At 41.7% G+C, this 497574-nt stretch overlaps 34 protein-coding genes, 5 long non-coding RNA genes and 1 other non-coding gene across 68 annotated transcripts; 18 read left to right on the top strand and 22 right to left on the bottom strand.

Annotated features, from left to right (window-relative positions):
• Positions 1-6675: 6675 nt before the first annotated feature.
• Positions 6676-6747, bottom strand: Trnae-cuc (transfer RNA glutamic acid (anticodon CUC)). Its single transcript has one exon. It is a non-coding gene; the product is annotated as a tRNA-Glu (tRNA).
• A 33732-nt stretch (positions 6748-40479) lies between these two features.
• Positions 40480-43983, top strand: LOC135501875 (3-oxoacyl-[acyl-carrier-protein] reductase FabG-like). Its single transcript, XM_064794271.1, has 4 exons — positions 40480-41264; positions 41614-41712; positions 42014-42195; positions 42711-43983. The coding sequence occupies exons 1-4, from the start codon at positions 40925-40927 to the stop codon at positions 42945-42947; spliced, it is 858 nt and encodes a 285-aa protein (XP_064650341.1). The 5' UTR covers positions 40480-40924; the 3' UTR covers positions 42948-43983.
• LOC135501874 (choline transporter-like protein 2) lies at positions 43819-57898 on the bottom strand. 2 transcript variants are annotated; one of them, XM_064794270.1, is made up of 21 exons: positions 57689-57898; positions 53746-53868; positions 53528-53606; positions 52514-52601; positions 52030-52173; positions 50907-50967; positions 50142-50274; positions 49189-49272; positions 48802-48914; positions 48328-48450; positions 47741-47840; positions 47217-47309; positions 46960-47047; positions 46595-46653; positions 46102-46278; positions 45745-45873; positions 45330-45399; positions 44975-45119; positions 44628-44716; positions 44146-44230; positions 43819-43958 (listed from the first exon to the last, which is right to left on the bottom strand). In XM_064794270.1, exons 1-21 carry the CDS (start codon positions 57732-57734, stop codon positions 43837-43839), a joined length of 2151 nt encoding a protein of 716 aa, XP_064650340.1. In that variant the 5' UTR covers positions 57735-57898; the 3' UTR covers positions 43819-43836. The 2 variants fall into 2 exon arrangements, with proteins under 2 accessions (XP_064650340.1, XP_064650339.1); XM_064794269.1 differs by lacking the exon at positions 57689-57898 and adding an exon at positions 54015-54375.
• Positions 57899-59794: 1896 nt separating this feature from the next.
• LOC135501183 (calcium-binding mitochondrial carrier protein SCaMC-2-like) lies at positions 59795-76956 on the bottom strand. 2 transcript variants are annotated; one of them, XM_064793090.1, is made up of 10 exons: positions 76729-76956; positions 75964-76090; positions 75690-75777; positions 72617-72728; positions 64998-65156; positions 64698-64850; positions 64188-64298; positions 63718-63885; positions 63026-63179; positions 59795-62767 (listed from the first exon to the last, which is right to left on the bottom strand). In XM_064793090.1, the coding sequence occupies exons 1-10, from the start codon at positions 76909-76911 to the stop codon at positions 62601-62603; spliced, it is 1422 nt and encodes a 473-aa protein (XP_064649160.1). In that variant the 5' UTR covers positions 76912-76956; the 3' UTR covers positions 59795-62600. The 2 variants fall into 2 exon arrangements, with proteins under 2 accessions (XP_064649160.1, XP_064649161.1); XM_064793091.1 differs by lacking the exon at positions 72617-72728 and adding an exon at positions 69412-69523.
• Positions 76957-77805: 849 nt separating this feature from the next.
• Positions 77806-105016, top strand: LOC135501184 (early estrogen-induced gene 1 protein-like). Of its 4 annotated transcripts, none has more exons than XM_064793094.1 (9): positions 77806-78369; positions 93057-93177; positions 93836-94026; positions 94528-94688; positions 95421-95529; positions 96526-96540; positions 97927-97984; positions 99432-99549; positions 100000-105016. In XM_064793094.1, the coding sequence occupies exons 1-9, from the start codon at positions 78218-78220 to the stop codon at positions 100116-100118; spliced, it is 1044 nt and encodes a 347-aa protein (XP_064649164.1). In that variant the 5' UTR covers positions 77806-78217; the 3' UTR covers positions 100119-105016. The 4 variants fall into 4 exon arrangements, with proteins under 4 accessions (XP_064649164.1, XP_064649162.1, XP_064649165.1 ...); XM_064793092.1 differs by having other exon boundaries at positions 95421-95589; XM_064793095.1 differs by lacking the exon at positions 96526-96540.
• Positions 80420-89774, top strand: LOC135501454 (uncharacterized). 4 transcript variants are annotated; one of them, XR_010449591.1, is made up of 4 exons: positions 81043-81562; positions 81987-82782; positions 89121-89184; positions 89609-89774. XR_010449591.1 is itself a non-coding variant. In XM_064793582.1 (3 exons), the coding sequence occupies exon 3, from the start codon at positions 82659-82661 to the stop codon at positions 83688-83690; it is 1032 nt and encodes a 343-aa protein (XP_064649652.1). In that variant the 5' UTR covers positions 80420-81006; positions 81499-81562; positions 81987-82658; the 3' UTR covers positions 83691-83844. The 4 variants fall into 4 exon arrangements, 2 of the variants coding, with proteins under 2 accessions (XP_064649652.1, XP_064649651.1); XM_064793582.1 differs by lacking the exons at positions 89121-89184; positions 89609-89774 and adding an exon at positions 80420-81006 and having other exon boundaries at positions 81499-81562; positions 81987-83844; XR_010449590.1 differs by lacking the exon at positions 89609-89774 and having other exon boundaries at positions 89121-89592.
• A 469-nt stretch (positions 105017-105485) lies between the features above and the next one.
• Positions 105486-109666, bottom strand: LOC135501107 (1-acyl-sn-glycerol-3-phosphate acyltransferase alpha-like). Its single transcript, XM_064792911.1, has 6 exons — positions 109475-109666; positions 108775-108911; positions 108390-108565; positions 108011-108106; positions 107240-107312; positions 105486-106821 (listed from the first exon to the last, which is right to left on the bottom strand). Exons 1-6 carry the CDS (start codon positions 109648-109650, stop codon positions 106652-106654), a joined length of 828 nt encoding a protein of 275 aa, XP_064648981.1. The 5' UTR covers positions 109651-109666; the 3' UTR covers positions 105486-106651.
• A 221-nt stretch (positions 109667-109887) lies between these two features.
• Positions 109888-124175, top strand: LOC135501106 (uncharacterized). The gene is made up of 25 exons (XM_064792910.1): positions 109888-110024; positions 110378-111573; positions 111908-114124; positions 114324-114608; positions 114813-115050; positions 115276-115438; positions 115570-115700; positions 116624-116704; positions 117022-117108; positions 117220-117306; positions 117739-117810; positions 118095-118245; positions 118383-118552; positions 118718-118827; positions 119093-119221; positions 119402-119588; positions 119823-119961; positions 120125-120345; positions 120536-120638; positions 120780-121053; positions 121391-121496; positions 121624-121845; positions 122116-122222; positions 122480-122625; positions 122906-124175. The coding sequence occupies exons 2-25, from the start codon at positions 110384-110386 to the stop codon at positions 123061-123063; spliced, it is 6774 nt and encodes a 2257-aa protein (XP_064648980.1). The 5' UTR covers positions 109888-110024; positions 110378-110383; the 3' UTR covers positions 123064-124175.
• A 2307-nt stretch (positions 124176-126482) lies between these two features.
• Positions 126483-128550, bottom strand: LOC135501565 (uncharacterized). The gene is made up of 2 exons (XR_010449612.1): positions 127741-128550; positions 126483-127435 (listed from the first exon to the last, which is right to left on the bottom strand). It is a non-coding gene; the product is annotated as an uncharacterized LOC135501565 (long non-coding RNA).
• Positions 128551-129349: 799 nt separating this feature from the next.
• LOC135500942 (uncharacterized) lies at positions 129350-132357 on the bottom strand. The gene is made up of 3 exons (XR_010449545.1): positions 132207-132357; positions 132020-132100; positions 129350-129642 (listed from the first exon to the last, which is right to left on the bottom strand). It is a non-coding gene; the product is annotated as an uncharacterized LOC135500942 (long non-coding RNA).
• A 1055-nt stretch (positions 132358-133412) lies between these two features.
• Positions 133413-154738, bottom strand: LOC135501099 (laminin subunit gamma-1-like). Of its 2 annotated transcripts, XM_064792905.1 has the most exons (24): positions 154269-154738; positions 148515-148816; positions 148081-148211; positions 146397-146575; positions 145493-145681; positions 144967-145192; positions 144593-144729; positions 144195-144314; positions 143358-143894; positions 142689-143004; positions 142173-142288; positions 141571-141723; positions 141266-141418; positions 140819-140956; positions 140409-140600; positions 139976-140285; positions 139467-139604; positions 139014-139191; positions 138627-138864; positions 138122-138321; positions 137607-137765; positions 137344-137443; positions 136843-136905; positions 133413-135933 (listed from the first exon to the last, which is right to left on the bottom strand). In XM_064792905.1, exons 1-24 carry the CDS (start codon positions 154708-154710, stop codon positions 135671-135673), a joined length of 4980 nt encoding a protein of 1659 aa, XP_064648975.1. In that variant the 5' UTR covers positions 154711-154738; the 3' UTR covers positions 133413-135670. The 2 variants fall into 2 exon arrangements, with proteins under 2 accessions (XP_064648975.1, XP_064648977.1); XM_064792907.1 differs by lacking the exon at positions 136843-136905.
• A 4020-nt stretch (positions 154739-158758) lies between these two features.
• LOC135501316 (CCN family member 2-like) lies at positions 158759-238714 on the top strand. Of its 3 annotated transcripts, none has more exons than XM_064793368.1 (7): positions 158759-159014; positions 165376-165922; positions 219234-219263; positions 231575-231785; positions 235236-235505; positions 235616-235800; positions 235999-238714. In XM_064793368.1, exons 2-7 carry the CDS (start codon positions 165773-165775, stop codon positions 236245-236247), a joined length of 1095 nt encoding a protein of 364 aa, XP_064649438.1. In that variant the 5' UTR covers positions 158759-159014; positions 165376-165772; the 3' UTR covers positions 236248-238714. The 3 variants fall into 3 exon arrangements, with proteins under 3 accessions (XP_064649438.1, XP_064649437.1, XP_064649440.1); XM_064793367.1 differs by having other exon boundaries at positions 219234-219293; XM_064793370.1 differs by lacking the exon at positions 219234-219263 and having other exon boundaries at positions 158760-159014.
• Positions 196303-201051, bottom strand: LOC135501471 (uncharacterized). Of its 2 annotated transcripts, none has more exons than XR_010449593.1 (3): positions 199512-201051; positions 198848-199242; positions 196303-198318 (listed from the first exon to the last, which is right to left on the bottom strand). It is a non-coding gene; the product is annotated as an uncharacterized LOC135501471 (long non-coding RNA). The 2 variants fall into 2 exon arrangements; XR_010449594.1 differs by having other exon boundaries at positions 200073-201051.
• On the bottom strand, positions 205123-207064 carry LOC135501615 (uncharacterized). Its single transcript, XM_064793817.1, has 2 exons — positions 206832-207064; positions 205123-206543 (listed from the first exon to the last, which is right to left on the bottom strand). Exons 1-2 carry the CDS (start codon positions 206856-206858, stop codon positions 205524-205526), a joined length of 1047 nt encoding a protein of 348 aa, XP_064649887.1. The 5' UTR covers positions 206859-207064; the 3' UTR covers positions 205123-205523.
• A 705-nt stretch (positions 238715-239419) lies between the features above and the next one.
• Positions 239420-242130, bottom strand: LOC135501317 (uncharacterized). Its single transcript, XM_064793371.1, has 5 exons — positions 241974-242130; positions 241068-241213; positions 240686-240793; positions 240270-240391; positions 239420-240038 (listed from the first exon to the last, which is right to left on the bottom strand). Exons 2-5 carry the CDS (start codon positions 241147-241149, stop codon positions 239793-239795), a joined length of 558 nt encoding a protein of 185 aa, XP_064649441.1. The 5' UTR covers positions 241150-241213; positions 241974-242130; the 3' UTR covers positions 239420-239792.
• A 1285-nt stretch (positions 242131-243415) lies between these two features.
• LOC135501536 (uncharacterized) lies at positions 243416-248785 on the top strand. Its single transcript, XR_010449605.1, has 3 exons — positions 243416-243524; positions 246458-246581; positions 248485-248785. It is a non-coding gene; the product is annotated as an uncharacterized LOC135501536 (long non-coding RNA).
• Positions 248786-249385: 600 nt separating this feature from the next.
• LOC135501540 (protein FAM78B-like) lies at positions 249386-254634 on the bottom strand. Its single transcript, XM_064793688.1, has 3 exons — positions 254306-254634; positions 252303-252416; positions 249386-252062 (listed from the first exon to the last, which is right to left on the bottom strand). The coding sequence occupies exons 1-3, from the start codon at positions 254503-254505 to the stop codon at positions 251288-251290; spliced, it is 1089 nt and encodes a 362-aa protein (XP_064649758.1). The 5' UTR covers positions 254506-254634; the 3' UTR covers positions 249386-251287.
• A 253-nt stretch (positions 254635-254887) lies between these two features.
• LOC135501326 (polyisoprenoid diphosphate/phosphate phosphohydrolase PLPP6-like) lies at positions 254888-257221 on the top strand. Its single transcript, XM_064793383.1, has 2 exons — positions 254888-255312; positions 255527-257221. The coding sequence occupies exons 1-2, from the start codon at positions 254973-254975 to the stop codon at positions 255907-255909; spliced, it is 723 nt and encodes a 240-aa protein (XP_064649453.1). The 5' UTR covers positions 254888-254972; the 3' UTR covers positions 255910-257221.
• Positions 257222-257924: 703 nt separating this feature from the next.
• LOC135501197 (peroxiredoxin-6-like) lies at positions 257925-263903 on the bottom strand. Its single transcript, XM_064793119.1, has 6 exons — positions 263742-263903; positions 260466-260622; positions 260107-260247; positions 259460-259533; positions 259102-259174; positions 257925-258575 (listed from the first exon to the last, which is right to left on the bottom strand). The coding sequence occupies exons 1-6, from the start codon at positions 263825-263827 to the stop codon at positions 258447-258449; spliced, it is 660 nt and encodes a 219-aa protein (XP_064649189.1). The 5' UTR covers positions 263828-263903; the 3' UTR covers positions 257925-258446.
• A 106-nt stretch (positions 263904-264009) lies between these two features.
• On the top strand, positions 264010-265701 carry LOC135501195 (uncharacterized). The gene is made up of 2 exons (XM_064793117.1): positions 264010-264174; positions 264548-265701. The coding sequence occupies exons 1-2, from the start codon at positions 264166-264168 to the stop codon at positions 265487-265489; spliced, it is 951 nt and encodes a 316-aa protein (XP_064649187.1). The 5' UTR covers positions 264010-264165; the 3' UTR covers positions 265490-265701.
• Positions 265702-265770: 69 nt separating this feature from the next.
• Positions 265771-268441, bottom strand: LOC135501196 (exosome complex component RRP4-like). The gene is made up of 7 exons (XM_064793118.1): positions 268318-268441; positions 267849-268086; positions 267688-267753; positions 267190-267355; positions 266922-267001; positions 266381-266509; positions 265771-266029 (listed from the first exon to the last, which is right to left on the bottom strand). Exons 1-7 carry the CDS (start codon positions 268434-268436, stop codon positions 265952-265954), a joined length of 876 nt encoding a protein of 291 aa, XP_064649188.1. The 5' UTR covers positions 268437-268441; the 3' UTR covers positions 265771-265951.
• A 116-nt stretch (positions 268442-268557) lies between these two features.
• On the top strand, positions 268558-272997 carry LOC135501748 (uncharacterized). Of its 2 annotated transcripts, none has more exons than XM_064794023.1 (7): positions 268558-268634; positions 268946-269318; positions 269587-269910; positions 270198-270355; positions 270552-270774; positions 271002-271141; positions 271469-272997. In XM_064794023.1, exons 2-7 carry the CDS (start codon positions 268953-268955, stop codon positions 272610-272612), a joined length of 2355 nt encoding a protein of 784 aa, XP_064650093.1. In that variant the 5' UTR covers positions 268558-268634; positions 268946-268952; the 3' UTR covers positions 272613-272997. The 2 variants fall into 2 exon arrangements, with proteins under 2 accessions (XP_064650093.1, XP_064650094.1); XM_064794024.1 differs by having other exon boundaries at positions 268562-268634; positions 268949-269318.
• A 411-nt stretch (positions 272998-273408) lies between these two features.
• Positions 273409-275521, bottom strand: LOC135501398 (small ribosomal subunit protein uS2m-like). The gene is made up of 3 exons (XM_064793506.1): positions 275392-275521; positions 274455-274595; positions 273409-274285 (listed from the first exon to the last, which is right to left on the bottom strand). Exons 1-3 carry the CDS (start codon positions 275453-275455, stop codon positions 273621-273623), a joined length of 870 nt encoding a protein of 289 aa, XP_064649576.1. The 5' UTR covers positions 275456-275521; the 3' UTR covers positions 273409-273620.
• Positions 275522-276249: 728 nt separating this feature from the next.
• On the bottom strand, positions 276250-287133 carry LOC135501223 (nuclear pore complex protein Nup214-like). Its single transcript, XM_064793210.1, has 17 exons — positions 286981-287133; positions 286587-286713; positions 286081-286298; positions 285578-285773; positions 285139-285371; positions 284661-284955; positions 283239-284515; positions 282845-282994; positions 282226-282491; positions 281462-281632; positions 281198-281352; positions 280232-280957; positions 278158-280033; positions 277673-277866; positions 277300-277437; positions 277009-277213; positions 276250-276738 (listed from the first exon to the last, which is right to left on the bottom strand). Exons 1-17 carry the CDS (start codon positions 287029-287031, stop codon positions 276441-276443), a joined length of 6576 nt encoding a protein of 2191 aa, XP_064649280.1. The 5' UTR covers positions 287032-287133; the 3' UTR covers positions 276250-276440.
• Positions 287134-288113: 980 nt separating this feature from the next.
• Positions 288114-291699, top strand: LOC135501776 (vesicle-associated membrane protein 4-like). Its single transcript, XM_064794076.1, has 6 exons — positions 288114-288344; positions 288603-288804; positions 289130-289230; positions 289606-289685; positions 289946-289997; positions 290336-291699. Exons 2-6 carry the CDS (start codon positions 288635-288637, stop codon positions 290365-290367), a joined length of 435 nt encoding a protein of 144 aa, XP_064650146.1. The 5' UTR covers positions 288114-288344; positions 288603-288634; the 3' UTR covers positions 290368-291699.
• Positions 291700-293251: 1552 nt separating this feature from the next.
• On the top strand, positions 293252-316138 carry LOC135501734 (uncharacterized). 3 transcript variants are annotated; one of them, XM_064793989.1, is made up of 2 exons: positions 293252-293529; positions 313833-316138. In XM_064793989.1, the coding sequence occupies exons 1-2, from the start codon at positions 293449-293451 to the stop codon at positions 315258-315260; spliced, it is 1509 nt and encodes a 502-aa protein (XP_064650059.1). In that variant the 5' UTR covers positions 293252-293448; the 3' UTR covers positions 315261-316138. The 3 variants fall into 3 exon arrangements, with proteins under 3 accessions (XP_064650059.1, XP_064650061.1, XP_064650060.1); XM_064793991.1 differs by lacking the exon at positions 293252-293529 and adding an exon at positions 307918-307950; XM_064793990.1 differs by lacking the exon at positions 293252-293529 and adding an exon at positions 310898-311705.
• Positions 316139-317549: 1411 nt separating this feature from the next.
• Positions 317550-320505, top strand: LOC135501446 (acyl-CoA-binding domain-containing protein 6-like). Its single transcript, XM_064793571.1, has 5 exons — positions 317550-317683; positions 318030-318094; positions 318417-318513; positions 318847-319159; positions 319364-320505. The coding sequence occupies exons 1-5, from the start codon at positions 317555-317557 to the stop codon at positions 319504-319506; spliced, it is 747 nt and encodes a 248-aa protein (XP_064649641.1). The 5' UTR covers positions 317550-317554; the 3' UTR covers positions 319507-320505.
• A 1860-nt stretch (positions 320506-322365) lies between these two features.
• LOC135501767 (alpha-tubulin N-acetyltransferase 1-like) lies at positions 322366-326801 on the bottom strand. 2 transcript variants are annotated; one of them, XM_064794057.1, is made up of 10 exons: positions 326600-326801; positions 326136-326199; positions 325703-325797; positions 325194-325365; positions 324810-324957; positions 324560-324631; positions 324196-324373; positions 323946-323986; positions 323051-323195; positions 322366-322808 (listed from the first exon to the last, which is right to left on the bottom strand). In XM_064794057.1, the coding sequence occupies exons 1-10, from the start codon at positions 326692-326694 to the stop codon at positions 322643-322645; spliced, it is 1176 nt and encodes a 391-aa protein (XP_064650127.1). In that variant the 5' UTR covers positions 326695-326801; the 3' UTR covers positions 322366-322642. The 2 variants fall into 2 exon arrangements, with proteins under 2 accessions (XP_064650127.1, XP_064650126.1); XM_064794056.1 differs by lacking the exon at positions 323946-323986 and adding an exon at positions 323437-323600.
• Positions 326802-327183: 382 nt separating this feature from the next.
• On the top strand, positions 327184-332077 carry LOC135501229 (guanine nucleotide-binding protein-like 1). The gene is made up of 12 exons (XM_064793220.1): positions 327184-327382; positions 327646-327784; positions 327932-328019; positions 328201-328329; positions 328527-328667; positions 328951-329170; positions 329392-329481; positions 330006-330158; positions 330293-330471; positions 330702-330870; positions 331069-331209; positions 331382-332077. The coding sequence occupies exons 1-12, from the start codon at positions 327301-327303 to the stop codon at positions 331588-331590; spliced, it is 1740 nt and encodes a 579-aa protein (XP_064649290.1). The 5' UTR covers positions 327184-327300; the 3' UTR covers positions 331591-332077.
• Positions 332078-335080: 3003 nt separating this feature from the next.
• LOC135501701 (rab9 effector protein with kelch motifs-like) lies at positions 335081-341642 on the bottom strand. 3 transcript variants are annotated; one of them, XM_064793944.1, is made up of 4 exons: positions 341477-341642; positions 336536-337909; positions 336061-336282; positions 335081-335667 (listed from the first exon to the last, which is right to left on the bottom strand). In XM_064793944.1, the coding sequence occupies exons 2-4, from the start codon at positions 337353-337355 to the stop codon at positions 335477-335479; spliced, it is 1233 nt and encodes a 410-aa protein (XP_064650014.1). In that variant the 5' UTR covers positions 337356-337909; positions 341477-341642; the 3' UTR covers positions 335081-335476. The 3 variants fall into 3 exon arrangements, with proteins under 3 accessions (XP_064650014.1, XP_064650016.1, XP_064650015.1); XM_064793946.1 differs by lacking the exon at positions 341477-341642 and adding an exon at positions 339763-339951; XM_064793945.1 differs by lacking the exon at positions 341477-341642 and adding an exon at positions 338096-338178.
• A 769-nt stretch (positions 341643-342411) lies between these two features.
• LOC135501771 (proto-oncogene vav-like) lies at positions 342412-373851 on the top strand. 9 transcript variants are annotated; one of them, XM_064794066.1, is made up of 22 exons: positions 342412-342630; positions 346960-347076; positions 348770-348894; positions 351397-351613; positions 351820-351888; positions 352124-352339; positions 352477-352572; positions 352867-353028; positions 353315-353406; positions 353718-353763; positions 355662-355682; positions 359831-360033; positions 360231-360364; positions 360504-360542; positions 362097-362174; positions 362709-362830; positions 363037-363099; positions 365095-365327; positions 368111-368233; positions 369153-369249; positions 369673-369927; positions 370151-373851. In XM_064794066.1, exons 1-22 carry the CDS (start codon positions 342418-342420, stop codon positions 370214-370216), a joined length of 2787 nt encoding a protein of 928 aa, XP_064650136.1. In that variant the 5' UTR covers positions 342412-342417; the 3' UTR covers positions 370217-373851. The 9 variants fall into 9 exon arrangements, with proteins under 9 accessions (XP_064650136.1, XP_064650137.1, XP_064650138.1 ...); XM_064794067.1 differs by lacking the exon at positions 362097-362174 and adding an exon at positions 361460-361507; XM_064794068.1 differs by lacking the exon at positions 365095-365327 and adding an exon at positions 366983-367149 and having other exon boundaries at positions 360504-360575.
• A 1750-nt stretch (positions 373852-375601) lies between these two features.
• Positions 375602-385969, bottom strand: LOC135501117 (E3 ubiquitin-protein ligase LRSAM1-like). Its single transcript, XM_064792929.1, has 19 exons — positions 385937-385969; positions 385156-385280; positions 384919-384972; positions 384490-384609; positions 383903-384056; positions 383457-383621; positions 383124-383329; positions 382742-382864; positions 382489-382576; positions 382152-382319; positions 381920-382019; positions 381507-381594; positions 381132-381287; positions 380725-380820; positions 380515-380613; positions 380170-380301; positions 378779-378889; positions 378335-378436; positions 375602-378045 (listed from the first exon to the last, which is right to left on the bottom strand). Exons 1-19 carry the CDS (start codon positions 385962-385964, stop codon positions 377923-377925), a joined length of 2238 nt encoding a protein of 745 aa, XP_064648999.1. The 5' UTR covers positions 385965-385969; the 3' UTR covers positions 375602-377922.
• A 649-nt stretch (positions 385970-386618) lies between these two features.
• On the top strand, positions 386619-391033 carry LOC135501118 (protein odr-4 homolog). Its single transcript, XM_064792930.1, has 12 exons — positions 386619-386801; positions 387111-387284; positions 387516-387611; positions 387843-387949; positions 388166-388202; positions 388355-388486; positions 388754-388933; positions 389131-389262; positions 389398-389476; positions 389848-390036; positions 390376-390465; positions 390692-391033. Exons 1-12 carry the CDS (start codon positions 386706-386708, stop codon positions 390757-390759), a joined length of 1380 nt encoding a protein of 459 aa, XP_064649000.1. The 5' UTR covers positions 386619-386705; the 3' UTR covers positions 390760-391033.
• Positions 391034-391121: 88 nt separating this feature from the next.
• Positions 391122-392895, bottom strand: LOC135501119 (coiled-coil-helix-coiled-coil-helix domain-containing protein 5-like). Its single transcript, XM_064792931.1, has 4 exons — positions 392787-392895; positions 392383-392523; positions 392137-392285; positions 391122-391892 (listed from the first exon to the last, which is right to left on the bottom strand). Coding segments are annotated over exons 1-4 (318 nt in total). The 5' UTR covers positions 392789-392895; the 3' UTR covers positions 391122-391866.
• Positions 392896-393374: 479 nt separating this feature from the next.
• Positions 393375-413742, top strand: LOC135501474 (endoplasmic reticulum transmembrane helix translocase-like). The gene is made up of 23 exons (XM_064793603.1): positions 393375-393689; positions 394042-394131; positions 394332-394525; positions 394653-394881; positions 395027-395203; positions 395556-395685; positions 395898-396080; positions 396276-396413; positions 396699-396819; positions 397070-397224; positions 397552-397727; positions 398048-398158; positions 398332-398457; positions 398777-398885; positions 408662-408771; positions 408964-409056; positions 409243-409491; positions 409670-409826; positions 410103-410299; positions 410524-410666; positions 411856-411967; positions 412405-412548; positions 412769-413742. Exons 1-23 carry the CDS (start codon positions 393426-393428, stop codon positions 412874-412876), a joined length of 3516 nt encoding a protein of 1171 aa, XP_064649673.1. The 5' UTR covers positions 393375-393425; the 3' UTR covers positions 412877-413742.
• Positions 413743-414146: 404 nt separating this feature from the next.
• LOC135501304 (cyclin-dependent kinase 9-like) lies at positions 414147-416392 on the bottom strand. Its single transcript, XM_064793350.1, has 3 exons — positions 416214-416392; positions 415809-415890; positions 414147-415538 (listed from the first exon to the last, which is right to left on the bottom strand). Exons 1-3 carry the CDS (start codon positions 416300-416302, stop codon positions 414594-414596), a joined length of 1116 nt encoding a protein of 371 aa, XP_064649420.1. The 5' UTR covers positions 416303-416392; the 3' UTR covers positions 414147-414593.
• A 161-nt stretch (positions 416393-416553) lies between these two features.
• Positions 416554-419208, top strand: LOC135501421 (STING ER exit protein-like). Its single transcript, XM_064793539.1, has 7 exons — positions 416554-416790; positions 417010-417130; positions 417328-417369; positions 417598-417742; positions 417964-418053; positions 418457-418549; positions 418744-419208. The coding sequence occupies exons 1-7, from the start codon at positions 416670-416672 to the stop codon at positions 418795-418797; spliced, it is 666 nt and encodes a 221-aa protein (XP_064649609.1). The 5' UTR covers positions 416554-416669; the 3' UTR covers positions 418798-419208.
• A 6571-nt stretch (positions 419209-425779) lies between these two features.
• Positions 425780-486458, bottom strand: LOC135501417 (phosphatidylserine lipase ABHD16A-like). The gene is made up of 18 exons (XM_064793533.1): positions 486388-486458; positions 484731-484790; positions 484358-484424; positions 484030-484116; positions 483721-483806; positions 483427-483500; positions 483024-483098; positions 482757-482830; positions 482443-482588; positions 482124-482237; positions 481743-481907; positions 481408-481471; positions 480866-480929; positions 428752-428808; positions 427806-427868; positions 427409-427482; positions 427098-427240; positions 425780-426901 (listed from the first exon to the last, which is right to left on the bottom strand). The coding sequence occupies exons 1-18, from the start codon at positions 486454-486456 to the stop codon at positions 426788-426790; spliced, it is 1596 nt and encodes a 531-aa protein (XP_064649603.1). The 5' UTR covers positions 486457-486458; the 3' UTR covers positions 425780-426787.
• Positions 435468-479191, top strand: LOC135501419 (muscarinic acetylcholine receptor M5-like). Of its 3 annotated transcripts, none has more exons than XM_064793534.1 (3): positions 435468-435752; positions 474178-474420; positions 477668-479191. In XM_064793534.1, exons 1-3 carry the CDS (start codon positions 435695-435697, stop codon positions 478783-478785), a joined length of 1419 nt encoding a protein of 472 aa, XP_064649604.1. In that variant the 5' UTR covers positions 435468-435694; the 3' UTR covers positions 478786-479191. The 3 variants fall into 3 exon arrangements, with proteins under 3 accessions (XP_064649604.1, XP_064649605.1, XP_064649606.1); XM_064793535.1 differs by lacking the exon at positions 435468-435752 and adding an exon at positions 465800-465896; XM_064793536.1 differs by lacking the exon at positions 435468-435752 and adding an exon at positions 466696-467008.
• A 2169-nt stretch (positions 486459-488627) lies between the features above and the next one.
• LOC135501554 (uncharacterized) lies at positions 488628-494061 on the bottom strand. Its single transcript, XR_010449610.1, has 2 exons — positions 490359-494061; positions 488628-489715 (listed from the first exon to the last, which is right to left on the bottom strand). It is a non-coding gene; the product is annotated as an uncharacterized LOC135501554 (long non-coding RNA).
• Positions 494062-497574: the final 3513 nt, after the last annotated feature.

Here is a 497574-nt window from a genome sequence, read left to right as displayed (position 1 = left end):
GGTAGCGCCACAATGGCCATCAGGCCACCATGAGAAACAGGCCACCATGAGGAATAGTTCAAAGGTTAACTGCGACACCGAAAACCTCACCCATTTTCATGAAATCAATATCGCCGCAATTCAGCATCGTCACCAGCATTAAACAAGGTCTTGGAAGTCAATTCAATGATGCTCGACGTATCCATGGGGACAAGTTTGTGATCGATAATACAAATCATCATATCGTGGTGCACGTGGTGGGACTCAGCCAATCAGCGTTGATGTGCCATTGTCGTCTGGGGCGTGATTAATGGTATGGGAAGCCACGCCTGTTGTTGTGAACAAGAATAGAGTGATGAGAGTGGGGTGAGCAATACTGTACGTATCATCATCTATTTATGGTGTCATGCAGACGACTTATTCAGTATCTTGTCATGTTCCGTTACCAGTATGGTTTTTCTTTCTGGTGCATGCGTACAGGCTCATTTCTGAGTGCAAGTATGATCGCAACCAGGATGCGCGATGTTGGTGGACGAGCCGTCAGGCAGACCAACAGAAAGGCAGGGTTCGTTGAAGAGGAGTTGTAATTTGAGGCCAGTTTACACTAGTTCTTTGTTATAGGCCTTAGGATGTTAAAAGCCTCTATGACCTAGGCTGCTTCCGCGTTGTCGCTGTGGGAGCACCCCTCCTGGGGTGACAGACGTCCTGACAACCGCCTCATGGGGTGCTTCGCTGCACCCCTAAACTTCAATTCAAATGTTATGTATACTGTTATTAAACATAGCATTGAAACACGAGACTAAGTAACTCTGAATCAGATAAGAAGAGTAAATTGTTGACAACTTGTCGATTTCTATGATATTTTTGCACTCAAACATTGCACCCCAGGGTTATAATTTAGCACGTTCCAATGAGCACCTTCTGTGAGCTTTGGAACCCTGTTTGTTTCCCGTTAAAAGTACATCGTAGCTACAAGTTATACAATATGAATTCACTGATCAGTTTCCTCATTGATTTTCCTAACGACTAAATGATGAGTCAATGTCGATATCCTTTTACTTGGGTATAAATACGTAGAGTATAGTTGTTATTTGAGAGTAACCGGGCAGAAACCAATGACAATAAAAAACCTGGGACTCGATGTGCTTATTCTGGTGACATGCGCCATACTTACATGGTGAACCTCGTCCCACAGACGAGTACTTTTCGACCAAGCAGTACCTGAGTACAGCATTTCATCAAATAGTAGCTCCGGGTACGAGACTGGATCCTGGATGCATCTCTGAGCAATGACACTCTAATCAAAATGTAACGCCCTCTCATGCATTGACTCAATGTATGACAACATAGCTATATTTTCTTGTGAGGTGTTCAAAGCCAGAATCCACATGGACCACGCCGGGAGTAGGGTCTACCAGTTCCTGTTTATGCTCTGCAATGTCTGCATTGACCACAGACTGGATGGCCAATCAGAATCATTCGACTGATCACGTGGACCACCAAAGTAAGTACGTGTAGATACCTGTACCAAATTTCTTCATTCATCCAGACATGTCTATAGTCCCACTTCAATAAAAGGTGTTTAGAATAAGGAATCAAGAAATGAGGAGGATATAAAGTACTATGTAGCTTATTATTATGAGATCTTGATAAAATGTGCATCATTTTGTTGTATATGGGTCATCATTATGAAGTCTATAGAATTACCCTCTCCTTCTCATACCTATGAAGGCACAGTTAGTGCCGAAAGCATGTGTCAGGTCTTCGGACCAAAATACAGTTGATCATGAAAAAGGTGTCATCCTCTTTACTTTACTATCAACAGCACGGCATCCATTTTAATCTATAGAAGATGGCCACCAAAAAGACTGTTGGTGAGGATCTAAACATATGTGGTATTTGTCTCTGCCTCGTGATAAACAGTACATAAACCATGCACAACCACATCCATGTACACATGGGATGCCCGAGTGCTCAGTCAGACGTATTGGCTGGGCGGCTGCACTAGCTCCGCCCACGTCTTGTTTGGTGAGCCAACTAATACCTACATTTCGCTATATATATTATCATATCGATATTGACATCGACCGATATTGCATTGATCACGGTATCAAGCTGTCGTCCCATATTTAAACCTTGAACAAAAGAAGGCAGACATTTGGGTCCGACCGGCTATTGATACATACTTGCTTTTAATTTATGGTTATATGTTGTATTGTATACCTAGATCTTTTTTTAGAATGCACCATTTTTTTGAACACCCACATAATTGACAATTGCTCTTTCGGCCGCTACAAGTAATGACAAGTCATGGTATTTGATGAGAGGAAAGCCATTGACCTCTATTTGACAATGTTCTATAATGTTTGATATTCAAATGAATACCTCTCGATAGAATCGGAGAGTTAAAAAGTAGTATGGGTCTTCTACCCCCCCCCCCCTGCAACCGATTAACCGATAAACGGACTAAAACTCGTTCAAACTCGTAGCCATACTTCTTTGTCATTTTTTTCTCGCTCATTCGGAAACCATTCTTACGAGGGTTCACTCTTCCTTTCAGTCTGATCAATTATTCGCCAATAAATCATAAAATGCCAACAACAAAAGTAAAATCTCCATCAGTGTTGTGATGCTAATTATTTATTCTTTGGAATCTCCCACCGGGGTAGCGTCTAGCGTTAGGATACCAAGCTCTGGGCGTGAACCAGTTGGGGTTACTTCCAGTTGTTGTGGCCGGATTGTATTTTTTATGTATCGGTCACCCTTTAGAGGGCTGAGTTTCGATAAATTAGGATCTCGCTGACCAGTGTTTTCTCAGGTATAGAGATTTAGTCAAGAGACAGAATCCGACCATTGAAGCCTGGTTGGTCCACAGTTCAGGTTCAGTTCTAACACGGAAACTGTTCGGCCTTTTCCGCCGGGCCTTTCCCGCGACATACACGAAATGCAATGCCTTCACAGATGAAAATAAGGTCTTATAAAACACTTTATATAGTACAAACACGGTCTCAAAGCTCTTCAGATGCATACCCGAGAAACATTTCTTCAGAAACCAAGGAGCACTGCGCTACACTTGGCCATTCGGGCCAGTTGAAAGTACATAGTGGCATGGTGGCCGAGCCTCCGATCACACGTCGGACACTCTCGCTTAATACTCCGCTTAGCGGGTGCAGGTTGCGACTATCGTCTAGTTTTGTACGGAAGCACTGCTTCCTCTGCTGGCGCAGATAAAGAGTTAAAACAGAACATCGGTAATAAGTGAAATAAAATGCTCTATCATGGCAGCTACCCGTTGATGATTACCCCTAATTATTACTGGGCGCATTGTTCCTGACATCCCGAGTCTCTTCCCGTCTCCTTTGTGGTCTCTTCCATCACCAGTAATCACGGGAGAGTTTGGCCTGAAATTACTGCCGGTAAAAAACACCAGGCTGCGATTTGATTCGCTGTGATCGTTTTCGGATGTCGGATAGAGTGCCAAAGTTGCAATATTAGAGTACGGATCGCGAGGTATGTTCTTTTCTCGTACGTTTCCTCATTTTCCCTCCGTCCCCCGGCATTCTCATCCTCTCATACCAGGGCAAGTTGCACGCTTCTTATTCCCTGGCCCATTTTCTTCATGGATCTTTTAATGAACGTCCTGCTTTCACCGGCCTTCCCTCATGGTAATGTCGATGACCCACATGTGCGATCTTTTGAAAACACTTTCTTAAGGCTGCAAATGTAATACATATTTGGTATTTGAGTCTGCACATCCTCAACGAGAAACAATTCTTCGTTTTTTTCCTTCAATATAGGTTTACCCTGTGGCTTCACCCCTTGGTTGCCTTAACCAGAATCTCCCCCAGCAGTCCCTCAACCTCGGCAGGTGTTGTCCTCAACACGTCCTCATCATTTCGACATTAATCAGCCGCACCACAAAGAACCATTTTGTGGATTCATTACAATGAATAACATCGTCAAAAAATGACTTTTTGAGGCCAGTTGTAGACCATGACCAAATGGCTTGAGAATGAAGGGCGTTTTGGCAAAAATATTGAAAAGAATTTTGAACTCCTGATATTTCAGCCAAAGAAACTGTTGTAGTGAGATAGAAAAAGTTATGGAAAATTAAAAGTCATTGATGGAAGGAAACACACGTGCTTTACTACTTGCTGTTTCAAATTTAACAAAATACGATGACGAATGTTTCCCGTTGAAAGCACATTGAGGCTGGTGAAACTGTTAAGCGTTACTACCGCAGGGTTCTGACACTATATATGCCGCTTGAAAGAAATCGAAGCAACTAAAGAAACTCCTTGTCATATTGTTCTAATACCTGCTTAGAGTCTACGCTAAACGAAAAAGGCAAGAAGCGTTTAACGTGTGAAATTCGGTTCAATGCTTGAATAATTTCAGAAGCCAGAGTTTGCATTGTTTTATTCAAATATAGGCATGCAGCGACACTATTCTGGCCATGACGAAAGAAGGGTTAATGTCAAGCTGGTGTCCTGCAGTCTATCATCGTGTGCCTTCAAATGGCGGATACTATTTAAAGGTATATCAGGCACCAATCAAGTGACACATGTTGCATTATGTTGTATATATGACTTCTTTGAATACAGTCATCATCGTTGTTTGTAACTCATGGGATGGCTGGTCATAGTGCTGTGTTTGTGGGTAGGAAAATAAATTTGTATTCACGAAATCAGCAGGGTCGCCGTGCTGCTTTTGTGTATAGGAAAATGCATTTGTGGAAAGCAGTCGCCGGCTTTTTTCTTTCTCTCGGTTAAACAACCACTGAACACCTCAATGTTAGTGCATCAGTCACCACGGGGACAGAATAATGTTTTTAGCCACACAGGGCAATACTTTCTAGACATCCCACCCACGTTCCGTACGCACGTGCCCGGGGTACCTGCGTACATTACGTACATTTTTCTCAAAGCGAAACGGCAGCTGATGGCCCGTCATCAGCGACTGATATTCACCACACATACATAGAGAAAGTAGCATTCCTCAGCCAATGAAATCTATAATGTCCTATATAATGTCCTATATAGCCCTTCCAGGGTTTTACGTCTGCTCCATGATTTATAGGATGACGCGGTGCTGGTGGAGGATGTCATTAACACTTGCCACTGGCACTGCACTGTTTTCCGAAGCAAAAATGATGCATTTTGATTGGCTCATTTCTGATGACTGCGCCGATGATGCAGAATTTGACACATTTGATTGGGCAGGGTATCACCAACTGGTTTATTGTTCCATGAAAAATGATACATCTGCGCATTGCTCATCCGATTAGTACAATAAACTTTGTAGGTGTAACCGGCGAAGGAAAGAAGAAATCAGAATCACCAAATGTGAGTTATATATGTGAAAACTGACCCACAATCGGTATCTCTCTTCTATTCAGGTTGTCGATATAGTCCCTGTGGTGCACTGATGCACAGTGTGGTGCTCATTTGTTGTTCAGCAGAGAAAAAGAAAAAAGCCGTCGACCGCTTTCCACAAATTCATTTTCCTGTTCACAAAAACAGCACATATGACCCTGCTGATTTTGTGGGTAGGAAAATGAATTCGTGCAGTCCTCGCCTTTTTTTCTCTTGATTGGCAGAACAGCCAGTGGATGACGTCAGGACTTGCTGATTGGTTCAGATTTAGTCCTCCAATGACATCATTCATAACTCAAATCTCGGAAGATGCAGTTGACAGATTTACCAATGGTGCTCTGGCGTAAAGAAATAGCTTTACCTAATTGGGCACTTTTTTCTTGTTTTGGCCGATTTATCTTGGTCGTGTTCGAGATGTGTCCTTGTTTTGGGATTGGTGCCATCTCTTCCTGCCAACAAATATAATCATAAGAAGTGTTTATGAATTAGAGCATGTCAGAAAAGGAATTTTCTTCTTTCCCCACATTCTTTTTCCTGGGGTGCAGTTGGGCTGGGAATCGTTTAAAATCAGATTGAAAGGAGATATGCGTTTTGGCCAAATTATGTAACAAACACCCTTCGGGCGTTATTCAACCCGTCTTCAAGTGGCATTGGTCTTCTTTCTTGAACATCGAACATGTATAAACCCATATCTTTAAAAAGAAACGGTTGAAAGATGCTAGTCATCTTAGATTTCGCCTTAGCTATAAACGACGCGTCTCGCCCTGTTTACGAGCTTTCGAATGATGCAATTTAGGATGCGCTAACCAAGGTCATCTTGCGAATTGTATATGGACGGCCAAGTCGATAAAATACAAGGCAAATAACTGCCAGAGATGATAAACGAGGCCTGTTTATTCCTCGGGCGTCTCGGGACCCTGTGATAGCTTGTGTGACGGAACGAAATTCTAATTTTTTCGCGGTACCAATGCGGATATGTATTCTTGATGATAGAAGTGTGGCTGGATTCGGATAGCAACACATGTACGATATCGTGGCCTTAGCTTTGTTCATCAGGCTACGGGCCACGAATTATCCTCGTCCATACCACTGCGCTCACTTTTAGGGCAGTGATGACTTTCGTCGGCTTCTATGTCCAAAGTGACCCACCTCTAACAAAAAATTCAAGCGAGTAAAAAAGTAGATCATATTATATCAATTATCGTGAATCTAAAAACAATTTCTGGTAAGACGGTATAACCTGAGCGGCAGAAATAGCTGTGTACAACATAAAGATGCTGCATGGGGAGTGGGCAAATTAAATTTGTCGCCAAAAATTGTGTTCCCACACCGGGAATCGAACCCGGGCCTCCTGGGTGAGAGCCAGAAATCCTAACCACTAGACCATATGGGATTACATGTCAAAGACGATGTTCTTTCGTTTTTTATCAGGGAAATATATAAGTGTGAGTTAACAGCATTCTTTTTATTCTCTTTAGAATACAAGCTACAATGATTCGCCTGTACTACATCTCGTCTTGCTTCCTTTATTTATTCATTAGTGGTTCAACTTCAATGTTGGTTCTAGAATTGGGCCTGCATTTGAAATGGTGACCTTTGGAGAGGAACGTGTCAGAACCCGTGGATAAAAATCTAATGCGTTTTTTCAATAATGTTAATGATCAAGTTGAAATATATCACTTTGGGGAAAGATATTACAATTTATGGATAATAATAGTCAAAATCAATTCAAGTTAGCCTATAAATCACGGTTTGTCATCCTGAATCGTGCTTGGAATTACCTCCCTGCATGGTATGTCTGGGATCCTTGGAATATCATTTATCATAATGAAAACCTACTGAGTAGTTATTTCATCGCCGATCTGTAACATGCAATGAATTTGGCAATACAAACCGACGAACGTTTTGAATCCGTACGTTTAAACACAATGAGCAACCTCTCTCAACACTTATACGAGCGATATCTATGCAGCATCCAAAGTTCATGGGACAAAATTTCGTCATTATTGTTGATTTTTGGTTTTTTAGATATATTCTGCTGAATAAAAACCAATAGTCTTTTTTATTCTTGATATGCAATGTACATGTTTTGATGAATCTCCTCATTCGTTGGGTCATACTTCAAAAACTGACGGGACAACATCCCCTTTAAAGATGTACAGATTTGAGCAACATCGAACAAATGTATCAAATAGTTGACCCGAGGCCCAATTAAGATCAGTGTCTACTTGTAATCAATAGGGCCACTTTTTCCTCCTCCCATCTCAGTCGTGTAAGGAAGCCGACGTAGACAAAGGAATATGCGGCCCGGCATCATCAGAGGACACAGTCGTGGCGTATTATTCCCGAAGATTAGCCCGATAGGCATAAATCATGGCCGTTTCAGTTACATCCCCAGTCCAGGGGAGCCAGGTCGCATTGTCAGCCAACACGGCCCAGGGCTGGATTGCCGTATCAGCCTATTCATCTTCCCGGCACCCCGTGTACGGACATGGCCCCATTGGTATACAGTTGGAGAACAAAACGGCCTCCTCAGAAGGGAAGGGAGGTAGATCGCCCCGTCCGCAGGTGAGACCGAGAAGCAGGGGTTTGATTCGGGATACTCAGGCTTTACTTAATGACCTGTGCTGTTTGGCTCTGAGTTTCATCTGAATTGGCCTCATCTTCCATATTTCGGTGTTTCACCTTTGGTTATGATACACAGCAATCCATTTCTCGCATCTTGACTCGTTTCACGGATTCCCGAAAAGTTCCTGTGTTAATATCAACGACAGGAACTAGAAAATACCCAGTGTATTGCCTCATAATCAAGATACAAGAGCGATAAACAACTAGCATTCCCCCTAGGATTCAGCCAGAAAAAAATGTTTTTCCAAAAAAGTCATTACTGACCACCATGGGCTGAAACAATTATTACAACAATTATCATCATCGGAAGCTTCAGGAATCGCATCGGTCATTCTAGGTCACAAGAGCAATGGCAGCACATGGTCTCCACAAGCAAAGCCGACGACATAACGAGCCACAAGTTCAAAGAATACTTGATCCATCTCAGAATCATACAAACTTGTTTTTCGTTTACCAGAGGAGTCAGAGAATCTCATATGCAACACAGCGTACTCAAGAAGGCAATTTTCAATTTTCGAGGTCTTCCGGACCTTGGGCAGTTACATTTGGGCCAACCCACATTGGTCCACCCCTATCGGCGTCTGCTGCAGCGGTCCCCCGCGTGGTCCATTGGTCGCCCAAGAGGACAATCTATCGTCTTTCTTCATGTCTTATTCTGCAGTTCTGTCTCGTTCTTTTGCAGTGACGCATTACGCCATAGAGATGAGACGATGCCAAGGGAGGAAGCGGCCATTTTGGTTTTGGGGTACGGCGCGGCGAGTCGGAAGCAAAACTGCGGGTCTCAGGGAGGATCTTATGCCTATTTGAGGGATTTAAACACCTATATAGTAAAATGGAATATTTTAGAACACAATTCAATGGGATTTAACAAAGGACTACAATGGCGTAGGCGTTTTTTTTGTACGACGCCGGCCTCGATGAAATTATCGTCTGCGTCGTTCGCTGCTTACATTGCGGGGGAATACATGAACCGTGGCGACCCTGTGACCTATTTTTGTTCATTTTCTCTGAGCTGACATTCAAATGGACATGATTTACACCTGTCTAGTCTGACTTTATCCTTTACTCCGGCGTTACCGGCATTTCTTTCCCAGGAATGACCGGTGATATAATGTCTTTTCAATATGGCGGCGGATTGGCGAAAGTCGACCCGTGTTCATCTGTTGCGATGTCCAGCTTTGGAGGACTGGTAAGTGATTTCAATATAACCAATATAACACCCTTGTATGAACTAATGCAGGGTGCCTGTCTGTTATAGAGCTTGAAATATATCACGGCGCAATCCGACAAATTATCGTATTTGAAAAGACGCCATCTCACAAGTCCCTCTAAATGACAGACGGTGTACGATGATCAAAGTTCTCACCATAACCTTAAAATCTACATGAAACTTGCTGGAGAACTAGCAGATTTTACAATATGCATGTCCTTAGGGCAGAATGTTCACTAATGACTGTGCCTCCGGGTGATATTTTTAGTATATCTCTTGGTCAAGCCTCGAGTTTTTCAATTTCCGAATACGAAAAATACTCATGAAATCCTCGTATTCATCACTAAAATGTCGTATACGAACATAAAAATAGTAAAATATCGTTTAACCGCAATAATTATCATGGAGTAATTGTGTGTGTCAGTTGCACAAAAATATAGAGGTGCTGCAAAGGCCCGAACCAACTCTACAGAATCGTGAAATACTCGCACTCTCCTTTATTACAAGTACATGTACACAGAAATAGTTTTCATACTGCCTATGCCAAGTCATGCGCAATTGCTAATATTGTTTTGGATAACATCGCGGGAATGATTCCTTATAAATTGATTGAAAACGTGATATGAAATGAGACATATATAACGTGCAATTCGACTTTTGGTCAGCCACATCAATATACAAAATTGAGCAACAAAAATATTTATTTTCGAACTGCATGTACAGCTGTTGTTAATACTCAGAGTCTGAATCACATTTACCCTCCTCAGATGATGACAAAACAATGGCAGTGCTCATCACAATCGCTTACTCATGGCACAGTAAGTTAGAAGATCAAGCTTAACAGTTCCTCTTAATTTCCAGTGAATAACAAATATTTCTTTGTCATGTCTTAGTCGAAACTGAAGAATTCAAAATTCTGGAAAATTCTTGGAGTCGCTTCATGTTGTCCCTATAGGTAACGTTTGGTAAGTCACAACCAATATTACTTTTTAAAACTGTTATCATAACCAAGCTGATTAATTTTCCTGACTGAGAACACTTTTTAAGTTTTTTTTTAGTTCAGCTATTTCATTAATGTAAATTATATTGTATCTCATGAGGCTGCTTCTAACAAAAATAGCAAACAATTTCCATTGCTTGCCGCCCAGCTGACCTGTTCGTTATGTTAACTTCATTAGTTAACGGCGATAAGGCATGTCTTGTCACAACATAGTTCAGGCTATGTAATCTCCCACTTTTTCCAACAAATTCCCCATCCTAGCCATTTGGGAGTGGTATTACACCCGTGATATCTACAATACGGTCCACCATGATACCCAACCAAAAGCAGATGCTTGCCATGTTTCTTTGTTACTGATTTTCTTTCAACTTCTCGTTTTGTGATGGTAGATTGTATGCCACAATAATTGTTGACGAGTTGGAAAATTTCAAACAGTCGCCTTTCGGTATACTTTTATATTCCCTTCTTTATATGAGTATTTCCTTTCTAATTCCGAGAAAAACTAAAACTGAAAAATTGCCTTCACGCTTATACAGTGTTGAGAATATCAGGTAGTTTTTCTCTCTTCAAATAACCGCGTATTTCGACATTTCCTTAAGATGGAAATCTACATGTAATTGAAACACCATGTGAAACTTTGGTTCTAGTTACTTTGTACCAAAAAATAGATGAAGTTTTAGGAAAACTCTGAACAGGTTCAAATCTTTGAAGCAAGAAATTTATTTGGTCGGTAAATGACTGTCTTCATCCGGCAGGGTGCATTGAAAGTACGAACCATGATGATAATATGATCTTGGGTTTGTACAGAGACCATCTTGGTGTTTGGTCAGTTCAAGCTACCATATCCTCAACAATCACTACATTTTCGGTAAGGCACGTTTGAATAGCCTTCTCAATTCTTAAAGCCGCTATTCATTGTACTAAAATGCACTCTCAACAAAGTTTCAAGACTCTTACACGCAGCGTCCGAATAGCGTTCTGTAGATTCTCCCAACCAATATGGCCCCGAAAATGGCCCCTTTGTCAGCCTCGTAACAGTTCATTCTTCGGGGAAATAATCTTGTCTGTTGTCCTTTCTTGTGTTGCTAGTTGTGTAATGGCCGGACGCAAAATCGAATCGACAGCCGGAAAATTGGACAAAATGCAAGAATACACGAACTGAAGTCAACCGCATTGGCTCAGGGGTATCTTGAAGTTTGTATCCGTTGTCCTGATTTGAGACTGTTGCTCTTTGGTCGCCTCAGGTTTGTGCTTCTGTCTGATGGAGTTTTACAAACACCTTTAGTTGCCCATACTTTTCTAAAGAAAGAGTTATATAGTGTTTGCTACGCAATTTATGAAATTAGGTACAGTGAAGGACGGAGCACTATATTCCTTAGAAGTGTTCTAACTTTTTAAACTCGTAAATACGGGAAGATGCGTGTTGTTTATGCAGAGATGATAATCTGACAGTCGGATACATTGCATGAGGTCTACCGACGACGCCGAGGGGTATCCTTATGATTCTTTGGAAATTGTTGCATGGTCTACCCCGGGAAGTTCGTCGACCCAATTCAAATCTTCTTCGCAACACAGCCAGATCATACCTTAGGAGTGTTGGCCTACCTGATGACATTTTCCAAGTAACGTTTTGTGTTACCTTACTTTTCTAAAAAAAAACAAAATTTAATTTGTGCCAAGCAATTTACATGAGTTTTGAAACTAAATTTGACGGATTTCAGTAAGGCCCGAATATTGCAGAAAGTGGTATTCTTCTGAGGTTACAACTGTTTCAACTTGTCAATGCAGGATGTTGTCAATTCAGATCAGAACAATCCGTTAATCACGGCACGTAATAGATTGGATGTGGTCAACCGACGTGACCGAGGGGTATGTCTTACATGTGTTGAAATTTTTGCACAGTGTACCCCTCGGATATTCTCCTACGCGATGCAAGATTCTGCTGCAGATATGTATTGAGATGGAAGTATGAATCATGCGTTGCATCTTAGAAATAAATATCTTTGTAATCGCTAGAATCAAAATAAATAATTGGGTAATCGCTAGAATTAAAATAAATAATTAGGTAATCGCTAGAATTAAAATAAATAATTGGGTAATCGCTAAGAATTAAAATAAATAATTAGGTAATCGCTGGAATCAAAATAAATAATTAGGTAATCGCTAGAATTAAAATAAATAATTTGGTAATCGCTGGAATCAAAATAAATAATTAGGTAATCGCTAGAATCAAAATAAATAATTAGGTAATCGCTAGAATCAAAATAAATAATTAGGTAATCGCTAGAATCAAAATAAATAATTAGGTAATCGCTAGAATTAAAATAAATAATTTGGTAATCGCTAGGATTAAAATAAATAATTAGGTAATCGCTAGAATCAAAATAAATAATTAGGTAATCGCTAGAATTGAAATAAATAATTTGGTAATCGCTAGAATCAAAATAAATAATTGGGTAATCGCTAGAATCAAAATAAATAATTTGGTAATCGCTAGAATCAAAATAAATAATTGGGTAATCGCTAGAATCAAAATTAATAATTAGGTAATCGCTAGAATCAAAATAAATAATTAGGTAATCGCTAGAATCAAAATAAATAATTAGGTAATCGCTAGATTTAAAATAAATAATTTGGTAATCGCTAGAATCAAAATAAATAATTAGGTAATCGCTAGAATCAAAATAGATAATTGGGCAATCGCTAGAATCAAAATAAATAATTAGGTAATCGCTAGAATCAAAATAAATATTTAGGTAATCGCTACAATTCCACATTTCACACAGGTATATAAACTCAAATTCTACCTACGTAAGTAAATATACGAAGAGAGAATTCTTCTATTACAGCTGGAATTACTAATTCTAATTCCATGTTGATATTACAATGCCATATTTATTTTGAAATAATGAAATCTCTAATTATCTCCCACTTTCTACTCCCTGCACACCTGTGTTTCAGTTTTGTCGAATAGCAAACTAGCGGGTATTTTCAAAAGAGAATCAAAGCAAAACTTAAAAGCAAATCGCCACAGTTGTTCCAACTTTGTAGGTCTTCATAGACGCGCTGACGCTGGTGCATCAGACTTAAAACGAGTTCACTTCTTTTTAGTCTCTCAGGCAAGGCTGATTATGATGGTATAAATGAAACAAAAAATGTTTTGCGACATCAGAAGTTTCTCTTGTGAAAAACTGAAGGAGGGATAGAGAACATAAAGAGTCATTGGAGAGATTTATTATTCACAAGAATTATGTAGTGGTGTTGCCTTTTATGATACGGTTATTAGTGCATGTAGGTGCTCACAAGCTACGTTGAAAAGAGAATAACAGTTGAACAGTGATGATGCCTAAAGTGTTGTAACGACCCTTTTATCATTACGAATTCAGCCGAATTCTTTCCTCAACAATATTTTAAAATGGTACAATGAGATGGAAAATTACAAGCATTTGCAAGGTTGTGTGATTTCATAGGATTGTGATAAAACTGGTGAAAAATTCGTTTCTATCGATTCTGTCTGTGACAGACCAACAAATGTCCCGGTATTCTTTAATTTAGGGATATTTTCAAATTAAACAAATTCTTAATTACAGCCATAAAATTTTACTGAGATGAAAATGGATATAAAATGGTTAAATTTATTGATGATGAGAATTATTGCCAGGGTGAGAATTCAGTAATGTTGTCATTTATCTTCGAGTGTTTCAAAACAGAATTAAAGGCTGTCTGGGTAAAGTTTTCTCAACATCTCAGGATTAAGTTAGAACAAAATTGCCTTTACGCGTATAAATAATTTGACTGGCCAGGATTTTGCACTTTATCGTTGAGGCAATAAACCGACTAGCCTATCAGCTGCAGTGACCATCAGGTACAACGGACCATAAAATATCCCCCCTCTTTTTGAAAGATGCAGTAACCATGGCAATGACACTTCCAATATGAATTATGATTCTCTGCACTTTCGTTTCGTTTTTATTATGATTGCTGGATTCATTTCGCACGGAGTAGTAATCTATGTTTCATCACCTTGAAATGTTCGTGTTGGATCCTTGACCGCTACCAGAAGGTGAACCGTTCAGTATTCTTGGAGTATTGGCTGTTTGGGAAGATTTCCAAATGTTGTGATTTTCTGGCCTGAATATCATCTCAGGGTCTCACAAATGGGTGGGTTCTCGGGCTAAAGGCACCAGTTATCCAAGCATACGACTCGAGCCACCATAGCACTCTTTGCGTGGACTTAAAAAGGTAATTTTTGCATTCATCCCGGCCTTTTTCTAACGTGTGTGGCGTCATAATCTGCATTCAATTTGGGAGCCATAGCAGTTGGTGACACATTTCCCATGAATTCATACCCTTCATGAAATTGTAGAAAATTGCCAAAATGGATGAATTTGAACTCTTCAGTCCGTGGATATTCCTCCACAAACTTCGTACTCGTCAGAATCGAGCGTTACCCTCCAGTTTCTTTACTTAACAACACGCTTTTTCTCGGCAGTGCAACAGAATACACAAAATTGCAAAAGATCCGACATATCACGCACGGAAAACATAGAGAGTAATTGGCTGTGCTCCTTAAGGCAGGCGGCCTAGATCAAGTGACTCGAATTTTAGTCATTTTTTCAATGCATTGGGTGTTTCCTTGGCGTTATGAGTGTAGCATGTACTACATCATGTGCACCAAAAGTAGTATCAACTCATTTTCGAGTTCAAGCTATTCGTTCAGCAGGAAGTTCAAAGTTGATACGAATTGAAATGAACAATGTAGCGAACGTGTTAGCTCTTAGACTGCAAATATTCTTCAGTTGTTTAAGAGAAATCTGCTGCTGTTTTAGAGAGACCTTGGCTCAATTTAAAAAATTCATTTAATTTTTAACGAATGATGAGAATGGGACATGTGCATCGTTCTGCGCCATAAAATGCATACATTTGCCAGCTTTATATGCATTCACCTGACAGTGGGTTCATCCTATCGATATTTAAATGGACGTATCCATAATTTGTTGCTGTAAATAGAAAGCTTATGCAACATCTGTTCTGAGCCAATACTCATGTATGTGTAAGCATCAGTGCTTCTGCTCAAAATGTGGGATGCGGCATTCTACATAACATTCCTCTGCTTTTTAGGGAGCAAAGACTTGGGTGGTCCCAAACCACTGCCACTTAATAAGAGAGTTAAATACTCATGTCACATTCTCGTGACAGGGAAAAGAAGATCGTTCTTGATCTTTTAGTCAGCCTTCGTAGCTCTGAAACCGAAAGCAATGCAAGAAATGATTTCAATCTCCATAATCGTACTCAAATATTTAATAATGGTTTTCAAGAATCTAACGTACCGGGAGCGACACTGAGGAAGCAGACACCCAGTCGACTTGTGTGTTTACTACTCAAAAATGTCTTGATAACCAGACAATAGTATGTAGACGAAAATGTAGACATCATCATGATCGGTATTGATTTTCGTAATGACAAGAACCTAATCCTTGCCAATGTATTTCAGCACGCAATGAAACCCCATTTGGCGCCCATTGGCATTGCGAGAGATATCGTCACCATGAACAGTCTTGTCAAGTATCTAGAGTAGACTCGTGAGAATGAAAAAGATGTCAAAATAAATGTGATTTAGTCACGCACCGAATTACACTCGATACCAGGCGGCTATACATTATATCTAAGAGTATACATTTTGTATTCATGAGCGATTGAAGGAACGAGGATCAATTCATCCGCCGCCATGTTTAAAAATACTTTGGGTGGATCAAAAGCGAGGCGTGGCACGGATATGGCGGAACGAAATGATGGATTACTGACATCGAAATGAGCTTTAAGTATAGCATAAATCGCGAACATCTGTAGATTATGTTTGTAATGATATCATTATTCACATTTTGAAATAAAAGCACTTTGACAAAGCTTCAGCAGCATATGCGATGGACATTGGTCACGACATTAGGAATGCTGGCGAGGATTGCAAGTTTTGTGACAGTGCGCGCCAGTGATTTGCCTTTACAAGTTGTAGGTTATTGCGTCTTGATATAAGGTGGAGACCGAACGCTACCTACTCCGGGTGATTATAGTAAGCCGATAACAATAAGAATTAACACCATATTGCTTTCAGGTAGGTTTCTGGTCGAATTCCCCGTCGAATTCGTAACTATCTTAGAGAGAAACGATGTGACAGGTATACTGTCACCACCACTCAGTAATAAGCAGACAACAGTGCTTATACTCCCTTGAAGGTTGTAAGGAAATAAATCTGAGAAATAATAGGTTTCGTGCAAGCCCAACCAAGAAATAATTACCACAATATGCTTTGGTCCCAAAGGTAGATGGAATAAGTGCAGCGCGTTGGTTACAGGGCGAAAAGGGACACACAGCATTTAAGTATGCCTTGCAGAATATCACTTCTCCGTGTGGAGGATATTACCAAGTTTCATTCAAGATAACAGGGAGTAATTTCTGCAGTATGCTGTAATCCCAATGGGACCTTTGATATGGTTGTTGCGCGTTTCAGACTAATACAATAACCCATGGTTAAGGAGCCTTTATGCCCATAATGACCGCGGAATAAGGCTATATCAAAACACACGGTTTGGCCGAGATAAAAAGAGTCTGAGTGTCCTACAGATAATCCTTTGTTGCCCTGGGTTAAAATAACCAATCTGGCAATCGGGGGCTGGAAAAGGCGGCACGCGATTGGCTAAAAATAACATACGAGCATTGTCCAGGAGCTCTCCTTGGGCGGAGGTCAAAAACGCCGCAACTGATAACAAATTTGATTTTCTCATTGTGTGTTATGTTCTGTCCCGGGGTCAAAAGAGTGGTTTTGGAAGCTAAATGTGATTTTGATGTCGTGTTTTCAGGAGGCGCAGTGGCAGGCCCCCGGGATTAGGTTTAGGTTACAGAAAATGAATTGGTGAAATCGATAGCGTATGATAAGAAAAAATACACGGTGTGGACAATGGATGGGGTTGTCGGGTTATGCATGGTTTCTACTTTTGTGACAATATTATGTTTGGGTCTTTTTCATTTACTAGTAATTTCTGCAATGTTCGACCATACGGACATTAAGCTTAACCAAACATAAGCCATCATTGTTGAAACGGCTCTGTTATGGCCATTTCAAGATTTACACATTGCGCGCAGGCGAACTCTAAACCTCGAATTCAATAGTGATTTCCAATGATGATATCAAAAATAGGGAACTGTCCATTTTGCATGGAATCAGTGATCGATTTAATGTCAATATGTAAATACGCTGACGAGTGGGTGCCCGTGGTCAATGGCGAACCATGTTTACACATTAAATTTGTTACAAAGTGATGATGACATAAAACATTATCGATGGTAAATTATCAGCGTATTGAATATGGCGCCGAGTGTGACCTTACAGTGACCTTCATCGGGCGGTTAAAGGTCTGTCACTTTCAAAACTCCACCTGGCACCTTTTTGGTAATCACCATGAGTCTTGCGTAACAATTGGGCGTGTTGCACCTGATGTAACTCCAAATCTTTGGGACCGAATTTTATGTTTTAACGACTTCGTGGCCGTTAACAGACACCAACAGAACACTCGTCCATATTGCTGATGAAATGTACATTTCAGTCTTTGTCAAAAAAATGCTACTCGCCTAATTATCTCCCAGGAATAATGCCATGCATGCATGTCGAACAGCTACTACACCTAAATGACTGCTTATATAGTATGCATAATTTAAAGTGCAGGATTAGAAATATGGATGCATGGTACAGTATGCCTTGTCAAGCCAATTGGGATAAATAGTTAATGACCTGCCGCGCCCAAGAAGCTGAAAAAATGTATTGATTTCCCTGAAAAAAGTCTCACGAATAAAATTTTTAATGTAAAGTATGTTAAATGTCGATTCAGCATATTCATTACGCATTTCACAGCACGTGGATCCTTTATCAATAATGCATGACATCCTGTGATGTCATAATTTATGCATGTGACGTCATTGATTAATCATTCCCGGTTTCACTGCGCGAATTCATTTAATGAATAATTAGGACCTAGATATGTATATGATTTATGGATGTAAACTGTGCTGACAGCTTTCTGTGTGGTGCGCGGATCCAGATGACTATGAAAATATGACATTTATCGGACGAAATCGAAATTTCTCGAAAAAATGTCCGGATATATAATTTTCAGCAAACTCTGCTGCTATGCTGGATCAAATAGTAAAATGTGGGTGGTTTTGATTTCATTCTACAAGCATTGTATCGTCAAAATTGTTCAAATAGGCACCTTCCGATTGGTTAATTCCTGATGCCTGCACCGGTGATGCAGAAAACGGCACTGCTGATTGGACGATACGATCGGAAATTCGAAAAGTCTGCTTTCGGGAATTGCAAAATGGCCGTTTTCCTTCATGTATCATATCATGTATTGCGATGAAGTGTATTCCATTTCTCGTATGACTGGACCACAGGGGGTTGGTTAGGAAATGCCATTGTAGACACCATGTAGGCCATGGCGCCGCCAAAACAAACTGTGTCCGACAACAGAACAGGTTATACAAACATGAGTGTATAAAAATGTTTGATGTGAAATCGAAAACCGTTTCCTTTATTCTTGGTCAATAATGTTGTCTAGATCGTCTCTCATGTAAGATGCGGGTGCTATGACATGCGAATAAATACCTACAGCTGCTCATATCGAACAAGAATACTAACATATCGCCATTGTTTGATCGACTTATGAGATATTATAAAACGGTTTTGAAATTTCGAATTCGATCAACACTTATATTAACAATTCGTCACCCAACATCACGGAGGCAGATCTAGACCAAAATCAAGCCATTTTTGGCCTCCAAGAGGAATCTCTGTATCTGAACTTCTTGCCACGCCCCGCATGGTCCATAGATGTCGCTGTAAACTAGTTCCTGTCTAGGGCACATTCCTCATTTGCATATTCGCCATTATCCACTCTATGACAAAATGAAGTCAGTCGGCTATAGGGTTGTCAGAGTCAATTTATCACGAGAGTGTGTCCACTGGTGCGTGGAGAATGACATAAAAAAATTAAAAGCCGGTATAAATATTTAACTTGCAGTAACAAGTCATGTACAAGCGGGTCATGCTTGTCGTTTAAAATGAATAGAAAATGAAATAGTTCATTCGGCATTGTTAAAAATCGCCACAGCAGAACTTTAGGCACAATTGTAATTTTTTTGTGGGATGGGTAGGTCATTGTTTCCGTTGTTTATCACTGTGAAAGTGAATTTAAATAATTGGAAAGGTACACGTACATGCTTGTGCATATTGTAGGTGAATGTGAAAGTGTTTTGAAGAATTTCGAAATTTTAAGTTTATGACTTGAGGTTATGTTCAGGGCGAGATGTAAAGAGAGTTGAGCATGTATTCAGTATGTTAGGCTGTCTGCCGTGTTGAGACTTAGCAACTGCCTTTTATACTGGTATCTAGGGTTAGTCTGGGCGTTGTCAGGCTGGCTAGTGAGGGAGCTCAGCCCAGACCCATGCACCCACCAGGTCACTCAAACGTAATGAATTGTACTCGAAAAAACTCCTTTTAAAAAATTGAATGTCCTCATTATGCACTGGTTGGGTGTTAACATGTTTTTTCAAATCATACGAATTTTATATTAGGCAAATATTTTAAAAATTCTAGATTACTTTTTACATAGGTTCGAACCATATGTCATCAAAAGTTATGCTCCAGTGAAAATAATTGAAAAAAGCTCCAACATCGAGATCAAGAGTTATTTCAATTCAAAATTCTCCATAACGATGGACTCAATTACTGTACTCATGATGAGGTGGCAATGATACAGCCACTCTTTTGGGGGTTCCAGTGTACCTCATTTGTCCTCCAATCAAATGCTACTCTCTGACAATCAGCACACATCTGCCTCGACAGATTCGAGCAGCTCTTCGAAATGACCAGCGTCACTCGAACTCTGCCTCTAGCTATCTTTCTTTATTAACTCGTGTCGTTGACTTCATTGCTGGAATGGATGGCGTTAATTGTTTGACAAATACACAGTATCATCTCTAATCGTCCACTTGAGGTATTAGTGCGTGCAGCACAGGATTAACCCTTGAGGAGAGGTGCTGTTTTGAGAAATATCACTCCGAACTAGAATCACGTATGTCACAGATGGCACCATTAGGAGTGCTCACAGCGAGTTTTTAGACGAATGGTCACGTCAATAATTTTGGACAATTTTAAAATTGTTCTCAATTAGTACTTTACAGGCAGGTGGTGAATAAGATTTGTTTTAAAGTTTTCTCTTTTTCGAAATAAAATTAATTTGTTAGCGATTGGTATCATTAGAAAGTGCTTATCAAGAGCTTTCCAGCGAATGGTCATGTCTGTACTTGGCAAGAAATCTCGCCAGCAAATACCATCATTAAAAATTTCAAATTCAAACTTTGAATAATATTGCAAAACCATCATGCCAGACATTCCAAACAGGTTTTAGCCTACATTTCCCCCAACAAGAGTTAAAACACGTTGCTACCTTTCTGCCATCTGACAGTGGCCCGAATGCAATATCATTTGTATGACAAAAGCTTCAGAAGGCTATCTATCACCAGCCATCAAACAGAATGAATGCTCGCATAGAAGTTATTTTTCCGGAACGCTGCGCGAGTCGCTTTGGGTTATTTCGGGGTGTTTTCGCGGCCGGACAGGACCTTGTTGAGTGAGCACTGTCCCGAAATAAGGGTGAATCTTGTGTCTTTCTGTGCTGCAGACGATATTGTCAATGGCGAGGGCTGACGCTAAGCCGCAGTGGTCATCTATTTGAGAGGCCGCGTACGTTGCATGGAGTACGCTCTATGATGCAGCCCCTGCGGTCCATTCCAAGCAGCAGGTGCTCGAGGACAATGGCGGCGGCCGTCTGCGAAAGGACACAGCCTCACAACCACGCAAAGTCACCTGCTGGTCAGATCTGTGAAATCGACGCTTATCGCCGCCATTTTGTTTCTCTCCAGGGCAAGGACGCTGCTATCTTACGCAATGGCGGATTCAACAGCCTTCGTTTCGAATCCTCGACACCGAAATTTGTTTTATGTCGTCTGCCGATCCTCGACTCCATGGCAACGGTTGGATGTCCCAGGATGGTCTGCTAGACGATGTGGAACGATACCAAATACGCTCATCTACGTGTTAGGAGTCGGTATGTATGCATTTACCAACTAACTAGATATTTGTAGCACAGTTTAGGGAATTCATAATCACCCCTCTGTGTCCACATTTTTGCTTTCGCTAAATTGAATGTGAAATGGAATCGGTCTGATGTACATGTACGTTGTAGTAACTGCTGATGCATATGGTATCTTCGGGCGCGCTGTAGGTAGATATCGGATAGTCATCACATCTACAGTGAACGTAACTTTTTTTTCGTTTTGAGGCCAATTCTGAGCAAATAGCAATTCTGCCACCATCCATCACACCACCTGCTAACTGCAATTCTTGTCAGAAACTATCTTCAATCGTGTATACTCCCCATCTCGAAAAATGTGTTCACTATTTGTAAGGTAACACCAAAAATATATCAGCCGGCCATCTTTTGGTAAATCTGCAGGTAAAGGGAATAGGAAAGAAGGTGTCCACGTCTGCTATATCCTTCCTTTTTATCCCAAAGGCGACATGTTTTCAAAGCTTGATGAAAAACATTGAACGAAGTTGAAAACAGCCAAATCCAATCTTTTTTACCATTCATAGTTACCTCTTATCGCCCAAACTTCCAAAACAGTTTCTCTTCGCCAAATATTGCAACTGCTTTCAACTCGTGCTGTTCTAAACTCGTTATTAACGGTTATCCTCCTGTATGAAATGTGGGGTATTGCTTCATTAAACTCAAACCGAGCGCCAACCACCTGCTGCTGGTACTCCCACTCTAAAAGGGTTCCATCCTGTGGTCTGGCCCCTTTCTTCTTCCCAGCAAATACAGGGCTCAAAGGTTCACATTGGATGCAACATGACACGAGGTCAAAGGGAGGTAATTTGAACTAGCTATTTTGTCACGTTTGTGGTCAGTCTTATGTAATGCTTGGTTTGGTAATAGAGTCCAGTCGAGAGCCCCGACCCTGCTTGGCTGTTGAAGATGCCGGGGACAATGTAAGATTAGGAGGCATTTTAGAGGAACATGACTGGTTCATGGTCCTTTAAAGTGCCGTGTTAGAGACATGTTTCTGAATCTTCTGGAAAATGCTCCTTGGTACCAGGTCAGGTCGTTTTTGATGTTGTTGCAGTTAGAATTAATGTTCTATTTCCTACATTCTTCTGCTAAAGTCAGTGTCATCAATGTTAAAAGCTTCCTTTGGATCCGGTAATTCTGCTGAATGAATACGTTCCAATTCGTAAATGTTAAAACGTTATGTCTAATTAGATCTTTAAAAATTACCTTCCTTTCACTGTGACCTCAGTCCCTTGGCTCACCTTGAATACTGCTAACTGCAGATACAATCGGGAACAACATGCAAACATCTTCTTTCGTATTCCCTTTAGTCGAGCAATATCCTTCTGGGGTGTCAACACCAGTATATCATCCATACTAATGTGCTGGGAAGGTCAGAAGGTGACTGAAGCAGTTTGCTCTATTTGAATGATGAAACATAAACCTGAATAGTCTCGAAACCATCGCAGAATAGTATCACGGTGACTGTGGTCATCAGTGAGACTCGTGGCTGTTAAGATTCTAGAATGCAGACCAAGATATTTCTGCTTGTGTGCTTAAAAGGTAATAGGATGATTCAAGCTATAGACCTAAAGAAGAATCCCAGGTTTGTTGGAACATGTCAGAAGACCAACCCCATATCATCGCTAAACCGTATCCTTAAGTGGCCTCATTTCAAATGCATTTTAGATATTTCCATGAATATTTACTTTCCTCTTGCAAACAACCGGCAGACGTGTGATGTTAAAGAAGTACAGTAATGCAGTTTATTGGATGGTGCATTTTGTCTTGCAGAAAATATAGGTCATTAGGTGTCATGAATGCTTCAGTTCTTCTTGAATTCTGTAGTGCAGTTATTGCATTTTCAAACTGTTGCCACCAGAAAATACACAATTCAAAATTTAACTGTTCCAATCCATTTCTATGCCATGTGGAGAATTATCGGTGCAAGTGAAAATTTATAGCACTATCTAAATCAAAATCTACACAGAAAAAAAGGTGACCGTCTGAAAAGGCAAGCATATTTTCAACTGAATGCCATTCAAAAACATATAAAGGAGCATTCCCTAAAATAAGTTTTGAAAAATTCACTCAAAAGGAACATTCTCATGTGGTCCCATTGAACTTGGCGAGTTACTTTATTGAGACGCTAACATACGACAGTCTCAGTCCAACTCTGCCCCGTGGACTATTCGTCTTCTCAGGTCAATGCTATCCCATTGCTCAGGAATATCCCTTAGAAAGCGCTACAGACTTTCTATGGTCGAGACATGGATTCTATTGCTGCTAGACTGCAAATGCCATAGATAGAGTGATTGTGATGGTTGGGACGGTGCCGAGGCTTTGTGTTTTGTCCCCAGAATGTGACTTGTACAATGATTGGCCTCTTTACTGCAGATATCATCTCCGGTCGTACATGTATATCACGTAAGGCCAAGAACATTTAGAGGATCTTTTCTTGGGATTCTCCTCTAAAAGTCTTGGTTCGTCAGATAATCAACTTGCGAAGAGCCTCTAAATGAAAGATCACAAGGTCGTCCACGTAAAAGTCTATAGAATGTGTATTTCATGAACTCCAAGCGTTTTCATTTGTCGAGTGCTTTGCTATTTGCTTCTTTATTGATATAACATCCATGTAGAAGTTTGTATCATGCATAATTCAAGGAACTCGTCACTTATCCAGCCTCTCCTTCCTGTTCTCGTCTTCTTTATCTTCTTCTCGACTTTTTTTTGGTTGGAAATTATTAGGTCTAGTATTCGGACCAGTGGTGGAAATGAATGAGCTTGTCTTCACTGGTTCCTCTTTGCTTCCACACGGCTGGCTTTCCCATAGCTCACAGGGTTCTCTCTGCCATGCCATGGCAATCTGTCAAACGAAGAAATAGCATTGGTCCAGCCTAACAGACAGTTAGCTGTCCTTGCATAGAATTCATATGGCCAATTTATGCGGAGTTGGTATACAAAACGCCTCAGTCTTGCCTCCTTCTCCCACGGGTCAGTTCCCATGAAAGGCACCCACAACTTTAAGACTTCGACAGGAGACATTTCTACATGATATTAAACGAACTTCCATTGTACAGAACACATCTCTGTACGTCTAAGTTTCAATAGGTTTTGTTGAAATTCCTAACTTTTGTTTGGTTTGTGATGAATGCGACTTGCAAGACATGATCTTGTGGCAGAGTAAGTATACAACAGATCAGATGTATATTTGTGTAGTATGCTTCTAAGAACAACTTTATTAACCAATTGAACCATGAACCTATACATATTTTGATTGATAATTCCGATGTTCTTTTAGAAGAGAGAGATTCTTAAAGTTTGGTATAGACAGCATTCGATCTTTCATACACTGTCAATCGAATCAGTTGTGATTTCATAAAATCATCTGCTCATTCTTACAAACGTATATGAATCCTTTCTTATAAGTAACCAATCGTTCCCACAAGTGGCTTTTATCAAGTTCACAGATTCAACCAAAGCCAAGTTTGTTCACAAGCATAAAACTCGTGTGTCAACAAGGCATATACATGTAGCAACCCATCCTCGGCACCCAGTGGTTTTCCATATGCTCCAGCTCTCGCTATTACTATTTTGTATGGGACGTAGGAGTATCAAAAACCTGAAGCTCAGGATGGTAGCAACCAGTAAATATCTCCCCACCTTTTTCGGAAATCTCGTACTACTTGTCCCCCACATCAGAGCATAAATACATTTCATGCACTTAAAAATCTACTCATATAATGTGACCATCAAACGAGTGAGACAATCTGAAACAAGTCTGGAACAAAAGTCGGCATTACATTTATGATATCATAAACAATCATCTCGGATATATGTGCAGATTCTGTCAGTAATTTACTATGCTGCTGTACCAAGCTTTTGTGCCATATTGTGTCACAGTCATGTCCTTTTGTCCTACTCTGTAGTGTCCTGTTATCACTACATAAATCACAATGAATTCGATGGATTAATGATTCTGGCGATGGTTGAGTTCTTGGACAAAAATAGTTTGGAGGAATACATTTGTGATGAATTAAAATATTGAAAACGTTATTCAGTTACTGGCTTTGTCAAAGAAATGCCACGGTAAAGGCGTTAGTACAATTTGTACCGAGGTGTGTTTCGCATGTTAGTGGCCTTCTTTGTACTAAGATACTGCATCGGACTGGGGTAACTGATTCCACTAATTCAGCTCTAGCCTAATTTCATATCTTATTTTTTCGAATTCACCAGTATCAACCGCTTTCCAGATGCGCCATGCCAACATCTGGGAACAGCAGTAGAGAACTGGGTGTAACTTTATAGGAAACTGCATTGCTCGAAGTAATGATTCCATGAACGCGTACTCAATTCACGATATAAATTTCCTTGGGTAATCACCCTAAATACCTTATGCACCTTATACACGTACTTGCATCCACATATCAAGCAGTCAGCCGTACCTGACATGAACTCGCGTTCGCCTGCAAATGGCCAACACCATGGTTGACTCCATTAATCGGATATCCTGAATAATTATTCATCACATCCAATATATCGAACCAGTTTTAATAATGCAAATCAACTATTGAGCAAGACTCTCTCTGAATACCTTATAGGTGTGACGCTTCGAGTATTTGAATTAATTTAATCAGCCGGCACATGCATTTTAACTCATTAGGCTGGCTTACTGGCGGTGCATGTGATGATGTACCCAGCTAGAATTTCAAAGGAGCAAGATTGAATGATTAACTCTTTGAAATTCTAGTGTAAACGATGTAGTAGCTTTGCTAATCTCAGCCTATGCACTGGATGCCTTATTCTACGTTGATGATTGCATATAGGTTCACCAAGTCACTGAGTGACCTTCTTACCAGTGTAAAAGGTAATCTCAGCCTATGCACTGGATGCCTTCTACGTTGATGATTGCGTAGGTTCACCAAGTCTCTGTGACCTTCTTACCAGTGTAAAAGATAATTTCAGCCTATGCACTGGATGCCTTCTACGTTGATGATTGCATATAGGTTCACCAAGTCACTGAGTGACCTTCTTACCAGTGTAAAAGATAATCTCAGCCTATGCACTGGATGCCTTCTACGTTGATGATTGCGTAGGTTCGCCAAGTCTCTGTGACCTTCTTACCAGTGTAAAAGGTAATCTCAGCCTATGCACTGGATGCCTTTTACGTTGATGATTGCGTATAGGTTCGCCAAGTCACTGAGTGACCTTCTTACCAGTGTAAAAGGTAATCTCAGCCTATGCACTGGATGCCTTCTACGTTGATGATTGCGTATAGGTTCGCCAAGTCACTGAGTGACCTTCTTACGAGTGTAAAAGATAATCTCAGCCTATTCACTGGATGCGGCCTTCTACGTTGATGATTGCGTATAGATTCGCCAAGTCACTGAGTGACCGTCTTACGAGTGTAAAAGGTAATCTCAGCCTATGCACTGGATGCCTTCTACGTTGATGATTGCGTAGGTTCGCCAAGTCACTGAGTGCCTCTTACGCGTGTAAAAGATGTAGTAACTTTGCTAATCTCGGCGTATGCTCTGGATGCCTTCTACGTTAATGATTACGAGAGGTTCACCAAGTTACTGAGTGACCCTACGCCTGTGTTGCTCTCATCAGAGTTCCATTTCCATTTGGAGTTCTATCTCAAGGTTAAATTGAAGAGACTTTGATGTAGTGCAAGTGATGTTATGATTGGTGTTTGGTGCTGTTTCTGATTTATAATAGTATCTTTGAGCAATGCCGATCCTCCTGTAGATCTACTTCTCCCATTTCTGGAATAATGGATGGTATTTTGGTAGTGGAGGATCGGGGTAGTCAAGCTCATGGATGACTGCGCGTGAACTCCATATCATTGAATGCTGACGTAACAGCTGCGGCGATTACAGTGCAGGAAGAATGTCTCATCACTACAGTGGCTGCGAAAGGACATCAGAAATGAAAGGTTTCTTGCTAATCGGCCATACCATTGATGAGCATCCATACAGTCTCCATGACTCCTTGACTCAGGGTGCGAAAGGGTTACACTTGAAGGGTTCCATCGAGTGTATCAATCAGATTATGAAAGTTGTCTTTCAATGATGAAAAACTTCCCCATCATCTGCATGAATAGCTTATCAAAAACGTCTCAATACACAAAGAGTTTAGAATCATCTTTTAGCCAAGCTTCAAGCAAATCGAATCAAGATAGCCGCAACCTCGAATCAGGATCGAATTGTGCTATGATTGCAGTGCAGAGCTATGCATTAGAATGAACGATATGGACCCTTGGGACAATATTTGCCTAGCCGACCGTTCACACTTCTGAGCGCATATCGCTGCACATCAAAACAATGAATTCATTACAGATAGCGAGTGATGGATTTAAGCAGTCACTTCAGTCGACTATTAATGATCAAAGGACCCGCTTCTCCTTAATAAACCATCAATCAATGACAGGACGCTGTCGTCTGATGAAGCGCCGAGGGCAGACGACACGAACGCTGCCATAACTACCCTGCAGCAAACAATAGAGCTAGCCGGCGATTACGGGCTTCTGTGCGGATTTACAAAAATGGCGTCTCCCAAGCGGGAGCTTTGATCCAAAAGGATAAAAAACGCGGGTTTTTTTTCATATTCAACTTCATTTGAGATATTAACCGCCAGATGTACTGTTTAGTCCAAGATGCAGAGATATCGTGTGAGGTGTCAGATTGGCCCAGCCCAAGATTATCTTCGGTCATTTATCATCGTCACATGTCCAATTGGTAACTGAACATGTGTGTGTGAGCCAAGGTGGCTACATATCAGCGTACTTATAGAAATATCCTCTGCTTTGATATCTTAGACCTTGCTCGTCAAAGAGAAACCGCTCCCTGTGCTGCAGTAGCTCAGAACAGTCCCCTAACTTCCTCAGCAGCGTGTTGTACTGGGCACTGCCTCCCAATTCTGGCCCGCGGCCATTCTCAATAACAGCAGGTCAACCCTTTGTCCCACAAACGTTCAACTCAAAGGCCAGAATGTTATTAGTTAAAACTGTTTGTCCTATCACCCATACACGACTCCTCCCCTCCTCTCCCCCAGGGAGAACCGCCATTGTCACGTGGGGGCTACGTTCAAGACTCCTAAATGGGAGAGTGTACGCCTTCGATTCGACAATATGGCTCAAGGTACAGATTTCGATGGGTTGCGTTTTTTCTTCCTCCTTCAATAAATTTCATTTCATTGCATGTGACGAAACCTTTTTTTACTTGCTGCCTTGGCCCAAACATCAGGGTCTCTCAAGGTGCTTGGATTGGATTCCAGTTCGAAATTGTTCCGTACTTTCTCTTACCTGAAATGCCTCTATGCACAGGATCCGTTGTCCAGGGTGCCGGGTACTGCTGAGAGGGGTATCCACATTCATTCTAGCTACACCTAGATAACAGTTGCCCCTTAAAGGCATCCAGCAGCAGCGATATAATTAACAACCAGACTCTATCCTTAAGGAGGCAATTAGTCTCATAAACGTGAAGAAAAAATCATCACGATTGATGCCAAGTGTTCAGTGAAAGGAACTACCCCTAGGGTAAACAGATAAACATGGCGAGCACCACGTCCATTGTTGCAAATCGGGCAAAGAGTTTGGCAAGCTTTCTTCCTCACTGAGCTGAAAAACATTACCACTGAATAGAGTTACATTGGTTCCCATTGTTTACAAATCGGTTCGATTCTGGAGGGGACGCATTGCAGATCGGATGGAAACATCTTATATTGTCGTTCCTTGCCTCTCTTTGTTGTAAACTTGTGGAGAGAGTTCGGCAAGCTTTCTTACACCACTGAGCAAGAAAACATTGGCTTTTGATAACTTTACATCGGTCCCATTGTCGACAAAGTGGCTTGAAATGTTCCTAAGGGGGAAATGTCAATTGTAACTTGCCTCCCTTTGTTGTAAATTGCTCGATTTTAAGCGGATTCCCTCGTTGGCGACGAATTTAAAACAGACTATTAAGCTCTGTACAACACCCACAAGAATTGTTGGGGTAAGTTTGAATAGCCAAGGACAGCACTGGTGGTATCATTAGTCCCGCATCTGCCCTCGGGTATCAGAAGTCAACCACATGGCTTTGAGTGTCCTGCTCACCGGCTGGCGGAGGAGGAGCCGGGTCCGACACGGGTTGGTTTTAATTGTCTTCCCAAGATCCCTTCAGTTGATACTGCTCTTGAAACATGTTGGGGGACTCGTAAGATTTATCCGCTTGTTATTAGGGGATCAGGGAGTCATGCAAACTGCATAGAGTTTGCATCTCCTCAAGTGTTTGGTGTTGTTCCTGAGGTTCAAAGATTAGGACCGCCATCGGGTTTGTGGTAAGTTGGTTTGGATGCATGTGCGTAATAATGACACAGTGGACATAGTTAAGTTAAGGTCATACGGTTTCGGTTGGCCTTGAATCTTTGTATGACCATGTGGACTGGGATAGGAAAGACCACGATACAGTATTCTGTTGGTCATAGATGTTTAACTACATTCACTGACACATTGGTTCGATCTCTGTGCTCAAAGAGCAAAGGAGATGATTCAACTCGTAAGTCTGCGACACCTCAAACTATGTTCAACTTGCATAAAGAGAACTTTTGTCGTCGTCTCAGGTACACATGTGCACGTTGGACCATTTTGTAACTTCGCTATGAAAGTCAAGAACACAATGAATGTGAGATTAAATCCCACTCATTTCTCCCATGTAAGCTTCCCATACCATTCTATAGCCAAGTTGCATTTGGTGTGAAAAACATCCAATCAAACTTACTCATAGAAAACTAACAACGTCCGTTTCTAGCCTTTTGACTGGCCGAAACCCATTATAAACATTCGCGTTATGAAAACTGTGAGTATAGCACATTTTCATGATTAATTGTCTCCACGTTGGCCACGTGACTTAATTAGTAATTGCATGAGTTTTTCGCTTTGATGCACCGCGAATATTGTCATTGTTGCTTTCAGCCAATCACATTCGTCACACCCCGCGACTGCCGTTTACAAGGTGACGTCATCATTCTAATGTCCAATTAGCATTGTCTAAATATTCGTCTGATCCATTCAATTCAATTTACGTCCGTGCAGTTTGGATGCATAGTTTGATTGTAGTTCATGCTAGATTTCTTGATATACGATTCAAGCCATATCTAAAACACGTGTCGCAAGCTATACAGAAAGAGCGCACATGTGGGCACAATGTCCAGGCGGCCAGCTGGCGCATACGAATTTAAATGGAAGTTTTATGCGGGGAACAAACGTATAAAATAACCATTTGAATAAATGTCGAAATTTTACATTGCCTTCATAACTGTGCGTATGCAGTAACAATATATCACTATTCAGTTTAGAAACCTCAAAGACGCGCCGGGAAAAGGCCAGTTTCAATGTATTACACGGCTCTGTAACATGTTGCTTGATGCAGACATATCTTTCTTTTCAGTGCCACAAGACCCTTGCTATCAATCGTGCTAAAGTGCACTGACTTTCTTTCTCTTGTGAAAATGGCAAAAATGAGGTTACAATGTAAATTGAGTTGAGGTTCTCGCTAATTTCTTAGGCAGCCGCGCTTTTCACCGTAGTCGGGAAACAGTATGGCAGCATACCAAAAACACATTTCAGTCTTTGAATGACGGACTTTATTGCCGAAAGGTGGCGGTGCAATGATATTAACCATTTCGTGGAGCGATATTGACAGTCAGTCATGGATTTGTTATAGGCTGGCGATTTTTTTTATTGTTTTTTTTTACATAAGCAATTTGCTGAACCAATTACAAACACTCTTGCATGGTCATTTTCATTTTCAAAAAGTGCTATCGATATTTCACAAATTGCGCCAATGTCAGCATTATAATTGAAATTTGCACAACTGAATGGAGGCATTGGTACGTGTCTGCAGCCTCGTATGACTCAGGTAGGCCGCAACCTGTCGGTGCCGGGACTATAAAATATACATTGCTGCAACTCGAATGGATTAATTCTCCCCTGGTAATGAATATTGAAATTACAGAATGTTTAATAAACTTGCAATATCCATTGTGTCTCATTCCGTGCTCACACAAATTCCAAAAGGTGCGCACAGGCTGTCGGCAGCAAAGTGACCAATGTTGTTGAAGGTGCAATGGATTGGCCCATGTTAGTTAAAGCTCGCTCTCGGCATGCTACAGGGTGCCACGTTCTCGGACACCTGTTGCCTGGATGACCATCAATTTTGCAACAGTTGGCGCAGCCTCTTTTGTACTTGGGATGGTATATGGGAAGCTGCCCCGGGCATGGTGGCATACCTCTGACATCTAGCTTGCAGTAAGTAGAGACCAGCATATTCTCGGCATTACCTTGGCCGTGTTTCAGCTTAAAAGTGGGTCCAAGTCATCAAATTGCGAGTCCGAAATATGTCCTGTCTTCTGTACGTTTCTCACGGATACCGATGTGGATGGCGTGTGGGTTGCACTTTTACCTTAAACCATCTTTTTCATTGATGTTGGATACAGTTTGCAACTGGATAGTTCATTGGTATAGATTTTTATTCAGGTTATCAAATTTATCAGGCTAGGGATTGTATCTGTAACGATTCCACAGGTTGTAAATTAATGCTTCTTGCAGCCAGTTTTCTTCTAAAACTCGCCGGGACACCGGAGGACAATGGTACCCGGTGAACCAAGCAGAGAGGTCGCATGTTCTGTACCTGTACGGTTTCTTTCTTTCGAAATGGTCACATAATTAGACTTGACGACTGTACTTCTTATTCACATGAATCGTCCGAGTCCTGCAGACGTATCCATTAATTTCAATTCCAAAAGGGCTTTGAATAACTAAGCATAAACTATTCCTTGTCTCTAACGTGTCCAATGCACTGTTCTGTATGCACATGGGTCACACTGTGCATATTTGCATACAAAAGCAATACATAACAGTATTTCCCAATGCCTTAATGACAGCATCATGCAAATTAACTAGAACTACTGCGATAACAGATGTTTCCGGGACTACATCAGCTGATGGGACATTTCACTTTAAACACGTATTACATTTAAAGTTGTGCAGTTTAATCCAGTTGCGAGTGAGATTATGCATCTAAACCATACTGTTTATAATGCTGGTGGTATTCTTTGTGCAAAAGGACCATGTCATTGTGTGTAATTCTTCCTGTGGTAGGTATATTGTACATTTCCATCCGGGATTTCCATCCATCCTCCATCCAATGTATTGGTTGTTGATCGGTACTAACAACTGATCAACGGTACCAGAAGGAGACGATTGCTACAATATCCAGGGCTCGATGATTCCAAACAAAGTTAGTCACCAACGTGGGGTTCTCTTTATTTGCATTGGATTAAAGATATCGCCAATTTAAAGTTAACAGTTTCAACGCCGAGTGACCTTTTTTTACCTCCGGGCCCAGTTGTTGCTTTTCCACCAGTGAGTCTCAACAAATACCATCAACTCCACAGCCCTCCTTCACACGTCCATCACGAACCCTGGTGGACTGAGATGTTGAAGCATTATGAGCAAGTTATCGGTTTGATACACTTCAAATTCTGCTGGATGAAACATCGAATCTTTACAACTTCTTCACTCTTTCATGTTTTCCTTTTCCTTGTGTCTTGCAGATGTAACCAATACAGCAATGGTAACATCTTTAAAATGGCTGCTGAAGACTTGAAGCAGTACCACCCGATATTTTAGTCTTTAAGGAGGAGCACCATTCTCATCGATTGTGGATATTGTTCCAAGTTCAATTTGATCATAGATCACTTCCGGTTAATTAGTTCTTGGTGCAAGCGACCAGTAACCGGTCATGTTGAGAGAGGTAAGCGTCTTGATATTGAAAGTGGTGAGTATGCGCTCACGCCATAGATACCAACAACGTTTCCAAGCGAAAATATTTTAAAGACTGTGTTGCAGTTACCACTTTCTCTTTGAGGTTTAACTGAGATGCTTCAATAATAATCGTTTTGTTATTTGTCCTCTCAACATTCCAGCAACAAGAAGAAGGCGATTGAAGTCGTCGAAGGTAGAGATCATCTGTTTTGCAATTAATGCAGGTTTAATTAAAACTTCAACTGTGCCACCTAACTTATCAGTGATGAGATGATTTTATCTCGAAATGGCCAATTAAGGATGATGGTAATTTACTGAAGGATGTCAAGAATTGCCAATAAAAAATTCCTTATCTCTTGATGAGAAAAGGCAAGGTTATTGGACAGGGACATTGCATCTACACACGATGGTTTTTATGTCTTAGGCCTTCACGCGTACGCTATACGTCTTTCCTAGGAGCATGGAGGTATTCACCTCCATGCTAGGAGTAATGGTGATGGGAATGCAACCAACGCCTACGGGTATGGCCGTGGATGCCCTTTTGATTTAAGGGTTGCATTGAGAGTTAGCAGAATGTTGATAACTACCTTGGTCTAGGCTATAGGAATCTTAGCTTTTGCAGCTGGATAGTTAGTTACTAGGCTTTTCGGGAGGCACAAATAGGTTTTCGCAGAATTGAAAGAACCCGCCAGTTTTTGAGCTTCTGAAAACGTTCAATGGTTGCAACAGCCCTTGAATTGGGATCATCAAAATATATTTCATTCCGTTTCTCGGATGGCAGAAAGGGTGTCTGAGGGGTTAAGATGAACTCGATTGAATATTGCAGCTAATAGACTGACTACCGGTGTGGGTGATCAGATGCCACATATTGACAGTAGATTAGTCGGCCTAATTGATGAATGATCTGCTTGTTGTATTGGCTAATGCAGAGTGTTTCCTGTAAATATCACGACCATGTAGCACATAACCCTTGGGATTAAGCATTGGAGTCCTTTAAGCAAAAGAAATAGACCTACTGGAGAATTGGAAAATATCGATGCTGCTGTAACGTTTTCTTGATGTTCCCTACATCAATGATTTTTCCATACATTTGGCAGCTTGTGTGAACGACTTTTTGAAAGGAATCACCTCAGAGAAACATTGGTGTTCTCTTTAGCGTTCCTTAAACAAGTAGGCAGACAGTCAATAAGGGAAACCCTAGAAATGTACACTGGCCCACGGTTGTATATAAGCTCGCTCGGATCAGCCGTAACCCATGTTTTGCTCTGATACATGTATATCGCCCGTGTCTCCTGTGTCCCTGCGTCTTCCTACCAAGAACACCCACTCTGTCTGAGGGATCATCTCGAGTCCCTGATGATATATGGACCTCATCTATCATGAAAATCAATGTCTGGCGATTCTACTTCTTCCGATCAACCAAGCAAATAGTCTCGCTGTCACACGAATAGCCTACTTCATTGATTTTGACAGTATTTATGGTAGAGAAGTGGTACTTTTGACCCAGGAGGCATATCATATTGGACTATGGTTGGCTGGGCGTGGGGTGATAGTGCACTCAATGTATCGATACTGTGTCGTATGTAGGACTTTTTCGTCGGACAATCCCACCTTGCAACATCATCTCAACATGAGTAAAAGAATGTTGTATGTCCAGGTTGATATTTACATGGTTTCCTTTCTCGTAAAGCAGAGTACCTTTCTGGAGGAGAGATGACCAATATCTAAGGTCAATTATGATGGTCCGAAGATGCCAAGTCAAGCACGATAGAAAATTGGAAATCCGTTTCTTCCTTAATATAACTGTTTGATATACTTGCATGCATCATGCCACCCGAGTTATTTGTTGACCAACGCAATCCATCTTCAAAGTGCCCGGATAGTACCAAAGGACCCGGATGTGACTGTCAGATCTTGATTAATTTGCAATGTAATGATTATCTTTGACAAATCAATGATGGCAAGACTTCATCTGCATAATGCTGTCTGCTCGAGTGCGATCACTTCCGGTGATTCTTCAAAATGGAGACGATGAGGACGAGGTGAGAATTGGGTTTTGTTCTTCAAGGGTATACTGCAAGTTGAGTAACAATATTATACCATTTGTAGCTGAGGTACCCATAAGACTATATCAAAACGAGGAGGAGGTCACAGCAGCCGTTACTGGTCTATTTCTCGGAGGAAAGGTTACAGGCGGTGATTGTCCAAACGCAATTCTTGTTTTATTGCTATTCGAGAACTGTGTATGGACATCAGTGCTTGCTGGCCGGTTTCACCACTCGAAGGCCACATGTTACCAGGAAGGAGAGCAACGTCATCAGAAGCGTTGTAAACGTCACCAAACTTGAGCTGTCTACAGTCACACGGAAATTTCACATTCATTACGAGCAATCAAACTATACCATATTACTCGGAGGTTTTCTCACAAGAGCATGTTGCATACAAACGGTAATGCGTGCCAAGGGACCATTTTGTTGTCCGTGGTTTCACACGCGAAAGGATGTTACGCAACACTTGGTCACTTACAGCAGGAAATGTACCCGTTATGCACAGGTGCCTGATCAGTCAGCACGTGTCGAAACTGGTGTCACGTGATCACCATAGGGCTGTTCACCTGGTATACGAGTCCCATGACCACAGTACACGTACATTGTACGGGATGAAACAAAAAGAAATATTACTCTAATATCAGATTGTGTGCATATTCTATGGTCCACTCATGCGATTTAAAGTTCACATATCATTATTTCAATTCAGCGATTGAACGCCGATATCGTTTCGAATGAAATGACACACATATGATTTGCGGCCATGGTGGAGCAGCCATGTCTCCGCCGGTCTGGTTGTGACAGAGGAGGACGGTGGACGGTGACTAGTATAGTGGTGGAGGAATACTAAATGCTGATTATCATCAATCCACTGCGGTTTTTAGACTTGGACCTCAGTCAATCAAATTCTAATAAAGAATAGCACAAAAAGAGTCGAATCAAAATAAATATTACTCCCGTGTGCACAGATGGTTTGGGCGAATTCTCCCTTTGTTTAGCAGAGTTTATTATTATCACCTGTCGGAGGATGTTGTCCCGGTCGTAATGACTTACATGTCAATGACTGCTATCGCTTCCGAATAATAGTTTGATTTACGAGTCGGTCAAGTGCTAAATGGAGAATCGAACATTCATGGTGGAGCACGACGGCTGGCAGAAATTGATTATCATTTACACTTATTTTTGGGGTATTTGTGGCTGTCCAAAAGAAATATTATTGAGTTCCACCTATCACTAGTAAGCAGTCGTGCCAGGATCCTCGAACGGCGGGCTGTAGCCAATTCGGCAGGTTGTCGCCAATGCGTTACTGCAACGTTAATGTGTACATAAGCTATCCATGCCAAGTTTCATCGCTCTGGCTACCCTAAAGCACTACGACCTATATATGAATATTCACATCCAATAGAGACAATGACGCTCCATGTAGAAACGTGGTGGGCCATGTAAAGATTAGCTGTAGCATGAAGCTGACAGGCGGGTTCTACCGCATCCTGACAATATCAGGCCATTTCACTCGATACATACTTACTCCCTCAATGAAACATGCGTGAGGAGAAGTCGTGTTGTAGGCCCTGTTTGCAAGAGGCTGGTTCTACTGATGACAGTGGCCTGAAATCCTTCAGGGCAAAATGATATAAATTCACAAATCTAATACTAGTATGTAATATTTTATCAGAGCGTTTTATCCAGTTTATTCAGCTCCGAGACACATAAATCAACGTTTTAGTCCCGCCCAATGTCATGGAAGCGAGCGCGTTGCCTTGGCAACATCTATTATCAAGATGGCCGCTAATAAATTTGTCATGATGACGTGGGTTTATATTCCATAGCCCTGCCCTCGCCAGAGTCGCGGCTCAGGATCTTCAGAAGTCGCGCTCATTAATCATCATGGTTACCATTTTGAAAGTGAAAAACGGCGGTCTACTTTTCAAAAATTAACAGGCGAAAAACGCAGAAGGGGGACGGCTGTTCGACTTGACGTCTGCTGAATGAAGGCAATTTTCTATTGGTTTGAGAAAGTATTTGTAATTTTCCAGTAAATGACAAAGAATGATCACAGTGAAATTCAGGTTTAGGCCAGACTCTCCTTAGCTTAAGATATAGTGACCAGATACGGATAAAGTGCTTTGTAACGTTGACACGCAAACATGACGCGCGTCCAAACGCTGTCCTGCACGGGACTCTTGTAGCCGGCGGGACACCATAGGCAACGTTGGTCACATAGTACTTCTGCCACTTTGGTTAGTGCTGTGTTCGTACTCTCAGGTCTTCTGATAGCGCTTTCTAAAGCCCAAATCCACCAACAGGGACGGTGAGCAACGGTGTGTAACAACGTTGAAAAGAGCAAGAATGGGTACCGAAGACGATGCACTGTACATTCACGGACCACAATGAGGTTGCTGGCGCCGAAGACCAACGCGAATGCCCCTCTGCCGAAGTAAGCGAGCGCCACCTTGTTGTTGTACGAGTAACAAACCGTCTCTCTCGAAGACCAGAACTTGATCGGAGACACCACGAGAGATAGAAAGGAACGACAGAAAGCGACATTTTTAACAAGAATTTGATATGATTTAGTGGTAATTAATGAGATCCAGTCTAGGCTTTTTAAAAAGATCGACGAAAAGCGGCATTTTTAACAAAAATTTAATTATGAATTAATGCAATAATTAAATGGCATTGCATCAAAATCGAATATTCATTAGATAGTTTAGGGCTATGAAACCATACATGTTGTCAGGTGGCACATCAGATTAGCGTCTATTGGTGTCATATCTCGGAGGAGTAGAGAAGTGTTCCATATACCAACTGCAATAAAGGTACGTGCCATATTTCATCCCGAATTGATTTGATCCCATCAAATTTCTAGCGTGTGAGAGAGGTTTATTCAAGTGTTACAAGCAGTTTGATGTAATCCAAAAATGTTTATCTGTCCCATAAAATTGCACGCATCGAAACTGGTATCCAAGGCCCCTATATGTGCTGTGGGGCATGCAATGATAGAAAAGGCAATATCAGCAGCTTCTACTAAAACCTTGCAGATCAAGATGTGATACTGGCTGAACAAGCTTTCGCTTCCCTTACCATCAAAGGCATTTTATGTGTCGCGATAACCGATTCATCAGTACAATATTTCTCCCTCGAAAATGGTTATAACCGTTCGTCTTTTCTACTTTAAGAAGATGAACCGTCTGCTGGTGGTCGTGGTCTTGGCTGCATGTATCTGCTGCGCCCTCTCGACATCACTTGAACAGAGAAGCGAGAGCATCCAACGTCCGAGCCGGTCCCTATCTCCCTTTAGAACTCGTTATTTTCGTAGAAAGAGGAGCAGCGAGAGCATCATACGTCCGGGGCGGTCCCTATCTCCCTTTAGAAGTCATCATTATCGTAGAAAGAGGAGCAGCGAGAGCATCATACGTCCGGGGCGGTCCCTATCTCCCTTTAGAACTCGTTATTTTCATAGAAAGAGGAGCAGCGAGAGTATCATACGTCCGGGGCGGTCCCTATCTCCCTTTGGAAGTCATCATTATCGTAGAAAGAGGAGCAGCGAGAGCATCCAACGTCCGAGCCGGTCCCTATCTCCCTTTGGAAGTCATCATTATCGTAGAAAGAGGAGCAGCGAGAGTATCATACGTCCGAGGCGGTCCCTATCTCCCTTTAGAACTCGTTATGTTCATAGAAAGAGGAGCAGCGAGAGCATCTCACAGCCGTGGCCTTAGAGCCAGAACAGGCTGTTGGGACAGCGCTGTGACGGCTACCTGTATTTTGCGGAACGGAACGACCTACCCCAAACTGTATTTTGCAGAACGTAACCAAGCGGAACCACTTCGTCCATAGGTGATTTTTTAAATTTTGAAATAACATTTTAGGATCAATTATAGAATAGTTATCATCGATTGATACTCCAAGTTCAAATTTGTATTGAAATATTCATCGAATTTGCTTTTAAAAACACATTTAGCTTGTTTTGTTGGGTTGTGTTTATTCCGTTGGGTTGCTTCTACATCGTTCTGGTACGTTTATTCTGTTCACAAAATTACAAATGTAGTCTCTCAATAAAAATAGAATAAATAGAAAAACGTTTTCTCCTTATTTCATTCGGTTTGGATATGAGCGAGTATGGTCTAATCTCGATAGTAGCATCCTCTTGCAAACAGGGCCTACAACACGACTTCTCCTTACTAAGTATGTATCGAGTGAAATGGCTTGATATTGTCAGGATGCGGTAGAAGATACTCGTCGCAGTTTGTATTTCTGAATTTCCATAATAAAGATCTCTTGGGACTGCGGCGAGTGGGCATGGCGGGCATGGCGGGAAAGCGAGGAGCGGGTTGGAAGTGTTACAATGGGTACCGAAGACGCGGTTCGGCACATTCTGGGAACAGAATGAGAGTGCAAGACCAATGTAAATTTTCGCTCATCCGTCATTGAGTTTCACATCTTCTCGTCGGCGTCGCCACCGTATATGGCGAATATTGTCTTCGGGTGTCTGTCTTTTGGTGGATGTGACTACGAAGAGCGAAGTACTTTAAAATCCCGTTTCGTGTTCTGAGGGACGCTACCCGAACAATTTTATCCCGAAATGTCAAGACTGTTCTCCATACCATGTGACTGCAAATGACGAAAATCTCGGGAAGACCGGGAAATACTGTGCTAGTAGTCTGTTGTACGTCTCTTGTACGACTTTACAGTTTTACATCAGTGCTGACATCTACACTTAGTCATGCAAACTATTGTTATTGCAACATAATTATGTACCCATGCTAATTCCTGTTCCGTTGGAGCATGCGCTCTGGTCTTCTTCCGATGAATAAAAACGTGTTGTTTTTGTAACTTATGGTTACGTAAATCCTTGATAATCTCTGGACAAGGTACGCACTGGTTGGCAATCCAGCAACGTATGTAAAGACTGGAACAATACTGCTGTGAATTTACATACAGCATTGGGAGGTACTGCGTTGTGCATGGAGTAATCGTGCAAACTTCCTCGGAGATCCCATGCGGAGATAATCAGGGGATAATGTTTGTGAGCGAGGCCGTTTGTGTGCGAGTCTATTCTCGTCATCGGACTTTATACTCCCTTCGTTAGGGGAAGAGACGAGGCCCGTCCACTACCTCATTCGCTTTGTCATATCTGTATGCATTTTTAATATCTATAGTAAATGTGCACATTGCTAAGTTTCAAATTATTCTGTTTATATCGAATAGACCTTTTGAACTGCATGTACATTTGTCTCTGCCTTCATCTCTTGGACTCCAGGGCCAGTGCATTTTGTCATCCTGATCGCCTCTCCTCATGGCGGGGCGGGAGGGGGGTAGCCGGTCCACTACGTCCGGAGTGTAGGCCTACTATCTTGGCGGCAATTCGATTTTTTTCTTATGTCATGGCGTCCTTTCATATTAACACCGTGTAAGCTAATATCTCAGTAAGAACGAAATAAGACTTTGCTATCATTATGAAATAACTATAATCTGTTACGTGATCCCTAGATCACTTCTAATGCTGACTGCGTACGATAGGACAGAATAGATCGATCACTAGTTCAAGTGGCCAAGGCCTCTAGTCAGTACGATATGTGGTCATGCCATATGTGGTCGTGTGGGTGAAATAGCCAAAGATCATCAACACAAACAGGATCCCAGTCTCATAGGATTAGAGACTGCGAACGTGGCCGCTATAGCATTACCAGCACTTAATTTGGACGGTCTCCTTGCTATGGCCTACAGCCACACTCCAGACCCATTGGAGAGCAGTTACACCAGGGGTCGGTTCCAGGGAAAGGCTGCCATGGTCACCGGAGGGGCTTCTGGTATCGGACTAGCCACAGTAGACAGACTCTCAAACGACGGTGCAGCAGTCGCCATTTTGGACATCTCAGAAGAATTAGGTCACGCTGAAGCATCGCGCTTGCGAGAGTTGGGACGAGATGTGGACTTCTATCACGTTGATGTGACGGACAAGGAGCAGTGTTTGCAGGCCGTTTCCACGCATGCTGCTCGTCATGGAGGCGAGGTACACTTTCTGGTCAACTGTGCGGCATTCTTCGGTTCCCAAGGTAATAATGTGTCATGATCATATGAAGAGATTCAAATGATTTAGCTCTATCCAACCGGTAATTGGCTTTTACTCCGATGTGCTACCCATTTCTTTGTATTTCTGCTTGCCCAACTCATACAGTTTTCTTTGGGTTGCACACAAGTTTCAACGAACGCACACTGACAATGCGCTTAAAGCTTTGAAAGGTTAGACCTGCTGATGTTTCGTTCAGCTGAGAGATTCCCTGCTCTGGTGATAAAGTGTATGTCGACAAGCAGCAAGCTTTACCTGTCAACCACTATAAAATTGGGTGCGAATACATGTATATCGGCCACTTTGTAGGCAGGCTATTTCTTAACGTATTGCAGGTATTTCCGCCACGCAAAGGGACTGGGACAGATCACTGGGCGTCAATGTGGTCGGCACGTCAAATATGGTACAGGTCTGTGAGCCTTACATGAAAAACGGTAAGAAAGTTTCTCAGTCTACTTTCAAGAAAAAGTTATATTGGCTGCGAGGAAAGTGCGTCGAGGGCAGAATGGTTGGAGCACGTACATCCAATCTACACGATTTGTCTTGAGAAGGTTTTCCATTGCAGTCCAGTTACAACTTAGTGCCTGGTAAAACAGTCGGCACAAACCAAGAGAAAGCAGAACAGATCGTTGGAGACTTAGCATTCTGATAGACTTGATATATTAGACTGACCCTAATGCCAAATATTTTCGTAATAGACATACATTCTTACTCATGAAGAGCATTGTTTTCTAGGTAAAGAATGTTCGGTGGTGAATCTGTGCAGTATCTGCGCCAGTCGGGCCAACCCTCAGAGATGGACATACTGCTCCACCAAGGGGGCAATCAAGACGATGACCAAGTGTATGGCGTTAGACCTCGCACAAAGGGGCATCAGAGTCAATGCAGTCAGCCCTGGTTTCATATGGACACAACATGTAAGTTTGTTGAGAGGCATTGTAGTCTTGAAGTGTCAACAACACCGCCCAATGCACGCTGCTCGAGTGTGTAGTGTTTGTGACAACCTGTCTTCGGGCTATTACCACGGTCAGAACGGAATTGGTCTGTGCGTAGTTGTTACGACCACATGGTTCTGATTAATTTCGGCACTGGGGCGAGTTTGGGCTCTGTGAATAAAGTTTCCAATTTGATATGATTTGATTCGTCGTTACTAAGTTTAGAACGTAGTGCTCTTCATGATAGTGAGCTGAATGCGACCCTTCATATTGGTCAGGATTGGCCCAACAGACCTAGCTGTTTTGGTTCAATAACCGCGCGAGGAAAGGGTGGAGTGTCACCGAGAAGCATCTTAGGCTACTTCGTGTGTTCAACAGAACCATGGACATGGGTACATTATCCAAAGCATATTCATAATACCCCTGCCAGGTGGATGGTAGTCGCAAAACAGGTCCGCGATTCGTCTTACCGATCTTCATCTCTGCTTGCCTTCCAGCTCGCACCAGCGACGAATTTCAACCACGAGGCAGCGGACAGTCGCAGCGGGAAATTCCACATGCTAGGCCGTATTGGTAACCCAGAGGAGATAGCTAGTGTCATAGCATTCCTCTGCGGAAAGGACGCGTCATTTATAACAGGAAGTAACATACCAGTGGACGGAGGTTACCTGGCGATGAGTGCAGAGGGGATGGGGGACCCGGCATTTGTGGCTGGTTCGGACATCAAGGGCTAGGCTCGTGCAGGCTTTCTTCATTTTGCACCATGTTGCAACAACCAACAGGTTAAAAGGGAAGTATTTTCGAGTTTGAATCGTTTGAGGAACGAAAGCTACCGGTGATTGGTTGGCTAATTGGGAAGATAATTGGTTGGCAAGCAACATCCAGTCATCAACGGATCTTGATACTACTGACCTTCCAGGTGGTGCATAAAACTGTTACCGTAAGCGAGGATGGTTTAGAAGGCCGAAGTAACCTACAGATGTCTAGAAAAGTCACAAACGTCTTAAATTACTTACAAAGCACTTTTATTTACAATGGAGATACATGGTCAGAATGGAATGATATTTCAGCAGATCTTTTTCGTCCAGAATAGCTGGGCTAAAAATACAAATTAGGATGCCTTCGTGTCGTCGTTCAGTCCAATATAAGAAAGGGAGAAAATAGCCTGGATGGATTCAAAGACCTTAGATAATCCCAGCATGAAATGTCGGCAAAATCAAGAAATTATAGCAAAAAACCCACCGGATGATAGCTGTACATTGTTCAGATCATAGGCCTAACAGTCATCACAAAATATTGCACTTCATTTCTCTAAAATGCTAACTATAAATCATTCACCAGCCGCTACAGACGGAGTTGATCAGCAGAAACACAATATAACGTAAGTCAGCAACAGTAATATACTACAAAATTAAGCGAGGACGGAGAGTTCGAGAATGACAATACAGCGGAATACATAAGCCAAGAATGAACTCTTGATACAGCCTGTACAGAACTATAAACATCATTAACATATGCACCCGGCCAGCAGTGAAAATACTAACTGTACATACTTATCACAGATGAACTTATTTTTAGACCTTTTTGCCTTCGGTCTTTCCACGTGCAGGTTAGTATCCCTCATTACTTCCCATTGGAGGACGCTGGTTGCGGTTCCTTGTTTTTCTTGCTGAGTATATCCATCAGACCTTTACTCATGTAATAAGGCTTCTCTGGGGTGCCGTCGTTGCGTTCCAAATCCTCAACTGAAAATGAAGCGAACACTGATTATGCAAGGCCTCGTGATGATTTTTTCTACTTGCGTCAGCCTTCGATTGATAGCCATATGCCAAACGGGATATTTCTAGCAGGTAATGAATGATTGATTTAATATCGGTGCCAACTTGCAATAACGGAGAATCAGGTGAGTAGCATATCGTAGAAAAGACTTACGGAAACAGAGGTATAAGGTATCGACGCCCATCGAGTAGACGCTGAAGAAACACGTGGCTATAACATATGCTCCAATGACGATAACCTGTGTGGGGAAAATGATTTTGGGGCTATAACATAAAACTGTATACATTGGGGATATTGAGCAAATACTCGAGATACGCTGGGAAAGGTGTCAATGCAACGGGAATGTAAAGACCGCTATAGACCTACGACATGACACATTCTTGATGAAAGGTACAGATGGCAACTAAGAAACACATTTCAGCTGAAATTGATCTTTCAGCCACGACAATGCTACCTTCTAAACGTTGATTCGGCTACAGCTGGCTTGGCACGGACTGACCATGCTGCTGTTAAGCTAAATTACTTGACAATGAAGCAGATGATGTACTCTCTCTGAGGTGTTTTCTTCGGCCTTCGTGACAAAAGTAATGCCTCAACTTTCTAGATGATAAATGGAAGCATACTCGAACACTTACAATAACTGGTACAAAGTAGTAGTTGAGGGAGGGAGTGTAGTTGTTCAAGAATGGGATTCGTCCATCAAAGAAGAAATACGCTGCCGCTCCTGAAAGCAGAGAATGCAATGAGTTTAGAAGGGACCCTTTTAGACATGCGTGTGAAGTTATTCGATTCTTCCAAAGTTTACTTCTCAGTTTCAAATAATGTGTGCTATCTTTGTACGAATTCCAAGTAGCTTTGCCGAACCATCTTCCAAATTAGCTCAACATGAGTTTCCTTGACAAGCCCACGCTGAGGGCATCCAGACGTAGACTAACTGAGAGGTACATCCAGACGAAAAGAAACGCGAAAGTGTATAACTTACCGACTAAACCGACCACCACCATCTTGGATACGAACAATACAAAATCTGAGACTTTATCTACGACTACCGTCCTGACGATGTTCCTCATGATGAGAGAGAACGAATGTTTGGCCGACGAGCAGAAGTTTTTACCATACACGGCGATCTGAAAAGGAAGGGAAAGATTTTACCAGCATTAGTAGGTCAAGTCTATCTACTCTGGTTATCATCCCACTCTCTCTCCTCACTGGAGCTGGTTTCGACAGGGCAATCGCATGTTATCTTAGTGGATGTGGAATGCGGTACTTGTTTGCGGAATTCAAAGGAGGATGACACAACGACTGATGTCGCGCAAGGTCACAGCAACTAAACCTACCATTATGTAAGCATTCTTATTGATAAACTTGATGAATTTCTCCAGGCACCAGAAACAGCATTTCATACATCTGGAAGTGAAGCGAGAAGATATCTCACATTAAGTTCAATGGTGGCCAGAGAGTAGGTTCCAGTCAGAACGATTTCACGTCCGATTATGAATACAGAAGACCGGTGGATGAGAGGTTGAGAGTGATTCTTATCAGATGAAGGTTCTATTCTGTGACTGTGCCAACAAGATTACTCGATTTGGCAAACGAATGGATGTCAACAACAGACATCAGGTGCCTCTGGCAACCTGTACCAGACATTTTGTGTATGAATGATGCTTTCAGGCATCAGTTTAAAATGTTGTCAATCGAGCTCTTCTCGGCATACTCGGTATCGAAACTGAAGTGGTTGACTGTTCAACTTACTTCAACACGAACTTTGCAAGTGGATTCTCCGAACCCCTACACTTCCTGTCGAAGTACTCCAATACTGCACGTATCATCTGAACGATGGCCACCAGCAAGGAGCCAAAAGCCATTGACCCCAAGTGATATCTGAAAATTGAAGGAAGAATGTAAGGCATGCTAGGTAGCTGGTCTGCCACGCAATAGGGGCAAGTTTCGAATCTTTGCGAATAGTCAGATTTGTATCTTCAACATAAAGTCATTCCTGGCGTTCCAGAACCTACACTGATACGTCCAATGGTAGAATGCAAATAACCCTGCCAAGATCGTCTGGCCCAGAGTTGGCGGATACCACAAACATGGCGGACAGCTACTCACCTGAATGCCCGGAAGCAAGAAGCAGCCAATGGAAAGGCAGGAATGTCATGTGGTTTGGAGAATGCCCAATAGTAGGAGGCAAATGACCCTGCCAAGGTCATCTGGCCAAAAGCGACAACGAAGTTGGCTAGCCAGAATAACATGAACAGGTTGAAGAGCTGGAGGTAGATTACGTAACTGAAAGAATAAAGACAATTTTCCATCAAACAAAAAGATGAAAGGCTCAAAACTGCACCGTTTTTGCTCTGTCTGGAGTTACATCTTACTTGTTTTCGAATGCAGTGATTCCCGCAAAGATCATAATGCCATTCGTTGGGGAAAATGCTGTGTAAATCTTACCGATTTGACACGATGGTATCACCATCAACCAATCGTAGTCACGAGTGTGATAAACTACAGAGCTACATCCCCTTAACTTTAGATTGGTTGGTATAAGTAGGTTGAACAATCTTTACTCGAGAAAGATATTGTCATAAGGTTGTGTCATACTTACTCATTTGAGCCGTATTTGACAAACTGACAAATGGAAGAAGCTGTGTCGTTGGCATAATTCTGAAAAGGAGGAAAACAGTGTTGATTTCGGTATGGGACAAAAGCAAGACAGCAAAGGATTATCATTCACAATGTGGAACAGTGAAAAGCATTGAAGATTAATGGAGAGTCGATCTCAGCAAAATCTCAGTGGATATCCAATAGAATACCGTCTGGAAGAACTTGCTGTCCATTTGTTATTTGATCAGTCCCTGTTCGAGGCATACAGATCTAAAGTCTCTGCAAATCTCAGTCCTCTACGTTGATTAAAGGCTGCAGCTAATTAGTAGATAGGCTTTACAGAAATGTACCATCAAGTGATCTTACCGTGGGATCGCATGGTATGCTCTGGAACAGGTTCGATGAGGAGATGTTGGCATATTTGTAGTCTGTCTTGGTAGAAGAGGCAAGGTAACTGAACAAGGGTTAGGGAATACTAACTCGCTGGATAAAACAATGATGATCGGCAAACACTGCAATACAGCAACTACCCAATGATTGTAAACCCAGTACGAAGCCTCTGGTGCTGAACTGTCCCATGCACCAGTCAAGTTTATCATTTCTGTCGAACTTCAAAAGGATACATAGCTGTGGCACCCCAATATGCAAAGACTGCTACTTGGAGAATGAACGGTAAAAGAGGCCACAGGAGGGTAGACATCATGTTACCTATCGCCCTGGAAAGAAGATAGGAGACACCATGCACGATGGAATATGACCAAAGGCTTTTATCCCCTCCTATCCACACTAAGAAGTGAACATAGAGTGGCATCGAAGTACAATCATGTAGAGTGGCTGCAGCTTTATCAGTGCTAATATCAACACTGGCAGACGGAATCTGGGTTTTGATATATTGGATCGATTAGAGAGTTACCGACCTCGAACTTCTATGCATTCTTTCTTCATAGAAGTGCCCTGCCCGATATTGCTAATAAGAATCTGTAGATAGCTCTCTATTACTCCGTCTTCGATGTTGATTTCGGTAGGGGCTTGAAACGAACTCGACTTTGTATTGATTCTTCAAACCCTCCTAGATCATCGGAGCCCGATTGCCTTGGCATCGCTGAGCGAGAACCAGGACATAGAGATACACCAACCCGAGCCTTACCTGCTGGTCTCCTTGAGAATAGCTATAGCTATCCTGATCCTCGTCCGTAAGAAGATCAGAATTATGAGAATAATCAGCAGGAAGATTGCAGAGATGATTCCTGAACGGAGAAAAACGATGGAACATGATTTTTGGTGATAAGACAGGTCCTCAGCACATGTCCCTTCTTCTAGTTGTGACGGCACAGCATTGATTGCCTCAACGGTCCCCCATAACCATTCCGAATAAAGTGCCCCAACTTACGACACTTGCAACATCATACCAGTACCACTAGTCCCACATAGCCTTCCGGGCATTTCCCCACAAGGTTTTCCATATTACCACAATAGAAACATCAAGTTATGACACTTGAAACATTATCCCACCGGTGTTTCACGGCATCCTTTTAGCAATTCCTTGCGAAGTGATGCACCTTAACACAAGTGTTACAAATGCCTGTCAGTTAGAGCTCGCCAGTAACACAATACCCCCAAGTGCTTCGTCTAACTACACTATTTTGTTAGAACACCTCATTGTCATGAAGAGGGTTCCTCTGACAGTTACTCGCAAAGTGCTCCTCCCTTCTTACAACTGTAACACCTACTTACCAAATGCAAGCCAAGTGTCTCGGAGACCGAGATAGTAACTGAAGTTGGTAGTAAAGGTAAATGAACCATTGGAATTTGGGTCGTCCAGCAGATCGACGTATTTGTAGAAACAGTAACCAGTCGCTGGAAAAAGCAAAGGACAGGTTTGAAGAATGCATCGAAGACGTTACGTTCAAGGCTGATATTGTGGGCAGTACATCTCTCGTCAAACTACAAAGACTCCGAGGATGGGGAGTCTGCAGGAGATCGTCGGACACAGAACTACAACTCAGTTTGAAGGATTGTACGATTGATAAATGATTATCTTCCTGCTGAGTTCCGATCTGCAGGTAGAACTGGAAGTAACGAATATGCCACGGCGAGGAAGGGTCACTTCTTCTCGTCACACAACTTGGTCACTCAAACACTTTACTACCCCTTCCTGTTTTCTCTGTCGAGTCGGATGACTGTTCGGGAATGGGTTTGAATACTCACAGAATCCAAATAAGGCGATGAAGAGGAAGAGTGTCAACCACACCATGAAGCCAACAATGAACCGCATCAACAGGATGTACAGGAGGCAGACGATGGTTGAAATCCCGAAGCCACTGAAAGGGAGAGATGTGATTTGTGGAAAGTGTTCAGTGGCAATCAACCTCCCCACAGTTCTTATTAGAGACTGATCATTTGCATAAGGTTTCTCGTGAAACAGGGCCCTAATGATCGACGGGCAACATCAACAACTTGACAGTTTTCCTCAAAAGGTCGATGGACAGGTTTTGCTTTGGTTCCTTTTTATGCTCATTTCACTCTTGCCATCCTTTTACGGTATATCGACCATGCTTGGATTGATAGAATGTGCATATCAAATGATCAACTTACACCAACATCATCCACCAGGAGGACCTACAATCGGCAAATACTGCCTCAGCAATAGTCACAGCGCTCAGGAATGTTGACAAATATCTGGAGGGAAGAAATGCAGAAAACCGATAAGAAATTACAAAATGATACAACTCAATAATAGGAGCAGAAACATGAAATAACAATCCTCCGTCTACAAATATCTTGATAGCCCCAGGAGGTTAACAATCTTGAAGAAAGACAAGGGAGGTTGGCAGACGATCTGTACTGATATTAGTCCCGCGGTGACTGGAACAAGGTACTTGATTGGTTGAATTGTGCAACAGCCCAGAGGGTTATTGACTTAACTGGGTTTGCTAGTTATTAATATATCCTTACAAAATGATATTAAGTATAACAAAAACGATGGATTCGCTATAGACACATTTGCCCACGTAAAGTGTCAACAAAGGCTCAACCGTATATCAATATACCAATATTTCACATTAATGGCTGCAAAGATACCATTCCAATGACTAGTTCTTAAACGATGTCAAGGAAACATTGATTGCGACCAGAGAGGGAAGATTCAAACGATTTGGACGACGAATATCCGTGAAATCATGGCCTTATCGATCTTTCTGCAATCGATTTCTAACATGTTTGAGAAATTACTGGTAGATATAGGCATTGGCTATCGCCTCAAGGCCAGAGGGATAGTTCATCTAAGTTTAATCTGCTGAACATATTGCCATTATTGCCGTCTCTTGCGTGTCTAGAGAATGGGATATATTTGTCCCTATCATCCGCATTCCTTTTAGAGTTGATGATGTTTCAGTCAAATACTCCCATGTGATGGTCATGAAGCGGTTAAATTCTCGGCTGAGTTATTATTGGGTTAAGTTGACAGAAGGTCCGAACCATCATGCCACATGCATTTGATGGGTTAGTAGGGGGTCGCAGGGACAAGGCATCAACCAAGCAAACCTTACCCTGTGGCTGTGTCCAGTGCAGTTCCAGTAACCGTGGAGTTACTCTTGTCAACTAGCGCGAAGCCCGAAGTGACCAGACCAGCAGCCATGTTGGTGATTTGGTTAAAGATGGATGGAACACAACGTCCAACAACTGGAAGACAAATTAGGTTGAAGGAGGTCATGTACATGCATATCGCTGTGTTTCCGTTTCGGACTGTTCTTCCTCATTGATTGGGGAGCGCTTGACACGCTTGAAGGAAATTGACATGTTTCTATCAGCATTCTCATTTTCTGCAGCAGAAAGGCTCTCTAAGAGATGTCTGCTGAATAGAAACACTGGAATATGGTGAACAACCACAAACGTTACACCTGCCATTTGCTTTCAGGTAATGGTCAGACCCCCTCCTCAGGTGATCTCGGTTACAGAGGGCCAAACCTTGGAAAGAAAGTGGTGTCATCTCTTGTCAGCTGTTTTTGGGACGAAAGTCTATCCTTTCTGTGCTTACTGGTGCTGCTATTGGTCTAATGCTCCATGCGCTGGGATCAGCACCTCACAGATTGCAAACTGCCACACCAAGTTTCGACAGGCGTAACAACCAGTCGATCATCAACATATGGTGTAGTCACGATAGCATAAAAAGCATAAAATCATTTGTCAGTGATTAGATGCAGGTGCTTTATCATTATATTGCTGTCCATTGGACCATTTCCGAGAAATAGGAATGCGTGGTAATGTATCGTTTCATCACCGTACCTCAATGTAGCCACATGAATGCAACTTACATGCCGTACTGTTGACATAGTAGGGAGCACAGTAGTCCTTGGTGACTAGGTCTGTGATCGACTGGAATGAGATAGAGATGAGTTAATTAGACGACCGATTCTAACATGCCTTGGTTTCATGATATCAACGATTGTAGTGGAAAATATGTTGAGTCTCGTTTTGATCGCAGCGATCTTTGGTGTCCTAACCTTTGAGGCTGAACGAAGAGAGGCAGAAAGTTGTATTGATTTCAAACTCATTCACGGTTTGTTTGTTAACTGCATCAAAATGCGTCAAACTGCGTTGAATAAAACGTACTGATACGAACTAATATATATAGAAAGCGAAAGGCCTAAGGCCAAAGATTGATTTTTCATATCTCAAATATTGCAAAACAACCATTCGCACACAACATGGAATACATTATTTACGTCGTCGGGAGAAAGAAATGCGAATTCTCGTTGCTACAGGAAACAATCATCAAAAATTTATAGCGACATGAGTTGCCTGTAGATATGTCTCTTTTTATTGTCTTCAAATATCAGACTGTACATTTAGCCTGAGGTTATCGATTGAAGTTATATTGAACTGCTATAATGTGGGTCTAGTTCACTGAGTTATCTTGGAATATGATTATAGTTCATTGAGTGGACTGGTGGAATGGCCAGATTTTGATGTCCACTATACAGAACACACTTGACCATCATGTTTTGTCTGTCTCTAATTCGTAGTTCTCAAGTGTAAGAATAGGATTCACGTTTCCAAGTTGCAGGCCCATTACGTTTGATCTTCACTGTAACTGTAGTCATCAAGTATTTGAGTTGTATGCGTGTTGGCAGAGCATATTGATTGGAAGTGCATTCCAATGAGCCATTGCTTATACTGCTGTGTGATAATTCGATAAGTTGTACTTGGTTGAGCTCGCCGAGTGGACTAATGGACTGGTTGGAGCCCAGTCAATCATTTTGAACAAGCTCCATAGAGTGTACTTCCTATTTGTTTAATGAAATCCACAGAGAGGAAATGGTCCAGAAGTCAGAAATACCAGTTTGGTTGTCGAAAGGCAGATTTGAAAGTCGAGGTTGTTGAGAGTCAAATTACATGTAATAGTTTTTAAAAATTTTTCATTGAAGAGATTCTTACCATTGAAGCATACTGGCCCACTGTCGGATCCACCCCGGTCTTGCAGATCATGTCAGCTCTGGCCGAGGCAGAGAAACCAGTGATCTCCTGGGCCGCAGCTATGGTGAACACCCAGTACTTCTGGGGACAGGTGGCTACACATTGCTGAAAAGATGATAGAGGAATGAGTGAAGGGGGTAGATGAAGTGCTGAAAGGAAAAACAGGTTTCCCTTCGAAGAGAACTTCCCTTAGCATGGTCCCATAGAATTGTCAAGGGGTCGGTTACGGTTCAAAACATTGGCGAAGCTGGACTTGCTATTTATGACGGGGTTATCGCCAAGTGCAGATGTTGAACGAGTCACATTATTGGCTTTGCCTTAACAAGAATCTTGCCCTGAGCTTCAGTGGACCAATAGTCATTTCGATCATTCGACGGCGATATTTTGAGGGAATAGCCATTTTCTCAGGTAAGAGGTAGCCTCAGTTTGGGAATAGGGATTGTACCTGTGGTGTCGGGCATCCATTGATAAAGACTGCCGCGCCCATTCTCGCACACTCCAGCATGTCGAAGAACACCAGGTTCGGAGTTGACCTAAAAAGTTTAGAAGAACGTCTTTAGAGTGGACATGCAAAGTAATCAGAGAATTGGTAGAGCTGGTACACAACTCCTAACAGTCTAGTTTGCAACTCTTATTGGTCCGACAGATTAGTGTTTTGGTGTACGGTAACTTTCAATTTGAAGAATGAACTTTTTACCATAGTGTTTCACTCATCACCACCCTGGTAAGGTAAGGTGTGCAGTGCTTTGCTTGACCCCCGGTCAACACATTGACGAAAGCAAAGGAGATGGTGGAATTGGACGATGCAGTTGATTTTGTGGGACGGTCTGGCTTGACCCGGGTTAGTTAGGGGTCCCCACACCAGATGGGGTTTCAAAGGCCCGGTCAGAGTGCGCCAGATCTTTTCTCTGACACCGGTACTCTGACTGGGGGTCAAGTTTCTCCTAAGACTTCCACCAGGGTGCAGTGGTGGTCATCTCCAGAGAAACAACCCGAACAATAGTGACTTTGCCACAAATAAAATACCCGAGGCTTGTACTTGAGAGAAACTAACAATGGTGTGGTGCCGAAAATTTCATTAAGACAATCTGCCTGCATCTTAAACAAGTAGGTTATACAAAATATGACGCATTTTTCTTTCTTGACTTGCTGTATGGCATGTATATGTATTTCTTACACAAACAAATTGGTGAATTCCCAGTGCATTTATTTTTAAAAGACGTTCTTGCAAATGCAGGTCAAGATGCCAAGCCAGGTCTGCCAACCCTCAGACCTGGCCCACACCTGGCTGCCCAGGGTCAGTGAGCCACCTCTGGGCCAAGTCTGGTCCTGACTTGGGCTAGCCAGTGTCAGCCGGCTGTGGGACAGGCTGGCATTGACCTGTCTAGGCAGGGCCAAGCCTAGCCAGTGCCAGCCAGACCTGAGCAATGCCTTGTGTTTGCTGGGTACCCTGACTTACGCCTTGGATCCATATCCACAGATCTCTCCATTGCTGTCTGTCGGGTAGATCAGGATGGTCGGGTCGCCATAAACATACGCTGAAAGCATAAAAGAACTCTTGATCCGGGGCACATTTCGAGCAAAGGTGATGAAAACTAACCATTCGTTTATCAGAAGCGCCAGAGCATTGTTGGATTCATTTCAATAGGAACGTACCGTCAACATTTCTCAACCTACCGAAATATCCTGTGACAGCCAATCCCAGGACGCAGACGACGAAGAAAAGACAACAAAGGATGTCAGTACAGCCGCGGTTCTTGATTGGTCCGTTGAAGGTTGGGTCGTATTTCGTTGGCTCTCCTGAAAAACAGGACCGGATAGATTACGAAATACCGTACCCTGTTTTCATGCTTCGTTCTAAATTGAATCGTTGTGCTGCGTGATGCAGTGATAACCTGCCTGTCCCAAACCTCCCCGCCACCATTCGAGCACCAATGCCTACCTACCCCACGCATACTCCTCATCCGAGTCTTCGCCCGTCTTATGGTCGACTGACATAGTCAGTAGCTCTAACTCTTCCTCAGTTGGCTCGGAGTAGCCATACGTGGTGAAGATACCTCGTCGACGACCACTGTCGCCTGTCCCATACGTCTTTCGCTTTATCCAACCCATGGTGGATTCTTTTGGCAATATTTCGATGGATTCAATCTAAACTTAAGAGTTCTTCGTGTCCGAAATTCTGATTCCTGACACGGAAATTGAGATTAATAGTCCCTATAGGCAGGCCAGTTACGAGGCTGAGACACTTCCCATGGATTAAGAAAACGTCTTGGTTTTGATAATACCATCTGGGTAATAATGACATGTATGCCAACAAAATACGAAATGTAAAATTCGGATTGCGCATGTCGCCATTTTGGCAATGTCTGACTGCATGAAGTCGAGGCGTTTTCATAGGCCTACTGCCAAACAGATGCCACAGCCGGTTGAATTGACTAAAAACGCTATCCAGATGTGACAAATATCAAACAAGCAATAATTCTATCCCCTCACTAGTCATGTTGACCAAAATGTTTAGTTTTGTTCCAAGACAGAAACTAAACCTTGAAGCAGGACTGTCAGTTATTAGTCTTCAAGAGAGAGGGGTCTCATCATAAAGCAAAGCGAACCAGCGGTGTTGAAGCTCCAGCTTCAAATTGTGATTGTGCATGGCCATAATCATGCCAGTCATGCTAATGGTCCTTTCGTTCAGCTTTGCACCGACTAGGACGTCAGCGGATCGGTCTTTTAATGGTTGTCCTCTTGTCACATCCTCATGCCAATCACAAGCAGCGCTTTTCGGGGTACCATTTAGTGGCTCTAATCATTGACAAATTGTTAACCGACTTCTAGGCCCCACAACCTGTCTCCTACAGCATAGATAAATCAAATGTTCCAAATACAGCCAATAATTCAAAACAAATCACAGTGATTTAGTACAATATAAAACGTTGTACATAGAAATCGATATCGTTGAAAAGCTGCCATCTGTTACGGCTGTACCGGGTGTCTCGAAAATACAAAATTTCGGCGCTTAACCCCCGGACGCAAAGGATCGACCTTGCCTCCCCCCCCTCACACGAAGAAAGGATGGCTTACGTGGGCTGCCTCGGGAGGCTACTAATGTTGGTGAACTCTACGGAAGTACCGAATTTAGACAGCGCATTCTGAGAGGGCATGTCGTAACCGCTGAGCTACACTCCGGACGCAGTGTGGACCGGCCTCGTCGTGTTGCCCAGAAGGAAAGACAATCAGGATGACGAAATGGACGGCATGGGGTGTCTATAAGCTGAGCATGCAAGTGGGTGGGCAGGGTGGAGAGGCAAATAGAGACTAAAGCACACAAGACTTGGGTCAGGTGGTATGTCAGGTGCATGAGGACCGAGGCTTGTCCAGAGAAGGTATGCCATCACGGCCATGTGCCGGTTAATCTGGAACAGGGATGGCCTGCCAAAGGTGGGGTCCTCACACCAGATGGGGTTTCAAAGGGCCGGTCAGAGTATTTCATGGCGCGCCAGATCTGTTTTCTGACACCGTCACTCTGACTGGGTGTCGAGTTTCTCCTGAGACTTCCACCAGGGTGCAGTGGCGGTCATCTCCAGAGAAACAACCCGAACAATAGTGACTGTGCAAGAAAAATACCTGACAGTTGTACTTGAGAGAACCTAACAATGGTGTGGTGTCGAAAATTTAATTAAGACATTCTGCCTGCATCTTAAACAAGTAGATTATACAAAATATGACGCATTTTTCTTTCTTGACTTGCTCTATAGCATGTATATGTATTTCTTATACAAACAAACTGGTGAATTCCCAGTGCATTTGTTTTTAAAGACTTTCTTGCAAATGCAGGTCAAGATGCCAAGCCAGGTATGGGCCAGACCTGGAAAGCCAGCCTAAGATAGCTATTATTTCATCTTCTGTATGAACAAGACCTATTTGTCCTTTTCAGAGTAAAAAATAGACCACTTTAGCACCCGAGCCTTTTGTTGTAAGATATCTGACCTGGCTAGGCAGGGCCAAGCCTAGCGCAGTGCCAGCCAGACCTGGCCCAGGCCTTAGCCGGGGGTCTTGTGTTTGCTGGGAAGCTATACCTTCGTCCAAGCCACCCAGGGTCATTTTTACTCCATTTCAGGATGTGACACAGGCCGGCGGTCACAGTCAATAAAATAGGTAAACAATTACAAGGAACAATGTACATATCAAATATCAACTGGATCAAGCTCACGATTGGTCGAACCAGGACATGTAAACTCAGTCTGTTTATTCGTTTATGCTGCACCAGTAATATTCATTCATTGAATAAATACCAATCGATCGATACTCGATATGAATTCTCTCTGAGCTGATCTGGCCTGGACTGAAGTCCGTCGGTCGTTCGTTGTCATGGCTGAGGTGGTATCTTAATAATACAGTAGAAATGATGTGAAAATATTCCGACTCGGTATGATTTTTTCTCAACTGTTTGTTTCCAGGCCATTGCCCCTTATCTGAACAAACCGAGTCGGATCGCTTCCAAACCTTGTTTGTCAGTAACTATGGAAATACCGTAAACTTCGATGGTCTTTACATAAGAACGGTTTGCTGTGATATTTGATATTCATTATCACGTGACGACGATGAATTTTGTTGTCATGACAATGAAACCTGCTATTTACCATGTTCAAATCAGACTCCGTGAGAATCGTATCTCTCCTTCCATTTGGTCATGGTCAAGAAAAGGGCATATCTTGGGCAAATAATAAAAGTGTTTGAGATTCCCATCGTAAAATGAAGGCCTATTTTGTTTATCATTTCGTCAAGACCTTCAAGTGGCAGGGTATATTGTCTTCTCCTTCACAGACAGCAGGGTAATGGGGAGACACATCTTCCATCAAAACAGCTGATTCGTCCCGGTAATTAAGAGCAAAGCTATAGTATGGCCCGCATTCAATAGAAACTTTTCGTAACCAAGGAACAAACACAATATTTCTGATAATTATGCGTGACTACATGTATGACGATTGATGGTCCGAGACTTGGTTCTAACATGTGTAACAGCAGAAGTATGGATTGCGCCGAGCGGTCGAACGTTCAGAGTCCGGCCATGATAGCCGCCATGACGTCAATTCATACATGTCTGTGACATATAATGTGTTGTCTTGACTGTTTGGCCAATAATGGTTATGCTCATGTGTCGTCCTGGCAAAGTAAGATTAAATCACACGGCTCTATTTAATGATAACTTTACCTTGTCTACAGCCGAGGGACTGACTATGAGACAATTTGCAGGACGCAAAGAGGAGGTCGAAGAAAGTCCTCGCCATAGAAGACAACTCACTGCCGTTGTCAAACAGGGAAATAGTGTATTTACAACAAGTCAGCCTGTGGCTTATATCATTATTAATCCCAGTCATACGAGAAGTTTTGTCAAAAGACTTGGAGGATCAAGATGACTACCAGTGGGACTGAGTCTGAGCAAAACACTATCTAAACAATATCTAGCACGAAAGGACTCTCCGAGTCAGACTTCATTCGTGGAGAGATGGCTGGGCTCTTCGTGATCAACGACATTAGCTCTCCTTCATTAAACAATAAGGTTGCACTTACATGTATTAAGTGACAAAATATACTTTCACATCATAGTCATATTATCACCTACCATGTTTGTGTTCCACGTCTTCCACTGGAGTGCCGCAACATCCCATTCTAAACAAAAGTATGTGTCTCAAAACACGATGATACCCCTACACAATGTCAGACGTATCCGGAATATTCCCCCAGTTCTGACCACAGTATTTTGTTGTGAATCCTTAGTATCCTGTGATATACCTCATGAAATATGGTCAATGGTTCTATCCGAAATTGAAATAGTCCTATCTTAGTTCCAACAGCGTCTATGTAACTCACAACTAAAGGGTCGAGACTTGTGCCTTTTCAACCAAAGATGTCATTCTGTCCTAAAGCCAATGAAACCCCAAACAGCTTGCAATATCCGGCTTGAAATATCCCACCAGAAAATTGTTCCTCCAAGATGTCATTCAATGTCAGCAGAATTATGCCTCTTAGTTCCCACCTTCTTGTAAAGATGTTGTCAACCCTCAATCCATCCAACTGACCCAACCTCTCATCAATAATGTCGTTCACACGTCTAGTGACGCAAACAAGGTTCAGAAACAACCTCAAGGAATATAAACATATATACGGTATAGTGTGCTAATTATTTCTGTGGGGTCCACTGGTCAAGAAAATAGGTTAATGACTCCAAGATTATAATTAAATTGAGACCCCCTAAGCTAAGACACATATGAAAAATATGTCTCAGATTGTCCCCAGATTTGACGGGTTGAAGACATACTCCTTGCGCAGTGATAATAGTGTGACGAGGCGGTATCCTTTGTATATTATCGGTGCTTTGGAGATTGGTTGAAGGCGCCATCTGAGAGTATCGAACAGTCACATTCCAGTATGACCGACAGATTACCAGCCAGAGTCAAGTAGGATATGATATGTACGTGTTAGTCTCTTTGTACCAATGTGTCTCATGGCTAGTGAGACCATAGCTAGCAGCGAAATGTTCATGGTTGTTCCCCAGTACACCATCGCCCAGAGCTAGCACTGATGCTTGTCTTCAAGATGGGTTGTTCCCCCAGTACGCCATCGTCAAAAGCCAGCACTGATTCTTGTCTTCAAGATAGGTTGTTCCCCCAATACACCATCGCCCAGAGCTAGCACTGATGCTTGTCTTCAAGATGGGTTGTTCCCCAGTACACCATCGCCCAGAGCTAGCACTGATGGTTGTCTTCAAGATGGGTTGTTCCCCCAATACACCATCACCCAGAGCTAGCACTGATGCTTGTCTTCAAGATGGGTCGTTCCCCCAATACACCATCGCCCAGAGCTCGCACTGATGCTTGTCTTCAAGATGGGTCGTTCCCCCAGTACACCATCTCCCAGAGCTAGCACTGATGCTTGTCTTCAAGATGGGTTGTCCCCCAATACACCATCACCCAGAGCTAGCACTGATGCTTGTCTTCAAGATGGGTTGTTCCCCCAATACACCATCACCCAGAGCTGGCACTGATGCTTGTCTTCAAGATGGGTTGTTCCCCCAATACACCATCTCCCAGAGCTAGCACTGATGCTTGTCTTCAAGATGGGTCGTTCCCCCAATACACCATCACCCAGAGCTAGCACTGATGCTTGTCTTCAAGATGGGTTGTCCCCCAATACACCATCACCCAGAGCTAGCACTGATGCTTGTCTTCAAGATGGGTCGTTCCCCCAGTACACCATCACCCAGAGCTAGCTCTGACGCTTGTCTTCAAGATGGGTCGTTCCCCCAGTACACCATCGCCCAGAGCTAGCACTGACCTGTCTTCAAGATGGGTTGTTCCCCAATACACCATCAACCAGAGCTATAGCACAAGCCTCAAGTCGGCAAGCATCCAAGGAACAGGAGGATATATATAGCTCCCAGCCAAGGCAATGGCTGATATGAATTAAGTCTAGCAAATGCTTTTACTTCAATTTTGTACAGAAAGGTGTAGTGTAAATGTACATGGAGTTTTGGATAAAAGCATTTGCTAGTCTTTATTCATATCACCCATTGGTTGAAAGACAGCATGGGCTTTGCAGTACAACCTGGTTGAGAAGATGTCCTTACTCAATGCTTCGTCCATTAGTGTACGTGAACCGAGTCTGGTAAGTTGTGCCAGTGGCTGTCAGTTGGCGCCGATCCTTATCGATTAAAAGACCAAAATACAACTTTAGATTGTAAAAATGTTTGCTTTATACATAATGTTACAATTAATTACATTAAACATTTTTTACTCCTGTGGCATTTAACTTTACACAATAATAGTTACATGTACCATAGCAAAAGGACAATCAATGTCTGGTAGTGCACTGAATGTCCATAAAACCAAAAAATGATCTATTTGAAAGACTTGCTAAATCTAGAGACACAGAAACTGCAAAGGAAGCTATACTGAGAATCATTGTACCAATAGGCCTAATATTATCAGAACAAGGGGCCAACAATGTGTATGAGAAGCTATGAAAGCATCTGAATACATCCTAACATCGTAACAACTCAAAATGTTGAAGTGCATAGAGTTTGATTTGGTGCTTTGATTGTTGGTTTACCATACATTCTACCAACACCTCATTATACCCAAGTTTTCTGACACCACTTTATTAATCAGAGAGTTGGTCACTTACATTGTTTTGAACAATTGAGCCCAGGCAACTTGCTTCTCAGCCAACACAAGGAAGCAGCGTTGTCTACAATGAGTGTACACCCTCTGAGACAATCACATCTTCACGACGCGGCTGCCTGATCATGAAATCCTTATGTGCATACAATATAGTTGGAGATCATTGTTTACAAAGGCTACAGACATACACTGTAGACACCAACAAAACAACAACTATCAGTTGAAGGCATTGACTAAACATTTGCCAAAATTAACAATACATCTTGTCAGGTTATAATAGGTGGCAGAAAAAATGCAGTGCACTGTGATATGGTTTGAGAATTAGACTATAGTTCATCTGTACCCATGAGCAGAAACGGTCTCAAAGATGGTAAAGAACCTCATTTACCAACCGAGCTTACGGTGCTGGGTTTAAATTTACAAGAACCAACCGAGTCAAAGTGTTTCATAATCTATAACAACTGTACAATGGGTGTGTTCCACCATGGCAAAGTCAAGTCTTGAGGAATGTGATACATGTACAAGGACAGAACCACCATATACAAATAGAACCCAGTGAAGCAATCACAAGATTTGCACCTGTTATTAATAGTAATTATGGTCAGCAAAACCTGACTGGTTATGTACCTGTTAACAACTTCTTAGTAACCATATTAAAATAGTTAATTTGATGCATTAGACAATTCAACCATTACCCGATCCCTTTTTAGACCAATCCCTGCTACATTCATGTTCACTTGCTCAGTCATCACACACAACATCAGACTGTCCTTCCCTTAGAATTCAAAACCAAGAAACACAACTGGAAATTTTCCCTGGAAATCTACAAATGTACCCCCCCCCCTTAATATGCAACTGTCTTTTTGAGTAAAGGATTGATACTGAAGACATCCCACCTGCCTTTCTTGATGATCCCCCAAGAAACAGTCAAATCTTGAACCTGTCACTCCCCGAAACTTAACCTAAGATACTAAACTACATGTTTACAATGCAACAACGGTACAAGGGAATATAAAAATTTAAAAATGATCAAGATTTACATAAATTATACATAAATTTAATCTGAAGCTGTACAAGATTGAAAGAAATACAATATAAAATGGACAGGAATAAGTTTCTGCACCAAGACCAAGTCTTGGCAACATTATATCAGTTTGACGTGCACCTATTTCTTAGCTACATTGCTTCTATCAGTTGTGTTTATCCTGAGGAAATCAGGGGAAACTGTTCACTTATTTGGCGCTCCTCTACTTTAGGCAATGAAGGGAAACCTCTCAGAGGTTTGTGAGCTGGGCCATAGAAGAAAACATTAAACCCCGATTCCCTCAAGATCTTGGCCTATGACACAAATATTGATAAGGTTCACAGCACACGTCTCATGAGAACTTGACCCTGTTAATTTTAAGGTGACCTTCATCACCAAAGCATCAGACCCATCAAAAGGAATTTTACAGTTGAAGGATGAATAGTGAGTGGAGTATGATGTGGGTCGAAGACAAGAACCGTCTGAAATGCATGTTTTTATTATTGCTGCTAGCCCCTGACAACCACCCCCCCCCCATCTATTGTAAAGTACCAACACCTCACTCATCTTATGACAGTCAGTCAACAGTATGAAGTAAACAGTATCACAGAAAAAGATCAGAATGTTCATGGGGTTGAAATAGACAAGACAAGAGCGCAGAGAACTGCTATTGAAAACCACAAGACATAACCCTGAATCTGGAGATGCCCCCTGCAATTTTACCACAAGCAACCTGGGAATATCGAATACTTCGAAAACTACATCTAGGTTTAGAAAAGTGAGTGAAAATAGACTTCTTGGTATTGCACTTCCATTACATTTGAGCACTTGAACAAGGTGCCTCTATGCACCACATCAGCAAGCCTGTGACAGACCCTGATAGGGCGGCGTTCATATCCCTCAACCTACAGTAGACACACATCTTCCTAAGAAACCATGGAGGCAGAGAAGGACAAAAAGCTAGTCAGTCTATCAGTACAGTTACAGTCACCAACCAGGTTATGCTGCTGTCCACCCAAATCTAGCAACTCAATTAGTCAAGGGTCAATTATTATTTGTGGTTCTAAAGAAGTAAGTTTTCACTAGGGAAATCCTAAACTTTCTACAAACTTCTCTCCAATTTAAACACAGGATTTAAATAAATGAGTCTTCACTTAAGAACCCCTAAACTTCCTACAGATTTAGCACAACGATTTCTCTCTCACTCTCCAGGCATAGATAAGTTCAGCTGAATATGACGGAGCAGATGCCTCGTGATATGATCTCATCCTTCCGATTCCATCCGTCCCAACCCTCCACAGACATGAATGGCACTCCAGGCAGAACATTGCCTAAGATATCAACAGCTTGCGGACATTTTCGTAGACAACATAACCTATACTGACTGCTGGTGCAACCTTCATGAAGTTTGGTGCAATGCCCCGATAGAGGCCTAAAGGTCCTTCTGTTTTTATGATATTTTTGGCTAGAGCCACGAAACTGTCCTTCCGGCCGGGCTCTGGAAGAGATAGGAAGATGATGTGAGATCTTGAGCAAGGAGAAGTAATTTCGCATGAACATACAGGAAACTTTCGACAAAAGTTCAAAATCTGTTGGCCCATGGTCTGGGCCACTGATCTCAAACTGGTCAAGTCAAGGGTGATAATTCAACTATTGGTCGATGTTTTGAACCACTTATTTATCACACTTATGATGAACTAGGTTGCAACATTGCGGGAAGTAAATAAGTTGAGGAATGTCACTACTCTGTACTTACTGGCTGCTTGGGCCTGAAGCTTGGTCCTGACGAGAGCTAGCGGGTAGCTCGCTAACTGACCACATGTACTGCTCGTCGTTCCGCAGGCTAATAGCACCAAGATGCCGGGATCGGCATTGTCGGGATGTGAATTGATGTATTTATTTTTGAGAGTCTGAAATGAAAGAAATGGGAAATGTGAGGCAAAAGAAGAAAACGGAGTAAAAGGATGACGTTTATTACGGGGAAACTTGCGGTCATTTCATTTTATAAGGTAAGAGGTTGTCACGATACAACGGCTCTCGAAAGTATCGTGGCCTTAAAAGAATCCACAAAACACTAGAAATCGAATAGAAATAATTTAATGAACACAACTTGAGAATGTATAGAGAAATTTACAGAAGTTTGGAGAGAAGAAAATCTACGTGTTCACTGGTTGAGAGATGGCGGCGCTTGACCTAGAACAGTGGTGCCATCTGCCCGAAGTGAATCACACTCGTCACAACCAGAGAGACAAGACTAAACGGAGACAAGGACAGAGAGACAAGACGAAACGGAGACAAAGACAAACCAGCCTCGTCACAGAGGTCAACAAAAGGTGCTATGGTACCTGCTAGAAGCGACAAGATTCAGTCATTTACAGTAGCCAATGCAGTCGTGACCATGCGACATGAGCTACCTGTTTCAAAATAACCTGTATCAATTGAACTTACTTCATAAATAGCCAGATCTATCCCAGCATATGGAATAATTCCCAGAATGTTTGGCACATATCCCCTGTAGAAGCTTGCCATACCCTCAGTAGCATAGATCTTCTTCCCACAGTCCCATATACTTGAGTACTGCCCAGTTTTTCTCAGTGCCAGCCTGGTTTTTAACATCTGAAATGCGGATGAGAGATGATGAGTTTGACTGTCATTTCGACCATTTCATATACTCTTTCACAATCATATTTGAAGAGGTCAAAGTGGAGTTTGTGCCAGAAAATAATGGAAGTAGAGTGAACGCAGTATCATGGTAGCTCCACTGAATGTACACAATGGTTTTCTGTCCTTTACACAGACACGAGCAGCACACTCTGTCAAAGGAATCAACGTGGCAGCTTTACTCAGGCTGGTATTCATTCAGCCTGCTTTGAGATCTCCCCAGTACCACCAGCATGTCTGTGAACAGCCAAACCTACCTCCATTGGGTAGATGGTTGTCTGTGATATGACACCAGCGGCTGACCCGGCACAGAAGCGCTCCCACACCTTGATATCACGGTTCTCACCACCCTTGATTGCTCGTTTCAACTGAAATACACAAGAGTTAAGTTTAATTGATGATATATCAGTTTAAACCGGAGAGATACTAGATTATAAGAGTAGATTTGTTGTGGGCGAGCACACAGTAGATCCTTCTGCCCCTGGTCATATTGTAGTTTCATGTCATGTGTTACAGTGAGGGTCAATCCTGCACCATAGCCCTCCCTGACCATCAGAGACCTGTACTAACAGCCATCACCACCTTGTCTACCAGAACGGACAAAGGGCTCAGTTTTCACTAACACGGCATTTAGGTCTTAACCATGGGACTTTTTGGCTTAGGGCCTCTGTCATTCTCCTCTTCTTAGCAGTAGATTTGATGCATTACATTTGATGGTTGGAGAGAACCTGGCATCAGCCTACTGCCAAAGTTAGCAAACTGTTTACCTGCTCATAAGCCATAAACTTCAACGCTGTTTCCGGTGCTATCTTGATCACATTAATGCCGTTGCCTCGCCACAGAGATTTCACGCCTCCCTCCTTGAGCATCGACTTGAAGCCAGTCACGATACCAAGGTTATTGGTTTTGGATGCATGAACCTGGAAGAACACAAACAGATGAATTCATAAACTCAAGGTCAAAAGATTGTCTCTGTCTAACTTATGAGGGCTACTGGCTCATGCCAGATGGACAGACTTACATCCAAGCAGCAAGAAGAAGGGACTTGAGGAACCGACATCACTCACCTGTAGTAATACTTTCAACCGGTCGAGCGGAGCTGTACACGTCCTGGAGACAGCGCCTGCGGCTCCACCAGACACCAGCTGGCGCCACCACATCCCCGATTGAATCTCTTCCTCCGAGAAGTCATCTGGCACGATGCTGTTCTCACCGATGTCTATGATCTGCAAGAGGAGATTTGTAAAATGTACAAGAAGGAAATGGGATTTGTACTGAAATCTACACTACTTTGGTGAGTGGTTAGATGCTCGAGGTACATGTTGATGAAAATAACATTGTCAGAGTAGACAATGATGTTGTCCTTTGTTGATATTGGCCAACTCATGCCCGGGACTACATCTTATCAGGCCTATATTTATGGCTACATGAATCATTACTTTTGAAGGGCCCATGACTGTGAACAGATGACTTCAGAATTCCCAAAACATAGGCCACTAATAAAGACCTTGATTATCTAACCACTTTGACCAAATATTACAATTGCGGCACAATAGAACACCAACCCACGCAGGATACATGCTTCAATATTTCATGTTTCACATCATAACAATTTATCACACTGTACGCGTAGGAAGGACTACAGTATGGTTGTAGGCTTGGGTAGTAGGGGTGGGGGGGGGGTCTATTTTGTGACATGTAAACCGATATATACCAATATGAATCACCACCACAATTGTATTTAACCAACTGGAACAATCAGGACCCACACATGCCACAGCCAATCAACTGTGACAGCTTGCTATGGTCTTATCAACACAAATGCCTGAACTCAAATGAACTTTCAAGCCATTAGCATGACTGGGGTTGTCCTCAGTTCAATAGGTGCATAGAAACTCTGGACTTATAAGGTTACTCTTGAGGACAATCAATATCCTTATCCTTCACTTGTCAAGCCACTGCTTTTAGCTTTGGGGAATAGCATAGCATTAGCTTCTCTAGTAATCTGCTCATAAGATCAGGCAGTAGGCCAATGAAGACACACTGAACATAAAGCCTGGGCAAACCAACTCTTGGTCTCTCAGTATGTTTTTGGCCAACCTGGTTGTAAATCAGGAGGGAGTTTACAATCCCCTATCACAGCCCAGAAAAGGTTATCAACTGAAAGAACCAGTGCCATTGGTCAATGGATTAATATCGTTGAATGTGATCAAACTTCGTCATTTCTGATCAGAGATTGTAATTTGGATTTTGGATTATTTATCTCTTGTTCAAGTAGAAGCATATGCTTGTGGATCAATATGACCATGAGATCCCTCATATGATGATAATGGCCCCCCATGTGACATATCTGGCCGACAGGCATAGCATATTGTGAGAGTAGAGACCCGCGAAATACAGTAGGCCCACTTGCCACCTCGTTTTTGAACATAAAAGGTTGATTGGGAGAAATGAGATCATACTTGTACAGTAGAACCTCCCTTAACGGACACCTCTCTATTAAGGACACCCTCTCTATCAAGGACACTAGTTTTGATCCCAAAATGGTTGTTTCTATTCAATTTGACCTCTCTAATCAGGACACCTCTCTATTAGGGACAGCAATTGCCAGTCCCTAGGGTGTCCTTAATAGAGAGGTTCTACTGTACTTAATGATGATGATTCAGTCATGTCAAAGAGAGGAAGCAGTGCACCTTGATGGGCCACCATGATTCAGCCACCCCCTCAGAGTCAGAGCTATTAGAGACAAAAACAGTTAAATAGCATTGCCATTGGTCACACAAGGTCGAGTTAATGCTGAAGGGTGGAAAAAAGAAACAGAATCCCTGACTACGTGAGACTGCCGGCTCTATCCACTGATTGATAGATTATCATCAACAATAACGGTACCCTCATGAGGAACCGTAGACAACAGTGTCGCTAGATCAATACCAGCAAGCCGCCATTACTGCTGACTGCTGAGAGAGAGCCGTGGAAAATTCCACCTGCATAATTCATGCGGCCCTTCACACTCCCACACAGCTGTGCCTGAATGTGTCTTTCCAAGAACTGTCATGGTTTATTGGTATACAAAAACTATACAGCGTTCATGGTGTAGGGCCAACTTATTGATTATGTTGGATCATCGTGATGACACGAGTGTTCTCACCGGTGAACCACTGTTGGGCTCAAAATCTCAAAGAAATTGATGAAGAAACCTACCTTAAAACAATTGATAAGGTCATGATACCAGAAGTAATTCTTATGGTACCATTGGATGGCAATCGCCAGAGGTTGTATAGGCTGGTGGAGGTGAAAATTATAGTCTTGTTCTAACGTATTAGCCATGGTCAGCTTATCCAGTGGGACATTGACTAAATTTGAAATAAATCCTAGATTCTCCGACGTCAACTGGTCATGCCAGTTACCAGTTATAGTCCTAGCTTCAGTTTTGCTATCGACACACTTTGATATCGGGAATCACACCAGTATTGCTCAACTCCAATTGAGGAAGTGATTGATAGTTAAGGACAGTCTGACAGTCCCAATGAAATATGGCCACAGTACTCCTTGTCAAAGGGCTCACTCAATCCCCAGTCAAGGTATGTTTGGTTCCTTCAAGAAAACTCCTGGATTGAATCTAAAAGTCTGTCAAAAGGTAACTTTGCCAGAAAATAAACTCTGATGTTATAAAATGTGTATGTACGCGTTGATCTTCACAACATTCAGTCAGAACTAGCCGGCTTCTAGCTAGCACGAGTCTTTTAATATTACCATATCTGATTCACAGAACAAGGTCCATATAAGGCACAGCTGACTATGACGATTGACGGTTGAAAAGCAGACAGCTGGAAAAATTAAGTTAATAGGCTGTCTCACTTAATAATGGCACCCCCACTGTGAGATTAACAGGAAGAAAGGATGTTTGTACATGGCCAGCATACTTGGAATACTTCCATTGTACACAGTCCTTAAGCAAGGATTTCCATACTTTAAAACAAGGGACTCTCACAATCTGTATAAAGGACCATTGAACCATTTCACACAAGCGACCAACAAGATTCAACCGCAGAGGAACTTGTTTTGACCTGAATTTGTTGAACAGATCAGAGGGTGTAAGTTCAACTAATGCAAGAGCAGACTTGACATCACTCAATCAAAGGTTCTCCCATGATTGGCTGATCGGTTCATGATATCACGTATTGCGTCTGAGTGGGATTTTCCAATTGTTGTCTATTAATAGCAAGTTTCACCAATAGGAAGAGAATTTCCTCCTTCACGGTCATCAAAGTACAGGGTGACTAATGACTACAAGAATCTGTGAATACCTTTGATAAACGAATAGCTGTGAAACATGAAATATTGACTGTTGATGGAAAAGAATGAGACATTGGTTCATTTTTGATTCTGCACAATGTACTGGCTTGAGATGAATACGGGGGGGGGGGGGGGGGAAGGGGTTGACTGTCCCCGTCGTCCCAGATATCACCAAAATCATTAAACTTCACTTTTCAGCTTCAAATGTGATATTTAGTCCATTGTCAATTGAACATAAACAAATTCGCCACCTTTTCTTGTTTACATGATTCACTTTTCACTGTTTTTCAAAGATGAACAGATCACTTTTGGAACTTTCTCATTCTTTTCCATGATCCTCTAACTATTGGTAATGAAGCAATCTAACAAACCAAATCATGCCATTAATGCTGAACATTATGTCACCAAGATACCTACCTCATACCTCTCATGATTAAAATCACTATTATGATTCTATCGCATCACAAGTGACAGGAATTAGTTGAACAAAATCTCATAAAAAATACAGAAAAGTACAAAAAAATCTTCAAAGGCGTGAAATAATTCTGAGATGAAATGAAGATATAATCTAAATTGAAGCTTGTAAACTGTTGGATGCATTATGAGTCTCATCTCTTGGTGCATGAGGCAGCCCAAATATCACTTCGGCGCGCTGGAGTCCACGGCACAGCGACCCAATTAAAGTTTTTCTTGAAATGAAATTTGAGCTCCCTCCTTTGTCAAGAGAAGGAATGAAATCAGATCATCACTCGTGAACGGTCCACACTCATCACTCAAGCATGTGCACACATTCGGTGGGTGACAGAGGCTGCAGGTGCCAACAGAATCAGGCAAAGGGCCAAGGTTTTTGCAGTAAAGTCTAACCCCCATGACATATTGGAAACCAGAGTCAAAGATATACGCACCAAAGTCTCAACAAGGCAGAGTTTCTTTCTTGACTGTCATCACAGAAGTTTCCCTCAACCTAATACACTTTCTTTTAAAATCAGGTTTTGAAGTGTTGCCAAGAGACACCTCGGCCATGACCCTTCCCCAACTCAACCTAGACATACCTTGACCTTAGCTAATGACCTTGACCCCATCCCCGCATCCTGTCGGCATCCCAGGTCGAGTGATAGGACGGGAAGCCGCGTAGATAAACGTAACAATGACAAACATAACATTACAACAGGAAAACCACCTTACTATTGAATGCGTCCAATAATGTACTATGTCATGTATATCTGAGCTCGGATGTAATAAGAGATAGTCTCGCCACTCTGTCCAGTCTACTTTTAACGTCTTATCACGATCCATTCTAGAATGAGAAACCCACGAGGGTTACACGTTAGTTGAAAGAAGCACTATAGGGGGCACTCTAGGCAGCCCAAGGTTTCGAATCGGTTTTGGATGTCGTTGTTGGATTCCGGCACCCCTGGTGGTGAGGGTTCAAACCATTTCAAGTCACTTTTCATGGTGACATTGAAGTCCCTATCAAAGGTGTCAGACGGTTGGATTCACCTCAGAGAATTGCAGGGACTGAAATCATGTTAGATGACATGTTGCGCCCTCTTTCAATCCACCTTTCATGGAACAGTACACAACCGAACAACAGCACAAGAGGTGATCTTTAGCGAAGAGATAGCAAAGCATGGGATGGCTGATAGGAGGCGCTAGGAGATGATGGAACGATGGATCATCGTTAAGGCACATATATATTAGTTGCAGCGTTAAATTTCATTATATAAAGCAAAGTGGTATAGAAGAGATGCTGTGATGATGATGATGATGATGATGATGATGATAAAGTGTAACACATCAGTAAAGTGTCCCCTCCCCAGGCAATGTTAAATCAGCATGTCCGTGCTAGGCATTGCGATTCAAATTGGAGGTCTACTGTAGCCACACCGTGAATGATAAAAGTGCATATAATGGGCCTATTCTAACAGTAATAGGCCTACAGGAAACCAATCTAACTACGGTGATAACATACGTGTAATCCGTCAGTGATGGTACTGTTCAATAGAACCTCGTCCGTTAGGATGTGTGGTTCCTCATTGTAAACACTTCCCTCCAGGATGGACAAGTTCGTTGGTATCTCAAGGAGACAGTACTGCATCCTACATCATGGCAAGGGCCACACGCCTTATACAACTGCTTTCACCAGTTTGGATTCTGTGTCTGACAGGTTGTGTTTAGTCAAAACAGACAGGCCTAGATACCAGCTGGCTTGACTTCATTAACAGGTAGCTCGATCTCAATGACCTGGGCCTTCACCTCGTGTGTTCACATTAGCTCTGAACTTCTACATGTAGACTAAAGTGGGCCAACTCCAACAAAAGCATAGCAAGTATTTCTTAGTATACGACTATGCTAATGCTATAGGTCTTTACCAATACATACATATGCTTTCCATTGGAAAAACTTCTTTTCAATGGCTGACCAATCAAGCGAGACACTTTATACATTTTTCTACCCTTCGACAAAGCTTTATTCATTTTCAATGAGAGGAATTCATAGATGACGTTCTATCAAATTATAAAACATTGCTCATCATACCAGGGCCTATCATGGAGAATATCAGATCGAGAGCGTTAGGGAAGGGTGCAGTTTCATAATTCATGTCCTCAGATTGAAGTCACGATGGTTGTCTGTTTCATTCATGGATCTGGGTCAATTTAGTTAAGTAGGTCTACATCTAATGTACCGAGTGTTATCCTGGGGCATTGCCTGTGATGTGCTGCCCTCTTTCGAATCTTGGACAAACCAAGGGTGTGTTGTGGCCGAGTGTCAGTGCAGTAATCTCACTGATGTGTAAGAGGGGTCTTGATTTGAAATGGAAGTGCCTGATAAAGATGAAAGGAAATGTGATAGGCGATAATGAGAGAAGAGGATGGAGGCAAAAGCGTGAAGAATAGAGACCAGAAAAGTATTCTACGGGAATGGTGACACATGACTGGACAGTGGCGACATCAAGTAGAACAAAAGTGAACTTGCCACTTGATTTCAAGAGCGAAAACCACATATCACACAGAACTGAGTTGTCTTGAGAAGTACAAGACAGAGAATTTGAATGAAGAAGGGGACCTCCAACATTTTTTTGAAATTTTCCAATGTGGAGGAAATTAGAACTTGAATGGACTTCTTGAGGCTTTCAAATGATCACCTCCTATCATTGTCATGCTAATCCAGCATGGGCAGGGTGTATTTCAATGTGTTCAGGACTCCTCAGCTCTGGGTGAAATATAACTTAAAGTTAAAATCCACCCACCCAAAATTAAAATAGTCATGAAAGATGATGAAAAAAGTTGTTCAGGATGGGCACATCTTGCATAAGACCACCATAACTTGAGTGTTTGTATGTATTTTAAAGGTAGGGTGAGACAATTATAGCCCCAGCACACAACAGGTGGTGCAGATCAATGCACACGGAGGCCTAACTATACCACCTCACATCTTAGTGTCCGGTTGTTAGCACATCATGCTGACATGTTGTTACATGTACATTGATGTACATAAACACAACACATCAACATGATGTTATATAAAGCTAACATGCTTTCTAACAACCAGGCCCTGAAGTTTACACTGTACATGTACACAAGTATATGTACTCAACAAGTTAAAGGGGTTATATAATATATTACCGATGGTAGAATGTCACTGCAAACAGTAGAAAAAGAAACAGGCAGTTCAAAAAACACTTCTCAATCTGGCGCATATGTGAATTTTTCATTGTGTGTTTGTACGTACAGCTAAAACAAAGTACAAACTAAGAAGTTCGAAAGGAAACACACTGTTGAATGACTTACACACAAAAATCATTAGCTATAAAATGGCCCAAACCAAACAAAACATGAGCTTCAGGCAAAAAAGCCAAAATTTATCAATTGCAACACTTCCAAAATACGCACCATGCCAGATGAAAAATTGTAAGTGTCGCCAACCTTTAAGGACTAAAGTGAGGTCTAGAATGCGAGGATGGAGAATGATAGGTTTTACAGAGAAAATAAGGGAGGTTGAACCTCTGTCTAATAGTCGCATTCTGGGAAGCCCTTGTATTTTTGAGAACCTTTTTTCCTGAAATTGTTCAACTCACTGTACTGTCCTTAAAGGTACTTGTTAAACCCTGCCTATTTCTTTCTTATTCAGCCATTAAAGACTAAGGGCGAATCAGATTTTGGATTGTAATACTAAAACAAAGAAATGGTTGCCTCTTTGACACCAATTTCCCAGCTGCGAATGTCGTGCATGAGTCGAGGACACCTTGCAATGGGGAGGCGTTGCAGTATGTCCAGTATTCACCAGTGAAATGGCAGAGACATCCTGCTTGTTTTCAAGTCCAGAGCCCTCAGTCTTTAACAGTAGCAAACCCATTATGATGTTGTAAATGGACAAAGCGATGGCTTACTGAGGCGCGACGCCAGAACTTGAAAATGTCGGTGATCTTAGTACTACCACAGAGCAGTAAGAACTGACGCCACTCATCCCATTCAATAGTTAGGTTGCCATCCTTGTCCATGCTGAAATCATAAACACCGCTTTTAACATTCTGATCGAGGACGAAATAACTATAACAGGGTTATAAACGACGAGGCCACGCCACGGTACTGAAATCAACAACTATATCAGAATCATGTGCGTAAAATAATCTAGAGTTGCTTTTTGAGAGTCTCATGTAAAGCTGAAGTTCTGACTCCTAGTTCCACCTGAAATACAAGCAGGGTTAACAACCACTTGGTCTAATAGTATCATGGAGGAAAGAAACATAAAGCGAACCATTCCATCTCAGTTCAGTTTTCCAAAGCTGGCTTGAGCTTTGGTTGATGTCTGCTGCACTGAAAACACTATGCACACTGTCAAGTGTCATGGCTTTCAAATCATTCTCTAAGTTAATCTGGTACTTTTACTGATTATCATGAACAATCATTATGCATTTATAGTAATACAATATTTGAAGAATGACTGAGTATTACTCCACTTCAAACAAACATAACAGTGGTGTGCCTGGTTGATTGCGGTCTCCATGGATATGGCACTGCCAGTCGTGCAAAGCTTCTTGAGCCTCGTTACTAATTCATGATCAAGTAGTCAGCATGAAATCAAGCAGGACTGCATGGATGTTGGATAGAAACAGGAGATATTGGAAGGAGAATACTGCTCTTTGTGATGGTCGCTACTCAGCTGTCAAATCCCCATATCTACCTTCATGATATAAAGACAGTAGTGTACTCGCATTAGTTCTCTTGTATCAGCAGTGCTTTGATAGTGCATCACTAACGGTGGAAAAAGTCTGAATCAATTATGAATAACGAACCAATAAACCACTACAAAATCATTGCAGCAAATCAGCTGTGAATTTGCTTGTGACAGCAATTATAGCCAATACCAGCTCCATGGCACAGAGCTAGGCTGAACTGTATGGAGCAGCTCAATAGCTGTATTCACAGGCAATCATACTACGACTGGTGTTGAGAACACTGATTTAGCTTGTGTTTCCTTACAATGGCTCACGCAGACTAACAATGCTAGCATAATGTCAATCTGACATCACTCACTGAGATGGAATGGTCAACCAAAACAGAATGGAATGGTAGCAAAATGAATGGGGAAACAATGTTGACTTTGACCGTCTACCTGTAAAAAGGAGGTTTTGAGAATTATAAGGAAGGGAATCAGCCATCCCAGTGAACTACAACAAATGATGAAATGGATTTGGATGTAAATCAAATTAGTAAAATACAAAAGTATGAGAATGCAAAGATGAGATGCACTATACTACACCAGAGAAAGTGTTTTCAAAATATTCATTGAACAGTATCTGTTTTAAATTCATGCCCTCAATTATTATGGAATGTTATCAATTCAATGATGGCACTAGGTCTGACTTCTAGGTCAATAAAGATGTGGAACAAAACAGCCCAATTGACATACTGGGGAACGTGAGAATCAAACTGCTGATATACAGTATGTTGTGTTTGTGACAACCAATGAAATGGCAACAAACTAGAAGTACTCATCATAGAGACAGGATAATGGTATATCGTACATGACTTGATGAATTCTTGCTTCTGAGGCAGGATGTCATCTCATCATGTTGACAAGTCGTTTCATTTTGGGACATGAATGCACGAGTAACAACAAGACATAACCATATTTTATGTTTGATAACATATGTTTGCAAGTCTTTAGTATGAATACTTCAAGTTTGAAAGAAGATGAAACAACGGAAGCTCCAACACTTCTCATGAACTACGCAATATGAACAGCAAAACAATGTTATCAACGAACAAGATGATCAATTTTAACTAACCATGCAACTGTACGTGTAAAGTAACATTTGAATCTTACTAAGTATCCCTTGGCTCCCCCTGGTGGCCCGCTACACAAATGATGTGCCATCATCATGACAGCCAAGGGATATTACAACCAATGATGATACTCACAAATATTCTAGTTCAGATTCGCCCTTGTGGGCCAGCATTCTGGTAAAATATATTGAAAGTAAGATATTGTTGCACCCACCAGCACCATCATATTACCACGAGGGTGACTTAGAGCACCAGGTTTCAGTGGGAGTGTGAGCCACCCACAATGCTGCATCCTTCGACAAGTATGATGGACCTCCTGGTTCAGTGAGATACAAAACCAACTCCAGTATGGCAGTAAAATGTAGACAGTGGGAGTGAGAGAAGATCTTTGTAAGAGCAGTACTTTTTCATAATTTGATTGACATCCAGGTCCCAGGTACAATATGCATTATTGATGACTTGAGCTCATTTACGAGTCGTTAATTCATTATTGCGTCATGTTCTAGTTCTAGTTCACCTCGAACATCTGATCAGTATGTTACTATTCATGAATTCTAATATGGTTGGCCGAGTGCAGTAATATTATTTGACAGCAGTTGACAATCATATAACCAATTATACCAGTCTACACCTGTTAACAGTTACCAAGAAAATATTAAATCAACAGATGGTGGGGGCATATCCACCTGCTACAATCTCCAGAACGGAGGTTGCATTCGACTTTCCTGTCAGGAGCAACAAGATCTCCTCTATTATCAGGGCTTTCCAATATCTCAACTCAGTTTGCTGCTAAAACAGACTCTTGCCTGATGTAGTGATAATGCACCAAGGGCAGCCTTGTAATTTTCTGGTGCCCACTGCAGGAGCTCAACTCTCCAAACAGGCTGCTTAAAGCACGTATTCATATCATAATATCTTTCATACTCATAACCCCTCATCCAATGCATTGCAAGCAGCTAACAGGTAGTCAAACTATTCAACACATGTAGATATCATATATTACTCATATTACAAATATCAAAATAGCTGCCACAATACAATTCACCAAGCACTGCCAGAATCTCTCCAACAACACGATCAAAACAATATCTTCTACTCTAGAATTTCTCATAGTCATATCAAAAATAATTTGTGCACAGATTTGACTTTTTGCCTCCAGAAAACGTTGCCTACCTTCTCATGAGACGTTCTGCCTCTGCCGGTTCTATATTTATACCTAGCTTCTTGAGTGATTCTTTGATTTCATGAGCGTCTAAGTGACCTATAACCAAATAAGAAGATTTCATTCAAGCCCAACATAAACATGCATTAAATATTGTACTGTAGACAACTGATACTTCCAACAAGGAATTATACCATATTAGGGGCCTGTCAATGCAATTTCAAATTGAACAGCCAATGAAATTAGGAAATGTTACAAAAGAAACACCAAACCACTGCGACTTACCGTCATTATTTACATCTAACTTTGTAAACACTAACTGCAATGCCTTCTCATGCTCGACCACATAGCGTACAAACTCCCAGAAACTCAACTGTCCGTCTTTGTTGATGTCAGATTTGTCAACGATTTTCTGGAAGAATAAGAAGCACAACTCTAGATTTAGTAGTCTATAGAAAGGAATGCCATTTTTTCCTGCAAGTCCGCCAGTGACCATGTCGTCAGTGGTGGTGATAGGACACCATGATATCATACTTGCTCGTAATGTTACTAGATCGCATCAACGGGCATGGCCGGTATGGTTGGTAAGAAAGAACGTCCGAACGAGTTTACGATCCCCATTCACGGCCCAAAAAAGGTCATCGGTTGACTATAGAAGTGCCACTCCCCACTGTTCAATGGATTTATAGTTAACTTGAATGCAATCAAACTATGTCATTTCCGATGGGGGGATCGTCAATTTTAACCGGTATGATTGACTCCCGGTACAACTTTGTCTTTGACTAGCCAGGCCGGCCGGGGGTACGTCAATCATCTCATGATATGCCTACACTACAGGTTGTGTTGCAATCGTCAAACATTTAATCATTGTCCAGTTCTCTACATTGCAGATTTCCAAACAGACCCCAAGCCAGCCAACGCCCACCGAAGGCCGTTCGCTAATAATGCGAAACCACAACAAACAACAAGGCCTTTGACGGGCTTTGTGCCGTCATGCACAGCGCACATACATTGTGTACATTGAAGTACACGAAAAGTGGGCCAGGTCACCTGAGCTTGTCCGGGCACCTGTGGAACTCCAAGTTGGTGGAGTGATTTGTCGAGGTCATCAACGCTAATTTTCCCATCTTTATCAACATCTAGCCGCTCAAATAGTTTGCGCAGCCTTTCTTCCTCTTCTTTAGGGATATCAAGTTTGGTAATGGCCTGTGGTTCAGCAGTTGTTGAAGTCATCTTGCTCGCGTTTCAGCAAAAATCGCAAATCGGTTGCTTGTTGGATGATCATAAATTGGTCTCCCAATTCTGTGGTAAGTGGTAGTGTTCTTGGCGCATGCGTTGACGGACTGAGGAATTCCCGGCAGGGACTATTCTACAGACCAAAGACTTTACAGACCTTGTTTTTTGGCTCTCACTTTTTTATTAAAGGCGATTTTCATGAATTCTAAAGTGATATTAGACAAAAAACAATTTCCTCATATGCTCAGAAAACAATTTTGAAAAAAATTAATTTCATTACCTTGATTTTGAAGAAATAAGAGTCTGTAATTCTCAGAATTCTAAACAAGAAAAAACAGACCAACTTCAAAGGAAAATAAGATATTTTAAAAACATTTTTAATAAAATAAAAGATTTGAGCATTTTTGAGCATATGCGGAAACCATTTTTGGTCTAATATCACTTTAGATTTCATAAAAATCTCCACTAATAAAAAAGTGAGAGCCAAAAAACAAAGTCTGTAAAGTCTTTGGTCTGTAGAATAGACCCTGCCGCTAATGTTCGCCGTGGTCATCCCCATCTATTAATAGACTTCAGCCCCAGTGACGTATTTACGATAAATTCCAAAACGAGGCCGTACCGCAGAATTGGGGGACCAAATATTATGATCAGCCAACAAGCAAATTGGTCGAATCCGTACAGCGTAGTGGATCTTAGCTCCTCTGCAATTTGTTAAAATATTAAATATCCTAAAATTAAATTATTGAAGTGAATTATTCTGCAATAACAAGCCAGAATGTTTTATAATTTTATTGGTCTCAAATAAAAATGATAGTAGTATATTTTTTAACCTGTCGAAAAAATTCTAGGGGTCATTATTCTGCGGGCTGTTCGTGGTGTTCGTGCTAATGTCAACACCCCACCAAGGCAAAACAGTGGTAACTGTGTTGGAAGACCATCCACATTATAGACGAATTTTAGCAGGAAATACATATCTAATTGCCAAATAATGTGCTTTTCATCAATCCTTATATATTCTAGTGTCAAATGACACCGATGTTGTTAAGATTGCTTCCCTGAGTGGCTCAGAAGATGGTTGTATTTGTGTGAGTTGTTCACAGGTGGCTGAGCTGATTTGTCATATTTGTGTACACGGTACACATGCACTGAAGTCAGTGTGTGATTACACTGCAGGCAGTCGGTCAACTCTGCAGGTCTGTGACAGCCAGCACTGTGTTTTTCTAGGCCTGAGGAAGTAGACACTTAGCTTGGAAGGAGTATAGAAGGATCTCTGTGATATTTGAATTAAGTGAACATAGAAAGTATGGCGTTGGCTAACATGTTGAAGAAAAAACGGTACAAATTCCAAGTGAACTTTACAGTCGAGGAATTATCATCGGTGCCGTTTGTGAGTGGAGTTATGTTCGCCAAAGTGCGGTTGTTGGATGGAGGAAGTTTTTCGAATCTGTCTTCCAGGTACTAAGTTTGTTTCATTACTCTATCTTTTATTCGTCATTCCTAGACCCTACTCCCTTCTTTTCAGTTTATGACATATTTTGAACTCCTGACTGACGAGGAGACTATGGCATGATTCCAATACCAGTTCTAGACGTTACTGAGAGGAAATCGCTACCAGATATAGATGTACAATTGACTTGAGTTGTATGCTGTATTGAAAGTCAACCCTCAAGTCAGGATGATCAAATCATCAATGCAGTCTGACTCTGAAGTTACTGAACAGCTTTTCAATGATAACTTCTTGAAAATTCAAAATTGTCACTTTCATTCATGTATGGATCCCAGAATTCATACATGATGATAAATTAGTGATGTATGGCAACACTCAGTGACTTTGGCTCTTGTTGAAGATCAATACACAGAAAATGTCATGAATGTAATCAGTGGTGAGGAAGACTCTGATTCACTGAACTGTATGATCAATGGACGACCAACGTCATCAAAACAATCCAAGTTTTCAAAGCGATGTTAAAAAGTGTACATGTCCTTTATGATCTCATCTGCACCCACATCATGTACCTACATGTATTCAAATCACATTATCACTTTTCAGCAATTAAATGTTGGAGATTTCAATTCAATAGCTGTCCATGTTCTCTATTCATCCATCCCTAATTACATTGAATTAGTGACTCGCCAATAATCACTCCGACTTCATTGTAATCGGCCTACAGCAGAACTGTGTAGAATGTCAATCGCTTCCTTAATTGGTATTGGCCTAAATAAATGTTGTTAAAATGACATGATTGCTCTGAAATCGGAGATGGATTTGGATGTGATTTATGATGCCAATGACAGAGATACCCCCTCCACGGTTTTGTAGTCTTTATATTAATTGTCATCTGATACAGCTCTGAGCCAAGGAAGTACAGCCGTTGGTTTCTTTCTTGGTTCATACTATAGGTCCTTTTTCACGTGGGTAGTACTTCCAACATACATTGTAGACAAGGAACATGTACTTGTGTGATTACATGTATTTCTAAAACCTGATTTTTAAATTAGGTTAATGAATCATTTGTTCTTTTGTATGAATTTGGCCATGACAATGCATGAAGTAATTCACAGCTTAGTTTGGTCTGACTCGATCTATTGTTGATTGCACAATGTTACACTTTAGATCTTACATTGTATTCTATTTTAAATTAGTATTCTAGATCTGGTTTTGATTTGAAGGCATTCAATTCTCCCATGATTGATTGAGAGACATGATTTATGTGGAGAGTAGCCTAAGGGAAACACTACAATCGAAAATTCCTTCCTTGGTATGTCATGTGTAAAGGTCTTTTGAAAGTCTATATTGAAAATTAAGACCTCTCACAAAGTTTAAAAAGGGGTGGGGGGGACTGATCACAATATTGAAAGAACAAGCATGTTTACACCCCAAACTTGGTGTCTGCTGAGATGCTCTGATGCCAAGACATGAAACAATGAACATACAACTACAAGACCTTTCCAGTTTGTTTCGTTATGTTATTCCTTCTACATGATATAATCTCTCATGTTGATCGCTATCAGCTGTTGGCGGAAATGGGTTAACCTATATCCTGTTCTACCTTGTAGATTCCTGTGAGATAATCAATGTAATTGCTTTGAATAATCAGATCTATAAACACAGGATTGGGTCTCTTATTGACTGGGCATGTATTCTCGATATGGAGGGTGGAGGCCATCTCAACCAGCAGATCTCTCGTTTCATGCCCAGAGATGCCAAGGTTACATGTAAAACAGGCCTTCCCTCGGCTCAAACACATGCCTGCGATATCCACACAATCCTAAAAGCTTTGGCAGCCCTATTTGTCATTTGATACTCTTTATGCCATGGCTGATCTATAATGATAGCATTGAGGTTAGATAGCCGATTTACATTCCACATGTAATCGACAAATGTACATGCACATGCTTATCAACAAACAAAACGTAGAAAACCTGTTTGATGTTACCATTTGATGGTCTGATTCTTATCCCATGGTCTGAACTAGTGTGACGGGGCACAATTAACAGTGTCCATTATCATCCAACATTTATGTTCAAATCATATCATCTTATATATAGTTAGTTTTATACCAGTTAAATGAGACTTCATTTAACTCAATGTCATATATTATACTTAGGTTAGTTAGTTCACTTTTTACCATAACGTGTCAGGATGTTGTTCTCACTAACAACCATCCCAACAGGACACAAGGTATAAGGAAGCTATCATATATTCTAAAACTTCTAAGAAACTCCGGATTGGTACCAGTCGGTGACAGGTTTGGAGTGGTGCGTGGGCGTTTTAAGCCTATGAGATGATCAGCAAGAGGGAGAGTCTGGCACAGGAAGTTAACTTTTCCTGTCTCTGCCAGTTACAGTTTCTGGGAAATTGTGGAGTCATTCTCACATGGTCCTAAGATATTTAGTTGGGGAACAAGGGCCAAACATCACTTGCGTCTTGATCTCTTGCGAGGCAAGACCGTTGTTTAAAGAGAACTCATCATTAGATTAGATCCAATTTATGGAATTTGGTGAGATCATTCAGGAGATTCCAGTATGCTCTTATTTAGACCAGGAGCGAGAGAAAGATTGGTTCAGGAGAATTTACATGTCATTGTAAAGGTAGGTGAATTGAGTTACTTCATCTTTATTCCGATTTGTTCTATTATATTATGTCTTTCAGTGCTTTGCCCAAGTATGGTCAAGATCGCCAGGCCCCATATCTCACTGCAACTCTCTTAAATTCACTCCATTTCTGATGCACCTGTTTTTATTTTACAATTGCTTAAAGGCGTAAATTTCATTACCGTATGAGTGTGACGGCATGGTGCTATGAAAATGATCCAAGATCACTGAATAGGATTTAAGTTGTGATTTCTTGTGACCCTTTCATTGATGATAATTACTCTCAGAGGCATGCATGTTCACACATTTTACTGTCGAGGGAGAGCTTGTTTATCAGATGTTTCGGGAAGAAATGAGATAACTTTATTGTGTATTTTATCTATGAGCTAATTCACGTTAGTAAGATAAATATGTAACATTTAGGACTTAATGACTTGAAGCCAGTTTGGTTATCAAAGTAGTGATATTCCGTTGGTTATCTTTTTGTAGGAATAGAGGACCGCGTGATTGGTCAAAGGAAATAGACTGTGGAAAGGAGTATCCCACGTCTATGGTGAGTTTATTTCAGGAATTGTTCACACAATCTGAATATGGGCTCATTATCTTACAAACTGATATTTGAGATGGCTTAGTATTAATTTCTAGGAAAGTTATGATTGTAATAATGATGTGATTATTATGATTTAAAGGTACTAAATGATTCGTGATTTGGATGCATTGATTCATGAGCCCATGAGGAAACTATGTTTAAGCATTGTTTAAGTCTTGTCTTGTGTTTAGATCAATAACTGATTGGAAGTGGAATTGACATTAATTATGAATTAATATCAATGTTCAGTATGTTCTAAGGTTATTTGTGCTGTGTAACTTTGACAGTGTTGATTCACCAAGTAATTGATTTGAGATAGTAATGTAGTAGAGTTTGCATAAGGTCTTAATTTTAATGTTTTACTCACAATCTGTGTTTTGTATTACAGGGATCGTAAGGTGACCTGTCATTGCCCTTTTCTTTCTTCTTTGTTTTTGTTCGGTTCTTTTGGTTGTGTGTGTAAACGTGTATATAACATGCTCCAGAATATGCTAGTTGAATAAATATACCATATCCGGAAAGAATCTAGCCTTACTTTAATTCTGCTTGGCTATAAATGGCGTTGTCGACAGCAGGATTTGGGTTATTTGTGAAAATTGAGCATAGAGCATGTACACAGTTTACAAAAGGGTAATGACAGAGGTTGAGAACTGATGAGGCATGAGCACAGTGCTGCTAAGACGGATGTTTCTAGGAAGACTATCCTAGAAGTGACGCGTGTCGGTGATGTTGTGACAACCTACTTAGGGATGACTGCAGCAGAACTTGATGAAGTGGAGCCGGATCAAACATTCCAGGAACAATTAACAAGTGCTGAAGTGACATTGTTTACATCATATGAACTATTTTAAGACTGTGGTTTATAAATAGACTTGATGTTGTTATATCCGATTGCTGAGGTTGATTTTGTTGCGTCTATACGACACATGCCATGGGACTGTGAGTTGTGCTCATCATTCTAGGGTCAACGTGAGGTTACTGGGCCACAATCCTTGTTTTGTTTTGGTTCTGTGCATATTATCTTTCCAGTGTTTAGGTTAAGTTGCAGTGAGATTTGAGGATGGCAGACTTACAAGACCTGAGTGAAGACCAACTGAAGCAGAAGATTGCTGACCTGAGGGCTGACCTGACAGCAGCGAAGCTAAATGAAGCAAATGCAGTTGGGAGCGTCCGTGAGCTTAGGGGTGAGTCCAAAGCCTTAAAGGAAACTGTAGATAAGCTTAAAGGTAAGGATACTGTATATGTGGGGAGGGACCGAAAGCTTGAGAAGTTGAGGGGGGCACCAGTGGCCAGTAAAGACCCAGAAGTAGAAGAGTGGGTCAGAGATGCCCAGGGCATCATAGAGTCCAGGAAACTGAAAGGGCAAGATGCCATTAACTTTGTAACTGACCATTTGGCTGGCGACGCCCGTGTGGAAGTGGATAGTAGGGGGAAGATCGATGATGTCAAAGATCTCTTCAAGATTTTGAGGAATGTCTTTGACATTGCCGATTCTTTGCCTCAACTGAGGCGTAAGTATTATGCGAGGTTGCAGGCGGAGGAGGAGTCTGTGGTCCAATATTCCCATGCGTTGGCGAGAATTCACCAACGCATGGAGATGCTGGACTCCGCGCTGAAAGCCACTAAGGAGGAGGCCCTTAGGGCACAGCTCGCGGAAGGGTTTAAAGACCCTCAACTCCGGCGAGAAGCCCTTCGCTGGATCCGCGAGAAGAACGGCAGCTTTTTCGAGTTGCGAGACTGGGCAACAGAGTGGGTCCGCCAGGGTGAGGGCAGTGATCTAAAGGTGAAGGCCAAAGTTAGGGAACATCAGGCAGAACCAGCCCTGATGGAAATGCTCAAGGAACAGAATGTTATCTTGAAGGAGCAGGTGAAGGCTCAACAGGAGTTGGCAAAACTCATTGCAGGAATGAATGGGCCAAGTAGTAAAGGGCAGAAATATGACCAACGGGGACGGGCCTGTTTCGAGTGCGGCAGCCTGGATCACCTAATTAAGGACTGTCCAGATGCACAGAAGAAAGCCAAGGCTAAGAAAAATACGGGTAAGCCCAAAGCGAAGACAAATGAACAGGCGGCCACAGGGGCGTTAAACTAGTTCGAGCCCCTGCTGAGAGCCGAGCAGCGGGCGATTTAAGAGGCTCTGTTCTTGCCAAGGCAATTGGCAAGTGCCCGGAAGCCGATATTCAGGTGGGGGGCGTGAGTGTCCGGTGTTTATTAGACACTGGGGCCCAGGTAAGTACCTTGACAGAGAGTTTCTTCAAGGAAACTCTCAAGGGTCAAGTAAGGGTTCTGGATACGTCTTCCTACCTGAAGATTACCGCTGCCAATGGCCTGCGTATCCCTTACGTTGGGTATGTTGAATTAGACATTGTAGTGCATGGAAGAACATTTGAGAAAATGGGTTTCCTTATTGTCAAGGATACTCCAAGCTTTAAGAAGAAGGTTGTGCCAGGTATTTTAGGCAGCAACATATTGAGGTTGTTGAATGATAGTTTTCAGGGTCAACATTTAGACACTGATTGGGATTCAGTGTTACATTTATACAGTCATTGTGCCGTAGGTGACCTACCACCGGCGGTAGATGCAGACGACCATGGATTAATCGGTCAGGTGAGAAACGCTAGTTCTGAACCCCTGCTTTTGCCAGCTGGCACAAAGAGGATCATCAAAGCTAGCGCCCCTTTCCCAAAAAGGGGTACCTCGTACTGTGCCTTAGTAGAAGGCATACCATCAGAAGACTGCTCGCTCCCAAAGGGACTAGTAGTAGCAGCTTCGTATTCCATGGTCATTGATGGCCAGACCTGGGTTCAAGTAGCCAACTTTGGGGAAGAAGATGCCTACATCCCAGGTAAGTGTTTATTAGGAAATTTATTGTTGGGGGAAGTACCCTCAGCTCCCATGAACGTAGAGGTAATGGAAGTCTCTGCGAATGAGGTCAAGGTTGGGAGACAGTATGACCCGGAACCGACACCAAGCAAAGCTACCGCAGAGAAGGTAGCCCGACTGATGGAAACCATGCATATTGGTGAGTTGACTAGATCCGAAAGGAAGAGATTTGAGCAGTTGCTTCAGCGGTTTCCTGATCTATTCAGTGATGGTGATCATGACTTAGGGTACTGTGACAAAGTCAAGCATAAAATTGTACTAACTGATGATAAGCCTATCAAGGTCCCTCATAGGCGTATTCCACCTCATCAACTGCAGGCTGTTAAGGAATACCTGGAGACTCAGCTTCAGGCAGGTATTATTAGGCCTAGTACATCAGCTTATGCTTCAGCGATAGTTTTGGTTCGCAAGCCGGACGGTAAAATGAGAGTTTGCGGGGATTTTAGATTGTTGAACGCAAAGACAGTCAAAGATGCCCAACCCTTAGTTAGAATACCAGAGGCCTTGGAGGCATTGTCTGGCTCAAAGTTCTTTTGTACTTTAGATTTAGCTCACGGTTTTCTACAATGTGGAATCGAGGAGGAGGATATCCCGAAGACTGCTTTTCGGGCTGGGTTTGCAGCCCTGTATGAATACACCCGTATGCCGATGGGGCTCTGTAATAGCCCTGCTACGTTCTCCAGACTGATGCAAACTTGTCTTGGAGATCAGAATCTGGTCTCTCTTGTAGTGTATTTAGACGACATTTTGATCATGGGGAAAACCTTTGATCAAACCCTGGAGAGGCTAGAAATGGTTTTCACGAGGTTGCAAAGCTTTGGCCTGAAAATCAAACCAAGTAAGTGCCATTTCTTTCTTGCAGAAGTTAACTTTCTTGGTCATGTAGTCTCAGAGAAAGGCATAGCAACTAATCCTGAGAAAATTGCAGCTATCAGAGACTGGAAAGTCCCTGAAACCGAGAAGGAGTTGAGGTCATTTTTAGGGTTAGCCTCCTATTATCGCAGGTTTATCAAAGGATTTGCCACCATGGCTGCACCCCTTCATGTTCTTTTGGGTGGTCCCAAAGGAAAAGACAAGACCAAAGGTAAGAGGTTAAGAGACGAGGAATTTCGGGCTCAGTGGACTCCTGAATGTACAGAGGCATTCAGAAAATTACAGGATAGCCTGTGCACCTCCCCAGTACTGGGATACCCAAGATTCGGCGAAAGTTTCCTAGTGGAAACTGACGGTTCGTACAGGGGTTTGGGCGCTGTCCTGAGCCAAATCCAAGACGGTAAGCAAGTAGTGATAGCGTATGCTAGTCGTAGCCTTAAGCCAGCCGAAAGGAATGACATGAATTACAGCTCAATGAAATTAGAATTGTTAGCTCTAAAGTGGGCTGTGACTGAGAAGTTTAGAGAGTACCTTTTAGGCGGGACATTTCAGGTATTGGTAGACAGCAACCCGCTGGCCTACCTACAGACAGCTAAGCTGAATGCTACAGAGATGAGATGGGTCGCACAATTGGCTCAGTTTGACTTTTCAATCAAGTATAGGCCGGGTAAGAACAATGGAGCAGCAGATGCTCTCAGCCGTTACCACCCCGTACCTGCATTGGACTTCAAGTTGCTGACTGAAAGTGAGGTAAGTTCACATATGTCAGAGATTGTCAAAAGTACACCCATCCCAGATTACCTAAGGTCAGCTCTCCAAGATGATATAGTGGAAGTATCCTTGGAAAGCCATGAGGCAGTGTTACCCCCTGAGACCAAGGCACAGGGAACACTACCATCCTATTCCACAGATGACTTACAAAAACTCCAGTCCAGTGACAACAGTATTGGTCCATTCAAGGATATCTGGGCCAAGGGTATCAAACCCACAGGTAGAATTCTCATCAAACTACCCAAACCGGTAAGAAAATTGGCTAGGGAGTGGGATAGAATTCGGGAATTCAAGGGTGTCCTCTACCGTCAGAGGAAAGAGAAAGGTGAGATAATGCAACAACTAATACTACCAGAGTGTCTCAGGGACAAAGTATTCACGATGTTGCATAATGACTCAGGACACCAAGGGACTGAACGGACAACTTACTTGGTAAGATCACGATTTTTCTGGCCTGGTTTAGCTAATGATATCGCTGAGAGATGCAAATCTTGTCAGCGCTGTATTATCTCCAAGGCCCAGCAGAAGGTAAAACCTGCCATGGGACATTTGCTAGCTAAAAAGCCGTTGGAAGTCTTGGCAATAGACTTCACCTTTTTAGAGCCAGCCACAGATGGGCGGGAAAATGTCCTTGTGATGACAGATGTGTTCACCAAATGGACACAGGCAATTCCAACGCGGGACCAGACAGCCAAAACAGTCGCTAAGGTATTGGTTAATGATTGGTTCTTGAAGTACGGTGTCCCCAGGCGGATACACAGCGATCAAGGTAGGTGCTTTGAGTCTAAGGTCATCCAACAGTTATGCCAGCTGTATGGCATAACTAAGAGCAAAACTACCCCATATCATCCCGAGGGTAATTCTCAGGCAGAAAGATTCAACCGGACTATGCATGATCTTCTAAGGTCATTACCTGCTGAGAAGAAGAGACGATGGCCTCAGCACCTCCCTGAGTTAGTATTTGCATACAATGCGGCACCACATCAATCTACCGGGTACAGCCCATATTTTCTGTTCTTTGGTCATGATCCTCGCTTGCCCATTGATCAGTTACTCCCCTCGGTTGAGGACACTGATCATCAGGTGGATTATGATGAATGGATCACCCTCCATCATACTCGTATGAAGGAAGCCCAGGTATTGGCTAGGACTCGGTTGGAAAAGGAAGCACTTAAGCGAGAGCGCCTCCGTCCTGTGAAGGAGGACAAACTAGAGGTAGGTTCCAGAGTCTTCTTAAAGAACTTAGGTGTCCGTGGACGCAACAAAATGCAAGACCGATGGAATAGTGTTCCATATCAGGTAATAGGTAAACCGGATCCAAACAATGAGGTTTACAGCGTTGAACCCCTCGATGGTTCTGGCCCAGCCAAAACAATGAATAGGGTTAACTTGCTTAGATCTGACAGGTTAGTAGTCCAAGAGTTGCCCGAACAGCCTGATGAAGAGCAGGCCACTGACAGGCCTGACCCAATTATGACCAGGTCTCGTGCCGAGGCACGCGACAATCAGGTCACTGAAAGTGACAGGTCGGAATCAGACTCTGAGGATGATGACATAGTTGTATGGGAGGAGCCCGGGGAAGTATTAGAAGCTCCACCTCAGGTGGAAATTAATATTCCAGTTCCAGCTCCAACCCCAAGACGGTCAGGCAGAGCAACTGCAGGTAGGCACCGTAATATGCATCATTTACCTAAGTCAAGTGTCCACACAACAGTGCGGGAAATGACTGAAATCAACTCTGATTCAGGTACAAGTATGAGTGAGCAAACTATAGCGGACTTTGCCAAGGCACAGCTTATGCTGGCCAAGTTGTTATTAAGGAATTCAGTTCTTTAATATTTAGCAGTTGTTGTTGTTGTGGGCAACAACAAAGTCAGTCGGGTGGTATGTGACGGGGCACAATTAACAGTGTCCATTATCATCCAACATTTATGTTCAAATCATATCATCTTATATATAGTTAGTTTTATACCAGTTAAATGAGACTTCATTTAACTCAATGTCATATATTATACTTAGGTTAGTTAGTTCACTTTTTACCATAACGTGTCAGGATGTTGTTCTCACTAACAACCATCCCAACAGGACACAAGGTATAAGGAAGCTATCATATATTCTAAAACTTCTAAGAAACTCCGGATTGGTACCAGTCGGTGACAGGTTTGGAGTGGTGCGTGGGCGTTTTAAGCCTATGAGATGATCAGCAAGAGGGAGAGTCTGGCACAGGAAGTTAACTTTTCCTGTCTCTGCCAGTTACAGTTTCTGGGAAATTGTGGAGTCATTCTCACATGGTCCTAAGATATTTAGTTGGGGAACAAGGGCCAAACATCACTTGCGTCTTGATCTCTTGCGAGGCAAGACCGTTGTTTAAAGAGAACTCATCATTAGATTAGATCCAATTTATGGAATTTGGTGAGATCATTCAGGAGATTCCAGTATGCTCTTATTTAGACCAGGAGCGAGAGAAAGATTGGTTCAGGAGAATTTACATGTCATTGTAAAGGTAGGTGAATTGAGTTACTTCATCTTTATTCCGATTTGTTCTATTATATTATGTCTTTCAGTGCTTTGCCCAAGTATGGTCAAGATCGCCAGGCCCCATATCTCACTGCAACTCTCTTAAATTCACTCCATTTCTGATGCACCTGTTTTTATTTTACAATTGCTTAAAGGCGTAAATTTCATTACCGTATGAGTGTGACGGCATGGTGCTATGAAAATGATCCAAGATCACTGAATAGGATTTAAGTTGTGATTTCTTGTGACCCTTTCATTGATGATAATTACTCTCAGAGGCATGCATGTTCACACATTTTACTGTCGAGGGAGAGCTTGTTTATCAGATGTTTCGGGAAGAAATGAGATAACTTTATTGTGTATTTTATCTATGAGCTAATTCACGTTAGTAAGATAAATATGTAACATTTAGGACTTAATGACTTGAAGCCAGTTTGGTTATCAAAGTAGTGATATTCCGTTGGTTATCTTTTTGTAGGAATAGAGGACCGCGTGATTGGTCAAAGGAAATAGACTGTGGAAAGGAGTATCCCACGTCTATGGTGAGTTTATTTCAGGAATTGTTCACACAATCTGAATATGGGCTCATTATCTTACAAACTGATATTTGAGATGGCTTAGTATTAATTTCTAGGAAAGTTATGATTGTAATAATGATGTGATTATTATGATTTAAAGGTACTAAATGATTCGTGATTTGGATGCATTGATTCATGAGCCCATGAGGAAACTATGTTTAAGCATTGTTTAAGTCTTGTCTTGTGTTTAGATCAATAACTGATTGGAAGTGGAATTGACATTAATTATGAATTAATATCAATGTTCAGTATGTTCTAAGGTTATTTGTGCTGTGTAACTTTGACAGTGTTGATTCACCAAGTAATTGATTTGAGATAGTAATGTAGTAGAGTTTGCATAAGGTCTTAATTTTAATGTTTTACTCACAATCTGTGTTTTGTATTACAGGGATCGTAAGGTGACCTGTCATTGCCCTTTTCTTTCTTCTTTGTTTTTGTTCGGTTCTTTTGGTTGTGTGTGTAAACGTGTATATAACATGCTCCAGAATATGCTAGTTGAATAAATATACCATATCCGGAAAGAATCTAGCCTTACTTTAATTCTGCTTGGCTATACTAGCAATGGAAAGGATCATGGTCAGGTGCTATGGATCTTTGAAGCACACCCCAGGTAGACTCAGTTGGCTACTTGCTTAGTGCTGTATATTGTAGGCCTATTCCATTTATCCCCTCCCCAGCTTTGAGATCTGGAGATTGCTGCACCTTGAGCAGGACTGCTGCCAGGCCTCTTACCTCTTGACCTACACGCAGGTGGACCACACTGCAAACCACAGCCAGTGGTCCTCAGCACAAAGCTAAAGAGCTCCACAAATGTGTGAATTCAATTCCTGTGACGTGCGACCCATGATTGAAATTATGACGATTGTGGTCAGAAGTGGTTTCAGATTCTTGCTGCAGATTGGTAAATCGCAAGCAAATCTCGTGTTGTCGTGGCTGTGTTGCAGGTCATGCTAACCACCAGGTGCAATCAGCTCCGACCTGATCTCAAGGTCAGGCATATCAGGTGGGTCGGATCAAGGTTCTGTTGAAACTCTCAGATCGAATTAGTCTCGGTAGTCTATTTTAGTCAATGGGAAAGTCAGCAAGAAGCTCAGTTTACCAAATGAATAATCTGTACACAGAACTAATCAGGACCATCCAAGTTTAGGACTCGTATGCCTCCTCTGACTATTTTTTTGCTACGGTTTTCCATCTTATGCCGATCAACCATCTTATGCTGATCGTAGTACAGAGGTTGGAATTCATCATCTAGGCTGCCAAATTTCTGTAGCACATATCATCTTCTGGCTGCCAACGTGGCAGTGTCATTCCTTTCTTGTACTGAGTGATTGCATCAAATTATCCTGATTCAAATATGTGTTCATGTAACTTGATTACTATCATTAGATTCATGATCAGTACCGAGATCTAGTTTCCAGTGTTATAAAGTTCACCCACTTTCTTGAAATGCCAAAGGCTGGGAAGTCTCATTGATGGCTAAAGGTCCCGGGTTAAGAAAAAAACTGAGAACCTTGCATTCTGTCTTAATCACAGTTGCTTTGACAAGGTGGAGAGGGGGGAGGTCTTGGTTGCTTTAAAAATACATAACTGACACTGACATAGGGACAAGATTGAGAGCCTTAGAACATCGACTTGCCAATCCAGAAATAAAACATGATAGGTCAAGTTCAGTGACTGGTGTACTCATCTACTTCCTGTAACTTGACATTCTCAGTTTGTGACTGATGAGTGGATGCCGGTATACTGTGTCAGGCACCAGCTCAGTATTATCTGAAAAATATGTGCAATTCATTATATTCTTTCATCAAGCAGAACTTTTTTAAACCTGGCGTATATTATATATTTCTCTCTTCTATTTGGATTGTACTGGATCGCACTGGTCTTGTGATGACATAGAACGCCTCGGGGCAGTCATTTGAGTTTTTCAGAAATACCAGGTTCTCAGTAGGTGTTTGTGGGTTTATGGTTACGAATTGCTACATGTTGCACCTTGCACTAGAAAAAGAGTATTGTTTTGCTATTTTCATGGTTTTGTGTGGCAAATGAGCTAAGCATGAAGGCAGCTTAGGCCTACATGAATCGCTCTGCTTGTTTAAACAATGTCGATTACATATTCCATGCTCTGTCATAAGGCTGTGGGAAAGGGGATATGTAAATTGTTGCCATTTTCATGATCCAGATGGACGGCAACAGCCTGCCTCTAGGTTTTATGGCGGTCCTGCTATTTTCCATAATGCCATGATAATATGCATAAAATAAATTCAGTTCGTTTGTGTTTGTGAAAAACTCACATTGTTGTTTTGCTGTCGACATGACATTTATTTTATAGGCCTATGCCACACAATGAAGTTTTAATTATAGTTTCCAGCTGGGATCCACCAATACCTCCAGGCTGTGACTTGGCTACATGTATGTATAATATAGGCCTTGCGGCAGGAATAAAGCCTAGCTTGGTCGTGTGGTTAGCATACAAATTACCTGTTTTAACCCCCTCAAAGAAGTGGTTCAAGTGCACTTGTACTTTGGCGGGGGGGGGGGGGGAGGCCTGTTACTAGTCAATAGTCGGCTATTCATGACTGCCCACGACAAGAATATGGAGGTCTTTTCTGCCGTAAACCTTTGGCCTACTTTATTTGAAAAAGCCAGTCCTTCATTCTCCAAGACAGGAGGTCAGATATTGGTAGCTCAGTCGAAATATTTCCCTGCTGAATGTAAACATTTGAGTGTTTGTTGACAAGCCCTTAGCATGATTTGAGCTAAGGTTTTATGTCAATCTAGCCTTAGCCACCAGATGAAAGGAATTCTTATCCTAAGTTAACTTTCCCCTTGGCAGACTTTGCGCTTAAGACCATGAATGTCCGTCATGGCTATTTTAGGTGAAGGCCTCAGAGTAATACCTAATTTGACCAGAATTCGGAAGGCCTACTTGCTTGTTGTAAACACTGTAAGGCCTGAGTGTGGGTGGCTAGTTAGGTGTTTGCCCATGTCAACAGTTTGTCTTGTCTCATGGTGACCAGTTCTGGTGCAAACAAATGGTACCCCCGAGTTTGACTGTAGAAGTGTATGGCTACCAATACCATACTCCCAAGCACCTGATATTATCAGAGATTGAACTAGAAAATGAAGCACTCTGGAATGTGTGGTCGGATAGAGTCTTGAAGGACTGTCACCTTCCCATTGCAGTCATCCATGCAGCCCATGTCCTCGGGCTGTAAGGTGGCCCTTGACCAAGTTAATAATACACTAGTATGCCATATACCAACCTGAGATTATTTCCCAATGAAAAATTGATAACCACTAATTTGGTTTTTCAGCATAATCAGAATGTTGCATGTCTGTGTAATAATGTTGTCATGAGAACACTTGTGTGAGAGTAGTCTCAGGCAGACCAAGAATGAAACTCCTGTGCTACCTGTCAATTTCATGTTCTTGCATTCAGTTGGTTACAGTAGTGAAAGGACGGCTATAAAGTGCTATTGCAGGTTTTGTGCCCCAAATTGGCAGCCATTCCCCGCCTTAGCTTGGCTTATTCTGAAGGATGGATTGAGATAAGACGTTCAGAAAGCTGCATTTGTAAACATCGTCTTGATGTACTTGACATTTCATGCAACATTTTTCCTTCATGTCTTCAGGCAGAGTTGTAAGCTGAGAGTGGGTGTGTGCTGGTATGACATGACAATGATGTCTCATGATGTTCGGGGTTCTGATAGCCCCCTTCCACAGGTTCTCTCTTCTGGTAACAAGACCAGTGCTTGCCAAGTAACATGTATTCTACCCTTATCTTTTGCTTTATTCATGAAAAAAGTTTAATATTTCTCTAATTTGTGTCTTTTCAGAGAGGAAATTCATGACCATGTTGTGAACTGGAATGCTTGCTTCAGCTTCATGTGTAAGATGTCAGCCAGCCTCATCACGGGGGTACTAGAGCCATGTATCTGCCGGATATCAGTAAGACGGGTAGGTCGACTTATACACAACCATTAGCACCAAGTTGACACAGTTAATACAATGTAGGGCACTAGACTCAGCAGTGTATGGCAGTCTCTCAAGCCACTTGGCACCAAAATTCAATATTCCCAGGGTCTAAGTTACTCTAAGTACATGTATGTAGACTGCTCATGTTTGCAAGGAGCACTTCTAGGGGCATGGTGCAGGAATATCCTGGTGGTTGTCAACTGCATGACGGGGGGGGGGGGGGGTGTCACTAAGGACCTGAGATAACAACCTGCATTGCCATTGATGCCCTGAATGCAACGAAGGTGGCAAGATGTGCTGCTCTTGAACCGAGTGCTGAGCCGGCCGGCCTCATCTGGTTCCTCGTCTCCCATCAGGCAATGGCAGTATACTATTCTAATACACACTGTGTTGGAAGTGCTAACAAGCAGTGACCATAAACTATACTCACACTCTTGAGATGACAGATTGTTGTTAATTATTCTCCAGAAGACTTCTTCTAACTCTGAGTGGTCTTTTGGGATTTCTGACCTTTAGTGGAAACATCGTTACAACTTACATGCTTGATAGCTAAGCTACAGATTTCAAGCAAGAATTGTGTAGCTGATCCCATTCCTCTTTGGAGATGATCTATCTATTTGATCTAATTGACTGTTTTCAGGAGAGCAAAGGAGGAAAAGCATTTCAAAAACTAGGCTTCGCCGACATCAACTTGGCAGAGTATGCAGGATCAGGGTTAAAAACAAAGAGATTCCTCCTCGAGGGCTATGACTCCAAGCATCGACAAGATAACTCAATGTTGAAGGTGACCATAGATATGACATTACTATCAGGAGATCCATGCTTTAAAGTGTAAGTTAGTTCAGGAAAATCTAAAGAATAGTTAATTGAGAGCTGAGCTTGAACTCTATGTTCTGACATTTGCCTCAGATCACGTCTGCTCCTCATGTCTTGAGTATCAGTGTCAGTCATCATGTCAATGAGAAACATGACTCCATTGTATTTGAAAGATGATATGTCTAGAGAGATCAGGTAGATAACGAATGTCTAAAACACTGTGCAAACGGGCAAAATAGATGGGACCTGGGATTGGATTTGCTGGTATGTGTGAGAAAAAGATCTCTCCTCTGCAGATAGAACCGGTAATCGCTGAGTCTTTGTCGGAAGCACCTGCGATGCTGAGTAATTTTTGTCGCATGTTATCATGATTGCAGCAAGTTTAATTGCTTGTTTTGCAGGGGTTCATGGATATAGGGTCACAGCACTGATAGTTAGTAATGTATGCTCATTCTTTGTCCTTAGGAACTGTCATGAAATCAGAATTATCTTTCACAATCATGATTTGTGTTTCAGGCCTGACTCAAAACAAGTGCATTTACCCGGTGATCACATTGACATGGAGCTGCAACTAGAAAACAAAGGTCAAGGGTCAGGGAATGGCGAAGACGTGAGCGAGGCCAGCCAAGCGTCTGGTGACAGCAGTGGCTTTGGCAGTTTACCGAGGAAAACTAAAGGTGTGTGAGGCGCTGGTGCATTCTGAAGACAGGGTTACAATGTCTGTTGGTTACGTTAGTTCAGGTTTAGAACTGGTTGGTGGTGTCTGCAGTGGGTCTAATCGTCTTCACTATTACTATAAGTATGGGAAAGATTGTGCACCATTAACTCAAGAAAAAAAACGATTATGAAAACATCCGCTTGTAAGCGTAAAAAGAGAACACTTGAGTGAACTGTAAACTCATCACTTGACCTGCTATACAAGAAGCTTGAGCTAATAGTAGGTATCGAGTGTTAATTTTTGTCACTAAACCCAGTGCAAGGCCAGTCTGAAAAGCCAGTATGTGTATAAGACGCGAACACCCCCATACTTGACCTACAATGCGGAAGGTTTGCGTCAGCTCTCTCACTGGCTGTTTACTCTATAAACAGTAAAGACATCAGTATTTCAGTCTGGGCTTGAATCTGAATGAAGGTAGTAGGGTAGAACAACATCTACTTGACATCATTCCAGCTAATATGTGATGTAGGATTGCTTGCTCACTGTTGGAAATGAAGGTTCCTCCCCTGATGACCAATTGCGTTAGATTTTCTGAGTTGGCTGAGGAAAGTGGTCATATCCCTAATCTACCCAAAACAGCCTGTCTATTAACACTTGTCAGTCTTCCCTTGTTGAATCTGGCTTCGAGTCCTTGCCTCTTCAGGATCATCCCATATCTCAGTCTGTCAACGTCCCTTTTCGATCTTTTCAGACTCCCCAGACACAGAAGAGACAACACCGCCCCAGAATGCCGACCAAGGTCATGAACAGGGCCATTCACGGAACTCAAGCTACGCGTCGACGCACTCGAAGGGCTCCGGGTATGCCAGCTTCTCTCACAGCCGTAACTCGAGTGTTGGCACGGACCCCGGCCACACGAGGTGAGACATGATAACACCAGCCAATCACACCATAGTTATTATTCTCTGCACTCTTGGGGAAGTGGGCTTGGGACATGGGGAGCAGGGAGTACTGTTAGGACTTGAAGCAGGCTTTTCTGTGATACTGGTTGGCTTGGGGCTTGGGATGAATAGTTTTGGTGGCAGGCTGTAGCTATCCTCAGTGGGGTATGACAACTTGGGGAAGTGAGGTCAAGAATGTTCGCTGAAGGTTGAAACTGATTGATTTGGCTGGATTACTGATATGACATTTGATGGGCTAAGATTCCAGGATGGTATTGGGCTAGAATCACTTACTAAACCTAACTAGCCTGCATGGTTCTATTTAGTAACTACCAGTAGAAGGAGATCTTTCTCTGATATGGCGTTATCATGTCTTCATTGTAACTAACTGTGTGGCAGCATGGCATGACGCTTCACTGTTGTGCTCTCCTAAACATCACCACATTGGAATCATATATTTGTATTTTAGTGTAGGGATATATTCACCATGAAATTTCAATGCTTGTGTGTGTCTTTATTTCATCCCTGACAGGATGATGTGTTTTATCATTTTCACTTTGGTGTGTTGACATCTTGTGCCACCTCATGCACTGATAACACTGGCTCTGTACATTCAATCACTTGTCTGGCACGTACACTGATACACACATGTCATCAGTGCATTTCCCTAGTTGTCACATGACTATCACAATGAAATCATTGCATTGACTGTTCATAGAATTCACTAGGTGGTTGTAACATGTGTTGCTTGGTAGAAGATGGGACAGTTTTTACCTTGCCTGGATGTGCAACCCTGGCATGGAGTTTCTATAAGCTAGATGGTAACCGATGTGAATTCTATGAATAGATATTTCAACTGATTGACAGCGATCAATAGACACTTCATTAGGTTGACTGTTTTACTGTATGTTTCAGGTTGCAGCCTCCACCGTATGTTCTGAACACTTTCTATCTTTCTTCACCTGCGGTGTAGCCTACTGCATGCTGGCTGGTTATCTCAGGCTTTAAAAGGACTGTGGGGCATCTGGTGTGAATGTGGGGGCCAGTTGTAACGGCCCCTTGAGTAACATCGTTATCTCAGTCTTTAAAAGGACTCTGGGGCATCTAGTGTGAATGTGGGGGCAGTTGTAACGGCCCCTTGAGTAACATCGTTATCTCAGTCTTTAAAAGGACTCTGGGGCATCTAGTGTGAATGTGGGGCCAGTTGTAACGGCCCCTTGAGTAACATCTATATATTGTATTGCTATACAGACTTCTTCCCTTGTCACCTTCGGTGGTATTGGCTAACTTATTATATGGATTCCTTCTCCTCACAGTAGAGCAGAGTTCTGTAGAAATGAGGCTTTTCCACTTTCACTATGAATAATACTGCATGGCTGGTTATTAAACTGATTGGTAGATGCTTGACAGGTGAACCAGTGGCTTGAAGATCTTCACATAAACATTTTTGGATTTGATATTAGAGAGAACTAAAGAGAAAACCTTGGTGTAGCATTGCACGCATTCTACACTTTTGAATGTGTTTCAGCTCTAATTTGGATCCAAAGATACTCTGTTAGCAGTTTCCAATACATATTTACTTGGTTGCTGTAAGTTGCTTCATGCTAAAATCCCAGATGTATCTCTGTATAACATTAAGTTCAGATTTCTTTTCATGATGTGCAGATATTTGGGTTGATATTGCAAAAGTGTAATGTACAGAAATGGTGGTTTAGGTCCTGGCATTCCAGTTCAAATGCATTTGGAAGTACAATGTACAGGAACAGCATGTATGTGTTATACTGCAAATCCTTGCATGGCTTTCTGGTTTGTTGTGGGGTCCACTTTATGCAAGAATCACTGACCCAAGCTTGTTTGTAAATAAGCCAAGAGTTCAACTAGGTCTAGAGTGCAATACTTAGATTAATGAGAGGATTATGTGGTATGGCATGCTAAGCTTTTAACACTTGAATGAATGTCACAATGTGTAATAGCATGGTCCCTCACTTCTAAACATAAACAAAGACTGTTTTGATCTACATGTATGAAGTGCTTGTTGTGTTCATGATTATACTCAGTCAAGTTGAAAGACATTTTGATTTAATACCCACTCCACTGTAATTTTGTGCCTGGTTTAAAGTTATTGGTGAGTTCAATATACATGTAATACCACTGCATGTACTTTATGGAATACAAGTATAAGCTTTTACTTCTCATCACGTGACAAGAGGTCTTCTCACTTATTTTGGCACTTTCATCAAGGAGTTGTTTTCATTACGCTATTGTCATCTTGACTCCTCTCATCTTGCCAAGTTAACCCTCTCTGTCTTGTTACAGGTCCCCGAGTGTAGGGTCGGGCGCAGACTACTGTGGGCATTCCCTGGAGAGGAGGAGGGTTAGTATGCCTGTAGGTTGAGGTGACTTATTCTAACCGCCGTTGTTGAGCATGTGTCAGTTGATGTACCCCCTCTCCTCGAGGTAGAGTACACTCTGTCGCCTTGGCAACGTCAAAAGATCTCAAAAGATGGAATGAAGAGGTAGTATGGTGTGGTGGGGTGGTAGAAGAGCATTGCACTTGTAATCAGAAGGTGGTGTTCTATAAACTATTAGCATTGTTTAGATGAGATCTTTTGAAGTGAACGCACTGTGCTAGCCCTAAAATCATTTTTCAATACATTTTCCTTCAAACGTCTTGCCATTTTTTTCAAAAGGTATTTTCTTGCAATTTTCTCTGTAGGAAAAGAGGAATTCTTTGGTAAAATTAGGGTTCGAATCTAGCGGTAGTTTAAATCGCCCCTCCCTTTTGTCTGTGTCGTCGGGTTACCTTGTGGTGAATGCTGTTGACTCACTACCCACCTTCCAATTGTGGTGTTGGATTGTCCTTGTGTCATGAATTGTAGTCCTTAAAAGACCAGGTTGACATAGAATTCATGTGTTGCTTGTCACAGTTCATGGGTTACTTGTCAAGAGCATGTTCATTACTTCACTTAGGCTTGAAAACATGACTTGAAACAACCCAAGGCTGAAAAGTGACATCCCAAATCATATGTAGCCCGCTCTTTGAAAATGACCTGTTCTTCTTAAAGTGACATGTTACAAGCGACAATGTGAACTCTGTAAACCCAGCCTGAGTGTCAAGTTGTGACATGTTGGTTCCCAGTACCCCCAGTGATAGATGTAGTGGTCACGTAACACAGTCAAATCGATAACTAGAACTAAGAAAGATCCCTTGTTTAGAATAGCCAGACCCTGTTGTCAACTTTCAGAGAGACTTTTCCTCCAGTTTATAGCCATTCACTCAACCTTGCCAAGTATCCTTTCCCTCATAACTATCTTGGAACAAGTTTAAGACACCATTTTATAGCTAGCTTACAGAAAATGAGTGTATAAACATAGATTTGCACCTTGTTATCAGAATCAAAGCACATTCTTCTTTACAGTTTTGAATATTTTCAAGTTTCTCGTGCTCAAATCTTCACTCAGAGGTCATGTTTTGTGCTCTTGTCTGCTTGGAGAGAACTGAAACCCCAAAATGTGTTGATCAGCAAAGGATTCTAGATTCCTGATTCTTTGTGTGGAGATTATGAGTTTCTTTAACGCAACTTCTGAAAAAGGAGGAACATCGTACCCATAATGTTGCATCAGAATCACATTGAATGTGGCTTTTGTCGGCTTCAGAGTACCGGTAATCTAAAATGGCTCCTGTTTCTTTGTGTGCTGGTGTATCTATGGTACTGTCATCAACATCAGTCACTCATTCAATCAGATCTTTCTCTAGAGTAGTTTTGAGATGTTCTTCAGTTCTTTGACCTCATGATTAATGCTTTCATTTCATTCTCTAGAAGATCGAGTCGGAATCGATGAAAGAATCGCGAGTGGAGTCAACAAGAATCGACACAAATGAGGTGATCGATGAACTTTTTAAAGATACAGATTTCAAGGTCAATGATGGTCTAGAGAGTAAGTATCACTTTGCCAGGCTGCTGTGTACCCCATTTACACCCTTTGCTACCAGAGTGGAGAATATCACAAAGACAGCTCTTGACGGACTCCAGCAGACCTCTGAATAACCCATTTCATCTGCTTCACCTTATACCAGTCAGTACAGCACCACAGTGACATAGTGGTCTTCATGTGCTCTACCAGGTCTCCAAGTAACACACATTCAGCTCACTCCACCATGCTTTGGGAGTATTGAACTTGCTGATCACAAAGGATTTAACCTGGCCTCTGGCCTAATGGCATTCAACTTGCTCTGCTGAGTATGAATGTGCAGGCTGCTTTCTCCCTTGACCTCAGACTCGGTGACTTTGAGAGTTCCGTCTTGACGCATTCCTCACTCTCAGGTTGGAGAAAGGGTACTCTGTTTTTGTAATGCACATTCTATACTTATCTAATCTGTCCTTCCAGATTCGGGACTACAACTGTTCATCGCTAAGGATGGTACAGCATCACTTGGTGGGTCACATACCATGAAATCGCAGATGAGGCAAGGCAAATATAAACCAGTTGTGATTGAGGATAGGTAGCGACCGCCACAGGTTACTGTGGATTATTCATGCAATCACTTTCAAGGAAGTTTCAGTGATTTTGGTGAAAGTGAAAAACATGATGCTGTCTCAGAAAGGTATTTGTATTTAGACCTCTTGTTCCTAGGTGAGTGAAGTTCAAGATGGTCTCAGAGTTAAACCAATGCTACAGAATTTCTGTCTCAAAAGTATGCAATATAAATATGCCACTGTTTCTGGTTGGGGACGTAAATAAACTATCATGGGTTTGAAAGGTATGGAAAAAGTCTTGTCACTTGAGAAAAGTCACTGAAAGTTCTCTAAAGGTTTTCATATGAAGTTTGCAGTAGTATTGGGGTAATCGAGTCGAGTCCAGATAAAGTTGGCCTGGGGGTTGTGGGTAAAGTGTATTGTATGTGTGTAATAGATTCTTGTATTGAACTGGGGGACAGTATAAAAGAGAGTTATGTAAACAAACATTCGATCAAAGTACAGTAGACTGCCTCAGTTATCCCAGCTTGTCATGCCATTATGGACATTGGGCTATTACTGTTTTTGTAACAGGGGAAATTAGTTTTGCCTGGCTGGTCTTGTACCTTTTATAACTAATTGCTTTAAAGAGGTCTCTCGCCTGTTGAAAAGATCATGATTGCATCTAGTTGTTCGATAGGAAATAATACTATTTTAAAGAAAAGCCTCATTTATTTTGTTTCACATTCCTCTCTCAGTTTGTTGTGATTTTTAGTTTTGTGCCAAAGACAGATTCGAAGTGAACAAAGATTTCATGAGCAAATGTTGACATCATGAATCTTGGGTATTGAGCTTCATGTAGAAATCTACTAAGTACTAGTTTAAAATGGTCATATATTTCATCAGTTTTAGGACCTTATTTAGAAAACTTACTATCTTATGATCTGTTTAAATCTAGCTGCCATCTGGTGCTGTTTTATATTCTTTATTACTCCTCTCTTTCTTATTTGTTTTGCTGGTGTTTTCTTAATGAATGTGATCGTTGTGTGGGATCACTTGGTCTTGATTGAATACATGTAGTCAGGACACCACTCAGCTTTGACATGTCTTTTGTACTCTGTCTAGATGCTACAGTATTGTATGGTGCAGGCAAAGGACCAGACATTAGGTGTTCCTAATAGTTAAGAGCATTAAGTGTTCTACTCTTCTTTTGCATCTTATGATCTCGATGTGAGCATTGTCCATGCTGGAGCATTTCAACCTATTTTCACACCGCTGTTTTGATATCAAGAAAAAATGATCAGGTGAACTCTTCCTAGTTACAACATGGGCATGTATACTATCCTCTTAATTCAGGCTTATACAGGTTGCCGGTATTCTATTTTTTTGTGGATGTGGTGTAGATGAGAGTTAGGTATAGTTCGAGGTCCGACGAGTTTGAAGCAAGAAGAAGTTAGAAATAAGAATGTCCAATTCCTATAGGAAACTTGTATAAAAGCTTTTGTCTAATTTTAGATGCATGTACTCATCTATTTTCATCTTTTATCCATTCAATACTCTGTTGCTCACCGGCTTTCAGTATCTTATGTGGCCTTCTTTTATATGTGGCTTATACGTCGTGGAAAGGCGCTTGTAGTTTTACAAGGCAGGATAGATGTCGCTCCTGTCCAATCTGGAAGTCGCCATGTTTATACTTTTCTAACATGTTTGTTAGAATTCTATGATGACATATGGCTTAACAGAACTGTGTGGTAGCCTGAAATAGCGTTTTATAAGGTAAATATTAAGATTTCTGTAGATATTTCCATGAAAAGTGGTAATTTCTTCTCAAGTCTTTATGTGCTGTGCTTTGTATTGTGTCAAGAGAGAGGTTTTAAATCATGTTCTGTCAGAATATTCTGATGATCAGTCCAAAACTAAATCAATGCAGTTTCTAACCAGAATCGACCATGACGATATTTCCATGAGAGCCTGACAGGGGTCTCACGCTCAAAGTGTGGATTATGTCAAAGTGCCTGTCAGTCTTTCATGGTTAGATAGAAGTGTCCAATTATGATTGTAATGGAGTCTACATGATGTCATGATAAGGTGTATGTACATGTAGGCTGAGTTGTGTGCAATGTGCTAATATACATATAGGGAAGCACAGATGTTGTAGGTTTTATCATGGTATTGTAATATATGAATACAGGGAAGAATTGGGACTAATGAGGTTACATTCAGGAGGCAAGTTGGGGAAATTAGCTCAGTTTATAAATTGCATATCCAAAGAAGCAGATACATGTATGAGGGTCCATTAGTCTTGTACGTGTACATGTCATTTGTCCTGTGTTGACCTTGTCAACACTACCGGCCAATTTTTATTTCCGCAAGTGCTCTTTTATTTTGGCAGACTACCTTTCTTTCCGGCTTTCCAATCAAAACTAAATTGGCCGCAAACATTTACAGTAACCTGGTCAGTTTACAGAAACTCAAACATTGAGATTGTTTATGTTGATGAAGAAGGTAAAGATTGAAGAGCTTTTTCCCAAAAGAATGATCGAAGTAATCATTTTTGATGAGATTGTGAATGTCCATATTTTATGTTAGTGATGTTACTAAATTGTACCACATATGTGTTGATTAGAAAAGTAATGATTTTCCGATGCGATTTCTAGTTAATTTGAGTTAATTTTCTTTGAAGTCCGAGATTATGACGAAAGTGATTGTTTCTCTAAGAGCATGCTTAACTCTGAGGCAAGTACTGCAAAGTCGATCAGGAGCCATCTCAACGTTCAAGGGTTTTAATAGAAAAGATCATTGCAAATTTGAAGTGGCTCCTGATTGGTTGCACAGCATAAGATAAACAACAAATGCCGTATAATCACAAGAAATCATGCATATCTGTGTTTGAGTGATTTGTTTGATTTGTTTGATTTGTTTGATTTGTCTCTGATGGAGCATGGAAGTGTGGTACTCAGTACAGTCTTGTCTCTGTGTTGTCGCCACACAACTTCTCATCCTCCTATCTGTCTGTAGCTGCTATAATGTATCGTGTGTATTTTAATTCTTCATCCAGACACCAGGTGGCTTGGTATGTAAGCTGTTATATACATCAGCTGGTCTGATGTTGGTCAGTGGTATTCTCCATGGACTCGGATTATTATATTGTTATATGTGCTTTGAGCTTGCATGTAGACAGAATTCTCTCCTGGTGATCAGGTTGGGACTGTGCTCTACTTCACTAACTTTGTATCACCTCTATGCTTGCCAGATTACATCAAATTGGCATGCACCCACTCCAAAGTTCTCTCTGAACAGCGAGGAGGTGATCATAACACCCTCATGGTGAAATAGACAACAGAAAGCTAAAACTAAATAAGTGCCTGTGACATTGATTAGAGGTGACCTAGTACTGTCTTAATCCTTAATACGCAATTACGTCTTGAAGACATGAGCAGTTGTAGTTTTTCCATGGAGATCCTGGAGTGAGTTCTGTTTGGGGCCTTGAAAAAGAGTGTTTTATTGTGTATAATGTCCTGTATTATAATCTGTCTTAACTTAATGTAGGAAGTACAAGCTGTTAGTGTTAGTGTGATTGTGATCAGGGGGACAACCCTCTTGGCTGTAATTATAAGATATTATATTAAACTGAGGCAGTAAGATTGTTAATGGTCCACTGAGCACTGTCTGTGGAACCCTGTATAAGAACCCATAGAACAAAAAGAAATTGTAAAAGAAAAGTACACCATTGTCTATTCTGAGTGGCCTTGGCATAGCAGATTTGTTACACCGGGCCTATTGCCTGAAGGGAAGGTCATCCATAGCTAGTGTTGTGCTTGTTTCTTCACAATAATTAGAATCTCTAGTTTTACAATAAGAAAGAAGAGTTTATTTTGATAAATCAGAGAGATATATCGTGTATAATTCAGAGTAAGATTGTTCTTTATGCCTTGGTTAATCATCATCGATATTTACAGATTAGAAAAGCCCTCTTTCAGTGCATGTAAAGTAATTCTCTGAGCGATGCCGGATTCTGCTTCAACTATGCATTTCTCATGTAAATAACTCCTGTACAAAGAAAATGAGATTTGATTTGGATGATCAGTGTTATCAATGTCCGCTTCTAGAAGGCTGTACACATTCGGTGTTTTATTTATCTTAGAGTAGAAGTAGGATTTGCAGTAGTATGTTGTCTGATGTCTAGGCTTTGCCACATTTTGAACAATGACCGCCCAGGTACACAAACATTCTGACACCCATCGCAGGTGCAAGTTTACAGCAGAGAGAACAGGTCTATTGACTGATGCATGACAACATCAACAAGGCCTGATTTGGCAAGCTTACCATGCATGAATCCGATTGAATTGGAACACTGCTTCCTCATTGGTCCACTATCAATCAATGGCTGCGAGTGCTCATGGGCCACAAAGGGTTCAGATAGGCCTATTTCGTCAGCTTCATATTTGTACAGAATGAGAATGTTGTCTCGGTGTCTCACTGCTTGTGCAGAAGGCACTGCCCACAAGTCAATAGGTGAACTCAAAGTAATGTCTGTCCCAGGATGAGTTGGTCATGGGAATGTTCAGAAGATATTTGACTCAAAACCATAATGTGCTCTCTCACTTGGGCTTCACCACTTTCTAGTGTGTTTTCTCTCTCGAGTCAGTTGCTGTTAGAAAAAATCTCTCAACATTTGTATGTAGAGAAGTGTCATTTATAGAAGGGTCATCATGCCAAATTTTGCGATGATTGGCATCCATATACGTACACGTACCCTACAAGAAGTCTAGGTTGTTTTGTTGTCCACTTGTAAAGAAAGAATGAGATCCAACCATGACTAACTTATTCTGGGACACACTGTAACGACACTGTCCATTGTGCCTGACTATGCTGGGATGTTAACAGATATTTCAGCATAATATATGATGTATATATTTATACACAATAAAGGTTTTTAAACCAATGAAAGTGAAGATATTTTGTTGTTACATTCTGTAGTGGAAGCTCACCATGTTCCTCCTAGACCACCCTGGTTGCAGTGTTAGGCAACCATCACTTGGGTTGGTGCAAAATATGGAAGCAGCCAAAGTCACACTTCAGTGTTTAGGTGGTGTCACAATCTAAAAAGAACTGTGTCACAATCGAAGCCCCTTATAGAAGGAAGCATTCTTGTTCAAACTATCCTGCATGGGGATGGCCTGCGGACATTCGAGCCTGTGTTACATTGAGGCACCATCCACATGGAAGGTTGGCAGGGAACCATCAGAGGCCAAAGATGTTTTGTGGCTCCGGTTGTTAGACCAGTGGTCAAGTATTCAAACCCCAACGTCGGTGAGTAACTCTGGGCAGGTCTCTTGACTGACTTGTCTCAGTCCACTCAACCTACCAGTAAACTGGGTTCACCATGTAATGCTTTGGGAAGGAAAAATAAAGACGTGTGAAAATAGTAAGCTTTATTCAACAAATTCTTCAATTAAACGTTTGACAAGATGACTATGGCAGAAGATGAATGACGATATCACGGTGTGAACACCTACTGGGATAACTGCCAAGGCAAGGAGACTTACATGTAGCAAAGCTAAGATCATGAAGATCTCGAGGTCATGCACAATACACTGCCTGGAGTACATGGAGACATGTGCGGGCATATCCTGTTCTTTCAGAACTACAGTGTCTGTTTTGTGCTTTTTGGATCAATTCTTCTCGTCTTAAGATTGGCAATTTCATAAAGTACAACCCTTGATTGAACTGTGAAATCAAGTGTAATCAACATGTCTATAATACAATAGTACATGAACAGTCGGCACCAGGACTAATGAGGTAAGACTGTACAAGAGCACATCAGCTTCATGCAACCAGTATGCATGTAAAAATATACATGTACATGTGCGATTCACACATGTACTAACAGACTACATTTACACTACATTCCTCTACAAAATATAGCCCACAAGTCAGATAAAATAGTTTCGAACAAAGCCTCAAACACTTACATGGCACAATATTTGCTGACTGATAGCAGAAGCGATCGTAATATGAAAGTGCTTTGTAAACAGACTTTAACCCCAACAAAATCTGTGCTTCATAATACTACACTGTATGTGTACATGTACACTACATGTGTATATGTACGCTGCATGTGTACATGTACACTGCATGTGTACATGTATCACTGCAATCTTTAAAGAAATTGTGCTACTAATACATTTCTTTCTCTGATAGAAGATATGCTAAAGCTCAAGTTTACAACTGTCTCTAAAACAAGAATATAAACAAATAAGGAAGCACCAACAATATACAAAACAGAAATGGAATTGCTTCAACATTGAAATAATGATGATAACTTGATGTTTCATATTCAAATTATCCTGTTATCATTTCTAATACATGACATAGAAGCAGGAATGAAATAACATATGAAGAAAGTGACTATGACATATAAGTAAGCCGGCTCGAGTATTCACTGAAATATACAACCATTTCTCAAGTCTCAAACATCTGGTCCCACATCCAACCAGTTTTTCACAGGAAGCAATAGCAAAGTATCACTGGTTCTTGTTGCCATGGCGACAAAAACTACTGGTTGTCTTTGTGTTCACAAATCATTGGGTCTTTTTGGCATCGTCAACTCTCGCTATTTCTCTTATTTCATCAGATGAAGCCTTGAATACAGCAACCATCTGATCACGGACGCGTTCTGTTAAACTGTTCACATCATCTGCCGTAAGCCCCTCAGTTGATACCGGAGGTAAACAAGTGAGGATACACTTCCCTGGAAACAAACATTTGGAGGTATTAGAAACAGCAGAATTGGGTTCCTATTACACTATGCAAACAACACATGTTGTTGTAAATATGATTTCTTCAGTTGACAGAAGAGAAGTCTAATGGTTCACCCATTGCAGTTGTAATCCAAAGACTGGTGGTGTAGCCAACACTGACACATCAATGATTACCGTATTATTACTTTGAGTGGCATGTACTTCGAATGTGACTTAAGGCCGAGGTTTCTTGCACCATGTGCCTTTGCAGACAAAAGACCTCATTAAAGTGAGAGGCATGAGATGGACCTTTGGCAAATAAGCCCCATTCGTAGCCATGTCCTGGCATGCAATGAATGCTAAGTGTACTGTACGTAGAGAGAGAAGGAATCAACTCTTCTTGATTGACTGTACGTCCGTACTGCTTACCCGATTTAAAAAACTTTCTTTTTTTGTTCATGAAAGTATCATAAGTTGATATGACAACTGGTATAATGGGAATCTGGAAAAAACAACATAAAGTATCAAATCTGAAACGCAACAGTAAGGGAAACCCTTTGAAAAATGCTGTTGTTAATTGAGAGATGTCCTGCTGACAGGGATTACATTGGATGGAAATGACCAACTTGGGACAGTTCAGTATCCTCAATGAAGAGAGAGTCCTGCTCACAGAGGTGTCTACTAAAGGAGGTTCCAGGAATGACAGAAGCACCAGGCTTAGCAGACATCATGGTAAGCAGGTCACCCTCACTATAAGGACACTGAGTTCTGTCCTAGACTTTCTACTCAATCTCAGAAACCATGACATCTCTCTATCAAGGACTGCATGTGTCAGGTGTATGGGGGTTCTTAAGGTTCCATTTTGATAATAATGTTCTTTTAATTGAGACCAGGCTTGCTTAAAGTGGGTCACTTTAATGGCAATACTGGAGAGATGGCTTTGTGAAAAACTGGCACCATTTCAATATAACAGTAAAGGGCAAAGAAGGTCATGTATGAGAAGTGGAAGTCTAAACTTGTAAAACGTCCACATCAAATCCGAAACACTTCGCTTTGTTGACTTTATGATTACTTGTCTCTCAATGCAGATAGAACTTGACCTGGAACTTAAACTCAGATTTCTCTTCACCCGACTTGATATCTGCACAACTATTGAGTAGATAAAGTAGACGATATACATTGTAGAAAGTATATAGTTACCTGTGCTTGAATAGCTAAATGGAAGGCACCTTTCTTAAATGGCAGCATGTTGCCGTCATGGTTACGAGTCCCTTCTGGGAACACCCATACTTTAACCTGAAAAATACAGTGGGAGTGAAGTATATGAGAAGACAATATCTTAATAAACAAACTAACTGAGGCAGATTTCAACCTATGTCAAGATTGGTGCCAACCCTTATCTCATCATTAACACTTTGTTAACTTCTCACTGTGATTTTCATCCGAATTGTCAACAAAAAGCACAAGAAAGAAACTTGATGTGGTGGGCAAGACCTACTGCCTGTTTGGTCAAAGGAAGACATAAATCAGCCAAATCATAACCAAAATCATCATTTTTTCAAGAACATTTCCAACTTACATTTTTCTTTTTGATCAAATCCACTGTTCCTCTCATTGTTTCTCGCGCTTTCCCCGGCTGGAATCTATCAATGAAGATTGTGCCTGCCAGCCATGCAGAAGGTCCAAATGGACCAGCATAGAGAAGTGACTTCTTTGCCATGCCAGTGCAGCGTGATGGCCAGATCGACATCATGCCTGAAAATCAACAAAGTATTCAATAACAACATATGTTTTGATACTTTTAGAGCAGTCAAGACAAGTGTTGCTCAAGTTGCCTGAATCCTCCTTACACCGCCTCTAAGAGTCTGATCCATGTCAACTACATTATATCCATCAAATAATAAGTTCATTGCACTAGTCTTACCGACTAGTTAGTTATATCAGTCTTGCCAACTACCCCTTACCTAATAAATCAATAGAACTTTGATGATTGCAGACCATAATGGCAGGCTTGTCAGATAACGTATTTTCTTTATTCCGGATATCGATTTTGATCTGCATTATAAAATGAACCGTCTTCAAAAGCATCCATCCCACAATTCTGTAAAGATGATTTTAAACAAGTTCATAATTATCATCAACAACTCAAGACATTGGAAATAAGAAATGGGTGACATTTTTCATGTATCATGTGCAGCAATGTCATCTTTAGTTGCTTTAATTTGATGAGTACAGCGATGTTTTTTCCAATTATCATATCGGTGATCAGTGCCGTGGCATCATAAATATCCTTGCACCAGTCAAGCTGCTGCTCACCACTTTGCGCCTTTCTACTGAGGACGTTATGTAACAATTCGTAGCCCCTATACACCTTTCCAGAAATGGGGCGCCGAGTGTCCGAAATAGTGATGTCATAAGGGGAAACTAGGCCTTATGGTGGAGTGACAAAGGTCAAGGAGATAGTCATGGTTGACCAACGCACGTTGAATGCCTTTAATGACGGACGAGGGGGAAAAAGTTAGTTCCAATGCAAGCCACCAATTTCGGGAAGCATGTATATAGCCTACACTACAACTAACCATACAGAAAAGTTTAGGTGTACACACAGTGTTAATGGTACATGAACATGTATGTAGAAGATCAGATGTAGTGCAGCAGCAGTACCTGTAATTTTCGACATCAAATGGGCGAAATAGAAAGATTGGCATCGATATCAGAGCGATTACATTGACTAATGTGTAGTAAAGTAAAAACTTGATTTGGTAATTGACCCATTGATTGGATCGGTACAAGAAAAACACAGTTAGCAGCAAGATTCCGAGAAGCAGCAGCCACATCATTTTGTTAACCAATTGAAATCACGTGACAGAATGTACTGTTTGTCATGGATGCAACAAAATATAAATTGTAGAGAAACGCATACTAATTGTGAGCTTTGTCAAATAATTTTGCACCGAATAATCTTTCATTGCGCTTTTCCTTTGCTTTTGAGTACGCTTTTGTTATTTGTTAGTAGTGTTTGCTATTTTTAAAGAATGTTTTCGTTACATCGTAGCCGGTACAATTCATAATTTAAAAAAAAAAAATTTCCAGAATTTTGTTGACAAAAAGCCTAATTAAAACGTGCTGAATGGTGGTTTTAGTTCAAGTTGTCATCTGAAATAAAGATCAAATGTTTACTGACTACGATTGATAATATTTTCAACTTCTAGAGGTAAATATAGTACTGTTTTGAAGTGGCTTTTGTTGTCTGATCAGAACGAAATTTTTTGTTTCATTCACTGATTCAGCTGAAATATATAGGCTGGTGGTCCAAGTTCCAATAAATTGTCATTTAAAGTGATAATGTTGCAGCTTGCTGAGTTGGCCGTAGTACTGATTCTGTGGTTGTGGTTACATCGGAGAAGATGTGATGAAAACATATTCTTGAGTATGTTTTCAAATATATCGGCACTGTTAAGACGACAAAGCAAACCTTGATACGTGTTGCCCCACAAATGGAGCGTGGTCTCCAGTGCTTAAATCAGAGTTGAATAGTATCTTGAATTGTTTCATGTCTCTTTGCAGATAAAGATGTTTCCTAACAATGGGCCAACATTCAATGGACCTCCTATGCGAAATGCTGGACCCCAGCAAGGTAACGGACCTGGCAATGGCATGCAGTGTGGGCCACCCCAGAGACCAACTGGACCTCCTGGACAGTGTGGCCCAGGGCCCCCAGGACCTGGAGGAGGACTGAACCGAGCTGGGCCATGTGGTGGTCCATCTGGACCATTTCCTGGTGGCCAGCAAGGAGGGCCACAGTTTGGAGGTCAACAGCAAATGTATGGAGGGCCACCACAAGGACAGTGTGCACCACAGCAGTTCGGGAACCCAAGAAATCAAGGGCCCAATCAAGGCCCTGGGTTTGGAGGACCGCAGCAGGGATTTGGTGGTCCTCAGCAATCAGGAATGATGGGAGGTCCACAGCAGTGTGGTCCTCAACAGTCTGGGCCATGTGGACCCCAGTCAGGACCTTACGGGGCCTGTGGATCTGGAACCCAAGGTGGATACGGACAGGGGCAGTGTCATAATGGACACGGCCCTAACTGCATGAATGGTGGATGTAACTTTCAAGGCCCAAATTTTCAACAGGGCAGCCAAGGACAACAAGTGTGTAATCATGGGCCAAACTGTGGTCACAGTGGTTGGAATGGGCCTCCTCATCAGAGCAATTTTGCTTCAGGTGGATGGGGACAGAATGGACCAAGACCTCAAGGCCCATGTGGAGGGCCTGGCTTTCAACAAGGCAACATGGGTGGTCCCCAAGGCAACATGAATGGGCCACAGGGCAATATGGGTGGTCCCCAATGCAGCATGAGTGGACAAATGTGTGGTCCCAACATGAATGGACCCCAAGGTAACTTCAATGGTCCGCAGGGCAACATGAATGCACCTCAGGGAAACATGAGTGGACCCCCACAGCCTGGCAACATTGGTGGGCCACCACAGGGCAACATGAATGGCCCCCAAAATAACTTCAGTGGACCACAGGGCAACATGAACGGTCCTCAAGGCAACGTGAACAGTCCCCAAGGCAACCTGGGTGGACCACCACAGGGCAACAGGAATGGCCCCCAAAGTAACTTCAGTGGACCCCAAGGAAACATGAACGGTCCTCAACAAGGCAACATGAGTGGACAGCCTCCAAGGCCACAGTGCTGTCCAGGCCAACAGGAACAGTTCCACCAATGTCAAAACAATGGACCACAGCAGACATTCAAGTAAGTATTCATTGATTATTTCGTGTGTACAAAATGCTTTACGATAATGGCAAGTGCAAGAATATCAGATTTGTTAGAAATTTCTACTGTCTCTTTACATAGATTATCACTGCATTCATTGATTGCTGCCTTTCAAGTTGCACTTCTCAAAGCGCGGGAAATAACAAGAAAAGCCTGATAGTGTTAGCTGTGCCCTTGAGGCAGGGGTTCTTCTGGAGGGGCCAACAGACCAAGGAAAACCATGGTAAACAGCTTTGAAAGAAAATAACACACTTAGTTGCTTAGTTACCTATTGTCCTGACTTGAATGTATTGTTTTTCTTGTCTGTTTCCAGTGGCCCAAACAACCAGCCCCCGAGGATGAGTGGACAAGCTTGGGGAAGCAACCAGGGACAACCTGGTAACCAGGGGAATGGACAAAACTGGGGAAACAACAGCAGCTACCAAGGGCCTGGAAATGGTCCAAACTGGAGCAACAATCAAGGCATGCCCGGCCCCAATCGTATGGGCCCGTCAAGTGTAGGACCACCAAACTTCCAGGGCCCTCCTTGTGATGGGCCGCCAGGGCCCCGTGGTCCGCCACCTGGATGTGATGGGCCACCTGGACCAGGACCTCAAACGAGATATGACCAACCGCCAGGACCCCGTGGAGCACCGCCTGGGTGTGATGGCCCGCCTCAAAACAATCAGCCAAACGCTGTGCCCAATGTGCCGAATGGCCCTCAGCAGTATGATGGGCCTTTAGGGCCCCGTGGTCCGCCTCCTGGCTCGGATGGTCCTCCCAGCAATCGGAATAGTGGAGTTCAAGAACACCGTGTACCTCCACCTGGCTACGATGGTCCTCCAGGGCCTCGTGGACCACCCCCAGGAAGCGATGGGCCACCACCAACTTTTGAAGATCCGCAGAGGAACTGGGGAGCTGGTGCAAATGGTGGGGGTCCCATTCCCTGGCCGCAGCAGAATAATACGGGAGCTGGTCAAGGCAACCCACCGCTTGAGTGGGGTGGGCAGTTCCCTCCTCAAGGACAAGATGAACGCCCTCCTCCACCTGGGTGTGACCAAGAGAGGGAGCCTCCGCCAAACCAAGGATGGAGAGATGACATTCCCCGCCCTGGTGCCCCTGGTCGAGATGATGTTTTCGATCGGCCAGTGGATCAGGCCATGAACGTAGACAGTGCCCCACGTGACAGGAGCCGCTCCTTGGATGGCTTCGATAACTTCTATCGGCAGGATGACTTCGATATTGACATCACCAGAGTGAGGACTTCCCCTGATAGAGGGAGACAAACATCACCAAACTGTGATAGTCGGGGGCGGCGCCGTACCTCTCCAAACTTTGAGGATAGGGGAAGGCGTCGTACTTCTCCCAACTGGGGCAACATGGATTTGGGCCGTACGTCCCCAAATTGGGAGATGGGACAAACTTCACCGAATCGGACCATGCGGGAACAAGGTCGTACCTCGCCAAATAGGGATAGAGGGCGTCGTCGGACTGCATCAAACTTTGTTGATAGGGAGAGACGACAAACTTCACCAAACTTTGTTCAGAGTGAGCGCGGCCGTACATCACCAAGAGGACCACGCCGCACTTCACCTCAGTTTGACAACAGACACGCTCGGCGTACCTCTCCTAACTGGGACCGTGACTTGGCACCCCCTGAAAGGTTGAATCGTTCATCTCCACAACGTGAATGGAGGAACAATCGCTCTAACAATGATTGGAGTTTACCTCCTCCTCGCCGGGATTCCCCGACCAGGATCAATAGGCGTCCTCCTATTCAACGTTTACGAAGGCCATCTCCAGACAACATAGTCAGGCAAGTCTCTCCTACACCGTCTTCATCTGACTTGCGGGAATCGGCAGCTTTTTTAGAGCGTAGGAGATCTAAGTCGCCTAATTTGGCAAGACGTTTATCTCCTGCTCGTAGCCAGGGGTCTAAGATGGATGATGGGAGCTACTGGACTGATCAGAGTAGAGAACAAGGAGACAAGTCACGATCAAGAAGTCGACAGAAAGATGGAAGTGTGACTTCTGATATGCCGCGAGTTTCAAACCATAACGATATAACTAGACCAGAGGGTCGTTCACTTTCTCCTGCACTTGATGTCACTACCAGTGGATCGCCCAGGAAGTTAGGCAGGTCGATGCCAGGGGGCAGGATCGTGCACCAGAGAAGTCCTGAAACTAGTAGCCGTGGTCGTTATTTCCAGGTGCGAGATGAAGTAGTAAGGAGTCATAGTGTTGAGAGGTTGAAAGGAAGCAGAGGTCGACCTGCGGTACGGAGACGAGGAAGTGATAGCACAGACAGGAGGAGGAGTAGCCATAGTCGTGATCGGATGAAGAATAACGGATCGGGGGATGCAAGGCCTAGCATTGAGCGGAAGAGGAAACGTCCTAATGAACAAGAACTAGAAGCATTATGTTCAAGGTCAAGGACGTCCGACAGGTCAAGGTCATCTGAGAGAGCAAGGTCATCTGATCCAGGCTCAACGAGGTCAAGGTCGATCGATGTCAGGAGTAAAAGAAGTAAACCTGATAATAAGACAACAGGGTGAGTTTTGTTTTTCGACCAAGATCATTTTGATTGTCTTTCTGACTTGTGTGGTTCATCTATATTCACACATATTGTTCGTCTCCAGTGACAACACTAAGGAGTTTATCTATCTTGTGATATTTGTGAGTAGGGTGATGTAACTCATGAACTAAACTTACAGATCTATCTAATGTTTTGTGTTCCATATTTGTTGCAGTAATGATACTGTCGTTCCATCACCAACAAAAGCAACCAAGAAGACCGGCCGTCCTAAGGCAGCGACTGTTTCGAAGCCACCCCGGCCCGACTGGGAATCAACTCTGAAACGACCTGTAACGAGGAGAGCTCAGGATGGCAAGCAGTTTGAGATACCCACAGTACCAGACACCAGTCAACCAGGGACTAGTTCCACGCCTTCTGAACAACAGGTGTCTGCTACCAAGACATCTCAATCTGAATCTGATGTAACCATGGCTACCAACCAAGCTAATCAGAGTGAAAAGTAAGTTGCCTCAAGAATCAGGAGGTCATGGGTTTGACTCTGCTATCTCTGTATCCACAAGTAAGACACATTAAGCTACAATGCTTCACTCCACCAAGTAACTTGGTCCATCATCCTATCCAGGGGAAGTACTGGTGGGTGAACCTTCAAAAAGAATGGAACACATTTGCATTTCTCATCTTTTGATTATTTCTCTTTCCACAGAAGTACTGGCAAAGCTGCCAGAAAATCTAGAGACATCAAGAAGTCACGTTTATCAAAGGCGACTGATGCACAGAAATTGACAGATGAAACAGAAGGTGTATCGTCGGATGGTTCTTTCTCATACGACCCATCACCAGAGCGATTCCCGATAGAGGAGGAGGAAGAGGAAGAGTGTGTGGCTGACCACAGCTGGATGAGGAGCTCACCTGCTGATCTCTACTTCAGGAATGATGAAAAGGTATGAATGACAGCTTGGGCTGTTCTCAGCAAGGCTACGCGACATTGGCCAATCTAGGTGGGCCCTTATCAACTGCTTGGGTCTCAATTTCTGACCTGGTGTTCCTCTCTGTTGAGACGCGTAAGTAGTGACGAGGCAGTCTCAGCTGAGTTTTGAAATGACTCCTGTCAGGATGAAGCACATCATCGAAAGTCACCATTAAATTCACATAATTCATTTTTGCAGCTGGGTTGCGTGAAAAGTACTAAGAAGATGGTTGAATTGGAGAAGAAGTTCTACCAGGATTTGGTTAAGAGGAATGAGGTTGCGCTCTCCAAGAAACCCAAATACACCCCCCCAGAGAGACGCGCTAATGTCCATCTACACTGCCATCATCAGCAGGACTCTGGTAAGATTTAGCCTCCAGCAGTATTCTAGCAATGTCTTCCTTTCAGAATTGCAAACTGCAATAGAGCCAATGTGCCCTAGTGTAAGGGGCCATCAGTATTTCTACCTCTCACGTCTCTATATTTTGTTCAGGTTCCGAGAGCTGCTCGTCATCTGAGTCAGAAGATGATGATCTGGAGCCAAACTGGATGGATGAACTAAACAGGAAGAAGGAGCATCCGTACCGTCTCCATGACGACCTGTGGTACAACGAGCATGGTGAGGTAGGTACCCAGATCTAATGGACGACAGTATTCCACTCCAACTAAGCCAGTTAGTCCTAGAAATAGATCAAGACTGCATGAAGCATGTTAGGCATTCCTCTGTCCTCTTTCCACCCCCAATTATCAGGTAATGCAGTTACTATTGTACACATTGCTCCAGGTGACTGCTAGCATACTAGCAACAAGGCTATCAACGGAACAATTATCACATTGCCGATAAACTGGAGCAACCTATTTTTCACTTTTCAGTTGTCCACGTTTCCCTACCTTGTTTTATCTCCTGCTCCCTTACTTGAGCTTTCATCCTCTCTTCCCTTAACTAAATTGTCAGTTATGCTTTCCTTTTCGCTTGCTTTAATTTCCTGGACACGTGTTTAGAGAAAGCGCAGGAGAGTATTCGGGTACTGGAAAGCCAGATATCCGTATCGATTACATCATAATTTATGGTTCAATTTGAAAGGCGAGGTCAGTAGGGCTTTTTATTTATGCACAGATCAATGCTTGTAATATCTGCAGCAGTCAGATTTCTTCACTAATCACATTTTGTGACTTGCAGCTTTTTGTCTTGTGGATTATTGGTGTTCAGCAACTGGCACACACACAACCAAAAGGCCAAATCAGTGCACTTTCTGTGTCTCTTCCATCTCTTCAGTGTTGGTATTCTACCATTACACCCACTTCATGACAGCACCAAAGTCAGATCTTGTCAGCTGCTGACATATCTGTGAAACAACCAATTGAGCTAGCCAAAGATGTTGTCAAGCTGATATGATTGATGTACTATTAGAATTATCAAAGTAATTGATTGTTACGATATGTCATTTGACAGGGATCCATCTCCACTGGTTGATACTGCTGAGGTCTGCCACCACCTTCTGGTCAAAACGCTGGGTCCTCGTTATACATCTCTCTGCCTGTTTCAGATGAACGATGGTCCATTGTGCCGCTGCAGCATCAAGGCTCGACGCTCCGGAATCAGGCATTCCATCTACCCAGGGGAAGGGGTAAGTCTGGAAAAGGCCTGAAGAATGGCTGGTCAACCGGCCAGGCAAGAGGGTCTTGGTACCAATGCACTGGCTGCAGGAGAGAACCCACATTTCTATCTCTGGATCTGCTGGCTGTGTTTTCAAGGACATGGCTCTTCACAGTCTTTCGATTGAGATTAAACCAAGATTCTCAGACTTTGTGTGCTTATCTGAGGCACAGCTCAAGAAGACATGTTGAATGCGTAACTTGCCTTTGACTCTAAAGGTGACAAATATCAAGGGCAACGAAATAATGTTATAATGAATTCTAACCATGTCTCTTTTGTCTGTTTCAGAGAATCACTGACTGCCAACAGAATGCCAGCAACACCAACAAGCTATTCCACTACCGTATCACGATGTCACCTCACACCAATTTCTTGGTAAGTTTAACTCTTAGCTAGAAACTCTTCCCATGTTGTGGCTGAGATTTACCCAAAAGGTTTAGAAGCGTCTATTCTAAAACATCTTGTACGTTTGTTTTCCTGTTTCAGACGAAGAACCCGACTGTGATCGAACATGACGACCATGAGTACATCTTCGATGGATTCTCGCTCTTTTCCCATTACAAACTTGGCAATGTAAGTCCTTGTTCAAATAGAGGTCAAGCCTTTGAACAGGTGGAATGGCTGATCTCTGTATCTGAATGCAATGCCAGGCCAGGCAGACTATAAAGAGCCCACCATGAGGGCTAATCTCTGTATCTGAATGCTACGTATGCCAGGCCAGGCAGACTATAAAGAGCCCACCATGAGGGCTAATCTCTGTATCTGAATGCTATGCCATGCCAGGCAGACTATAAAGAGCCCACCATGAGGGCTAAATGTGGACTGAAAGTCTCCGAGGTGAAATTGAATGAAGTCAAATCACTGAGCCTACATATCAGCATTGATAGAAGTGGCAGTGACGGTCATTAGCACCTGAGATCAAAAGCAGACAAAGAAGAGGATCTGTTCATTGGTCATGTTGGACTCAGGGTTTTAATAAAGATATATATTCGCTCTTCTTTACAGATTCCACTGTGTAAGGTGATTCGTTTTAACATTGAGTATACGATCCACTTCTTCGAGGAACCCATGCCAGTGGTGAGTGTTTATGTATGGGCTCAACTTGTATGAACAGTGAGGTTAAGATCGGATCCTCCCAATAAGAACTTGGTGGTTCCCTTTTTGTGATGTGATTCCATCAGTTTCAGTAGTAAAACGAGTTCCGAGTTCGGGGGGAAGGGGGCTTCTTAACCTCCCCTTTGTCTGCTGAAGGCTACCAGGCCAAATCTCCAGCCATCAACCTATCATAGCAGTCATACCCTTCGTAATTGATATGCATGGAGTTTGTCATTAACCTGTCATTCTCTTGTGGTTTCTTTAAGAACTTTTCAACCCGGAGCCTGGATCTGTTTGTTGACTACCTGTTCAGTGAAATATTGGAATTGTTGGATCTGGATTGGTACGGCCGTGACAATGGTGAAAGTGGATGTAAGAGATTCCATCTCATGCCGAGATTTGTCAGATCTTTGCCAGGTAAGTGGTTTATTTTGGTATAAAACAAGAACATTTGTAATTTTCTTTTTCCACAAATGGAGATTATGTGTGGAATCAAAACCCGTCAAAATCTAAAAGTTAAGTATCACTGTTTATTATGGCTTGTTGTCTTTCAGAAAACGGGCGTGAGATTCTCTCCATGAATGAAATAGTCAACTTCCTGGTCAAGAGCTCCAAGTTACTCGTTGACCCCGCTGACCTTGAGAAGATACAGAAGTATGAGGCGCACGAATGGCAGGATATCGTTGACAGTCTGCGTGGGATGATCGTCATTCATCCGGGCATGGTAGGTGGACCATTTAATCGAGCTGAGTGATTTACTTTCAGATTGTTTGACACACATGACAGAAGCAAACCAATTCACCATTCATTACTTTGACCTCAACCCAGTTAAACTTCTCCCTTTCTTCCCTCATGGCACTCAGCTTAACACAAGTATTTTCCTTCACAGAAACCAAGCTCAATTCGAGTTGACCAGTTTGACCGACATGCTGGTGAATATCCAGTTATCGTTCACTTCGGAATCAAACCTGCTCAGCTGAGCTATGCCGGTGACCCAAAGTAGGTATCTCAATATCTTCAGCTTTTCTGTTATAGACATCAGCACTAGATGAGATCCTGGTCCATCGCTGGTTAACTTCTCAGTTAGGGCTGGTGCTCTGCTGTATCCTCAATGGAGAAGATCCTTGTAGGCTGATGTGTCTACCTCAAGGACACGTCCTATGGTCAAATGCATCCTCCTTGATACGATGTATTCCAGCACTGAGATCCACCTCGGTAGACCAAGTGATGTTGTCCCTAAATTCTGTTCACCTCTTGTTTCTAGCTACCAGAAACTGTGGAAGCAGTACGCGAAATATAAACATCTTCTTGCCAACAAACCCAAGGTCACGCCGGAGGACAAGATGAAGCTGAATGATAAGGAAGATCAGTTGCAGGAGATCAGAATGAAGAGGTGAGAATCAAGTCATGACTAGCAGGCGACTGATCGATTCTGTGCCAGTGGTATCAGTAGCCTTCTATCAGCAAGCTTTTCAAGATGACATCAACATTGCTTTGAGGTTCTCATTGAAAACATCAAAGTTATAACAGTCAACGACTGAGTTAAATTCAAATGATTTGATGTCTGTTTCAGCACGATGAAGCGAGAAGTGACTGTTGAGATCAGTGGTGAAGGTTTCATCAAGACTGGCATCCGCTCAGACATGTGTCAGCATGCCCTACTCCTCCCTGTCCTCATATCACACCTGCGCTTCCACCGAGCGCTCGATGTCCTAGAGAGACAGATTGATTATAGGTTCAAGGATAGGAATCTACTACAGGTATAAACTGGCAGGGACAACTGTTGCTAAATGTGGGATTTCTTCCTAAAATTCTCGATCAGCACTTCTCATGTTCTTAGTCTTCTATATTGCTGCTGCTCAATCAGCTGCCAGTTGAAGTTGATGTCCGATGCAGGTGACTCACATGTGGATATTACAGTAACGGACCTAAATCACAACCCATGATCATCGGTCAAACACCGTACTTTAATTAGTGACCATCCTTTGTTGCAGAGGGCGCTAACCCATCCTTCCTATCGTGTCAACTACGGCACCAATCCTGACCATGCGAGGAACTCCTTGTCTAACTGTGGTATACGACAGCCTGAGTTTGGAGACAGGAAAATTCATCATGTTCATTCAAGAAAAAGAGGTGAGTGAGAGACTTATCCCTAATTGGCCCTGTTTGTGCATATCTGCTTTGTTTAATGAAGACCTCATGTAGCCTGTATGCTGACAACATTATGGATATCCTGAGCACACTGGCAGTTTTCTTTGAAATGTGGTGAACATATCCCCCCATGTTTTATTTGCAGGTATTAATACTCTGATCAACATCATGTCTCGTATGGGGAACAAACATGAGACGGACTCAGAGATCCATCACTACGAGAGGTTGGAGTTCCTGGGCGATGCTGTCGTCGAGTTTGTCTCCAGTATTCATCTGTTCTTCATGTTCCCTGACTTGGATGAAGGTGGTCTGGCCACATTCAGGGCAGCCTTGGTCCAGAACCAACATCTGGCCGTCTTGGCCAAGGTGAGTTATGTTATGTTTTTAAACAAAATCTCTCCTTTCTCTCCTGCTGTCTTTCAGAAGCTGCATATTAGTGTGGGCAGTTGGTCCAAGTTTGAACTCTCCTAGGTTTTAAAAACCTGACACCCCTCGTGTTTTTCATCCGACGTCTGATTCTGACTTGTTTCATCATTTACTTCTTCACTACTTCCAGACTCTCCATCTCCAAGAGTACATGCTTTATGCCCATGGGCCTGACCTCTGCCACGATTCAGACCTCAGACATGCCATGGCCAACTGCCTCGAGGCGCTCATGGGTAAGTCTTAGAGTTTCCCAGTATTTCAGGGTGATTTCCATACTAGCTATCTATTTGAAATGCTGACTCACTGTTCTTTCAAATTGAACATGTTGAATTACTTCAAACGTGTACTTCTGACTCTGTATATATTCCTTCCAGGTGCCCTCTTCTTGGACGGAGGCATCGAGCTTGCTGATCGCATCTTTGCTTCCACATTATTTGACGATAAAGATCTGCACGGAGTGTGGGAGAAGCTACCCCAGCACCCCCTACAGGAGGAAGAGCCATCTGGTGACCGCCACTGGATCAAGTCGAGCGCCGTTCTACAAAACTTGCTCCGCTTTGAAGACATGACGGGCATTGAGTTCAATAATATACGTCTGCTTGCACGGGCTTTTACTCCTAGGAATCTCGGCTTTAATAATCTCACATTGTAAGTCGTTCTACGTGCCATGTTTGCTTTGTTTCCATGGATACTTGGAGGCGTTAGCTGTAACTGTGAGCGTTGCCTCCTGAGAAGTTCCACAGTTCAATTTGAAGTTAACTTATTACTAAACATATGCTTCTTCTCAGTACAGTTATACCAGGTGTAGGGGATACCAAAGAAAGTCTTGCTTTGCTCGGGGAGGAGAATAATGCATAAGCTGTGGACTACTGTGTAGTTTTTCTCTGCTATTTCCCAGCAATCATTGCAGATCTGTTTGTACAAGTACCGCTAAACAGCCTGGGTTTGTTAGAGTATCGATCATATCTTGATCCTATCTTTCCAGGGGTCACAACCAGCGCTTAGAGTTCCTAGGTGACACTGTCCTCCAGCTGATCGCCTCAGAGTATCTCTTCAAGCATTTCCCTGAGCATCATGAGGGACACTTGTCTGTAAGTACAAAAGCAAAGTGACTCGAAGTGTTCAGCTACTATGTACTTTTCATGTAGTGTGGTTTTCTTCTGAAGATTGTCTCTGATGTCGTGTCTGTCTTATAAGCCTTGCCCTTCTATCTTACAGCTTTTGAGAAGTTCCCTAGTCAACAACCGCACCCAGTCAGTGGTGTGTGACGACCTCGGCATGACAGAATTTGTCTCCTGCCAGGACGACACGAAGCAGAAAGAGATGAAGATGAAAGAGAAAGCTGACCTATTGGAGGCGTTCATCGGCGCGTTATACGTTGATAAGGGACTTGATCATTGTAAAGTGTTTGCTCAAGTGTGCTTCTTCCCAAGGTTGAAGGTATGTTGTTTCTGACCTCGGACTTGTTGCTTTGCCAACATCTTGATGATGTTGCAGTTGACATGTATATGCACTGATGATTTGAGGAGGGGCTTCAAAATGACTCATTTGCAGAGTTAAGTTAAATTAACTAGTAATTTCTTTGTGCTGGTGTACATTTCAGTTCCATCCCTGAGTGGTAATAACTGCTGCCCCAAAGGCTAATTGTGTGTCACACACACTGACTTTTCTGCAGAAATTGCTGCATAAATGGTGTCATTTCATATGCAGGTTTTCATCATGAATCAAGAGTGGAATGACCCTAAGTCGCAGCTCCAGCAGTGCTGCCTGACCCTTCGAGAACTGGATGGGGGAGAACCAGATATTCCAATATACAAGTAGGTATCATATTTATAACACAAGGGTATGCTGGCCTCTGCTCCACTCTCTGTCATTGATCCTCGATGGACGGATGGAAGGCTGATCAAACCTTTTCAGTGTATTTCTGCTACGAATGAGTTATTAGGCTTGTTACATGTAGAATAAGGAAGAAACTTGCTGCAACACACTAGTGGTCTGCTGGTACAAGTCATCAGTTTACTCAAATGGGTGATGTTTACAAACTGCTAACACTTGATGTGCTCATTCTCTCCAGGGTGCTAGAGACCACTGGGCCGACCAACACCCGCCGTTTCACCGTGGCTGTTTACTTCCGTGGTACGAGGCTTGCGACGGGATCCAGTCACAGTATACAGCAAGCTGAGATGAACGCCGCCACGAACGCCCTCAGTAATAAATCACGTAAGTATATTTTCTGGAATATTTTGTAATGAACTTGTTCATTCTTGTCGATGGTGACTTATTTTGATAGTTCATATACAGTGGCTGATATGAATAAAGTCTAGCAAATGCTTTTACTTCAATTTTGTACAGAAACGCCTGGTGTAAATGTACATGGAGTTTTAGATAAAAGCATTTGCTCGTCTTTATTCATATCACCCAGTGTTGATATGTTGTCTGAAGATGTGATGCGATGGAAGTTTGATGACACAGATTTGATTTTCAAAATGTTGTTTTCCAGACCTATTCCCGCAGCTAAGTCACCAAAAGATGTTTATTGAGAAGAAGTATCACCAGGCTGCTAGGAGAGCTGCTTGCGCCGTGAGCAAATCACAATCAAAGCTTTCAAAGGCTGCCATTGAAGCCGACTCGAAAGCTTCACAGTCAAAGCCTCCATGACGAACAGGCCAAATTCTTACTAGGAGAGTCCAGATTAGGAAAATACATGTTGTGAATGAGTGTGGATTGCCATTGATGTGACTGGACCTCTGAGGTTCCTCTTTTTGATCTCTGAGGGCCTTTGACTGTTGTTTAGGTCTTATACTTGGTCAGAGACTGTGGAAATGTGTGAGGACTTCTTCTGTGCAAAGACACTGTTGATTTTGGCTGTTCCAATTCAATGAACTGGAGAAGTAGTTCATGGAATGACAAAATTTATCAAACAATTACGACTATGGCTAAATGTATATGTTGTGCGCAAGACTAATCGTGATGATAAGTTGGATCCTCTCATTTCTCATTGGAACCACTCCATAGCAATGAATTGCTTAAGTTATATGTATGATATTGTGTTTGGTGCTTTTAATAGTGTAATATATGGATCTTGTGAAGTTCTGCCTGTTGAATTTCGTTATTGATGTAAATCATGTCTAAATTATCAGTTAAAAGGGTCCATGTCTAGAATTGTTCTTGTCTGGAAGTGCAAGTTGATCAGTGTTTAGAATCACAATTTGCCCTGGGCCGACGGGACATTCCTAGCATTTTGTCAAACTGATCCTCTGATGTGGAAGACAAGTTTGCAAAGGCATACCTGTTGCTATAAGTTGGTCAATTTGGTAAGGACAATGACATGCTGAGCTAGGTTTTATGTATGTACTGTACTTCAATTGTATAATAAGCTGCTTACTTTGAAGTTGAACGATTGTCGACATGTTCACATCTGTTTATGTTCGTATCCATTCACTCTTTAGATTAGTTCTTGAATAAATTCATTCAGTTGGTTTTAAAAGTCTCATAGGAAGGTGATTTTCTTCGTGTACAAAACTAAGTACATGTAGACGTATGTACACATGTAGATGACATTTGATGACTGTACTCCGATACATTCTCATTACTCTTTAGATGGGCTGTCTATCAAAGCTAAGAATACTGAAACATTCACTGTGCTGTAAAACCCTGTAGGACTTGTGGTGACAAGGCACTCATAGAATGGTTTTAATGTGTCACATAGTATCATATTGTGTTGTAACCTGATTAAAATGGTTCGATTCCTGTACATATCAAAAGAAAATAAATTTTGTCGTTTTTTTGTAGAGCTGTCTTGTCTTTCTTATGTGAAGGTCCAAGCAAAGGAAAAATGTGACCTGGCCCACACCTGGCTGCCCAAGGTCTGTGAGCCACCCTGGGCCAAGCCTGGTCCTGACCTGGCTATATTGATGTATTTTTGGTAGCACGTTCTGCATAAGAGAAAGGACTTTGGGAGGATTCACCAGTCTTCTAAGATGACTGTGGTCCCAAGTAGTACTCAAGTTGTACTTAACACCTTCAGCGCCGAACTACGTAGATCTACGAAGCCCAAATCCCCTCCTTGAGCTGGTTATCGGAGTCTCATGGACTTCATGAAGGAACTACGCCATCGCCATCTTCAGGGCAAAGTAGGAACTGAAAAGACCAAACGGTATTTTCACGGTACTTTCAGTTCCTGCCTTGCACTGAAGATGGCGTAGTTGTCCGCTTCACCGCGAGACAAGACCACAATTGATTTTTTAAGCCTTTTAGCAGTTAAATTGTCAATGTTTGAACGCGACGCATCAAATACTGCGTGCGGTTGTGAATCTGAAATTTAGATTATGTTATTCCGGACAGTCGGGCAAGTAAATGGTGAAAAATAAACTGGTGGTTGACCACGGAAATTTTTTGATAATCGACAAATTAGACAGACTTTGATATTTCCACTCTTTTCAGCCAACTGGCAGAAAAAACTCAAAACACGCCCCCTATTACCCAATTAGCAAAATTCGAAATTAATTTTTTCATCAAATAATTTCTTTATATCTGTAGACTTGCCACAGCAAATATTTTTTCAATACCTCTCCAAATATTTACTTGAGAGTTAAAAACATGCACTCGTCTAATTGATAGGCCTCGACCCTCCAACCTATTAATATTCATTAGTGGTCTTGTCAGACTTCTGTAGGGACGCTCCCAGCAGTTTGAAAGTCCTGTGAATGTATTAGTGTCCTTTTCTCTCATGGAGCTGCATTGGACACTGTGAGGTGTCACATCCTTCGAACTAAAGGGACAAAGCTCATGTGCCCTCATCAAATAGCACTTCAGGTTAATTATAGCTCAGTTAGTTGTCTCGAACCAGGTACCACCCAAGAAGTACTCGAGCAGTGTTTGAGGAGATGATATGAATAAACACCAGCAAATGCTTTGTCTTCAAGTGACGATTGTGGTTTACCAGTTACTCTAAGCACGGGTTACTCTGGGCAGAGATTGGGTGTCAGTGTCTTAAGAGCGTACAGCGGACTGTCTGCAGGATGCCTCATCCAATACTAAAGATGCAGGCTTTTAGCACATCTTTAGGGATAACCATACATCGTAAGGATAGGATACAACACAAGTTTGAATGTCCGGGAATAATTCGCGTCTCTTTACGAGACTAAATCGGACGCTCTGTAATGTCACATCCGTCGAACTCCAGGGACACATAGATACACACATTGAGCGCCAGTTATTTTCCGTGAGTAGTGGAGAAATGGGACTTTGTCAGTAAATTTTTTTTATCTAGGCAGATTTTGCAAACCCTCACGAGTGAAGATGTATGAAAGATGGTCTGTGGTGTCATGAAATCCTGCTTAAGTTCAGTTACGCGATATTCGTAAATCGGCTCAATCATTGATACCATGATGGCTATACAGATATAGGAAACCAGACAGAGCTCTTCAGAACTGTCGTCATACATAGACGTTGGTCTCCGCAAGGCTTGGAAAAACGGTCTTCTTCTCGATCGTCAACTGCTTACATACAAGTTGGCTATCTCATTCGGGGTTGAAACGGGATGCAAATTAAGTTACGGTACAGACTCTGGCTATTTCGTCCCTGACCGCAGGCGTGAGGTATTTTTGGTGAAGAAGGTGCATTTGGTAAGTGCATAAATCTCACTTTTCGAGAGTGTCCCCCAAGCTGAGAGACCGAAGGACAAGAGACAAAGGCTGATGATATGTCATTCTGGATTGAACGGGATGCAAATTAAGTTACGGTATAGACTCTGGGATATTTCGTCCCTGTCAGCAGGCGTGAGGTATTTTGGTGAGGAAGGTGCATTTGGTGTCGTTTGGTAAGTGCATAAATCTAACTTTTCGAGAGTGTCCCCCACGCTGAGAGACCGAAGGACAAGAGACAAAGCCTGATGATATGGCAACTTTTATTGGGCAAATACATAATATATACTACAAAACTTAGAATTAGTGGCCGGCATGCGGAATCAGAAAAGGCTGACCGTAAATTGTTGCACGTGAAGATAGTGTAGTGTGTTTATCGAACTTGTTGAGAGTGATCCGCACACTTATTGACCGAAGGACAAGAGACGAAGGTTATGATATGACAACATTTATTTGGCAAGTACATACATATGAATAATGCAAAACTTGGAATACAATAACACAACGTTGATACTGCTGACGCCGCTTGAGCCGCTTGAGCAAGCGTGTCAAGGGATCAGATGTTGGGTCAGTGCGCATGCGGGGCATGGGATGGAGGGTGGTGCACTGTGAGTGTCGATAAGGAGGGGGGGGGGGGGGGGCAAAGGCAAATGACAATAGCATAATAACAATTGAACAATGTACAAGTCGTAAGTAACCGTGACCGCTTTCAAGGTGGCAAGAACTGCTTGCTGACCAAAACAATGACATATTCTGTTAACACCAATGGAGCATTCTCTTGTACTGTATTTTAGCCCAAAACCGCCCAATCAAAATGGTGCCGAGACTCGATTGACGTTTATTGTCTTCAAGAGGAAATTGATCTCAAAACTGATATGGGCCTATAGTAGAAATAATATCCTACCTAAAATTTAGGCCTTCTGTTAAATTAGGCCTGCCTTAAGAAAAAAGAAAGAAAACCTACAACCAATTCCTCTTGAAAACAAATATATCAATAAGGCTCATCCATGCATCATTTGAGTAAAACAATGTAGAAACACATTTTTGCCGTGATGAAGAAATAGCTCCATTGCTGTAATGTTGCACTTCTTGTGCTGTGAAATAGCTCAGATACGGTAAATGGATTGCCACATTGAAAACGGAACAAGAAATAGCAATATTCTGGATCAGCGAGTACATACATGAAGTGCTATTGATTTCAGGAATAAGCACATATTTTGCAAGGTTCACTTTTAACAAAGAGTAACAATGTTCGATGTTGAATTTTCAGGGTCGAAAACAGGCGAGTGTCAACCCATTCTGAGCCAACAGCATGAATTACAACAAGAAAAGGGTCAATTCCGTTGGGAACTGCTGTTCCCTGATCATGGCTCTTGACTACTGGCCTGGAATAGAAAGGGAAGATTTAGATACCAAGAAACATTGAAATATTCAATTTAAGAAATTGAAGTATTTGATCATTTTTCATGACGTTTTTTTTAAAAATCTTCTATTAAAGCATATCAGTAATATGTCTATAAACATGTTTATGTCTGTGACAGCCTCGTTGGCACTAATAAGATGAATCAATTAAATTGAATTGTCAGGCAATGGTGGTCAACCTGCCTCGGGTTTGTCCCAATATCAGTCACATGATGACGGATCTAAAGCCTTGAACTGTAGCCAGCATATCGAATTTTATCTCATTTACCTCATGTGTTCCACAAATCTGGCATCCTGAATATTTGTCTCTCAGAAGTGGCCTCGGTCGCATTGGCTCGATTCTTGGGACGGGACAGCGAAACCACACGAGATGGAGCAATCCACCTGAAAAAATTGGAGACAATTCGAATGCTGCTTCAGTGAACAATGGGCGATCTGTTCAGGAGACGTCTTTCAAATCGCCCACTGTTTCATAAACGAGAGCTGGACAGACAGTTCCAGCTCCTCTTCGTAGATTTCCTTCTTCTAATGAATACATCGCGTTTTGTCTCGACCACACTTGCATAGCTATTTACTTTAAGGTCACGTGCAGGTCTTATTGGTAATTGCTGGGGTGAAACTTGGTACTGCGGGACAGACTTACATGTCCACAAAACGCAATGTCACTGCTGGACTGATTTACAAGTCCACAAAACGCAGAATCGGACATGGACATCATTACCCCAGCAAGAACCCAATGTAACCCCACAAATAGGGCCGTTTATAATGTTTAAGACACGTTTATACAATAACAATGCTGAAGCTATTGCCTGCAGTGACCTTGCTAATGATTTTTATGTGGGAGGGGCCAGGGACCGTGACTATTGATAAAGTCCTCACGATATTATATTCGTCAACAATGGGGCACAGACTTTCAGATATTTTCGTGACTGACCTATATTACCAGTACAGTCCAATATATATTTCTTTTTTTTGACTGACCTCTATTACCAGTACAGTCCAATATCATTCTATTCTTCGTGACTGACCTATATTACCAGTACAGTCCAATATATATTTTATTTTTCGTGACTGACCTATATTACCAGTACAGTCCAAATATACTATTTAGTCTGTATATTATTCTAGGGCTGGGTGGGGGATGGGGAAATTCTCCAGTGACAAACTTTTGATTGTCATTCTGGTTAAAAAAAAACACGTCCAAAGAGGAAATTTATTCTCATAACTTTTTACAATGCTCGAAAAAAAAATTTTAAATGTTCATGTGGCGAGTCGCCACATGTACCGACTATACCTGTGGATCTAAATATATATATCATCATTGAAATCCTCAGAGAAATTAAACCAAGACAAAAAAGGGTTCCATGCCCTTGGTTTCCATGTACCGCGAATGATGCTAACGATAGGATTTAGCTGACAGGATTTGGCCACATGAACCCCTCCAGTCCAAAGACGCGGGGGTCGTCAGATCAATTTGAAACCGCCATGGACATCACTTCTTCCCCCTCACAAGTCGGTCGCGATGACCTCCATGTGCAAACCATTTTGGCTGTGGATGCCCTGGTAACCCATGTCGCCTAACCAGACATAGCGCGCTGCCTGACTAGAAGTTACCGCCTCTGAGACCCAGGGTTGAGACACTGGGGTCTGCCCCTAGCTGACAGGTGGCTGGAGATCCATATCATAGAGCGTACCAACCGGGTATAACCGGCTGGACTGGTACACCCCATCAGGCTCAGACTCCCCAACGGAGTCTATTGAGCGCAGCCGCAGCGCCAGTTAATATGGATGGATTTACGTCGTCAAATAACTGTCGACCTGATGAGCATTCGTTCACGGCACACAGAGTTTATCGGGGTTGGGGGCGAAAAGACAAGACCAGGAACTCCTATGGGGTCGCGGGCGCAATGCAACCCGAGGAACGAGATGCACCCAAAGTACAAACTCGAAAATAACTGGCTCATCCTTCGCCATAGGTGTCAAGTATGTACCACTTATACAGACAGGCGTCATTAACGTTGGGTAACACCTCACAAGGAGCAATACCAAGCATTTTTAAGACCTCATATTTAGCGAAAGGGTGTGACAATTATGATAATATATCAGATCCAATACCAGTCCCTTGACCAAACCCAACCATTTCTTGAAAGTTCAAGGGACGTCGGGGCTTCTGAAAGAAAAAGTATTGGCCATGACAGCTACGGTAGATAGATCGAAGTGATAGATGGGCTAACTCTTTATCTGAAAAGGGCGGGTAGCGAATTTTTTTTCCTGAACTTTGGGGCACTATAGTGTACATTTGTACAGGGACTTTCAGCCAATCAGATTTCGACAAATAAATGACGTCAGAAGTCATAGAAACTTTAGAGCAGTTGGTAGAGCGCTCGTCAGAAATTGCAGATTACGATGTTCGATCCAAAGGTCGCGAGTTCGAATCCGGTTGTGGACAACATTTTTCTTTTTTATTCTTTATATTTTATTTTTATAACGCGTTTCTTTTCCCTTGTTATTTAGATTTTAGATATTTGAGTTATTTCTGCAACATACCAACAGAAAGGACAATAACAATAGCCCATCTCCAAGATCCAAGGGATAGTCCTTTAGATATCATATTAAGTATGAATATACAATGAGACTTGTCTCATGTGAATGGTCTTCCTCCAGTAGGAATATGTTTCTCTGCAATGAGACTTGTCTTTCGATACTGCCTCGTGTGTATGGTCTTCCCCCAGTATATTTTGATACTGTGTACTTCAAATTTGATTAACAAGCACAAAACAATACTACAAGCTTACTTGTTTCATGATGACGCCGCGATGACGACACAGATTTATCGGATTCTGATTGGCTGAGAACCTGTGTACAAATGTACACTGCACTGCCCGAAAGGTTCAGGAAAAAAATTCGCAGAAGGTTAAGCAGGCGTATACAGTTAGATATTAAAATAGTAACAAAATGGCCGACATTTATCTTCGCACACCATCTTTATACTTGTATAGGGGCTGTAGGTAAAATTCAATGGTGACCAGATTATAACTGCTCCCGAAAGAAATTTTAAGTAGCCTAAGTATTTTGTTTGCTGCTGGTTTGCTGTGGCTTTCAGCAGCTTCCAACGACGGCACAAGGATATCTTTGAAAGCCACCACGTGACCGCAGGGCCAATGCATTGGTGTCATTATTCACATTTATCATCTTCGTGACCACGCGAAAACATACTTAAAGCTGACATGACATGCATAAAAACCCAAACGACCAAGTTAGAAAACACAAACGCCCGACCACCAAACGACCAACTGCACTTGAAACATGATAGACACCCAGCGACAGGTCTCACTTGACTGCACAAACACAAGTTCATTGACGAGACAGGTCACAGAGAAAGAAAAAAATAAAAAATATTCCTCGAGCGGGTTCGACCTCGGAACCCTCGCCACTACATTCTTTCCGTCTTTTCTAATTTGGCCATAAGGGTTTTTATGCATGCATGTCAGCTTTAAAGGGACAACCTGGGCGTGGGATTTCCCTGGCCAGGAGGATAATACCTATGATTGCCACCATGCGCCGCCACTTATCTCAAATAACGATTTTCGCCAGTGTGCGAGGCAGTTTTGGACATGACCTGTGAAATTCAGGCAGGCCTAAGGTTACACCCAGTTTTTGTGCACTGTTTATTGCAGTTCAATGATGTATTTCAATTTTCCTGTTTGGACTAAAAAGTCACGGTTCTACTGGGAGCCATTTTTAAAGGAAAACCACCATATCTCATACCACAGTTGTCCCTTTAATACCACTGAATACAAGAGGGGGTATCACTAAACCATGGTCATTTCATAACACAAGCCGGGTAACAACTGGCAGGGTTTATCAAAGCTCTGGGATGCTGATCTCCGATTGATCCTCGATCGTCGCATTGTTGGCAGCACAGAGGTAAAATGAGACGATTGGTAATTTCTGCCATGTCTTCAGGTAAATGTCTCTGAACTACTTCGATTGTATGCCTTATCTTTCTGATCCAGTCAAGTTCCTCATCATACATATCACATGTAACAGTATCAATGGCTGATTGGTTCAGAGATAGAATGTGTTATGAGCACGTGACACATTGCGCCAAGCACGTGGCGTGTGACGTCATAAAACATGGCAGACATGACCGATCGTCTCATTTTCTTGCTGCCAGAACGATATAGTACCATAGATAGGGTATGGGCCAACAGTGTCCTCCTTTCAAAGGTCAGCTGAGCCGCGTATGAAAATATTCTGGATAGCAGTAGCGGATTTAGGGGTCCCGCATGAGTCATCCCTTTTTCTCATAGAAATGAATTTTTAGGGCACCTCTCCTAAAGAAGTCAAGATTTTTACAAGCCCTCCCCCTCATTTTCAGGATTGCACCTTCGGCTCTATAATGAGTTCTCATTGGTCGGGCAGCGCCCCCCCCCCCCCGCTTCTTTCCCAAATTTCTGGATCCGCCACTGCTGCACAGATGAGAAGTTTCAAAAGAATACATGTATGTGCGATCAAGGAAGTTTCGATAGAGAATAATAACTCACCATGGTGGTGTTCACGTCGTATCTTGTGATAAACCAGTTGGGCAGCACGTGGTGTGCTAGACAGGACAACGTGTCTGGCGTCTGCAAGAAATGAAAATGAAAAGATAAGATAAGATTGTACATTGTATCAGACAATAGTTGCAAAATTTAGGGAGAAAAAGTTGTGGAGAAATCAGGCTGAACTTACCAATGTTGAACCAGTGCTTCGACTTGGCGTCGACACAACTGAACGCTTGTGTTCCCAAAACCGGTCTGTCATACCAGGAGCACAGCCAAATTCAACGCCCCGTATTGAGTACGTTACGTCAGAGAGGTTACCAAACCACTCATCTATTCAAATTGTGATTTTCAATCAACTTCATTGACCCATACACGAAAATGCTCACCATATAAAGCTGATTGGTCAAATACTGGTCACGGTCGGGTGAACAGGAGTCGGGCAACAAGTGACATAACTTCGCGGAAACTTGGCTTTTGTGGTATTTTTAAACGAGTCTACGTGACGTAACATGATTGTTGAAATTTATAGCCAGTAGTATTCACACATGGCAATTTTTTTTTTAATTCAAGTTGAAGTTGGCGCACCGAGCAATTGAAATTGGTCCGTTTTCGCGTACGTTGGGTGCGCTCAGATGAATTGATAGCTTATGCTGCTCCGCCTGTCCAGCTGAGAGTTATGGCTGGTCAAATCGTGTTTTTTTCCCCACCACGATCAGCTAGCTAGCAGCCATCAGGCTATATCAATGGCAGGTGTCTGTTCAGAACTTTAAATGACTTCATGAAAGAACTACGCCATCGCCATCTTCAGGGCAAAGGAGGAACTGAAAAGACCTTTCTTGTCTTTTCAGTTCCTCCCTTGCCCTGAAGATGGCGATGGCGTAGTTCTTTCATGAAGTCCATGAGACTCCGATAACCAGCTCAAAGGAGGAGGGGATTTAGGCCACGCAGATCAACGTGGTTCGGCGCTGAAGGTGTTAAAGAGTTGTCAGCTAGATATTGGGTACAACCAGTCTCGTGAGATCAGATATACCAGCTGGCAGATGTTGGTTGTTCCATTGTCCGTCCTTGTGAGATGATTACGATGGTACAACCAAATCAGTTGTCTTGTATCACCCATGTAGAACGCAAGTGTAATGTTGTCGTGTACAGCTAAAGGACCCTTTGAAGGTTTTGTCAATGTCTTCCCAACCTGACCAGATAACCAGCTGGAAGAGGTTCGTTGTGGCGTAGGCTGTCCTGTCATCTCAAAGATTTGTCTGGTAGATATTGGGTACAACCAGTCTCGTGGGATCAGAAAACCTGCGACCAACGATTCCTCCAAAGCTGTCTAGATGCGACGACAGGGCAACACAACAAATCTGTACTAAACTCAACATATAAAAGCAACTAATGATTTGTCAACAATAGTTTAATAGTGTTATTGAAGAATGTTATTGGAACGGAAAAGTTATGGTACACAAGAACATGTAGAGAGGTCACATTTGACCATTATAGACCAGGGAGTAACTGCATGCACGGAAGTAGTTCTCTCAAGCACAAGTTCCCACAGTACTGAAAGCAAAAGAAAGGTTTGGAAACAACGCAGTCTGGCCAATTCTCTGGCTAGGAGTTGACAACAAATTTGTAAGTATTTTTTCGCAGAACTCGCTATAAAACATGCAAAAGAAACTGTACATTACTTTGCTTTTGGCAAATCTTTGGAGTATTTCAACTGTGTTCTGATTTATAACATGGTATACATCGTTGTGTGAGATTCTTATAAAATGTATGCTATAATACAAAGAGTAAAGATAATATTTGGCTTATTTTGAAGACCTCCATGAAATAGAGAATGCACTCTTTCACCATGAAACTTTTAACTATTGGTAGCACTATATTAGTAGGCTAAAGCTATTTGAGAGAAAGCATGACCAGATTTGATTCTTAAAGATAGAGACGATGTCATGTTTGCAAGCAAATATATATCAGCAGTGCAAAAGCAGCAATGGTAAGGGAAGCTAAGGAGCAGAAAAATGCATTTTATAAGAAAGATTGTCATGAGAAAAAAGATGTGCAATTATCTTATTATATTATGTGTGAGTCACTCTCAAAGGTGAATCGGTGGAATTCTATGACACGGAAGATCTTCAAAAAGTAGCAAGACTAAGTACAAAACCTAAAACTACACATACAACAAATGTGTCCCAAAACTGTTTCATTGGACACTCTGTAAAATACATTTGACTACACAATACACATTTTTACATTAAAACGCTTCATTATAAATGCTAAAATATAAGAGGTATACATGATGTTAGTGAACTATGCATTAAAATGAAAATCTCAATTGAGTATAAGACCCTTCATTAGTCCAGGCAGAGAATCGGTTGCAAGTTATCAATCGAGTCAAACTTCACCAAACAGACAAGGACCATCTCTCTAAACTGCATAAGAGATGCATTTCAGATTACTGTTGCAAATTATACATAGCACCATAGTGAGTTTCGTCATTTGTCATAAAACCTGATGCTGCATTTAGTTTGTAAACCACCACCAGAGGGCATATTCATAAGTGCTTCAACCTCTACCAACAATAATGGACTTGTCCTAGTTGGGACTGTCCATTTTGAGATGAGGGTTGACAGTTGTTTGATTAAATATAGAACACTGACAAAGTTCAGACACATGATATGAACAAGGCATAAAAGCTGGAAGACTCGAAAAGTTATCAACTAGAAAAAATTTGATGTGACCTCGAAATTAGGATTTAAATTTGCCGGACTATTTACATGTCAGCAGTTCTGTTATCATGATTCACTACAAATTGGTTGCCTTGGAAACAAGCTCCAGCTAAACGTCAAAACAAATCTGTATAAATCGTTCTTATAAAATCTCTATCTACACATCGCAGCATGTGACCGATACATTCGATAAACTTCAAAATTTAGAAAAAGTTTTTAAACTTTAAAAAACCAATCACAATTTCTAAAACATTTTCAGCAGTTAAAATTTCAGCGAAATAAACTTCTACCAACCACGGGTAGAATGTTTCCGAACTAAAAACAAGGGAAGCTAGTTTTCATTGCAGAGAACTCTGAACTCATGCGACTAATACAGTTCTTTACACAGGTAGATGTATGCAGTTTGAACTGTTCTGCTCTCAAAATTGTGCCCTCAGTTGTAAAAAAAAACAGCTGCAGCACTAACCATCATTTGAGTATTTTGCAGGAAACTGCTGGCACATTTTTATCAGCAGCTAAGAACACTAAAATTTGCTAAAATGGAAAAGGTCAAGATGACCTTCAATGACAACTCTAAAATCTTTTTCCCTCTAAAATCCATTATCAACCATACACTAACTTCTCAAAAATATTTGTATATAAACATGTACAATAAGACTGTGTAAATAAACACTGGCCTATAACTATGGCAACGATGGGAGGAACATGAGCAGACGACATCAATCCAACCAATGGCTGCCCAGCATGCAGATCATGTGACTTCATAAACCAATGAAAATAACAATAGTGTGTGCAGACGACACACCTATTTTCATCAAATGTCAAGACATGAATTTCCAAAACAAGTCCTGGTTGAAAGTTCTGTAAATTTCACATTGTTTCCTCCCATCATGCAACATTTGTGTAAATATTTCCTACACGGTGTGAGGAATTAACCCTGCGGCACCTCAATCTTGATTTGTTTGAAGCAACCATCTGGCAATTTATCACGGATCTCCATAATATTGTCAACATCACGACGTAACTGTATGAGCTCATCTGTGTAGTCTTTGACCCATCGCGTCTGCTGGGTGCGGGCACGGAGCATGTCATTGTAGCGCTCGTCAAGCTTGGCTTTCTCGAGGTCTTCTTCAGCCTTGGCGAGGAGACCCTCTAGGTACTCGAGCCGGTTCATGTCGACCATGTCGATCTTGGCTGAAAAACAAGACGAGAACATTTCAGTTGTACAACCTTTGTTGAATCCCCGAAACATGAGTAGCTATAGGACTGAGGTCAGATGGTAGTGTTTCTAGTGTCACAAATGCTGACACTTGGAACTTGAAAACTATGTATCGAACGCCTTTCAGAAAAAAAACATGCTACCAAGCGAAACTTGTCAGCTTACAAAACCACAATTTAAAGCCAATTGCTGGCAGCAGGTAAGGTTTTTCCTTTCAAGACTTGGACAGGTTTTGCGAAATAATGGCCATCTCCTTCAAAGTTTGATTAAATCTAAAATAAAAGCACTGAATGTCTCGCTATCTAGATTCATTATATGGTGCATGCTCAGGTGTGTTACAGATTTTCTTTAGCCCAGCAAGAGTGACGTGAAGATGCATGCCTGAAATACATGCACTTACTGTCCAGCTAACGAGATTAACGAACATGCTTTGATGTGTTTTGATTTTAAGAGACCAGTGCGAGCGCGAGAGGAGCATGCCTGCCCGATGACCACAGTCACATTTGCCACACTTTTGATTCACAGCCCAACTACAGAGGTGAATAACTAGTGAAAGCCACCAGCTCTTATTTCCTTCCATATTCCTAGTTAATCACCAAGTCAGTGCCAGAAGTCCAATTTTAATTTCTTACACAGTCAATTTGGAACATTTGGGTTACCACTGAAGGTGCCCTACATCAATTATGAATGAACATGTTTCTGCCCAGGGAAGGGGACGGGTTTGGTAGGTCAACAAGCATGCCTAAAGTTACTTGGGCTGAGGGTTATCACTCTAGGTCTATTTGAATGTTTAGGGGGGACCTGCCACAGCCAAATGACACCCAAAAGCGTAGTTGCAAGCCTAAGTTGCAAGCACAAGTTTGATTCCACGAGGAAATATTTACCAGTCGCATTCGATAACCAATAGCGCCAAACTCTCCCTTGTAGGTCATCTTGACCTCGATCCGCTGATTGGGAGGGTGATATAAAATGGGGAGTCATTATTGTGTTCGCTTTGGCTGGTTTGATGAATGTATGGATTCAAGCGACGTTACTTCAATTGTTGACTTTTTTAGTGTGGCTTTCTGACTCTTGATTACTTTTAAACAGGCATTGATTCCAGCGAGGAAGGGCATTTTACAAATTTTATTTATATTGTTTATTATGATTATGAGTGAGAATAAAAACTTATTTGTTCAGGCGGAGTGTTTTTATTTGTAAGTTACTGAGTAAACAATGTCATATTTTTCCTTCATAAAAGCATCCAATTAAGTTTTACTCAGTAATTTACCCAAGAATGAAATGGGATGGCTGTCAATTCAAGATGGGATTAGAAATTTTCAAAAAAGATCCTGTAGTCCAGTCAAATGAGCAAGATGGCTGGACTCTTGCTTAAGACTGCTTACCCATTTGGTTAAGGATTCCATCGACATCATTGAGAGCTTCTAGCACCTTCTTCGAAGCTTCTCCAGCACTTCTCTTAGACTCGTCAGCCTTCACCAAAGCCTAGAAACAGACATCAATGAAAACATGTCAAGTAGTAATTTCTTATGCAAGAGTAAAATTCAAGTTAAGATGGCTACATTTTAAATAGTGCTTTGATATTTGAATCCCATCCCTGATTTCAACAACTGACCAAAATGATCTCGTAAATATTTTTCATCCCCACCTGTCTGATAATCTGTTCATCGTCCATTGCCTTCTTCTCCAGTTCCTCCAAGCGTTTCCTTGATGCATCCACCTCCTCTTCCAACATGCCGGCCTTGTCCTTCTGCTTCCCGGCACGATTCTTGGCACTCTCGGCACCATCCTTGATTTGACCAGCCACCTGGTGAGAGAAAAAGGGAGTACAGTTAGTTGCAGTATCTCTGGCCAGGGCCACTGATAACTTCGTACCAGTCAGAGGATAACATTGATAGCCGTAACAAATAGCTGCAATCAATCATTCGCATACCATGTGAGATTTTGCCAATGATTTGATATTTCAATCTTGTTAAGCACGAGAGACAGCTTCTTTTTAACTTTTGACATGCACAGTAGACAGTCAGCCATATTTCACAAGCAAAGTCGGCTCTCCTGGAGAGTTCCGACACAGAGCCTCAGAGCTTTGTGGTCAGGGTGGTGTCCTTGGGCCAGTCTTCCACTAAAATCAAATCAAATGAATCAAATGAATGATGATCTTACCATCTGAGCCATCTCAGCTATCCTCTGCGCCTCCTGGGCAATATCCCTCGCCATGTTAGCATCTGACTCGGCCCCAGAGAGGGCGTTCCTCGCCTCGACCGTCTTCTGCTCGGCCGTCTCAATCTGCTGTTGGATGTTTGGGATCTCCTGAAGAGCCTCCTCAGCCTTCTTTTTGCTCTCTTTCACCTTCTCATCAAACTCTGAAGAAAACAAATAATTTTGTAAAAATCTAACAAATGATCTAAAGTGCACAGAGAAGTGGAGTGCAGTGGAGGGAGGACCAAGGGGAGTGCACAGAGAAGTGGAGTGTAGTGGAGGGAGGACCAAGAGGAGGAGCTCTAACGAATAACTTCACTTGGCTGCAAACAATATATAAAGGGTCCAGCAAGATTACAGCATAAAGTCACAAAATTTCCACTCAAAAGTTGAAATGTTCCCTGGATTACCGGTATGAGTTGAACAAGAAGAAGATCAAGTCAACACCCGATCACAAAACAAAAGCTACCTTTCAGAATCCTAAGCGTGTCATTAGCATCTTTGAGCGTCTTCTCTCCCGAAGAGATGGCGTCTGTAGCAATGCTCTTGGCGACGTCGGCGTCTGCTAGTAACTCATCAGCGACCTGTTGTGCTCGCTGGCCACTTAGAAGGAGATTCTCCGCATCAGATTTCTGCTTCTCGACATCCTGGAGGAGCTTGTCGTTGTCGCTGATCAGTTTGTCCGCTTCATCCTTTAGTTCCTTCGACTGCAAAGCAAGAAATAAAAGCCAAATTTAAATTTTGGAGGTTTATAATCGGATGTCAACAATGGGAGCAGTCATCATCTAGATCAAATCCTAAATCATGATGTGGAGCTCAGCATTTAGATCCAAAAATAGGAAAACAGAATCTTTACCTCTTTTTCGATCATCTGTGCATCATCCTTGAGTTGTTTGGCATCAATATCGGGTACGGTGAGACCGTCGGCCTCCGTGTAGATCTTTAGAGACTCGGTGTATGTATCCTGCGCCGTCTTGAGAGCCTCCATCGCAAGGTCTCGTGTATTGTTGTATCGGCTCTCAGCTCCAGTTGCACTGAAAACAATCATAGTTGCAGCTATTATTTTGCTCTCAAGCAGATGTTGTTGTGGTAGAGATCACTCACAACCAGCCCTTTATTGGAGTACTCAATGTAACTGAAAGCGAAATCCCCCAAAAGATCTTGTGACTGTCCTTGCTTGGATATCTTGTGCATGGGGATGCCAGTTGTGGAATCTTCCACCCAGCAAACTGTGCATGCAAGTTGTCGCAAAGTGATAATCGTGGATCTAAAATGAGAACCCAGAAGATAAAGAATCTATGTGACTCACTTTTGCTTGAGCTGTTCAACCTGATTGGAGACTTCTCGTGGTTTCTGCACGGACTGCTTCGCCAGCTCGAGGGCCTCTTTTGATGTCTTGAGAGCGTCATCTGCAACCACCACAATGGCCTTTGAGGACTTCTCTTGCCTAAAAGAATAACACACAGCTTAAGTTTTGGTCCGACTATCGCATGTTCTGTGCAGCAACAGCTTCTGACCTTCACGCTTCAAACTACCATTGGTAACAGAAGCTGTCAATAGTCAAGTTTGATGCGGCAAATAGGAGAGGGTCATTGAGTCAACATATTGTCGTCTTTTGTAAGTGTTCTAGTCATCATAAAACTGGTCATAGCTCTAAGTGCTCCAGATGGCTAGAACTCCTCCCTCATGGCTGTTAGTTCAGGGCATTTTGTCAGAATGTCTGTAGAAATCAAATGAAAATGTTTAAACATCTCAACAAGAACCTCAACTTAACTAACAACAAACACACAGGTTAAGGGAGAGGCATTCTAAACTTACTGAGTAGAGACATCTCTAGCTTCCTTGGCTATCTCCGTCATCCTGCCCGACTGCTGACCAAACTTCTGCTGAGCCTCCCTCGCCTGCTGCAGGGCACCACGACCCTCGATATCAATATAACTCTCCGCTTTAGTCAAGGCGTCTTCTGCTCTCTTCAGTGCTTCCTCTGCATCCATGATATCCATCATGGCGGTGATGGCGTTATCCGCTGACATGGAAATCGTCTCGTTGACGTTGTTGATCTGGATGAGTAGGTTGTCGATGGATACACGGACCTCCTGGAGTTGGGTAGCAAGCGGACTGTCCTCACCTGGAGAGAGTTGTAATATTGAATTGTTGGGGTTTTCAAACCTTTCAAACACTGACGATAAGGACACAGGAGAAAAGAGTTGGCATTGGGAAATGGAAGGATATGAATGGGTGCTATACTTACCAATAGCTTTCCTGGCATCATTTAGCAGGTTATTGACGGATTCATTGACAGCGACCATACGATCTTGGAAGTCTGTGTCGTTGATCGACCCAGGATTCTTGCCAACATTTGAAACGAGGTCGCGCATATCATAGAGCTTCCGACGATGAATGCTGACCCGTTCTTGGATGAGCGAGTAGCAAGGTGCACACGCTGAAATAGCAAGGAACAACATTTATTAGTCAAATCTTGTTTTGAAGATTATAGCCCAGAGGCAATTGCAAATGTACGGAAGTTTAAACTTAATGGATGTTCTTTAGACCCCAATAGACTTGCACGCAATTGATTTGATCACGTAACTTGAGAAGCAAAGACAAGTCCAGACAGGTCAAAAGGCTAAGCAGCGAAACATCCATGTTATGAAAACTTACCGATGCATCCAGCTGAGATGTTGTACTTATTCTCCTCACACGAGTCACATTTCTTCCCGACGATGTTTGGCTTGCATGGACACTGACCTCGCTCATCACACTGGAGATCCGTGGAACCCACAGGGTCACAGTTACATGCTGAAAAGATGCAGCCATAATGAAAGAATTTTCATAACAGTAAACAATTCTAAATCACCAATTATCAAAGAGGCTGATTGGAAACGATGGAGTGATGACCTTTGGCCAGGAAGTTATCTCTCATCACAGAGCAGTTTTCCTAGCCAAGGACATGTTGGAATGTTCTGGTTACTGGGGAGAATGGTTCATTCAAATCATTGCAGATATAATGACTACCAGCACTAAACCCATCTAGTGCTAACTCAGAAAGCCCTCTCTGGTGTATCATGTAACTTCCATCTTTCACAGGACGACTTGCAGGTTACTTACGTGAGCACCCTTCATAAGAGAATCCGTAGTACTTTGGCAGACAGCTGCCTGCTGTGAGAGATCCCACACCGGGCTTGTTGTAGCACTGTCCAGTCTTCACATCACAACTCCGGTTGTATGAGCCGACCGAATCACAGTTGCAGGGCACACAGCCTGTAACAAGATCATTTACTGGATATAATAACGGGAGATGCTGAGCTCTGATAACTGCTTCACTGACAATGCAGTAATGACCTGAGTAACGTCAAGGCTTTTTACAAGAAATCATAACACAGGCGTTGGCAGAATAAGCCTCTCTCACTTACCATTTCCACTGTCCAAATTGTAGTAACCTTCAGCGCAGACATCACACTTGCCACCCTCTACGTTAGGCTTACAGGGACACTGACCATCGTTCAAGGCACACTGCATCACCTTCTCAGGATTCTCAAAGGTACCAGGTGGATAGCAGTCACAAGCTAAAACAACCAAAGTCACAAAATAGTTAGCATAATTGTGTTGTTCTCATTAGCAATTACAGGGTAAGGATAGAGCAAGAAGGCCACAGCACGCATTGAAGAGAAGTGAACTTTTTCAAGAAAAGCTCATTGCATATGACAATCTTTGTTTCCTTCTTGGAAGTGTGGTGGGATATTGGTTAGAGTGCAGGGCTTCTCATGAGAGGTTGTTGGTTCGAATCCCATCCATGCCATTTGGTTCTTTCCATGTCAGGGTTTGATGGTTAAGTGCATGTTACCAGTTACATTAATCTTCAATATGATGAAGGAAGTTAACTTAACGGAAGAAGAAGAAGAAGAAGATGTGCTTAGTAGCTGCTCCTTAACATCACTCTAGAGCACTCTGGGATGCCGAAGAACTTGTCACTGCTTTTAACTTCTCACAACTCAGATGGTGTCATCAAACTCACGTTTGCACTGACTGCCCTTAGGCAGCGTGAGGGCATCCCCCCAATGACCCGGCAGACACTCATCACAGTTTGCTCCAGCTGTGTTGTAGACGCACTTCAAGCACTCTCCGGACGTCCTGAAAGAGATTATGTTGTTGGGTTGCTTCTGTATAATCAACAGTCTTACACGGCATGGTTTACATTCTGCTGTGTTCAACTGGAAACTTTCACAAGATTTCTCATCAGAAAATTGGCAGTCAGATAAAGCACTACTTCTGTTCTCCATAGTTTCTTTTTGAATGATGTGGCCTCAGGTCAAGCTTCCCTTGGTTGGTGATCAAGAAAACCCCTTGACAGATGTCAGTCAAGCAGGCCCAGTGCTCTTCGGTGTTTGTTGAGGGGATAGTTGTTTATATTATCATTAGTGTTCTGCCTCGATAGAAAACAGGACTATTGCTACAAAGTCTCTGCTGAAGTCACTATCCTGATGTGCTGAAGAATGAAAACAGATTCGAATTTCAAACAAATTCTACTCACGTGTTGCAGTTAGCTACAGCGTTAGGGTCGATGTTCCCATTACAGGTACACTTCTCACAAGGCTTCACATCACCAAACTGTCCATTGGGGTCGCCAGAGTAGCCATCGGCACAGAACTCGCATCGCAAGCCAGCGTAGCCAGGGTTACAGTTTGTACAGGCAACATCACCACTCAGAAGCTCCACGCATTCACCGCTGTTTGGACAGGGACACTTCTTACAGTCATCTGGGGTACCGCTGAGAGCATAACCATAGTAACCTGGCTTACACTTCTCACAGTTGTCACCGGCAGTGTTGTGTTCACAAATGCATCGACCTGAAAGAAGACGATGGTCATTTTAATACAATTTTTAAAAAGTCAAAAGAATCAAACAATGAAGACTGAAACGAGCCTCTCTCTGTATCAACCACGCCAGCTGATCAAGAGAAATTTCTCTCCTATACAACTGTATTTGGCACAGGTACTTTTTCATGAAATGTAAGTTCTTTCAAAGCACCTTCATCCTCCCCACTGCTTGCGACCATTTTGGGCCGAGGGAAATCACCGAGTGGCACTGGCTGAGCCTCCAACCGACGACCTTCTGATCAGAAGTTGGATGCTGTTCCACTCCACACGTCCCTTCTGAACATTCGCCCTTATAAGCATTGCACTCGGCCAACAAACCTTACCTGAAGCTACATCACAGCTGTCTGAATGATTGTTACAGTTACACGGGACACAGCGAGCGTAGGGACCTCCATTCGGTGGATCCTGTCGGTAGCCGGGGGCACACGACTCACAGAACTGCCCGACGTATCCTTCCGGACAAGTACACTGCTCCACCCACGATCCTTCACGCCCACCATTACGCTGTGCAGACCCGATCTGGAACTCTTTCAAGTATCCTACGCCTTGGGCTGTGTACGTCGCTCGGACTTTGATTGCCTTGATGTCAGCGAGGATGCTGATGAACTCCACTGGTTGTAGTCGTGGCAACCACTCATAGTCTGGGTGCGCATTAAGTCGGAATGTGTAATTCTGGTAACCGTCTGAGGGCATGTCGTTCCTGTTGTTGCGTTGGGCGTAGATAGGGACGGAGAGTTGTCCAGTACTGCCCTCAATTAGGAGATCAGTACGTGAGGGACGAGGTTGTTCGCCTGGGCCGATTCGTAAGGTGAATTGAATGTCTTGGTCATAACTGAAGCGTTGATCACCAAGGTAACGCTCTGGAATTCAAAAACAAAGAAATCTGAGGAAACATAGATGACTTGGTATCGGTGCCACTCTTACAAACATTTCATACTTTGTCACTGAACACGAAGAAGTCTTAAAACCAACAGCAACAGCCTTGTTCATAGAAGTTACTACATCTGGTCACAAAAGTGGCCCATCTTTGGAGTGAGCTTGAAGGAGACCATCTTGTCCGACGTGGTTTCATCTGGTCGCGTGTAAATGTTTCTATTGTCACGAAACCACTCCCAAACACTATCTCATCATAATGTCCACACATCTTGGGAGCTGCTTACCAGGTGCTGTGAAATACATGGTGGGTCCATTTGAGTTGAGGGCGATCGTCGCCTCGCGACCATCGTACTGAAGTGGTGCCTCGGCGCCATCCTCGCTCACACCCTTCCACAAGTCAACATCTGTATTATATGAGAGAACATAAGGCAACTATAAAGGTGAAATTGTCTTCCATATAGAAGTTTTCTACTTTGGGATGTTTTGTCTTCCCTTTGCATAGGCTGTCTAGAACAGGGAAATGTTGCTTGAAGGCTCATTTAGAGCCAGGAGTATGAAATCCTTGAAAAGCAAAGTGATGTATTGTTAGCATGAATTAAATGCATCAGTCCATCAATAACAACATTAACGAGTCTAGAGTTTCAGCGGGTGTTCCACAATGGGCGTAGGTTGCCACACTCACCTTGACTGAAGTCTGACGCGATCAATTTCGCCTTGTATCCAGGGGCAGACGTACAGACGGACGAGTGAGCGTAACAGAAACAGGAGATGCAGCCTTTTGGATTGTCCTCGTCGAGGTTGAAGTAACCCGGCTTGCACCTAAATAAGTCAGAGGAGATGATGTAAGACATCTGTAAGGACAAGTTTAAGATCATTTGATGTCTTTTTCTTTGAATGAGAAAGGGTTATTGGTGCCGACAGTATGAAGAGATCCCGTTCCATCAGCTCATGAATCGATAACCAGAATAAAGGTTTCCCTTCTTGAATGCTCCACTGAAAGGACTTAACTACACAAATCCCAGTTCGAGGATAAACAGGTTTCTTCTTGCAACTTACGTATCACAGTTCTGTCCTTCTACAAACTCCTTGCACTGACAGATACCCGAGTTAGGCAGACATCTTGGGTCATTATTGTCGCTACCGGCAACCAGACATTCACACTGCCGACATCCGTTTGCTCCAAAATCATAATGATTAGACTGACACTCGTCACACTTCTCACCAACGACGCCTGGCTTACACCGGCATCGGCCATTCGTATCGCACTGCGTCGTAGTTGAACCTAAAACAAGAACAAGTTGTATTGCCATCTCAGTCATTTGGAAGTTTCTATGCATTGCCATATCAGCGACACAGCAATGATCTTCCTCGGACTAATACCACACACATCACTTCTTCTTTGCATTTGACAGTGAGATACATAGAGCATTCTGATTTACATAATTGACAGCCAGCTTTATCTTGTTCAGTGCCACCAGAGTTTGACTGTCATGTCGACTTCTGGCCAAACCCTGGCTCCTCTCGGCAGCACAGAGTCAGCAATCATTCTCACCACTGTAATCACATTGAATACACAACTCACCAACAGGGTCACACTGACAGTCAACACATCGGTTGTCAGACGCCCGGCGGTAGAAGTTCTCGAGACATTTCTCACACTGCGGCCCATCAGTATTCTCTCGACAGCGAAGGCAGTGGCTGCCATGGCCCGTCTGCTCATAGAGATCCTGGTCGAAGTAACAACTAGTTGCCAACCCACTGCACTGACATTCTAGAAAGGAATAAAGTAATGGTTATTAGAATCCACAAACACCAAGATGACCCAGTTGACCTGCCATATTCTGCCCAAACTCTACCAACCCAGTGGCTAACCTAGGTCATAAATATGGTGTGGTCTATACACCACCAGATGCAGCCTACACACCACCAGTCAACTCATGTTTGTGGTGGCGGTGGGTGTCCTTTCCAGCCAGCTACAACAGACTTTACTCTTCAGACCCCACTACCACAATGAGTTCAGCAGCCCAAAACCAAAATCAGCCCGAGAGCAGCACTGCCTATATCCCTACTTCAACATTGTAGAATTATGTAGGTGGAAAAGCAGGCATGTAAGAATGAGGTTTTTCCTGTAGCATACAATTACAACATTATTTTATGATACCTTGATAAACTGATGGCATGCTACAGCAAACACTCTACATGGTGATTTGTTTTGACTACCGGTAGCTTGGTTTCAGCAGACGGCTGGGGAGGTGTTGATTCTTAACCCGACAGCACAAAGTTTGATTCTGCTTTTGTTTCAGCTTCAGCTGTCGTCTGAACCAGTAGACAAGGGTCTTTATGCTCTTGTAATTCCTTGCTAGGAAGGAAGGGCCAGAGATATCAAGGAGATCAGAGTTTACAGAGATCAGATGTTAGAAAGAACCTCGACATATTTTGAACTCATCTCTTCATCTTTGTTATTTGGTCGACTCTTTCATACTAACCTGTGCACTCATTAGCTTTAGTGGATGTTGCCCGCGCCCACGGGCGATCGTTGTAAAACGATTCACACTCGCCACAGTCTGGGCCTGTGGTTTTGTGCTCGCACTGACACACAAGGCGCGGAGGAGCGGTCTCGCTTGTACTCTCAACACAACGGCTGGCGTGACCATTACATTTGCATCTAGAAGGAGAAAAGTACTTGCAGGTGTGTCTCACCAAAGTTTATGGTTTGGGTTCCTGAGTGTGAGTGTAGTAAAGTAGCTGTATCTGCTATATGCAGCTGCCCCATGAACCGTGTCGGACACTAAGGTCAGCATAACCAAGACCAGCTTGAGGCAGACCTTGGTCATAAGAGGACTTGGAATGCGAAACAGGAATTAGGCGAAACAGGAATAGGCGAAACAGGAATTAGGCGAAACAGGAATTAGGCGAAACAGGAATAGGCGAAACAGGAATAGGCGGAACAGGAATAGGCGAAACAGGAATACACTGGAATAAGTCTATATCATTGTACAATCTATTTCCGGTCCTTCTGCACAAAGATTATATCTTTACAACCCATATCTATACAGTTTTACCATCCACTCAGCTAAAATAAACTGGGTTCCCATTCTCAACAATTGCAAAATGCCATTACAAAAGACAACATGCACATTTGGAGAAAAACTCGATCAGTTTACGTTGTGCCACAAAATATCTCATTGAAGAGCACTAGAGACCAGAAATGGCTCTTAATTAGAGCTTCATGGAGATGTGCTTTGTGGGTTACATACCTCACACTGAAGCTTCAATTACAGCTGTTAGGTCAAGATAAATCACTATTGAAAAAATTTCCCATTCCATCCAATTAAGGCCATACCACACATGATAAATGCATACAATTAGACTGAAGTGTTTTATCCAACTCTTTGTGGTATTAGTACAGGAATACCTCAGACTGTACTCAGGTAGTTTTTAGAGAAGAAGAAGGGGGGGGGTAGGTTTACATAGATCAACGTGGTTCAGCCGAAAGTCAAAACTACATCCAACACTGTTGAAACTGTCTCCATACAGAAGTAGATGTAGGCCAACCTAGATTTTCCTTTCACAAAAGATGTGCATTCTCACTTTAGCCACTTGAACAGACAGAAACAGGAAATACACCATTGGACTTCAGGCAAAACACACCACACTATCTTGCTTAGCCCAAAAGTGCGTTCTTCCTGACGAAGAATACACCTACTTGCTCATTCAGTCGTTATGAAACTCTTCTGAACAACTGTGCAATGTAATCATTTCTAGAGAGATGTAGGCCTATTGACAGGGAATGGGAATCAATGGAATCAGGCCAAAATGAAGGAATTGAAACAAAAGAGTCAAAGGCACTGCACTGACCCACTTAAAAGAGACTATGATGACATACAGTGACACACTGTGCCATACATGCCATTCACAGAGCAAGTTGAGCTAAAAATTCCATATTATTCAACAATGCTAAATCATATCCTGGAATTCCTTAACAAGGGGAAGTTATGCAAATAGTTACCCAGCATCCAAGTCATCGGAAGGGAAGTCATCTAATTTTGAATGACATCACAAATTGTCGTACCTTTTTGTATAAGAAAGAACCTGAAGAAGACGACCTTATTGGACATCACTGACCCAAAATTTGATGACACCCTGTATCAGTTTGCCTCATGTACTTACCGGCCACCAATAGAAATATCAGAAATGGCATAGAAGTAGGACTGTAGCACATTCTTGTCTCCGAACACTTCGTCTCCAAACGTGTTGAGTCGTGTCAACACGATGCGGATATCGGTGGCTGTTACCCATTCCTGAAGAGGGGAAGAAGCTCTATAGCACGCCGGACCATCATAGCATGTCAACATATACTGTATAGTTCAAACAATACGCTACATCTTACCAAAATCATCAATTAATCATTGCACTGTTAGATCACCGAATACAAGAAAGTCTGCATTATTTTGGAGTTTTCTGCTGTATAGTGAGATGCCCCTTGGGTGACCTATTGGATTTGACTTGGGTATAGGGACTGATTTTGCAGGTCAAGTAAGACCAGCACGGTCCAGTCAAAACATGACTTGATTCTGACTTCTAACATAAAGTATATTACAAACCTGTAGAGTAGGACTATTCTCAAAGTTGTATGCACTGGGTCGTCCCTCCAGTGTACTGAAAGCAATGTTTCCACCGCTGAGCGGTGAGATATCACTGTACTCCGGTGAGCAAATAGCAAGTTGTTCGTTCTGGCGGGTGATGTATTCTTTGCGTTGCACGCTGTATGTCGTCTCACAGGAGGCACTGTAATATTGGTATGGCATCCAATCATCATTAGACGAGGTGCGTTTGTAAATGGCAAAACTCTCCGGTCGTGGAGACTGGAACTTTAACCGGACGTACGTAATATCGTAGGCTTTACCTGAAAATACAAATGATGAGATTCAATTCGATTTTCAGTCATTTTTCTGAGGATGTCAAAATGCCTGGGTTTGTTTGTGTAATTCAAAGGGCTGACTATCAATCTGTAGGGTCGCTAAACCGGGAGGGGGCAGTGGGCCGTAGAAGACCTCTCGTCTCAATTCTAGAAGGTCTGTTGGCCTTAAATCACCCAAAAATGGGCACGCCACAGTGTACTGGCATGACTGGAACAGCATGTGTTGTTGATGCACTCAAGAATCACACATGGTTAACACAGACATTAGGAAGATATATGTCTCCGCAGTCTTTCCTGTTCTTTCCCGATACAGGAAATATTTGCCAAGCCCTCGACATGACCCAGTGTCTGTTTCCTGGCAGTAGCCAACAAGCTTCAAGAGGTGTCGTGACCCCAAGTCCTCAACCTGCATTCTAAATCAACCTCACTATCTCAGCCTGGTCTCCAGAAGAGTGCCCTCTCTGAAGTGTGTCCATTCTGGTTCATGTTTCCTACACATTTTGGGGTCATGTTTTTTGAGTGTCCTCTTTACTACTTGATGACAGACAGACTTGTCCACCCTCCAGAGGCTTGATAGCTCTTATTGGACCTCTGTTGTTCAGGTTTGAGTACTGTGTTCTCTAGTGAAATGCGAGGGTTAAAACTGTGTATTGCTCAAATCAACATAGATGAGCAACAGTTTTATTATATCTACCTGTAGAGTAAAGAGAGTGTACAATATGGTCTGATCCTGATGATAGCCAACCCAGCCCAGACAGGCTAGGCTACTCAACCTCTGGGAGGATTAAGGATCATATTTCACCAGGTACCTAATCAGTGTCTGCATCACTTCAACATTATCTTAAATGAATGGGTCTTTTATTCAACAAATTTCCCAGAAACTCTTCCCCTGCCAATGCTAAATCACTGGCAGTGTATTCCACGATGTCACATTGTAATACACGGGGAGGAGCAAATAAATGGGTTTATAGTGTGTAAAATGGCGGTGGACTGGTCGTCGGTAAGCCTAGGCCAAGGCTTCTCATCATGCCACACTGGATTCAGGAATGTTGGTTAGTGTAAGATATCTGAGTCAAGCGCTGAATTCTACTGGAAATTCTCCATGAATATCCCAAAATGTTCTCGACTTTTGTTCATTTCTCAAGACAACTTCCTTGGTTGACCCGGCCCACCCGGCACACTTACCAGAAAGTGCTTTGTGTTGACATTTCATGTCTTGAGACCAGGCTTGGAATTCGATGTCATTGTGGAAGACCACAGAACCAACATCCGAAAACTTGGTCTTTGTCACAATCACGTTTGTGGAAGGTTCGAAAAGTAAGCAGTCTGCTCAACAATTTTGCACCTTGATGAACTTAACAATCAATATTCTGATATCAAGAGGTCTCTTTCTTTAGGCGCGAGGGGGGGTGAGGATTTAGCGGGAGGAAGGATTCACCCCTCTTGGCAGTGCGTTTGTAAGCACACGAACGAACAGAGAAAAAGCCAAGTGTGACAATGTAGCACCCTCCTGTAAAATACACAAGTTGTTCTATTTTCACAGAGAGGAAATACTCAACTGCCTTTGTTTAGAATCTGAAGGAGTGGACTCCTTCAGAAAGGGGACCTTGCATGCACAAGACTAAGCTTTATCTCAGGCAGGTCCCAGGACTCATTATGCTGCTAATGACAATGTCACAGTAAAGGAGGGCAAACTATACACAGAACATCAAAACAAAAATATTTGGCTTTCACCAAAACCCAGCTAGGGCTATTGAATGCATGGTCACAGTGGTAAAACCTTCCTCATGCAATTGTCTGCAGGCCTTTACCCGGCCAAGTCGACCCATGGTCCCTACCAAAGACAAAAGTCAATGACTGGGTGCTGGTCCTCCTTGGTAGAGAACTAATACAATGTAAAGGGAAGAACTACTTGACCCAAATCTCTCCACATCTGGTCTGCAAGTGCAATCAGTATGCTACAACTGAGTTGCCAGGACATTCCAATAATTCCTGTCCTAATTAACTGTTGTCTCGTTAATTTTAACCTACATGCTTCCGCAGCTAGAAAAATGGTAGAAGCGTATGATGAAAGCATCTTTCACAATAGATACATAGGCCTTGTACTGAGATTGACATTCTCCACACTTCATCAGTACCCCTACAACACTGTGCTCGCCATCAATCCTAACAAGGACATGAGGATGAATCTTCAGTCTGAATGGCCAGCATTCCATCCAGAATCAGGCCAGCATCCAAAGGCCTTTGACGAACAGTCATAGTCTTGGTATTTCAGTCTGACCTCATTTCTGTAAGTGTATTTCCGCGTCCTAGCTGTGAACTGACTTGGGACAATCAGGAAAACACCAAACCTTTTCCTCAAGGGCTGAATTAGGAGGCAAGCCACCCTTTCTTGTAGCCTTTGAACAGGCCAAGATAAGAGCTAATGTATTTTAAACATGAAAGCATAATTTTGGTCACTTTTGCATATGTGCATGATATATGGGGATAAGACAAGGAGGGGAAAGCCAGTCCAACCTGGCTTGTGGTATTCGACTCGATGACTCGACGACGCGATGGCTCGATGACGCGATCGTTGCTATGGATTTTGCTAAAATACGGAATCCCATGATCCTGGTCTCCGGGCTACCGCTGCAACAGCAGAGGTTTTAGCTCGGCCTTTCCCATACCCAGCTACGGTATGTGGAAGGATGTGCCCCTCCCCCCCCAGCCATGGCCACTGAAGATTGGTCCCCGCGTTTGATTTTGATATTTAAAGGACTCGCGGAAGTTTCATAGCATGCAAAATGACCGGAGATTTAATTGACAAACAAGCTTCTAGTGGCCAATGTCAGATGTCATGTGGTAGTCTGTCAACAATCGGAATTTCGCATATGTGCAGTTTTTTAGACTCAGTCACTCAGTCCCTCTTCCGTCCCTTGACATCTGCCCCCCCCCCCCCATACATCAGCCCCTCTACATGCTTTCCGAAATTGGTGGCTTGCATTGGAACTAGCCTAACTTTTTCCCCCTTGTCCGTCATTAAAGGCATTCAAGTGTGTTGGTCAACCATGACTATCTCCTTTGTCCCTCCACCACAGGCCTAGTTTCCCCTTATGACATCACTATTTCGGACACTCAGCGCCCCATTTCTGGAAAGGTGTATAGGACATTTAATATTGCCGTGCTGAACGGATATCCAGAGCCAACCTTGTCTCCAGGAACTCGCGTGTCATTTTAACATTGGAATTTCTGCTCGTAAAGAACCTGGGTAGGAGGTTGATCTGAACCAGCTATATTTAGGTGTATTTAGCTGTATTGACGGTAAAGATACCAGTGGCTTGCATAGCAACATGGCGCATGGTTTTATCAAAAATGCGAACTTGTAGGAAACGAAAAATGGTCGGATTAGATACGGTGAAAACAGCTGGAAAGGGGTTGGTAATGATCGGTTCTTTTTTATTTTCCTCCACTTATGATTCTATGTATAAATTACAGTCCAAGCAGTGATATTCTTTAAAAAGATTCCAACTTGATCGCGTCATCGAGTCATCGCGTCGTCGAGTCATCGAGTCGAATACCACAAGCCGTCCAACCTTGCTGTAATCATTGAGTGTGAACTCTAGCAAACCATTAGCACAACTTGTACTTATCGGCCTCACATACCTGTCTGTACTGATGGAATAAAGCAACTGATTACTGATGATAAGCAAGCACACCTTGTGAGAAATGGCTTTATCATAGGCTAACAGTGAATCCATATAGCACAAGGAAGTGAGAATGATGAAACAGACAACCCACACAATTGGATGAATGAAACCTCATTCCGGAGCTACTGTAAAAAGGTCAATAAGCTCATAAATATCTTACAATACCAGAACCACAATCTGATACAAAAAGTTAACCAATTACAGAATAGTTTTTTCAATAAGCAATAAAAATGTTATCCACTCCATAAAAAATGGTAATAATTCACATAATTTTCAGTCAAATACACAAAGCACTATGACAGAACCTTTTAAAATCTGGGGTAATTTTCGGTCCTTAGGCGGATAAGTGGATTGACTTTTAGGGTTTATGCAAAGGTCCATAATCAAATGCTTTGTTAGCTCAAAATTGACAGGATTGCTGTCACAAAGCACTAACTTATGCGTAAGTCTATCGAAGCCGTTTTCCTCCACACTGCGGGCCTACAGTGTTAACTACGGACAGGGATTTCAATTCAGTGCATCATGCTAATAAAAGCATTACCAGGTTCTCCAATTACCGAGCATTATTCAAGAACAGAGCATAGGCCTACTTATAGAGAGGCCTGGGTACAGGCATGGGGTATAGGCATTGTTCAGACCACATTGTCAAATGTAGGTATTTCATTCAGGAAACATGGACATCTTTCACTACAGGAGATGAATTGACTACTCCCATACAAGCATTATAAGACCACGACAAGAACTCGTTAAACCCTTTGCTGAAGGTTTGGTCACCTCTTGTCCTATACATGCACCTGGTGGTACATAGCTTGGGATGGGCTAAACTGGGACGATTAGCTGAGGGCAAGGTTGTCCTTAGGCTAGCTAGTGCTGATCTTTGAGTAGACCCTTTGCTTTGGGACAATGATATCAGCTCTGTCAGCAAGAAGGTTCAGGCTTACAGTCCCAGACAGGTTGATACTCCTAAAGCTGCAGTGAAGCCTTTCTTGTTATTTATACTTGTACAACCACCTAATCTTATGACACAGCAGGGACCAATATTTTTACAGTGGTGGAAGTCACTGGTGACCATCTGTGCTGGGTTTATGGGGTTATGATGTATAGGTTGGGCAGTTTCTTAGAATTTGTTATGATTGTGGTTTATAGCTCCCCGCAGCTCTGGACAGGATATCCTTGTTTGGTTGAGGAGTTGTAAGGTTGTGAGAGGCAGTCCCTTGGCACAACCAGGAGGGGAAATCAGTGAGTGGATGACATTGTGCATGTCGTATCCAATCTTCGAGTATATAAGATCCAATCTAGCAATTGATTATAGACATAAGCTTGCTGTATAGCTGAAAGTCTCGTATTACAGCTTGGTCATACAATCACTGAGTAGAGACAGGAACCGGTTGTGCCTTGGTCCTCCATAGTTCGAAGGGACATTGATGCATCCATCTCTGGAGTTACACCTCATCTTTATTGTTGAAAGAGAAACTAGCAAACTTAAAAGATTCCAGATAAGCAGAAATTGATGAAAAGAAGCATCTGACCGGAGTAAAATAGGTGTGGATTCGATATAAAGCGGATACATGATTGTAATTGTTTCACTCCAAGAATCTATCTGAAAGAAATGAAGTCATTACCAGTAAGGTTAAACTGAAACATGGGGCAAAGTAAATTCACAGGTCTCTATAAGTGTTGATGTGAGAATGCTGTAAATAGAGGGCATAATTATCAGACTTTAGAAGATAAAGTGAAAGGAATCTTACCCAGTTTAAGGGTGAGGTTGACGTGATTCGGATACTGGATGCTCTCAAACATCGTCTCGCTCTGCCACCAAGTCTGGTTCTCATTGTTATTGAAATCAGTGAGGAATGTCGGGGGATGGGACAGGTTGGGGATCCGCGAATCGCACACAGAGCAAGACTGCTTGGCCCCAGAAACACCGGTTTGCAAACAAAATCGGATGGGAGGGTCGCCGCACGAATTCGTCGATTCGACAGGATTTTGATAGGCAGCGTTTCGGAACTCGGGCATACATCGCTGCGGTTTTCCGTTCAGATCGTAGCACGGGCTGCTTTTCCGTCCATTCTGTGCGTATCCTGAGGGCAGCAGAGACCCGAGAATGAGCACAGTGAATGTCAGGGAGTATTCTCCGTGAAATCGGCGGCCTGCAGAGCCTGAAGTTGGACACTTTCGACGTCCAGCCATCTCGACTTTCTTCTCCGATCTGAGCCGCAGTGAAATCGGGTAATTGACTAAACTTTTTAGTTCCATAACTGAACGTAGATGGCGACAGCGTAGGGTCAGCAATTTTAAAGCCAGACAACGGCAGGTGCTTCCTGGCCAGAATAAGTTCAGAAAGTCACCGATAGTGTCACTTCTGTTTTCTTATGTCATGATCTATAGGACAGGTGGCACATTGGTATTTTTCTACGGATAAGGGACCGTATCATAGGTTAGAAAGCACACATTATGGAAAACGCCTGCACAGTCATGCGGTTAGGAATCGATCGGGAGTTGTTCAACGTTAGGATCCCCGTGTGGACCCGAGATCTTGAGACATCCGCTAAGCTGCTCGGGTTTCGTACAGAGGTCGAGAGGGTCGGCCCAGCAGTCGTTTACACAGTTGCCACACACGTCAAGCCTTGATCAGAGGGATGAGCACTGCACTGCCGCCTGACCAGTGCGAGAAGCGATTGGTATGGGGTCGGCGAAGGCCAAGGCGCGGATTTTTTTCCTAAACCTTTCGTACAACAAAGTGTACATTGATAAAACTTTCAACCAATTAGATGGAAGCAAATATGTGACGTCAAACTCTGATGCATAAACCTCATAGTTCATGTATTCTCATATGACAGACCCAGTGGACACATAACCAGAACTAACATGCAGCGATCTGGAAAACTTGGTGATTACTGACTATGGGAGTTGATTGGCGTTAGAAGTAGGAACTAGATGCAACTGGACCAACATTAAATATAGGTCAACGACCGGCGTACCTATACTTTTTTGCCCCAATGCGCCCTCGAAAATAGCAGCTGCCGATTCGAACCATCGGTAGTACTCGAACGCCCGGAATCAGTATGTGCTGGAGTTTGAAAAGTTTGGGTGCGGGGTATGATAATGATAATAATGAAAATGTTTACATCTGTATATGGATGATTAGATAACAAGACAAGGAAGAAGAAAAAAAGAAAAAAAATTCGGCAGATTCACCGGGGGTCGAACCCGCGACCAGCCGATCCACAGTCAAACACCTTCAGCGTTGAACCGTCAAGGCTTTCATGTTGAAATGGAGATTTTATTCGCCTCTTATATGCGGTATACAAACGAGCGCGCCACAATAGTGACAAGGTCGCGCAGGTGGCAAAGTGATTAGCCGAAATAGTTCCAAGTAATCGTATATTTCGATAGTTGTACAGATTTTTCTCAACATATCGTATGTATATACCTCAGTGATATAAAAGATTATCTTTGCAGTTGATTTAACGTTTGAATGACCTTTTTTTTAAAAAATTCAAAATCGAGGTCAGCAGGGTCAGACACAATCATTTATTGTTTTGAAAGACTCCGGCAGGGTCAAAAGAAGTAGTTGTTGGCGCCGATGATGTCAGTAATATGGCGGATTTCCGCCCCACCCGTGAGATTTGCTCTCGTCACGTCATGAGCACATTGAACTGCTGGTGAACCGTGCTCAATATGTAACGGCTACAGCTCTCTCCATCATCAACGACGATATGTGTCGGTGCCGGCCGTGCGAGGTCGTTTCAATGAAAAAGACGCACGCCGCTGCCGTACCCGTACCTGAGAAAACTTGCCGTTTTAGGCAGATTTGCAATGATTGAAACAATACATCTACCTCATAATTCATGTACTCGAACGCCTGGAATCAGTATGTGCTGGAGTTTGAAAAGTTTGGGTGCGGGGTATGATAATGATGATAATGAAAATGTTGGCATCTGTACATGGATGATTAGATAACAAGACAAGGAAGAAGAAAAAAGAAAAAAAATTTCGACAGATTCACCGGGGGTCGAACCCGCGACCAGCCGATCCACAGTCAAACACCTTCAGCGCTGAACCGTCAAGGCTTTCATGTTGAAATGGAGATTTTATTTGCCTCTTATATGCGGTATACAAACGAGCGCGCCACAATAGTGACAAGGTCGCGCAGGTGGCAAAGTGATTAGCCAAAATAGTTCCAAGTAATCGTATATTTCGATAGTTGTACAGATTTTTCTCAACATATCGTATTTATATACCTCAGTGATATAAAAGATTATCTTTGAAGTTGATTTAACGTTTGAATGACCTTTTTTGAAAGTTTTTTAAAAGTCGAGATCAGCAGGGTCAGAGTCAATCAAAAAATAGTTTCGAAAGTTTGTGGCAGGGTCAAAAGAGCTAGTTGTTGGCGTCGATGATGTCAGCAATATGGCGGATTTCCGCCCCACCCGTGAGATTTGCTCTCGTCACGTCATGAGCACATTGAACTGCTGGTGAACCGTGCTGAGTATGTACCGGTGTAACATCTGTGGTTGTTTCCCATGTGTCAGTGTTTCCAAACAATAGGCAGCTAGAGAGACCATGACTTTTCAATAGGGGGATACACAGAAAAACTCGTCAGTCTATTTTTGAGCGTTCCCAAACAATGAGGGGAAACACTCAAAAACAGAAACACTCAAAAACAGAAACACTCAAAAACATTACACCGGCAACCGCTATCTCCATCATCACCGACGATATGTGTCGGTGCCGGTCACAGTTTTATTAATGTACGCTGTGTTGTACGAAAGGTTCGGGAAAAATTCCGTGTCAGGGCACATGAGATGTTCAGACTGCAACGACGATCTCACCAAAATTGAATGTATGGTGTCCACTGCGTGCGGAGTGTACCCGAACCAAGCTCTCTTATGTCGTTTAGAAAGTCTCTACGAGATGGAGATGTAGCTGCACCTTATTCAGGCAGCCGAGAATGTCGAATAAAGTCAAATATCTGGGTTTACGAGTACCATAGCTAATACCTCATCTTTTAATAACAGCAAGACGATGATATTATCCGATGCACCGACACCCCCATTGGCAGTATTTACGCGCGAGATGGAAGGTTTCAACAATAAGAAACGACACATCGCGCTGGTCCCGGGGCGCTATTTTCTAATTAGCAAGATAGTCCTTGATTAACGGTGAGAGATTAAAAAGGTATTGGCTATGTTTAGCACTGGCCCCGAAGGCGCTATATCTTTTTAGAGTTGGGAAGAAGATTTTCAGTAACAGAAGATCCGTCCGATCATGTGTGGCTAGTGAAATTGAGGGGTGTACGTAAGGAGGGCATTCCACCCCTCTCAGATTTATTTGAGAATAATGTGGCCATAAGTGGTATTTTTATTGAGCACTGTGAAAATGATTACACCGGCATCCTGAGATCAGGCTTTTCTTACTACTGCGTCGTATAGAAAATATGGAGAGGCGGAGTACTAATACATGTATATTGAAACAACTGGTGCAGGATGTCATGCAGGCGACAACTGACGCATTGTGATAATGTGAGAACAATAGACGGATAATGATTATGCCAGGACAATAGACGATTAAAGATTACACCGGGGACAACAGACGGATGATTCAATCGGGGACAATAGACGGATAAAGATGATGTTAGGAATAACAGACGGATAATGATTATGCCCGGGACAATAGACCAATAATGATTATGCCCGGACAATAGACCAATAATGATTATGCCCGGACAATAGACCAATAATGATTATGCCCGGGACAATAGACCAATAATGATTATGCCCGGACAATAGACTCAACAGAACTTGTTTTGGCCGAGATAACGTTATGGACAATGGTACTCATATGATATTACGAAAAGAACGACGCCACTGGCTATATTGTTTGTTATGTAGGAGTAGCAAGAGCATATGCTGATGCGGCCGAGATGTGACCTTACCGGGGTTGGGCATTTCCCTGGTCGAGTGGAATTGACCACCCTAAGGAGAAAGAAGATGTTAAAATGGGACTCATCGTATCAAAACGAGTGTACCATCGTCCATAGTGGATGACGTTGCCACAGCTGAAAGCAACGCAGTTGTGCTTGGTTCATCCTTCTGACACCAGGTGCTGTGTCAATGTTGATATCGCAGCAATGGTATCAAATGCGCAACCTACAGACAGATAAAATTTGTGATTCATCGCAAAACCTAGGCTCGAGGTAAGCGGTTATGACGTCATGTACGCTGCCCAATACACGTGCACCTCTCCGCCTGGGGGGCTTGGCGGCCTGTATGAAAGGCCTCGGAATTATAATGACTCTCATACTGATAAAGGAATAATCACTCCAAGAGCTGATGACTAAACGTCTAAATCTGACATTTAGTTTGGTGGATACAGTCTGGATTAAAAATTCAGGAGTTGAGTGAACTTTAAGTGTGACGACGTTTGTACTTTAAGGGAGTGTTAACACAGCATCACTAAGACGTCCTTTAGTGGATATAATTTCAATCGAGGTTTGTATTTTAGGTGACTGTTCTTATTTGTTCTGTCAGATGCTTGTACGTTTAATGTCAATGGGGATGTGAAAATAAAAAGTGAGCTATTAATCGTTGCGATGATATTTGAGACGCAGTGTATGTATTACAGTCAACTATGATTGAAATCATGAGTGGTTTGACGAATATTTTTAGAAAAAAAGAAGACCGTTCTGGGCATTTTGTACCAACACGACATGTGGTGGGTCCGTGTTTGATGTGCCGTATAAATGGGGCGTCCCAGGGAAACTGAATATCCGCTTGAAGCCAGAATGTGAACAAAGCAGAATGTGTCTTGTTTATTCGGCCTCCGCGGGGGAAACTAGCAAACCGATTCTAAAGCCACTGATGTTTCATATTCGGCTTCATTGGGGAAACTTCCAAATCTATTCTTAAGTCATTGATGAACACATAGCTAGAGTGTATCGTTTATATGGGGTCACTGAGAAAACTAACCAAGCAATTCTAAAGCAACTGATGAAGAAAAGCACAATGGGAAACTAGCAAATCTATACTGAAGCCATTTGACAAGCGCGATCGCCACCGCCACCACCTCACCAGGGCAATATTTGCCATTGCTTAACCAAATGACCCTCCCCTGTCTGATCCAGCCAGGAAAGATGTACATGCTGACACCATTCATCAAACCGTCATTGCTGATTCAGTCAGACCACGTAACTCGGTTGATTATCAGCAACACACACCCGTCATGATCGGTCCGGTATTTCTAACCACACTGCCATGACTGCGGAAATGATACCAGCAGACGCCGTACGTTGCCGTCAATTTGTGGACCAGTTGCAGTATCTGCAAACCCCACATCAACGGCAATGATAATGGTTGTGACATGCCCTGGTGCTCTCTCCTAAGTAACAGAAGGTTGATTTCTACTGCGTCCACTGTTTAAATCACTAGAGGTTTAACCTTGCGCACTCCAATAGCTACTTCTCTCTGCTGGAATGGAAGCAACGGAATTTACTTCATATTGTGCAGGTGTATAGCCAAATACACCATCGAAGTCATCTATTGATTTTTCGCATCTCACCCTCCCCTTACTAATTAGGTACGCTGCATAGCCGCATGTAGTTCCACTTAGATTCGTATAACTGGCTGCAAAGAGGAAAATTCTTTCAATAGGTTTTGTAGTCTAATGCAGCATGGAAGAATTCAGACGAACGACTACGTTTAAGCTTGGATGCTTTACGTTTCTGTATATACCGAGTGAAGTAAAACACTATCACCAGGATCAACAGCATCACTGGACAAGGTTTTTGGGATAGTAAATGAACGAACCATCTACCACGACTTTCTTTGGAAATAAAGAATGAACAGAAATCTGTCACAAGAGGAAATTGAAGCATATAAAACCAGTTATGTTGCCTTTTTATCGAAAGCAAATGTGTTCCTCCAACGAAACAAAATAGACTAAGAACGGTGTTATTGAACACTGCAGGTGTTTTCCCAATAACATCATTCAGACGAATTCCTCTTTTTTAGCATTGATTATCCGACTATGTCCTCTTGAGACCAATTAGTCTGATCGAGCAGTTGGTTTCATTCGATTAGAGTGCATGCAGTTGCCTGCGGGGATATTTAAGTCAGCGGCGAGACGATCAGTAATACATTGCCGTTGTCCATTTCATTACGAAATTAGTCATTTCTATTGGTAATGCTACTAAAGCTGGCGGGTATGCAGAAGATCCGAGTTCATCCTTTGCCCTTTTCTTACAAATTAACCTTATATACCACGCATGCGAAAAGCTGTAGCAATATAAAGCCCGGCAATATAGCAAATCGATGCCCCCAAGCTAGGAACGTTAGCATAAAAGAACTTGATCTACAGTGTATCTAACATTTCAAAGTTTCTTTTGTAGTTAGTTCGGTTTATCTGACATCTTCCCCGATCTATTTTCGTTATAAATGTTCTTGACAGAATCTCTCGGAGCAACATAAAATCCACTCCAACCTTCGATATTTCTCTATATATTGTTGCCAGCATTTCGTCTCTTCAGCATTAGATAAATTTCTTGTCGCTACATGAAATCCTGTTAACCATTTTCATATTGTCTCGTTATCTAGGATTGTCTCCGACATGAATCTCGGCTCCACTTACAACCCTCGAAATCCCTCGCGCTATTTTCCCATTAATATTCCTTTGTCTCTGAGTCGAGAGTTTCTTTCACCATGAATAAGAGGCTACATGAGAAATCTACGAAGCTCTTTGACATCATTGCCTTTGTCTCCATCGCAAATTCTCTTTATCCTGGTAAGATTTCTCAGCGCACCATCAGCAATCCTGGCAACCGTTTCGCCATGTCTCGCCAATTAAACGAGGCGCCATGATCCCATTGTATTGATTTCCTGCCATTTGTCGCCCTATCAATCCAATTAGCAGAGACCGTCCACAGAACCTTTCGTGGTATCTCTGTTTCACGGCTAGGGTGTAAGGAAGGTGATGTTTACAACGCTAAAAACTAAACACTAAATCATTCTTATCAGCAGGTATAGTTACTGCATCATTCTAGACTCTTATCCCTGGCATGAAGATTTCGTTCTTATACGGTAAGACGTGCATGCACAAAAGAAATGATGCCACTCATCAATATGCACCTCATCGGATACAAAATGTAACTGAGACTCTTCCGCGGAACAATCTCGTTCTAAATATGGTGCAAAGACGAAGTAAGTCAAGAGTCAGTGGGATTTGCCTCTCAAGCTTATAAGCAGTGCCAAGAAAAAGAATGAGTGTATTTTCGATATGCCAAGAAACTTGATGAGACGAAATCAATATCATACTATTGTTGTTGTTGGTTCCTATATCTTTAACAAGAGCACATGGGGTAGTTCATACCTTGTTGATTTTAACTGCGGAGTTTCGTAACCTGAGGCTACATACCTTCTAGGATAGAACTTTCGTTGATGACATACTCGTTGTAGGTAGATTTTTTGTTAAATCAAGACCTACCTGACCAGCTACAGACAATTTTCGAGAAGAACAACCTGGTTCACCCTTGGTGAGGGGGTTGATCGATGGAAGGGATGTGGGAGGATGATGGGCTTCTCAGTTCTAGGAGGAGGGAGGGTCCCCATATACATGGGGTCTTTGTGAGATCAAGGTTTGCATGGGTTCCGTGGCTTCCGTATGGAGGTAGTGTGTACAGCGTGCGCCAACAACGAGTAAACGGGATCCTCATCAGAAAGGTATTGTTATTGAGATGAAAAATTAGAAATTCCGTACTAACGAGTTTTAAAAATCCTTCAGAAAGTATTGCTTTTTTGTGATTAAGCTTTGACCTTCTATTTCAAAGAAAACGTTTATAGTTGATATGATATCGAAAATAACATGAAAATACTTATAAACTTCAGTACTCGGTTCGGTAGCTTGGGAGATGTTGAGGCTTTAAACCCTGACACAAAGCGAGAGAGCAAATAATGGAAGTTCAAAAAGGATTTTTCGAAAGACTTTTTATAAACATGTTCAAGCCTTTTTCCAAAAAACCATGTCAGCATCATAAAAATAGACAACATTAAAAGGCTTCAGTCATGCCATACAGTCGTTGATGTCTGAACCTTCAACATGTACTCTGAACAAAGCATGACAAAACAAACTATATCGGCTTTGTCTCACATTTCATCGTCTCATGTTGGCAACAGACTACTCTTTTGTTTGGAGAATTCAGTACAGCTTAGCCTGATGGCAAATCCTACTTGCCCCTAGACATCTCGAGTTCGAGGATATTCCATTTGTCAGATCAGATCCTCTGCTCTAAGCGCCTCTATATTTGTTGTTTTGAGCTCTGATATATATTGTTTAACTATCTATTAGATGTTGACGCTGTGTTATCAAGGCTGATTCTACCAGCAACAAGTGTTCTTGACTCCGGACATTGCTAGTTACTTGGCATTTACGGTTCCCCCACACTGAAAGCAGCATGGCCAACCCAAAGGAGTTATTGGTGCGCTCATTGCATCCTCGACGGAAATCTCCCGAATGTAAGGCAATAAGCTTAGTTACTCGCTTAGCTACGCGATAGGCTTGTTCGATTGTTGTCTTTGCAACCAAAATAGCGGATACCTTGGTGACAAAGGCTAGCTCTAAATAAGATGTCGTGGGTGAAATTATCGCTTTGGGGCAAAGACCATATCAGCGTTTCAACACGAGATTGTTTATTTAGACTTGGTTTGTTGGAAAAACGCTTTCTAGGTAGTGTGCTATAAATGCATAGACATCTCATATATGTCAAGTGAAATGACAGTCTTCAGGCCTAAACTGCTTATCTGAAACTCGCAAGCTATGTGATACAATCCGAAGAGTGCGTAGACTGACCATGATTACACCATTCTTCCTTGATTGTTATTAACATGTTCGCATTCTGAACTTGACAGCATCCTGAGGCATATATCTCATTCTGAACTACAGAGGTACTCCGTTAGTAGCCTCCTCTCCTGAAGAAATACATGCCATTTTTCTATATTTAGCAATAGTGAGGAAGATTGAAAATGTCTGTTGTTACCATTTTGAGCCTAAAAAACTAATCTTTTTGAGGTGTAGTCTGCAATTGATCGATATGTGCGCTAACGTCAAGGTATAATCATTGGTCTAGTTTTTAAATCTGTTTGATAATTAGAGGCTGTTAGATAACATTGCACTACTCATCAATAAATCATTTCATTTGTAGTAGAAAGACTGTCGTATCTTTGTAAAGTGTGTTTTCTCATGGAAAGATGGTCCATGAGTGACGTTTACATCAGTATCCGTATTACTCTCCCTGGCCTACCACTTCGACTACACAGAACATCCCCCCCCCCTTCCCCCCTCCTCAAGGCACTCATTGTCCAAAAGAGATTGCTCTTACGATGCTATTGGAACATCTTGGTAAAATAATCATAGACCAACAGAAAATGAAAAAGCTCCAATCCATACGAGTCAATGCCATCACTTCATTCGGTCATGTAGATTTGAAATCATCACACAAATTCATATGACCGCACTTGTCACTGATCATACACGGTGGATCAGATCAGGTGTAAATCGATGTGTTCGGTAAGATGTGTGTTGAATCAAACCTTGACTTTCTTCTGTCTGGGGTTCCCTTATTGATAGCCTGGTCATATGATTGCTAATCAATGCACTCTGAGCATCAGTGACAACACATCGATACCAGATCAAATCAGTGCATTGGGAATGTGGGTAGAGTTTTGAAAGTGTAGCCATCGACAAACATTCTGAACCTCGAGAGAAATTCTCTCCGTAGCCTGCACAACGAAGTCCGAGACGGCTCAGAGTGGAGTATGTTGAAAAGGGAAGGCCGCTTTCCTAATGATGCAGATAGACATGAGCGATGCAATTCAGCGACCTCTTTGAAGTGCCTTCGGCCTTTGTCGCTCATGTGCAGACAAGGCGGGTTCTACATTGGCATCATCAAAACACAAGGTTGTCGACTCCAGGTAATGAATGATAAGTACTGTACCATGGGTTCTAGATACTGCATGGTACGACCAAAAGAGAATCATTATAAAGACACAAGGCAATTGTTGTCAGACCATAATACCCGTAAGAAGCCCATTGATGAGAGTGCAGGTTCCATCCCCGGGAACGTGATGCCGCGGATATGAGGAGCCCTTCAGACTGCATAGTACAACCACCGGCTCTGTATGTTGACATTATTAAGACGCAAGGTAATTGCATATCTTACCCTGGTAGCCCTCAGGAAGCCTCTCGATAAGCGTGCACGTCCCTCCCGACGCACGTGATGCGGTGGAAATGAGGGGTTATCCCCACGGTAATGGCGGACTTTGTTGATCGGAACCTAAATAATGACTGTGATTATCGGCTAGCATGGTCGATGACTGAGACTGCAGGAATGGGAGGTTGGAATCGGAGAGAATGACTGATGGTGACCGCCCTATTTTGTACGACTTGATAGAAATGATTAACTGCTTTGTTAGGTTACTCTTACATTGGCTTGAGCAGGCATCAGGGTACATAAAATAACATCTTGGATCCCATGAATGGCTTTATTGCAAACTAGCCTACAAGTTCAGCTAGCTATCGCAAGTTATCAGTGTGGTAGTTCAACGGACAGAACACGTATTATCAGTCGTCCAATTGGTTTCGCGTCAGAGCAACACAATGACTTTGGGGTATGTTGACTTGGGTAATAGGGGCGTCCGATTTGCCTAGCTTCCCTATCGTGATAATAAGCATGTCCCTATCCCATTGTGTTCCGCCGAAGAAGAACCGGCCTGATGGACGTGTCATGTCACGAAGATCACCACACTAGTATCTGCCTTCCTGATTGGTTCTCTTTAACCATTGTGTCTACCTTTCTCTCTCCAGGGCCAGGTCTATTATCGTGAAGAGGGACGCATCCTGGAGGTGTATGATAAGCAGCAGACAGGTGGAACGGAATATTGAGCCATAAAAAAGGGGATCAGGCGAAACCATCTTTTTATATACTCACTAAAAGTAGCATTCGAGAAGGTAGGCGAGTTGGTTGGCGCCTTATCCAGACACAGACAGACGGTGGACATTTTAGGTAACTCTAGTTTCCTAGCAACCTATGCTCCATACCGGAAATTACATAGTCACATGATGCCAATCGTACTGTATCAGCCAATCGGATGGGTCTAGCTGACACGTGACACCAGAACAACCGGGAAGCTTAAGAATAATAATTCATTTTTGGATTATTTGAAGCAGTTCGACTTGGCCATTAGGATTTTCAGCATCAGAAATGGAGTTTAGACATTGTACGGATCTTTTGATTCAGTTTCTCGCTCTTGCCGGGGTGATAAATCTGATACAGGCGGCGGCTCATGCACCTTGCTTTAGCTGTGAACTCTACAGTCTTATGCACGGCGATCAACCATCTTCAGCACATAAGGTAAGGAGAAATTCTTGAATAAAATATTTTTCAATCTTTTTCCACTTTGATATGATATTATGTAAAATTCAATCCGCCGACATAAGGGGTCAGTTTCAAATTAATGTTTTTCTTACCGTCGTTACCAGTCATCGCTCACGCATAACTAATCGCACTTGTCGCATTCGCAGTTGGTCACGTTACTGGAAGGGGTGACGGGTGATATTACATAATAAGCTGTCACCCCTTCTATATCCCTGAGCAATTGCAAAAGAAGTGATCGTCTAGTTTTGAATGAAACGCATGCCGATACGTGAGGAAACCATGCAATAAAAACATCTTATTTCTTCCTGTTACAATCCGCACCCAATATTGATCAGAACATTTCAAACGTTTCGAACTTTCTGGTTGAAAGTATAATTACATCAAGCGTTTTTGCACACCTTTTGAGTTGTTCTATACTTGTGCCAAAAGCATGTGACTGATGCGTAATATTGATCATAACTTGAAATTACGAGTCAACCTGATACTCTCGTACTGGAAGCAGTTTACGTGTGTCAATAATTTGAAACATTGGGCCATTTGTAGAGCCAATAGCTCTTTTTAGATAGGAAACAACTCTTCAATGATTTTCGCTTTAATATCGTGTGTTGCTGAATGTCAATATTTAACACTTTGACGAGAAGGATGTCTGTGCCAACTATACGTCGGCAAATTGTTGGAGTAGTTAGAGTGTCAATTATGCCATCGGACGATGTCAAATATTTATAACGATCGCCGAGTGGGTTTTAGTTTATGCTTCACTTGATTTCCCGCTTTCTAGACCACATTAAGTCGCTAAGTTGATTAGAAAAGTAAATTACTACCATAACGACAGAGACGGAGACATGGCTCATCTGTTTCATTAGGTTTAGCAGCCACACTCAACCGGCCTCGAACGATAAACACTTGGTTACGTGCTCCTTTTATGTATCTCTCCGTGATGTTGACCTGCCCACTGTCATCACTGAGTCTGATGGTGTTCACTCACGAAGACAACCCAAAATAAAATGGGACGTGTTTTCTGCACGCGTACCCCTTTATGTGTCTTTGTTTATCGTGTGTGCTCTCAAGGTACTCACAGCAGTGTATATGACACTGGGGTTACATAGAGCTACACGTTTTACACAGGCAAACAATGGTTTCATGACCATGAACACTTCGTGAAGCCTCCTCCCGTCTAACAGCAGGTTTCGTCAGATGAAGCTTGTCTGATCTCTCTCGGCGCTGATCACCTCTCGCTTGTCGATCTAAGTGTGTCAATTCGCCTGATCAGTTCCGAATGATCGCTTAACAGTATTCACGAGATGGAGCAAGAATCCCAAGCTTTTGTAATAAAGATTGTTGTAACACGATTCGATACTTCCCCCTGAAAGATACTCTTGTTCTGCATTACATCACACCAAGGCACCAGAATTCACTCAAGAGTTTTTCAACAATATCAGTCTCTGCATTATTCATTCTGTTTGTGTTGGCAATGATCTGATATACGTGGGCAGCATCGCTGACAGCACTGACAGTACTGTAAAACAATCTTTGCGCATAACGTTGATTCAAGATGAACGCCTCGTGTACCAGGGGGTTGTCAAAGTGTAATGCCTTGTATACCAAGAGTTTGTCAAAGCGTAATGCCTTGTTTATCAAGAGATAACACGTTCCACCATAGGCATAAGACAGGCCTTAAAAACTCATTTCTTACCATGATTCAGCCAACCTTAATAGCCCATTCGAGCAACCCATGCTCTGGGGTGTTTTCAATCCACGTTTTCATTATTTAACTGATTCTGTAACGTACTGTGAATAACCAATCCAACTTCCTCTCAGCATGAAAGGATATTTCTTTGAAAGAACGATTTCAAGGAAACATATTACGAAGGACCAGTTCTCCTGATATTAAATAATTCAACACGTGTAATAAGTCGATACTTTTCTTTAGAAATGTGAGAACATAGCCGTTGGCATGCTGTCGCATTTACTGCCCGAACTCCTCTTTTCGCTCGATCGCTTAATACATCCCGATAGATCAATGCATTGCTATAAATCATGAACCAAATAATACTCAGAAGAAGTCCAAGATTTATGACGACGTCGGATAATTATACACAATCCGAGCTAGCATGGTTGGATTTATGACCTTGAAAATGCCACCCATTGGAGTCCTCCATCACTACCGCTATCCCCGTAATAGCCTTCTTTCCTTCCTTCTTAACGTCCCATGGAATAGTTCTCCTTCCTGTATTTGATATCGTGCTATACAGGCTATTCTGCCAGGCGAGCTAGATACGACAGGATGGAATAGTCCATTTCCCCAATTGTGTCTTCACTGCCAAGACTTGAGGCCATTCTTATCATTGATCTATCCTTGGGCTATTCCCAACTGCTTCTTAAACATGATAATCATGGGCGTTGTGGGCGTTATGTGACTTCAGCCGCTCTCGAGCAATGCAAAGGACTAAAATCTGAAGACCCCCTAGTACACTCTGTGTTACAAAGTTCACTTCTCTCGTCTGACTGGAAAAGATACGAACTATAACTTCTCTTTAGTCAATTCCCAAATGGTGTACGATTCAAAGATGACTCTCCCAGTCGATTTGAAATCACTGTCGTATAAACATTCACCTTAAAACAATTGTTTTAAAGATGACTTGCCTCAAAAGTAGCTAGCCTAAACTAACCACTTTCCTTTAACTTACTTGCCTTAAGAATCCCATGCCAGCATGACGAATGTGATTTGCCTTAAAATCACTTGAGTCACTTGCTAGGAAGCTGCGTGAGGTTCTTCCTTCGAGGCGCAATGGACGAATGAGTGTGACACTGTTATCAGTTGTAATAGAGCCCTAGAGTGCTGTAAATCCGTATCAACTGTAACTAACAACAGTGATTCAAGCACCGCTAACGTTCTCATCACTTTTTATCGGTCAATAAACAATGGCTGAACAACTTCTAACCATTCATTTACTTTGGCTTGTCTCAGCTCATCATCTTGCTTTGCTGTCTGAAACCATCTTGATACAACACCGTTTTAATGACTTTTTGATAACTTTACATCATACTCTAGGGATTTCTAGTAACAAAAAACAGAATAGGCCAGGGAGCAATCTGAAGATCTGTCGCGAGATCTTGTGGTGATGCCCGTGGCTTTATCTGTCATGCCAGTCTGGATAAGGCTCTCAGGATGGTACACTGGCTCACACTGCATTTGTTCACATCTCGGGATGACATCTCAGTCAAACCGTATACAGAGTTAACTATGATTCCACTACATTCACGAATCCATAGCCACGACCGCAGAAAGCATCCCTAAATTGGCGATATCACAGTCACTGGTTATTACATGGAGCTATTACCGATGGCGATATTGTCCACATGGTGTGATGTGTAGCCACTCGATGATAAATGGTGACAAATTGAAGATCAATTCACTTGATACGGAGCCCGGATACAGAGATATCGGCACGAGTTTGCTGTGTTGGTTGATAGTTGTACTGTTATGACTGTATCTTATTGTGTCATGTACACGCTAGTTTTTCCTCTTGAGCCATTAACAGAAAATGGAGATGGTCCATGGAATGATTTCGATCTGCACCCACTAAGGTCGGGCGTCGTTTTCCCGCGCTGAATCACACTTGGCCTTTATTTTCAAGAATGTGCTTTAAATTGGTGCTTTGCAATGAATGTGACTGCACTGCCACGTTTCCTTTGTTTTGTGTCAGATTCTCAAGAACAGACTGTATTTCGATATTTGAATGTCAATTTCACTTACAATATGTCTTTTTACCATCTTGGCAACTGGATTTTTTGTTTGATAAAGAGAAGTCTTTGTAGTGTGTATCAAAAACATTATGTTGTGTGCCTGTGTTCCTTCATTCTTTCTGCTTTGTTGCAATTTAGTACAAATGTCAGACTCTTACGATGATCTTGATAGGTTACTAAGAAACGCTTTTAGAAGAAGAAAGAGAAAACCTTGAGAAATCGTTGGTAAATATCAGAGTTCACAAAGAAAGTTCCAGGCCTCTAGTGCAAAGACGTCAATGATGAAAATTCTCAAATTCGAAAATTGCCAGCAGCCCTGAGTCACCAAGTCTTCTTCTCTTCTTAAGAAAGACTTGATGATACTGGCGAGTGCAGAAGTGATTCTGTCTAAGGTTTAGCCAGCACCACTTGTGACAGTCTGATCATAAACGGCATCCGCCCTGTCGTGCAAAGGCGTCAATAATGCAACGTCTCATCTTCCTTACCAATACAAACTAAGCCATGATGACAGCAGAAATAAAAAAATGAACCATTTCACTGACAAGTTGCGTCTTCTCTTCGCCTCGGATAAGGTGGACTTATGTTCTCTACTCTGGAATCGGAAAATATGTCCATATTGCTCAGAAGTACATGACGTATGGTAGAGTCATATTTATTGGCAAATTCCTCTCTGGAATTTAAGACGGTAGAATAGGTGACGACATGTCATAAGTGTCTTTCGTGATAAGATGTAACTTATGATAGGAAGAGGCATGATTGCATCTTTTTTTGGTTATTACTTCAGTATAATGTGTGTACCAGTTACAAGTACAGTCACTTAAAAGGAGATACAACTAAATATTATACATTGTATGGTAAGAAATGCTTTTTCCGTTGGATGCTTCGTGCATGCAGCATGCATTGTGATGTGCTGTTCGTAATAGACACACATCTCATCTATCCATATATCCCAATTTCTGACCATGGTGCATAATAGGCATCCCAGCAATTGATATTACATCCGTAACCTGTCAGAGCTAGGCGACTGAGATGACAGATCAAATAGAACCAAACACCTTCTAGAGTCTTCACATAACCGGTGCAATGTACTAACATCCCGAGCCACTCTGGCTGACAGCGCGGGACAGGTTTGGTTTATTGGTCAATTAATTGTCCATCCTTTATTCGGAGACGAAACCATCTGCATGGTCTAACTGTCGAAGATGGCAATAGGACCATGCCAGCGCTAACAGTCAGAAAAAAGGTCAAATTGATAGAAACTTCTTGATCTCCAGTGCTGTGTTCCTGTGGTGTAAAGGTGTCGAGTACTGATATGAACTAATTCGCATTACCTTAAAAGGAAAACCTCTGTAAAAATCTTGAGAGGTTAAGATTTGTTGCCACCACAGTCAGTTAACTGACCGTAATGTTCCCTTTCCGAGAGTTATGGAGGTTTCCTGGGTCGTAATACAAAGTGTCCAATGCCTACACCATACGACCATGTACATACCAGTATACATTCACGAGGCAATTCAATTTCCTTTTCTATTCTCACAGAAATACATTTGCAAACATCATCATGGGTCATCACCTTATTTACCTTGTCCATCATCGATCGCTAGCTCTAGCTACTTCAGAAACTGCCTTTCACTTCTCATGATATACTGGGCATACTCCAAAACAATTTGCTTCGGCCAACAGAACTTCTGGGAAGGCTGAAAGCTTTTATTGGGCTGGGGTATACATCCATTTACTTCGCTTTACCAAAAAGGCGAAACGGCTTATGATGAAGCCATTTTCTTTAGACATAAGTTGATCAAGATGAATAAAATAAATAAAATCCCATGGCTGAAGCAATGTCGTCAATTTATCCTGGTGAAATTTAATCTCTTTTCGGGGGCTACGGGTAGGGTTAGAGTGAAGAGAAAGTCTCTACACCAACCAGCTAGATAATTGAAGAGCTTTCTCAACTGTAATACTAAAGTGCAAAATCAATTCATCCTCGCATGATACACCTATCAACGGTTTTCGTAAGCGTGCAGCTGAGTCTGCTAAAAGTAGTTCTAACCGTTCACACATTGCGAATTAAAAGCTTTTTTCATGTATAGCATGGTGGCATTATCATTCAGATAGTAATGACGTAGGTTACGGTTTCACCTCGTTACCCGACTCAAAGAAACGGATGATATTTCACAGGGAAATGAGTCTAAAAGAAACAGGTTATTGTGTTGCTGTTATTGTATTCGTAAACGAAACTTATTGTGGTGGAGAACTTGAGCTGATGAACAAAAAACTGCAGAACCAACCTCAGGTTACATTTTGATAATGAACGTTTATGAAAGAAATACTAAATAAAGAGTATATTCCAAAACCGGCCCACCGTAGGAGGCATCTGTCTGAGTCGTCTAAAATAGTGTGTTACACAGCGGTTGTTCAACTTCTCTGCGTCAGCACTACTATTACATTTTGGTGGTAAATCTTCTGCTGTTTCTGTCTTTCGTCAAAATAAGGTAGAAAGTTTATTTCATCATGTCCAATTACCAGAGAACGAGTCCACTATGATCAAATTCTGACAGTTTGATATCCGTTACTAGGAAACCGATTGAAACCTCGTGAAATTATCATTACCGAGCGATAACGCTGTCATGGTTATGGCCTCACGATGCCATAACTTATTGAAAACAAGTTTTCGGTCGATTAGGATCTTTTTATGATATTTGAAATGTGGCCACATCTATATTTGATGAACCTAAACGCACAAACGAGCCAATTAGTGCACAATTGATGTCTTTTTTTCATTTTTATGATTAGCCTTATAAAATATTTATGAAAGTTTTGCTAATTTGGTTCACATATGATGTTGTTAATTGAACAAAGATTCATTACCAGAGTAGGATATTTTGGATCGAAAAAATATCCTTATGTCTAAGGGTCGCAAAGCTAAAATCCTATATCATAGAAAAACGAACTTTTTTTCGTAGTAGTAGTAGAAGTAGTAGTAGTAGTAGTAGTAGTAGTAGTAGTAGTAGTATAATGTCGTTTAAGTCTTTGACCACAGTATGCCATGAAAGAAGACGTTTGTTTTCTTGAATAAAACAATCCTCTGCATCCTGATCTCGCAGACATATTCCTCTGCTCTGTCAAGAGCGAGGATGGTTAGAAGGGAAAAAACAAACGAGAGAAAGAGTGTGCCTAATAGCGAAAAATAGTCCTCTACCAACAAAAACACGATTCCGTCTATGTCAAAACCCTTACCAATAGCCAAATGTAAATTAAAGTACAGGTTGGGGAAGAATGCACCTGGCCATTATCGAGAACAAACAAGATTGTTCATCGGGTTTGCTGGCAGGAAATCGTCGGCTTTTGTTTGTTACACAATTATGCGACCAGGATAGCTTCTTTATGTAAACTATGACATAAAAGTAAGATGGACAAACAACCTGTCCGTACCAGGGATGACATCTCGCTTCCCAGCGAGCCATTTGTAAACCCCGTTCGTGTAACATCATTCATCTTCCGTACAGCCAGCGGGTTTCTTACAGTTTGCTGATTGCCACCACTTCCAGCCAATTTCTTATGTGAGTCACTGGTGACAGGAACATGACGTGACATCTTTCATATCATCTGAGGATTCTTCATTACCCACAATGTTCCATCAGTCACCGGGCGTAAAGTCATCAGAGAAACCGAGGAAATTAACCAGTGTCTCACTGACCTCGTAAACAAGTTTTCTCACCCGTGAAGAAACGAAAAGAAATTCAATCATCCAGCGCGAGATTCTCCATTGTCTCCATGTTTATTCTTGTATCCATTTCTTCTGCTTTTGTTTACGTAGTGGAATGACCCGGCAAAATTGAAATGGTTTGGAAGATGACGGAAGTGTCACAATGTTGACCGGACGTCAGTGTCGTAAAAACATGTGTCGCAATCGGAAATTAAATTCTGTCAGACATTGGCAGGGTGTTGATGAAATGGTATGGGTGTTACATTCAGGAAATGGTCCCAGCATCCATTAGGTTTATTAGAAAGACTGTGTTTCTTGAGGATATCTCACTTTTATACAAGACAACTGATATTTCCTTCTGCCCACATCATAATTTCCTAAACTTCTTTACTTGTAATGATAAAAGTCAATTCGGCAATGTGAATCTCACGGCTTATTTTGTCTTCACTTACTGTTATTGACATGAACATACACTTTCATTGAATACATACCCAGTAAACAAACAGGCTTCTACTGTTTCCAATGTGCTCGCTGAACTGTCAAATGGTATTTTCATTAACAATGACCTATTCTCTTGAGGTAATGATTAAGTTAAGCTGTACTTAGCTGCTTTTACAAAGGACCCCATTGTACCCTTGGGAACAGCAACCGGCCCTTTGAAATATTAAACCAGATTGGAGGTGAATTCCGTATTTCTCCATCAGGCACGTTAGGTGTTTGAGAAACAGTTGCCTGGATTTGAAGCCTGATACTCTGATAAAATGTCAATATTTCCCGAAGCACCTTGGCTCTTCTCAAATGTCTAAGACGGAAAGATCAAAGGAATCCGAAAGGTGTCGGATTGGGCTGTTGGCTGAGAGGTGGGGAAACAGAGGCAATGCAGTCTTGTATCATTTCTTTACTTGCTGCTTACAAAAGTTCATCAGGACACTTGGGAAAACCGGACCGATCCTACAATTAGTGCGCTTTGTTTAGGGCCTGATGCTTATCTGGGACAGCATGCCCTTCGGGAAAACGCGTCTCATTTTCACCACGGTAAATAGCAAACTGACTGCATTTCACTCGCCTCTGCTCCTTTATGGCCAATGGGTTCTGTCACGAACTATAAGAACAGACAGACACACCCACGGAGTCACTTCAACTCACCCCTTTGCTATCTCAGCTTTTTTGATAACAGACAGGCATGCCCGCAGAGTTGGATAAAAACACCATCATAAACTCTTGTCCTGACAATTTGTCACCCGTTACCCAAGTGAATTGTAATTTTACATCTAATCTTTGTAGCATAGTTTCCCAGCTCCTCAAGGGACACTGTAGCAGTAGTTACAATTAGTCTTTATTGTGTTACCGCGATATTTTCACTAAAATTTCGTATTTCCTCCGATCTTGTGAACATTCTAGTCTTGCGAAAAACACAAATCGCTATATACTTTAGTCTATAGGGCGATATTAGAAGGACTAATCTTTCAATATAGACTTTTTTGAATAGCATTCCGCGAAGACGACGTCACTGCAGCTGCTGCCCTCTATTTCCCCATCGCTGAATTACAGGCAATGTCGGACAAACATGCGGTTTCGTAATGGATTCAGGCTTTCTAACTAGGGCAGTTAGATTCAATCTGGCACATGTCCGAGTGTTGGAAATACTACATAATTGTTCTGAATATTTCTCTCTCTGACTCTATGGTATCATTCATGCTAAAAACAATGCAGGGTCAAAGATAATTGACTTTGAAATAAGCTCAAATGCGTAGAAATAAGTGTCGATGTCCGACTGTCACGTGACTAAAACGTCATCAATATCTTATGCAAATGACCTTGTGAGCTATAAATAGTAACTTCGCGGAATGCTATTCTCTGCGTTCCAACTGCGTCTATTGAGTCTTTGAGAAAATGATAAAAAGCTTATGACATGTAAGAGTAATATCGCAATCGAAATACCATCCATCGTAGGTCCAGCTCTGGTGTCATGGTGGGCGTTCGCCTGGTCTGAGAACCACTATAACAGCCCTTTGCAAATAACTTAAGTGGCTGCGGCCATTAGTGGTCTGATCCTAGCTTCAGATTAAGGAGCCATTTGGCGGCCATTTCCTTCCTATCCTTTATCTTGTAGCCTCATTTCAAGGCTGGACATGCCTCTCTCTCCGAAACGACCGACAATCATCGTCAATGTACGCAACCGCGGCATGTACTGTTGATTGTACTGCAGTGATTGTGGTCAGTGGTTATGATGATGGAACGAGCGTTGTGTGGGACTGTATAGAACAGAATGGAAGAGCAAATTAATCAGGACGTGTTATCAATTTCGTCAACGCACGTGGAAAACCTTTCTTGGGTGCAGCCTGGATTGAACTTGTCAGTGTTGAGTGAATGGATAGCAAAACATGCTTGTATGAGTCTCTGAAAGCACGTGAACAATGAATCAAGAGCCTCATAGTCAGTATATTCGTCCTTTTGATAACTGGTACAGTTCAGATATCAATGAATGTTTCGTGTCTATCTGCCCACCACCGCTCTACCCTGATACAGGATTATCGGAATCAGCAGACATCTCAGCCACATGGAGAATAAAGGCGACATTTCCACTGGGTTGGCTCACCACATTGAGCATAACAATAGACCACAGTACTGGAGGGAAGTCAGGTCGTGATGAGGATTAACCAATTGTGTCTCGCAGTTTCCTGGTCTCATACGTCAGACGAGGGGCACCCTTTCAAGGACGAGTCTCAACCCTTGAGTCAAGGTCCTAGTACTGCATTCAAATTAGGTCATCGAGATTTCTCTTCTGTATCGTACTGTTTCGTGGGGCATCATGTAATATCAGAACCCAAGGGAAGGGGAATGTAGGCGGGGCCTACCAGAGGAGATGATGAGGGGTAGGGGGTATTTTTCAAGAATGTTAAACAGACACAAAAGATAATTGATTTTTTGACTTCATGATTAAATGGTTAGTTATATGACAATTAAATATGAAATATTCTCTATATAATTTCCCTTAAAAGATGAAAAGACCTAGTCTGACTAAAGGTTAGCTGACATTATAAACTATCAACAGCTGTTGTCCAAAAGGTGCATCACAGTATGTTTTTTCATGAACGGGATATTATCACTTTCCGTGTCCGGCTTTACTTTCACAATTTTTCGAGCTTGACCTTCAGGAGTTATTGTATGCGATGTATCTCCTACAAATTACTTTCTGCTCTAAAACTCGATCCTGCATTCAGTGACCTATAGGAGAACAACATTAACCCTATTCAACGTCACCCTCTGATCTTTATTGCCCTATTTTGGGAAGCCATGGTATTTTTCACAGGTTTTTAGAAATCCGACCTTTCAGGGAAAAGTCGGACAATGTCGGACGTTTTTCAGGAAAGTCAAGAAACCGTTGAGAAATCAGAAAAGCCAGTCAGAAGCAGACACAACATGTCTTGTAGCAATACTTGTAAAGAGTTGTTGAGAAAAATAAAGTAAGCTATTGTTCAGTAAAATACCTGCAAACTTTTGTTCAGTAAAATACCTGCAAACTATTGTTCAGTAAATTACCTGCAAACTTTTGTTCAGGCAGTACTATTGAACCTCTGTACATCAATGTGTTAATCAGTCAAACTCCTTCTGCGTACGGATGCGGCTATCATACATTTAGTAAATGTGAATCAGATACGGATACAACTTTACTACGCTTGTGGTAAATGTGAATCCGGGGATTGACAGGAAGGCAAGTTGAACAATCTAACCAAGAAAACATGCTGTTTCAAGGATGCTATGTCCGTATTTGTCATTGGACACAATGCACCGCATCCTGGAGAATCTTTACTTTCCATTTGGCTTCATCTTGCTCCCAATTGATATTAGTTTGAATGGACGTGACGCACCGAATGGATGAGACTAACAATGGAATGATATTGGAGATATTCTCATCATACGCCTGCTCGTGAATGGATTTCATCTGCTTGTAAACGGAGACCGATAAACCTTGCTCAGTAACGATTTCCTTTACCATAGCTAGATCCGATCGGAAGGATCACTTACCAAAGTTGCTTGCGGGGAAATATTAGGATACAGCGTGCTTGGGGATGGACCGTCTCTCGGTGGTTGGCCAGAGGCATGGGGACACGGTGAAAGCTGGTCAACATGAATTTCTTCCCGTAGTTAGTGACTGTCACGTAGATGAGTACTGGCGACAGGTTCGACAACTTTGAACCCCGGCCATTGGTTGATGATGGAGTGTGGCGCAGTTTTCTCATGGCCATGAATCACTGCATATATCCTATTCAATTCTAATGGACGATATCCAGCTTCCAAAGCGGGCATCGATCATCCTGAGTCGTTGATTGCGCCAAATCGTTCAAAAATAACGGATTGATCTGATTACAAGTGATGTGAATGCGACCAAGATGTACTTGAAGGGGATAATTGAACCCAGCGATTGACTTTCGCGGCAGATTACAAGGATGTTAAGGGTCGTTCGCACACCATTATTTATCAGTTGTCTGTGATGAAGAAAGGCGACTTTGGCGAAGACCCGGGGCGGGAATTAGATGCAGATGAAATCGATCTCAGCTGGTCTTCGCACACGATTTTTCATTAGTTGTCTGTGATGAACACAATGAGAAATAGGCTGGGACCCAAGGTGGGGCTTGGATGCTTCGATGCACCAAAGAGCACTGACGGGCTTTGTATTCGTATTCTGGCCTTATTTTCCTAAACAATGGCAAAATGAGATGTTGCTTCCAAAAATATAACTATGCAGTCTCCTAAAACACAAGCCTGTGAACATTTCCTTAATGTAAAACACGCTTACAAAATGAGCAGATTGGAAGATATCCTCTTTTGGATTCAGTAGGCATGACGTCCCAGATGACGCCTCCATGCGTTGCATCTCTGTCAAACAAAAAGACACCCAAATAGCACAAACTGAGTAATTTCCTTGGAGGATAAAATAGGATGTACTTCATTTTATTTTCCAATATGGTATGTTCATGGCTGATAGGTTTGAAACCATAGGGAATGCATTGCTTACTGCTACATGCACTATTAGCTGCATTAAGTAGGAAACGTATCGATAAAATCTTGGGTATGGGTAATATATTTTGCCCAGGAGAGCAGTAAATTCAAGCACAATGTAGATTAAAGTGTAAGGACTCGTTTAATATCAGGATAGTAAGTATTGAGAATGCCAGTCATGCTATGTTTTTACAGAAAACTACCAATGCTCCAGAAAAATTATCGTGGGGCCTTACATTGTCTGACTTTATCTCATACTCAGATCAGAAATATTCTCCGGAAGGCTCTCTACTCCTCGTCAACACTGGCATTGATCCAACTCTATGTGTAGCCATGCTACTTCTGGGGGTACATGATTATACCCCCAGGGAACATTGCGCCCTTGGCCGGGGTCAGCTTAAGATTAAGAGAACAATTGGCTCTTTATGTATCTTTTGCAATTTGTTATACATGATTTTCAAGAACGTTGTTGTTCGGAGGAACAGGGAGAGGCAAGACGTGTCTGCTCGGCGCTTAGACGTATATATACGAGATGTGTGGTTAAGGCTTGTGAGAGTCAGTTTTTATACAGAGTTTCGGAGGTATAATGGATATGTCGGATACGATCGGACCGTTCAGCTGGTGAGAGCTTCTTCGTTACCATTATATATATATAGGGCCCTCGCGTATGCATACTCGCGTCGCGCGCGCGGACATTATCCTTTCGCGTTGATCATTCATGTGTAGTACCTGTGCGCGGTACTGCCAGACTTTAAGGTTCATCTATTCCGGCGATTGGAAGGACAATGTTTCAATAGTTCAATTAAGTATTAATGTTGTACATAAGTTATGATTATTAACCCCTTGTATTGACATGTTTTAACAATGATAGATTTAGACAAGAAGTTGTGCGTGTTCCCTTTTTTAGTGTGTTTGAACCCCACCACACGTTGAGCTTGAAGGCTAAGTGTGGCTACAAATTTGGCGCCCAACGTGGGGCATAATATTTTCAAATGTTTTGTCCCGTTAAAATTAGAGGTGGATTGATCTGGTCAAACTTGTACAACCCTCTCTGTACAAGCAGGCATTAATCCATAATGTTGAGAGTGGTATTTCGAAACACACACATTCTTGTCTTCATCAGATTTTAAGTTCAATGGTATGTGCTCCATTTTGTTTGAGCCACCTTGGATTATTTGTATAAGGGCCATTGTAGTTTTTCGGCATGGTCAGCCTTTGTCGGGTGCGGTTGAATCCTAGGTACTTTGAGTCCTTTGTATCAGGTTGACTTCTGAGAAGTGCCGCTGGCATTGTTTGTAGGATTGCTTCCTGGGTCCTTTAGAAATGCAACTTAGGTGTAGAGGTTTTACTGGTTTCAAATAGGGAGTACTGTAATTATACTCCCAGGATTTTCACAGGTAGCATTGTGCAGTGACCCAGTCAGTGTTTTTTTACCCTTATGGTGTTGCCCAGGTATCCCACTTTTTTCACAATATGGCTGGGGATGATGACAATGGAGCTGTGGGAGGTGGTCCTGCCGTCGCTCAGCGCAGGGTTGATGAGCGGGCCTTGATGAGGCGTCTAAAATCTTTTTCTGGAAAAAAGTCCCCATCTTCTGGCGAACTTGACTTTGATTCCTGGAAGTTCCAGGCTGAAAAGATCAAAGATGAGGTAGGACTGGAAGCGGATGTTAAAATATCTATAGTGGTACAGAGTCTGGTCCAACCTGCTGCTGGTTTGGTCAGGAGTTTAGGCCCTGACGCTTCATTCGAAGAGATCCTTCAGGTCTTGCAGGTCGCTTATGGTCCACCTTCGGATGGCCATAGCCTTTTGATGAGGTTTTACGATTCTGTTCAGCGCAAGGATGAGACTTGTGCTGATTTCCTTCAGCGGCTGCAACGCTTGTTGCGTCAAGTCATTGACACAAAAGAAATCTCAACAGAAGCCGAACATTCATCGCTACGGAAACAATTTTGTCGGGGTTGCTGCGACGACTTACTGCTCCAAGGCCTTAACATTGAGTCGCAGCCGGATAAGTTCCCAGGGTTCTGCGCTTTGTTCTCGGCAGTAAAAGCAGCAGAACTGAAGAAAAAGGAAAAGACTGACAGAATATCCCGCCAGAACGAGCCAGGCGAGTCCAAGAAAAGCAAGGTTGCCCATGTAAAGTCAGCTGCCGCAACTGCTTTGCCGGAGAAATCAGATATTGAGAAGCTAAGCGACGTCTTTGCACAAGCCCTCAACGCTCACACGAAGACACTTGTTGACACGATGAAGGGATTTGCTCCGTCCAATGGTGCGGGACGAGGGAGAGCACGAGACAAAGCCCCACCTGAGAATAGGCCCCGGGGAAGAGATCAGCCGCCGGCGCCTGTAGGAAGACAGAAGCAACGAGGTTTTTGTTATCGATGTGGCTTAGACTCACATTATATGTCTGACTGCACAGGGCAGCCAAATGCTCAGCTAGTCCAGCAAAAGTTGTTGGAGCGAGCCGAGAGGAGTTCCCGCCAAAACCAGGGAAACTAACTGGGGTTTGCGCTTCGGGCAAAGCGCAGGCCCAGGGTGATGTTGCCCATCAGTCTGATTCTAGAGACTTGCTCTCTCGTTTAATAGGGGAGCGGTTGGAATCTCAGTTATTCATAGGTGGTGTTGGCGCCAAGTGTTTGATCGACAGCGGGTCGCAAGTCAGCACCGTGTCTGAGAGTTTTTATAGGAAGCACTTGGCGGTCACATACGAGTTACGAGGGTTGGACTGTATTGTCAACATCACTGGTGCAGGTGGTCATCTCATTCCTTATCTCGGGTTTATAGAGGCCGTTGTACATTTTCCTGGTGCTTTACAATCTGATTCCCTGTCTCAGGCTGGGAGTTCACTTGTTTTCGTCTGTCCGGACACCCAGTATTCGAAGGATGTCCCTGTGTTGGTTGGGACGAACATCTTGAGGAATTGTCCTGGTGAACTTTCGAAGTTACCTGGTTCGGTGCAGAAGTTGCACCATTCTGTAAAGGTTTCGGCGTCTTTTTGTGATCGTGAGACTGGTCGTCTGGGTAAGGTTAGGATTTTAGGCGACAAGGGCGTCACCTTAGAACCTGGCGCATCAGCCTTTGTGTCCTGTATAGCGAATGTTAAAGGTGCAAAGAGTCCATATCCTGCGTATCTCGATCACAGCGAGGATACACGAATTCAGGGAGGTTTGTTTGTAGAGAGTGCCCTATTGACAATTCCAGGCACAGTTAGGCCAAAGATTAGAGTCCCTGTACGGAATTTATCAGAGCGCACAATCACAATTCAGCCTAAAACCGTCATCGCGGAGTTGTTCTTGCCTCAGTGGGTTTGTCCTGTTGGAAAGGATACTGCGAATGATATGGGTTTGGGGGATGCTACATGCAATGTTTCCACTATTGCTGAGAAGTCTGGTGAGGTTCCCCAGACTGAGGATTCCAAATTTCCGTTTGATCATGACTCATTTGATCCATCACTTTCGTCTGAGTGGAAGGATAGAGCACTGTCTTTGTTGAAGGAATACGATCACATTTTCTCAAAACATGACATGGATTTTGGGGAGGCCATAGATGTTGAGCACGAGATTAACTTGTCGGATTCTCGTCCATTTAGGGAAAGATCTCGTCCCATTCCACCCGCAGACATTGAGGATGCGCGTCAGCACATTCAAGGGTTACTGGATGCTGGTGTCATTAGGGATTCTTCTAGTCCGTACGCTTCGCCTATCGTCCTATGTCGGAAGCGAAATGGTTCTTTGCGTTTAACTTGTGATTATAGGCGTTTGAACAGTCGCACAGTTCGCGATGCTTACAGCTTACCTAGGGTCGAAGACGCTTTCACAAAGCTTTCAGGGTGCAAGTGGTTTTCAACTATGGATTTGAAATCTTCGTATTACCAGGTCAGGATGAAACCTTCAGATTCCTCTAAAACAGCTTTCATTTGTCCTCTTGGTTTCTATGAATGGGTCCGTATGCCCCAAGGCATCTCCAACGCCCCTAGTACATTTCAGCGGTTGATAGAGAAATGTGTCGGGAACATGAATTTGAGGGAGGTTTTAGCATTTCTAGATGATTTGATCGTTTTTTCTGCTACATTGGAGGAGCATGAAGCTAGGTTACGGAAGGTGTTCGAGCGTCTGAGTAAGTTCAAACTCAAGTTGTCGCCGGAGAAGTGTTCTTTCTTTCGCAGGATGGTTAAATATCTTGGACATATGATTTCAGAGAGGGGAGTGGAGACTGACCCCTCGAAGGTATCTGCAGTGAAAGATTGGCCCCGTCCGTCGAATATGCGTGAACTGAAGAGTTTTCTAAGCTTCTGTGGTTACTATAGGAGGTTTGTGAAGGATTTTTCTAAGATAGCGGACCCTTTAAATGCGTTGTTAACGGGTTATGTTTGCAGGAAATCTAATGATAAGATCGGGACCGACCACCAGGCTGTTAAAGTACCATTCGGGGAGAGTTGGACTGCTCAATGTGAGCAGGCTTTCACTACTCTGAAAGGGCAGTTAGTGGAGGCACCCACACTTATCGTCGCAGATTACACCAAGCCTTATGAGCTTCACACGGACGCTAGTGGTATTGGGTTAGGTGCTGCTCTCTATCAAGAACGGGATGGTAGGCTCCACCCAATTTGCTATGCAAGCAGGAGTCTTAAACCTTCTGAAAAGAAGTACCCTGCCCACAAGTTAGAGTTTCTAGCCCTCAAGTGGGCCGTTTGTGATAAGTTCCACGATTTTCTCTATGGTGCAAACTTTCGGGTCATCACTGATAACAACCCACTGACTTATGTCTTGTCAACAGCTAAGTTAGATGCAACGGGTCACCGGTGGTTGGCCGAATTGGCGAATTATGATTTCACAATCTCGTATCGGGCTGGGAGTAAAAACGCCGATGCAGATGGACTTTCACGTATCCCTCATGGTGAGGACGGGGAACTTGACCCTGACCAGGTTAGGGAAAACAGGCGTATCGCGAGTCTTCTGGATAGGGTACAACACATGGATTCCGAGGTTGTTGAAGCGACACAGTTCTCTACATTCGCGGAAGTTAGTACCTCCGTAATGGAGGCAGACGGTATTCCCGCCATAGAGACGATTCCTGTGTGTTCAGCTGTCATGCAGGACATTGAGTCCCAACAGTTTCCATCACTCACGCTAGGTGAGTTACGCGATGCACAGATGGGTGATGATGGTATCAGAAAAATTCGTGGTATCACACTCTCCAAACAAATGCCAAGTCCAACTCAGCGGAAGGCTGAATCTAAAGAGGTCCAAACCATGTTGAGGTCGCACAAGAGTTTTGTTTTGAACGATGGCGTTCTTTACAAAAAGTCCACTCTGTCGGATAGGTCAGTTGTGAGGTTGGTTGTTCCAAAATCACTTAGATTACGTGCTCTTAAAGGGGTGCATGATGATGTTGGTCATTTTGGACCTGATCGGACAACTGCGTTGGCTAGATCTCGTGTTTACTGGCCAAATATGGAACAGGATGTTGTTGGTCATTGCCGTCAGTGTAAGAATTGTGTCTTGAGAAAGACACCAGAGCAACACTGTGCTCCGATGGGTGCTCTACAATCAAACGGTCCAATGGATTTGGTATGCATTGACTTTTTGTCACTCGAGTCTGACAGGTCTGGCAGGTCGGATGTTTTGGTGATCACCGATCATTTCACACGTTTTTCTCGTGCGGTTGCAACCAAGAACCAAACGACCAAACAGGTAGCGAGCGTGTTATACAAAGACTTTTTCCTGGATTTCGGTTTTCCAACTCGCTTGCATTCCGACAGGGGAGCGAGTTTCACCAGTTCGTTAGCAAAGGAGTTGGCCAGTCTAGTTGGTGTTAAGGGTTCTCTCACCACGCCTTACCATCCTCAGGGTAACGGGCAGGTTGAAAGGTTTAATAAGACACTTATCGAAATGCTTGGAACGCTGGACGAGCCAAAGAAGGTTGAGTGGTCAAAGCACTTGAAGCCGTTAGTCCATGCGTACAACTGCACACGGAATGACGCCACTGGTTACAGCCCATTCGAACTCATGTTTGGGCGTCAGGTACGACTGCCAATAGATTGGTACTTCCAATTACCTTACCAGGATCTGAACGAGAACGGAGGCACTACATCAACCTATGTTAAGGACCTTAGGAAGACATTGGATCAGGCTTATCAACTGGCTAGCGAAAATTCCCAAAAGAGGAATAAATCCAACAAACAGCGATATGATAAGAAGGTGCGACAGTCCACTTTAGCTGTAGGTGACCGCGTCCTAGTCCGCAACGTTTCTATCAGAGGAAAACACAAGTTAGCGAATCGCTGGTTGCCCGATCCACACATTGTCGAGAGCCATCCTGGAGGGGAAGCATCACTTGTCTACCGGGTTCGTCGTGAAGATGGCCATGGGAGGGTCAGGACCCTACATTTGCTTCTCCCTTGTGGATTCTTGCCTCTAACAGATGTTCACACACCGAATCCCAAGCTTAAGGAGAAGGTCGCTCCACCGCCGCTTGAACCAACTTCTCAGGAAGATGGAGGGGAGCACAACAGTGTACTGGATGATGAGTCATCCGACTCAGATATTGAAGAACACGCTTATGTCAGGCCACAGCCAGAATCCACTGAATCAGAGTCGGAGGAGGATGAAGAGCAGCGTGGTAGACCTGCAAGGAGGAAACAGCCCCCAGATCGGTTCCAATACTGGCAACCGGGAAATCCGCTTCTGAACCAGCAGGGCATTGACACCAATGAACAGACTGCGAAACCAGACAAGATGGTGATGTTATATCACATTTTGGACAAATTGGAAAGGATTACCCAGTAAGTTCATTGGGTGAAAAATTGACATTCGCTTGAAATTATTTTGCTGATCGTTCCATCGTCTATAAGAATTGTATTCATTGATTTGTATTCGAGCTGCTTTCGGTTGTTATCGGTTTGTTGCTCTTAAATCCATATGGATTCATAGTTTTGTTTTGAATTTGATTCTCTGTGTTTCCACATGCTTCTTTACCTAGTTGTTAAAGCGTCTAGGAGGTCAAGTTGTTTCTTGAATTTAGAAGTTTTGATGGTTGTTTGATGTCGGCCCTATTAAAAATGGTCCATTTCCATGACATCATCTGGTTACTGGGAAAAGTAATGATTCCTATGTGAGAGTTTGCCGTTGGAATAATGATGATTCTGATGGTGCTGTTGCATCCTGTTTGGGTCACTGCATGATTGGCATTGTATCTACAGGTATATTGAGATTGCTTCTGTGTTAGAAGTAGCTCATGAATCTTTGGTATGTTTTGTTTCTTTCTTTTCGATGTGGAGCGTCTCAGAGGAGAGTTTTTATATAAGGCGGTGTCGGTTTTTTTCATAAGCTCGGTGGTCCGAATCTGGTATTTGTACAATATGTCCTATGTCATTGTTTGGATGAGTTTAAATACTCGTCAATGGTTAAAGTCGTTCAGTTCAGTTATCAGAGGTCGTCAATGCTTGTTGCAAATCGTGGTTTGATGAGTGGGACTTAATTCGTGTTGTGAACAGTTTACATGTTTTAGTTGTTCAAGATAACATGGGTTGTCTTGTATGACTGTTTGTATATATACATATTGGTACTTGCTATATGTTGATAAGTCGTATATACGACTAGGTATTTTGAATTCGTTACTTTTGATAACAGTTAAAGGTCTATATGTTGTAGAGCTTGTAGAGCTTAGTGAATGATTGGACTTTTGAGATATTAGTTCACTAAGAAGATGATGATTTTTGCAACATTAGATGATTAGAATTTCGTGACAATAACGTTGATAGTTAACTGCGCTTGTCAAGTACTTTTTATATGCATTTTGGACTATGTAGATTAGAAATGAAGTTTCTCATTGACATTTCTGAGATTATTCTAAGGACGTTTTATTTAGAACATTCCGCGAGTACAATCCGCCTGAAGAACATTTATTCAGAGTATTCCGCTAAGTGTTATCCGTCTGAAAGACATTCTTATTCAGAGTATATATTCCGCGCGTATGATTCATATGAGGAGACATTTTATCCGAAGTATTTCACGAAGTTTAAAATAGAATTATCGTTCCGATTATTAGTTCCGATTATTAGTTCCGATTATTAGTTCCGGTATAAGGTGATTTCAGGGGAAATCATTTCCGGCTGGGAGGAGGATGTAGCCATGCTACTTCTGGGGGTACATGATTATACCCCCAGGGAACATTGCGCCCTTGGCCGGGGTCAGCTTAAGATTAAGAGAACAATTGGCTCTTTATGTATCTTTTGCAATTTGTTATACATGATTTTCAAGAACGTTGTTGTTCGGAGGAACAGGGAGAGGCAAGACGTGTCTGCTCGGCGCTTAGACGTATATATACGAGATGTGTGGTTAAGGCTTGTGAGAGTCAGTTTTTATACAGAGTTTCGGAGGTATAATGGATATGTCGGATACGATCGGACCGTTCAGCTGGTGAGAGCTTCTTCGTTACCATTATATATATATAGGGCCCTCGCGTATGCATACTCGCGTCGCGCGCGCGGACATTATCCTTTCGCGTTGATCATTCATGTGTAGTACCTGTGCGCGGTACTGCCAGACTTTAAGGTTCATCTATTCCGGCGATTGGAAGGACAATGTTTCAATAGTTCAATTAAGTATTAATGTTGTACATAAGTTATGATTATTAACCCCTTGTATTGACATGTTTTAACAATGATAGATTTAGACAAGAAGTTGTGCGTGTTCCCTTTTTTAGTGTGTTTGAACCCCACCACACGTTGAGCTTGAAGGCTAAGTGTGGCTACATATGGGTGATATCAAATCAGCCTTCCCCACTCCCAGTTCTTCAATCCAGCCTCTTATTAACAGTAGTAAACTAGATAGCCTCAATATTCAATCAGAAAGTATCGATTCTTGGCGATAATATCGAATCTATATACAAGTGCATTGACATGTCTAAATTGACGGGAACTTCATTGAACTTGAGTTCGTAAACTGTATCAACCACCAAGTTCAGTTCCATATTGAGTCAACAGAGCAATCAGTTCCGGTGGAGAAGTTTGAAATGTCCAAGGACAGAATTTCCGTGGAACAAACCTTCAGTTTATTTGCCCTTTTTGTCTATCGACCGCCATGAAAGTTGTTTCGACGGGTCGATGTAACCAAGATTTGCACTGATAACCCGCCTTTGATATATCAGTGCATCGATAAAAACTGGCACAGATATGATGGTATTAAATTGGTAACAACCTCCTTCTTCACTAATCCTCACAACTATCTCGTAATAACGTTGTCGTCAAACAAACAGTTGATTAATCAAACTAATTAATCTTCTAAACTAATTCAAATATTAATTAGATTGTCGAGAAACTCATCCTTTAAGCCCCTTTGTTGCATTGAACTACACTCGCTAATCCCGTATATGATATATAATTTTTTCCTATATCCATTAAACTTCTTTGATCTTCGAAGCAAAATCTTGTACGTATAAGCTGACAACTTAATTGAAAGCTGGTCTCAAAGCAGTATTAAATCGACTCCACTAGTGTTGTTGTCATATAAATACATAACAGTGACTGTCTGCAATATCAGAAAAAGCCAGTCTGTTGTCATGTTTTCAATTGAGGGTTCTTCTATTAATCAATTACTGATAATAAACTATTTATCAAACCTAGATTACTTAACTTTGTTGCTCGGCATATACTTTGACGGTAATGCCTTTCTTCTTTCGTCTCGATTCAAATTTCTCATCAACCAGTTCGTCGCTGTTGCCGTTGGCACTCTAAAGGATCTCTAGTCCAGTACGGTCAACGCCTGCTGATGACTTTGTCCGTTTTTGTCTTGTTCACATGGTCTCTATCAGGTGACGCAAACAGACGTGAAAGGCAAACCCTCGAGAAACTTTTTTGCCTTTGCTTTGCCGGCTTTCAAATGTCACTTGAAGTTATCACACTTTAGTTTATAATAGATGGTTTTAACATGAAGCTGCTTATAAAAATAATATCGGATCGGAGTGAAAGCTGCTCTGTTGGCCATTGTATACAAGAATGGCAAACAGGAAAGCGGGGGTGGTACACAGTCTGGAGCATATCATCCTGTTTTGTCTGAGATAATGCTAGTTCCGCATAGTTATCAGAGAGAAACCTTTAAGCGAGAGCTGCTTTGTCAATTGCTAATGTAGGCCACAAAGGCAGCCAGGAAGTCGAGGTGGAACACACTCAGTTTGCTATTGTTTGGTTCCAGGCTGAGCAAAAATAGAATGGTTTCATCACAAAGCTGTTTATGGAAATATTAGATTGAAAATGATGAACGAACTCCTATGATATTTGCTTTGTGGTGTTGCTTTTTTACATTATTGTAAATGTCAGTCGTTGTAGTGCCTTTCGGTGAATGCGAACCATTTATTCTATTCAAGTATGAAAAGTACATACGATATATTCATAAAGGTAATCATGGATAACACTTGCATTGGTGGCTGATAATACTCAAAACCCTAGAAAAGGACAGGAATCGGCACTTAATGCATCTCGTGCTCACGGTTATGCAGTCTACGTAAAGACTGTTGTTCGGTGACAGAGTAGGGAATATGGTAGAAACCTTAGACCAAACGTTGAGAGCAGAATGTTCTGATCAGCTAACATTTTCTCATGAAAACATATCCTCATAGGCCTACTTCTGGTACTTGAGCTACACCTGCTAGAATCATCTTTACATATTCTTCTTCTTTTTATTCCCTTAAAGACCGAAAACGACATTTACATCATAAAGTTGGCATCACTTATTCCAAAGATGCTTGAACTAAAAATGTCTGGTTGATATGGAACACACAGTAACTGTATCTATAGGTTTATGTGCAGGGGATTATTTGATAATGGAGCACGAATATAGCCGTATTTATGAACCAGAGAAAATATTGACGCAGCCAATCCCATACGAATTCTTCGCCAGGAATAGAGAGCATAATTGAAATGATATTATTCTTTCTCTTCGATAATCTTGCTCAGTCATATCCATCTAACAATTCATGGGCTTTTATCCACCCGAGGTTTAATATAAATTGAAAGTGGTGAGTGAGTCTTTCAAGTTCAAGTATAGGCATACGAAGACAACGTGAGGCCGAATTATAAGGAGGTGGTTGGCGTAAAGCTCTCGAGTCGTTGGTTATTTCCGATCGTGTGGATTGCGGAGAGAGGCTGAAGAACATCAAGCGAAACCCAGCCACAGTCATTCTTTGTACAACTTTATTGTTCCTTCCTTTGCTTTGGGGAAACAGTCTTACAGAAATTTCGTAAAGGTTGTTGCCCTATCGTTCTCTGTTCACCATTTTCATAAGTTCAAAGTTTACTTTTTTTAGTTATCTCAACTGTCAAATTTCTGTTTGCCTCTAAGATAAACCGTATTTTAAGTGGGGGATTGTGTATCCCCAGGCTAGGTTAAGATGAAAACACGGTGGTTGTGGATTGAACACCCGCAGTGGATTTGAAGTCACACATTGTGGACCCAGGTGCGGAGACCTACGCCCCCGGGTGAAAATGTTTGATTTTCGCCAAATTTAATTTGTAGCAGCCTGAAGGCAGGAAAGGGGAGGGAGTTTCATGTTGGAAGCAAAGAGGATATTGATTTGTGGTTGAGTTTGTAGCTGTATTCTCTGTCTGAAGGTATCGCGGCTGTTATACCCATTTCATCGTTCAATCATGACAACGGTCACAACCAGAGTGTGTCCGCTATCAATATTACAGCTAACAGGCTGTTACCAAAATTTAGTGATGTAGGAAACGTCGGCCCAGGAATAGTGCATTTTCATTTTTCAGCCGTCTTATGAACAACATTTATACAATCTTTACTTGAAACAAACAAATATTAGCACCGGCAGATATGACAGTGCAGTGTGGGCGGCCTGTTTCATACAAAAGGAGAAATCATAAACCTCATAAATACGGAGCAACGGGTAAAACACTGCACGAAGCTTCAAACATCACAATGTCAACGAGCTACAATATCGAAGTTGCCAGTTACAGCTTATTTGTTCTTTAATTCAAAGATCGTGTAGTGAATAAACTAGACGACTGTATACGGCTGTGTTGCGATTATAGGCAGTTTCCATGTTATTCTTCAATGTAACTTCCTATCATCAGCCGTTTACCTTGGTTGCAGGGTACTTTCTTTTTCAGGTGTCGCTTGATTGGTGAATAACCGGCGTTAAAACGTTGCTTTTTGTGCCGAGTTAACGAGTGAATTCGCGAAGTGATTGCTCTAATGACTGTTCATTCTCATCCCAGTAACTCCTGAGTTGTTTTAATGAATACTCATTATAGACTTACTGGATTTAGACGTCATGACATGTAATCTGGAAAACGTGAAAGGGTTGTAAATTGCTCCCGAATGATATGAGATACATTCGGGTAATGAGTTTCTGTAAATGGTAGTTTTAAAAACTTTTTGAAAGAACTCGTCTTGTCAATTCAGTCCCTGCTAACATTTTCAGGTCGATGAACGGGTTACCATTTTGCTAACTCGCGATTGTCAATCAATAGTAGCACTCTGGTGCTGGTAGTCCAAAATAGGTTTGTTTCTGTGACTGTAGCTTATCCACTCTTTAGAGGGATTTCTTGGATACATAGCAACGACACTACACATCTGATGGTGCTAGGATTGGGAGTTTGTATGTCAACACCCAGCGCCCAGCAGTCTCACCATATATGAAAAATCTTAATCTTAAATATCTAATCAGCAAGCCCAGCTGATAGCGTCCATTTCCAACTGTTCGTACCCAAACTGTCTTCATGCTCGACTGAACGGGCCCTGTCTCAGCCGGCGACAAGTCGGACCAATTTCATCACGACGTTTGCCACTTCATATCACGGTCCATCAGCTATCGCTGTCAGATATAAACACATCATTTGTTGGCTATAATTCCTATCTTGTATTTGACCGTTTGACCGATATGATGACCGTGATAGCCCCCGGGGACCCATCTTGTCTCGGAAGCCGTTCAGTGGGATATGGAATCTACTCCTTGGTTATGGCCAATCCGGGATGAGATATCAAGAATGAAGGCAACAAAATTCACATTGCTTCGGCGATTGCTCAGCGTGGTCAGTGACCTCCCCGTTTGATCATTGTGGTAGCATCAAGGAATTGTGTATTCGATAATCTGTTCAGCTGCAGTACGAAGATGTTGCAGTTAAAACCCACAAACATTCTGCATCATCCAAAAAGTTGAATGAATAATTGGCTTCTCTGGTATCTCCAAATACTCATCATTCTGTATATCCGAAAGTAATGGACAATCTGTCCGGCTGCGGCGAGTTTTCCTGCCTTTTTTGAGAAGCCAGTGTTTGCCGGCCATTATCCTACGATGTTCATAGTTGTCATGGTGTCCCAGCAGTACCGCAGGAAGAAAAACAAGCGCCGCAGTAAATCTGCACTGCACTTATAATGCGCTTAGTTCGTTCTTGATGGTGTGATCGAAAATACATCGTTCAGAGATTGAGCCGTTAAGAATGGTGGGCAATTGCTGACTATTCTAAAAAAGCATGGATGCTATACGATAGGCGGTTCACTTCAGAAGAAAAAATGTTCTTTTATTATCTCCGATTGTGTTTGCGTCTCTAGAGTAGTCCTCATGATACTGGATACTTGCTGACTCAGCAGTAAAAACGTACAAGTGTATTATTCCCTGTTTCCTTGTGACTTTTTTTCGTGCGGACAGCATCATTAGGCTCAATTTGGAACACAATAAATGAGATACTAGTGCTAATCTTCTGCGATTTGGTTCTCAGTCGTGAGTAATCTTTGTGAGCATGCCGTGTATACATCTCCCTTCTTTTTTGCTGTTACCAAAAAGACATGTTTGTTGACTATTATCCTCAATCATGTTGGCGTTACAGCAGTAATCACAGATAGTCGAAACGTGCGGTAACTTTAGATTGCTCTCATTAGGCAGAAACATGTTCATGTATACTAGCTAATGATGTCATCAAATGGTGGTAATGAGTAATTGACGTTCGGTGACACTTTGTGGTCGTTTAAGCTACTCTTTTTGAGCCTCTAAAGGGTTTTGGTTGGTTTCATTATAAAGCTGTAGGATATCATCATTGTGGTGTAGATTGGACACCTAGTGAAGAATAAGCTGGGGGAAAACTTTTAAGATATTGCAAAATGCTTGCTGAAGGACTTCTGTTATTGATACACCAGGACCCAACACCTCTCATGATCACTTCCTTGGTATCTCTTCCATCGCTTCAGGTCTTCCCACCCAACACCTCTCATGATCACTTCCTTGGTATCTCTTCCATCGCTTTAGGTCTTCCCACCCAACACCTCCACCCTCGTATGATCACTAACAATATCTTATTATCCCTTTGTAATATAACCACTGGTAATATCTTCCAGGGTGATACGCCATAATTACACGGCATCATTCCTTCTCTAGTAATTCTCCTTTGTGGTAATAACTTTTAATTATTATAATTAAACGTCATAACTTTTCTATTCTTTGCCACTGTGATTGATCAGCGTTTTCATCTTTTGAGGTTTGTTATTAGAAATGCTGTGAGGTCGACATGAACTGTGGTTTCTCTTTATTACCTATTTTTATATTCTTCTGTGTCTTTCTTCTTTAATACAGGTAAGGAGACAATAATTTAATGAAAAACATGAAAAGAGGAAGGTAATGAAATACGCTTATGTATACTTTGCTTAATCAAAATTCGTATAGATATCTACGACAAGCATTATCCACTCATTTCAAGACTACACCTTGCATCACAACAAGGAAGTGTATATTGCTCCTACGCCACAAGTCTCGCCTTTGAAGTGTCCTTCTGGACCGGGATTTGCTAAATGAAGGTCTGAAGGAGGCACTTAAAAGCTATATGCATTAGATTTTAATATTCTTATGTGCCATGAGGTCTCCAATAGCAACCAAATTAGTACGGCAGAGCTTGTAATAGTTACTAAAATATGATATGATAGTGCTGATTATACAAGTATTTGTTTAACGAACATGCGACTGTATCCGTGGAATTCCAAGGTCTGCTATGCGTATAAGCTTTGTAGTGGCCTATAGAACTCTCGGGGCTGACATTCAGGTTACAACTCATTGAAGCAGTTTGTTTTAATAGCAACAATTGGAAATACGAAGAAGAAATAAAGAAGAGTATCTCATATATTCAATTTCGAAATTTTGAAAGTTCCCATAAAAAAAATATCATGTCATAAATATTCCGCAGGTAAAGGAAACTCTGAAAAAGACAGGATACGTGCCAGGTTAAATATAGAATTGAAATGGTAACATTCACTTCTCTGAGAGTATAACATAACCAACGAGAGTTGCTGATTTAACCCAAGGTTATAGAATATACATCAAATGGAAAAATCCTCAAACCTCCTGATTAGATGTTGAGCACCTTTGACAAGTATATAATCATGTTACTCCACCGTGTACCTAATCTCACCACACCTAATCAAAACACTTTGATCTTGTACATTATTTGGATCGATACTGAAAATGCCCAACGGGAAGGCAAAGTTAGAGCAAAGCATGCTCGGGATGTTTTGTGATCAGAGTGTGCTGATACAAGTCCTAGGGGTTGTACTGCAGTGTAATAAAGAATGGAAATGGCAGACTCCACTTCAAACTCTATGGTACAGGATTGCCTTTTCTTAATAGCGTCTTATCCAATCGATACCACAGTTTTGATCAGGCCGACCATCCGGATGATTCATATTGGGAAATGCCTATCCGATATTGGAGGTCAGATCAGTATATTGGGATCAAAGGTCTCATCAGTAAGCCTCTGTTAGATGGCAGGTTGACAGGTACAGTGCGCTAGAAAAGGCGTTTCTCCTCTACAGTCGGCAGGTTGGATTCGGAGACTGGTTATATAGTTGGTTGGTTGACGCAAGCGGACTGTTGGCACTGCCTCATTGATGCTCTGGCTCCCTTCCACTCCTCACGCTGTGAGTCCTGCGACTCCACTAGTATCGCCGAGGCGCCGCAGTCGCTGCAAAAAAAGTCGCGTGAAAGGAATTGATGGCAGGAGCTATTCCGATATAGGGAATATTACAAATAGGGTCATGAAATTCTGGAATGGTTTTGTATACATAAGGAAAGGGACATCCATTTAGACCCGATGCTACCATTCGTGGAAGACGGTTACATTGATTGTGGATAATCATCTTATGAATTGGAAAATTGTCATTTTGATAAGCAGCCATTATCTGTATTATCTTTATGCATGCTTCTGAGCAGCTTAGCGTGTAGTTGACTGGGTCGAGAACATGCCTGAATGCTGGTGGAACTTGATAATGGCTGACTTGTAGGACCAACTTAAAGAGATCATCTTACCCCAGCAAGTCAAAGATCCCTGCTATAGGATTTTTAAGATGTCTGATAACTGATGTGGCGATTCCGGAGTCGTGTTGTTCACTAGCGAGGCATAGAGTACATGTTGCCCAATACTTACCTCTTAACCTGATACCGATGTTAGGTGTTATCTCTGATCTGTAATTAGAGTGCATTGATATACCATATATCTTTGTCGTTTTGCCAGGCTTGCCCTTACAATCCATTATAGAGAGAAGAGGAATTCAACCAGGGTGCCTTTTAACAGCGCAGGAACTTTAGACACGCATGTTAGCCAAATCCCCACCCACGACCATGCTTACAATGATTTACGTATCGGATAAAGCATCATGTGAGCAGGGCAGATATGTAATCATGCTGAGACAGTATTATAGCATCACTTTACTGAGCAAACTTCTTACGTTCTTTTTCAGGCAGTAATGCTCGAAATAGTCAAAGATATCGACTGATAAGTACAGCATCTTCGGATACCATTTTTGCAGAGATATTTGTGTTGGAAGCCTTATCAGCAAGTGGGCGGAATAATAGCGTGCAAAAGGGTGAATGAAAATGCATTTCGTGTAGAATCGTGTCTGACAGCAACATCTTCCTCAAAGTGAGAAAAATGTTTGGCTGCAGGCTTGGCAGCCTAATCCAGTCGCAGAAGACAATGTCGATGATATGTACACCGATGTACGTTGGCTTTGGCAAGATGAGCTGAACCCCACAGTATTTCGTGTGGCTAACGTGGCTAACGTGGTACGACAGGCGTGCAAAATGGTTGTCGGCTTCATTACACCCAATCAGAAGCCTATCATTCTGCAAGTGCCGTCTACATTTGTATCGTATTATCGCCATGATTACCCGCCATCGATATTTAAATCATTGTGCCTAATCAGTATGGGATTTAGCCCCGTGATATTTAAATCACGTCACTTAATCTCGACAAACGTCCCCCATGAATGTTTTCTGGTGATGCCCACCATTGTTGTGAAAGAAAACGGGAAATGCTCGGGAAACATAAATGAGATACCTGATTTGGATGAGGAAAAGCTGAAGGAGGGAATGAGACGTTTATACAAAGGTCATTCGACTGTGAATGCTAGTCATGCTCGACAATGAGAAATGATATGGCATTCTTGGCAGGGTGACACACGCATTCACCTCTGTTGCCTTTGTCCGCAAGAAAATGTTTGAGAATACCGGAAATTATACAGAATATTTTAGGATTCATTCTGTATGATAACCCACAGTTTTGTGAGTCAAAGGTGATTGTGATTGTGATTCTGCTCAGAGAGTGATCATGTTTTTCTGAGTGTTCTTGTCATTCATCTTGGCTAAAGGAAAAGCTGATATCGATAAGAATATGAGGCGGAAATCCATCCCCATCATCTGATTGAGAAAATCCCCAACTTTTTCGAACTTTCTTTATCTTTAGTTGCATGATGACCATTGAATCATTTCTGATACTGGCGTCTATGATATGCTATGCATTTCATTTGAAATGACGACCAAAGACATGTTTGTGTCAATCGATTTGAATTCGGTATAATATTTGTATTCGTTGATAGTAGTTGGGGTTTGAATATCATAAGGGGGGGGGTCAGGAAAATACTGGTGCATACTTTTAGTAATCCAGGCGATTTTCAATATTATCAGAAAATTCAATCGATTTTCTGTTTAAATTCGAATTGGTGCTAGATCAGACGTGAACAGATTCAGTCCCGAAGAAGCCGTTGTGAAAATGTAACCAGTAAATTCGAATCCAGTGAATATTTTGAACTTTCTAATATCATGTCTTGTCTTGAAGATACTGACACATTTACAGATTGGCTCTGTTTGTACTTGGAAAAACCACTTCTCTAGGTTTATTGCATCCGATCGAATTTACTCTCGTGGAAAATAATGGAAGCAATTGAATAGCACTTTCATTATCAAATAACTGTTAGTGTAGCATACTTCTATGTACAGAACGATATGTATATCGAAAGAGACACAATAAACGTGTCAATTTAGGGAATACCACTTTATTGCGAGGCTCTGTGTTATAGCTTATTAGCATTTCCGAACAATAGACGGTCTTCTGCGGATTCCGTTCTCCATCCGCCGATTGATTTATCAATTTCCCAGGCACAAATACTGAGGCTATACCTGGTGTGATCGACAAGCGAGATAACCGAAATGACCTAAACCGTTGGCCGACAATAGGTTCATTTAATTAACCAAACCATTTCCTGGACGAAAGCCTGTCTTGGTAAATTCCATTATTGAGTGCCTGTTGGGAATTATTTCAGGGGATTCTGTCAAAGACAGGATAAACCTTACATTCTATATCGACTTCGGTCAGATAACTGTCAGACTCGGCTGTGGCCAGTGACCATCAACTCTCGTGAGATTTCTCGATAATCCCGTGAGATCCCGCAATAATAGCGACATAATTTGATTGTCTCGGCCATAATCACGTTTCTTGGACTAATTGAAGATGTTTGGTCCAGCCTCCATTCTACCGCAAGTTAAAGCAGAGTAATTTCTTACTCACGTAAAACCATTATGTCTCCGGCGACCAATTTGGTAAGCGCTTTCCCGCTGCTAATTGAATTCATTCCCAAGGAGTGAGCTGGGGCCCCTGGGCATGCGAAATACATGGCCTTTGGTTCCTTTACCATTAACAAATGAAATGTAGGCATAACATAACAGATGACTCGTTAATGATATCATTTTTGTGATGTTTTTGGAAACAATCTCGTCCTCTCTGAACATCATGACCACAATTTTTGATAATAAGGTTTTACTCCAAGGTTGGTCAGTGATCTGGCAACCATTATTGTTATACAGTAGAATAGGATAAGATTAAGTCATCTTAAGTATCCTGGCAATTGAACAGGGTCCCTTGTGAATACAGGATACTGAAAAACCGGCAGTGGTTACAGCAGGAAACGCTGTATCTAAATCTCATCCTGATTGTGTGTTTTTTAAGGAGTGGTATGGCATAAGCTTACTAAGCCATTGTAAATTAGACCTACCCCTTGTCATACATACCTAGAAGAAACAAGAAGAAGCCTGCTCGTCCAATAAGCAGAAAAAAATGCAGTGGAGATTGTAAGGCTGTGTCTATGCATCGTGATTGATATGCATGAGGAGTAGCAATGCATTAACCAGCCTAAGCCGGTGTAGTCCTCAGAGAAATTGGACCCATACCAAGGAAATACAATCGGCAACAATGCAATCAGCGATGTATTACTGTGTCTTCACTTCTCAGTTGTGATGCTTTTTGAGTCGGAAAGCATCAGCCGTTCTAAGTCGTCCCCAAGACGAATTGGACCTGCTCTTGTAACGGCAGAGGACGAGTTAAAAAGGCTGTTCAATTCGGCCGTCAAGGAAACACTTATGTATATACCTGTATCCACCTTTTGTTATCGTAACGTGACTAATCTCCCGGAGCCTTTGTCAGCTTTCCCTTTCGTGATCATTCCCATCGGTTCATTTGCCATGCCAACACATGCCAGCACTTGATCACAATTCATCATTTCTGGTTGGGATAGGTTGTCTCGTTGGTTGCTTTCTTCGCCTATACTTACCCGGTAACAACGTAATCTCGTCGTTGTTCTGGCAAAGCCTGGAAAGTAACAACCCACAGAAATAATGATGTTTGCATTACTGCTTATCTCAACAGCTATTGTTCCAGACAAATCATCCATCGTGTTTACCTTTCCCACAACCAAAGCAAATATTGGTAATGATTGCACTGTAGTGTGTAAACCTTGGAGTGATGATGATGAAACCATGAAGCTACCACTGAGTCAACACACGTTCTCACTGCCGCAGACTCCGACGCAGACAGATTGATTCTGTTCAAATCCAATCACAAGGCAAGTTCGCCTTGGCAAACATTTTAAAAAAGTGTTCCTCGGTCGTTTGTTTATTCCATATAAAGCATGATTGGTGAGTGATTGACCACCTGAGTAAGTGTTTCTTAGCATCAAACGATCGAGTTGTTAGATTTACGATGGCATATTGCCGGAACGCCGCCCATGATGTCCACGATCCGTTTCCCCTGACCAAGCTAAATAGGAAGTGTCCTCACCTGACCGAGTTTATGATGATTACCAAAAACAAACATATGCATGTTAAGGAAGAAACCTCACCGGACATAGTCAATAATGCTTATCATTAAAACGTCTACTATCCCAAATGCCTCTGATGAAATCCATCGATCCCAGTTCCTTTCGTCATGGCGTATTACACGGCGAATTAACTTCACCATAAGAAAATGCTAATAGAACTTGAGGCTAAAATAAGTGATGGTGTCGAGATTTTGCGCTGAGCTGTCGAGATGGAGATAGGAGATCGTCATCGTTAGAGTAAGGATGCTTGAGAGAGTGGTACCCATGGAAGAAGTATTACCGGATATCTCCAGTTTCGAGGAGGATAAAACTATCATGAAGAACTTGAAGTCACTCTGACTGGGGTGTTTCGAAGGGCTGATTCGAGACGTATATATTCATATCCGAAAAGCGACTGCTCACGACGTATTCGTAACCTGAAAAGCATCATTTTATAGATTATGAAACATATTTTTCAAACGTAGCATTCGTAAAACTCGACTGAAAAATCTCGTGATAGCAACTACATTTTTCATTCATTTCAACCGTGAAAATTGTGGTACATTCGAATTAAATTCACACGATTATTTCTCTCAAATTCACACTCCATTTATCTCATTAAAACAATGAAAAAGTACCCAAAGAGTGGCACTGGCAGGACAAAGAACTCACGAACTTTCAATCACAAGTAGGACGCCTCTCTTACCCTGTTCCATATACGAAACAAGGTTAAGCAATGGCGGATTTGGAATAAGGTTCGAGTTGATTTTCTTGGAATCGTATCGAAGTTGTGAGTAATCAAGTCTATGCAGGGCAATGAACCAATGAATAGACAAGAAAATAAAAAATAAAAAAAATTGAAGAAAAAAAGAGGAAAAATGTAACCATCGGGGTCGAACCAGTGACCACCCGGTAGAGAGTCAAGCCCTCTAACCCCTGAGCCGTCAAGACTTTCATGGGAGGGCAAGATTTTCTTTGGCTTTCAACTCGTCGCCATATTGAAATATCAGTCCGTGTGTGACTAGGTCGCGCAGGTGTCAGGGTGATTTGCCGAAATAGTTCGAAAGTATCTTATATTTCGATATTTGTACCGATTTTTCTCAATATGTCGTATTTATATAGCTCAGGGATATTTTTGATAATGATTGACGTTGATTTTAATGTTCGAATGGCGTTTTGATAAATGTCTTTAGAACCGAGGTCAACGAGGTCAAAAGAAATAGTTTTTGGCGCCATTGTGACGCTTGTGCATAGAGTACAACATTACCAATGTCTCTGGAGCTCCAGGAAGCGTCAGCACTGCCCTCATTTCATGAATACAAGACGACAAATATATGAAAACGAGCTATGCATAGGGTGTCGTCTTGTTGTATATTCTTTGATACACTTCAATATTTTGGAAATACATGTCTCTCCCTCTTCGTCCTTTTTTGTGAAAAGGAATATAATGCATATTACCGCTCAACTTATCGAAGAAAATAATATATTTTGAGCTAATGGGGATATCCAAGCCATGGAGATTCTCGAAGCCACTTCTAATATCTAATAGCCCATCTTTCATATCAATTCCCAAAAAATTGCTCTTTGTATCTTGATATGGTTTTTTCGTTTCAATAATTACGATCACTTTCTGTAATACATTATCCCAAATGACTGCTGAAACATATCTGAATTGCAATCCTTTGGCTCTGACATGCTGATGAGGAACCAAGCCACAGAATTTAGTTTTGAGCGAAAAGGAAATGCTCGCCTTCTGCGTAATTGGATCTACGGTCGATTCTAGATTTACTATTAAAAGAATCCCACTTGGGATCCATACTCTGTAAGCAAAGCCTTTTTCTGCAAACAGTAAAGTACCATCTTTGAGGTATAATTTGTGGCCTTTTTTCTTCCGATTAAGATTGTATCTTGATATTTTTCCTACTGTCCCCTGTGCCCACAGGGGACAGTATGTTACTGCCATATCGCCAAAAACTGTTACTCCAATGTGACTGCTCCGCGTTACACGGCAAGGGTCAGTTCCTGGGACAAGTACATCACCAACAAAATGCGCGGCCATGTCCATAAGTTTGGGATTTAGATTGTTAAATGTTTCAATAATAAAGTAGGTCATATATTCACCAAGTGCCCGAAAGTATCTGCTGACTGTACTCCGCAACTTCCTGTGGGTAAACTTACTGGCAGTTTTTGACATATGTATCACAACCATTTTCTTCCTTTTTGAATCACAACCGATGATGGCGTTATTCAAAACATGATAATATAGACTACCTGTGAAATACAATGGTTCTGGTAGAATCTCTGTGTTCAATAGTTTGATGTATTTGTGTTCGTTGTATAATGAAATATCGAATTCCTCGCCTCGCTGAAAATAATGTTGCTTTGTACAGAGAGGTTTATGCAAATATCATGCCGATATTTTTAACATATTCCCCAGTTTCAACCCTCGCTCTAACTGCTCAGATATCATCTGACGTTTTCTCAATCTCGCCATTCATCTTGGTACACTTGTAAGGATCAGGTAGGCATGGATGAAATAAAATGCTGTTAACGATAAGTGAGAAATTCGCAGACAAGTTATCTTGCACCATTTTGTGTCCGTTTCTTTCCTTCATATCTGCATGAATTTGTTTACATTATTATGCGAACTTACCTTTGTGCAAGACTTTGATGTGTACATTCTGTTTCCCTTCGCTGTGATGAACTTTTTTGTCCCGATGGTCTCAAATGGCCCGATCTGACACCTGAGGCTCTGAGGAACACACTCAGGGGCCGCAGAATCACATCCGTAATTAAAACTTTTACTCTTAAGGACTGTTGCAAATATGGCGCATTCAATCAGTGAGCTATTTCTATTCTTCACATCGAATTTCGGAAAAAGGTAATACCGCGCTCTTTCTCGTAATCTATACGTTACGTTTGAGCACATGATGCTACATGTGCACACCAGAATTGACGAAAACATTTTCTTCTGCATTGCACTAGATATGGTGAGATAGGTTGTTCCAAAATAGAGGTTTACCGCGATATCTACTCGTGGAAAGACCAAAATGAGTTTAATATAGTCACTTTGGAAACGTTCCAGTGGTTTGACATCTTTGGCCTAACACTCTGTACCATGTGGTTCCCGGGCATGGTACCGTCATTTGAATGTATGTACTACTGTCTATCTACTACCCAAAATAACGATAGAACATTGAATTGAGCTTACCCATCCCAAGGAATATTTGTCTAGGGATATATATAGGTACCCAGTTACAAATCATTCTGTAAGTATTAAAAGTATTGTGTCTCTAAAGGACCATAACTGAATCCGTTACCACACCATAGAGATTGACACATTTTCGGAGGGGAACTTTAAAACCAGTCGCAGAAGAACCCCATCGATGGGCTAGCCACTGAGGATCGAAGATAAGATTCCATCATCATCAGTGGAGAAAATCTCTCTTAAATGCCGGCAATGATAATAGGCGATGCATTGAGTGAAAGGCGTATAGTACAAGTTGACGCTGTACATAGTATGGATCGCTCACGCCCATACGCTTCCGCATGTTGAGCTGCTGGTCCAAGACTTCGACACAGGATGAAAAACGATCATACATATAGTATATCAAGTGCAGATCAAGAAGATTGACTTCATCTGGAGTTGATCTCATTGGATCATAATTCGTCCATTGTCTAAGCTTTGACCAGTGCAGTGTCAGTGCTTTAAATACATGTAGATTAAAATAACAATGTTTTCCTTTGTATTTTACAAGCATACCTAATTGAATGGACTTGTTTGGTTCACACATTCAACATCCCGACTATTTTTCACTATTTTTCTAGAAATCCGACCTTTCAAGAAAAGGCGGACAATAAATCAGAAAAAAAGTTAGAGAAACTAGTGAGAAATCGAAAAAAGCCTCCTACTTGAGGTATAGGTAGAAACTGGTAGGAATATATGAACCGCCTGAAGCTAACCAGATTTTTTACCAATAAGGATCCACTTTGCATCCATGTGCCGCCACAAAAGCAACGGCGGCCATCATGTTTCTACGTGATCAGATTCATTCACTTGTTGACTCGTCATTAGTATTGCGTTTACATGTATAGGAACCGACGATCGACGCTAAATTATCATTAAGACTTCTTACAGGATTTAACGATACTGATACACAATATTGACAATTTGCATTAACATCACTGCATAGTTAAACTACGATTCAGAAACCATTAGATCCAATTGAGATGTTAGTTAGATAATTCGAAAACTCGGCATATAAACACCACCAGCAGGGTACACAGTCCAGCCAACATTTTAGATCTGATATCAATATTGCGTCGACAAATAGTTGGGGTATATTGATTTCATTGTCTGATTGCTAAATCGATAGGTAAGGCTCGTCCTTTGTAAACAAAATCAATATCGTGAAAGGAAATTTGTTCCTGTGCATCATTTTCAGTCGATGGCATATAATGTGCTTAAAAAAGTATAAATGGGTTTTGTTACAAAACCCATCATAATGTACATTGGAGTATGTGTTTATGTGTGCATGTGTCGGCAACTACATTTTTTATTCATTTCAACCGTGAAAATTCTGGTCCATTCGAATTAAATTCACACGATTATTTCTCTCAGATTCACACTCCATTTATCTCATTAAAACAGTGAAAAAGTACCCAAAGAGTGGCACTGGCAGGACAAAGAACTCACGAACTTTCAATCACAAGTAGGACGCCTCTCTTACCCTGTTCCATATACGAAACAAGGTTAAGCAATGGCGGATTTGGAATAAGGTTCGAGTTGATTTTCTTGGAATCGTCTCGAAGTTGTGAGTAATCAAATCTATGCAGGGGAATGCACCAATGAATAGACAAGAAAATGAAAAAAAAATTGAAGAAAAAAAAGAGGAAAAATGTAACCATCGGGGTCGAACCAGTGACCACCCGACCGTCAAGCCCTCTAACCGCTGAGCCGTCAAGACTTTCATAGGAGGGCAAGATTTTCTTTGCCTTTCAACTCGTCGCCATATTGAAATATCAGTCCGTGTGTGACTAGGTCGCGCAGGTGTCAGGGTGATTTGCCGAAATAGTTCGAAAGTATCTTATATTTCGATATTTGTACCGATTTTTCTCAATATGTCGTATTTATATAGCTCAGGGATATTTTTGATAATGATTGAAGTTGATTTTAACGTTTGAATGGTGTTCTGATAAATATCTTTAGAACCAAGGTTAACGAGGTCAAAAGAAATAGTTTTTGGCGCCATTGACGTCAGCAATGGCGGATTTCAAATAAGGTTCGAGTCGATTTTCCTGGAATCGTGTCGAAGTTGCGAGTGTTATCAAGTGCATGCAGGGCAATGCACGGATAAGCGAGGGCCGACTTTCAGGGATGTGGGGTGGTTGGGACGGAATCATTCTTAAATCCCCGGCCTCAGGATAAGTGTGTCTCAATTTCATCATGGTAAACTGACAGCACCTCACCATGGTGATTTGAGACGGTGAAATATTTTACCATGGTGGGCGTGGTACATTCACCATGGTGAGCATGGTAAACTCTGATTTTACCATGGTGAACGCTGAATTCACCATGGTGAGCATAGTAAATTCCAATTTTACCATGTTGAATCTGAGATCTTTTTCGTAAGGGAGATTCCAGCCGCAGATTCGGGTGTTGAACCATCCTCCAGAGTGCTCGAACGCCTGGCACCATCAGTGTGTACTTGAGTTTGTAAAGTTTGGGTTCACGGGTTTTCTTTAAGACAATAATGATTATGATAATATCAATAATAATCACAATTCAAACAAGGGCGGCCCAAGGAGCCGGAAGAAGAGAGTTCGAGCACTGCATTTCTCATCGAACGATCCTGGTGTGTTCTAATCCGACAAAAAGGGCTGGACCTTTTTTCCAGGGGGACATTTTCTACTTCTAAACTGGGATGAGTGTGCATGAATGAAAAAAACAAGAAAATGAAAAAAAATTGAAGAAAAAAAAAGAGGAAAACTGTAACCATCGGGGTCGAACCAGTGACCACTCGATCGAAAGTCAAGCCCTCTAACCGCTGAGCCGTCAAGACTTTCATAGGAGGGCAAGATTTTCTTTGCTTTTCAACTCGTCGCCATATTGAAATATCAGTCCGTGTGTGACGAGGTCGCGCAGGTGTCAGGGTGATTTGCCGAAATTCGAAAGTATCTTATATTTCGATATTTGTACCGATTTTTCTCAATATGTCGTATTTATATAGCTGAGGGATATTTTTGATAATGTATGTAGTTGATTTTTAACGTTCGAATGGCGTTTTGATAAATGTTTTTAGAACCGAGGTCAACGAGGTCAAAAGAAATTCGTTCTGGCGCCATCGATGTCTGCGATTATTCCCACAGGCCTTCGTACCTCCAACATCGTTTGAAAGGGTTTCAAAACCTGCCTAAAAATAGGATAGATTGGTCGGCCAGGCGGCGTTTTATCGCGGCTAAGTTGTCGAACACGATATCTAAACATCGTGACTTCGACACCCGCCACGGACCAACTCGCTTGTCTTTGGCATGTGCCTTCCTTTGATTAAGATTGATGTGTGTGGGAGCATATGAGACCATTGTTGAAAGACCTGTAACACTGGTCGCCAATACGCTTGTGCATAGAGTACAACATTACCAATGTCTCTGGAGCTCCAGGAAGCGTCAGCACTGCCCTCATTTCATGAATACAAGACGACAAATATATGAAAACGAGCTATGCATAGGGTGTCGTCTTGTTGTATATTCTTTGATACACTTCAATATTTTGGAAATACATGTCTCTCCCTCTTCGTCCTTTTTTGTGAAAAGGAATATAATGCATATTACCGCTCAACTTATCGAAGAAAATAATATATTTTGAGCCAAGGGGGATATCCAAGCCATGGAGATTCTCGAAGCCACTTCTAATATCTAATAACCCATCTTTCATATCAATTCCCAAAAATGTTGTCTTTGTGCCTTGATACCGTTTCTGCGTTTGAGCAATTACGATCACTTTCTGTAATACATTATCCCAAATGACTGCTGAAACAAGTCTGAATTGCAATCCTTTGGCTCTGACATGCTGATGAGGAACCAAGCCACACAATTTAGTTTTAAGCGAAAAGGAAATGCTCGCCTTCAGCGTAATTGGATCAACGGTCGTTTCTAGATGTACTATTAAAAGAATCCCACTTGGGATCCATACTCTGTAAGCAAAGCCTTTTTCTGCAAACAGTAAAGTACCATCTTTGAGGTATAATTTGTGGCCTTTTTTCTTCCGATTAAGATTGTATCTTGATATTTTTCCTGTTGCCCCCTGTGCCCACAGGGGACAGTATGTTACTGCCATATCGCCAAAAACTGTTACTCCAATGTGACTGCTCCGCGTTACACGGCAAGGGTCAGTTCCTGGGACAAGTACATCACCAACAAAATGCGCGGCCATGTCCATAAGTTTGGGATTTAGATTGTTAAATGTTTCAATAATAAAGTAGGTCATATATTCACCAAGTGCCCGGAAGTATCTGCTGACTGTACTCCGCAACTTCCTGTAGGTAAACTTACTGGCAGTTTTTGACATATGTATCATAACCATTTTCTTCCTTTTTGAATCACAACCGATGATGGCGTTATTCAAAACATGATAATATAGACTACCTGTGAAATACAAGGGTTCTGGTAGAATCTCTGTGTTCAATAGTTGGATGTATTTGTGTTCATTGTATAATGAAATATCGAATTCCTCGCCTCGCTGAAAATAATGTTGCTTTGTACAGAGAGGTTTATGCAAATATCATACCGATATTTTTAACATATTCCCCAGTTTCAACCCTCGCTCTAACTGCTCAGATATCATCTGACGTTTTCTCAATCTCGCCATTCATCTTCGTACACTTGTAAGGATCATTTAGGCATGGATGAAATAAAATGCTGTTAACGATAAGTGAGAAATTCGCAGACAAGTTATCTTGCACCATTTTGTGTCCGTTTCTTTCCTTCATATCTGCATGAATTTGTTTACATTATTATGCGAACTTACCTTTGTGCAAGACTTTGATGTGTACATTCTGTTTCCCTTCGCTGTGATGAACTTTTTTGTCCCGATGGTCTCAAATGGCCCGATCTGACACCTGAGGCTCTGAGGAACACACCCAGGGGCCGCAGAATCACATCCGTAATTAAAACTTTCACTCTGAAGGACTGTTGCAAATAGGGCGCATTCAATCAGTGAGCTATTTCTATTCTTCACATCGAATTTCGGAAAAAGGTAATACCGCGCTCTTTCTCGTAATCTGTACGTTACGTGTGAGCACATGATGCTACATGTGCAAACCAGAATTGACGAAAACATTTTCTTCAGCATTGCACTAGATATGGTGAGATAGGTTGTTCCAAAATAGAGGTTTGCCGCGATATCTTCTCGTGGAGAGACCAAAATGAGTTTAATATAGTCACTTTGGAAACGTTCCAGTGGTTTGACATCTTTGGCCTAACACTCTGTACCATGTGGTTCCCGGACGTGGTACCCTCATTTGAATGTATGTACTACTGTCTATCTACTACCCAAAATAACGATAGAACATTGAATTGAGCTTACCCATCCCAAGGAATATTTGTCTAGGGATATATATAGGTACCAAGTTACAAATCATTCTGTAAGTATTAAAAGTATTGTGTCTCTTAAGGACCATAACTGAATCCGTTACCACACCATAGAGATTGACACATTTTCGGAGGGGAACTTTAAAACCAGTCGGAGAAGAACCCCATCGATGGGCTAGCCACTGAGGATCGAAGATAAGATTCCATCATCATCAGTGGAGGTACAACATAACTTCGGCGGAGAAAATCTCTCTTAAATGCCGGCAATGATAATAGGCGATGCATTGAGTGAAAGGCGTATAGTACAAGTTGACGCTGTACATAGTATGGATCGCTCACGCCCATACGCTTCCGCATGTTGAGCTGCTGGTCCAAGACTTCGACACAGGATGAAAAACGATCATACATACAGTATATCAAGTGCAGATCAAGAAGATTGACTTCATCTGGAGTTGATCTCATAGGATCATAATTCGTCCATTGTCTAGGCTTTGACCAGTGCAGTGTCATTGCTTTAAATACATGTAGATTAAAATAACAATGTTTTCCTTTGTATTTTACAAGCATACCTAATTGAATGGACTTGTTTGGTTCACACATTCAACATCCCGACTATCTTTCACTATTTTTCTAGAAATCCGACCTTTCAAGAAAAAGCGGACAATAAATCAGAAAAAAAGTCAGAGAAACTAGTAAGAAATCGAAAAAAGCCTCCTACTTGAGGTATAGGTAGAAACTGGTAGGAATATATGAACCGCCTGAAGCTAACCAGATTTTTTACCAATAAGAATCCACTTTGCATCCATGTGCCGCCACGAAAGCAACGGCGGCCATCATGTTTCTACGTGATCAGATTCATTCACTTGTTGACTCGTCATTAGCATTGCGTCTACATGTATAGGAACCGACGATCGTCGCTGAATCATCATTAAGACTTCTTACAGGATTTAACGATACTGATACACAATATTGACAATTTGCATTAACATCACTGCATAGTTAAACTACGATTCAGAAACCATTAGATCCAATTGAGACGTTAGTTAGATAATTCGAAAACTCGGCATATAAACACCATCAGCAGGGTACACAGTCCAGCCAACATTTTAGATCTGATATCAATATTGCGTTGACAGATAGTTGGGGTATATTGATTTCATTGTCTGATTGCTAAATCGATAGGTAAGGCTCGTCCTTTGTAAACAAAATCAATATCGTGAAAGGAAATTTGTTCCTGTGCATCATTTTCAGTCGGTGGCATATAATGTGCTTAAAAAAGTATAGATGGGTTTTGTTACAAAACCCATCATAATGTACATTGTAGTATTTGTTTATGTGTGCATGTGTCGGCAACTACATTTTTTATTCATTTCAACCGTGAAAATTGTGGTCCATTCGAATTAAATTCACACGATTATTGCTCTCAGATTCACACTCCATTTATCTCATTAAAACAGTGAAAAAGTACCCAAAGAGTGGCACTGGCAGGACAAAGAACTCACGAACTTTCAATCACAAGTAGGACGCCTCTCTTACCCTGTTCCATATACGAAACAAGGTTAAGCAATGGCGGATTTGGAATAAGGTTCGAGTTGATTTTCTTGGAATCGTCTCGAAGTTGTGAGTAATCAAATCTATGCAGGGGAATGCACCAATGAATAGACAAGAAAATGAAAAAAAAATTGAAGAAAAAAAAGAGGAAAAATGTAACCATCGGGGTCGAACCAGTGACCACCCGACCGTCAAGCCCTCTAACCGCTGAGCCGTCAAGACTTTCATAGGAGGGCAAGATTTTCTTTGCCTTTCAACTCGTCGCCATATTGAAATATCAGTCCGTGTGTGACTAGGTCGCGCAGGTGTCAGGGTGATTTGCCGAAATAGTTCGAAAGTATCTTATATTTCGATATTTGTACCGATTTTTCTCAATATGTCGTATTTATATAGCTCAGGGATATTTTTGATAATGATTGAAGTTGATTTTAACGTTTGAATGGTGTTCTGATAAATATCTTTAGAACCAAGGTTAACGAGGTCAAAAGAAATAGTTTTTGGCGCCATTGACGTCAGCAATGGCGGATTTCAAATAAGGTTCGAGTCGATTTTCCTGGAATCGTGTCGAAGTTGCGAGTGTTATCAAGTGCATGCAGGGCAATGCACGGATAAGCGAGGGCCGACTTTCAGGGATGGGGGGTGGTTGGGACGGAATCATTCTTAAATCCCCGGCCTCAGGATAAGTGTGTCTCAATTTCATCATGGTAAACTGACAGCACCTCACCATGGTGATTTGAGACGGTGAAATATTTTACCATGGTGGGCGTGGTACATTCACCATGGTGAGCATGGTAAACTCTGATTTTACCATGGTGAACGCTGAATTCACCATGGTGAGCATAGTAAATTCCAATTTTACCATGTTGAATCTGAGATCTTTTTCGTAAGGGAGATTCCAGCCGCAGATTCGGGTGTTGAACCATCCTCCAGAGTGCTCGAACGCCTGGCACCATCAGTGTGTACTTGAGTTTGTAAAGTTTGGGTTCACGGGTTTTCTTTAAGACAATAATGATTATGATAATATCAATAATAATCACAATTCAAACAAGGGCGGCCCAAGGAGCCGGAAGAAGAGAGTTCGAGCACTGCATTTCTCATCGAACGATCCTGGTGTGTTCTAATCCGACAAAAAGGGCTGGACCTTTTTTCCAGGGGGACATTTTCTACTTCTAAACTGGGATGAGTGTGCATGAATGAAAAAAACAAGAAAATGAAAAAAAATTGAAGAAAAAAAAAGAGGAAAACTGTAACCATCGGGGTCGAACCAGTGACCACTCGATCGAAAGTCAAGCCCTCTAACCGCTGAGCCGTCAAGACTTTCATAGGAGGGCAAGATTTTCTTTGCTTTTCAACTCGTCGCCATATTGAAATATCAGTCCGTGTGTGACGAGGTCGCGCAGGTGTCAGGGTGATTTGCCGAAATTCGAAAGTATCTTATATTTCGATATTTGTACCGATTTTTCTCAATATGTCGTATTTATATAGCTGAGGGATATTTTTGATAATGTATGTAGTTGATTTTTAACGTTCGAATGGCGTTTTGATAAATGTCTTTAGAACCGAGGTCAACGAGGTCAAAAGAAATTCGTTCTGGCGCCATCGATGTCTGCGATTATTCCCACAGGCCTTCGTACCTCCAACATCGTTTGAAAGGGTTTCAAAACCTGCCTAAAAATAGGATAGATTGGTCGGCCAGGCGGCGTTTTATCGCGGCTAAGTTGTCGAACACGATATCTAAACATCGTGACTTCGACACCCGCCACGGACCAACTCGCTTGTCTTTGGCATGTGCCTTCCTTTGATTAAGATTGATGTGTGTGGGAGCATATGAGACCATTGTTGAAAGACCTGTAACACTGGTCGCCAATACGCTTGTGCATAGAGTACAACATTACCAATGTCTCTGGAGCTCCAGGAAGCGTCAGCACTGCCCTCATTTCATGAATACAAGACGACAAATATATGAAAACGAGCTATGCATAGGGTGTCGTCTTGTTGTATATTCTTTGATACACTTCAATATTTTGGAAATACATGTCTCTCCCTCTTCGTCCTTTTTTGTGAAAAGGAATATAATGCATATTACCGCTCAACTTATCGAAGAAAATAATATATTTTGAGCCAAGGGGGATATCCAAGCCATGGAGATTCTCGAAGCCACTTCTAATATCTAATAACCCATCTTTCATATCAATTCCCAAAAATGTTGTCTTTGTGCCTTGATACCGTTTCTGCGTTTGAGCAATTACGATCACTTTCTGTAATACATTATCCCAAATGACTGCTGAAACAAGTCTGAATTGCAATCCTTTGGCTCTGACATGCTGATGAGGAACCAAGCCACACAATTTAGTTTTAAGCGAAAAGGAAATGCTCGCCTTCAGCGTAATTGGATCAACGGTCGTTTCTAGATTTACTATTAAAAGAATCCCACTTGGGATCCATACTCTGTAAGCAAAGCCTTTTTCTGCAAACAGTAAAGTACCATCTTTGAGGTATAATTTGTGGCCTTTTTTCTTCCGATTAAGATTGTATCTTGATATTTTTCCTGTTGCCCCCTGTGCCCACAGGGGACAGTATGTTACTGCCATATCGCCAAAAACTGTTACTCCAATGTGACTGCTCCGCGTTACACGGCAAGGGTCAGTTCCTGGGACAAGTACATCACCAACAAAATGCGCGGCCATGTCCATAAGTTTGGGATTTAGATTGTTAAATGTTTCAATAATAAAGTAGGTCATATATTCACCAAGTGCCCGGAAGTATCTGCTGACTGTACTCCGCAACTTCCTGTAGGTAAACTTACTGGCAGTTTTTGACATATGTATCATAACCATTTTTTTCCTTTTTGAATCACAACCGATGATGGCGTTATTCAAAACATGATAATACAGACTACCTGTGAAATACAAGGGTTCTGGTAGAATCTCTGTGTTCAATAGTTGGATGTATTTGTGTTCATTGTATAATGAAATATCGAATTCCTCGCCTCGCTGAAAATATTGTTGCTTTGTACAGAGAGGTTTATGCAAATATCATGCCGATATTTTTAACATATTCCCCAGTTTCAACCCTCGCTCTAACTGCTCAGATATCATCTGACGTTTTCTCAATCTCGCCATTCATCTTCGTACACTTGTAAGGATCATTTAGGCATGGATGAAATAAAATGCTGTTAACGATAAGTGAGAAATTCGCAGACAAGTTATCTTGCACCATTTTGTGTCCGTTTCTTTCCTTCATATCTGCATGAATTTGTTTACATTATTATGCGAACTTACCTTTGTGCAAGACTTTGATGTGTACATTCTGTTTCCCTTCGCTGTGATGAACTTTTTTGTCCCGATGGTCTCAAATGGCCCGATCTGATACCTGAGGCTCTGAGGAACACACCCAGGGGCCGCAGGATCACATCCGTAATTAAAACTTTCACTCTGAAGGACTGTTGCAACTAGGGCGCATTCAATCAGTGAGCTATATCTATTCTTCACATCGAATTTCGGAAAAAGGTAATACCGCGCTCTTTCTCGTAATCTGTACGTTACGTGTGAGCACATGATGCTACATGTGCAAACCAGAATTGACGAAAACATTTTCTTCAGCATTGCACTAGATATGGTGAGATAGATTGTTCCAAAATAGAGGTTTGCCGCGATATCTTCTCGTGGAAAGACCAAAATGAGTTTAATATAGTCACTTTGGAAACGTTCCAGTGGTTTGACATCTTTGGCCTAACACTCTGTACCATGTGGTTCCCGGGCATGGTACCCTCATTTGAATGTATGTACTACTGTCTATCTACTACCCAAAATAACGATAGAACATTGAATTGAGCTTACCCATCCCAATGAATATTTGTCTAGGGATATAATATATAGGTACCAAGTTACAAATCATTCTGTAAGTATTAAAAGTATTGTGTCTCTTAAGGACCATAACTGAATCCGTTACCACACCATAGAGATTGACACATTTTCGGAGGGGAACTTTAAAACCAGTCGCAGAAGAACCCCATCGATGGGCTAGCCACTGAGGATCGAAGATAAGATTCCATCATCATCAGTGGAGAAAATCTCTCTTAAATGCCGGCAATGATAATAGGCGATGCATTGAGCGAAAGGCGTATAGTACAAGTTGACGCTGTACATAGTATGGATCGCTCACGTCCATACGCTTCCGCATGTTGAGCTGCTGGTCCAAGACTTCGACACAGGATGAAAAATAATCATACATATAGTAAAGTGCAGATCAAGAAGATTGACTTCATCTGGAGTTGATCTCATATAGGATCATAATTCGTCCATTGTCTAAGCTTTGACCAGTGCAGTGTCAGTGCTTTAAATACATGTAGATTAAAATAACAATGTTTTCCTTTGTATTTTACAAGCATACCTAATTGAATGGACTTGTTTGGTTCACACATTCAACATCCCGACTATTTTTCACTATTTTTCTCGAAATCCGACCTTTCAAGAAAAGGCGGACAATAAATCAGAAAAAAAGTTAGAGAAACTAGTAACAAATCGAAAAAAGCCTCCTACTTGAGGTATAGGTAGAAACTGGTAGGAATATATGAACCGCCTGAAGCTAACCAGATTTTTTACCAATAAGAATCCACTTTGCATCCATGTGCCGCCACAAAAGCAACGGCGGCCATCATGTTTCGACGTGGTCAGATTCATTCACTTGTTGACTCGTCATTAGTATTGCGTTTACATGTATAGGAACCGACGATCGTCGCTAAATTATCATTAAGACTTCTTACAGGATTTAACGATACTGATACACAATATTGACAATTTGCATTAACATCACTGCATAGTTAAACTACGATTCCAAAACCATTAGATCCAATTGAGACGTTAGTTAGATAATTCGAAAACTCGGCATTTAAACACCATCAGCAGGGTACACAGTCCAGCCAACATTTTAGATCTGATATCAATATTGCGTCGACAAATAGTTGGGGTATATTGATTTCATTGTCTGATTGCTAAATCGATAGGTGAGGCTCGTCCTTTGTAAACAAAATCAATATCGTGAAAGGAAATTTGTTCCTGTGCATCATTTTCAGTCGGTGGCATATAATGTGCTTAAAAAAGTATAGATGGGTTTTGTTACAAAACCCATCATAATGTACATTGTAGTATTTGTTTATGTGTGCATGTGTCGGTAAAGCATTGACGAAATATGTCATTCGGGCAGGTCACTCCATTTTAAAACTGCATTGATGAACAGCTGTACCAGTTCCATGATGATCTATAAGCATTCTTTTGGTGTGGAACCCAGCAACTGAGGTGTCAGTCGCAGCCTGAGCGTTGCCTGCTTGCTAACTGTTAGAGGGGGTTATCCTGTATGTGTGTAGAACATCCCTCTCATTAGGGAAATGAGCCCGTGTCTGGCTGAATCACGCGTGTCAACCACTTTATTGACATTTAGCATGTTGAAGGGATGTTTGGCGGTGATTGTATTGCTACGTTAGCTCTAGGCTGTTTCAGTTCAGGTGGTACTATAGCGCCGGCATCCCCAAATGAAATCGGAGATTTCCCGAACGTTTCCGTTAAATGCCGAATGACATCATTTTGGTGTCGATGCCCTTGGTCGATGCCGGTGATGCCGATGCTGTCCATGCCGTCATCCGTCGAAGAGGAATCGGAGATTGGATTAGCTTATCTACAGGTCCTTTACCCATTTTTGTGAATACACTACCTTAAAAAGGCTCTGGGATCGCCACATCCCCTCCACGATATCTAGGAGGTCACTAATAGTCCTGTCTGTAAGGTTGGAATCGAAGTTACGGCTTCCTGGGGTAAGAATCCAGCGCTAAGATAACCCTTGATAACGTTGATTCCCACAGCGGCGTCATCAGGTTGTGGTCTTTCTTGACCGCGAATGTCTCGCCATCTAAAGCATGTAATGTATGTAAATGTATAGCATGTAATCTCATTTTTTCATCAGTTGCTACATGTACGACGGCAGAAGCGGATGTAACGTCTTACTTTTTCGCTCGGCGCAGTTAATACTGGCTTAACATTGCAGTATGCAACCTATTGACCAATCAAAACTTGGTAGAGTTGTGAGCAAGAATCAGAAGTTGATTGAGAGTGGAACTACGTGTGTCAATCTTCATGGCAGGCCCACAGTCAAAATTACTCAATTCCCACGAATCATTGCGAGATTGCGTCCATTGTACTTTAATAATATGTTCAGGCCAAAGTTGATGTGATCACTTATCCAGATCGATAAGTTGGTTGGTCTAATAAGATATTTATTTGACCAAATGGTGGTTTTATCATCCAAGTGGACTTGATTGGCTATTCAACTCGAGTTGGATATGTTAATTCCATTTTCTCCTACTCGTTCCGCCGTTATGAGCAGGCTTCCGTGCATGTCACGTGCATTGGGCAGTATCTGATTGCTGCCACCCTAACACCATACTGCCCTCATAAAGCACATCGGCCGTTACCTCTTTTGACTTGGAGCGTTGTGGTACAAACTGCTAATCCCAGGTCGTAGATTCGAACCCTGTCTTGTCCAAGCTAAGGGCCTCCACGGCAAGCTCAACTGAAGCTCATATGAGCGGCTTCTTGATATCCTGCAGTGCCTCTGTGGCGACAGCGCTTCGAGACCAATCCAGGTCAGTCTATGACCAGGTATTTTTGACAGGTTTTTAAATCCGACCTTTCATCGAAAAGTCGGACTTTTGTCAGATAAGTCAGGAAAAAGTTAGAGAAACCGTCAAGAAGTCGGAAAAGACTCCAACTAGTGTAATGAAGTGAAGATACCGCTTATACGGTCCTGGTATTCTCGATCTGATTTCTCTCTAAACAGAGCAGTCTTAAAGCAGTTTGAACGTGAGGAATGATATCGCCATCCGTGTGGCAGAAGCAGCTCACGGATCATCTGATATGAACTCTTTGATGATGCCGCTTCATCCATTGTTTTAAAAGTTAGTCTTTGTATTGTTTCTCTGCAATGGCTGATGGCGGGATATCGTTTCACGTTTCGATGGATATAAACTTTGATCTTATTTATGATTTTACTTCAAACAGTTTGTCGAGTCGTAAAACGCAGAATCGCGCCGTATTCTTTTTTTATACAAAGGAGTTGTTCGATCCCGGTGTGCTTTTATTTCAGCATTGACATGTTAGAGGGAAATCTTGGAACCGAGGCCAAGCTTTATGGCTTTTAAATCCATTCTCCAGGCATGTTTACAAGCAGACATAAAAGGGACGGGAAGACGTCATCAATAAGTTCGGGCCATGCGCATGGAAGATGGCTTGAGGTTTCTTCAGTCTCCCAGCCTCCTAGTGGAAGGTAGACGGTTAGGACTCGCATCCATCATGCCGGTCTAGCCTTGCATCGCTCAGCTGAACACAATTGGAACACGAGTTCTCTCAAATTGAGAATCTGTTATGGTGATAACAAGAAATGCTACTAAAAAAAAACGTTGTACAGGAAATTTGTAAGATATCTAATTATGTGCATAGCTCACAAAAAGCGCATTTGACATTGCCTCCAGTCAGTGGGTGTCATTTTGCTAAGACGTGAATGGTCTCCATTTCGGTCGAAAAGATTGGCTTGAGGGTTTGCCTTTGATATACAAGTACGGGGACCATATTACCATTTAATTAATGTGTTTAGTAAGTCACTGCCATGTATGTCTAGAAGGGATAAGGGAAACATGATTTGTCAGATGAAATGGCTTGAAGGGATTGCGTTTGTACTGGAGAGAGATGGATTTGATTTGTGAGAAATGAATATCATGGCTTTCGCTATAAATCACATAACTACTACCACAACATAACTTTAAAGATGCAGCGATGCTGGTCCTTAAAAGTATTATTGCCAACTGTATATTCCCCCCCCCCCTCGATCGTTTGTAGTAGAACGTGAATCCCTCAAAGCTTTGACAGAATTTTCTACACTTCAGCACAAAACATAGCTGGTTCCGCTAAACAAAGGAATTTACTCGTCGCCGAGTTATTTGAACTTAAACCTATAATGTAATAGACAATGCGACAGACAATGCGACAATTTTTTCGAGTCGATGCGACAATTTATACCCGACCAGAAGCAACGATAATCAAAGACTTTCCACGTTGAAGATCTCGATTCGCGAATGAATTTTAAATGAAATTATCTTCATTTGTTTCTTTCATGACTGTCTGAAAAGCCATGGTAAAAGTGATGGATATGGAGAATGAGAATGGGATATCTCTGGTCCTGCCACAGAATGTGTCACCAAGTCTTTCCTCGGCCTCATAGATAGCCATCTAAGACAGGTTTATGGCCGTATTGGGATCACAGGCTCTGATAGATCCGAAGCCTCGTTTTGACAGAGGTCAAGGTGTTTCAAGGTCATGGCCGATGGTTGCACCTCATTGCTTTCGTGTACGACTGCGCTTGCCGCGCAGTGAATGTTGCATCAGATCATGGAAGTCATTTCGCCGACAGCGATTCTCCAGACAGCATTGACTCACTTTTCGAAAGAGAGTCTTCAAGTCTACTGCGCAATGGATTTGAATTCCTTCTTGCACAGATCCTTCCTATATTCCAGTCCTCGACAGGCGGTGGTAATAATGAAAAATTACCGGCAGAAGATTTAATAACAAAAACACATCATTTAATTTAATTTACCCTAGATCCATCAAAAAAGGCAGAACGAGCTCCAATGATTCTCTCTGTCGCGCCATGACAGAGCAATCTAAAACACGGACTGAAGCGGAACGAAACAAATTCCAGATAACTTTCCAAGACGTCATATTTTTATCGACTTATCGAATTTATCTCGAGATAATTCGGAAAATTGCGGTAGAAATCTCAAAGGAAATTCTTCGTTAAAGGCTGATGATCTAAAAATGATATCTCGCGAGCCCAAATCGAGTTTGAAGTGATGGAGATTGGCGGGGACTTCAGTGGTATGAGACTTCACTATGGAATTGAATAAGATTCTTTGCATCTACCGAGAACTCAGTGCGGACACTTGGTGAGGACGATCGGTTCGCCCTTTTAAAATCAGCTTCTTATTTATATCAAACGCAGTTACAATCAGAACTCGGAATGTATCAGAGCTCGAGGAGTATGTGGATTGCAAATTGCCTGATTTACCTTCCATGATCGCCTGGATGCAGAAGCCGTCTAAGAACTGACAAAATATGGTCGACATTTTGTAGGTACTGACAATGTATGATTGAGTGTTCACTGGATGTTTCATGCACTCCAGCCTAAAAAATAAGTGTACCCCGTGGCGAACTATCAGTTGAGTAATCTTTGATTTAAATTCATCTCAATAAAAACCTCTTCAGCCGAAGATGACTTGTCAAAGTGTCTCCACTTCTAGATTCATGCATTTCTTCAGCGGGTTCAGAGGTTCCATTCGTCTTGCTTTAAATAGGACACGAGATCAATTGAGAACGATAAAAATTTGCAACTTAATGAAAAGAAGAGATTGAGTTAGATAGCTTTCTTGGATACTTCTGAGAAGATTTATGATTCATGTAAACAATTTCATAATAGTTTCATCGATAGCGGTTCATGTCATGCATATTAAATTAGACTTCTCACCACAGATCCCGTAGGAGGACGGGTCTACACCAAGTTGCTTTGAATCGGGATTAAAGTAAGAAAGAAGCACGTAACCGCCGTAACCGAGGTGATCAATGTGACCAAGACCAAGACTTCCTTGAGTTCGCACCCAGCATTTCAAGCTCACAAATTCAGAGATGTTCTATGCACGGAGTATGAGTTACACAATGCGTTCGTCCACCGCTTTCTTCAAGCAGCAGCCTTCGCGTCACATTGGCCAATCGGAACCCCTCATTCCTGCTTCACCGGTGCGATTGAACCAACATGAGACTTTCGGTCAATGGCTTACTCTTACCGACGGTCCGGGTCACCGAAGGCGAGGCTTGGCGATTACCGTATGGGCGAACACTCCCTGGAACCTCGAAGTGTTGCAGACACGAACCCCGCAATTTCGCCTTGAAGAGATTGACGTCCTCTTCACGTTCCATTGCCCAATTACTCATCTTCGTTGACAGATTAGTGCATCCTTTCCCGCAATCTGAGGAAATTAGTTCCAGGATCAGCTGCCCCGGTGAAGCAGGACACTTCATTGGATGAAGCCTTACTTTCGTGTAATTGAAATGACCAGCTGGGAAATCTTTCACATGTCCGAGTGAAAAGCTCTTTTTGTGTCAAAATAATACTCTTTTTTCTTTGTGAATGCAGCAATTTACCTAAAGGAATCTATAAATAATCTCAATATTTGATCTTCTCGTTTCAGGTAAGACCAGGAGGCGATACAGACACCCAGGTAACCGAGATTCATAACATTGATAAACCAGTAGGTATAGATACTGTCGTCATTATACTAGAATTCCCAGCAACAACCAGCACAGACGTTGTCACGTATCTTATTTTCCTTTTGTTTATGAACTGGACGGGGCTTAAGTAGAAGCCGATGAAAAGTCGCTCTATAGCAAGAGACTGCTGATCACCAATAACGATTTCCGCAAGTGTTGTGAGGTGGTTTTGGACATGTCTCGGACAGACACTAAAGTTCGAGTGGATTCTCTTTGAGTCGACTCTGCATACTAAGTTTGTCATTCACCATATTTCAATCTTTTTTAGTGTTGTTGCTGTTGTATTTGCTTTTACATCAGTTCACTAGCAAAATAATAAAGTAAGCCTTACCATACGATACGCTAAGGTTGATCGCCAACATGATTATAACCTCAAAGAACTGGGTGCAACGAGATATTGGTCAATTCAATGGGAAATGAGTTACCCAGGTGCCGGTGAAATATCCGCAATTTATTCACGAAATTGTTCCCGCAGGTGGTAATATTCTCCTTCTAAAAACGCTCCGGGCAATTACAGGGAGATTGGATGCTATAATGACGTGTAGGACGCAATCCTACCCACGTTCTGTCATTCCTAACACCTTATACTCTGGTTGTATTCGCCAAGCTATATTCCCAAGGGGATTCCCGTGCTCTTTAAAAACTTCTTTCTCGTTTTTTGGCCAATCCATTATGTTACAAGGAACAGTAGTGTGCGAGTGGAACAATGTTGTTGAAACCAAAACAGTTGTCTGTGAGTGTGAGATCTGAGGACGTCTCATTATTATTTTAATAAGGTAATGCTTTGTCCTGTTGTGATCAAGTCAATTTCAGCTTCCAGAGATACTCGACTCGTAATCATAGTCCAATTGGCTAGGACGAGAGAAGGACAGTTTGGCGATATCACAACTTTCACTGTAATACCATGGAGAAGTCTTAAAGCTAGAACTCCTCTTCCAGCATAAAGAAATAGCAAAAATCAAGCCGGTGACTCGTTCCTTTATTACGAATGCAAATTGAACGTCAACTAGCGATGCAAATCATCAAAAAAGTTACACATGAGTAAAGAATACAGAATAGATGAAACCTAATGGTAACCTAATGGGTAATTTAGATTTCGCTCTTTAGATTTAACATTTGATCCATTTTTAAGAATTCAAATCAGATAAATCATCATTACGTGCTGCATGTTGCATGTAATGCCACCGAAATTGTACAAGGTGACTTTCCTTTGTATCAAATGAACCCGCTATCCCCGGGGGACTCGAACAGTTCAGTAAGATACAGTCTAGTTCCACAGCACCAACATTTACTGATGGATGTGTGAAACTGCCCAGTTCGTTGTACAGTTGTCGATAGGCACACCTACCATATTTTGGCTCACCATACCTGTTTTCTATCCTGTTTTGAAAGATAGAAACTTACGCTAATACAGTGATGTACATGTATATAAAACAGTAGCGGATGATAAACACCCTTGACAATATCCTGTCATTAGAAAAAGTTATCAGTCTCGGAAAGACTTCCCAGAGGAGTCCACATAGATCAATTAACGCCATCAGTATTGACGTCCATATGAAGCTAGTAAATCATATCCAGCCATTCTGGAACGAGCATAGATGATGGCATTTGTCACTTTTCTCATCAATCATCCCACCTTTCAGAGGGAGATCCGTTCGAGACAGGCACGTATCAGGTAGATCGGTGAAAGAGAGCTCATATATACCTCGAGGAAAAATATCCCCTTTGAAAACGCCATCTACGCTCGTAAGTAAGTCGAAACAGTTGGCCAAGCGAAATCCTGTAGGGAATTGTGCAATGCGTCAGACGTCAGTCACTAGATGAGAAAACTGAGAAAAAGCGCCGACGAATCACAATAGATAGTGTGGAGAGGTTCTGCTGCGAGTTTCCGAGATCGAGGTTATAGTAGATAGTAATATCTGTCCGATAACTTCACAGTATATTACACAGATTCATTAGTTGGAGGCTTTTTCCGACTTCTTAACGGTTTCTCTAACTTTTTCCTAATTTATCCGCCTTTTGTCCGACTTTTCATGAAAGCTCGGATTTCTAGAAAACCAGGAAATGTTAGAGAAACCGTTATGAAGTCCGATAAGCCTCCTACTAGTGATTGGAATCGTTTAAGAATCGTGGTCGAATAACCTGTCAATAAATGAAATATATGATCTACTAGTCACCACCATTAGGGGCGAAAAATGATTGAAATTGGATTGGAGAAAAAGTTATCAGCGCCACAGACTTGGGATGTCAATCGGTTAAGCCGGGAGAGTGGATGGCCATCATTTCGAGAGGGTCTCCAGGGAGCTAGCGTCCTTTCACCAAGTCAGAGGCAGATGATGATAAATCAACGCTTCCCGTTACAGAAAAGCCACATAGGGTTCGTAATCAAAGTATATTCTATCAGTAAGCGGACAGGCTTCCCAGCGTGACTACCTGAGGCAGTATCCATTGTCAACTCTTAACTCGTGTCTGATGAAAAAAGGCAGCTATTTTTTGTAAAAGAACTATCTTACTCAACTCACTAAAGGGCTGGTCACAGAACCAATTCCAATCAGGAAGCGGACAGACGTCATTCGAAGGCTCCCTGGGGGTATTCATTGCCCATCGCTACAAATATTGGATGAAAAAGGAGACTGACATATTCGTCCGATTCTTTTGTAAAGAGGGTATTATCTTCTTTTATCCAACAGACAGGGCAGGAACAGGCTGATGTTAAAGTTAGTCTACCATGGCAACAACATTTTTTAACCGAACGCCTTCCGGCATTGCCTTGCAAGCCACATCTCTTTGTAAGGTATACGGAAGTATCTTTTTTCGATCTAAAAATAAATGTCACTGGCTGATTTTGCTCGTCATTGTGGGCAACATGATAGCCCTGAAATGGTGAGCCCCGGGCATCTGACTAAATAGAGAGCCGTTATTAATCACCAGCATCTCATCCCTTGGGGATTCTGGCCATTGGATGATTGCTGCTCATAGCTATGATACTCTGTCCTCGGAGCGAGGCAAGACCGGTCAAATAGTTCAACTTCCGCGAAGAGAGCACTGAGTATCATCACCTCACCCTGCAGGCTAGGCATTCTTCCCAAGTTTTGCCACTAGACTCTGGCGTGATGGCTTGAGAGTATGTTATGACCTCAAAAACATCGGAGGCTAGTCCATCCTGTCGCGCCAGCCTGCGTGGCAAAGGTCAGTGTGATTTGCAGTGATAGAATGACCACGTGTGACCTTCCATAATCACTTTTTTATATCTCATTTTAGTCTCCTTGCGAGCATCCCGTGCCGAAAACAACTGCCGGTCTGAGATCCCATTACAATGGGATGAAGTTACCAGTATTCCAATTAAAATGATGCTGAGAAGATCATTTCCTGATCTTATTTAGTTTCAATTGACTATGATACCGAAGTAAACCAGAAAATCCGCCAGAATAAGGAAATTATGTTGTGTAAATCATGATACACGCCATATAACGATGTATTCGTAGTGACAGTTATGGACAATCTGTGTGAATTATGTGCTCAAATTGAAATTGACTTGAGCTCATTTCTGATAACTATGTGGTATAAGTAATCCTATGCTTCGCATCAGGTTTCTTGCTATACTCCAGGCGCAACACTACAGAATGTCATTTTGACTATCTCTTCATATGGCAATATTATTGTACGGATGTTGATTCCATCCAACCACAATACACCGTATAACCACAACATCCGCTAACATGGAATGAGAAGAGGCAGAGACAGCACATTGCAAATCGGAGTCTTGCCACTGCAAACTCCGCCACTTCCGACATTTCTATGCCAGAGTTATCAATTTATTCAACGGAAGCTGATTCCATACCCCCACAATGCACCATATTATGACTACATCCGGTAACATGGCGTCGGATCATTGCGATAAACCAACTTGAGGCGAATAGGAAATTATCCGGATATATCCCCAATTTGAGGAATTGGTCTCATACCCGAGATGAATGAGAAGGAAATCTTATTAATTTGCGGAGATTTCGATCATGAAATGATGTTATTTCCGAAGTAATATTCGACTTCATTCAATCAGTTTGCGATCTGTCGGCCATTTCCGTGACTTTTGGAAGATTGGTGTCATTTCCGATATATTTGGGTTTAATCCACCTATATTACTTTCCAAAGCAACTTATGAAAAATACTCTGTTGAGGCAGAGACCATGTTCCATCCCTATCAACAAAGTGTTTGTTTCTTCCATTCAGAAGCCATTCGTTTCGATAAAACTAGAACTGCAGCGCACCACCTAAAAGGTCAACTTATTATAAACTCGAGCTCCTGTAATCTTAAAGCAAGTTGGCAGACATAACCAGACTCCATACCACTACAGACAGCTTTGGTAACCAGTGGTGACTTTTATTGGTAATTCCATTACAGAGGTGCTGTCTCTAGAATGCTAACCCAGGGCATGACAAACCAGGTTTCGCTCCTGTGTTATGACAAAGTCACTTGCTTAATAGAACTTCCCCACAGTCGAAGTTTCTTGACAGCTTTAGCTCGCGTTAAATCTAACGGGTTTTGACTTTTATTGAAAATTACGTCTCTTTGGTATTCCCTTTATTGGAACAGTACTACAGCGTGTCATTATTGGCGTTTTTGTTTTTAGTTCGTACTGTTCTGTGAAAGTGTTAGAATGGAAGTACAATGTACCTTTTGGCTATGATAAAATAAAAACTCCACGTGCATTTTGTATACATGAGCCATGATTTAAAGCAATTGTATATTGCAGTGTATGCATCAATTCGAACATTATCTAGGTATTTCTTCTAAGGCAGAATGTTCTCTACTGTCCGCCAAATGCCACATCACTGCGCGAAAAACAATGATCCCCTTTCCATCATGTCTATCTTCGAATAATTACCTCTACATATCCGGTGGATTCGCGCAATAGCTTCAGATCAATGATAGTTGGCAGTGGCGTTGACGTCATCTTTTCTTTTCGTCAGGTGATGTCATCTGAGCTAAGATATTGATACTAGGCAATTGCCTAACATTAGAAATCACGCCCGTTATCAGGGTGGGGGACGATTTACAGCTGGAATCCCTTGAACCAGCTCCCGCTGATCCGTCATTCATCAAGTCAAAGCAAGCATGAACCCGGATGAATCTGTGGTTTGTCTTACAGACACAGGAATTAACAAGATGTTTATATACAGCGCAAACAGCATTACTCCCATGGGACGTTTTATGTGCGTACTATGTAGTGTGGATGGCCGACGGCAGGGGAGCCAGTAGCGGGCTCAGGACACAATCAAATCTGTGATAGGGTCCGTGTACATTCTGTATACATACATTTTTGTGATTTGAAAAAAAATCAATTCTGGGATTGTTATCAAACTTTGCAGAAGTGTAGTCCTATGTCTAGTTAGTTGATATTATTTAAGATTAAGCCCAAAAATCTACTTTAATTGTCATCTTGTCATCCAGCTTGAGGCTTGCATGGGTACGACCATAATAAGGCAGTGTAATTATTCGGCAATTTTGTGTAGCTGACCTCTGAGTGCTCATAGTCTGAGCAATCTATCAATGTTACGCCGGTGGTCGCAATGAAGCTGAAAAGAACTTTCATTTCAACTGTCAAGTTCCTGGGAGTTTAACAGTATCACTTCGCCAAGAGTAACCAAGCTTGTATCTATCTTATTGAAACGCCTGTTGCGTCTGCTCGCTTGGGGTATTTCAATCATCAGTGAGGCAAAGAGTGACAGTGAAGCATAAATGTTTTGGGAAGTTCTATGGCGATAGAAACTTGAGCCTGCAAAGTCAGTCCCTGCAGGAAGCCCACAGAACAAAGAACGTCTCAACGCACATTAGAACTTTATCTTCCCCGTATCATCCGGAGGAAAGGAATTCCGCTCGGAAGAATCCCATGTTTGAAAAGCCATGAACAGAAAGACGTGTCTTGGGGAATGGATTATCAAGTATTCATCACCTTTGATACGAGATATTGTTGCGACGCCTGCGAGGTCTCAGATTCGCAGCAAATCTTCACCCTAGCGCACTGATTCGATGAAAGATTTTACTAATGAAAAGAAGATGTTTTGTATTCATTTGTATACATTTCTGCAAGATATTATACAAGGAGACTTGTCATTGAGTTTGCATGCCATCGATTTCTGCTTGAAAATTTTACAAAATAGTGTATAAAGTCAACAACGGCCTTCATCACGAACAAGCATGGGAAAAAACAGAACGGAACGTTCCCCTGAGGAGCTTTTGGAAGAGTTATTGACGATATGAAATGTTAATAGGTGAAATGATTGCTACCACACGATTGGCTCCAACAGTTTAACAGCCCCGCAGTAAAAATCTCCTGCTGCTTATGGAGCCAATTATTTCCCCACCAGAAAAAACATCATTGGGAGAACAGACAAATTAGTAATGTGAGCAGTTGCTCCCCCAGGAGAGAGAGATGAGGAAGAAAAAGTGATAAAAATATGAAGTATTGATATAAGTAATCATCATCTGCTCCGTTTGACGCCGGAGGTGCAGTCCCGCAGTAAATCTCATCTGCTTGTTGATGCGCAAGACTGGAGATCGGCAATGGTGGTCGTCGCTGTGCGGTCACTGCTGCATGTGCCGTGGCTTTGCCGCATTGGTAATGAAATAACAGCTTGAAAGGACAGTTACAGGAATGCTGATGGAGATGTTTGAATATATCAATGTGTGATGGGCATGACAGCCTTGACAGACGTTGGCTCTTATATCACATTAACGACCATCGGATAGGGGTGGATATGTCAGGCAATAGAGTTCTTATTCTCCAAGCCTCGTTATTGGTAACCACGGCTCAGTGCTGACTTGCTCAGTTCTCAGACTCCGGGTGAAACAACTGACTTGATCACGTACTATTTTGTCTTTCAACTGAGTAAAAGTGGGTAATCTCTGAGTTTTACAGGGTTCTTGAAAATGAGACAAGGATAATGATCTCATCGTAACGAAGCATACAGCTCTATGATCTCAGCCTGTATATACAGGCGAAACTACTGATGACATGTAAGAATGCAATCTACTTTTCTGAACGTGACTCATTCATTGTTTAGCCACAATTGGCTCCGTGGTATTGTTTTAATTGGCAGGTATTCTCTTGTAAATGAGTGAATTTTGAACACTGGTTTTGGAGAAAATTGGTTGCATCTTAAGGTGGAAGACCCAGAACTCGCTATGGACGGACTAGTGTCCCGTCCTGCAGTTCTCTGAGAACAGGATGCTACTCTCAATTTGTCTAAAGATGATACATCATAAGGCTTCCTGTAAGCAAATAAAGGAGATCAGTTATATGACTTCAGATGGATATATGTGCTCCACTAATGGAATATAGAGAGGGGTAGAAACGTGAGTAGCTTTATCTTCAATAGGCAATAGCAAACAATCGATAAGACGACAGAAGTAAGATGCAGTGCCAGTGAGGAGGCAGATTTGGGATGAAAACAATGAACAAAGTTGTTGGCTTTTTTCTTTTGCATAGATGACTGTTCTTCCAACAGGATCATTTGACGTATTCAACACGGTCTTTGTTGGTATTATAGCCTCACGAGAAACGAGCAAATGTTGTTATTTTGACTTCGCTCGAATCCCGATCAGAAGCTGTGAAATGCCATATGGTCCCATTGGATTTTTCATCCACTAATTGGGTAAACTCCTCAGCTAGTTTAATGAATGCGACGGCTGTGTGAACTCTAGCAGCAGGGTGACCGTCTTTCTCCGAGATCGGTTTGACTGATGGATTTATTAGCATTGAACAAGCGGAAAAATAAATCTGAGGTTACGCAAAGATTTAGGCAATGTATCAGCTTTTGTACAACATACCCCGTTTTCAATCATTGATCACGTAAATGAAACTGAGAAATCTGAAACTCAGCGATTCACTTGAGCCGTTAAGTGCTTTACTAAGCAACAATATCGGACTGAGGTCGAGTTACTTTGCAATCGTTGAGAAGGTGCAATGAAAAACATGACAGTTGCATCTCTCGTTCTCGTTTTGGTCTCGTTTGCGTGACTGGTTATACAACAATTCCATACAACTGATTGAGAGTAGCTTTTATTAGACCATGCCACTTTCCGCAGAAAAAAATATTGTTTTATGTTACTGTTTACAACATAACGAAGGATACATTCGATTTTTCAACGCGGGGTTTCGTTTCTCCCTAGTCTCAGTACAACAACAGGATGTTTTACCAGAGTCAATTAGAAACGTATCCGCCATCCATTTACCCATTTCCGAAAGCACAATTGACAGAAACTCTAACCCAAAACAGAACCAAATAACAGAGTCTGCTTTCGGAAATCTCTCAGTGCTCTCTTTAGTTGACTGGTTGCAAAAATGGTCATGTAGCTCAGGGGAGGATATGTGTCATGCAATATCACATCTGGTCTAAGAGAGAGCAAAGTCGTGTAATCCTGATGTCGCCTCCAGCCGCGAGTCTACCTTCATCCTTGCGTTAACTCCTCAGGGAATTGTTCGCCGGATGTAATGAGTTGTCCTCCTGCAGTTGGTCTTGCAGGCTGACACATTTTGGCCAGATTTCTTGCTAAGGGTATTGTCCAAGTCCAGTGCCCACCTCAGTTACAGGCTGTCCATTGAGCACAGCTCGCTGAAGTAACTTAACGACCTCATGTCAAGATGACACAAAAACTATAAGTTACCAACAGTATTGCGTTCACCTGTCAGAACACAAGCTGATGTGATGCATGGTGATCGGTTGGCTTTAGGGCATCCGAACCCTGAGACCAAATCCAGAAGTATTAAGGTAGCAGGAAGGGTTGGGCGTTTGTGGTTTCTGAGTCTGAGGGGGTTGGTGTCTGTTGACTGTGCTTTAAGAGAGACTAGGCATGGCGCCAGTCTCTCTTAAAGCACAGTCAACAGGCATTTGGTCTCAGTATTTGGGTTTTGATTGCCATGACTGTACCCCTGTAAAAGTCAGAGGAGGAGAAGTTTGGAATGATGAAAGCATTGAAGAAGAAGAAATGTTATTATTGAGGAAAGCAAAATTTATTATGAGACTAGAAGGCAGTGTCCTGACTTGATTATTTTGAAAATGGCGGTCTGAACACATTAAAAGGTGGAACATGGCATTTTATCGACTTTGAAGTGCTCCGCAGTTAAAGGGAGACTATAGGCAGCAGCTAGGTAGGCAAGATAAAGTCATACAAATTTGCCAATAGGGGTCAGTCATATCTCTAGGCATGGCGCCAGTCTCTCTTAAAGCACAGTCAACAGGCATTTGGTCTTAGTATTTGGGTAAGTACAGAATCAAGGCAGCACAGAGAGCAATGATTGAACGATGCTGTGGACAAGTCCAAGGATACTGCATCAGTCACGACCAACTTCTCATCAGAAAGCGTCACCACCAGCATATTCAATGTTCAGTTCCAACCTGTACCAGTCCAATGCACGCCTGTCATGGTCAGCAGTGGTCAGCTTAGCGCGATATGGAACATTCTTCCGAAACTCAAGCGAGGGAAGTCTGCTGATTTGCCTATCTCGCGCACTGCTCCTTCTCGTCAAACATCGTAGTGAAATCGTGGTACAGTGGGGCGTCCTCGAGGATTGCAGCTGGTCGGACAGACGTGAGGTGGAATGTGGGCGGCTGCACTTCTTCGTTGATGTGCGATGGCAGATAGCACAGTTGTTGCGTTGCATGACAGCTGAAAGTGAATGTGATATCATAGAACTGAGGCGTTTGCAATGAGACTATAGGTGAAGTAGAAGCAAGGAGTGAAATGGGCCATCTTCCAGTGACTAATATACAGAGTAAGGGCCCTGGGTGTTGTTAGATTCAGCATTGAATGTATTCCTCGTACAAGCGTGAATAGTGTGGACATACAGTGAGAGGTGAGAGACCCCTATTGACTACTTCTTGTAACTTTATCTTGGATATTATATTAGTATTGAACTTCTAGCCATGGAATATGAAGAAATTGAAGTTGTAGGCATGGAATATGAAAAATTATTCAACGGTGAAAGACATTATTCCATGAGGCTTTGCCGTGATCGCAAAGGACGCGACGTGATTGGTTCACATGCTAATGAGGTATGATAATGATAATTACCTCTATAATGCTACTTGGATAGCGACTGTGTCGTTGACTGCAACAGTGGTCTATGTCAATGTGTACCTGTAATGTCAATGAAGTATGATGAGGTGATGACGATAGTGCAATTATTAAATATTGGCAAGAGATCATACTGCAACATAGGTCTTGTTTTTGACAGATGACTGTGCGACATTCCCATTGGGTCTTGTTAGAGTCAGCGCTGCATGTATTCCTTGTACAAGCTTGAATAGTTGTGATGGACTTTGGGGGGTGAGAGACCCCTATCGGCTACTTCGTCTAACTTTATCTTGCCTACCTAGCTGCTAGCAATAGTGCCCCTTTATCAAGACTGAAACCCACTGTGTGGGGCTAAGAAATTACCTTTATAATCCTAGTTGGATAACCACTGTGTAGATGATTTGAAGAGTGCTCTGTGGATGTGTGCCTGTAATGTCAATGAAAGTATGATGAGGTGATGACGATAGTGGAATGACGAAATATTGGAAAGAGATCTATTCCTAGAAGAACATATGTCCTGTTTTGACTAGGTGGCGCATTTTAGAATCAGCAGTGAGCACTGTGTAACATGGTGGAGGCAGCGGAGATAATAACTGTCGAAAGTATTGTTATAGGACCTTCCCTAGGCCCATGGGGTTAAATTTACAATCCACGATTGAAAAGACGTAGTTTGATCGCATTCAACTATAAATCCATTGAACAGTTGTGTTCCTTTAGTCAACCGATGACCTTTTGTTGGGCCATGATCGGGGATTGTAAACTGTAAATGTATTATGGACTGGGAGACGGGGGAAACACAAGTGAAATAGACCAAAACAAGTGATTTTGAGGCTTTGGTTTAGACGCATGCCCCACATGCGCCATGCGGGATTATACGGTTCATGTGAACTTGTTGACATCTACATGATCTAGTGCTGTTATTGGTCATGGTACATGGTAGGCCTAATCATCATGGCTATATGTTTCAGGAAAAGCTCGGAGTAAAATGAACTGCCGATGAATAATGATGTTGTTCATGTTTACCATGTTTACTAGTACATAGCCATAGGGTATGCACTGGCCAGTGCACTTTCTGCACGTCGTCATGGTCATGTACGTGATACCGTAACCTTGCATATTTTGTTTTTTGAATGCGCATGCTTTTTGGGCAAAATCACTTGTACCAACACTAATGAATAATGTCTTCTTATCCCTATGACTCCATACACAGTGAGGGCATTGTCCCATTCCCATCAAATGGTAACTTATTGTACCGTATTAGGGTGGAAGTTGGGGAGCAGATACCTACCGTTGCACGCCTGTCATAATCAGTAGTGATCAGCTTAGCGCGATATGGAACATTCTTCAGAAACTCAAGCGAGGGAAGTCTGCTCATTAGCATATCTCGCGCACTGCTCCTTCTTGTCAAACATCGTAGTGAAATCGTAATGGAAAACGTCTGGCTTTGCGCCAGACGTTGAGACTAATAAGTGAAGAACTAATAGGTAAAGAACTTCTACTTGCGCGAGACTGCTCTGATAAAATTATCATTGCAGAGACTACGGTGACGTACACATATATTTTTTACAATCAAAAATGCCCTCAAAAGACGACATGGAATGATTATTTTATTGATATTTCCTACTATATACCTTCCAATTATCACTTTATACAAATAGATCGGCGTTAGGTCGCATGCTTTTCTTTCCTGGTGACACTATAAAGCAAAATAGTTGCAACCCCGTAAATGCGCTATAAGTCCAATAATAAGTGACGGTGACCCGTTATAAATGTTTCGCCAGCTTCGCTTTTTTGCCGCTACGCGGCGCGTTGGGCCCTTGCGTCTAGTCTAGACTAACTTCCTTTCTCCAATGAGAGGACATAGCTGAATCTCTTTGAGTTTTTTGGTGGATAGTAGAATGTCGTTGTTGTTGTTGTAGTTGTTGTTGTTGTTGTTGTTGTTGTTGTTGTTGTTGTTGTCGTCGTCGTCGTCGTCGTCGTCGTCGTCGTCGTCGTCGTCGGGTGTACTATTTTTTCCTGACTTGGTGTCGAACAGCCATTTTGTCAGCCCGGAGAGCAACTCAACATCTTCTCCATACGCGTCCCCTTCCGCTTATTCATCTCGCTGTCGACCCGAGACGAAACGTCGAACATCCGCAAACTTTTCATTTTCTCTAAGTTCTTGTTTCATTCCTGTCATTTCAGATACGTTCCAAGTGTACCTACCCGTGCGAGTGTCCTAGTGAACACCCCAAATGCAAGCCTGGCATATCAATCGTCAAGGACGGGTGTGGCTGCTGTGAGATGTGCGGCCGCCAGCAGGGAGAGTACTGCGACCATAAGAGGATGTGCGATGAACGAAAAGGATTCGTGTGCGACTTTCATAAGAATAATGGACTCAGTGGCGTCTGCAGAGGTAGGATATGATCTTTCCTCTGACTCAAGATTGATTCATTATGGCATACTTCATTTTGTTATTTGTTCTGCTTTGGTTGTGCTTTGGCGGAACATAGTGGAATTATATCATCGGGCCATGGTTATTGTTATGATAGGGGTGAGGTGACGGCCTGACGCCGCTATTACCAAAGTAAAGATGGCCTGCAAGTGAAGCAGTATGCATAGAAAGTCATGTAAAGCACCACACTGACGTCTCTATTTCACGGTTACTTTTGCGATAGGTTGTTTATAAAAGTCATGATCGCTAGTATGAAATATAACGTGACAAAAATGATGCTGATGCAAAAAATCCGCCTAAATAAGATATTCTCAACCGATGTTTGCCGATGATACGCGCAAAACTACTGACGAACATCATCATCAGGAGTATTCATACTTCGTCAATTCACATTACGTAAACCCATAATCAGAACATGCTCGGCAATAAAGAGGCCATTTCTCGCTTTATGGTATCAATTTGCCTTAATAGCCATTTGATCAAATGAGCCGAAGAAGAACTGCGCAAGATATTAAATCTGAGATGGTAATGAAACCATTATCGAGGTAGAGCCGTGTTTCTTTGGGTGTACTGTCGCCCGATTTGCTGCTAAGGTACATTGCCTTATTTGCCCTTGCCTATACGCAACGCAGTTCCGTGGGGGTCGATGTTATCAAGACTTTCCCTGATAAACCGTAAGAAGACGGTAGAACAAAGGGAATTTAGGTGCAAGCGGGCTTTGTTTCAAGACAATAGACCGAGTATTGAGCTGGGTCTGAATTCTTCTAACAGCGAGGTAACGGGTGAAGTAACGTCTTGTAGATGATATTGAGGGAAGTTGCAAAAAGGGATAAAGAAGCTGCGTATGTCTTAGCTGAACTGATTATCAGTCGGTGTTTTCATATCAGGATGTCAACTCGGGCCTATAGGTGTGGTTCAAAACAAGCTAGAAATACCGTTTTCCGTTTTCATCCCGGTCAGCTGAGGTCATTGCTCCTGGGGGTGCAAAACTTCAATCGGGCAAAAAGTCATATTTTCAACATCGTGTTCCATCAAATCAGATGAGCCATCGCTTGTAAATTATAAAATAGATCGTTCATAAGGGCAAATGAGAAAATCTGGAAATCAGATTAGTAAAAAGTTGAAATTTGGATTTGGTTACAAAATTCAATTATGATGAAACCCACACAGTGTCGCTGTCATTCTGTCGAAACTAACTTGATTTGTAACATAATTCCGCAACATTTGTGATAACCCATCTGATACGAATGACACTTAACATATATGAAATTCTAAATTCGAGAGGCAGTTTCTCACAATATGACAAAAGTGCTATAAAAGTTTATGATAAGTGCGTGAGAGTGACGTTTCAATTACGATACCTAACTTTCTTGCAATAAATTTGCAATTTTTCATAAATTCTAAAACTGTTCCGCTAAAATAGATTAGCGTAAAATGCATAATTTTAAGTGAAGAGGATGAAGCGTGTATTAAATCATTTTAAATCATGTCATGTGATAGATTTTACTCTTAAATATGTGCAGTATTGTCACTTTAGTTAAGTGAAGTTTCGCATCGTCGAAATTGGTCTCTTTCATTGCATGATTTGTGGCATATTTTTCCGACATTTTGGCTAAGATCCATTTATATTCGAGTGTTTAATCATTATCAGCGTAAGTGACTTGAAGAAGATTGCTTGAAAAAATGATTAGCTACTCTTAAGTCATGGAGTTCTGAAGTTAGGGGATCACTTCCAACTAATTCAAGTTGCATGATAAATGTTGAATTGGTTTCACATTTCCAAAGACTATTTATTGCACCCAGTGTGAAATCAACTTTCTTTTGGAGGGCTTGAATCCGATCAATGTGTCTCCGTCTCTTCACCTAAATTTGAATTTGATGTATCTGTGCCTTTACTTAAGTATCTCTTCAGCACTCCAGTGTGTATTCATCATGGGAGTTGTAAGTGTAATTGCTGCTGCTCTTCCCCAAGTGAAGCACCGAAAAACGTGTCAATTTGTCTTCATGCGTTCCCTAACAACGAGAGGAACGCCGAGAAACGGGAACACTTAAACGCATTACACACCGGTATCCGGCTGAAAGCGACAACCCAAATTTATCTGCTGGCTGAGACCTGAACATCCATGAAAGTATGAAAAAACACCCTCGACATTAATGTCGGTGTGATTGTGACTGCAAAAGGGATGCGACGATACACTTGTTCATGTTCGTCACGTGGAGACCCGCACCTGGTTCTGAGTCACCGAAAGAATCCCCATTTCGCTTTCTCATGAGAGACGCGTTCGATATCTTTATCCAATAGCTACTTAAGTATTCCCGCGGGTTTTATGCAAATGTGAGATGGAACTTATATAGATTCAAGACTAAGTTATGGAAGTTGGCATATACACTGGTTAGTTGGAGGTTCAGAGGATGAATACATGAGGAGTCCACTCCTCCCGAGACGTTTACCTCAATCTCTTATGCACTTAGGAAATTACTAGTACCATCGTCGAGGGGTTGAAGTATCTCTAACTTTACAAGTTAATAATTGCAATTCCGTTCTGCTTTTTCTTGTCACTTTAACGTTGGAGGCTCCATGAGTCTTTAAGCGTGACTGAGTATCGAACTTTAAAGTGCTCTTTGATGTGGACTGCTGCGTCAACCTCCCCCAACTCCTGTAACAAAAGTTAGGCCTACGTCTTGTTACGAAAACTCTATGCTGTCAACCCGTCAATCAGCCAAGATGACAATTTGACAAGTGTTCTCCGTCTACATATTGGTTAATACCACAGCGTCTCAGCTACATGTAATAGGTTTCCTGCGGTTCCCGAGACATCAAAGGAAGAAACATGAGACTGCATCTCATCGTGAACGAAACCAAGTTCCATTAAATCTTGCAAGCATTCTGAGTAATGTCTCAGACAGGATAAGAGTGACATTGAACTTCTTTTACGCTGCTCTGGATTCTTCCACAGGCAGCTGGTTACACGACACGGTTACTACACCGCGTCATAGACTTCATTTTGCAGACCATTTCTAACAGTGTTGGGATGCTGCTTGTCATATTCTGCGTACAAAATGTACTTGTATCAGATCTAGAACCTCACTTATGAATCTGGTGTCATTGCTTCCTCGCCTGCGATTTGAATTTTCCATACTTGTCCATGGAGCTGACCTCGCCTGTGAATGATTTATCCGTGCTTTATTGAGGTTTCCACTCTAGCCGCGCCTGCTGATGAGGGCGCTTACAGTATGATATACGGTATCGCCATCTTTGAGCAATTTATATAACTGACCATGAACAAGCGACAGGTTGTGACAAAAGGTCTTGTACCGTGTGCACCGTGCATACTTTAGTCCTTCCTCATTAACAAAGACAGCGTCTTTCATTTCATCATAAATCTTTAAATCGAGTCTTTCCCTTTGCAGCAAAATCTGCCGAGCCTTGCAGTGTGAATGGCATCATGTATAAAGATGGCGAGGAATTCAAACCGGAATGCCGGCGTCTGTGCACGTGTCAGAATGGTCACTATGGCTGCGTCTCGCTGTGCCCCCAAGAGGAGAAGAAACCTTCAACCAAAAACTGCATCAATGCTCGGCTTGTGCCCATTCCAGATCAGTGTTGCCGGGAATGGATGTGTGACAATATACAGGCAGATAACACAGGCAATTTTCTGGGGAGCGTGCCCACGGCCGAAGGTAAGATTGGGAGATATGCACCCAGACGAGGTTCTTGTCAAATATCGCTCACAGTCATTTTTACCCGCGTTTCGGTCAGTAAGTAATTTCCAACCTTCATACATTTCCAGTGGTGTCCGTGCCGACGACCAACACTCCGAACTGCAAGCGTGAGACCTCTGCCTGGAGTGCCTGTTCCACCTCGTGTGACATGGGCCTGTCAGTCAGAGTCACCAATGACAACACAGAGTGTAAGCCAGTGCAGCAGATCCGTTTCTGTACCATCAGGCCTTGCGATATGCCAGAGGGCAAGCTGGTACGTATTGTCCAATCAGAAGTGTTAAATTCTGCGCCATCTTTGCATACATTAGATATGAGCCAATCAGAAAGCGATATATCGTGGGAACACTATCCTGCTTTTGGAATAAGACGAATAAGAAGGGCAGTTTGGAATATCTTCGGCTTAACTACTTTCATGTTACGATTTCATTTACATTTCATAATGATTTTTCAGCCGGGCAAGCGATGTACCCCAACACTCAAGCCGGATGAAGCAAAACATCTCACTTATAAGGAGTGCACTAGCGTGAAAGAATACCGTCCCAAATACTGTAGCGACTGCAAAAAAAACAAATGCTGTGCTCCCCACATCACCAAGACAATTCCAGTCAAGTTCGAATGCAAGCATGGAGTTCGGGAGACACATGACTTCATGTGGATTAAAAATTGCAAGTGCCACCACCGGAACTGCCCGTTTTTCTAAAAGCTTCCATCTTACATTCCGCGATTTCCAACAGAGGTTGCAGCCGCCTGAGCTCGTGCAGCCTCTACACCCGTTTGGTGAGAGATTGTATAAGTTGTATGATTCTGGGATTTTTATTAGAGGTGACGGAAGTGATATGACCAAGTGCAGAATCTTAGATGAGAGATTTGTACGGTCCTCCACAATCTCTGCCGGAGGTTCTTCCGAATGCGTTGGCGTGGAATCTCTGATTAGAGTTTGGTTCAGTGTAACCTCGTCCGAGGTTAAATTATCATTGAGGAATGCTCAAGATTTTCGTCGGAGGGACATGATTGCGTTCTTATTGGATGGCCAATAAAACTGTTGGTTCGTCTCATCATTTAGTTGCGATCAAAGGTATTCTAGAAGGAAGATGTCACCTTGGGTGTGTATATAGACTTGGCTTCGGGCCTCTCCGCTTAATGTCGTCTTCGCCGTCATCTCTGAACCATTTTCGGAAGTTTCCCGAGTGCAGGTCTCCTTTATCGCACTCTTGTTTCCACAAGTGACGAGTATCGTGCAAAGACTGTGCCGAATTGTGACCTGTCTAATGCTGTGGTGGGCCCTATACATAGGTTTGGCGTTCGGTGAAAGCCGCCAACACTGAAGTCTGACTGCAACATGTGGCAAAAAGTCGCGTGCAATAATTCATTTATATGACTGTCTTTTTGCGACAAAGGCAAATTTGGAGCAACATTTTTGTAGTATAGCGTACAGAGTCATGTCGCAGAGGCTCGGCGACACATCATTCAATACTTACATTTTGATAAAGACACATCCAGATACATGTAGCATAACGACGTAATGCAAACAACGTTAGCACTACCGTTTTTTTCGCTTGGTTGAACAAAATAGCACAGTTTATACATGTACATAAGTTCCGAGGTGAGCACAGCTCAGCTTTAATGGGACAACTTTGGCGTGGGATTAAGGTGGCCATGATGCGCCGCCTCATGAAGCGCCAAACTGATGCTGATCTCGAATAACGATATTTGCAGGTGGTGTGAGGAGGCATTGGACATGGCTTGCGAATTTCTGGCAGCCCGACGATTGTGGAGAAGTGTTTAGCGCTTTGAGAAGCTACGGTCCTGCTGGAAGCTGTTTTCGATGAAAAAACAACATACTTCATGCCCAACTTGTCGTTTTAAAACTACTGTACTTGGTGTCTTCAATTAAGTTCAATTATTGATTCCACGTAAATTGTACCGGTTTAGGTCATCGGTCTTTACTAATTCTTGATATTATCTAGTCAGTTTGTTGTGTGTGTTGATTGTGATATGTAGCTTGTCATAAGTCATGTGTTTATGATTTAAGAAAATGAGCAAAACATTTGATCCTAGACTATTTGCATGTTTGTCGATTTCAATTTATCATTAAGGTGTGTATCATCAAATTCATTTGTATATAACCATACAACAAGGACACTTTAAACAGTCCTTACGAACAACAAATAATCTATGCATCAAAACTATATGAAAATTTTGTGAACAACGTGTGCTATTTTCCTTTCGGAATTATCAATCGTGTGACAAACAGTAACCATGGTAACCATTTGCGAGATTTGTTTCGATTCCAGCTTCTACTCAGCAGTCCCTTCCGTGAACTTCATCCTCATGTAGGATGATTTCCCAGTCGAGAAAAATGCCTTTTGTCAGGTAAAGCGTGATTCCATTAACACAGGTCTTCCGCTTTGCTCACCGACGTGACATAACTGTACTCGACCCCAGCGGGTATTTGCCCCAATCTAATTACCCAATACTAGCACAGTAAGTTGAATGCGGCATATCCGCTTCCCCACCAGTTAAATCCAGCTTTGTGTAACAATAACGCAATGCAGGAAATTGTATTGTTAACAGTGAATTACCCAACTAATTATTACGCAAAAACTTCCAAAATGACACATGTAACGCTTTAATGAACTTTTATATATAGGCCTACATCTTCTTGGTTTTATTGTGTGATTAATATCTATCTTGTAGTTGTCTTATGAATACTTTAATTCACAACGTACACTAATGGTAATACGTAAAAACGTAAGATTTGTTTGTGATAGATTTTGTATTGTCGTCCTTGGAATCATTCGGTGAACTTCGGAGTAATCGACTATCCTCGCGGTTTCGCGAACACGGATCCTTCACAACTGTTTGTTCAGTTGCCATGTTCTCATCAAAGGCCGATGTTGCAATGAGTTGTGACACAGTATATCCTCTAAACTCGGTCGGGAGCCAGTACAGCCAATACAATGGTCAATGCAGGATGGTGCCCGTGCACGTGGTCATCGTGACAGGACATTCCGAACTCAACCGACTCTTCCCGAACGATCCCGACAGCCGATTCTTGTTTCTGTCGTTACCATGTACACGCATTCTCCGCGCATGTTCTCCTGATCTATATTTGTAAATGACCCAGAGGTATAATAAACCTGGCAATAGGTCTCTTTTGAAATGAATTCCTTTGTCTCTTTCGTTTGTCATTGAACCCCCTTTGTTCTTATGAACAAAACCACCACCAGACCGTATCGGACCTGGTAACATGGTCAGAGAGCTGAGAGAATCACAACCAGACCGAATCGCCAGCGCACGCAGTCCTCAGATGAGACTGTCACAATCGAACGATTCGATCTGTATGTGGTTGTCTCATATCTTTCACAGTATTTGAAACATCACGGAGAAGACAGTTGTCTGCTTTTGATCTGATGGTGACGATCGAATCTTTCTTATCATGTTGGCAACACTGTGGAGCAACCAGGAGACCCGCTTTGGCCTGGTTATGTCTGTGTCATCTGTCTCACTGTATTGACAACAGTGCGGAGCAACCAGCTAGGATTCGGTCTAGCTGGTTGAGTATGTCTCCTTCACAACCAGAATCCGACATGGCATCTTGTTGCCGACACGATGAGAGAAATGAGACATCAACAACCAGCACACCGAATCACATTTGGTCTGGTTGTTACTATATGGTTTCTCTGCTCCCTCCATCTGACCGAATCTATGTACATGTACAATATACGTTCCCGTTACGTGGACACGCGACTGGGTTTTGTTGTGGTCCCTGCATGCTCCAACCGCGGACCCGGGCCTTCCCCCACCTTTGGCACCATGAATGCTTCACGAGAAGGTGGAAGGCGAGATACCAGTGAATTAAAACAGCAACATTCAACCAACATGAATATGAGTTTATTCACAATAGAACAGCTAATGAAAACCTTTGGCCCGATGTCCAATGATATGACCTCAGTGAAGGACAGGAATAGTTTTAATTTCAGTGTCGAAGCTTTGGTAACTGTTGAGATACTGAACATTTTGGGAGGAGTCATCAATCCTTACCCCACTACCACTGACAATATGTAACGTTGTTGTTTATGCTACAGATCTACATGTATATGCATTGACAGAGACCAATCCACCGCAACAGTTAGTTGCATGTACAGCTCGTTGTATTTCGTCGGGACAATAGCAAAGATATGTGCTGACTCCTCTCTCACCCAATCCGATGTCCCAATATTAAAATGAATGAAATGTTAGTACCTAAGAACTCTTCGCCTTCTCATATTCCTTTTCAAAGTTCTCATCCGCATGGCAGATGATAACAGGTAACTTGGCATGATGCAGCACATAATCGGACACACTGCCGAGGATAGTCCTCCTAACCAAGCCTTTACCTCGCGTCCCCATGACAATCATGGACGCATTCTCCTCCGCGGCCATTTGCAAGATGGCCGATCCTGGCTCGCCCATGTGCTCCGTCACACGGAATTTATGGTTGATTTCGGTCTGAAATAGAGAGAGCATATTTACAGATTCATGCAGTGTACCAATCACTCGGGGGATTCGGAAGCGCAGTCTCTGCTTCCAAACCTAACCTGAGCCATCAGTATATTACTCAGGTTTGGTCGTATCACGAAAAGGGAACAGAAAAAGATTTCATAGTGAGGGACACCTCACAGACAATGAAGAGGCCGGTCCACAGCGTCGGGAGAGTATCCCCGCCCAGGTTACACTTACCCCATGATCGGTTATCATGCCCTCAAGATGAACCATGATTCTCGCCATTTCCTCTTCGTTCTTTTTCTGGTATATTTCCAGGTTTTCCTTGTCAGGAGGCAGAAACACATTGGCTAGATAATCTGAAGAAGATGTGCATGGAAATAGAAAGAGGGAACTTCATATCTTCTAGATATGCTTTTGGTTGAAATCAAAAAAGGTACCCCGTCATGTTGATGTCAGTGAAGGTCAGATTTTGCTGCTGACGTCACGTCCTGAGTTGTATTTACTCACTGAATAGTATTTTATCTTTTTCCCTTAAAACTCTTGAAGAGCTAATATGTTTTTAATATTTTTAATATTTAATGATGATTTGATGTCTGAACCTTCCTTCAAAGGCATGTATGATTCTGACTGAACAGCGTCCTCTTTCTTACCTATATCGGCGAATCCGGCAGTGTCGAGCGAAACAGCAACAGACGGCGACTCGACCCCATGGGCCAGGACAACCTCGTACTCGTCTTTGTGGATCTTCTCCATATAAACTGGAAACAAGCATATATATTTCCTCAAGCAGCATTGGCAAAGGACATTGGACTGCAAGTCTCAATGCCATCTTATCTGTCCAGCGCTTCAGAGTGTCTGCGCATTGTGATGCGACGTAGGCCAACCAGCAAATGTCTATCCTCTTACCCACTCTTGGTTAGCCCAGACCTCGTTGAAGGAACATTGTGCTCGAGGCATATTAAGGTCAAGATGGTTTCTGTGGCAGTATCGTAGATGCTGAGTCCGATGTTCAAACCAAACATTAAAACTTACACTTAAATGCATAATCAGAGTAGAGACTGGTATCAACGGCGACGATGACCACCGTCTTCTCTCCTTCGGCTGACTCCGACATCTTCTGGTGGCTTTGATGGTGTGACCTTTTTGCTTTCTTCACTTCACAGAGGGAATGTCGAAATCTGATGAAGGAACATTAAAAAAAACACATTTTTGTGCACCCAATCATCCATCTTCAGGGCGGATCTATGAAATTGGCAAGGAGGGTCTGATCACCATATGATGACAGAAGGTCACCACGCTTTGGCGACAGAGGGTCTGGCGGCCCGTTCGGCCTATCGACCCCCATAAAAGCAGTCTCGTGGGTGGTCGATTTTACAATGGGAATTGAGGCATCAATAAAATAACAACAGCTGCATAGGCCGAGTCTATGTCATGATTCGCCTCGATTTAAAAATCAATATTCGGCCTAGTTTTTCGCAACTTCGCACTGGTATGATGAGCCGTGCGTAGAATATATAGGCATGCTTACATTGTGTAGGCCCATCATACCCGGCTCATGTATTTAAGCCTACTGACAATAGAACTGGCTCCGTCTTGTTCTCAAAGGACCAATGAAAGCTGTTCATCCTTGGCAATGAAGTTACATGTATTTTGTTTGCAGTTATGCTCCTACACCCCAGGGCTGACATCCGGACGCCGGACGCGTTCCTTTCATTCCATCACCCCCCCCCCCCCTTCATCTTTCAACTCGGACGGACCAGCTCTCCGGTCCCATCGGCAGGACAAGGAGAGCCTCCTGGCCATGGTGTCTGCGCATAATGGGGACGGAAAGTCGACCGCATGCGCATCATGAGAATCTACCATAGGCCTATGACTTGTACTCCCACAGCAAACTCCCAAATCCAACTACGCCACGAAAACAGGAAAGAAACAACATACCTGTTTCAGCAACCTTCTCCAGTCCTGGGCCTAGGCCTAACGGTAAGACGCTTCTGCGTTCCACTTCTCAAGTAACGCATGCGTATTGGCTGTCGTTTTTATGCAGGTCACAGCCGGCGACATCATTGAAAGAAAACCATCCGGAGATATGTTTTTAGAAGAATTACAACTTCTTTGTGTACTTCTCGAGTCAAGTTAGGTTGAATCACTACAATGACAAATGTTCGTTGTTCAAGGTGCCCTCAGAATGATATTGTTATGGATCAATAAATTCGGCCGCGTCGCAATCTATTTTTCCCCGCGACTTTCCAAGTCATGAAGTGCACGCTCCCAACAAGTGGGGGCGAAACCAATGGTCTGTGCATGGTCTCGTTATACCATGAATAGGCAAGAGGGTCGTGGCTGCTAACCTCCCCCCCCCCCCCCCCGTTCATCTCGATCATCTCAAAATGGCACGGGTCTACAGTGATGAGATAGATAAGCGCCCCGCAAAAGAGAACCTTGCATTGCAGAGGCCTGTGAAGTGATGAGACACATCGCGTTCGCACTATTCTGATAATCTGATAACCTGAGCAACTGTCCAGCATCGGTGTTCGCCGCAACATACTGTTGTCACTTCTATTCCCCTGGCTTCTCGACAATCGCTCCATAATCTGGCATATGACATGTGGTTCATTTCGGACGCTGCCAGGTCATCAGACTTATCAAGTTTGATGCGACCCACCAAAGCGATTTTTATATAAGCTATAGTTGTAATGAGAGCAGTACAGCAGATCGGGCTTGGCGTGTGGCCTTCCGACCCCTGCCAGTGTCCGCAGTTCCAGCTGGACCCCGGGCCTCAGTCCACACCCCCTGGCCGCTCCCGGGTGTCCGCTATTCGGGCTTGCAATTTGCGTGCAGCCTCCTGTCTTTCAGCTCACCCCCTCTGTCCGCTGTTCGGGCCTGGCATAACCTGCTCCTTATCCCCATCTCCTAGTCCGCAATTCGGTCTGGTGCATGTAGCCTGTAGACATTATTTTGTACTGATTGGTACACACAGGTATATATTTGATATTCGTGAGAGTTAAGTATTGAATATGTGTCGAGAAGAAATTTATCAAGGTAATAAATCTAATTGATAAAACGGTTTTCCACATCTGTTTGTTTTAAGATAAACTTTACACATGAGCATATGGTCATGCGATAAGCTTAAAGATGGGGGATGAAAATGAACATTTCATCAGAAGGCTCCATCAAAAGAGACAAAGTAGCTCTTGTCAAGTTGATAAACTTGCGATGTTCCAATTGCTTTCTGAGAAAACTAGGATGCTCATCTGGTAAAAGGGACGTGCAGAGGTTCTGATAAAAATAAAATCCTATTCAAGAAGTTGGCACAACATACATTTAATTTGTCATTTATCACTCCAGCGGTTCGGATCTCGTCTTATCAGTTTCAATGGTCAGAATTTCTCACGAATTCACACGAATATTTCAGAATATATACGAATACTGGCATGGCGAGGACGGCACATTGGAGAGGGTATCTGACGAATTGACAGTGACTACATTAAGGTTGGTAGACGTAGTTTTATTCTCTGATGCGAACCCTTTTAGCTTTTTTGAGCGCGAATCTGAATGAAACCCATCTTTTTCAACAACTGGACCGGAATCATTCTCGAGGGAGGGACACCGGTTTCAATATTCAATTCCTCTTCAAGAAAACTGCAATTTGATTGGGCGAACATGCCAATCTTGACACTAGAGGCGCTGATCACAAGGCCACTGTTCGCTTTGTCGGGCATCCGTGAGCGAGTAGGGATCGGGGCACGTATATTTTACACTACAATAGGAGTAAAGGCGGTGAAGGTGTCTCTGGTCTATCCAAATATCAGTCATGACACGAGCAGTCCTGACGCTTCAATGTTTTAGTTTTGCCTTCCCTCAAACTCTAAATTGCCTTCTTCCTCAGCTTTAGATGATTATGATGAGGTACTAATGAGAATGCATTCACCTGAATGATGATGGTCGTTTTAGAACCACATCAATGCCACTGTTGATTAAACAAAGCAAGCGGCCTCAGGAGAAATCATGAAAGAAACTGAAAAAAACGTTGCTGCCATTACACCGAGTCAAAAAACACACAAGTTGTTTCACATGAAACTAACGATACAAGAAGGCTTCATTACAGTTCTTGCCAATCTGTTAAGACTTGCACTTTTTTCGGCTTGTGCCAATAATGCTAATTCCCAAAGGCACTAAAGTGTTCGCCCATTATGTTTGTCAATTTCATTAAGGCTTTTCATTTTTTCTGCCATGCAAATATTGCACAAAGTATTTATTTCTGTGTGCAATCGGTGAAAAGATATCTACGTAACCCCACAAGGATCATTCAAAATACGAATCCCCAACTTCTTGAAAAAAGGCCGATGTGAGCAAACAAACAACATTTTTTCATTTAACTTTTATTCATACCAAATTGATCTGTTAAATGTCATGAGCCGTGCCTCATCCGGCCAGCGGACATGCTCCCTGTCACCTTCCCGGAACCATCTTATTATCAAATTAAGATACGGCAACTCCCGTGAAAGGATTCTCACTATTTACACCCGTCAACTTAAATCAGTCTTAATTACCTCCACAGCTTGATGGATGGTTAAGTCATCAAGTTCCAGGAAATTAATCATTTCATATATTTTCTCGAGTGTCTTTTTCCGTATCTGATTCTTTAATTAGAGCTCTCATATTGGCGAACTATCTACCCAGTTATTCCTTTTGCGCGAACTCTCGCGGTATGCTCTTTTTCATGAATGCTGGTCAGAGCAATGTTTAGCACTTGAACCTGGTGCACGCTCCCAAGTACCCGCCCCTGTTGTCCAGGTGTACACTCATTCGCAGTGGTTTGGGAATCAAGATGGCGGACATATTTTTCCCATTACCATTAGAAACGTTGATATCCTGAAACCAAGACTTTCTGTTAGAATATAGAATAAAGTTTAGCATCATCAAGCAATTTTGAGATGATTCCCATAAGTTCAGAGTGACAGTCAGCATGAGAGAACTATAAAATATTCATGCGACGCCGGATAAGGTAGTTACGCTGGACACTAACACTAAGTACGAGAGACAAGTGAAATAAGAACAGACTATAACCAAGGTGTTACCCCGCATCCAGCAAGTGAAAAGGAACACCAGTCCCACACCGAGTATAAATACTGACCGCTAGCCCCTGGCTCTTCATTCTAACCCAACATCACTATTGCGGGAGATATCAACATCGTTACTTGCGGGAGACCATACCGTTTTGCTTTCCGTTTCCTTTTCGCATTCTAAAAAGCGACACCATCGAAATATCAAATCAACAAGGTAAGTGACTTTAAGATATATTTCTGCATGTTTTGAAACATGGAAAGTTGAATGAAAACGCGTTTTTTTATCGGGGCGGGGGGGGGGGGTCATTGTTACATCGCAGACAGTCGGCTTTCTTTGTCAACGTTATACTAAGTTAAACAATGGAAAGAGACATGCCTCAAGGAACACGCAGTCATTGTATTTATTAGTTGTTTTTTGCAACAAATTTGGCAAGTACAGATCGCTTACAAACAAGTGACGTCACTACTGTCTACTTTTCTTAGCCATCAACATTGCACGCCTAGCGTTCTGCATTTTGTATCTCGATATTGATAAACCCATCTTGGCCCTCAAGAATTTGACATCGCTTGAACGCCTTTCTTTCATCCGAAAGTAGTGATACGAACCCCATGGAGCCTGGATGTAGCAAGCCTGGCGAAATGAATGCACCCAATCACAAAGTGTTAATTTCTTGAAGTACCTTTACGAGTGTGACATCTCTGACAAATGATTCCCTAGTTTGTCAACTAAGGCAACATGTACTGTAAAATCCTCTCAAACACTAATGAATTTGCGCCCTTAAGCGAGTAAGAGTTTGTTCAGTAAACACATCGTAATCAAAGGCGACAAAGAGGATGTAAAGTAATTCCCAACCGCCGTCTTTCTCATACATTGTAACTGATTTTCGACACCTACGTGAGCTAACATTCTCCGTATTGTACTTTCCGATGATGTCCGCACTTCTTAACCCCCCCCCCCTTTCCCGGCATTCTATATGTCTCCAGTTTCACCAATCAGCTTACTCATTACCTCATGAATCAGGCACAAGGTTGAAGAAGGAAAGGCAATTAGGTTTTCATAGCGCATTTCTTCTTGAATTTCATGCACACCACTTTTCGTCCAAAAGAAGGCCAAATCATCACGAGAAGACGTTCTTCGGAGACCAGTAGCCCCCTGCCCCTACACCCAACAAAAGATGGCAATTGCAAGCAAAAAAGATGGCTTCCGCCCTGGACCATTATTACTATTCTTCTCTTGGTTCAGTTTAGCACTTTACAGTGATCGAGACGAGACGGAAGGCCGTGTTTCATTAGAAACTCCCACAACAAGAACACGAGCCGCTCAAAATCTCCCACTTTTCTCCGTCTTCTTTGCAGATCATCATGTTGAAGTTGACCATCCTCGTCTTGTCCTGTGTCACTCTGCTGCTGCCACTGCTGTCTGTGTCCGAGGCAAGGCCAAATTACGTATTCAGTAAATACCGCAACAGAATCAGGAGAGGTAAGGAATTTTCGCCTGTGGAGTTGGGAATTGGGGTTTGGCTTTTTGGTTTGGCTTCTCCTACAGAGTTTATACTGGCATGCAGTGGGCACGTTTCATACTTGAAAAGTCATCAATTTGTATTTAAGTAATTTTGTTAACTTTTGACTTATAAAACGTACCCTGGGTGGTGCCATTATCTGACGAACATGCACATGTACTGTCAGAGATCCCGCCCTTCCTCCCTGCCTCTCTTCCACTATGATTATTCACGCTAACCTTTCGCCGTCAATTCAAACATTTCAAGGCTTTGCCTCCTCGTTACGTATTCTATCGCTGATTGTTGATATCACATTGACCGTGGTGAATTCGGGAACCCATGTCATACCGTACCGAGACAGGTGGTATTCTGTTGCTGGATGGATGGGCAGAGCAGCGGTGATTCGGGTCCTCATCCCTGAAATAGTGTCCCTTGTGGCTAAGACAGACATAGGCCTACACCGCCCCCTCGTTTCTTTTCAGGTGATGATCAGTGGTGGTGGGATGACCTTCACAGCACGCTCCGTGCCATTGCCGACTCGCGCGCCATGGCGAGGCCAGACGATGATTCGAGATTGTCCCGTTCTTCGTCTCGGAGTGGACTTACATAGGCCTACCCCTCGTTTTTTCCAGACAAATGGTGGTGGGATGACCTTCACAGCACCCTCTGTGCTTTTGCCGCTTCTGGGGCAATGAGGTCAACACCAGAGGAACTAGTCGTGGCCGTGGAGACGTTCATGCGCGATAAAGGTTTGAGCGCAGAAGATGTCGTCGATTTTCTGCGGGAAAACAAGATGGAGCACCCTTTCCCGCCAAACCTTCTCGAGTGATCATACGATCTTCTGAGAAAACTGAAAAGGATTGTTGTTTTATTTCGTTCGTAAACTGTAGCCCAAACGTAGATTATGTTGTCGAAGTGAAATAAATTATTAAACATTCATTTGTACATGCCGTATTTTTAGTTTGACACAAATTTTCCATGTTTACCCATCTATAAGTTATGGCTGATTGCAGAAACATGCCGTCATGCAGGTTGATTTCGACTAATTTCTGGATTTATCAATCACATACTTCAGTGCCAGTGACCTTGCCCTTATCTGTCACCGACATAACCCTGTCACCCGAATACCAGCCACGTATTCGTGGAACAACCCATCCTGAAGACAGATTAGTGCTAGCTCTAATCGACAGTGCTTTGGGGGAACAACCTGTCTTGAAGACAAACATCAGTGCCAGCTCTGGGCGACGGTGCATTTGGGGAACATATCCTATCTTGAAGAGCCAGCTCTAGGCGATGGTGTGTTGGTGGAACAACCCATCTTGGAGGCTGATCAAGGCCTTCAGGCCGCAACCCCCCCCCCCCAAAAAAAAGCTCCCTCATTCAACTAATCCATGGAGATACCACGGTGGCGTATATCTAGCGCACCTCATTCGTGTGGCGCAGCAGAATGTATGAGCGACGAGCCAGAAGTGGCGACAAAACGATATCCTTGCCTCAGTAGCATGTGCCTTAGCCCTCTTGCACGATTACTGACAATTTGGAGATTTGGAATCAGGCCGGATTTCATCTTCATCAAAACGATACTAGCGTTAGTATTGAGATAATCGGCTGAATACAGTGTCGACAGCAAAACCGCGAGTATATTCCCGGGCTATGATACAGGTCCTCGTACGATAGTGTTCCTTGCTGAATGGACAGATGTTGGTGGTGATGGTGGTGGTGGTGGTGGTTGCGGTTGTGGTGGTGGCGGCGGTAGTGGTGGGATTACACACTCGCAGATATACACTCTCCGCACCCTTGCGACCTGGAACCCGCAACACTCGAGATTGTCCCGATCTTTGTGACTGAATGGACTCACATGGGCCTTTACCCTCGTTTTTCCAGGTGAACAGGGCAAGTGGTGGTGGAATGACATTCACAGCACCCTCCGAGGTGACGATGTGGGACTCTCAACACCAACCGAACTAATCACAGCCGTGCTAATGTTCATGCGCGATGAAGGCGTGAGCGCAGATGAAATGATCGAGTTTCTACGGGAAAACAAATTGGATCACTTCCTTTGTTTGTCTGGGTAATCCAGCGAGATTTGGAGAAAGTTGAGAAGGTTTATTGTCATTTCGTTCTTTCTCTGTAGCCCTGACGTAGAATATGTTGTTGACGTGAAATAAATGATTGAGAAAATTTAGCTGTATGTGCGTGGTAGTTCGCAACGGCACCAAGCAACGAGACCAAGCAGGGTATGCGTGTCCGCATTGCTTGAAACTCTATGTAACCACGGCCAAGATCTGGGTTTACATAGAGCTGCACGGAGTACGGACACGCCGGTTTCATGCTGATTCGGCCAGTCGTGTGGTTAGGATCAGGAGTGGCCAATTCGCCGAGATTTTAACTTTGATTGCAGAGAAGCCCGCTGCAGTAGGAGAGTCAGTTGGAGTCGTCGATCAACATATGCATAGCCAGGTTTCTGGAGGAGACCTGGGGAGCCGGAGAGGAGAGAGATTTCCCCCAATTAGTGGATGTAACAGCAAGATGTCTTCCCTCAATCAATGGATGTGACAGAAGCAGTGACCATGGATGTGACGAAACTCCCGAGGACCTGCTCATGATAGTCACTGGCGTGACGGATGGGGCATTGAGAGACTATGTCCGTAATATTTAGTTTGGCTGTGACATTATAGTATCTCCACTAAGCAAAGTATGAGTACATGTATATCAATCCTTCTGGCAGACTTTATGTTGGTCAGATCCAAATTTTGGGAGGTTTGCGGACAAAGACAACACCCAGTGATTGAAAAAAAGGTTTTATTGTATCAAATAACCAACAGTTGAACAGCAGTCATGGTTGAGAGAGAAAGACTCCAGGCACTGTCTCAGGTGGCTAAACACATCAATCAAAAGCCTATTGACATGACCTTTTGATGGAAAGATCTTGATCAGCATTTTCATCATAATTGATTAGTCATATTTTGTTTAGGAACACATTGTCTCAAATTACCCTGGAGGGGAAATGATCTGACAATAATAACTTGACACTAAAAGATGTAGAGCAATGACCAGTCATTTCCTAGAATTAACTACTCAAGTAATATAATGCCAGCAGTAAGAAAGGAAATTGTTACATCCTATGTGTTGACATATGACCATTTTGAACTGTTAAAAACTCTTGTAGCCTTGGTTAAAATTGCCAAGATATATATGTCAGATATCTCTAGATGATTGTAGATACAACTTAAATCAATACTGATTATTGTCTACCTTTACCTCCTAAACGGGTTATCAAAATATATCACACAAGCATATCCGTTCATTTGTCTATCATAACACCATTTTCCCCAAATTCAATCGCACCTTGCCAAATTGAGAACATCTAGTAGATAACATTGATGTTTTACATGTACAATGCATGTAGCTGTCACATTTGTCCAAGCAAGGATGATCTTGACATGAAAATATTGTACGAAATGGAGAGAGAGCCAACTTCAAAGTCTATCAAAATAAATATCTTTTGCAAAACTGAAATGCACTATTTTTTAACATCCTGATTGATATCAGATATCAGTTTTATCAAATGATTTCATTGGGGGAAAATACAAAAGGACGTGAAAACTCCAGATTTATATTCTATTTTGAATTTTATGAGCAATGAAGACTTTCGCGGGTCAGATCAGGCAATACAGAAGTCATCGACCACAGTGGCTCAAGAGTGCATCCTCCGACAGCAGACCTCATGTTCTGAGTGTACTTTAGGACTGATACAAAAGCCTGCAGTGAGAGGATGCAAGCGTTGAGTGATAGCCATGACTCACATGATCCATGTCATCCCAGGATTCATTCCAGGAAGACCCAGATTCCAACACCCTGCTAATATTACACGATCATGTTTCCCAGTATTTGTCATTCATCATTATAATCAGCAGTTGATTAGATGCAGTATCCATTTGGCCTATTACCTCATACATTCTCATGAGCACCAATCATGCATATTACAATCATGCACATTAGCTAAAACTTCTAGAAAATTTCAGAAATGTGGATCATTCCATTTCACACTCATGTCAGGAAAACTCATTAACATTTCCAAAGTAGACACATTTTATCAGCCTTTTCATACATGTATATCATAAAGCGGAATTCAAAATACCAGGAAACAAGCTCTCCGGCCATTCTATTGCGATGGTCTCATGAACTGCAACAGATGAATAGTATCATTTGTAACGTCACCTGATCAGTATCTCTGTGTTATCTTTGCACTTCTATAGCTTTTTAAAACCATGGTTTTCAGACTGTCAAAAGACCAAGAATTTATCACTCACTTCAAACAAATTCACCTCCCATACCACAAATTTTAAACACATCCACGTTATCACCATGACAACAGAGCAACAAATTGTCAAGGTTATTATCAACCCTTTATGACCATAACATCACTAGCCATAAAAATTTCAAGTTAACATATGACTCGGAAATTTGTCTTCGATCAGCAATAAACGACATAACTCATTAGTCATATTAAAATGGTTTAATACTGAGCCGTATATATCAAACCTGTGTTGTCATGGCAACATTTAAGGTCAAGGTCAACAATATTTAGGGTCAAGGTCATGACCATGTATGGCAAGCAGTGAAAAGAGTAATAGCACCTTGTGTATAATACAGTCAATGGCCAACCAATGCACGAGAGAAATACTTATTCGCATGCCCGAATACCTGTCTCCAAGCGATGGGGATGTTTCGGAGTGATGTGATTTTTACGATTGTGCCGTAGATTGAGAAATGCTTCCAGAGTTTGTACTAATTCTTCATCATTGCTCGGATGGGTCAGCACGTAGTCTCCATTGCGGGTCTTTGAGATCATCGACTTGGACATGAGCTGAGATAACCAGCTATACCTCTTGAAAAAGACCCGATACTTGAGGACAGTCCACTGAGGTGGCACAACTATATTCGCCGACCCGTCCTTTTTTGACCGCCATATCAACGTTTGTGCCGAATTTGCATTTGGCGGATGAAGAACATGTTTCGGAATTACTATATTGGTATCGAGGAAACAGTCTTTGGACTTTCGGCTAAATTCATCTTTGATCAAACAGCACCTTTTTCCAATCTCTGCAAATGGATTCACCGCGATTTCGACGTTTGCTTTCCATTGCATTGTTTTCAAGACATAATACTTATCCAGTGTCACATTTTTTGCCACCAGCCAGGTGTAGAAGTTCTGATGGCGACGAACATTTGAAAGTTTCGGCTCGTAACTTGTGCACTTTTGACTCGGAACTGCCCAGGTGACTTGTGGGTAGAAATTGTCATGCATAGAGATCTTGATATCCTGCGATTTGGTCGTTGGTCCATTGAGTGAGTGTAACTCACGTCTGGAGGACCCGTACCAGGGAAACTGGCTCCCGTCTGAGTCGCTGATCATCGGGAAGTGCCCCATCTCAATCTCAGGGAACTCCCAGCTAGTGCTGAAATGAAGGGAGTGAATTAGTTTACTGCAAACTGCCAAACTTACGAATTTCTGCCAAATTGTTGCAAGGATATCCCAATTAACCTAGCTTTGAGAAAATGAAAAAATTTATTTTTTGATTGGAAGAACCAAAATAATTTTAGACTAAAAGTACTCCCCCAAAAAACTTATAATAATGTGAAAAAATCTTTTTTAGAACCTTTTGCAAAATTGGAGAAATTCGAACTATATTACTTACTATCCTTCCTCGCCATAGTAGTTGTAGAACTCCATGTTGGTACAGCCCTGTATAAAACCAAACTGCCATTTCTCATCTTCTTTGAGGGGTGGAACTGTTATCACTGCGCCTGCTCTGGAAGATATCAAGAGGAACAGTCATGAGTTACAGCAATGGTGATGCCTCTAGCCAACCCCTTAACAGTGGCAGCCATGCACCATGACTGAATTTGCACAAGAATTTTTGAAAAGTCATGCCATTAGCTTAATTGTGTACAATAGCACTTTTTTTAAATGGTCAACCGAACTGGTGCCTTAGAGACTTATATATTCAGTAAAAGAGAATGTTTACCCCAATATGAATGTACCGTATGTACAAAAATAGCAATATTTCTACACTTGGAGAGTTCTATTCATCTGTCAGTCTATTTAAATCCATTCTACCAAATGAAAACCCATTGAGATGAAATTTTATTATCACTTTCAATGAGATCACACAATCCGTGCATGAAGTACAGTAGAACCTCTCTATTGAGGACACCCTGGGGACTGACAAGTGCTGTCCTTAATAGAGAGGTGCCCTGATTAGAGAGGTCAAATTGAATGGAAACAACCAATTCGGGACCAAAACTAGTGTCCTCAATATAGAGGTTGTCCTTAATTGAGAGGTGTGATCGCTAAGGGAGGTTGTACTGTATTTTGTGTCACAAAACGGTCAATCACATATTCAAAATATGACATATTGAAACAGTTTATCAGGTCACTTTTGAGTTAACTTCGCCAAAAGTTAAGGGGGCGGGGCTTCTTTACAGAATCGATTCTGCGAACAACACAAAAGTATTTTTGTAAAGAACAGAATTCATACAACGCATAGTCGAAAGTGTCGTTTTAAATTTGACACACAAGTCAATGGTCCAATTTGATAAGACTATCCTTATCTTTGTCTGGCCATGGCATAAAGCTAAACAACTACTGTTCCACTGATAATACCACAGACTTAGAGACAACTATCAAATCATTGAAACAAAACGAGCGATGATCTCTCAGATTAAATGTTCAGACATCGGTCAATGACCAAGTGGTGAAGTGTCCAGGGAAACATGACTAGTACCCTGTCATCTTTCATAGAATATTCTAAAACGACTTGACCTCACCAAATGGTAGTTTTCCAAATTTCTCATCTCATAGTTTATACTGATTTTAAAAAGTATGCCTAAGATACTACTCACAATAGAGAAGACTTTATCTCAACAGGATGTTAAAAGCATTTCATGTTTGCCCAGTATGCCCAACCATTCTACCTTGCTTTGTTTGACAGGATGCACCAGGACAAATTTGACCAGTTTATCAAGCCATTTTTCATGTTTTATGATCTTATCATCAGTCGTTAAACTGTGATGGTCCGCTTCACTTGTGATTTACTGAACTTTGTTTAGGAGACTACCTGGCATACAATGGCATAGCGTGGGTCATTGATGGAAGATTTACCCTCGTTGAACTCCCCTAAGTCAAAGACAACTCCTGAACATTTTTATATTAAGTACACATGAATCACCTATCCACCAAGAAGACAACATTTCTTTCAAGTAACATTACTGTATAAGCTGATCTTTTTTAAGATTCAGTCCAAGATACGAGAGAACTCGGGAGTGTGGCCACTTCACCACACATTCCAAATGATCAACAGGCTTTGACCAGAGGTACGTGACCTGAGAATACGGGTACCGGACCTCTACCTCTGTAATCTCCTCCCAACCCTGTTCTTTCTATACCTGACTAGGTTAGACAACCTAAAACATTAGAGAAACTGAAAAAAGAACTGTAAGTGGTGTCATTTCATGGAAGCAATCACTTCACAATAACCAGAAGAGGATGATGCGATGCAAAGATGACTTGGCTTGGTGAGTCACTCATCTGTTATTTAGTTGTTGATAATGCAAAGCTGGCAAGGCAGGTGTTCCTGAAAATTCAAAGGTTTACAAACAAAGGGGAAAATCGACTGTCAACTCAGAAATATAGTCTTACCTAAAATGAGGTGTTATGTATCGAAGATATTCTTTGTGCTCCTCAAGAATCGTTGGTTTTTCATCAACCCCTGCCACCACTTTCTTCACAATTAGTCTATGCTTTCTGTCAGTTGTTTTGAACTCATCATCATACACCACAACACAGCCATCAAACAAAGGTGTTTTCGCCCCTTGCTGCGTGCTCAGAACGAAACCCATGCTCTCTGGATGTGTCCAAGCATCAAACGTTTCTGTCTTGACAAAATCCAACGTTATTTTCGCTTTTAATTCAGCATAATCAGTGTTTAATCCTCATCTGAAGTGAAACACAACTTCCCCAGATCACTCTCCAGGGGGAACCCCTACTTCCTGGAAATCACGATTGTGACGTCATTTGCGGGATTCCTAGTCTAAAACCCAGCACGTTTATCCTTGATGTTTCAAAAGTTTCTAACTAGTATGAAGATATTATGACGGTATATTAGACATAGTTTAGCAAATTAGTTTTGAAATACCAATTGAAATTAAAATTTAATCAATTTTGATTTTGAAGATGAAAAGTATTACGCCTGAATTGGAGAGTATAGCTAGGAGGGCTTCCCCGCTCTGGAGTTAATCAGTTTTGTTGAAGTTGGCTCGATAAAAACGCAAATAACTCAAATGAGCTAGATATAATTTCATCCAAAATGGAACAGGTAGAAAATGAATCAGTTGAAGAACACAAAGAGCCGCAAATGTATCAGAATGTTTCCAGTGATTGTTCCAAAAACGAGAAAACAAACTCTAAAAATCAACCAGTTGAAAAACATGGCGGATTTGCTGAGAGATTTATTGACTTTGATGTGTCAATCACTTCCGATTTGGCAATTTGTGCAACGAAAGACTCCTCGTATGGTGCCCTGAGACCAGTCATGAAGTTGCTTGAGATCAGTTGCCATGGGATACCATGGCTGTCCGTGACCGCATTCCTGATGTACAAGACCAGTGATGTTCATTGCCACGAGATTCTCGTCAATTTGCTTACCGGTGAGATTTCATCCTGATACTGTTACTGTACATCCTTTTCTGTTGTAGCATCAGCATGTCATCTTTCTTTCACAAGTTACTTTCAGTCGGACTCACAGTGAGTAGGTCATGTTGTGTTGGCATATACAAAATTGTTATCCTCTAAGTCAGTTGTCGAGTTGATGTTTATTGAAAAGAAAAGAAATTTTTCATTGTAATTTTCTTTCTATTTCAGCTCTGATTCTTGATCTCATTATCAGTGGCCTGCTGAAAGCTGCTGTACGTCGTCGACGTCCCATTCACAACAAAATGGACATGTTCTTCACTATATCCGTGGACAACTACTCTTTTCCTTCTGGCCACACATCGAGGGCGGCCATGACCGCATACTTCATGTATGACGTTTTAGAATTTAGTCATTTATCTGTGTATGTTTTAATCTGGGTTTGGGCGATAATGGTGAGCATATCTCGAGTGATGTTGGGGCGGCATCATGTGACCGATGTGGCAGCAGGTTTTGTCGTTGGATTAACACAGTACTTAATAATTGTGGCTTATTGGATACCGCAAGAGACTTGCCATGAGTACATAATAAAAGCTCAGGGATTACTTGGATGATCAAATTTTTGTTGGTTCCTTTTGAACTTAGGAAAATTCTTGTCAATATTCCAATTTCTGATGCACTTTCAAATGGTTAATGAGTTTTGTCTCGTAGTACCCTAAAATGCAAGGTTGTCTTGCCAGTCATGTCAACTAATACTGCATGCCAGATGAGTTTAGCTGTGATGAATTCAGAAATATTTATTAACCTCCTAGCCTTTCTGAGGAAAAGGTTGGTTCCAACATGTGTTTATTGATAAATCGTTGCAGTTTCAAGAGAAGTAACAAGTTTGGAGTGTACGTCTTTCTCTATAGTGTTAAACAGTAAGCAGCTGTAATCCAGCATGTGTGACTTTGTTACATTATTTTCCTCTGTCTGTCTTTGTGAATGTCTTTTAGTACCTCACTTTGTTATCCTTGAATTCAAGTTTTCTTTGAATATGTACTTACATTAAGATATGCTCTTCACTTCATAGGATCAGTTACACGTATAGACGACTATAGAAATGAAAGATTCAGGATAAGTTGCAATGGATCATTAATGTGGCTTAAATTTTAAACATTGAGTAAGATGATCAAAAACAAAAGCGGTGTTTAACATAATTGAATTGAAGATGGGACTATTGGCATGAGCTAGGAAGTCAAATTGGTGGTCCCATAGACAATCAGGAAATAGGATCTGGTCTGTCTTAGTGCTTAACTATTCCTTGTACAGGTGTGAGGAGTGTCGTCATATTGTTAGCTGAAGGCAGTGGAGATTCCTGTTGCACTCAATCTGACCAACCTGGCTCTTGTCTACTAGTCCCCCTTATAGGAATCGTTGTATTATCAGTCGTAAAATTTTAAGTCTGTCATGTCTGTAACTAGTGGAAGACTGTGATGTTGTCTTGCTTTTATAATGACACCTGTACAATCATGTCGATACTGGTTATGATTATGGTTTTTTGAAAATGGATGCAAAGTACTTAGCAGTTGATTTCTTTGGGACCTTTTAAAATGACTTCAAGGTGTTTGATTTGTATGTCTGCAACAGTTCTGTGGTTGTGTATAACTTGACTCACTTACCAAACACTCAGGGTAAAATGATATGTTTTTGGATCTCAATCATTGCTGTTGTGCAAAATGATATTGAAGTCCAAAAAGAGGTATTGGGTCCTCCACCACGGTCATTGATTCATGTATTTCAAAAAATGTGTCTCTATTGAACATGTAGTAATCAATGTGAATGTCCGGTTTTGTACATGTGCTGCACATGTACATTTGATCCACTTGTTGAGCAGGTGGTCACTAACTTACTGATATGAAATAAATTCCAACTCAATCACTAAAATTGGTTGTGTGTGCGTGTTCCCTTGAGTTGTTTGGAAACCAGATGTAACTCGTCCTTGTATTTGATGACAACCCGGTCCGAGAGCCCAGCAGCAGCTTAGCCTTGTTTTCAATCACATCCCCACCTGAGGGCCCATCAGCTGCCAGCCAGATTGCTTGATGATCATGTCAACAGCCGCTGCCATGATAAAGGAAGATGATGTCAATGTTCTGTCATAGGCGTGGACACCAAGAGCAGCAGTTACATGTGTGCTCCCTCCCCGATACTGAAACTTACAATAGACTTGCTGAAAACCTTTGTCTTGTGAAAATTGAGGGTTGCTTCTTGAAACCCCTTGCCCCTTTCGTCCCTCAATTTGAACCAACCACTCAGAATTCCGGAGTCACAACCACCCGTCGGTCCTTACCACTGAGGAACATTTTCACAATGGTTGCAGCTCTGTGATAGCAGAAAGTAACATTTTCAGCTACCACGCCAAATCCTCTGTTGCCAAAGGTCTCAAGACTGGCCATGAAGATTGTCAGTCAATTAGTCATGACTATTGGTCGTATTTCATCTGTCCAGTGACGGACAAGTCATGCTCCTAAAGCCGTCACTGGCTGGGGCTGCTCCACAAAGGAGATTCTTCACAACAGGGACAGTTGAGAATCTCAAGGGAAGCATTGTTTTCATGAAAGATACCATAGAAAACAAACGAAATGTATCAGTTAGTCTTCTACTTTATTCATTCCAAAAATAGTGCATTATGAGTACCAGAATTCTAGTCGTACAGAATGAAACTTGACTATTTCTTTATTGTAACTTGTATATGAAAATATATCTGTATCTAAAATATACAAATATCTAATGGTGAAACTAATTCTTACTTCTGATTCTTAATTTTGACACTTAATAAAAAACTTATTTAGCACCTGCATAATTAACACATTAAGTAACTTTGAAATCATGAATGGAACATCACGAGGATAATAACAACTCAAAGCAGTTTTCTTGGAACAGATATTATGCACATTTTCAAAGCGACACAGATCTTTAACTGCGATAATGTCTCATTAATGCGTGGAGCCTTCAAAACTAAATTTTAAGCGTTGAGCATTATAACATCATTTCCTAGTACATAGCAAATAATCCAGAGCAGTCTACGTCTATCCAGTTACAAGGCAGAACGGAGTTCATCCAAAGGTGTCAGATTATCACTTTAACCTCCCATCGTCTCATTCTTGCCTTATTTATATTCTGTGGTGAACCTAAGGTACCCTTTCCCAGATGGGACGTCCACCTTGCGGTGGTTGGGGAAGATCTTTGTGGCCTCCTCGGGAGATAGACTAGGCACCACCATGGCTTCCTTACCAGGCTGAAAAACAAACAGAAATAAGTGGCGAGTGAGGGTCAGCAAGATAGCTGGCAATACCCAATCTTTGGTGAAAGGTCTTGACTGAATAGAAAACAGTGCTGTCATCTGTTGTTACAGGTGTAACCAACATGGAACTTAAAGGGAACTGAAACTGCCAAGCCAGTTCGTATGACCTCGTTTTCATTTCCCGCGTATCGGGTGATCAGAACGAGGCATGAATGAAACATGGCGCCTAGCTGTCAATCATTGATTGACGTCACTACTATGGAATTTACTACGAAAACTCATGAATGAAAGATCGCATGACTCACGTGATTCTCACATGATTCTCAATAATAACAAATTGAACTGCGCATGCTCGGGCACTGGGGGCGGAGCTACAAATCTGAACTCGAATAGGAAGTTGGAAGTTTGACTTTCTCGGGCGGTAAAAGTTGAATAAATCGCTCGGCGGTTCCAGTTCCCTTTAAAGGGATCTGTGTTGAATGATAGAACTGAGGGAAAATTTATGTTCACCATAACTTACCGTCCAGTCCACTGGTGTTGCCACCTTCTTTGTTGCGGTCAGCTGAAGAGAATCGATGACCCGGATGATTTCACTGAAATAATAATACCAGTCATTAGAAAGCACCAAACAATATTCCTCTATACTACTTCTCCATGGACTATTTACTCCCCAAATCGCTGAGTTTCCAACCAAGGTCAAGCCATATCTGTTTCCTTCAATGAAAGGCTAGGATATCTTTAAACTTTCATGTTTGCGGTCCTTTGACAGAGATTCCTTATTCTCTGCAGTCCGTGGTGGTGCAAGGGTATGCTGAAGACCTGCTTGTGATAAAACAACTCAAATGAAATCTACAATCTTGTTTCAATTGTTCACTTACTCGAAGTTTCTTCCAGTAGTAGCCGGGTAGAGAATACTAAGCTTGAGCTTCTTGTCAGGGCCGATGATGAAAACCTAGAAGGAGGGGTTTAGAGTTTTAATTCTGAAAGGCACAATTCATCCAGGGTAAAACACATCGTAAAAGAAGGTTGACCTGGTTACACTTGTCAGAAAGTTGTAGAGTGACTATGTAGCAGATACAACCCAGCAAATTTCCTCATACCAGTGTACCTGTTTCTGTATAGCCGTACTTGAAAGAATGGGTCACACGCCATACAATACAATGACATGCAAATGTACTATGCAGCTAAAGTCAGTGCAGATATAAGTTACTGAGCAATGGACTGTTATCAGTGCCATTGCAACCTTTGGAAAAGAAGAATTCCTCTCAATTGATGAGGTAGTTAGTCTTAAGTCATTGTGAACATAATTGATGATTTGTCCGATCATAAAAAGATTTGGGGAACATAAAAACACCTCAGTTGCAAAGAAAACTGGGACAAGACAAGGACTTTCGCTTTTTAAAGAGGCCTATCAAGCGCTTTGAGCGGCCAGTTAATGGTTGGATACTGCGCTATATAAGACTCGTATTATTATTATTATTATTTTAAGTGAAGGAAACTTATGCTGAAAGATGTCAATCCTTACACATCGGGCAGTCAAAGGCATTCCTGCAGCATCCTTCTCATCAGGATCAATCATGCCAAACTTGACGGCAAGGTCTCTCTCCGGGTCAGCAATGATGGGGAAGGGGACCTCTCCAGTGCAACCAGCAAACTGCATGACGTCCTGGAGAACAAAATATGATAATATCGTTTATTTTGAGAGCAAGCATGAACCATGTGTTCTTGGGTATTCGCAAACATTTTGGTGTATGCAACGAAACAAGTCAGATTCGTCAGCTCATGAAAGGATAATCAGCCTTGTTATCTATCGAATGCTGAACTGGGATAATGTGAGTAGAAGAGCAAGTGGGCAAACAGTGAACATATAAGTCATTGTGGTACCTTTCCCCATCCTTTGTGGCTCTTCAGATTATCACAGGAGAGAGCAATCAACTTGACTCCACGCTTTTCGAATTCTTCTTTCCTCTGGATGACCGCTGCGATCTCAGTGGTGCATACAGGAGTGTAATCAGCTGGATGGGAGAATAGAATCGCCCAGCTGAAATCAGAAAAGCAAATTCTTTAGAATGTTTGAAATTTTCAAGGGACAGTGTGTCCACTGAACACTGGTCTTTGATAAGGTTGCCAAATGTGACCCGTCACAGCAAAACCACGCGCAGGTCGCACAGAGGACGAGCCTATTGGTCTTTAGGTAACAGTGGAACCTTCCTTAGCGACCACCTCCATAGCAGGAAATGACCCCTATTTCCTAAACAGTATATGCAGTATGACCTCTCTATGTAATGAGTATCGGAGTACACCTGTCTATGGACAGCATTTATCAATGATAAGGTTTATCTGCTTGAATAGAATGTTTTCAAGGCCAGTCATGTTGAAGGGCAGAACAGTGACTTGTTATTGGGTGATATGAATAAAGACTAGCAAATGCTTTTACTTCAATTTTGTACAGAAAGACCTAGTGTAAATGTACATGGAGTTTTAGATAAAAGCATTTGCTAGTCTTTATTCATATCACCCCATTGTCACGCCCAACTCAACTTAATCATTTCATCAAATTCTGTCATCGTCTTTTCTTCTTGCTATCTTTTGTCTCGCCCTGATGACATTATGTGTAACCACTTTATTGTATTGCATGTCAGGCATGCCTGGGTTTACATAATGGTGTCAAAGAGTCAAGGTTCCTGATTTCTAGAGGACTGAGAACAGTCACCTTGTCCTTTGAAGCTTTTGTGGTAATATGCAAGGGAAAGACTTGACAGTGCAGATTGGGCCAATCATATTGCATAATCAATAGGGCATTATGTGGGTAGGGGCCTACATGTTGTATAAAAAATGACCATGTTATGCGCAGACCTTGGTAATCATGTTATAACACTGAATTAGGTTATGTCATAGAGACAGAGATAACATACAGTAACCTGTCAAACTTGTGTTTGAACCTGTCTTGAATACAACCAAGGTCCTTTCGGTCGGGTTATTCAATCTGTCAGATTGATCCTTAGACAGTGAACGCCTTAGCCGACTTTGGACAATGCCATAAGATTTGCAAATCAACGATGAATGAAGAAGTCGTTGATCCTGCCTATACATGTATTGAGAAAAATTAAAGAACCAGAACCAGTTTGGCTAAACTTTAGAATCCCTGATCGGAAATGACGTAGTTTGATCGCATTCAACTAATAAATCCATTGAACAGTGGTGCTTGGTTAGTCAACCGATAACCTTTTTTTGGGGTGTGATCGGGGATTGTAAACTCGTTCCTTTCGGCCAAAATATGACTTAGGCAATTATGCTATGAGGCTAACGATATAAATGAAACGGCCAGGGGCCATTGTGCTCACCGTAAGTATTTTTAGTAGACAGTTACAGAAAGTGCTACAGTATGTAGGCCTCTCATAATTTATACATGCATCTGTGACCAGTTCAGAGCCGGCCCTGGCCAAGTGGTGAATCCGAGACTTGTGGTTCCAAGCTTGTAGAGTCTAGGTGAAAATGATAGTGAAGAAACGTGCCACTCCATGACAATGGTCACGGTGAATATATTTTTAACTTTGACCTCAGTGACCCTGACAGGTAGGTCAAATAACAAACCAGGGTGATATGTGATGTAGACACATCCACCTGACCATAACAATTTCATCACTCGTTACACTACAGCAATTGGCAAAAAACGATTTCCAAGATGGCCGCCTAATTAAATCTATGGCACCAAATAAATCAAAAAATGAAGAAAATGTAAGATAGAACTCAGAAAAGAAAAAAGGAAAAGATGAAAAATAAAAATATTTTTGGCTGTCCTTGACCGGGGTTTGAACTCACGACCTTTGGATTGCCACAATACGAGGAAAAACCCACAAAACATGCAATTTCGGCCATATTTGAATTCCGATCTGGCTGAAACTTGGCATACAAATAGTGGCTTCTTAGATGCATCATTACACAAAATTAAAACTCTTTACATTGAACAACGACAAAACGTACCAAGAACGGTAAAGTTTTCAACTTTGACCTCTGTGAACTTGAAAGGTGGGTCAAATCAAAAACCTGTAAGATATGTGATGTATCCTTGCTGGGAGTACCTACCATGAAACTTTTATCAAAAACAAATCAGTAATAAGCGAGAAATCACACTTTTTGAGTTTTGAGTTTGGGCCCCCTGGTGGCCAAGTCAATAATCAGACCGAACCAAAATTCAGTGTAAAAGGTCAACTGACCTAGGGGGTCATTTGTTCAAAGTTTCAAGTTCATAACTGTTGCGGTTGAGAAACGTGCCATAGTTACACTCAAACGGCAAATTTACGCCATTTGACCTCTGCGACCTTAAAAAGTAGGTCAAATCCAAAAAATCGTGCAACATCTGAGGTAACCTTGCTAGGGGTCCCTGCCATAAAAATTTCATCAAAAACAATTTGCTAATAAGCAGGCTATTGCACTTCTTACTTTTTCTGTTTTGGCCGCCTGGTGGCAAAGTCAAGAATCAGATCAGGCTGAAATTCAGCACCAGAGGTTATCTGATATAGGGGGTTATATGTACCAAGTTTCAAGCTCATAGCTTTGGTGGTTGAGAAACGTGCCATAGTTACACTCAAACGGCCAATTCACGCCATTTGACCTCTGCGACCTTGAAAAGTAGATCAAATTAAAAACCCGTAAGATATATGATGTATCCTTGCTATGAGTACCTACCACAAAAGTTTTATCGAAAACAAGTCACTAATAAGCGAGATATCACACTTTTTAGATATCCACATTTGGCCCCCTGGTGGCCAAGTAGAGAATCAGATGGGACAGAAATTTAGTGTCACGGGTCATCTGACCTAGGGGGTCATGTGTACAAAGTTTTAAGTTCATAGGCCTAGCGGTTAAAAAACGTGCCACTGTTTTTGAACTAGGATACGACGGACGACGACGACGACGACGACGACGACGACGACGACGACGACGACGACGACGACGACGACGACGACGACGACGACGACGACGACGACGACGACGACGACGACGGACGACGGACACTGCGGTATCGTATAGACTCCCCTACGGGGAGCCAAAAAGCTTGTCGACGTACGTGCTCGTACACGTAAGATTTCTGAACCTCTATAAATTGTTAATATCTAACCTAAGCGAAATTCAACTTGCCCTATTTTCTATTCTTACCTGTCAGCAAGCCATTCGTAAAACTTTATATCACCTGCAGAGGATTTAGCCTCAAAATTCGGGAAAACCTCACCAAGATTCACCATGTTTGCAGCAAAGGGAAGATCCGGGATAAGAGCGAACTAAACGAAACCGAGGTTCAATAACGAATGAGTGACCGTGTGGTTAAATGTACTAATCTTGCGCACATTTACAAAAGGTACTTCAGGTCTTCTCTTACAACGCTTTTGATTAAGGTGCGCGAGACTGGCGCATTTTAAAGGAATGCCACGCCCACTAGCCTAATACCATTTGTCCCCGCGTGGAGGCGGTTGAGTCACTCTATATTTTCACGGTTTCTGCACGTTTCTGCACGTTTCAATACGGGTGTATGTCTTTGTAGGACTTTGTTTTGTATACACCCACCTGTTTCTGATCTTAGTCTATGATGCAGGTTTGTTCACAATTATTCTGAACAGGAGAAGTATCTCCCTGAGTCCCTCTGTCTGCCATGCCAGCCATGCGCCAGTTGTCCTAAATTCATTGGGCTTGCCAAAGCAAAGGGAAGGGGATGAGTCGCAGGCTCGACTCCTCTTGCACACATAAGTTCATTCATTGGTTGGTGCCCACTGAAAGTCCCTGAAGCTCAAGATGGGGAATTCGGTTCGAGGGGACAGCACTACAAGAGTGCCAAAAGGCCAGTTCCTAGTCAATTGTGGACATCCAACATTCAGGGTAGAGGGCAGCTGTACCACATGCAGCAGAATATGTCGTTCATTTCTTATGGCTGGCTAGCTACCACCATCATTTTATTCTGTACTTTCCAGGCTGTCTGTCAAAAGTTGGTACAGAAAGGCAGCCTTCCTTTGAATCGGAGCAGCCATGCCATGACTGTAGTCGGGAATAAACTATACATGTGTGGAGGGGAGCTCCTCCCTCGGCTTCCCATAGACGATGCCCTCCACTGCTATGATTTTGAGGAACAATCTTGGGAACAAGTCCGTGGAATGGGAGTAACCCCAGGTGGGAGGATAGCTCCAACGATGTGCACCGTAGGCTCAAAGTTGTATCTATTTGGCGGCCGGGTTGGCGTTGACATGAGTGAGGGTGCCAAGAGTGACCTGTTCAGTTTCGATACTGAAAAGAATTTGTGGATTAACGTGGCACCCAACGGAACTCCTCCTTCCGTCCGTAGTTTTCATGCCATGACGTCAGCTGGAACGAAGTTCTATGTCTTTGGTGGTTGTGGTGAACAAGGACGTCTGAATGACTTGCATTCTTTTGACACAGAAACCGATACTTGGGAACAACTTCCATCATGTGACGACATCAGACCAAGGGGAGGATGTAACATTGCTATAATTGATAACAAACTCTACATTGTTTTTGGGTTTGCTGGAGAAGAGCTCAATGACATGCATGAACTCAACCTTACAACCTTGACTTGGTCAAAGGTTAATCTAGCCAACCCAATTCAGCCTCGCAGTGTCTTTGGGTTAGTTTCTAGGGATGGCAAGCTCTTCATCTTTGGAGGAGAAATAGCCCCAGCAGAAACCGGCCATGCAGGAGCAGGGAAGTTTTTAGATGAATTATGGTGTTTTGATCCAAAGATGAACGAACTGAGGAAACTCGCCTTGACAGGTGCCACCCCAACCCCCAGGGGCTGGTTCCCAGCTGCTGCTACTGATAGTGGCTTTGTTCTGTTTGGGGGACTGAACTCTGATAATGTCAGACTTTCAGATTTGTGGTCAATTGAGTTTCCAAATTAATCATCTGAGATTCTCTCAGTGATGTAAACTATCAATACACCATCTAACTTCTAGGACAATTCTGTAAATTACCATGTATGATCAACAACTGAATAAGTAATACTACAAATGATTTTATACAAATATGCGTTTATTTCTTACCGTATCCCAGGCATATCAGGCAGTGACAGATTTCCAACCAATAAAATGTAAATAAAAGAAACGTCTTTTGTTTTGTTCTGTAAAGTTACCAGCATTCCATGAAAAAGCATCAGTCAATCACTATCTTCTACCCCCCCCCCCCCCCCAACCCTAGAAATCTAGGGCATCGCTGAGATAGTCACTCCAATTATTCACAAATGAATATCCATCTCATTCCGAGTGCCACATTCAGCATGACTTAGTCTTTAGTACACGGCTATCTGATCCAGTCTTATTTTGTATCCGATGTCCAATGTCTCTCCACCGAAATGAGCATAAAACCTAACTTTCTGTCTCGAGTCGCTGTCTCGCCAAACTAACCACCTCATCCTGAACCTCTGGTTTGAGGAGCTCCTTGATCTGAAATAGATTTGTCAACATTATTTTCTCTACATGCGTGACAACTCAAATACAACAGAGGAGAAAGACGGTCACAACCTAAGGAATCCAGGATGGCGATGATAAGTTGTCTTCAAGACATTGGGTGATATAAAAAAAGACTAGCAAATGCTTTTACTTCAATTTTGTACAGAAAGGCCTAGTGTAAATGTACATGGAGTTTTAGATAAAAGCATTTGCTAGTCTTTATTCATATCACCCAATGTTTTGTGTCCTAAATTGGTCTTTTGTGGACAAAGTCACAACCAGAATGCAGGGATAAGCTCCCTTCACATCCTTTGCAAGCACAATGATTAGTTACTTCTTACTTACAGCATACTTTTGTGAAGCCTCAAAGGTATACAGCACACTGGTATCAAATAGCATCATTCGGTTATTTGCCATGGCAACGACACAGTTCCGTAACCGAGCTATGACTTCTCTGTCCACTCGCTGGACTGGCTGAAAATCAAGACAAAAGGTGTTTTTATGCGGTGAGCGTGACAAGGCGTGTCTCTGCTACATGGTCTGTCTTTGTTCTACCCCATACACAGGAGATATCTGTTACTGGCATACATGTAGAAATAGAGAAGAGCACTTTCCTCAAATTGATTGAAATTGATGATTCCGATGGCTATGTCAGTCCACAGCAAAGAGATGTGATAATAGCAGCTCATTGTTTAATGACTCTTGTTTACAGAGAGACTGGCTGAGTTGCCTGTCTTGCATTGTCTCAAGTACCCCTAGCTAGAGGGCTAGACTTCCTCATCGACTGAGAACATTATGAAATCCAACTAATCTTAATCCATGAGCTCTGAATCAACAGCTATTTCTATTGGTATGACAGATTGGATGTCATTAAATGAAGACTGACCTGCATACTCTGTGTGAATCCTCCTGTATTATCTGTGTCCTCATTCACCGTTGGTGATATCCAGATGTATCCATTATTACCTGCAATTGAAAATTAAAGGGTGCAGGTCACTGAAATTATTCTTAAAGAACCTTCTGACCATTCATTCGAAAGTGCTTACCGAGTGCCTACTGATGGTAAATTGGTACCATGTTTGTTGTGATTGAACTTCACTCGTCACACAAAGTGTCTTAATTGGTAATGTTGACAAACAGCTCCTATCACTCACCTAATATAATACTAGCACCACAAGGGAGATTATGAAAATGGGTTTTTCTCCGTCTGACTAAAGAAGGTGAGACTCGGACCAAGACACCCTGGCCGAGTTTGCCATACTTTAAACTTCTGGTGTGTAATGAGAGTGAGCCATCAGAGTATACAGACTGCACCTCGGCCTGGAGTGTGGTTAAGGAGAGATGTTGTGACACGAAGACATAGAAGACGACCTGAGATTAGAATATCGCAGCTTTATTATTAATTTTAAAGCTCCTCGGTTCAAATGTATAATTTTTATAATGGAATAGGTATAAGCCTCAATTTGACTTCTGAGGTTTTGCCGAGACAACCAAAACCTCCACTTCGGTGTCAGTTCTGCAAAACAAAGATCTCCCCCACAGCATCAATGAATGTCCACTCAGATTTTCCAGCCTTTCGCTGAATTACACCATGAAAAATTGCACAACTCCAAGATTCTGAGATAAGTTAGCTTTGACTTTGAGAAGGATACACTGATTAGATCTCCTTCGACTAAATAGTCTCTCATCCTTCTCTCGTCTTCTTCTGATCTTTTCCTCTGAAAGTAAAAAGACATGTTTAGACTCAACAGGCCGCGATACGAGAAAAACCTTTAAATGTCCCCTGGGTGGTCTCTTTTTTCTATCAACTCACCAATTCACCACCAGGTAAATTCACACTCGATAGCAAAAGGATTGAATGTAGTTTTGAATGCGCCTCCACCCGCCATCTCTTCTGAGCAACATCGATGATGCGCCCAACAATCACGTCTCCAACTTCTCCGTGGTATCTCGTCTTCAATGGATTCACGCAGATCAGTTTATTGACACGCTCCACAACACCAGCAACTGAAGCATGGAGTTTGTCACTGTCCATGAAAGTGCCATGGCCTCTGAAAGACAGAATAACAATATTAAACTTCTAAGATAACAATGTACCGGTATTTCATGTACAAAATATTTATTTGGTTCAAAATTTCATGAATTTCAGTTCGGCAAACATTTCACAGATGGCGCTGCGGTGCCACCTGTACATTTTTACGTGCAGATGATAGGAGCGAAAAAAGAAGCACTGACTAGGAGACGATGGGACTGAATCTATGCATAAATCTTGGTTCTCTGACCTCATAAACCCTGCATCCGTCGTTATAACATCTCCAGGAGTTACTAAATGCTGCAATTCATCGACATCTGGGTCGGTTTTCTTCACACGCGTGTTCGCAAGTCGAATATCGACCGCCATGATTGTTTTTCAATCTCCGTCGATATTGCGCGTATCGTGACGTCACAAGAGAATGACGGAATGTACATGAATGTACAGTGAGATAGGAGCTGCGTAGAATGAATTGTCAATAGCAACTTGTCAACAACATGGTGGACATGGTGGAGCGGTGTACCTTTTCCATTCGTTTGAAATGTGATAAAAAAGGCTAAATCAAGGGTACAGCTATGTTATCTTTTTCTCAGACGTGTTCTCTAACACCTAGATATATCCCATAATACGACTAACTAAAAATAAAACGATGGTTTCATCCATAAAACCTTGTCTTTATTTACCTTCCCTCAGCCTGAGGGGCTCAGCTCAGTCGGGACATGATCCGGATGCCATCATTATATCAATCATCATCTCGAATGGCACTGCCACTGCCTTATCTTACATGTTAGGCCTACTTGTATTGTATATTCCTCTTATTTATATTATATGATAATTTATTAAATGATGACAATGACAACGACTTTTTCTTTTTCAAGTAGCAAAATGGTCAGCATCCCAGATTGGCCGCGGTTCGCTGGCCGACTGACTGACCAGCCAAAGGTCATCAACAGCCAACAAAAATATTATAAAATGCGAGAAGAGGAAGCGATACGTCAGGCTGAAGAACACGGCTACTTTCTAACACCAACAGCAGAATTTCTCGCCTCAACGTTTACAGAGGAACAAGGAAAGGAGGACATCCATTACATAAAATATGTGAAGTTGGACGGGGTGCATATGAGGCAACTTGGTGAACTTGGGATGGCCATGAGGTTGAAAATTTGTGTGCTGAGTCATAATTTCTTGACAAGATTTGAAGCACTGGGGACGTGTCGTCAGTTAGTTAGGCTGGATCTGCATTCAAACCAGGTGGGTTAAATTGATACTACCAGATAGACAGTGTTCCAAGCCTAGATTTGATCTTGTCAGTATTTTCACTTTCTTGATATAAGTTATTTATCAGAATTCATGTATGACTTATCACATTCACTGGTCATGCTGATGGGATTCATTTGCTTTGTGACGAGGCAAGCAGCTGTTTCAGTCCTTTTAGAAATAAAATGAAGCCCCAAAGGCTTAAGTTGCCCTTACCATGTTGCAAGAAGAAAAAACCTTGATGTCTCTCCTTCTGTTTCAGATTAACTCTGTTCCTGGCATTGCCTTCTGGTCAGGAATGAAACATCTTGAAATTCTGAATCTCCATGACAACCCAATGGGAAAGATAGAAAACCTTCACTATCTGGCTGCATGTCGACGACTCCGAGCCTTAACCCTTTACAACACACCTCTAAGTCTAAAGAAAAATTATCGCCACCATGTTGTAAACAGTATCTGGACTCTGGCTGCTCTGGACAAGTATGTCATCTCAGATGAGGAGATTATTGAGGACGCTGCATTTGGAGGACGATTCTCAACAATGCATCCTAATTTCTACATTGATCTCTGCCCGCCAACTCCAAAGGTAACTCAACGTGAATGCCTCGGAATCATAAAATAGTTGAAGGAATTATTGCTTGTTCAACTACCACATGACCTATTGATAGTTCAAGTTACAGCGAAGCAGTGTGTTCCTTGGTTTAAATGGTCATTGTTTTGCCAGGAACGACATGTAAAAGTTTAGATTAGGCAGCTCAGTTGTCTCCTGTTATACTTTGCAGTAGTGCCTTGTAACTGACTGGCTCTTACAATACATACTCCAGTCAACTTTCTGATATAATCATTTTGATTGCTTCTCAATCTTTTTTACAGTTGACTGAGTTTGCTATCGAGATGGCTGCTGTCGATTTTATCCGATCTGAGATTACATACATCCAAGCTCATACCTCACCAGTGCTTATCATACAGGCACACATCAAGGGCTACTTGACGAGGAAAAAATTCAAAATGGTGCTTGACACAAGAATTTGGTAAGGAATATGACTTTCAAATTGTGGAGTTGACATTCTTACAGAATGTTCTCAGTCGTTTTCAATGTCTTGCCCCAAAAGGAGAATGCGTAGCCTCCCGGACCTCCCCTGGATACGCCTACCGGTATATGTTCCCAGTATAAAACTGTCCTTGTCTTGAAGCCTGTTCTGATACCTTCCACTTCTCTTGATCCAGGGCATCCGTAACAATCCAAAGATTTTGGCGAAAATACAAAGGTTTAACTCAGCCACAAATGTCAGGCAGGCCTATCCCTGTTGCTCCTTCAACAACACCTGTCTTGACTGATGCTCAGATGGTGGAAATGAAACAAGACTTCGATCAGTACGCACGTAATCGGACACCCGGGTCAGCGGGGCGGAGTGAGAGATCTGTGATAATCAGGGAGGGAGGAGTGGATGTGAGTACCTGCATGAGATGAAAGCTGGCATCAGAGTACTTGAAGTGAAAGTAACCATCAGTGCACATGTCACTGCCATCTCCTTGTGAGAACTCCGCTGATATGAAAAGTCACATTCAAACCTCGAAACCACAGAAGCAGAGCTATGCAGAAGCAGAGCTGCTACAGGACAAAGACCTAGCCAGGCACTGAGGAAGAAGTAATTATTCCTTTCCAATATATTTCAGTCTAAACCTGGCAGTTCCACCATGAGAAGGGAATCGCCTGCCAAGAAACTACAGATCAATGTGAAGAAGTTACAGCTGAGTACGCTAAAGGCTTTACAAGATGATGCTGAAGCATTCGAGTCAGAGTTACCAACGTTTAGGTAGGTTTTAGAAGTGGAAGCGAGAGGTATAGTGACTAGATAGCATAACGACATAGCTCATCAGAATTATATTGGGGGAAAAAACAACCCAACTTCAGAAAAACAGATTTTAGATGTATTGCAAATTACTGTGTGAAAAGTCAGCTGTGGTAAGTAGGTTCTCTCAAAAGATGAGATGGTTTGCAACTTCCCCCTTATATGAAAACCGATGGTGCATCATTTTGATGTTCCCAGTCTGTAGAGTTTAACATGTGAGACTAAGAATCAAGGTATAACAAGCAACTAAGGATATGTACTGGACTATAACTTATGCTATCTCTTATTCAGGACGGGGACAGAAGTCCACAGATCGACAAGGCTTCAGAAAAGACAAGCTACAAAGCTGGAGAAGCCGCCAAAAATAAAAAGTGTCAAGCAGTTCTTTGGACCCGTTGTGCCAACCTCATCCCCTATGACACCCCCATCGATCATATCAGCAGACAGCGATGAGGTTCCCGTGGTCTCATTCCGCCTGCGTGGATTCAAGCCGCAGATTCTGCAGGTTGATCAAACGACAGAGATGATCATTGCACGGGCAGAGGCTGGGAAGGACATCAGGGATGCAGAAGCGGCTGGACATCGGCATCAGCAAATGTTGCCAAAACCGAAAATCATCAAGAAACAGACTCTTACAAATGATCAGAGAATATTTGCAAAAGTTCATGGCACGATGAGTTTATCATGTTTACATGCTGTGCAGCAGGCATACAAAGACAGAGAAAAAGCAGAGCGGACAAACGGGAAAATTGAAAAAATACTGAATCTGCGAGATGAACGGGAAGCAGCCAAACACAGGATAAAGGTATTCCACGAGGAACGCCGGAATAACATTCTCATCGACAGGCAGAAGGAGCGGGCAAACACTTTAGAAGTGTTAGAGAGACGTGAACTCCAACAGTTAAACTATCTGGATAAGAATCAAGAACTCCGTAATCGTGCTAAAGACTTTAAACGTAGTATCAATCAGGATTCAACGTTTATTAATGATTTTAGTTGTCAGCATACCTCCGTGTCGAATGCTTTACTGCGGCATGATCGCCAGGCGAGAGTCGAGGATACCATGCAGGAGAAACTGGAAACTGTTGAGGTGAATCGGGATGTTGAGTTGGAACAGCGGGACTTGGTGAAGAAGTACTTGGAGCATCGCCAGCTAATGCGGCAGGCTGAGACAGCCGTCGCTCGGGCTTCTCTCGATACGAAAATACTCCAGGAGACGAATGAAGACATTATGAAAGCGCATGCGAGAGTTGGCCAGATACGTGAACTCAAAAAGCGTGCTAAGGAACTGTGTCCTCTGCCTAGCTCAAGTCGACATTCTATTCCCCCGGATGATATGAGCCGTGAGAATACCCAGGGGCTTGATCGTTGGAATACTAAGGTTGCAATAACATCTGGGAGGGTGGGCAAACATCATACAGTAGTCATACCGTGAATTAGGCCTTTGAATTAAGAGCACAATCAAATATACTACTGGTAGTATTTTGAGAGGTAGTAGACTAGCCTTGTTTGATTCTTTGTTAATAGGGAAATTTGTAAAAGTTCCCAGCTGAAAGATACTCATGGTCCCAATGTTCGTGCTCTCTCATTGATTTTGATCGCGAGCGTTCAATGATCACAAACAACATAAAGTTTTTTCATCACCCATCTCCCTCCCTAACCACTCCTGTTTGTACAATGTTTAATGTGTGTTTGTATGAGACCAAGTCTGACTTTCCATGACATACTGCAACTGTCAAGTCAGAGCTGTATATGTTAACATTCATGTTCATGCAAATATTTTCCGTAAGTTTTCCTCTTTAATAAAGTGCTGTTTATCACATGGCGAGTCTTGTCATTTCTATGCCATCGTAGAAGCTATGTTCCTCAAAGATCGTCTTCAGATTTCACTCGTCGTCACACCCAGGAACAACGTGCTGGTCCCAAGTTTGTCCCCAAGATAGAATTGAGAGGACAACTCGTAATGTGCTGAGACAATTTGGGCCCCCAACTTGTACACTGAGAATTGCTCTCAAGGACAAGGTATCCCCCTGGAAGAATTCACCTCAAAAGGGAATACAACCCAAGGAAAATACATCTCTGAAGATAGATAATTCATCACTGGAAAATATAGCACCCAGAGATCAGTTGAATATGTCAACCCCTAGGCTCAGAAAAAGTCGTCCCTGGATATTTCTAAGGTTAGGTAGCTGAAGGTACTTCAGAACATAAATAAAATTTTAAAGACATAATTCAATAGACTATTTTATTCCATGAAAAACAAGACATATCTCCTGAGTCATTGAATACTTGGGCCAAAATATTCTTAAAACTTCTTGCCCTGTTGGAAGGACGTTTGACAGTTTGTCACTTGGCAACAGCCGTTTTTCCAATGAAGATCTTGCTCGGTGTCAAAGAAGAAGAAAGACATCAGTCCATACACACACAGCGTTGACAGTCTGTACTAATCCAATTGAATTATGTAACCTTTCTCCTCTAGTTCCTTCCTTTTGGCTTTTGCTTTCATTATAACATCCTTGAACAATCTCAGGTAAAGTCGCACTGCACTGGGTGTGTCATCATTTCCAGGAACAGGGTACGTTATCAATCTCGGATCACAGTTGGTATCCAAAATACCAATCGTTGGAATGTTCAATTTTCCAGCGTCAGCTATCCCAATATGCGTGTCCAAAATCGGGTTCAGGGTGTTTATAAAAATGCACACGTCAGGTAACCGGGTAATTGCGTTGAACTGAATCGTTGCATTCGCGAAGACACCGCCCTGCCAGAAACGACAGTGGGAATACTCCCCACAGTCAAAAGCAGTTTTTTCAACCTCGGGCAACATTTGATAACTCCGACTAACAAAGAGAATAATCCCTTTCCTGAATGCAATGTGCCCTGTAAAATTCAAGGCGTCGTGGAGAAGTTCAACTGTTTGTTCAAGGTCAATAATGTCACAATTGAGTCGAGACCCGAAAATGTACGGCACCATGTATTGGTGACGAGATCCAGCCTTGTGACCTAAGTGAACTTTTGCATCGAAGAGATCTTTCAGCGACACCATCTCCTTGACACCAAAGTAATCTTCATGGTCTGAAGGGTTGATGATCTTTGTCTCCATTTCACCTGAAACATTAGGATCGAGGGTAAGAAATGCTGAATATTACAAGTCACCCAGTTTAGAAACCAACCAAATTCATACATTTGACTTGTGACACAATGTTAACCTTCAAAGCTGATGTCTTGCTCTGTATTACCAATGTTTCCTAAGTCAATCAATAATGCCAATACTCACCTTCTTTACTTTGCAAGCTCTCCTGTTTTGGAACAGCACCATCAGACATGTATGAACTGACAGAGAATGAGCGAGCATGTGATACTGCGCCAATAGGTGTTGTCACGGACTTCCTCCATAGCTTGGGTTTCCAAAGCCTCCCTGGAACAATTAATGGAACATTTATGAAGCAAGCAAATTAGACAAAAACACAAGTGTCACGGTATAGCCTATATTCGCTCCTCAAGTCTAGTCCTCATATTTTTAAAGCCTTTTTGAAGTGTCATCATGTGATTGTCGTATTACGATCTTGCATTCTGAAGCATGAATGGGGCATGCACTTATAGAGCCTCATAGCCTAGTGGTTAACACTGCTGGCTACCACGCAATAGGGCCCGGGTTCGATCCCGGGGAGAACCCAGGATTGTATTTATGGATGAAAACCGGCGTGGCTTTCAAGGAACTAAAATTCCTGGCTCTTCACAATACGTACATTAACGTATGAAATAGTCGAGGGTCTGTCGGATGAGACTAAAAGCCGTGGTCCCTTGTACCTAAGTGTCTATGCCAGGGCAAGTAAAAGATCCTACAATACATAGGTGGACAGTAGCCCGGCTATACTAGTGGACTCAATACCTCCGGCAAAAATCCAATAGGGTTACGACGCCGGTAATGATATGATATGATGCACTGTACACTCGTGTGTGACACATTGTGTGGCCGTACAGGCCACACAATGTGTTAAGACGTGTACAGTGTTAAGACGTGTACATTGCATGATGTGCATGCAGCATGCAGCCAAAGCATACGGAATTTGGAGGTCAGTTTTGAAGGCTTGAAATGGATGAAAAATCGGTCAACAATACCGAAGAAGTAGACTTTTACATGAGATCAATTCAGTATCTATCACATCAAGCTTTAAATGATACGAAATGTTCTGATTTTGAGCTGCAATTACCTGAAAATTGGAGAAATTTTCGGAAGAGCACGACTTTCATGGAGGCTGCCATCTTGGCGGTCATCCTAAACAGCTACAACCAGCGTCCACCAGGTTTAAAGTCAGGTATGAAGTCATCAAAATAAAATTTAGTAGCCATAAACGAAATAAGTACACCATAAAACACATTTCCTGAAAATTTCATGACATTTGGGTGTAAGATAAGGGAGATGTTGTCTAAAACCACAAGGCTCCTGTAGTGTAGTATTGGGAAGCCCTAATAGTATCATGGCAGCCGACTAGGTGGTTGACGCTGGTACATTTCAGGCAACAACTCGCTAATCTAGCACACAAATGTCATGGAATGTTCAGGAAACGTTGAAAAGGTCCTGCTTATTTCGTTTATGACCATTAGATTTTATTTTGGTGACTGCTTTCAAACCTGGCGACGCTGTTTAGTATGACCCCATCTTGGATTCACCTAAAATGCGGAACCAAAGACGGCGCTCCGGTGTAACAGGAGAAAATGTCACACATGAGGCACAACCCAGTCTAGCGCAATGGATGAATGGAGTCGCCTTGAAGTGACGACTTCTGTACAAACTGTCAAACTATCACAATATTGAGACTTTTCCTTGATTCAGACAGCTTAAGTGTCATACCACTATATCAAACCAGCAGCTGCAAGTCCAGGTTGTGACTTTCCCCGTCATTATCGATGACATTTTTAATTGTATTTTTACATCAGACAAGGTTGTGACAATGTCTTTGTCTTCTCTGAGCCATCTTGAAGGACTCTGTTTTTACAATGCTTGTTGAAACTTGTCTGTACTTGACAATATCATTTTTCAACAGATAAACAATAAAAGTGAATTTAATTAACTATGATTTTATTTGAAAAGTAACCATGATTATTTTACAAATAAACAAGATATTGTTGTGGCCAGTCGAAGATGTAGAAACAACTGACCTACAAAGAGTTTAGGTCCTCCACCACATTGGGGTCACCATTCGTCACATCAAAGATGTCCCATTTCATCAATTCATTACACATCATTACATAGTTTGTTTTATGACCTATATGCTGTGAAAGATGATTGCTTGGGAGTCGCGGGAGAGCCAAACCCACTTCCACTAGGACTACCAAAGCCTCCTCCTCCAAATGCTGGACTTCCAAACCCGCCTGCATTCTGCTGACCAAGAGCTCCAAATCCTGATGGACTCTGTTGAGCAACTGCTCCAAACCCTCCTGGACTCTGTTGTGCAACTGCCCCGAATCCACTTGGGCTCTGCTGTGCAACTGAACCAAAGGATGGCGCGGCAGCCTGACTGGCCATACCACCAAATGTTGGACTGGTTTGAGCCAAACTGAAAAGAAAAGTATAATCAATGTCAGGTTGAGTAAAATAAGAGATGTGACAGCCTGAAGGTTATCACTTCTGCCTAACAAGCTTTGGGCCCCAGGTTCGACTCCCATGCAATTTTGGCTACAAGCCCAGGCTCTTGAGGTCCGTTGGATGGGACAGTAAGACGTGGTCTGTTGTAATCTTGCCGAGTCTTCACTGGGGGGGGGAACTACTGCCAGTGGTCCTTGAAATCAGAACAATTGTGCCTAGGTAGATAACTATGGCTCCTCACCTTGCAAATCCGCCAGCCGCTACAGGAGAGGATGATCCAAACACCTTTGTCGTCTGCACATTCCCCGCTGGCGGTGCCTGGCTGCCAAATACTGGTTGACTGCCAAATCCTCCTGTACTGCTGCCGAATGCTGCCGTACCACCAAACGCTGGAGCACTCCCAAATGCTGGAGCAGAGCCAAATGAGGGAGAGCCTCCAAAACCACCTGGAAGTCGACATCAAAAGTGTTAATAAAGAACAAAGACACAGGTGTATCCTAAGGATAAACCGTCAAAATAAGACGTATCTCACCTCCTCCTCCGAAACCTGATGAAGTTGCACCAGGACTGCTAAACGATCCAACACCTGTCGAGCCACTGAATGGTCCTCCAGGCTTTGTTGTTTCCTTATTGCCAAATGCTGTTGCACCACCACTACCAAATAGGCCACCTGCATTGAGAGAAAGAGATGATCAAATCTCATGAATCAATGTCATTAAGATTAACCTCCAGTCTATGACTTTGAGGGCAATATCATGCTGACCACCCTTTTTGAGAATACACAAATAGGGTAATTTTGAAGCAACACAATCATCCTGATTATACTTTTGGGGTCTTCAGCATTTTACTCGTACACCAGGTCTCACTTTATCACAGTAAAGCCACATTCTCATTTTGCCACTCACCAGAGGGTGAAGACTGACCGAATGAAGCCGTGCTGCCAAACACGTTCTTGTTTACATTCTCAGGATTCGGCTTGCCTCCAAGGCCAAACGCATCAGATGATCCACCAAACGCTGAACTACTACTGCTAGTCGATGTTTGACCAAACAAAGATCCCGACTGTCCAAAGGCTTGCTTGGATTGGCCGAAGGTGGACCTGGAAATAGATTGTATTTAATTTCTACAACATGACATGTGTGTCATCATCAAGATGTATTTCCAACAATCTCTAAAGGAGGAGGGTCCCAGTACAAAGCCAGCGCAGCACTATCTAGCTTCCAGCATTCCTAGAGAACCGTTCTGAGATGTATCAGAAACATTTTCAGATGTATATCTGCGAAGCCCACAAAATGGGAATTCCGTCCCAAAAAACCACTGATCAAAGGTACTTGCACAGGTGACTGGTGTATGACATCATCATAAAGACCTAACTATTTTCTCAACTTACCCAGCAGACGATAGGCTCGGAGATGCTGGAGACTGACCAAAGGTCGTCTTGCCAAATCCTTGGGATCCAAATGCTCCAGTTGACGTCTGCCCAAACCCAGAACTTCCAAAAGTACTGCTTGGTGTACTCGATGCAGTCTGACCGAATGCTGAAGAGGTACCAAACCCTGTGCTGGTGGTAGAACCAAACATGGACACAGAGGTGGTGGTGGCAATTGTTGCCGGTTGGCCAAACACGCTTGTTGTAGAAGCAGATGATCCTAACACACTGGTTGAAGGGGATGGAGTTTGACCAAACACACTTGATGAGGACGTTTGTCCAAATGCCGACACGGCAGGTTTGCCAAAAACCGATGTCGATGATTCTGATTTTGCACCAAACAGAGATGGCTTTGTAGCTTCCGATGTGGATGTAGATGTAGCCAGTTGACCAAACAATGACGTTTTGGGTTGTTCTGTTTTTGGCTGGCCAAAAAGAGAAGGTTGATCAGACGGAGATGTCACGGCGGTCGAACTGGCTGCAGCTAGGCCAAATGAGCTGGTTGAGGTGGTGGATGCTGGTTGACCAAACAGGCTTGTACTTGATGATCCAAAGGTAGGTTTGCCACCAAACAGGCCTGTGCCTGTAGTTGCAGTGTTAGGTGCTGTTGGAGTCTCAGTTGGAGTGGTAGGAGTTGAGGAGCTAGGAGCTGTTGAAGTGCTAGCCACAGAGGTTGTGGAGGCAGACGCTTGGCTGAAAGTGCCAAGCCCAGATGTCGTGGCTGTGCTGGTAATGGAAGTCGGAGTTAGTGCAGGGCTCAAAGCAGCTGCACTGGTTCCATCAGGCTGGACCGCAGTTGTTGTTGATGATACTGCTGATGTTTGGGTAATGAGACCACCAAAGATGGTTGGTGTTTGTCCAGAAGTACTGGGCTGTCCAAGTGATATGGTGCCACCACTTGCTGTGGATGTTGGTTTCACAAAGGAGAAACCAGTTCCCTTGCCAAACAAAGGTTGGGACGATGTGGAAGTTGGCGTCACAGGAGTCGTAGCAATGGAAACTGGCTCATCTTGTTCTGCGATTGTTGCAGCTGTAGAAGTCACTGGCTTCGCTCCCAATCCCCCAAACAGACTTGTTGGCTGTGCTGCACTGGCGGTAGCAGCCTGTGCAAATGAGAAGCTTGTTTTTGGAGCACTGACACCTGACGTGGAGAGATTTAAAGGTTTGGAGCTTGATGTCAATGCTGCAAAACTTCCTGAAGTTGAGGCCTGAGCTGTTGCAGCTGGAGTATAAGTTGCGGCAGAAGAGGCAACACTTGCTGTATTCGCTGCATCTTTTGAGGCCGGCATGAATGAGAATCCTGTGCTTGCAGGAGGGGTTGCCACAGGAGTTTTTACAGTGGTACTTGTATCTTCAGTAGCTTTCCCAAATGAAAACCCTGACTTGGAGGTTGGGGCTTGGCCAAAACTGAACCCACTCGCTGGAGTATTTCCTGCTGTAGCATTTCCAAAGTTGAACCCAGTACCACCTGGCGATGTTGCTGGTGATGCAGATGTTGGCCTAGCATGTTTTCCTTCTGGACTCCCGGTGGCACTGCCAGGTGCACTATCACCAAAAGAGAAACCGGAGCTGGTAGATGCTACGCTTGAGACTTGACCTTGTTTTGGACCTCCGAAGCTAAGACTTGTCGTTGGCCGGCCACCAAATCCAGCACTGGTAGTTGACATGGTAGAGAATCCCGACATGGAACCAGGACCAGACACTGGGTTCCCTTGGAATACACTACCTCCAAAATTTGGCTTGGCGTCAGGTTTAGTGGCCATAAATGCAGTGTTGCTCGATGGGGCACTAAACCGAGATTTCATCGCAGGAGGCTGCACGGATGGTAGGCTTAGTTCTGGAAAAGGGCATTGCTATACATTAGTTGCAGACATGGAAAAACACACCGAGTTTGAAACAAGATCTATTTTCTCAAACTAAGACCATGATGAGTTATTACGAGTTAAATACGCCAAAGGTCTGAGCATAGCTTTGTTGCAGCAGCAGCCATAATATTAAAGAAACTTCTCGAGAAGAAGCAGGCTTTAACACTCACCAGGTGATCTGCCATCAGGGGGTGGGGTGGTTGGTGGTGTGATGTCCTCCACTTGTGGTAGATTCCTCTGAATAGGTTTCACAGCATCTGCCGACTTGGCATGGACCGCCACAGGCTTGTCTAACGTAACATTTGTCGACCCTTGATGACTCGTTGGAATATTCGCAAACGATTTGAACTGACCCAATAGAAACTTGTCTTTGGCCGACATATTGGCAACATTCGGACTCATCCCTGACTGGATCTGCTTCCCGACGCTCACGTTTGCTGGTAACGCCGGCTTAGACATGTCAAGTTTCACCGGAGACGTTATATCCTGCTTCAAATCTAACCCAGGGTATGCAACTTTCACGATCGGCTGTTGCCTTGGCTCGCCTTGTTTTGGCGGGCTACCGTATGTTATTGTGCCTTTCCCGTGGACATTAACGGCAGGTTTATACAGCCTGGGAAGTGGCTCTGCCGCCTCCATTTGCACTTTATTAGGTGTTGACTGCATCAACAGATGTGGCATAAATGCTCTCATCTGTACCTCTGTCATTGCCCTGACAGTGTTAGGCTCATAAACAGCATCATCATCGCCATCTTCTTCTTCTTCTTCTTCCTCTTCTTCCTCTTCTTCGTCCTCTTCTCCAGTCTCCTCTTCATACTCATCTATACTGCTCTGACTATTTGACAGCATCCTGTTGAGAGCTTCAGCAGAGATAATCTTGGATATGGAGAGGTTTGCTGAAAAAACAAGTTTCTAAAGTTAGATTGATGATTTCAAAGTATGAAATGAAAACAGACTGATTGTCAAAGTTTCGCCTCAAAAATTCTCCTCACTCAATGTCAATGCTGTGTGAAGACAATGGAGCCAAGAAATCCTTTTTTCATGAAACTATCTGCTCCAACAGGTCAGCGAAAACACCTCCTACACACACATCCTTTCTCTTTTTGGTTCACATTTAACTATTCCACGTTTCTTACCAGGGGCTGTACTTTTGACTGGCGTGATCTTTCTACGGCCTAGTATCTCACGCAGCTTGGCTTGCTTCTGTGGCGACACCTGTGGGGGTGATGCCTTGCTAGGTGTCATGATTTGTTCCATCATTGCGGTAACAGGAGATGATATCGTGTCCTCTCTGAAATGGTGAAAAGACATTCCATTTAGGAAGGGAACTTCTTCTTCTGCTGTGAATTTGCATATCACTGCGTTTATGCATCAAGTTACACACCGACATTCAGACTTACTTTTTCAATGTGGATGGCGATGCTATCTCCCATGAGGATGTAGTGTTAAACATCTTCACGCCCTTGAGTTGCTCCGTGATCTGTTCCAGCCTCCGCTGCTGCTCAGAGATGACGTTTGTGTTGCAGCTCAGTGACCGGTAGATTGTGTCTGATGCTGGACTCTGGAGACGCCTAAACAACAAAAGCAATGATCATAATTATTTCTATTGCAATTCGATGAAACTCTTGGTGTGGCCGATATTTCCGGCCAGTGGCCAAATTAGCTGCAGGCATACAGGCACCTGCAAGCACATAGAATTAAGGATAAGCAAGGATAAGGTTGTTGTAGAGTGATAAACTCAAGGAATGGCACTGGGCCACACCAAACATTCACTTAAATAGGTATAAGTATATATATTATGTAATGATTAAAGGTATTAAAGAGCATTAAATCTAGTGTATTGAAAAAGGCAAGACCAGCTTGTGCTGCCATCTGGAATGGGCAGCACAACTATTAAAGACATTAACCCATTCTCCCACATTGGCAAGAAATGATTGTTTGGTGAAAGCAAGTTGCTTTATCTCCTTCTGCGTTAGCTCCAAGAATCTCTGAGGATGATGCAGTCATTTTCAGCATGGTGCCTGACCAACATTGGCTTTCCCCCATTTGAACCTGGGCCCTTTAAAAACATGAACTGCTAAACTTAGTAAACTGGAAGAAGCCTATAAAGCACCTTGGATTCATTCACAGAAAGAATTTCTAGTTTTTTTCCAGAATGACATACCTTCTATTGCCCTTCTTCCGAGCCTGAAATTGCTCCCATTCTGCATCCAACACTGAGCTGGCATCGCGTATCCCACTGTCAAGATAGTGGTACAACTGATGGATCTGGTGCATCGTCCTCGAACTCGCTGGGTCCAGCGACCTTGACCTCAACAACTGCAGATATTCAGGACGACTGTTGCGCTGGCTCTTCATTTTACAATCTTCAACTTGAGCGAAGATCTCGAGACATTCTGATTTCAAGGTGTTTACTTCTTTGTTCATGCACTAAAAACAAATATGGTGACATTTTATAAAGGCTCCTGCATCCGTAACCTTCATATTCTTGAAGCTGGACACTAACTTTAGAAGAATGCCTTAGCTCTGTAAACAATGCTCATATCATATGCAGACAAAACCACTGCCAACCCACTACATGGTTGGATGGAGACTAATAAACTCATATCAAAGGCCAAGATTATTGGTTATTAATGGGCAAAGTACAGTAATTTTCGAGAGGGATGGGAACATTTTCAAAGAGGTTTTAGAATATTCAAAGATCTTTTCATCTAAATACTGCAGAATTGCAAAACCTGTAAGCCACAGAAGACATTCTCTATTACCAAATCATAATTACATACCTGAGCATTTTCTTTGATTTCGGCACAGAATCCATTCATCTCTTTGATCTGCTTTTTAATGTACAGCATCTCATCTCCTGTGCCAATATTTACAGTTCGAGGACCAGCTTTGACCTTCAGCTCATCTAACTCTTTCTGGAAGTTGGAGGTCTGAAGAAAAGATAACCAAAATATTCATAAATCCCTGATCAATGATTCACGTCAAGAGAAAAATGTGGCCAGGTAAGGTTTCAAAAGAGTTTTATATGTCGTAATGAAACAACCTAATGGAACAATGCTAGCTAGAGTGAATGTGTAAACTAAGAACGTTTCAAGTTTGCCATTTTTAGTGTAACTGGTAAACTAAGAAAATCACTGTTTAAAACGATGAGAAAATGTTGCTAAAGACAGTTACCTCATCCAGGATACTCTGTATAAATGGATTAGTCGAGCCGGCTTCCTTGGCACTGACTACGCTCTGCTGTAATGTCGGCCCACCAGTTGGTTTCATCGGCTGTGTCCGTGACTGAGGCTTCAGCTGCATCGAGATGGGTCGTCCTGGAGTCTGCGCAGTTGCAATGGGTCGGTTAGGCGATGGCTCCTTGTTGGCAGTCGCTATTGGTCTGTTCTGTGATTTGTTGGCACTGGCAAGAGGGCGGCTAGCAACCGGTAACTGTTGTGGTGGGATGGATGGCTTGCTGACAGCTGGTGGTGGCGGAGTTGGTTTGTTAACAACAGGCTGTGGCTGCGAAGATGACTTTGGCGATACGAATGCAAATCCTGACCCAGCTGTCTGATTCGCATTCAAAGTTTGGCCCGTGAACGTATTTGTTGGTTGGGAAGGTCTGGTACTTGTAGCAAACGACGCTGTACCAATCACAGGGGTCGGATGAACTGTACTAGCACTGACGTTTGGTTTCTGTTGCATGGTCAAGGGCTCCGTATATCTAGGTGGCGGGGCAGTCAACTGAGGGTTGGGGAGACCCAGGCCAAGCTGAACACCACCCTGGCCAAGCTGAACACCACCAGGCCTCTGCTGAACAGATAGTAAACCTGCCAGTGTTGGAGCTCCAGGTACCTTGGCTGCCAAGGAACCAAAGGATGGAAGAGTGGCTTCTTTGGCTGGAGCGCTGAAACCTTGTGTTGGTGAGTAGGCTGGTGGCGGGGAAATAGGTGTGGCTGAAGGTTGTGCAAGAGTTGCACCAAATGAAAAGCTAGATGCCTTTGGTGGTTCTGTTGGGGAAGTCCCTGTTGCAGCAGGGGTTGTACCAAAAGAAAACGCTGAAGTCTTTGCACTTTCTTGATTTTGTCCACTAAATGAAAATGATGGTTTGCTAGCTGTAGCTCCAAATGAGAATCCTGGACCTGTGGGAGCTGGGGCTCCCAAGGAGAGTTTTGGCTGTGATGGTTGGGCAGGTGGGGAAGGAGTCTCCTTAGGTGCAGGTGCTGCCGCCACAGGTCTTAGCTGTGGAAGAACTGCAGCTGCCACCTGAGGTTGAGGGGATGGTATTCCTCCAATCTCGGATCCTGGAGCAATGCTGACTGATCCAGGTTGTCGTCCACCCTGTGGTATTGGCTGTGGTGGCTTAGTAAGGTTTGGTCTTCCATCAAACATCATGTAGCACGGACACAATACACCATCAGTAGACAGAAGATACAAGATCGGGGATGATGGATGTGTCTTGTTTTCTCCTAAGGAAAGAGAACGCACATATAACAAGTTTCGAGGACAAGATCATAAATCTGTTTCTGTAGGAACTTGATAAAGCCTGTCAAGTGAAATAACTTGACATTATATCGACAAAATAGTCAGAGCACTGTTTACAAGAAATCTTACCCAGTGGAATCTCATATGTGGATGTGAAGTCGACACCAAAACCCATTGGATATGTGTTCTCCTGATCTTCAGTCAGCGGCAACTCCGCTCGCCCAGAATCCTCTAGGCTCCAGATCTCCCAACGATTCTTGTCTTGGAGACCTCGTCCCAGGAGGCCAACCTCTTGACCCTTGTACGATACACCAATGACCATCTCCCACTCCATGATCTGGGTGAAGAGATATCCTGCGTTGCGCTCCTCATCACAACCATAACTTATGTCATCATAGCCAACAAAACTAGGTGGGGCAGTTTTCTAGAAAGCAAAAAGCCATTAAATGTAAAACATAAACAAAACACTCACATTGGACTTCTAGAAAGTGTAACCTTGTTCTACAGACAAGTTTGTTAAATGATAGTTCTTCTTCATCTGCATTCTATGAAAAAATAATGCCGTGTTCAGGGAATATTTCCTCTCTTAAAACTCAAAGACACTTACTGATGTAGTTGTGATGACTATCGCTGGCTGAATCGTTGAATCAGCCTCAAGGGGGATGTATGACCCTACAAACACATTCGTACTGGCCCACAGCACGTCAGTCACTTGGAAGGTTTGGTTGAAGACATTTGGGCACGGAATATTGGCCTTCACTTCCAACTTTTGACCATACTGGGTCAGGGTCCCATCTTGTTTACCTGCCACCAGCTGCTTGCCCTTCGGACTCCAACAGACTGAAAAGAGATGTGGAAGTCAGACCAACTTTTTTATTCATTGAACTATTGATTGACCATAGTTTGGTTTGGAATGACCACATTGGAATGCCACTTAAACAGCTGGGATAATTACTGGTGCCATGGTCTCATTTGAAACTGAGGTTGATACTTTAATTTAAAATCAGACAACTAGAACATATGCCATGAAATAGAACTCAACTTACTTGCAGTGAAATTATATTCCCTTCCAAGTCTTGCAATTCTTGCAAACTGTTCCGCCAGCATCCAGAGCGATAGACTTCCATCAGTCAGGCAGATGGCTATGAGGCCAGGGGTAGTAGGGTTCCACTGCATGCTGGAGACAGTACAGCATGGTGTCGAGGTGAGGGCAGTACTGAAGAATGGGGCTGGCGGTGTTCCCTAGGGAAAGAAAAGACAGTAAAATATTCATTGCATACGGAAAGGACCTTTTTTACATAAACCTTTCTCCTGTTTGATTGTTTCTTGGGTTTCTGCTTACAACCACTCATTCTCTAGCAGTATTCACCAGTCCACACCACCACTGATTGCCCCGCCAATCCATTAAACATACACTCAGCTGAGTTCTAGTACGAGATTGACAGTCTCGACCCAATGCAACGAAAAGGAATTCTCCTGCAACAGACGTGTTAGGCAACCCTCCCCTGGCTAGCACTTCGGCAGAATGTTGTATCAATTTATCACTTACTTTATTTGCAAACGCCCTGATGTCAAACAGCAGCAGATGAGCTGCCCCATTCCTGTTGACAGCCACAGCCAAGGAAAGATTATCTGCACTGACGCAGATATGGGTCGGGCATAGCTGCAGCACCACGTTCCCCCAGAAATCAAAATCTTCCACAACTTCATTCACTTGTCTTCCGATGCTTCTTTCAATGATGCTTGTAGTTTTCAATATTTTGAATCCTGAAAATTTGATTGATGACTGATTAGATTGGAAAGACCTCCATGAGTCATCCCAAATTAGAGGTCTCCAAAAACCGCACTCTATCAATAAAGGCTTAAAGCTGTGAAATTAAATTTATCACACAATGAAACTGGTGTCAACGTGAAAAAATGATAGTACGGTAGGTCTTACCTGTAAAAATCAAAAGCCAGGGAAGACGCTGTAAAAATCTGTCTTTTCATATAAGGGTTGGAACCTGTATTTTACTAGAAATGTACACAAGAGCAGCACAAATAATGGTCACTCACCCACATCACTTCCAACAAACACCAATCCAAAGTTATTCGCTACAGCCACCAGGCTTGTCTTGCTCAACGGTAGGTGTGCTGGCGTTTCAGAGATTCGGATCTTGCTCAGTTGTTTGAAGCGAAATTCCTGAAAAAAACAACACCATCTCACATCTGGCATCTTAATCTTTGTTACACGAAGTGTCAAGACCGTTTCTTAGAAGTGCAGCGAGATTGACCACAGAGTAGCCTAGTTAGCCTTAAATCGCATTACTTTCAATTGTGAGACATTTTCTACTTCTACACCATAGATGAATGCATGGCATTGTCGATTGTGTACAAAATGTAAATAGCAGTGTGAGTGTAGTGTAGTGTTGAGTTCTCGAGTGTGCATGCAGGATGAGTAATCACTCACTTTCTCTTCGCGTTCTGGAACCTCATTGTCATCGTCATCTGTAAACGCCATGACTTTTGTATTCAGTAGACTTTAGCGCAAAAGTCCGACAGGTTTTACAACTTCCTTTCCAAACAAAAATTAGCTCAAACGGATTTCTTCTGAAACTGAAAGGGGTTATTTCCGCGACTACCGTGTTCCGAACACTAACAACGAAAATGACCTTGGGTCTCGTGAGGGAGTTTTTCCCGAATGTACGCGATGATGACCTGCCCCGACCTGCCCCTACAGGACGTAACATCTATTTTAAAATGCGTTTCCATAGTGATTGCATGAGGGCAACCCATTTGTGCCGTATATCACTGGAAACGCCCGATTCCCCTGATTCTGCAGGATGCTAAATCGGTCATTTTATTTCTTTAAATAAATCATAAGCGTCGCATTTGCTCCAAGCTCTGTTCACCAATGGCAATATTGCCAATTGGGCCGGACAATCACGGAAAAGCCAAAATATTATACATTTTTTCCTGAATAATTCTTACAGTGACCATTCTCCCATGAGACAGTTGCTTACGCTGCACAAAAATAAAAAAAAAATCGAGGGTCAACCATTGAACTTTTGAGATATGTTGAATTTTGCACAAATCAGCAAAAAAACGCACAAACTGGCACTGGAAGGCAATTCAACACGGGGCCGACGCACTTCCAAGTTCAGTGTACACCGCCGTCGGCAACAACAGTAAAATGCGTATTGTGAAAGAATATTATTTGAACTAGTTAGAAATATCACAATTTCAACAAATTCTTTGATAATTATTCCACATTTGGACACTAGACCTCGCATTTCCCCGTCCACAAAGTCAAAGGCCACTTCGAAAACCTTCAAAAAAGGGGCAAAAAGGCCCGTCCACTCATTGATCAAAATCACCCATCAAAATAATTTTTTTCTTGTTTACTTTCGCTGACCCATTAAAAAGATTATAATGCATAATATACTGCACTTTCTTTTAAATATATTGAAAGACAAAGAAATGCCAGCCCACCAAACTTAGAGGGTCGCTGTCCACACTTTCGTCCGGACTTTCGTCCATACTTTCGTCCACAGTTTACACCTACCCGAAATTAAATACCAAAAAACTCGGGATAAACTCCCTAACGAGACCATAGAGTGAGGTAAAACAATCAAAATGGCGACGTGTTGATAATTTTTCCAGACAGAACACAAATGATATGCCTTAAAGACAATATTTGTTGATCCAATTTTTTCAAAGTTGCCTTGAACATTTACTCTGTTACTATATCGACCTTTAAAGCGAAAGAAATAAAGGATATCAGCATTAGTTGCAGATTTATCAGCTGTAGAACTGGTCAGATCAGAACAGAAGGCGAGTAGTACTAGCCTAGGCTAACTAGGCCTAGTATCATATGTAGACTTGTAGTTCCCCAGACTCGTGAGAGTGAGACTGACATGTCGGACGGCCAGAGTGCACCATGAATGTACATGATATCCATAGACACTCTGCCGATACTGACTTGAAGCCCACTTGAGTAATGTATACTGTCTTCATTCTTATTCCAGTAAAATCAAGGGTGAATACTGACTTGAAGCCCAATTGAGTATACTGTCTTCATTCTTTTTCCAGTAAAATCAATTCAAGGGTGAAACAAAGGAAAAATGCCTCCCAAGTTTGTCAGAAAGCCTGACCGGGATGACTATGCGTCCAGTGGTGCATCAGAGCGGATGAACTTGCTTCAGGACAACTCCGATGAGGAAGACTTTTTCTTGAATGGACCAAATGCCCGTCCTGGACGGTTGGTTCCTAAGAAGGACAAGAAAGTTGCCAGGTAGAATTGGCATGGTTACATGATGTAGTATGACTGGGTAGTCCTATTCCTTCTGCTGTTAAACCTGTTAATTGTAACCAATATCAAGATTCTTGTATTCTCACAAACAAACCTATTATCAGATGTCAATTTGTCTGTTTATAATCCATAAAGGGAAGCAATTGTCCTTATTCCACCCAACAACTTAACAAGATTTGAGTTGAATGTCTTTCATTACTAAAGGTCAATGAGGGTAACTTGAATTGCTTCAATCTTTCATGCATCTTTAAGGCGTTGAACACCTGTTTCTTTCATTTGTAATGCTCCGATTTCCTATTCCTTGCAGACTTCAAGGCCAGGTAGATGAAGTGATAGATGTGATGAAGGATAATGTGGGCAAGGTGCTGGAACGAGGTGATAGGTTGGAGGATCTACAGGACAAATCTGGTATGTCTCAGGTGTAAACCAAGGGTAGGGTGGAGAAGAGGCCAGGGTGAAAAGTTATATTTTCATTATCTGTAGTTGAAAAGAAATCACAGCAACGAGTGTATTTCAATAAAGATCAGGCGAAAGATGGTCTCAAGCGTACATATTGTCCATTGTGTCTTATCATGAGACAGCATGTCCCTTTACTTGTTTGAAACTACATCTGTGCCAAGTCATAGAGCCCCATATTGTGGCTGATGGGTCATGCACTGCCGCCGGCTATGCTTAGCACAGTGAGAAAGTAGGTCACTTTGGCTGGCTATTGCCTAAAATGCCTGACACACAACATGTAGTAACTACCGTACCCTTATGTTGTACACTTTCGTTCTATTTCAGAAAATCTTTCCAGTAACGCTGATTTATTCCGAGTTCGAGCGAAAGGACTAAAGACGACAATGTGGTGGCGAGAGTGTAAGGTACATATCAATATCAGATACCTGTAGAAGGCCTACACATCCCAGGGATGTGCATCAGAATTTATGGTAATTACCAATGTTGGAGTCTTACTGTACTGAAATAGCCTCTCTTTCTCTGAGGTATCCTGTTGTCTAGGACATCAATGGTACTAGCATGTTTTGCTGTTGTTTCTGGTCTGCAGCTCGCTTTGTCTCTTTAATAGTGAAGGTTTGGATCATTTATCTTTTCCATTTGTTTAATCTGTTTATTTTTGTTACAGATGCGGGTTATCCTTGTGCTAATTGTGGTAGTTATCTTATGTATCATCATCAGTAAGTACAGGTTTTGTTGTGTCTATCAGTGGAAATCGATTGACTCCTATTTTTTCCGCCTTCACTCTGAGGCCAGAGGTAAAGTATATTGGAGGCTGCAGTCCACTCAAATGGGTACTTTTGCATGCCCCGGCAAGCACACCTGGTACAAGGGGTCTTGGATCTGCATCTCATTCAAAGGACAAAATAATCACAGTAAACAAACTTATCTAGGATTGCAAATACACATAGCAGTGCTGGAAATTGAACCCCAGTCCCTTTTTCTTCATGGTCGTAATGAGTAGACAGTGTCTCTTCTCTGTGGAGAGTTATTACTTTTCCCTCTTCTTTCATTTCAGTTCCAATCATTGTCCAGAAAACTAAACACTAGTAAAAGCTATGGATAGTGTCAAATGATCTGTTGTGCAAATGTGCAAATGAACTTTCAACCAACATGACTGCCTGGTAGGAATATGTCTAGAGACTGCAGTGAAGGAATTACTTCAGATGTTCTCTTTTAATTGTCTTTACAATAGTTGAAGAAATTGTAAGATCATCTGGAAGCAATAATGTCTGCTTCAATGTTGGTAACATTCAATATGGTGAATTGTAAAGTCTGTGGGAATATGTCTGCATTCCATCAATGACTCAAGTGTTGAATTATATGGGAACAAGCAACTGGGTCCAGGGTTCAAACTGTGTGACCTGACTGCACCTAAAACATTGTACTTGTGTTAGCCCTGCCTTCTTCTTCCAAGGCTGATTGAGTGTGCGAATTCTAAGTCCTTGACGGAGTCTGCAATCGATGCCTGAAAATGTGTTGTAGCCAAGAGGTGAGATGGGTCATCCTGGTATGAGAAATCTAAGTGATTTTATACAAGTCAAACAGCTCATCTCCCAGTTCGAAGTTGTTATCTATGTAATCCAAGCATGTAATATGGAAAAACTTTGAAATTCTACTGTTTCGATCAATCATCAATACTCGAGTTATGGAAAAATACGTAATGTCATAAGTGAGGTGGTTGGGTCATCTTTTGGCAAGTTATGTTCTATGACTTGTAAAACACTTTCGACTTACTGCTTTGTATATTGCACAATTACTTTTGGGTGGAAAGTGTAATTTTAAAAGTTTTCCAGTAAGAAAGAAAACACCTCCAAGTGATCATTGTCATGAGCTGCATTTGAAAATACATGTAGGATTATATGCATGAATGGAAGCACAAGAATATATTGATTGTAACATTGCACCTAGGGGGAAGAACGTAACATACATGTAAGTGTTTGTGCATCTGTCCATTGTTGTCTGTGTTGTATGATGTTAATTGTGATGTAAAGCAGCTCTTGCCTCGGCTGTTAAACTGGTATGGTTGATCTGTAGTTAAGGTCCCTGCAAGATTGTATTGTTAAGAGGTGTGGTTGGCAGAAAGACGTCATTATTTGATGAAATGAATTATTCAACTTTGAACTGTGCTTGCCCACACGATTTCCATCATTATCATTCGTTGTTTGCGTATGAAATTTCTTACGCTGCTCTAAACATTTATTCTGGAGTCAAAAAGTTCCAAAAAGTGATGCAATCAAAAAGCCTTGCGTGTTCTTATCAAAATGTGACCCGCTCTACCAAAACTAGGCGCTTGTCGCATCTGAACTTGACAGGTTGATACGGACTTGTTGTTCATTTCCCTATTGTAGACCTTTTGTGAAATGTGACCAAATCAGTTTGTAATAGATTTCACAAAAGGTCTACGATAGGGAAATGAACAACAAGTCCGTATCAACCTGTCGAGTTCAGATGCGACAAGCGCCTAGTTTTGGTAGAGCGGGTCACAAATGTGCTTTGTGGTGTTACACCTGACTATGGTCATATTTGGCATAGATGAATCTACGTTTGCATAGTCAAAGACGAAAACACATTTTTACAATTTCACACCATTGTTGTTCTCTTACATGTACATTCTTGATATTTTGCTGCTATGATATAAGTTGAATGTGGCTAAATACTATATGCATAAATGCATCACTTTAAAGACTGTTACAAGTTTTCTGAATGTAAGTTTTGAAAACATTGTGGTTTTGAGAAGCTATTTCGTGTGAGAATATTTGTAAAGAAACTTGTATAAATCTTGCATTAAATTATTAAATTGAATTTGTAAATAAAATATCCTTGTATAAATAGAAGATGTTGGTGTTTGGTTTTCTCATTTTCTCTCCGAAGGACTTGTGCAGATTGTCACAAGTTTCTGCCCGCTCTTACTCGGCCACTGGACATCGCAACCAAAAATCCAAAAGACAAACATGTTATGCGGTACTATGATCTCTGGAATGTACCAGTTTCTGTTGACCCATTGATATTTGCTGTAAGAAAACTACTTGTCCTCTGAGGAGAAGGCTCTTCATTCCCAACCAGGCCTACCAAGATACTGCATCTTTTGTCCTATGCTGCGCTTTGACTTACTGAGCTTTGTGATGTGTGCGAGGGGAGGAGCATACAGCTGAACCTGGTATTCAAGGATTGGTCTCGCTGGCTGCTATGACAACAGGATAGTCTCTATCAAATGACTGAATTTCTGTGGTAGGTTTAATAGTATGATTTGTCCCTCTGGAGATAATGTACCAACCTTTATTGCCCAGTGATTGTATAGGTGTATTAGGGTTCATGGCTAGATAGGCCAAATGCCTCAGATTAAGCTTTTACAAACATTTATAAGTCATTTATAGATCTTTTGGGGTCTATAATCATTTTACACCATCAAAAACGGGTGCCAATTTATTCCTGTTATTATCAGTATCGTCGGCTGAAAGAAAATGTCGTCTGCTAGTTCGCAAATCAGACTCCATGCAGCGCCCGCGTTCCAACCTATTGCTCAGTGACTGAACATGTATATTGGGGTTTATGGCTAGATAGGCCAAAGGCCTCAGATTAAGCTTTTACAAACATTTAGAAGTCATTTATAGATCTTTTGGGGTCTATAATCATTTTGCACCATCAGAATGTTCCAACCTATTGCTCAGTGACTGTATAGGTGACTAGGGTTCATGGCTAGATGGGCCAAAGGCCTCAGATTAAGCCTTTATAAACCTTAAGAAGTCATTTATAGATCTTTTGGGGTCTATAATCATTTTACACCATCAGAAACTGGTGCCAATTTATGCCTGTCATTATCAGTATCGTCGGCTAAAAGAAAATGTCGTCTGCTAGTTCGCAAATCAGACTCCATGCAGCGCCCGCATGACACACTGCGTGGAGCATGTCACTATCAATATCACACCAAAAGGCTGAAAGCCGTATCACAGTGCTCTCACAAAGTCACTGCTCACTCCTATATCAGATCACAGAGTCACTTCAAACTTTGCGGACATGGAAATGACAACTTCATGATTCAGACTGAGAAGTTTCAGAACAATTCTGAGTCCATGGGCGCCGTATTTGGAGTATCCGTTGCCATAGTTTTTGTGGTGGATTCTGGTCAATATGTCCTCTGTATCACCATGCAGCGATGTTGAGGTGACTGGTGATGAGGTGATCTCCCTGGCAGAAATATCAAGGGATGGGGTAAGAATCTTGTGTTGATGTTATCATTGAATATTTGCCCATCTTTTCGGGAATTTTCCTCTGGCAATCCTTGGGTCTATCCGTCCATTGGGTTTAGGCTGGCACCATTGTTATGTGCATTGTGTATCTATTTCAAATGTTTTTTTGCAGGTTAATCAGAGTTTCATGCTTTAACTCTCCATTTTTCACTTTCATTTTCATTTGTATATTCATATTATTTGGATCTTGGCCTATCGGCTATCATTCTTTGTGAGAATAAGAGAAAGCTGCCTCACAAAAAGGTTTGGTTAGATTTATGTAAGTAATGAATAGTCAGCATAAGTATTGGTGTCACAGGCCATTTCAGCATCCCATCCAAATTGTAAAAAACGAAATTTGGTGGAATAATATGTGTAGGCCTACCATAATCACACCCACTCTACAGTAATCATCTGACAAGGAAGTCTAATAAGCTGTCTCTGGGAGTCAGAACTGCAACATTGGGGAACATAGGTCTGCTCTGATATTCATAAAACATGTGTTAATAGTGACAATGTACTGTGAGATAGTAGACACACCTGTTGGCAGTTTCATGCAACTTCATCTGGCCCACCTGATTATCACCTCCCTTTCAGCGATTCTAGTTGATTTCTGATTGTTACCAGAAAGTCACTGTCAGGAATGTTTACCCAGAAGTCTCCCCTTTATCAGTGCCTGTCTGATCAATTTCCACTTGCACCAACACTCTATTGACTACCTGGCTTATTGATAAAACACACTGTTTGTACTACAATATGGGAAATTGATAAAGATACCAGGTGTGAGTGAAAAAATATCCTGAATTCATTAAAGTTATTTAAGACAGGACTGGAGATTATTCGTTCAGTTACAATTATGTTATCCAATTTAATGGGTCTGTCTGATAATGTTGGTGTTGATAAGATATTGAGTTTAAAACCTTTAGTCTGGTCTGCAAAAGAATTTTTATGACATGAATTATTGGTCTCAAAGTGGTTAAACTCATGCAAATTCCCATTGCATTGAATAAGAAACCACCTGTTACTATTTTAGAATTGTAAAATCTGATAATCAGTCACATCAGCAGAAAGGGGTTAAAAGGGCATACTAAATCTATATTTCATGTATTGATCCAACGAGACTAATCCTAATCAATCAGAGATTGGCCAGCCACCCCAGATGTCAATTTTCATTAGGTCATAATTGCAACATGGAGTTCATGTCGTTATAGTGGTGACTTTATTAGTCGCCAGTAATAATTAGCTTAGTCATGACACAGGCAGGTTAATTTAACCCTTTCAAGCCATTGAAGTCACCGCCAATGAAAGATGTTAGAAGAAGGCAGACTTGTAACGATAGTACCGCCTTTTGGCCAAACTACCAGCAAAATAATATGTTTAATATTTCTTACTTGAATATGAAATTCAGCTTTCTCAATATGGACCAAATGCTTGTTTAAAGTTAATAGATTAATGGTAGTTTTGAGCGGTTCAAAGTGGAATTTCACTTTGAAACAACTGGCCTTTGATTTGGTGAAAACTCATTTTAGTACCAGAGACAACTCTGTTCTAAACTTCAAGTGGCTAGTTCCAAGTTTCATATCTGGAGTAGTATTTTTTACTCTTTGAAAATCAATGAGATGGCTTTTTGATGGTGAACGGACAGTTAGCTTACACATGAAGGGCCATCTTCAGGTCCCAAGCTTTCACCATTTCCCACCCACTCCGACAAGGCCCATTCTCCTGCCAAGTTAAACATGGATATTAGCCAACAATGATGTCAGCCTATTGTCTGTTATTACGCTCTATAAACTGCAGGTATCTATTTATAAACGATGACCCGAAAATGAAAGCTATTTTGAATCATGCCAAATCTGGTGTAGCCTGGGGTTTGGATCGCATGAATCAAACTTTTTGCATGGAAATATTCCTGATTCTTTATCTAATCGAATTTCCTTTGAAATTCTTTTTCGCATCAGTGTGGGCTAGAAATACCTTTTAGGTCAAATTTTTAGAGTGAAATGCCCAATCTAGAGTCATGTGCCTCCTTCATAAAAAAGACCTTTTTTTAAACAAATGTGAAATTTGCGAAGTATTAAGGGAATTTCCATTTCCTGATATCCCTCAGAAACTGTTTCTGGCAACAACGAATTAACAGTTGGTGTGACAACTTTACTATCCTGAGCTCCAGGGCTTTCACTCGGCTCTCACCGAGCTCATGTGATGTGTGCCTGGTGCATTTGACAGGCCGGAGAGTAAGTGATTCTGGTCACATATCAGGAGAGATGATTCCATTGCCTACTGTCTTTGTTTTGTCTTTACCGGGTTAGTCTATAGCCTAAACTTATACAAATGCTTATCATTTCGACCACGTATTTCTGTGATACTCAAAGTCATCAATACCCTGGGTCACTTCATGTGAAATACATGTTATATCGGTGAAACTGTTCCTGTTAAGTATGTGTGTGCATGTAAAAATGTTGAGTGGGCAATATTTGATGCTCAATTGCTGTGAAAACATAGAATATCAGGTTTTTCAGGTTTCAAGTAACATGAAACTTACTCTTCCATCAATAATAAAGAATCTTTCTGTGCTTTCATAATTAAAAGGAAAATGTGAAGTATGAAATATCGAAAAAATCTTTTGGCGCAACTTTGTGAGGATATGCAAAATGATATGCTGTTGATAGACATGAATACAGATTGTGTGAGTAAAAAATAAAATATAGTTGTGTACAACCAGATGGTGACCAGATTATCTCCAGATGCTGTTTTCATGAAAGAGTGTAGGCGATCCAAGTGAATGAAGTAGTAATTTGAGAATGAACTTGACTAAAATTTCATTTCATTCATGGTTTCAAATTACCCATCCCTGCTGTGGTTCATTTCAATGTGGGCTGTAACGTGGGTTATGCATGACATGTGTCCCACTCCCCATCCCGCATACACAACAGAGTCTTCCACTAGCTCCTCCTAGTGTGTTAGACAGGAAGTTGCCAAGGAAAATTAACCCTAATTTTTGTAGTGACCCTCTTTCAATTCACTCGGACAGTAAGCCCTGTTCATTGGATGTACAGTTGATCCTTGCATTTCCATCTTGTCTCCTTACAGTTCGTGCTGCAGGATGACACCATTTGGCCAAACTTCTTGTCCGAATCCAAGTACATGGCTTGCTGTCATCGGGCCTTGTGCAAGCATTGGTCTGTGTTTTCTACTTGGTACTTGTGAAAGAGGTGGTGCTGGATCTTGTTGTGCCCGAGTCTAAACATGGCAACCTGCTCTGCCCTTACATGTTGATGATGCCTATTCTGTCGGTCATGGTCCCGGTGGTTAGGCTTCAATGCCATAACCCTCATTCTATCGGTCTAACTTCTCAGCAGTTATAACCTGATGGATAAACATGACAGCGATCCGGTCTCTTATCAAGCTCATGAAACCATAGATTCATGCACCAAACATGTACACCGTGCAAGCTCATGAAACCATAGATTCATGCACCAAACATGTACACCGTGCAAGCTCATGAAACCATAGATTCATGCACCAAACATGTACACCGTGCAAGCTCATGAAACCATAGATTCATGCACCAAACATGTACACCGTGCAAGCTCATGAAACCATAGATTCATGCACCAAACATGTACACCGTGCAAGCTCATGAAACCATAGATTCATGCACCAAACATGTACACCGTGCAAGCTCATGAAACCATAGATTCATGCACCAAACATGTACACCGTGCAAGCTCATGAAACCATAGATTCATGCACCAAACATGTACACCGTGCAAGCTCATGAAACCATAGATTCATGCACCAAACATGTACACCGTGCAAGCTCATGAAACCATAGATTCATGCACCAAACATGTACACCGTGCAAGCTCATGAAACCATAGATTCATGCACCAAACATGTACACCGTGCAAGCTCATGAAACCATAGATTCATGCACCAAACATGTACACCGTGCAAGCTCATGAAACCATAGATTCATGCACCAAACATGTACACCGTGCAAGCTCATGAAACCATAGATTCATGCACCAAACATGTACACCGTGCAAGCTCATGAAACCATAGATTCATGCACCAAACATGTACACCGTGCAAGCTCATGAAACCATAGATTCATGCACCAAACATGTACACCGTGCAAGCTCATGAAACCATAGATTCATGCACCAAACATGTACACCGTGCAAGCTCATGAAACCATAGATTCATGCACCAAACATGTACACCGTGCAAGCTCATGAAACCATAGATTCATGCACCAAACATGTACACCGTGCAAGCTCATGAAACCATAGATTCATGCACCAAACATGTACACCGTGCAAGCTCATGAAACCATAGATTCATGCACCAAACATGTACACCGTGCAAGCTCATGAAACCATAGATTCATGCACCAAACATGTACACCGTGCAAGCTCATGAAACCATAGATTCATGCACCAAACATGTACACCGTGCAAGCTCATGAAACCATAGATTCATGCACCAAACATGTACACCGTGCAAGCTCATGAAACCATAGATTCATGCACCAAACATGTACACCGTGCAAGCTCATGAAACCATAGATTCATGCACCAAACATGTACACCGTGCAAGCTCATGAAACCATAGATTCATGCACCAAACATGTACACCGTGCAAGCTCATGAAACCATAGATTCATGCACCAAACATGTACACCGTGCAAGCTCATGAAACCATAGATTCATGCACCAAACATGTACACCGTGCAAGCTCATGAAACCATAGATTCATGCACCAAACATGTACACCGTGCAAGCTCATGAAACCATAGATTCATGCACCAAACATGTACACCGTGCAAGCTCATGAAACCATAGATTCATGCACCAAACATGTACACCGTGCAAGCTCATGAAACCATAGATTCATGCACCAAACATGTACACCGTGCAAGCTCATGAAACCATAGATTCATGCACCAAACATGTACACCGTGCAAGCTCATGAAACCATAGATTCATGCACCAAACATGTACACCGTGCAAGCTCATGAAACCATAGATTCATGCACCAAACATGTACACCGTGCAAGCTCATGAAACCATAGATTCATGCACCAAACATGTACACCGTGCAAGCTCATGAAACCATAGATTCATGCACCAAACATGTACACCGTGCAAGCTCATGAAACCATAGATTCATGCACCAAACATGTACACCGTGCAAGCTCATGAAACCATAGATTCATGCACCAAACATGTACACCGTGCAAGCTCATGAAACCATAGATTCATGCACCAAACATGTACACCGTGCAAGCTCATGAAACCATAGATTCATGCACCAAACATGTACACCGTGCAAGCTCATGAAACCATAGATTCATGCACCAAACATGTACACCGTGCAAGCTCATGAAACCATAGATTCATGCACCAAACATGTACACCGTGCAAGCTCATGAAACCATAGATTCATGCACCAAACATGTACACCGTGCAAGCTCATGAAACCATAGATTCATGCACCAAACATGTACACCGTGCAAGCTCATGAAACCATAGATTCATGCACCAAACATGTACACCGTGCAAGCTCATGAAACCATAGATTCATGCACCAAACATGTACACCGTGCAAGCTCATGAAACCATAGATTCATGCACCAAACATGTACACCGTGCAAGCTCATGAAACCATAGATTCATGCACCAAACATGTACACCGTGCAAGCTCATGAAACCATAGATTCATGCACCAAACATGTACACCGTGCAAGCTCATGAAACCATAGATTCATGCACCAAACATGTACACCGTGCAAGCTCATGAAACCATAGATTCATGCACCAAACATGTACACCGTGCAAGCTCATGAAACCATAGATTCATGCACTAAACATGTACACCGTGCAAGCTCATGAAACCATAGATTCATGCACCAAACATGTACACCGTGCAAAACTAGTATAGATTTCCTCTCACTGAAGCAACTGGTTTGTTTGCACAGACTTTCGGTTGCTATGCTATTAGCATGATCAGCTAGCATTAGCCTGGTGAACTATGTGGCAGCTACAAGGTGTAATTACAATCTCATAACCATATCCGACAATAGAAAATGAATTATACAACAATGGGTCATTTATAGCTTAAAAGTCAATTGGTACTGACATGGTTATATCATCCTTTGCTTGAGGAACATCACCCCAATCACAGGGTGGCATTATTGCTGTGTTCCCCAGGGCCATGACAGACACAAGCACAAAATAATAATCCCCACCCCCTTAAATTTTGTCGGTGACAAAAAAACGAATTACACCATACCCCTTTTTTTGGGGTGAACAGGGGTACAATTGCATCTGTTCTCTTCCAATATGGCCTGGCTCTCTCACAGATCATATTTGTTCCCCTGAAGATTTTTCCTTTTCCTGTGGGGACAAATGCAGAGGCCAATCTGAACATTTCTTGACAAATAAATCTCTTTATTTCTATTGCTCTGCTGGATTGTCAGACTGTCACTGTCAAACCAATCGATAACAACTAGCATGAGTTACAAGGAGATTATACAGACAGAGCCTCAAGAAAAAATAAATCATTCAATAATATGTATGGGCCTGGAAATAGGCCTGGAAATACCTATCAGCCAAGCGTAGAGCTGGCCAGGACATCTTTCATACCACCTTTCAGATGCAGTTCTGTCTCTTGCATCAGCAATTCGCTTATACATATTGGAAATACAGTAGAACCTCTCTATCAAGGACACCCTTTTGACTGACTAGTGCTGTCCATAATAGAGAGGTGTCCTGATTAGAGAGTTCAAATTGACTGGAAATGACCAATTTGGGACCAAAACTAGTGTCCTTAATAGAGAGGTTGTCCCTAATAGAGAGGTGTCCGCTAAGGGAGGTTCTACTGTAATGGATTGTAGTTCAAGAGAAACATGCCAAACACCCAATAAGACCAACTTATTGATTACTTGTATGTTGGGTATCATGTTTATGTTTTATCTATATCTGTTATTATTGAATTTGCGATGTATGGGAAATTTGATCTACCTCAGATGGCTGTCTGGCTTCCCACTTGTTAACTTCATGGGTTGGGACTGAAAAATTAGATTGTTGAGTGGTTTCTGGTTTCAACATATGTTGTAGACTTAGCCCAGAGTGCAAGAACCCAGATGCAGCCTATTTCAGCAGGTATAAGCAAATATAGTTTCATGATGCCTCATTGAAGGGATTAAGTAGTGTAAAGTGACTTGGTAAAGATCACTATAGTAAGATGGTCAGTGAATCAGCTGGTATCCATTGCATGTTCTGGTCATGAATCTTTCATTTTTACCATGAAATGCCCATGCCTGATGTCACAGATCATTATGGCCTTTGTTCTTGGTGACATTTCGTCATTTGTTTTCCAATAATTTCTACTAATAGTAACAGGGTGTATGCAGTGCTATCCGTTGACATTCAGGTCTTGCTTGCCTGGACATAGGTGGCACCAACAAGATGGTGCTATGTCCGTTAACTAATCAGGGGAGATAAATCTGGGCCTGAAACGCCCAATCCCAGTGTTGGGGTAGACCCTGTAGGGAACCTGCATCTTGCAGCTCGAAGTTCAGTCGTTTGTGATAGCCGTGTCCATGGTGAGGACATCAAACCAATCAGGAGAGAAATCCTGCAGATGGCTTTATGGACCATAGATTATTACTTGCAAAAAGAAAACAACCACACACAAATTGGAAAATAATCGTGGCTATTACGTTGTCATGACAACTTATGTTTTTACCTGATGAATTATTTGTGGTCCAACTGATGGACAATACAAATACCAGGTCCCTAATCAGCCAGATGGATTTCATAAATTCTTATACTGAGGCACCCGCAAAGGCGAGATTTTTATTGCTGCAACCTGTGATGATTATAACTGCGATGAGCGATGAAAAGATTGCTTGTCTGCTGGGTAAACTGGTCATCACTCGGGAGTTGAAGTACATTGCTTGGTTACATCCAGGCAGTTTGTTGTCAGTTTTTGTTTATTAAGGTTGTCAATGGCAGGTCATGTGCCCAGGGTCATGTGCCAAGGTGCAAAGTGTCAATACCATATTAAAGGTGTCTTTTTAGGGATTAAAGGAATCATTGACAGCTTTTATTAGTTTGATGAAGCTAATCCAATGAAAATCAGTTATCTTTGTACTAGTGTGGCATGTGATCTATCAAATTATGTAATAGTTTTGCCGCCAAAGTCCATAGTCTTTGTTTGACCAAGTTGACACATGTTTCATGTGACCTCTTTCAAGAGAAAAGATTTTGGAAAAAGACAGAAAGTCAGGAATTCAGCTTAGTTATGAGTGCAGTGGTGCAATCTACATTAACGATTGTGCAGGTCTCGATTGGCGAACATGATTCTCCAACTACAGAATGAGAGAGAGCAATGTGGGTGAATCATGGTAAGAATGAAATGGGTAGATGTTGTATCACAGGCAGTAACTTTGTAACATGTACCTGATTGTGAGAACATTTTGAACATGAGAATCGACAAGTTTAAAAATGATATTGATATAGATATGAATGCCACAATTTGTTCATGTTTATATTGTAGATTGGTAACTATAAGTCGATGAAATGTCAATATTGGGTTTAGTGGGTTCGGTGACAGTTCATGTGTACCTTACTATCTATCCACTTGTATCACATCGTTTAGGATGCATAATAAATAATGTAACAAACTTGCGGAAAATGTGAGCACTAAAAAGGTGCGTGGGTAGATGTCTACAATTCTACAAATTTTTCCCAAAATCGGCGATTTTTACCAAAATAGGAAGCGCGGTACAGGCGTGTAGGATGTCATCAAGATTTTACCCTGTTCACATCAGTAATAGCAGAGCAATTATTTGCAAAGTAGTTCCAATATTTGTTCACATTTTCAACAAGTTTAACATCTGTCTATCAAAACCCTGGCCAAAGATATAAATATTTTGGCCGTTATAAAGTTCAGGAAAAGGTCAACTTGATATATTTGTTTTAATTTATCATTAAAATGATCCAATGGTACTGTTGTTGACAAGTACTTGAATATTGAAACTGGTAAACAATATGAAATATAAAGCCCAGTCCAACTGTGCATAATCGTTCTCTTGTGTGAGATGTTACTTGAAAGTGTCTTCAATTGGAATGATTGGCAGCCTCTGCGGCCCAAACCTTATCTACAACAGCTGATCCAATGACCTGAGGTTCTCTGGAGACTACTGAGGCAAACATCATGATGCAACTCATACAGCCTAACCGTTCCCAAAGGGCATTCTTCATGGTACATTTACCAATGTCCAGATTACCGGTTGTGGTTGGCGTATAATTCTTGTATCATGAACCAAGTAATTGTTTGGGAGTTTGTACAACAATACCCGGTTGCATTATCTAGGTCCAATTAGGGATTCTCTTTCCACCTTTTTTTGCTGTAGTTATCATGTAGCTTTCACCATGCATTACCTTGTGTATCTTTGCCATGGGCCTCTTGTGAGCTACGATGTCTTAAAACACTGCAGCAATCAAATTTCAACTTATCATTTCATGTCATTCTGCTTTAAAAACAAACATATGAAACATTTGCTGTCATCGAAGTAGCTCGTATTTTCCTCAGCTTATTCAGTCTTAGTTCACTGAACTGTTACACGTTCTTTGTTGTCAACAAGAGAAACGTCAGAAACCTTTGATCTCATGGAACTAACCATTAATGACATAAAGAATTGTAATTCATGCTGATTCCTTGAAAATTACCCTCTCAACCCCCAGGGATATTCGAAACAGTGAAAAACTTTGTAACAAGTTATTATCTGATTGTTTCATGCTCTCATGGTACATTAGTCAAATGTCATTAACCATTGTATGGAAGGTATATAGCATTGGATTATTTCAGGAAAATGCTTGGGAAAATAATGATGACAATTCGTACTAAAAGAAACATCTAACTTGTGAAAAATCTCTTTGATGTATGGGGCATGAACATGATAATAGTAATCTGGTGTGTGAGGCCAACCAAAGTTGATTTTACGCTCCTTATCTCACCCTTCACTACTCAAAGGAAAGTGGAGAAGCTTTTTGCATTGACAAGAACCGTGACATTAACTTGCCTTGCTCTAATGCTGAAGTCAGTTTCCTTGTGATCTCATTGATCTTCTATCTGTTGTCTTGTAGTGAACTCGCACCAAAGAAAGCTTTGGCTAATGGAGCCCATTGTTCATTGCTGCTAACAAGATTGCTCAAGTTATGGCTGTGGCCTTGAAGAGTCCCCTGCTCAAGGGAAGTTACAGATGATGTCACTGAATTTTGTCAGAGAATAGACGCTCAACTTGTATGAAAACAGTTTATCTTCCGTGGCTTCGATCCATTTTGGGACGGTCCCTCACCCTTCCCCTCAGCTCTCTTGTAGATTTCATTTTATCAAGAAAGTGTCATGTTTCGAAATGAGAATGCCGTGACAAACACTCCTGTCATCTTACCTTCCTCTCCAATTTTCATTAGCCTTTGTCACCCTAGAGGGTTGTAAATAAACTTGACATTTGACATTTAGAGTTTTGTGTCAGTTTTGAATTGAAAATTGTGGTCGATGTCTCAAACTTTATTCATAGAAGACTCAATGGAGTCCTACAGCAGTTCCAGCAGTATGTACATCATATCTTGACAACATACTTCACATGACCAATTCAAGAACAAGACGTCTCCTGCAGTACAACATCTTGGGTGTAAGATCACTCTGAACGACTTACTCTTGTTGAACATCTTGCAGACTTTGTTACTTTGCTGCAGGCAAAAGGTCAACAGCTCTTGAAGAACACTGTTTGGTGCATGGACATGAGTGTACCACTCGGACTTCCCAGTTGTGCTGTTTGCTTTTTGCGAAAATGGAGCAACTTGGAGTCGACAAAGGAACTGATCCACTCTTACTCTTGATCATGACAGAACATCAAAAGAAGTAACAAAAGAACAGATTTTCTGGTCTTGCGTGCCAAGTGTGGTATTGCCATTGGATGTTCAAACATATGTCCACCGCTACTTGTTGGTAGCTCCAAGAGGGAAGATTACCCTAAACATGTGGATGGCATGTCAGTCTCGAAGGTCATCTCGGCTTTGTGCAGTGTCGTGGTTGGTAACGGGTAACCCTGGATTTTGAGATTTTGAGATTTACTACCTAGCATGGTGTGTTCGTCTCTTGATACCGATTGAGCACCTGGGTCGACTGAATCCCATTCACGTTTCATAAGCAAATTGACATTTACTACCTAGCATACTTGAAGGGCTTGAAGTGAACTATAGTTGATCAAGAAGATGATAACATGTTGGAGCCTTTGGCTGTTTTCGCAGGAGGAGGAGAGATTAGCCTACTCGGAGAGATGTCATGTTGTCACAATACATCTCCAAGGTTATCTCTCGAGCTGAGTCAACAGACTGATTATGATCAGAGTCAGAAAGTTTCAACCCTGGAGCTGTGGATGAGACCCTGGTGGCGTTGCTAGGCTTTGACGTTCATGTTCGATGTAGTTGTGCTTCATCCTGATATACAAGGCAGTACAGAGTGAAAAAAAAGGCAATCAGTGAATGTTGAAAAAAAATGTTGATGGTGTGTTGGTGGCAAATGAAAACTCTCCCAAATGTGTTTGCCCTGCAAGAAAAAGCATTGTGGCCATATTCACATATCTAGGTTCTCTGCCCACTCTTGTAACATAGTTGCATCGAGGCACCAGCTCTTAATGATGGTAAAGATGTAATGCTCATCAACAAGACTTTTCCTTCAGCTGCAAATGGAATTGATGCACAATCAACTTCTTTTGGCAGCCGTCTTTCACCAATGCCAATCTAGTGTTCCTAATTGGTCAGTTTGTAAAGCATTTGCTTACTTAACTTATGCAGGTGCTTGATTACTTGTGTTGATCAAGGGCCATGGCCAAAGGGAGGGGGCAGTCAAGCCTCACTGAAAAACATGATTTCATGCAAATTTTGTGCCTTTTGAGGACCAATAAATGCAAGTTGGTGAAAGTTGAGTGATCTTGTAAGAGTTCTCTTCTAATTGCTGTGACTTGGATATTGCCGTCGGCTCGATATCCTCGGGCTTCTTTGAACAAAAGCAGTCACATGGCTTCATTTCAATCAATACCACAGTGTCAGGTTGTCATGTTTTGAGGTGGCTATGTCTGATCTGACAAAGATGGCTGCTCAGGTTTCTTCAGATTGAACAGAAATCCTGATTGTCCAATGAAAGCACAATACAGTGGCAGATTAAGGGGGAGCAAAGCAGTACAGCTAGGTACCCCAACCTCCCTAACCCTTACCAACGGAATTTGGCCTGAAGACTATAAGCATGTTCAGCTTGGTATACAGCGGCGGCATCATTGGATCACATCACTGGCTTTCAGATTTTCAATTCTACCTTATGCGCATAGATCAATAAATGATCATGAAATCAATTGGCCAAACAATGAATGCTGACCGCCTGTTGTCGACACTCTCCTCGACTCAGAGCCCTATCACTCTAATGGCCATCATGCGTTGAATTGCAATCAACTTTTGGTGGGTGCTTAGAGTCCTAATTACCATCACATCGATCAGAAGCAAATGTGACTCAGGTAGAAACCTTTAGAACTGTGACATTAGCGGGCTGAATCCTTTCGAAGAAGACTTGTTATGGGGGTCCCTTATGCTTGACGATGTTGCTGAATTCAGAGACCGTACTAAGATGCTTGCCTTGACTGTATACAGTTGTGGTCCAGCACTATGTGGGTATCAATTGTCAGAACCTCATGGTGAAACAAAAATCTATGTTGGCAGAGAGAATATCCTTCGATTAGTTTGGAGAATGCAATCAGCGGGATGCAGATCCCCTTTGATTCATTCATTACTGCCTACCAGCAAGAAATAGCACCATTCAAGAAAAAATGGCCTGAGTTGATTATCAATCAGACACAAGACATTAGTCACCTTTGGAGGGAATAGGCCACCATCCCTTCCTTGATTACCAAGCTATTTGCACTTCACAAGGGAGTGATTTGACTGATAGCTCAGAGATCACAGACTGGCTACGTATATACCTTGGGTTGTGATAGGAAGATCATAGGGTGTCTTTCCGTCATATTATCCTGCGGATGACCTTGCAGTGATACTTTGAGGTGCTTTGTCATGATCACCAGACATTGCATTTTTCATTGCAATATTGCTGACGGTCAATACATCATGGACTGCCTGCAAGTGACATTGGGCTTGTGATGAGAAGATCTTATGTTTCAGTATGATAGTGATTCACATTTCCTTTTTGACAACCAGTTATTCAAGTCTATGACATCCTCTGCTCTCTTCCGGTGGTTCAGTGGTAAAGGGTTTACCCCGTAAGCAAGAGGCTGTAGTTTTGATCACTGTTTATTTTCTCTACTAGAAGCACTTTTTGTTGCTGATATGGCATCCAATTGAGCTTTGGAGTCTGCATTATGAGGAAATCACTGTTTAATGTTCCCCACTCCAGCCCAGCACTTGGAGAACCTGTGATTTCCATTGGATGTGGAGTCTGATGTCATTTAGATAGCCTTTGGCTTTTAACAAGATTTGTGAACAGGTTACACACAGTTTCCTTCTGTCTCAGTTGTGGACTCCAAACATGATGCTGCTAGAAGTCAGCCTCATCTGACAAGCATATCGGCCTCTGTTAGGATTTCCTAATGAATCTGATTAAGAGGTTTTCGTGGTTACCCATCAAGCGGCAGTAATAATGCTACCAGCAACATCGCTGCCATGCAGCAACATCAAAGAGGTGCTATTGATCAGTTCTTCCAGTCCAGTCAACAGTGTTTACCCTGGGAATTGGTTAGCAAGGACACTTGCCGTTTATCCAATTATGAGAAAAACACACATCAGGCATTTCAAAGGAAACATTGGTCCACTTTTTGCCAAATGACCAACCTGGGTGCAGCCTACAGGCCCCTTTAGAGGTCGCCTTACAACCTTAGTTTGGACAAATGCAAATGTGGCCAGATGTTGCCCCCCATAGAAGCGACCAGAACACTGGACCATGCCAAACCTCAACCTTGAATACCCTCACCCCGAATGAACCAGGACTAATGACATGATGGCGTTCAGGGATTGTGACCGAGCTACTTATGTGCTTCATTGATATAAGGTGAATGTTTGGTAAACCTGGCTTAATAGCCCGGAACGTTATTGCTCTGTTCATTGGAAACATGTTGGCTTTGCTTAAATAGGATTAGTGATTAAAGGAAAGGTTTACCTATAATACTGGGTGAAGTGATTTAAAACACAGCATGGCTAATAGGGTGTTTACCTAGTCAATGCATGTCGGTCATGAACATTGTTGGCTTTATGAATGGAAGTTGGTCCTTATACCCCAATGGATGTCTGTCGTGCACACCAGAATGTCTTGGATTGATGGAGTTGAGGTGAGTTTGTCTTCGAGATATCAGTTTGGCGTCTCAGTCATGAATAGGGAGGAATTTTCAGTTTGGATTTGTTTCTTCTCACAGACAAAAACAAAAACTTGACATTTATCTGCATTTTTTCAAGTGGTTCTTGACTTAGATTTTCCACCATTCAATAACCAAGACAGAAAAAGTACATATTTTGTTCTTTTTTGTCACATCACTTGACTTGCTGTTATCGAGTAAGCTAGGCCATAAACCTTGTTTTAGAATTCAGTAAGGCGCCTGCCTGAACTAGTATGTGACAGAGTTTGATATAAATCACCCTCCCGCTGCAATGCATTTTGCCTATGCCTAGGCCCAGATCCTAACAAACATCTGAAAATTGGCTTATAGGGTGTTTCTATAATATATGTTACAGAACAACCAAACCTCGCCATCAAGGGTTAACTACCATCTGCTCTCCTCCTTCTGCTGCTTGGTATGGTAGTGATGGCTTGGCTTTACCTTCCATTTCCAAGATATCACTTGGGAGGGATTAGGGAGAGACTTTTGGAGAGATGTATGCCCAGGGGTGAGGGGTCATGAGTATCACAGAGAGACTTGTGGTCGCGGCATTTGTTACACTTATTGTATTGCCATCATCCTCTCACACCATAGTATCATTGGCACCACAACTGGCGATAGCTGGAAGGTATGATACAGAATCAGGTTTATTTGAATCAGCCAGTGGCAAGTATCTGAAAGTGGCTCAGGTGAGCGATGCCCGTAGGACAGGTCTTCCACTTCTGAGCACCTCAGATCCACTCTGAGACTCTTTTTGCTTTGTTTTTCGTATGATATACCATGATTTTTTGGTGTTTTTTTTTATTGTAGACATGCTTTTGATATGATAGTCGCCAATTGGAATTCACAACCTAATTGTGAGATGTTGACACGTGTCAGAACATCAGTAGAGGTCAAAGATAAACAGAAAGGTCATCACTTAAGGTTGACCAGAAACACACATACATCGATATATTGTATTATTTGACTCTAGCTAACTTGAATTGAAATCATCTTGTGTCATATTCATATCAAGCAATTCATAAACATAAAGAAACTTCTTCAACAGATTTGATGGTGGCTGCTCTTGCGCTTAGAAGTATAATACAGCTCTGTCCATCATCCAGTGTCGTCAAAGGGACTTTCAAACAAATTGTGAATTGATTCTAACTTCTTGAATATAGCTGTGGCGTTTCACACTTCGATTTCTTCATCTGGTGGGGGGCGATGTTGAAGCGTCACTCACGAGGTGAGTTTTTAGCACCTATTGGATGTGCCTCATTCTGAGGAGACATATGAGTATGTGCATGTATGAGCAGGTAATGTATGTTTACTTCATGCCCCCACCCTCCTTGACTGATTCTAATGGACACAGTCTGAATTCAGTGGTGACTTTGTGTGATTTCAATCTGAAGATCATCCACTTCGATCCATAACTATTTTCATCAGATCCATCGATAGGTTTGTTGTATGAACTCTCACCAACATGAAATCCAAAAATAAGGTTGGTTGTATACTTACTGCTCTTTCGAGCAGGACTCCTTCCAAAGTTGATCAGTGTTATGGGGGAACCTTCAGAGAGTCAGTTTCAGATTATTTGGCGGCCATTTTGGATTTTGGATTGTGTGAAGATAAAATTTGGGCTTGCTCTATGCTTTGTTTGCAAAAGCATGGTCTCATTTCGCATTTTCAGTTAATCACCTAGCGGGGGGCATGCTAACCAAGGTATAAAAAAGAAGAGACAAATCTGAGTCCCCCTAGCTTCTGGATGAATTTGGGTCTTTGTGGACCAATTATCCCTCTACAGCTTGAACAGTCAACCCTCATATCTTTGCCGAGGATTTGATGGCGTGACTGAGGATCATGTCATGCAGGGAGTGAACTGTCTATCCCACTGAGTTAAGAGATGTCACCAGGATTAATGACAATGATGTCTGTCTGTTGTGTTGTGCCGCCCAGCTGGAGTTGTGTTTACCTGTCATATGAGGACATGGCCTGGTGTAGTTATGAACCCGTATGTTCCCTGTGGTCAAGGGTGAGTGGGTTTATTTCCGTGAAAGGTCACACACCGGTCTTTTGAGTAAGATTCAAAATTGGCATTAAACCAATGGCCTTATCTCTTTTCCTACAACATGACTCCTCCCTACACGGGAGTAATCAGGATGGGGGGAGATTTGTAGGACTGGCTCTACCCTCACGGACAAACAACCTGTCCAGTAAAGTCATTACGGTGAAGTGGTTAATATCAAACTAATCAATAACCATATATTATGGAGATACAAATGTGGGATTGGTAGAGCCATACAACCACTGACAGCACTACTGTCCCTGTTAGACCAGGTTGGTGATTTTGATCAGTTATGTGTCAGACTTGAGTTTTAAAACTGTCGCCTGCTCACCGAGTGTGACCATTTCAATGTACTAGCGAAAGCCTCTCCTCAAAGACGAGTCTTCCCTCAGTGAACTGGTAAGGTGATAGTGGTCGTGTTACCTCTTCTTTGATATTGGCAGTTGAATCAGTCGTGTCAGGGGCCGAGTTCAGTCTTCTCATACATTTGCTTAACAGTCCCTGCTTAGATGATGAAATTTGTCTGTTCTCATCCTCACACTTGTTCTAGTCTTCCGGCCGAGTCTGCTGGTCTTGGACATCTGTTAGACTGCAAGGACATGGGCTTGTGCGCTGCCATTGATTGTCTGTGGCAGGGACCAATATGATGTACATGTACTTAATGCAACCATGTTAAATATCAATGTTTATTGGTGAGATAGCTAGTGTGCCCAGGTTATTCACATTAGAGAGGTATTTACAGACTTTCTCATAAGTGATTCTTCATATTCTTTTATCCTCTTACCTAGGCCTAGTTCTTCAAAACCTCGCCTTCAGGTTCCAATGAATAGCAGTTGCACTCTCTGATACATTACCTGAGCCCCTGGGGACAAGAGTGTTGGTAGTGTCACCTCGCATGAGGACACTCTTACTTCATATCGTCTCAAGGCCCTGTGGCTATCAGGTTGTGTTTGTATACAACTCAGTGTGATGGGTGTGTGAAATCTCGCTGGGCTGGAACGCATACCAATTTGATCTGGAATATATCTCACATTTTAATGGACACACTTTAATAACTTTCCATTTGTTCCATATTAGAAAGGACGACATTCTGTTGGAGGTTTTAGGACCTGGTTGTGTCAAATTGTACTCAAATTGAAATAAATGCTGAATTTGGAAAATTACTTTCATTTCTGAAGGGCATCGTCGTTTCATTTCTGCTGGAGGGACGGATTGTGTCACTGAAGTTGGATTCTCTGTCTGTTCAAGCAATGTCCCAATGTGTAATTCAGTGTTCAGTGTTTTGATTTGCAAAGCACGATGTACCCTCTTACTTCATTGAATTTGGATTATTGTTTTAAGGAAACGGTCTATTGTCATTCATAGCCGGAGGGCACTTATCAGTGTCGGCAAACAGTGAGGAAATGTACGTCAAATATTTTGGTTGGTGCTGTGTAAGTTTCACCGTGAACTGTTGAAAACTCTCTACACAGACATAATACAATATATCATAGTAGGACCGCCTCATCACACTGCTGATCAAACCATGCATTTCATCTGTGATGTTGTTGTGGACTATACTGATTGACATTTAAGACTTGCAGGTGAACGAGACAGAGGCAGCAAAATGCCTAATACAAGGACGTTACTGAGACGACATAGTACGGCTAGGTCTAGCTACCAGGTGATTAGAATAGGTAGTTGGTTTACCTAACATGTAGTCAATGATGATTTGATAACCTTATAAAACATTTTGGCTTACCATACATATAGCGCAGTGCCAGTTGTCATTTTGGTTGCTGGTTTCTTTACCACCAGAGCTTAACTCTAAACTTCATATACAGAACCCTCTAGGTTTGATAGTCTGACACAAACATTTGGTGGCACGTTTTTTAGCTCACCTCTTAGCAGAGGTGAGCTTATCCCATACCGTGGCGTCCGTCGTCCGTCGTCGTCGTCGTCGTCGTCGTCGTCGTCGTCGTCGTCGTCGTCCGTCGTCGTCCGTCGTCCGTTAGCAGGGCACGTTTCGTAACTGTTAGAGCTATTGAGTTGAAACTTGGTACACATGTACCCTTATGTAATGACACCTTGGAGACCAAGTTTCGGTCCGATTCGTTTCATGGTTTGGCCACCAGGGGGCCAAACGTTAAAAGTGAAAATATGCAATATCTCCCTTAATAGTAGTCGGGAAATTTTGAAAAAAATATGGTAGGTACTTCTAGCAAAGGTGCATCATATATCCTCCGGGTTTTTGATTTGACCTCCTTTTCAAGGTCACAGAGGTCAAATGGTGTAAATTGGCCGTTAGGATGTAACGATGGCACGTTTCTAAACTGCAATGACTATTGATACCAAATTTGGTACACATTTACCCCTTAGTCAGGTGATCGCAGGGACCGAAGTTTGGTCCAATATGGTTCACCACTTGACCACCAGGGGGCAAAATCCAAAAACCTTAAAAATGTGATTATTCCTTAACTTCTTGCCCGATTGCCACCAATTTGATATCATGGGTACATCTAACCACCATACAGTATATGTCATACAGGTTTTTAATTTGACCTTCTTGTCAAGGTCACAGAGGTCAAATGGCGTAAATTCGCCGTCAGGCCGTAACTATGGCACGTTTCTTAACTGCAATGACTATTGATCACAAATTAAGTACACATGTACCCCTTGGTCAGGTGATCTCAGGTACCGAAGTTTGGTGCGATCTGATTTGCCGTTTGGCCTCCAGGGAGGGGGCCAAATCCGAAATTCTTCAAAATGCCATTATTCCTAGTAATGACTTGCCCGATTGGCACCAATTTTATATCATAGGTACATCTAATTCTAACAACCATTCAATGTGTCACCCGGGTCTTCTTTGATTTGACCTACTTTTCAAGTTCACAGAGGTCGAGTGTACTGTAAATTGGCCATTTTGGGGAAATTGTAATTGCTTGGACCTACATCAAACCTAACACTACATGACACAATACCATGCTCTTTATCCATCTTTCCTCCACATGAGGTGAGCACAATGGCCCTGGCCATTTCATTTGTTATTCGATATGGGTTCTTATTTGGTATGGTGGTAAAACTAAGACCTACTGTGAGTATGAAAATGTCGGCCTGATCGGACTTCAAATATGGCTGTCGGGGCATCATCTAGTTGATGGCCATACCTCTGACATCTGCTGTGAGAGAATATAACATGATCAGGCAGCTCCTTGTGCAAACCTTTTAGGAAAATATTTCATGAAGATATATGAAATCACGAGGTACCCAGATCCACAATGTCACATAAACACGTAACTTATCAATGCAGTGATTTCAAAAGAAACGATTATCTTTGAAGTATGAAATCACTGCTTTCAATTTATGACATACAGGATATGAAGACTTTTGTGTTCAGATGATTAAATTTTTTGGTGTGATTAGAAAAGAGATGGCATCGACTGGTAGTCTACCGCAAATAATTTGTTAAAATGAAACCGCATTGAATGTCACACGAAATACCATTGCGCTCGGTCTCACTGGTTAATATGATATTTGAGAGATACTGTGGTCTGTGACGAGTGAAATACCTTACATTGTGTTGGCTCCACTCAACTGGCATTAACCAATAAACGCAGTATTCAATATATTTGGTACAGTCCTACGGGGTTACCATACACTTACAGTTCCAGGTCAGGGGATCAACGTGGAGATGAGCCTAATGAATTGTTCTCTCTTTGAGTACAGATGACTTATTTAGTTCTTAGTTATTTCAATAAGATATACATCAAAAAACATTTCAAGTAACAAACTTTCTATTGTTTCGTTACAGCTTGTGCGTGAGGTCGTTCGTCTCCGTGAGCAACTGAACTCTGCGACTGATGACAACGCCCTACTCGAAGCAAAGATAGAGAAGCAGAAACTACGAATGCGCAATCTAATTGCTGCGTGCCGCAAGGAGGTGGAGGATCGTGAAGAGATCATCCGACGTCAGCAGAAGCAACATGAGAAACAAATTCAAGACATTATGGGGAACCTTTACTTCTTCGAGGGACAACTTCGTAAGGAGCAGAAAAGTATTCTGGCTCTTTTGACAGAGAAGGAACAAACTATATTACTCCAGGAACAGAATATCAAAATTTTAACACAGCGAAACGAAAAGTTGAAAGTGACATTGCGGAAGTTTAAGAAACGTTATGATCTCAATGGTGTCCAGAGGAATAAGAGCACTAGTAGCGGCGATACTAGTACTGGTGGTGAGGTTGTGGTGCATAAACAACGCTCCAAACAAGGAGCGACTGATGGGGAGGTTGGTAGTAGTAGGCGGTGCTCTAACTCAAAGCAAAGCTTCAAAGACAGGACTTATAGCGATTCATCCTTGTTTGTAGATGATAAACTAATTGGGGCACGCCATCGAAACTATTCAGGTACATTCTTAAGTAGCAATTCGGATATTGGTGAAACTGGTGCATGTGGTGAGGAGGCTTTGTTTACCGTTGTTAATGGTGCATTAAATGGACAAGCGATAAACGGGAAAGTCAGATCGCGGTCGGTAACAGAGCCTTATGTAAATCAGAGTGGGAATTATGTTGATAAAGTAGACGGTTATGTAAATCCAGCTAGAGATCATGGTGATGCGAGCAGAGATTATGCCAATCAGGGATTTAATGATGAAGAGGCTTCAAAGGTTCAACAAGCACGACGACGGCGTAAAAGTGGCTTGGACTCGATTCAGATGCCTCCAAATGCGACACAATTACAAGACCAGTACCGCCATTTTCCCCATTATAGCAATGGTGATCTCCGCGTTCAACAGGAGTTGAAGGAAATGCCTTATATACTCAGAGCAAATAGTGCTTCAGATTTATCAAAAGGTGCTTGGACAGAAAACATCGGCAGTGAAAATTCGCTAAGCGTAAAACAATCAGATAATACGGTGCGTAGCGTCAGCGCTGAAAATGTGACCGGGTTAGGGAAAAAGGAAGAATCAGGAATACAACATGGAAAGGAAAATGACGATTCGGATTACCAGGACGAAAGCCATGACAGCGTGGCTGAGTTGAAAACACAGAAACGTTTTCATCGTCATAGTTACGCTATGTATCCTATAGTTTCTGTTAATAGTCATAAAAACGTTCAGACGCCGCGCGAAATTAAGATGCGCGATAAATTTCGGACAAGGTCTCTACCAAGTGCTGTGAATAACGCGTTCATGAATCAGTTACGTCAGCAGAACTACCATCCTCCAGTTAATATATGATAGTCTGCAACACTCTGCTTGTTTTCTCAGAAATTTGGAGACACCCTCCGTGAAGCACACTGGTGAATCGGCTGCTCAACTTGTCGAGAGTCCTGTTGATTGTAACAGGCCTCCCCACTTATTCAGCTGGCCTAACCTGGGAATGGCCTCAGAAAATTTCAAGGCCTCCTACCGCTCGTTAAGTTGGGAGGCCTGCCCGATTCCCAAGGTTTGAAATTGATTCTCCAGGGTGATGCAGTACCATGAGAATCAGGATGTGCGATTGTAACAATAGCTGGTCATCTCCTGATCCAGGTATTAATTGAACATTTTCATCACAATCTGCTCGGTATGAAGACAAGGGGCTGTCTCCATGGAAACACGACACAAGAAATAAAGACATAAAGATATGTTCCATGCCAAACTTTTTATCAATGTTGTTTGTACAACAGATGTCAACCGTTGTCATAGTTATTCTGAGAAGATCCTCTCAAGGTGGGGATCAACTTGTGTTTGGTCTTTTAGGATCTCCATCTTTGTAATATGAATGAAAGGTAGTGCTTTATTGGACCTGGGTATCTGATCTCTTTGGCTTATATCAATCAAATGGAGATGTCAGTGGGACATAACAAATGTATTGCATATCTTTCAAGCTTTAATTGATAGGACGGCTGACCACTTATCATTACACGAGTTGTATTCTGCTCCTAACCAGTTTTACAGTGAATCGTTTTCCTGTGCTGTGATTGTGTCTACTGTCTTCATAACCAAGTGTATGGATGTTCAAATAATAGACAAGACCTGATTGTGATCAAGCCATCAGCATTGTAAATACGCAATGTAGAATGTTCATAGAAATTGGTTGTTTTGTAAATAATTGGGATAATTATTATTGAAAATAAAAATGTTATTGTAGTATATTATATTGTTTTCATCTCCATCTGTTCAGTGATATGCTGGGACCCCGTCGTGTGAGGAATAGTTGCATCTCATTGAAACATGCTTGACTGGTGAATTGAGGCATAGGTATATGTTGCATCTCATTGGAACTCTCTGAGGAAATCAGGGGTCAATGTTCGCTTCTCCGGCCTAGGGTGGAGCAGATCCACAACTGATAATCCATCTCCAACTCTGGCAACATGGGGAGCTATGGAGGGGAGGGCACATCCAGAAGAGATAGGCCTATGGCCTCTGGTGCTCTACTGTCTCATTGACCGAAAGTCATTTCTGCAAGTAACAATATCGAGCGACAGTAAAATAAACAGGCCCGTTGGGGTGGAAAACAGAAATGTCCTCATATTCACTTTCGCTCTGATGTCTTGTCTTGTCTAGCTGGCAGGTGCTGCCATCTGAGCTAAGAGATAGAACTACGCGATTACTTGAAATTAAAAAGTACCCATCATAGGTTGGAAACGGGGGACGAGTTATTCCATGACCTTTATATAGACTGTGCAAATTCTCTCGGCATTACATCCATGGTGTTAACCCCACTTACGTAGCAGGTGCGTTGCAAGTCAAGAGTGGCCCCGCAGGGTGTGCTGATATGGTCAGGCCACAAATGTCCAGTCGATTACATTTGTAAATTGAGACATTGTTCCGATGACATGGTTGTGCCAAAGATGTAACAACCCCCCCCCCCCACTCCCCTTATTTAGGGGGTACATAGGCTTGTTCCCAAGTTTTAAAATCACCCCCTAATGGAAGGAAACAGCATTTTTTTGTACCCCCTATTTGCGGGCTTTTGTGAGGAAATTGACCCCCTATTTGAAGGAAGGATTTGATCTTACCCCCCTAATTGAAGGGAGTCTTGGATCCCTACCCCGAGGATTGTGTTTGATACCTTGGTGATAGCAGGCTGTGTTTCCTCTTCATCATCATCAAGGGCTTCCTGAGCAACATGTCTAAGGTGGGTCTGCACTTCTGGAGCAGCAAAGTTCACATCCCCATCAGGATCTTCATGGAAATGCATAACGTGTTCCTGAACATCATCTCCTTGCTGCTGAGGATCCTTAGAAGACCCAGGGAAGGAAAACATGAGAAAATATACCCCTATTTTCCGTTTTTGAAGGGAAAATAGCAGTAATAACACCCCTATTTTATTGATTTTTCGGGGATTTTTCCCCGAAACAAGAGTGAAAATTAACCCCTTTTCCCGAAAAATCGGGAACGCGCCTGCGGCCCCCTTGACTATGGAAGTGGGGGGGGGGGGGGGGCGGGGTAACAACATGTGTCCTTGGTAAGGTTTTCGGTAGCCGCAGAGACGGACGTACCGGCGGCAGCTACGGAATTGCTCAAACGACGTAACAACTAACAAAATGATGGAGGAAAATTTTGCAGATTCTGATCTTTCGTCGACTTTTGAACGTGCTGCAAGCTATGTCAGGGCAATCGGTGGACAGCTAGACAGTACAAAATTGTTGTACTTTTATGCCAGATTCAAACAGGTACTATGTTTCAGTTATCATCCCCTGGGTTTTGGAATATGTGGCCAGTTTCTAGTGAAGACAGTTCAGACCATGTTTTGTTGGCCTGTACTGTAGGCCTACGTCCATGACAGCCAGTGCATACAACTAACTATAATAACTAACTAATAATCAGTTGAGTTGGAGATGCAGTGTTGCAAAGTTGTTACTTACTGAGTGACAAGTTTGTCATTTAACTTGTTTACACTTACAGTTGACAGAACAAGATTGTGAATTTTTTTTTTGCTGCATTTTGTCCATTCCTGACCTTACTCGTGTTTTATTCTTCATCTTTATCATACGAAATATACCATGTTTTATATTTCAGTGCAAGGAAGGACCATGTAATACTCCCAAACCTGGTTTCTTTGACTTCCAAGGGAAACAGAAATGGTGAGCAGTCGATAACTTATTCGAGCTTTCATGAATTCCTGGGAGTGTTCACAATCAACAGATCAGAGTGGAATGAATGCCCGAAATGAAGGCTTTTTCTTCTTCTAAGTTGTTGCCATCAACTCGTTGATGATTATAGAACTGGTGATTGTGGCCCTTGGACAGGATTAACTCGGGATAAAAAGCTTGGATCAAGATGTCTAGCTGATGTGGTACATCATCATAGTGAGTCTCCGGTTACGCCAGCTTAATAAAAGATGATCTTGCCAGATCAAAATCTATGAGCTGAAAAGTTTGATGTTGCTCAATCTATTTTTTATAGGGACGCTTGGAAGAAGCTTGGGGACAAAAGCAAGACAGATGCAATGAAAGAATACATCACAGAACTCAGTAATTACGACCCAAACTGGGAAAATATGGTATGTGCAGTCATGCCAGTCCTTTGATTGTCATTTCAGAACACTAACGGGCATGACAGGTTCTTTGTATCTGTTTGGATGATATCAGGGTAGGCTAAAGATCAATCATGATCAGTGTGTTGCAACATGTCATGGACTCCCTTTTTTAATGTGAAATTTGTACAGTGGCATTCTGATCAGTCACCATCAGTGGACTGATTGAGAAGTTTTGCGTATGTTTTATGTGGGATACTCAGTTTGTTTGAATTCTGTTCTTTTCATGTCGAGGGTCAGAATGATTGAGAGTAAGGTAAGAAGTATTCCTTGATAGGTTCTTTGATTTCTGTCATTCAGAGTTCACAAACCTCAGGGCGATCTATGGCAGGGGGACTTGGCATCGGTGTGAGTACCATGTGTCCACCAGAGGAAAACGCCATGAAAGACGAGGATAAAACCATATTTGATTGGTGCATCGACGGGAATTTAGCAGAGGTAGAGCGGGTATTGACATCAGGAAAACAGGCTGTGGACCAAAAAGATACAGAGGGTCTCGCTCTAATCCATTGGGCTTGTGATCGGGGACATAAAGAAATGGTCGAATTATTACTCAACAAAAATGCAGATGTTGACTTGAAGGATACTGAAGGTCAGACACCTCTTCATTATGGTAAGTACTTGTCTTGATGAGTGATTTTGACATCGAAGACTTCGACTGTTGAGAAGAAAATTTGAAAAATATACCAGCACAGTGCACTGAAGAGCGTCCAACTGTAATTTGAAGGTCATGGGTTTGACGCCTGGCAAGTGTCGTTCTGTACACTCTCACCATCTGTGCTCTCATTCTTGTAAGAATGTTCCTTTTATTCTCCAGCTGCCTCCTGTGAACATCCCGAAGTCGTGAAACTACTGCTGACGCGTGGCGCAAACAAATTAATCAAGGACACTGAGAATCTTTTACCAGAGGAAACAACGACAAATGAGGACATTTTAAAATTGTTCAAGACGACGGGATAATTAGATGCAGCAATCGGGAGCAAGTGGTACTTGTCATGATTTAGCTACCATGACTCGGGCGGTCACAAGAATAAGATAATTTTGCATTTATGAGCAAGATTTGCTCAGAGTCATTTTGAAGCTAACCAGAGACTTGCAACATTTGTCCTTCATCTATCACTTGGCTAGGAAAACATGTTTTTTGCATCCAAACTTTCTGAATTTGACTTAAGAACTCCTGCTGCATATCTTTTAGCGTGTTGGATTATTAGTGCAGCACTTGAGTTCTATTCCTGTGGTCTCCTTAATTCTGTTTAGGTGTATTTTATTGATTGTGAGGTGGTTATTACATAAGTTGACAATGAATCTTGATTTAGTTATGGTACATTTTGCTTCAGTTTTCAAGTCATAAGTTTGTTAAGTGTTTTCGTTGTAGGATACTTTCAGTAGTTGTGATCTGATAACAGATTTTGTTGAGACCAAATTTCAATAAAAAGACTTAAAACGAACCAGCATAATATCTGGGACCATCAATGTACTGATTTCCAAACTATTACTCGGAAATGACTTTATGAATTGCAGCATTAGAGTTATGTATTATGATCATTCAGGCATTGGCAGACCTTCATTATGGTGCACTATGCTCAATGCCTCTTGAGTCTTAATTCCACACGAGAACTGTGTTGACAGTCCAAGACTGGATTTGTTTGCAGAGGTGGGAGATATTCGGATAGGTTGCAGCTAATTCCACAGGTTGACCATGGTTTGGATCAAATATTCAAATGTGGAGGAAACCTAAGAAAAAGAAACAAGTCATTGAGCCAGTGGCAGGATGATAAGCGTCTTATTGTATGTTTTATAGTGTGTGAGCCACCCTCGAAAGGGAAGCAAATATGATGTTATAAAAGGATTTGTTTTAAATGGAGTGAATATGTTGAGTTGTACTATATACTTGTAAGTGTTATTATTTATCATTTTGTGCCTGTTGGTGCACAATGAAGGAGAATATTTATATGGAAACGTAGTGTCTTGTGTTCCTTTTGTTAGTGCCTATTGACCTTCCAATGGATGCAGCAAGACAGGACAATTTACATGTCCTTTGCTTTCAAGAGAAGACAACATTTTGTGACTGATTGCGATGACGCAGAAGCTGGCCAGCTGACTGGTTCATTCTTTCGTCTTTTCCACTGCTATCAAGACATGACACATGTTATGACTGATTGTGACAATGCAGAAGAGATGAGACGAGGGATGTCAGTATTTCAACTCTTCCAGCTGGTTATATCAGCTTGTTCCTTTGCATGCACAGTCTTCGTCCCATTCAGTGAAGACACAATCCAACACCAAAGTGCCTTGTCTAAAAGTCATGGAATAACAATGAGATAGTGTGAGCTTTAGAAATAATTTATCGCCAAGCTGTACAAATGTTTTATATACAATACCATACAGATGAGTGAAAATGATAAGTGGAATTTTTGTTTGATAGAGACAATCATAATTACCACATACTCAACAGAGAACCTTGACTTTACTTTTAAGTACTAAACTACAGGACATCTGTACAAAGCTACTGGGTAACAGATAAACATCTTCAGGAGATGTTCAGACCTTCTTCCCCCGAATACCAAAGTGGTCACCATCTACAGGCCTAATGAGTAATGTACACATATTTTTCAGTACTGTCAGACCCCTTTCCTCCTCACATGAGTACATACTTTATACAATTTTAGATGGCCAGCCTGACAGAACATTTGTAGCTAGCATTAATCAAAAATAAAGAATTCTCAAATCATAATGGTCACATAATGGTGGAATGTAAATAAACCCTGAATGATAAAAAATAAATATCTCACAAAACATTCATGCATTGAATATGAACAAACAATAAAATATTTTATAAATTAATCGTAAACGTAAACTGAAATACTTGCCATGGTCTTTACACCATGATACTGAGCAAAACATATATAGAAACATCAAATGTTCAATCATTTTGAAATACAGGTTCCTGTTCAGCCTAAAGCAGTAACACTAGTGCTGTCTACTACATGTAATCTACAGTCACATGCATGTCATTGAACACCAGACTGTGGGTTACTATAAGTATATCACAACTGATGAAACATAGAGAGCAGAACATTGTACCTATCGTTCTTACATTCTGAGAATGAAGAAATGTAACAACATCAACCACACTTTTACACAAAGTTTAGAAAAACTGATTTAGTAGAAAAGTTGTGATACCTTCTCACTACAGGTTTTGTAAAAATATAACATTATTTGGTTTAACTTGTGTAAAGTGCCATAAGGTTTGGCAGCAGGGAAGTTTATGTCTGAATCCTCTCATCAGAAAGGAACGTCTATGGCTTTGATTTCATTATTGAAGGATAAATTTTCCGGCATCTTAAGCAGGCAATGATGATGTAAACAAGTTCATAAACAATCCCACCGTCCACTTCACGGGTGATGGTCATGGCGACTGCAGTGTTTTGAGTGTGAAAATTGAAAATCACTGTGCCAATTTCTCCCGTAGTGAACATTAGCTCTAGATGAAACTCTGATACCTGTTATAGGAATGACAACATTCAAGCACATTCTCCTGCTATTGCATCGCCTCAAATACTGACTCAATTATATAAACATTATCTCAAAAATCTCTTTCAATCACAGATAATCCACATTATTATGGTTTTTAAGTGCTGGGTGTAAATCACTAAAATCTCCAAATCTATAGTGTTCATTGGTGCAGATGTATGCATTCCACTCAGGTTATTTTAGAAATCGTACCGAGGGTATACATGCTAACATTTGTGTAATAGGTTTAAATTTCCAACTAGTCATAGTGTTTATGACTATAATATACCTTTATCAAGACCACCCCCCCCCCCCCCCCACAACTAGATGGTGCTGATCTGGAAAGTCTTACTATCATCGGCAGTGAAAAACTGCTGTAAAAATGCACAACACAAAATGAAAATGAAAGTTCTAACACAATGCTGTACAACCATACAGTCTCAAAGCCCCTTTACAATCATTCCCAAGTCTTATCCAGAAACATGTCTGTAGGAACCAGGGAGCACACATACTGCACTATGCTTGGCCATCTGTTATTCCTCACTTGATCACACATGCCCCAATATCATCTATTCCTCTCCTGCTACCAGAGTTGCGTATGCTGCCACTTCCGTCCCTGATAGTTTGGCGGCACTCCATAAACAGTCCAATTTGAGTTCAAAGTCATCGGTTTAGCACTTCTTGTAGCGTAATGATCTCCGAGTGGTTTATTAGTGTCCGAGCGAACGTGAGTCGGTGAACTGTTCATTCTGGAAAGATAAGACAACAATGTTTTAACAGTTCTTCTGCCTCAACAAACTCTGACATGACAGGGCATGCATGACTCCAACATCTGTGAACATGGCTTCTGCTCAACTACCAGAAAGAATCCTGGAGGATTTTCCCTTGAACACCACCCGAGGGAGGCCTGGCTGGAGCTCACATCTTTTCATCAAAAATGACGGGGAACCTTGTCATTGAGAATGTGCAGATGCGCCATTGGCACTCTTACCCGAGTGGAGAGGCACGGTCAGTCCCAGTTTTGAGATGCCCTCGTCTGTCTTGGATTGCTTGGTGGGAGTTGAGATGCTGATGGAATTCTTTATAATCAGTTGAGGGTCCGTCACGCGGCATAGGTGGTACAGGTGGAAGAGGTTCTGGAACAAAACAAGAAATTGCTGTTAGAGTGGAATATATAAATTTACAGGCAATCCACAGAAAAGACTTTGTGTTAGTTTAGTCTGCAATACACATGTTGATTCCAATCAAATTCTAACTACAGAAGACAAGCACATATTTTATACCCTCAGATATTATAACTCAGAAATTTGGACCACAAACCAAATAGATGTCAGCACCCGTAACGGGAGAAATAAAGTTAGAGCAATGTGTTGATACCTTTCTTATACATGTAAAGTGGTTCTATTGGAGTCTCTCTAGTAGAGCCTGCACTCCCTATTCTTGTGGGTGTGGAGTTCATGGCGTGTCTACTATACATGTGTGCCTGTGCACCGCGACCTCGACTAGCGTTATTATCACCAAAATCATCATCGCCAAGGGGCCTGAAAAAGTGGTTATAGTGGGATGAGGATTGAGAAGTTAGATAGAAGATTGAGAGGGCAGATGGGTTGATTTAAAGGTTGTCAACTCTTTGTGATTAACAACCCTTAAACCAATCGTATACATGATACACTACAAAGCAGGTACTAAAAGGTCACTCACACACGGACACAATATGAACAGATCTGACAAAAACACAGAAAAGATTTATTTGTTAGGTTTTACAATGCAAAAGCAAAGCAGATTAGTAGCCGGATCATGTGGGCTTAAGTTTTTTGAGATGATTTCAGATTTCTCACAGTTTGGTCAGATCTGTTACTGTTATTATTGGAGTGACCTTGACCTACCTCTTTTCAAGTTTTTGGATTTTAATTTGGTTGTATCAATGCTGAAATGAAATGCACGATGAATGGTATGCACAATCTGGTCTGACATGCAGGGTGTCAACAGACTTTATACTATCAGCCATACCTGTACATTGGTACAAAGGAATGCATTCAAAACTTATCTCATTCAGTGGAGTAGCTAATATTTGGAGAAGCCCCACAAATAAACATACGGTAAGTGTGACAAGTCAGGACAATCTACACCACTTACGTCATATTTCCTCTATCACTTGGGAGTGGTGGTCGAGCGCGTGGTTCCTGGGGCAACGGTAACGTCACGCCGATCGCATTCAGCGCATCGCGTGACCTTGACCGGGGAAGACTTATGTGACTGAGCGCCTCTTTCTCTCGTTGTTGTTTGATTTCATTCGGGTACGTTGGCTGGCCATCTGGAAATTAGAAATGACAACATTCAAAATCGGATTAAGAATTTGTACCTTGCAACAACAACACAATTTAGAAGCTCCACACAAGAATGGAACTTGCATCGTTCTTCCACATGGCACCCAACCAGAGAATTAGGATCAACACTAGGATTTCTTCATGACCAATATAACTTCTAAGCATACACTTACTTGGTCGAGCTTTTGCAGAACTAGGATGTTTTGGGGGTCGACTAACTATTCTGCCTTGTTGACGAACCACATCTAGAGTAAAGTAAGAAAATACTTATGAATGCCTGAATGTAATACATTGGAATATAGGCTAATACTTTTTAGCTACAATAGAGGAGACTCACAACTGTCTTTGGTCAAAATATGCTTACACAGTTTACACAAGGCCTTTATGCTTGAAAACTGAGCTGCAACATGAACACATACACACCATGTCTATTTGTGAAGAAGCCTTCAAATACAACAAACTTGTTGACTTGTTGAATAGTCGCCTTGAAATGGTAGTGCTTCTTGAGGAAGGGTACAAACTTTGAAGATGGTGTGTCGATGGCTAGATGCTGAGGCTGCACTTCTTCTTGCTGAAGATAAGAATAAGTGATCACTTGGTAATTCTATAATCATTCTTAATCTGTTGCTTTTTGTGAAATCAGGAAACCATTTTGAAGCATTGTTCAAATTGTCGGCTCTCGTCTTACTCGGAGTATCAGGAATTATACAGACGACAGGATGTGCTAAATAAATCAACCTGAGCTAGCTTTGATCTCTCAGGGTCTAACCCATGATAGAAAGGCACTGTGTTTTCCTCATAACCTACCTGTAACATATAGTCGAAGAGTCGTTTCCCGCACCCCATCCGCTGACGAGATTCATGCACGTAGAAGTCTAGAACACATAATGGTACCATCTCATGCTGCTGACCATTGTGGTCATAAACAAACAACGTCCTCTGACCGACTTTGAGTATGCCAAGGATCAAACCTCGTCCACTAAGAATGAGAAAACATGAATTTGCATTCATTTAGGCTCATCCGACAGACCCAAGCTTGAAAGCCACGCCGGTTCATCCAGAAATACAATCCTGGGTTCTCCCCCCGGGCCCTATTGCGTGGTAGCCAGCAGTGTTAACCACTAGGCTATGAGGCCCCTCTTGGATTGGCCAGAATACTTCAGAGTAATTCACTGTTAGGAAATTAAGAAAAACTTTCACGTAAGACGTAAGTTGGCCTTCCCTTAGCCCTTGGAGGAATTATAGTGAAGTATAATTCCTCCAAGCTTAGCCATATACTTCTGGAAATGTGAAAAGTTCTTTGTTTGACCACTTACTTGTTTCCTTCAGCATCTTTCATAACATAACACCGCTGATTTAATGAGGTTTCTAATTTCCTTCCAGACGTGATGATTGTGTATAAACCTTGAGCCTGGAAATACAAAATAATCAGTGCCACATTTCCTTTCAATTCTACTTACAGTACACTTGTAACATTGGAATGTGGCACTGGTCTCAACAAGAGCGGTTCTTATTTTGAAGAATTAAACAAAAACAATCACTTCGGTAAATGGTACCAATTTAAAGATGCTTCAAGTAGGAATTACTTGAAAAAATGCATCAAAGAGGGCAGCAGCATATCTTCTTTTTTCATGAAGTTGGTGTCAGTTAACAACCAATCAGTACAAAGCTGTAGTTAAATGAAAATGGGCCATCAACTCCAATGAAAATGATTTTATACTCTTTGATTGCTTAACGTGATCTGTTTACCTTTGTTGATGCTGCACCCATCGCATCCAACACCCTTCTTATCTGTTCTTTACATTCTGCCAGACTGAAAATAATAACAGGATCCATCTTCATACAACGACAATTTTTTGGAATATGCAGCACTGATATCACTGGATATTGAGATGACACTGGTCTAGGGCCTAGGCCCAAGTTATCAATGTCGACAATGACATCATCATGTCCATATGAATGTAGGCCTATAGGCCTATTATTGTATATCATGTGCAGTCAGTGCGTACTGTAACATGCCTGCTGCTGCACTGCAGTAAGTTTGACACCAGAGAGACCAGACCAACCACTAACCGTGTCTACTAACCACAGCAGCAGCAGCACAGTTTAGTTTAGTAGGCCCTAGACTGGAGTAGGCCTAGTAGTAGTAGGCCTACATAGGCATACAATGCCAGATGCCTAGATAAGCAGAGCCAGATGGCGATGCTACATACCTCAAACTTGGCTTCCGCCTACTGGGCATTAAATGGCTATCAACAACAGTGATTTCATCCCCAAAGAGATAATTGACATCGAAAGGAAACTCCATGTCACATAGGCTGAAAAATCAACACTTTAAACGGTCGATATGGACATTTTATGACATTTTATTTCTGACATTTTTCTGTTTTTCATGTTGTTGGGCACTCATCACAATCTCTCCTGGCCGGAACTAAAATGCTTTCTTTTAAGTCTGTGAAAAGTGACTACTTAGCGTATGAATATCTAGAACCATTCACTTTTGGTTTGCATGAGCTTCATCATTTGCAAAGGTAGTTCAACATATTTTACTTAATTCGCTAGTAATGCTGATATTTTCCAAGTAATAACTGCCCCTTTATTTAGAACTTGGTTTATAAAGTAACATTTTGGTTAAGAATAAAACAAAAAGCCTACGTTTGACCGTTATATACTTCGGAATTAGTCGGAACTACTCGTTCTTTTCCGGCAAATGTACATATTTTGGACAAAATGGCAACTTATATTTACAGAGACAATAACCCATGTTGGACAAGATGGTACTTGTGTCATCTAGATTTCAGGAGAATTGCGGTTGTTTCGCCCCCATTTCAGGTTTCTGTGAAAATTCGCAGAAAAGTGAATTTGCAACTCAACAACAGAAGTTTTTTTTTTGTTAACCATTTGAAATTATACAATGCCTCGAAAGAAACCATTTAGTTCAAAGCAAAAGAAGAAACAATTGCAGGAAAAACGAGAGAAACAGGCAAAAAGAAAAGGTACCTCAGTATTGCATGTATTGTAGGCCTGTCCATGTACATAATGTACATGAGCCATAAGGACCAGGCATATAATGTACTTACTACTTGCATGGTCTGCGGGTGTTGCACTTGCACTGCCACTGGTAACATATTGGAGGGTGGTTCTGCCATTTGTCAATCTGAGGTTTCACTTCCAGTGCTAAGCAACCCTCTCCCGCCCGGCCCGGACCACCCCGCCACGCTCCTTTGAAAACATTTATCGCATCTTTCTTTGTTTTTAGAGGGTTGCTATGGAAAAGCTCGCTATCGGGAAGATCAGACGAGCTCCCCAGAGTCGTCAGAAGATGAGGATGAAACCGATGTCAAAAAGATCAATCAGCAGCCAACGAAATCACAAGATCGAAAGTATGATCCTAACAGGTATGGATCTAAAAACTCTTGATGCTAAACGTCTCTGAGATTCAAAATCATTTTCGCTCTAACCTGTTAGATCAGATCATCTCATTGATACATGTCAATACTTCTCTATTTATTTCAATAGTTTTTAGATTTCTTTACCATTTTCAGATATCGCCTGCACTTCGCCCATGAAACGAGAAAAGAAATAGAAAAAAGGAAAGAATTAGCCAGACATCCTGTGGAACTATTGCCTGAAGTGAGTAGTGGTGTTCAAGAATTAGAGAAATTAGGAATTGAAGCTGTAGGCCTGGAATGTATATCACAGGGTTTTTGGTCTCGGGAAAACCTGAAAATTAAATGTGAAAGTTCACATTGAATTTTGCTGGTCACCATAATAATTCCTTTTCATTCTGAAATGTCTTATCGTATCTTTCCAGAGTGACCTTGAAATTGACCTTGATGAGATCTATCAGCCTGGGACGATCCTTGACATGCCAAAGCGACCTCCATGGAATCACAGTTTAACAAAAGGGGTGCTTGAGTCAAGAGAGGAAAAATATTTTCGCGTAAGGAGTCATTTATCAAATCATGATGTAAATAATTCGTTAAAGGATTTTGGGAATGGGAAGGTTTATTGGACAGGAAGACAAGTAGTTCAACTTTGCAACTGCTCATAGAATAGACTGATCAACACAGATATTTTTCTTTAAAGATGGCCTAAAGCAAAATGCATCCTGGTTGATGAGTGCTGATATTCTTTCAGGATTATCTTGACAGTATCATGGACAAGTACCCACCAGAAGAGTTGAGTTACTTTGAAATCAACTTGGAGACCTGGCGGCAACTGTGGAGAGTCCTGGAGATTTCAGATATCATTCTTCTTATCACTGACATTCGACATCCTGTAAGTGAAACTGGGTTGAAACAGTGTGAAATCACCTAATATTAGGCCTCTGTGGTGACAAACTGTCCCAGAGAAAAGGCCATATGTGTGAAAGTGATATCTTTCTTTTGTAGCCATTGCCTCACACTACTGTGCTATTACACATCGGTTACTGATGTGTGAACTATAAAAGCCGTGAATATCACTTCGTCGAAACCCATGTGAGATACAAATCTCAAAATTAAGACTAACCTGGGCGCTAATGGGTGAGATTAGATTTTGAAATGTCTGGTTTTCATTTCAGGCTCTCCACTTCTCGCCAGCCCTCTACGACTACGTCACAAACGACCTTAAGAAACACATCATCCTCGTCCTGAACAAGATTGATCTGGCCCCTCCACCATTGGTCGTGGCATGGCGGCATTACTTCCAGACAAAATTCCCCAAAGTTCATATTGTATGTTTCACGTCATTCCCGAGAAATATTGAGGGGTCCGATACGACACATGAGGACCCTGGAAACGGTAGGTTCAAACTAACAAATTGAATTGTAGAACAATTGAGCTGTTTAGAATGAAATTCAGTGCAGGGTCCATCTGTCAATACCGGTGGAAGTTGTGTGAAAGATCAACTCCATCTCATTACACTGTTTTCAAATTAAGCCAACAGGTGTCTTTCAAATTACATGTATTTCCTTTTTGTTTCAAAACACCACAGCATACGTGTTCTAAACTTTAAATTCCAGTATTACGAAAGAAGAGAAAGATCCGAAGATACAATGCAGTGGGTCCTCTTCAGCTGTTAAAAGCCTGTGAGACAATTTGTCTGGATAAAGGTGAGATAGGCTGCTTGAAATATTGTGATATGATCATCAGCTAGCATGACTCTGACATTATCAGCTCTCAATTGGTGTATCAAACATCAGTGTTAACACCTTTAGCGCCGAACCACCTAGATCTACGTGGCCCGATTCCCCCTTTGTGAGCTGGTTATCGGAGTCTCATTGACTTCATGAGAGAACTACGCCATTGCCATCTTCAGGGCAAGGTAGGAACCAAACAGTCTTTTCAGTTCCTACCGTGCCCTGAAGATGGCGATGTCGTAGTTCAGAACTTTAAATGACTTCATGAAAGAACTACGCCATCGCCATCTTCAGGGCAAGGGAGGAACTGAAATGACCGTTTGGTCTTCTCAGTTCCTCCCTTGCCCTGAAGATGGCGATGGCGTAGTTCTTTCATGAAGTCCATGAGACTCCAATAACCAGCTCAAAGGGAGGGGGGATTTGGGCCTCGTAGATCTACGTGGTTCGGCGCAATTCTGAATGAACTACATGTATACAATGATGTCTTCCTTTTCCAGTCGACATGAGTAGCTGGAAAGAGAAGATTGAGACAGACCACCACGAATCAGAAGTGGGAGAGGCAGACATTGAAATCGAGGTGTACACAGACACTGCTGAATACAGGGAGCATGTGGCCTATAGGGATGGTGTGGTGACCATTGGTTGTGTAGGTAAGTAAGTTCAAGGCAAAAGACACTTAAAACCTGTGTCAATCACCCGGTCACTCTGACATTTGATTATCCACCCAATTATCATTGTATGATTGCACAACATATTATATTCTATATAATTTCATCTCCAACAGGTTATCCAAATGTTGGCAAGTCATCTCTGATGAATGGCTTGGTGGGAAAGAAGGTTGTGAGTACATCACGGACCCCAGGACACACCAAACACTTTCAAACAATCTTCCTGACCAAAACAGTCAAGTTATGTGATTCTCCAGGTCTTGTGTTCCCATCATTGGTTCAAAAACCATTACAGGTAAGGAAGTTTATGAGTCCTGCCAGTATCTGGTGGGGTGGGGAGGGAGTCTTATGACTTAGTTGCCTTGTTTCTTTTGCTGAATTGGATTATATCCATCAATTGAACTAGACTCTTGTCATTGTATCACTAGGAGCTTATGAGCTCAAACTCCACCACAGAAAACTATTGTTAAATCCATACTCATTTTAAATAGCATGACACTTCATTATCATTACCTTTCCCTCTAGATCATTGCAGGTATTTACCCCATTGCCCAGGTGCGCGAACCCTATTCTGCCGTGAGTTTCCTCACCCAACGACTTTCACTTCCAAAGTTACTTGTGCTGAAACATCCTGATGAGGAAGCACCCTCTAGGTTTGAGGAACAGAAATGGTCCGCGTTTGATGTCTGTGAAGGTAAGATATGTCTCTATGATCTTTATCAGTATACTCTCTATCTGAAATATATCACAGTTTATTGTCACAAATCTACCCAAGAAGTAATTGATGTTTTGTTTGACCAATCTTCGACCAGTTGCTGGGACACAGTACTTCCAAAGACCTTCAATTGAAATAAGCTCAGAGACTACAGTAATCTTATTTCATTTTTTCCAGCGTGGGCAGAGAAACGTAGTTTTGTGACAGCTAGGGCAAGAAGAAATGACACATATAGAGCAGCTAATAACATCCTGCGGTTAGCAGTGGAGGGGAGACTCTGCTTGTGTATGAGGCCTCCAGGGTACACCAACAATAAAAGTATGAGTTGCCTTGGTACTTTACTATAAGATTACATCATATTACACATGATTTAAGTTTGATTAGGCTTCAGTTAATTCACATGCCATTCTTGATCAATAAGTCATAGCATTACAAGTTATATAAATTGATTTAGTGATTGATTAACACTTTAAATGATGTCCTCCTGCAGGTGATTGGGAGAACCATGCCGAGACGTTACTCATCGCAGAATGGCAACAGAACAGCAACAGAAGAAGCTCCGACATCCAGGATGAGCAGACGGACGAGTCCGAATCAGATGACGACGGACAGCAAGGGGCCTCAGATGGGGATGACGAGGGGCCCTCAGGGCTAGCTACAAAAAATGCCTTCGATCTGTTGGCTGATGATGATGATTAGCTGTGTCTGTGTTTTTATTAGCCTCTAAAGGGACTATGCAATATGACGGGACAATATTTGACCTATCTGATCATAAAATCAGATCTCCAAATCATTCTTCAACTGAATTTTTCTCAAGTGATGTGACAACTAAAGCCGGAAAGCTGTAACTTGTATACTTTTCCCAGTAAAATGAAGAATAACATGCAAGTTCTTATGTAGCCTTTATCTGCTGTACAAAAGTCTCAACAGTTTAGCTGCTGTAATCTTGTCATGCCAAATGCGTGTGCATGACTTGGCAAATTGGCAAATTTTTATGTGCTAGAGATTGACCTTTTCATGTAATTGATGCCTGAAATGAAAAGGTTTCTACACCCAGAGTGTTCATCTTCTGAAAAGAGAACAGAATGGTTACAACAATATTCTGACTGTTAGGATTAGATTTGAACTTTGCTGGGAATGGAAGACTCATTGTTATTTTATTGAATAACTATACATCTTGTTAATGAGTGGAATTTTAATTCGAAATTTCTGAATTAAATTATTCATCCATTGTTATATGCATGCCTTCTGTTGATTCATTTTGCTGACTCAACAATGACAGGGTTGGCACGCCCGTTCGCATTTGAGCTGGTTATCGGAGTCTCATGGACTTCATGAAAGAACTACGCCATCGCCATCTTCAGGGCAAGGTAGGAACTGAAAAACTACGCCATCGCCATCTTCAGGGCAAAGTAGGAACTGAAAGTACCGTGAAAATACCGTTTGGTCTTTTCAGTTCCTCCCTTACCCTGAAGATGGCGATGGCGTAGTTCTTTCATGAAGTCCATGAGACTCCGATAACCAGCTCAATCAAAGGGGGAGGGGGGATTTGGGCCAGGTAGATATACGTGGTTCGGCGCTGAAGGTGTTAAGGTAGTGGCCAGTTCATAAATGTTGAAAAGGTCACTTACCTGGCTGTGAGTTGAGATGGGCCTGACTTCAGTCGACTTTGTATTATGGTTCAGAAAAGCTGTTGTTGCTGTTGACTGACCTGAACTAGATAGAGTAAACTAGTAACAAATAAGAGTAGCATAAATGTGGGTTGCATCGTCTTGAATTACACTTTTGTTAGCATGGTTGTTTATTGATCTGAGTCTACAATGTGGTACATTTTACGAATCTTGAATGGAGTGTACTGTTAACAGTTTTGTGGACTTCATGAAAGAACGACGCCATCGCCATCTTCAGGGCAAGGTAGGAACTGAAAAGACCAACCGGTCTTAAACCGTCTTTTCAGTTCCTACCTTGCCCTGAAGATGGCGATGGCGTCGTTCTTCCCAGAGACTCCGATAACTAGCTCAAAGAGGGGGGGGGGGGGGGGGGGTTTGGGCCACGCAGATCTACGTGGTTGGGCGCTGAAGGAAGTTAGGAAGGTGTTAGTCAAGCCTTTTCAAGCCTCCGGCGTTTTTGCTGAGGCAAAGCGTGATCTTCATAACAAAGCCCTTAAAGCTTTTTTTAAATTAAGGCGTATCTTTAGCTCTCAGCTTCCAAATGTCTCAACCTTACTCCATATATTTGACCACACTATACAGCCAATACTTTTATATGGCAGTGATATTTGGGGATGTTTTAACCCTATGTCCTCAAAAGTTAAAAGAGAGAGAGAATTTAAGATTGATAAGGGATTCGAAAATCTCCCCTGTGAGAACCTTCACATGAAGTTCTGTAAATATGTACTGGGTGTTAACACAAATGCCACAAATCTGGCCGTGTATGGCGAGTTGGGCAGACATCCACTGTATTTAATGATAGCCAAATCTATGTTCTCTTTCTGGCTAAGGCTTGAATCCTTGTCTCTCAACACAGTGGATGGGGAAATTAGTTCGAAGTCTATTTTAACCAGTGCCTTACAAGTTAGTAAGGATCTAGACAACAAAGGAAAACAGTCTTGGTTTTCTTGTATAAAATTTATTTGTGGTTGTCTGAATCTGGATGCAAACAATGCTGAAAGTGTTTCAACCTCCAGTCTTGTTCATAAATTAGGTGAAGAATTTTACAGAAAGTGGAAGCTAGAAATTTGGGATGATTCTCGGAATCCAAATGCTAAAAACAAATTACGCACTTATAGGTCCTTCAAAACGCAACTCTGCTGTGAGAAATATCTGACTTCAATTTCAAGTTTTTCTTTAAGAAGATCCCTTTGTTGTTTCCGCATTAGCTGTCACGATCTAGCCATTGAAAGAGGTAGATACAAAAAACTTAAAGTTGAAGAGAGGGTGTGTTCTTGTGATGGGACTTCAATAGAAGACGAGGTTCACTTTCTAACTGCCTGCCCAAAATATGATGCTTCAAGGAACGATTTTTTCTCAGTTATCAATGAGAACAACATCAACTTTTCAGGTCTCTCACCAGGAAATAAGTTTATCTGGCTTCTTTCAAATGAGGACCCTGGAATTTGTCAGAAGCTATCATCATTTTTACAGAAATGCTTTTCTGATCGCATAAAATAAGGACCTCCTCTCTCCCACCTACTAGTATCTACTCCAGGTTTGACCCCGGTAGTAGACTTTATATTGTTACTTTTGTCATGTATCCTTTGTATGTCTTATGTACTTTCAATCAAAATCATTGTATTTCTATTGTACCATGTGTACCTTTGCCCTCCGGGCCTTTTGATTAATAAACTAATTTGAATTTGAATTTGAATTTGAGTCAGTCAAACTTTATTATGTTTGCGGGTGGTCGCGCTATACACACGTGGTTGCTATCGTCTGCATTGTAATTCTCCCCGTTGCCGCTACAGTGATTTTGGTGGCGCTGCCGGTCGCCTTACGCATACATTATCGGCTAGTTTCCCGCTCGCTTCGTTGCCATGGAGTCTCCGGTCACGGGTTCCTCGAATCGTTCGTTGATTTGCTAGTTTCAGTACTGGCGGGGTGCCATTCTCGCACATGTTACTGTGGGCTGGGTCGGCCCCAAGATGGACAAACGATCGGCAATGGCTAGAGCTGACTAAATATGGCTAAAAGTGACAGCCACTTGGCTAAAAAGTGGCTAGGAGGAAAAAATTCACAGAGCCAACCCTGCAATGTACAGGCCATCCCATACGATTACAGGTATGGTTACTGTTATGGCTATGGTGCCCCCACCCTTCAGGACTCTGCTCTTGCTCTGCTCTCAAAGGAGAACTGGCTCATGGAATGTACAGTCGGAGTTGTTCTGTTCAATGGACACTGCTACAATCCAAACATGTGGGGAGGGCTGTTAGTGTCTACACACCATGTTCAAAAATCCCAGACAAGTACTGAACTTTCTGTAATAAGATCGATCTATCAAGGACAGCCATTGTTTGTTCCCCAAGGTGTCCCAGTTGGCGATGGATGTGATGTTGCCTAACGGTGTCACTACAGTGCATAAGGACTGAAATGGTGACACTCCTGTATGATGGAAGAAGTTCCAGTTGCCTTCCAGTCGTCAATGCTCAGACTTGAGCCTTTGCCATGAAAGGCCCAGTGAAAAAACAAAAGGATTGTATCGTTCAAATTTTCTTTATTTTCCAAAATGGTGTACTAACCAAAAAGTGACAACACAATTTACACATCTATTTCTAATCAGGTTTATCTTCTGAAAAAGTAGTGAATTCAACACGGTCAAGACTCTGTATACACCTTATAAATTACTCTGTATACACCTTATAAATTTTCAGCAGTACGACTACACAGTGAAACATTTCAACTGTATACAAGGTTGATGGCTTCAGGCAATCCTTATGAGAGAACATGATATGATGCTTACAGCAAATACTGTTGTAGCACAACAGCAAGATGTCAGTGAATACATAAACTGGTATTGAGCCAGATATTTGGCAATCTGAAGTAATGAACAGAGCTCACAAGTCCATGCCAAGATCACACAGTAACGAAGTTCACTCAGCTTTGAAGACTAAACTATCATCCCATATGTTTCCCTCGGTGTCCATCCCACCATGCAACAGGACTAAGGTAACTGTTTGTGTCTCAGTGACTGTACCAATGGATGCTGAGGCAGACACAGCATCACCAGCTGCTTGTTCAGTTACTTCTGTTTCCTCCTCGTCTCGAGTCTCTTTACTTGGCTCTGAAAAATATCCATGAAAAGTATGCAACATTTAACAACAACCTGACATTGACAAATTATGAATTTGGCCTCGACTGGTGTGACGTACTCAGGTCAAGGAAGCAGACTCTGAAATCAAGGGTCATGGGTTCAAACCACAGCTCTGGTCAAGACCCTGTCCTTCAAAGACAGCTCAGGTTATATGCTGCGGCATTATATACTGCGTCTTTGGAGAACTTCAGCATAGCAATGAAGTGTGCCGTAAAGAATTTTTGGGCACAATGAGGTCAGTAAAAAGCACTGTTGGTAAGTAGCTGGTAGCATAGACGTCATTATACCGACCTCCGGCTCTTTATTCTCATAACAACTCAAATCCAAATGTGACAGTAATATACTGATGCAAACATGTCTTACCTGCACCCTCTGGTATTCCCTCCTTCTCAGGATCCTCCCCAAGGCTCAGCACCTGCAGGGACTTAGCCATGGCATCCTGGGCCCTCTTGGCAGCAGCTCCAGCATTGCTAGTTTCTGCATCGCCGGAAACATTGATGGTGAAGGGGAAGGCGCACATGGCAAAATCTAATCGCGATGTCGGTGGTGGACCACCAAGGTCGATCCTTGTCCATTTCAATGTTTCTGAAAGGAGAGCAATGATTCAGCAAAGAGTTGTGACTTGTTGACACAAGAAAACACAGAACATTTGAATTACCCCATCACAGCTTCAGTAAACAGACCTAAACTGACACTGAAGCTTCAATCAGAACATTTCTTCAGGCTCAACTACCGAGTACTTTTTCCACTACTGTATGGATCCCATGGAAATGTAAAGGGCACAGTAGTCCACATCTGGTATGATCTTTCATAACTTGGCCGTTTCTCATTCACTAACCTGTGTTTAACCTGTAAGTGTCGTCCAGAGCGCCCTCTTTATTCATGCCTCCAAACACATAGATGAACTTCCCGACAGCAACACCACTATGTGCTGCTCTAGCTGACAAGAAGCCTTTGCGTTTCTTCTCATTGTGCCACGTATTTGTCATCAGATCAAATACATGAACGTCGTCAAAAAAGTTTGGGCCGGACATCCCACCGTGAAGGTATAATTTAGTCCCAACCCCAACAAATAGATGGCCATGTCTTGGCTCGGGAGTTTTTCCATGTGTTTCCAAGGTACTCCAGGAATGTGTTGATGTATCAAAGCAATAGACATTACGGTCATTAACTGGTGTAACTCCGGATTCCCCTCCACTGAATACATAGAATTTGTCTCCGCAACCAGCTTGGGACATGTGTTGTGTTCGGGCAGATGGTGCAGTACCCGTAACGTCAACTGAAGTCCATGTTCGATCCTTCATATCATAAACTTGGACTGATTTCATGTTCCCAGATTGCTCCGCACCACCGAATATGTAAACCTTCTGTGGCACACTTTCTGGCACAAATGCAGCGTGTTCGTAACGACCTTTGAACCCTTCTGCCTCACACGTGTCCCACTGTAACGTGTCCAAGTCAAGTAAGAACACTTCCGAGAATGATCCACTTGGGGTTGCGCCACCAATCACAAATAACTTCCCGTTCCCATTTTCCCCAGGGATGAATGAACAGGAATGACCGACCCGCATTGTAGGACTTTCACCAAGAGTAGATAGAACGTACCAGAGATTGTTATTCGGGACAACACCCTGTTCCAAGAATGGATGAACTTCCATGTTGTTCCTGTTCCTAATTATAAATCACTACTTAATTTAAATTACTAAAGATATATACAGCTTTAACGACACAACAAGTCGGATATAAAGTTCAAAATTCACAAGTTCATGACGATGATATGATGATCAGTGCTGCCTTTATAAGTTGACAAATTTAGACGACAAATGACACGGCAAACAGGAACTACACATCCTCTAAGTAAAAGCAGTACAAACATTTAACACTGGGAGGCACACTTGTCACATAATCGTACAAATTTTCGACTGAGTATTACTAGGTGTGCTGTCAACTTTAGTCTGGTCGTTTACATCCTTCAGGTGTTCTTTCGGAATTTTGACGACATTTGCGTTGCCAAAATGAACGTAGTCCGTGTGTTTGCACGAGTCGCCAAATGTCAGGTAATTATTCGATGGCAAACCTTTGCTGAGTTTTTGTTGGTGACGGAAGATGACGTGAGCCGCGTCTTCGTATCGCTGATGGATGAATTGTTGCGAGTGATCTGATTCTGATCTGACCCTTGGTCTGCTCATTTAGTATGGTGGGTGGCGGGTGACTGAAAAGAGAAAGCAAATATGTGATGAGTCAGGGTGTAGTTTGTGAATGCGATGTTGAGTTTGGGGAGGGAGGGGGCTGCTCTACATTGGTGATGATGTTGAAAGTGATCAGCCTCTGACCCGACTCTCCATCTACATATCTGCAACAACACACACACAAATATCTGAAGGCATAAAGAACGAACCTTATAAAAAGAAAGTAACCAGAGAAATAACGAGACAACATTCTAATCACTCGACTGCCAACATGAAACACGTCACCTCAAATGTCCCACTGACACATTGCAACTGCACAAAACACATAGTCTTTCAATCGCAAAATCAATATGGCCATTGACATCGCCATTGGGATGAAAGAAAAGAGTAATCCCACGCCAGCTGCTAGGAGACAATGCCCGGTTAAAGTCTCGCAGCATCCCGGGCAAGCAACTGCTCATCTTCCAATCAATTGACGTGTAATGGGGCTCATGTATCACGTGCAGTGTGGCCATTGTAAGAAGTTTTTTAGAACTGTTTTCTCAAAGGTGAACATCGACTTAAGCTTAGCCTGAAGTGTTTTCACTTTTGACATTATGTTTTTGTCTTATCTTGCTCATTAATACTGAAGATAGGTTGTTATCGTTTGTGAGGTCTGAGGCCACAAGATTATTACTCACGGTGAAATGATTCATGGAAACATCACTTTTTGAGATGTTTGCATTCACCTGAGGAAAACTCACTTTATTTCCCATCCAGAGCCGATTACTGCAATATCCGACTTTATACCATCATCAGAACTTAGAAGTACCATCACTTGTGTCAAAATGTGAAGAATGAATTCTAAATTAGATATTTCATTGACACGACTTGTAGCTACTTTTGAGTACCCTTAGAATGTAATGAGATTCGGTCCATACACGGAGTTAGAAACGAAAACTATGGATCCAAACCAACAGCTAGTGAACATGTTTCTTCCACATAAACACTTTTAGCAGATGCTTAGTCTCTAGAATGTGTTATCCTGTGTTTATTTTCATTGGTTGTTTGCAGGTTGTGCAGGTTTTGTTCTGCCTGCCGACTTTTACTGTCAATAAAAACTGATACTTTAGATTAATTTTTTTAAAAAGTTGTACATTATGCTACACTATCTTCGCTGCAATAAAGCCCACTTGTGTCCTGTTCATGATGGCTGGCAAAACCCCAGAATATGTGCAGAATTTGCAACTCAAAACTGCAGACACAATGTTATGCAGAACTGCTCAATGAGAAAACATCAGGTAAGTGGTTAAAATGCACTGAACTTTTACAGGAGGTATGAATTTGGGGTTTGGGGAACTAAAAGAACCACCCATCCAACACTTAATACCAAGGGTACCAATTGACCCTGACCTTTTCTACACTGGATATGCTCCTCTTTCAGAATCCAGCCCAGCTTCAAAACCAGGGTAAAATTGGGACATTTGTACTATAACCACCGATCACAAGGGCGATCGAAGTGTAAAGAGTGCAAATATTGATATTTCAAGTTGGCAGCTGATGGGACACACTACTCAAAGGGCAAAATGATTCCAGCAAACGGCATATGGACGCACTAGCAGCCAATTAATGTACAACGAGGACGAGAGGCTGAAAACATAAACTGAACACTACAATGTTCGAATGTAACAATGACACATATGTACCCTTTGCCAAGATTGTCAAATAGAAGGCATTTGAACTGAAGCCTTTACAAAACAAGAACTGGGCTAGGACTGAGAGTGACCTGAACAAACTTTTGGTTTACCTACTTGTAAGGATAGTCGATAGACCACACGTGAATACAAATTTTAAATCTCAAATCAAACCTGCAGCAAAGTTTAGATGGATAACTCACCTCTGAGAAAAATAGACTTCACTTGAGTGAAGTGGGCAGAACATTTGGGATGATACTCCGAAAGATATCTCAGAATAACAGGCCATAGGATATTCCACAGTTCCTGAGATCAGATACCGTTATTCCACGTTTCTTTATTAGATACAGTTACCCTAGGTGGATAATCGCGCTGCCAACCTCACGGTACATGCAACCAGCAGCATGTGGTGGATGAACAATACTGAGTCAACCTGCTCGGGTGAATATGAGAGGAGCATGTGTTCAAGGCTGAATGCGTGGCCTCTCATGAATAATGGATGTGGAAACTGGCTCGTTCAATTAGTTCAAACGCTGATGAGATGTTGACACAAGCCAAGTGAATTGCCTTGGGAGCTCTGGTGTTATTTAGGTGACTTAATACCTGACGTTAAACCTGGTGGACGCTGGTTGACGCTGTTTAGGATGAACGGAACTTCCTCCATCCCTCGAAGTGTACGCCGAAGATGTAACAAATCTATTTGACAATCTTGGCAAAGGGTACATATGTGTCATTGTTACATTCGAACATTGTAGTGTTCAGTTTATGTTTTCAGCCTCTCGTCCTCGTTGTACATTAATTGGCTGCTAGTGCGTCCATATGCCGTTATTTATTATCAATATCACGTCCATCAGCATTATTTATTATCAATATCATGTGGAATTCTGAAATTATCCGACTGGAATAATGTTAGCCCAAGAGAAACGATTGAAATCAGCATAAAATGATATAATACCAGTTAATCTATACATGTTTTCTGAGACATGTTTGTTTTCCTGAGTCTAGGTGGTGCACATGAATGACATATCTGCATGTAGGCCTATGGCCCTAGGCAGGCTACTGGGTTTACTGTCGTTTCGCTACATTGCCAGTTCGCTACCAGTCGTTTCGCTACATGTGGCGGTCGTTTCGCTACATGGTAGGTCGTTTCGCTACATGGGTGGAGTCGTTTCGATACATGATGGGTACGGTCGTTTCGCTACATGGAGGACGTTTCGCTACATGGGTGGAGTCGTTTCGTTACATGGATGTAGGTAATTTCGCTACATCGTAGGTCGTTTCGCTACATGGGTGGAGTCATTATTTTTTCAAGTTTGTGCTAAACTCCGGGCTAAATATTTGTTGTGAATTTAGGGAAAAAATGCTCGAGTATACTACAATCAAGATGTACAGACCGGGGGAGCTGGCGGTACGTACCCATAAGTCTTTGCGGTAGTCTCGCGCGTACCGGATATAACCCATCAAGCTTTTCTCCTTCAGAGAAATACTGCGTTGCGCTCAAGTGCCTTATAAGGCTGTGAACAAAATTAACAAGATTCAACACAAGCAAGAGTCGCTACAGAGTCCCAGAGAAGTACAACAAATGTGTCGCCAAGATCAACGCGTTATTGAGAAAAGATAAGAGAATCGACTTAATCCATGTAACGAAACGACTCCACCCATGTAGCGAAACGTCCTCCATGTAGCGAAACGACCGTACCCATCATGTATCGAAACGACTCCACCCATGTAGCGAAACGACCTACCATGTAGCGAAACGACCGCCACATGTAGCGAAACGACTGGTAGCGAACTGGCAATGTAGCGAAACAGCCTGATACCGGCTACTGTAGCCTGTAGGCCCTACTATACTATTTGCATGCATAAAATGCATTGGCGAAATAGAAATGAAAAATACAGAAAGGAAAAGGGTTCTACCGTGTTGAGCCTGTGCCCTCCTGGTGACCAGTTTTGTTGTTATGTCATATGATGAAATGTCAGTCAATATCCATCTGCCAAAAGCAACAAAAACAGCACATTCTGTCACCAGAAAATATGTGAATCACTCCAAGTGCGATTTGTTACATCTTCGGCGTACACTTCGAGGGATGGAGGAAGTTCCGTTCATCCTAAACAGCGTCCACCAGCGTCCACCAGGTTTAACGTCAGGTATTAAGTCATCAAAATAAAATTTAGAAGCCATAAACGAAATAAGTACACAATAAAACACCTTTCCTGAAAATTTCATGACATTTGGACGTAAGATAAGGGAGATGTTGTCGAAAATCACCTTGCTCCTGTGGTACTATTGGGAAGCCCTATCAGTATCATTTCCTCCAGGTCAAATCCAACATGGCCGCCGACTGGGCGGTGGACGCTGGTACATTTTAGCTGGTACTCGCTAATCTAGGACACAAATGTCATGAAACGATCAGGATATGTTGAAAATGTCCTGCTTATTTCGTTAAAGACCATTAGATTTTATTTTGATAGCTTTAAATATGCTTTTAAACCTGGTGGGCGCTGGTTGACGCTGTTTAGTATGACCCCGGAGTTCTACTGGAAATAATAGGTGACGCCAGGATGTAACAAATCGCAAGTTGCATGGATTCCATTCTGCGAATACCGAGTTCGGTCCGTGAATAGAGCTAGTTGTTATACTAAATTCTAAATACATTGCAAACAAAATAATTTATCACAATGCAAAGCTAACTGTAATCAACTTACAGTTTATTAGTTATGCCTTTTGATCAGCAAAACTTTTCAAATTTGTTAAAAAATGCTTATTTACACCCAAATGATAAAAATTTATATGCGGCTATTCGGTAATTGAGGAAAGAGAAGATTATACTGATTCCGGGCCGTAAGTCATATTCAAAATGGCGTCAGAAGACGAGTGGCGATTGTGTGTTGAATGGCTTATTCGATGCAATGTTTTACCCTCAGACCACGAATTTACGCAGCAGGATGCCGAAGTAGTCAGCTTAGCACAAAATTTACGAGATGGTGTGCTATTGTGCCACCTCCTCAATGTGCTGGCGCCGGATTGTATCGACCCAAAAGACTTCAGTCCTCGACCACAGATGTCACAGGTAAAAATCTCCCTGTACAAGATGCACGCGAATGCATGTAGAAATGTAGACTGTGTAAAAGGCCTATTCAAAGCATTGGCCTGGTTCACTTCCTGGTTTTGCAGAGTTGTTGGCTTGACATTTGCTTTGTCAGATATGCCTCGTAACACTACTGCTTTGCTTATCAGTCGTATTATCAACAACATGCCATGGAATGGATGGACGACAGACGGGATTGATTGTCATAACCTTTGGTGAAGATGTAGTAGTGACACTTTAATATGAGAAGCCGAATAAGATGAAGAAGAATATTTAGCCGGCCAATAGTCACAGCCTCGGACCGGCATGGTCACTCCATGCCCCTTGCTAGGCCATGTTTTTGGCCCTTCCCCTTGGCTTTTTGTGTTTAGGAAACCATTGGCATTATTGGTCTTGGGCAAAGAGTATAAACTTAAACAGAAATCAGGTATAAAAACATGATTGATTGAGCCCAGTTATGTTTGTCTGCTTCTGATGTCACTACTGAAGTGTTGTTTTTCTATCTTGGTCACGATTGTCATTCACATTGTCAAACTTCCAAGATTGATAATAACCACAATGACATTGAGAGAATGAGTGAATGGGAAAATAACTTACCCAAAACCAACTTTACTTTATAACTTCATGAACTTTGTATTTGCAGCGGCAGACTTTGAATTAGTTCTTCACTTTTTCTCAATGAACTATTTGCTTGACGTAGTTTTAGATTTTGGTCATTGGCAATGCCTCATGATGCGGTTTCCAAAGTTATCTTGTAAGTGTTGCAAGCATGAAGTATAAGCCATGTTTCCTGTTATCACCCTGAGGTTACAACCTGTGATACCCCCGTCTGACCTAGGTTTGTAATCACTGGTTGATACAGGCATTCAGATACAGCTGATTACAGATACGACTGGCTGGCAGCCTTCCCATCCCTCTGGATCTGCCCGCTACTGATAGTGGCTCAATCCTTCTGTAGTTTACGCTTCTCTCACTTAGTCTTCCAGGGAAGCCTCCATCAGAGGTACAACTACGAGTTGGATAAAGGTGAAAATAGTGATAAAATGTTCCAATCCCTGGTTTGACTTGGTGCCAGTGAATTATTGGAATTGATGGTACCTGTACTTTTATTTAAGCAGAAGTACGGTTCATTCTGTCATTCATTCACAGACATGTCTATTGTAAAGGCTGACTTGATCATGTTTTAAAATACAAAAACCTGGAGGTTGTCATTTGTTTGGTTTTGGCATTCAGACATACTTTACATTCTCTTGTTGTTGCTGACAACAGCATTTTGATCTGCAAGGTTACTGAATGGAATGATACTAGTGACAGGTCTGCATTATGTAGGTCAGTAAAGTAATGGGACGGGCAATATAATATTTAGGAGGCCTACTACAACTACTCTACTGCCAATGTCAAATGAATGTTGAAATGATTTAATGCTATTCATCTACCATATCCATTGTATGGATCACACCTCATGGGCACAGCAATGATTTTGTTGCAAAAGAGCACTTTGCCAGGTTTGTCTTGTGAAAAAGGGTGAAGAAGAACCTGCAGTGTGTCAAGTTGCAACATGCAGGGCAAGGCAACAGGGAAGGGCATCAGTGGCAAACACTTTTGGTGCATCTGCTAAATTCCACATGCAGTCCTGCATCCACTGCTCACCGTAAGCCTAGTTGAATTTGTAAATGTCACATCCTCATCGAGTCCCCCAATAAATCTGGGTTATGTGTCTGTATGGTATGCAGTGACCAGTGTAGCCAGCGTTCCTGGGTACATGATTGGCTCTAATTGTGTTTGCCTAGTGGTTATTAGTTGCACAATGCAAAACGAATGAGAGGATACATTTGTAGGCCTACATTTTGTGTTTACCTGATTAGTTTTGTCTGGAACCATGCTGGTTTGAATTGGATGTTAATGCTGGTTGCAGTGTTTACCAATCCAAGTTCATTTTGATTTATCACTGTTAGGCGAGTTTCATTTCAGGGTCTCAAACTTAAGCTCCCTCCTACTGCACCCTAGATAAGTCCAGGTCCGTTTATTGTTCCTCTGCAATGGCTTTCTCCCAGTACATCTGCATGTGTTTGTTATGAGCTCATACATGTATTTCCATTCAGATCTCAAAATACCACCCCTACCATGGACAGCTTTCAAGCCCCATACATGAAGCCCTTCAACTGTCAAACTTTATAGAACCCTCAGCAGTGCCTGGTCATACCCCTTTTCACTGTTCATTTATTGAAATGTTAAGACTATTTTTTGCGAATATCCTACATGTACTTGAAGCTGATGACTAATATTCGTCTTCTTGGAGCCAGAAATTTCCTCACCATTCAGGAATCTAGGCTCTATTGATAAATGATGATAAGTTTGGCACTACTGCCATCATTATTTTGAACTGAAAATGTTGATTCCAAGAATTTTCTTGTTCTGCTGATAGCAAGTTCTTGTCTGTCCCTTCAGTGGTTTTTCGTCTAGTGTGACATGATTCCATTTATGACTCCAGAGTTCAGTTGATTCCTGAAATAGGTTTTCCTCTTAAAATCACTCATTTTCTTGTCATAAACAACTGTAATTGTAATACAAGTGGTTAATTCCATTGTTCAAGGAAAACTTGCTTATAAATCATTGAGTCCTTGTCATTAGATCACACCTTCTGTGCTGTTGTCATACATTGTTGTGTGTTTGTTGAGGTCTCAATCTGAGGGTGAAGGACAGGAGGGTTATCTGAACCGAAACCAATGAGTGGATAGAACTTTGACAGACTGCATAGCCATAATGTAGACATTGCAGTGCTCATCAACAATACAATGTCAATGTAATTGTTGTATGTTCCATACATCTCTATCAATTACATTATTTTGTCTCGTTAATCATGGGAAATGTTTAGCTGAGAGATAATGTTGCATGTAATCTATTCTCCTGATGCACTGATTACTGACTATCTGTCAGTTTCGTATATGGTATATTTTGTGGCTATTAATGCATTATATAATGGTTTTGACAATACAATGTACAACACGAATGACATTGTTTTCAAAAACTGAGTGGCTTGTGTCATGTTTTGGCCACCTGTCCAGTGATCTGTTACCTTGAGCTAGGCATTCACACATGTACTTGTACTTGGTATCTCATTAGACATGTTAGAATTCATACTGGGCCATAATCAGTTATGATCAGAATTCAGATATGGAGTTTGACATGAGATTTTGCGACATGTCATTGCAAACGCGCAGAAGACGAGCTGGAAGATGTACCTGCATGCACCTTCAAACCAAGAACATGAATTGCTCACACTACATGAATGATGAACACATGCCGTCAGCATCTTACTGAGTGCTCGTCCTGCTGAAAGAAGTCAGCTGATTGGTGCTAACAGATGGGCAAAACGTACTACACGCAAATTGATTCTATGAAGAGTTGGCCGTGTGTTTCATGGGGGTTGGATTCCAAGAGTTTGTCAATACCAAACTGAAAATCCATACAATGAACTGTGTGCATCATGCACTACAGAATAACCAAATGAACTCAAATTGAAGTCAGAATCTGGAATCAGTCTGTACCAATATTTAAAGATGACTATAATGACCCTATCCACATCTTCAACATTTTATCCATCTGGTTATCATTTGGATATCTCCTGGTGATGTTCCTATGATGAGCTACATTTATTACAGAATCACAAACCAAGCATTCTCTGAATTGGTACTGAACCTCCTATGGTTTGTCAATAACTGAAGCTAAGCATCACAGGGAAATCTATTTCTGGCCATCTGGTTATCATTGGGTATGTGACACAGGTGCCAGCTCACTCCTCCTGTGACCAATTTCGCAGAATCATGCAAGTCTGATCAACATCTGATTCTGTGTGATGTACTCTGTCAATAATCACTATGGCATAGTGATTTATGAGTCATGCCTACAACTTGCCATATAAATCTTTCTTAGATCAACGTCCAATTGTATCATGTCCTGTTTGGTTGGGGTACTCAGATCAATGAAACAAACTGCGAAGTATCCTAGTAACTTAGAGGCTGAAAAATGTCACATTAAGAAAATACATATCTGCCATCACTGCTGTTGAGTCCTCAGACCACACCAGGAGACCCTTCTGTACAGGCCTTGACCTGAGATATATTTTGCAGTTCGAGGGCTTGTAATGAGCAAGCCAGTGTTGGGTATGTTTTGGTAGTCGTTAGTGACTACTGTCTGAAGTGGTAGATGCAGGAGCACCCTTCTCAAACCTCTGGGCTCACACCGAAGGATGTCCAGTACGCAATATTTATGCTCACTATGGCTCAAATGTCCAATCTTTTCTCTTTTCAGTTTCTCTGCCTAAAAAATATTCGGGCGTTTTTACAGACATGCAAATCCAAGTTTGGGCTCAAGGAGGGAGAACTGTTCGACAGTTACGAGCTCTTCGACATGAGGAACTTTGGAAAGGTGAGCAAAATGAGTCCGGCCCGAAACCTTTAAAATCGTGAAGAGATTGATTATATGCTGCAGGTGTGGAACTAGAAGGTAGTGCCCCATGCAGATGCCCCCCTCCCCCTCCCCCCCCGACTTCAAGGGCGTTCTTTGAATCGTGCACCCCTATCTTCCAGTGAGGTGTGCCAGTGCCATCACAGCCATGAAGGCCCAGTTGCCATCACTGCAGACCGTCAAATGGTTTCAGGGTTAAACTCCCTGTATTCCGGATATGAGGCCTTTTCTCTAACTGTTTTAGCCTTGAAAACTACAAAAAGATATTTTAAGAAATGTCTTTGCCAAGAATAAATTGGGTCACAGTTATGACACTCATTAACTAACATATGTACCAGTAGATGTAATTAGTTTGAGTGTCACTGCATGATGGACACATGACGTTGCATGTGTGGAATCCCAGGTAATTTGAAAATACTGTATGCGCATGTACAAAACCTCGAGGTTTTATAGATGTTGAGGAAGTATTATTCGTCTGAATTCCCAAACAAACTGAATGATTTCAAAGCCAGGTCCTGCCAAGCCTTTCTCCTGGCATAAGAACTGAAGTAAGTAACCAGTGTTTCCTAATGCCACTGACCCAAACATATTCCTTTCTACTTTCCTTTGATCCACCACTAGAAAACCTTGTCCGAACGCTGAACCGGGCCCAAACATAGACCAACTTATGGTGTCTCCCCAGACTGTTTTGACACGTTGCCACCATTAGGTCCATTAGTTCAAGAAAAGTGAAAACAGTGACTTCCATGCAATTGATGGAGTTTGAAAGTCTGGAACATGAAGTTGGCAGTGCAAAGTAACTTAGCAGAGGCAGCTCATCATAATTGCATGTTTATACTCTATCTTACGTTCCAAAGACTACCTGTATGTGTGCCTAGGGCTAGCAAGGCCAAGGAAAAGATGCTGGATTCTGTTGAGACGTGCTTGACAAAGAGTGGGCTAGGATATAGAATGGAATGGAAGAGTTTTCGCATTCAAATATGAAATCTGAATACTAGGCTCTTCACTTGCCCTGGCATTGCACCCAAAATGTACTTGGCTTAAAATTAAAAAAGCTCTTTCACTCAAGTAATGTTGTCGCTGTTTGATGCCGAGAGACTTGTCTGAGATCACGAAGAGTCACAAATGAATCAAACCACTTGACCATGCATCAGTCCATGAAAATCTTATGAAGACTTAACTATGAAAGTGCCGGTGAAAGTGGTGCCTTGATAGCCTCTGGTTGCCTCTCTTCTGTTTTTCCTGAGAGGCTGGTGCCCTGTGAGAGTTGTACTTGTTGTAGGTAAACAGCTAATCCGAGTCAGTACTTGATAAACAACATGAGACGGTGAGAATTTGCCGACTGATATTGAAGATGCTGTGGTTTGGCTATCATCGTGGGGCTTGTGATGGGTAAAGTTTAGGGTTAGGGGAGGAAAGTGGGGCTCCTCAGGGATAGAAGTATTTTCAAAAGGGACAGGTAGAGGGGACCAATGTTCTTCTACGTTCTTCGAGGATGTCTAGCCAAACCTTATTATTGTGCTCTCATGGAAACACTTATAAAACTGCTTTATCTTTTTAAAAATTTAAGCTGAATTTGTTTTTTCTCTCAAACTTTCAAAAGTGAATGCCCCTTCGTTGATGGTTGCTATGGTAAATTTGTTTTATTCTCCAGGTCATCAACACCTTGTCCAAGCTGTCGAAGACGCCGCACGTCCTCCAGAAAATCGGCCATGGCTTCCCCATCAATGAAGAGCTACAGTTCCATCACGATTATAAAAACCTAGAAGACCTCATGAAGTAAGTATCTGTCTTTTGGGCAGCAGAATGCATTTCCTCCACATGACGGGTTTTGTGCAAGTTGGGGGAATATTGCTTGAAATAAATGTCATCTGTGATTGAAGTCCTGCTGTGAAAGGTCTACATACTTAAACTGCAGTACTTGCATTTTAAAAATGCTGCATCAAATAGTTGGTTTCCATGGCAACAGATACCTGTGCGATTCTCTAGTTATCTTTAACTGCTACAGTGGCGGTGCTCATGCTAATGACAGATGATAAATGCGATTATCCGAAAAACTCGATCAAGTTTTTTTGTGATTTTTTCATGATGTAATTTGTATGTTTTGTTTTGGTTTAGAAATGTTTAGTCCTGTGTGCTGAATACATGGAATATGATCAGTTTGGACTAACTCTTCATGTCAGGGCGTTGAGCATGAATCCAGGATGTTCAGGCCTATAAATGCATGAAGTATACACTAATGATTGATATATCAGAGCACAGTTGAGCAACTGAACTGTTAAATGCCCTATATAAATTTGGAATATTCACTTTCATTATTCATTTTATTACAATGAGGTGCAAGTCGTAAACCATAAGCATGATTTGACTTTTAAACTCATTGATCACCCACCAAATATCTTAGATTTAAGTCTATACATCTCTCAGTAATTTGGAAGGAATTCTTTTGGAGCTGAAATTAAAAAATATAAACTTGTCACAAATCAAATTGTAGTGACATACCACAGGCCATAGAAGTGAAAACCATATGACATGTCTTTCGAAGAGCGCTCATTTGGTTATATATTTTGACCTATATTCTTGTCATTTGGAGGGGGATTAGCAATAACTTCCTAGTTTCTCAATCGGGGAACTTCTCTGGGTCCAGCAATCAAATCTAAGGCCTCGGGTCCTGTTGTACTTTGGGATTGACCTACTTTTGATAGTTCCAGATTGTGTAATATGTTTACTCAGCTGACCTGAATATGAACACCATAAATAAAGATCAGTCAATGACTTTTTCTATCAATAGAAGATTACATTGAACGAGTCAAAATGACTGTGATATTGCACTAAGATGGCCAATTTCAAAATGTCTTGTGGAGGAAACAGATCCAAAGTAATCTACTTGGTCTCAGATATTGAGAGTATAGCTGTTGCACTTCAGTTGGCCACTGAACAAACCCCTCTGAACCAATGAATTCCCAATGAAGATGATTCAACCGTCGTTTACCATTTCTGAATGCTTCATCCTACATTGGAGTTAGTCTGACATCTATGATGATTGTTCCTGACAGATCCATTCATTCAGTTCTCTAGTTGACTGTACCAATATCGATGTAATTATTGCATTTTGTTCTGGAGTCGCTATCAAATTAATCCATAGTAGGTTTTCATGTTCCAAAATCAGAGGTATATTGTACCAATGGGGACAAGATTTCATCGTTCTGTCAGTAAATTTTGTCATCCCCAGTAAGTGCCATGCATGTTGAGCCCAGTGCTTCGTTCTACTACCTCTAGAGTAGAAGATGCCACATCCAGCATTGACAATGCCTATTGATTCTTGCCATTGTATCTCCATTAATTGATCGACTTGTCACAGATACAGGTACCATTGTTTGCTGTCAGGTGGCTGCTGATACTGATGGCGTGGTTAGGCGCGTTAAGTTTCTTAGGGGTTAATGAAATTGAAATGCCATATTTGACAAGTTCATTGAGGTCTTCTTCTCATAACGGTAATTTGGCTAATGCAATAGACAGTGTCTCTGCCAGCTTGTAGTTTGTTGGTGTCAGAATTTAGCTTCAATATTTACAACAACCATGATCCATCAATCAGTAGTTGCAACTGTTGGAGTGCTCACCCACCCCTCCCGCCCTCTAACGCCTATGCTGTAAGCTGGTAAGCTATTTCTGCGCTACCGAGTGGACACATTCAAATAGAATTCATTATCTGCTGCCCAATGTTTCACCCACAGCTTCAGTTATGATATCTCCAGTGGCGAATCATACCTGAAAAACTGCTGGCACTAGCCTGACACGCACACCCACCCCTCCCATGGTAGCTATTTCTATGCTGCCAGTTAAAAAATGAGTGTATTTCCATTGATTATCCCCCTCGGGTATTGATCAGTTCTGTTTTATTCCTGCTCGTAGTACTCCATCACCTTTTCATCATATTACTCACATACAATGATACGATGACTAATTCTTTTGCTGTATTCTGCCGAGATAGCACAAACATCGATAGTTGAACCGACAGATCTGATGTGATATCCTCTTTCAGTCAATATTTGGGCATTTGGTGAGAATGACTTCGAAGAGGAGGAAATGAAACAAAGAGAGAATGTAAACCCCTCTCCTGGAGGTCATTTTGGACCCCTCTCTGCAGCAATTCCCTGTTTGCCTTTGAACTAGACTCAGACTGGGAGCATCATTTGTCCTCAACTTTCCTGTTTCCTAAGTCGCGACTTGAAATAACACTACAGCCAATTTTGTTTTAACAATTTTTAATGTGTTTTTCAGAGACATTCAGGACATAACCATCTATGACCGGGATGACGATGATGATGAAGAGGAGGACATTTACGACACGATAGTCTGCGGTGGGACAACAAAAGGTCAGGCGGCCGCTCTACCACCGAGTCCGACCGCCCCCGCCAAATCAAAACGTGATTTCTGCATCAAGGAGTTGGTTGAGACGGAAAATAACTATGTGGATGCGCTGAATATGATTATAACAGTGAGTTTGCCAAGACTACTGCGTAATTATAGTCAAGTCCATATAATCTGAGACAAAATCATTTTGCCCAAAAATTTTACAGTTTTCCAGAGTGAATGTTTCAGTGTTGATTATGTTGAAGGACTAATGTAAATTTTTCACAGAGTAACTGATTTCTATTCATATAGATTTTAAAAATGGTGAAATTTTCTTTCTATTTTTTGTAGCATTTCTTGAGGCCTTTGAGAAATGTCTTACCACAGATTGACAGGGAAATCGTATTTAAATATGTAGAGGTGAGTAGAGGTACCATAGCAAGAGACCCTCCCTTATAGAGGGTAGGGCGATATGACTGTTTGTCTAACACCCGAGTCCAAGTGGTGGGGAGAACTTGGGAGGGTGGCTGGATGACCGATGACAGTGCACAAAGTCTCTAAAAGTGTAGGAGACATCCAAAAGTAATTTCTTGTTTAAGTTCAAAATGATAGGCTTTCTTCAGAATTTTATAAAATGATCTCTTCTGCTTTCCAGGACCTCGCCCAAGTTCACACTGGCTTTCACAGTGAGCTACACAAGGCATGCGCAGCACCAACGCAAAGCACTCCGGCCTCGCCAAAAATTAGTGACTGTTTTTTAAAATGGAAAACAAAGTTTTTAATCTACAGTGATTTCTGCTCACATCTGCCTGATGCGCAAACACACATTGAGGAAGTCTCCAAAAACGAGCTGATCAAACAAAGTATACTGGTAGGTATTCAAGAAACTGAACTGTGATGAATAATTCTTATAAAAAACTAGATATCATGTCATTGCATGGGGTTGGGCTGTCACCTTGGGGTCTATTGTCATAGAATTCTTCATCTTCATCCTTTTGTCTTTTCTAGGAGTGCCAACGAAATGCCAAAGATGGAAAGTTCAGATTACGAGACCTTCTTCTTGTTCCTATGCAACGAGTTCTAAAGTATCACTTACTTCTCAAGGTAACACTTTCTCTTTACACATTCGTTGTTTGTTCTCAAGGACAGGTCAGTTTTGTAGCTTTGATTTATAGAACTTGGCGATAGCCCTTCGAAGTGTCTTTTGCTATACAGACTGGCATGGCATGGCAATTCATTCAACTACCGGTAAGTCTGTAAACTTGCATTTCTCTTTCATTGAACGACAGTGCTATGATTATGACCTGGGATCTTCACAGTTCCCTATTACGTTTCTATAAATCTGAAAATGTCGGCCCTTTACAAGTTTTATGTGAATGAGATTGTTATCTTCTTCAGGAGTTAATCAAACACACCGACCCCGACCAAGACAAAGATGGCCTCCAGAAGGCTCTCGAAGCTATGGAAGATCTGTCAGCCTACGTGAACGAAGTGAAGAGAGACAACGAACGACTTCTTCTTATCAAGGAAATACAAGAAAGTATTACAGAGCTGACTTGGGTGAGTAGGAGTATATAGACCACTTTGATACTGGCCTTGGTCTATCTCAAACCATTTTATGATGACTGCAACTATTATAGGTCTTCTGGAAAGCACTCTGGTGTATCAAGGAGCTGTTCCTGCAGTGTTGACTTGAACTTGACCTGTGAAGGACAAAGTAACAACCAGACTTTGATTTGAACCCAACAATCCTTGGATTGAGAGTCAGATACCTTCCACTTCCAGTATGACCCAACACTTGAATTGTTGCATTGTGCATTCACAGTTCATTTCTTCTCTTTTGCAGCCTGAGAATACTTCCCTGAAAGATTATGGTCGACTACAGAAAGATGGTGAACTTCGGGTGAGGTCACATGATGATAATAGACCCAAGACAAGGTATGTCAGTCGGGCTGGGGTTTTCTTCTTCAAAGGTGAATATCAATCGCTATTGATCTGTAATTCAGATATCATCTGCCACATCTGGGACCTCATGGTGTAATGGAAGTTGGTGTGGCAGAGAGATAATCTTCAGTCCGTTTGGAGAATGGATTAGCTGAGTGATGTCTGTACTTTCTGTCTTGATGTCTGCAGGTTTCCCAATGTCTGTTTGCCTATTGTGAGGTCAAAGTTGTAAGGCAGTGTAGAATAAGAACAACCAAATCAGGGCAGAATCCTACCGCCAAATCCTAACTTCTCCTTTGTTTCAGATATGTGTTCCTGTTCGACCGTGTGATGTTGATGTGTAAAGCCAAGGTAGGAAAGAACGGGGTCAGGCAATAAACTTTTCTCATCTCTTTACCGGAGTGTGTACAGCTATTGTCACTAGAGGGCACATGTCATGCTTAAGGTTTAGAGAGAGTGTTCTCCGTGGCGAAAAATTTGGCGAATTCTAGCAAAATTATTTGCTATATGTGATCAAAAAGTGAGAAATTTGTTTCACCTATGTTTCGAAGGAGAGAAAAAGCCCTGTGAAACACAAGGTGATAATTTTTTCAAACAAACATGTTTGTTTGTTATATCCATGGAGAGCACTAGAAAGTTTCAACTGTGGTTGTGGTGAAGTTTCATATTTTTTCATCAAAAAGTTTTGACATGTACTGTAAACCCCATAACATTGACACCATTTGTGAACATGACTAAATTTTGTTCGGTTTATTTCTTTTGGCAAAGTGATGGGTTACGCCATGCAGATCTATGTTCTGCCTGCAGGAAATCAAAGTGAAATGGGTCTGAAATGGCCTGCGAGTGATATACACACATGGGGTTTACTGCATGTGTTCATTGTTAACCAGTCTTGTCCATCACTGCTGCTATTTAATCAAAGCACTGACTTGGTCAAGTTTTGCTTTTTAACCAACAAAACAAATCAAATTATATTGTTTTTAAAGTTGTAAATATGAAACTGGTATGAGATAGCTGCATGGTTTGGGATTGTGTTTTTAAATTCTGTCCAGTTTTGCAGCTTTTGAATATCTATCCCCGACAGGACTGAAGGAAATTCAAAAAATGTTTTGAATTTCTCAGAATAAAAACCAACTCAAATTTTACCAAACCAAGTTAATAATACAACTGCATACAACTGCATACAACTGCATGCAGTTAACTTTGTATTTTAATCAGACTCTACTGGACATGCAGTTTTATTCATTCTGTAAACAGACTTGCAGCTTGGACTTGGGAACCTGTCTGTTTATGCAATGATCTGGTTTAAACCAGTCCAATCTCTATGAGATTTATTGTATCTAGTTGTCAAAGGAAAGATATCCATAGTCCTCTCAGGGTATGCCATTGACAAAAAAATGCATCACTGAAATTTTCTGAAGTTTTTTTTAATAGCTGGATGTGAATTTTTTTGAATCTGAATGCCTATGTCTCCCTCCCGACTATCACATAGAGCTTCCAAGTCTTGTCATGACCTGTCAAGTGGTGTCGTCAACCAGTGCTCATGTTTTATGGCATGTTTTACTCTCCGGTCTTCATGTATTGTACAGAGGGCAAGGTTTAAAATCAACCTGGTGTTTTATGATGAGGTCTTATGGGTGCATATTAAACATCTCTTTTCAAAATAAGCCTTCTGATTGGTTGATCTTCAGAAAAAAGGTCTACTCTTGACCAATCAGGTGGCTTCGAATGAAAAGTTGTGAAGTTTTTCTTCTTCCTCAATTTGACAGAAATTGCATCTTCGGGACATATTTACATTTGTACAACAGATTTACACTGACCATTTTAATCGAAACAGGCTTTTAACATTTGTGGGTTTACTGTTAAATCACTTTTGTTTTGTGTTGGACCGATATAATCCATTTTGCAAACTTCATGAAGGATGATCACTCTTCCAGGATTTGTATAGTGTGGTGAGAAGCACGCGCACTTCAAAAGTTAGGTGTCACATCCTACTGATGTGACCATCCGTCGGCGACCTCCCAATGGGCTCTTCCTGATGGTACCATTTGTAACCCTTTTGATATGACCATTCACTGGAAGATTTATAGTTGAATGAAAATTCATTCTTCTACCAATTTTAAAGTGATTTTACAGTGGACCTTCCAGTTTAGCCAATTCTCTTTTCACTTCATCATGTGCACACTGACATACTGCATTCACCACACAGCCATTTCATATGTTTGTCCTCTTTGTCTCCTTTCTTGTAGATGATGGATAAGTTTTTAGGGGTAAGCTTTAAGCTATGCTTTAGATGCTCTCACAGGGATCCTTCTACCCGGAATGTCACCTCTTTGGGGCAGTCGTTATAATGTGGCCTGACATTTATGATGTTGTTTATAGTACCAGTTTAGCTACACTAGCAACTCAAAGGGATCATACATGCTGGTGATTGCGATTGTTGTTGAAAATTAAGATGAAATTGATTTTAAAACATCTGGACTTCTCAACTGCCAGTGACAGAAGTGTCAGCAGGGACTACAGACTAATTTTGCTTCAACGTCTGACTGCCTTGAGTTCAGAACAGGACGTGTACAGTGATTTACAGTACAGTCCTAAAGCAGTGTGGACAACAGGAGTTGGTTTCTATAGCTGGGGGGGAAGGATGAACCTTAATGTGATGATAATGTCTTCATACCCTCGGTGCTGGGACTAACCAGTGAGATTCTGTTCCAATAGCCATGGATGTACCATACTTTGCATGCATTCTCCATATCTTAAACTTATACTTTCTGGGTGGTAGGAATCCTTTTCTTGAGAGTGCTGCCCCCTTTTGGGAGTCTCTCGATAGGTCCTTGTCCTGTCACGTCCTCTCGAACTGTAGGAGAAGTTGGGGTCTTGTCAACTGCGAATCTTACCTGCACTATTGCGTCATAATGTTAGCTACTGCTTTTGCAGTGCAGTTACCGGTATCAAGATTTGAACATGTACAGGTCATCAGTGGATGTCTGTGTAAAGGACGAGTTGTGGCTTTGTATCAGCCAGGAACAACTTTTAGAAAAGTAATGTGTGCTGATAACAGGAGCTAACTTTTTGAATCTCAATCATGCATGTCAAGATTCACTTCACAACTCCAGCTTTCCTCACCGGTGAATTTCATTCCACCGTACTGTTTATTTATTTCCAAAAGTTCAATGAACTGTTTGTTTTGGTTGGGCCTCCACTTTTCATATAGAAGTTTAGGAGCCTGAAGCACCCTGCTCTAGGGTATTGAGTAGGTTAACAATCATATATGTTGTCCAATAGTTTGGCCCTTTCTGCTGATACATAAGGTACCCTTGTTTCAATGAAGGGTTTCTGACTGTGCCTATGGTGGGTCCTGCTAGTGTCATGGTGGTAGGATATCAATGTATGTGCACGACCTTGTTTTTTGTGTTTTATTTCTTTGTTATAAATTGCATTACATGTATATGTTTGTTTGTGTATTGACTTCACTTAAGATCAACGACATGAGCCTGTTGACCTACAGAAGAGCAAGCAACTACTGTGTGCCTGTGCAAGGTCGTGGGTAGGCGCCAGACCATGGCTCACTCTCCTATTCAACTGATGTACTTTTAATACCCTAACAATTAGGAAATCAGTTAGGATTGTTTACAAATAAGAAGATGTGACAAAAGTTGCCGCACAAGACATTTGTTTCAAGAAAAGGCTTATAGTTATACTGCTTTTAAAAGGTTACTTGCTGCATGTTGTATATCCTTGTCATTTTAGTGGATGTTGTAGAATGGGTTTATAATTGAGCTCAGGAGGGTTGCATGTGTCGTGGGGATAATAAACGTTGGTCTAACCACTGTTTGGCTGCTTGGAATTGGGAACAATTTCAATTCAGTCCTGAGAAGGGAACCTCAGTTGATTAGATTCATGTTCATTCCTCACTTATTCACTTGTTTGGTTTGACTTCAAGAGCTTTTTTCTGAATTTGTGATTTAGGGAGATATTCTTTCAGCTTTAAATGTTCATCTGCATGTGATATGATAAGGAAAGCAAGTGCAGTTGATACCCAAGTTCATGTTCGCTCGTTGAGACAATGTTGAAGGGATTTAGAGAGCACACTTCTGAAGAAAAAAACTAAACTGAGTTGCTGACAAGAGCAGATAGACAGTCACCATGCACCTATTGTCAACAACTGTTCTAAGCCCTTCATTAGTCTCCGTCAACCTACGTATGTAGGGTTGAAAGGAGACTCTTGGTTTAGCTAGGCAAATTCCCCCAATTTATAACCCCGTTCCATGTGACTACGGTGTATGCAATGCACTGTGTATATCATTGGTGATTGGAGAACCCAGGTGGATTCGTGTTCGCGAAGTTTAGGGAAAACTGGACATTAAGTAAATCAAATAGTATAATGAGTTGTTTTTCGAAACATCAAAGGTGTGCAGTGCGAATTTTCAGAATTATTTAGCGAGCAATAACGACATATTTTAGGGGACGAGACAGACGTTTGGCGATGGGTCGTGAAAATTTGATCCGCCATTACACAATCTCCAAACGAGACGTATTATGCGACCATATTCCCTGCCAATTTCGATTTCCGCCATTGCACATTCTCCAAACGAGACATATTATGCGACCATATTCCCTGCCAATTTCGATAGCTTCCATGTTGGACAGGAAGTGGCCCGTGGAAATGGACTGAAAATGGCCGCAATTGATCAATTCGTACTTAAGAGCAACGATTACAGGAACACACTTGCTTAGACATAAATTGAAATCTTTTATGATTCATTGTTGTTATACGTTATTCTTGCTACAAACAAATTTTCGCGGCAACAATAGTGCTCAATACAGGCAGGGCCTTGGAGCGAGGCGACGGCGTTGATAAGACGATCAAGTTCCGGTCATGCGCAAGTCGCATGTGCAGAATGGTGTTTAAGGTCTCACTAGCCAGTGGTGATCAGGTCAACATTGGTCCCCTTAAAAAAAAAGTTCTTCAATCTCAGGCGATTACCATGGATACAGATAAGCCTATCATATCGCTATTGCTGCATGTTCAAATGTCGGTGTCCTGGGTATTTTGTGAAGAGGTAGCTCTGACGATTATTTGAGGAAAATATCAGCTTCTTCTGTGCACGTCTGCAGTGACCAGGCCTCGCATGCTTTTTATAGCTCAATCGGATGTTGACATGAACTGGTTCCTGTCAGAGTGCACATGTTCTCAAGGTGAGACTTCGCGGTCAAAATGCTCAAAGAAAAGCCGCAACGACACCCTATTTTGGTATCAAAATTTAAAATTGTTATTATTTGGCTTTCTCAAGGTGATAAGTAGAAGTTTATAAAAATATTATTTCACCATCCATCGTCAAGTTATAAGGCGGCAAGGTGAAATTTTCAAAATTTTCATCGATGTACAGGGTGTCTCATGTATTGTGCTGCCCCCATGTTCTCATGACTGAATTACTTGATAACAATGAAAGCTGGCCAGATGTATTCTAGAAGCGACAAGCTATTCAGAAATGTATAGGTTTATGTGTGAGAGTGATATACTGCAAGGTCGACAGCCACTTGAACAGGGGTATGCATGAAATGACGTCGCGCCATTTGTGGAGCCAGGTAGGCCCGGCCATTGCACTGGCAAGTGAGACCTAAGGCACATGTGAACCACAACATCACCATCGCTGCTATCCCAACACAGCGTTAACACAGCAGCAACATAAACCCAATGCAAACCTTGCCAGCGAAGACAATTCTCATACCAAGGTCTACAAACCAGTAACACGACTTTTAATCTCCAACTATATGTATATATCTATTTTCCCAATAAACTTTTATCCAAAACATACTGCCTCCTCCACTTCCTCAACAAAGCACCCCACAGTTGACGGAGACTCCAGAGTCTGCCTGCAGACTCAACCGACAATTCTAGTTTGTTCTGGTCCTAGTTTCATTGTTAGTCATTGTCAATTCATTTCATTCGCATCACTTTACAATACATACATGTACATTTCATTTGGGGTTGGGGATAGGGGTGTCTGGTGTCTGGTATTAATCACACAATCTTGCATAACTAACCGTCTGAACAATGCTGAATGCCTGCTTGTGTATAGTTGAATGTTTAGCACTAACCGCATTTTTGTTCTTCAGATTTTTATGTCGCGTTTGTCTACGATTCTATTGCTCACATCACAAACTGCCAAATGTCTGATAATCACTTTGACAAACAAGTTGGAATTAATGAAATGAGGTGCACACTTATGGCTATGCTTTTGGACAATCTTTAAATTCTTTGAATGTTTGTAAAAAGGGGTCTGCAGCCAGATGAGCCAGCCCCTGGATCCCGCACTTTTTGGTTTGGTTCCTTTCTGTACTCTTTATCAGGGTCCTCTGTGTTGATCAAGTCCATTGTTTCTTTCAACTAAACATAAACTGCTTTATCTTTCAGGGTGAGGTCTACAGCTACAAGACATGCTATATCCTCTCAAATTACAAAATGGAGGTACACAACATCCCGACGAATAAAACGAGGATAGAAAAGTGGAGTCACCCATTCCTATTAGTCGAGAAGAATCAGACGAATGTCATAACGTTCTTGACAAAGACGGACGACCAGCGAGACGCGTGGGTCTGCGCATTACAGATGGCTTTGTAAGTTGGCTTAGGATGCATAGAGGGTCGCCTGAAGATAGAATAGTGCCAATATCTCTATGTTTCAAATGTAGCACACCCCTTCAAATGTAAGATATGCAAGTGGCTTGCAGAACTTGCCGTAATTCTCAGTTCTGGATCACACCGGACTTTGTCAAAACATATTTCCAAATGTCTCAATTGTTGTCTCCTTTCAGAGAAAATAATCAGCCTCCGGGTTACCGGGAGAATGGCCATGACTTTGTCATGCACACGTTTGACAAGCCAACAGAATGCAGCATCTGTAAGAGACTTCTTCGGGGCATATTTTTCCAGGGCTACAATTGCAAAAGTAAGTGAAATACACGGTGACACTCCCAAAGCTCGTCATCATCGTCTTCATATCAAGACTGACCTTTTTTGTGAAGTCCACTATCAACACGACCCACTTTGTGATACCAAGAAAAGTTATTTTTCTTGTCTTTTTGCAGATACCGACATGAATGTACATAAAGAATGCATTCGAAGAGGTGAGATATTAAGAAATGGAGCTCCCCTACCGGGTAAAGTATCGTACATTCCCTCATTATCATTCTTGTGGTGGACACTGCCTCGCCAAAATCATTTAGACACACAGCCAATTTGCAAGACATTCTGAGTAGTAGTTTTGCTGAAAATGATTTTTTAGGGTAAGAGTTTGACAGACTGATTTCAGTTGATGGCAGGAATGAAATTGAATCCTTGAAAACCAAGGCCACCCTTGTTTCATTTGGAGTATTGACAAATAATATCACATCCAAGTAGAAACAATATGTTTGGACAAAAAGTTTGTGATACTGTGATATGCTTGAAATAATACACGAGATTATGAGATGTGTGAAATCATTTTGAGGAGGTCGTGTGTGGGTTTTGTGTCACAATCTTTCAGTGCCTGGTTCTCCGGTCATATAATGTAATCTTGTCAGGTTTGTAGATTTTCATTACAACTTGAAAAAATAGATCCTTGTTGACAAAAGTTTCCATTGAACAAGGATGTGAAAACTCTGTTTTGGGGTGGATTTATCTTTGATGATGACTTGACCAGAAAACCAGCATTTTTTCTTGCACCTGCGTTGTAATTATTGCCACTTGAATAAAAAATTCATCAAACTTTGAAAAATGCCGCAACTTTTCAGCTCCTCCAAATCATATTGCCGAAAAATAAAGGCTAGACGTTAAAGTTCCTTAGATACCTTGAAAAGTGACAGTCGACTTGGTTGTCTAACAGCACGTTTTGATTCTATTTGCACGGCTTGTGTAATCATTTTCTTGTTTTCCGTTGTGATTTTTTGGTGGGCGGTCCGTGGCACTGTTTCTAGTTGCTAGGGAAAGAATCAACGCCCTGATATGGATTAGTTTCCAGCGAATCAATCATAGTGCGAACCGTCTTGACTTTCTTGCATTTCAGACCGAAATCATAGGGTTGCCCCTAGGGATCCTACGGTACCGGCCTCTGGTATGAATTTATCGCACTACATGTAGTTTGTTTTTTAGGGATAGATATCTAAAGTGTCTGTTTCCAAAATCTCTTGTACTGACTTGTAGGGTGGTCGAAATATTTTGGAAATGTACTTAACATTGTAAAATCACTGTCTGTGTATGTGCGGTTTCACTGCATTTTTCTGTGTAACTTTTCTTGTATTGATTTATAAGAAAAGTTATGCAATTTGAAAGCCTCACACATAGGATATAATGATTTTACGATGGTAATACGTCTTTAGATTAATCATTGTACATGTTGTAGAAAGGCAATAATGGTTGAACTATGAAATGTTGCTCTATTGACAAGAAAAGATCAACTGAAGTAAGCTCTGTTGTCTGTTGTCTAGCATTGGTAGTTTTGACCAGTGATACATGTACATGTAGATCTCTCAACCCATCATCTTCAGATTGGCTGGAGATCATTCCTACAAGGATTGTCGCTGGCTGATGAATACTTTCCAAGAAACCGACGAAGTCAATCCATACATTTCAAAGTTCAGCCGTCACATCTAACCTCTAACATGCTGCTGCTCTGCTCTAACAAATAATCTCTTGTATTTCAGTGTCAGCGGGTCCGGGCAATATACCCCCTAGGCCTCCAGTAGGCCCACCTCCTGTGCCATCCTCAAAACAGGCTATAGGCATGTATAAATCAAGAATTTGTCGCTGGTTTTTGGCATGTTTTGTTGAGTGGGAAACTGATGTTTCATAATGAAGTGATGAGATTGGTATATGAGACAGATATGTTTATTTCACAGTATTTGGATCAAATGAGTGGTAGCTGTGGTATTGGGGGATCAGGTTGGGCTTCTCACTGGCACCATTCAGCCATCGATTATCCAATAGCCTCAGTTGTATATGTGTACAGTCTCTGCAATGCACGCTTTGTAGAATATCAGCACTCACATGTTCAGTTGGATTGCTTCAGTGTACCGTATATTACATCTTCCACTACCGCAGGGTTTTGGCAGTGTATGGTATGCCTGGTCCACACCCGGTCTGGGCGGCCTGGATCCCCACTTGTCTATGATCATCCTTTGAAAAAGTACACATCATTAAAATGGATGCCTGACAGAAATGATGAAAACTTTTCAACTTTGTCAACATGAGAATTTTCATTTTCCTCATCTTACTGAGAAATATTTCCTGAAATCTCTTTAATCTTCTTTTCACAGGAAAGGTTAAAGCTGTACGTAATTACCGAGGTAATCCGGCGCCCCCTAATGACCAGAGTCCACTCTTCTTTGAGAACACAGATGTTCTGGAACTGCTTCAGCGGAGCAATGACTGGTTTGAGGTAGGTTCTCTAATGTTGCATTTAATTTGAGCAAATGCTGTCAAAGCCTGTTTTTGCCAGTTGTTCAATTTCTCTGACTCTCTGTTGACTCGATGGGCACCTCCTCACTGGCCAAAGACAGATTCACTGCAACAGATGACCAGAGATAGGACAGAGGAGAAGCCGCCGAAGATGGCTTTGTCTGATTCAGCTCATCTCTTTTGCAGGGCCGGAAGGGGAATGTGGAGGGCTGGTTTCCCCGAAGTTTTGTCAAGGATCTCCGGCAGCCGGTGGGTATTGAAATGACACATGACAAGCATTTGGAAGCCAAATGTATAAGACTTGTGGTCAATTTCTTCGTGACGTGATAAAGCTTGTTGTTTGAATTTTGAAGAGTACTGTTGGAGACAGGTTAAGCATTGGTATCATTGTCATCACTGCAACTGGAACTCATACTAGCATGGTCATGATAAAATTAGTTAGAAAAGATTCACTGAGATAAAATCCTGAAATTCTCGTCATTATATATGTACAGGAAATCGATTGTACTTCCTTTCAGCTCTTGACATTGTTTTCAGCTTCCCTTGTTTGCACATAATTGAATTTAGCCTTTTCTCGAGAGCAATGGATCCTGATGTTTCAAGCTTTCCTTCTATGACATGTTTAGTCGGCAAGAGGGCCGTAGCTCGGCCGATTTTTGTTAACCACCCATCTCTCCACAGGGTCAGGGGCTCGTGAAGAAGCCATCTTATGAAATGAACAACATCTCCTTCCATCATCACACGCTCAACAATGGCGATAATGTTGATGGACTTGCCGGAGTGGCGTCAATGTCACATGACCGGTTCACACGTCCAAACAACTTACGAGAATATCAGTGGTATGTCTGAAAGGTGGCGCTGTCTGGAATGCTCACACTAATGTCTCACACCATGTCCACTTTGTTCAGTTTGATATTCTCGTCTGTGTAATCCTACAGCCCCTGGTTGGGACCTTTGACCTTATTAATCCAAGTTTTGAAATCTTTTAAAAGCTGTAAGGTTGCATGTTCTTATGAACATGACATCTTCATGTGTAATCAGCATAGTTCATTGTGAAATATGTTTTGGTGTTTCTGGAAGATTTTGCAAAAATTCCTTTTGGTAACTTGGTAAACTGTTCCAAACTTATAGCTCTTGATAGATTTCCAACAGAACACTGGTCAACTCATTATGGGTTTCAGCCTTTCCTAAATTGATGTCATTTGTGGTCCATTCATAAATGTTAGGCCCCCTCTGGAGCACTTACTGCTGGTCGGATTTTTTTGGAGTTTGTTTTTATTGAGCTATTCATTGACTATTGTCCATAATGAGTTGATGTGGTAGTTTGACCCCCAATTCTAAACTAACACATTTCAGCTCAATCATCACACCTTTACATGGATGATTTCAAATTTCTTCAAAAATGTCTTTTCCCTTAGGTGCGGCGGCCGTCATATGAACAAACCCAACCTACATTCAACCGCTCAGATTCAAACCAAAGTGCGATCATGGCACGTGCGAGCCTCCCTCCCCCACCCATCCCTGTGACAAACGGGGTACAAAGTCCTGCCGACTTGACTCTTTGTCCGTGGTATGCCTTTTGCAACAATCTGGATTAATTTGCATCAGAACTGCTTCACTCTGCTGTATCTTTGCCAGCTTGTGGACAATCTCAGCTAGGAATCAAATGTCAATGCGTTATGATAGGCATCGGTGATGGAACATCACATAATCTTAAAACGCTCTAGATGATTTTGTGATTTTGGGAATAAAAGCAGCAATTCTGGGGCTTCTTAAAACTAAATATAAGTACGCGGCAAACAAATCTGAATATAATATATCGAGTGAGTTATTCCAGTTTCCCTGTGGCAGTTTGTTGTGCTTGTAACCCCTGTAGGGTCGTTGGATCAAAGCCCGGTCTGGTTGAAGCTTTGTCCTTCACAGATAGAGTTCAGGTGTGTGCTGAAATGACGGCTGCCACTTGATTCCGGGGAGTACCTCAGTGGCGTCCTATATTAGTGACATTTGTTCTGAAGTGCTTTGGTACAGACCCTAGTCAGTAAAAAGCACTTTATAAAAACCACTATTATTCAGGCCTGGATGTCAGGAGTGTTAAAAAACTCGGTTGCCCTATTTCTATTATAAAGTATAGATTTAATCTACCAGTATGCTTGATAATCAATGACCTGGTGGCCACATCAACCTTCTCACCCACTCTATTGAATATCTTGATTACTGCATCTCCTGTCATGTTCACTCTCACAGGGTGTTGATTACCTGGATGTCAAGCCACCTGAACATCTTCCACTTCCCCCTGGTATTGAGGGAGGGGGTCGGCCACCACCACTGCCTCCCGGCAATGTCCGGCCACCTCAACCTCCACCCCCAGGACAGCGTACTACTAGTTGCCTGGATGTCAACAATGATATAAACCATGTGGATAACCGGCCTCCTAAGCAACTTCCACTTCCTCCGCAGCCGTTCCCTGAAGATAGTTGGTATGTCTTTGCTGTAGGGCATTGTGAACTGCGATGGCTTACAGAGGCCGTTATCATGAATAATGAATTGCTAATGTACAATATAATAATAGTGGTTTTTACCTAGTGCTTGATATCGCTGACAACGGTCTAAAGAGAAGCTCTAGGTTGCTGCAATTACCAGCTAATGCATTTGAAATCTATCACAATAGGCGTGACGAAATGCTGAGTCCTTGTAAGAATTGCAGAGTCATCTTTTCAGAGATACATGTACGCACTGCCTAATGCAATAACAGCTGTAAATATTGATAAAAACATGCTTAGCCTTTGATAGACTGTAACACATCTGCTCAGCTTGTATAGAAATAGAAGTAACTGTCGCTAAAGTGGGGCTGGATTCATGGTAAAGCAGAGTGGATCCCTCTCTCTTTGCTGACATTGAAACTTGGCATACCTTATAGGGCAGGTCCAGCCTGGAAGGTAGACTTCTCGGCTTAAGTGGGACTGGATTCATGGTAAAGCAGAGTGGATCCCTCTCTCTCTGCTGACATTGAAACTTGGCATACCTTGTAGGGCAGGTCCAGCCTGGAAGGTAGACTTCTCGGCTTAAGTGGGACTGGATTCATGGTAAAGCAGAGTGGATCCCTCTCTCTCTGCTGACATTGAAACTTGGCATACCTTATAGGGCAGGTCCAGCCTGGAAGGTAGACTTCTCGGCAACACACACCTAAGGATCGATACTTCATTAAGAACTCGCCTTTCCAAAGCCATCACAAACAAAATATGAAAACTTTTGGAAATTGCAAAACTGCCATTACAGTAATTAATGATAAAGCCGTTTCTGTCCTTATTGCCCCTAAGTTGGAGGCTCCCTCCTTCCCCTACCCCCTGTGATAGGCTATAGGATTATTTTGGCCCACTGTGCATTGTACCCAAATAATCACTTTTGTGTTTTCACTAACAGCAGATAACAACATTGTTTTGTCCCTTTAACAGTCAATGTTGATCCTGTCTCCCCTTTCTTAATAATCTACCAACCCATTTATAAAAGTAATCCTTAATCCTTGGTAAAGGCTATTGTTGTGGGGGAAGGGGTTGTCAGACAGCATTCTCACTTAACATTTCAGGATTGACCAACTGTGTCATGTGACCTGTCGTCTGCTTCTGTCTTTGCCTGCTGCATGTCATGTGACACACTCACTCAAATTATGCAAGTCATCCCAAGATCTGAGTTTGAAGAAGTGCCTGATTTGAATGTGTACCACACATTTTCACTGCTGAATAATAGCACCACTTTCACTAATGACATGTTTTGGGAAATGGTCCGGGAAATAATTTCAATAAACTTTAATATTTGGCAGAAGTTACAATCACAAAGGGAGTCTTTCAAAAGGTTTGAGGAGAGATGTAGTCCTTCAATTCTTGCTAAGGCAGCTATCCTCCATTGGAATATCATCATCATGGCATGTGCAGGGCTTAGACATAGACCTTTGCCATATGCTCCTCGTCTGAAAACATTTGCTGTTCATGAAAGTTATAAACTTACATATTTTGAGACGAGTGTGTCACAGCTGCGCCAGTGACAAACACCCACTCTGCTTATGAGTGCCAGCATGCTAACGAACGTGCGCTAATTAACACTTGCTTCTAGTTTCTAAATCTGTCTGCTTTTACAGAAACAGTCGTACATTGACCATAGTAATGGTCTACGCTCACCTAGTCACCGGGTGAAAAGTCCCGGCCCGCAGGGCGATATGGTTGATGGTTTAGTGCGAACGCCCTCTGGCAGCACAAAGTCTCACCATGCCTATGTTAATTTGGCTGACTTGGGGTCATTTCCCTGGTATGTATCTTTGCATAAAAAGCTCTTTTGATTTTTAGATTTTTTTTTTTGAAAATTTTTGGCAAACTTTCATAGCTTAGGTCCTTCTGTTCTTTGCTGAACCTAAATATTCAACAAAATTATTATTTTGTATTTTGTTTATTTTGATTTTAGCTCTATTTATACATGTAGGTCGTTGTTTCTGTAAATTTCTTTTGTGTACAAAATTCTTATTTTTGTGTTCAAGTTGAAATCGCTGCTATAGTCAACTCTAGTTTTTGGTTGGCAAAATGCTGTACTAAAATTCTTCCATGTCTGAATAAGTCTGTGTCCCATCGATAGTAGATACCTGAAGGAAACCCTAACTAATTCTTGTTAATCATAGCTAACAATCTAACATGGACATTAAACATTTGATTTATTGCTTGTTGTTCTTATCACAATTTCTCACAATGTCATGTGACTTTGAATGCAGTACTGTAAAGCCGGATATATTTGGCCACAAAAAAAAGATTTAAATTCCTGGTTGGCAAACCCTGTATCAAAAGTAAACGCTAAAATTGCAAGTTCACAAAACTGTGAAATTAAATGGCCGTGAATATCTCTGGGTTTACAGTGTCATGTGAAAAATATGAAATATTCTATTGTATATAAAGTGCTTGTCCTCTGTAGACAGAATCAGCACGTTTTCAATCACTGTCACAAGGTCCTTATCAGTGCATGCTGTGACATTTTTTCCACTGTAATCGCATTCAAAGTTGGTACCAAGAGTGATCTACAGTCGGCCTACAAGTAACTTTGGAAGCTCCAATCCAAACAGTCTGGATTCAGATTGAATTGTCCCCATATGGGCAAATATTGTCGAAAAGCATTCATTTCAATGTTTGAAAACTTGAGGAACTTTTTGTAATCACGAACTTACTTTTGAAATCATTTTTGGTTGTTATGACAGGATACTTAATAGCCATTGCTTGTCATTTAGGTTTGTTGGTCCAATGTCACGAGAGGATGCTGACAAGGCCCTGGACCACCATCCCTGCGGGACGTTCCTGATCAGAGAGAGCACAAACCAGAACAGGAAAGGCCAACATGCTCTCAGTATAAAGTAAGTCGGGCAACATGCTCTCAGTATAAAGTAAGTCGGGCAACATGCTCTCTGTATAAAGTAAGTCGGGCAACATGCTCTCTGTATAAAGTAAGTCGGGCAACATGCTCTCTGTATAAAGTAAGTCGGGCAACATGCTCTCTGTATAAAGTAAGTCGGGCAACATGCTCTCAGTATAAAGTAAGTCGGGCAACATGCTCCCAGTATAAAGTAAGTCGGGCAACATGCTCCCAGTATAAAGTAAGTCGGGCAACATGCTCCCAGTATAAAGTAAGTCGGGCAACATGCTCTCTGTATAAAGTTAGTCGGGCAACATGCTCTCAGTATAAAGTAAGTCGGGCAACATGCTCTCTATATAAAGTAAGTCGGGCAACATGCTCCCAGTATAAAGTAAGTCGGGCAACATGCTCTCAGTATAAAGTAAGTCGGGCAACATGCTCTCAGTATAAAGTAAGTCGGGCAACATGCTCCCAGTATAAAGTAAGTCGTGCAAACAGGACCATCACAGCATACAGAGTAGGGTAGACTTGAAATATTCTCCAATTGAGGGTTGCTTGTACAAAAGGCTAATCTTACTTGTACAAGGCCCTATGTGTAACAGACACACCTTGATCAGCTGTGTTACTCAACACAGCAATTGTCTCACTCATGTACATGTAATGCTTGTTTTCATCTCATGCAGTTGTAATGGTATGCATGATTTCAAGTTCTACCTCACTTAATCCGTCTGCTCTTTAGCCGGTCTTGTGCAATATCTAATCCAAAATCAACGCTTGCTTTACAGATACGGAGGTCAAGCCAAACACATCCGGGTGTTCAAAAATAAAGATCAATATTATATTGCGGATATTAAATACTTTAAATCGATACCTGTAAGTAACATTTGCATGTTGATTTGAATGAAACATTGTTATTGCAGACCTGCAGATCACGTGAAAGCCAAACATATCATCATCAGACAAACTGAAGATGACCATGTCTATATCGCAGACGTCAAATATTTTCGGTGCCTCCCAGTGAGTAAAGCTTCTTGGAGAGAGAAACCAGACGTCTTCATTTAAACAATAACAAAACCTGCATGTTTACTTATTATAACTTATGGTATGGTGATCATATTCATGGATAAACCAATTTAACAATGAAAGGTTGATAACAGCTTCTCCTTTGTGAAAGGCAAGGTGGCTTGTCTCTGAGGAGCATGTCGAACAAAATCTGAAATAACATCCGGTTATCAGTATCAAGTAACTATGCTAGTGAAGATATTGCTTTGCATGCTTCTTACCCAAACTGCAAGATGACAGCATGAATAACCATAAGTTAGAAATGGCCGCTAAAGCAGTTCTACGTGGAGATTGTTTTCACAAGTTAGTCTTCCCTGGAGACCTGGTGTATCGACTTATTGCTTATTACTTATCCTGCATCTACAATGTCAATTTCAGGAACTGGTTGACTTCTACCAACATAACTCACTATCGGACAGCTTCACTGAGCTCAACACGACGTTAGTGCTCCCAATGAAAGAGAGCCAGCGGCGAGTCGCGCCCAAAAACACCATTAAGGGCTACGCAACGGCTTCCTTTGACTTTGCCGCTACAGCTGTCAATCAGTTATCGCTGAAACGTGGCGATAAGGTGGCCATCATTAGTAAAATGGGCGGAGATAAGGGATGGTGGAAGGGCCAACTTAATGGAAAGGTAAGTCAGGAATACATGGCACCCAATCCTATGAATCTAAAGTGGAGGGTCCCTTGGAAATTGCTGCAGCTGACTTGGATCAAGGGGCAGCTTTGCCAAGCCTATTGCATTTCAAGTTGTGTTATGCTGAAATCTTCCCACAGTCTTAATAGCTAGTGCTCTTTGAAATAACACAGCCATACACATTGTGGCCTGGTCTCGTCAAATACAACTTGTCTTTCAGATTGGCTACTTTCCCTGTGCGTACGTGAAGGAAGATGAAGTTCATGTGGAAGATGATTGCGACTGACCGACCAGATGCCAAACTTTCCCGCGTACCTCACGATGATGAAACCTTTCTGCTGAATCGCCACAAGACATAGAATCCATTATACCCAGTCATACTCCTACTTTGGATCGAGTTCGACTATTTCTGGGGTCAGGTGACGTTTTTGGCATCACGTGGGAAAAAAGCCAAAATGTGGGTGCATGGAAGCAAGAGGGTAGAATCGTATCAGTCATCAAATTCAGTATATAATGTGTGGCAATAACGTGAAGTACTCGAGCTCAAAATAACTCAGAAAGTTCATCAGGAAGGCTAAAATGACGTCAACGCTTGGACAAAAATGTGACACGTCTCGGTTGAATGATACACTTGTCTGAGGTACGGGTCCTGAACCTGTGTTTGTTACATCACACGTGCAGAGCGTATTGATATGAGTATGACAGGTGGACTGTGGTGCGGAGGGGAACGCACAACATGTCATTAGATGGAATGGAGTCACCGATGTAGAATGGACATTACGCCTAATGCTTTCAGTGTTGTATCACAGACAATGTCACCACCAGTTGATCCTGTGCAATCTCAGACTTTTTCATACGTAATGTGCAGGTTGAAATACCAACTCAGGTTGCAATTGAGTCGTTGTCTACCTGTAGGTGGCACCACTGTATAATAGTCTCCCTTGACCAATGTACAATGGCTTCAGCATGCTCTCTTGTAAATATGTGTAGATATGAACTGTAAACATGCTCGGCTTCTATTGTGTATGTCATTGTTAGCTCTCTCAGCAGCTATTCAAGATGTTCATTATTTTCATGACGGTGTTGCAGAATCAGAATGGGTATCTCGAGGTCAGATCTTCACACTTAATAGGAGAAAGGTAATAAGAAATAAGATTGTGCTGGAGAAAAGGACAGTATTCTGAAGTTGTTCCCCCAGACTTGCAAGTGCATTTATTGAAGAAAACCTGCTGTGACTTTCAATTGTGTTCAGTGGGGGAGGGGGTGAGAGTCCAGTGCAAATAATACATTTTTGACCCATTGTTGGTGTTGATAGTTTATAATTGTCACGGTGGTGATGAACTTCGCATGTAATGATGATGGGTCAGCTTTTGGTGGCTCTTGAAATCCCTCAATTGAGTCAGATGCATCATATCAACAAGGGTCAATGTATGATTTGCACATGGGCCCAGTGAGTGTTACTCAATGCAGAAATCATGTGCTTGTTTATAAAGCAACTTCAATTTTGAGTAAATTTAATTTTTTTTACAAAAAAAAAGAAAATTATTTTTGAAATGTTTTCGTATTGGCATGTTCAGTGTGAGATAGCACATTCTAAAGCTGATTGGCTGTAGAGATCATGTGATTGTTCGATTGTCAATTTATATTTATTTTCATCATGCCTTGCTTAATATTAGGCATTATACATGTTATTGTATTTGTGTATGTATAGCTCGTGTATATGTTAATGTTATAGGAACCGAGAGATGATGCATGATGAAGCATGACTCGCCACTTTTGAAGAGATTTTCATGTTTAGAAACCGAATTTTCAGTTGTATAGTAGGAATGGGGGAGAAATCAAGCTGCATATTTTCAAGAAGGCTATGTTGGATTGTGGTATACCTCAATGACTGTCAGTTAATACTTATTACAATGCACGAATTGCCATCTTGACACTTGAGACAGCTCCTTTTACTTACTAAAGATGATTCCCAGGCTGACAACCATGTTTTGTTGCCGCCATGAATTGACCAAGGTGGCTGATATTGACATGAGTTCTCCCCTTTCTGACGTCAGAGAATTAGCTCCCCACCTATGTGTTTGACGCTATGTTGTTCTTGATGTATTTCCTTGACTACATCCTTGGAATCAGCTATACAGTATGTAGAAGAGTGTGTCGCTCAGTAGTTCATCAGCCATCGGGCGGTCTCATTTGTCCACTCTATAGTGCTCTATACATCTGTCTGTACCAACCATCAAGCTGTATTCTGCATATTTTCATGCACTGTGACTGTAAATGAAATTCATCTCCAACATACTATATTTACTGTAATGATCATAATGACCTCGCCTATGGAAATGATCCAGTTGGATAAATCTGTGATGTGCTGTAAAATCACAGTCTGCACTGATCCATGAGAAATGTGATTCCAGTTGTATAGATTTGAAAGTGGATATTCAGATTGCTTGATTTCAGGGGGCCAAGCACATATTTGAAATGTTACCTAAAGGGAAACAAACATCCATGTATTCATATAGAGCCTTGTTAATAGGTACACAGAGGTTATTTTACAGTACAGCCTATTGAATAGAATAACAACATAAATAGATTGTAAACCTTGTATATATTACTTAACATCCAAGGTGTATTATGGTATAATAGACTTCATCTGCCATTCTTTCATCTGTGCTTGACTGAGGGTATTTCAAGAGAACCATACGTGCATGACTGCATGTACTTTGATGACATGTTCAAAAACCTTTGTTATTCTTTATGCTGGTTTCTGAGACGCCCTGTATTGGGATATTTTGATGTCATTTTGTTTTCTAAGAGAGAGAAGTTGAGTAGTATATTCGACGTGACTCCGACAAATAAATGAAGAGATTAGTTCGTAAACCATAACATAAAATTTGCAGTTCATATTTATGGATGCGAAATTATTTATTCTGAAATATTTTGGTTCTTGATGTATACATTTTGTACAGGACTCAGCATGCATCGAAGATCATGAAATTACCTAATGTCTGGCTGAAGGGTGAGTGAAAAACCATTGAGATTGCAAATGTATGTTTTCTAAATCCTTTAATCCCGTGCAGTTGGGCAAGGAATGTTTAGTTTCTAATCGCAACAGGTTTCTTCGTCAGTCTTATTTCAGAATGGAAGTGGCCGCATGTACTTCTCAATGTTTATTCACGACTTAAAACGCTGACCTGAGAGAAATTGGTAGAGTGACTCCCAAGTTTCTCGTTGGTAGGCTAATGAGGTGATAGCTATTACACCACTACTTTGTTGAAAACATTTTTGGAAATAAGTTGTGTCTCAAACCATTTGACTGCATGTACATGTACAACGTGGCTCATGCAGCATCAGACGTGTGGCTTTTTATTGGGCATCTCATGTGAAGAAGATGCTCAGACTTAAAGCATATCAGATATAGCCGAAATGAGTCAAATTATAATGTGTAAATGGTCCTCCAACAGTCTTTGCTGTGTATTGGCACAAATGTGGGTCATTTAGGTAGCCTCTGGTCATGGAATGCATTGTCCTTACAGGCTGGTTTGGGGCAGTTTTTGGGCTCGACCATGTCGGTTGCTCAGCACAATTAACATCCAGGTTTGAAGTATAAAAGACAGACGACATGAAATCAAAGAAACATGGATCCAGCGATGCATTGGCCTAAGCTTGTCAGGACTTAGAAATGAGAAATTTATTTCCACCATCATTCTAAGTTGTTAATTTGTTGACTAGCCTTGCCAGTTGGCAATGTAAAGCCAAAGGTTTGTGTCAGTCAGCTTAGGCTGCCAGAAAGGTCCTGTGATGTGCAGAATGGAGACGTGCTCTAACCACCTAACCGAAACCATTATTTATATAGGATTTTCTACACTTATTTACAAGTCATGTACATTTCAACAATAAAATGTGCTATGTAATTCATGCCAATTTTGTCTTACTTGCTTTTGTTCATGTTATTAATGTCTACCACAGTTTTTCTTTTGGGATCGGCCCCAACTCATTCAGGTCCGATTCATTTTGCGAATTCAATTTGAATTGCCATGATTTGGCGAGTGAGTAATAGTGTTGTGCAAAAATTGATCAAAGTCTATCAAAAAGATCCACTTCCACACCAAATGCACCAAGGAACGATATTGCCGGCGGCCGCGCTATCACACGTGGTTGCTATCGTCTGCATTGTAGTTCTACCCGTTGCCGCAGAGTGATTTTGGTGGCGCTGCTGGTCGCCTTTCGCATACATTATAGTTCTACCCGTTGCCGCAGAGTGATTTTGGTGGCGCTGCTGGTCGCCTTACGCATACATTATCGGCTAGTTTCCCGCTCGCTTCGTTGCCATGGAGTCTCCGGTCACGGGTTCCTCGACTCGTTCGTTGATTGGCTAGTCTCAGTACTGGCGGGCTGCCATTCTCGCACATGTTACTGTGGGCTGGGTCGGCCCAAGATGGACAAACGATCGGCAATGGCTAGGGCTAAAAGTGACAGCCACTTGGCTAAAAAGTGGCTAGGAGGAAAAAAGTCACTGAGCCAACCCTAGAGCAGTCGGCTCATAATCAGGAGGTTGTGGGTTCGAATTATGAAAGGATCACTAAGCTATGATTAAAGCTTGATTGTGTTAGAATCATCAGTTCTGGTTGAATGACCAGTCAGCACCAAAGAGGCATTTGAAAGCCAATGTCTCAAACCTCGATGCCTGGACAAAGGATTTGAGGAGTCCATTGTGCAAGTAGTGTGGCATGGTATTGATCTCCACCTAAAGGTTTCCACTGCCACAAAAGGTACAATAGAGGAATGAATTATGAATAGCTTGTGAAGAAGGCATGAGTCATGAACTGTCTTCACTTACTCTCCAGAGCTGTCAACTTGTAGGCCTTGTATTTGAAAAGAAAAGACACAATCAACTCGAATATGTTATGGATAACAAAGAACTTTATTATCATAAATTATAAAAGACTTCTGGATCATGCTCTGAAAAGATACATCAATTTTTTTAGTTCACAGAATTAGTCAAACCTTGTCAAGCAATAAGTTTGTGTGAAGGGATTTTGAGTCTTATCAGGACTTCAACCATGTCGAGTCGTCTGTATGTGCTCGTTTCATTTCCTTGCGGTGTTACAATCACAGGCAAAGGCAAAGCTTCAACATGTGATGTCATTTGCCATTGTGATGTACTTTCTGAGCAATTTCAAGCCAGAGTGCAGAGCACTTTCGTATCAATATGATTCCATGTATCTAAAGATCCCTTCAATCAGAATCATCACTCTGACCTCACACACGGGACGCCCAGTAGCTCAGTGTGGTGGGTGGAAGCATTGCCGAATCTTCCAACAGGCAACAAATACAAATGGCTGTTTGTACCGATCTGTAAAAGCCAACACTCCGGTGATTGGACACCTTTTATTATGATTCAAAGTTTGCCAGTGCCAAGAATAGCACATAATGTTCGTCAACATCATGCATAAGGAGAGAAACGCTCCACAGATGAACATCTTCTGCATGTCGTCATACATTCATACCTCCTTCATTGGGACTGTGGTTTATAGACAGTGCCTAAATGCAAGTGGTTGACTTCAAACGAATAGGGCAATCGGATGAAACAAAGAATCGTCACATCCCAAATTATATTTTATACATCATGTACAATTACCCAATATATCACAGAATAGAACAGAATGAAAAATATATACAACTTCACCATTTATTGCGGAAGGTTTTTTAATCAGATTCTATGCTCGCATCAATATGTATAGTAGCTAGAGGAGTTAAAGTTGGATGTGCTGGAAAGGCTTATTTTCATACAAAATATTCACCTAAACTGGTAGGTTAATGAGGAACCCATCTAAAAGATCTATTGTCGGACAGATCTTCACAGACCATACTTGGAACACCAGTGGGCTAAATGTTTATTTCCCAACTGGGAACAACCCTCAACATCCGGAGACACTCAGCAAGATTTAAGGTGGGCCAGAGCAAATTGGAACACCCATGTTGTCCCTTGGGTATCTGACTTTGTGGTGGGGGATCAGTCATTGAGCCTACTTGATACTGCACCAAATCCTAATATTGGCTACAATAAATGTACTAGTACAGTAAAAGATCTACATGTACATGTAAATGAAAGTCGGGCATGAATACATGAGATAGAGAATCTAGCCACCTGTACTGTACATAAACTTTGGAAGAACCCAAACAATCTTCAATAGGACATCTGTGGGCAACAATCGCAACTACAAAGATAGCAGGACTTGTATTAGATATCATGTGTCAAGTGAACAATTCTAGTTATCAATACATGTAGTTCTCGTGTTATGGTTGGACAGGTTCTGTAAGACTAATGTTGCACCCATAATTATTTGCAAATGTATTTTTCGAAATTCACAGCTTGGCTTTTTTCAAATTTATTGAGAAATACAGATAGATAATGTCCTACTTTCTTTTTATCGGAATGGTTCCCACATATTGATTCAGATATATCAGACCTAATAGGTAGAACATTCATATACAAATATACAAATTATAGCAATATGAATAGATTATAAAAGGCTGTACACTATTATTATATTTTGACAATTGCTTTAGCACACAGTAGATACACCCGTAGCACACATTCCGAAAGATGTCAGCTATATTGTTGGTTCAATTTATATCCAACTGATACATTAGATTCAGTGTTTTCCTAAAAATAAAAGAATGTATTTCCCCTCTTTATTCAATACATCTGTGCAAACTATAGGGTCTGCTGTTTCAAAACAAGTCAAGTTACTAACTTGCTATTAGATTTTTCTCGCTGTTATCTCCTTCTCTATTAGTTTACGCCAAGTTAGAGACTAACTTATTTTGAACAACGAGGCCCACATCCTTTTCTACCACCCATTGACAAAACACAAAATAGCTAATGCTAAATTAAATCGATTGAAATGCAGTAGTTTACCTGTGAGACATCAATAAAGCAAAATATTTCATTACCAAATTCTTTCTGCAAAAATACAATGTCCCATTCCCTTCCATTATCAATTTTCATAACACATAATATAAGAATATCTCGGAAGAACAGGTTATGACCATACATGTATTTTTCAGTCATAGAAATTATATCGCATGACCAGTTCATCACTATGTGTTATCTACTTTTCCTGAGCAGGGCCTTCTTTCGATATTCAACAGAAAGATATACATGAAGAGAGAGTTCGTAAACTATGACATTATAACACTCACGGAAGGATTTTCGGCTCTGACTGCATTTCTCACCCAACTGCTCTATCATGATAAGTTCTCCTGCTGTTCTAGAAAATACATCGACACGATGTTCTGTCGTTCAAACTCGAGCAACACCAAAGTCAACCACAAGTATTCCATGAAAATATTCAAGTTTACAACACTGACCAAGACAGTCTCACAATCTACACAACACCAACTATAGACTCAATAGATATGAAAATAGAAACCACACATGCCAGAGACAAATATTCTGGTTGGCAATATCCTGAACACACTAAGATTCATACATGTACGTGTAGTGATTAATAATTTGATCATTACTGTAGTTCAACAAATTTCCTTGCAGTGGGCTTGTCTAAAGTTAAGCAAACTGGCATCAAGGTCATCATTCAGCGACACCTGTCCATAACGTGCAGAAAGTATTACATTCCGGACCAAAAACAGAGACATTCTTCTGTTTATAGCACACATAGTGTCATTCGAACACAAAGTATTGGGCTGGGATGAGTTGAGATAGGTCCAATAAGTGGCAAAGTACACAAAACGCCATCTATATTATCGATTTCGACAGTTCCAGCTAACAGATGTGTCAGCTAAGGGAGTTTCAGGGTGAATTCAAACTGTGCAACCACTGGACTCTACCTGGTTCTCCTGGACCTAACACAAAGTTCCCATCCCCAATATCTGTAAGTGTTGGTGTGTGGCGGTTGTGTAGATGCGAGAGCTTCACTCTGAGTCGATCAGGATGCTCGCCTGACGAATGAACCGCCTCTTCTCCCTGTGTCAGGCGGGCGCAAGTTTGATTCGGTGGCTGATCACCTGGCGGCAGAGCGGACAATCGTTCACGGTCAGTGAACACTGGTTGCAGGTGCAGACATGGCCACAGTTCAGGAAAACAACCGTCGACTGAAATAACACAAAATTTACCAGGTGAGTTGAAAGGATATGTATGGCGAACATCTCTGAATATTCTTCATATTCTAGTAGATTTTCACAGAATTGGGCCCCAATATGGCACTATTGAAAACTAAATATTCATCCTTTTGTGAAGCACTGATACTTCAAAGTCCTAAAAGTAGATACAGGTTACACCTTTACATCACTGCAGAAACCGAGAAATATTTCAGTCAACATTGTCGGCCTTGCCCCAAGAAAATGTGAGCAGGACCAGATTGGTGACATCATGAAGCCTTACCTCTTCATCCATACATACGACACACTCCGAAGTGATCCTGGTGGTGATTTCCTGAACACTTGGGGCAGACGCCATCTTGGCTGGAGCAGCAGACGCAGCCGGCTGCAAGTATAGGGATTGATTTCATCAAAAGGGAAAACAATAGATGTGAAAACAGGACTAAACATGATCAGAAGGATCAATAGAACAATGTGGACCAAAGTAAGAATTCTTGTCGGGCATACATCATGTGGTCACCTTAGCAAAAGTGGTCTTCTGTAATGAAACTATGATGGTTGGGTGGCATAATACACTATCGGTGCCTTAGCCAGGACTTTTTGTGGTCAAGGCAAGCCGGCAGCCTTTCTGGGTCCAGATGTGTAGATCAATTCTCAACTTCACTGTCTTTAAGTGATAATTTGAGTATTTTTCTTCGAAGACGGATTTTTTAGGAGTGTAACTTACCGGTGGTTCCTCCTTCTGCTTTGTTTTCTTTCCACCTATCTTATCATGTGCGATGAATTCATCCACGTGCCGCAGGATACTCTTGCGAGTGCCGACCTCCTGGACTCCAACCTGTTGGGGAAACGACATGCAGTTAAACACAAAACTGGACAATACATATAGACAAACTAAAGGTTCCCCAATTCAACTCTTCATCCAAATTTCAGCAGTAAAAACAACATTTAGTCTATTGCCAAGTGAACACTTCAAATCTGCAGTAAGTATAAGGAAGTGTCAGCCACAGATAAGACTGGCTACACACAATGCATCGGCAATATTATGTGCACCACTGATTTACAGAAAACACACACATTAATAACGTTCGAGATTCATGCCAACTTTCTTCTAGATCAGATAACAGACAGACATTTTTATTAGAATTGGGCCTGTGGGGTTTCACAGGCCGTGCAAAAACTCTTTAATATTTTCAAGATCACAAACACTAGTTTGCCCTTGTGTCCATGCATCTGCTTAATAGCTGTAAAATGACTCGATTTCAATGTCATCAGTCTTTTCTCATCTGTGGTTTAGGTAAGTTAGGGACTTGAAAAACATTTGCAACGTTAACATCACAATTCATCAACAAAGAAACAGAATTTCCAGTGGAAAGCATTAGATACGTTATGAACAATTTTATAATTCACTTATTTTGTGAATAAATGTGTGTGAATATGTTCCTAATTCATAGGTTGGATTCAAGTTTTCATAGTTTCATTAGCATAGGTAGACTGCGAATAATGCAGCAAAAATGTCGACAGCGTATTTTGAGGCCTGCAGGTCTTCACAGGCCGCTCAAAAATCACACTAAAAATCAACTTATCACCTGTCAAACGACATAATGTCGTTCTCCGGCGATCGGTCTGTCTGTCAACCCATTCACACAAATTAATCAATACATATGTCAACTATTCCTTCATGTTTGTGGTTTGCAGACTGGGAAAATAGAAAATACGTTTGCAACTTTATAATCACAATTTACCAAAAAATTTAGAAAATTGTCATTGAATATGAATAAATGTGTTATGAATAAAGTTTTAATTTAATTAAATTGATTTTTCTTCTTCAAAATTTTATATTCCAGGTTTGGATATTTTAAGTATCAGGTTTACATAGTTCACACCACATCCACCAGGAGTCACTCTGACCAAGACAAAGCTGAATAGCTTGGTTGAGTAACCGATAGCTAAGGCAACTTTTTTTGCATCATCACCTTGTTCATGTTCTACTGTTGCGTATGCCTTCTAAAATTAGGCATATATATTCGAAACTCTCCTCTTTATTCAAACAAAACAGCATATCTGCTGGTGCACACCGCTGAACCAGGCCTCTGCAAATTTTGTCATCAAACTCACATGTCTCAAGTCCTCCTCTGTCATCTGACATAGCGTCTCAATGGTGATCCTATGTCGGGCGAAGTTCTGTAAGTAGTCGTGTGCGCCTGATCGCTCCAGGATCTTCACAACCTCGATTTCCAAGTTTGTCTCCTTAGAAAAGAAGAACAACATTTTTTGGCATTTTAGACCACCAAGAAATGGGGATGGTGTTTACAAAATGAAATTTGACATCAATTTGACACTTCTGATGAAAATCAGCTGCAAAATGCACTTCAAAATCCATCCATGCACAAAAACCATTCCAAAATGCCAAGTCATTTTATGAATTGGCCAATTTCTGGAAAGGCTGTCAAAACAACATACCAAGTCCATGAGTGATTGAGGTTTCTTGTCCATCAACCTCTGATACTGTATCAGCCAGTAGTCATGTTGATCATCCAGCCTCTGCTGCTCCATCTCACCCTGCAAACAAAACCAAATTATTTCAGTCTCAAGCATTATATATTTCTTTGTAGTTACCAGAATATCAATTTGCCACAAGATCAACATCATCATTGTGCATAAGACTCTTACCATTCGCTTTCGTAGTTCCTTCTCCCTGTCCATGCGTTGGTCCATGAGGGCCAACATCAGATCAGTCAGTGCTTTACGCTTCTCAGCTAGGATGTTCTGCAATGGAGAAGATAGTGAAGAAAGCAGGTTCCAGCATTGAACCCTGTGGTACTCCATGTTTGAGAGCCACAAAATCTACATTCTGAGGCAGGGCACTGCTTGATAGGTTTGAATTATGACCCATCAGCCGTCAGATATTAGGTTGATAGACATCTAAACGTCCTGTGAAAAAAGAATGTTTTAAAGGACCAGCTGACACTATAACACCTTCGCTTCTGAACACCAGTCTTCCTTTGAAGTCCAACATTTCAAGTCTTTGACAAAAGAACCAGCACTACTTGGTACATTTTTTATTATTCTGTAGATACCTTTTCAGTGTCTAGTTTGACTTCCCGCCGTTCTATCTCCACCACCGTCAACTGTGACAATTCCTCTTGAATGATTTCAATCTGGTGCGTGATACGTTGATGCTTTGCATCTTTCTGCATCTGTAGACATTCAAACGCCTCACGCTGGAGCCTCTCCTGAAAATGGAAATGGTTACCATCTTGATACTCTTACAATGTGCAGATCAGCTCAAGCTCTAATAGTTTATCAAGTCCATGTGTGAGAACACTAACATGACATCGTGGCTGGTTATATTCAACTTAGGGGTTGTTTGATGTGAGAGTGTTAGTGCATTTATGTATGCTACTAGCTGTTTTCTACACATGAGGAGCTATAATTGCACCACTTTACCTTACCTCAAGTAGTAATTGATTGATGAGTTCATCCCTATTGCAATCCTTGCCCATGAGTATGAATTCCAGGTTGCCATCGACCTCAGTCATACTGGAAAACAATGAAGAAGTCACAGAACATTGCACCACGTCAATGCATTACATTCCAGCCTAAAATAATAGGCTGCCTGTAGACACCATTGATTAAAGTCACTAATTGTTGGCCAACTTCGAAAATCCAAAGTGCACTGAACAATACTGAGGAGCAAGAGATGCCCTATTGCAAAAAATATGAACACACATAGTGTCAGAGTTTGTATAAAGTGACCCCTGGGCTTTATGTTGCATTGATCAAGACTTGATTGATTCAAGACTTGAATAGAATGCCTGGGTTATAATACTGGTCCAAAACAGAAATGTTAAGATAGGATTCTTACCCCTCTGATGCCCTCTTTGCAGCCAGATCCCTTGAAGCCTGATACTGCAGACGGTGACTCTCGAGATCTTCCGACTCAGCCAGGATATTTTTCATCGCCGCTGCAAGAATTCACAGATAAAGAAATTGGTTAAAAATGCTATCAATCCACTTTTGCTACTATGAGAATAATGGATATAATGTTTGTAATGTACTTGAAAATGCATTGGTTGAAGTCAGTGAACAAAGCTCACCTAAAACGTCTTCCTTCCTGAGATTATGCGACTCTTCTTGTCGGACGATAAATAATTCTTCTGCTTCGATTCTTTCCCTCTCCATCTTCTCCAGCAGTTCTTCACGTTTCATCGCCTTCTCATTCATCGCGAGGAGCGCTTCAATCAACTGGCTCGCTGTCTTTTCAACTGCGGAAAAGAAATAATAAATGGTGACATCTTTTGTCAGATGTGGAAACCAGAAGGTGGTGCCACTGGATTCAAGATGTATCATTCATTTTACAGAAAACAGGCTTAGACAAGCAAAGAGCACACAACAAGTTTATGATGAGCAAAGTATTGTCTGTGATGTACTCACCATCTGACAAATTAGCGACCATCACTTTCCTCTCAGCATCCTTCCTTTGATGCAATATGTTAATCTCATTATCTAACTGGTCCTGGAGCTACAACGAAAGACATCGAATTTTGAACAAATGACAGTACACTGGCTTAGATTTTTAAAAGAAAATCTCCAATTGCGTTAAGGGATAAAAAGGGCATGTTTCATTGACACTATGAATCATACAATACCTATCTTTAAAATGCTTTACTCTCAAACAAAAACCTACCGTAGCAATATCGTTGACCAATTGCATTTTCTTCTGGGAAGACATGGCAGCTAACTCAGCTTGTTGTCTTTGATCTTCTTCCATCTGTTTTTCCAACGCTATCATATCTTTCTTCTTTTTGGCCTGAAAATCAAAAGTTAGCCTCCGTTTACATAGGGTTCATGTTGACACTTGTCACACGTCACTTTTCAAAGGCTGAGTCAAACACCAACACACTCATGAAAAATGACACATGACACAAGAACTGTGACTAGTGACAATGTAAATCCTATGAACAGCAACCTGAGGTTTGTTTTTTCTCCGATGAAAGCAAACAATTAAAGGAATACGCAAAATTAGATTAGACCTTGATACAACCGAGAGAAACAAAGGACGAGCTCACCTGTTTCTGTTCGTGGAGCATGAGAGACTCCTGTAAGACGTTATTTTCCTTCTCTATTGCTCGTAACGAGTGGTTGCTAATACTAGTTTTCATCACAGTTGGAACATCTAACACGTTGAGTAAAACTTTTGACGGTGGAGTGTAGGCGACGCCCGATTCAACGCATAAGAATCGCATGATCGCTTCGGTGCCTTGTTTGCAGACATCTGAAAGAGAGAGAAATGGTTAGACTATCTAACAGGCATTGCTTACAAAAACAGGCCCAGACATCACAGATTTCAATGTATTGTCAATCAACTTCTTCAAAATCTGACCTCAAGCCATTGAACCTACCTCTACTTGGATAAATCATGGAATCATATGACAGAGCCAGGTTCTCCAGTGTTTTCACTTCACACAGATTACGGGGGAGTTTTGCAATGAGGTTATCAGAGATTTCTAGAGTCCTTAGACTCGCAAGGCTGCTCATTGACGAAGGTAGCTCCTTTATTTTATTCCCTGAAAATAGATTAGGGAACCAATCATTCAGTAACATCATCACTGGCTGTGAAGGTGATTCATAATGAGGTGATGATATAACAATAATCCAATTGATCCAAATACAAAATTCTACCAGTTTTCCTGCCTCAAAGACTGTTGACTGCAAAGTAGCCGAACGATAGACATAGCAGAGACTCATAGGTATAGGTATAACTGGAATCATGTAATATCCAAAATGTATCCACTCAAAAAGCTTGGAAATTTGTTGCATTCTCTAAGATGAAATTGAACACACTTACTTCTGACATTGATTGTCTGAAGAGAAGTCAAATGACCGATATTACTTGGCAACTGCTTCAACTTGTTGCCCTCCACATTAAGGACCTGGAGATGGACAAGTTGGCCGATATCATCGGGAAGAGTCACAAACTCGTTGTCATGGAGATCCAGAATCTAGAAAAAACAAAACTATTTGTCTCATGGATTTCATGGAAGAACTACGCCATTGCCATCTTCAGGGCAAGACAGGAACTGAAAGTACCGTGAAAATACCGTTTGGTCTTTTCAGTTCCTACCTTGCCCTGAAGATGGCGATGGCGTAGTGCAGAACTTTTTCACGAAAGAACTACGCCATCGCCATCTTCAGGGCAAGGTAGGAACTGAAAAGACCAATCGATATTTTCACGGTACTTTCAGTTCCTCCCTTGCCCTGAAGATGGCGAGGGCGTAGTTCTTTCAGTTCCTACCTTGCCCTGAAGATGGCGATGGCGTAGTTCTTTCATGAAGTCCATGAGACTCCGATAACCAGATCTACTGGATCTACGTGGTTCGGCGCTAAAGGCGTTAATCATCTGTTTTTGATATAACTGACATTACAACAACTTACCCTTATAAATGCGAGATCTTTCAAGTTTCCTCCCCCTTTCAGGGATGTCAGCCAGTTGTTGTTTAACAGCAACACTTCCTTTTGTAATACTCTGCATAGTGAGAATACTCCCGAAGGAACCTACCAACAGAAAGTGAGTCCATGAATCAATTCAAATGCATCACCACAAACATCCTCAAGGCATCATGGCCCTCATTTGGGCCTATGCTGTGGCAGTCAATAAAAACAACTTCACTCAATTATTCATGATTTCAATGTAATTGGATCAGAACCATTCAGTACCAGAAACTCATGGGATGCAGTTCACATCTCTTCAGTGGTGCAATCTGCCACCTCACTTTCATTAATTGTGACTTAACAGATCATTTTACCAAGTTTTTCACAGGCTTTAGAACTGAACCAGATTAGAACTGAACTTCATGTACTTACATCACTTATTTCACATCCTGACAAATCAAAGTTTGAGTCTGGAGCTTCTCGAGCCTGAAAAATACATTCGAACTGCTAACTCATGTTTTCAAATAGTTTATATAACATTATCAATGTTTAAGGACAACATGCGCATGCACTCCTTAAAATAATCCTGCAAGTTTTTAATGTATCTCAAATAAACTATGATAATATCCAAACTCTTCAGATGTAGGGAAAAATTTAAATGCTGCTTACTAAGTAAAGTTGATGCTCTTGCTTCTTCTTGGCTTGTGCACTCTGCTTTTTCTTCAACAGGGGCATGATGCCAGATGTGGATGACTCTGCTTTAGCTACAGGAACTTCACTTCTATCTCTAGATCCTGTCAAATGAAAGTCAACAAATGAACTCAACTCAATCTGTAATGGCAACAAGGGCACAAGATGATTACTAGGACAGGTCACACGATGAGGACGTCGAGGTAACTGACATAACAGTCGATGTTGATGATGAGACGTTGGCTGTTGCTGTGTCTGTAGATGACGAGTAAAGACTTTTCAAGGTAATCAAGAGACCTGTCATTGGCTGGGCATCATCCTCTGTTACTACTGCCTCCATCTATCTGGGCCATTCACCATGCAGGGCGGCTGTGTTGTGTTTCTTTTGTGATTGACGACGCCAAATGCAAATGATTACATGATAAAGCACCCTGCTCTTACATTCAACTGCAGGCTGATGCATAATGATAATGCATTTTCTATGATTACACAGGCCTACATGGTATGATGATGTTATGTTGCCTGCATGCATGCATGCAGTGCATTGTTCATGTTGTTGTTGACGTTGTATAAATGAAATGCAATTTTATGCCATCTGACAGCTCTAATAAAAACACTGCAGGAGACGCAATGTGTGCGGAAAATGGATATTTTCTACTGCAGGGTTGTTCTTTAGTTCGATAGCTTCCATTTGTTATTATTGAACAACAAATCGGTCAAATATAAAGCAGAGAAAAATAACGATTTAAAAGAAAAAAACCTGAATCGACTGAAGGTGAAGAACCCATCAGCCATCTTTGCTGCTATTTTTAACATTGCAGTCAGGTGATCAAAATGACGTCATGCAGGAATTCTTTGACCTACTTCAGGTCTCATTAGGGAGATTTTTGTAATCATGCGCGGCCAACCCGTAGTTTCTAAAAAATCATTGATTTCTTGGTTCTCACAGTATGCCAGTGTTGATTTAGCAGTTGTTTTGGTAAAAACATGTTTTTTGGATTTCTAAAACCTAAAACGCTACTTAATAGGCAGCTAACAAGAAACTACGCATTTTACTGTTGTTGCCGACGTATGTGTACACTGAACTTAGGATGTGCGTCGGCCCCGTGTTAAAATGCCGTCCAGTGCCAGTTGCATATGATTTATTTTAAAAAATAAACTCCCCGATTTAACACCCTGCAGAATCAGGGAAATCGGGCGTTTCCAGTGACTACACGTATTTTCACCATTGAATAGATGGCAATTGTTATGTTTGTTTCGAGTGTCTGCTACTGAAAAGTCACGTGGTTTATCATAGCGGGAATTCCAAATTTCCCGGGCGCCGGGCCAAATGTCAAATTGACTTGCACCTGCTGAAATTGTCTGGCAGAGACAGTAAGTCGAGTATGACTTGGTGACAATGATCACCATTGACGACGCTTGGAGAATGGAAAATTCTCAAAACGAGGCTCGAGCAGACAGTGCTTTATTTTCCTTATACTTTTCTGATTTTATCACTTTGGAAAAGTTGAAAACGAAAATAGATTAGCATGGGGAGAACTATAATATGTGAAGAAAGTAACCAAGCTTTCATTAATGACATTTATAATGAAAAGAATGCTCAAACTGGCCTTCTTATTGGGCAGGTGAGAAAACATATTGTGCCTTGTTTTCTCTGTGTAAAATGTACAGTAATACATTGGTGTACAGGGTGTCCCACAAAAACACATTGTAAATACATTGTAAACACTGTATAGCAGGCAATGCGTGTTACAATGAGTTGGTAAATGATCAATGAATGAATGATAGCGTGCCTTCTTGATATCGCATCTTATTTTACATCTGGCTATGTCAACAGTACTGGCAGGATGATAAAGTAACTCACGGCCGGTCTTCTCCTTTGATTTTATGAAGCAAAGACATCGGGTGTTATGATAAAATATTGCCCATTGCAGTTAACCCCCCAGAGAGACTACGTCGTTTTAATGGTGGCGACCCCCATTGAGAATGAACCAGAGGAGGAAGAAGATAATGAATCAGACGGTGTGAAAACACGGTCGAAGGCTTCAAGGAAATCTGCCACACTTGATAGTATCAGTGAATCATGGGTTACTTATCATGCCAAACAGGTAACAATAATACTTTCAGGACCAGAAAAATGTTTCACAAATGATGAAGCTGGCCTGGTCATGAAATTCTTTGACTGCTGAGTTGTCCTAACTCTTTTATGTAAGATACTGATAGGTTTCCTTTTGTAATCAAGTGTGGCATCATATTGTCCTTTCCAGATATCTGTAAATGCCATGGTGCACTGTACACTCTTTTAAAATGTTAGTTGACTCCCTTAACTTCATTTCCAGGTTGTTCGAATGATGCCTGGTGGTTTGGACGTCATTGGTTTATACGCTGCTGCTAATACTAAAGAACTGGAGAAATGTACCTCTAAATTAAGACAGGTATTAAGACTGTATTGCCTTGGTAGTAAAGCTGTTCCTGAAGCTCGAAGTGTTGAGCTTAATGGTAGCAAGAAAGATGAGAGTTGCTTATGTTTATATTACTTGCAACTATTTGCAGCAATTATGACACCAGGTAGCTCCAATTAGAGTCATCAGTTCCCCACTGAGTGTCACTTCTCATATCGAGTTGAATGTTTGCCACAGAATTAATTCCTTTTCCTTCTGTTTCAGCTTGTGTTTGCTGTACATAAAACATTATCCAAAAGTCAACTGACCCCAAAGCCAGATGAGGCCATCACAGACCGAATACTTCTACAGATCTGTACACTTTCTAGAAAGTATCCTTTTGCTTTAGGAATAGAATATTGAAATTGAAATAGCTAAAGCTTTATTGAGGAGAAGGGGATTGGGTTCTTCCGTGTAAACCAGAGAAGTCAGTCTCTGTTCTAGTTGCTGCACAGTTTGGCGCTGAGCATGGTTAATTTTAATTCTATGATTAATTTAATATGAAAATGATAAAGACTATTTCTACTATTGTCTTAACTTTATGGCAGATTAACTTGTAAATCCATTGATGTTGGTGATAACCAGGTATGTAGTGAAAAGTCAACATTCCTTTTTGGCAGTCAATGAAATGTTGTATTTGCATTACAGGGATAGGCCCAACTATTTGAGACTGAATCATTTCACTTATGAGAATGGTCAACACCACTCACTGATAGAAATGAATTTGGCCATTTCAGAGTGTTCTTCGTCCAGCAGAATGGAAGTTCCAGACAGCAGTTGATAAGTGGTCCATATTGCGGACAAAACTGGCTCTTGACTACCCTATCTATATACCAAAGCAAGAAGCAGACATGAGTAAAAAGCTACAGGTAAAGTTTATCTTTCATAAGAATCCTTTTTGGCAAAGTACCAAATATATCTCCATTGATTCTGATTTCACCTTTTGTTCACTGATTCTGAGGGTCTAGTACGTCTCGGTGTAGGGTCAGTTTGGCAGACAAGCCATGTGAACACCCAGAAATCTCGTTCAGATGATGGTGACCCACCAGTGAACATCTGAAGAACCCAGTGGCAGTCATGGTAACTAATAATGTTATGCACTTCCTAAATTGATGATCCTGAATTTCGTCTTGCAGACTAGCCTGAAGAGTATACGGAAGCTGGTATGGAGCAGTCTGGGGACAATAACTGGTAATATCCGTGATGATAGTGAGGTGTTACAGGTCAGCCAGGAAGGGCCTAAAAAGACACGATCAGGGAAAGGATACAGTCAGGACATGCAGCAGAAGTTTGCTGTGGAACTGTTTCTAACGCCTGTGAGTATGGGACATCTGAGGCGAGGGATCGATTGCCATTTTTTTGGACGAAGGAAGTAACTGAGCATCTCCTATGTGCAGTATTGCAGCATTGTACCCAAACATGGTGTATATGTTTCTGTTTGGATCTGAGATGAGGACTATACTTGCATTAATGGCTGTGTGTGTCTTATCTTAGGTTTTCCAATGTGTTGTAGGTGGGGGATTGTGAATCAGAGGAGGATGAGGAGGGAAAGGCAGTTGAGATTGGCACAAATATCACCATCCGTGGCACCATCCAGGGAGAGGCATTCATTCATGGGAAAGCGACAGTTAAAGAGGGTCTTCAGGTAATGTGTTGTTCTTTGGTCAGTCATCATTGCGAATTTGATCTGTTGTGTTTGTGATATCTCCGTGTTGGATCCTGGCTGTGTCTGGCAATTTTGGTATTTGACTTCTTTATCTCTTGATTTGATCTTTTTCAGGCTTTGAAGTGTGATGTTTTCCGGAGTTTACAAGCCCGGTGTTCCCTCATGTGTGAAGATCAACAAGCGTCTGGAGATGGTAAGAAAAAGTCTTGAAATTTTTTTAGGATAGGTTATCATTGATGTGACTATGACTTATCTGGGGACTGGCAGGTCTCCAGCATTGGTGTCTACCTTATCATCAAGGCTTCAGTTTAAACCAGTTCTTTTACCACAATGAAGTTTCTTTTCATCACCTGTAAACTGTGGTACTTGGACGTCATAAACTTGTTCAACTTTCAAGTAACCAGCAGATAGCATGCTGACTTATTGGCGTTGCTAGTCCGTCCTAGGTATCCCGTCACCGTGTCTCCTTGAGGAGACTTTGGGACAGACAAATAAAGCCGCTAAATTGGCATGGCAGCGAGAACAACAGCCATAAAACTGTACTGCCTGCTACTTCATTTTCAGGGCCGAATGATGGCAGCAGACTCCAGACGCCTCGCCGAGTCTTTGCCAAACTTCCCGAAAAGAAAATAACACTTTGTGATTATATGTTTGGGGATGAGGAAGTGTCCGATGTCCTCGATAGATTCCAAGAGGTTCTTGGCATTACGTTAGAAGAAAAAGATATGATTTTAGACAGAGAAAATATTCCAAGTGAGTATTTCCAGTGTTTAAGTCACCGGTATTTCCAGTAGCTAATAGTTCATTTAGTAACTTGAGGAATGGTGCAGGGCTCATGCTCAACAGGAGCAGTAGAGGGGTTTACTGTGTGTTTGCCCTTGTGCCTTTGTGTTCCGCTGGCATTGAACTTGGACCCCTGATGGTGGAAGATTTCAATGGCCAGTTGCAGAAAACCGGAAAGTTGTCTCAAAGAGTTTGATTGTCAAAACTTACTGACATGACCATTCATTTGAAAGCTTTTAATGAATTAGTTATCGTGGGGTAGATGATTTGTTACCAGATTTAATGCAATTCTATGACGTTTTGCTCCAGGTGAGGAAGAGATGAATGCTGCCGAAGAAGAAGGTGCTACAACTGTCTCTGTCCAAAAGACGTCTGGATTACCTGGGGGAGCAATGATTGGTAGGGGTCGGCAGTCAGATTTAATAGGATTTTGTGTTCCTGATTTCCTCATTCTAAGTACAGAGACAACCAGAAGTAAACTTGATTAGTATTAAGGGAAAGAGACAAGGCCAGATTGGCTCTCAATCCACATGTGGTTATTGATCACAATCTTGTGAAGAGGCAGTTCTCATTTTCAGTCCTTCTTCACTCATCATATCCATCTCATCTGTTCGTTCTGTTACAGGAGCTGTTGTTACAGGAGCAGTTAGCGCACTGGCTGCAGCATTCTCATACATGTACCTACAGGAGTAGTCATACAAAGGACAAGTTTTATTCCATGCATCAAGTATCCTTTGTCATGTGGACCAGTGCAATAAATCTGTTCCTTCAGGTTTCTTGATATTTCACAAATGAAATGTTCACTGAACCAATTGATTTTACTCTTATGATAATGTTTGTACCTTGGCTGTTAGTAATTTTAATGACTTTGAGTCGCTGTGAACATATTGGCCAGGAAAGAGGTCAAAGAACTCTGTTTGGTTCTGTAATTGTTCTTTTATTAAATAAATATTTACTGTTTTCAAAATTACATTTGTTTTAAAGTTATTATCTCAAGAAAATTGTCATGATTATAACTGTGACTGTCTGATCATGAGATATGAGAAGGAAGCTGCAGTATAATGGTTTTAGGAGATGGATCAATACCAACTTACAAACCCTTCAAATGTCTTGACTTGTTATGGTCCACTATGTCTGTTGGTTCTACCAGAGGTCTCCACTTCATTCATGGCTTGGTGACAATGCCGTCTTGTCAAGCAGCCACTGAACAGCAGACAAACAGACCTGTGTGTCCATTGATCACTTGAGGTTCTACCAGAGGTCTCCACTTCATTTATCAGCACAAACTTGTTAACAAAACTTACAGTGCTATTGGTAAACCCGTCCTACAAATGACATGACATCCGGTGACATTATTATCTTGCACTCTGGCCCAGACCAGCTTTTAGAGGTAAGATAAGCCCCTTTGAAGTGCGCACATCTTACAAGCCAAGTTGTCACCTAATAACCGGGGTTGTCATGGTGACAAGCTTTATCCATTTGATGTCATGACTGTCCCTAATTAGCAGGGAGATCATCCTTGTCATCAAAAGGGATAAAAGTCGCAATCAATCGTCACTTTCTTGCTGTCCTTGATTACTTCAGCAAGTTTTGTACAAAGGGACAGAAACGCTGACAACATGTATGACTAAACTCCATTCCTGGTGATTTTACTGACATCATTCACACATGGATTTTACTGCCCACGTCCTTTCAAATCGAGGCCTGAGATACTGGATTTCATTCAGACTTCATTTTGCTCAAGGCTTTCGATTTGTTCCATCCCTTGCTTTGATCCATTCGATACGACACTTTTTCCTTTCATGTTTTATCAGTTTTTTGTTTCTCTGAAAGTAAAGACTGAAAGGTTATACACATCAGGTAATCATCTTACACCAGTCGTATAGATTTGATGATGACAAGGTTGAAATAAGCCTTCAAGCATCCAGTCGAAGAAGTACAAATGACACGTGTATAGGAATGATACCATAGAGGATCCCAACCTTCGTTGTTTTCAATACTGCCCCAACAGCAGTTCTGGCTAAAAGTCCATCTCTGTCTTCAGACAGCTTCCAACCACCTTATGATTACCTTCGTTGCCAAGTACTCTCTCAGCACAGCTAGAGAAATGATCCAGCAAGGGGATACACCTCTCAACAGATGTCGGATTCCCTCGGATACAGCTGTTATACTTGTCAAACTCCTTCACGCATTCCACCTTCACTCGCTTAATAGTATGACTGGAAAGAAACAAAGGCCACAATAAGTCATTGGTTCGATGACTGAAACTGACTTAATTGTAAGTAAACTGCAGAAGAAAAAACAGAAGATACTTACTTCTGATCTGAACATTTTGCTACGGCTAATCGGAGCATGTCACAAGTGCTTGGCCAGGAGTGGGGATGTTTTTCGACACACTCCGAGTACTTCATCAGCTCATTCCCACAATACTTGGCTACAAGTTGCATAGTCACATCCCTGGAGAAGAGGTTGAATAAGTTAGCAAGATGGCAAGAAATAAACTCACCCAGAGCTGTACCTGAATGAGTTGAGAAGTACACACTACAATTCAGTGTGTGATGCACTACAGTCAGTCTACACTACAGTACAGTGAAGTCGGAGCTATTTTGGGTATCATTTTGTTAGAAAGTGCTACCACTGATTTTTTATCTAATGACCGAAACATAGTCTCATGACATTGTTCTATAGAAATCAATTAAAAAGAAAACAATGTTTCTTGCATTGCAAGTGATTATCTGTTGTTTGAAACGGGAGAAATCAGCAACTTTGGACCACGTGGTTTTGTGTACAAAATAAATAGGTCAAGTCAGGTGAAACCATTTTACTCGAATTTTATTGGTGCAAAAAGACAATAAGACGCTATTGGGTGATGTAATCCCTCCAACACCTTAATGTCGTCGCCATGTTGAAAATCAGTCCGTATCGCCACCATTGTGACGAGGTCGCGCAGGTGGCGGAGTGAACAAGCTAACATAGTTCTCAAAATGATCATACATTTCAATATTTGTACATTTTTTCTCCATATATCGTATTTATGTAGCGCAATAATTTGATAGTGAGTGTTTGTGGTTGGCTTTAAAGTTTAGATAACCTTTTAAAACAAGTTTTTAGAATCAAGGTAAAAGAAGTAGTTTTGTAGAAATGACTCGTCATCGATGGCGGACCTGTACTCGAGTTCGAGTCGATTTTCTTTAGAACGACAATAAAATGATCATACATTGACAGATGGGATCATAGATTTCAAATGAAAATCCAAATCATTTTACTCTAACACGTGTTCAAGGATGATAATATTTAAAGATTGGTAGAACATTTTGTGAGATATCGAAAATCTGCGGAGACAGTTCGAGATTTGCAACATGGCGGCCACCGGCATTTCGCAAAGTAACGAAATTCGTCGCATTTCTTACCATAATTTCAGGCCTCTAATCCTTCATGGATATTTTGGACCATTCGTAATATTGTATTTGATATGGCTTTACATGTGGACTGTGGTTTACGGGATAACCGACTATTTTGAACCGGGAATAATCGCACTTGCAATCATCAGTCTGCTCCAAATCTTGTGCGGGCTGTTCTGCCACTGGTTCGTGGAGGTTCGCACCGTGCTCTCGTGTTCAACGGTATGCATTCATTTCCACGCATTTTCTTTGCTGTCAGTATAGTCATGTTGTATCTTGTTGTAACCGTAATGCCTGCGTTAATCTGTTTATTGTTTTAGTTTTCAGATGGAGACTGATGCGTCAAAGTTATATGCCGGGTTATATGCAGATTGAAATAAATAAGGCCTTCGAATAAATAACGTGAACATTTTCAAAACCTCGTAAAAATATTGGAATCATTTTGTTGTAGTGTCTCATCTGAGGTCATCCATGATTGAAAGGGACATGTTGACATTTGGTGCCTGCCATATCTCATGGACAATGTCATTCAGTGGATTCATACAATTATCCTGATATTGCCTAACCTTTTCAGGCGAAGGATCCGCACCATGCATCCTGGGTAAAAGTCGTACCAACTCCTAATAACGGGTACACAGAACTGGTCAAGCTGTATCATGATGTGGTAAGTTAGTAAGTCACCAGTCACAAAAATTGCAACCCATCTGTTACAAGTCATGTTGGGACATGAATGTCTTGCTTTTTGGAAACATTCCCCAGGAATGAGTTACCGTGGCAACAGCATGGTTAGTTACTACTGATACTTTTTGCATGACAGTTGCTGGAATAAATTTTTGTTAAAATCCTTAAAAAAACTTATTTCAGGATGAAGAAACCAAAAAGGAGCGACCTTGGTTCACCTTCCAGAAGACCAAGTATCTCTATGATGCCGAGGAGAAGAAACAGTTTGAACCGGTCAAGTTCCCTGTCGACTTGTCCATGAAGCAGTATACAGAGTGGAAGGGCTACCAGGAGGACTCGGAGGTGGCGGTTGCCGAGCGCAAATATGGAAATAATGTGTAAGCTTCTTCTTCTTCTATTTGACTCGTTAACTTTCTCATGGTTCGCTTAATCATTGGGTGAACTGCCCTGAAACCAATTTCAAGAGTTGGATTTTGTTTAAATTGTTTCATTTCTCTCTTTCAGCATGATAATGGACATCCCCCACTTTGCTGAACTCTTCAAGGAGCGTGCGACTGCCCCATTCTTTGTGTTCCAAGTGTTCTGTGTGGGCCTCTGGTGCCTGGATGAGTACTGGTACTACAGCGTTTTCACCCTGTTTATGCTGATAGCGTTCGAGGCAACACTGGTTCAGCAACAAATGAGGAATATGGCTGAGATTAGGAAGATGGGCAATAAGCCTTATCTAATTCAGGTAAGGGAGTCGAGGTCAAGACAAGTTTCAATATGGTGATCATTTGTAAAAGAAGTTATTTTGGGATAGTGTTGGCTTAAATAACTCTTAAGTAAGCCTTGTGTGCTTGATTTTATCTCTGATTTGATTAACTTCTTCCCTGCAGGCATACCGAAATAGAAAGTGGCGTCCAGTGATGAGTGACCAACTGGTACCTGGCGATATTGTTTCCATTGGGCGTTCGCAAGATGACAGACTAGTACCATGTGACCTGCTCCTGCTGCGTGGGCCATGTATCGTTGATGAATCTATGTTGACCGGAGAATCGGTGCCAGTCATGAAGGTAATGATCTCATTGCCCTCTGTTTCAGAATGTGCTGATGTGGTCACCGTCATCCTTTGTTGAGGGGGCATGGTGACCCACTCTCAAGAGCATCTCACTTGTGATCCTAAGGTTGTGGGTTCGTGGCTCAGCCATTGTTCCTAGTCCTTGAACTGTCTTCTGGCCTGAAATTGCCAAGTGTAGTGCAAGACAATGACATGTACATATGTGCACCAGTAATAGACTTGTGTACAGTGCGAAAATCATTTAGCCAGCTGCCCATTCTGCAGCATTGCAGGTTAGGGGGGCATCCTCTCTCCGGACTCCAGACACAAGTTATGGTTCTAAATCGATCCTCATAATTTTATTCCAGGAGCCTGTGGAAACTCTTGACCAAGACCGAATCTTAGATCTGGAGTTAGACTCAAAGCTCCATGTCTTATTTGCTGGAACCAAGGTTGTGCAGCATTCACCACCGAGTAAGACTGGTCCCGGGCTAAAAGGTAACTTAGTTTGTTGAACTGTCACTTTTGACAAGTTTTTGGTTCTGACTGTGATTCAGACATGTTTAGAGATTCTACCAAAACCTTGCTTGGTTAAACATGACTTCAAGGGCAGACTTTTTCTCGCTTTTTGTCATGTAAATGAGGAACTGATGACAAAGCCAAGGAGGATATACAATTAGGAAATTATTGGATCCTCTTCTATTTTCCAGCACATGACAATGGTTGTATAGCCTACGTCCTGAGGACAAGTTTCAACACTTCTCAAGGCAGGCTTTTGAGGACAATCCTGTACGGCGTCAAGCGCGTCACTGCAAACAATCTCGAATCATTCATGTTCATCCTGTTTTTGTTGATCTTCGCCATCACTGCTGCTGCTTACGTCTGGATCAAGGGTAAGTGATTTATCACATGTTTTAACAGGTTTTAAGGAAACAATGCTTCAAACTTCAAAATGCATCAGACCTATTTGGTTGGTTTTTGGCCACTCTCAAAATGCCACTACCAATGTTTCAACGCAATTTTGCAGAACAAGGGTGAGGTACGTGGTAAAAATTTTGCATTCAGTAATGAGTTCATCTGTTTTCCAGGAAGCGAAGATGAAAGCAGGAACAAGTACAAGCTGTTCTTAGAGTGCACTCTCATCCTGACGTCTGTCGTCCCACCAGAGCTGCCCATTGAGCTGTCTCTCGCTGTCAATACATCACTGCTTGCCTTGACCAAATTACGTAAGTGTGAATACTCGACATTGGTTAGTTGTATTTCTTGTCACATATCTCATGAGTACTGTAGTTGCATTCCAATAAGTATCCATTAATATAGACCATTCCGATATTCCATGGCATTTGGCAGATGTTTGGAAAGACGATAGTCACCTTGTTTGATTGTCCATTCCGTGTTTCCGACTTTGGTAAAGATGAAATCTCTGTCAACTTACAGAATAATAATTGTGTGTTCCAAGCAGAAGTTGACGTAGTTTGTGGCGATAACCTTGCATTTTCGTTTTCTCTCAGATATATTCTGCACGGAACCATTCCGCATCCCATTTGCCGGGAAGATAGATGTGTGTTGCTTTGACAAGACTGGTACACTCACCAGTGATAACCTTGTCGTGGAGGGGGTGACAGGAATTGAGTGAGTATGCAATTTTTCTTTTGAGACGGACACTTCATGGATGAGAATATTCTGGATTATGGACTTTTCGTATCTGCATTTTTTCAATACTTTAAAAAAGCTAAATTCATGGTTCTTTTAAAGCTCAAAATGTCTTTTCAAACGGAGAACTCCGAGAAGGTATGAAGCAGGTATTGGACCAAACAGTTGTTCTGAAAGAACCAATGAGGATTGTGCTTTTAGAAATACATTTAAAATTATATAATTTCAGTGGGGAGAAGAAAATGCTACAAGCGACTGATGTTCCGTTGGAGACCACCCAGGTGTTGGCCACCTGTCATGCTCTTGTTCAACTAGATGATGATCTGGTTGGAGATCCCTTAGAAAAGGCAACTCTCAGCGCTGTGGACTGGACTCTCACTAAAGGTATGAATTATTTGTGCTATTCCTCATGTCATGTTGCAAGAGATAAGGTTCTTTTATACTCTGCATCTTTTCTAAAAGATTTCGCATGGCTTGAAAGACCCTTAGTTAGTGTAAATCCTGATAGATGGCGACTCTGTTTTCATGTGCGAGAGAGGTTTCTAAATGGCGCAATGCCATTGGAATCTGCTAGACGACATTCCATGCTGTAGGCTTTGCTGGCTTTTGTCCATAGTTCAGCTCTCTTCTATGAATCGGGTGTCAATCAAGTTAATGTTCTCTAAGACGATGGTCTTTCCCACAATCTATGCATCTTACCTTTATTCTCAGGTGAAGCCGTCATGCCAAAGAAGGGCAAGACCCATCCCTTGAAGATCTTCCAGAGGTTCCACTTTGCCAGCGCCCTGAAGAGGATGTCTGTCATAGCTGGCTATGCTGCACCAGGTGCTCTGGAGACAGACTATATCGCTACCGTCAAAGGTGCTCCTGAGACCCTGAAGCCTATGGTAGGGCACTTTGCAGATATACTGATTCGAAGTTTTACTTAACCTGTGCAGAGGCCTAAAGTTTTCCCGCTATCAGATCATCTCAATCGAGGTTAAATCTCAGACTCTTTTGCTGTCCTTGACAACCCAGAATTCTGTCTTCGAGGTACCAGTCTCTGAATGTGAGCTAGTAAGCAGATATATCCCTCATTCATGAACCCTAGTCAAACAGCATGTACTTGCCATGTTGGTCTGATGTGGTTCCTTTTGTGCTACCTGTTATAAATGTCTCATTTGAACTACAATTTCTGTATCTGATTGTGCTTTTGTCTTCTCTTCAGTTCTCCGACATCCCTGACACATATGATACAGTCCACCTAGAAATGGCCAGAAGGGGAGCTCGCGTTCTTGCTCTGGGTTTCAGAAAGTTGGGACAACTCTCACACCAGCAGGTTAGTACATCAGTCATGCTCTGTTGATATCCTAGCAGCGTTGTAACTGAAATCACTTTCAGCTGGTCAGTCATGCCATCTCATTCGGTTGATCACACTTTCTCTCGGTCATTTAAAGCTCCGTGATGATAATTGGTATAAAGTTGAATGTATGATATTTCTGTTGTCTTCAGGTGCGAGAAATGGCGCGGGACCAGGTTGAAAAGGATCTGAAGTTTGTTGGATTTGTGATAATCTCTTGTCCGCTTAAATTCGACAGTAAGGCTGTTATCAAAGAGATACAGCAGGCATCCCATCACGTAAGTTTAAACAATGTAAAATTGAATTTAAAACCATGGATTCTATTCAGATATCTCAGTTTTGTGTAGGCCCTTGGGCTAAATATTTACAAAATACAGCTTTGCCTACCATTGAGCAATGAGCTGTTCAGTGAAATGCTGCACCACCAGTTAATGAACATTCTTCATGTGCGGCCTCTGTAGACATGATCCAAGGATATGAATTCCCTTTTCACTCTGTGGGAAAATCCTGTCCTTTCGTTGATTGTTGTCTGAAGGTTACCTTACCTCCAGGCTAGTAATCTCAGATCTTGGTATAAAGACTATTTTCTCATCTCAGGTTGCTATGATTACTGGTGACAGTCCATTGACTGCGTGCCATGTAGCCAAGGAACTCAAATTCACAAGGAAACCGCACACACTGATTCTCACTGCAGGAAACAGCTTTGGTGAGTACAGAAAACCTTTTTTATTTGATTACGGATCTTCGATAAACAGTGATGTTAATGATCCTAATCTGCCATTGATAACTCAAAGTGGCATCACTTTATATCATAAGAAAGAGTACAGCTACCTTCCCCACTTCAATTCAGACTCAGTGCTGATCGGGTATTAACACCTTCAGCGCCGAACCACGAGATCCACGCGGCCCAAATCCCCCCTCTGAACTGGTTATCGGAGTCTCATGGACTTCATGAAAGAACTACGCCATCGCCATCTTCAGGGTAAGGGAGGAACTGAAAAGACCACACGGTATTTTCAGTTCCTACCGTGGCCCAAAGATGGCGATGGCGTAGTTCAGACCTTTAAATTTTAGAAATTATAATGTTAATAGAGGATAGGTGGTTTCCTCCTTTATTTCTCACTTGTATATATGTTATTATGCTATCTTTTGGTACTCTTGTACCTTTTATTAAGGTCTGAGTAATAAAATTCATTCATTCAAATTCATTCATTCATTCGAAGTCCATGAGACTCCGATAACCAGCTCAAGTCAAAGGGGGAGGGGGGGATTTGGGCCACGTAGATCTAGGTGGTTCGGCGCTGAAGGCGTTAAGGTAGTGGCAGGCCAGTTCATAAATGTTGAAAAGGTCATTTACCTGGCTGTGAGTTGAGATGGGCCTGACTTCAGTGGACTTTGTATTATGGTTCAGAAAAGCTGTTGTTGCTGTTGTTTAGACTGACCTGAACTAGATAGAGTAAACTAGTAAAAAATAAGAGTAGCATAAATGGGTTGCATCGTCTTGAATTACACTTTTGTTAGCATGGTTGTTTATTGATCTGAGTCTACAATGTGGTAGTCGTACATTTTACGAATCTTGAATGGAGTGTACTGTTAACAGCTTGATGCATCAGAATATGCACCTGGACATACTTCCAGCATGAGTGTTTATGTATAGGCCTAGTCAGTCTTTACAAATATCAAGAGTTAATCAAGTCATAAAGTGTTCGATTCATGTATTGGAATCCCTCAATTTGTTGATCAAATTGAAATTGACCCATTTACGAAAATGCTCTCTATATACATGCAAGTGAATACACCAGAGTATTTGGCACAGACACAAATATCAAAATTCAATACTCAGCTAGACATAATGATAATATGATGAAGAAATCCGATGTTTGGCAGGTTTTTAATCTCTTTTTAGAATGGGTTTTTCCGCTAAATATAAAATTAGACATTGCAACACAAAGCACCCAACTGTCACTCATGACATCAATGAATGCCCGGATAAGCAATTGACCTGGCTTCCAGAAATGATTACACAGCGCCCTATAAAAACGTAGAGGAACCTTTGTGAACTGAGAAGTCTCTTGTCTCACCTAAGTGTACTGGTTTTCACAGATCTGAACTCAGCTTTGAACTTGCTTGGTTTAATCTACATGAAATTAGCTTGGCATATGGTGAGCATAATCGTACAATCTAGATAACGTGTGAATGGACTCTAGTGTGAGGGCTGTCAAACATAGCAAAGCGATTGTGGGGTCAGTGAATGGATGGAATCTTTGACGAGTTGTCGGTCTGATACAGCATGTAGTATAACTTGGGGGAGGGGGGGGGGGGGGTTCAGGGAGCGGGGCAGTTAGATTGCCAGTAGCCTAAAGTACTTGCTTCTGAGTCTAGTTTTCTTGATTTACCGCTTGACGCTTGATGGTGCTGACTGTACAAGCCCCCCTTGGGAGCCGTGGCATTTGGACTTACTGGCTTTGGCTGGCCTAGCTAGCCATTCTGAATAGAGTAACACTCATTTGATCATGACAGTGCACTCTGGGCCCTTAATATTGGGTGTGAATAACTACTGTCATGAAACATTTATTCACTTCTGGCAATATTGATCTTTGGGAATTATAGTATGCTTGTACTTTTGGCTCATTCAAGAGCAGGACTGTAATCAATGAAAGAATTGCCAGTGATGAGTCCGTTCTTTCAGGGGGTGCGGGGGGGGGGGGGGGGTGTCAATAACTACTTAATTTGAGACAAAAATGGCAAAATGACACAAAAGATGACTCAAACGGATCTACTAAACCAACATTTATATATCAGTCATGGAATTATAATAGCCCACATCTCAAAATATCTTTTGTAGAAATGAATGATACTGTCTTCCCTATTTATAGACATTGAAGGTCTGTATAAATAGGAATAACAGTGTGGTGTTATTTGTTCACGAAATAAACTTACAGAAATAGAGGTTGGCTGGGATCCATATAAAGGGAATGCAGTGTCATTGACATTGTCACTTGTCCCAGAAAAACAGATCTATTCCAAGGTGACCTGAATCCGTTGATCATTTTTAGCCATCAAAATAAGTTAAGACAATATTACATTTCAGAAGATTAGTCCTATGGTGAGATAACACTCATCTAAGTCCACTGATTCTCACAATAACAACCTGAATGAGCTGACAGACATGATGTGCTACTACAATAAGATTGATATAGGGCAGTTAATAAAAATAGCAAATAGGTTTCAGTGACACAAATCCCTAGATCTCAATTTGTTAACTTCACGCGGTATTGCGCTGGTTACCCACTATGGTCACAACAGACACCTCGGCGGTCCATAAACTGGTAAACATACAGCTGGGTCATTCTCAGGCGGAGAAACCTGATTCTGCCCAAACGTGTGCACTTCATATGAATCTGTGTCGATGCGTCCTAGATCAATGAACTGTTTGCCTCATCATGTGTATAACCTCCCTACTCTCTGATTGACCCAGTTTGGTCACAGTGACCCTCCCTGACACGGATTGACTGGTTTTTGACCCTATTGACATTGAGAATCGTGTCTGTTGCGTCATTTTCTGGTTCAGCAGATTAGTTTTTGAGCTGGGGTCGGTGATTCTATACATAATGTTTTGTCCTATTATTTTTTTAACAGGGAACCCATATAACTAACGAATTGTCCCAAATGTCCCAGTTACATGTTATAAAGTCAGAAATATACCATTGTTTAATATTTTTTGCAAATTCTTGATCGACCTTATTTGCGTAATCTATATTATCTATTTCCGTATTTATGGCAGATATACTTTGTATAAACCTGGATGTGTTTGTTTAGAAGTAGGTTATCCAGGATGCTATTCTGTCAATGATGTCACATAGATTTATTTGATGCTGGCTAATTTTGTCTGGACTACAACATAAAACATGATTCAGCAGCAGCAGTTGTCACTGATAAAGTGCATTGCAAACATGCATTTTTTGTATGCAACGCAAATCAGGTGATTGGTCATTGCTGTTGATGATGTCACATAGATTTATTTGATGCTGGCTAATTCTGTCTGGACTACAACATAAAACATGATTCAGCAGCAGCAGTTGTCACTGATAAAGTGCATTGCAAACATGCATTTTTTGTACGCAACGCAAATCAGGTGATTGGTCATTGCTGCAAGCTGCAATGATTATCACACCTGGTGATGACTGGTTTACTTGTACATGCATACAAGCAATCGTTTTATTGCAAATTGGATTTCATTGCAGAGGGGGTGACAAGGGTAATTCGGGGGGGGGGGGACTGGGCCATATCTCGGCTTTTGTCATCCTGAATTACAATTGAAACATTTTAGTTTTCATGTGCTCAGAAGTTTGAATCCTAAGCGAAGAGTGTTATGAGGTTGTGTGTGTTCAGTGGTAAATGATAGGTCACAATGATGTTGTTGGGGGGAGAAAGTAGGACAGTGCTGGCTTGTGAGTGCAGAAGTGGGGACACTGGGTGAGGATATGGGACTAGTCCCCGTTCACGACCCCATCAGAAGATAACATCACACCAACTCGTTATAACAGGTCTTATTAATAATTTGATAATATCATCCAGATCACTACAGAGTCCGACTCTATTGCATGAAGTTTTTCAGTGGGACAGTAGCCTCAGTTATTTCTTCAGAAGCGTTGACAAAACGTTTTGATGTTCTGGTCAAAATTGTCCTCGGTATGAAAACCAAGTTCTATTCTGAAAAATTAAGTTATCATGTTCAGTTGCATGTGATCTGTTTGGATTATAAGATCTGTCAATGAACTATTTGTCTTGTGGTTGCTAGATTAGCACCTGTTTGAATCTATGACCCCCAGCAGGGGTCATTGATTTGAGAGACATCCTTGACATAGGACTGGTCTATTATGTCGGAGGGGGATTGGTCTATTGGTTGAGACCCCTGTACATGATAATAGAATATTCCATTGAGAATAAACAACATTGGCCTAATTTTCATCAAGTAGTGGACTCTTCGGTTCCACACTGATTATCCTGAATGAGAAAACTTCAGCAGAATTTTGCCTGAAAAGATAGGGTGAATAAAGAAGGATGAACTTTGACCACAACTTGACATTGTTCTCATTTGGGGGATGGAGACCTGATTGTATTCATTTGGAGGAAATAATCCTGATAATTTGGTTAAAAATAGTTTTGAGGCAATTCGGGGAAATAGAATCCTTGATGCTACTGACTCATCCCATGGATTAGGATACAGGCCTTAAACAAGCTTAGTTCATAAATAATGGAGCCGGATTCAGGCAGAATTTATCACCAAATAAATTTCACACCCAAAGACCTCATTTTACCTCTTATTTTGTACTTTGAGTGTACTCTTTCCTCGTAATGGTACTTATGTACTTCAAGTATCTTTGTTCATCTGCCCCCACCTTATGTATATTTAAAGTGCCTGAAGTTGTAAACATCATAAGGTTAGATTTAATTACCCCTTGATTGAGAGCAGTCGTTAAGCAAGTCATTAAATCGTCTGTGTCATGGATGAGATGTCTGTCGTTTGTTTTATATGGTCAGACAAATACAGCAGAGAGTTAAGTACTGCTCATTTTGGCTCTCACGACTTAGATTGCTCAGTCCCTTACTACCTCCAAGCTTGCCTCTTATAAAGGTGGTGATCGGGCTTATTATTTCGATAAAATGTAACTGCTTAACATTCAGAAGAACATCTGAAAATCCTCATCCTAATTTTAATCCACATTCACCTAATTTTAATCCACATTCACCTGCGTGGGCTCATACCATCTCATGCTCATGGTCTGTTCTTGTCGCATCCTGGCATCACATGGTATGTCACTCTGACTACTAGGGCTGGTGACTGAGCAGACGCAGAGATAAACCAAGCCATGATAATTAGCATAGTGCCATCTGTAAAAATAAGTATGCAACCTCCTGTTTTGATATATTCGACTTCCAGCAAAGGTCACAATATAACTTGCATAAGATGATTTTTATTGTCGAGAAATGGTCATTTCATCCTTTCTCTCTTATTTGCCTGTTTTGTGAGTACATCATCTGTCTAGAGTGCATCAGAACTATGCCATGGTGACCCGTTTCTATCAAACAGGTCATGGGTTAGTACTTTTAAAGTGCTTCAGGCTAATATAACTATGGTCAGCAGTTCAGAATACTGTGGCCATCTCCAGTATTTGGCATTGAGAAGTGAAGTGGCTTGTCCAAGGTAATCGATCTTTTCCCTGACTTGGTGAAGGTCATATGCCTGGTGTTTACATTTTTCTAGCCCATGCTTTGGTCGTATTGTCATGACACAACTATCCCAGCATGTCAATTTCATATAAAATTGAAGTTTGTTGATTGTGTCACCCCTGATGGAACGGGTGGCTTATGAAAGCCCTTTCTCAAATGCCAGGTGCCTGGCCAGAAGGCAGTTGGTACCCATACAGGTAGCAATCGGCTGCAATAGGTAGCAATCCTGCAACGAAAGAACTACAATCAGAGTTCGAACCCTCGACCTTCCATTCACGAGGTGGACCCCATCTGAGCTAGGTCTCTGACCTCTAACTCACCAGATGAAGGGGTCATTGACCACTGGTATGGCATAACACACATTCCAGGTCACGTCAAGATAGAATCTATTTGGAGTATCGTTCTGACGTTGGCACAATACACCATAATGGAGTTCTCCTCCTCCTCAGAGACCAGACGGTCTGATCAATAGTCCATGACTGATGCTGGCAATAACCTTAGCAGTTTCACGACCTTCAAGTAGGCCAACACGTAACCTACTTTAAGGCCATGTTTATGATGGCCATTATCACTCCTTAATTGCTTGGTGTAGCCAATGGATGATCATTCTAGGTCGATTCCTCTCCATGACATTATAGCATAGCAATGACCCTTTTCTAGGTTGGTGATTAGACTTCGACCTAAATGATAAACTGTGACATCACAGCAATGACCTTTCCAGTGTCAGGGTGACAGCCTGTCTCCAGTGTCAGAGTGACAGCCTGTCTCCAGTGTCAGGGTGACAGCTTGTCGCCTTGACACTTGCGTCCACAGATATCAATGCTGCCTTAACCATGACATTGTGGCAAGAACCTTTCTCAATGTTATGTTTTCTAGGTTGAATGTCATCAAGAGCTCGAGGCTAGATGTCTCCCTTGAAGAGCTAAATGTGACATCACATGACCTTTTCAGTTCATAAAATCAATATTGTGCTGGCACAAAATCATCTCACGCTTCCCCTCCTTTATAACCTACATCCATCCAATAATAAATATCATCCTATTTATGGTGAACTAATTCCATATTCTGCCTAAAGGTTCTTGATATCTCTCGGTAAACTTGGCGGCATATTGTTTGTGAGGCGGTGCTTTGTTCTTCATGTTGTAACGTTGTCGGCACTTTGTTCACGATAACGGCAGTCATTACAAACCAGGCAGTGGAGTTCATTACTCTAGCAATCGATGGATTTGACCCAGTTTTGATCAGCAGATATAGATTCTTGACAGCTACTTGCGGCTGTGGGGTCACTGACACCTTTGATATGATTGAAAGTTCAGTGACCAGCGCTGCAGATGCTTCATGCTATTAGTGGGCGGGCCTTCTGTTGACATAGTTCTACCTGTATATTATTTATTTTTGTGATTCCTGGTCATTCTGGTGTAATATTTTATGAATGCTGTCTGACAATGAAAGTACCATAACAAATAGGGCATTAGACAAATGGGGGTAAATAAAAAGTAATCAGTTGTCAACACTAGAACATGATGATGAGGTGTAATAAATTGCATATAACAATAGGCCTGTGATTGTTCTGATGTATATTTCGGTCATACACTGCTGGCAATATGTATGACACTGACTGAGAGATACATGTACATCAGAATTATTGCTGTTGTAAAAAATATAATCAGGTTTCTCAGAATCGCGACTTAATTGCAAAAAAGCAATAGACCTACAGAGTCCATTGCTATTCCGGATGCAGACAACAGTTTGATCAATCCTATTTATAATCGTTGCTCTCAACCGGTGAAGGATTTCGACCAGATTTGAATTAGAAGGCCGCTAAAGGTCAATGTTGTAGCGTAAGGTCAATAACAGATCCCTGTCTGCCAAGGACCAAGCAGCATTGAAGAATCTGAACTTGACCTCAAAATAGAGGACGAGATTCAAACCACACAGTACAACACTTGTTCTAAAACTTCGTACATGGAAAGCTTTTAGTTGTTGGTGGCTTCCTGCCAGAGGCGCAGATCATTCAGGGATTCCAATCGCTTTTACACTCATTCTAAAAATTCACAAACATTGTCGCTTAATTGTGATCAATAACATGCGAAGATAATGGCGTATTTATAGGGCTCTGCACTCAGGCTGAAAACAGCTTCGAAAGCATGTTATTGTGACCATATCCCCCCCAATAGCCAAAAGATGGACTTTTACGATGTTCCTCCGTGGCATTCCGGAGGGGATGTGTTTCATCCACTCGCCCTCCACTTAAAGCAAGATGTTTCTCGCATCTTAAGTCTAAAGTCTTTGCAAAGATTTGGTTTCACTGAGCAGTTGATGACGATAAGTTTCACATTGTGTCACTGATGGCGTAGAGTTTGTCAGCCAATTAACTCCCTTTTGAACCGCAGTGCAATGTGGCTATAGTTTGCACAAAATGTGACAAAATGGAAATTTCTCTTGTTTAAGAATCGGTATGAAGTATGAATTGGTAAATATCAAAAGTTTTGGTATCGAATATTTGTCACAATAAAATTGTTTTAGAAGAAATGTTGTTTTTAGCGACCAGTCTAGTCAAAAACTTCATCAGTGGTATCAGTGGTGTAGGAATATGATTCAAGTTCATACTGACAATATTGAACTGGACCACATGGTAGCCCGTAAAGTGAGAGTGTGTGAAATGATGAAGGTGGTTCAGTCTGGTCTAGACAGGTTGCTTGGTTCAGATAGGGCAACACTTAACTGTGTCTGAAAACCCCCCTATCATTTCTCGATAAACTGCGTCACAAACCCTCAGACGAAACTCTATGACGTTTCGTTCAATCTGGTCTCAATCAGGTCCGGTGTAGTTCATCTCGTTCACATAGGGCAAGATCAATGGGACTAAATAAACCAGGGAAGTAAACCGCTCCGCTCCGGTTTGCATTGTTGTTGTCATGGCAAGGTTTGTCTGGAGTGTTGAGGAGAAGGCAAGAGTTGTCCTCGGGAGGCCATGGCTAGGTATCAAGGTCAGACATAAGTCATGGGTAGCTGGTGCGAGTCAGGGCTGGCCTGGTCAGGTCATGGCTCATGTGGGAGTGTAAGGTTGGCTGGGGACAGGCTGGGGGCAACGTGAGGTCAGGGTGGAGCAGAGGATGCATTGATTAGCCTGCTTGTCTTCCAACGACAAATGGATCAAAGGGGAATGTTTCTTGTGGCTTCTTGTTAGCCGTGGTCTCCTTCATTGTCAGATAGGATAACGGCGCTCACTTTGTCACTGAGCAATACTCACTATGTTTTCACTGCAAACAAGAACAGCTTACAATTTCCATTGGTCACACTGCCAGCAGCTGCTGAAATGACCTAGAAATGGACAAAGGCTGTGTAGGTCATGTCCGTTCACTGTCCTCGTAAGTCTGTCACTGGGGTCAGGTGTGGGTCGTGGGTGGCAGAGAGAAGTCACGGGTGGCCTGGTCGGGTCAGGGAGGCAAGGTGAGGTGGAGAGTTGGGAATGAACTCTCAATTTGTCCCCAAAAGAGATTGATCTGTTTGAGGACGTGACAAGTTAAATATGTATCTATTTTGGAGGTCAACCTGTCTTTACCTGAATTCGTCTACCAATGACTTGGTCATGGGGATTACCAGTACTTATATACTGCAAACAGCTTTATGTTCTTTGATGATTGCACATGCTGATTGCACATGCTGATTTTTGCAATTCGCCAGATCAGGCTTGGTTAGACTTTGGACTGCTGCAATGAAAATGAGGCTTATCATAATCTAATACAACCACTGATATCCTGAACCTGTGACAGTGGGGTTTAGAAACAGAGTCAACCTCTATTGTAATAGGTGAGAGATCAGATTCCATTTGGGTGTCCTCAGGAGTTCTCAGTTAGCCAGCAGGGTCAGGGCTTGGTCACGGGTGGCAAACACAAGTCGTCGGTGCCCTTGTTCGGTCATGCAGACTTGAACTTGGTAAACCTCGACACATCAGGGGTATTGATCGATACTGTGAACCCTGAACCCGCTTTCATTGGCTGCCATAACACAATGTGAACAGTTGCTAGAGGTCATCTCAGGTCATGTAGGTTATCTCGGGTCAGATAGGTCAACTCTGCTGAATGAGGATTCTGAAGTAGGTTAAAATGATTATTCCATAGCATTCAACAGAAATGTCCAATTTCAGATATACTGGTAGTATAGTAATATTGTGAACGGGTCTTTCCAGGTCATTCTGAACAAAAAAATGTCTGACCATTTTCTGTGCCCTTTCTCATTATACAGATCCAGAATGGCATTGGCAATCGATCGACGATTCCGTCATCGAACCCATGGTGCCCTCTTTTGGTGCGAAAGAGCTTCTATCGACTTATGATCTGTGTCTGACTGGTGATGTAAGTACCTCTGAAATTTAAAGTTGTTATTTTATACTATAATTCAGAAATTATGATTTCACACATGCAAGACTTGTCAGCTGAAGTCAAAGTGGTGTGATATGCACTATTAGCAACAAGAAGGGTCAAAGGGACAAGAATATTAGAACCTTGGCTTATCAGCATCATGTCTATTTGGTCATTTTCTTGCAGGCGCTCAGCCATCTGTACAACACCAACCCCAAGTTCTTCAACAGCATTCTACATCATGTACAAGTCTTTGCCAGGGTAGCTCCAAAACAAAAGGTATGTAGGAAGATAATGATGAGGATATGATTGATTTCACCTCTTACGATGAAGATAAAGAACATTGGAACTCATAAAACCATGTGGCGATTGTGCTTGGTCCTCTCTTTCTGCCGACCTTCATGACTTCAAGTATCTGAGGGAAATCAAATTGTCCTATGTAGTCATATTGCTTTATGATTTCAGGAGTTTGTGATCACTTCTCTCAAAGACAAGGGTTTCATCACACTGATGTGCGGAGATGGGACAAATGATGTTGGTGCTCTGAAACACGCCCATATTGGTGTTGCCCTTCTCGCCAATGGTCCAGAATTTCTGCCCGAGAAACGTAAGAAGAAGGTCGAACCAGTCGAGAATCATGCCAATTCAACACCAGAGGTCAAGATGCCATCAGGGAAAGGTCAGCCTAAGGGTCGAGCTGCAAAAGCAAGAGCTGTAAGTTTGTTATTGTTTTCTCCTTTACTTGTTTTAGGACTGAGTGGCTACAGTATTCCTTCTCTGGTTGAAAAAGCTCAGCAGATACAGATCTACAAAGAACCTATGACTTCAGAATACTGGCAAGTCTCGGTGTAACACCTGACTCACGTTTTGCTCGTATTTTGCCTATTTCCAGGTGGCCCGTGGTGACAACCTGGCCCCCTCTCAGTCCCAGAAGAAGCTCAAAGACATGTGGAAGGAGTTAGAAGAGGAGGAGAAGGCTCAGGTAGTTCGGCTCGGAGACGCCAGCATTGCCTCTCCATTCACCTCAAAGTTATCAACAACCATGTGTAGTAAGTTAATTAGTTTTGTCGCTGTTTCCAACAAACAAGGATTTTCTTAATGAGCTAGGACCTATCTTAGCTATTAGCCTAAGCACTGTCCCATTGGTGCAGTCTACTGCAGTTTGAATGTGCCTCTGGGCTTACTTCTTGAAATTACGATGTTTCTGAATGTTTACAAATGTAGCATCAGGAGGGTTGGAAAGAGCTGTAAGTCTGTGTTAGTCTGTGTGTAGTTTGATGGAACTGTGAGTTGTTGACTAATTCTGCCACTTTGTCTTCTTCCAGTCTGTCACATCATCAAACAAGGCCGCTGTACCCTGGTCACCACCCTTCAGATGTTCAAGATCCTTGCTCTGAATGCTCTCATCCTCGCCTACAGTCAGAGTGTCCTCTATTTAGACGGAGTCAAGTTTAGCGATTCTCAGGCAACAATACAAGGACTGTTATTAGCTGGGTGCTTCTTATTCATTTCAAGATCTAAAGTAAGTCTCTGCGTGGAAATAGATAAGGCTGTTTCACGTTTGATGGATGGAGCACTACTTCAATCTTCTATTGCCGTTTGCATCTCATTTTCTATGTCCTCCTCCCCTTAGCCTGTAAAACATATTGAATAGCAAGGAGAGTGTCCAGTATTGACATTATTAGCAGGAACATCTCCCTTCCTATCACCAGCATACAACTCTAAACCTTTTCCATTCTGTTTCAGCCCCTGAAGGTCTTATCCAAAAATCGCCCGTTGCCCAATATATTCAACGTGTACACCATCCTCACAGTATTGCTACAGTTCGCTGTCCATTTCTGTAGTTTAGTGTTTTTGATGAGGGAAGCATTGGCAAGAAGTCCTCCAAGGTAGGCCAGAGATTAATTTAGTCTGAATGTGTTATTTGCAACTTTTATAGCTCACAATATAAGGTGTTCAAGCTAAAGTGGAGCCATCTAGAGTTCTTGGGATAAACTCAAGGAGGATACCGCGGTGACGTCACGGCTTTTCCAAGATGGCGCTGCATATTGTAAACAAACTCGATCCACGGCCAAGGGAAAATCAAGTCATCAAAAAAGTTAGATTTTTCGCATCAAGTCAGAGTTATTAGTACTTTTCTGCTATGAAATAAGTCTTCAGACAATAAGCTATCATTTGAATAATGAAAAGTGCTGTTTTGATGGGGAAAAATAGGGTTTTTTAAACCAAATAGCCGGCACCGATCTTCCAAAATTAGCGATGGTTTCAAAACAGTCTCCGAGATATGGGGCAATCTCTTCATTATCATAATGGGATTTGGAGGGATGTTTACAGATTTTACAAGTTCGAGACCTGTAATACCTAAAACTCGCATAGATCCCCATAGATCCCCTCTATTTGTCGAGTTAGTGCCCCTGTAAGATCATGCATTTTCGGACACTAGAACGAAATCTTCCTGCGGATATCGCGGTTTCGGTGATGATTTAAGGAGAAATTGACTGTTCTTAGAGTTGTATGGGACAGAAATGAGTTCATACTTCATGAATACATGAATATATTATGATATGGGCGGGCTTCTAAGTCAAAACAATAACAAACTCAACTGCATCTCTACTGTATATTGCGTAGTGCATTGCCTAGTGTATTTCGTAGTGTATTTTAGCGGAGACATTATTTCCGCACTTTGGCCACGCCAAACGTCTTTTTTATTCGTGGAAGTTAATCTGCTCTGTAAATTTTATTTTACACAGGAAGAATCCATACTAGGTATTGCAATATTTCATGTCTATTGGTGTTTTTGTGTACAGGAGCGCACCAGACAGCGAGACGTGGAGATGTGTTCAGTGCTGGTGCTGTCAGTAGACTGAATCTGATTGGCCATAGCGATCACTAATATGGGTCGGGATCACGTGATGTGACGTCACCGCGGTATCCTCCTTGGGATAAACTGATGATGAGGTTCAAATACTTCAGCTTCACACCAATGAAAGGAAAGGTCCTCCGGGAATTGATAAAATACTTGTTTACATTCTCACCCTCTGAGTTTTGTCTTACCGAGGCATTTGTTCTCATTTTCAGAAAAGAAAGATTCGTAGACTTGGAAGCAAAATTCGCGCCGACGTTACTCAATTCCACCGTTTATCTCATTTCCATGGCGATGCAGGTGTCCACATTTGCTATTAATTATAAGGTAAGAGTCTTGACCCTGTATTCATGATAAACAAGATGTTTTGGAGTTGACCTTTATGGTTAATGGTCATGGTTCAGCCTGTACTTGCCTTGTCTACACCTCATTTGTTATCGGAGTCTCATGGACTTCATGAAAGAACTACGCCATCGCCATCTTGAGGGCAAGGGAGGAACTGAAAAGACAACGGTATTTTCACGGTACTCTCAGTTCCTACTTTGCCCTGAAGATGGCGATGGCGTAGTTCTTTCATGAAGTCATTTAAAGTTCTGAACTACGCCATCGCCATCTTCAGGGCACGTGTAGAACTGAAAATACCGTTCGGTCTTTTCAGTTCCTCCCTTGCCCTGAAGATGGCGATGGCGTAGTTCTTCCATGAAGTCCGTGAGACTCCGATAACCAGCTCCTTTCTAATTGACCCACGCTATTGTTTATTTCAGGGACACCCATTCATGGAAAGTCTAAAAGAAAACAAACCCCTCCTGTATAGCCTTATGTTTTCTGGTGGTGCCATCGTTGCCCTGGCAACGGGAATCATTCCTGAGATTTCTGAGCAGTTTGAGATCGTGGACATTCCACAGGAGGTAAGAACTGGAGCATTTTTCACTGGACTTTAACAAGAAAGAATTAGGAAAACAGTTCGAAACTGAGAGATTTTGTTGATTAGCTGATGAATGCCTTAAAATCTCTTATTCAAATATTAAAGTCAGCCATGTTTCTATAGGATTCATGTGTCATGGTTCATATTTCACTTGTCACGACGGTGTTCATCAGTTGATTGATCCTTTTCTCCTTTCTTTTCAGTTTCGATTCATCATTCTAAAAGTTTTGGCGGCCGATCTGTTAGTCTCATTCATCTTGGATCGAACAGCACAATTCTTATTCGGCAACATTGGTCTAAGGCAGTACTAGATTAGTTAGAGGAATACTAATTTATTAACTTGTTGTTAATTGTTTTAGATGTTAAATTGAAGAGATAGATAGATAAATGAAAGTGTTCACCATGTAATGGACTACATCACTCTCTCTTTGAGGGCATTGCCTGACATGTACATGAATCCTGTCATCACCGATCAGAGTAATGATGTCATGGCAGGTGAAACCCAGCTACATTTGATGGGTGATGTTATGATCTGTACCAGTTGGTGATGCAGTCAGATGAGGCAATATTGAATTGTTGAGGCATGCTTTGAAAATTATGTTCCAAATTATGCTTTTTCACTGCCAAAACGTTTCTTTACTTCCCATTAACCCCAACTTTAGAGCAATATAGCATGTATATCCAAAGACATTTCAATTAACTTTTCCTCCTGTTGGTACTCAGTGACTCTTAGGATGAAATAATTGTTCATATGTTGTGCTGAAATCATTAATCGTGCTCCATGAAAGTACTTACCCAAAATCTATGACTTAACTTGTTTGTTGTCCTTTCACTGCTGTAGTTTTGAAATTGTCAGTATATGTAGACCATGTCAAGTTTGTATTTAAACCTGTGATGTCTACACCTAAGCCATCTGGTGGATGAATATCCAATGCGGTTGTCCAGGACCCGTGGCCCTTGGTTTTATCGATTTAGTGGTATCCAAGCAAATAGAAGGCATTTCTTGTGCTACGTGTGCACATAGGTAGCAAGTTGTTGATATTTGGAGATAGGGGTGTGAAGGTAGCCGTCCCTGGTGTGGCAGGGGCATGTTGGGGTGCTGAGGGTTCAATGTTATGTACTTTATCTCTAAAACCTCTGAACTTTTCCTCATCAGAATAAATTATCTATTTCCATATCTTGATCTTGTTACTCTTTCACTGAATCGCCAAGGATGGAAACACTCCAGAAAATGATAATGACGGCTTGTATATGGTGTTTTTTCGCTGACCAAGTGCTGTCTCAAAGTGCTTCTACACTGGCACTGCTGTGAGCTGCTCATACAGCGCTCACTTTAGCTCGATCAGTGGACAGGGCGATGTGGGGAGGGACTGGGATTCGAACCCACAAATTAATCTCTCTGAATGAATAGTCCTGCAGCAAATGGTCACAGGGCCATCCATAGTGTGATATTCTCCATTGCAGTGTTTTGGCACGCCATAGACTTGAGCCTCCTTGGGAGGATTTCCACAGGAACAAGACTCACGCCAGGTGGTACCTGTGAATTTTCACACAACAAAAAAGTAAACAAATTTTTATCAAAAGCTTTTATTGGTAAAAAATATACAATCACTTTTGTGATATCATCTAATATGGATCGTCAGAGGACTCCATCAGATTATGTTGTAAATGCATACTAGTTACTTGCATTAGAATAGCTTCCTGACCCATATCTTTACCCTCAATGGGTACTCAACTTATGAAGCGTTGACCCCAACAAGAACTGGTCAGTAACAAATAAAAAGGACAATGCAGATTTAAATAAAATGGTATGAAGGAACGGCACACGCCTTTAGACTGCACAAGATGCCAAATTCCTACAAATGATACCTTTCAGAGTCCTCTGGGTTTAACATATTCTGCCGGTTCTAGCTAAATGTTCCAAGACAATCGAACATTGCACGAGCAGAAATCATGTTCCCTGAATACTTGATCCCTGGCATTCCTTTGCTATAGCCAGGTAAACAAATCACCTGCCGAGATGACAATTTAAAACACTCTCTCAAAATGCTGGTCTGGGTTTGCCACAGGTTTAGACGGCCCAGGGCCATGAGGAGGATGTGGCTGAATTGCGCCTCGCCTCCTAGGTGGCGCTAGATACTCAAACATGGACGTCGTGTGCTGTGACAACATCCTCGACAGATCACCCGGCATCGGATCAGTCCAGAAGAAGTCATGGTTCAGAGCCTCATCGCTGTCAATACGTTTCGTTGGATCTATCGTCAGCAATTTGTCCAACATGTCCAACGCATATTGGTCCCGTACGTATGGTTTTAAACGCTCCTTGACTTTACGTTTCAAACCCTTCGGCAGCTCCAACTGGCTGTATAGTTCAAGTTTTTCAACATCAGGCCAGACTTCAGGCGAGATGGTCCCACAGAGCTGACTGATCATCTGCAGCTGGTGTTGTTCAGTACTGCCTTGCATGATGGGAGTGCGTGTCCACATCTCTGCCATGATGCAACCAGCACCCCACAGATCGATGGCGGGACCGTAATTCCGCTCTCCAAGCAACAACTCTGGCGGTCGGTACCACAGAGTCACAACACGATTAGTATACCTATTTGGCTGTCCCTTATTCAGAGAAAACGCCCTTGCTAATCCAAAATCTGCCAATTTTAAGACGCCATGTTTCGTGAGTAAAATATTTGCAGCTTTCATATCACGATGGAGTATTTTGTTGCTGTGGATGAAGAAGAGTCCATTCAGGAGTTGCTGCATGACCTTCTTGATCTCACCAAGGTTGAATTTGACGTTCACGTTACTTAGAAGGCCAGCAAGATCATGCTCGCAGAATTCAAACACCAGGTAAAACGTACTCTTGTAACGATTGTAGGGTGTCGCCTTTGTACGGCAGATCTCGAGAAGATCGACCACATTGTCATGTCGTAACAGTTGTAGGATTTTGATTTCTCTCAGGGCTGTGATTGGGAACTGAAAAGAAAGCATGTGGTGGAATTAGAACGGCATCCAAGCACAAAAATGTAACCACAGGATGTTGGCACATCACAGGTATCTCTTAATACATTCTGCCGACAGCTTTCGGCCATGGTCTTCGCTACTGGTGACAGTTGGTCAAATATATTTCATGAAGGTGACTACTAGTACTACGAGTGCAAGTTACCTCAAAAGCTCAACAGCAATGAGAGCTACGAGATGAATAAGATCAGCTTTTTTATCCTGGGGGACCTAGACTTCACTTACCCCTTCTTTCTCATTTTCCATCAACACCTTCTTGAGAGCAACCAGTCGCTTGGTGCTCTTGCATCTTGCTTTGAACACTTCACTGAAAATGAGGAGTGAGACATCTTTTCATGTTGATGTTCCTGTAGTTCTGAAGTGATCAGTAATACCACGAATTGGCTAAACTTTAGAATCCCCGATCGGAAATGACGTAGTTTGATCGCATTCAACTATAAATCCATTGAACAGTGGTGCTTGGTTAGTCAACCGATGACCTTTTTTTGGGGTGTGATCGGGGATTCTAAACTCGTTCCCCAAGAATTCATGAAGACTACTTTTTTCAGGGTCTTTTTTCAAGGTTTTCAAATTTTCAATTTTTGGCTTTTTAGGGCTATGATTTTGCATTTCGTTTTCATGTGTCCTTACCCAAATGTTCCCTGGCCGATCTTTGTGAGCTTCTCGTAAATACCAACATCTCGACAATATGGGAAATCGCATTCCTCTATCTTGCTCATGATTTAGATGAAAACCGAGAAAGAGAGAAAGAAAATCGTGAAATTTCACAATCAAGAAAATCGTGAAATTTCACAATCACGACTTCTGTGTGTACTTCGGGCAACGCCAACTTACGATAAAATCACAATTTTATAATCAAATAAATCATATTCATGTATTTACAGAAAGAGTATTATATTTACTTTTATGACAATAGATAAAACTAATATAATGATACAAGTTAAACGAGGAATCTTGATTTTTGTAAACAAATTTTACGATACACAAATTTTGTGACGTAGTTCACAGGGGTTTACAGAATCGTACAGTTTTCGTCAGAAAAGTGGCTATAAAAGTCGATTTCCTTGGAATTCGTACATTCTAATCATGCCTAAAGTTGTGTCAAGGAGTGTCGTCTGCACAGACACCAAAGATCAGGAAGAATATCAAGGCGAAAAGCCACTTCATGTGTATTATTGCTTGTGTGGACAGATTTCATGTATTTTAGGTAAATTCTAATTCTAATTCTAATTCATTGTCATTCTTAATCTCATCGGATTCTAATTCTAACTTAGAAATTCAGTTGTTCTTGTAAATTCACTCCAAAATAATACCCTCGGTAAAAAAATGGTTTACAGAGATTCAGCGAATGTCTATGCACATATTATTTGTGTGCAAAAACGGTGCAAGAGGGAGAAATTATTACTCCTCGCTCTCATGATTTCAGATTGTCCAGTTGACAAGTTACCCGTGCGTCGGAGGGACAATGCTCGTGTTATCGATGGTGCAAAGCATGCTCATAAAATCACATGTGATAAAGATGATATTGCTGTCGTACACTTGAGAAGGTATGTTATGATAACTTGACATTCATGTAGGATGAACTAGACATTTGTTTCCCACTTAGGCATGAGAAAAAGAGGCCACACATGACACAGTAGATTTAATGCTCTGAATGGCATGTGAATGTTTCATCATAATTTCATTTCTTGACCGATTCACAGCTTACAAACAGCTTATGATTTGATTTCCCTTGTTTTTTCAGAAAAGAGGGAATCGAAAGACAATTTAGAATGAAATGTAAAAAGTAAGTATTCGCCAAGAACTGGCATTGCTGGACACCTTGCAAGGAGGTAGACAGTGTGTAACAAGTGTAATCAGAAATGAAATTTTGCATGATTGTTGTTGATATCCTCATTAGGTTGTCAGTGTTTGCTGCTTCTGATCCAGAGCTCTGTGAGGACAGAATCAAAATTCTGCTCTAGCTGATTGGTTAAAATCCAAAAATTATTCAATCCTTTTTCATCTTCTACAGATGTGGTTTATGGTTGTTCTATCAGCATAAAGATGGTGGTACTAAATCCAAAACGACTGTCACGTTTATTGTTGACGGTGCGCTCAAAAAGGAAGGCTCTGCTGGAAAATCAAATGTCTATGCACAGGCTGCACAACCCAAGAAGGTAAGTGGCAAGGTTGTGTTCTTCTATTCTTCTTTTAAGAACATTTGAGAAAACCACTTAATATTTCATCCCAAAACAAGGTTCGGTGCTGAAATTACCAGTATGGTGCTGGTGAGCTTTTGGATTACTTGGCACTGCGATGGTTCCGGGTTGATGTAAATCCTTGTCTTCAATTAGAGGTCATGACTATTCTGTTCATTGCTTATTCTTTCAATTTCTAGGTCACACTCACCAAACACACCAAAAACATGGGTAAATTCAGTTCTGTGACAGTGTCAACTGTAGATGAAGAGGAGGAGGAAATGGAAGCGGTAAGTTTCTTTATGGTAATCAAAAATTACAGCCATGATGGGATTGACTTCACCTTACCCTCTTTGATTTAGCTTGAGTGATCTGCACAGTGTTGAGACAACATGGCTGCATCCCGGACATTATTGTACCTAGCCGGACACTTTTAGCCCAGGTTTCTTTCAGTTCAAAAGCAGCATATTCCATGGAAAAGAAACTTCAGCTAGGCAGGGCTTTGGTAAAAATTTATCTGAGGATGATTGACAGGTAGCTGTTTGGTATTCAATAGGTACTCTTTTGACTCCGTCACCCCCATGGTTGGCTGATAGATCAGACTTCATCCTTTGCCTTGAAACATGTTGGTTTGAGAAAGGCCCACTGTAGTTTTGTTCCTCTGCATTCCACAAGTTTTGATTTCCATTCCAGAAAGAAATTGCGGATTCATATGCAGCCAATGCCCGGGTGATTGAGAAACAGCTTGTTAGGAAAGGATTGAGTAAAAGAAAACTGCTAGAACAGGTAAGAGAATGAATTGTCACCGTTCCGTAATTACTGGCATACATCCACCAGGAATATCCTTGGTCGTGGAAAATGAATACTTTCACTGGAGTTTGATTCAGTCTCATTTGTGCACAAAGAAAGTCCTAGTCATCCCTGAGACCTGTAATCACATTCTAACTGTTTGTTTATCCTATCATCTCTTTTTCTTACAGGCTGAGGAAGACGCAAAGAAAATGCGACCCAAGGGAACTCTGATCGATAAATGAGGATTTTGTCTTTGTTTAATGAACTTTTCAATGATTGATCTCTCAAAAAATTGTTTCAATGGAAAGACTTAAAAATCTTGGGATTTTTAATCAGCTGGATGAGCATAAATACCTGTGGAATCGATAACCAGCTGGAAGTGTGGCACTAATATTGGGACTGTCTGCTATCTGAAGCAGTGCTCAATTCAGCCACGCAAGTGGCATTTTGGATTGTCCACAACTTAGGCTGGTACCTACTTATAAACACTACTGTTGTATGATTGCCAGCATGGCTTTGGATGGGAAGAGGTTATTATTCCTGCCCAGCTTCGTGCCACTGTTGTGACTGTGATGAAGTGTTGAATAGTTAGACAATGTGAGGAATGCTTGTGAAAAGAAACCACATGTGACATTAAACTTTTCTGTGCTTAATTTCGTGGATCTGGGGTTTTCTCTCTTAACACCTTCAGCGCCGAACCACGTAGATCTACGTGGCCCAACTCCCCCTCCCCTTATCGCTGGTTATCGGAGTCTCATGGACTTCATGAAAGAACTACGCCATCGCCATCTTCAGGGCAACGTTGGAACTGAAAAGACCAAACGTTATTTTCACGGTACTTTCAGTTCCTCCTTTGCCCTGAAGATGGCGATGGCGTAGTTCTTTCGTTTGAAGTTCTGAACTACGCCATCGCCATCTTCAGGGCAAGATAGGAACTGAAAATACCAACGGTATTTTCATGGTACTTTCAGTTCCTCCCTTGCCCGGAAGATGGCGATGGCGTAGTTCTTTCGTTTGAAGTTCTGAACTACGCCATCGCCATCTTCAGGGCAAGATAGGAACTGAAAATACCAAACGGTATTTTCATGGTACTTTCAGTTCCTCCCTTGCCCTGAAGATGGCGATGGCGTAGTTCTTTCATGAAGTCCATAAGACGCCGATAACCTACTCAAAGAGGGGGGATTTGGGCCACGTAGATCTCGTGGTTCGGCGCTGAAGGTGTCAACAAGACCCTCATCTGACGCTGTAGAAGAAACAGAGAATAAATTGTTTTCATCTGATACACGTCTGAACTACGCCATCGCCATCTTCAGGGCCCGGTAGGAACTGAAAGTACCGTGAAAATACCGTTTGGTCTTTTCAGTTCCAACATTGCCCTGAAGATGGCGATGGCGTAGTTCTTTCATGAAGTCTGTGAGACTCCGATTACCTCTAAAAGAGGGGGGATTTGGGCCATGTAGATCTCGTGGTTCGGCGCTGAAGGTGTTAACAAGACCCTCATCTGACGCTGTAGAAGAAACAGAAAATAAATTGTTTTCATCTGATACACGTCTGAACTACGCCATCGCCATCTTCAGGGCCCGGTAGGAACTGAAAGTACCGTGAAAATACCGTTTGGTCTTTTCAGTTCCAACGTTGCCCTGAAGATGGCGATGGCGTAGTTCTTTCATGCAGTCTGTGAGACTCCGATAACCTGCTCAGAGGGGGGATTTGGGCCACGTAGATCTCGTGGTTCGGCGCTGAAGGTGTTAACAAGACCCTCATCTGACGCTGGAGAAGAAACAGAAAATAAATTGTTTTCATCTGATACACGTCTTCTTTTGATACTGTACCTTATATCTAAAGCTGTTCGTTGTGACTGAGTTGGGTTGTGACAATGTCTTCATGTCTAGTCCTACACGCTCTAAATATCCTTCTCTGAGATATAGTCCTAATATAACAAGGATAATTTCAGCCATGTATCCACAAAGATTCATTAAACTTGGTTTAGCCAGTTAATCTGTAATGGTTTACTGGACCACCACTAGAGGTCATGACAATGTCTTGTAAATCCTTTTCTGAGACACCCTGTATATAGCAAGGACGATTGAAACAGCCTGTCTTACTGGTGAGAGAGAGATACGTTGTGACAATGTCTCCATGTAGTGTGGGGCCCGTGGTTAGTAAGGCCTTGAAGGTCCCTTTCTGAGACACCCTGTATATAGCAAGGACAATTGAAACAGTCTGTCTTACTGGTGAAAGAGAGATACGTTGTGACAATGTCTCCATGTACTGTCGGGCCCGTGGTTAGTAAGGCCTTTAAGGTCCCTTTCTGAGATGAGACACCCTGTATATAGCAAGGACAATTGAAACAGTCTGTCTTACTGGTGAGAGAGAGATACGTTGTGACAATGTCTCCATGTACTGTCGGACCCGTGGTTAGTAAGGCCTTGAATGTCCCTTTCTGAGACACCCTGTATATAGCAAGGACAATAGAAACAGTCCATCAAACTGGTGAGAGAGAGATACGTTGTGACAATGTCTCCATGTACTGTCGGACCCGTGGTTAGTAAGGCCTTGAATGTCCCTTTCTGAGACACCCTGTATATAGCAAGGACGTTTGCAACAGTCTGTCTTACTGGTGAGAGAGAGATACGTTGTGACAATGTCTTCATGTACTGTCGGACCCGTGGTTAGTAAGGCCATGAAGGTCCCTTTCTGAGACACCCTGTATATAGCAAGGACGTTTGCAACAGTCTGTCTTACTGGTGAGAGAGAGATACGTTGTGACAATGTCTCCATGTACTGTCGGGCCCGTGGTTAGTAGGGCCTTGAAGGTCCCTCTCTGAGCCACCCTGTATATAGCAAGGACGTTTGCAACAGTCTGTCTTACTGGTGAGAGAGAGATACGTTGTGACAATGTCTCCATGTACTGTCGGGCCCGTGGTTAGTGAGGCCTTGAAGGTCCCTTTCTGAGACATCCTGTATATAGCAAGGACGATTGAAACAGCCTGTCTTACTGGTAGAGAGAGATACGTTGTGACAATGTCTCCATGTACTGTCAGGCCCGTGGTTAGTAAGGCCTTGAAGGTCCCTCTCTGAGACACCCTGTATGTAGCAAGGACGATTTAAACAGTCTGTCTTACTGGTGAGAGAGAGATACGTTGTGACGACGTCTCCATGTACTGTCAGGCGGGCCCGTGGTTAGTAAGGCCTTTGAGACACCCTGTATATAGCAAGGACGATGGAAACAGTCTGTCCATCTGGTGAGAGAGAGATACGTTGTGACAATGTCTCCATGTACTGTCGGGCCCGTGGTTAGTAAGGCCATGAAGGTCCCTTTCTGAGACACCCTGTATATAGCAAGGGCGTTTGCAACAGTCTGTCTTACTGGTGAGAGAGAGATACGTTGTGACAATGTCTCCATGTACTGTCGGGCCCGTGGTTAGTAAGGCCTTGAAGGTCCCTCTCTGAGCCACCCTGTATATAGCAAAAACGTTTGCAACAGTCTGTCTTACTGGTGAGAGAGAGATACGTTGTGACAATGTCTCCATGTACTGTCGGGCCCGTGGTTAGTAAGGCCTTGAAGGTCCCTTTCTGAGACACCCGGTATATAGCAAGGACGATAGAAACAGTCCGTCTTACTGGTGAGAGAGAGATACGTTGTGACAATGTCTCCGTGTACTGTCGGGCCCGTGGTTAGTAAGGCCTTGAAGGTCCCTCTCTGAGCCACCCTGTATATAGCAAGGACGTTTGCAACAGTCTGTCTTACTGGTGAGAGAGAGATACGTTGTGACAATGTCTCCATGTACTGTCGGGCCCGTGGTTAGTAAGGCCTTGAAGGTCCCTCTCTGAGCCACCCTGTATATAGCAAGGACGTTTGCAACAGTCTGTCTTACTGGTGAGAGAGAGATACGTTGTGACAATGTCTCCATGTACTGTCGGGCCCGTGGTTAGTAAGGCCTTGAAGGTCCCTTTCTGAGACACCCGGTATATAGCAAGGACGATAGAAACAGTCTGTCTTACTGGTGAGAGAGAGATACGTTGTGACAATGTCTCCATGTACTGTCGGGCCCGTGGTTAGTAAGGCCTTGAAGGTCCCTTTCTGAGACACCCTGTATATAGCAAGGACGATAGAAACAGTCTGTCTAACTTTGCGAGATAGAAAGATTGTGACGTTGTCCCCATGCCAGACCCTTGGTGCACAAGGCAGTATTTTCTGAGGTACCCTGTGTACAGCAAGGAAGATTGTGATGATGTCTCCGTGATTGTCGGACCATTGGTTATTAGCCGTAGAGATCCTTTCCTGAGACATCCTGAATATACCAAGGAGGATTGCAGCGCTATGTCTTCGTCTTCTGCGTTCAGCGTTCAACATGTCTCGCTATAGTGCACAAAACATGAGTTGTGTGGATGTCTTTATGTAGGACCCTTGGTTTACAAGGCCTTATAGATCCTTTTCTGAGACATCCTGAATATAGCAAGGCTGATTGGAACTGTATGTCTAACTGGCACGAGAGACAGAGAGATTGTGACAATGTCTCCATGTCAGACCCTTTGTTTACAAGCCCCATAAGCCTTTTCAGAGACATCCTGTACATAGCAGTGTGTCTAATTGACGCAAGAAAAATACGTTGTGACGATGTCTCCGTCGTGCCTTTTGTCTACAGGTCGTAAAAGTCCTTTTGAGAGATATCCTGCCCATGGTGTCTTTAATATGGATGTGACCCAGGGGAGCAACGGTAATCTACCCTTGCTGCTTTTATAGATATGCCCCTGGTGTCGTCATTGTGGATGTATGAAGTCTGTCCAGAAGGGAGCATGGGATCTCTTCATGGGATCCGTCCATGTTGTTATCAGGAGCACAAGGAAATATCCATTCTATCCATTCAAGTGGGCCCTGATGATGTCTGGAAGACAAGGGCCTCGTTATTTAGAGAACGTACATGGAATCTAATCATGTTGTCTTCACCAGAGATGTGCAGTAGTGACTCCACATACACCAACGGTCCAGCCCCGCAATCATAATGGTGACAGACATCCATGAAGACAGTCTCCACCAATACCTTCCCTGCCAAGGACATCCTTCAACCTCACCTCATAAGATTAGGTTGGTTGTGATAAGGGACACAGGACACTTTCGCACCACCTAGACGTGTTTCATGCTGCTGTTCCATACTGATATACTCATGTCCTCTAAACCAACTGGATCCAATGCTGCTTTGTTTATGACAGACAAAGAATCTAGTTCGAAGAAATGACAGGGTTGGGCGCAAGGTTGGGCGACAGCAGCAGAGTTACATTCCCGAGACAGTCCATGCGGCATCCTTAACATGGGCTTTCTATGCTTCCATCATCTTCAAAAAATACATAATTGGAATCAGATTTAAACAGCATCGGTCAGTTTAATGTAATTGTAGATGTCCAAAGATGCTGCATGCCAAAATTGGGCCCAAAATTCCCATCGCTTCATGGTTTTTAAGATATTGGGAATGATTTTGCCAAATTTTGACTTCAAAACCAAAAAGTGCCCTTGGATCCAGGCCAGGAGTGATCGTCAATGTACTTGAACGTATAGGACTTCATATGCCCTAAGACCTGGGTACAAGGTATTTTTGAAGTGGCCAGCATCTGCAAATGGTTAGTCATATGATGCTGAAAATTTGGGATATTGATGATAGACACATGATCTGATTGGTGCTGAAGCGAAATTCAGATATCAATATTAGTTTTGCTGTAATTATCGTAAATATCATGAAATGATAATTTGGACCTGTCCCCCAAATATCAATATTTCATGAAGATTTTCTTGACTATGTGGTAGACAAGGTCTGTCTAAGTCGTGGACCAAGGTTTGGAGTGAAAAAATCTAAAGCAGATTGATTGAGACAGAATATCATTTTCGTGATATTTTGAAGAATTATCACTAAACTAACTTTACTAAAGTAATTTCGCTTTAACATCTATCAGATTATCTATCTATCATGAATATCCCAAATTTTCAGCTTCATATCACCCGCCGTTTGCGGATGCTGACCACTTCAAAAATACCTCATATCCAGGTCTTACAGATTTTGAGTCCTTTACATTCATGTACATTCATGGTCACCTCTAACCTGGACCCAAGGCTTCTTTTTGATTTGAAGGCAGAATTTTGCCTAAAAAATTGCCCAATATCTGAAAAACCATGAAACGCTTGGAATTTTTAGCTGATTTTTGCTACACAGCATCATTAGATATCAACATATACATTGGCAGTGGTTTATTTCTTTTGCGATATGTCAAAATAAAAAAAAAAATTGTTTTTCAATATCACTTAAGGCCTTTATTGGAAAGTCTGTCCCAGTATCAGCCAAAAGGGCCCTGAAACACAATGATTCATAAAAGTTTTCCAAAAATATGGCATTTGTGCAATTGTATACTGTCTCATCCCTTCAGCATAGTCACAACCAGACACAGTAGATGTCTGGTCTTGGGAGCAGAGAAGAGACAAAGAAAAGGTCACAACCAGAGACCACCTAAACAGAGGACAGGGTGAAGCAGTCTCGGTAGAACAACTGGGGACACATTGGCACATCCTGTGAAGACACAATCTGAGGTCGAAGTCTCATCCTCCAAAGTCACAATAGGGCAATGTTGTGTTTTGTCTTCATAGCAGGGGACAGGGGGAAGCAATGGAACAACCTGAGATAACTAGCCAAGGGGTGATATGAATAAAGACTAGCAAATGCTTTTATCTAAAACTTCATGTACATGTACACTAGGCCTTTCTGTACAAAATTGAAGTAAAAGCATTTGCTAGTCTTTATTCATATCACCCAATGACTTATAACCAGCTGGACGATTGGCATGTTTAGAGACTTGATAACAAGCTCTTGGAGGCCACATTCAGACAAATGGAACAACCCAACGATTACAGAGAACCGAGTGGAGCTGTGGAACCACCTGCGATAACCATATGGAAGAGTGGAATGGTCAGGTACTCAATAACCAGCTGGAAGAGGCCAAGTACAGTCAATTGGAACAACCTGTCTTGAATGAACAACACCGTGCGGTAGAGACTCAGTTGTTGCTACTTAGTCCTCCATGCGTCATCACTGGTACACTGTCTGGTGCTGACACCAGAAGGTTTTTTGCTGATAATAGAAGTTTTTGCAATGGTTTCTCTGTATAGTCGTGATGCCACTCATCACTGAGAGGAAGACAGAAATAAGACGAAGTTGAGAAATGAAGTGAATATTGTTTATTACAAACTTATTACATGATATTGATGACCACTTAAATAATAATCAAGGATATGAACAGATCAGACTGAATTGAAGCATAATTGACTCATTTATTTTACCATTACATTAATAAATCTCTGATTTACCAATACAGGCGTTGACAAATACTTGGCAAATTTACAATTACAGCTCAGCAAAAATATTAGTCAGTTCTGTAGCACAGAGGTCCTGTTACTGCTGCCTCATGGCCATGTCCTGCATGTTATCACCAAATTTTCATTGAATATATGTCATGACATAAGCGGCAAAGTCCTGCGGCGATAATGGGACGTTTGATGTTACATGCAATGAAAAAGATATGAAGACTGGAGTAATGAAATAAAAAGCCTTTTACATGTAGGCCAACATCCAACATAAATATGCGTACACAATAGTGGCCAAAAGTATGGGACATTGCTTTCAAAGCATCAAAGCATCAAATCTTCCAACCATCACCTGGGGAAAGGTATTAAAGCGAACTGGAACCGCCGAGCGATTTATTCAACTTTTCGACTTTCACCGCCCGAGAAAGTCAAACTTCCAACTTCCTATTCGAGTTCAGATTTGTAGCTCCGCCCCCAGTGCCCAAGCATGCGCAGTTTAATTTGTTATTATTGAGAATCATGTGAGAATCACGTGAGAATCACGTGAGAATCACGTGAGTCCTGCGATCTTTCATTCATGAGTTTTCATAGTAAATTCCATAGAAGTGACGTCACTCAATGATTGACAGCTAGGCGCCATGTTTCATTCATGCCTCGTTCTGATCACCCGATACGCGGGAAATGAAAACGAGGTCATACGAACTGGCTTGGCGGTTTCAGTTCCCTTTAAGTGAAGAGGAGTGACTGAATTGGTAAATATCTGTTCATTATAACTTGGCCCTGTTTTATGGCCAATGATACAGATCCAAACGAAAAGCGTCTCAAGTTTCTAAATATAATCTCTGGCCATTTTGATACAATACATAAACATTTGAAAGCATGATCTAAATTTCAAATTTGAGTCCAGGGTCTTGCTGTATATCCCACGGCTTGAGGAACAACCTCGTCGGCAGTGGGGTACAGTGGGTGGAGTCGAAGTCCTTCATGTAGTGAGATGCCTGAAATGGAAATGAGGAGAATCAAGTCTTCAAGCAACAGATTGAGCCTTTAAATGTTGGTTTTTCATGTAAAAGTGGCTTCCAGCTGGGCATGACTTCTCCACACTGGATCATTGAAAAATCACAGCACGGCAGCCAACAGTTTCTTCCTTGAAAATACCCAATATAGAAAGGACAACTATTTTTGTTTACTTACCAAGAATAATGTATACTGTATTTTTGTGTTTTCATCCAAGTCCTCCCCAATCTGCATAGGATAGCTTGGAGAGTATTCCTCGACGTATGAGCGCAGGGCGAGAGTGATGAGCTCATCGTCCACCTCATACAATGAGTGCAGACCTGGTAAAGAGAAAAGGCTCAAATTTGCTGGCATTAAGGATTGTTGGGATCAGCTCGGTTGCCAGATCAGTTATAAGTACAGCCTTCTCATCTCTCCTCACAAATGATGAAAAGTCCCATCAAAATCTCATTTCTCATGCTCGTTACAAAAGGGTAACATGTTCTTACCGGCTTTAGCCTCACTGCCTGCCAACATATCCCTGAGGATTGGAATAGTCGTCTCATCAACTAACTTTGGAAATCTGAAAACAAAGCAGATGTTGCCAATAATATCAACGATAACAAAGTTTTCTTTGCAGGACAGAGGTATGCCCTCTGAGATCCAAGGCTCCGTGGGTATTTTGCTGGTCTATAACCAATAAGGTAGAGCAAGGATTCTGCTTTGGGGAGAACACAGATTTCTGACCTGTTAGAACAGGTTTACAACTGGATGACTACCAAAACTTTTGCCTGTCACCAAGCACATTTCTTTGAGGGATTACGTTTTCTCCTGGACATTAAAAACAGCTTTTAATATTGTTCACAGGCTTAGTTCAATCTCGTGAACAGTGCTAAAAGTGCTTACCTATGCTGCAAGACTTTGATGAGTAGATCGTTACCACGATTTGTTGCTGGATCTGGCGGCTCCCTGAAGACAAAACAGATCATGGCTGAATCCTGTCTTCTGACAACAAACCTTCTTCATGTTATTGTTATCTATGATGTTTCTCCATATCTCTGACCGTGGAGATCCCCCCCGACTCCATGACTACCCACTGTTACAAGTTGTTAGTTCAATGAAATATAAGATAGGTGGAGACTGATGGGGTTTATATGTATCGCTTAACATCACTTGGGATTAGTGGTCCACGAAAAAAGACGTCAGCTTGGTCCATGTTCAACGGTAACGTGAGTCGTAACGCTGATCTTCAAGATGATAGAGCAATGAAGCTCATGGCACTTGTTCCGTTGAGTAGTAGTGCTACACTTGATATGTAAACTTACCTTTGTATACTGATATGTAATCTAACCTATGTATATGGATATGTGAGCTAACACATAGACTGATATGTAAACCGACTGAGAATAAAGAAGTTGACATCTCAAGTTACTGCTGACAATTGATTGACGATATTGACATCAGTCGATGAACAATCCCACAAAACCAACATTACCTCCTTCCTCTTGGATTAATTGGGATCAATCAAACTTTGAGAATTCGAATGCAAGCCGCAATTACATTTTTGCTTGTTTTTTACTTTCCACAGGGTATTCCACAGAACCGGGCTGGAGAATTAACAGCATTAACTTGTTCAAACGTTTAGGAGGATATTCAGCCAAACCTTTCCAATCTTTTATTAATCAGTATTTTATGTGATTTTTAACAACGTCCAAAGTGCACTCCTAATGCATTTTCCTTTGCAAACTCCATCATTCAAGGAGTGTTATTTTCATTAATGTTTGCCAAAATAATGTTAGTACTCCACACGTGTGCTGGCTGGCAGTTTTGTGTAATGAAGATTTTTACTCACTGTGTGCATATCATCTCATCCCGGTAACGTCTGATCAACTGAATCGGCCCTGGATACCTGCGAAGACAAGAGACGCACAATGAAATTTTTTTTAAAACAGAATAATGTTTCAGATTAAATAAAGAATTTGTGATTAAACAGCGCTACCCTGGATGCAAGATGAAAACATGCTAGTGATTAATTAATGGAAATACGATGCGGAAAGTAGATCAGTCTTTCTTTGGGAGTGGCGAATGATCAACTGAACTGAGATATTCTCTGCGCTGAAAACAAAGCTAGCTATGGCATCAAGCAGATTTGAAGCTGGATAAGATTGGCCAGGACAAAAAAGCCAAGTCTAAAGGCTTAACTGAATGAGAAAACATCGAATTAAGTTAACGACAGCGTGAGTGACAAATTTGTTTTGAACAACCATGCCCTTGGACGAGACCAGTCAGAAATGTCTTCGCAGTTGTACATCATAGTTATCTCAATGAGATGGCAAAACCACGTTTTCATGCTTTCTGCCAAGATTCATGTATAAATGAATAATTCTGATTGATTTGCATCAAAATAATCGAATACCTCCTAATGGAACTGCAGATTAAAACTATTCCTTCATGCTAGATCAATCCATTTATCCATCTGAAGGAATTCATGGATTTACTGCCTAATGTATTCATTGATGTTTTGTTCATGTTAGTTGAGGCTTATAAAGGAAATTAAGGAGCAAAACTGGTATTTCTGGAGAGGATATTGTCATTTGGGGCAATTACACTTACTTAGCCGAATTTACTAAGGAAATGAACGATCGGGGGCGTAACTAGCCAAGTGTAAGAGACGACATGATGACGCTCTCATAACGTATTGACCTCGTCATCAAAAGTTTGCGGCTTTGTAAAAATGGAGATGGCAACTCTTTGTCAAACTTATAGGAGTTTCTAACGAACCGTCCCAGAGTAATATTAACTTATAGAAAATCAGAGCAATCCGGCCAGTTCACTGAATCCAACAGAAGTAGATCGATCGCCAACGGAAACCGACAGCGGGTATTTTCATGGCTTAATCAGCCGTCTGCTAATATTCTGAACACAACGGGAAATGAACCTTTAGAACGCAGCATGATAATTAGACGTCATTCTGCGGCGAATGAAAAGAGTCACACCGTGTCGTGCAAGACTTCTCTAATCTTGATGAGTTGAGTTCAGTTTAAGACGGCGAGATCTGCTGTACATGATGTAGTTTAAGTGTACAAGATTCAGACAAGACGGAATTCTGATGTTAAATCAGTCCATATTGTTAAACTCTGAAGTTGTACAGGGTGGCCCAAAATATTCATCTGCATTTAGGTATGGAATGTCATTCGCCATCCTGAACGCCAAGAATGTGGCAATGACATGAATGAAATAGCCAGGGGCCACTGTGCTCACTTCTAGCCCTAAACATGACTGTGTTGGCCCTACATACAATGCTTGACTTTGACCATTTTAGCCAGGAAAAGTAGCTCAAATTGACCAAGATTTAGCTTCATGATCAATCAGTGTTTCCTCAGTAACATAGCATCTCATCTGTATCCAAGGCCACGGCACAATCAATTTCAACCAGTCCCTTCCTCACCATTCCTTCATTGGCTTCCCCTTGAGGATAATTGAAACCAAGGAAAATGGATATAAATGACTTTTTAAAACTCTTGCTTTTTATCAAATATAATCAGTAAGATTTGTGATGACAGCTCACAATCTAGACTCAGATTCAGATTCAAGAACACCCATATCCACATTAGATACTAATACTAAGATATAAACTGACACAAGACATAAATAAGTCATAACTTTTTCTACAGTGAGATACAAAACTGATCAAATCAAGGAGTCCAGAGGATACAAGTCCGCCTGGAGATGCCTCAAATATTTCACCCTGTGACCGCCTTGTCATATTTCATTCAATTTACTTGGTTTCCATGGCTACCGGCTACAACTTTATTGAAATCCGCCAAATATTTTTGTGAAAGTTCATATGAAATCCTTCGAAATGATAAGATACTAATGTAATTTGGATTTGAGTGTAAATGATTTTTCTGGAGCAACTTCGACTTCTGGCTGTGATTGTACTGCACTGGTCGATTCAGTTTTCTGGCCTACTTTGAGAAAAGCTCAGAATCATGAATCGGAAACTGCTTCTCTGGAAAAACACCCTCAGCCATCCAGAGCTTTCAATTGAATGCCGCAATATTTCTCACAAATACAATTTTTACGGATGTCTGCGATAACATGTTTTACAGTGAAAACTCTTTGATTCATGATCAATTTATTCCGCTTTACCAATGAAACTTTTATGCCCTAACACGTTTCGACACCTTCTTTGAAATAAACATTAAATTTGTTTTGCTAGATTGATGAGGATATGTGTCAAAGCCACTAAATCAAACTGTACAGAATTGCTTGAAATACTTCAACGCTTGAAGCGAACATTTGACAATGGATAACATCCAAGACATTTAAAATCCTCCTCGCATTTTCACATCAATTTACATCTCAAAGAGCCGGTATTTAATTTCATTAACGAAATGAGCATTAGTCAAAATCAAGACTGGCAGATACGGTTTGAGTACAGGCGGCAGCATTGTCAGCTCTCGTTCATGGCAGTAGCACCAATCTGGAGCAATCACGTTGGGCTTTTCATTCTAATTTGTCACTGATGTACTGCTGAGGTGCAGTTTGTAATGATGCTTCTACTGCGAGCATGTATCTCAACTTGCAGCAGTGACTTGCCCTCTCATACTCATAGGGCTTCGAGCTAAGCATATTTTCAAAGCTTCCACGCTGCTTCCAGGCTGCTTCGACTAGTAGTACGAACCACACAATTTCCCCATCGATACCATAAATCACGAAGCTAAGCCTGCCTTTTAGTCAAACAGCACAGCCAAACATTATCAATCTTATTTCGAATGCTAAACAAAACATTGCATTCTTTGCACAGTCACTATGCATGTACCATTTTGCCAATTTTCTCAAACACAAATCAATTCAGCAGGACTTCTTCTGCCGTTCTGGCCGAGGGTAATGATTGGACAATTCATCATGTTTGATGCAGCGATATCTCTTGGATGACCTTCTTGACAATACTGTAGATTCAAATACTTTTGTAGAAGCAAGAGCCCAAGGCTTTGAATCACCAAGGCCAGAACCATGTCTGTGTTGATATCAGCAGGCCTGATAGCCTGGAGTATGACAGGTGCATGGGAATGATTGACAAACATGACATCGGGATAACACTTAGGTATTAATCACGACATATACGTCAGCATCTCTTGTTGGTAGCTCAAGCCTCTTGTAGTCTCGTTCCAACTGACAAGTGACGTGTCTTTAAGCCTTCATCTGAAAATTGGCAGTTCTCCAGGGCTGTCTTCATCGCATCACGACTGGAGTACCCTTTTGACAACTGATTGAACTTAACAGCACATTTTGATTGATTAAGTCGTCAGAAAAAGCTCCCAAGTGCCGGGCTGTGTTCAAGGGCCAGTTTTACGTCAGCAGGGACTTGGTATCGGTCGAACGAATCCTTGAACTAACAACCTGTCATTTCGCCTGCTCTTGCTCGGGACTTTGCAAGTTACAGCAGAACGCCAGCGCTAGGACAGAATGCAGAGTGATCAACTGACTGCCGATAATGACGCTCTTGAATAGATCAGTTGCAACTGGATTGAAAATTTCGCCTTTGATATCTTGGGCACATCTTAAGTCATATATTCTCGCAGCATCATGGCAGGGGGAAGAGTTGCTATTGCCCCTTGGGATTATGTTCAAGCACATCTAAACCCTTCAGATGTAATCTTAACACAGTTGGCCCTCCGAGACTAGATACTTCGCTCAGTGTCTTATGGACGAAACGCAATGAGCTTATATCATCAACAAACTTTATAGTAATCTTCATTTGTTTGAGTGTTTGAAATAGATCTCCGTCCCAAAGGAATGGGGCTCATTTTGTATCGCTCGAACTCTAGGGATCCAGGCTGTACTCCCATCAATGTTTCCAATATCCTTAACCTTTGCCACCATCAAAGTGCTCCAAAAACCTATCTGCTTTAATATGTCAGCTCACAGCAGTGACTGACAACCCTTTGTCTGTCAAACGTCAAAACAGCAAGAAAGATCTGTCTCAGAGCGACGGAGCTTGGTTCTTATCACAGTTTCTTACTGCCTTACTGGAGACAGTGGATAAATTGGTGGGAATCCTTTGGGAGACTGGCTGGCTTTTCAACCACAGCAACCTACTTTGATACTAGGACAATTTCCTTTGAGTGTACAAGCGTTGATCATTGACAACATGAGCCTGGTCAAGTTGAATGAGCTTCTTCCTCTGCCTATACTCGGTAATCTTCATGTTACCAATGTCATATTTTCTCCAGGGATGGTCATCCGAGAGAGGATTCCACCGATTTTGTCATTCCATATAGTCGTAAGTTTCATACCTTCCTTGTACTACTATAACTACCATTGAAACTGAGAATCCAATATAAATCCAGGTTAGTCCGTCATCATCCTCTATTACAGCGACAGGTCTGAATGTTAACAATGAGAAACTCCCTTTGTTATCAGAATGCCTTGTTTTGCAAATAGTGTGTCCGCCAAAAAAGCTGATATCTGGTTGCATCAGTTAACAGCAGTCTATCTGTGAGGAATTGAATACAGGGGAATAGTATCTGAGTTCAACATCTTGTCCGCTGGAGCCTCAGATACCAGCAATGACACAAGTGTATACTGTTTGAGGGGAAACTCGTGGACAAGAGACAAAACAGGGTTCTCATATCACTGCAAGTTTGTTAAAAGATTACTATCACCTGTTAGCTAAATATGAGTGATTCTGTGAGGAATGGAATCCAGAAGAAAATGGTTGACAAAAGAAGCTTAGCTTTGCGTAAATATATGAAAACACAAGCGTCTGATATCACTGCAACTTTGTTGAAAAGATCTCAATGACCGCTATTGCCTCAGACTCCAGATACTGAGGAATTGAATGGGAGGAAAGAATTTTGGGTGAAAGACGCTAAGCTTTTAGTAGTACGACCGAACTCTCATTTTCACTCATTTCTTCACTTATCTTCACCACTTTCCTGAACAAATATTGAGATCTATTGAATTGCATCACTTCAATGAGAAAGCATGATTGAATTCATCAGAAAATTCATAGAAATATCACGAGCGATGAATCTGAATCAAATGTCCCATGACAAGTTGTCAGCCCTTATCTAACTATTAATATTTACCATTCTTTAGAGTGTTGCTGTGAAAATATAATGGGCCGACCAACAAATGGCTTCTGCTGACAATCTATGAGCCGTTGGAGCCATAAACCAAGGCACAAATATTTTCAATTGCAGGCTATACAATCATCTTTGAGTATGATTTCTGGCATAGCAGCAAATGTGGATGATCCTTGCAATGTTGATGATGAAGTGTTGAGAAGCAACCATAAGTTATTATCAGTTGAAGGACAATAAGTATGTACAAAGGGATTTTCCTTGCGATCTTGTGAAGTTCTGCCCAATATTCCAATGTGACATGGCATAGTATTTGGGTAGTGCCATCTGGGATTAACCACTTCTCCATGATGGACTACAGATAGCTGGTTTGAACTACATGATGATGAATGCACAAGTTAAGAAAAGACGTGGCCGTGCAGCCCCCCACGGTCCCCTTCCAAGAATCCGAGGTTTAAAAATCATTTATTATCTAGAAACATTTAGAAAACAGCGTCGGCATTATAATACACACCCCCAATACTCATGTTGCCACATTGTCTATTTGAAGGTTGATCAATGTCACCTTCTGCTTGAAAGAAGGTGAGAGTGCAATTTACTCAATATTTCATGAAATATGATATTTGAATCATCACTGCTTAAAATAGTGGAAAACTGATAAAAGCTGGAAATATTTTACAATTTCATGTCCTTCACACATAAACAAAGTCTTTTAGCTATGTAAATTTTAGTGAAACGCTTCAAAATTAGAGCATTGTATGCCCTTTGAGACTGCTGTGTCACCATCTCACGTGTTGTTTTACAGTGCATATTCCATGGTTGTATACCGGTAACAAGTTTTCATACTTCTGAAAGGGTTAAGGTATTACCATCCTAGGGAAAGCAAACTGCACACAGAAATCAAGACGCCTGCAAAATGAAACATAAACGTCTGGATATGAATAATATCTTGTAAGAGGATTTCAAGATTGGTGAAAATCGAATTTCACGAGTTATTCTATCGGTCTTGAATACTCATCGTCGTCCGTCACAGTGCTCCAGTCCAATACTTAACACCATGTCATATTTAGTTGTCTAGCTCTCTGTATTGGCTCCTATAAGCATATCTTATTGCAGGAGAATTTGAAAATACGATTTCCCCTTCATCAGTTAGCCCTTCCGCATGCAGGCAGCCGGCCGGCGTTGTGAATACTTATATTTCAAAGCAGATAAATTGATCCATCAGTAGGATTTTACTTAACTGAATAGAAGTCAAGATTCTCGAATTTAAGCTTTTCTATAATACAATGTTCACAGAACAAATCTACTTCGCAAGCAAGGTGCTTCACCCATCTGCGGCATCTGACTGAGTCGCTGGACACCTAGCATAGGTTACAGAAAGAGTGAAAACAGTTTTATAAGAGAGGCCACCTTTCTATGTCGAGACTTAAGTAGATCCTCCGGATACACACAACAAAGTTACAGGAAGATTAACATCATTAAGTGTTGCAAAGTCACCCCAGTGTGCTGAAACCTACCAGCGTGTCGTCTCTCCTCACAGCATATCAGCGTAACAATAGTGCCAACGATGAGGATTTGAGCTTATTGATCCAAGCACAATTGTACATTATATACGCAACGCTCCGGAAAGCTCATGGCTAGTTCTTTTGGAGCGTTTCGGATACAGAAGTTTCGGATATAAAATTTCGGATACAAAGTTTCATCATGTCGGACAAACTCATGGACGCGATGAACTCCGGTTTTGTTGTTGGGGCGATTCACGGTGCGTATTTTTTCTCTCTTTTATTTTTAGTCCGCAAATGTGATTGCCAGATCGGTGGCGTTAAAGCGTAGAGCATTGGTTATGATTGAATCTAGGTACCCACTTGGGGTGAGTTGAATGTTAATATCCTTGGGCTGTGTTTTCTTCTGATTAGATCTCTAATTTCTAAGGTCTGTCATGGGTGGGAGTCATTTGGACAATATCTCACATCAGTTGTTTTATGGAGGGGAGACAAGATTGGGGCAAGTGTTTTCGATAAATAGGGTTCGTTGATGAAATTACGATAACACGTTGACTATCTCCCATGTCAGTACTGAGGGATAGTGTTTTTGAGATGCAATCTACTCGTGGGCGAGTTACTTAAGATGCGCTGAGACAAGAAGAAATGAACACAAAACCAATTCCATTATCAATCAATGATACCTTAAAAAGAGACAAGCATTTGTCTTGGGATGAAAAAATATCTGATCGAACCTCAAGATACAATTTTTTTCAAGATGACAGCCGAAACCCAAGGGACACAGGTCTTTCAGCAGTATTTTTCCAATGAGCATTCCTGATAACATTTTTATGTTCCCTGATGGATACCAAATAGGATTATCAGTACCAGCATGGCAACTGTCTTAAAAAGATACAATGTTTGTTGATGACATTATGAAAGCACTCAGAGTGAATAGCGATTGCCCTGACGGTATCGAGTTGTTGCCGTCAGGAACTGGTGCAGTCAGATTCTGTATGTTTTATCGAATTAGACAAAAACAATGGTTTGTCAATTTTGATACTTGCAACAATGAAATCAAAGGTGACTATATTATTTTTTGAGATAAGATTTCGAGGTTACCTTTCTATTTCTTCCATTTGACGGATAGAAAATAGGATTAGTGGTTTGGTAATGGAAGTTTGTGGATGAAGTTACAAAACCACTCAGAGTGTGGTGGATGTCAATAGCTAGTGATCAGCTTGATGGAAACTCAAGTTTTTGCGGCAAGACACATCTTCACTTTCGCATTCCTTTTATTGAATGATACAAAACTGTGGGTTGCCACTTTCGGTGCAGATGGCAATAGTTAAGTAGAAGTTGGATCTGCAGGATTTTTGGGTTTTTTGCAGATAGTCACTTGGCTGACTTGTTATTTACCTTCACTTCAGACTGCTGAGCTTCCTGTCTAGCATAAGAAGTGAGTGTAGTCAAACCTGTCACCATTCATTATGCTGCCCTCTGGTTGCCAAATAGGAACTAGGCCTATATGGGGAGCCTCATACTTGTTCAGTTTGAAACCTTTTTAAATGATTTCATGGTTGGTCGTGGAAAGTAGACATCGACTGTGAAATACATCCGAAGTGTAGGACCTCTTCCGCCAAAGCTCATGACGTTTTTGATACATATCCAAGGGTTAATACTGCCCAGCACAGGTGCAGGACACGTAGCCATTACAGCAAAATCTCTGAGATAACTCAACTGCTGAGCAATCAAGGTTAAGCTGGAGAGAACATCTTTTCACCAAAGACCAATCTGGATTTTATGTCTCAATCAGGTGAATGAGTGGTGATTATCACACGAGGATGAATCAGAAGTCACGTACCTATCGTGATACATGTTACAAGAATGTGACTTGATTGCTGAAGAAAATTGAATGGAATAAAAAGCTGACATTGCCTCTAGTATCGTGAAAGCAGCAGTCACTGCTTCAATTACCTCAAGGGTGGACAAGAAAACTGTCTCCCAAATTAGGGATGCAAAAAAGAAGTATTTTCTGGCTCTGAGGATGGTCCAGTGAGCTTCTTAACACTTCAACAAGTACCTTAAACAAGTTTAGGAGTCAAGTTAGTCCTCATGTCGAAAAGACAGCCTCTCTTCCACTATGCATCTGTCCCCTATATCCTTTTAAGCCCAAGCAAATGAGAGCACATCCACACCATGATGACTTCCCTTCTTACCGTTATGACTACCACAACCCCACAAGAATGAGGGATAACTACAACGCATTCTACAATAACCTCAGTCACGCCAAGCAAGATAAATAATATCATCTCCTGTTTATCCTTCTCACTTTCCAAGGTCATGGGCAAGGTCATGCTCCAAGTCCGAGGGGGATAGCATGCGTAACGCGTCTTACCTGATGAATGATGAATAGGACTTGATGAGCACCTAACAGATTTATTCCTTTGAGAAAAACATCGAGGACACCAACACTGATTTAAACAACTTCACTACAACAAATCATTCTGCTGTGTAATCATGCATGCTCTGATAAACCAAATATCTGACCTTAGGTCATCACGATGCAACGCATGATACTTTCTATTCACAGAGGATAGCCCAGCCCCGTAACTGGGCATATACATGGTAGGCCACTCAGACACCACCAATTTGACCCCCTATAGTTCCTGCCTATATTCCCCCTCTAACCGACTTGAAATCCTTCATCTCGACTTTTCAAAACATTCAAAACTATTCCAGAAATATCAAAGGGGCAACATGACTACAATCATTCTAATTGGATTCGATAGACCCGGGGCTAAGTACATTCAATGCTTGAATCAGTTACATCGATTGTATTTCTTCTTCAATATTGGTTTTTACTCTGCATCATATTGGAGATGGATAGAGCAATTGTTGTTTTTGACAAGGCTGATATATGAACTTTTCATGCGGTGCAATAAAAATTTAATGAGGCCCGTTGTACATTTTCATTCATCTCTCATTAATTAAGAAGTCATTAAATTCCATCCTATCATGGATGGATTCCATCCAAAGCCGACAGAAGAAAACAGGAAAAGACAGTATATGATGTGATATGGTTAGATTGCCAGCCAGACATGTGAAAACTGACTTTCTGTTGAACAGAGCTTTGATTCAATCTCAACCTCCCTCAATTGAATTACATTTCTTACGCTTTGTGTCTGAATATATTTTATTGGAAATATTAGGACTGGATCGAATTAGATGTCAAGATGCATATAGAGAGGTTTTTATTTGCAAGTTTAGGGCCTTGTTAGGGGCCTGCAGTTCTTAAACCACTAGAGAAATAGGATTTGGGTAAAACAAATCAAGGATACCACTTTTATGACCCGAACTGAACTTTCACTTTCATCCTAAAATGATATTTCCAATAATCTCCAATTCTAGAAACTGAGTGATGGATCAGTTTGTTTTACCAAAGCTATCAGGTGGCCCGGACTTTAGAGGGTTAAACCCCAGGGGGATGTTAATATGGGAACAATAATGACGATCCTAGCTCCTCCGTCAAATAGCCACCTCATTAATGACATGAGGGAGAGCCTTGACCGACACTTGTTTAGCAGACAGGACATAGCGAGATATTGGATGGGGATTGCACCCGTGATTTAATTTCACGGTCCTCTGATCCGCTAAGGGCAGATACCGGCTAAACCAGGATCTGGTCAGCCAGATTTTGTGTCTAGGATCGCCAAGGATCCAACTCAACGAAAACATTGCAACTCGGTTGGCAGAAAGAGATTTACAGCCAATAAGATCCTAACACTTCTGAAGAATGAATCCATTACGGTAGAACAACATTTGATTACGACTAAGAGACACCTGCAACGTGTCTGTGCTGACAAACTATCTCATTTTATGAAAACAACAAGTCACTTTAGTTTGCTTTATGTGAGAGAAACCATCGCTCAATTATAACTACAGTCAACATGACAGGTCTCTCATTCAGTTGCTGTTATTACAATTACCTGTCAGAAAAGTTGCATGTTGTGAGAGAGATGCCGTTGTGATTGAAATAGACAATGCCCTTGTAAAGGGTGTTTCAGAATTGAAGCAGTTTCTTGTGCTTCATTGCTTCCCAGAGTTAGATTTTATAGGCAAAGTTCAAAGAGATAGTCCTGAGAGAATGCATAAAGAACTGGAAACAGGCAAATCTAACTCCCCTCCAGATCACAAGCACAGTCCTAGCAAACTTTTCTCTCGCCTGCAACTATCATCAATAGATAAACACTTGTCTCAATGACATGACCTAAAACACATTCACTTGAAATCGCAACATCTACAAAATTTATCCCAACAACTATTCGCTAACCTTTTCTCACCCCCATGATCCTGATTTACTGTCCTGAAACATCACAGACTATGCATTTTTTAACACGGAGCTTGTGGCAAGGCCTTTCATGAAAAAAATATGAGACCAGATACTTCAACCGCTCATTGGTAGTTTGCACTTTTGCCAGTCGCCTGTTGTGACTGTACTTTATTGCATTTGATTGTATCTGCCAGAGTTAGGTCGGATTCTACTAAGGCAGCTTGCAGTTTTGTAACTTTCACCAAGCATTGCCATCAGTTACAATCGCATAATTGCTCTACGTCTTCTCTGTGTGTTGCAAGCTTTACTGATTCTTCCATGACCATAAAATAATCACCATTCTGATTGCTATGATATGAATATGAGAATCGTATCACTTTTTATATTACTGCGATAAGTGACTGCTAAGTATTGTCAGATCGGATTCCTATTGCGGCAGTTATCAGTGAGTCGGCCTTGGTTGTCATAGGTACTGGCATCATGTGGCCATGCCTTTTAATGATTTTTTTCTGTTACCATGTATAAAAGGATATGCCCGCAAGTTCATATGAGAACTACATATCTTTTCTCTATAATTACAGCGTAATAGTTTTCAATTATGGCTATTTTTAAGTTGGATTGACAAGAATATAAAGTAACTCAAGTGCTAGATTGTCATGCTTTGTGATGAGGAGATACACACTCGTGTTCATCAATACAATCTGACAACCTGAGCCCAGCTGCTCAAAACAAATTTTGTCACTAACTCTGTCATTAACTTTACAAGCGATATCTCCCCCCCTCAGTTAGACTTCTTTCCCTACCAAGATATCATGTACTCCTGGCATTAGTGACAAAACTTGAGAACAAAAGTACTCAATCAAGGACATGTCACCCCAGGGACCAACATCTGCTGTCCTTAGAATGGAGGTGTGCCGAGTACAGACGTCATATTGCTGAGAAATGACCTATTTGGGGCCGAACTCATAGAGACTGGCAAAGATGTCCTGCTCAAGGACAATGACAACATCAGTGCCCATACCAAGCAGCGACCGCTGGGTAGAATCTCTCCATTGTTGACGGATGGCACAAACAGTCCCCAAATCTAATTTGCAACCAGAGCATGCACATCTAAATAAGTAATTGGTGTCAAATCACACAGAAACAGCAACCAAAACAAAACCTTAAAAAGTTTATTCAATTTGACATTTTGACCTTGACCGATACCACTTAACCAAATTTGATCATCCTTTTTTTCTGCCAATAATATAATTACAGGTGGAAGTCCAAGGTTTAGGCCGAACATATTCTCTGATTCACCGCCCGTACCAGATATTTCTTCAGGGAGAGGGACACTTTTATGCAGTGATGGTTGTCCACGGCTGTGACATTATTTTTTGATATTATCGACCTAAAGGTCAAGCAATTTCTCCTCCATTACGACAACATCTATAAGTTAATGAGTAATCATCAGAGGACACAATACATCTTGCTTATCCGTCTCCCGATCAGAGGAGATTCATCAGTTAACCTTCATTGCCGTCATCAACTGGCGTGGCCACAGACTGCTTAGTTTTCATTTGTCCAGCATGTTCCCAACAGCGTACGCGGAAATTAGATAAATGATATATGATTTGCTACATTATTAGATGATGATCAATTGGGGTAATTGTGATTATTTTCTTAAGGACGGTTTCCGCTGGACGGGCGTTATCACTGGGGTAATCATTGGTCTCAGATCAATATAGTACGGATGCTGTTAGCGGAGCTGAAAATATTGCACCAACAACACCACAATTTTGAATATTCTATCTGCAGACTTTTTAAAGGCCCTTTTAAGGTAACAGATAGAGGTTTATTGCCATTGTGCTGTTTGAGCTAGAGAAATATAGGGTGGAGGAACTATTTCACTGTGAGTTGCAGTCCAGTGAATCATGAAACAAATGTTTAACAGGTCACATTTGCAGTCTAATGTCTTGTAGCAGGATCAAGTAAGGCATTGCATGACTTTATCGAGTCATTGGGGCATGTAGCGCAAAACTGTCTCTAAAATGCAACAGTGGGAAACGGTTAACTTTGGAGCAGACGTTAACAACAACATCAACCACAGCAGAAAAACAGGCATCCGCCACAAAACACTCCTCTGAGGTCAGTAATCTCCCAAGCAGATCTTTACTGCAGTGTACCATTAATAGAGTGGTTCTTCTGGGGCCGCAGTTTTTAATTTGCGTTGATGATAATAGATGATCATGAGGATGGCTTGGAACATGTTTTGTAACCATTGTATGCATGGCTGGGTTATCTCGGAAGCAGTGGTTTATCTTATAGCTTTATCCAGCTAACCAAGGACCAGGAAGAAGCCACCATCTCCAAATAGAGCGGCTGACTTTACAGCTGCAGCAAGACATTATCAGCTCTTCTCTCATTAACTGGCGGAAACAACATCAATAAACTGACCCAATGAATGGCTACATAACACCAAACAGCCACATTAGTACAACTGATGTTTTTGCCATGGATGCAAACACCACATAACAGCCAAGCAGCGGAGGAAACTTTAAATTTTGTTTTTACATTAAAAGTAGATTGGTTTTGCAGTGACGTCATTTGAGCCTGCTTCACCAATATAATGCTCCATGTGTTGCTAACGTCAATGTCATTGTTGAAGTCACAAGACTTCATTACCATCATTCACCCGCAAGTCTTCCCATTTTTTACACTCTCCACATCCAAATGTTAGTCTCATGATGCTGGCCAACACATGACAATAACCTCAATTGACCACAAACACATTTATAAAAACTTCCCGACATTCATGGGCAGCTTGTTGACTTTTATTTTACCCCAAACCGCAAGCCGGCAGTCTCATCAAATTGGTTACCACTTTCAATGTAGCAAGTGTCTTTTCTATTATTTTCATGACCACAGAGGGACTCCTAACAGTGCCTTGATGGTGTCACTGGTCATGTATTTTTCCACGTTATTACTTTTCAGTTGTGTCTGATGGTTGGCTTGGCAGCATTATTACCCCCTTAGGGTCAGACGGGCAGCATTCATTTCCAACATCGTGTCCTGGTCTTAGGGCAGGCAGGATAGTTTTCAATAGCAGCATCAGTATTGGCATGTTTTGAAAAGGGAAAATGTGTGTAGGGCTACTGGCGTTCTAGCACACTTGAGTATCTTACCTCCACCCCACAGTGGCACCAACATGTACAATAAACCTACCTGAGTAGAAGAAGGGGAGAAAATGTCATGGGAGACCACATGTTGTAAACATGAAGATGTATTCGTACAAGTTGGGCTGACCAGAGGATGGACTACCAGGTCTGATCTGATCCATGGGGGCATTCCATTTAGGGCAACATTGCCTCAGCTGGTGGCGGCCACTGCCACCGTCCGACTGGTAACTCTGTGGTCAGATACGCCTTGACTGAAGAGCTAGTAATACGAAACACACTATCTTGCTTTGCCATTGATTTAAGGAACTAAGGAATATGGTAAACACATTGAATCTTCTTTATATAGATCTGCTGGCGAGCAAGCTGTTTGGTTAGGTTGGGAGTCGCCTGTTCGTATCTGTATCATGCTGTGATATCACAAGTTGACATAGCGTAAACCCACAGGCATTAATTTGTCTGCCCTCATCTGACGATAGTCATATCAATCCAATATCATCACGGCAATACACTATCTAAATCATGTAATTATGAACGAGGGAATCCATGGCGCGATACTTGATTAAGGCATGTCACGTAGAGGGGGTTACAGGATAGTGGCTTCGTTGGACAATGGCTTCACCGAACGCTATGTGATATAGCCTGCAGTTTGTGGTGAAGGCCAGGCTGCTTGGGATTTGGTGATAGGGGAAGGTGTATTAAGAATGTGGAGATTATGCCAGACAGAGGATAAGAGGAACATGGAAAACTCCAATCTCTGCTGGAGATTAAGACGAAAGCACCACAGACCTCGGCCGAGAATATCGCAAACACATGTTGATTTCCTGTCCCGCAGAGGTGGAAAATCCTGATTTTCTTGGCTCTTCCACAGGGTTTGCTGCCTTTCAAAAACCAAATAGCCACACAAAACCTCTTCGGCAGAAGTTGGTTGTGTTTCTGTGACATTTTTGCTACACCAACCAAGCATAAAGTCACTAACACAGACTTAGAAATCCAGTGAATGACTCCCTTCTCAACAATTCAATCAAGAATTCCACCTCTGTGCGCCTCGATACCAGAAGGTCTTCACTCACCAAGTCACTGTAAATATTTTACACCCCTCTCCAACCACTTCTCAGCCTGAAGCGTGCTGTCAGCCAGCATCATCATCAATCAGTTGTAAAATGACCGCTTAATTACGAAATAATTACCTCCTCAGGTTTTTATATATCCTGAAGACAACTGATGCCACAAATCAAAGTGGATAACCTTGTTGGTTTCAAATATTAACTTTTAGTATGTGGGGATGTCGCGATGATAATTCCATCAGGTAAATTAGATCTGTTGTTTGGGGCACGACGGTGTAATTAGAGTGCCTGTACAAAAATTTGGCTAATTACGAAGTGGCTGCCTCGGAACCCATTCGAATCTTCTGCCTGAATGCGGAACATGGCAAATCGCTGAAGTGGAATCAGTCTTTTAGTCACACTAGCAGCTACTAAGGAATGAGTTAAAGTTTAATGGAATCTACCTAATTTCGCTAAAGAGCAGCTTTTGACAGCATCAAATTGCCATCGATTAGTTTGAAAAATGGCCATCTACTCTATCAAGTAAGTAATAAACGCTGGTTGCGTCCCTTGGTGCCTTGTTCATTCATCGGGGCCTAATTGTTCAAATTGCATTAACCACTCATGTTAGGGAGTGTGTTTTCCTTATGAGTAACCATTTCTGGAGTGCGACACTTATACCACACAGATCGATGGATGGTCTATCAAGTAAAGAAAGGATCATTGCATCCCTTGGTGTGCAGTGAACATTAATCACAGCAGGATTGTTCAAACTGCATTAACCAATAATGTTAGTGCTGGCGTCTTTGAAAGCTATAGACCATTGCTGGGCTAAGGCCGATAGTGGTAGCTCAACTCAACAGTGGAAGAGCTGGAATACTGGAATGTTTTATGATGATATACTGTACAAGACCACAGCCACCAAGTAACGATACCTGACTTCCAATCAATGTCAATTATGTCGAAAAAACTCTGACCAGAAGATGATCGCTTTGTGGTTGACATGGTAAAGGGGATACAAAAATCAATCCGTTGACATTACTGGTGACTTCTTAAGACAATAGTGCACACATTGCTGAGAGCAAAGCTTTTAAGGATTAGTCTAGCAAAGATAGACTCCATAATGGACCCAAGCAAATTGATTGATATTGAGACAAAGGATATTGAAAGGAAGGTATGGCGAGGTTTACACACAAGTTCATCACTTTTGTAATACTGAAACATCCAAATGCCATACCTTGATAATGATTTTATTTTGTCTGCCATTTTGAACTTGAAAGAATGGTTATCCCTACAACATCTTTTCATATATGTTACCCTACGTGGCGGGCAATATTTATATAGTGTTAACTTCTACAATAGAAATGGGCACAACATTCCCTAGAGAGAATGGATTCAAAATCTGTGCCCCACTGATCTTGATGAGATTTGCAAGTACATGAAGCACTAAAGCTGACCATTGCATATGGCAATAAAGGTGACTTTCATAGATACTTGTATCATGGATTCCTCAAGACTCATCATCCTGGACTTCACTCTCATTGTTACAAGAGTCAATACTGACCACATAACTGATCATAACCATTAGGGCTAATTCCATAGCATCCTGATCATGAAGATGACGGAGTCGGAATGTCACATACAAACACAGTATGTCCATTTACACGACTTCATAACTGGAATAGTAATCAAGGAGCCAATCTGGCTTTGTAAGCAGAATCAGAATAAGCCTGGTGTCACACTCTACGACGAAAGGGGTGCAGAGATTTTGACTCAGTTGTCCACCTGAAATGAGTCAGGCTGGATGGAGCAAGGTAATGTTTTGAAGGGGACAGGTACCGTACGTGTATCTGAATAGGTAAGGCAGCAAGGGGTTTCATTTCTCTGGGAGCCTTCAAAACTCTTTTATCATGTGCAAAGCGCTGTCCAAGTAGCTGACAAACTCTATTTTGCCATTGTTTCATTAACGAAACTTTGATGCAAGATGATATCACATTTGTGATTCGGTTAAGTTTAAAAGAAGCTGTGATGTCTCATTCAAACTGATCACTTAACAGAGAATGTTGTGCCATTCTCAGCTATGATTTAGCGGATCACCTACATGGTATAGCAGTCTGATATTACGCCAAGTTTATGATTGGATCAACTCCAGAATCAAGCCCGTAACTCTAATACCAAAAACTCCCCAACAAAAATAAGGGCAATACTAGCATTTTTTGTTGTATATCCATGAAATTGACAGCCAATAACTAGGTTTCTTCAAAATTACCATCTCGATATGTAACAGCTACGGATGTTTGAATAATGCCCTACAATGTTACTCCTGGGAGTAATACAATTTCCCCCAGCCATATATCGTTCTCGCTAACTGGGCTATTTATAGCTTACATGCCAAGTTACGAGAGTCGGGGGTAAGCTTGGCTTTCGTGCTCCCTAAAACTGAATTAGGGAGCAAACAAGATCACCCATTTTGCATATAAGTGACTGTATATGGCGTGGTATTATTATTTATGATTCTGGTGGAGCAGGGGTGGAACGGACTCGTTCAGGGATATCATATCAGGCCATACATGTATTGATTTTGATAGTATCTAAGTTCCAGGCTCAACATAATGAAGATGTGGAGACGGAATGTATGCGGAATATCTCAGACCCAGTTCCCTGCGTATATTGGTCAACTACAGATCACCAATTGGACCCTCTAGCTCCTGCCTATAATCTCCCTTTTGCTGCTGCTTGCTGGGCCCGGGGTCAGATCCATTATAACTGTTGACTTGTTTGTGTCATCAATGCACCATGATAACAGGGCAACAGTTCTAAATTGTTCCCATCCTGACATGAATAGTGCTGTCAGCTGTAACGCAATACCAGAATCCAATACCACCATGTTTGTGATCTTATACATGTCTTTGACATGTATATGAGTTGATGAGATTTCTTGTCCAGGCTTTTGCTGGAAAAGGGTAGGAAAGATTGGATTATATGCAGTCTGGCCAGCACTTCTTGGATCGATGCAAGTAAATTTCAATCAATGACTAAGTCCTTCAGTGATGTGTTGTAACTACATATACTTGTTGGAAATGGCATGTCCTCTCTACGCTGACAGATATGATCTCACAAACCAATACATCCCCAGACAACACGCCTTTAAAATATTCATACTTTCATGTATTGAACTTAGCACGCAAGATTGAAATCTGTTAATAGCCAATTACCTAAGAATATGCATTATATCGCTGTTTTTGTCGTACCGCAGCATCGAATGATTACGAGGATCATCATCCATTATGTACGTAATCCTACCAATTCATTAATTCTGACTGCAATATGGCATTTTTTTGGCACAGATGGGGCATTATATATTTCACCATTTAATTTTAACACTTGGGGACATAACTGTGAACTGCCCAACTGCAGTGCCTCTTTATTTGTGCGATTTGCAAAAGAATCGTGACAATAGGGTAGTATTTACAGAACATGAGCTTTTAACTCAAAGAAGAGCAAACTTCCCGCACTGGTGAATTCTCCTTACCTCACTTACAATACATTATCTGCTTGCCTTCCCCGAGAATCACCATTAGACCAAAATCTCCTGATATGGCTAGCTGTCTATCCGATTTACTTCATATGCGAGAGAAACTGACAAGTTAAAGCCCCATTATTCCATTTTCTTCTGGTTGATTACATCTGTCTGAAGATATGAGAGATTCTACCTTCTAAACTGATGAAGAGGCACTCTGCCACGACCAGAGGCAAGGGATAAATGTCCACAAATACATATATGTTTGATCGTAGGGCATAGTACATAGACCCCCGAACTTGTAATCAGGAGGTTGCAAAATGCAGATTAGACAAATAACTTGCTGGTTCTTCCTCTTTCTGGTAGACTGGTCATTTGTTGTTTGAGAAGACAACTTCAAACTGTCAATATCAAGAGTAGGAATGTCCCCAACCTGTTTATAATGTTTATTCAAACATTTCTTTCCGACTCTGTACAAATCATGGTTTACAGACACATTTCTGACTTTTTATTCTCACAAAACTAATAGAAACCCTTGAAGAAAGGCGCTGGCAACAGCTGCTAAATAATTAACATGCTCTCTCAACTTTTTGTAACATCGGTAGTGTGCTTGGGCAGAAGAGACACTTTTTATATTGGCTTGGTTACCAACAAAATACTTGTGATGCGAGGTACATTTTCCACCACCAAGGAATACCCTCAGGAGAGACATGTAAACGGCTTGTTTATCTCGTAGTCCTACCCTAAACAAGTATCTTTCCAAAAAAATGCATCTTCTTGAAAAAACAACAGATGCAATAATTTGGTAACATCTCAGGGGTAAAGCCCTTTAATGAGAAACATCTTGACAAAGGAACTTTTTATCAGATCGTGACTTGGCTGTGCTGAATACTTGATGGGGTCTGTAACTTTTTATAGGCAACATATTTCACCCTTCTTTAGTACTGATAATGGCAGAGAGGAAGACAGTAGGAAAGTTGCATGAGATTACTCGAGGAAGTCGAGGATAACACAGAGTAGTCTTTATTAGGGCGCTGACAAACAATCTAAGAGTTGAGGGTTTGAATCAAAACGGACTCTTTTTGTTATTTTTGAATGAGACATTTCCAATGCAACAACCGAGAAGGCAACATGATGACCTAAAGTCGGGTCGTACGATGCCACATTGCATTGGTCGTTCATTCCAAATGGAGTAACCCTGATTAGCATGGCTTGAAGGTCAGAACATAACAACAAACCCTGAGATACAGCACTGAATTTTTGAGAAGCAGGCAAAATGTTCAGTGATCCTTCAGTGTTCAATAAATGATCACATCTACGACAGCTTGAGTACTATGCCAATGTACAGCCAATGCACTGGTTATTCACGAGGAACAAATATCGGGAAAGGTTCTCGAGTCAAGAGCATGTTGATTGCATGGCACTTGTGACCACTTGCAACGGAAAGGATCGTTTATTCTAATGGAGAAAAACCAAAAAGGCACTTCTCATGGTAAGGCAGACTCCAGATTCTATGTCCTGTTCTAAATCAGGAGAAAATCTACTGATTTTTCACACTGAGATACCCAAATGGTGTAACATGATCAATGCCCGACGATTCCCACCAATAATGAACTGGCTCGTGTTTCAAATCAAAGGGTTTATGCCAGGAGGCAAACTCCCACAATGAATACCAACTGTCATTAGCACTACCAGCCTTGCAGAGTAAGTTCACGTTGTGAAAATCAATCTTAATCATGGAGCGAAACCAAGTGAAAACTTGAGCAGGGACCAATACATTCACCGAATCCATCAGATTTTACAAGTTGTGAGAGAATACATGAGAACAAACCAAACTCGGCCCTTTGCTCCACTTCTCTTTGAATACAAACTACCCAAAACATAGTCAGTCCATTCAGGATTCCCCACAGCCAGGAAAACATTCATCATACAGTGAAAATAAGCTGAAACTCTATCTCTGCACAATATCTCCCCCAATCAATTCAGTCCTGCCAATTTATTTGACCAGCGGGTACTGATGTGGTGGACAATCTCTCGGGGAATCCGTCTATTAATTCCAGCAACTATACATCTATAAAAGTGATTGCTTAGGGAATCTGAGAGGGCTTGTTTCGATCTCAAAGACAACCGCAGAAACAGAGTTTTGGCGGGATTGAAATTAAGCTGTTCATACCCAAGTGTAGTGGTGGCACAAGGAAATGCAGATGACGAGGAAAAGAAGCTTGGACATAGTCTCGATACAAGACATGACAGAGCTGCTTTACGCTAGAGACGTTATCATCTGGCATATTTCTTTCTGCTTCCTGACCTTGTGAGGGCATAGTCATGATACCAGGGCTTTAGCCTCCGTCATATTCGTAACACCCCGCTGGCAGATTACAGATAACAAGACGTGACTGTCTTGACCAGAATTCAAATGAAGATGCTTTCTTTGGCTTTTATGATGATATCTTCGTGACCTCAGAAAATGACACACGTTATAAATCATGAAAATTTGCAGCAAGAAGGCATTATTGGGAAAGTACCTCAGTTATGAACTTGCAGTGAATTTTCTCATGAAAAGCAGTTTTCAATCTCTGTGGACACTATTATAGACGGTATTATGATTATTCAACAAGAAGACTTTCCTGAAAGGGATGAGTATATCTTTTCAGTGTTTTGACAATTCCAACGGCATTTAAGTTTTTGAGAAACAATTTCCTTTTCAACAGGGTTATCAGTGAAGGTATTTCAATATCCAAGTTCTGAAATGGGTCTTCATCGACAAGTTGCCAAGATTTGTTGTCATCAATCACTGGTGTGTCACAATAAGATCCAAGTATCACTTTTATGATATTCGTCCAAATGGTAGATGTCAAATCTTATTGATGATGTTGGGGACTCTATCAATCTAGATCATGCTAGATTGTAATGAGAGAGTAAACAGGTGCATTCGATCGACCACAATGACGTTGATTCAAATTGCGTGTTTTTAGCTGCACTTCTGTACGGCCTTACTATCCTTACTTCATTTCCAGAAAGTTCTGCCAGTTCATCCGTTTTCTCCAGACCCCTGGAACCTTGGAAAGATAAGCCCCACTCAGTTGATATTAAGAGCTTAAACATCCTTTTTCATGTCTGACATCACCCTCAATAAGATGGAGTGATGGATGACTTAAATCTGCGATCAATCTTCTTCCACTAGAGCTATTACTATAGCGTTTCAAACTAAGCCCTCATGAAATCAAGGGAACCGTTTCAAGGAAGCCACAAGACCTCGACCATTGAAATAAACTGGAGGACGCCTCTTCGATGTCTGCAAATGGGAGACAGAACTGTCCATGTTCCATCACCGATCCATCTTATGTGAAAGGGGTCGACGATAACATTAACATGTCAGGACCGAGTTCCGGAGAGGATAGTTTCAGGGTAGCACATGATCTCAGCCAGATAAAGGAGCTATGAGAAGTTGTGTTACTGTCCGATATCTGCAAAAGGGAGATCCCACTTCAACATGGATGTCAAACTTGACAGGGGCATTTCAGAACATCAACATCATACAGTGGCCATATTTGCTGTCAAGCAACTTCACACTGTCACAGATCAACACTGAGGCAACTGACTTTTTTTCCAAAAGCAAAAATAGCGCCTAATCTTACCAAAACCAACTGTTGCCACAACACTTTTTCTACCCACTTAGCCGCACTATAATTACTGCAGCCATTCCTTCCTGCTTACATGGAAGGTCTGGGACCATCCACGGTCATATCGATAACTGATCACCCAACAATGAGTTGACAGTCATCAGTGGATTGCGGCTGCTCGTTACTCAAATCTATGGCCACTTTGTTGCATTGCCTCCGAGAATATGTTAGGGAGGTCATCAATGAATTGACCATTTTTGGCATTAACCGTTTTTCCAGCTTTGTTTTATCTCAGAGAGTCAGTGCCACCCGGCGATAAGGTATGAAGTTAAAACATTCTGGTGGAAGGTCTATGTTGGTGTTTGATGATGGCAGTACTATGAATTATTGTTTATTAGGGAAAAGGCAAAAAATGGTGTGAGCTCTCGTGGGTCAGCGATGCTGTACGGGAGTCACTTCATGTACTGCTCTGTGGGTCAAAGGCAGTATGAGAGTTAACGTGGACTTTCTGTGAGGCAAGACCACAATATAAACTGCAGCGGATGCCAAAGGGTTAAGATTACCAAATTGGTTGGAAAAACCTTGCCACTTTCCTAGATCCTGTTCCACTAATCCCAAAGTCATGATCAGGCATGTGAATGAGACATTTTCCAAAATGAAGATCTTCATCAGCTACGTGCATCCTTTGGGACACATAAAACTACCCTCAAGGGGATATTATTGCATATCAAATTAGGAAACGGCTAATAACATTACATCAATTTTCATTAGTTTTGTTGAAGAGGTGCAAAAAAATTCGCCTCAGTAACATCATGCATTAGGGAGAGAAGATATTTGAATAAAATGAGATGTGAATATATATATTTCCTGGGTTTAGATTGGATTATTACTGGATATGAAGTGGTGACAGATCTTGTCAGGTCACTCTTAGATTTGAGGGATTGAGTTGAAAGGTGTCCTTGAAGGGAAAAGTGTATCTTATTGGGTTGGAGAGAGAGGGGTTTAAAGTGGTAGATGAGATTATTACTCACAGCCTGTACATCTTGTTATGGGAAAGAGACAGACTTTAGAAAGCCATATAGGATAGAGTTGAAAGGTGACTCTGAAGAGGAAAGTGTCATTTATTTGATTTGGCAGGTATGGTAAGTAGTCCAAGAGATTATCACACATATCCATTTGCATCTTACTCTGGAAAAGTGGCTGAGATTCAACTCAATTAGCGTACTGCTTGAAGTTCATATGTCTGGTGCATCCATTCCTAACTTCGCAACTGGATTGCAATAATGCCATTCGGGAAGACATATCGTCTACACGTGGTTTTGATACATCCGTAATCTCCTTGATATATCCGCTGTTCCTAAGGACCCACAGACCCATACTTGTGCCATTACACATTAGGTGAATACCAAGATAATCAATTTTATGCCTTTTTAAAACTCTCAAGTCTCCTGAATTAACAAGAAATAAATTTCATTTCCTATTCGGCCAATTTCGATGCCCATGTTAAAATTCCCAGACGAACTTCAGTTTATTTCTCCTTAAGTTGATGAAGTGAACACCACTTTTCACGCAGGATATTGTCCATTGATGTAAGTATAATCCATGCCTACTAAGGGTGGAACAGGTAATCTCAGTTCAGTTCCAATAAGAATTGGCTTCAATCACAAGGAAAAAACAGCACAATATCCACACCGAATTTTTGTCAACATAGGCTGAAATGATATTTTGTTCTTTTGGAGTTTATTCCAACTTAAGTTGGTTGAGAAAGTAGTGCTTTTTTTCAAAGCTGCCCAAGGAATTGTACTCAGGAAGCAAGGCTCAGGAAGACTGTCTATGAAAGGAATGGGACAATCATATTATTAGTCTCCGACGCAAACATTTATGGAGCCTCAGTGCAAGTTTGAAATCAAATTGCGTATGATTGTTTGATTGAATCTAAATTCCCGAGGGATTCTCTCGGTCGAGTAAAAATGATTTCATTTGTTAATAAACATGTATGTAATATGTAAAGGATAAATTGAAATAATAGCATTCGGTGTTCAGGGCTACTTTGAGGCAAGGAGTGGGAAGGGGTAAACATAGATGATAGTATTGATGGAGGTTTATTATACCACGGTTTGCAAAGGACTAATTCCACTGGAGGAGTTTCCAACTTTCATCGCTGCCATTGCGATACTACACTTGGCTCTAGCGGGTATTGGTAATTCAAATTACCTGTGAGCACAGTTGGTAGGTAGAGGAAGTATCATCAAACAACATTAACCACACCAGCTAGTTATTTTTGATCACCGAAGTACATGTACAGCTAAACCCAGCATCGTAATGTGGCAACTAAAGCGGGAAAAAGCAAATTGATATTCATGAATAACTCCCAGCTAAGATCACAAATAAATTCATTTGTTCAAAAGCACAATTTAAAAAAAAACATCACAGCCATTAAACCTGGAATCAAATCACTTTTTCACCAATTCGTAATCACCAATTTAGCTGCTAATTAAAACGTGACACGATTTCTGCCGTAAGATCGTTATGCTAATTCCCATATCGTCAAACATTACGCTAAATGCTCAGCGTAATTTTAGTGCTACCTCGAGAGATTTTGATGTCATTATTTGCTTAATCTCTCCTGACAGGATATTGACATATTGAGAGGGGAAATTGTGGGAAAAACAATGGGAGTTAGCTCCGTCAGAACAGGACAGAGAACATTGAATAAGCTCAGTTAGTATGTCTCTTGGTGCATTGCATATATTGTGCCGAATTGCGAAATATCGCATTTCACCATTTGTTTGCCAATCAGCCAGAAGTCTAGTTATCAATAAGCCTTGTTCAACAAGATATTTCTTTTAAGGTGATCCAGTGGACTGAAGGTATGCAATCAGAAATCACAGACACCAAGAGCTGATGACTAATTCAACATCCTCTGATCTCCAATTGAAAACACTTGGTCTCAATTGCCTGGTCACTTATCCAAGCAAGTGTCATCAGTAACTGCTCTGACTTTAAGATGACTTGTTAGTGGCAGGAATAGATTCAGATATGTCTGATGGCTCTCCACTGATTGCAAAACGGTGATTTTTTGCTCCTTTGGCGCCAGACTGGGGCAGGTCTGAGATATTTTGAAAGGGCAAATGCCACTTCAGACTTCTGCTGTTATTATCTTCTCAATCTACAGGAACTGTCCTTTAGCATGCTGTAATGATTATGGATGACCACCAAGTAGAATTCGTCTGCTGTCTGTCAGTCGAGCATCAGACGGAGGAGTAGCTGATATCACAAGGCCATATGGGGAATATACCACGAACCCAACCCAATGCTTGTTAGAAACATAGTGATAGGAAACTCTGTGCCATGTACTAACTGAGGCATGGAAGGAGATGCCCAGGCAGCCAGCAGACACCCAACCTGTCATACACCAATCAGTGGAAGGAGATGGTGACAGACTGAAACCACAACAAATTGAGAACCTGATAGATGAAGGAAGCTTGTGGCCACCTCCTGTGCAACAGACCGATGATGATGGCGATGATTGGGAAACTATAGACATATCCAGGCTGACACTTTCTGTGGCTTCCTTGTGGCTCTCAAAAAGGAGAGGTGTCAGGAAGGCTCTTGAAACACCAGCACCAGACTTCAAAAGCACTCAACTTGTCAATAATGTTACGGACATCAGCATACTTTGGCTTTAGCAATAGACTCGCGGCCATCCCAATAACCTGTCAACTTGTCTGAATGCTACGGAACTGTCAAAAGCCTTCACCCACAAAATTGGATTCTACGGGCAGTGATGTGAGCAGCAGAAACATTTGACAGTTGAGGTATCAAATATTTACGCAAATAATGACTACGCACTTATGGGAAACTCCTACCCTATGAAGTACTATGAAATATGACCCCTGTCCATTGTGGGTGCAAACCTGAAGTGGTGCCACAAATTAAGCTTTACATCAATTAAAAGAAGTGCAGTAAAATACTAACCTGAGTTGATTTCATTTGGTTCTGCTTTTTTGCCTCAGACAATTCGAATTTGAGATAAAGTTACTTGGCAGTGTGAAATTCAAATCAAATTTTTGTGTTTTAGAAGATTACAAAGATTTCTCATTGTGTTTGTAAATGTGATGGCCCTTGCAAATTCATTGAATGTTTAAATGATGTCAGAGCAGATTAGTTTTGTCAAGAACTAGGATAGGACTGACAACTAGCCCGCCCATCACTAACTTGCCCATCACCCTATAGTAAATGATCACTATCAACTTCACTTAGCCGAAATCTCCCATCATCTAAATATGCCGTTCGCCGCCATTTGAGCTGAGATGAGGACAAATGAAAACGGTTTATTCCACGATGATCAAAGTATTATCTAAACGAGGTTACGGCCATTTACTGTGGCTATGGTGGTAATTTGTTGCATTGGGCTGAGGTGATTTACGCCTAGACCTAACACATACTTTATTAGGGCAAGCTTTCACATCGTGACTGGATAGGTTTTGTAAAGAGTTCCGTTTGTATTGGTCACACTCTTCTCTGCTAACCCTTCCGGTGACTTTCTGCCCAGCTCCTTTTTGCAAGCCAATCTCACGCAATCTAAATATGTCATTTCCTCCGCTATTTGAGCAAGTGCTGCAATAAAGGCACGACAATAACCATGCCATGGTATTATTGGCATGGACTGATCAAATGAGGGTTAACGAGCATCTGGGCATGGGGATAACTAATGAACATGCCATATCACTGAGAACGAGTTTCAGGGGGGTTGTTATATCTATAGACATTTGCTATATTCTATGAATTTACACGCACTTGGGGAGCAAGCCTTGATTTGTCATGTTAGCATGTCTGTGTCCACTTTATCTGACTGACGTCTATGTGTCTACCCACTGCAGGACTGCCTGACCTACCAGCAGAAGGGGCAGACCTGGAACCCAAATGGTGGGGATTACTGTACTGCTAAATTTCGAACTGCAACAAAAATTCATATCCGGAGATTGCCAATATCAGAGCGAGAAGTGCATAAATCAATACATCTTTGATGTACACCATGGTGTGTAACCAATGCAACAAGGCGAACCCAAGCCGATGCCATGTCTGATTGGCCTATCAGTCTTAATCCCTTGCTAATGGTCCCTGGAACCCACAAAGGAATCAACAGTGAAAGCTTGATCATTAAAAATAATGACAATGGTTGTCACAGGTGACAGTGATGGGTGGTTGGGCCAGATGAAACTGTCTGCTGCTGTTGCAGAGGAGGCTGACATGGACATCATGCAACAATAACTGATACTGATATCACCCCAGAGGGTTTGTTCATAAGATCACCAAGGTATAACACATTACTGGCGAGGTATAAGACAATGTCTTACTTTCCTCAGGTAATCCCTGAAACTGAACTCTCAATGGCCACAAGCTCAAGTATCAAGCAACCTTGTCATCAGCATAGTTCAGGAACCTGATACTTCTTCCATCTCAATCACAGACAATGTAGTCACATTGATATTGAGCGTCTGGGGTCAAATCCTCGGGGTTCATTCGATATGCATTAGGAGACCTTAATAGACCGCTAGAGCTAAGATAAGATGGGGATAGCCGAGCAGATTAGCATACTCCTGTAACCCGATGACATTCAAGCTAAAGAAAGGGTATCCTGGGGAAGTGGAAGACGCATACAACGCATACTCCTGTTACCCGATGACATTCCAGCTAGAGAAAGGGTATCCTGGGGAAGTGGAAGACGGGATGTCGGCAACGCATACTCCTGTTACCCGCGATGACATTCCAGCTAGAGAAAGGGTATCCTGGGGAAGTGGAAGACGGTATGACTGCAGACAATGGGAATCATATAAAACTCTCTAAAACCTGATGTACTCCATCACAATGTACAAATGACCCAATATTGCTTACTGAGGTTGCAACGTCTTATATTTGCTCAACGTCTGCCATATATATTGAAAAATGTAACATGACCCTTCACTTTTTCCAAATGGCATTGAAAATATATGACTAATGACCCAATTCCCCTTAGAGCCTGGTCTCATTGACCAACATGATGAATGAGTCTGGCCTATCTACCCTGCCATCTAACTCATACACTGAAGATTTGCTTAATGACCCGTGTGACACTTTTTTCCTGAACATCTACTGATATGTTATACAGTGAAATCATCAGGGACCCTGTGTATCCTCTGCAGATTTCTCTTGCTGAAATGACCAAACTCATTCATTTTGTGAGCACAACGAAAGTCTTGACTTCAAAACAATGTATAGTCTGTAAAACTGTTACGAAATAGACTGCTGTGTCCTCTTTGTCTTTGAAAACTGTTCAGATGTGGTCCAGCCCAACCACCCTTTGTCTCTTCCAACCACGACTCAGCTACCAAGGGATCCTTCATCCTGCCAATTGCGGATGAACCTGCAGTGATTGATGATGCGATGTTAGTATCTTGTCTTTGCAGTAGGCCCCTGTGGACCCTTTTATTAGCCGTGAGTCCATCTAATGACCTGGAGCCAGGGAGTAGTTCTGTACTTGGTATCTACCCTCTACATGTAGTAGCAGAGGGAAGCATAGCAATTAGATTGCCAAACTTCTCACCATACCTGCTACCAATCACTGCCTGGCACCTTTCTTTATTGTCTACCTTATGGTATGTAGCACGATATCAATCGTTTTCTTATTGAGCCACTAACCTTTAGAGTTTTTCTCAAAATATAATATTGAACAAATGATGTCTCAAGTCCATATCTCAATCAATTCTCAAGCGACTGAAAAAGTGTGATATATAACATAAAGGTACCTTGTGCACTATCAAATCATGCAAATCAATAACTCAATATCTGTCTCTGACCCAAAGTGCCCACTTTTGCTAGAGCGGGTCACACATGATTCTATCAATCTCTCCGACATGAAGTATGATATAATGAACAAGCTCTCGAGGTATGGTCCACTGATGCTAACTGCTAATGACCTGAGTCATCTTTATCGTCAGTTGCACCTCTTGCCCAATTAGCGGGTTGGCACTTGCAATAATTGACTGAGCAAATATCTACGATCATCAATCAAGATCTTAGCAGTTGTATGGCTGATAATAACAGGAATGTTGAAATTATATGATTTTTGTTCCCCCAGTCTTATTGGTTTTTTAGCCCTGGCCACAATAATTGGACCGATGAATAAGGTAATTCATGGAGCAAATTTGAATAGCAGCTTCTCTCATGCCATATTCCTTAATGTTCAATTCATATGTGTGTAGGTGTACCTTTGTCGATGCCTGGAGCTTGAATTAGAAAGTGCTTTCATGGTTCAACTGTATCACAATGTTATGGTCATGAAGGCTGACACAGAGAGAAAACTGAGAGAAGTGGTTTCATCAAATTCGATTAATGAGTCAATACTTTCATCTCAGAACTGTTGCTGATGCACTAAACAAACAAACAGACATAAACGAATAGCTTATTTCTGTCACATTTCAATTAAAGTACTGAAATGAAACTACAGCCCTGTGCTACAGTATAGAATTGTATCGATTTCTAAATTCATAACAATGGTGTTAAATGTTTCCCACATCTATATCCTGCAAAACTCTCACATTCACGACACACTCACAGGTTCATGTTAAGAACTAACAGGATTTCGAAAATCAATAGATTCGTTGTTTTCGGGGGATATGGACTATGTTACCTTTGCTCTCGTTTCAGACCCGAGTGCAGAAGTGAGGTTTAATGCAAATCGAATTTTATATTTTCTAAAACTTCATGTTTTGACTGACATGTTTTCAGGCGCACATGGGTTAAAAGATAGCTATAGTGTAGGCAGGAGGTAGGGAGGGTACTTGGTGGTCTCTAGGTGACTAACATGAAGGGTTATGGAACTGGTTTGGATAAGACTTAGTGGTAAGAATATTCCTCTTACAAGAGTAAATAGTTATGTTGTACTGTGAGATAATAGCGACACCTATTATTGACTTTGTGTAACTTCTCACCCACCATGCTCCTGCCTTTAGTCTCCCTTAAACAGAATTGAGTGTGCTTATCAAACATCAGAAACAGTCTTCCCCAACTCGGCAAATAAAGTTCCTTTAATGGATCAATACAATCCTAAAGTTAGTACGAGAGAACTTTCGAAGCAATATCGAAGGAATTTAACGTTACAGAGGCAAAATGGCAGTTTGGATTGTTTGCAAATATGTTGACTATTTCATTAAATTGCTGGAAATTGTGCTCAAGTTCCATAACATGTGACAAGTTTCGCTATCTGTCTTGCAAGATGTTATTAAGTTCCGTTTTACCAGATCGAGTTGCATAGCAGAGAGCTGGGATGGATGTAGAAAAAGCTGATGGCTGTCAAAGGAGGTTGCGCTTTATATCACACTAATTCTACCCATATGTTTGGATATCAATCCTTCAGTATGGTATTAAAGTTCTGACTTTACCGTGGGTGACATGAATAGTACCGATGCCAAATGTCCCATCATGAACTGTCCAGTGGTACAGTCCAATTGGACTGACTATATGCTGGTTATTGCGTTTTTTCAAGGCAATACGCCAAGAGCCACAGAACTATTATTGGTTGCCCTAAGCCACCTCTGATTGCAGTAAATTGGTAAGCAAATTGTGGCTGTTTCCTCTGGGGAAGCAAGAACGTGTCCTCTGGTCACGGTGCTGTTTTTTCAATGCATTTTACCTGAACGACACCACGTTAAAAGGAAAATACACGTCAGGCAACTCCCATGGTGTGTTGCAGTTACTTGACTGTCTCAAATGCTATGGGAAGGCATGAAAAACAACCCCTGGATTCTGAGCTTGAGACATTTGAAGAGTGGATCATCACTTCAACTCTACTTTTTTTGAGATATACCTTAATGGTCATGACCTTCTCAGAAAGATGGTATTATCATCATCATAATCAATTTAGCATGGTCACCCAGGAATAGGCCTTTGTAATATGGTTGGGGAAAAAAAACTGAGTGGACCAATCTTGACCTGAAAGTCAAGCTACCCACTTGCATCTTTTCTACTTGGACTGACCAATCAGTCTAGAATATTAAACATCTTCAGATGACAAATTCATTATTCGACAGGAAACTTGGAGAGGTATGATGCTCATCACACATCTGTAACCAGCACCTCTTGTATTCAAACCAGCTCTATCTTACTGCCACAATAGAATTCCCTACCCAGAGTGACCAATCTGTCCAGAATATGAAATACCAATATCTTGGTGATAAATCTGGCCGGAGAACATGATGAATAGGCGGCAATCACAGTGAGCATCAGTGTTGGTGGACAAGGTGGAAATTAGATGCCAATAATAAGCTGTGACACATGATGACGTTTTAGTCCATTTCCATAGTCGATGGATGTTATCATTGTGTGGTATTTGCAGCCAGACCAGATCAGGCAGAAGCAGAAAATGACATGTTTCAAATCAGACAAGCACGTCACACTGGTACACTCCAATTTTGGAGAATTAAGCTGAAACCAGACCAGGGTTTAAAACAACCGTTGTACTGTCAGCTTGACACCATAACCAGAACTACACCACACTTCACTAAATATCACAATAGGTACCCACTGCACCAGCCGCCAGAGCCTTTTTGATGAATGAGTAGGCTCTGAGCCAAGACTTTGAGGATGGTGCCCTTAGATAACTATCACCGTGACTAATTACAATTTATATCCTTAGCCGACATCCCAAAGGTCAGATTTCACCTAAGTTCAATTCTATTACTGATTCATTGCCTAATAAAACAAGTGAATTGGAGGAAGATGGTCCTCGAGGGTCTTTGACCTTGAATGCCAGCATGGACATGACACACATGATTATCAGTGTTGAGGAATACTGCACTCATGTTGACAGAAGGAAGGGCCAAATTAAGGAGATTTCCAGCCTGAGAGGCCAGAGATCAGTATGAGAAGATCAAGACACCCTTGGATGCAGCTAGAAGTTTCTAAGGCAGTTGGCTTGTAATATGCAATTTCGTCCATAATAGTGAAATGCCAACATAACAAGTTAAAGTAGAATGCAACCTTGGCAGTCTTCAACAAACGACCTAATGTGCTTAAAAATTGTTCTAAATACATTCACACAGCTTAGATGATTTCCGAAAGTACTTTGTACGGCAATTAAATCTTAAGTACAAAGAGGACTAACAAATTCAACGGCAGGAGACAAATTATGAAAAGTGACTAAGTACATTTAACACAGCTAGCTAACTGTCTTTAAAAGTAAATGTCTGTACTCTGAGAAGACTAATGGTAGGTTCTTAATGGTATTGTCTGAGGTGTCCTAGGCGAGAGTGATCAAAGAAAAGGGAAGGAATGACGATTAGTGCTTCAAACCTGACTGTTTCTTGTTACAAATGAGTGGCAGTACAACCAAGCATACAACCAAGGGCAAGTTAAAAGTAACATTTAATGCTTAATCAGTGACATATTTGCTTTGAACAATCAGCTGATTGATATCATCTCAGGTCAACCAATACCCCAGATTCAAATCTGTTATTTCTTTAGACCAAGAGCAAAGGGGTTAACATTTTCTAATTGGATGCCCTTTTTGTGACGATCAGATGAAATTTGACATGAAACACATTAGTTTCAAATGCATCATAATAAATCACATAGGATTATTAGTGTTATCGACTCAGGCAACTTCCCAAATGGCTGGTATCATTTATCCTACAATTCATCAATCTTTCCCACGCTTGCGAGATGACAGTTCATATTTGCAGCCCCCCAATATTGATCATTGAACTTTGATACATTTAGGTTCAAGGTCAGAGCTAACTTTTCCCACAAAAAATTTTAGTCTGTATGTTTTGCAATCTCTCATTTATGGGTTTATGAATGGCAAAAGTACATCCTCAATGAAAGAAATACAGAAAATCAAGTTGTCTTGATTGGAAATCGAACAACAGACCTCTTGATTGCTGGTCCACTGCAATGTCATGTGCAAGGTAAGAAAAAATGCCGATTTCTCTCACAATTTGCAAAAAAAACACTGTAATCACTGGGGAAAACATGATGTCACCCTGACAAGAAACTTGAAGTGTCAAAAAGAAAACATATATTTTGATCATGAATGTGATATGTCATGTGGCAAATAGTACGAGTAAAAAATTATCCGGAACAGTTCTCCAATGAAATGTCATCTACAGAAAAAAATGGAATTGTCCTGGTCTATAGGAGCCGGTACCTTCCAGATATACACTAAAGATATGAAGCAAAAAATCGATGGCACAAGTTCTAATCTGAAAGGGAATATTTATGGGAGTTTAGAAATTGACAAGTAGGGTTTCGTACATCCTGCTGATGGTGGTATATATTGGGAAATTGATACAAACTGTTGCTTCGGGTGGAACTCAATATCAAGATACCAGTATTTTTTAAAGAAGATTATGGCTACTGGCAAGGCAAATTCTGTTCACCATATTGCTGATACGCCAGACTATTCAGCCTCTTCAGGAAGGCTGACCGACAATTTGGCTCACTTTGATGACCTTCCAGAGGCTAAAATTTGGTTCAACACGATTTTTGTGTGAGGGAACTAGATTAAATGAAATGGGAGGCAAAGGAGTTAAGTGAGACAGGCTGAGGCCAAGATAAAAGTGAAGGCAAAGTTGTGAAATGGCTATCTTGAACAACCCAGCCCAGGTTCCTAATTTCCATCATATTTTAGCCATCCTATACTCTAGCGGCAACCTCAAACCGCTCTGCAATTCAGATCCATGTAATTTATGCATGGATTGGGATAGCCACTATATTTCCTTAGAAATTGAGGTGACTTTGTTATATAGTCGCAGTGGGAGCAGTAGCCACCTAAGTGGAATAGTACAAGTAATGGAGGATTTGTAGATGCTATGTTATAGCAATTTGGAAAAGTTACAAGGTTTTAGTTGTGGAGTACTTCAGGAGCAGGCTAAGCAGCAGGCAAGAAGTTTTTTTCTCAGATGTTTCTGCTGCTAGTTTCTGTGTGCTTCCGTTAGTTCGTTTACAGCATTGGATCAATGTGGCACTGTCACAGTTTCTTCCGTGATCCGAGATACTTTTCTGTCAAGATGGCAAGATGTTGTGAGAATTAAAACTGTCTGTGCATTGGATATAGTCACCTTTCTTTGTATTTGGCATGTGAAATTGCAGTTGAGCTATACATGAGACATCTCAATTGTTCTAGATTGTTCTTTATCCCCCACTGCAACATAAGTCTTGAAATAAATTGATTTATCTGTCCCAAGAAACCAATTAATTAGAAATTTAGAATTGAGAGCTGTCCCACAAATACAACAATAGATTCAAAGGAGAATTGGCAAGCAATAGAATTTCAAGTATCGCCTGGTCGGTGAGCTAAAAAGTCTTGGTAAATAAATAACTTCCTTCTTTTATACCGAAAATGAGGTTGGAGATTAGGAAACATCAATTTGATCGGTACATTTTGGCTTGCACCTGCGACAAGCGGCGATCACTCGTGCTCAGTGGGGCGGACGTTCCTTTTATTGCTTCATCAACAAATTGATGTAGATTGGTTCTTACGATTTGGCGCCCAATCCAGAACTAAATGTTGTGGTGTGGTTGATGGACGTACAAAACGGATTTGTTGATTTTAGATTGGTGGTTAGGGTCACTCGAGCAGAAGTTTCAGTGAATAGTTCATCAATTCATTGATTTCCATTGCCATTAGTTGTCCTGGTTGCTGTACTATTGGAATAAAGTTACAAATGGACACTACCTCTCATTTTCCGATAAAACTATACAGGTATTTGGACTTGAGCACTATCACGAACTTTAAAACTCAATCTTATTTAAGGTTGGATTTTCATGGAATTGTATTGAACGGAATCAAACCCTGAATCACGCTACAACACTAAATGACAATATATTGCCCCCGGTTTTGCTCCATTTGAACTGCCATTAAAAGTAACTGCTTTTTCACAGTTCTTTCGGGGATGCTTAATCGGCCCGATATCCCCTCCGATGAAATTGAATATGAGAAAGTGGCAGGTGATGTGATTATTCGCTATGATCTCATGAGCAGATCGTAAATTTCTTACACAATTCATTGAAATTGAAAACAAATTGAACCGTCTTATTAGGATGAACTGACGTATTTTTCAATTACTGAGATATTTTGTTCACTTTTTATTTAATTTGATTTATCATGGGAAACTATTGCATTTAAATCTACCCTTAAATATTAAGCCGGCAATGGAATGATGTCACATTGGCTTATGAACAGAGCTACATCACAAGAAATTCCAGCAGTTAGATTAAAGTGGGTTTGGCCCAATGGATGGTGCGTTCCAAGGAATACATGGACATGGGTTTGAATCCCTTCTTCGTTCTTTCCCATTAGAGTTTGAAGGTTAGGCGAGCGCTTCGTAGCTGCTCCTAATTATCCTTATGTTTCAGGGTGCTGTAGCCACACACAGCAAATACTAGAGTTAAACCTTGTAATATTGCGCTGGGTGATTTTACCCAATTTGCCAACAAGCATAAACCATCAATATTCTATTTCCCAATACCCACGGGCAGAAACTGAATAGTACCAGCAACGTGACATATCTCAGAGAAATCAGCAAGACTGGTACCTATTTTGGGTCTCGCCTCAAGCACTTTCTCGTAACCCCAAGGGCTTCTACTAAGGTATACATACTATGAAGGATGAAAATATGTCTAAGTCCAAATATTTTTTTCACTTGTTCTTTTTCTAATCAAAATGAAGAAACATCATCAGCCCCAAAAAAATGTTGGCTTTGAAAATTTTTCAGAATTTTGAACTTTTGAAAAAATTCAAATCTGAAGGATGAAAAAATTTCTAAGTCCAAATATTTTTTATATTTTTTTTTGCTCAAAATAAAGAAAAATTTCAGCCCTTAAAAAATTTGGCTTTGAACATTTTCAGAATCAAAAGGATGAAACAATTTCTGAGCCGAACTATTTATATAACCTCGGTCCCATGAGTGGTCATGTTACCGTGGTTCCACTGTTGGTGGAAAATACAGTAACAGAGGGACCGCCTAATATGCAACAATATTTCATCCAATTATAAAGTAATAACTGTAACTTGATCATTCCTTAGGGATATAACTATATATCCTATTAAGGGTGGGCAATACCTGAGGGTTATGGCCAAGTTTTGCCATCGAAATGAACTTAAATGGTATCAGTTAGGACCAGACTCATTTCGGCAAACTACTCCCACAGGATAAACCTTTGGGAAGCTCTTCCAAACCATCTATGACCCGATACAAATTGTTTTGGCAAACTTTTTCAACTTATCAGAAAAATTCTCCTCGTTTAATAGGCTATCAAAGATGAACTGCTCACAGATTCAGCTAACAGGGCCATCTATAACCTTTTGCTACTTGGAGGAATAGGCTCCTGGAAAGGGGACAGGCAGAACACCAATTTCTGTCCCAATTCTATGCTACACATATTTGGAGACGTGTGGGCCAACCAATACACCCCGCAAAAAAGGCCAGACCTGGCCTTCAAGGAAACCATGCCGTCAAGTCTCATATCAATATATCCATCATTCATACCCATCACAACCTCGTATGCTTCATTTATCAGCAACTGCAAAACATAGTGCTGACACCCATGATTTATTGAATGAACTAGCGCACGGATGAGAAGAGCGGTTTAGTATATATCGCTAACGGCATGTTGTCGGTGGCCGATCTAACGACTTGTCACACATGGAGAGAACATGAAGTGATCTAAGAGGCTTTAGAGGATACTTTCTGAGAGGATACTTTTTTGGTGAGTAGGGCTGTCTGAGTGAAGTTAGATAGTGTAGATGATGGGCACCTAGTTTGCCTGTAGAGTTGTTCAGGATAATCTAATTGAGGCTGACCCGCATGGTCAGATTTATAGCGTAATTTGACATCTGACTCCGAGCGAGAGTACTTCAAGTCTTGATGAATGATAGTTGGTCTGAAAAGAGTTTCTGGAAGTACATGGTTCAAAGTGAGTAGGAATGAAGTGACTTTGGTAGTAGTATGATGATTATATTGGATCCTTTACATAATTCCAAAAGGTTCTTTGAATAGAGGCCGAGTATTGGTATATTATGAAGAGGCTGATCCACTTTCAAGATATTTTGAAGAGTTTGAAAGCAAGTTCACATACAGAGTACATAACTTCATAAGTTGGAAGGGCCAACTTAATGTGCTGAAATCTGAAAAATGTATTGAGGGGGACATGATGATGAAGAAGACGACTGTGGTTGGTGGAGGGCCTACTGGGATTACTGAAAATAACTGTGATGATGGAGAAACAAAACATTTAACGTTTTATTCATTTTGGACCTATCCTGGATCTATTCATGTATGAAGGGATTTACATCATTTTGGATTTAGGTTTCATTGCCTCCCCCTCCCCTGAATTCTGATGAGGAACAGAGAGGATATGCTCAGCTTGGAGGGAGCAAAGACAGCTATTTGAATTAATCTGAGCTTTCCTTGTCTTATACTAATCAGGAATGTATCAAGTTACAAAAACAAGTGCACTTTGGATATCTCCATGTATGATTTGAGGATAAATGTATATTCAGCACCGGAAAATACTGATGTGGACGTGTTTGTTTTATTGTCGTGAAGATCTTGCTGTAAGAACTTAAAACGAAAATCGCAAAAAGAACACGAAAATATCTCAACACAAGAAAGCTTTGATGAAGTAGGTTTTCTTTCAAGCCTGAGTGCTACAGTTTATCGGTCACGTTCCGTGGAATAAAACGTGTTCATTTAGTTCCTATCTCTCTGGGGATGAAGGTGCATTTGGAGCAGTTTGACATGACAGGTTTTATCAATGAGGATTCTGTTGCTTGGATATTCATGTACCACTTGTACGATGAACGGACGAGAAAGAGATAGGTAATCTGATTTAAGAGTTGCAAGTATACTACCGGGTGGTCCAAAAAAGGTCCCCTCACAATCTGACTACCTGTCCAGTGAGCAGCCTGATGTAATGGCCAATTGCACTCTAATCACACTTAAGGCCAGATTCCGCTAGTACGTTTTCCTCCACTCCCCACTGCCAGGAATAGAGATCCTGTTTCCTGCTTAATTTGGTTGCCACTGTGGCAAAACCACAAAGCAGGTCCAGCGGTTATTTGGTTCAGCTCCCCACTTGGGATTGCTCCTCAAACACACTGGAATGGTTTTTAAAGATAATTTTGTGGTGCAAAACTCTCTCTCTGGGATATGTCAATCACTACACACATTAGGTAAGCTAGAGCTTCTGGAATTTGAAATCTTTAATCAAGATTGAGTTGGTGAAAGATTAGGCTTGAGACTTAGGTAAACCAGCTGTTGAATCTGAAAACAGTTTGGTGATAGACAAGGCCAAAACATTACTGGCTGTTCGAACTGAAGGACCACTTCACTGTACAAGATAAACAATCAGAAACGTGTCTGGTTTAGGGTGAAAAACAATTGATGTTGGTTTCCACCTAGTTTGGTGGTTATAGCACATTTTGCGTTGATGAAATGAAGAGCTTATTGGGTACTGATAGGCTAAACCGTGTGGAACCTTTCCTTTTGTACATCACGACATCACATGTGCCCTTTTGACTGGGAATATGAAGGATGAATGCCACAAGTCCACAAATGAATGGATACCCAGCCTAAGTGTGACACTAGGGTGTCTCCATTAATGGATCCACAAGAATCGGAGTAAAACACACCAACGAGCAAAAAGCCGTCCTTGGACACAAAAACATAAGCATCATATTCCTTATTGAAACATCGGAGTAGAAAGCCGTGTCAGACAACATTGTAGTATTTGACAACCTCTTAACAACTCACAGCAATATTTTCTAAATAAATAGTTCGTTTTATCACATCCATTACCGAGAAGTCATATGGATGAGAAGCATCGTAGCATGAATCCGCCGGCACGATAGGGAAGCCATCAATCATCATAGTAACATTTCGCTAATGTTTTAATTGTTTTGATGGAGGAGATGAATTAAGTGCTGCTTCTATAATACATAGCATCAGCTATTGGGGATAAATTTTGTTCATTTCAATTTGTCGACATGGGGGAGGGCTACACGGGGTTGGGCTGGAATCAGTTGCTACACTTATTTCAGTAGGATTCAGGACAAGTAGTTGACTGGAATGGGGCCTTGTCATGGTACGCCTGGATAGATACCGCTACTCCCCACAGATATCAGATATGAACCTAAATCTCAAGTGTCACCAATCGTTTCCATCAATTTCTCCTCCTTGCCTATTTCACATGAACACTGCTCTTTGACTGAAATTGGATTGGCCACACTAAAACATTGATAGTCTAAGCTTCCAACATTCCTCAAGAGAGAAACGTAATTATACTGAGGCTGACTTTGAAGTTCTTGAAATATTAAACCCTCACTTCGGCGATCAATCATACTTGGAGCTCTTTGGACATCATGGTTAGCAAAATCGTTCCCAGCTTCTGTAAAAGAAAAAAAAAGAAACGCAACAGAAATGAACTAAAAACAGGTGTTTATAAAAGTAGAATTGAAGCTAAGGCAACATCCGGATTATAAATCATCTTGAGTGGCACATCAGCAGCAATAAGGAGGCACCTAAGATCTTAAATCTGGCTCTATTACGAATGTGACCATTTTCAATTGACTCACTTGTCTTACCCTGTTACTCCAAGTCAATCAAAGGCTACTGTTTCAGCCACTTCCTCTTGACTAAGTTAGATGCTGCATATCAGAGATTGCTTTACTCGAGTTCCATTTTTCATTCAGACCAACATGTGAAGACCAGAATCTTCTACTGGGGTTGATTTCCATGTTATTTCTGTTTCATTTCTTCATTCATGATTTCTTGTATTACAGCCTTCTTCTTTTTGTTTTTTTTCTATCTTAGTGGAAGCCTGTATGACTGGAGCATCACTTGGAGGCATTAGAGGATGAAACCCTATGCATGGCAGCATAATCTCTTTGTATTGGCCTGCAGAGAAATGAAAATACCCAATAGATTTGGCATTAGATAATGGTTTTTCAACCCAAATATGCGGCGCCTAAAACATCTTTAATGGTGTACTGGGCCTCATGGTTATAGTGTGTATGATAGGTACAATTGAGCAGGCTCTGGTAAAATAGGGTGGTACTGGGCCTGGTTACAGTGTGTATGATAGGTACAATCGAGCAGGCTCTGGTAAAATAGGGTGGTACTGGGCCTGGTTACAGTGTGTATAATAGGTACAATCGAGCAGGCTTTGGTAAAATAGGGTGGTACTGGGCCTGGTTACAGTGTGTATGATAGGTACAATCGAGCAGGCTCTGGTAAAATAGGGTGGTACTGGGCCTGGTTACAGTGTGTATGATAGGTACAATCGAGCAGGCTCTGGTAAAATAGGGTGGTACTGGGCCTGGTTACAGTGTGTATGATAGGTACAATCGAGCAGGCTCTGGTAAAATAGGGTGGTACTGGGCCTGGTTATAGTGTGTATGATAGGTACAATCGAGCAGGCTCTGGTAAAATAGGGATGAGAAGAGGTGTACACCAAAAGTATGCACTGCATGCCGAAGTCCCTCGTATAATGAGGTTGAGACTCATGGATGGATTGCCATGCATGATGGATTGGTATGAGTGATAGCTATTCCACTACGCGAGTTTTTGAATGGGAAACCTGCCTCACCTCATGTTCAGCAAATCGAAATGAATGAATGGTGCACTCTTCTGCATCGGAGCTTTGAACCCTAAATGAGACGGTACATTCTCGCGGGCGGTGAAAATGTAAAAATATAGCTAAAACGTTGCTGGCGCAAAATTTCACTTTGACATGAAAAGAAAACAAACCCCTAACAAAATTAACTGTAATTGCTCAAACATAATCACTTATATAGCATTTTCAAGATATTGATCAACAAAAAGTGTTATGGATTTATTGGTTTTTCAATAAATGTTCCCACCTTCTCAATCAAGGATGAATTAAGTTTCCATGGTCTCAGGCTTATCTCAAGGCCGTGGCATTCAGCGGATTGAAATGAGATCCATCCCACGATGGAGATCTATATACACACTTATTTACAGAAACTTCTTATCTAAAGTAATAAAGATGGATGAAAGGGAAGGTTCTTACCCAAACTACTTGGAAATCTGACTTTTGAAATAACATACCTGAAAAGATAAAAGGATGACAAACAGTTAATGTTAACAATGAGTTCTGACAGAATGTTTCCGAAATAACTAGTCCAAATAGGATAGGTTTTATCTCATGATACCTAATCCTTTAAGGTAAGCTCATCCTGGAAACATCCTGAGTATCATGCACTCTCACGATGAAGTTTCATACCAAAACATGACCAGGAATATCAATAGTGATGGCGACGGCACTCGCTGACCAAACCTCTCATGTGAAGGGGACTACAATTTTCAATGTTACTGGATGCTAGTTGTCAGTGCAAGTGGTTGTAAGTATTTTGCACTTAGCTAACTATGATAGTTATCATTGTAACAATGAGACACAGATTGATGGTTCTTTCAGTCAGTATTATTTCGGTGTGTTATATGTACTTTTGGCAAAGGAAGCAAAGTTTCACCCCTATCTGGGTACACATAGGGTGATATGAATAAAGACTAGGAAATGCTTTTACTTAAAACTTCACGTACATTTACACTAGGCATTTCTGTACAAAATAGAAGTAAAAGCATTTACTAGTGTTTATTCATATCACCCATTGTCTCTAAATTGTTATGCTCAATCTAGTTTCAAACAGAAGTTGGCGAAATCGAATGAGCGTTCTGAAACAGGGCTGCTCATACGATCATCGCCAAGGCTTACAGTAGCAATCATAAGATTGAAATCTTCCTGATGGGCGAGCATCACAATCAATAGCCATTTATGAATCAACGCAAATTGACCCTGGCGTTGTCTATGGCTTCTGCTCATCTGTAGATGGTGGTCAGATGAGCTATGGAATGGCTGGTTGAAGACATTGCTGCAGTGATCTATGGTCCAATTCATGAGTGGTTTGCACTAGGGAATAAATCGATCGTTCTTTTGTCAGTCAAAATCAGCCAAAGCGTTTATTTTCATACATCGATATTTCATAATGAAGAAAACGTTTTGTTTCACTACAGTGATTTTTGTGCGACTTGCCAAATAATCAAGTGAAGTTTCTCATGAAATATACAATAGTACTACATTTACCACTTTCCTGACAAATTTACATAAATGACATAGCCTTTTGCCATCAGAAAACAGTCAAAAGATCCATGTGATAAACTGACTCTAGATAATTTGGAACTCTGTATATCTATGACGGCTGCTGACGAGTAACGTCAGGGGAGGTTGTGTGATTGAGTAATAGAAGTTTGCCATCCCCAAGGATTCGTAAAGAATCGTTCACTTAAACTGTTCACTTGAAATGTCTTTATCTGGTGCTTCCATCATCTGACAGGCAGGTCATATCATTTTCGACATCGGCTACTAGCATGTTCTTGAAAAGTATAAGGGCTAAGGCATATCATTTTTAACCTTGAAGGCTGCCTGCTATGAAGACTTGGGTTTTTGGGATATGGGAGCCCCAACCCAAATACTTTGCATCTGACTTATTTTCCTTACATTAATTTCTCTAATGCATTTCCATTCACAAAGGAATACCTTGGGCAACTGTTCTGCTATGCCCTTTGAGCTCCCTTCCATGTCCAACTCCTGGGTAATACCATGTGTACAAAACATACTAAACAGAGTTGGTGAGGGATACAGCTATTGACAGAAGAATACAGAAGAGCTTGACAAGACATCCCATGACTCCTAATATCACATTGCTACATCTACAAACAGCTCACTTTTGACAAGCTTTAGAATTACAACAGCGCCTCTGAGAGTACACTTCTAAAGATAAGCCCAGCCTGGACCACAAGTTGATAAGAATCAAACAAGTTGGCTGCTGACTTCATTGAGGCCAATCCACAAAGGATGCCTCAAGATTTGCTCGTGAAGCTATTAGTAAAAGCAATTGCTTTGACTGAAACCCTATCTCGTAAGGTAACTGTATTCCTTGGACATGAAATGACCAAGATCTGTATCAGTCAATGGCAGTAAAAGGCAGAAGGGAAACCTTACAATTTTACTTCATCTTACATTCGAAACCTGAGATACACAAATGCCATTCTCAGGTATCACATCCAAGTGTTTCACTTGCATATTTTCCTTTGAAGTGGATTGAGTGGAGTGTTTTACAACCACATCTTCTTCGTTGCTTTTCGCTTTTGTATCAAAGTTTGACCACATCACTGTTTCGCCTATGCTAGCACCACCAAAACAAGAAAATCTATCTTTTTTTAACACTCCAAATCTCTTAAAGTCATGTCACGATCTTTAAACAGATTTCACTGGATAAACTTGGTCCACGGCACCCGTTGACGTGCGAGCACTGCTCAATTCAGTGGAACGAGATTTGCGCTAAAGTCAATTACCAATAGTTGTCTATCGGTATGTCATCTATATACCATGTCATAGACAAGTCTCTACCAATTTGTCATACGGCTCAAATGTTATTGATTTAACTGCGGTTTGTGCTGACTTGATTTGTTGACTTCAGACCACTTGGTAAATTTGTTTGGCTACTATCGTGGTATTTGATTCCAGAAACAGAATGGTATTACACCGTCTTGTAGAAAGATGAGGTGGTCGAATGCCCATTCACAAGTGATCGGTACAGGCACAGCAAGCAATAACACTTTAATGACAGCCCACAGTGCTTCAAATGTTACTTCTCTTAAAGTATTTTATGTCTTCTATGCAACTGAAAAAGGAATTTTCATATATTTATTCTCTTGCACTCTATAAAGAACTCTCTGCACCGACTCTCAAGGCTATGATATTTCATGCATATCTGCATTGTAAAATTAGGAAGCCAGCCAAAGTCCATAAATATTGGTTATTGTCATAAAGTGATAGTTCATGGGTGTGACTTGTTACACGGATACTTAATAAACAAGAAGGCTCAACTCATCAACTTATGTCAGAATAAGAAATCATATAAATGTTTACCAAGGATGCATGGACACCCCTAGAAGTTTTTCCACTATAAACTATCAAATGTAATGAGGTCAAATGTTAGGCACTGAGGTGATAGTAATTTAGAATTCGCCTTAAGTTCTTGCACTATTAGAATGCTTTAAAATTATCCAAACATCTTTCATTTCTGCCCTGCTCGTGATTTGATTCCTGATCTATTGACTTCTTAATGAATAATTCACACTCACTTCGGAAGCCACCATCAACGTGACTAATCCAGGCATTGCTATCCTCATACTAAACAGACAATACCAGCACTCTATTAGCGATATTAGCTCGGAGTTTCCTTTATATGAGTTTCAGTTGGACTGGCTTTTGATAAACAATTTGGTCAGCTCATTTTATGCGGATGGTTCAGCTTCAAGAAAAGGGATTCCTGATCATGTTGAAAGTAGCGGATTCTGCTGCCTGTAAGTTAGTTTTAATGGTCCATTCAAGCCTTGAAAACTTTACTCGGTAAGCTTACTTGCTTCCTGAGCCCATATGAATTATTTATAAGAAGTCATTTAGGTACGTGAATATGTTACTGAAAAAAAAGGACTTTTGAGATGAGGCACGTGAGTACAGTGTCTCACAATATCTTTATTGATCTTTGTCTTCAGCCTGGAGATGTTTACAAACTGTCTATATTTACCTTCTCAAATGATGCAAGGTATCGGAAATATCTTTCCAAACGGCACCCTTTTATCACCTGACTCATATGTTTGTTTGTCGGGGAAGGTGAACAAAAAGTTGACAAGTGGAAGCATTGGAGAGTCGAGCTGTCAGAAAGTGTTGGCAAGATCATGTCGCTGAGCTAATCTTATCAAGCAGAAATCCATACCACGATACCTCATCTTGGCAATTACAAAGTGCTGAGGCGGTCGGCAAAGCGATTTCCTGAACCCAAAAGATTACTTAGATCCGTACACAGTTCACATGCACCTGAAAATAAGAGATTGATAACCCCGCAATCGTGACAAGAATTGCTTTTGCAACACTGATTAAAGTATTGTGATTCTTTCCTTTACAGTGGCAGGCCTCAGGATGGATAACGGCACAGACACAGGACCCCTACCTCGAAGTCCATGGAAGTTAGTTCTACTCTTACCGATCGTCATCGCTTCCATTTTGGCAAACATTTTACTCCTGATCACAGTGAAATACAACAAAGCCTTCCGTCATATGCCTTTCTACTACCTGCTATCGCTGGGCTTGCTGCACACTATCATGGCCATCGTGGGGGCACCACCAGAGGTTTTCATGGATCTACGAGGTAAGTTTAGTCATTGCAGGGAGAAGTATTTTGTTCCATCAAGCAGTAATACCTGATTAGTCATTGAAGAGACATTTCAAGAGGAGGGAAAGGTGATGTATTCTTGTAGTCATGTTATCACAAAGGTGGTAATCCTCTCTGGGTTTGTCCTCGAATGTCAGACAGTTAACATGATCATACAAGCAAATGATACTTTTGATATTATGGTATTTTGAAAAAGGATACTCCAGGCACGGAATTGATGAGTAAGTCTTGGGGGGACTTTTTTGGACAAAAATGTAAGATCAAGCAAAGCTCAGGCACATAAGTTACCTTATTTAGGGGTATTTTTTCAAATACTGTCAATAGTACAAAGTTACAACAAATGTAAAATCGTAATGACATTATGACTCATGTACAAGAATTTTTAATTTGCCGAGACTTGACGATCGGGTTTTACCCAAAGGAGATGTATCTATCATCGGTAAAGAGTTCACGATCATGAACATCTACGCACCTGGATCATCAGCAATCTCAAAGTGCATAACTGGTGACCTAGGAAATGGATGATATGAGTAATGAAACTTTGAGAGAACTGCTGGAAGACCACAGATCATAAGCAATTGATCCTGTCTCAGCCTGCACCCAGATCAAAGACGGCCCTAAAGCTATTACAAACAGGTGTTGAATTTGCTTTGGGATGTATATATATATACTGTATATCAATCAATATTGCAGGGCAGATCAAGCGGCCCAGTTGAATTCGTCCACCCACTTGAATGGAGAAGCTGTGGTTCTGTTTAGAGCAATGACATGCAATTTGTGACCAGGGGCAAGGCACTTACTCTGTCAGAACCTTGTGACCACAACAGGGGCAATGCACTGGCGCTCAACTGAAATCTGTGTTGCCGATTGGTCCAAACCAGTTGCTTTTAATATAAACAGCATCAAACTACCTGTATTTGGTAGTTTGTATGCTGCAGGGTTGAACACCAAATCTATTCTTAAACTGGCTGAATGAAACATAACTGTCATTAGCGTATACACAATTGGAAAATATGATTTCGTTTCAAACTTTTGCACATTACAAGACAAACCTCATATCATCCAGTCCCACTTGAAACACTGCCGAAGCTGTTTTTGTATCAAGCAAATTGGTGACGTTTTCTGCAATAATTGCTCCAATTATTTTTGCGTTAATATTTTTGACATTGAATGATGATGTCGATACATTATGCATTGCTAACAGTAACTTCAGTGAGGCAGTTCATCATACATTGGAATGTGAGAGATAAGAAAACACCAACATCAATAGTTTGCGGCTGCCTCAGAATAACATCCAATATTTTGAAAGAGATGTAGTGGATAATGTATTACTGCAAACACTTTATTTGTCCAACAAATCTTTTGAGTATCGTGGTACATCTAATCCATTCAAGTATGATAAGGCTCCTAAACTGATGGTGATAATTGGGCAGCAAATTCTAAGCATCAGCCATGTCAAGCATTTCTACTTCTAATTTACAACATTTTCCCTCAGATCAAATTGTACAAACTAGTGTTGCAGATTTCTCATTTTCAAACATGTCTTTCAGCCTAATTCCTTCCCCAAGCTTCTCTTCAATCAAAGACGACAGACAGTTCAGTGTTACACTGTGTTAATAAGATTGAAAACATTCAGCGCAGGGGAAAACTGAGTTACGAATGCACTCGGCAACAACAGATACTAGAGAGGTTACAATAGATCTCCAGTTCTGCTTCCAACTTATCTTCAGCCAGCATAATATCCCCTTGAAATAGATCACAACTTCAGTATATCAGGTATCGACCTCTCAATGGTCAGATAACGATTCCTCGAAAACCAGACCACAAAGCCTGGCCCAATCTCACCAAGCAAATGTCGACTAAATAAAGCTCATTTACTTTTGACCATCATTGTTAAGAAGGCCATATCTTTTCTTCGACTCTAATCATGAGGCAATTATTAATTCATGTTTGCGCCATCTGCAGCCAATTCTTTTATACTCGCTCTTCATTTATTCATTAGAGATGCCTGCGCTGAATAACGCTGATAAAAAATCTGTGGCTTGCAAAGAGAGCAGCTAGCCAGTACGAAGTAGATCGAAAACGTTCATTTATTACCAGCTTGAGGGGCACTTGAGTACATGATAACAGAATTCAACATAACATACTCCAGTTTCATCAATCTAAGACTGCTTCTAAATTTTCAAGCCAAGCTGTGCTAGATATCATGCCTTGATCGTTTGATGTCCTTCAGCATATTCAACTTGGGATTGATGACAGGTGAGGGACACCAAGTTCTCTGATGATCATGACATCATGCTCTTGGCCTGGAGGCAGCCTTGCCCTAGATAAAGTACGGGGTCTTACATAGGTGAAACAAGGGTCTGTTTATCATATGCAAACATCAAATTTTGTGCTTGGTCCAGACATTTCCTCTTGAATGCCATTAACTGTGAGTTGAAGAGCTCTGTCTTACACTTGGGGAACAGAAGTTTTCCCTCAACAGGAACTGATGTGATAGCATGTCTGATATATCATGTCGGCTTTCAATTGATCTTCTGTAGAAGAACATGTTTATGACATTGTACATAGCACGGCAAAGACATTATATTGGAAGCACAGAAAAGCACTGAAATGATTTGTATTTCATTATGAACATATTCATTTTAAATTGTCCTCTTTCATGAAATTGAAAAAAATGCTTGAAAACGCCGCAATCGATGCCTACATTGATCTGTCTGACGACCTTACGCAGTTACATCTGTCGCAAGACAGAATCGTACCTACACACAATAGCCACGATTGACTTAATCGTAATAATTCACTTTCGTTCATTTGCCAAATTTATCAATTCAATTACTTGGCTGGGCGTATTCAGAAGATGGCATGAGGTATCACATGGCTTTGAATGGAACAGACTACGTGATGAGGACGGTCTGTGGTAACTACTTTACTGGCGGGCGCCTCGTAATGAAATCATGGCCTTTATGCAGGGATTGTGGCACAATTTAGGTTCCAGTTCAAAGGAGATTTGTAACAACCTAGTTCTGACTGGGGTAGTCAAGATGAATGAGAATGTAGCAAACACATTTCAAGTGATTTTCTCAATTTGGGAACAAGCTTTGAATCCCTGTTTGAATCGATTAAAAAACCCACTGGGTGGATTTGCTCACTTAACTATTTGATATGGAAACTCGGAACGGCAATTTACCACTTTTACTGCTATTTTCTCATTCCATTTCAGGTGACAGAGCCCCCTACACCTACTCCTGCGCCGTCTGGGTGACCTTGGACACTTTCTTCTGCAATAACATTTTCCTACATCTGCTGGGGGCCAGCCTCGACGCAATGCTGAAGACACACAACCCATTCAAATATGGCCGCACACGCCCTAAAGGCGCAACAATATTGAAAATTGGTGCACCATGGACGATATCGCTCGTACAGAGTACTGTTATGTTTGCAATTTCCCGTCACGATTCAGGCAAGTTGGACGGATATGTGTGTTTTTTACAAGATGCCAATGTTCACGTCTTGCGCTTTCTTTTGGCCTATCTTTTCCCACTATTGATAGGGTTCATGTTCTATATAGTGAGTTTGTTAGAGCTGAAGAGACATCGCTCAAAGACTTATTGGGACTACGAAAAACAAACTGAGGTACGCGCATTATTCAAAAGCAGTTCTATGGAGTCGTTAAATCATGTTGAATTTTCTCCCGCTGTTGAAAATAACTCAGGCGGCCTGATAAACTATTCGAATAGTATATTTACGCTCGAGCGTGAAATACGAAACTTTCACAACCAGGATGATGATGAGGTTGAGGAAAACCATCAATGTGGTTGTAAAAAGCGTACGAGGAAACGATTACCTAACGACTCAGTGGAAGATGGCGCAGATATCATTATCGAACTATCGCCATGTCCAAACCCAAACTGTCCCAATGTGAAAAATCATCGGCGATTCGCCCAAAATACAAACCTCATGGAACATCTTGATTTCAATTTCTCAGATGAGAATTCTGCTCCTAACACTAAGGAAGTACCGTTAAAAAGTGTCCGCCATCGTCAGATTTATCTAAAACGCGTCCTCCTCACCGAAGAGCGCTTGTCCAAAATCCTCGCCATGTTGTACGCATTGAATACGATTCTGTGGTCACCGTATATCATAGCCAATCTTGTCCATAGTATGTGTACTATTTGTCAGCCAGGCTTGTCGAACACGCTGTTTAGGAATTTGAAATGGGCGGCGTACTTCTCTGCTATTTTTTCACCGTTTTTGTACATTGTTGTTAGCAGGGAGGTGCGGAATGCATACCTGAGGGTGGTGACAGGAAACGCTTGCAAGAAGGAGGCAACAAACTAAAGATTCTATGGTGATTGATACCACATGGATCCTAATATACTCTAGTTTCATCAATCTAAGAGCGCTTCTTTATTTTACGATACCAGATACATCAAGGCCACTTTTAAAAAGGTCTTAAGTGTGGACTAGACCGTTAGGACTTCAGGTTTTCAAAAGACTGATGCAAGATACTTTCCCAGTGATCTCTACGCTTCCTAAAAAAAGAACTGCAAATGTTTCAATATGTCTCAACCTAAAATTCTCACAGTAATATTCAAAAATTGTTAATATGTCAAACATTCAGCCTAGATATTAAGTAAGAAAATGTGAGTTTTATACTGTTTGGAATACTGTAAAAATTGTATGCTTTAGACATGTTGAACAATTAGTGTTTGTGTATTAGTCAATAGAAAACGATGTTTTATCAATAAAAGAATCCAGAAATGGACATCAGACTTCGCGTTTGTGATCTAAACATGATAAGAACATCATGGTGATGCCAGTCACCAATGCTGTAAGTTTCTACTCTGATAAGCACTGGTTGCTCGCTTGAATATGGATTTCTGTTTTCAAATTAAATCAATTTAAATGTGTGCATTTTAACTGATATCTGGTGTTTTAACCTTCCCTGGTGATTGATCATTCATGTTTTTCAATCAATGACGAATATCAACAGACAAAGAAAGTGCTATGCAAATTTAACCTGACATTTAAAGAGAGAATATCGGTATAAGATTATGTTTGATTTTTGCAGCACAGAACTGATGACAACGAAATGCCATTGCAATACGGTCACATTAATGTCGATTTGAGCACAGCCAGTGCTTTTATTGCCCCTTTAACACTTGAAGTATGTGCTGATATGAAATCACTAACATACAAACCTTGACTCATAAAATTCAATAATAATCAGACCTAAACATTCATTTCATCATCCATATTCTAACAAAATAAAAACAACGCAATCAATAGATCCCTGTTGCCTGATTACAGGGGCGGATTTAGACAAAACTTAGTCTATTTTTCATAACATTTAAAAGCAAGGATGGAGACATCATCCTTGAAGATGAGATTGTACATGAAACAACTGTTTTCCCTAACTACACTTACAAATAAGAGTTGAAGATAACATAATTTTTAGCTTGTTGAATAAAAACCCCACTCAAAACCATTAGGTACAGAAGCATGTAAGGCAACCTATGACCTTTTGCTTTATCTGATCATCGAACGTCTCATCATTTGAAGTTTTCACACTGCTATCATTAACAAACATAAATACATTCACACGGAGAACACCAATGTAGAAATCATAATATCAGTAGCTGAACAAAAGAATGCCTACTACTCTCACTGTCACCCTCAAAAGCTTTAGATACCACCCACGCTATCTTGAGGAAGATCAGGAAGAAAAATCTACAACACGTCTTTGATACAGAGTCGAGAGATATGCAAATTGCTGGTGAACTATTAAGACTACTTGATCCACTTCAGTAGACTTTTATCAATGAAATCGTACCAAGGTGGTCCATCAAAGAGTTGAACCAAAAAACACACATACCAACATGTAGCATCGACCCAACACGCCCCACTTGGATGCTATGACCAAGTGATTATAGGTTTGTCACGATTGATCATTTACATGCCAGAGGCATGAATCTTGTTCAAAGGTGATATTATCACAACTTGCAATGCTCAAACTATCATGATGGTCCGAACATCCGCTACAGAATTTGACTCCAGTCAGAAAATCGACTGATCAAGTAAATATTATACAGATATTGGGAAAACTTATTTGTAGTTGGGAACGGATCAAATATAACACATTTAAGATTGTTTATTAGACAATTAGTTCAAGATCAATGGAAAATGCTAGCAGCTCAAAAATCAATGAGACAATCACTTCTCATTGATCAACTGATTTGTTTGAAATTGATAACAACGATGAATTCAAAGTTGCCTAAAACAGAAGAGCTGCGAGCAGATACGTAAAGGTATGACTGGACTGCCATCTATATGACATACAGTGAAATTATATTCAGTCGACAGCAACTCAACATGGACATAACCAAGACAAATATTGATGAGAGTAACTGATCCCTACCTGTTTAATAATTCTGCATTATTCAAATTCATGTGGTTTCTTATCGTCGTAATCACGAGGCTTCCTGTAACGAGACATTCAATAACTGATCAGAGGAGATATGGGAACGATGGTGATCTTTCAAGTCTGTCACGATTAGGCCAATTTAGGGCCACTATGGTGGAGACATTGCTCTCTACTCTTCAGGAAGGAAGATTGCTCTCTACTCTTCAGGAAGGAGAGATTGCTCTCTACTCTTCAGGAAGGAGAGATTGCTCTCTACTCTTCAGGAAGGAGAGATTGCTCTCTACTCTTCAGGAAGGAGAGATGCTCTCTACTCTTCAGGAAGGAGACATTGCTCTCTACTCTTCAGGAAGGAGAGATGCTCTCTACTCTTCAGGAAGGAGACATTGCTCTCTACTCTTCAGGAAGGAGAGATTGCTCTCTACTCTTCAGGAAGGAGAGATTGCTCTCTACTCTCAGGAAGGAGACATTGCTCTCTACTCTTCAGGAAGGAGACATTGCTCTATACTCTTCAGGAAGGAGACATGAATGAAACTTACTCCAACTTTGCGGCATCCTTGCAACAGCAAGCGGTACGAGATCATCAAATGTAGCATCTAATATCTGCAAGCAAAATGAATGAAAACTTTTAATTTTTGATGAAGCCCGATGTTTGATTTGATGCGCAGCTTGTTTTGCAGTAACCACCTTGAAGTATCAGGACTCGAGAGAATGACCAGCTTTGGGTCAAAACTGTTTGACGTACAGTGGCCAAGTTGAAAAGTTGGCTTTGATTTCATTGTTTCCTCTTCTGCGTTCTCAACCTCAGATGGACAGTCCTCTTCTTGTGGTGAATGATACCACAGTATCTGCCCTTAGACCATGCTGTACTCACCACATGTTTAATGTCAGGGTAGTTAGCTGCTGCCCAGCATGCGGTATATCCACCTATGGACCAAGCAAATAGGACAATATTCTCTACATGAAAGTGGAGCTGATGAATGGCATACTGCATGACTACATCAATGGCATTCTCCTCCTGTTTTGGTAAGGGGGCACCCTGAAGTATGTGAACAAGATGTGAGGTTACTGCCACATAAGTAGAGAACAGAAGGACAACATCTTTGCAGTACCTAACCATCATAATCAAACAATTGAATAGAATTGTTTACAGGATAGTCATACGAAGATTCTATAGATATGTATATGTAATAACATAATCAAATAGATGAAACAGATTAAAGATACTGGTAACTTGTAACCTAATGATACATACTGTGCTGCCTCCAAAGCCAGGATGATTCCACCCCAGGACAGAGTAGCCTGACTCAAGGGGAGTACACATACAGCCTACTTCATAGAAGCCAGAGTTCCCCTCACAACAAATCACCTGCAAAATAACAAAGAACAATCGATTGGAAAGTAGCGAAGAGATGTCAGAACCACAGACTAACCGGACACAGGAGGCTCAATTCATCACCAGAGTCTATCTGGCAAAGACTTGTGGTAAGACTGTTCCAGAGCACAGGGGCCGCTGTTGTGAATGCACTCCCATCAAAAGTTCAGCTTTGAAATCTTTGAAGCCAAGCACTTACCAAGGTCTGGTGATTGCCATCAGCATTCACACCCCTCCTATCAACAAACATGGTATCAATCTCATTGCCGTCATCTGTGAGCAGTTTTGATCGAACACCTCTCTCCTCCTCTACTAATTTTGTACGTCCCTGCAACAGGGCAGGGCCTGGAAGAAAAACATTTTTTAGGACATGACACCACAGAGTTGAGCAAATTGTAGCCATCCCTTGATGGCGATGTGTACAGGCTCTTGTGTCAAACATAAAAGCCCAACACCCTTTGTTTGAATGATACCACCGCACATAATTCGGGAAAGCTTAGACTACAAACTTACCAATCAATGTTTGCACCAAAGCAGTTGCTCCAGGATACACCATCCTCCTACCAAAGGTATGCGCTACAAAATAACTGAAAATAGAGAACTGTTTCAGGGTACGGTAGATCATTGACTTGGTTTCTATTCCAAAGGTCCCATTACCACAAACTTATGATAACAGAACATTTCAACCGTATCAAGGTAGCTTCACAGCTGCTCTTGTCGGCAAGCAACTATTAGATAAATCAGTTCATTACAAGCTCAGATCATATTAAAGATATTTACCTCAGAATACTACAAGGCAAGGTCTTGAGGGTCTTACTTCGAGGCTTTGATGGGCATATCCTCGGCTTGTCCTCGCTGCAGATTACAACAAAGATAACATACTGTGCTAAAAGTCTCAGAAATTGTGTGAACTCACATTTCCTAATCCGGCTTTTAATGCGAGAGCTAAATCGTATAAATAGTTCAGGTTCAAAACTAGTCTATTACAGTAAATGTTATCAAAATCTACTTTTACACAATATCTGAGAAGCCCCTTGTTCTCACTTCCTCCGAAAGCACAGTTTGCAGAGACCAAAGGGCATAGTGAGTAGAGCTATTGATAGGTAAAGATTCAGCAGTATCTATGGCAAATTGAACAACTCATTTATCAAGATTCTCCGGCCAGTTCTCCGCTATCCCTTACCCTTGTGTGACCTCCTTGATGTCGAAGTCAATAGGCCAGGCGTAGAAATCAAAGTCATAGAATGACAGCTTCCTCTGAAGAGAGAAGAATGAAATGTTGTAAAGGACCAGTTCTGGAAAGGATAATTGTTAACCACTTGGCTAAGGGATGGACCAACTGCCTAGGACAGAATCAGATTTGGTCTCGCCGAACACTGTATACATGGTGACCATATGGCTGCAGTGACAAAGCTGTGTTTTACTACAGACACTTTGAAAGTCCCAAACTAATTGTCAACCATTATCAGCAGTTTACCTTATTTTCTGGTGTGTAATCACGTGTGGCGTTCACCAAGACAGTGAGAAACGTGATGTAGTCCTCATTTCTGTAGCGTCCAATCCCTTTAATTAGTCAATCAGAAATAAAAACAAAACAGCATCAATATTCTATAAACAAGATCCTACCGTTACTGGAAATGACTAATTCCCAGAATAGAGAGTTCACTGTAATCCCAACTTATCGGAGTCCCTAAAGGTGACAGAGAGCCGGTGGTTCAAAAACTATGGACATGAATACAAGTCTCAATCAGCTAAAAGAGCCAGCAAATGACATCCCATTTCTTACCTCTGAGAATGAATGCTCCAACGAAGAGGACACCAATGTTGGACAAGAATCGGACCATGCTGAGACCGCCGTCAACAGTGAAGTATCCTGGAATGAAAATGTTCTTAATTGATTTAACATTCCTAATATGGAACAGGAAATGTTGGGGTTTCAATTCTCGTTTACATCAACAACAGCAACTACAACTGCAGTCAAATGAGACTTAATTTCTCCAAAAAAACTAATCAGTGTGGCAGATGAATCTTACAACTTGAGACTCTCTTCCAACAGGGACTAACCACAATCAGAATTCTATAATGCAACATCTCTCATCAGTTTTTATACATACCTCTGCGATACAAAAACGTGGCCAAAATTGGTGAAGTGTAATACGAAATGGAGTAACAGAGACGAATCTGAAAATAAGACCAACCACAAATGTTATTATATGCTACATTAGTGTCACCACATTCTCCAATTCTCATGATTTTTTCTCCAATTTGAAGTTTATTGGAATAATTTCGTTTCAACACACTAAGACCCACTTTAAAACACTTTTCTCGACTCTCATGTCATGAACTAAACTAGAGAGTAATTGATTTCATGCGTGAAGTCTTTTTCTCTCATGAAGAACAAAGTTGATCACCAACTTGATGTTGATCTTAACTTATCCATTAAACTTTTGCGCCATGAAAGTACTGATACTGGCTGCCATTACCTACCCAGCGAATGACTTGATCTCCCCCATTCTCAATTAAGTTGGCCTCGTGTGCCTTCCCTTCCTGTAAAACGAAGAGAATGGTGAAAACAGTCATCAAGCTTGAAACAGACAACTCTGTGGCTATCTATCAGAACTAGAATAGTTAAGGTACAAGGAGTTTGTGAGCATATCTGTTCTGGATGAATTTCCTGTAAAAACAAATTTCATTAATTTCTTGCAAAAAATCATCCTGACACTTAAGGCTTGATCACACATCAGAACAGTTATATCAATAAGTAATGAACTTAATCATATAGCCCAAAAAACTGTTTATTCTTTTGAAAGTAAGCCCAATCAATTTCCTTTAACAAACTTAGTAAATGAGGTGTACAATTGGTGATTCCTAATCACTAATAAAAAGGACAATGCAATTGTTAATGGTCATTGATCAAACAGACCCTTTTCTTTTGAAAGTAAGCTACAGTTATAATATATTGAATAGTTGCCCTTTTACCAATCAGTCAGCTAGGATTAGTGCAATACTTATCAATGTTTTTGACACTCTTCTAACATACTTGAATAATTGGCCTTTTACCAATCAGTCAGATGGGATTAGTAATATGCAGTCACATCAATCAAACTTACTTGTCAATCAAACAGCTGGCTTTTCCATTGTCCCCTCAAAATAAATGAAAACAACATACTTTGAAAGTGACCACAGACCTTTAGTTAGTGATCAGTGGTTACTTTCATTTCAGAGAGAGTTGTGTTCATTCAGTTGACAATAAAGAAGCAAGCTGGTTGAGTGGACAATCAAGAAGCAAGCTGGTTGAGTGGACAATCAAGAAGCAAGCTAGTTGAGTGGACAATCAAGAAGCAAGCTGGTTGAGTGGACAATCAAGAAGCAAGCTGCTTGAGTGGACAATCAAGAAGAAAGCTGGTTGAGTGGACAATCAAGAAGAAAGCTGGTTGAGTGGACAATCAAGAAGCATGCTGGTTGAGTGGACAATCAAGAAGCAAGCTGGTTGAGTGGACAATCAAGAAGAAAGCTGGTTGAGTGGACAATCAAGAAGCAAGCTAGTTGAGTGGACAATCAAGAACCAAGCTGGTTGAGTGGACAATCTAGAAGCAAGCTGGTTGAGTGGACAATCAAGAAGCAAGCTGGTCGAGTGGACAATCATCAAGAAGCAAGCTGGTTGAGTCCGTTTGATTGATGAATAATTGCACTAAAATCCTACTGATGATTGGTAAAAGGGGGCTCATTCAAGTGGTGAAAGGTCTTTTTGATATGACTAATGGATATTTTGATAAAATGTGATAGGCCCTATGCTATTGGCGATTATCCTGCAATAGCACTATAAGGCCCGAGTGATGGCCAAACTGAGTGGCTGAATCATCGTCCTGCTGACCGGCGAATTGAGAAGGTGACTGTGCTATATTGGCGATGTTCCTGGCTTGATGGTGCTATCCATCAAAGGGTAACAAAGCATTAATAAAAGAAACAATGCAGCCTGCTATAGTGTATAGACTTTAGTATCTAGAAAACTATGATATCGAAACATTTTCTGCCCAAGATAAAAACACTGCATGTACATCTATCAGACAGCCTATAACTTTAATTCTTCCCAAGATTGAGGTAACAGGTAAACTCAATCAGTACGCAAAATACATATCTTTACCGTTACGGGAGACCGCCGGTGTATGCGATGCAATCGAGGCCCAAATATGCATTTCCACAAGCTTGCCATTTTGTTTTGTACGAGTGTGTACAAAATGTACAGTGGGCATAGCTCGACACTAAAGAATACCCGCCAGGTGCAGATTATGCCGGTAGATTGGTTTTGAGTTTTCTCACCAGATGGAAGGTCGCCGAATATGCCCGAAGTAGTTCGGATCCCTTCGTAACTGGCGCGGAAATCATCTTCGCCATAGAAGTTATCTTCTTTTACTCATCAATTTTTACGCATCAACTTAATGGTCGCCACGTTTTTACTAGCAGGCCTTTATCACAGGTGCGTGAAGATCACGTAGCGATCGATCAGACCCGAATTTAATTTATCGGGAAAATAACACACGATCGGCAAAAATAAATCACCTCTCATACAAGTACCTTTGTATCTGTCTTCAACATCCATAACGTGTTTTTCTGTAGGTCAGTAGGGACTGGTCGACCCAAATTGACTGTTAGTTAGGATAATCACGCACCTGTGCCACATCCGGGACCTTACAGTGTAATGGAAGTTCTTCCTGGCAGAGAGAATATCCACCGACCTGCTTGGAGAATGGAAAAATCCTTCCTGTGAAACATCCCCGAAGCCTGGGTCTTAAGAGCCTCCGCCTTCTCCATACGCGTTCTCTTCTTTTTACTCATGACAGGCGAAGGGTGCCAAAAGAAGACCAGCCGGAACCTCAACAATACAGGAGGGCGACAAAAATCATAACTGTACTCTCAAGATATTTATTTATTACTCCTTGAAATAATATGTGTGTTACATCGATTCAGGTTTGACAGAGCGTAGGGCATACACAAGGTCATAAAGTTATAAAGCCAACGTGACGTTTTGACGGCCACCTGCCAATGCATTCCTTTACGTCGTGACCACGTGTGACGGCCAATCAAGTGGCAACATGCTGTGACGTCAGGGAAGAACTTCTATGGTGATCCAGGTGCCGCGGTGGTCTTAGTCGGGTGACCAATGATGCAATGGCCACCTTTCACTTACCAGCACCTACCCTATCGCAGATTTAATTGTGTCTTGCGCCCGCTCCTGGCTCCCCTGCCGTTGGCCATTCATACTACATAGTACGCACATAAAACGTCTAAGTGGGAGTAATGCCGCGAGCACTGTATATAACGGTCCTGGAATGTCAGTCAGTTTGGATACAGACAAGGAGGATACCGTGGTGACGTCACGGCTTTTCCAAGGTGGCACTACAGATAAGCTGTGATCAGTAACGGTCGTCAGCACCATGTTTGGGGTTCATGGAATAACTCGTCCCCGTCCCCGTGCATCGGGTAATTTTTAATTTCAAGTAATCGGGTAGTTCCACTATTTCAGCTCAGATGGCGCCTGCTGGGGTTCTCTCGAAATCATTGATGAGGAAACTCACGAAACTCGACAGGTTTCAATTGCGTTCTCTCCGCCAATTTGGGCTCGATTCATTCTTAGCTCATTGAAATAGGCTCCGATCCGCTGTACTAGAGGGATCGTCTTATCCAGATTCATTCTGAGCACCATCACAAGCCTGGTCGTTTCTAAATGAAGCCAATATTACAGTGGCACGTGACTTGCATGTGGCTGGTGACTTGAGCGCTTGCACGTCACGTGCCGCGCGTGTAATCTGGCTGTCACACACGGATTATGGCTTGGGAGATATCGATTTCATCCCCGGGAGGCCAGAGTTTGAACGGATCTATGAGATACTTTTAAAGGAAGTTGAAGGGAGTTTAGGGCGTGAGAATCTGGTAAGAGACGACCTGTCTCATGTCGCTAAACGGAAGGTTCTCAGAGGGGAACTCCTATTTCATAGCCTGAGATGTTCTTCAAAAGGGTCTGGTTTCCATGGAGCGTATGCTTTCCGATTCGGTGGGCCTGGGACGAAATGCTGAACATAATCATGAAAGAATCTGTCGTCTGCGGGCAAAACCCATCCTGACAATATCGGGCCATTTCGCTCGATACAGTGCAACAGGTCAAGGCCGGCACTGAAGTGTCATTAAGGACTGGAGTCAGTTACACTACAGACGCAGTGTACCTGCCGCATCCAACAGTATACATATGATAACGAAATGGACATGCCGCAGGAGTTCAACGGTCTAGCTGGTGCAAAAACACCCAGACGCACTTAGCCCATAAAGCTAAGGAAGTTGCAGTCCGTCACTGTACCTTTAGTAACTAAATAAACCATTACATCAAAATTGATTTATTCTTCTTTTAATCCATTACTGACCACTTTACAACAATAATTATATATGATATTTTTTTACAATATTTCAATATCAACATCGAACACAATGCACATTATACAAAATATCACATCAGGTCATTGTGCTTTCTTCTGCAATAAAACCAATACCATGTGTTGAGATAAAGTGTACAGCTCTAAAGCTGAACACTGACGGAGTTTTAGCCTGTCAATTTATGACAGTTTTCTACTTGAACAAGCCTTGAACTACTTCAACAACATGTATGGTTCATAAACTTTCACGGTTGGATGTATCATGTTCAATTGAAACAAGTATTGGTTCTAAAGAAGATGAAAACAGCATTACAATATCAAACACATCGCAATTTAATGGCCTATTACGGCCAAAAAGTAGTATACCCCTAGAAAGTACCCAAACTAATCGTGCATGAAACAGAAATCAGAATACCGCTATCAATCACCAGTGGCAGTCCCTCAGAGTACCTCCAAAAATTTGTTAGTAGCACCCCCTAAAACTTAGCGGTCGCCAAACTAACCAGGCTTTGAACAACCTGGGGCCCTGATTGCAGGAAGTTTTGACTTGAGAATTCGTGTCACTGAAAGTTGACCTCACTTAGCATTCCATTCACTTACACAAAGACCAAATGCCATCAAGACAATTTGTGCGTTATATCATGAAGTAATTAGCTGGTACATATAATGAGCTTACAAACCAGCTAGTACATACTATAACCTTGAAATGATGTTTACTAGCATTATTTCAAAATTCCAGGTTGTGCAAAGGTTCTATGCATCGACATAATATTCACAATTGCATTTTGATCTGAGCTGTCAGACTGACAGAAATTTCAAGTTGGTAAAAACGTGTGGTGAAAGTAAGCCGTATACTAGTACTATAAGTAGGCCACATTGACGAAGTCCTTGGCGAATGCAACATTGAAGTTGTTCCAAAGGTCCATGCTACAGAGATCCGTGATGTTGATAAGAGATGATGATGAAACCCGTGCAGAATGAGTCGATCTCTGCCTATCCCGACGATGATGTCACCAGATACGATTCAAGACGTGTCATCCAGCCAGTCTGAAATTATAAAGTTTAAGAAATAGTTTATATTTTGCATTTTGGCATCGTCAGGCGCCGCTGAAACTATCTGAAAACTCATGGATATACCAAGTGCATTTTCCCATCAGGCCGCTGCTTTGACCAAATATAGTAAATGAAACTTTTTGCCTCGAAAAGGCAGAAAAAGCCCCAAAAGCTAGATTTGTTTTGCCCCAAATCTAGATACCGCGCACCGGACTAATATACCATCACCGTCACCCCAAACCACAGGCAAGAGAAAACAAACCCTCAAACCCTGCTGGTACGAGGATGGCGGTCTAGGGCTCAACTACTTCTCCTCTATCAACCAATGATTCTGCCCCCCCCCCCCCCCGCACTGTGACCAAAAGAAGGGCTCTGCCCTGCTAACCCGATCACACTAAAGCAGTTCAGTTCACACGAGAATCCCACAATACAGAGTTCTACATCAACTCGAACTTATAAAGGACACAATAGTCAACTAATTAGCAATAATATGTTGTGATTGTCATCAATGGTAATCTAGTAATTAGCAAAATTAGCCAAACCGAGTCCACATTCCATAATCGGACAGAGAAAAATAACAAAAATAACAATGTAGGACAATGTTGACAAAACATAGCTAAAAATAATGGGTAATTACCTTCATTTTCTATAGCCAATCAACGCGTTACGTCAAGGTCACGTGAGGGCTTCCTGGAAGTGTCGTGGGAATATCCTCGTCGTCTGCTCTGGGAACAATTTTGTCATCATTTGAGTTTTGTTGCGTACACGTAATCAATTGTTGGGCAGATGTAATCGATTGTCGTGTTGACGTAATCAATTGTTGAGTTTACGTTATGCACGTGGTTACGTAATCGATCGTTGAAAAGAACTCCGTTGTTCCTATTGGAAGACGAATTTTTACAAAAGCACGTTGAAGATTTTCCCAGAAGATACAGCGACGTTCGTGTGATTCCCGGGTTTGCAAATCTGATCCATGAACCAAATCCACCTTTTGATCATCACGGGTTATGTTTGTCAACCCACACAAGGCATTGTTTTTCTGTAGTCACCCCGAGAAGTCATGCGAGTGAAACCAGTTGCATCGGTCCCAAAGATCAAGATTTACGAGAAACATTTGAACGGTCCATATATTTTGAAAACTTTGAGAGATATAATTAGAACTGCAACAGAGCGAATAGTCCACGTTTTGTTGTTGTTCTACTTCTACAACAATCAATCCTGTGTGGAACAGAGTATGAAATTGCAATTTTGGTACCTCACTGACATTGGTAGCAAAGTTCGAAGCCATGGTTCTTTGATCTTCTTTGAGGCCCTAGCCCGGGTTATACGCCCCACTGACTATTCGCAGGGGCGTAAAAAATGAAAATATTTTGGCTTGGCGTTATTATACTATGCATTCTAATTAATTGACACATACACATTTATGATAAGTCATCCGACATTTGGTCACAGTTCTACAAATTTCCTCAATGGGTAAACAGGCTCGACCTTCACCTGCAGTTCACACATTTTGGCGCGACTCCATGAGAAAATCAGCGGAGACCACATTCCACGTCCGAAGTGGCACACAGCAGACTAAAGCTGTATAAACTCATTCTCTAGTACACATTTGTTTGTATGTTGGCTCGGAAAATAAATACCCAATACTATTTGTATTAATTTTTCTGCACAATGGACATACACTGACATGAGAAGCGCAGTCTTGTCACTGTTGTAGTATTTCAGAATTTCATGTTAATTTGATGTGAACCAATGTCAGGCAAAAAAAAGAGGTATTTAGCCTTGTTGACCTTAATAGACTTCCATGGTTGCACTCTACATTTTTCTAGGTGATTGGTGGGCCTATTGAGAAGAAAATGGGTATAGGATATCCTTATACGTTAACCCTCCCAGTCAAGAATGTCAAGAGCAACGTACGACAGTCCAGTTGAATCCTGACGACTGTAATTCACGCTCCAAGTTGGAGTCGGAGTGGGAGACGTAAATGACGAGCAACATCTGACATGTTTTTGAAATACGCTCAGTATACGAAAGAAACACCATTTAAGAAGTGTTGCTACCAACACAGTTCGCCAAGGATCAAATACTTAAGCACAGTTTGCCAAAGCACTTTCTCCGTAAACCATTCTACCTGAAAATGCTAAAGGTTCCACAGAAAGCCAACAACAGCTTCGTTCTCACGCGAAAGTCACATCCAGTGTCAGAAATAACAACAATTCCGGTCGAGAACCGTGTGAATGTTCTGTACCGTATCGATTCTCTGAAAGTAACACTACTGGCTTCTAGTAAGCCTGTTACGCCAGTGGTTATTTCTGATAGATCAGAAGCCATGTGAAAGCCACACGGTTCGGTAAGATACTTGAAACAGTCCGAGTTGCTTGCGGGGAGGGTTTAAGGTAAGAGGTTTAGGCTGGTAGTAACACAAGAACTGCCAGTTGTTGCTGTAGTATGCTGTGGTTACATCATAAAGTACCGAGATATTTCAGATCAGAAAGCTCTATGGTTCTTTACTGAATGAATTTACCAGTGGAAAGGTAGGCCTACGTAAGAGTTGAAAGGTTGTCCATTACAAAAATTATAGTCTTATAAATCAAGTAACAGTTTCCTGCTGTGTGATACTGTTCTATTTACAGCGTTGTACATTTCAGTTCGGCACTTATATTAGTTTTCAATTAAAGCTTCAAAAAACCATTCAACGATCATGATATAAAGGGCAAATCATTTCACCTCCTGGTTGCAATGTTCCCTCTTGGAAGGGACAAAAACCTTTGTTATCGCAGTCGAGTCCATGGACACGGACTATAAATATCACGGTTATTCTTACGGCTTGTCCACGGCCGGAGGTCAAAGCTTTGTTCTGTGACAATAGCATAAGATGTTGAGATACAGACTGGGAATTTGCCCCTACATAACGTACTGCATGAGAGCACGTTTTGATAGAGATCGATGGTCCATTATTATGCTGCGTACATTTGGTCCTGATGTTGAAATGGTTGGCACCATGGCAAAAGTTCTGGTTTGCCCAGTGTAGATCTACATGTGTACGCTGGGTGCTTGATGTTAGGCATGCGAAAGGAAGTGGTCTCGAGATACATCCAAGCCATGCAGTAGTTCAGAAAAATGATATCTGAACAATTAAATTTTATCAGTGTTGGAGTGGTTGCGGTGACGGCACAGAAAAGTTCGAGGAGACCCATGGGCCCATTCCCAAGATGAATATTTCGAGGTCACATCATGATATAAAACAATCAAGTCATTGTCACCGGAGTCTGAAGTGCCTGAAATGTCATCTCACAAAACAAACGCTTCCAGAAGTCTGAACTCTTATCACAACCGTTTACGAAGACAACTATTTTGAAATGTGATCAGTTAGTAATCTGTCCCAGATGATGTTTTGGAGCTCGGGGTCTCGGGGTGACACAGTTGGGTGAGACAGGCTGAGACTTGATAGATTTTTCAGGTCAAATCTGAGATGCGAATATCCGAGTTTTTGGTATCTACCCTGCATTCCTTTGGGTCTAAAGTGTCAGCAACAGCATACTCATGGCAAAATATGACGTTCAAGATATAAAGCACGACGAAGACTAAATTAGCTTCTTGCAGGTAGTAGAAGTCGGACAGAAAACAGGTGGTGAAATTGCGTCTTCGATGAAAACCTGTGGATTGGCTTGAAGACGGAAGTCGGGAAAACGCATCTTGATGGACGAACAGCTAGCTTGTTGCCCAGACTAGTCGGCCAGGGCCAAAATGATAGTTGAAGGCTTGAAACAGTTCTACGATAAAGTTCACATTCACATTCACTTTCACACAAAGACAAAGTTCCATATAACCTTAGAGTCTGGTTACTCTAAGGTATAACACGCAGGCCGTAGGCCGGCCAAGAGAGAATCTCCATTCTCCAAGATTCACCAGATTATAAGCAAATGAATTTCATGTTCACTGGATTTCGTGAGGTATCTAATTACATATGGCTTTTCTCACTCCATCCTTTAATGATCACAGTCTTTTAGCTGGTCAGATACTGACCACACGAGTCCTTGACATGATGATCTCGACAATGTCCAACATGGGGAATAAAAAGCTGGGCGACCACGATGATTCCGAGGAGAAAGCTGTCAATCCATGAACCCGGAAAGCCTCCTGATTTGTCCTCGTTGCATGCAAGAGCATGCCGCATGACATACCACATGGTCTTGTTTCCGGACATCGCCCTGTCCTGTCGAGATTTTGGCTCTTACGAGGTAGCTACGTAAAAAGTCTGAAAAGTTACCTTAAAATCTGATAATACTCGCTGCATCCCTTCTATATTGCGTTAAATGGATACATATATATGTCCCTATCGCCTGTATCTCGCCGTTGCATTGATAAGATATAGCATAATGTCATTATGACCTCCATAAGCAGCGATATGCATTGCCGACCAACCGTCTCTGTTATGTAGCCGGACATCAGCACCAAATTTCACTAAAAGTTTCACTAATTCGAAGTTGCCATCAATGCAGCTTTGATGTAAGGCGGTCTGGCCGTCCGTATCGAAAGAATTCACGTTTATTTTCTCCTCCCGTTCCTGGAGGATTTTGCTTAACTCCGATGTGTCGCCATTTCTCACAGCTTCCTCAAACAAACTTTGATAGGCATCCATATGCGCCGCTGATACGGTCCTGTTCATGGTGGTAGGTATCCTTTAAGGAATATATAAATCCACAGAAAATGCAAAATTCCGAGTTGATTCTGTGAAAGTTTTAGCAATACTGATAACCACCATGAGCGTGCTTCTAAATAGTCCGAACAAGAAATCAGTGCATGCTTTTCACCTCGTCACAAAGCGCGCCAATCCGCACCCCATACGTCACCAAACCCCGCCCCAGTAATGATGACGGACGGCCGAACATCGCCAAGTGAAATTATGCTAATGAGGGGAATACCGTGGGAACCTCGGCATAGCATGTTCTCAATGGTTCAGACTACTTAGAACCATGAATGGACGGACGCTTTCTGCTAACTTGCTCCTCCTCCAAGAATATTGAGAAAACGATGATGTGCAAATCGATGATATTTCGCTTCTGAGAAACGTGTGATTTTCGCGCGAGTGACGTCACCGCCGCGGACATTTGCCAGTTTTGTGGTAAATGCCTGATCCTTTCACAGGATTATAAAGGATCAGTTGGGATTTGGGGATTTACTTCCGCGGAACTGAGCTACCTTCCCTTTTCTCGCCTTTACTTCCGTGGTAGGCCTACTTTATATAGTATTGGGAGAAATAAGCAATCAAAGTAGAATGTTGACCTGGTTATTCTGTCAAAATTACTTCCCAGGTATTTAGACGTGAGTCCTTGTCCTATTTGTTTTGTTCATTGGCAGTGGGATACTACAGTAAGGCCTATATATACGTTCAAGTACACTGTACACCTAATGCTGCGCCTCTAGACCTAGGGCTACATGATTTATCACTTGTCAACCTAGTACACCGATTAACCCGTTTCGATCTTTTCACTGTACATGTATTTGAATTATGGTCTTATCCGACTGTTTCTACTTGCATTACTGTTCACCTTGACTGTTCACTGCAACGAAAGTATTTTATAAGGCATGATTTAGTCATTTCAAATGAAAATCCCTTCTCTGCGTATCGTTTTTACTCCTAGGCAGGGTATATTGAAAACCATTGGTTATGCCAGGATGACCCTTTAAAGAATTTAATTTTGAAGAATTATGGATGCATTCAAGCCATTCATCTCCAGGTCCAATCATAAGGCTAGCTGCGTTGTGCAATGTTAGGCAGTTTCAAATAGGCCTATTGTTTGCACTTGACAATGCAAAACTTCATAACATTGTCCAAGCCCTCATAAGCCCTCATGATAGTATTAGTACCGGTATAGAATCTTATGATATCGTTGAGATCTCTTGTTCTGGGTACGACCTGCGCGGATGGAAGCTACTTTTCCCACGATGGTCGATAACCTTCATTCATATCATGTGGTAGAATGTGAATGAATGGGAACTAGGTATTTACATATGTATTGGTATCGTAGGCTATATGATAATAGTATAAATAGGAAATTTAAAAGTACATCAATGTTGCTACGTTTTCGGTAGCCCATAGGTTCGATGCGCTACGCTCTCCACTACGCTCTCCACTACGCTCTCCGTCCCACTTGTAGTGAGAAAGGGTCAGACCTGCCTACTTTTTCGGGTCCGTTACTATCGGGGAGGGGAACCCCAGGGACGGCGGTGTCGCCGGAGGGGGACCTGGTAGACCGACCCAACATAGGCCGTCAAACCATATCCAGACCCACCTCGCAAATTAGATCCTTAGCTCCAATTAACCCTATGTGCAGCCCCAGTAGAGCAAAGCATGCGTAAACCACTTGCCTCATCCAAAAGACAAAGGCCCTCGTTGAACAAACAGATGCCATTTTTACAGAGCATAAAAAAAGTTCCCATGGAAGACAAGACGCTTTCCCACAGTTTTTGCTATTCAGAAAAAACAAAGTATCACCGACATTTTCGGCCAGGAGTAAGCAAACCGCGATTCCAAGGACTGATCCATGTACATTTACCTTTAAAATGAGTTGAGTCAGTGCCCGAGGAGACGATGTAGAGCAAACGCAGGGAAGGTATCCGCCAGAGTGTTTGAAGGTGTGTAGAAATCAGCTTTAGAGAAATAAATCAGAGACTGGACAGCTGGTCCCGGAACGAAATGGCAACTTCGCCTTGAGCAGTTTGTTCTGCTTTCAAAGAAACCTTCGGAAACAACATATGCAAAGGATGATGTTTCGTTTATAGTTTAGTAAACTGGACCATTGTGCAGACTGGCTTCATACCTCCGGGTTCTTTGCGTTTTTGACGACAGGCAAACTAAAAGCGAGTAAAACAAACGAGAGAGAAAAGGTTGCAGACCTGATGTTTTCGAAAATTTGACGCTGCCAGTCAAGAATGTAAGATAGACCATAAAGGGCAGTAATAAAAAAGCTAAAAAAAAACGGCGAAGCTTTTCTCAAACAAAGTGACCGAACTTTGAGTCAAAGGTTGAGTTTGAGTCTATTTTCTCAGTATCCCACGGACTAGTCAACGTATTCGCATTTAACCTTAGCATTCAAAGAATTTCCTGAAAAAAACAGTTGGTTGGACTGATTTGATTCTTTCAAATTTCTCACACGAAAAATTTCAACTTTCTCACGAAAAAACGAAATGAAGAATTCCGTTCCCATGCGGGTTAACTGCTTTCTTGACAATCAGCCACCCATCAAAAAAGCTATTTCTTGAAATTTTTGAGAAAAAGACAACTAAAGACGCAACGGAGACAATGCGAACACAAGTTGTCTTTTCGCCAGGTCGCTCAATTTCGCCGCAACGTGGGAAAACCGGTCCGCACCTGCGTCCAAAGGCGCGGGGCCAATCTCCTCCCGAACCAAACACGTACAAGGACTAACAGTTTATGATAACCTGCTGTTCACATTGTTCTCAAAAGAATTCAACAGAACGAATATTATCATCTTTTACGCGATTCTTACACAATAGCGTTTTCTTTCCGAGTCCGGCGAAGCTCAGAGTAACAATCGGCAGGAGTCGGCATTGTCCGGCGGCGCACGCGCGCAGCTAAAAATTGAGAATTCCCATTCCGGACTCCGCTCCTCCGGCACACGTTGCAACCCCCGCAAGAAATTCACAATAAACGTCTTGCCTTAATCAAAGAGGGGCGCTTTCGGGCCCGTATTAATCTTTTTGCCGAGGCACGCTTTTCTTATATTTTGCTTTATGAAATCTTATGGGAGAATCTCAGTTCAGTTTGGCCATATGGGTATTCGGGAGTGGGCGGCGGTCGCAACACGGCGAGAGCTCGCCCGGGTCAG

This window comes from Lineus longissimus, chromosome 17 (assembly GCF_910592395.1).
Source record: "Lineus longissimus chromosome 17, tnLinLong1.2, whole genome shotgun sequence".
Lineage (NCBI taxonomy): Eukaryota > Metazoa > Nemertea > Pilidiophora > Heteronemertea > Lineidae > Lineus > Lineus longissimus.
This window is presented reverse-complemented; position numbering and strand designations above follow the sequence as displayed.

Coding starts and splice junctions, on each gene's coding strand:
- LOC135501875 (XM_064794271.1), top strand. CDS start 40,925: ATGGCCTACAGCCACACTCCAGACCCATTGGAGAGCAGTTACACCAGG. Junction 41,713..42,013: donor TGAGCCTTACATGAAAAACG/GTAAGAAAGTTT, acceptor ATTGTTTTCTAG/GTAAAGAATGTTCGGTGGTG. Junction 42,196..42,710: donor GTTTCATATGGACACAACAT/GTAAGTTTGTTG, acceptor CTTGCCTTCCAG/CTCGCACCAGCGACGAATTT.
- LOC135501874 (XM_064794269.1), bottom strand. CDS start 54,180: ATGGGTTGGATAAAGCGAAAGACGTATGGGACAGGCGACAGTGGTCGT. Junction 52,602..53,527: donor TGTGGATATGGATCCAAGGC/GTAAGTCAGGGT, acceptor TAAACTTTTTAG/GTCAACTCCGAACCTGGTGT. Junction 44,717..44,974: donor GGTGGTGGTCGGTTTAGTCG/GTAAGTTATACA, acceptor CTCTGCTTTCAG/GAGCGGCAGCGTATTTCTTC.
- LOC135501183 (XM_064793090.1), bottom strand. CDS start 76,911: ATGACTTCAACAACTGCTGAACCACAGGCCATTACCAAACTTGATATC. Junction 75,778..75,963: donor GTTAGATGTAAATAATGACG/GTAAGTCGCAGT, acceptor ATTTGGTTATAG/GTCACTTAGACGCTCATGAA. Junction 65,157..72,616: donor AGTTCTGGCGTCGCGCCTCA/GTAAGCCATCGC, acceptor CTCCTCTTGCAG/ATCATAGACATCGGTGAGAA.
- LOC135501184 (XM_064793092.1), top strand. CDS start 78,218: ATGGCGTTGGCTAACATGTTGAAGAAAAAACGGTACAAATTCCAAGTG. Junction 97,985..99,431: donor ATTCCCTGGAGAGGAGGAGG/GTTAGTATGCCT, acceptor TTCATTCTCTAG/AAGATCGAGTCGGAATCGAT. Junction 99,550..99,999: donor GGTCAATGATGGTCTAGAGA/GTAAGTATCACT, acceptor CTGTCCTTCCAG/ATTCGGGACTACAACTGTTC.
- LOC135501454 (XM_064793582.1), top strand. CDS start 82,659: ATGGCAGACTTACAAGACCTGAGTGAAGACCAACTGAAGCAGAAGATT.
- LOC135501107 (XM_064792911.1), bottom strand. CDS start 109,650: ATGATGTGGCTGCTGCTTCTCGGAATCTTGCTGCTAACTGTGTTTTTC. Junction 107,313..108,010: donor ATTTAGCTATTCAAGCACAG/GTAACTATATAC, acceptor TGTTTTTTCCAG/ATTCCCATTATACCAGTTGT. Junction 106,822..107,239: donor AAGAAAGTTTTTTAAATCGG/GTAAGCAGTACG, acceptor GTTTGTTTCCAG/GGAAGTGTATCCTCACTTGT.
- LOC135501106 (XM_064792910.1), top strand. CDS start 110,384: ATGTTTCCTAACAATGGGCCAACATTCAATGGACCTCCTATGCGAAAT. Junction 114,125..114,323: donor CCTGATAATAAGACAACAGG/GTGAGTTTTGTT, acceptor TATTTGTTGCAG/TAATGATACTGTCGTTCCAT. Junction 119,962..120,124: donor TGTTCATTCAAGAAAAAGAG/GTGAGTGAGAGA, acceptor TTTTATTTGCAG/GTATTAATACTCTGATCAAC.
- LOC135501099 (XM_064792905.1), bottom strand. CDS start 154,710: ATGGCTGGACGTCGAAAGTGTCCAACTTCAGGCTCTGCAGGCCGCCGA. Junction 141,724..142,172: donor TAAGGGCAGTCAGTGCAAAC/GTGAGTTTGATG, acceptor TGGTTGTTTTAG/CTTGTGACTGCTATCCACCT. Junction 138,322..138,626: donor CACGCTTAGGATTCTGAAAG/GTAGCTTTTGTT, acceptor TGTTTTCTTCAG/AGTTTGATGAGAAGGTGAAA.
- LOC135501316 (XM_064793367.1), top strand. CDS start 165,773: ATGGAGTTTAGACATTGTACGGATCTTTTGATTCAGTTTCTCGCTCTT. Junction 219,294..231,574: donor TTCATAACATTGATAAACCA/GTAGGTATAGAT, acceptor CTGTCATTTCAG/ATACGTTCCAAGTGTACCTA. Junction 235,801..235,998: donor ATATGCCAGAGGGCAAGCTG/GTACGTATTGTC, acceptor ATGATTTTTCAG/CCGGGCAAGCGATGTACCCC.
- LOC135501615 (XM_064793817.1), bottom strand. CDS start 206,858: ATGTACACATCAAAGTCTTGCACAAAG. Junction 206,544..206,831: donor CATCAAAGTCTTGCACAAAG/GTAAGTTCGCAT, acceptor CATTATTTTCAG/CGAGGCGAGGAATTCGATAT.
- LOC135501317 (XM_064793371.1), bottom strand. CDS start 241,149: ATGTCGGAGTCAGCCGAAGGAGAGAAGACGGTGGTCATCGTCGCCGTT. Junction 240,794..241,067: donor CTCTGATTATGCATTTAAGT/GTAAGTTTTAAT, acceptor GCTTGTTTCCAG/TTTATATGGAGAAGATCCAC. Junction 240,392..240,685: donor TGCCGGATTCGCCGATATAG/GTAAGAAAGAGG, acceptor CATCTTCTTCAG/ATTATCTAGCCAATGTGTTT.
- LOC135501540 (XM_064793688.1), bottom strand. CDS start 254,505: ATGGGTTTCGTTCTGAGCACGCAGCAAGGGGCGAAAACACCTTTGTTT. Junction 252,417..254,305: donor TACATAACACCTCATTTTAG/GTAAGACTATAT, acceptor GATATCTTCCAG/AGCAGGCGCAGTGATAACAG. Junction 252,063..252,302: donor TACTATGGCGAGGAAGGATA/GTAAGTAATATA, acceptor CCTTCATTTCAG/CACTAGCTGGGAGTTCCCTG.
- LOC135501326 (XM_064793383.1), top strand. CDS start 254,973: ATGGAACAGGTAGAAAATGAATCAGTTGAAGAACACAAAGAGCCGCAA. Junction 255,313..255,526: donor TCTCGTCAATTTGCTTACCG/GTGAGATTTCAT, acceptor TTTCTATTTCAG/CTCTGATTCTTGATCTCATT.
- LOC135501197 (XM_064793119.1), bottom strand. CDS start 263,827: ATGGTGAATCTTGGTGAGGTTTTCCCGAATTTTGAGGCTAAATCCTCT. Junction 259,534..260,106: donor TGCCTTTGACTGCCCGATGT/GTAAGGATTGAC, acceptor CCCTCCTTCTAG/GTTTTCATCATCGGCCCTGA. Junction 258,576..259,101: donor CAACACCAGTGGACTGGACG/GTAAGTTATGGT, acceptor TTTGTTTTTCAG/CCTGGTAAGGAAGCCATGGT.
- LOC135501196 (XM_064793118.1), bottom strand. CDS start 268,436: ATGGCGGTCGATATTCGACTTGCGAACACGCGTGTGAAGAAAACCGAC. Junction 267,356..267,687: donor TCGAAGGAGATCTAATCAGT/GTATCCTTCTCA, acceptor ACCACACTCCAG/GCCGAGGTGCAGTCTGTATA. Junction 267,002..267,189: donor TGGTGCTAGTATTATATTAG/GTGAGTGATAGG, acceptor TTTCAATTGCAG/GTAATAATGGATACATCTGG.
- LOC135501748 (XM_064794023.1), top strand. CDS start 268,953: ATGGTCAGCATCCCAGATTGGCCGCGGTTCGCTGGCCGACTGACTGAC. Junction 269,319..269,586: donor TGGATCTGCATTCAAACCAG/GTGGGTTAAATT, acceptor CTTCTGTTTCAG/ATTAACTCTGTTCCTGGCAT. Junction 271,142..271,468: donor TCAGAGTTACCAACGTTTAG/GTAGGTTTTAGA, acceptor TCTCTTATTCAG/GACGGGGACAGAAGTCCACA.
- LOC135501398 (XM_064793506.1), bottom strand. CDS start 275,455: ATGACCGCCAAGATGGCAGCCTCCATGAAAGTCGTGCTCTTCCGAAAA. Junction 274,596..275,391: donor AAAATTTCTCCAATTTTCAG/GTAATTGCAGCT, acceptor TAATTGTTCCAG/GGAGGCTTTGGAAACCCAAG. Junction 274,286..274,454: donor GAGCTTGCAAAGTAAAGAAG/GTGAGTATTGGC, acceptor CTAATGTTTCAG/GTGAAATGGAGACAAAGATC.
- LOC135501223 (XM_064793210.1), bottom strand. CDS start 287,031: ATGGCGTTTACAGATGACGATGACAATGAGGTTCCAGAACGCGAAGAG. Junction 285,372..285,577: donor GGAATATAATTTCACTGCAA/GTAAGTTGAGTT, acceptor ATCTCTTTTCAG/TCTGTTGGAGTCCGAAGGGC. Junction 282,995..283,238: donor TACAGAGTATCCTGGATGAG/GTAACTGTCTTT, acceptor TCTTTTCTTCAG/ACCTCCAACTTCCAGAAAGA.
- LOC135501776 (XM_064794076.1), top strand. CDS start 288,635: ATGCCTCCCAAGTTTGTCAGAAAGCCTGACCGGGATGACTATGCGTCC. Junction 289,231..289,605: donor GGATCTACAGGACAAATCTG/GTATGTCTCAGG, acceptor GTTCTATTTCAG/AAAATCTTTCCAGTAACGCT. Junction 289,686..289,945: donor TGTGGTGGCGAGAGTGTAAG/GTACATATCAAT, acceptor TTTTTGTTACAG/ATGCGGGTTATCCTTGTGCT.
- LOC135501734 (XM_064793989.1), top strand. CDS start 293,449: ATGTCCTCTGTATCACCATGCAGCGATGTTGAGGTGACTGGTGATGAG. Junction 293,530..313,832: donor CAGAAATATCAAGGGATGGG/GTAAGAATCTTG, acceptor GTTTCGTTACAG/CTTGTGCGTGAGGTCGTTCG.
- LOC135501446 (XM_064793571.1), top strand. CDS start 317,555: ATGATGGAGGAAAATTTTGCAGATTCTGATCTTTCGTCGACTTTTGAA. Junction 317,684..318,029: donor TTTATGCCAGATTCAAACAG/GTACTATGTTTC, acceptor TTTATATTTCAG/TGCAAGGAAGGACCATGTAA. Junction 318,514..318,846: donor ACCCAAACTGGGAAAATATG/GTATGTGCAGTC, acceptor TCTGTCATTCAG/AGTTCACAAACCTCAGGGCG.
- LOC135501767 (XM_064794056.1), bottom strand. CDS start 326,694: ATGGAGTTTCCTTTCGATGTCAATTATCTCTTTGGGGATGAAATCACT. Junction 325,798..326,135: donor TGGGTGCAGCATCAACAAAG/GTAAACAGATCA, acceptor TTGTATTTCCAG/GCTCAAGGTTTATACACAAT. Junction 322,809..323,050: donor GACCGTGCCTCTCCACTCGG/GTAAGAGTGCCA, acceptor TTATCTTTCCAG/AATGAACAGTTCACCGACTC.
- LOC135501229 (XM_064793220.1), top strand. CDS start 327,301: ATGCCTCGAAAGAAACCATTTAGTTCAAAGCAAAAGAAGAAACAATTG. Junction 328,020..328,200: donor CTGTGGAACTATTGCCTGAA/GTGAGTAGTGGT, acceptor GTATCTTTCCAG/AGTGACCTTGAAATTGACCT. Junction 330,871..331,068: donor CGCGTTTGATGTCTGTGAAG/GTAAGATATGTC, acceptor CATTTTTTCCAG/CGTGGGCAGAGAAACGTAGT.
- LOC135501701 (XM_064793944.1), bottom strand. CDS start 337,355: ATGGAAGTTCATCCATTCTTGGAACAGGGTGTTGTCCCGAATAACAAT. Junction 336,283..336,535: donor CACTTACAGGTTAAACACAG/GTTAGTGAATGA, acceptor CTCTCCTTTCAG/AAACATTGAAATGGACAAGG. Junction 335,668..336,060: donor GGGAATACCAGAGGGTGCAG/GTAAGACATGTT, acceptor GATATTTTTCAG/AGCCAAGTAAAGAGACTCGA.
- LOC135501771 (XM_064794061.1), top strand. CDS start 342,418: ATGGCGTCAGAAGACGAGTGGCGATTGTGTGTTGAATGGCTTATTCGA. Junction 353,764..355,661: donor TGTTGATGTGTAAAGCCAAG/GTAGGAAAGAAC, acceptor CCTTTCTTGTAG/ATGATGGATAAGTTTTTAGG. Junction 363,100..365,094: donor TCAAGGATCTCCGGCAGCCG/GTGGGTATTGAA, acceptor TCACTCTCACAG/GGTGTTGATTACCTGGATGT.
- LOC135501117 (XM_064792929.1), bottom strand. CDS start 385,964: ATGGGTTCTTCACCTTCAGTCGATTCAG. Junction 382,020..382,151: donor CAGGAAGGAAGACGTTTTAG/GTGAGCTTTGTT, acceptor GAATTCTTGCAG/CGGCGATGAAAAATATCCTG. Junction 381,288..381,506: donor TCAATCAATTACTACTTGAG/GTAAGGTAAAGT, acceptor TTCCATTTTCAG/GAGAGGCTCCAGCGTGAGGC.
- LOC135501118 (XM_064792930.1), top strand. CDS start 386,706: ATGGGGAGAACTATAATATGTGAAGAAAGTAACCAAGCTTTCATTAAT. Junction 387,950..388,165: donor ATCTGTACACTTTCTAGAAA/GTATCCTTTTGC, acceptor ACTTTATGGCAG/ATTAACTTGTAAATCCATTG. Junction 390,466..390,691: donor ACCTGGGGGAGCAATGATTG/GTAGGGGTCGGC, acceptor GTTCTGTTACAG/GAGCTGTTGTTACAGGAGCA.
- LOC135501119 (XM_064792931.1), bottom strand. Junction 392,286..392,382: donor GCAAAATGTTCAGATCAGAA/GTAAGTATCTTC, acceptor GTTTCTTTCCAG/TCATACTATTAAGCGAGTGA. Junction 391,893..392,136: donor GAGAGTACTTGGCAACGAAG/GTAATCATAAGG, acceptor CTTTACTTTCAG/AGAAACAAAAAACTGATAAA.
- LOC135501474 (XM_064793603.1), top strand. CDS start 393,426: ATGGCGGCCACCGGCATTTCGCAAAGTAACGAAATTCGTCGCATTTCT. Junction 398,886..408,661: donor CACTGCAGGAAACAGCTTTG/GTGAGTACAGAA, acceptor CTCATTATACAG/ATCCAGAATGGCATTGGCAA. Junction 409,827..410,102: donor GTTATCAACAACCATGTGTA/GTAAGTTAATTA, acceptor GTCTTCTTCCAG/TCTGTCACATCATCAAACAA.
- LOC135501304 (XM_064793350.1), bottom strand. CDS start 416,302: ATGAGCAAGATAGAGGAATGCGATTTCCCATATTGTCGAGATGTTGGT. Junction 415,891..416,213: donor ATCGGCCAGGGAACATTTGG/GTAAGGACACAT, acceptor CCTCATTTTCAG/TGAAGTGTTCAAAGCAAGAT. Junction 415,539..415,808: donor TGGAAAATGAGAAAGAAGGG/GTAAGTGAAGTC, acceptor CTTTCTTTTCAG/TTCCCAATCACAGCCCTGAG.
- LOC135501421 (XM_064793539.1), top strand. CDS start 416,670: ATGCCTAAAGTTGTGTCAAGGAGTGTCGTCTGCACAGACACCAAAGAT. Junction 416,791..417,009: donor ACAGATTTCATGTATTTTAG/GTAAATTCTAAT, acceptor TCATGATTTCAG/ATTGTCCAGTTGACAAGTTA. Junction 418,550..418,743: donor AAAGAAAACTGCTAGAACAG/GTAAGAGAATGA, acceptor TTTTTCTTACAG/GCTGAGGAAGACGCAAAGAA.
- LOC135501419 (XM_064793534.1), top strand. CDS start 435,695: ATGTCGGACAAACTCATGGACGCGATGAACTCCGGTTTTGTTGTTGGG. Junction 435,753..474,177: donor TGTTGTTGGGGCGATTCACG/GTGCGTATTTTT, acceptor TTTCCTTTACAG/TGGCAGGCCTCAGGATGGAT. Junction 474,421..477,667: donor GGTTTTCATGGATCTACGAG/GTAAGTTTAGTC, acceptor ATTCCATTTCAG/GTGACAGAGCCCCCTACACC.
- LOC135501417 (XM_064793533.1), bottom strand. CDS start 486,456: ATGGCAAGCTTGTGGAAATGCATATTTGGGCCTCGATTGCATCGCATA. Junction 428,809..480,865: donor AATGCAGAATTATTAAACAG/GTAGGGATCAGT, acceptor TTGTCTTCGCAG/GTATCCAGGGCCGATTCAGT. Junction 427,483..427,805: donor ATCAAAGTCTTGCAGCATAG/GTAAGCACTTTT, acceptor CTTTGTTTTCAG/ATTTCCAAAGTTAGTTGATG.